Source organism: Pelecanus crispus, chromosome 10 (assembly GCF_030463565.1).
Source record: "Pelecanus crispus isolate bPelCri1 chromosome 10, bPelCri1.pri, whole genome shotgun sequence".
Classification (NCBI taxonomy): Eukaryota; Metazoa; Chordata; class Aves; order Pelecaniformes; family Pelecanidae; genus Pelecanus; species Pelecanus crispus.
In genome coordinates this window covers 40,575,690-41,152,405 of record NC_134652.1, presented here as the reverse complement: position 1 = coordinate 41,152,405, position 576,716 = coordinate 40,575,690, and the positions used below count along the sequence as shown (strand labels likewise).

The 576,716-nt window shown below is 41.6% G+C and overlaps 1 protein-coding gene across 3 annotated transcripts; it reads left to right on the top strand.

Moving 5' to 3' along the window:
• The first annotated feature begins 153,447 nt into the window (after nt 1–153,447).
• Nucleotides 153,448–553,587, top strand: PCDH15 (protocadherin related 15). 3 transcript variants are annotated; one of them, XM_075717274.1, is made up of 36 exons: nt 153,448–153,538; nt 185,221–185,286; nt 262,275–262,435; nt 270,296–270,451; nt 281,889–282,008; nt 287,454–287,564; nt 290,705–290,875; nt 318,715–318,823; nt 325,552–325,664; nt 346,290–346,496; nt 358,007–358,141; nt 359,276–359,425; nt 369,823–370,016; nt 376,662–376,794; nt 383,074–383,153; nt 389,908–390,001; nt 407,375–407,503; nt 423,396–423,701; nt 424,882–425,106; nt 441,769–441,885; nt 457,468–457,608; nt 459,852–459,964; nt 473,794–473,903; nt 474,684–474,824; nt 487,080–487,207; nt 504,619–504,834; nt 509,155–509,243; nt 521,114–521,290; nt 528,963–529,181; nt 533,047–533,157; nt 543,660–543,681; nt 545,334–545,372; nt 546,613–546,686; nt 547,531–547,663; nt 548,446–549,915; nt 553,033–553,587. In XM_075717274.1, the coding sequence occupies exons 1-36, from the start codon at nt 153,448–153,450 to the stop codon at nt 553,585–553,587; spliced, it is 6,606 nt and encodes a 2,201-aa protein (XP_075573389.1). The 3 variants fall into 3 exon arrangements, with proteins under 3 accessions (XP_075573389.1, XP_075573391.1, XP_075573390.1); XM_075717276.1 differs by lacking the exon at nt 548,446–549,915; XM_075717275.1 differs by lacking the exons at nt 543,660–543,681; nt 545,334–545,372; nt 546,613–546,686; ... (1 more) ...; nt 548,446–549,915; nt 553,033–553,587 and adding an exon at nt 538,297–539,689.
• The last annotated feature ends 23,129 nt before the right edge of the window (nt 553,588–576,716 follow it).

Sequence of the window (576,716 nt, the reverse complement as noted above, 5' to 3'; positions counted from 1 at the left end):
CCCGCAGTATCCCCACTGTACGCTTAGTTTCCAATTTCACTACATGATGACTTAAAGGGAAAAAAAAATATATATATAATGTTATTTTGTTATATTTGAGATGTGAAAGAATTTAAGTTCTTTTATGTCGAAACCACTTTGGCTTAGTAAATGTGTATCTAGATTTTCTGTTTCAAACAGAAATAGGAATAACATATACCCTTAGCCTAAAAAGGTTTATCTGCTCATCACGGACATGGCAATTTAAAGCAGTAGATTTCCTTGCTGATGGGGAAGTGGGCAAGCTAGGTGGATGCCTTACCTCCTTGCTGCAGGTGAGGCAGCTTGATAGGACAGAGGTAGGAGAGCGGTAGCGGCAAAGCGCCTGTGTGAGGCATCCAGATGCCGCCTGCTGAGAGGTTGCAGGGACCTGAGGGCGGAACTGAAATCCTGGCAAGCATTTCTAAATGATTAAGAGGATGGAGAAAAATGCCCATTCTTGAAGTGAACAAGTATGTTTAACTGTGGTCTCTAGAATGAAAACACCAAAATCATCCAGACTTTAAAGTAATTTTTATTTTTTTTAATTAAAATGTCTATATGACACTCAAATGTCCATGGAAATTAATGCTATTACAAAACCTCACTAGCTTTAAAATAATTATTGCTTGACAGTAGCAAAGGCTTGGAGTCACGCTGTGATTTGGTAGAAGAGAGACTTCACAGAAAAAATTGTCCTTCTTTTTGACTGCTCTGCTTATTTTTCCATCAGTGAAAGCCACACTTTTTATGTTAGAGTCAATGTCCTTAAATTGTCTCCCTTAGCCTGCTGAAGAGCAGTTGTAGTATTTCATTGTTCAGTGCTGTCATGGGGGGGGGGGGGAGGGGGGGGGGAAGTAAGTAATAGAAACACGTTAACACTGGCTGCTCTGAATTCTTGATTTTTTAATATCTTGTGTATTTGAGCTAGAGGTTCTGGATATTAGGGGTTTCTTCATTTGTTGCTTATGGCTAAGGCAGTCAAGTATGCACGCATGTGGAGCTGGCAAAAGGTGTGCATTTTGATGTTACCTTACTCTACTGCTTCTTGTCCTGCAAAGGATAATGAGTACTGAAAGGCTGTTCATGGGCTTAACGAGTGATTTAACAATGGGGAACTTAACATTTATGCTACCAACATCTAGTTACTTTTTCTGGGAAGACTCTCTCATTCAGCTAATGAAGTATTTTGCTCTGCATTTGATTTCATTGTTTATTTTGGTAGGTACGAGGAGAGGAAAAAGGTCTACACAAGGGTCATAGTACTCCATTTTTTAATTTAGATAGGGATGATATCAGGGGATCTGGTGTTCCACAGATAAATATGAAAAAATATTGTATATTATATATTTATAATAACATACTATATATGCTAGATATTATTTAACTTCTGAGTAGTGCAAGCATCATGTTTGCAAACAATAAAGAATTTATTGTAAGAAAACAAGTTAGCACAGTTGGATCATGAAACAGTTTCCCCCTCTGTGGCATAAGGAGAAATTACACTTCTCATAGGTAGCAGAAAAGTTGCACTGCACACAAATGAGATCAATTAAAGGGGGACGCATGAAAGGAATGGAATTAGTATAAACATATGCTTTGCTGAACATCTAATTGCTACATTAAAAAAAAAAAAAAGCAAGCATTCATTCTGAACATGTTCTGAATCCAGATACAGGCAAACCAGCTAGGAAGCGAAAACGTGCAACTTTCATATTAATTCTCTGAGCTAACTCTGCCTGAGTTTGTCACACATATTCATACTTTCTTCAGAATCATTTTTCAGAAATGATTCCTTGCTCCATCTTCAACTACATTTCCAAGGTGGAGGCATAAGCAATTCGATGACTTGACTGGGGCAGTGGTTGTATTTTTGAATGAGAGCAGATGATAACGCTGGACAAAAATCTAGCTTGCACAAAGTCTCAAACATTGGCTGCCTGTTTGGAATAGAGGTGTAATTACCATTGGAAGGGATTGTTTTCTACATGATTGCTTTCTTTGATTGGTTTTCCTTCTTACTCAAACAAGCATTCAGTTTTTATTATGCTTCAAATTTATATTCACTCTTGAATTTTAAAAAAATCGAATTTTCTCGTGTCGTTTTCTCGTTAAAATTTCTCTTGTTCGTTCTTTTATCCACTGGGACTTGCCATGTCCTTTCCTAGATGTTTTCCTGCTTCTATTATTTAATTATAAAACAAATAGAATTTTATTTAGAAAATAATAGGCATACTAACAATGAGGGTAGTTACTTTTCTGGAATGAAATCCTGTAATGAATGGGCAGAAAGAAAGGAGAGAAAAACTATCTAATGACAGTCTTTGACATGTGCCATAGATTGAGGCAGGTTTCTCTTCTTATGGATGAACCGCAAGACTGAGGTCTGCAAATGCATTTGTATTTTGAGGATGTTGCTGGCATCAACAAGGAGGTCAAAACTGGACATCAAGCAACATTAATGTGATGCCCACCGGAATTAATGGAAAAGTTGTTTCTCCTCCTGGTTATCTAGTAGCAGGGCAAAAGTCTTAATTTTTAGCATTCTACTAACAGGGAAGATAAGAGAATTTAACACTCGGATTACATACCCACTAAAACTGTAACAATTTGAAGAAAGTAACTTTAAAAAAAAAACCATAACATTCCTGAGATTCATACAGGTATTATGAATCCTCAAGAAAATTATTTATGCAGTGGTACAGTAGACTTATGATCTGGCTGGGTCCATCCTTCTGTTTCTCCGGCATAGGGACGGGTAGCCACTGGACCTCTTTTGCCTGGCGGTTTATATTGCTTCTCTGCTTGGCATGCAAACATTGCAAATGAAATAGCAGTACCAAAATGCCTTGAAACCAAAACATTTCCTTTGTATAGCTAGCTCTGTAGAATACAAGCAAAGAAGCAGAAAAAGCATAGTAACTATCTTTAAAAAAAAAAAAATCCTTGTCTTGTAAAGTCAATGGATAATTTCCCCAATTTTTCTCTTCTTCACCAGACTGGAATACTGTGTGAGCAGATCTAAGTCCCTTCTGTTCATGTGGCTCCCCTTCCGATTCAGTGGTTCAGGTTCCGTATTCTTCTCCTGGCCTGATGAGAGGCAAGAAAGGCACACACTGTGCCCAAGGGGACCTCTGTGACGATCAAGGACTGTGATTAAACAGGATCCTCGGCTGCTTGGTAGAGGGTACGTAAGCTCCGCATCCTCCAGCACAGCTGCCCATCTGTGTTTCTGCTGTCGAGGTCTCCAGGCACATTCAGATAGTGGCTCTAGGTTTATATTGTGTCCTCTGGGCAGTAGTCTGCTGTCTCTCTGATTTTAAAAATCTTTGCAGACATGACAAGATGCTCTTTCACCCTTCAGCAGTACTGATAGTACTGTTAGTGGTTTGCATTTCATCTAAGAGTGTGCTGGATTAGAAGGGCTATTGGCAAGATACCGTTCTTTGGTCTTTTTCACCACTGAAAATGAAAGCAAAACAAAATTGGAAGGTGAAAATATATATATATATGGAGATGATTTTGTGCGGTAGCAAAGCAGGCACTGAGCATACAGCTGATCTTTGCTGTTCTTCCTGCATGGTCTCCAGTACTTTCTGTTGGTGTGAATTCTGCCTTCAGTGTAGAGTTGTGTGCATGTAAGAATTGCTGCATTTGTTCCTTTAAGATGGCTAGATCTGTGGATTTTACGGGTAGATGGGACTGTTGTGAGATTGCCTTTTCTTTTGTTTAACTCTGGCTGTAGAGTTGCACCAAGTGAACCCCGTATTTTTTGGTCAATAGAAATGCGTAACCTAGTGAACCTGTTCACGATGAAGATACTCTTACAGATACTACATTATTTTGGCTCTTTCTCTCCAATTATCTATTTTAACATTCAAGCAGTCTTTTATATTGTCTCCTCAGCTTTGTGCTTGTAGAAGCAATGTGTTCAGAAGGAAGCACTTGGCACAGAATATTGTGTTTCCTTTAAGAAAAAAACTCTACTCCTTATAATCTTTATTAGTGCATAAGGCTGTTTGCTTGTGAGTTGGCATTGCTGGGAAGGTACGAAGAAGTCACCCTCCACGTATGAATGCATGCTTTTTTCGCCTGGAGGTGCTGCTGGTAAAAGGGAAGAATTGGTTGTGACTGCTCAAGTTCTGCATTGCAGCATATTCTTGTAGTCAGAGAACATGAATAGGGTATAACCTCCTGTATTTGCATGCGTATTTGAATCCAAGAGCAAGTGAAGTGGGAGCAGAAGAGTTCTGTTTGCTTTTACTTTTAGTGATTTACTTAATATAACCCTAATTAATTATGCAACATGACGACCTTTAGGTCTTCAGTTGTCCTTGTCTTTAAAATAAATCAAAAGTCTTGATGGCAGCACATGACGGTTCTTGGCTGCAAAATCAACTCCCACAAACCCATATCCCACTGGAGGGTCCAGGACCTGTGCTTCCCGCTTCCTTTGGACTTGCTACCTCTGTGAAGATAAATGACCAAAACTTGCCAGCAACACTCTGGACAAGCAGTGCCCTGACTTCTCCTTTCTACCCTTGGCCTTTGAAGGTGTCAGGAGCCCGAGGATGGGCCACATAGCCCAGCATAAACCCTCTGGGTTTGCCCCTGCTTCTGTTCTTTAAAGAACTCTACTTCATACAATCTGTGTTCAAACGGTCTGATGTCCTTTCACTAGCAGGATATTAAGTTCCTCAGGAAAAGGTGGCTACTGGTGAAGATTTGTCTGAGCCAAGAGAGAACATACCAAATCACAGTGAGGGATTAAATGGTTCTGTTGATACCAAGGGGTAATCCTTGTGGGTAAGGCTTGAATGGAGGATGCCAAAATCAATTGACCCTGAAGCGCAGAATGTTGTTTTTTTTTTTAATTTCCAGGGCTGTGATCTGTCCCTTCTGACTTTGTTCTTTCCCCTAAAATACAGTAGAAAAAGGCCATATTGAGCAGCGTGACACTAAGCAATGCAGATTATGAACCCCAAAATGTCATCAAGCTTCATTTTATCAGTGAATTAAGACTCAAGATATGGTGATGTTAAATACCATTCAATGATTGCTTAGCCCTCAAGGGGCTGAGGGGCATTGGAAAAAAAAAAAAAAAAAGTAATGCTAGATGTGCTGTACTTTTGTTAGTTTTGTGAAATTTAAGAGATTAAACAGAGAAAAGTCTTTGTCACAGTATGAGGTTCTCCCAAAGGGTAGGATAACAGATAATCCCTTCGTACTAAAGCTATATATTTCGGCTACAACAGCAATCAAAGTAAAGCCGTGAGAGCCTGTAAAAACCTGCCTGAAGGGCAAGCTCTCTCTGGGTGCTACAGAAGGCAGTTTCAAAGTTGATACAATGAGATCAATTCACTCTTCTTCTAAACACTGCGTGTTGGACGTTGGGTCTCTTCTGATGCTGTCAGTAACTGTCCCAAGCGGAGCTCTCTGAGATGTTGCCTTCTTTAGTATCTGTGTTTAAAACAAAATGAATAAATAAAAAAACCTCTTTGGATGAGGTTGGTGTGTTTGAGGAATGTAAGGAGTTTTTTTAACTATTATTTTATTTTTTACAGGCAGTGTTAAGCTAGCCAGGTGACAACTCAGACTGATACTTTGCAGGCACAAGCATGTGCTGACCTGCTGGAAATGGAGAGAGGGAAAATACCAGTGGATTACACTCACAAGGTGTAAGATAGGTTGTTGTCTGAACTGCCTTTTGGTCATTGTCAGGCAATCAGGGCAAAAATGTCTATCGTGAATTCAATTTTTAGTCTTCCACCCGGGGTTACGAGAGAGCGCCATCGTCTCTATCTGCAGCTGTGTGAAGTCTGGCGCGTCACTAAAAGCTGACACCTTGAGATGTATTTTACGTGAAGATGGGTGAGGATTTCTTACTTGACCCCTTTTTCTAGGTTAAGGAAGAAACCTCCAGGTGAGGGAGAGTTGCAGCAGTGCTAACTTTTGAGGCTGGCAGAGCCATTTTTAAGCAGTTTCACACGCACAGCATGCAGGAGAGACGTTTCACAAACTCCTGGGGCCTCTTTTTGTGTGTGTGTGTGTGTGTGTGTGTAAGAATACAGTAAGCTATTTGAATTTGGTTTTCTGGAAATTCTCCTTGAAATGAAGGCATGCTTTCTCTGTCTTAACAGGCTTCATTCAGCAGTCTCTGGGAGACAGTGTGGCGTGTTGGATGCATTGGAGAATGTGTGGGTGGCTGTGTTCCTATGATAGGTCTAAATACTTCAGCATAACTATGCAGTTTTAGAAAGGAAAGACTAAACAACACTGCTTTAATTTTCCTTTCACTATGCCATATTTTCCTCTTGTTTTTCAGTTGTGAGGTCTCCTCCTGACAGCCAGGAGCACTTTCAGTCATACATTACCCTGTTACCTTGCTTGAGCTGTGACTTATTTTTCTTGTAACATGCAGCCATGACATGAAGAAATGCAGAACCATTGTTAGGATTTTACAGAAGCAGATTTTTGAAGCTTAAAACACTTGGAAGCTATGTTTTAAGATTAGCTTTTTGCATGTGAATTTTCACAGCAAAAATGACTTAATTTTGTACCAAATAAGGGAGAGGACAGGTACAATAACATGCAACTTCTGCTGTACATCCCAATTTTAAATAGCTGTTAGTGATGATGGCAAGTTCTAAAAAGTTTCTGAATAATTACAGTGATGGAGATGAGTGATCTATCAATGGGTGGCCACATTTGAGTGTAATGCCAGGTTATTCTTTGGAAACCACCTACTTTGTGGTGTGCTCCTCCCTCGCGTCTGCTGTGCTCTTCATATGTCATGTCTTTTCTCCTTACTGCCTTGCTCCCTGGTTTGATTTCTTTGCTTTTCTTTTTCTCTCTTGACCTTTAAACCCACGCTACCTCCCTGTAGTCTTCTTGGTTTTGGACTTACGTGCCTTTCAAGTCCATGCTGAGAAAGGTGTAGAAGCCCCTTTCACGCTCTTGACTGAGCTCTGTGATTTGTGAGCGGCATTGCCTTGTGCACAGCGCGGTACAGGGAGCTCCAGGGTTTTTCCCTCTTGCTTTCCAGGGAAGAAGAAGGAAGGTGATCCTTAATCCCACGAGCTCTAACCAGCATGTGTATGTGCTAGGAGGAGGAGTAATGAAAGGTAGCAGCCTTGCATGCGAGGGAGTGGGGAACAGGCTAGCAGCCTTGACCTGACCAGCGGTTTGGCCCCGGTACGTGCACACATTGAAGATAGCCCAGTACAGGCACAGCTGTGATGCCAGGAATGCTCAGCCTCTTCAGTAGCTGACTTTCAAGATTTACATGTATCGCTTGAATGCAGCAAGTTGTGTTCCTTTATGTCAAATGAAACATTTATAACAGCTGAACATAAAGGAAAAATTAGGAAAGTAACAGAAAGAAAATCTCTTAATGCCCTAGCTATTCTCTTTTTAACCTTTAGTTGCTATGTAACCATCAGGAAGGTACTGAAATGTACAATACCTGCCAAGTGAGGACAAAAATACAAACACGGTTCTATACAATGCATACGGACTAGAAGATATTAGTGCTGAGTCTTGGCCTAGCGTTATGTGCTACATAAGAAACAGTGCAGCAATAAACTTCCCCAGAAGAGGAAAGATGCACTTTTTTGACAAAATGCTTGTAAAAGTGTCCTGGGTTTTTTTAACTATTTTACTTTATTTCAACTATTAAATGGTTCTTATCTCACCCCAGGAGTGTTTCTCACTCTTACTCCTCCGATTCTCTCCCCCATCCCATCGGGGTAGGGGCAGTGAGCGAGCGGCTGCGTGGTGCTGAGCTGCTGCCTGGGGCTCAACCACGACAAACAGTCTTAGTATTTAATCAGTAAGTTAAAATGTCACACCAGCATGTTCATTTGTGGGCAGTGAATTTCTTGAATGAGCCATTAGCTGTTTGCAGTCCTTTTTCCAGCTTTTTTCCCCTCCAAAAACTGTGGGAGTTTTGCACCATCTCTGCCAGTCTGTCAGAGGGCTGTGATAAAAGATGATACACATCCCTTTAACCTAAAACAATCGCAGTCAGAAGAGATGAACCAACCTTTGGGACTTGGGGTGTGAATATTTTCACGCTCCAGTCCATAAAATATCTCTCTCAAGGTATTTTTAAATTTAGTTTTGTTACCAGGTAAGAGTAAAATGCGTGACACTCCTTTCCCAAAAGATGAGGTGTTGACTAGTATATTCTACAAATATTTAATTAAATGCTTCCTTTCATCGTGAGAAGCATTGGAAATATAATCAGAGTTTCTTCACTAATTCAAGGAGATAATGCAGGGTCCAAGGAGGAATAGATAAGGTTAGAAAAATAATTAGAGAGATGATCTGTATTCAAGTCACCAGACTAATGAAATTCACCCTAAAGCATCTGCAGAACTGGCCAGAACAGTCTCTGAACTGTTATCCGTGACCCATACCCGAGACTGACGGGTGACAGGAGAGGTCCCAGAGGACTGCCAAGGGAAATTTCATTGCATAAATAACTGGCTTAGTAGATGGGGACAGAGCAAGGATTGCAGGTTTTTTCAAGTAAAGTTGCTCATTTAAAAGTTTACCAGGTGCTGTTCTCATAAGCGAACATTGGAATTACAATCTAGGGTAAGTCACCAGTAACGTCGTCATGGCTGAATATGAAACCATTGTCTGGCAGGCGTGCTGTCACACAGGGAAGTGTTTTCAAGTCTGTCATGAGCTTGTGACAAATATTAAACATGAGAGTGTCATGTTTAATTTTTTTCCTTCATTGACTTGTGCGATATCATAAAGCCTAGAATTGGAAAGTCGCAGACACAGCAGCTTCAGAAAGATCTGAAAGCATTTTGACGAGGACAGAATTATAATTTTTAATGATGTTGACACATGAGGAAATGCTCTGAAATAATTAAGATTTAATTTTGTCATGACAAGTGCTAGGCAATGCCAAACAGAGAATAAATGGCCATGCGTGACTAATAGGGCTAAAAAAGGCCTAAAGAGGGGCAATTGGACGGAGTGGCATCATGTGAGGAGACACCGAATGGATTTGGACTGTTCAGCCTGAGAGATGCAGCTGAGGCATGGACCTCACGGAGCGATACAAGCTTCAAAGTGGGGAAAAGTGGTTACAGGCAATTTATTAATTCTTTCTCGTAATACACGAGGTAAGATTTAGAATCATAGAATCATCGAATCGTTTAGGTTGGAAAAGACCTTTAAGATCATCCAGTCCAACATTAACCTACACTACCAAGTCTACTCTAAACCAATCAAGGGTAGACTAGACTAAACCATGTCCCCAAGTGCCACATCTACCCGTTTTTTGAACACTTCCAGGGATGGTGACTCCCCCGCCTCTCTGGGCAGCCTGTTCCAATGCTTGACCACCCTTTCAGTGAAGAAATTTTTCCTAATTTCCAACCTAAACCTCCCCTGGCACAGCTTGAGCCCATTTCCTCTCGTCCTAGAAGGTATTAAATGAAATTATCCAGCAGCTGATTTAAAGCAAGCAAATGGAGTGCTTTCCCATGTAGTGGTTAGTGGGTGGACCTCGCTGCCACGGAGCGTGGCAGGCAAAAGCTGAGGCGGCTTCGAGATGCAATTTGACAACTTCCTGGAGGAAAAATTGTGCCGTGACCCTAGCAGGCAAAGGACGGACCTCTGGCTCCGTAAGTCCTAAAGCAGCGGTTCGCTGGCCGCTCTTGGGGACAGGCTTCTCGGCTGGACAGTTACTGACCGGAGCCGAGTACGCCGTCCTCTGTTTCAGCGTTACTTCAGAAACAAGGTCGCTCCATTACTAGATTTCTATGCCTGTCTGCTATTTTTGAGGCAGTTATGATCCTCGTGCTGATCTGTAGAAAACCATTGAAATCAGGGGCAGTTTTGCTCTATAGTTAAGGTAAGAAAGAATACATGCAGAGTCTTTTTAGGCTAGTTGCCATGAAAACAGTTTCACGACTGCTTTTATCGTGCAATAAATTACCCGTAAAAGAGGATAGCAGATTAATTTAATTAATTTGATTTAAACCCAATAGCGTATTGTTTTATTAAGCAATGCTGTGGCATAATTAAGAGTTGTAACCGATTAAACACTTTATAACCACAGAGCTATCAATTAATACTAAATTACAATAAAATTAACAAAGTAACATAAGCAAGCCACGTAAATGTTTTAAAATGACAGTGATAATGCATCGACTAAAAAGCAGCTTATACAAACCATTTCTTAAGGAGTTTGCTGAAATTTTTATATAATAAGATAGTTGCAAAAATGGAAATGGGGCAAGAAGAGCATTCCTTATGATTTTTCAATTCAAAAGACTCCTTTGATGAGAAACATATTTTTTTAAGCTGAATATTATTAAGTGAGTGTTGAAGCAAAGTCCTTGAACTCAAACTTCTAGTGTGCAGGGAAAAATCTAAAAGGTAAAACTTACTGTCAGCTTCAAGACCCCCTCTGGATTTGACACTTGTTTGTCTTACTTGAATACAAATCTGAACAACTCATGCATTGCTAAGCTTTAATTTGAGTATGATGTATTAATGCCACGGCTCAGATTCTGTTCTCATTTGCAGGAATGTCAGGAAATGTATGAAACTATTTGCATGCCTAAATGAGTTGCTGGATTGGATGGTTCACAAATTCTGGAGATCCTGCAGGTATTCATTTATCATTGTGCATTAAGTAGAGAAATACAAAATACATGATATCAAAGTGCAGGACTACAGGGTCTGGTGGCAGTATGAGATAAAGAAATATTTTTGAACTTTTTCAGAACTGGAATCAAATGTGATTAAGACCAAATACATTACAGTAATTTGAAACAAGTTTTAGCAGTGCCTGAGAACGCTTAGCAGCAAGATTGCCAAGGTGTATAATACTACTCAGGCCTTGGGTTTTTGTTCTGTATGAGGCAATGTACAAACTCCTCTACACATATCTGGGTTTTAATCGCATTTTGGAACCTACTGAAAATGGACTATTTCACAAACAGAAGCTCTAGAAATAGACTATTTATTTTTTCTAAATAAGTTACTCAAATTTACTCTAAAGCCTAAAATTATGTCTGTAGCTTGCTGTTGAATGACACTTTAAGTGCCAAAATGATGCAAAATAGACCTTGTGTAAGTCTGAATTGAAGCCCAAATGTCTAAGTCAGCAGGCTGGTAAAAAAAAGTTTGTTGCAAATATCAAAACACCTTAGACATCGAGTTTCAGTACCTCAGGCAAAATTTGGCCTTTTTTATGTGTTTTAATACATCAGTGTGACTAATCTTTGATTAATCAACAGTTTCTGTCTGGGCTTCTTGTGTATAGTATGTAGACACACAATGAGTATATGGGAACATGCAAATGCCTTTGCTACAGTGTAGGTACTCCTATGGCGGGATCTGTGGGAATTCATACACGTGACGTAACTGCACGTGTGAGATCCTTAACGTGAATGGCCTCGTTAGATACCCGTTTACTTTCAGGTCCCAAAGTTTTTGCAGATGAGGGTGTTGTCTTGAACAGTAAAAGGCGTGAGTTTATGATTTTGTCCTTAGTTATGTTATCAGTGGACAGCGGGCCGATGGAGGAGGAAGAGCTAGGAATACATGTGTTTGGAAGCGTAAATCTATACATTGCTGAAGGTTTCCTTGACTAGTTCGATGTAAGTGGGAGAAGTACTAACCAAGCCGAACACAGCCTAAAACGGGCTAGCATATATATTCCACAGACTGGGGGATGAACGACTGTGGGAGCTCTTATTCCAGAATATGCTGCTCAAACTTTCCTGAACCTTATTAAGATGGAGAGTAGGAGGGAGATTTCAGGAGGACAGTGATGAGTATGAACAAACATAGAAGAGCAAGCACTTGTTTAAGAAGTTCAGTGTAATTATGTCAGACAAGTTCATCTCATCCCTGGTAAAGAACTCTTTCTAGGCTGGGGCAAAGCACAGTGCGAGGGAGGGGTTGTGTCTGGCACTGTAACTGGGAATGTCCATCTGCTGGTTCTGCCCAGGTTCATGACATGGAGTGTGGCTGAAACCATAACATTACTTTTATGGTCTAGGAGCAGCTGCAGCTTTGTGTTTGCTTAGACAAAATCCTAAATCCTTTCCTGTCTCATGCAGATTTTTCATTTGGCATCTCTTGCTGTCAGTTTGTAACTGCAGAATACATGGATCTGTTTGAACTCTGAATCTGGTGCAGGCTTCACTTCCCTTGAGGACTAAGATTTTCAAATGTACGTCAGGGGGTGCCCCATCTTTCCTGAGTGGGAAGGCTGTTACCCATTTTCTCCTTGGCTGTGTTTGCCGAGAAGGTCAACCTGCTGTTCTTCACCACTCCCACTGCATTCCCACCTCCACAAACCTCGTGACTGGGTAGCTTCTGGGAGTTTTGCCGAAACCATCTTTTGCCAAATGAACCACAGCCTGTCACTTAAACTTGTTTCACTGTGATTGAAACAGATTGGAGAGCAAGCTGGTGGCCCGTGCTCCCAGCAGGGCTGGGGGAGTGGGTGCCTCCGCCAGAACAGCAGCGAGGAGCAGCTGGACGTAGGCTGGGAGACGTGTGGGCCCAGGCAGCTTTTCACTTGGTATAGCTGGAGCTGGGTGAGGACATATTTGCAGTTTCTCTCTCTCCGGGTTTCTCTCCAACTTCCCTCCTTGATGAATAAGAGCATTTCATAGGAAGGGACTGGCACCGTCTTTTCTGCTTTTACACAGTCATCAGCGTTAAGTGAGGTAAAGCATTTTCAGCCTGAATAAGCCAAGGAAAGATAGAAGGTATTTTCTACATTTCTGCTCTCCTCATGTCAAACCATTGGGACAATCTCACATGTTGAAGGATTCATCCATTTCATGCTTTAAGACATCCTCTGAAAGGAGTAAGATTGGGCGGGAGGCCCCTAATGAAGCTGGAGGAACAAGGCAGTGTTCCTGTGTTAGCTGAGTGCCATATCCTGTAATACTCAGCAAAGACAATTTTGTGAAAGCACTTGGTTTCCCTGTTGAGCGAGCTGAGGGCAAAGGAAGAGACTGAGGGAATATTAGACCTTCTCTGCTGCTGGTCTGCAGGGGTATTGACGCTTCATGCATTCCCGCAGCAGGGTTACAACCCATTTCTTGAACACCGCACTGCAGATGTAGTACACAAGGAGGAGGTGGTAGGCTGCTGCCTAGGCTCCTAGTGATGCTTTTTGGCTGGAGCCTGGTGCGGTGTGACCAGAGACCAGAGGGGAGGAATTCCCCTCAGATACTTGGGAGATACCTTTTTGGAGAATCTGTACTTCAGACTTCGGCAGTGGGAAGTTGTCCAGGTTTCGGCTGGGATAGAGTTAATTTTCTTCCTAGTAGCAGGCACAGTGCTGTGGTTTGGATTTAGGATGGGAAGAATGCTGATAACACACTGATGGTTTAGCTGTTGCTGAGCACTGCTTATGCCAGGCAAGGACTTTTCAGCTTCCCATGCTCTGCCAGGGGCACAAGCAGCTGGGAGGGGGCACAGCCAGAAGAGTTGATCCCAACTGCCCCAAGGGCCATTCCATACCATACGGCGTCATGGGCAGTATATAAGCTGGGGGGGGTTTGCCGGGGAGCAGCGATCGCTGCTGGGAACTGGCTGGGCATCGGTCGGCGGGTGGTGAGCAATTGCATTGGGCATCACTTGCTTTGTATATTAATATTATTATCATTATTATACTGTTACTATTATCATTACTCTTTTACTTTATTTCAATTATTACACTGTTCTTCTCTCACCCCAGGAGTGTTTCTCACTCCTCCGATTCTCTCCCCCATCCCATCGGGGTAGGGGGAGTGAGCGAGCGGCTGCGTGGTGCTGAGCTGCTGGCTGGGGCTAAACCACGACAGAAGTGAAGGATTTTTTTTTTAATACTTAAAAAACCCAAGAGTGTTTACATGTAAACTCACAGCTTACAGTTATTTTGTGTCTCTGTCCATAGAGAAGTGGTCAGTGTACATGATGAATACTGTCTTGGAAACTAGCTGTGCAACTGGGGTAGTAGAAAATGGAAAATAGAAGTCAAGGAAAGGTCCTGTGAGCATGGCAGGAGAAATCAGGGCTGGGAGGGGCTCTACTGTAGATTTTTTTTCTGTAAGAACTAGTGATGATCAGCTGAGAGAAACTGAAGGAGAGACAAACTATTGATAAATAGTGTCTGTATATGTGTATATATTTCAATTGTCTGTCCTTTAAGTGTCTAAGCAGCATTCTGAATGTTATGAAATTCTGCACACTTTTCTAATGTTTTCTGAGAACATTTTATTGTTTTCTCCTTTATCGTGTTTCTATTCAAATAGTCAACGGTTGAAATGATCAGTTCCTCACAGTGCTGACACAACAGATTGCAGCGGTGAATCAGTGTAATCTGTTGTTTGGGTTATGAACCCCATGCCCTTCAAGTTTTCAGAAATCTGAAAAGTTCAATGCCCAGGTTTACTTCATTTTCCATTAGTGTCTGATGGAATAGAAAGCCACTCTGGACTCAGAGATGCCGCACTTGACTAGCTTGTCCTCAAGCCAGCTTCAGAACATTGACTGTTCTTAAGAAAGAGTCTGTGTGCAGATGACTTGTCTCTCCTGTTTCTGCCCCGCTCAGCTCCCAGTAGATGTAGTCTCAGAACTGGGTTTCTGCAGAGCTCAAGGTCTGGTCTTGCTCACAGCACTACCTACATACATGTAGGGCTTCAAAATGTGCTGAAGTTAAAAACATTGAGTCTGGCAGCTGATGCCTAATGTGAATAGACAACCAGATGTCCTAGCTGTAGAGACGACCCGGAATTTCACAGATGGGCTGTACAGGAATAGGAGAAAGGGCATCTCGATGACTTCTCTCACTAGGGTCTACTCCTGGTAGTCCCCGGCTTCACCACGGGCTGGCATAAGCGGTAAATCCTGCCTCAAGCTGGATTTTCTGCTTGCACTGAGGACCTGGTTACAAGTTACAAGATATCTATGGGGGCTTCATCTGAGATAATATACTAGCATTTTTCCAAACCACACTTCTCATTTCCATTGTATCTGAATGGAACAATTGTTAGATATCTCTGTCTTTTCATCCAGCGTGATTCGTAATGGTATCCCTAGCAATTTCTACCGCAAATGCTAGGTATGATGGAATATGGCTGTTGGTTGTCAAGATTATTTTATTTATACATTTTTTTAAAGTGCATTGTATTATACAGCGAGCCAGCTGGTCAAAGCAAGCAATGCCTGAAAAATTGAGGTGTGAGGCAGTGTAAAATGGTACAAAGATGAGGAATATGGAACAAGCACAGAGTTGTTTTGTTCATTTATTCTATAGATGGCATAAACATGCAATCCCTGTTGATCTATAAGCAAACCTTTTTCTGAGGCACTGTGAAATTTTGAGTGACCTACATTTAGGAAAAAATTCACTTAACACTTTTTAAAAACTATTTTGGAGGTTTTATTTTATTATGAGCAGTAAATTCTTTAAATGTACTTCAGATGCGGTTGAGTTATATAGCAAGTTTCTGTGGCACAGAGTACAGAAAAAAAAATCAGAACTGAGATTATAACTTTGGAATTTGATTGCTGCTCCTGTGTTCAGTCAACCAGGTTCCACCAGCTGTGTGAAACCAGCATTTACATGCATTATAAACAGAGGCAGGCATAAATATATGTGAAATGTATACAGAAAGCAAGAAATAATGCTAAAACAAATCACTCACTTTGAATCAAGTTTACTTTCTGTTGCCAAGAAAAATATGACTGAATTGATTTTTCAGAAAAGCATTGCAGTAAACCAAGTTTTCATTGCTCCAATTTGACAGCAAAAGTTATACTAAAAATGCCAGAATTAATACTCTTTATGTATTAGTAGTAGTTGATGGAGACTTTTGGAAGATGGTGGTTTTCTAAGAGATTTTAGGAACACCACCTGTAAGTTTTGCTCACCAGGAAGTAAGCATATTGATTTACAAACCTGGACAGATAAGTTTTATTGGTTGTAGAGCATATAGTTGCATTTGTGTTTTTTTCTGATGAAAACCTTTACTTAACGTACTCTGCAGGCAAAATCAAACCCCATTTTTTTCTACAGAAGAAGAGAAAAAATGTTTGCATGCAAAGCAATTCTGCTCCCCCCGCCCTAATGCTACTTAGTGATTTTGGTTCGTGACTTTTCCTTCTAAGCAGCCAAAAAAAAGTAGTGATTAGTCTCTGCAGAAGGCAAATTGTGTGAATATTTAAAGAGCTGTTCAGTATTCTTTAATTTCTTGAGTTATGGAGTATATCTTAGATGCATAAAAATTCAAGATCAGACGTTGAGAGAAGTGTAGGGATGGAGTTTGCTAGGGTATCATATACGCAAATGTGCGTACTATAAGAATCGTTATAGGTAACATCTGCTTAATTAAAATAAAGGTGGTGATCTTCAAAGATGCCTGAGACATTTAGGATTCTTGCTTCATGAGACGTGTGAATTGGCATTCCTTAGCTTTGATAATACTGCTCTTCATGCTGATTTTTAACATAATTTTTTAAAGTACTTACATGAGTCACTTATTTTAGTGGAAGACAGAAGAGGCCAAGTGAAAGTAGAGGTTCAGAGAACACGCTGGAGACAAAAAAGTAAATTTCATCTCGGAATAAATAAAATAAAGCAGGACGGAAGAAATGAGTGAAACTATTCTTTTTCGTAAGTTCCTAACAATACCCTGCGTGCATCTCTGATCTTACTCTCGTTAAAATGTTCAGCGATGAACGTGCACGTGGACTAAGAGGGTGGAATGCAAGCAGCCGCGTGGAGCGCGTCTCGCAGCAGAGAAGGGCAGGGAGCTTGCAGGGACCGCGGGCAGAAGTGACATAGTAGGTGTGTGCTGTGAAGTCACTTGAGTTGGAGGCGGCTGATTGGTGAGCAGCACGCGGCTTTGTGAGGTGCTGGTGCCTGTCAGGGGTCGCGTAGAGGAGCAGAGCTCGGGGAGGGCAGAGGCCGGTGTGTGGGTGCTGGTGTGAGGAGTCATCTGTCCCAGCACCTGCCCTAACCTTTACTTTAAAGCTTTCCCCTAGCTCTTACCCCAATCCTCTGCTCCAATTCTGAACCCAAGCCTACATCAGAGCTGACCTGCAGCCCTTACCCGAAGCACTGGCCCTGATCCCTAGCCCTTGACATGCTACCCCGAAGTCTGGCCCGAACCCAAACCCCTAACTAAGAAATCTAGCCCATACCCTCCCTGCTAACCAGCAACCTTGGGCAGAGACCCTCCTCTTCATCTCACCCTCATGCCCTGCCTCCCTCTAATCTGTAACTCTGAGCCTAAAATGTAAGTCGAACCCCCTGGCCCTAACCTGAATGCTAACCTGCAAGCAGGAACCCTAACCAGATATTGACAGCACGTAGGCAGTAGGCAGCAGCTGAACCCATCATCACCCCAAAGAGAAAACTAACCCAGATAGTCTAGTGTTTTGGACATGAGTAGTATTTCCCAGGCTCAGCAATAAGAGTTTTGCACTGATTTTTCTGTTACGTGGTAATGGAGCCTGGCACAGCCCAGGTAAATGCTCAGCAGCATCAGGAATGCTGATGATACAGGAGCAGTGGGAAGGGACACAGAGCTCTCGTAATGACAAGAAGTACTTTCCTGCTTGGGGGACAGCCGGAGAGGGCTGAGGTCATCCAACGGGGAGGGTTCCAACCTTACCTTTTCTGACGTCCATCCGATCACCGCGCTGCGGGGCAGCCTTTCCTGGGCACTGGGCTCCGGAGTTAGCAATCTTGCCTCTAGGTTCCTTCTTTCTAGCCCCCGGGTCTTGTGGCTGTCTCCTGCTCTCTAGGCTTGGTCGTGCTCCGGTACCTTCCTGCCCAGTCCACGTTCCTGCTCTTGGTTTCCCGGTCTACCCATGTGACTCCTTGTTTGAAACCCTGACCTTCTTATAGCAAAGCATTTTTGATTTTGTGAATTTTAAGGCCAGTTCTGCTTCACTTCAGTTTTGTGTGCCTTAACTTTACCCCCGTTGCTGCTGCCTGTGCTTCGGCACCTGGTTCCCGTGCCCAAACCTGGTGGCAGCTTATTCTTAACCACTGGCTACAACTGTCAGCATTTGGCTATAGATCAAAGTTTGGAAAAATCCTACCAGTCTTCAACGGGACATACCTAAGCAGTTGCTGCATCTGGCAATTAAAACTGAGTGAGCGCAGATGCACAAAGAGGCAGCGAGTCCTTCAACACTAAGTGAAATAAAACCATCTTCGCTGGATCAAAGCCCCACGTCTTGGCCATTGCAAGCTCGTCGTGTCAGCGTACCAGGAGAGTCAGCAGACGTCTGTTGCAAAAGGTCAGGAACCCATTTCAGGAAAACTCAGAAGTGAATCCTTTCTATACTTGAATTCTAGTGTTTGTATTTTCCCATCAATTCCTTCAGTCTTCAGAAGAGGAAAATTTATGAGCATCTGGGCAGAACTACAGACTGAACCTGTCCTTCAGGGTTTTGACATTGCTCGTGGGTGTTCTCAGGAACAGAGACCTCTTCACCTTTCCTCTTCCCAAACTTGGCCATTTCTTCTCCTCCTATTTTATGGTATTAATAAGAAAGGAGGACCAGGCTGTCCTCGGAAAAACAGCATCTTTGAAATAATACCAAAAATGTTTCAGATTTAATGATAGGAGTTGTTTTTCAGGCAGCCATCAATTGTAGAAATTAAGCTAGTCTTGAATTGCAGCCTTGAAAATGTATTTAGTCGGCATAATATTGTGAAATTATTATACCAATGCGCCATTTGTGCTTTCTCTCTAATGTAAAAGAAACATATACATCTGGTTATAAGGAAGCATGGCAACAGAATTTCAGAACGCCATTCACCGAGTCTTCTATCGCTGAAAGGACAGCAAAGAAATAAAAGGCCAAATGTCCGGTTTTCAATAGATACAGGTGCTTACTAGAACACCACATCATCACTGCTAACTGAAGGATCCCCCCGTTCCTGCCTTTCAGGATGGATTTTGGTATTACGTGATACTCGCAGACAAGGGCTGGGAGAGGGCACTGAATTGTACAGAAGCACGTTCTTACCCCTACCGCGTCAGTGTGCTTTTCTTAACGTAACTCATCACTTCCTCTTGCAAATAGGAATAGTTAATAGTTTGGAGCAGTAGCCTGGTTTTGAAGTGAATCCTTTGATCGTTCCTGTTTATTGTGTTTGGGGTCAGTTCGGAGTGTTTTGGTGCATGTGAATGAGGTTCCTTTTAGAGCGAACTAAACCAGAAGCCCCGTTCCAGTGGGCACAAAATGCTCTGCTCCCCCTAAGAGGGGTGTGAGGGTCCAAATGAGGGACTAATCTTTCAAGCAGCTTTGAACCACATGTGTTGGTGGGGATGTGAAGTCCAAAGTAAAACCCCAAATTATAGATGGTGTAGATGAAATGGCTGCAGCGCTGCCTGCTTTCATCTGCTCCTCTTGCACCAAATCACAGGCTAATGTAATAGCCACGGTCCATAGCTGTGTTGTTACCTTCTAGTGCCGTAGAAAACTCTGAGATGGTGTCTGTCTTGGTTTTTTTAATGTTAAAATCCACAACAATCACAAGCTAAACAGCCTATTTTTTTGTAAAATCGTATGTACAGAACTAAAAGCCCTTGATGATTAGAGGAAAAGCCTTCTACAGTGTGTGAACAACACACAGCGTGATGCATCTTCATTATAAAAATGCAAAATGATGATCGTTTATCATAAAATCTGCTGACAATAGGCATTAATCTCTTAGTAAAGCAAGTAGTAAACCCTGTTCCCATGGCAATGCAATTCATTTTGTTCCTCTCCCTCTACCGCACGCATGGAAGACTGGGCATTCTTTGGACAAACTGATTGCAGCCTTAATGCTGTGGATTTTTGTGGGTGAAATACGTAATTATTTTGGTGGCATGTCAAATCAGTGGTGACCATGGTGGTGTTAGAGTGTTCCTGTATTCCATACAGACCAGTGCACGTGGCTCGATAAGCAGCTATCCTCCCATCCCCAATTTTATACCAACTCTGTTTAAAGGAAAGAATAGGAGTTTTTCTCAGGATTAAGTTTCAGTAATATGTTTGTATGCTGGAACCACTTTTTTTTTTTTTTTTCTTCCTTGAAAAATATGGTAGAATTGTTTGATGTCTTCAGAAATACAAACAAATGTTTGTTGTAATGAACTGCATGTTGTTTATTCCTTATTTTTGTCTGGTTGTACTGTGTTTTTTTTTCCTTTGTGTGTGTGTGTATGTATATATATATAGTAAAGGGAAATTATTTGGTCAAGCAGACCTGTTCTGGGGAAGAGTTATGTACTCCCACATGCATATGGTGTCTTGTTAATGAAGCTTATGAATTTTTACTTAAACAGTTATTTTGAAGGCTAATAAAATACCATGTTGTTTCTCCTTGCTTGATATTTTGTTTGAAGTCAGCGTAACATCCATGGGTTTCCATAAGCTTCCATCACCCTTAAAAGCAGTGAGTCATTTTATGAATCTGACAACTCAACTTACCATGTATTTATTCCAGCTTAGAACAAAACAACAGTTTCTGTTATTGCAAAGCAAGCCACATGTACCTAAATACACCTGCTTTCTGCTTTAAGAGCATGGCAAGCTGGCTCACTCCGATATAACTAATAGCTTCTGTGCCGTCAATTAACAGCCCGGAGAATAAGTTTTGTTGTTTTTTTGGTCAAGTCATAGCTTTTTGCATATTCCAGACAATTGGGTCCCATTACATAGATAACTTACAAATACTAAAGTAAAAGGGAAAACAGCAACCTGCAAAATGTCTTTGTTTCATGTGAAATTGTCCAAAGATAATGCTGACAGATGCTCTCTGAGTAAACACCTGGATTTTGCTGAAAAAGAGAGGTGAAATGAGCCCAGGAAGTATACGATTCATTTTTAAAGCCAACCAATAACAACTTACAACCTCCCCCCGCCCCCCCGCCAAATGAAAGATTCTGTTCAAATGCAGTTTCAAACTCCGTTTCATGCCTGAGGTTTTTGCTGTATGGAGCACGCAGAGCTCGGCCCGGGCTGCAGCAGGCGGTTGTGCCTTGCTCGTTGCAAGCCTTTGGATTCTGGAACTGTTTGGAATGGGTTTGGTTTAGGTGTATTCCGCACGCCTAGTCTGAAGATGAGGCCGTAGGTGCCTTTTTAACTTCAGATTACATTTTCAGGCTGTGTATAACCTTGAAGTCTGGAAACATTTGGCGCTGCAGTCTTGGTTGAGGTTTAATTCTGTTGAATAGGGGTGACTTACAGTCACGCCTTCTCACTGACTCAGGAAACTATCCAAACAACGCCGTTCCTTGATGTAGGTACCACTGTGCTGATAGCTGGTAAGCTTACGCGCTTCCCGAAGTTTAGCGCGAGACGTTACCGGGATGAGGCAAGAGGGGTACCTACAAAAAAGGGGCGCGTAGCCAGCGACCATCCAGTTTGCCCAGCGGGTGCCTGATGCCCCGCGCTGTCCCGGGTCTCGCACCCTTAGGAGCCCTGGGGTCTCTGCCCGGGGCCCCCTGGAAGGCGCTGCTCGGCGGAGGTCCTGGCGTGTCTCCCCTGGGAGCTGCCAGAAAGGTGAAACCTCCAACCCTGACAGCCCGTGCCTGGAGGCGCAAATGCTTCTTGAATCCCTCAGCTTCTGTGGGCGTTCCAGGTTTCCCCATGGCACATTCTCACCTGGGCAAACGCTGGAGAAACGGCCCCCAAAACACTCCTGCACCCGCCAGTTGCGTTCCTGGAAGTTCTCATCCCAGGGAGAATTCACATGCTCTTAACAAAGGGCTGTAAAGCACCAGTCAGAGATCTTACTGTGAACTGTCTTAGTTTGGGGAAGGGCAGAGAATATATTTGAGTCTGAACAAATTCCAGATGTGTGCCTGATAGATAAGTTTTAGGGTAGGTATTTTATAAGAATAAAAGTTTTTATGAATTTTTCCTTGGTTTCCGAGTTGACAGCCTTCATGAAAATATGTAAACTCCTTTAATGAAAACCTCAGGCATTGTTTTCTTGTTATTTTTCCTATTTGAAGCTGCCTTTATCAGGAATAAAACAGCAGATATCAAAAGCTATGTATTTGGCTCTGCTCTATTTATTTGGAAGGCTAAAACTATTTTAATAAAGAATTAATACGTGATATTAGTTGCTCTTCTTAATCAGTAATTAAAATAGGAACAATATTATTAATATTCTATTTTCTGCTTTTCAGGTAATCAACATATAATCTCAACAACTATGGCTGAGAAGTGCAATTAAGGTACCATAATTTCCCTTTTAATATGGGCATGCTTTTGGTGAAAGTGATTTCCAAAACACTCTCTCCAGTAATCCGCTTAATAACCTGCATTCCTTGAGGCTGAGTTCACCTCTGGATGGGTTATTTCTTTCATTTACCACTTTGTCCACTACACTTCCTGTAAACTACATAATTTTTCCTTATATTCCTTATCTTTTAGTTTTCTGGTTTTAAATTTAGTAACAATGTTTTAAGATGTCTGTATAGACTTACATGCCGGGAATAATGCTTGCATGATATACTTGCAAGTGCAGGTCATGTCTTTGAAACATTAACTCAGACAGCGTTGTGGGGAAATGATAGAAAATCTCTCCATAGGAGGCTTTTGGAATGATGGCTGCTGCATGCTTCATGGCACTAAGAACTTAATTGTTGATTTGAATCACGAGATGGCAATCGGCTCAGCAACTCTGCTGTGCCACAGGGAAAAGGGAGTTGGTTTTGTTGGAAATACAAGTATCGTGAGCAGAGTTCTCTCTCTTCAAGCCACGTTTGCACTTGTAAATTTCTAGCTAGGACTTCAAACAAATCGTAGCAAGGTAGGAGAAGGTCGAAATACATCAGGTTCCTTTTCCTTGGCAAGTTGCACTGAACTCAGATGGCAACGGAAACTTCAATGAAAAAAGGTTTTTCTTTCCTATGAAAGCTACAGATAAAGTATGAACAAGGTAGCACACCAGCTCCATCAGATTAAAAACTTAATGGACAGTATTAAACAGTTGTTTTAAAATGACATGATCTAATTCTTGCCAAAGGAATATTATCATGGCAGTATTTCCATTCCACTTCTAAATGCTCCGCTCTTGGTTTAATATTGCTATTGAAGCAGCAACCTATGAAATCATCCTGGAATACTAAATGACCAGTCTCCTTTCTGTTGGGAGTCTGCGTGATTTATTTGAGAATCTGCATAGGATAGGAAAGCTCTCATTTTTGGTCGTTACCTCCTTCATAGAAACTGAATACGTCGCTTTTCTGATTTTTACCTCTGGTGGCCAGAAGTCTGCTAGCAAAAGCTCTTAATGTTTATTTCAGTGTGGGGATAACGCGCTCTGACTGGTGAATACTAACGTATATGCAGAAAGAATATGTACAAAAGAAATCCTGAAATGTACATGCAAATAAAGCTATTTCAACACTGTGTAATGTCTTAGGACAGGTTTTGAACAAAGAGTAATCAGGAACATCATCGTAAGTGAAAAGTGGGATAAAATGCAAAATTCTGATCGGAAGGTGATTTCATCAGACTAACTTCATGTTTCTTTCCATTGAGATAGTGAACATCTCAGACTACAGTAATGTGGTGGGCTTAAGCTATCTAGATTTATAGGAAGCATTCATTCAGTACAGTTCCCAAAGGAAATTATTATTTAAAGTGGCGATGGTGCAGATTAATACAGGAATTATAAGAAGCTGGCTTAGCCAGATAAGGAGCTGGGAAAAGAGGGGACTGTGAGAGGATGTACTGAGAGGTGAGTTACCAGGTTGCAGGGGAGTTGTTAGAAGTATTCGTAAGGGACGGGTATTGTGACCAGACGTCTGTAATACTTCCTTTAGTAACCTTGGCACAAGGTCTTTGATACAGTTTTTTACACTCCTGTAGTGCTCTGAAGGACAGAAGTATTATACGGAGGAATTTTGTTGACTTTGTGGATTAGTATAACAAAGGATAAAATTTAATAATATTAAGCACGCTTCCATCCTGTTCAGGACTAATAGCAAGGGGGGTTGCTATAAACAAGAGTTTCAGCATATGGAAGTTCAATTTTTTAAAAAAAAAATGTGTTTGGTTATGGCACATAGCTGAAGCTTTCATAATCTATTTAATTTTCATGAACAGCTGCTTGCCAAAGAGTTGCAATTTACTCGAAATAGTTTAGAGCCTAGGTATGCAAACTCTATTAATGCTGATAAAATAAAATCTTAGATTTTAAATACCAAGTTCCAGACCTTACTCTATAAAGTTCAAAGCAGCTGCAGGTGTGAACCCTAACCTTGCATTAGGAGTAGAAAGTTGCCAGACTACCAAGAAGTAGGTTACTGTAGCAGCTGAGGAACTGATCTTCATTTAACCAGCCCATCTGCCTCTGCCACTCCAAAAATTCCCAAACAAACCAAAAACCTGACAACCAGCCAGTGCAGATCTCAGGCACTAAGTGAGCAGTCACGCTACTTTGAGGTAAGAAACCTCATCTAGGCTGGGTGTAGCTGTAGCAAAAGCTCAGCCACAGGTACAGAGCTGGAGGCAGAGCAATAACCATAACGAAGCAAGGGGAGGCCCAGGAGGTAGCTGGTGGATAAACCTGTACCGTTCGGGCTACGGGAGGGAGGAGCGCAGCAAGACACGTACTACGGGTCGGATCAGCCCGGTACAAAGGCAAATTAATGCAATCAGTGCTCGTCCCGCCTCACAGAAGAATTACAGTCAGGGCCAGCACGTGGCGTGGGGGTCCAGATTATTAAAGCGTGCGTCAAAATATATTGAGCATCTGCCTTACGTGGCACTGGCTAGCACTCCTAGATGTGTGCTGACTAGGAGGAGAGCTTGGCGTCCCCAACGTCAGCTTCTTGGAGGAATTCAGGAACACTGAAAGGTTTGCTGACAAGCTACCTTCAGGATCATCTCTCAACAGTCCTTCCTCTAGTTGAAGAAGCCTAAAACCACTGAGAAAGAGGAAGAAGAGGGGGCATTTTAACCCAATCCCACCTCCAGAGGAGCAGCCCCAGAGTCATGCCAAAATGAAGTCATGGTGGTAAAAAGGAGCAAATGAACCCAACAGTGGGCTCTTCCCAGTGAAATATGGGTGCGCTATACTCCGTGGCTAACCCTCTGAGGATTATTGATTAAAGCCAAAAGGATGAGAAGGCGGTACTTCTTTACTGTACACTTAAGAATCTGCACTAACGTCAGATAAAAGCAGTGCTCTACAGATCAACCAAAAATTGGTCAAGAAATACGAAACAGAAGGTAGGACTTACTGATCAGTTTTCTGAGTGAGAGGCCGACAGCAGCAGGGTCTCAAAAAAATCTGTGCTTAAACCCGTGATACTCAACTGATAAATGAACTGGAAAAGATGACAGAGTATGCTGATGATGTTTTTATTCAGAGCACTGAAGATGAGTGCTGACTGTGAAAAACTGCAGAAGGACTGTGCAAAACAAAGTGCCCGGGCAAGGCAGCGGCAGGTGAAATTCACTGGAGGTGGGTGCAAAGTGAAGACGACAAAAATCCCACACGTGAGGTGATGCATGCTGAGCTGACCATTGTCACTCACCGACCAAAATGCTGGGCATAGCTAGAGCTGTGAAACGCAAAAGATGCTTCTCTGAGGATGTTAACTTTAGTTTTGAAAATGTTAACTTTAGTGTCAGTAGTGGTTATAAAAGCCAATAGCATAATAGGAAAGGTACCAAAAATAGCCTGAAAAATGTCGCGTTGCTACTGTGTAAGCCTGTTTCACTTGCACCTTGAGCAGTGTACAGCGCTGTTTCTCCATCTCAAAAAGGTATAGCAGGAGCTAGGAAGGTTCGGAGCATGGAAAGCAGAAGACACAGATTCCTTCCAAGGAATGATTAAATAGCGTAGCGTTCCTTGGCGTGGGAAAGAGATGGAGGTGTGGACAGCTGCCCGGGGGGTGCCGAGGGTGAGCAGGGACCCGCTGGTCGTTCTCATTTCCAGGGTGAGAGGCAGGGAGCGAAATGAGAGGGTGGTGAGCGTGCAGCACGTGCAAGGGAGGGGTCTCCGTCGCGGGTGGTGGTTGTGGAGTCCGAGTTACGGCAGGAGGGGAGTGCCAGCCTTTCGCATAGGTGCAGACAGCAACAGGACAGACTTAGGGAAGGAGAGCGTAACAGGGCCTGAAAAACATAAGGACTTTTTGTTCAGGAAGCGAGTGAACTGCAAGCGTTTGGGGGTCGGATGGGAGTTTGGGGAAATTCTCCCATGGGACGGATAGCTCTGCTCTTCCCTAGGGGCTGCTGCTGTCAGGGAGGGACTGCTGGGCTTGATGGACCCTGTGAAGGGCTGTTCATAGATGTTTACGGAGCTTAAAATGAGAGGACCAAGGAGCCACTCTTGATGGAGCTAATAAAAAAAACCCAAACTGCTGAAAGCGATTTCAGGCTGTGCTTAGCAAGTAGGAACAGGGGAGCGTTTGCCCACTTGTACAAGGCTTATTTAAGCTATCGTATGTGTTTTGGCTGCTTGTCATCAGACGATCTATTTAAACTTGGAGATTTGTAGAGAAGGATGAGTGAGTGCATGGTGTGCCTCCATTCCTCCCTGTTACAGGACTGACTGGGATTTACTTGCTTTTGTAGCCAAATAGAGATGTGTACTTTTTAAAAACACACTGAGGGAATCATAGAATCATAGAATTGTTTAGGTTGGAAAAGACCTTTAAGATCATCCAGTCCAACCATTAACCTACACTACCAAGTCTACTCTAAGCCAATCAAGGGTAGACTAGACTAAAACATGTCCCGAAGTGCCACATCTACCCATTTTTTGAACACTGCCAGGGATGGTGACTCCACCACCTCTCTGGGCAGCCGGTTCCAATGCTTGACCACCCTTTCTGTAAAGAAATTTTTCCTAATTTCCAACCTAAACCTCCCCTGGCGCAGCTTGAGCCCATTTCCTCTCGTCCTATCGCTAACTAATACTAACATAATACTACGGATAGAAAATCAAGTGGACTTAAGTGTGTCTTGAGTATGTTTAGACTGGAAATTAAAAGTCATGTTAACCAGAGAGATGAGAGAGAAGTGAAATTCTAGAAGGGCTTTCCAAACACAGCTGGGACACAAACCCACTGTTTTTGCAAGATGAAGTTTATGGGAGGGATGAGATTACTGAGTGGAAGCGCACCTGCAGAGTTCTCAGTAACAGCTTGCAATACCAGGAGCTGGGTGCCCAATCTGTGGGTGTCCCCAAGCTTTGAAGGAAACAGGCTGGAACTATCTGTCAGTTGTATTTACTGTTGTACAGTAATGCTGTATTTGATTATTCCTCTGCCCTGGGACTCCACAAGTTGCCTGAGGAGTCCAGGAGGACCTTCCTTAATTTCTGGGATGTTTCCCTTCCTCCAAAATAGTTGGACCTGTCTTGTAGGGTCTTATGGATGTTTTCATGTAAGGTATTCAGCCACCTCAGAGTGCTACAACATCAGTTGTACTCTCCCCTTACCTCCTCCGCTTTTCCTGTCATATACAGGAATGTATATGATGTATATACTGTCATTTTTGAGACTTTCCAGCTCATCTCCTAAAGATCATAATTTGATCAAGGTGTGTGTTTTAGAATGATTCTATGATTATGGCACGCAGTAAATGGAGAGGGCAGGCTATGACATCCTGCAGGACACTTTGCTCTTAACATTTATTATATGCTTGCTTGCAGTTAGTGTGGATCGGTGACCCAGGTGGTCCTTTGCAAGCCTATGTTCTGGTGCACACACTGAATTCATTAGCTGTAATCAAAGCCTATGTGCTTAGCATTTATCTGAAAGTAGTTGAAGAGCTGTCTTCCCTCGGAGGATAAATCTCTTGCATCTGCACTTCCACTCCTGCCAACTCGGGAAGCACACAACTGGCTTTGGAGCGCACAGGCATACGCGAGATGGCAATGCCGAAGCTGAACTGTAATGCCGGTGGTAAATCTGGGGCTACCTTAGCAAGGACAACAGAAACAATAATTCAGACAGGTTTGTGCATAATTCATCAGCTGTGTGTAGATGACAGTGGCTCTTCAGAGCTACTGTTAAAACATAGAAATTAAAAACACGTGGAGTGTAAGACCTGCTTGGAACATACCTGCAGCTGTCATCTCCTATGGCAAACCGTAATAATAGTAAAGATAAAGTATACTAATAGTAAAGTTATAGTAAAGATATTCAGCATTGGGCAACAAATCTTCATGCTTGTAGTTGTAGAAACCTGTGCTGGCATATGTTCACTGATACAGTTAGCAGTGGAAGCTAGAGATGAACTGCTATTGCTTATCCACAGTCTGCTGATACCTTCATGTTGCTCTGTGGATGTACCTAGGTGGGTGAATCCTTCTAGCAGGTGGATCATGACACTTGGGTGCAGCAGGCTGAGTGTACGTTCATGACATAATAATGTGAGGTATGATAGGATCAAAAATATTTGGAGCCATATACAGCATAGATGCTAGAAGTCTTAAAATACATTCTGCCATTTTAAAGCATCTTAAGTATGTATACAACCTGGTGGACATCTCTTACTCTAGTAAAAGAGCTAGTTGAAAGGAAAAAAAAAAAAGGCAGATTAAAAGAAGGTTATGAATATGAGACCCCCTAGTCATCTAAACTAACACATTTTCATAGACTTGGTTTTTATAACAGATTTAGAGCAGTGGAAAGTACTGCCCTATGCTGAGGTCTGTCATTGCAAATACAGCGTTAACATTTTTGTCAGGACTGAAAAAGTCATAAGGACTTGAAACAGATTTTTTTTTTTTTTTTTACAATGAAAGGAAGCTGTAATATTATGAGTTGGTCCTGGGGATTTTAAAAACAAACAGAAAACTGTACACATAAAATAAGGTGAAAAATTGTGTCCCTGTTAGCTTAGATGTAATAGGACCCTAAAGGGCAGATGTTCTGGGAGAACAGATATCCATTGGTACGTGATTGAAGGGGAAGATTTCGAAACATAGCCAGGACCTACAGATGGAAAGTTTAAATAAATAAATAAATAAAAGTCAACTTGTAAGTAGCCAATATAAATAATGCAGGGAACGCATAATATGTTCTCGATTGTTCAAAGCAGCAAGCAAACATGCTTCTGCATTCTGAACAATTTGCAGCTGAGGGAGCAGCTTTGCAATGAGGTTAGCTGAAAGGGAATCGGAGCCAGCCAGCCGCCTGGGCATTTGCAAAAGTAGCGTCAGGACTCCAGTAGACAGCGGAGACTTTCATTTGCAGGATTTCTTTTTTGAACAGTGCTTTTTTTCCTCTCTGGTACAGTAACAAGAATTCATTTGGAGATGCTCCATCCTAGATGAATCCTTTCGCCTGTTTGGAAGATAAATGAAGGAGAAAGGAGAGGGAGGGGATGTAGAAGGACATTGCATGTACGAGTGTATGAAGTGATAAAAGATGGGTAAAAAGAGCATCCCAGAAACAGCTGCAGCTACAGAATAGCATTAACTTCAGGCTTTTTACAGAATCATCCTGATGATACATATTTTCTGTTATCAGTGTAATGCCCACATACAGCACTAGCCTGGCGGTCCACTATTTTCAGCCAAGGACATTGTTTCTCAACAAAGGACGTTTCATTGGCAGAGTAACACGAACAAAGGCAGAGTCTCCTTTCGAGAGCGGCCCCTGCGATGTACCGCTGAGTCACAGGGAACATCATCGGCAGCAGAGAACAGGGTGAATGCTTTGCTAAGAAAAGTCACACATGAAAATAGTTTTGGGGATTGTTCATTTTAAGAAACCAACAGCAAAACTCAGGAGAATATTAATGTCAGAGCACCCACCGATAGTTTCCCTTAGAAAGAAAGCACACGCTAGCAGCTAGAGTTGATTATTGTGCTGATTGTGAAATGGAAAACTGTGAACTCATTGGCAGAAGCTTAGTGTGTCAAAATTGCCTGCTGTTCTGCTATGTGAAGAGAAAGAATTCAGCATTGGGCACCAAGGACCAGAAGCCTGGTGCGAGGGCAGTCGAAATTGTGTTTTTCCCAGCAAATACAGCTACCCTTCTTTCAAACACGAGTGCAACTTCCCAATCTGTGTGTATCATTTTCCCACCAAAAAAAAAAAAAAAAAAAAAAAGAGATGATTTTAATATGGTTTTCATAGTAAAATTATGTACTATTCCAGTAGCAGAAAAATGGTCTCACTGTCTGTAACCACGTTACCTTCAGAGCTGTCCGTCTCTTAATTTTAGACAGGGGCATGCCTGTTGCCACCATTAGCTGCAAATCTAGTCCTGTAGCCCCTTCCACATGAAATCCTCCAAGCATTCCTGCACTAGCAACACTTCCCATTCGCAAAACCTGGCGTCCCCAGACTTCCATCAGCCTAGCCCCTAACCCAGGAGCACCTTGCGGGTTCAGTAACAAATGTCATCTGCTTTCCTGCTGTGGACTGAATTCCTGAACCCTAGTTCTTGTCTTTCAGCTGCCACGCTCTGAAGCAGGAGCCCTACAGCAGCCCAGGTGGCCTTTGCCATCCCGGTGACTGGGGGGGATGTCCTCCCTCACCTGGAGTACTTACCTGTAGCCTGACCAAGTTCTTAAGATGCAGCCAAGCGATGCTAACCTTAACGGTGCTGCCAACTCTAATCCCAAGTTGGCTTGGTGACTTCTTTCACCTTTCCTCCTATATGTAGTCAGGTAGGCTACCTTCATAGGAGTTTCCTTCCCTGATTATAATCTTTCCTTTTTTTGTAAACAGTATATCCATAGGAAGGCATAAAAGTCATTTGCATAATAGCATTCTGGTATTTCTGCACTATTTTCCATTCCCTTAATACCTTCCTTGCTTTTTTCCATCACAGCTGTGCAGTTACACAGTACCAAGAAAATACCTATATACGTTAGCTTTCAGCTCTCACATATTATTCCAGGGGTAAAGTACTGAGATTAGAGAAACTGATTTAGAAATCCATGTTACTAAGTAAATGTTTACTGATAAACGTTCTGACAGGGTTTTGATGCAAGAGAGGAGTTGCTGGCGAAAGTATGTCATAAACCAAAGAATTCATATTAATTAACAGAGAAGGGAGCAGACTTTGCATTTCCATATGCTAAAAAACAGTGCAAAGTAAAAAAATTATTTTAAACAACATTCAGCTCATTTGTGAAACCTCGTATCTAGTGAAGTTTTTTGGCTCTTTAGAAAAAGGTTTCCATATTACTGTGAAAAACGTTACCATGCATAATTGAGCTAACTTGATTTAAAAAAAGGCTATGCCTTTTTTTTTTCCCTAGTTTCTGGCAATTTGGTTGGTCTGGGCATCAGTTTTGCCACCGTGTTCTATACTACTAGGTGCTCTCAAGCACATTCGTGCTCTCTTTTATAAGGAACGCTTCAGCAAAGCACAGAATAGGAGTACCAGGTAACTGTCCACGTTTTCTTTTGGTTTTAACACAGTGCCTGTCACCACAAGATTTCTGTGTTCTTTATGGTAAACCTTGCTATACTTAAGCTTCTTTATGTGAGTGGAGCAGGATGTTGAGACCTTCCTTTGTCCTGCCCATCTATTACATTAGTAGCCAGACTGATATGTTCAAGGAAGCTTAAGGGCAAGACTGTCCTTTGTTACAACAATAATGGCTTTATTCTTCAGAAGCTAAGATTATTTTTATTAATTTTGCAGCAGCAGCTGCCTTGCTACCGTTTCGTCACTGAAAGCGGTAGTTCTTGCACGTTAAAAATGTTGTGTTCCTGCAGTGTTGTCATCTTACTGTTGATGGATGCACTTGCATCTGCCTCTCCAACTAACCACAGAGCTGGAGTTCTCCAGCCACAAGTTTATCGTATTTTCACAGTGATCTTCTACATTTTCTCTACTAAAACAATGCCATAAGGGACAAAATGTTGGTTACATTGTTGATCAAATAGCATCACAGTGGGAGCCAGCCAGCCAGCAGCACCAGCAGTTAAAGTTTATTAGACATCTCTTCTTAAACAGTTTATATTCTTATACATGATACTGTGAGTGCGCTAATAGGCCACGTATCTTATTTATGCATTTCACATTCATTCATGTACACCAATAGTTATGCTACAAACACATGCTTTCGCACATAAATAGGATCATTATTTGGAGCTAATCCAGTTTACAGATGATCTCAGTTAAGCAACGGCAGGTCTAATTTGAATAGTCAAACTGGAAGCCTCATGCTTTCATTAGCCTTTCATGAATATTGTTCAGGTTCTGTTCCGAATCTAACTAATAGAAGGCTCCTCTGATAACCCAGATCTTTCTTCTTCCTTGTGCTGTGTAGTTTTACGGATGGGTAGTCCCAACCTCCATTTTATGGTTGCCTTTGCCATAATGTCACTCCACTTGGGGAAGTAGTTATTGGGGTTTCGGAGAAGTGAGACAGAGAAATATTAAGGAAAGTATGTTTTTAAGGGCATTTAAAATTGCTGGAAAATAGGTGCCAGTAAGAGAAATTCCTACATGGAAGTTAGAGTCTGCCTTAGTGGATTTTGCAGTTTTGACTTCCCCAAGAAGAGTTGGCAGCCAAATCTGGGCTTGCTGCCTGAGACACTGGCTGCCTGAATAAATGGGCACTCCTCCTTTGAGTATGATGCTATTACATTACTGAGTTTATTCTCTGTGTATATGTCTGTCTGCACTTAGACAAAATTAATTCTCTTGAATGTTTTTATTTGATTTAGTCTGCGGTCCTGACTTTTCTTGGTTGAAATCTTCAATGATCATTTCCGTGGGTAGTGAGAAAGTCCTCCCTAACTTAAGAGTACAATATTTCCATGATAAGAATAAATAACACAAACAGTGACCTTTTAGTCCCAAGCAGAGTGTCTGCTTAGAGAACTTCACAGCTTCTTGCCTCCATGCAGATTGACATTTGCAAGGTTGATAAGTTGGTTATTTGGATGTAAATCAACATGGAAGGAAAAACAGTCTCAATAGTTACGATAGCAGAGTCCACTTCTTCTCTGTTTAATATAATATAATGGATAATATATCACATAAATTTACCATCAACGTGTAATTTAAATGATGGCTGCTGTTATGTATCAGTGTGGAGGTGTGGAAAGAGAGAGAGAGTTAATCTGCTACATTTAATAAAGAGAAAAAAAACGCCTATCGGGGAGTTTGCCAGCTATGCCTTAAAGCATCTTTGCAACCAATTATCTGTGTTGATAGTCAGTATTTTAGGGATTAGAAGCAGGCCTTTGAATATGAGTCATTGTGAATTCTAATCAAGATGTGCTAGCATCTGATATAGAAAATTGAGAAAAACGAAGGGGTTTTATTCTTTATTAGCACTGCCCTTTGAAGACCCTGCATCTTTTCATATGCTTTTTTGATAGCCAGATAGCTCCACAGTTTGCGCTGACCAGCCATAGCAACAAGCAAACTGCCCGCACTCCTTGTTCTTAGTTTAGCCTAAGCTTCTTTCAAGTCTTCCACAAGTCTTTAGAAATTTATTCCTGGCATAACCAGGATCACTGGTGCACGCCTATCATGGCTTCAATGTAATGGTAGTTTTAACCTAGGAGCAGGGCGGCTGAGGATCCAGAGAACTTTGCAAGGAGCTTTTGCACATGGGCACAGCAGAAACCCTAGAGGAAAGTGGCAAAGTCTTGTATGACGTTGAGATGAGGAGAGGAACGTGAGATCCAACCTTCCTGATGACTGCTGCTTCCCTGAGATTTGAACAGATCCATCATTTGTATCGAGACACTCAAGAGTGCTGGCATAGGCTTTGCTACTGAAAATATCAGCGCGTAAGAGGGGCGCTTAAAATGTCACAGTCACCGAAAGCGCCTTCAGCACCAAGACTTACAGTGCCGTTAGGAGAATGACAAGTCTGGCTGCACTTCAGCTCACAAGGTTGATGTGTTATGGCAACGTGTCCCTACTGAGCAACCTTGTACTGTATTATTCTCCATCTTGCCATTAGTAGATCTTCTTTTTGGAGATACAGGCAAGTTGTTACGCCCACTATTGCTGGTTTGGGCTGATAAAACTGTTTATTTAGAGGCTTCCCAGCTTATTCTGTGCTCCTGACACTCAAGTACCAGTGACTAATTCAGTGAGTGTTTCATTAAATGTGACTGTTTATAAAAGCACACTGACTGTGTAAGACCCACTGCTTCCGAATTCTTTATGGTCACTGCAAACCCTGCTTTTGCAACCACAGTTTGCCTTCATTAATCTGTTTGACAAAGTTTTAATCCTTACATTAATACAGCTCAGAAAACACATTCCTGGTATTCTGTTGTTACACGTTCTTAGGCACATACAGACCAGTCTGTACTGGAAGTTGCTCCAAACCAAGCTGCAGCTGAGACAGAGCACACCGTTTTTCTGCATCCCAGAAGACTTTCAACACGGTATTTCCAAAATTGCATATGTTGAAAGATAGAAGTGCTAGCCTTTCATCTTTCTTGGCAATGCAGAGTGTTGCTTGAACAAGGCAGCAGTTTTGACGTTATGATTGATAACCCTTTCCCCATGCTCTGCCCATGGGTTGGATTGGATGGGTGAGAACATTGCCCTTGGAGACTTTGCTGCTCCTCCATCTGCAGGAGTTAACAGTAATGGCCTGGCCTGCAACACAGACTTTTCATGGATGAAGCCTTCAGACTCAGCTCCCTCTCCAGACTCTTTTGGAGCATCATCTTGGACTGTTTTCACGTTATTCGCTGCAGCGTGATGGTGTGTGTTCTGGGCTTTGTTCCTTCACAGAGTGAGTGATGCCAGGCTCTGGCAAGGCCACCTTGCGTGTCTTTCCGTAAGGACAGGTATTGAAGAGATCATACCCTAAATTAATTCCGAAGGTAGCCCTGAACTTTTACCAGGACTGATCCATTAGTTAGTAGCCCTTGTCTTGAACCTACTATTAATGACACAGAAGCAGCAGTGTAGTACTTAGTATGTTTGCTAGATACATGTTAGGCCCTCCTGGGACATTTCCACACTTCTATTTATTCAATCTGTCCCCTGTCCCCACCTCAACCCTGGAACTTCTTACTAAATTTCTAGAAAAAGAGCCTTACAGCGTAGGTGTATATTCATCTGCTTTAAAATTATTGGCAAGCCTCTGCTGTAAATATCAAGGCAAAGCCCCATCTCCTTCAGTCTGTGAGACCTGCAAGTCAGCAGAGTGAAACAGCCCACTGCCTTTTATTAGATGTTATGCACTTGACAGCCAAGTCAAATGCCAAGTTTGGGAGAGCAGTAATTCAGTTGTTGACTGAGTAATACACTGAACGTGTCATTCCTGTCCTCCAGAGAAACATGTGACCTCTCCAGTGAGGTCCATCTTAAAATAAGAGGCACCTCCCTGGAGGTCACTAGTGATTCAGGGTAATGTTGGCAGTGTCTGAAACCCCCCTCCACCACTCTATTTCATTTTCCAGAGCCTTCAGCAATATGGCTTAGGAACTGGGAAATAAATGAGAATCCATATGTATGCTGTCCCCAGAAAGACAGTAGATGTATAGTTGCTAGGAAGGCATCTCATCAGGAAAGTAAAGAGAAAACCAATTTTAAAGCAGTCATTTTATCACTGTTTTTGTGGGAAAGCTAGCCTTGAAGCAAGCTAATGTACTTAATTACATCACTGTGGTTTTAAGAGTTGCTGCCCTAAACACTTCTCCACCTTGAGTTAGGTTGTCTTTAGTACATGCAGTAATTAATTGCCTTAAGGCATGAAGAGACTCCCTTCCTAGTCCACCCCAATGTATGGGGGACAGTGTATGCCTCCCTTCTCCTCATGCTAAGCTTTTCATACGTCAGCTGAAAGCTTCCTCCTTCTAGTATGCACCAATTCGGTGAAACCTCCTTCACCCTTTGTGCAGAAAACAGTGCTACGGAGTGAGAGAGTATCTTACTCTCCTGTCCTGCGTGGAGGGTGGACTAACACACAGCCTTTAAAAGCAAGCAGAGCTCAGACAATTTCATTGGGATTGCAGGAAAATAACCATGAAGACCTGCTTCAGCCACTAAACTCTAGTGGGCTGAAGTAAAATACATCTTAATTGTGCTTTTGCTATGCAAACTACATCAAAAGCCCTGAAGCTGCTGCTTCCTTATTTTCTACGTACAAGTTGTCTTTACTGTACCAGTGTATTACTTGGCAAGCAGAAACTAGTCTACCTAGGACTACCTTGCTTATGAATTTTAAACTGAGCACAGCCTTTAATGATCAGGTTGTGGCATCAGGCTTCCTAATTAGAGCACTTTCAAAGGTGTATCTTTATTATGGTCCAAACAGCCTTCAGAGGTGAATCAGAGGGTACAGCAGCTGCAAATGTGTGAGAGATATTATGTTCAGGAATTTGCTTGTTCTCCTGGTGCTGATTTCCATGAATACTTTTTTTAAAACTCTAAGTAAAATTTGAAAACAAGATGATTTTTTAACATCAGCAAATTTTTGCTTAAATGTACAATTCATGTTGTAACGGGTGATACTGTCTTTACAATATCAGCTTATTCTAGTGGGAAAGTTTTTAAATTGGATTTCACTGTCATGTAGATTAAGAGTTTGGGGTCCAAACATGTGCCAAGAGTTAGCCAGTTAATGTCATGAAGTTAAAATTTCCACTCTCCTTTTTGCTAGTTTGGTAGTTACTCTCGGGATCAATGCAAGATTTTCTCCAAGGGTGCTAAGTCTGCTGACAGTGAGTCTATGCAGTGAGGAAAAAAGCTTATCTTCTGCCTTTGAATAAGTAAATAACCAAACACAACTAAATGGCAAAAGGTAACAATGAAACTGCTTTAAGGATCAACTAACAGATTGACCAAGAGACAAAGATACAATGTGCTGAAGGAGGATTTGTTAAAACTTCTGTATTTGTAAATTTATAAGTCAAATGAAACTATAATAATTCAGCTTCCATCCGTATGGAAATTCCTCAAAATCTTTCACTTTGCACGTTACTAGTGCAGTAGAAGGGGAGGTTCGCTGGCAGCCTTGTGGCAGAGGCCGAGTGCCCGAGAGACCTGGTTGAGCAGAAGCAGGGCTTTAAGCGTCTGCAGCTCAGAGGGAGGGAGCTCATTCTGCTCTTCCCTTGGCCTCCCAGCCTTGCGAGTGTTGGCGGGTTGCTCTGCTCTGGCTGCAGGGAGGCAGAGGTTGCTGAATATTCATGAGAAAAATGAGGAATGGATGTGAAGAGTGAGTGACTTACTAGAAAATTCATTTGTGAAGGACACGAGATAGAAGGGTGCATACTGACCAAGTGGTGAGAGGTAGGTCCTTGCAATGAGAGAAGTCAGGTCCCACTCTGTAAAGATGGCGAATCAGAACGTTTCCTTGCTTTACATTAGATTGCAGCTGTTTTCTGAGGTTACAGACCCATCAGAGATCAAGTACTAGTCATATAAAATTAATCTAAAAGACTGGGGTTTCTAAGGATCATATAATGTCCACTGAATATAAACCCGTGGAGTAACTCCACTCTACAAGCTCGGCTTCAGAGGTCAAATCTGCTCAAGCTGTGAAAGAAAGCAATCTAGGTGTCCATGAACTGTGTATGCATGATTTCAGAGCACCTCCTAAGCCATCTGCACCTAATCATCGTGAGAATATTTTCACATTCTAAATTGTGATTGTCAATGGGGAATATTGACATGAAAGAACTTAAGCCACCTGCTTAAAATGTGTAACCGGTTGCTGTTGTAAGCACCTTGTTAAAACTGCATTGCATGTCTTCCTCTAGGATTGGAAGCAGGACTCAGCTAGGCGATTGGTTTTGAGGAAAAATAAGTTGTCGCAAAAAAATTATGCAAGAAAAATCTCCAATCTCTCATCTTCATTTTTTCCTGAAGAAATGCATAATACCAACCATTCCAACACAAAGACAAATTGAATATGCATGTCCTTAATTTAACATCTCATTCAACATGTCCTTTTGTCCTTTTTTCCTTTTTCCTTTGTGATTTCTCAGGAGCTTTTGAAATGTTAAAAGGCGAACTAGACCAAAACAAAACATAAACACAAAAAACACTTTACAAAATACAATAGGTAAAGACATCATTGCTGTTGAAGGTGACAAAGATCAATTGGAAAATCATATTTTCCATGCTTCTGCTAGCCCTGTTGGAAGGCTGTGTTGTGATATATAGCACTGGATAAACCATAATTTTATCTGAACAGATGTAACTAATTGTAATTTTTTTCTGACACACTTGGGATAAAGGAAGGCAGGATCACTACTCAGTTAAACAGGATAAAACCTCATAGGTATGGAAGCAGCCTCGCCCATCAGTCTCTCTGCAATATAGATTGCTGGTTCCTAACATTTTTGGAGCCAGCAATGCTGCTGTTATCATCTGAACCCTTCTACTGGCTTCTTGCCTCCTTGCCATCTTCCTTATCGTCCCTTACTTCCCTGCCGTCAGCTTCAGCAGGACCTCTGAGAGGACCTAAGTAAGGCTGGATACTTGAGATCATGACTGTTGAAAGGAGGAGACATTGAAAAAGAAAGTAAATTTGCTCTCTTAGAATAGAGTTTAAAATAAATTTACTGTTGTATGCTTACATTTTCTCAGTTTCGCCTAAATCAAGAGGTACTGTATGTATTGAGTAGAACCAACATGGCAAAATTGTGTTAATCGTAATTCCAGTATGAGTGCAATTTCTATTTCTTGCTCCCTTTTTCACACACAGCTGTGAATTTTGGTCAGTGTCATTGTTTTATTTAGAAAACTGCGACACCGGGGTTGGGCTTTCTTGCCCTTAGCCAGGTTGCTTCAAGTGAATGTCCTGCGACTTTGGGAGGGTTGGAATGCCAGCTCTATCTCCTGTAGTTAGGCTCTATCTCCCCCAACCTAAACGATTCTGTGGTTCTATGCCTGGGAAGGTCTGTAGGGGCTGCTTGCTCTTCTGCAGGCAGGTGACAGAGCAACTGAGCTCTGTGTGCCAACTTAAGTATTGAAGCAAAACCAGAATATAAAGAGGGGCTAAAATCAAGGTATGTGTAAGTAATCCCGGCTTGGACAAAACAAGAAGGTGGTTCTGTTGACCACTTTAATAAAAATGTTGCAAATTTAATCTGAAGTGGTAGTGCAGCTTTATAGCACACTGTGGGCAGGCCGGGGTTTCCTGGTAATTCTGCTGCTAGGTAAGGCCATTGCGGTTGGCTTGTGTCTCTTTTGCAGGCTCTGTTGTATTCAGGTTGCTACTCTGGTTGGTTCTGCTATTCCCAGTGACCTTCCTTTGTAGAGAATTCCTCTTTATAACACACTTTAGTGAATGGGACAATTGTTAGTAGATCTTTGTTATTCTTGCAGTCTTTGCTCACAGGTTGTGTATTTTACAAATCTCTCAATATTCCTATTGTTCTTGAATATTCTCTCCTCTGCCTGCATATGTTAAGTGCAGTGTCCAAAACTGGACAGATTGGCTCACTGGGAAATACCAGTCCAGAACAGAGCCAGAATTTCTTCCTGTTCCTCACAGACAATATTCCAGCCAGGCTTCTGGATTACATTGCAGCATTTAGTTGTGATCCTCTGCAGTCTCCCTAGTCTTTCTGTTCAGTGCTGAGCAAGTCCATCCCCGTACTGTACCTGCACATTTTGACTACTTCTTGCATGCAGCCCATTGTACTTGTCCTTCTTCACTTGTCATCTGGTGCACAGGGTCTCCCACATGGTTTCTGGTTCAGGAAAATGTCTATCTAACATATTATGACAAAGTAAGAACAGAAATCTGAATGCAACTGAGTTCAAGTCTTGTAGTTCTAACTTGTGAAATGCCTTCATTTGGGGGCCAGGTTTGTGCTCTTTCTTTCTGTTGATTTATGGTAATGGTTTCTCTTAATTATCCTCTGTTTTCTAGTTGCTGAAAAATAGCCGAAGAATGAGCACTCAAAAAAAACCCCCCAAAAAACCCCAAAGCACTATCTCCTTGAGCACAATTGCTTTAAATACACCTCAGCACTGTTAAAGCTCCTAAGAGCCACTTCACAGTACAGGCAGCTTCTTAAAGACATTGGGCCAGTCCAGGTGCCAGTTTGGAGAGAGATGGGAAGTTCCCTTTCTGTCTGAAACCAGGGTAAAATCAGCCAGGGTGAGTCCAGAGTCAGGCAGTGATCAAATTAGCTTGCTTTTCTTCTGTGGTTAACATGAGCAAGTCTTTCAAAGAACAAAGTAGGGCTGATTGTAACAGTGCCTGTGTGCTGCAGTTGTAGCACTTGTGATGAGCAGGTGCTTTTTTGAAGCAATATATGCTAATTACAGAAATGGTCTTGGGGAAAAAAAGAAAAGGCGGGGGGGGGGGGGGGGGGGGGGAGGATGATGTTCAGTAAAAATCCCACCCTTAAAGCAGATAAAAAGTGAGGAACAGCTAAGGATTATGTCAGAAGGGAAAGGAGGGGAAAAGGATGGTGACAAATGCTCAATATGAGTCAAAGGTACCATTGTGATGGGGAAAAAAAATAAAGGCAAACATGGTCCTGATGACCTGCGACAAGGACAAAGTGATGGTTCTGCTCTGGGCAGAGGCAGTAGCAGCCTGGCTGGGGTCTGTCCCTTGATCTGGGCAGTGCGTTTCAGGAGGGCCGTGGGCCAGCTGGCGGGAGTCAGAAGAAAACAGTAAAGTCAGCCAGAGGTCTAGAAAATACGCCCTGCAGTGATAAATCAATATTATTTAGTATGAATACGAAAGAAGGGAAATTTGAAAGCAGTCTTCCACTACATGGAAGGCTGCTTCAAAGAGGAAGATAGTTTATTCATTGTATCCATAACGGATGACGTAAAATTAATGAATGTAAATTGCAGTAAGGAAGGTTTGTGTTAGACATTTAGGGAGACGGGGGTGATTAACAGTTCAAGTAGTGAATAAGTTGCCTGAGACCAATGTAGAATATCCCAAATGGTGGATATACTGAAGTTAAATGTCTCTCCAAAGACTTAAAAGAAACATGGATCAGGAATGACAGAAAGATTTGATCGTGTGTTGGAGCAGGAAATGGACTCGATGACCTGCTGAAGTTCCAAGCAACCTGGTGATTGCTCTGAGGTCACTAAAATAGAAGGCCTTGACCCTGCTTTGGTCTTAACATACCCAAGCCAGCACTGAGCATGGAGAGGAAGAGAGCATCTGTGTGGCTGAGAAGACAAAAAGCTGACGCTGCCCAAAAGAAAGGTTGAAGGTGGGCAGACAGAGAGATACCGTTAGTCCAGTGTTCGGATAAACTATTTTCTTAACGGTTTATCCCTGCAGAGGACATCACCAGGTTCCTCAGTAGTACACACAGGTACCCATACAATTTTGAATACAAATACGCAGGGATTCTGCTTTCAACTGTAAATCATAGCCTATGAAGACAGACATTCACTTTGCTCCAATTAAAGTTTTAGGACGGTAGCGCTGATGGTGGGGAGGAGTGAAGCCTTCCCCTGTTCCCATGAAGTTAACTTGCATTTTCCAGTTTCTTATTTTTAATGAGCATAATGGCTAAGCTTACCAGGAGCTTCTCTATGTACTTGCTAAGGAGAGAAAGAAAACAGATTTGGGATTGGTTTTAGAAATCTTTGGATTAAATGTTTCTATTTTGAGTGACTTACGTCCCTCTCTGTATACTAACAGTAGATTCACAAAAGCCTTTCTAATTTGCTAGTGGCCTAAGTAGCCAAATTGTTTTCTGCTGCTATGCAATTTTATTGCTATAGTGGTTTGGTTTTGGTTTTTTTTTTTAACCAAATTTTCCTGCCTAACCAGATGTGCAAGAAATTTGAGGCGAAAGACCATGAAATGGAGCAAATATCTCTGAGTTTTGCCAGCTGCTACTTTTGCTCTGTAAGAGGAGCTCTGTAGCAGGGACTCCTCCCAGGTGAATAAGCCCGGGAAGGGTTGGGGAGAAGGCAGGTGCTTGTGACTTGGGCATCAAACTGTCTTTCTGCAGCTCTCTAAGCAAATGACTTCATGTAGAAAAGTATGTTGCAAACAGCAGTAACAGCTGCCAAATATACTGACCCATGCAGAAGATAAAGATCAGGATGGGATTTTTATTCCTTGGGATGCTGAGCACCAGCGTGGTCTGAAGAGTGCTAGCCTTGGGGAGGAAGAGTGTGGCCGCATGTGGCAGTGGGAGGGCTCGTGCGCTGTAGCGTGTGCCTGTTGCCTTGCTAGCTGGCACCACAGAGGCCCTCGCTTCTGTACGGAACTTAATGTTTTCAATGATTTTGTTTGCCTGTTTTCTGTCCTTCAGGGTTGTCATCCTGATCTTGCATAATTTTAAGTAATGATTTTCATTAACAGGTAGAAATCATAAATCGGTGTATACTCACTCTTGCTAGCAGAGGCTTTCCCTTCGCTTCTTCCCAAGTAGCGCATTCACAAGATAATGTATATAGCGTGAGTGTCTGGAAGGGGCAAGGCAGACGAAGCAAAGCCTGCAAGCTCACAGTGCCTTCAGCTGCAAGTGCCTGTACTGATAATGTTCTGTAACAAGCCATAACCGCGGCTAGGTTTGTGGTTTTGCACAAAATTGCGTCTTTGTTTGAGATGTATCCTTTTATATCTACTTCTTTGGTTAAAATTAAACCCTCTGTTCCGTAAGTGCTGGAATGAATTTCAGCGCAGCATTTTGATTACTCCCAGAGGAGCAAACCATAAGCAAATCGTTTCTCCAGCTTCTCTTAGTTTGTATTCAATTACAAGGTTATTTTCCAAGGGGGGAGACGGAAAAGTTAACATTTCTCTCTGCTGCTTGTCTGGCTGCTTTCCTTAATCTGCTTGTAGAGGGCGCTTTAACTCCACCGAGGCGGCTGGTTTGGTCTGTGGAAGCTCTTCTGCCTGGGGTAGGGAGTTACTGGCTCACACCTGAGCTACAGATTTTTGTATGCAAGCGTGTAATTGAGACTGTGCACCAGCAGAGGCATTCTTTATTGTGCTTCTGATATTCGCCCTCCTCTTCCAGCCTGCAGTAATGGTGCATCTTCAGTGCGGGGAAGGGCAGGGTGCTACTCCCGCACCTCTTCACGATTTCCAGATTTAGATGCGCTCTTTCATCTCACTAACAGTGCTGTACTTCTAAGAATGCAGCCCGTATGTGATTTGGCTCACATCTGAGACATGCGATGTCTGTAATGAGAGTGTCTGACTGAGATTCATTAGTCAGGACTACACTGGCCTTCCTGCTCAAACAGGGGATTCAACCTCTCATCCTGTGTGGTTGGGAGGTAAGAATTTCTCAAACCGTTTGAAGGATGGACTTCAATTTAATCTTTTTGAAGAGCACTTGCGTGCGACTGAGCAATCAGTAGAAAGGCTGCATAGTAAAACAGGAGCAACCTCCTGCCAAATGGACGTATAATCCAGCTAGTGTGAAGAGTGCCATGTAACCTGGTGTAGCTTAAAAGAATAAAAATACTGTTTCTGAAAGATCCTGAACTAGCAGTGCTCAAAAAACATAGTCCTCAAAAAACACGGGGTACACTCCTTAATGATGTGCACCATCATTCTGCGGGTGGATGCAGCTGTAGGCATCTTTACTGATTCATGAAGATGTAACAATATTTATCATCTGCCCAGGGGCATCTTCATCCAAAGCTACTACTCCAAGGCCTTGCCACACATCTGTTTCTTCTTCTTGCTCCTTTTGAGCTCACTTTTTGAATCATGATATATTCTTACTGTTATTTCTTGTTTGCACCTATCTTTTATTTTCACTTTTGACTTCTCACTTTCTTGCTCTGCCTTACCGTTTCCTTCTATAGAAAGAAGTCCACAGGTAAAGTGCCATCACCTAAAGTGGATTTCTCAGAGGAGAAAAGATGTTCCTCCAAACTCCACCAACAGTACAACATCCTACCATCCCCACCTTACTGTGACATAGAGATATCTATATAATGGATGATAGCAAAATTATTTAGTTGCATTCTGTTAAAAGAGCATGAATAACATGTTCCCAATTTTTCATTCCTGTAGGCTGTCGCTCTGTGACGCTGCAGCAAGCTCTGCTGGAGTATGAAGAAGGCTCAGAAGTTCATGTAAGTGCATGTCTTCGCAAATGTGAATTGCAAAAGCAGCCGTGGGCTCTCTAGCTCTTTTAAATATGAGGGAATTGATACAACAGGAAACACTGATGGAAAAGGGATGAGAAGATTGCAGGGACAGGAAAAAGATAAAAATTCACAAACAAGGTTAAAAAAATGCAGCAGGTAAGAGTAAATTGTCAGTGTCTGACTTCTTGGGAGCAGTGGCAATTTATAACAGCAGTGAATCACCCAGGAGTCTAGAAAGAACGATAATGCATTGCTGACTTGCTGTTCTTGGTTTCTCTGGGTTTTTTGGAGAGGGTTTGCATTCAGCAAGTGTCAGGGCACAGCAAGGACCGGTAGCTCACTGCGGGGGCCGGGGCAGCTCACTGTTCCCGCCCCAGCGGCTGCAGGCCATGGGGCATTTGAGTACGTTAGTACCCTCAGAGCCCTGGCGTCACCTTCTAGCACACAAATTTTCAAGCGTTATTTTGTTGCACTCTCAGTTTCCGGTGTTTTTCGATGTGTTTGCAGATCTAGCCTGCATTCCAAAAATAAACAAGGCATTAACTTAAGGTGTGGACAGCTCTGCCTCTGGTAATTGCATAGCCAATTTCAGAATTGCACAAGGTTTACAAAGCCATAAGAAGTTACTAAAGCATAGCTGAAATTATAGAATTGTATGGGCTGGTGCCGTATTGATTGGTACTCTTCCTGTGCAAGATAAGACAAAGTACACCCTATCTACTGTAACGTTTTTGTCTGCCGTGCTTAATTTAAGTTTTGTCCTAGATTTTACATATTCCATCGGTAATGGTTTAATTGTATATGCCACGGTCAAGTGTATGATGAAGTCATTAGCAGTATGCCTAATTCTGCATCCAGTACGTGCATGAAAATCAAAGAGGAATTATCTAAGAGGCTACCTTCTGCTGTAGGTCCTGGCTGGTTTGATATTAACTTGAATACTAATGTTATACTGTTGTATATTGCATAAACAGGTTAGCTTTACTCAACTGTATTTTCCCTTTTTCCTGCCTTAGTGTGACTTTCTAAAAAAGAAAAATCTTGTTTGCCCGTGAGCACCATGGAAGTTGGATGGCCTTGCATATTTTAGCTTAGGTGCAAGACAGTGATTTCTGTTTGAAAAAAAGTAAATCACTGGGGAAGTGCACTGCTGTAAAGTCTGTCAATGCAATCTGCCAGAGAGCAGAGGATTTGGGCTTGGAAAAATCCCAATGCAGTAATCCATTAATCCATAGAATTACCTGGAAGGTTTTCAATACAAGGAAGTAATTAGATGAGATCCCAATTTTTGAATTTGTATTGAACGTTTATGGCTATTTCTGGTACTTTATTTTCTTCTATTCACTGCCCTCTAGAGGTCTTGCAAATGAAATTAGGCTGAGGGAAAATAAGGTTGCAGCAATGACTGTCTCTGGCTGGTGCTGCTATGTGCTGGCGAATACAATGTTTTAAAATAACCGCATAGATGCTCCTAGAGCTAAATGCTGTTTTCCACACTCGCTAGGAAGGGAAAAAATATTTACAGTGGGAGAAGTTCAGGTTTTAATATAGTGACTGGCAGTGCCGGCTTTTATGAGTGCAAAAGCAACTATATGACATTCCTCTATAAAAGCCTACCTGCTTTATTACAGGCGATGAGACTTATAGCATAAAGTTATCAGTGCATCAAACGTTTGCCCATTTATCCCTTTTTAATGTTTTCTTGTTAAAAGCTTTTTCAGGGAGAGATCACCTTTATAGATGAACTGCAGTCATGCTTCTGAACCTGAACGCCTTGCTCCTAGTAACAGAACGGGCAAGGTCCAGCGTCCTATGGCTCCGTGTCTCCCAGTTGGGCTCTGGGTGCCCTCGCAAGGCATTTCGCTCTCCTGGAGAGTCAGAACGACTGCCTCTTCAGTGGACGTCCCTTATCTTTAACGAACGTGAAGCGTAACCTGCAGCGCGTCCCCTTGTAGGGATGTTTGGGAATTGCTCTCCTCTGTCTGGCTGCCTGCTTTCATGAAGTGATTTGCATCTTAATAGCTTTGATACTGCTATCAAGGATTTTTTGGGGAAGGACAAAAAGGCACTGGCATGATACGATTATGTGAACCTCACTTCTTGGAGAAACCCAGCTGAAAATAGAAATGCTGTCTTTAAAATATGGCAAGACTTCAGTTCAAGCTTTGCTGCACCCACTGGTGCGTGGTATCAGTCTGAGAAATTAATATAAATTTATATTTAGCTCTTTCACCCTTTATTCACTGGCAGTTGTCATGTGTATCGCTCAGCAGAGATGCCTGCAATCCCATTGCTTAGCCAAGTAAGGAAATGGCAGCACTTCCTGGCTTTGTGTTTTATTGGGGAGAACGCTATTCTCTGCTTCTCCAAGTGTCCTTCTGTGAGACGTTTTTTAAGACATTGTGTTTTATCTTTGAAGTGAAGCAAATGAAAGCTGGTTGGAGCAATGTCAGCGTCCTCGCCTGGCTGAGAAGGGCCAGACCCAGGGAGGAGCAGCCTTTAGCAGAGCCTTGTGCTGGCACAGGGGCTGCTGCTGGGCAAACAACCAGCGAGGAGCCCGTTGGGTTTGTTTTTTTTTTTTTACATGGACTAAAGTGCGTTGCAGGGTGAAACAGTGCCGGGGACCTGACATCCACCCAACATGTACAAGAGATTTTGTCCACACAGGCTCTAGCCTGGTCCCCCAAAGTGGCTGTCCCTCAGCAGCTGGAACAGCCACGTCATTCCTGGATTTCATAGTTTTATCCTCCAGGAATCCAAGTTTTGTCCTCCCAGACCTCTCTGCAATGCACACCAGTGTACTGTAAAGCGGGGGGGGGGGGCGATGAGGACAGTCACTTCAGAAGTGTATGTCTGACCTGAACTGTAGCACTCTTTAGAGACACCCTTGATGTATCAGTATCTCTGTCCTCCACAAAGAATAAGATTAATCATGGATCTCTGATGCAGTAATTATGTAGTCTCTGTAGATTTATATGTGATACTTATCTCCATGATTTGTCTCTCCTGTGTACATCCATAAATTTATTTTCCCTGTTCAAGATACAGTTATAGATAGTTTTATAGACTCTGCAGTTTGAGCTTTAGTTGAATTGTGTCTCATCACTGGGCCATTCTTGCCCAAAGTGAATTTGTTCCTAAATCATACTCCCTGAAGGAGGGAAATCTTGTCAGCTATCATAGTTGCATAGTGCCACAAGTAAAGCCACAGAGATAGCTAGAGCTGGCTCTGTTCACCAGTGCTTGGTGCCTAAGTGGGCACCCAGAATTAGCAGGTTTTGAAACTTAGCTGTGGATGATGGATATGGAAAATGAATTTACATAGATGTGCAGCTTTGCATTCTTCTTCTTAATTTTCCACTTGAGTGGGTATTTGGTGTATCACAGAAGAATTTGTCTTCCTTGGTATCAAAGTCTTGAAGTGCAAATAAGCCATTGCAAATTGTCACTTACAGCAAAATGTTTTATTATTGATGAGATTTGTGAGAGTTAGACAAGGAAGGAGTGCTGAAGCATTTGCCTTCTTACAGGAGCTTATGGTCACAGAAGTTAGTGTAAGGAAAGTGTAAAATACCTAGGGAGAACTACTCCAGATAACTATAGGTGATAACAGTGTGAAAAAGATAGAAGGATCAGATTTAGATTGCAGGCAGATACAGGAGGGGTCTGTGCTCATGAGTTGTAGACCCTTTGGGAGAATTTTCCTTCCTTTTTTCAGTGTCTTTCTGTACGCCAGCTCTTTTCCTTAGCAGCAGCTGTTGGAAGATGCTCAGCTGGCATACTGTTCTCTCAGCTTCTTGGTTGCTCCTCTGCCTGACCCCGTGCACAGACAGTACCAAGGGAGATCAGCTCCCGAATTCTGGTACTGCTTTATGTTGCCTCCTCGAAGCCCCATTTGCGTGCCTGGGCTTCCCGTCGTCAGTTAGGAACGTGTTGCCTTCATCCAAACGATGAACATCCCAATATTTGGCGAGAACTGTCTTGGGTTTTTTTATTGCTGCACAAATGCAGTCAAGTTTTCTGAGGGTAAATATTGAGAGGTGGATAATTTTGTTATGTGTTAACATCAACCTGAAAGGGTCTACCAGTAACACGTCAACTTTAAGCCAGAGCAGGGCAAAAGAGCTAGTAGCTGTTAACTGCAGTCTGTTTGGGTTTTGGATCAGAACTTATTTTTGCAGGTAACAGAGGAATGTCTAACTCTGTTCTCATTTTCCCCAGATAATTGTCTCAGTTGAGGCACCTTTCCCACAAATATATTGTTCTTAATTTCAATTGTACCTGCAGATGGCTTGCATATACAGCTCCCTCTCTGCGTGCTTATATGTAATGACAGGGTAGTATAAATCCTAATGTTTTCATTAAAAGATGCAACAGAGGTAGATTAAAAGCAGTTACCCTTCACTGATCACTCGGCTCATGAAGAACTTCACGACGCAGCTGCAAACTGGCTGGTTGTGGCCCATTTTCTGTAAGTAGGTCCATTACAAGGCCATCGCTGTAGTTGCAACAAGCGGATACCTTGTCGGTAATGTCCCAGCACTGCTTATTTCTATGTTACGTGTGTACGCGTACCCTTGCACAGATACTGGCTGCGCAAGTGCCTGTAGTAGAGAGAAGGACACTGCTGTGTACCTTGACAGAATACAAGAGATGCCTTGGAATGACGCACAGCATCTATGTCTTCATTTATCAGTTTCTTGACGTATACGCTCATCTGGGATTTACAGAAGAAAGCTTCATAACTTCATATATATATATGTATTTATGCATTGAAATAAAATGCATCAAGAAAACACAGTTCTCCTAAATTCCTAACCTCTTGGAGCTGTAATTCCTTACTGAGTCTTTGTTTAATATGAAAACAGCACTAAATAGCTCCAGTAGTGCCTAGCTCGCTTGGCCATTGATGCTTTTTTGTTTTGTTGTCGCTGCTTAAAGCTCTAATTAATAGCTAACTATGCAATTTGCCACATCTCACTTGAGGTTATTCAGGATGCTAGCAGAGAATCTGTAGGCAAGGGGAGGGGTGCTGTCCCTATCACAGCCAGAAATAACAACCCAGGGGGTGTGACCAGAAGCCTAGATTAGCCGGTGACGTTCAGCTATGTGGGTGCAGAGCGACTGCAGGTATCAGGACTTTTGCTTGGGCTCTTGCTTATTCTCAGCAGCTGTATAGCCAGAAATAAAAAAAGCTCCCAGTACTGGAGCTGGGATTATATCTGAATATAATGGGATTATATCGGAATAACCTCTTTCTCTTTCCTTACCATTTTAAAGGTCTGCTTTTCTGTCAGTTCTCTTTGGTATTTAAAAATGCTACTGGATTGTTTGCCTTGATGGAGACCAAGATAATCCTTAGGCTACTTGAGTGACTCAGGTGTTTGGAGCAATTTCTCGGAGCTGAGTATTGGCTGAATTGATTTGTCTAGAATCAAAGAGAGTTTTATTTTTTACCCAAATGGGAGCGGAATTCCAGTGACGTGGATTTTTCTCACAAGTCAGCTTTTCTGCTCCGTGATTAGTCCCTCCTTTGTGTGTGGCTCCAATGAATGCAGCGCTCACTGATTTCTCTCCCCAGTTTCTGCTCCCGTGTTCCAGTGCCTTGGCTGTGATTGCCAGTGAAATTGTCACTTAGTACTTGCAACACTGGTAATTTTTATGGTTGTTAACAATTCAGTGGAGATTACCAAACCCGAACTGGGTATTTCCTGCCATTTGGGAATCTTTAAATGGCCCCTACTCTGGGAGAACAGGCCTGGATGCAAGCTTTCCCTGCTCTCAGCACCCCCAGCAGCAGCTCAAAGTGTTTAAGTTGCATTTGGCAGAGTTTTGAGAAGAAAGTCCAGTGTTTAAATAGCGCAGTGCATCATTCCTGCCCGCTTTCATATGATGCTGTGCGGGTGTTTGGGTTTGGTTTGGTTTTTAAGGAAAGGCTTTCATTTTTAATGCTGTAGGAATTTCGCAGGAGTCCCCATGCTCGCAGGGTTCCCTGCAGGCACGATGGAGCAGCCTCGCCTAAGCTCCCCGAGACAGAACAGCAGGTCGTTGAGGTACTTGAGGGGAAGTCCTGCAGAGCCCAGGAGGCTGTTTGCCAGCAGCACCCCGTCTGCACGCTACCTGCCCTGGGGCCTGTTGTCTCCAGAGCCCCCAGGAGCTGTTGGACGCCGTTGCATGCAGGAGAGAGCCCAGCCTGCCCTGCTGCATGACAGGGGGTCTTCTGCTGCCGGTCATTGAAGATCAGAGTTCATTTCTCAGAGAGGCACAATATTACTAGCAGCAAAGCAGCAAGGTGAGAGGTTCTAGCTCTCAGAAACAAATCCTGCTGGATTTTGGTCAGTTTAGGCACTACGCGGTTTTGGAGACTTGGGCCTTGTGGCATCCATCACTTGTTCCTGTGCGCTCTCAACAGCAGCATCTCTGAAGGGGCTATGCGGAGCAGCCGGCTTAGTGGTAAATGAGAGACAGCTGGGTGAAACCTTGGAGGTCATCTTAGATTATAAGACAGGGTTAGTAATATCTCTAGGATGAAAATGTCACAGATATTTCCAGACACATAATTTACTTGGGCAATTCATTCTGCAACCTTTTTTTCAGGTGCTGCTAACTGTGAATGTTCAGGCCAGCCTCAACCATGAAAGTGCGCAGAAATCCCAGGCTGCGCGGAGCTGCAGATGCTTAGCGTTTTAGTTTGGGGCTGGATATGGTCATAACTCTTCAAAGTTATTTCTTCACACTAAATGGCTGTTGGATGAAGCAGGTAGCTTAAAAGGGATACAGCCATCTGCTGCTGCGTTTCTGTTCATTGTCTTGGAAGTGTCAGGGTCTCCTGCACCAAAAACTACCTGCGGTACGTGCCATTAGCAGTGGGTTGTCTGCAGGTGGCAACATAAATTTGGAAATACAATGTGGCAGAAACTGGTCCATTCAGGTGTTCTCCATTAATAGCTATTTGTTACAGAAACAGCGTGGAGTATTCAGAAATTTAAGAAAGCGTGTAGTTTCAAGGTATAAGTCAGACATATGATTGCTCACTTACATGGCATGAAAAATATATGCAATGCTGAACAACCATTCTGAATTAAATTGTAATGGAAAGATGTCATGTCTTCACTGAAGCCCAGTGACACATGCTTGGTGGTGGTAGTATACAAATATGGTTTAAGTCTTGTTATAGCAAAGAGGACTGGGGTGAGAGGGCAGGGTGTTTCTCGGACACTGTTCTGTGGCTAGTTAGATACTGAAGATTCACACAGCTGAGGACAGGGAGGCTACGAGGCCAGATTGTTAGGATCAGAAGAACAGTAGAATGGAATTAAGCGTACATTTGAGTGGAAATCAGAGGAGTGCATTTCTGTAATGAGAAACGGTGATGTGCTCTGACTGCACCATTTTGCAGGAACAGATCATAGAATCATAGAATCATTTAGGTTGGAAAAGACCTTTAAGATCATCCAGTCCAACCATTAACCCACACTACCAAGTCTACTCTAAACCAATCAAGGGTAGACTAGACTAAACCATGTCCCCAAGTGCCACATCTACCCGTTTTTTGAACACTTCCAGGGATGGTGACTCCCCCACCTCTCTGGGCAGCCTGTTCCAGTGCTTGACCACCCTTTCATGGGTTGGGGTGTGTGTGCAAAGTCCAGCGCGATGCACGGATGCGGAGCCACCGGGGCTTCTCCTTTGCTACTTGCACATGACGCGCAGAGCAGTGCTCGTACAACCATTTCACTGGCCTCATATCCAGGTAAATCGGAGAGCGTGACTGAATGGCGATCGAGTGCTCTTTGCTGTGCTGGCAGTTACAGGAACAGGGACCGGCAAACGGTGCGGTTGGAGGATGAGTTCATCCAAGGTCTTTATCAGCTGTATCTGTCTGTGGATCCTCTGCAAGTGGGATCCTCCTGCTCCTCTCCCCACCCAGACCCTCAGTGCGCTGCTGGGAGGGCCTGAGGGCTGTTGTCTCCCCAAAATCTTCCCACAGAAGCCTCTGAGGCAGCCTGTTTTACTCTGCTGCTACAGTTCATGAATATCATGAATATTCTTCTTCTATACACCCTACAGTGTCTTTGAATTTCCTTCAAAACCTGGAAGGGTGAGTGCAGAATCGTCTTCGTGTTACTGGGAAGCTGGGGAAGATAAGGAGGTGTTCAGAGATTTAGACTAGCAAGAGGCTTGCACTGCATATCAGTTTGTCTAAACGTGCCTCCGGAGATGAGTAGTGCTCAAATGCACAAAGCGATGTTTTCTGCAGACTGTCTCAAATCGAGGGACAGCGATGGGAGAGACAAGTACTGAGATACGATACACGTTTTCTAGGTCCCTTTCTGTGTGCTTTGGCAGTTGAGATACAAAATACTCCTTTACTGGCTTTTTTTTAAATTTCTTTAGTTGTTTTTTTTTTTTTCCCTCTGAATTTTGGAATCTCAAGTTTAAGCAGAGAAATAGCAAAAATTGTTTTTTAAGTAGAAGCTTTAAAAAAGGATGGGCCAAATTCAGAGCATTGTGAAGGTTATAGTCCTTTTCATTTTATTTCATTATGCTCTTTAGAGTTCTTTCACTCTAAAGTGAATATATGTGTATATGAACAGGAACATACACATGTGTATATGTATATATGAACAGGAGAGAGACTACAAGTTTATGACCCAAGGAAGAATGGTATTAGGTATAGAAATGCATGTACTGAACTAGGTTGCTTTTTTATAAACCTTTTGCCACCTCTTGTTTTACAGATCTACTTTGGTGGCTTGGCATACAGTGTTATAACCATCCCAACTCAGGCAAAGAAAAAAGAAGTTAAATGTGAATATTCATACTTGGGGGAGAATCTGAGAAGTCTTAAGCATTCAGGTTTTGCAGGCAGAAGTACCTGAAAGAAGCTCAAGTTTCATCAGCTTAGTCTATCTTCTGAACTCCCTCAAATCAAAGTCTTGGAAGTTTTCTTTGAATGAAGATGGAAAAGCCATGGCTGGAAGGCAGAGACCTGTGCAGGGAGACAAAAGGGAAGGAGCATTAGCAGGGGAGTTTGTATATTGGTTCCATGCTTATTACTGGGTTTAGGCTGTTGCATGTATTTAGCTTGTTTAATTACCCGTTCAAACAAAGTCATGGGATAATGACAGCATCCTTAGCTGTTGGTTAAGGAATAGTCTTTGTCAGAGCTTTTACTGTAATGAGACGGTGACATTGCAAATGGTCTGCTCGCCATTTGAAGAAAATCTGCGTGGAACGGGAGTAGGAGGTGTCAGCCAGCCTGCTTATCTCTGACTCTTACAGCAATTCCTGATAAACCCTGTGGGGATGATTAAGTGGTGACATTATTTCATCGAACCCATCCTCCTGGTTTGGGTGGTTTGCTGGAGCATTTTGTTTGGGCCGTTAACATCTCTGTCCCATTGCTTTCCCTGCCTCCTCCTTGGTTATACAGCTACCTATCATGCCAATAAACTAAGAAACATGGCTTTCAACCCCAAGGGGATCCCAGCTGTTTGAGCAGAGTAACAGTTTTAAAGAAATTAAAAGAGTTAAACAAGTTAAATAGCTTATTTTGTGCGTGAGCTTTAATGACTTGGCCCCCCCCCCCAAAAAAAAAAAAAAAAGGAGAGAGGGGAGGGAAGAGAGCTTGTAGTTCTACTGATAAATGACAAATACATTCAGCATAGTCCTTGGAGTGAAACTTCTGACTCCCTCAATTTAATAAAGAACTCAAAAACTGTGACTGTAATTCTGCACTGCACAATTCACTGGCATTAGAATTGAATATGTATTCAGTCTATTCATTTTTGTACCTGTGAACCACAAAGTATGTTGTTTGTGATGGGTAGGGAGGAACCTCTGTATTTCTCCACAGCAGAACATTTCTTTCAGTAATTATTTTGAGGCAATCAGCAAGGACATGTAGTTTTAGAGGGCAAGTTTAATTTTTTTTATTTTATTTTGAGTTTCTTTTTGCATTGTTTTAGTTACTTAAAAAAAAAAGGGGGGGGGAATGCAGCACAAGCAGTTATGAGAGATGTGACAAAATATTTTGTGCCTGTGGTATATTTTTTCAAACGTTTTTCTCGTAGCGTGTGCTTGTCTCTGTACAATAAAATGTAGTTCAGGAAATGTATCGTTTAAAATAATTCTTTCTTGAAGTAGAATATTTATTTTGCGAGCTGGCAAAAACCTGCTTCTTATCATGTGGCATCCTGAAATGCATAGCCGTTGTTTTTCAGACGCAGAAGCTTTAAGAAGCGCCAGCAGGATGAATTCTTTCGGGTGACTGTTAATGGACGGGGCAGGGTGAGCAGCTCGACAGAGCTCTGGACTGGCTGCAGCTGCCAGCTCTGCCAGCGCTGGCCCGCTGCGGGCACTCTGCACGCCACGGCCTTGCCCTGGCCCTCAGTTTTGGCAGTTCCTGCAGTGTCAGCAATTACATTGGTCTCCTTCGAAAAACAGGATTTAAAAACAAAGCATCGCTGATCATAATTGCAACCTTCAGAGCAGTACGAAGGGCTATTTTATTATGTTTTGACAGCTCACTGTGACCCAGATGTTTTAAGCTCTTCGTGGTCTTTACGTGAAGACGATGCTCTGCTTATCATACATTTCCCTTACAAACAGTACCTGTATTGTAAATCTTAGCGGTAAGGCCAGTATATAAATGAGCACAAAAAAAGTTTTTTTGGTTTTTTTTTTTCCCCCCTCTCTGCAGCCAAAGATGAGACAGTGTAATTTTGCTCTTTATACACCTGTCCTGCAGATAAATATTTAACTTAGGCCCCAGGTTTGTTCATGCAGGAAGAGGACTGGATTATATTGGCTCCTCTTCTCTCCTGGCCCCATTGCTTCCCTCTCACTGACCTGTGTTCTCGTGCCCTAGTGTTTTCTCAATTCACTGTGTATCAGTCTCTCTAGCATTTCCAAGATGCAATGAAAATTTAAAGCCTCAAACAGAAAGCTGAATATTAATTAATAAACTATTTCAGACCCATTCTTCCCCAGTAAAATCCATGAATTCCTACTAATGACAATTAGTTTATGTAGGTTAAAGAAGGAAGGAAAAAGGTGAAAAAACCCTTCTTGAACTACATGTAGAGAACTTTATAGTTTCAGTAAATCAAGAAAATTGTTTCTTGATGTTGACATTTAGTGTGCTTAGTAATTCTTTGCTAGAAATTACAAGGAACAATTTCCTGCAGGCTAATGTTAAGTTCTCTAATTTATTATTGTTAGTGAGTATTTTATTTTCATTTTTCATGTTGAGCACCTGAGAGCATATTGGAATAAGGATTAAATTACCGCAGCGTTGTGTGCTGGCTCTCTGGAAGTTCCCCTTTCATTCTGTCTGAATTTGGCCAAACTTTCGCAATTAGCATTTTGGGGAAAAGCAAGTGACAGATGGGGTGGCTGCCATGTCTGAAAGACGAATCAAACTGCCTCACGCAGGAGAAAGGTAGGGGTTTGCCTTTTTGCAAGTAAAGCATTGCTTTTTCCAGTGTGGGGTAATGAATCTGTGCACGTGTTGGCGTGGGGGGAGACAGAAACGAAGGGATCGGGGTGCCACCCGCTTGTGACCGAGGAACTGGAGCGGCCGGGGCGGGCTGGGGAGGCGGGTGGCGGCAGACGGAGCGGCCTCCTGTTCGATAAAGACCTCAAGAACAAACCGTGCCAGGATCACAGTCGCTGGAGCCTTGGCCTTTGCTAGGGCTGATCCATGTGCTGTCTTTCTAAAAGCAAACTTCCTCCGCGTGTGTATTAAAGGCCTAATATAGAAGAGATAACCATGAGGTATTTCACACGCTTATCTTCCTGGTCCAGTACTGATTACGAAAGCAATATTTATATGGAGTTTTTTCCCTTATATCTCTCACTGTTTAAAAAAAGAAAATTATTTCCCAATGGTAGGGTAGGCTTTTCCAAAATTTCTCACTATGGCTTAACATACTAAACAACCTATCCCCCCCGCCCCCGACTCCCAGAGGTCCCTAGAGTGAGAGCCTGGCTGTTTGAATCAAACCATGGAAAATGGAAATTAGGCAGGCAGGAGATCCTTTAATGAACTGGGTTAAACTTTTGTAGTGGTTTAACCCCAGCCGGCAACTCAGCGCCACGCAGCCGCTCGCTCACTGCCCCTGCCCCGGTGGGATGGGGGAGAGAATCGAAGGAGTGAGAGTGAGAAACACTCCTGGGGTGAGAGAAGAACAGTTTAGTAATTGAAATAAAGTAAAAGAGTAATTATAATAATAACAATATAATAATAATAGTAATAATAATGTACAAAGCAAGTGCTGCCCAATGCAATCGCTCACCACCCGCCGACCGATGCCCAGCCAGTTCCCCAGCAGCGATCGCTGCTCCCCAGCCAAACCCCCCCAGTTTCTATACTGCCCATGACGCCGGATGGTATGGAATGGCCCTTGGGGCAGTTGGGGTCAGCTCTCCTGCCTGTGCCCCCTCCCAGCTCCTTGTGCCCCTGGCAGAGCATGGGAAGCTGAAAAGTCCTTGCCTGGCATAAGCAGTGCTGAGCAACAACTAAACCATCAGCGTGTTATCAGCATTCTTCTCCTACTAAATCCAAACCACAGCACTGTGCCTGCTACTAGGAAGAAAATTAACTCTATCCCAGCCGAAACCAGGACAACTTTGTATCTTTTAAAATACTCCTTAGCGTTTCTTCTTTTTAGACACAAACGTGGGGATTCCCTTCCTAATCTTCGTTTAGTTTTGAAATTGTATGCTGGCGCCAGGGACCTTTGATGCTCCGGAGATCCTGTGCAGCAAATGATCTGCTCAGGCAAAGGTTGGAGTTGGGGGTTTGTTTCTTGGAGCTTCCTCCCTGTGGCAGGTCAGTGAAAGCCAAGATTTCGCTCTGAGGTTTTCACTCGTGAGCTTTATTTTACAAAGTGAGCAGACCTTTAGCTGCCTTTTTTTTTTTTTCTCCTCTATTGATCTTGCTTGCTATGTTTGTGAAATAACATGAGTAGGCATAAGCTGTGGTCATTAACTGCAAAATGTAGGGAACGCACCAGACAAGCTCTATTTCATATTCTACCACACTAAAAAAAACACATCATTGCTCCAATTTACATACATCTGGCTCTTACGGAAACAAAAGGTTGGGCCTACACTAAGGTTCATATTATGGAGCTCAGTATTGGTGAAAGAAATGGTGAGAAAGTCCTATCTACCAAACTCTTTCTCTAAGAAAAATCCTAAGTGCATTCTTTGATATTCTAATTTTACATATAAACCAAGGCTTACCCGCTTCCATGCTCGATCCAGCTCAAACGTTGCTCACCGCTAATAAACTCTTTTCTTTTGGTAAATAGATTGCTGCTGCTGCTATTATTTAATTTCACCCCCATAAAGTTGCAGTTTTTACTTATGTAACAAGACATCAAAGAGGCATGAAACAGAGTTTTCCTTCCTCAGAGAATAAATACCAAATTTCTCTTTGAAGCCGGAATCAAAGTAAGAGAGACTGCAACTGATTTGAGAAATAGGAAAGACAGGTGTCCTGCATGAAAGGAAAACCAGAGTTTTGGCATTGACAGATACGTATTTTTTTTACAATACTTGCATTTCCCTTTCACCAGATTTCACAAAGTCACAAGGTTTTCATCTGATGTCAGCCAGTTTTATTCACTCCAGCGAGCCAGTGTCTTCAGCTAATGGATTTCTTTGTTTACGTTGCAAAAGAGATTCAAGCAGATTTAGTAAAGATAGGATCTATTCTAACACATCATCTTTAACACACAAAGGAAAAATATAACGTAAATAATTGTCATGGTTTAGCCCCAGCCAGCAGCTCAGCACCACGCAGGTGCTCGCTCACTCCCCCTGCCCCGGTGGGATGGGGGAGAGAATCGAAGGAGTGAGAGTGAGAAACACTCCTGGGCTCAGGTAAGAACGGTTTAATAATTGAAATAAAGTAAAAGAGTAATGATAATAATAACAATACAATAATAATAGTAATAATAATGTACAAAGCAAGTGATGCCCAATGCAATTGCTCACCACCCGCCGACCGATGCCCAGCCAGTTCCCGAGCAGCGATCGCTGCTCCCCAGCCAACCCCCCCAGTTTCTATACTGCCCATGACGCCGTATGGTATGGAATGGCCCTTGGGGCAGTTGGGATCAACTCTTCTGGCTGTGCCCCCTCCCAGCTCCTTGTGCCCCTGGCAGAGCATGGGAAGCTGAAAAGTCCTTGCCTGGCATAAGCAGTGCTGAGCAACAACTAAACCATCAGCGTGTTATCAGCATTCTTCTCCTACTAAATCCAAACCACAGCACTGTGCCTGCTACTAGGAAGAAAATTAACTCTATCCCAGCTGAAACCAGGACAATAATAGAACCTAAGACTTCTAAAAACATGTTGAGAAGTGCTTGATCAACCTAGAAGCTTTCCCTTAGATGCTGAAGAAAAGGACGCATCAGGAAAATCTTTCTTACTTTGCTTTTTGGTGACTGGCAGTTTTGTGCTAGCTTGGTGAAAATTCTCAAGCAGTGCTTTCCTGCGGGAATGGCTGTGAAAAGCAGCTTTCCCACTGTCTGTATTCTCCTGTGAAAGTATTGGGTGAAGCGTGGTCCTTAGGAAACATCCATATGTAAATAAGAAAACACTGCTTTTATTTTGGAGTTAAAGAAAGATCACTGCATTGATAAATACAGTGAAATCTGTATTTTTTATGTGATGATTGCATTTGTTTAGTGTATTTTAGTTTTCACTCACCATTGAAAGCAGCAGTTTTGCTTGTGGGTAACAATGCATTTACCAGTTCTGGACAAACAAACAGAATTTGAAACAGCCACACTTCTGCAGAATTGAACATTAGTGAGTGTTTAAAAATGCCGAGATATTGTGACACTTCTGCATATTCTTCTAAATATTGAAAAATAAATTAATATTTCCTTGATGGCATCCCAAATCTTTGCCTTAACAATAGATTTCATCCCAAATTCTCCAGGTTTGAAGGAGAAATAGAAACTCTGGCCTTTTTTTTTCCCTGTTACCTGTTAGCCCTGAGATTGCACTGGCTTCCTTTTGCTTTATCGTCCTAGTGGTTTTTGTATTACTTCATGCTGTGGTGGTTTTTGACGTGCAATTTTTGCCTCAAATTCTCTAGCCCTCCCCTCCTTTTAGCCTAACTGTGGTTACCAGTTGTTTGAATCAAAATGAAATACAGCTGCAGGCTTGCTTATAGCATTATAAGTACTTTTTGGCTCGTTACGGCTATATTTTGCCTTTCCTAGGATTAAGAGTCAACACTGCCACTTCTGCTATTTCTTGCAAAAAGCAGAGATTTGAAAAACCCCCTTGGGCTTCCCTTTCCGAAACAGGTTGCACGCTGGGAGCAGCGCTGTGGAGAACGCAGATTTCCTACACCTCCCACTTTCCATCCTCCTCCTTGTGTCTGAGAGCAGACCTGAAGAAGGCTCAACCTCGAGCTTCAGAGGAGTTGAAGGAAAGTCGTGAGTACTGTGATTGACCACCCGTGGATGCCACGTGTGTCCAAGACCGCCCTGTGGCAACCAGTAGGAATATGTGCAAATTTGTGTAAGTTTATTGCGGCAAAAGATGGGTTTATTTATTCAGGCAGGCCGAGTTAATCAGGAGCACCCCACAACATGCTCATCTATTACCCTCTACGTATCGTGTCTCCCTCCCCTTGACTACGGAGCGTGCCACTGCCTCTGCCCCGGGTTTGTAGTGCTCTGCTGGGGATAACGAAGCCTGGCAAACGCAGCTTTAAATCTCACAGCTCTTCTCTCACAGGTTTTGCATAGCTTCCGCATCCATTTTTGGACTTCTGACCCCCAGAGACAAATAATTACAGCGTTCAGGCTTCTTTTTTTTAGATGATTAAATCGTTCGGGATATCAGATAGAAGGGTTCATTTATGTAATTCTGTTCTAATTACAAGAAAAGAGCAACACTTCAGCAAATCATGATTTTATAGCACTGCCACAGTTATATTTAGACTAGGGAATACTTTTGTAGTCTGGATATAGGAAGATGTTTAATGACTAAATCTTACCCTGTTGATGTATAAAGAGGGCCTAATTTTTATTGTGTAAGTAGAACATCTAATTTATTCTGTGCTGAATTTCCACTGTTTGCCCCCCCCACCTCAACAAAAAAAAAAAAAAGGGAAGGCTTTTTAAGTCCATTATATCGTGCTGGTGATAGGCCCATTAGAGCTAGACACACTTTCATTTTAGTCACGCTATTAGTAGTATGCGGGTGGGTAGAGAGGCAAATAGTCCTTGCAGAGCTTATACCTTGGTAGAAAGTGGAAGGAAGCAAATACTAGGGGACTATTCCAGATGGCTTATGACCCTCGATTTTGCTTTTCAAATGTATTTATTGTCTCTTTGAAGCTGTGGAGGAGGCTTTTTCCTTGGGGAGTGGATCTCTTGATAAGATTGTAACAAATATTGAGCACTGAAGTAACAGCAAGGGTTATATATGTTCTGTGGCTGTTTAGGATGGATAGTTTCTATTTTAAGGGAAATAGTAGCAATTTTTAAAGCACTTTTTTCATCTTATTTTTATGGTATTTTATTTATTTGCCCAGTGCTTATAGTTTTCCACTAGATTCATAGAGGGCTGCTCACTTAGTAGTTTGTTTTATTCTACAGTCTTCTAAATGAAATAGGAGACATTTCCATCTTGACCAGAAAGCAAAAAAAAAAATCTTTTTCCACGTAGTAAGGAGGTTTGGTGCAGACAGCAATATGCAGCCAAAAAAAAGAAACTAGAGCTCGCCATCAGATGTAATTAAAAGTCTGAGCCACGTTATCAAAATCATCTGATTTTTAGCTTGCTTTGGCTTCTTGGTGCTCTCAGCATGCATGCTAGCTTAAAATTGCCAGAGGGGTTTTCGCTACCAGCAATTTGAGACCAGGAGGAGGTGAAGTGGTGCTAGGAGAGCTCATCCCAGGGACTTGGGAGCAAACCAGGCTGCAAAGCTTAACATACCTACCAAAGGTAGCGTGTGACGGGAGAGAGGGGTTGACTTTGTTGGAGCCTGGACCAGATTTAGAGGCAAGTCACAAAACTTAATGCAAGAACAGGCAGTGCTCCAAGGAAGTTTTAAAACTATATTTCAAGGGATGAAATCAAGTTCATGAAGAAAAGAACAAGTAAGAAATACAGGCATGTGGATGAGAAGGACAAATATAAAAGGGCTGTATTCATTGTAATGGAAATGAGTTAGTACAGGTTTGATTTCTGATTTATGAATATTAATTTTGAAGGAAGACAAAAAGATAAATGAGCCGCAGTCAGATGTCTCTACAAATGGGAAAAGTTTAGCAAAGAAAACAGGAAACAATGTAAGAAGAAAATACATTTTGAAGTAGTTAATTAAAACCTAGCTAGAAGGCAGTGGATCATGATGGTCAGCAGAGGAGTCCCAACCTATTAATACTCCTTCAGAGAGCTCAGTCCTGCTGATAACCAAACAATGGCTTTGGCCCTTGGCACCAAAGATGTGTCAGGTCCTCCCTGCCTTTCATAGTAATCTGTGAATTTGAGAAAGCAGAGGTGGGTAAAGCACGTAAAGCAGGATTTTACAAGAAAAACACTTTTGTGTTCTGAAGGGAAAGGTGATTGAAGTATTTGACCAAGAACAGACAAATGTTCAAGTTACAGAAGAAAGCATTGCCGGAGAAGACGGGAGATGGAGGGATAATGAGGAATGCAACTTGGCAGTGATACACAATAGCACACAAGTGGTCTAATTGTAGCATTAGTATGGAGTTGTCTTTTTGCTGCACATATACTTTAATAAGAAAGAACAAAGACAACAAGTGTATCGGAAACTGTTTGCAATGTGAAGACAAGAGTCTCTGGAGGAAGCAGCCACAACCGATAGAGAAAACAGACCAGAATTTGGGAATTCCAGAGGCGTGGTGTGCTGCTGTGGGATGGAGGGGCAGGTTCTCAAGGACACAAAGCGGTTGTTAAAAGACAAATGGAGGGTAAGAATAATAGTTTTCAGGGCAGAGGATGGTTGCCTGTGGATTCCCACAGGATGTTATGCTCCTCTGAAGTTTGTTGTCAATGCTAAATCTTTTAGGATAGTGATTGCAGAAGACATTTTTGGTCCTGGGCATCTGTGTGAGGAAACAGTGAATGCTATGGTAGCCAGGGCAGGTAAAACAGTGAACTGCTGCTGCCCTGAAATAATGTGAGGATTAAGAGGGTTTTTTGTTTTAGCTAAAAATTATGGCTAAGTGTCCATTGACAGTCAAGAAAGTAACATTAAATGTTGAACTTACTGGAAAAAGAACAGAAAGCATAATGGCAGTCAGCTCTGTGTGTGTGGTGCAGTTTCGGTCACTCAACTCAAAGGGAGTCATTCAAGACCTTGTTGAAGGTAGAGAGCAATGGCAACAAAGATCGGTCAAAAGTGTGAAAGGGCTTACAAGGAATGACAGCAAAGGCTGGCACCCTTGAGACTGGAAAAGTGAGAACTGAATGCTGTATGACAGAGAATCATAAAATCCTGAATACAAGAGTTACGGAGCACGAGGTGAACCTAGAAGATCAGATGCCAGGGTCACAATAAATGAAAATCATTCCTCCCATGTGTGTAGTGACGTTGCAGAGCTCCTTGCCTAGAAAGGAAGCTTCTGGAAGTCTTAATAGCAAGTTGCTGGAGATCATTCCTAGGGGGAACCCCATTGTGCTTTCCTGTTCTTACTCTCTTCCCCGGTTTTGTGCTGTGGGTGCCCAGCAGACAGAGTGTGGCTAGGCAGAGCTCTCCTCTGAGCTGCTGTAGCTGTTCCTCCATTTGTGTTTTAACAGAGCAATTAGCAATTGATGCAAATAAATGTCGTATATACGAGTGCTGAATCTTTACCAAGCATCTTCAAGCAATAGCTTAAATTAATCTTTTGTCTTGTAGGCCAATGAACACGTTGTTATCAGTAGAATTTATAAGACGATTGTGATTTGAAAAATGAGATGATTTGTTTGGTAGATGATTGGGTTTAAAGCAAGGAACGATCCAATACAGTAACTCAAAGCTTGACGCATGTACAGTGCGATGGGGGGAAAGCTGTTGCAGTGATTAGAAGTTCATTTGGGAAAGTACCAAGGACTGAACATTGTGAAGTAGTGCAAGATAAAAAGTATAGTCATGAAATGATGAAGGACTTCTTTTGATTAAACTGGGACATATTTAGCAGCGATAGAACACCATCTCACCAGGGATGCCTCTGGCTGCTTCTCTGTTTGAATGACTTGATATCACGCCTAGTTTTACAGTAACATAACTTTTATGTTGATACTTAATTGACAGAGGTACAAATAGAAAGTAACAATGAGAGCATGTTTAAAATGATTTGGATCATCTGAGCTTTTGGGCCAAGTTTCTGCTGGCCTGTGTAGGAAGATTTAATCGTCATAAATCCAGTAATACAAAAGAACATGCCACAGATCAAAAAAAAAAAAAAAAAAAGTCCACTTGGGGTAATTACTGAAAAGCACAGCTAAAGCTATCTGTGCAGTCGTCTTTCCTCTAGCAGTGATAAAACAAACAATACCTTTGAGCTGCATACTGCGAGATGAGACAATAAATGATGGAACGTTACCCTGGCAGAGTAAAACGCGCTTTGTAAGACCACCCTTGGCCTCCTATGGATTGGGCCCGTGCGTTTCAGAATGGCATTACCATATTACAGTGGTACAGCAAAGCACAAACACCTTGATTCAAGTTTGGGGGAATACTGACTGTGAGAAGGCTCATCCACAGCTGACCAGAATCTTTCTCAAGCACCTTGCAGTAGGGTCAGACAGAAAAGCAGCTGTTAAAAAGTGAGAAGTGGATTGATGAGGGAGTTGCCTCGCTACTCAGAGAAAGTCATGTGGAGATGACAAGGACTGGGATAAGAGGAGGAAGGGAAACTCTGCCTATGTGGTTGGGGCATGAAAACCAATTAACTGTGGGGGTGAGGAGATGAGCTGGAGTAAGAGTGTGAAAGAAATACATACAATCAACTTGGGAGGTGAAACTGTATTATTGAAAAATCTTCATGCGTGAAACTAAAGACTGTAGTAGAAGATGGGGATTAATGTGCTGTGTGGTAGGTGATTTGTATTGCTTGACTGTTTAAGGACACGTCTTTACCAACTTTATGGAATTTTCTGTGCTTGTCATTTCTAATGCGCTTGTATCACACTTCTGATCTTTGGCCTTTTCAGCACTTTCTACGATTAAGAAATAGCTATGGTTGCTCTAGGGGACGTCGATGGCTATCTGATGAGCAGTTTAGCCAGGAAGATTCACTTTTTGTCAACTAACATATACTCTGACAGTTATCTCATCGGGATACTTGGTGAGAGACCAAGTACAACTAGTCTAGTAGTGGACTGATGGCAGAGAACATGATAAATCTATGCATCAAACTACTCCACCACTTAAGCAGCTCTGCATTTAATTAAGCCTAGCCACTTACAAACAGGATAAGTGTTACAAAAAAGCAAAAAAGAAAAGGGTTAATCTGCTTTCATAAGCTCTCACAGGAAAGTACAGAACAGCAAAATATTATTTTCCCAAAATATTCAATAGCACATGAGTGTTCCTTGTTTTCTTTAAATAACCTGAACTTTTATGTTTACAGCATAATTATCCAGTTTTTAAAATGATCTTAATATATAAGCACAAAGAAAAAAGTTTTTTGAATAGTAGTAAAATATGTCCTTTTTATATAAAACAAAGATGGAACTAAATGTTAGATTTGCTTACAGAAGAAGTTAAGTTGTGCAATCTAGGTTTAAGTTTTGGATACCACCGCTATGAATGTTTAAATATATGCTGCTTGCACAGTACTGCTCTTCCGCTCCTCTGGTAGGGATTTCCACATCTTCCATCACGCTGGCAGCTTGCTGTGGAGGAGCTGCCTAGCAAAATTTAAATTTCAGCTGATTGAAATAATAGCTATATTCTTGGCAGAACTGTTAAACAGGATTTATAGAGAATAAGGCATTACTTGACGGAATTGAAAAGAAAAGAAAAAAAAAAAAAGATTTGGGGTGGAGAATGGCTCTATTCATGGGCTGTGTCAGTAACATGCAGAACATCTATTCTGTACAAGTAACAGCAGAATAATTTTCTGGAGAAATGTCTGTATCAATAGCTACAAAACTGTTTTTGTCACTTGGCCCTGGACTTTTCCTAAGTTCGGTGATATTGCAAAGGCTGAATTCTTTGTCTTTGCACATTTCAAATATTTTAATTAATTTCTAAAGAGTTATTTAATGACACTGAGATTTGTCTCTTGCGGATGATGCTGATTGTTTTGAATAAGGTACAAGATGGTTCTATTTTTCAGTATTGTCTTTGACTAATACTTCATTTAAATTCTCAGTCAGTGAAGATCTGATATTATTTTAGCTGTTACTTCCCTTAATTGCCTGTGTGTTGTAATTTGACTTTAATTTTATAACTTTCATTTTAAAAAAAACCTATAAAACCTCTGTATTTAAATAGTTTTCTAATGTTAATTTTACTTTATGAAAAGAAAATAATTGAATGTGAAGTTTCTAAGTTACTGCTTTCAGTCATTGAGATCTTTATAATAGTGAGAACTTGTTATCCTTGTATAGCGCTTTGGATCGTTATGAAAAATGAGATGTGGTTGTTGTTACCTTGTTCCTAACTGGGCTTCTGCCAGCACCGAAGCTGGCAATCATCACGCTGACGGGAACAGCTGGGAGGCCCAGAATTAGACAGGCGTGGAGAGCAAGCTCTGGTTGAGTTGGACTAAATAGACACCTTGAGAGGACATGGCAGATTGGGGTTGGAAATTTCAAATCTTAGCAAGTTGCCCTCTTTAGCACATGCTTCCATTAAGTCTTGGGTTTTATACTGTAAGACTTAGAGCCATGAAATACCTTTTGCTACGTTCACAGTGATGAGCATAAGGGCGCCTACCCTTCTCATTTAGTTACAGAGTTCATTGGCTCCTCTGCCCTGCAGGGCGTCACTGGTTACCTATAGACCCACGTGATCATTTTGGGGATGGAAGGGAATGATTGTGTCTAGGTAAGACAGCAGAACTTACCTTTACTCCATGAATTTGTACTCACCAGCAACTGCAACGTGTTCTAGTCTACCACAGGTCAACACAGATATGTTGAACCACCTAATACGATATGATGCAGCTTTCGAAATGACGTGCAGTTGTTCCTCTTATCTAATTGCTGTGCAGGTAAGCAGGAGAACTGTGGATAAATAGAAGTGGAAACACATTGTGAGCCTGGACTAAATTAGAATTGGGAGATCCCAAGAATGAAAGGGTCTTTTCTATAAAACCTGCCCATTGGTTGAGATTTTAGTCTTTGTTACTTAAATTTGGTTATGTAAACCTCAGCTACTGACAGCAGGTTCAAAAGAGGCTTTTAATCCATATTTATGTCTTATTTGTGTTCATACATTGTCAAAAAACATGAATTCATTACTAAGAAGAATAATCCTGCAAACACACAAAGGTTTCTTATGCTCTTTAAGTTAGTAAGCTATTGGCCTAAATGCATTATTTTAACTATCTCTGTAATATTCTGGAATGCAAACGCTAGACTGAAGAGTCTGGACTTCCAAAGGTTTTTCAACAGTGCTCATACAGTCCGCCAAAAGCATTGTATATAATCGGAATGCATGTTTTCTTCCCTATATTGCACATTTATTGACCACATCTCTTGTAAGACCTAAGCCATATATTTTCATATAAATGTAATGGCATCAGTGATGAATATTGTTACTATTGGTTATTCAGAAGAAATAAAAGCTAAGCTCCCTATTTATGAAGAGAAACAAGAACTCCACTAGATATGTGTAAATGTGTAAAAGCAGATACAGAAAAATGCAAGGGTGCCTCCGTAGCTGAAACCAGAAGAGGTGCTTACAGAAATAACCAAAGACAGATAGATATGTGTATGCGTATATGCTGCTGTTGTGCTCAATTTAATAAAAGAGAACAACTTTACATGGAAAGTTGTTAGAAACAACCCTCAATTTAAATTCTTGCAGATGGCATGGATACAATTTGAAGGCATCGTGTGGGATGTTCTGAACATGCTAACTATCAAAAGAGCTATGAGAAAAACCAAAAGACGTCTTCCCTGCCTAGGAGCAGGGAGTGGATAGTTGTTCGAAATAGAGGAGGTCTTCAGAACGCTGAGGCTCTGTCCAAGCGAAGAAAATAGAAGAGATCAATAGCTGGCAGGTTAAACAGTAAGGCATGCCAAGAAAGAATAGAAAGAACAATTTGAAGAAAGCATGAGAACTAATAAATTCTTTTGCAAGCACGCCAGGTGGAAAAAGCTGGCCACAGAGCTTGTAAGATGAGTAATAGAGGCATAAAAGGAATAGTCAGAGGAAATAAGGCCAGAATAGGAAACCAGAACGAATATTTTTGCATCTGTATCGCCACGGAGAAGTTTGAGCAGGTTGCCAAGCTGGTTTTTTGAAGGTGAGTCCTTCCTTGCAACCACACTGCACTTCCTTGGAGCTGTCATCAAGTCTGTGGACAAAGAAATGTGGCTGAATTTCAAAAAGCATTGGGTGTGGTTCCTAACCAAAGGCTCGAAGAGAAGCAGAGCTGCTATGAAATAAAAGGAAAGGTCTTCACATCACGTAAATGATGGATAAATGATAGGAATTTGGCAGCTGTTGTCTTTCTCAAATACCTTCTGGAAAACCAGCCTAATCTTGTCTAAGTAGATGTTGCTAGCTCTGTGTGGAAGATCTGCTGAGCACCACTGTCTGCTGATTTTCACCTTCAAACTGCCTTTTAGCTGAATCGCTCATATTTTGCTTTCTAGATAATGCTGTTTCTGAATTCTCTCTCCTTATTTGGGTTTGCGTACTTAGCAATAGGTTGCCTGCAAGCTGTTAGTAAATCTGTAAGTACTGGGTATTTTTACTGCACGTGAGTATGTTAATAATCCAGCACCAGGCACCCTGTTTGCTAATTCTCTTATAATGACTCTGCCGTTCTTGACTCTTAAATACTTACTGCAAAATGTGAAAAAAAATTGTGTGTGAACTGCTGCATGGCTGGAAAAAATGCAGAACTTTTTATTTACTTACACTGTAGTGTTTGCTTTAGGATACATTACTGGGAAGTGTTTTGGAAACCAGAATGATAGGCAGTATGCATTAATGTGCAACACAGCTTATATTTTTAAAACATTGTGAAAATTTGGGGGATTTTTTTTTTTAAGTTATACTTTATACTAACTTTTGCAGTTTTTGTGTGCACATATGTGCAAAGACAGTTAGATCTCTCTACCACATCCTTAAACTCTGCGTGGCTTGAAAATGTTTGTCAGCTCTGGGACAAAATAGCGTAAGCATGAAAGCCGGCATCAAGAGTCAGCCTTTTTCCTGCATACCATAAAGCACAATAAACACGTTTTATCATAATAAATGTATTCCTTAGCATGCAACTCCAGATCTTCTGTTTCAGTAGGAATGGTAATATTTTGACCTGGAGGTCTGACAGCATTAGACTGACTTGATTGTTAGCCTTACCTATTAACACATGATGTAGTGCCATGTGCCTCGCACGCCGTGTACCTCAAAGCACGATGCCAATTATTTTCACTGGCAAGCTGTCACCTGGCAGGGTGACTCTACTTGTGCAATTTTCCCTGAAGTATATGAAACTAAATGATGCACAGACAAGGCAGGACATATTTTATTTAGAATGATTGTTTTAGGTGTTCCCGTACGAAAATGGTTCTCGGGGGAAGTGCACTGTAAGTACTACATATTTAAACAGGCAAAAGAGAGCCTGACTTGGGATGCGATAAGCAAGCGTTCAAGTCAATTTGTTGTATGATACTTCGGGTCTCTTGTGTTGCCTAATTTCACAACGTTTGCTTTCTGTAGTTGCTCTCTCCGCTTTTCCAGCTTACAGCTGTTCCTCGTCACCTCTTCAGTTTTGCAAGTAGCAAAAAACGCATATTACAAGCCATTTGGCTTCAGCCCACTGGCAGCAGACATTGTCTCCCAGAAATAACTACTATCTGTCATGGAAGTTGCCTATTTTTAACTCGGTTCATTACAAAAGCTCAGTCGTCTTTTATGCCCAGTATGTGGTCATGTGCCATGTGAACCTCTGATTATATCTGCTTTTATAAATATCTGTAACTGCATTTAGGAAACGCTCTAATATTTGCCATTTTAAGGCAGCTGGTGGTGTTCGGATAAAAGGATCTGGAAGCAACTCGGTTTACAAAGGGCGCAGCCATCTTCACGCTTGCACGTTAGCATTAGCTTCTCAATGTTGTAGGCTGCAACAGCGTACCAGGCTAATGCACAGACCTCTTGTAGTTCTCAGGTCTGTTCTGAATTTTGCAGGTGATTGCCAAAGCTAATTTTCTCCCACCCACTTGATTACAGTGAGTTTTCATTTTCACCGTTGTAAAACATGGATGATACGTGTTTCTGTCTCAGTGGAATGTATTAAGTTTTGTCTTGTGTTTTGACACCACGGGTGTGGATCTCATTTGTAAGATAAAACATAGATAATGTCAATGCTTCACTAATAGAAGTTTAACCATTACCTTAAGTAATGTATACTAGAGGTTAACAAATGATGGCAGCTATTTGTTAGCGTACAGATTTGCAAAAACCTCCATTAGGAGTCTGTATGGTCATACATTGAAACAAGGAGGATTCTACTGGATCTGAGGAGAAAAAAAACCCACTCAGTTCACCATGAGGACATTTAGGCACTGGATGTCCCTCCTTGGAAGCTTTTCGGATGGCTTGGAGGGGGGGCCTGGGCTCCTGGTATGGATGGGGACCCTGCCCTGAGCAGGGGCTTTGGACTGGAGACCTCTGAGGTCCCTGAAAAGTGTCCGTGAGCCTGTGGTAGAAAGGAGGGGGAGGGAGAACGTATTAGGCACACTCTGCATCCAACTTCTGGTATTTTGGTTTGCTGACCACAAGAATTATTCTTTCTCCGATCAGTAAGTTTCTTTGCATTGGCTCCTATTGCAGGAAGCCTCATCATGGTAGTTACACACTTGCTTCTCTTACCTTTGTTCAGAAAAAAACCTTAGCACGTAAGATGCAGTAAACTGACCTTTAGTGTTTGCTCTCCGATATACTGAGGGGGGGGGGGGAAGGAAAAGCTTTTTTTCATTGTTTTTTTTCCTCAAGGATGGAAAACGCGACTGGTACTATCTCAGCAAGCTTGATAAGGAGGTAAAACCAGGAATTAATAAGATGTTGATTCAGTATTTTTCTTTTCGTCCTGGCATACAGTATTTCAATCTCCTACCTTTTTTGGGTTGCGAAAAAAGGAGAAGACTATTGGCAATGAATGTTGATATTAAAGATAGCACAGAAGTAGAAATTCTTTTCAGTGTCTAGAAGCGTAAAACTGAGAAACTAAAGTACAGGGGAGTTCACGTAGAACAGTCCACGTTACAGACTCCAACGCCTGCAGCAAGCACGTAGTGCTACTGAAGACATCCTAGTAGGTGTTCAGCTTTTCTTTGCTGTTGTTGAGGAACCACGGAGCTTGAAGCCGCAGAACTTCCTCCAGAAGTGAGGAAACGTTGATATTTATAAAGACCTTCCTGGTAAGGGAATTTGGACAGTTGTCCACCTGCAAATCTGGCTATGCTCTGCAGGGCTTTTTCTTTTTTTCCCTTGTTTTTTGTTTAGTTGCGTTTCAAACCTCCCTTTCCAGAGACCTCACCTGCGGCAGCTCAGCGCCAGTACACTGCAGCATATTTTATCGGAGGCCAGCTTCGGGCTGAGTTTGTTCAGCTGCAGAACCCGCGTCACATTACGAGAGGGCGTTTGATGTTTGGAGCTGGACGCTGGCGCGCTGTGGTTTGCTGTGGTGGCTTGGTGCTTTCTGGTTGAATCTCAAGGCTGCGTTTCCTTCCAATGAGGCAAGTGGATTAGGGAACCATAACAGAGGACTACTTTTTCTGGCCGTTCATTGAGATAATCAAATAAAAGTTTATTTGCCTTAAATGGGAAGAGCTACAGAAATGGTATTTGGCAATATGTCTTAAATCATGGAAAGTGAACCTGATTTATTAATTTTCTTGCCACACTAGCAAGTTTATTATTTTTTCCCAGATATCAGAGGGAAAGGTGCTTTGCAAATCTGAGTGGCTAGATGGAGACTTCCTTGAAAAGAGCGCTTTATCTGTCATGGAGAAAAATGTGTGAACCAAACATATTTTTTGTAGCTTGTCTTGTATTGTTCCAAGTTTTTGCATTTTGATTTATTTGTAAAGCAACTTCAGCTGCAAAAATACCCTCAATACCAATGAACACAAACAAGGGCTATTAAATATCCAAGGCAATTAAATCAATTTACCTACCACGCATATTGTGGTACTTCTAACAATCAGGTAAACAAGTTCGCTAGTGAAAATACTGAGTTAATATTACTGAAAGCGCTACAGCAAAAAGGACGGGAATTGTTTCAGTAAAAAGTGAGAAGCAAATTTCTTGTATTATAAGTACATTTGTAGCTTATTATAGATAACAGTGAACCCTTACCATTTAAACTGTGTTATTGAGAAACACACGTGAATGTGTATACAGTGCGACATCAGGAGGGGAGCATAGAGAGGAAATATGACAGAAAACTCGTAGGACATATGTCGATGTATTGCTGCCTATATGAATTTGGATATGGAAATGAGAGAAGTTCAGAGGACTTGGATAAAGTAAGGTTTTTATATTTGTTCTTACATAAATCTTCCTTTTTGGGAGGTATGGGGGGTTACTTTAGAAATTATTTCGGGGAAAACAGCAGCAATCCTTCTCCCTCAGCAGCTTTTGGTAATGTAAAAGACATTGAAGACTCTGAGACCATAAGATACAGCCAGCCCTATTCCAGATTCTGGTTTTAGTTACTGTTTTACCAAGAGACCCCTAGGTAAAAATGGTTGCTAATTCATGTTGTAAACTATAAGCAGTAGGTATTAATGTATTTAGAAAACTTGTTTTTCTGCCAAGAAGGAATTATTCTTATGTAAAAATAATGCCCCTCTTTTGAGACTGAAGGATTGCTTGTGGAAAAGTTCCTTATTTTCTCATTTGCCTTTAATTAGGCAAATTTAAACATAGGGGTTTAGTACCTTATTGCGTATGTAGTCAGGAAAGGTAAACCTAAATTAACATCGCACAAAAATGTTTCAGTTTTTTTTCGTCTCTCTAGATCTCTTTAGATCTTAAAATACATGCATTCCGATGCATTTCAAAAGTCTTTGTGAATTTAGCTGTGAATCACTCTTTCTCTAAATTACTCAGGCTGCATAATGAATATGAGAGTAGAATGAGCTGAAATCACAATCTGTGCTGTACTTGAAGTGCATGTAACTAGTTTATCTAACCAACGCAGTCTGAACTTTAAGCGTGTAATCCATCTACGTAGATATCAATTATCCTGCAATAGTTAATTATCGAGTTATCCAGTTAGGGAAGCAATCACTTGTTACTGTTTTTCACAGTCATCAAGTATTGCAGACCATCTTTTAGCAAATATTTGTCCTAAAATCTTATTTTTGCTAATTACTAAAGAAAAAAAAAAATCAGAGTGCTTGCATATTTACAAAAATACAGACGTAAGGAAATTAGTGTTCATTTTCAGAAACGGAAGCTGATTTTTTCATTTCTGAGCATTTGCAGCATTCATTCTGCTGGTGGTTGCTGCAGGAGGAGTAAAGGTCCTTGGTCTTATGTCTGCCATTGGCTTCTTTACTTGTCTTTGAGAAACTGCATGGAACCTGTCCTGTGCTCCAAAACCAGCACCGTGCTGAGTACAGCAGCATGTCTGCTGACAGAACGTGCATCTTGTCCGCCCTGCAGGAAGCGATGGCCATGAAACTCTTCACTCTGGAAGGAAATGCAGCGTTTGAGCCAGTAAGAGCATTAATTGCATCATGTGAAGATCACGGACAACAAAAAGGTGCTCATGTTGCATATAGATTTTTAAGCTGGTGCAAAAAAACCTGCAGCAGCAAAAACCACATAGGTGTCCCAAAGCCTCAGATAAAGTTACAGGAGTTAAAATTTTGATTTCTAAATATAAATGTTAAATAATTGCACTTTTTTTTTTTTTTTTTTTTTTTTTTTTTTTTTTTTTTTTTTTTGGTGTTCATCTAAGGTTCCTCCCCAGTGCAGATACTGAAGTGAAGGAATCACACTGTACACCACATTGTTTTTCAGGCATTGTGGTGGTTTGTGTGGTTTTTTTTTTTTAATTTTTTTTTTTTTTTTTTTTTTACAAATGCTGATTTTTCTTGAAAAGTGACTCATTGGGCCTGTAAGAAAGCCTGGGGAATTAAAGGCTCTGTTTTTTGTTTTCTGTAGGCAGGTACTAAGAGCTAATAATAGCTGTTAAAGTATCCTCTTCCTTCTCTTTCATTAAAAGGAGATTGAGGCCAGGCTTAGATCAGTTAACAGGAGACATTAGCAAATGAGTTGGTGCAGAAGGTCCATGTAAAAGGGTTTTGTGGCTGTGATGTCCTGCAGCAATTTCAGGGTTGTATTGTGCAAAGGAAAGATACTCTAAAATGCAGATAAAGTTTCTTTGTACAAGGATCTCTTTGGTAATCTCTGCACCATGTACATGGGTTTTTTTCAGTATGTTTTAGAATCAGTGCTGAAGCTCCTAAAGTCTTTTATATTGAACATAAAAGCAAAGGAGGAAATCTGCCCTGCTAGTGTCTGTAAGCCCTGAGTCTGTGTGGGATATTAATGCTTGCTGGTTTGTATATGAAGAGAAGTGAGGAAAATGAACTTTACATTCTGCAGTTCCCTTCCAGCCTGCTGAATCATTTATACTGATATGCTGAATATCATAGAATCAATTCTGCTGATCCTTATTAACTGGCCTCCAAAACCGCGGAGTACTAAATACCTCCAAATTTTTCTAAAACGCTGCTAGGAAAAATAGGTGGTTATTTTTGTGCTCAGTGACTGAAGATACACGTGGTGTGAGTAGTGAGCATCTCCTTCGGAGCTGTCATTAATTGTAAGCGGCCGGAGGCTGCCCATCTGGTGATGGTCGCGCAAGCCGCTGGGTCTCCTCTGGGCTGGTGCAGGGTGTTGTAACAGCTCTGGAATTCTGGACGGAGGGGCAGGACTGGTGCAGAGCATGCTGCCCTAAAAGTGAAGCTCAAAAGTAATGGGGCCACCTGTTGCAAAGTTGGGTTTTGGCCAGACAGATGAAGAAAAACTGAGTGTATTCGGCGTTTCTGCACGTAGAAGTCTCTGTGTGCTTTTTTTGGCTCTCTGCTCAAGGTACACAGAATTTATTACTTTTGTAAGTAAATATGTGGCATAAATAGCTACATAGTTTATGTCTCCTTTTTATCTTCTGTGAGTCTTTGCAAGGTCTTCAAAGCTGCAGCTTTTCAAGAAAGCAGCAATAATTATAAATCCGAAACCCGTCTGTTTCTGTTAATATTTCAGGGTAAAACGTATCTGGGAATCTGGACTCTGTATTAACATTTGTGACGTTGATTTGTCAGGCGTTTGTACAAATGAGCTTTTCCCCATGACCTAGCCTTCTTTAAAGCCTTCCTGAGAACCCCCACAGTTTATCCCTGCCCTACGGCCCCAGGCTTACTGCGTGCCAAAGGTGGTCCTAAAAGCTGAGGCACCCTTGCTTATCTCATGGGAGGCGAAGCTAAATCAGCTCTGAAACATGGCATCTGTACAAATGGGAAGTCGTACAAGTGGGAAATTCTCAGCAACAGGCCTTAATTTTCTCTAGGCCATATAGCTTTTCTCAAAAGAGTGAGTATTTAGTGGCTGTAGCGAAACAAAACGCCCGAGTTAAAATGCTGCCTTAGCAAACCTTCAGCAGCCGCAGAGCCAGGCGTGGTCCTTCGTCAAGTCCTCAAGAGGGTTATCAGGGTGCCTTTCTCTTGGAGGGGCGCTATCTTACCAAGGCTGTCTCTGCCTTTCCTGTTCTTAAGCACATTTCTTTCTCACATTATATTTAATCCCAGAATAGAGATTTCATTGTTACTCGGTGGATGTTGGTGTCATTGTATCCCGAAAACCATCTGCCCCCAAGTTCCTATCTGTGCCAGCTTATATGATTTACATATAACTATACCCGAGGGCTCATCCCAAGACAAGGCAGTGACTCATTCTTTCCTCTTATAAATAGCATCCAGAAAGCTGAATAGAGGAAGTAAACAATGAACACAAGGATCACAAAATGCTCTCATTCTTCACAAGTTAATTTCAGACGAAAATCAAAATTTGTTCATGGTTTAAAAAGACCGCCGTCCTCATTATCAGTAGTAATATTATTGCTATGACTATTTTTACACAGTGCCTTAGATTTACAAGTGTTATTTTTGGACCAGATCAAAAGGTGTAGATTGAAAGTTAATGGTTGTAAAAGGATTGTTTCAAGATCTCTACGTGGGGATGCTGCATTTTTTGGCAAACACAAAAGATTTCTTAGGGGGTGGTTTTGTTTTCTTTTCTTTTGGAGGGGATGGCAGGGAGGCATGGGGAGAGCGCCAAGTTGTTTGCACATCAGACTTCCTAAACCAATTCCCGTTGCACGTCAGGACCTAAAAAATAGAACATACATACAGACACTGGCAAAAGAAGGGAGACTCAGTTTCTGGGGATGTTCAGCTGGTCCTCAATCAGAGCAGAGGAGTCAACGTGAGAGTCTTGGTCATGTCTCAAGGTATACATACATATACACACCCCCCCGCTCACAGTGGCTCACTCTTTTCCAGCCATGGCAAGCTATTTGTGTCCTGCTTTGGATCTCATTTTACTTTGCTGGATACTGTTTCTGCCTGTTTTGATCGCCACTGGTTTATGTTGTGAAGACAGAAGTTTTGAATCCTCCCAAAGAGAACTTGTTATTCTCTAGGGGGGGAGAAAGTCAACTTTCATTCTTCACTATGACTGTCTTTGATTTGTGAAACAGAGTGGTCCATAAAACAGCACTGTGGAAGAAAATTTGATGGGTTCCAGGTAATGAACAGCAAAGCTATGAGCAAGTTCACTGGCAATAGGTAATATAAATCATGCGGTCAAAACAGCCAAAGTTTTTGGTGGAGCTGGTAAGGCAGCATATCATCACTGGGCAAGGTTGATTGCTCTTGCAAGGGAAAGAAAACACTTCTTTCCTTTTTTTTATGCTGCATAAAAGTTAGCTACCTGGAATGACAGCCACTGTCGCAGAGTACTTACCCGTGCGTGTAAGAAGGAAGTTCTCTGTTTAAAGTCTGCTCATGGGTGCCACTATGACAAAGGTAATTCCCGGGGGAAGGGGACAGGAGGAAAAACATGCCTTTGTCAGGTCATATTCTAGAATGGGAATGTGGCACTTCATTAAAAAAAAAAAAAAGATTGTCATAATCAAGTTTAACAGCTTGAAATAAGACATGATGTAATGTGGTTCTGCTATAGTCAAAACTAGATGTAGATCTCCGGTGAAGTGTACTGCTTCAGTGCTTATAATCCTGAAAATTCACTTCCCAACTGAAATTTTTCATTACTCAACTTAACCTAAAAGTGAATTTGGGTGGAGAGGTGGTGACTTTTTTTTTTTCTGAATTACCAAAATAGTTTATCTCCCTAGTATAAATAAATGTCCCTAGGCAAAACCAGCTGAACTCTAACATGCTGCTTTGCAAAGAAAAGGCTCGTGTATCACTCCCTATTGTGAGAGTTTTTTGTCTTTTTTGAGGAAATGAAAATATTTCTTCCCTTTCCCTTACAAAAAGTGTGTGGATATTTAGAAATGAGGGTTTCTATCATGAATGGATCTATGTTCATACTTCCTCTATATAAGCATGACTTCTTATTTGTATCAAGTGATACTCAGCAGGATCTTCACTTCCTAATATTATTGTGATTTAAAATTAATAAAGTTTAGTTGCACCGAATGTACATGTTGGATATCCAACTTGTAAAAATTGTAAAATGAACTTTTATTCTCTCTTGAAAATAATAATTAGGTATACATCACAGAGTGATCTCAGATGAGCAAATTCACTTGGATGCTAATGCTTCTATTTGACAATTAAATGTACTTCTATGATTCAAAAAGGTAGATGTGACATTTTAGCCAAAAGAGTGCAAGGTACGAAATGGGGTTTAAGATGTTGACTTTGCATCAATGTTATGTTTGCTTCTGAATGTATAACAATAGTGTATTTATTTTCAGATAATTATAATTCAGTACAATGCAAACAAAAATCTCATTTTTTTTTCACTAACGAGCTGCTGTCCTGTTATATGAAGATTGGTAACAATCTGATATTTGAGATCAGTTATAATTATCAGCAAGAATGCAAAATAGTTCAAGTGTTTCACATTTTGAGTTTACTGAATATGATTTGTCATTATTCTTAATCTGCTCTCAGACACAACGTGTAATAGATGAGCAGAGCAGCAGAAAAATTTGCAGGATCATCTGTATTCTTTTGGAGCTCAGCTGGTTTTACTAATCTGTGTTTGATGTTGACCTGCTAATGTCATGGCCATTAGAGATACAACCAAGTCTAGCAAGTACATTATTTAGATAAATTCCTCTGTTTTGAACTACATATTGAGGGCATTAAAACTATTACCCCTGTGCCCTGGGCTAACTCCATTCCAAGATTATTATCAGATTTACCTGGGGCATATAGTCAGACCGGTTGAGCGGGAGGTGCTGGGGACCGTAAGCCTTCCCAGCGCCCTTGTCTCCCTGTGAGTATCCCTTAGGAAATACAATTCCTGGTTTCTGCGAGAGCGCTGTTTTCAGCCTTGATTCACCTTGCACTTAGGGCATGGCCTACTCATGGGGTATTCCTTACTCTCCACGTTAATTCTTTTTATTTGGAGAGAAAGGAGGTGGGACAGGAGGCATCCCGAATCAGCTGCACGCTTGAACCTGGCACCCAACACCAAGCGTGTCCCTTTTTTGCACTGTTCAAGTAGCAAGATCAGGTCTCAGGCAGTGAAAAGCCTGAACACCACCAAGTAGTAAACGATGTACCTAGGATCGTTCACTGCTGGGTTGTTTTTCTTTTTATTTTTTCTTCTTTTTTTCCCCAGATGTTTTTCAACACGTGGTTGAAAACGGTCTTCTAAAGCATTCTGCTGCTGTTAGCAGGTAGCTAGTGGTGAGCACTGGGGACAGGACAGAGGCTGGTCAGAGCTCAGCAGTCCCTCTGGTTTTTTACTGAACTGTTTCCATTTCTGAGAGCTGCAGAGCAGCTGCATAGTAATGAATTAATGTGCTCATAGAACATTGCCCTGAAGTCCATTTCTGAACAGAGTGTTTTCACCAAGCTAGACTGAGAGCATTTCTTCCTTTCTGTCAGGATCCCATCTGATCCAGAACGGGTCAGTAGAAGGCAATGAAGTGTGATGTTGATTCTAGGAGTAAGTCTGAGTCTCCTACCCAGCAGTCACAGCTCCTCAGGATCTGTTTCCCCAGAGTGTCAAAACACCTGGAATCTGTGCTGAAAAATGGGATGTAGGATCCCTGACCTCCCTCAGTCAGATATGAGGCCAGTTCTAGATGCTGGCACACTTGTGGTAGGAGTTTAGTCTCCGTAGATACTTCTGCCCAGTGGATATGAATCACAAGAGGTGGAAGCGCACCAGGAATTAAGTATATGTGAAGAGCATGCTCTGAAGGATGGTGTGTATTTGTGGAAAACGTGGATGTAGAAAAGCTAACAGCTGACAGCTGAGTTTGGAAATTCTGTAAGTTTTGGAAAAGCTGATACTGCATGATAGTGTTTGGGAATTAGAGTACCAGTGGAGAGATATGGAGAGAAATGACAGCAGGGTAGAAGTGGATTCCACTGAATTCAGGATGTGACTGCTGAGACCTCAGCAGCTGAAAGAAGTCCTCTGAGAACCCCTCAAAAAAGTCAGTGAGGGGAAGAATGCATGAGAAAGGAGGTAGGGACAGCCGAGAGGATGACACAGAGAGGAGGACAGGAGGAGAAAGAGAAGTGGATCATCCAAGTACATGAGAAGGAAATAGCACAGCAGACACAGAAGATGCTCCAAGAGAGAAGAGGTGCTCCAGAGACAGGAGGGGGAAAAGAGCGAGGGGCAGGAACTGGTGGGGGTAGGCACAGAGGAAATAAAGGCAGGAGCTGGAAAGTTGGGGAATGGCAAGGAAGGAGGAACAGAGATGCAGCATTGAGACTTGGAACTAGCTGAAGGGTTGGTGCAGATATACAGAGAATGGAGAAAGAAGAGTTAACAAGAAGGGAAAGTACCAGAAGAGTTGGAAAGAAAGGAGACACTAGGGGTAAGAAAGGATTAAGCTTAAAGTGACAGAGCTATTTTGATCAAGACAAATTATGCGAGCATAATTAGCATTTAGAAAGGAGAGAGAAAAGGCATTGTTGAGACCTGGACCGTGTTTTCAATTGTATTTTCATGATAAAATATAAATATGAGTAAAGTATTACAGAACTGTGTTCTCCATCTATCCACGTGCATTTGGCAATCATAGCAGGAGAGTGAAGGAGAGATTTTGAAGAGGACATTGTAGTGGTTCTGCAAGCCAATTTGTAGAAGTAGCTTCATACATACAGTGACATGAGATAAAGCAAAAATGAGGGCAAATGGTTGATGAATACTAGCGCTGCTGGTAGAGCATCAGCACAGGTTTCTTCCTTGCTTTCGTTGTCTCATCTAAGAGCGCCTAGCCAAGGATGGTTCTAAACAGTTATTCACTGTTACCACAACCTATGTAATGGTTGCAGATATTGGGGTTTCAGTCAGAAAATCACCGAAGCATAAGGAGAACCTGCTGCCGCCTTATTCCTTTGCTAGGCTCAGCATATACCTGGAGACAAATTTTTCTTAACTGTAGAAGTTGTTGTTCCTAACAGTCGTTTGATTCAGTCAGACACCCACAGCGCTTACTGCTGTGCTTTTCTCTGGGGGTGTTTCATCCAGCTCTGAAATACTTCAGCATAAAAATTAGGAACGGGCTGGAGAGCAACACATGGAGATGGAAAGGGGATAAGGGGGTTATCTGCAAAAGATTTTAAAGTAGAATGTTAATCATATCGGTCTTTTCTGTGTAACACTTTAAAAAAATCTCAGGTTCCTCTGAAACGCTTTATCTTATTTCCTGTAAGACCTGAATCAACATAAAAATGAATTTGGGGAATACTTAAAGGTATTCTTAACCCACCTTTGTTCTTTTCAATATACTTTAAATATGTTTCCATTAACTTTCACAATACGGCACAATCTTCCTACTTCTAAGAGCTACTTGACCCTTGCTCAAAGTCTGTCACATAAGAACACATTAACATAGAAATGATTCTAAGAGGTGAAGTTGAAGGCATTGAGTGGTTACGATCTTCCTTCCTCAACTGGATAGGAAATGTGAAGAAAAATATTTTATATATGCATTGTACTTTTTTTCCTACTGCGCGATATATATACAAACAATCAAGAATTTTCAACAGTAAATAAATACCAGCTACGCAGAGCATTTTAAGAAGCAAATACTGCCAACTTCAGAAAATAATCAGAAACCCTGGAAATTCAGTGCTCTGTGATTTGCCATGGGCAGTGTGGAGGAGCCAGAATGCCTGCTTTCTGCTCATCTTAGCTTAAGTCAATCCGCTCTAGCCACGTGCACAATAAGCTCATTGGCACTAGAAAGGTAATTATTTGCTCCCTGCTCACTTATTCTACATGCCTCAGCATCATGAAAAGTGGCAATGCTGCTGTTGTGTTGAACTGATGGCAAAGTCTGGAGTCCAATATTAGTAGAGACTCAGAAGTGTAAAACTCTGAACTCCTGGTTATATTTTAAGACCCTCATCCTAAATATTCACACTTACTCAGAGAAGAAAAAGTAAATCGAAATGCTCTGATCCAAAGCTGGAACCAAAAGAGCAGCCTCAGAGTCATGCCCAGTGGTGCTTTTTTGAAAGGCTGATAAAAATGTATTGAAACTCACCCTTGATCCAGCACTGAGAAAAAGAGGGTTTGGAGCAAAGTGGGTAATTCTTCTCTCCTGCCGGTTCTCTGGCAGGTGTGTTTGATGGGCTCTTTGCAGTCTGTATGTATTTGAGGTGGGCAAAGGAGCACTTTTTTGCCATCATCTTTTTCTTGGAAGCTTCCGTGATAATTTAAGACTTCTCTGTCTTCCAAGGGAGAAGCAGAGTGGGAGGAGGGGAAGAACTGAAGTAGGTGAAGAAGCGGAGAAGGTATGGATGGAATCTAAAAGGGAGAGCTCAGGCTTCTGTTCGTGTAAGAGAATGGATACCCCTGCCAATCGATGCTCACAGACTTTGGGACCAAGCCTTCGTCTAGAGGCATTAAGGAACCAGAAGGGCAAATGCACCTCTGAATTTAGGGAAAATCTTCATTTTGTGGTGAAGAACAAAAGAATGATCTAGATTTTCTGTCTCTGACCGTTTTTCACAGAGTTTCAAAACCTCTTATTCAGAGTAACATTACTCAGCATTCCTTGGAGAGCAGTTGCATAAGGACACCAGAAGGGCAGAGGAGAGGGATTTGTGGTTGTGTGTTTGTTACTGACAGCAAGTAACTGCGTGATCGAATTAATCGTGGTAAACACACATGACGTTGGTAGTAGGTGGTCCGGGAACTCACTTGCAGTCACGGATTGGTTGTAGTTCATCTGCTCTGATAGTTTTTGGTGCAGAGAGTAATAATGAATGGGTGATTCTGGTGGTTTTGGTTTGGTTTTTTTTTCTCCCTGAGGTGATGATGTAGGATGAAACAGAATGCTCTTCTCTTAACAGTCGGGTTTAGGACCTGGGAGAGTGTAAGGATTTTCTTCTCTAATCTGTGGGAATTAGCCTTGACTGACAAGGAACTAGCGTGCAGTTGATTTGCAGTCCTCAGTTAACTTGCAGGTATATGGTATGTAGGGCTACCGAAATAAAGCAGTTCTTGTTTGAAGTGGAATTCATATGAGGATCCAACCAGAAGCGTCAATGCCGGAACGGAGGTTGCCATTGTGTCCTGGGGGAAAACCAATGCAGGTTGGATAGCAAAAAGTACTTTTTGTTTTGTTTTGTTTTTTTAACTGTGAAAACAAGAATAATGTAAACCATTGTGTAGTAGTTTACTAAAAGTAAATTCACTGTATATTGTACTGTATGTATAGTATGCTATGTTGTAGTGCTTTCTGATGTTTGAGCAGAGCTGTAAAGCAGTCTCTGCAAAGAGAGCCTTCCACCTTTCAAAAAATTTTGTTCCAAGTGATATATAAAGAATAAACATTTGAAGAATAAGTTTACAGGTAGTGAAAGCAGATAATCAACTAAATGCATTGCGTGTGGCAGGTGGAAACAGTGAACAGAGTATGGGAGAAGATACCAGAGAGAGACACAAATACGCCAAAAAGTCCTAAAGCAATTTTTGGTTTATTGCTGGAGCAGTTAGGGAAATGTCCCAGACAGGATTACAGCTTTTCAAAAATTGCTGGTTGAGGAGATGTCTGATCTCTCATAAGAACTAATATTTGGATATAAAATACCCCTTTCTTACAAAGGGCATTTCATTTTGTGTGATGCATTTCTCTGTCCTTTTATTGCTGAAGGATGAACAAATAATTTAAGTTGTTTTTTTTTTTTTCTTTGTTTCCCCTGCTGCCCTACTGTAAGCTCACCTAGCGAGAAGGAAGCAGAATGCAACCCCAGACAAGTTGGGTTCAGGTGGGACAGGAATAAAAAGGTCTTTCGCTGTAGCTCGGCCGCTTACATCCTCATTGCTGTAGTAGTGAGTGGAAGCCAGGCCATCGTCGTGTGGTTGTGAAGCTGTTGGTTCCATGCTTTGGTGAACAGCTGTTCACAAAAGAAAACTGTTTTCAAAGCTGATATTTTTTTGCTTGTTGACAGCAACTGAAGGGCATAGGCATCTGAACTGCAGAGACGTGTCTAGGACAAGACCATGGTATTTGGATGTCGCAGTGGGTTGTCACTACTCTGTTACCAAGGAGAGCTCTTCAGACACACCTCTCACAGCCGTTACGTTCGCAGAGAGAAAGAAGAGAGAGAATTATAATTCCTATTTATTGTTTGACTATGACTTCAGTAGTTTGGCATCGTCTCGTGCTTGAAGTGCTTGCATCTTGTTTGGTGTTCCAAACGTGGGTAGGCTTCAAACGGTTGAAAGGCGTGCTTCCAAGCTTCGGGAGCTGCTAAACTCTTATGTCACCAAGTAAAATGTACACGTGTACTAGGTACTTTTTAATATACGTGTGTGTGTGTGTGTGTATTTATAGATATATCTCTCTCAATGCGTATTTTTTATATTTGTATTTATATACCTCTGTGTGTATATATATTAGCTGTATTTGCTACGTTCCTCTGCCCCTCTCAAATATTAAGGTAATTTTGACAACCCGTCTGCATCTTCTGGGGTTCCTATCACGGATCCTGCATGAGAGAGTGGGGCTCGCTAGGACGTGCTGGCCCTAGAAGCACATCCCTGTGCTAGGATGGCACCGTGCCTGGTGTTACAAACCTTGCACCCGAGCAGCTGCAGTTAGCACCCCGCCGTGCCACCCTGGGCAGCCTGCTCAGCTCCGGAGTGTCTTTGTTACGCGACGCTGTGCGTTGTCAACATGACACCAGGTGCCACAACACAGTGACCCCAGCGAGGGCGAGCGTACCAGGGCGGCGTCCTCTCCGTCGGGGCTGCTGAAAGGAGAGCTTTGTGCCCACCCACTGGATTGCTGCTTTGGGGATAGATTTTTATCTTCTTTCTGCCAAGGGTTAAGCAGAGCTCGCATTTTCTGTTTAAAACATGCCAGCAGAAAGGGATTCTGTCCTGGGACTTTCTCTGCATTTTACATTAAACAGCCTGATCACCAGGCTACAGAGGAGTTATCTACTAATCTGGCTTTGCAGCCCAGTAAAACCTGCTTTGTTGGCAGGGATTCAGCAGCAGAGGTTAGGAGTCTCTCCGCCAGAATTGTTACTACCCTGGTGCTTACGAGCGATTTCCTGCAAAACAGAAGCGGTATCTTCTTGTTTTCTTCTGGTCCTGAAGGCCTTGAGCTTGATTTCATTTCTTAATGTGGCACATGATGGGCACCTCCATCCCTTCTCTGGCTGAGTTTTTAGAGAAAGCTGTAGTAGTAATTTTGTTGAGGGCGTGGGACGTGGGAGTGAGGTCGCAGGAGGTGATGTGTAGCCTGTACATATGGGCCCTTAGCCTCTGGATTTTGCTTTGCTTAAGGTGGGAAATGTTGCGTTTCTCAGCCTTGGTGGGACTGAGACAGTTCTGAGTCTGCACAGAGGTGGAGCTTGAGACAGCTGGGAAACGTGAAGGTCAAAATGCAGCAGCACCTGTGGTCTTCCAGCAGCACGGAGTTACTGTGTGAAAGAGGAGGATTTCAAGTCTGCGGTTTTGATTTAGGCATTAAAAATTCCACGTATTTCCCTGAAATCTTGTTTTAGTTCAGGACTGCCAGCCTGGCCGTGTTGTGCTGCATCGCACTGGGGGCTCCTCCTCCCGCTCCACCCCGACGAGCCTCGCAGCTGGTAAGAAACCGGGTCTCACCCGTACCAGGCTGTGGGCACATCTGCCTTGGCTGAATCCTGGTCTGCGCAAAGCCCCCCACGTGTTCTCACAGCGTCCTTTGCCTGATAGTTTTGTGCGAGCATTCTGAGGACCTGCACCCAAAGGGCTCCTGACACATCAAGCACAATTTCCTTGGCGGGACAAGGTGGGATTGTGCCCAAAATGTTGCCTTTGCGGTAAGAATTACAGCTTACGTGGTGGTTAGCCGTGCTGTAGTTTAGATGAGAAGTTACTGTGCTGGCTCTATCTACTTAAACCTCCTGGTTCTTTAAATAGGTGTCCTTGGCCAGCTTTTCTCACTCCGTTAATCCTAGCACAGATGAACCGGCATGAATATAAATGTTTATGGCAGTCTTCACAGCTGCATATGGAATATATCTGATTGTTTGCATATAGTCAGTGCTGTGGGTTTGTAATTTGATGCTCTATAAAAGAGTCTCAGATAATCTTTCTGAAAGGAGCTGTGTAAAATGCAAATATAATTAGCTTTATGGTGGTTTTTTTGGGGGGGGAAACAGATATCTTTTAATAAAGCACTGGAGCGCAGAATAGCCATTTCCTGTGATTTTCATTCACATAATATTTATAGTGCTACGGAACAAATGAGCCGTTGAAAAGGGAGAAAAATTAATACTGTGAATGAACTTGCCTTGAGACAAATTTGTGATCAAATTATGAATCTAACAAACTTCAGTAAACCAATTACGGCTCCTCCTGGATTTGTGAATATGAAGGCTCAATGGGATTTGATGTAATCCCTCCCTGTGAACAGATGGGCAGACTGTGGGTCTCTGCAGAGTGCATTCCAGCCTTCCCAGTTCCTTCCAGGGTCGGCTGCGATCGTGTTCCTTTACACCTTGCCTCTTGGTGGCACAAATAGTGAAAAAGGCATGAGCAGAATCAGTCGTTTGTGATGTGCAAATTGTGTTTAGGTTTTTTTAGCACCTCGTACTTCAAATCTCTTCACACGGCAGAAGGATGGTCTTTTTTGAATACCCACCCAGTGGCACATTATAATGGGCCTACCAGTATTACTGTAGTTAAGAGGCGATCAGCATTTTATTACAAACTCCTGTTTGCTGGGAATTATAGCACACCCAAACCTTTTACTCCAGATTCAAGCCAACTAACTTGAAAATACAAGAACTAAGCCAGGAGCAATTTTTAATTGTCCTCCCTCCCTGAAATCAGTTTGGTCACAGTTACTGAGTTGCCATCTGCATCTTCTGCCTTCTAGAGCAGCAAACTTTCTGCTTTTCAGGAAGATAGTGAAAATGTTGCATCGGGTCATAGATAAAATGATTCTGTATTTTGTCTAGTGTAATTCCAACAGCCTCCTTATGCTGCTTACGTTACTCCTTATGTTGCAAAACATACAGACATCTGTACAGTGGAAAGCTGCAAGTTGTTTCGTTTGCCTCAAACTATAGAAAGTCTTAGAACAATGAAAATTTTTAACTGTTTTGTACAGTTATGGTCTTGCTTTTAACTGGAAATACGTATGTTGGTAACTTTCAGACTTCATCCAACATTTGTTTCCTAAGTAGTAGCTACTATTTCTCAACTACAGAATTACAGAATATCTCAAGTTGGAAGGGACCCATCAGGATCATCGAGTCCAGCTCCCTGCTCCTCACAGGACTGCATTTAGGCACTACTCAGTAATGACAGAAATTGCTGCCTGCTTATGTGAGTATGTAACTTACTTGGAGGCAAGACTGGGAATGATAGAAAATTTGCGTTGGAAGGGACCTCGGGAGGTCTGTGGTCCTCCCCGCTGCTCAGAGCAGCGCCAGCTCTGGGGTCAGACCAGGCTCTTCAGGGCTTGGTCCAGTCAGGTCCTGAAAACCTCTGAGGATGGAGACTGCACAGCCTCACTGGCAACCTGCTGCACCGCCGGCATCTGCCCAAGGGGAGAAGTTATTCCTTGTACCTTAGATTGGATATTAGGAAAAATTTCTTCACGGAAAGAGTGGCCAAGCACTGGACCAGGCTGCCCAGAGAGGTGGTGGAGTCACCATCCCTGGAGGCGTTCAAAAAACGGGCAGACGTGGCACTTTGGGACATGGTTTAGTGGGCATGGGGGTGTTGGGTTAACGGTTGGACTGATGATCTTAAAGGTCCTTTCCAACCTTAGTGATTCCTCATTTTTACTTTCATTAAAAAATAATCCAGGCACCAAGCCAGGAAACATGAAATTGCTACTCTCCCCTTAATTGGTTTAGTGGTGGACTTGGTAGTGTTGGGTTAATGGTTGGACTGGATGATCCTAAAGGTCTTTTCTGACCTGAATGATTCGATGATTCTGTATCCAGGCTAAACCTCTCGTTTCAGCTTTTGCCTGTTGTCTCTCCTCCCGCCACATCTGAGCCCCAGTTTCTTCAACGAGTTTTTTTAGTTCACCTATTTTTTAATTGTTCACCCATTTAGACCGTGCCATCCTCACTTGGATATAAAAATGTTGTGGAAGACAGTGCTGAAAGTCTTGAGAAAGTCAAAGGAAATGACAGCTGCTCTCCCCTCATCCCCTTTTTATCACTTTATTATTTCTGTCATTTTATCACATTCAGGTTGGTCAGGCATGATTTAGCTTTGGTAAATCTGGGCTGACTGATCCCAATGACCTTCTTCTCCTTTGTGTGCCCAGAAATGTGTTTTGGGAGGACAAGCTCCATAATTTCCAATGATCTTCATGTCATATAAGTTGTTTAAAATAGCTGGAAGATGGAAAGTAACTTAATACAAGTATGTATTTTAAAAGGCTAAACTGAAGAACCTGTCGTATCCACATATAACTGAGCAGAATGAGAGCCGTGCAATGGTTTTCAAGTAAGTCCGAAGTTCTGTCTAGGTGGAAGAGTGGTGGGTTGAACTTGCATTCCTAGGACAGGTACACCCTCCTGAAAATGGTAGGTGGGGATAAAGTCAAACAAGGTTCTAATGGGACCTTAGCTCCTGATTTTTACAAAAGCAGAATTTATTTCCCAGACACCTATCCCTGAGTGCAGAAAAGTACACCTCTGAGTCTGGCAGTATTGTATTTTTATCTTCTCAGTGCTGCACTATAACTGTGTAAGTACATTTCAACAAGACCTCGGCATGCTCATGAATTGATTGCAGGGAAAATCCTCTGCCAAATGATGACCCTGGATATGTTTTGAACATATTCATTGGTGAGATACTGGATCCTCGCAGAAGGTAAAGAAATTAATGAGCACCTTTCAAGTCAATCATTGTTATTTTTGTCAGATTTTCCTGCTTCCAAAGTCGCTTCCTTATGCGAAGCACTCAAGTATTGTAGACCATAAGGTGAATTAGTTCCTTTTGATAATGTTGTGAGAAAATTTGAAACTAACAACAACAACATTCTTGTAACGTATTAAATATTTAAAAGACGTCTGCTCTGAAGCAAGAAGTCTTTTCTCTCACTCTGCAGCAGTTTCTCTTGGACAGTCCTTTCCGCCTGTAGGAATTCTTTTATTATTGGGGAAAGTAAAATTCTGGCTCAAAGATCCTGTAATGTGATTTAACAGGAGCTGGTCGTGGCATTGTGAGAACATGAGCGCTGTTGCAGAAGTATATGTATGTGGCTTATGCTGTCGACAGGTCTATCTCCCAGGAAAGCTAAAGCTTATGAATAGATAGTAGAACAAACTAAATGCACACACCTACACTGGGAAAGAGAAAATGCCTTGGTTTTTACTTTTTTCTTTTTTTTCCCCCACGATTCTTATTTATATATATTGTTTTTTCAAGTTTTCCGTGTACAGGTATCAATAATATTCTTGGTCTCATAGGACAAAGAAAATGATCATTCTGATTAGTCTCAATTATGGCTTTGTGAGTTTCTTTTGAAAGAAATTAAGATTTGAAGTCTTACTGGGTAAGTCTTATTGGTGAGGAGGGTTTGTGTATGAGAACCAGTAGCATTAGCCAGTTTTGCAAGATGATTCTGTGTATTTTTTTAAGAACTGATGGACCATTTTAGTCCCAGCACAGGTTTTCAAGTACCTGATGTGCTGCGGTATTATTTCATGTAAATCTTTTGTTGTGCGCTCCTATTTAGTCTGGCCCTGTACCCTGGCAAAAAATACTCTTCTTTTGAAAAAATGGCACTGTTTTTGTAATAGGGACAATAATACAGTAGGAAATGGGCCCAGAACTTCCGCAGTTCTTTCGCTTTGGCCGCAAAAGCCTTTTAGACGATAACTAGTGGCTGCCCACCCCTCACCAAGAAGGTCCAAACCACTGTCATAGCATTTTCTCCAGAGCAAGTTCGGTCATTCCACTTCTCTTGCTCATGCTAAAACTCGCAGCCCAAATTCAGGCAGGTTTACCTGACTCCTTACAGATGTATGCTCTGGAGAGGGTCACTGCTCGGTGTGAAATCCCACCTGTTCTTATTAATCATTTTTAACAAACTTGATGAGATGCTTGTGCAGTCTCCAATGATTTGCATTGTGAGTCTGTGCAGGCGTTTTTGCAAATGGGAGTTTCAATGAATGCCGTTTAAATTTAATGAAGATAAATAAAAGACTGCGATGTTTTTCAAAACACACTCCCATCTTAGGTTTTACCCAGTCGCATCGGGCACCTTTATTTCGGGTAAGGTGGACTTAACTCGCAGCACTGTTGTGTTGAGAAGGGCTTTAAAGAGATTACTCCCGTCCTGTGGAATGATCTCGCAAACAAGCGTAAGCTGCTGCGTTCCTCGCCGCTGAGACGGTGGGAAGAGCCGCTCTCAAGCCGCTGGGAAGGGCTGGTGGGACACGGAGTAGCGAAGCACCCCGCGCTGCTTGTCCCTGGGAATCGGCCCCGCGCCTGCAGCCATCGCTCCTGCTCCTGCTGCTGCTGCTCCTGCTGCTGCTCCTGCTGCTCCTCCTGCTCCCGCTTCTCCTGCTTCCCCTGCTCTGCTGCAGGCAGAGGGCGGACGCATCCCTGCCGGAGCCGGCGATCCCGGACAGCGGCAGCAGTTGGGATGCGGAGCAGAAGGTGGAGGAGAAGGCTTGCGTGCCGCTTGGTCTGATATGCGAAGGTATCGTTCTTGTCGTTGCTACTCCGTCGGTTATTTCTATGCCAGGTGCCTGCGTTGCGTCGGAATCGCTCTGGCTCTGCGTTTTCTCCGGTTTGTTTTGGAAGAAGCGGAGAGCGGCAAGCAGCTGTGTCGGTACTCTGAGGACAGGAGTGGGGGGGACGTGCTGCAGGACCCCAAGCAGCAAACTTGGAACTCGTCAAGCTCGGTTTTCTTCTTGGTTTTTTAATTTCCCTTGGAATTCAATCAAGGCAGAATTGCCCCCAGAACTAATAATTATTACAGCTTATTAATCTGTTTTGAAAAATCTTACCACCATGCATCCCTCACTCCATTAGATTTAGAGTGGAGGGGAGTCAGTGAAAAAAACCCAGTTTCTCTGTTTTAGGCAGAATGCCCTCGTGAAACCAAAGCCTGTGTCTTTCATATCAGCGTGGTTTCCCTGCAGTGAAGTACAAAAGATCTTAACGCTTGCTTTCCAATTACTTGTACTGGAAATTCACATTTGTTGCAAAGTATAGCTTCCACGACTGGTCGCCTCTTCCTCAGAGGAATTTATTTTCGGAGAAGCGCTCGTAACAGGCTAACGTGCCAAGCGGCATTTTGGCTAACTTTTGCAGTTTTTAGAGTTGAGGCTTAGTAAACTTCCAGGTTTGTACATGGCTAATTTGTTGATATGCCTCTAAACTCTGTGTGGTAGTAACTGCTGTGTTAGTCTCTCTCTCCTTCATCCCCTTTTTCTCATACCACAGTTAACCTTAATTTTTAAAAAAATCAACCTTTTTTTGTCATGCCTTGATTAGCCTTCATATTTAACTCTTCTTACTGCATAGCAATTTTTTTATTGATTCCTTGTGTGTTACTTTGGCTGCTTGGTACTTATTTTAGTAATCACTGGGTTTGGACTTCTGCATTTTCCTTGCTCGGTGTTCATTGCAATACTACTACCAATCTAAAGACACTCCTTTAGGTAAAAAAAAATGATAAATTTTGTTGATTATTGCATTCCATTTAATATGGAGAATTATAAACAAGTTTCTTGTACTTCAGATACCATTTGAAGACAGAATGGATGTGTGTGAGTGTGTGTGTGTATTTATACATAAGGAGGAAGCTAGGTTTGAAGTGCTATATTGTTACAGGAGGGTAACGGGTCCCTGCGTAAGGTTAACTCTAGGGCCACATTTCTTTACTGCTTATGAAGTCAGCTGATTGGTGGAGCTGGGAAGCTAACAGTATAGGAGATATAGTAAATAATTAATAATATTAATATGAATGTATTGTGGACTTTTACAGGAGTGAGTCTTGCTTTAGGGAGTTTGAGATGTTGTGTATGAATTCTCAGTTACTCTTCTCTGAATGTAACTACTGCTTTTGGTTTTCTTTTCCTGGGGAGGCAGAAGAATGGCTAGCGAGAGGTTATTTGATGCATTTTATCTGTCGGTGTTGGTGCTCGGGTTTCAGGAACATAATGCCCATGGCTCTGCAGTTACAGCCCTATGAAACAGGAGTGCAATTTACTGAGAGGACCGCACCGCTTAAGGATGAACTGCTCCTCTCTCAGCTGTTGTACTGAGCTGCTGAAGCACGAAAGTTAGTCCCGATCGCTGCATTTCACGCCGTCCCCTTGGAGAGTGGATATGCAGCCTGTAAAGAAGTTTGGGGCTCGATACCTTCTTTATGGTTTCCTAGTTGTGCTAAATCACTGGTTGGAATAATTGTATTGTCACCTTGTGTCATATTTGCTCAGGTGTAATAGCTTTGCCAGAAAGGCAGTCGCCTGTAAAATTGTAGTGCAAAGTTTTTAATGTTCTTTGGAAAGGTGGGGAGGGTTGTTAGAGGCTTTTTTTCCTTTAAAAAAGTTCTTTTTTCTTTTCTTTTTTTCCTCTTTTGTATGACCTTACTGATTTACCAGTATATGGGGTTCTCTGATGATAACATCTTTTTTAGGAATAGTAGATGGGTCTTTATGCTGAAGAAACATTTGCTCACAAATACTTTCAAATACCATGGAATTAATGAAATTTAAGCTGTTAAGATTAAAAATAAAGTGCTGGATTCTGGTCTTTACTTGCTGTGCAGCTAAATTGTTGTAAGGGTTAAAGTTAGAAAGTTGGAATCGATTCCTTGTGCGCCACAGGCTTTGGTTTGAGATGTCCAGTTTTTAACTTCATTTCTGCTTTTTAAATTGTGTGTGTTAATAATTTTTTGTCTATAAATGTCCATTATCCACAAGCTCTATCTTTAAAAAAAAAAAAAGAAAAGAAAACTCCAAATTTTCACAAAGAGTGGACTTGTGAAGGGCATTTGTGTAGTTTAATATTGATACTGAACTTTCAGGGCTGAGATGTTGGAACACTGATGTTTGTAGCCGGTTTTGGCAACATTGGCTCTAAGTTCATTATTTTAAATATGTATTAGGAGCTTCCGATTGGAAAAGACCATCTGTATCTCCAACTGTGGTTCTTGCTACTGCAGCCTTCATACCATTCCATCGCTGGTGTACCTACTGAGCCCCAGCTGAAAACAAGGACAAGGCTACGGCTGGGTTTTTAGTTCTTCTGTCCCTGGTGCTCCCTTGGAAATCCGGAGCTCCTGACACTCAGATGCTTATCCTGATTTCCAGAGTAAATACAGACTTCCCCCCCCCCCCCGACTTTGCACTGGGAAATGCACGGCATAGCATCCAACTTCTTGTACTCCCCCAGTAGATGACCTTGAGTTGTCCCTTATTGAATTTTGTCCTGTTTCTGTTACTTCAGTTCTTCAGAGCATCTAGTTATTTATGTGTAATATCTGTGTCCTCTCTTCCGATATCCCTATCCCCACTGTATTATACGTTATCAACCTGTTCCTAATACTAGTGACAGAGTTACTGGTTGAAATGTTTAATAAGATCAGTTCCAAGACTGATTTTTAAGACCCTCTGATAATCACTTAAGTTTTCAGGACTTCTGCTGTTGTCTCCCCTTGAACCAGATGCTTGCCTACCTCTAAATTCCTCTGTTAGTTGCAGCTTAACTAACAGTTTCCCATGTGACACTGCTGAATACTCTGCTAAAATCCAGATTAATCAGATCTACAGCATTTGGAGAATGTTATCTGATGAAGTAATCTCTTAGGTTAGTCCGTCACAAGCTACCTTGTCTTAAACCCATAATAAATTTGGTCACATTTGCCAGTGCTTTTATGTCTTTAGAAGGAAATTTGAAGGGAAGCGTACTGGTCTCTGTGCCACTGAAGTAACTTTTATAGGCTTGTAGAAAATTCTTCTCTTTTACTTTAACCATGAATAATTTATTTCCTACTCTTCAATTGTGTGCGGTATTCTAGTTAAAAGAAATGTCTTAGTGATGCTCAGTTTTGTGTGTCGTTTATTTCAAAACTCTGGGTTTGACTGTTTAATGGCTCCTAAAGTTTTTATTTCACTTTATGATGATTTCTTCTTTTGTACCCTTGTGTAGCTTGCTTTTTTTTTCTTCACCATTCACCCACTTCCCCTCATACCATAGTAAACATTAATGCCCTTACTAAACACAAAGTAAAAAATTTCCTTTGGTACTTAATTATCCTTCCCAAAATACCCTTCTCACTGCCCGGGAACCCAAGTTGTTCTTTTCCTGATCCTTCCCTACTTAGAGCACCCAGCAGTCTTTATGAAACTATTGAAACCAGGGAAATACTGTGTTTGGACTTTGAGATCTTCCCGAGATTCTGTTATACCAATTCTCACTGTTTTTTCTTTTCTTGACCTCTTCATTGTGTCTGGTTTTAGGCTTTTTAAAAAAAAAATTTTTTTCATAAAAAGCCTTCTAACGTTAGAGGTAGTTAACTGTTAGGTGTGCATTCATACAGAATAAAATAGCCACTCTTTCTTACTAAAAGCCTTTCTCTGCCTCTTCCTTCCTTGGAATGCTGAAGGGTTTGATACCTGGCATTTGAAGATTTCTAGGCCTCCTTCATATTCAGATAGTTGAGCTCCTCAATTCAATTGATTTTTCTAGATAGTTCCCTTAGTTTCTTTTTTTAAAACAAATGCTGGTAACCCTTAATTACAAATCTGTGTTCTTTTGTTCTTCCATTTTGTTTAATCAGCTTATTACCATTCAAATCCAGTTTATTTTCTCTGAGTGAACTCTCTCAAAATCGAGTATGAATTAACCTTATTTCATATAGATAGAAAGGTTATCCACTGAATCAATTGTGTGTGAGAGTATACAAATTACACTGCTATTAGTATTCTTTGCTCTTTGTATCTGGAAAATTAGATCCTCCAATAGTGGCACAGTTTTCTATATAGTTCTTACTTCTCTTAAGAACACTTACAGCAGTCTATGTGTTGCTTCAAGGTTTATGGCATTACTGCAGTCAAATGCAATTTGACTGGATCAGCTCTTCCCAGAGTGATTTTGATCAAAACCAATACTGAAGTTTAACATATGGTGCTCTTCTGGCTTTATACCTCTGTCTCTAACTAGAAAATCCTTTGGAGAATATCTTCTCTGCTCACGTCTGGAGAAATAATAAGATGAAGTTAGCTGGTTGCACCAGCGGTTTCTCTGTTTTGTTACCCAGGCTCCTGGTATTTGTATGCAAACAGTTATTTTCTACTAGCAGCAATTTGCACCCCAAGAGAACCAACCACAGTTAATGGAAGAACTCTGCCCAGAATTAGACCAGACAGGGCTACAGCATCAGCATTTCAACCCTGTCATTAACTGTGGCTACTGCGCTTCGTTGTGATCAGCTGAGTAACCAAAGAGTGGTTATGTCATCTAGAGACCGCAGTGGATGTGGAAATTGTTGGCTTGGTCCTGATGGAGCAAAAGCATTCCCCAAAAGGCATTCCTTCAAACGCTGCCGATGCTGCTTTCTGTTCCATCTGTGGAGAAGAAAATTTAAGATTTTCTTTTCTTTTCTCCACCGTAGGGTGATCACAAACTGGATATACATCATACTGTTTTATAGTTACGACAAGGTGATGCCAGAAAGCTAGCAGACATAATCAAACCTGAAGCTTGTCCTTTGCAATAATTCAGAACCTGATCTGAAGTCCGCTGAAGATGGTATTTCTAAGGTTCTAATCTTTGCTTTACTGCTTCCAGGTGGCCTGGTTTTACATCCACGCTGCTGTTGTGCTTGTGACTAATGGAGTGTGCGCTTGTTCACTCTATATATACAGACAGATATGGAAAGTGTGTGCGTACGTATATAGTAACTACTTGCCAGTCTTCGGGTGCTCAGGGTATGTGCTTCAGCAGTCAGTATGTCTTTGCTCCAGTCCTTGTTTCGGTGGTGCCCCGTTTATTTTAATCTAAGTTCCACTTTGCTGAGTAGACCTTCTCTTTCACTGGGCGGTAGCCATCAGCTAAATTGCCAGCAAGTTCATGCACAGATAGATATTAACTGTTGGTTTGACGGAGAAATATCTGCAAGGTTTCAGTGCAAAAATCCAGACCAAAATCCAGGCTTTTAAGAATAAAACCTTTGTATCACAATATACAGAAATAATTGTAAGCTCTATTAAAGCACGGAATGTCTCTTGAAATTTTATAGTGGTTTTTAATATCATAAACCTTTTGTAAAGTGAAATTCTGCTATGACTTTTTCTACTGAAATTGTTCAGTCTGTGAGTATCACTGGTGCTTTGGCTTTGAAGCTGTGTAAGCTGAATCTACTTTCTGTGTGACATTTGAGATGCTACAACACCTTTTGCATTTCAAAAAAATTACTATTGCTTGGTAGTACTCTTTTCCTTCCCAGCATACCAGCAGCATTTGGATTATAAATTAAATAAATGTTCTTCTTATTTTTAAGCACTTAGGCTATCTTAGATCAAATAAGTGAGGAAAGAGTAGAGCAGGATTGTGACAATCAAATCATGTATGAGGATCTGGAGGTGTAATTTCTGATGATTCACTGGGACAAATGCAGTCTGTTACAGTTTGCGTCTGAATGCACAGAGGCCAGGATGCATCTAGGTTGCAGAAGAATTTAGGTCCCTCAAGTGACAGTTCCTGACCTAGCCGCCGTCTGTAGGGTGTGCACGTTCACTGAATCCCAGCCATGGGATTTCTTTCTCCTGGTAGAAGAGCTTGGCAAGGGGGAAGGTTTAGGGAGGGGGGTTTACTGTTTTTACTGCTCTTCCTAGTGTCATTGCAAAGTGCTTCCATGGTTTCGAGCTGTGAAAGTGCATGCCGGTCCCGCTACACTGCTGGTCCTGGGAAAGCGGGCTTTGATTACAAGTTAGCAGACGGCAAAAATTTGAGAAGTCACTGTACTCCCACCTTGAGTACAGTCATAATCACAGCTCTCACAGACCAGGGAACAGCCAAACAGCTGCTGTTTGACGCAACAGGTCAGAAGCTGATGATGGGATACAGAGCTGTTCGTGGTCCATAAATTTACGTCCTTGGTTCATAAATAACTGACACTTTTAATTTGGTGATGTACTTTCACACTGTATCCTTCCTTTAACAGTTTTGTAATGAGTTTCCAGCACACTTGGTGCCTTGGGGACTCTATTTTAGAAGTCCTCTGCTCAACTTACTGAGCATTTGCTTTAGAAATTCTGTGTATTGAGAATAACTCTATATTCACCACCACTTCTGTCTCTCGAGTTCAGTTTTCTGCATCCTTGGGTGCATCCTGACTACGGAGCGTAGTGCTGCACCTTTGAAATCACTGTTAACCGGATAAGCTCACTACACCATGTTGGCCTAGATTCTTTGTAAATTGGTTAAAAAAATATTCAGGGCTGTTCTTGCTGAGTAGACAGCGTGTCAGATAGCTTACCATCCCTGCTCTGCAGTCAGAAAACCAGGTGAATTACAGTATACCTGACCTACCTCTGAAGTCGTGAACCTCGTAGGAAACAAGCCAGTCAAAATCCTCTCTCTGTTTCCGTACTTCTGAACCAAATACGTAGTGAAGTGGCCACCAAGCTGCTGTTGTGGTGGAGCTGACTCTTCCTAAGGTGGGCCTGGAGTATAGCTACCAGACATCTTGTCCAATGCTGAACTGATTCATCCTTGCCAGGGCATCTGTGCATGGATGTAGAAGATTGGTCTGTCCTGAGCAAAACGTAAGAGCTGCTACTTGCCCAAACAATGAGTATTGTGAGGCCTCGACAGGTGAGATGCTCTGTATAACCTACCTCACAGCAAACTAACACGTGAGGGGGTGTGAGAAAGATGGTATGGCAATGAGGTGATGTGGTTGCTTGCATTGACAGCCCTCTCTTTTTCAGATTAGTGGAGTTTGTGCTAGCTTGATGCAAAGTGCCCTGCTGTGCCTGGTGGAAGCGAGAGGTGAATGCCCTGCTCTGTTCCTGCTGGGCCGTCAGAGCCGTGTTTAATTTGTACTGTCGTGACCCTTCAGTCCCATGCAGTGTCCATTTTGTTTTCTAATTAGCTAAGGTGGGCCTTGGTGTTGCTTCTGGAAGTGAGTCTTTATGCTACACATACTGCTTGAAATACAGCCAAAAGTCTGGTAGGCTTGCTTGTCCCAAGCGTACCTGTAAACAAGTAGAGAAGACGTGCTTCTCTGTTAACCTTGACTCCTGTTCTTTGTTCCTGGATGGTTCTGCCTTACTTGAATGTTGAACACGCCATAGGCGATGCTTTCCTTAAAGGCAGGGAGCGGGATAAGAAATTATGGCCCTGTAACTTAAAATTTAATGGCTTAGAATCTCCCAGATTTCCCAGCATCAGCTGGAAAGTGGAGTCCACATTGCAATTTATGAGCCGCGGTAGACCATGGTTATTACTACCCTTGTTTCAGCTGATGAGTTGCACGCTAGACATAGCTCAAGGCTGCTGCTACTGCTTACAGAGCTCTCTGGACGACAGATGATTGATTGGTCCAAAGCCTAGCACTGTTTTGGCCTTGGATCAACATCAGAGACCTGAGAATGCAACACGAGCCATCCTATGGGTAGACCTGTTGCTTATCTTTTGGTGTAACTTCTTTCTTTTTCCCTACTCACATAGACTTAGCTCAATGCGAAACACTTCCCTGCAGTACACCTTGGAGATGTCTCTGTTCAGATAGCTTTAACCCCAGTTAAAAGCTGCTTTGCCCACTCTGTATTATATGAAACAGCTCTGTTCATTTGCAGGTGGTTTTTAGCCCCACTGTTAAATAAAGCCAGAGAGAGTAGCGTTGCATTAACTGGATTGCTGCCTGCCTGGTATTTTTGCTGTTGAGATTTGCACAGTGGGGTCTGTGAGACTCCCTGCAAATGGATGTTTTGTTCTCTAGCCCGTGCCTTGAATAGTTGCCACAGCCACTGTGTTACACCTGCATCCTCCCCCAGCACAGCCTCTGCGCCGTGCCACGAGAAGAGTTAGAGGCCTTCAAAAGGGTTGTCTTGTACTGCAATAGGAGCTGGGTCAGCTGTGGCAATTTCCAGGCACCGCACATATCTAAATGATGCAAGAAGGCAGTAGTGAGGTCCCAGAGGCACGTGCTTGCTTGCTTGCTCTCAGGTGAACCCCTCCAGTTCCTGTCCCTGTTGCTCTTCTTCCTCTCTGCTAGCCTAAAAGTGGGAGAAAGCCCTCGTGTTCCTTTTTGCCCATGGTCTTTTCTTGGAAGGCTTATGATGATGGCTACCTCTCAACAAATCCAAACTAGCACCATGTTTGCTGCGAGCGGCGGGATCAGCAGTGTCTGCTGGTACTTCTCATACTGAGGGACACTTGGAGCTCCTCGTTCTTCCTATCAAGAAGCCCCCCAATTCAAAGAGCTGTTGTCCTTGGTAGGGATGGCCACCCTCTTTAGAGTGGGATTGCTCTTCGTCTTACTGGGCATTGCATCCCAGGCATGTTGTCAACATCTGTCTGCGTCCCTCTTCAGCAGCAACACGATCTCTTTTAGATCCTGGTTTGGGTCTTAATAGCCTTGCTGAGGGGGACTGGCTTTACCCCTCTGGGCTGAGTGCAGTGGCTTCGCGATATTAGCGTGGGATCACGGCGAGTTGCGGGATCACAGTGAGTTGTGAGCCCTGGCTTGGCTGTATCGCCTGTAGCAGAGCTGAAGGGGAACTTCTGTGCCTTCAGCTCACTGGCTGCTGAACCACCCTGTGCGGGTGCAGGGTTTATAGTGTTTTCTGCAGGTTGCTTTCAGTATTCCCTTGGGACTGCCTTCAGTATTCCCTTGGGACTGCCTTCAGTATTCCCCGGGGCAGCTCCTGCCCTTGTTCCTGCCCTAGGTGCAGTCATGCCTCTCCCAGACACCAGGTACGGCACTTGAACAGGTTTCACAACATTACCGGCCACACTTCAGAGAGCACCCAGTGCTTCTTGAGGGGCAGGTAGTGCCAGAGTCTCTGCCGTGGCTTGTGGACGTGTGTGTGAAGCTTGAGCATCATTGGTAGCACAAGCAAATGTCTAACTCTGGCTTTGCACGACTTGAAGTGGCTCTTGGATCGGAAGTCAGACTCTTGTTTTTTTCCTTATGGCAAATATTTACATATAACCCCTGAAGAATGTGACTTGACTTCAGCAGATTTGCGGGAATGTAAAATTGCGAAGTAGTAGCAGTGCTGATGTAGTCATTGGCTTCTAGTTCACAAACATCTGGGGTGTCAGTAGATATGCACAGAAAATGAGACAAATCTGAGTGCCTGATGCGGGGGGTAAAGAAAGGTTTCTGTACTTACTATCTCACCACACAACCTACATGATTGTTATGAAATGAACTGATGAGAGATATTACTTCTCCCACCATCATTAGGATGCAAGTGTTTTCTGAATGTGCCAGATGTTTGGCTTTCATTATCTGGAAGTTTCTTTCATTTCCAACCCTAGTGAAAGGGAAGCTTGAGCACGTCCAGCAGAATTATAAACAGTTTCCTGTACGAATGAAGAAAGCAGCATACTTAATGAACTGCATCATCGTAATAGTAAGTCCAGCTAATGAATGCTTTCCCTGTTATTTTAGAGAGGTGGCTGAGTGACATTTTTCTGATCTGGATCACTGAACCCGTATGGATTATTTGTCTGAGAAAGGCTTCCTTTTATTTTAATATTTGGAAGGAGTTTATTCAATACCCTATACTTTACAGTCAGATTTCTGAGTTATTTGGAATAACCTTATATTCAAAGCTGGCTAAGGGTATGTCCTCTAAGATGCTAGCAGTTGAAAAAAGTAACAGTTTTTTGTATTTATTCTGGAGAAATCTGGTGAACATTTTTTTCAAAGGACTATGATGCCAACTCCAGTAACATTGTTTGAAAGTATTAGTTTGTGTAGAAGGAGGAGTTTCTGACTATAGGTTGTAACTGGCTGGTTAAGACTTGCACGTTCTATACCGCTCTGCCAAAACCATGGTAGCCTCTCTCGACCCCATGAAATAAGGCAGTTGCTGTGACTTCCCGGAATATCCCCCAAATATGTTGTCATGTTACTGCACTGCTTTGGGATATGTGTCTATCTTTTTATTTCCAAGCATTGAATAAATGTTTTTTGAGCATTGAATAGGCACTTGGAGAGACAGAGTATCGCTGTACCAAGCGGAACAGATTTGTTCTTTCCAATGGTAGAAGAAGAGAGAACTTGTTTTGCCTGGTCTTCTCTGAAAATATTTGCTTCAGCCAGGGCAGCTGGAATGGGGTGGGGGGCTTTGTCTGCAGTTCTTTAGCATTTAATGCTTGCTGTAACCGATCTGGAAGTGATCTTTACTGCAGCTCAAGTGTGATTCATTAGTTTTCCCAATTACCGGAGCCGAGAACCTACTGGAAGTAGTTACAGCTAATGGGAAGACCAGAGTCGATGGCCTCATGGTTGAAATGCAAGCTGCATCTTGTAATAGATGAGCCTTTAGGGCTGTCCTACGATTGTTCTTCAGAATTATACTCTTCCAGTCTAGAGGGGAGAATGTGGCCAAACCCTCTTCCCAGTGCTAGAAGCAAGGAGATTATCATGAGTGGTGCTATTTATTCACATGAGCTTCATGAAGAGTGAGATCATCTGCGTGTGTTAGCTGAACAGAATACTACGTGTTTTCAACAGGAGGAAGGGATGGCACTTCAAATGATCTTTAAAAGCATTTCTTCCTCCCCATTTTGCCAGCACTGCTTTAAATATGTGCTTTAGAGAGCTCCTTTTCTTCCAGGAGCAGGGAAATGCAGCTATTTTTGTGTTATTGTACAGCAGAGGTATAGAGGGAGTTGCCATCATCGTGTTGGCATCTTCGCCTGTGATTTCTCACCGCGCTCTTCTACAGTGGCAAAGGGAACTGAAAGATGGCAGAGCCATCTCTCCAAAAGCAAACTCTGGGGGATCAGTATCCCCATTCATTGCATCTTTTAGGAAAGACTGGGTGGAATTACTGCAGTGCTGCACTCTTTGTCCGTGAATAACTGGAGGGAATTAACAGTACCTTGAAATACATCAAAAAATGATGAGGCCTCCAGCGGTATGAATGTAGAAATCTTATCTGTGCCTGTCTCATAAGTCAGAGCTTCTGGAACTGTTCTGTGCAGAGTCCAGATCACCTCCTCAGTATCCTGGACTAGGTTCATTAGGCAATATGACATTTTAATACAGTCCAGTGGTTTTTCATAATTTTGATCAGATTGGATATGAAACAGTGGATTGATGACGATCACTTTGTTCTGTAGGTGACATTGCAAGTCCTGGACACACATACTGCATTTTCCAGGGACTTGGTGTGCTTGCTCTTCAGAAGGTCCTTACTTTCTCTTAGCTATGACCTCAAATCCTTTTTGTCAGGAAGCTACAACCTGAGAAAAGGATTGGGTTTTGGGGGGTTTGGGTTTTTTGGGGTTTGGGGGGGTTTCCCCCTGTATTTCCTTGAAGAGAGCTGCGCAAGGATTCGGAGTGAACAGAAGCAGGAGAATGTGAAGGGAAGGGCAATAGATGTGGAAGGAATGGGAAGAATGTGCCAAGATAAGTCATGTTGGAGGAGGATGAGGATACAGAGGATGATGAGGAGGAGAAAAAGAAGGAAAACCTGTGAATAAACACAAAAGCAGGCTGGGCCAGATGAATGCGTTTTATTCCTCCACAAGAATGTTATGAGGAGAGCTGCGCAGTATTTGGTTCTGTGTGGCTGCTGGAAGCTAGATGGGAATTGCCCTTAATTTAAATTACTTTGTTTCATAATCTGTTTTGAACATGACGTTCACGCTATGTTACGAAGCAATACATTATACTTTTAATGCAATTTCTTTGAATGTGTTGATTCATTTTCCTTTATATACAACCTGTCTGAAATAAGCAGCTATGCAAAACATTTGGGTTTGCTCCTGCCTTAGAGAATAGCTTCTCCAGGGAATTAGAAAAAGTATAAAGCCATTCATTGTTGTACCTGACTCTCTCTTGGAAAGTGTGGTATGCCCACTGCTTTTTCTGACTGTTTAGTGCCATGCGATCACTGCTTCTTGCTCGGCCTTTCTAGCAGTTTCTTCATCTGGTGCTTGGACCTCTTGCCCTGCTCTCTTTCTCAAAGAAGAATTTGGGAACTGGAGTGTTCTTTGTGTTTGGTGGAAGGAGAACTTTATTATTGGTATTGGTTTTATGTCACAATCGCAAGCAAGAAATTGGCCATGTTTTGTGGCAGGAATTTTGGAGTTTCCACATGTTGGTACTAATAAGTGCTATGAAATTCCCAGAAAACTATTTCTTGCAAAATGTGGGTTACAGGAAGTAGCATAACATCTGTTGCTCTCCAGAAGAGGATTTTGGAGCAATTCCTGCTCTTTCTTTAAAAAATTACTCCCCTTTGGCTCAAATACTAATGTTAGAATATCATTAAATAGACATAAATTCCTTGAAATACAACACAAGGATTTTTAGTGATATTGAGGGTTTGAGTATGTATAGGAATAAGTAGGAGCTTATGGGAAAGGAAAAGCCAATGAAATTGCAGGGTTTTTTTACATGCCATACACTAGATACAAATTTCTGGATTACAGTTAATTAGTCATATTCAGCGATCAATATGTCATAAAACAAATGTAGAAAAGCTGGTCCTTCAGCAAGTTTTTGAGAGGCCAATTAAATTTAAGAACAAAACCCCAGCTTTCTTCTCATAATGAGAATAGTAATAGTATTTCATAAGTAATTGTAGAGAAGGGATGCAGAGTTTTTTGCTCAGATGTTTTACATTAACATAAGTTATTGGCATACTTCTAGCCTATTATTGATTTAAAATTACCTCTTATAGTATGTACCTTGAAATATAGTTTCTTCTGTGATAAGTACTCTCATTCTTGCAAGCCTGTCACTGCATGTATTATTGCTTAAGTGTTTTAGGGTTTTGGGGAGGGGGGGAAGAGGTTGGGGGTTTCTGTTGGTGCTGTTATCCTAAAGGATAGGTCTGGGATACGTGAGTGGCCCCACGAGTGTTTGAAAGCCACTACGCTGCTGTGAATCATTCCACTGACTGTACTCAAGGGATACGGCATTGCTCCCAGAGTAACGTTTTATTATGGCAGCTGTTGACATTTTGTCTAACGCAGGCAAGCAGACTGAAGAATCACACTCATCCAGGGCAGATGTGACTGGATATGTCTTATTTTGTAAAGAGTCCTGTGCAATCGTTTTCCATGTCAATAAATGAAAAATTTGCCAAGAAGAGAGTAACTACAGGTTTCTGATCCTAAAGTTTTATAGAGCCTCTGGCCCTTCAATGGAAACAGCAATCCTTCGCTTCGAAAGCACAGGTTTTCTCAGTCTTCACGGCACTGGGTGTATGTTAATGGCTTCTGTGTCCCAGCATACTGTCTTGTCTCATCCAAACTCTGAGTAGTGCTGATGTAACTCATGGTATGATGCTTTCTCTTGCATCTCAGCGTTTTTGATACGTTACTTCTTTTTCTTCTGGGATTCTTAAGGTTTTTGAAATGAAACTAAATACTCCATCCTTCAGAGGAATGGGAGCGCTTCCTTGCTTATTGTTTGTGGAGTCTGAGTTATGTTTATGAACTTCCAAGGGGATGGATAACGTTTTGTACACATCTGCAATGTTTGTGTGGTGATTTCATCAGAGAACTTTCCCTGATTGTTAAAGAAACAGCCTGGAGTCACGCACATGGGTATTTATAGGGGATGGTAGCGGCACTAAGTCCATAAACTGTACAGACTGAAAGTCTTTGTTTGTTTGTGGTTTTTTGTTATTTTCACAATTTTAATGAGAATAACGCATATTCTCCTGATGGCGTTAGTAGAATATGTACATACAATGCCATCCGTGGCTGGCACTGATGTGCCAGCTTTTTTCTTCTTTTGCCATTTTTCTTCTCCAAGGCTGCTGAGGATGGGAACGCTCCTGCAGGCAGCTCAGGGGAGGATCTGGCATTTGTATTTCTGAGGAAGTGCCTGGGGAAGATGAGAATGTTTGAGCTGGTAAGAGTTGAATGGAAACTGGAATCGGACAAGGTGACAGTGGATGGTCTTCATCTGTTGTTGTTCGCACAGTTGCTTGCTTGCTCCTTACTAAAATTAGCAAGACATGCTGATGAATGTGATGCAGCGTGGCAATATCTTCTTATAGAATCATAGAATCGTTTAGGTTGGAAAAGAACTTTCAGATCATCCAGTCCAACCATTAACCTACACTACCAAGTCTACTCTAAGCCAATCAAGGGTAGACTAGACTAAACCATGTCCCCAAGTGCCACATCTACCCGTTTTTTGAACACTTCCAGGGATGGGGACTCCCCCACCTCTCTGGGCAGCCTGTTCCAATGCTTGACCACCCTTTCTGTAAAGAAATTTTTCCTAATTTCCAACCTAAACCTCCCCGGCGCAGCTTGAGCCCATTTCCTCTCGTCTTGAAGCAATAACCTGTAGCAGCAAGTCATGCTTTCGGCCTGTCTGGACGTGTGGGATGGGAAAACAGAGCCAGTTAGAAATGGGGGTCAGAAAAGGATGAAGTTTTTTAAATGTAAGGAAGATAAATCAGTGCTTTGCAAAAACACCTTTTTCAGGCCAATTTAAAATACTTTATTGGTATCCCTATGTTAAAAATGCACCTCCCATAGGCTGTTTAGCTTTGACTAACTTTAGCTTTAACTTTGGTATGTCTCAGTGGAAGAATGTTCCAGTTGAGCATTCTTGTTTCTCTCTTTTGATAGAGGAGTGTGTACTCTTGTTGTCAATGACAAGCTGAATCAACCTGGGTATGCCATTTATCAAATTATAATCGGCGATTATTAGGTTTTTAGGTAATCCTTTAAATTAGATGAGCAATCATTTTGTCTTACAGCTTGATGATTCCTTTAAAATAAGAGTTTTGTTTTCCTGCCGAGAAAAATGAGCTGTTCTGTAGTCTCACGTCCTGCTTTCAGATATTCCCATTGCAATTTCATGCCCTGTAGCTCTGAGAAACTTTGATACGTATTTTTAAGGCAATATATGTTGTTCAAAGCACTATGTTCTGTATATACATGAAGTTATGGAGTAAATCTTCTATACGCACGTTGCCAAGTGGCTTTGTGACTTACAGTGGAAGAAGCAGGTTGTTAAATCCTTGTTATATACCTGCTAGGTTTATACAGCAATCTGTGAGAAGCTCATTTGGAAATGCTTCTGTTGTTTAACGCTCCCTTTATTGTTTGCTGTTCCATGTGGTTTCTGCTTTTGCATGAAAATTATTTTGGTGAACTTAATCTGCCTCTCCCCCAAGATGAGAATGAGAAGGTTACAGCAAGCACGGCCACACTGATGCTACCTATCCCTTCATCTTGTTTTCCCCTCTCTTCCTTTTGCTCTGCACAGCCCCAGTTCTCTCCCTGAGATGGTTTGAAGCTCAAACAGCAGCGATTGCCTCCTTTCAGGATTTCAGTGCTGTGTGCAGTTCATGCAATATACAGTAGACTCCTATTTATAGCAAAGCTATTTTTCATGGTTTGCTTTGAGTGCGAATTGCACTTCCAATTAAGCACTACAGATCTCCTGTACCATCTACCTGTGTTCCCCGTTCTGCCTCTCTAAAATCTGTGCTCGGTGGTTGATTAGCTACAGTCATACCTCTGGGTTTCTACATGTAAGTTGGCTACATGGATAGTAATGTAATGTTTAAATTCCAGCACAGAGGTGCCTTCCTTTGGTTACTTTAATTCAAATTTACATTTCACATAATTCTTTTTTATTTTTTTCTTTTTACTTCCAAAAATGAGCGCTGTCGTAAGTGCAGTATATCACAGTTGCTAATCACATACCATGCCTGCAGTTGTGAATCCTCCCATGGGTAAAGATGCACTCATCTTCTCCCTAATTGTGATTAGTATTCAAAGAGCACTGCAAGAAGCCATCGTTCCCCCTGCTCTGCATACTCGGGTCACAAAAGCAAGCTCACTTCTCCTTGCATATTTTCCAGACAGTGGGGTTTGCATTTAAAAGGAGAACGGGGGAAAAAAAAAAGAAATAAACCCTGTGAATGCTTGCTTTTGCTAGTGTTTTCTTTTTGAAATGAGAAAGCTTGCATATCTTTGGGATCTTTTACCCAACCTGTTGGTAACAAATGGAACGTTTCATGTGTTCTGGTACTGGTTTGGTTTGGGGTGGTTTGTTTGGTTTGGTCTTGGGGGGGGGGGGGGGCACTTTTTTTGGTCAGGTGTTGATGCCACATATGAAGCAGGTATTTCAATTAATCCTGTTTTGTCAGCTACTAATTTTTGTTGAAGATCTAGGGGCATGGAAGCATGTGTTTATTTGGGGGTTTCTGAGACCATTGATCAGTCAAGCACCTACTAATTTTGGACTGGATGCTCCAAGACCTCTTTTCATGAGGGATGAACATACTGTAAGGGATGGCTGTGTGTTCCCTGGAGTGTTTACAGCAGGCGATTTGTAAATTCTTGAATTCTCTTGTCCACAGGGTCCCTTCGTAGCCTGTCGTTAGTGCAAGACTTGAAAAACTGGGTAAGGGAGATTAACTCCCTTCCTATTTCAGTCAGTTCTAGCTTCTGAGAGTGACACCAGCTGCAGAGCCCTGGGGATGCCTCCCTGAGGTCACTCGGTGTTTTCTTTGCCTGGGGCTATTTTGATTTGTAATTCTGTATATTCTCTGTGAAAACAAATTTGCAAAGGCATGGGGCGGTTCCTGAAGATAGGCAGGTCTTGAAGCTTCACCAGGTGTATTAGATGCAGTCCGATGGTGCGGCACTGAGCTTCAGGTGCTACTCAGCTGTTTCCAGTGTGATTATTGGAGTTGTTGCTGCAAAGTGGTGTAAGCGAGCCGAATCGTTGTAGTGCCATTAATTTCACTCCTGATACTGCCTTTTCAAAATACCAGGTTTTTTTTGAGTGCATTCCCATATCATGACCTGTTGATGCTGATATAAATTCTGGTATAAATTGCACATCGTGATCCGTCATCTTAGAGACTGTCAGATTCTTCATCACAAAATGTCACCTTCAATTTTTCTTGACGGATCCAGCCCTAAGCCCCTGTTGATCGTTGCCCAGTAGGTGGTGATACAGCTGCATTTAGCTTTGGATTCCTTACAAGTACGCTAGGTTAATTGTAAGTTTTTAAAACTTTCCCATTTTGGAGGGTTTTTTTTTTAACTGCAGTCATTTGGTAGGCTGCTCTTGTCTTGATCTTAGGCATTGATGTGGAAAACATGTCTTAAAACTTAGCTATGTTATGCGAATGACAGCGACCTCAATTTATGACTCTTTCTAGGAAGGCTGCACGGGCAGTTGTAGTCTATAGAGTGACACAGGCAAAATTGCTTAATCAGTTGTTCCATAAATTAATGAAGCCTTAAACTTTCCTCGTTCTTGATATATTGCATTTAACAATCCCATTCTCAAAGGCTAGAAAGAAACAAGTTACAGGTTTTCAAGATTTATAGTTCTGGCATTTACAGCCTGCAAATCCTGCTTTGTCTTCTTGTATTTTTTGCAGAATTTTTAACCTTTGGGAAACTCAACAATTCTAAGTCATGCACTGCCAAATTCAAAATAAACCCCAAATTGCCCCGGGGTTCTGGTAAAGACTCTTTTGGTGCTTTTCTCTGGTTTCTGAGCTCTTAAAGTCCCCCAGCTGCTTCTAAGCATTTCTAATACTTGGTTACTCAGAAACACCACCAAGGTAAATGCCAGCATTTTCATTAAAGTCCAAAAGTTCCAGAGCTCATCGCTTTTAGAGAATGGACCTGGTTCCCATGAAAACCTCAGCAGCAGTTAGCTAAGAAAATTAGAAACTGCTGCATGGATATTACGTAGGCGTATTTGGGAAATCCAGATAAAATTGCTTTGTATGTGCTTTCCACTGGAATAAATGTATGAGCTTTACTGGCAGAATTATTCATCTGTTGAACTCTGGTAATGCTTTCCAGCATGGATTAGGCCAGAAATACACAACAGAACCAAACCGGCAGCACTTGGGGTTTTTTTGTATAGTGAGCGTGGCTGAGGGAAAAGGTGAAAATGGTTCCCTCAGCCTTGTGCCACAGCGTTTGAGTGCAACAGGAGCCGTACACAAAGGTGCAGCAAGGCTTCGCTTCAACTCAGGCCCTTCAAGGTCTCAGACTTCATGTGGGAGTGCAGTCGCAGGCAGGTGATGTGCTTACGAGTGAATTAATCTTGAAAATTTAAATGTTGCTATTTGTCATAGCGATTATCTTGTTGCCTTGATATGAAACAAACAAGATGGTTTCAAAGACTTGGGGGACAAGCCAGAGGGTGAACTTAAAGGTAAAGTTGCTGCTGAAGCAACGTTAAAGTTTTGTGTTTCACAGACATCCCTCTGGTTTTTTGGACAGATGATTTGTCTGTTTGGTTTTGCTGATAGCTAATTCTTCTGGTTCCTAATCAAACTTTCTTGGTCAGCTTCTGCAGGTTTTTTTTTTTGTTTTTTTTTTTTTACTCGCATAGTTTATTAAAAAAAAAAAAGGTGCATTTCATACTGCAAGCATAGTTGCATCTCAGCCACATTAAATCTCGCGCCATTTGAATGTGTGCAGAAATTTTGTAATTGCCTTGTAGCAGCTGCGGTACGGACTCTCAAACCGCTCTTAGGAAGGGACTGACCAGCGAATAAAATAAGCAAACCTGAAGGGCGAATTTTTTGGACTTCAGTTGCAAGCATGGGGTGTTTGTTTTGGTTTGGTTTTTTTGTTTTGTTTTTTAACTGAAGAACTGCAGGAGCAATTAGAATACACCTTTTCTCGATGTGCCTATCTCATGTAGCTATTGTAAAATTTGGGTATCAGAGCAGGTTTGGGGATGTTACTTTACAGAGCGCTTGTACAAACAATGTGGAAAAATTAAGAGGTAAATTAAAGTGAGTCTCTGACCACTGCTTTTTCTGCTTACAGTTTAACTAATAAAAAAAATTGGTTTAAAGGCAGATCACTGCATCCTATGAAGACTATTTTCTCCAGTCTTAGCTGATATTTAATTTAGGGGTTTTTTTTTCCCATGTTTGAGGGAGGAAGATGCAGCTTTGGTGGTTCTTATACAATGATGATGGCTGGAACTTGGGTGTTTGGGATTGGTGAAACTTTGCTTTCCCCTTGTTGTGTCAGGGGCTGGAGAAGCCTCTGGTCCTCAGGCTTCACCTCTGCGTAGGTGAGCACTGCGGAGACTGGCCTTGCTGACAACACCTCTGCGCGTGCAAGCTTTACGGGCACTTCTGCTTGTACTCTACATATTGGTGAAGGGGAGTCCAGATGTTATCAGGGTCTCATTCAATTACAAATTGAATCAATAGCAGAGACCTTGCTGGCTGCAGTGACTATTTTCTTTGTGTACACGCGCATTTTGTATGCGCACACACACATATGTATTGGGCACTCAAGCATGCAGGTGTGTACACACAGGGCCAGGTGTTGCTTATGTTACTGGTAGTCTGATTTTATGTGTATAACCTCCTTTGACTTCACGGTGTTGTCAGATGTAGAAGTAGCTGCTTTCAGAGATTTTAAGGACTGAAGGCTTCAGGTGTTACAGTGACAGTGTGGTTACTTCAGTTCCTTGAAAAGGAAGAGCAACTTAAATTGAACTTAAACACGATGAGAGTGCTGAGATGGTGGGTGTAATGTGCAAGCAGACACATTTCAGCTGATAGTACCTCCATCCTGTTTTTCTTAGGCCTTGAAACTATATTTGCTGTTTTGAACAAGTGGCATAGAGCCTGATGTGGGTAAGGAGGATTGGTGAGAAAGAGGTGCATTTTAAATGGCCATTTTATTGTTGGATAGGACAAGAGGAAATGGCCTCAAGTTGTGCCGGGGAGGTTTAAATTGGATATTGGGAGAAATTTCTTCACCAAAAGAGTGGTCAAGCACTGGACCAGGCTGTCCAGAGAGGTGGTGGAGTCCCCATCCCTGGAGCTATTTAAAAGACGTGTGGACGTGGCGCTTAGGGGCAAGGTTTAGTGGTGGACTTGGCAGTGCTAGGTTAACGGTTGGACTTGATGATCCTGAGGGACTTTTTCAACCTAAATGATTCTGTGTTTCTCACAGCCTACAGTTCCTCACAGGTACCTGCCCGTATCAAGTGTGTAAGCCTTCTGCTTATAAGAAAATACCGCTTATGGTTTGTAGGTGCCCATGCGGTATGAGCACTGCGACGCTGTTTGTGAGTACTGAGGCCGCTCGGTCCGTGATGTTTGGGCTCCAGGGGGCCTGTGCTGGCTTCGCTTCCTCAGGTTTGCTTTGTTGCCTCCTCTCTCTTTCCCTCATCTGATAAATTATCTTCATCTCAACCCTTGAGTTCTCTCACTCTTGTTTACATTTTTTCCTGTCCTGCTGGAGGGGGTGGAGATGTACGAAGACAGACAAGCCGGAGAGGCATTGACTGGTAGTTCGTTCTTTGTCGTCTTAACTAGACCTGATACCAGTATGATATGTGGTAAGTTACTGGTTTCTGTATCAAAACCTTCTCAGGGCTTCTAATTTTTACATCTGTGGTAGTGTTAACTAGAATGTAATTTAAGTCTTAGAAACACCAAACTCTTTGGAAATGAAACAGTAGCAGATACACCTGTGTGCAACCTGTGTGTATATAAATTGCCCAAAAGTGTGGCAATGTAATTCAGCAGTATAGTTCTGAAGTTTGAGAAGACTTTCTCAAAGAATATTGTAGGAGATTGTTGGAAACGTGGGTTTATTAAAGGAGAGAGTTGTAAGAATTTGTGTAGGTAGTTAGGTGAGTCTTAGACAACAGATGCGTGAACTCACATCAAAATGTTTCCTGTAAGTAGTTTTCAAACCTGCAACTACCAATATGACTAGTGAGAGAGGACAAGGTAATAACAGAAAAATCTGCATGTATATTCTTTGTCTAAAATACTGTATTATGTCCTGAAGGAAGTGCAATCTGTTCAGTATAACATATGCATATGTACATTTGTTAGCTTTCCACAGTGCTGTGGTGGAAGCACAGGACTATGCCTGTACGCAGCGTGGGTGATGGCAGTGTTTGTACCCAGCTCGGTCCGAGAGCCCTGGAAGCACCTTGTGTGGGAAGGTTGTGGGCAGCTGAGGTTGGGCTGGGTTTGTGCATGACTACTTTGCTTTGAAAGGGAAAAAACACTTGGCCACTTCCAGTGGAAACCAGGACAACATTGTACCATCTGCTGGCTTATCATAATTTACCAAAGGTTTAACCTGCGTACTAAGCAGACTCTCAATAGGTGGTCTTGAGCCATTGGTACACCTGGTTTTATCTTCTGATATCATAAATGGTAGCCTAAAGCTGCCATGCATATTAAAAAAAAATACAATAAATTAATTTGGAATGAATATTCTTAGTGTGAGCAGAGCTTTATTTTGCTCTTGTGGGCTTCTTAAGTGTGTGTATGTTCGCCCTTATTTCTCCAACCAATAACTGTGTTTATACTTCCTATTTTTCATGCACAAATTATTGCTTTCTTCTAGCCAGACTTTATTAGTCATGAACAGTTTTGAGAAAGACATGCAATTTATTGAACTGATTTGTTTGTCCTTTTCTTTTAGATTGTATTTTTAAGGTATTGTCTTCCAGTTATCGTGTATTTTTAGTTGTTTGCCTTTTACTTAATATTTTTGCATTAGCATCAACGTTGTCAAAGTCAGCAGATGGGCAGCTTGATGTATTTACCTTCGGCTTCAAGTAGCTGGGGTTTTCACCATGTTAGCTTCCTTGTATACTGCTCTTTAAAGATGCAAAACCCAAACCCTTGATGGTCCTTCCCTTCTGAGTGTTTTTTAATAGCTTATTGAAAAGCAGTAGCTGGCTTGAGTGATTAATAATAACATATTCTTAGATGACCTCAAGAGGTCATCTTTCGTCACATTCTGGATGGTGCAGAGTGCAGTTTGTGGCTGCAGAACTTGCTGGAGCTCAAGTGCTGCCTTTTCGTAGAGGTAAGAAGGCACCTGTAGCTGAAGAGCTGCTGTGCTGATGATCATTGCCTCAACATGTGTGCACTCTTGGCTCTCTTATTTCTTCAGTGACCTTTCTCATTGCCTAATATTTCCCCAGGTGTCTGTGTTTTTTCCCTGCTTGCTTTTACATGCTCCATTGCCTCCAGGCAGCAGCTTTGGAACTGCAGGGCACTGCAGCTGCAGAAAGAGCTGGGGACTGGCTGGGCCAGACCTGCATTGAGACTAGAGTGGGAAAGCAAGAGCTTAGGTCTCATCGTATCAACTTTAGGCAGACAGGGAACAATGATGAAGGTGGAGAGCTGCTCAGCTCAGGATTGGTTTTATTTCTCTCTGATGGAAAAGATGCTGTTGGCTCTTGGTCATGAGGCTGCTTTTTTGCAGCCCAGATGAATTCTTCTCCAGGCTGATCCAAAATGCTGAAATTCAGCAACTTAAAGGCTGCTGGACAAACTCAGGAATACTACCACACGCATCCATCCTCGTTTTGGGGAGGATCAGTAATCAATAGCAAGAACAGGAAAGCGTGGGGTGATGGCTGTTTACATGGTACTTCTGGTGACAAGAAGGAGAAGGCTTTGCAAGCGTCTTCCTTCATTGTCTATGATGTGACACACTTTGTTGGGATTTGCGTCTTGGTTTGGGGGCACTGAACTGGTCTTTAGAGCCAGGTGTGTTCATAGCCAAGCCAGAATTTTCTGAGCTCTCTACTTCGGTGCTAGCATATCTACAGCAACACAGGTCCAGTCACTAATGCTTCAGACAAGTTGGTTTATGCCTTTTGTTTTGCTTACAATATTTGTTACTTTCTTGGGTGTCTCTGCAATTTAAGCTTCCTCTCTTTTCCCCACCAAATACTTGCCACTGAGTTGGAAAGAGAGTGTCAAATATGTCTGCTTTAGGTTTATGACAAAAAATGTGCATTGAAATACTGGTCTCTAATGAGATAAATAGGGACTCGCATGGGGCTGTAAACAAAGTGTGAAAACCAGAAGTGTGTAGACTGGACGTGTGTAAAGGTTCACCCTTACCCCCCAGCATTGTCACAAAAACCTAATTAGTGTCTTTGAGAAGTAACATAATTTGCCTTAACAACAACAAAAATCTTCAAATAGTCTGTTACTTTAATCAGTGGGTTGGCTTTTTTTGTTTTACTGAGAATAACACATTGTGAAAAGGAAATACCCACACAGTAGTTGTCTTTGATTTTATTTTGCACGAACCTAACTGGATCTGCTAAGTTAAATCTCTTGCAACTAGGCTAAGGTAATAATAGTCACACTGCAAACTGCACAGCAGTGCCAGCCTTGGATTTGCTGTTTGGGTCTTCCTTCCTGTGAAAATAAGGTACTGCTCTAGAAAAGGCAGAACTGAAGTAACTTCCCCCCCCCAGCTTACATCCCTGTTGGTTTTTTAACACAGTTTTAATAATGCACTGTTTCAAATATCACCTCGTAGCTGCCATATGAAGTATAAGAATGCTGAAAACTAGCATTGCTGCTTAGCTGGTTTTGAGTAGGTTCCATGTTTTAGTCAGGGGTGTTTAGGAAGTGTTCCATGAAAGTGTAGATCCCTTTACTTCCTAAGTCTCTAGTATTCGGGAAATTTTTTAATTCGATATTCCTTCTACCTGTAGAAATGAGTGTAATGCTTCCTTCTTATCACAGATTCATTTGGCTGCTTTTCAGGATTTTTGTTGTGCTGCTTCTACAGCATTGCTCATTCTGTATTTTCAATGCAGTTGCTCAGGTTGGGTTTTTTTTGTAATTATGTCGTACCCGGCTGCTGTTCTTTTACAGCAGTTTTTCCAGCCACCTTAATTTTGCTATAAATATTTCTTCTTTTCCTTGAATTGCATCTCTGCTTGAATTCTAGTCCCAATTTCCTTGGGAAAATACTCCTTAGAGTATCTGCCTACACATTTGTGTTACTGCACATACCTCTTACCAAGGATCTTGTGCTTCTGTGAGCTCTCAGCCACGTGGATGCTTCCTGCTTCAGATTTTGGGGTGAAGATGTTTTATAGGTCTCATCCCATTACTGTCCTTGGTAGTGTGGATCTGTCTTTCCTGATGCAGAAAGCTTACGACTGTCTTGCTTTAAGGCTCCTGACTTTTGTGAATGTTCCTAGTAAGGTGACTTTTGAGAAAAGGAAAAAAGGAGGAGGTTAAGAAAATGAGTGGGGATTATTTTTAGGAACATACTGTCCCTTGAAAAAGCAGCTGTCCGCCAATGCAGAAGCATGTGTGTTAACCTCAGATTAATCCATGTTCATTTACCATGTTACATATATTTGACAAGAGGAACAATTGTATTTTTGAGCGTGTATGATGTTGTTCGCTGCACAAAGGAAAGAGCAGAGGTAGATGAAGTCCAAACTTCTATTCATTTTCCTAAAAGAAAATGTATAACCCACACTCCTAAGATACGTTTCTGAGGGCTTGTTTGCTCTTTCTGTAGATGATATGCAAATTAACGAGCGATAATGCTTGAAGTGAGCGAGTACCTAGCGTGGTTGTTGCAGTGTAGGAGACCTTGGCCGCTAAGAACGCCAGGAAGTGATCCTTTTTCTCTTCATCAAAAGCGCAGCTCTTCCAGAAGGACAATAGTTTGCATACGAAATGGATTGCTGCTTGTGGAAGGTGGTAGGATCTGTTCCTCTCTTATATCGCTGTTCTTGGCTTCTTGTGAGCATACAGAGCAGGTATTAAATGCAAAGTACATGCTCATTAGAAAACCCGAAACATCAGCTGCCTTAATATCATCACATTTTCAGTTAATGTGTTGTGATACATGTAGTGGTACTTGCAAATTAAACGAGGAAGAATTCATGCTTTTGAAGCTCCTCTTTTTGCAGATGGGGAAACTCAACTAACCTAAACATAAAAAGTTTTAGAGCTATGATTATTTAGTTAAAAGAGCTCTTCAAATACAGACTATCATCTAAACATCTAAAATCCACAAACGTTTGCTGCCAAGAGAAAGCTTTTTTCTTTGAATTTTGCTGGTTGAAAATGCCATGTGAATAGTCTCTCTCATCTCTTGGTGATTCTCATGAGAGCAAAATGGACAAATACAGAAGGTGTATGGCAAGGGGGAAGTGGTTGAAACTGGAGACTAAATGGAAGGGATTATCCTTTTGCAGGGTTTTGTGTGTGTGTCCCTGGTTCTTGGTTTTATGCATGTATACGCTTTCTTGCATTGCAGTCTAGCACTTGGGGCAGGGGGGAATATTTCTATGTAATCGCCCTAGTGAGTGTTTACCTCGCGAAGATGCAAGCGCATCTATGACCTGAAAAATAGTGTCATTTCCATAGCTTTGAAGTGCAAAATATGCTGTTTACAATTAATGTATACTTGTAACTTTTTGTGAGGGAGAGACAGATTCCTGGCAACAAAATATATTTATTACTTGCAGTGGGTTTACTTTTCTTGCAGCCTTTGGGTTTGTTTTGGTGTTTTTGTGACAGTTTAGTTGTTTATGTTCATAAGCTGCGTAACTGGAGATGCATTCAGACTAAATTATCTTGAAGTCCCTGAGCACTGTATGACGGTGGTGGTTTCTCGAAAGTTGTGACCTATCTCTCTGCTGTCCTTGCTGGTTAGTGCTCACCAGGAGAGTTGTATTCCCTTTTCCTGATACTCCTCTTCCTCAAGACTCCTGCACCTTGGTGGAGAATACAACCCTATAGTAGGAACCCAGATTGCAGCGTATTTTGGCAACAGTTTGTTTGGTTTCTGTACCTCCAGGGCAAGGGAGGTGTTTCAGATTCACCAACTTGACTTGAAGGCTTAACAAGGAAAATTTTGTTTATTCCACAAGGTGAGGAGTTATGTGATCAACTGCAAAGCTGCAAAAAAAAAATTGAGAAAACGCAACCTTATGATACGCCTGACCTTCATCTCTGTTGTCTTGCACCTATCACTTTGGATTTCTTGGTGTTCTGTTTTGTCTGTGGAAACCCAGAAAATAGCTTGCTTTCACTGTAGGCCCCTGGATACTCAGAATAGTTCCCTCTTTCTGAAAAGAGCTTTTTTGGTTCTTCCCTCCTTCAAGCATCCAGCTTTTGGATTTATACTGAATAAGACTGAGTGTGTTAAGTTTTCTTTCTGTTTTTTTCCTCTAGTGTTGCACTTTGAGATGCGGAATGAAAACACATGGGATGTTCTCCCTCTCTTGGGAGCCTCTTTGAATGCGTTTTGCTATTCTGTGTATATTTGGGCAAAACTGGATCACAGTAGCAGACATCTATGATTCATGTGACTAAGCTAATGACATAGGCTGAACCAGTTTCAATGAAAATGCTCCTGGACACGAATGTTTTGTGATGAAATATTTGTACCTGTAGCCTGATGCGTGTCTACGAAGCAAATAACTTGTGCATGTCAAAAGTTACTAAATACATAGTAACGGTGTATTAGGTGGAATATATAAAGCAAACTAGGAGTCTTGAGCAGTGGACTCTAGCTGCTGAGAGGACGGTACCCCTTTCTTTTCTCTTTATCTGCATCAATGGTTTGTGTTTCCCCCCCAGCATTCCTGCAGTGTTCATGTTCTGCACTGAGCAGCTCCTTCTGCAGCACCTCGTGTCTTCAGCCACACCTCGGTGGCTCTCGTGGGGCAAGGTGTAGAGGCTAGATGAAACTTTTGTTCTTTATCTGGTGCCCCCCAAATGAACCAAGAGTAGCCTGTGGGTCCCCCCGCTTCTGTGCCTTGCTCTTTGTTCCATTTTTGCTTTAGCTGGTCAGAATCAAAGTTCTGCATTTCCAAATGGAGAGGCATCTCTTGTGTTCCTTCAAAGCACTAGAGGGAGACAAATAAACTAATAGTTCATTTTGACGATGTCAAGATTGGTAGCTTTGATGCCAGAGGAGATAGTGGCACCTTTCTGTGGCTTCACTCTGGATCCCTGTCTCAATGTACAAGAGAGCCAGGAATGTATTTCCAGCTTGTATTACTAAGAGGTGGATACTGCTGAAAACCGTGCATTGGTTTTCTACGCCTTACCCCTCTCACAAATTAACCTTAACCATATTATTTCTGTTAATTCCTGGACTGTATTTACCCAAGAGATGAATCCTGGTGGCTTGTTATAATGGCTCTTGGTAATGGAAGTCAGGGGGAACCTAGCTTTTATTACTGGAAGTGCAAAGTGCCTGGCTATAATCACCGATTGCCTGTAATTTATCTGCTTGGGCCAGTTTCAAGCAGCTCTGGTGGCAATGTCTGAACTATTTCAGGATTTGTTAAATGTCCTCCAGGTGAAATACATTGTAAAATTCAAATAATTAGGAAGATTGAGTGGTTTTGCTGCAGCCCTTGTTTGCCAAACTCATCATCAGTCTGTTGAGATGAGGAGAAACTGGAAATTGGGCCATCTAAATTGGATAGTTTGTGCATATGAAAAGGCTAAAGAACCAAATGGAGTGGGCAAATTGCATGTTGGAAGTTCCGTGTGACTTTCACAGCATTGTAGCTCTTGGAGAGTGCCTCTGAAATTTAAGACTGAGGTGAAAAAAGTGTATTTTAATACTAAAGTTTTAAAAGTAAGTTCTATGTAACACCAATGGACTTTCACACAAGGAGAAAGAAAATGAATAAGAACAAAAGAGAAAATGAATGACTTGTAGGGTAACATTGTTGATCCAGGCTGATTTGTGTTCCCTTTGCCAGCCTTGGGTAGGGCTCAGCTCAGCTGCTGGGTGTCCAAGCACCCCTCTGCCCGTTGCTGTGAGGGGGTTTTGGCCCAGGCAGCATTTGTACAATGAAGTTAGGTTGGCCATCTCTCCGTGTAAAGCATGAGGGGGAGAACCAGAGCCGGCTTCTGTTGCAGAGTGTGAACCTGAATACCAAAGCAAGAAATGCAAATGTATTTCCTAGACTCCAGTAAATTCTCTTCTGACGCTAATACTTCTAATAAAGACAGATCTATTAAAAATTAATTATTTTTATTGCGAAACAGTTTTTAGTGCTAGCGGGCCTGTATTCTTGCAGTCAAATGTGTAACAAAATATAATGGCTGGAAGTCAAAATTGTTAAAGTTCAAATTGTAAACAAGCTGTAAATATTTTACTGAAGGTAGTCAACCATTGAAATAAATTAGCAAGGGATGTTATAAATTTCCTGTCACTTTGAAACTATTCGTAACTAGAAGTCCTTTTAAAATATCTCATGCTCGAGCCACAGCTGGTTGGAGTTACTGTGGGCATTGCTTAGTTAAATGCAATTGCCTGTGTTGTGCATGATGGGAGTGAAATGTTCTGTGTGGCATTACAATGTGAGTCATGGGAGTGGGTCCAGCGTGAAATAAATAAACATTTGCTTATTGGCTTTGCGTGGGCTCAGGAAGGTGCTTCTGGCTGCACAACCAAGAGCGCTTGTGTTGCTGTACTTGGAAGTATGGGTTAAGGAAGCTGATTTAATGCTCTCTGCATGATGTTAGAGGTTTGATCAGTAGCAATATGTTTTGGATTTAAAAAAAAAAAATTCTATTTTCTTATGTGTTGGGGGTGGGGTATATTAGTATGAGATGAAAAAAAGATTTGGATGGGCCATGCAATTGTCAGGGCGCCTTGAGGGCCGGCAGCTGGCTGGGTAAGAGGGCTCGCAGGGCAGGGCCTTGCCAGCCAGGGAGCGGGGCAGCCCTGAGGCCGAATCATAGAATCGTTTAGGTTGGAAAAGACCTTTCAGATCATCCAGTCCAACCATTAACCTACACTACCAAGTCCACACTAAACCAATCAATGGTAGACTAGACTAAACCATGAACCAAAGTGCCACATCTGCCCGTTTTTTGAACACCTCCAGGGATGGGGACTCCACCACCTCTCTGGGCAGCCTGTTCCAATTCTTGACTACCCTTTCTGTAAAGAAATTTTTCCTAATTTCCAGCCTAAACCTCCCCTGGCGCAGCTTAAGCCCATTTCCTCTCGTCCTATCGCTAACTACATGGGAGAAGAGACCAACACCCACCCCACTACACCCTCCTTTCAGGTAGTTGTAGAGAGCGATCAGGTCTCCCCTCAGCCTCCTCTTCTCCAGGCTAAACGCTCCCAGCTCCCTCAGCCGCTCCCCATCAGCCCTGTGCTCCAGACCCTGCCCCAGCTCCGTTGCCCTTCTCTGGACACGCTCCAGCACCCCAATGTCTTTCTTGTAGTGAGGGGCCCAAAACTGGACACAGTATTCCAGGTGCGGCCTCACCAGCGCCGAGTACAGGGGCAGAATCACCTCCCTGCTCCTGCTGGCCACACCATTCCTGCCACAAGCCAGGATGCTGTTGGCCTTCTTGGCCACCTGGGCACACTGCTGGCTCGTGTTTATGTTCATCCGGCTCCTCGGCGGGGACGGGGCACGTCCTGGGCCCGGTGGGGCCCAGCACCCCTGACGGGGCTGGAGACTGGCACCCTGCAGCCTGGTAGGGGGAAGCCCAGATGACCCTGATTAGGGACAGCAAGGCCAGTTGGTGCCCTCTGGGCCCTGACAGAAATGTGGTGAGCAAGCGCTTTTCAACGTATGTGGATAGAATCATGTTCATGTCTTTATAAATGTCAAATACTGATGCTGTTTTTTTTTTTTTTCCCTAGTGACTTGTAAAAGGATTTGTGTCTGATAGCTACAGTATTTCCATACAACCACCTTGTATGATCTTGGCTTGGCTGATCTCAACACTTCCCGCTCAGGAGAAGCGTAACTGCATTCTTAGCCATGCTCGCAAACAAGTTCTCCTCATGGCTGCGTTTCAAGAGAGCATTTTTCTTTCTCTGTGATGATGGAGCACAGTGCATATAAGAAGAGTTTTAGAAGATGATTTGTTTGGAAAAGGTTATTTGTGTGGTCTGCGTTGGCTTGCTTCTGGGCTGTTCTTTACAGACGACTCAAGGAAAGTGATAAATTGAATACAATATTGACTTGCAAACCAAGTCTTGATTTAGAGGGGTGAAATAACACAGTTTGGATGATAATACATGTCACAAGCAGTGTTTTTACTTTTGAATGTTGATTAGTTAAGCTTTTTTCTTTTTTTTAAATGATGTTGCATTCATGTTTAGGAGTAGATTATGAACAGCTTGCCAAGATCAGTTTAGTAGTTGTTTCATAATTTCTCAGAAGGGATGTCAAATGGAAGAATTTTGTTAACTAAACTACTGAAGGCTATTTGTCATACTCTTGAAATACATTATTACAAATAACTACCTACAGTCACAGGTTCAATCCCTGCTTACTGCAGGGGGGGTTGGGCTCGATGATCTCTCAAGGTCCCTTCCAACCCAAAGCATTCTATGATTCTACAGTCATACAGTTATCAGCCACAAGTGGATTATTCCTCTTCCATGTCGGCTTATTTTAAAAAAAAAAGTGATTGTCGAATTCATTTGACTCTTCAGTAGCAGCATTGAACTGTTTTGGTGTAACTAAGTCACAACTTGAAAGCTTATAGGAAAAAACATTGCAGAATGTTGTTTTCCTTGTGGAATTTATGTTAATATAGTTCTGTTCTGAAAGATGGTAGAAAGCCCAAAGTAACACCAGCCTCACTGTGGTAATTTTCTAACACAAAGCCACGACAGCGCGCTCTGACATCAGCAGGTAACCATTAGTTACAAACCATGAAATTTGCAATGGGAACTTCCTCAGCATTCGGGAGGTTACCAATGAGTATAAAAAGTTAAAATAGAAGCCTCTTTTTACAGTATTAACAAACTGAAAGAAAAGACTTTGGCCTGTTGCGTGTCCTGCTACAAGCACTCAGCTCTGCACACCTCTCTCTGAATTGCAGCAGATCCTATGGAATAAGCTTTATGAGGGGGAGAGTATTGGAGTCGTTTGGCCTAAAGCTAATCCTGTGTAAAGAAAAGTTTGAGGTGGTACATGGTTAGTGATTCTGGTGGAGGACAGAGAGGAGACCTGTGTTTTTCTCTTCATGGCTCTAAGTCTTGATTCCTTTTTCTCCACAGAAGCAACATTCCACACAGAAAACCTTCCAAGAAGGCCCAATTCAGTGACTCTACTACAGTCTCTTTTAGTTTAGACACTTCTGTTGCTGTTTTCTGGCAGTCAGAGGTCTGAGGGAGAGGGCTGTGTGCAACCTGTTGTGGTGGTTGAAGTTGGAGATAATTATCAGTAAGTGGACACAGAATGAAATAATTGCTGTCCTGCATAGAATGAATAACGTACTTGCAAGTACCAGTCTTGCTTAGGAACTCACCTGAGGCTTGCTGGGCTTCGTGGTCTTCATAGAATCATAGAATTGTTTAGGTTAGAAAAGACCTTTTTGTCTGGGTTTCCCAATTAACCTTCATCTTAATTCGCAGCTGCCGTTTGCTACAGGAATCAAGTGTGAAGGCCATGCAGATCACCATGATCAGTCCTGGATGGGACTGGATTGACTGGCTGGAGGTTGTGTCCCTGTGGTCACTGCTGCTGGCAGGCAGAGGACAATTCTCTCCAACTGAAAAGAGACCACAGAGAGCAGATGTGTCTCAAATGAAGCTACTCTTCTCCTTTGCCCACACCTTATGTTTCATTTGAGCTTTACTTGGCTGTTTTCCCTTGGGTACTTGTGCGTGAAGTACCCACCAGTTTTACAAAGAAAATGGATGGATTTGGCTGCCTTGTGATACCCTGTTCTGCAGTTTTTCTCACCACTGGACAATTGAATATATATTGAATGTTACAGAGCATGGCCAGGATGGGTGATGTGATCCGTTCCTGGGAAAGGAGCCGGTCACACTGTTACAAACATGATTACCGCCAATCTTTATGATGAAAATAAGCGAAGCCACATTTGCTGAGTGTCCAGTCTTTCCTGCCAGTTCTTTCTGAATCATCAGCTTTTGAAAAGAGCAATAAAAATTGTGCAAAGATCTAACTTTCACAGATAATCATCTTCAAGTGTGACAGTTGTCATCTCTATTCCCTTATCTTTGAGGCTAGATAGAGACATGTTGAAATTGTAGATTTTTCCCACTGCTCTTGGAATGAGTCATGGCCAGAACTCAAAGCAAAATGGTTAGAAGCAGGGCATTTAGTTTTGTGAATCATTTTGGGGGGAGTGATATTCCTTTAGACAGCTTCCTGGCCTTTGGCCAGTAGCTTGCTCCTTGGGAAGCTGTAAGAGCAACCTGTGCCATGTAATTGGACCCAACCGTTGCTTCTTGGGTGTCAGATGTTTGAAGGATCATCTTGATGCGGTTCTTGTGCACACTTTTGTACCACTGTGAGAGGCAAACATCGTATGTTTTCACTACCTGCTGTTCAGTGAAACCTGTTCTAAATGTTGTCTCTGTCTCATGACATTTGTTAATGAATCTTTCTGCCTTGGACAACGTAGTATTCAATAGCTGCTCAAAGGAAATCTGCGTGTCCAGTCTCTCTGCCTCTCTCCAAGGTTGTCACTGGTTAAGGTTTTATAAATGCTTTTGTGGCTGTCCTGTAAGCCTGTATTTGTTACTTGTCAAATTAACTTCAGGTTCCTGCCTTGCAGTGCAAAAGCTGGATTTTTATTTTTTTAACTCTGAATTTTTAGTGTGCTATCCATGAGCTAGACAGGAAGACAAGTGAAGTTCACTGTATCAGGGACAAGTGTCTCAGTGTACTTGGTTCTGCAGTTGCTGGTGTGGGTAAATAAGAAGGGAGGCAGGAAAAAGGCAAAATTAAATATGCTTAGAAAGGTGGAATGCTGACTGCAGCTATGGAATAAGCGTTGTATGGGGAAGGTAAAGGGAATCTGATCTTCAGAAAGTCTGGATTCAAACTATAACTTGCGTAAGGGCAAGATAGTTCTTTAAGAACTACTGGCTATTGATGAAGATCAACTGCTGTTGATTAATGGGAGCTGTTAATCCTTATTGCTTATGACTAGTTTGGAGAAATTATTTGTAAACATCTAGTGGGAAATAACTGTGAATGCCAAAGACGGATGTTTGGTTTTTGTTTCACAGTTTCTTTCAGGCCTGTCATTCAGTGTCTACTTACCTCTGAGACAGATTTGCAAGTAAAGAAATCGAGCGGTGTGTTCACCTTCCAGCTGTACGTGTTGCTTAGGGAACGCCCGAATGGAGGTTCTGGTGTTATTACTGGAGCCTGAAAGTCACCTTTGAAATTCTTAGCAATTTGAAACTAGAAATGTGTGTTTCCAACTCAGATTGAGTAATATTACTCTGAAGTGTTTATTGTTGGTACTCTGGATTCTTTCCATAAACACAGATTGCAGAATCCAGAATCTCTTTCTTATTTACCCCCACTTTGTAGAACAAGGTGTTTCTACTGTTGCAAGCTTGCAATGTTTTACCAGCATGCGGTATCGGAGCGCAACATCAGATCCTTTATCTCCATGTTCTTTGCGAGACCAGGAAAGAGCCTCTTTGAGCAGCCTGTCTGTACGCTTCTCTTGTCCCTGCTCATTGTGTCCGTACAGATTCAAAGCAGCGTCACCGTATCAAGCGGGCCAGGGTAGTGGTGGTTTAGAACCAAGTCAGTGAGTTACATTTTCTTAATTGGTTCAGCTGATTCAGCCTGCAACGTGAATCACACTGGACAGTGATTGGGGTGTTTCGAGGGTAGTAAGAACCAAGTAATTTTAGTTTGCCCCAAAGGCTAAATTGATGTACAGGTTAAGTTCAACTAAAAATTTTTTCACACTCCAACTATTAATTTTTCTCGTTCTGACAGTTTTATTTACTGTGTGCCCAAAAGGACTGCCACCGTGGACCGCTTTGGCATCCTGTCAAGAGCCTGAAGGCAGCACCTAGTTGACACGTGCTTTGCATAAAAGTGTGTATGGACGGACCATTTGCTTTTGGATTTACTTAAACTGGAAGATGTTGCTGGTGTCCCTGTCCCCCTGAAAACTGATTAATAACAAACACTGTAGATCCGAACTTACCTTGAGTTTTCAGGGGGAGGAGCTTTCACACATTGTGAGCCGTAATGCGTTACAGGTTCTGTTTGTGTTGCTTGGTGTCCATCAGTTGCAAACCTAGGCAAGTTCGCTCTGAAATAAAACCTTTTTAATCACCTTGAGGATTAAAAACTTGAGTTTTTTATTTTCTGGTATTCATTTCAGTAGAAGAACTTGCTGCATATTGGATGCATATGGAATTCCAAATGTTTGGGGTTTTGTTTCTTGTTCGTACTGGTATATATTGTTGCACTGTGTAGAAAGCTTTGTGGAAGGACTTCTTGGTTTGTTTTGCACATCTAAAACTTCTCCCAGGATGGAGGCGTTTACTTGATACTGTACAGCAAACATTCAATAGTGTGCAACTATGTTCTTAAATGAGAGATGCAAGACAGTACTTGTGGTGCAGAGGAAGCCAGTTCTTGCTGGGGACAGGTGGAGATTTAAGTACATCAGCTTCTGCTTCTCTGCAATTCTGAGTAAAGACTCAGTTCTCCAGAGTTTTGACCATTAGTGTTCAAAAAATGGGTAGATGTGGCACTTCGGGATATGGTTTAGTCTAGTCTGCCCTTGATTGGTTTAGGTGGGCTTGGTAGTGTAGGTTAATGGTTGGACTGGATGATCTTAAAGGTCTTTTCCAACCTAGACGATTCTATGATTCTATGATTAATCTGTCTTCTCACTCCTGATGTGTTAACGATGACTGTCCAGTCACCAAAGTGGAGCGAATGTGATCAGTTAAAAGAAGTCTCAGCAGCAGACATCTCACTTGAGAAGGTCAGGTAACAAATGTAGGCTAACAGCGAGGCCAGAGTATGACACTTCCCAGTTTTCACTATTTCTACCATCTATGTCTGCACACATGCTTTCAGCTGTTTTTTTCTGCTTAGATTGCATGCTGACCTGTGGCAGAATAATTGGTCAGGGCTTGTTCCCCCCCATGGAACATCTGATGTGGACCTTCCCACTGAAAATGGTTTTCCAAGCAGGTTGCAATGTTGCAATACTCCTTTTCCTTTTTGTGGTGTGGCTTTGTTTTTTGGGTTGGTTTTTTTTTCTTCTTTTGCCCTCTTCTTAGCGTTGATAAGTGCTGTCTATGATGAAAGTCTTAATTTCTAATGTTGTTCCATACAATTTTTGGAAAAAAATTAGTTTCTTTGTTTTAAGTGAGGCAAAGTTTGGGGATTTTTCCCTCAATTCTCACTAGTGCAGAGCTTAGTTTGACCTGTTGTTCTTGCGTTAATTAAAATTCAGGGCCTGTTTTCAAGTGATGTGGAGAGCTTAGATGAGTCTTACATTGTACCCCTCTAAATGTGAGTGCATGCTTCTGGAGATTAAAATGCTATATTAAGAGACTGATTAAAACATAAAATTAAATTGCATATCATAATTTTACTTCCAAGTTTAGATTAATTAGAAGCTAAATTGCCTATAACACCTTCTACTTTTGATACTTCAGTGCCTTCCCGTATGATCAGATGAAACTGCAAGGCTTAAACTCTTTCAGCCGAACACACTTGTACATGAACAATGAGAATTAAATAGCGAAGTTTAGGTAGTGGTCGGTTAGAATTACAAGAGACGCTGGTTATGATAAATACCTTCTGTTTTGCACTACCACGAAAGTTATTTTTAAAGAGGAAAGAAGTATCCTGAATGAAGAATTTGAAGGAATTCTGATGAATTAACTAGTAAAATTATACAGAGAAAATTGTTTTGGAAATGCTTGTCCTTGCTTGTAGAGAGTCGGAATTCCCAAATTGCTGTCATACTTCATTGTCTTTCTTACTGCCTAAAGCAAATGTCCTGTTCAAAGTCATTCTTGGCTATTTCGTTATGAGTTTGGATGTCCGATTTTTAAAATTTCAAATTGTATAGATCAGACCATCAAGAGAGACTATGAAACAGTTTTCAGGATGCTGAGTGATCTTGAAAATGAGCATTGAGGGATTCTACTGCATATGCTGATGATGCAAATTTTGCTGGGGACTTGTATGTGTATGCATGTGTATTTACGGATACGTATATATGTGTGTGTAAACACAGGCAGTGCATATGCAGCCAGAACTACACAGAGCACATTTTGCTGACAGTGGCAGACTTGTGCTTTATTATTATTTATTTTAGGACTCCTTCCATCTCGTTAAAGACTTTGGGTAAAATACAAATGGATCTAGAGCTTCGTGTCAGGTTGCTTTTACAGCAACGGTCTTTGTGAATCACAGGACCCGGTTTGAAGTGATTGAGTCCATAGGGAGGGGGGCCTGTCCCTTGTGGCTCTTGTTTCAGAATCCCTAATTGGAAGATAATTAATATGTTCACTGGAGTTCGTTCCTGTTACACCATGATTCTCTTAGAATATGTAGTTGGCAAGCTGTTCTCCAGATTTATCGCATGTGCTTAAAATCGTCTGAGGAACAAAATTAAGACTTTTTTTTCTTAAATGCTAGACTGTCCTTGAAGCCTGGGGCTTTGCAGTAGACAGCTCTGAGTAGAAATGGGTGAGGAGTTTTTCTCTGGTTCTGTTCTAGCGTTTAGCAAATTTTAATTTTCTTTCCCTTCAGATAGGAAATGGGGTGTATCCTACTATGAGGCAGAAGAGAGTGGCAGAACCAGAGAAAATAGTTCTGAAAGGCATTTGAGGATCAAGTATTGATGACTCAAGTATTCCAAATACTGTGTTTTTTGCAAAAGCGAGTTTGCTCACATAAATGCTGGAATTCTGAAGTTTTGCTAGCTTTTGTTGTCCCTAGGGAATAAACTACTTCTGTATTGCACAATTATCCCAAGGCAGAAATTTATGGGAAACCTGATTTCTCCAGGAGACTTCAGGCTGTCAGGGAGGGGAGATTCAAACCCTTGGAAACCATTGGCTTGTAGAAACATGAGTCCTGTTTCTTCCGTATGTTTGTGTGATTGCAGTGAAATGATCCCCCCCAAAATACCTGGGAGGCCTGTGCTCTTAAAGCGAGCAGATCCCTGCCTCTGTCAGTCGACTGTTTATCTGCCCAGCAGCAAACAGGTAACGAAGCAGCTCCTAACACCATAATATATTGCCCTTCTAGAGCTCTGTTATCAGGGAGAAGAATCTTTCTTCCAGTACTTCGCTCATCCATAAGAATTAAATAATCTGTTGTTAAATACTATTAGATTATGCTAGGTGAATAATTTAGTAACTAAAAGTATCAATCACGCTGTTTTCCTGGCTGTTACCTATTGAATTAAAACAAGTTTCTAACAAACAGTTATGCTTCTTGTTATTGACGTAACAGACGTTTCATTTACCGGTGTTATAAATTACCTTCTGGTATTACTTTGGGAAGTGTGGCGGCCTGACAGTAATTAAGCAGTAATTGGTATACAAAGGCAGGAAATGTTCCCAGCAGCTAACTATTCTGTTAGAAAATAATTTCATTTATGCTATGGTATTTCAGCAGCTCTGACCAATTTCCATTTTATTATGTGCCATATGTCTGTGCAGCAGAACTTTGGATTTGTTTTATGAAATGCGGTTGTTCTGCTTTATTAAATGTTGATTTTAAAAGTACCTTTTTTCCTCTAGTACAGATGAATACACTTCTTTGCCTCCCAAGAGTATTGCTCTCTCACCTAACCTTCTGCGTGGCTTTTGCATTCATCATCTCCTGGTAAAGCAAATTATTTTTGAAGAGGAGGAGGGATATGGTAAAAGAGCACGGGCACTCTATTTTTGTGTGTTGTTCCCTAAGGGCAAGGGTTTGGTTGTTTTGTTGTGGGTTGTGTGTTTTTGTTTTTTTTTTTTTTTTTCCCCCCCAGAAATGAGACCTGAGGAGTAGCGGTGGTGGTAGCAGCTTAATTTCAGCATGGTTTGGAGGGATCTTAATTGCCTGCCTCCAGGTTGGCATATGAACAAGTTATAATCATCAGCTGCTTCTGCAGATCCACGTACAAATCTGACACAGTATTTTGTTCCTCCTTTTTTATGCTCTCTGCCTGCTTTTGTGTCGTTTGCTCTATGAAAGCCAGTCTCGATTGCAGTTGCGTGCAGCCCCGACTACGCGCTTCCTATAAGCGGGGTATCCAGGGATTCCCGCTCTTGTTTGGGAGCGCGGGTGTTAAAATGACTCCTGTGAAGAGAGGCAAGTGATGGGCATCCATTGAGGAATATCCTAATGCTCTTTCACGGTTGTAAGGTGACATACAAGCCTTCTTTCTACACAAAACCTTTTCCTATTGTTGTATTCCAGTGGTGTATAAGCCTGATACAGAGATGTAGCCTCAGCAGCTATTTGAAACTATTAAACATAGACATTAATACATCGTAGTTGGTTTTTTTCCTCTGCATTTCCATTGCTGTTAATGACCTCTCCTGCTGGGTAGGGAAAAGCCGAATATCTTGCCCCATCTCTGTCGCTGAAAGCTAGAGTACTGTCTATGCTACTTGAAGGTTAGAGTAAATTGAGAATGATTTCTCAGGGAAAGGTTAGAGAGGTGAGTTAATGGAAGAGATGAAAGGGTGCAGGCAAGAGAAATGAGCTGGTGTTTAAACAGGGCTGGGTCATGGAGTGGACAAGAATGTCATAACTGACTCCTGACCTGAGTTAGTCACATTTGTAGGATCACAGAAAAGCTACAACGAGCAAAAAATACTGTGCTTTTTCCCTAGCTGGGTAGAGATTTTTAAGATGCAATGCATTGTTTCTTTCCCGATTACCATTTGACACATCAGCATAGCAAGCAGCAAAGACTATACAGCCAATACAATTGACCTATGAATGTTCAACTGATGGCAAACAACTAATGGAAATTGTTTTACAGTTTGCTTTTTTTGTTTGTTTGGCTTTGGTTTTTCCCCCCCTCTCTCCTCGGAGGCACAGTGTTCGCAGAGGTGGAAGGTATGGGTCTAGGCCTGGTTCTGGCCTACAGCTGGGTTGCCCCGTAGTTTGCGTGATGGCTGGGATGTGCATTTTTCCCCTGTCCTTAAGCAGCAATGGTGATGTTGATGACTGATTGTTGAAGGAATGTACTCAAGATAAGAGGCACCAGGATATCTATAATAAGGAGCAGAAGGCCAAGAGATCTCTAAAACAACAAACACATATCCTTGAGTGTCAAAACTCGCCTTTACTCCTCTTTCACTAGTCAACAAGAGCCACTAATTAGTGTCCCCTAAGTGAACCAGCTAATTATAATACGAAAACTACGCCTCTGTTGAAAGACAAAGGGAGACCCCATACCCACTGAGCATGCTTTAGGGATTTGAAAGGGAGCTCCGTCTTTAAATCCAAGCAAAAGTAGAAATAACCAGTGACTAACAAGTAGGTGTTAACAGTAGGCATAGTGACTTTGTTTAATTGTATAAATCTGTGATGCAAGGATAACGGGGTGTGCTGGCTTTGTGAAGTTACCACCTAGCACCCTTCTCTGTGCAGAAATGGAATAAAGCAAGTGTCTCGACTGAGTGTGCGGACCGGTTCTTGCACACCGGGTAAAGAACTCATCTTTGGGACAACAATGTGTTGACAGTTTCTCCTTTTCCTGAATGTTTGGGTTTTATAAAAGGACTTTCCAGTTTCTGCACTGAAACGTAGGAGGTAGAAGAATGTTTTGTTCATTTTCCCTTGGAATAAGTTCCTCATTTCTTCTCCCATTGTTAAGATTTCATGAAACCCAGGCCAAATTAAGCAGAGATCTAATTTCAGACATATAAATAATCTCTCTGTGAAGAATAACTAAGTAGGCCAGGACTCTGAGCCCGGAGGAGGAATGACAGAACAGGGATGCGATGGAGTAGTACCATCATGACTGAAGGAGACGGGGAGCAAGGGTAGGTTGTTCCCATCTCTTCCAATGCAAGCGCTGAGGCATCGTCACATGAAAGTTGTTGCTATGGGTTTTACCTGTAATTTCTTTTTTTACTTTATTTTGTTGTCTTAATGATCTTCCTATTGATCTTTTTTGTTGGAGGTAAAGCAGCTATGCCTGCTAAGCCATAGGTTTGTCTAGACCGATAACCTGTTGTCTTCATAAGGGTGAAAAAAAAAATTGATAGGTACTTTAGTTCTTCAAAGGCAGCTTTTTTTTTTTTTAATATTTATATAGCCAGTATGAAAACTTGTTCTCTTCAGAACGTAAGAAAAAGGGTATTGCTGCTTATCCTGTTGTAGGCTTGATAGTGGTGTGTTAGCTACTCTACAAATTAAATGATAGTTGTTTACCTCTGTTTCTTTACTGCGTTCTGTTTGACTGCCCTGTGTTTAGTGTTTCCCCCCTGAGTGTATTTGGGGGGAGGAGAGAGAAAAGGTGCAGAGTGGATTTTGTTCTGATTTTATTATCTGAAAAGTTAATATCGGTAAACTTTTATCTACTAATGCTGTTCAACTCTAAGACCATGGATTTAACTTAAGGAGCCACCATCTGCAAGGACAAATATGTCCATGCAGAAATACCTCACAACACCTGGCTTTGCCCTCCCATATTTTCAGTACAGATATGCAGTGAACTGCAAGGTGCTGCTTAATCATATTCTCAAAATATTTACGCTCTATCAGGGCTTATCTGGTTCTTCTACAAAGAAAATACTTCAAAAAAGTGAAGGAATCTACAGGAACTTGTTAAATTTGTTTTTATAGCTAGCAATTTTTGAAATGTTATAAATGGATATCTTTCCTTCATCTGCTTTTCTGTAGCATTACTTTGCCTGTATGTTGTGAATACAATGACGGTTTTTGTTCTTAAAACAAAAAAAATATACTTCTCTAAACTGCTGAATTAAGTGTCAAGAACTTTTCTTGTAGCCGCTGACACGCAAGCAGTTTTACCAACACAGGTCACTGTTCTCAAAGAAGAAGGTGGAGAATTGAAATGTGATGCTGAATTGGACAGCCAGACTGAAAAAAAAAAAATTTTTTTTTTTAATGGAAAGTGCCATGCTGCTTTTGCAGGTCACAAGTCTCACCTACAGATGTCAGCTCCCCGCTGGGGTTAGTTGCCCTGCGGGAAGGCGTGGAGCCGTAGCTGAGCCAGAGCATCCTCGTTGGCATTCCTCTGACTGTCAGCCTGAGGGATCTGGAGGTTCCCAGATTCTCGAGAAGGTTGCTGTAGGCCCATCGCTTCTTCCCAGGTGAAATTTCTTTTCATCCAAGTCTTTGCTTTGTTTAGATTGCTGAAGAAAGCTGATTCGCAGAGTTGGTCATTTTTATATGTTAAGACGTATTTTAATACTAACAGAATGATAACGTGAAGACTACAGGTGAAATAAATTCCTTACTGTAGCTGAAATAGTATGGGGTTTTTTTTGCCATGGGCCTCATCTGTCCTGTCCTCCAAAAATCAGGATTTCTCAGGTTGTGTTTAGGTATTTGTCAGCTCCCTTAATGGAAAGGTTACGTTTTGAAACCTGTACTCAAGGAGAACTGTCTGTTGTCTTCAAACCTAATTCCCTTGTACTTGAGGCCAGAATTGCTTATGTCAGCGCATTGGCATAGGTCTTCTCTGTGCTTGCGCAAAACTCATTTATGTTCTAGTGTCTCCCCCTGTAATGCCGTTTAAGATGTAGCCATTTTCTACTGTAAACTAAACCAGGTGTCTTATTTCCAGCAATGCAAAGTGTTCACACTGGCATGATGCTGTAAAAGTGTACTCGATCGCAAAACATAATCCCACAGATTTTTGCCATAAGTAGTATTGAACTGTTTAAATATGTTGTGTTTCTTGGTGTTGTGCTGAACAATTGTTTTTTCAGGTGTTTTTAATTCTGAAAACTGAAAAGTAATGCATGCTGAAGATTTCTTCATGAATATTTTTATTTTATATGCCTTAGAAGAGTAAAAGTGTGGGTAGCATCCTCTTCTTTTGAGATCATTTAACTGGGAAAAGAATAAAGCAGGAAAAGGAAAGATGATAACAGAGGGACTTTAATCTTAAGACAAGAACAGTAAGTTTTCTTCAGTGCAGTCTGCATTTTGTCAAATACTGGATAAGCCTAGCTTTCTTCCCACGTATGATCTTATGAATCCTTCGCCTCTTCTGTTTGTAATCCCTGAACCATTTCTAGTAGTTCCATACTCATACCAAGAGGAATTGTTGTATTAAATAAGTGTACTTTTTGTGTTGCCTTTTTCAGTAGAAGCAGGGGAAGGGTACTCGTTACAATCATGTTTTACCGCTTCTTTTACTTGAGCCTTTTTTTACTGTGTCCGTGAAGCCCCTGTGGACTCGGTGTTGGTGCTGTACCTGCCGACGAGTGAGCTAGCAGAGGTTCGTGTGGCCTCTGCTTCCTGGGCGCAGTTGGTGAATCTTCCACGCGTTCACTTGCAGCTCGCCATTTCCTTGCACGGATTGCGTTAACGGTGCTGAGACACCATTGTGGCCAAAAATCAGGGATGGTATCTCTCGCTGGATATTGGACACGTGTAATAAATCATAGAATCGTTTAGGTTGGAAAAGACCTTTAAGATCATCCAGTCCAGCCATTAACCTACACTACCAAGTCTACTCTAAGCCAATCAAGGGTAGACTAGACTAAACCATGTCCCAAAGTGCCACATCTACCCGTTTTTTGAACACAAATGCAGTGGTGGATGTCAGATGCTGGGTGAAAGAGCATCCACAGACATTGAAATACAACGTCCAGTGAGAATAAGTTTCTTTTAATTACTTCAAAATCGTATTTTCAGAAGGGAGACTTAAGGCATGTGGTGAAATGGTGTGCTGTAAGGAGGTGCCCCGCCTGAGGCTGTGCCCAGTAGGTCAGATGTGGGAAGCGTAGCCCTTCAGCAATGCAGAAAGCTGTCACGTGTGCTTTGCTGTTCCCTTCCGGGGAAACACTGCCTCTTTCCTTCCTCCTGGCTTCTGGGTATGTGGTGCATCTGCGGTATGAGATACCTGCTGCATTCCAAAGAAACTTTGGAAAAAAAAACCCTTATGAATGTGTATTTTGAGAGTTCAGCAGCAGTGTGCACTGGGTGGTAAATGGTAAAGCTCAGGAGTTTTCAATCAAGCCTGACCCCTGCTGATTATTCCAGTCTCTTCTGACCTCGGTGAACTTGCAGATAGGCGAGAAGAAAAATCTGCAGTGATGATGTTTTGGGGTATGTTGAAACGACAATTCAAACATAGGTAAAGCCAACAATTTTGCTTTACTATAAACTTTTTTAAATGTAAGAAGCTCATTTCTGTAGAAGAAAACTTGTAGTTGCCAGTTGGTGGTAAAATGTGTTTTTCCTTACCTCCTCTGAAGTAAGAATTCAGTTTGAATTGTTTTTCAGAGATCCCACCTCTTCATTGTGTGTTTTACAGTTCAGGTGGTTGTTATGGTTATGGTTGTTAATGGTGAACTGAATTCAGCATATAATACAAAAGTTATGGTCAGTTTGGACATTTAATTAACTTTAAAGATTATACAAAACCTTCTTGTGTAATAAGAGTGGAGTTGATGTCCTGCCACAAAACAAAATTACTCTCTGTTTGTGTTTTGGGATGCTCAGATTTCGATTTGAGAGATTTTTAACCTGGCTTATGACAAGATGGTTTTTAAACAGCAGTCTTCCAGTTGCACAAGTGATTGAAATAATGAGTATGAAAGTATTTATGTGAATTTTTTTGTATAATGAGAAGGGAGCAAGTTATTGGGGGAGAGATAGTAATGATCCAGCTCATAAAGACTATGCTCAGGAGAGTAATTTCATTAAATACTCCAGCAGATCAGTAAATCCTTCAGCTGCCTTTTTCAGTACAGTTTTATAGTTTATGTTCTTCAGGGAGGAATTCGACTCCTGTTGCTTGCCTCCTCCCTCCAGCTTGACATTTTGCTAAATCAATTTATTGCGTGGCAGAGCCTGCAAACAATGCCTTCCAAAGCATTAAAGATCCGATCTATTTAGAGAAGACCTTTTCTGTTTATATCCTAAATATGCTGTCAACTGATCGTTTGGTTGGAGTGTAGCTTGTCCCCTTTAATCTCTTGCAAATTCACTCCAGTGACAAGCCCAGCTTCCTGAGCTTGTCTGAGCTGCTATTTCCTTTACCTTAAGAATATTTTTCTGTGCTCTGGTTTCTATTTTTCCTAACAGTAGAGTGACCCTGCTTGGACCCATCCGGTTAGCACAGTGGCAGGTCTCCAGAACTTGTGGTAATTGGATTGGTATCAGAGGCCTTCTCTGTTAGCGATCCTCAAAGAGGAAGCATAATCTTTATTTAAGAAGACCTGTTTCTGTGAAATTTAGCTTGAGAACAGAAAGGAAAGGGAGAAATGATTATTAATTGATTACAGTTGAAACAGATGGGATCAGGATTCATTTTTTTGGTGGCAAATGAGGAGGCAAGATGTGATGAGTTCAGCAAATAACATTGGGAAACTTTTGTGCTCTTGAACTGCTTTGGCTATATTAAGCAGGTTAATTCTCTGAGTTTTGTACCCTGTAAATATTCTTCTTGTAGAATGATGCTGGTAGTTCCTTACCTGAACCCAGTTCTGAATTTGAAGTGGTTGAAAGCCTGGTTTCCCTATAAAGAATGCAAGATATCTCCCCCCAAAATGCAGTGCTTACCCTTTGAGCACTGGTTCCCTCTTTCCCCCTTTACAAAGTTTGGAACAATAATTATTAATTTGAGTCAAAAGGAAAAATATAGAGCAGCCATTAAGAAATAAAGTGGTCCACTGTTGGGTCATATTGTGTTCCTAATGAATTTGAAAATGATGTATCTCATTAAACTTCCAATTTGGATCAAAGGTGGTAAAATCTCATGAACAGAGTACTTCTGAAAGCCTTTTATTCAAATAGTAGTTAATGTTTTTTGCCACTATTTTTCATACTGTAAAATCTGTTCTTCAGCAGACTTTGAGGAATACTTATGTTTGCGGGGGAACCAGGATGAAAATGACACATTTTAAATGCGTATTCTAAAACTCAGTTCAGTCACAAATGATTTTTCTAAGCAGTTATAATGACACTGAAAGTACAGCACGGTTCCAAAGAGCAGCTGGGGTGCATAGATGAATTTCCTTTGTCTTTCCATTATAAAACTGGGTGGTTTGGAACTAACACCACCTCTACATTATTTTATAAGACGAGGATGTCTTGTGAATAAGGGTTCACTTCATATTGAAATGCAGTTAAAATCACACCACTAGACTCTCTTGCAGTTGGGGAAGGACCTTCCCCTGTGAGAGTTTGTTTAAAAGAGAGATTTATATTGAAGGGCACAAACTAGGAACAACAGGATTTTATTTCTTAAAGATCCTGCAAGAGGACTATAGTGTAGTAAACCAACCTACACTTGCATAACTTTTAAGTCCCCTGAGGTTTTCCTGATGGGACAGCTGCTGAACCAGATTTTGCAATCTGCCTGCATCAGATGTGTTTTTCAGATATACATAGTATTTATGATTGCATACTAAGTGATACCTAAAAATATATATATATTTGCATTTTGTGCCTCTCTGCATTTGTTCTGAGAAAGGTATAAATGATGATTAAAGCATCGGGTAAATGGTGCATGCATAAAAGATTTGAGGAGAGGTTCAACAAAACTTTGAATACACTCAAAAATGCAAGAGGGTAGAAGTCTTTCTGTAAAGATGTCTCAAGAGATTAATTTCAGTAAAAGGATAATATGGTTTAGAGTCATGATTGAGATTGCCAGCTCTAAAGTTATTTATAGCTACCTAAGTTAACTGTGTACATCAGTTGTTCTAGGCCAAGTCTGCTTGTCGGTGGGTATTTTGAAGAGCTGCTGCGTTCTGACCTGAGCAGGTTCCCCACGTAAGTGGCCTGTGAGGAGGTTTAGCCAACTTGGTAGTGTAGGTTAATGGTTGGACTGGATGATCTTAAAGGTCTTTTCCAACCTAAACAATTCTATGATTCTGTGATTCTACGAAAGTTGGGTCTTCATGACCTTTTCTCAGTGTTAAGTTCAAAGCATTTTTGCTCTCATTCTTGTTCTGATTTCTTTCTTTTCCCCTCTGCCTTTCAAAGGGGGGTGACAAAAAATGAAGTCCTGACATGTAGTGGCACGGTTATTTAACACTGTCAATCCAATTATATTATTGAAACTGTTTCTTTAAAAAAAAATCTGATCTCAGCAAGTTTCAAACCATCTAGTACCTTCAAGATGCAATTTATGAGAGAGCACTGATAATTTAAACTTCAAAAATGGGGTAAGGCTGTACAGCAGCATTTGTGTAATTACTGTGATGTCCTCTACTTGTGCCACCTAAGGTTCACTGTATCCTTGGGCAAGTTTCGGTGCTTCTGTCATGGATCCTATTTTGTATAATTTCTCAAAGGTCTCTGTTGGTACTGCAGCCATATAGATTTGGCCTTGATTTTGATGGCTTGCCTCTAAGACAAAACTCCTTATTGTTCTAATGATACTTGGTCTTGAAGGAGATTTTTTCCAATTTTTTCTCTTAAGGAGGAATACCTCACATCACAGTTGTGCAAATTAGGAGCTAGCTCCAGGAAGGTGTCCATGTTACTGCAGTTAATATGTCTGTGTGTCGAGAGCAAAACGCACAGCTTCCTAACCAAATCAGCCCTGGCACTGAAGCAAAAATCTCTGTCTCATGGGAAGGCAGTCTGGGTCCTGGGGAACTGATGATGTGGCTAATCTGCATAGCTACCTGCTAGCCAAGGAAAGGCCTTCACGATTGCTTTCAAGGCTATCTTTACATTGCATGTGGAGGAGGAGTGCTGGCCTATGTGCTATTAATGGCACTCCAGCACCTGTTGACTTGATCTTGAAAAGATACATATGTATTGGGGAAAAAATAATCGGAGCAGTTCCAACTTCAGAAGCATTGCTATGAAAATATTGTGAGGCCTGCTTTAGTGGATGTGGTTGGGCTCGGCAGCGGAGGCTAGAGGAGAATTTGCAGTGGTGGTGGTCCTCCCTCCAGGCACGCTCCGCTCTTGAGGCACGTAGCGATGCTCTGGCCTTCGGAAGCTACCATTACGAGACCCGCTGCTCGGCGCTGCTGGGGAATCCCCTTTGGAAAAACCGCCGTACGGTAGCAAAATTAGCAAGTCTACTCTGGAGAAGGAGAGCGGACAAAAATGCCAGCCTCTTAGTCCAGTGCTTGTTTTGGGGGGGAAATGGCAGGGTGGTCTCTGCGGAGGCACGCGGTATGGAAGTGCTGCCTGGGGAGCAGGTACGGTCGGCGCGGGAGGACAGCCGGTGCCCGCAAGGCAGTACCGCTGCCTGCGACCTTCCGTCTCTTAACTTCTGGTTATTGTGGGATGATGGAACATCATGACGCACGTTTAGGGGCATCAAGTAGGTGCAGTGCTCTGCAGGAACGTGACATAACCCCGCTTTCAGCGTCTTGAGAGATTGGGTTCCTGTTGTCAGCATGGATTGCGAAAAGCAGGTAGAATTTGCCAACAGGAAACGGCTTTAAAATTAATTGCGCATTTCAAAAAAGAAAATAGTCGTCTTGCTGCTCGCAGTGTTGCCTTCGCTTGTTGAAAACTAAGTGAAAGTGTGCATTATTTCTTTTGACTTGTTCTGCTGTGTTTCATTTAGCATTAGGATTTTAACTCCTCCCTTCTGAGGCTGGAAACCCGTTTCTCCTCCAGCTTTGCAGCATCGCACTACAGTAAGATATTCAAATATGAAAATGTTTTTTTTTTTTTTTTAATGGAAACAGAAGAGATTGGTCAGATCGCGTAATTTCATTAAAAATTTGTTTTGTAGAGTAAAAGCTGTGTTTTGAGATCGCTTTACTTTGAAATACTGTGTGAGGGAGAAAGAGGTATCAGAGAGCCTCTTTGGGATGTTACAGGACACCAGCTCCAGCTGGTCCGAAGTAACATACTGTTGCACAGCTGGATTTAAGCCCGAGTTTCCCAAAAATATGGTACCCTGTCTCTTCTCTTTCGTGTGCTGAGGGCCAAAGTGATGCAAGTAAAGCAAAAGAGGTGAGGTGAAGAAAATCCTTTATTCCAAGCAGTTTCTTTAGCTTGGAACAAGTGTGGAAATGTGTGAGAAACTCACACTTCATTTATAGGTTTATATGCTTTAATAAATTTAGAAAACACGGCTGGGGGGGGGAAAAAAAGTTCAAAGGTATGAATTGGCAACTGCATTAAGCCCTTCATCTGTTAGGTTCAGCGTGTATTCCTCTGACTGTTACTGCGTGTTTTGGAGTAAAACGTGCCCATGAACCGTGGCCTGGGGTGAGCTAGACAGCGCTACGTGGGTATTCTCTCTTGGCTCCTGCGGGCAGTTTGCAAAAGCCCTGAAGCGTAGAATATCCTTACCGTAACCTGCATAATTAAAAATATTACTGTTTGGAAAGGTGGCTTAACTGGGAGTAGAATCAGTTGCTCTCCCTGTCCTGATGACTTCCTGAACAAGCACAAATGTTTAGTTTGTGTGAAAAAGATTTCTTGGTATTTATTCTTGCTTTTATTTCTGTCTGTATTCCCATAGTATAGAAATATCACAGTGTCAAGTGAAAAATCTTACTACAGCAGCTTTTTGGTAACCAGGGTTCTGGTCGATATTTGTAATGTCTTTCTTGTGTTGAAGTGATCTTTGGGCTTCTTTCTCAGAGGTGGGGGTTGTTTTTGGGGGGTTTCTTGTTCTGTTTGAGAAAGAAGGGTTGGATCCCACAGTGATTTAAAGACAGTTGAGCTATCTTTCCTGAGACCTTTTCCTTCTCTGGTGTCTCTTTCTGAAATTACGGCAGCAAAACTAGTGTTTAATGCTCTAGGGGTTTTCTATTGTCCTTTGTAATGTCATTATAATTTAGGTCCTATTTCTATCTTCTAATGCTCCCAAGCATTTTGTTTACTTTAGCTCAGTACCCATTACACTACAGCAGCTATCTATACTGCCTCCTCTGAGGGGAAGATAGCTAAAAAGCCAACAAATTCAGAATCCCTATTTGCATACATGAATATCTTATTTGTCCCAATGCGCATTTTTATCCAAATGGAAATTCATTCCCCAAGCTATTGCTCAGGTACTAAATGCATTTAAATCCTCACAGAGCTGCTTGCAATCCTCTGCGGTTGTTAATAACCATAGCTGAACTCCGTGGAGTCGGCAGGCTTTTGCTGTCGGCGCTGCTTTGTTCCACGCTACTCTGCTGACTCCAGAACTGACACCTACACCTCCTTCATCCCACAGCAGCAAACCATGTGGGCCAGCTCGTCTGGTCTGTTATCTCTCAGGTTGCTATTGTATTTACAATTAAATTTGACCGATTAAAAAATTTTGTTTCCTACAGGTCAGCGTTTCATCTTGGACAGCTAATCTTGTACACCATGACTAGTCTCCCTTCTAAAGCATACCAGAGCCATGTCTCTCTCCACACACTTTGATACAAGACCATCCTAAAAAAAATCCCAAACAAAAATCGAGACCAAAAAAACCCACCAAAAAAGACCAAAAAAAAAAAAAAAAGAGGGAGGAGCATGAAAGTATCCGTTAATCCCAGGAGTGTGTCTAATCCCATCAAATATCTGCTTGCATTGAAAGCTATCTCTCTTCTGACACTAAATGAAGACTGTCCCCTAATTTTATCTTTAGGATGAAGTGTTTTCTGTAATTCTGGTTTTTACGTTCTAGCTGCTGGGGCCTTTTTTTTACCTTATCATCCTGACAACCTCAGGATACTGTGCAAGGAGGAACAAGGCACCCAGAATGGGCATATTGCTTCATTTGGCACTATGTAGCCATAATTCCTGCACAAACTAGATGAATGCATCTTCCTCTTGCATCAAAGTAACTGCTTTGGGACTGTGTTCAGAATCCCATTCTCTTGCCTGTGGCAAAAATCACCACTCTTGAAGTCCACTCCCCTTTCCTCATTGCCATCTGACTTCAGCAGCGAGCGGGACTCTGCTTTGTGTGTTACCAATTCTGAGCAGTCTGCTGTTTGGAAACATTAACATTTGCACTGGTGTCTTTCAGGTTCACCGTTGCAGATTCCTAGGTACTATAATTACTTCTTTAATTCTTGTGTTCAGAGCTGTTTCCCAGGTGGATTGGCATTACTTACTCTTCCTTGAATAAGGCAAGCCATTGCCTAGCTGTCCATCATGAACTCGTGTATCTATTTTCTTTCACATGAGTGACTTGGGTACTAGTCTGTTCACGTGTCATCCGCTTGTGAGGGTCAACAAGTTTTTATATTGGGACCGCTGCTGCTGAACCCTGGGTCAAGTTATATTACTCCAGGTAAAAGGGGTATCTTCACCCCTAGTTTCTAAATCTTGGTTTATTATCTCACGACTGAACTCGTGATAATACCCTAGTAGGTATCTGTTGACTCTTTCATATGCTCTGTGGAGGTCAGTGAGTGTCAAAGTTGTGCTGGCTGTTTCCAGACTCTATTCACTTTACCAGCTCAGCTTAATGACTTCTAAATGCCAATTTTTATGGAATTTGTGGAACCGTCAGCTCAATAACAATGAAAATGTCAAGTAGGATGCTGGGAGTGAGTACGAGAGGGAGAGAACTTTATCAGGTGCCTGTTGACATGTATGGGCTGTCCACATGTTGAATGCTGCCTGCATCTCGGAATGCATTTACTTGTTTGCTTTTTCCCACTCTCCCACAGCTGGCCTGGGTCGGAGAGAAACCAGTGGGGGTAGATGACCCTGTGTGGGTGTAAGGATGCTGTTAAGACTGTCAGACAGCAAGGTTGTTTTTTTCCTTTATGAGATGTTACAGGAAATTGTTTCAACAATCTTTTTACTTTGACATCTTTTGAAATTTGAGAATAGCATAGCCCTGTTTTTAAGTACCACTCTAACTGATGTATTATTGCTGTGTTAAAACCGAAGCTATGAAAGCTCTTGTTAGTAGTGTGTAGTGCTCTTGGAGTTCTTTTAAATGTCTTTTTTTTACTTGAATATTTCAATAGTTGGTTAAAGATGAATAATTGTAAACCCATTTTGGCTGAACTTCTTTGTCTTCTGGAAATGCTTAACTCATTGTTACTGTATTACTGATTATTTAAACTTAACTATTAGATGTCTTGTGTTCAACAAAACTGCTTAACCTATTCCAAGGTATGTGCTGCATTTACACTAAAGAAATTTGCTGGAGTCATTTTAAATGTTGCAGTGAGATCCTCATTTTGCAGCACTTCCCACATGGCTGTGTTTTGTTCCATCCACCTCAAAGTTTGCTTGTGACGGTGCGTTATTGTCTCTGTTGCACAACATCATGGCGAGGTGCAATGCTCTTCCATGGACGACATTGCATTTCTTAAAGAAATGCAAGAATCTTTCCTCTTCTCCCATTGAAGGCACACAGCAGCTTTGGTAGGCGCTCTGTGGCCAGCTGTCCCTGAATGAGTGCCCAGAGCACATCAAAACGTCACAATACGTCGGCACATCCCCCCCAACTCTGCAACGTGTGACTCGCCGACAGATGCGGTTGAACAGAGAAGCTGATAAATGCAAGATCAATTCCTCTATTCATTAGTGTGCATAAGCACTTCTCAAATTCTTGAAGGTTGGAAGAGAAGGATTCGCTTGAAAGATGTGGAGACTGAGTGTCTTGGAACAGCCAAAGAAACCTGGGCATGTGAGAGAGCTGTTTGTTCTTTAGTTTAAGGAAAGAAGGAATATGCAAAATCCAGGAAATCTAGAAAGTTAAATGCTGAATGGTAGTGTGCTGAGGTGTGCGGGTATCTGGAGAAACAGAGGCTCTGGAGGTGGATATATATGCTTGCCAAAGGGCTAACAGGCAATTGGAGTGATGAGGATGTTTAGAAGGCGATACGGTTGGATGGAGATGGGCAAATGTAGAGAGGGAAATGATTGCAGCTTCTGTGAAGACTTTTAAAAGGGAAAGAATAAATATGTGAAAACATGAGCAAGTACTTAACTGCCTCCTTTCCCTCACGGCCAACAAGCTGAGAAAGCAATCAAAGTGTCATCAAAACAAGTAATCACATGTAATTATGCTCTTATTGCCTATTGAGAAGTGACAAGAGGGATTTTTAAAGGTAAGATCCCCCCGAAATACTGGGAAGGAACGTTGTGGTGCAGAGGAGTGAAAGAGTACTTGAGGACTGAGAGACGTGATGTCAGGTACGGAAAAGCTTGGAGAGTAGAGGGGCATGAGAGAACGTGGAGCAGAGATGTGGGTTTGGAAGAGGATCTATAGGAGTGGTGATGAAAAGTAAGTTTGATGCGCAGAACTAGCACCTGACAGAGTGAAGGAGGTGGAGGAAGGACGAGACAGGACTCCTTTGGGTTTGGGTTGCTGCTGGATGGGAGCAGAAGGAAACTGAAGGGCAGGCCTAGCGAGCATAGGCAGAAGTCATGCTATGCAGGGCTTGAAATATAGGATGGGTAATTAATGGTGGGGATGTGGTTAAAATAATGGATATCTTGCATGTGACCCAATTAGCAGATGCTCAAATCCAGCTGTCCAGACTGACGGGCCTTCCCAACAAAACTGTGGTGGTATATGAGAGAGGTCTATATATAACAGTCGTGTAATTGAATATATGAGGTTGTGCTTAATGTCTTGAAGCTTGCTTGTGTACTTGGCTCATGGGTTAAATACTCCGTTGATTTAAGCGCTGATAAATGTGTGGCAGAATACGGTAACTGATAATGCATTGAGTGACCTAGTAAACAAGGAACTGATAAACATGAAACTTGCTATGTACTGCACTTTTCTAGAAAAGAAACCTCAATTCTTTGTTAAATAACTTAATTTATGAGGAGTCTGGAGAGTTTATAAAGGGACTCTTTCCCGTAGTCAGCTGTGGCTGGAGGGTAAAAGCCATACTTGGAGTGTCGGTGGTTTTTTGGAGGTTAATAGCAGGTGGGCACTGGTGAGAGAAGAGGTGTCAGATTTATTGAGGCATGAGGAGAAGCAGGTACTGGTTATCCCAAGGGTGTGAAGGAAGGCACCAAATCCTTCGTCTGTACAATAGTGGCACGTGCGTTAGCTTTTGGAGGACTTTGTAATGCTCTTGTCCCACTGCTACCAGCAACTGCTTATAGATGTCTCGGGCAGGAGAGTGTGTAGCTGAGTGCCCTGCCCAGCACTGTGAAAGGGGACGGAGTTAACTCCAGCAAGCAGCAGCAGTGGAGGACTTTGGGTTTGCTCTCTGTGATCGGAACAAAACTTCTAGCATGACGCAGCCTGTTGAGCTCCGCTGTCTCCGCAGGGATGGGTCTGGGGACACGATTGTTAGGGGCAATGTTAGAAATGAGGTGACAGATAACTCTCAAGGACTCTTCTGGGTGGGTTTCTTTATTGAGGTTTGTTATAAGTAGTAATTACTTATAGGGAGTTTAAGAACAAACCGCTTTAGAGCGTTAAGTGGGAAATTCTTACTTCCAGAGAAGCAAATGCCAACAGAAGACACCTCTAAACCTTCTAAGCTTTCTTTACTGTAACTTAGTCTGTAACTTGGAGTGCAGACATACAACTCCTCTGGTAGTTATTTGGCTTAACCAGCCTTCCTATTTGTAAGCTGTCCTAACTTCAAAAGCTAGGACTATTTTTAAAGCTTCTGGCCCAACTTAGCGTTGAAGTAGCTGAATATAATGTCTGCTAAGTATGTGTGTGTGCCTGTGCATATATTATGTGTATGCATGTTAATTCTGAAATGTCATTGCACTGAACTATTTTAACAGAGCTAATAAAAAAACCTGTAATTACTCCAGGATGTGTTTTAATACTACTTTTGATGTGTGATGACTAACAGGCAGGTAGAAACTGTCATTTTATCTGGAAAGGTAGACTTTGCTTTGAACAAGTTTGATGTATTTATTTTACAAAATTTAAATAAAAATTCTCTCAGAGAAGAGAAGCTGCAGCATATAAATTCTACTTCAGAAAATGTGATTTTCTTCAATAAAATAAGTTCACTCTAACATAGTTTTGGACATTTCCATTGCCATCATGCAAGTCAGTTTTTAAGCCTTGAGATACTGAGAGACAGTTACTGGTTTCTTCCAAAGGGCGCTCAGAGGGATGCTTGACAGAATAGTTCCTGGCATCGGAGAGACTCCTGCCTATAGTGGGGTCTGCCTGGTCTAGCAGGAAGCAGGGATGGGAAAGTTAAGGATGGAGCTGGGAAAGTTTCATAGAATCATAGAATCGTTTCGGTTGGAAAAGACCTTCAAGATCATCCAGTCCAACCATTAACCTACACTACCAAATCCACACTAAACCAATCAAGGGTAGACTAGACTGAACCATGTCCCAAAGTGCCACATCTACCCATTTTTTGAACACCTCCAGGGATGGTGACTCCCCCACCTCTCTGGGCAGCCTGGTCCAATTCTTGACCACCCTTTCTGTAAAGAAATTTTTCCTAATTTCCAACCTAAACCTCCCCTGGCGCAGCTTGAGCCCATTTCCTCTCGTCCTATTGCTAACTGCTTGGGAGAAGAGCCCAACACCCACCCCACTACACCCTCCTTTCAGGCAGCTGCAGAGAGCGATGAGGTCTCCCCTCAGCCTCCTCTTCTCCAGCTTCTCCAGGCTAAACACCCCCAGCTCCCTCAGCCGCTCCCCATCAGCCCTGTGCTCCAGACCCTTCACCAGCTCCGTTGCCCTTCTCTGGACACGCTCCAGCACCTCAAGGTCTTTCTTGTATTGAGGGGCCCAAAACCGGACACAGTATTCCAGATGCGGCCTCACCATTGCTGAGTACAGGGGCACAATCACCTCCCTGCTCCTGCTGGTTTGGATGTTTTGACTCTAACGCGAGTATGTAAAGGTAGGATCATCTTTAAAGACTTGGTCATCTTGGGAAAGATGAACAGGTATCTAGACCCAGAAGTTCAATTTCTCTAATGGTGCTCAGAGTGAACCATTGTAACGGGGTCATCTTTTTTTAAGGGTACTGCACGGTACAACTACTTGTACGCTCCTGATGAGGGCTCGGTGCGTGCGCCACAGTAGCTGCAGCCGGAGGCTGCCGGTCCGTCTTGGAGCTGGGCAGCAGCGCGTCCCTCCTGCCGCCTGGCCGGGGTGGAGCAGTGAGCTGGCTGCCTTCCAGCCTCACTGCTTTTAGCTATTTTTGCTATCTGCTGCCATACAGGACAACAGCTCTCTCCTGGCCAGAGCCCAATTCCTTAACCCGAGGGCAGTAACATTCATTTAGCTTCCCAGCAGCACAAGCAAAGAGTTGGGTGTTTGAGCGTGCTTTTTTTCCTCCTCGCAATTCATGTGTCTTGCTTCTCTGAGAGTCTTTTTAGCTTGTTGAGAACTTGGGTGGGAGCTGGGAAAAACCTGAGCTTTCAAAGTATTTGAGGTTTCAAAAATCCAGCATTCTTTCCACTGCAGTGATACCAAGATCTTCCTTGGGTTTCACTTGAAGAAAACCTCTGATTTGCTCCTCTGTATTAAGCAAGCCCCATGAATGATCCTTGGAGAGAAAGGGCTCTGGCAAGGGAGAAACTGAGAGGTTTCTGGGATGTCATCCAATACTTGCCTTGCAGTAAAAGCAATGAAACCTGTCTTTTACTTTGTACTTTTATATCAAAATATATTTTCATTATTAACCAGCAAAATAGCCTGCACTTTAATGTATAATTTAAGCTTTGTGTGCATATTTTGTGAAGACAAAGGTTATTGAAGAACTAACTTAACTACTTCCGACTAATATGGATTATAATTCTTTTAATGTTTTTATGTTAAGCAGTTAATGTTACTTTTTAAATGAAGTCTTCCGGCACTGATATAAGGGGTTATAGGATATCTGTCCCCTCTCTTCTTTCTAGAGCCACTGTCTGCAAAGTAGGAGTTTCACGTGTACAGTGTGACGGAGCCCAAACTTACAAACGTCTTCTGATAAAGCACTTGAAGCCTTCTCTGAGAACAATGTTTTATAGGTTAAGTCCATGCAAAGGGGTTGGGAAACTGAATATCTATAAAACGCATTCAAAATTGGATTTGTAGGCAGGAATGAAGTGGCTACCCTGTTTACCCGCCCATGATTAAGAGGTGGTAATACTGTTAATCCATCTAAGAGCTGGATTACTTTTTAAAAACACAGAAAATAAATTAAGTAGTCACAACTAGCGATGGAAGCAGGAAACAAAAGTCCTTCTCCATCCATACCTCAATTATTCTGTAAAAGCTTTTTTCTATTTTTGGTAGTATAGCTGATGTTTCTCTGCACAACCCTGCGTATACTTAGCAATCTTCTCTCTTCTGTGGAAATGAGCAGCATGCTGCATCAGGTATTAATACAGTGCATTTATAGGACGTTCTGCTGGCAGGGGGATTGGAAGAATGCTCCCAAGATGTCACCTACTGTGAATCAGGCCATGTGCACGTTGGCTACCATTGCTATATCGAGATGGGAAATGAAGAACTTTATTATTGATGGAGTGTAGGAGAACACCGGTTACATTGTTTTGGGGTGCAAAGTATTGAAATAAACTTAGGAATTTCTGCACTGAAGTACAAATGACTCGTTAACTTTTAAATTGCATCTTTCACATCTAGGTACAGGCTCAGCTGTACCTAGATGAGGTGCTGTCACTGAAGTTTTAAATTACTTTGGAGTTAATGCAGAGGCAAGTAACTCTTGCTCTTACTAATGCTCTACTTTGGCTTTGAAGTACCTTGCTGTGGCAGTAGCTATGCATCTCGTGGAAAAGTGGTCATTTCTGTAAGAAAGGCACAGAAAAGAACAAGTCTAAAGAGTGGGACAAGGAAATAATTAAAACTGGTAGTCCTTAGAAGAGTATGGGCAAGGAAGAACATATGAATTACTTGAACATAGATACAGAAAATACGCCGAGGAATTTTAACTTGCAGAAAAAAATGTTTTCAGTTCCTTGTATAAGTTGCCATCAGATTTTTGTTACGTTCTTGTGTATTTGCTTTCTAAAAATGCTCTAAGTAAGGCTACAAACTCAAGACCTTGGTAAGCACAGAAGAGCCACAAATGCACACAATGCCACAATGCTATTATATTTTTAATATTTTTTTTTTATGTGGAATAGATCCATAAGAACAGATCCAGCACCTATGAAAAGGGAATGGAGTTGTGACTGTGTTTGATCTTGAAATCTGGTCTTTTAAAAAAAAAAAAAAATCTTCATATCACTGAAAGCTTTTATCCAAGGGGAATAACAAAATCCATACTGATTGTGCTAATTCTATAGCATGAAGGCCCTATAGCTAATATAATAGGGGTTGAGTAATCCAAGAGTCCATAGGCTGAAATATTTACGTGTGAAGTTCTTGAGCAGTGTTAGTGAAATAAAAGCTGCAGTAGTGTTCTGGTTTTTGGAATGTCCCAAATTGGAGAAAGGGTTGTATTTGCACTGTGACTTATTCACTATAACCAACCCCAGTTCAGGCAAATATTTGCTTATGCTTAAGTTTTCCTTCAGGAAAGCATTTAAACAGATATTGGACTTTGGTACGCGGAGTTATCACGCTTGCTGCTGAATTGGAGCCATAAATAGCTTACATGGCTTTAATTCAAAGGTAGAGTCTTCCTTCACTGGCTCTTCTCTAGGTCATAAGCAGGTGCCATGGGATGGGCTTGGCAGCCGCCTGGGAAGCGCAGCGGTTGGGCATGGGAGTTTGTGGGCTGGCATTTAGCTTTCCAAGGTGCCCCGAGCTAGCTCAAGTAGTTCCTGAGCAGAAATTACTTTTTTTTTTTTTTCCTGGTTAAGCCCAAAGTGAGGGTGTTCTCCAGCACTGTAGCTTTCCAGCTGATGTGCTCCAGATGTGCTCCACCAGCGATTTGGGCTCAGGACCCAGCTAATCAGAAGTAAAACCCCCACCGAGATATTTAGTGTGGACGTCGGGTCCCAGCACCGACTTCTGCTGTACATGTCCCATCTGCTCCGTAGCGTAAGTGCTGTTGTGCCGCCGTTGGTTTGTGTTGGCACTAGGAGCAGCTAAAACGGTAAACGCGTAGGTGCTCCGCTGTGCCTCACTGGATTAGGACATATGTTAAGGCAGATGTAGCTGCCTACCATATGAAATGACGTTAGTTAAGAATGGCATTGAGACAAACCAGAGGGGTGGGTGGTTTTTTTTTTTTTTTTTGGTCTGTTCTTGTGTTTAAATAATTTTTTAGAAGTTTTGTTTCGTATGTTGACAGTTCAACATAATTGTTTCAGCAACAAAAATAAAACATTTGGGACACATGGTTTAATGGACCATAGCTTTAACCAAGCCAGGAACGCGTCAGACTGTAAAGCAAATTAATCTCCTTTTTGGCTTCTGTAAGAGACTTTCGTTTTTTCTGTTTCTACTGACATTTCTGATTTATTATGGCACCAGCTCTCAGAATGAGCATTTGCACTTCAGAGACTCCCTGATTTTGTGTCTTCAGTCTTGAAAAGAGTTCATCTGATCAGTAATAATATAGATGAGCCTCATAATAAAAGTGTCCACGATATTTTTGCCTGTTTAAACAATTCAGTACCTTATACTTTTAAAAATAGTTGCTTGTATGCTTTGCTATAAATCACAGTTGTAAAAGATAAAGAGCAACACCACTAAGCAAAATGTGTAACTTCTGATGTTTTGAAGGAGTTCTGGCTAGTTGTCTAAATTAATAGCGTACGTGTCAATGGGAATTTAATCGTTTTCTTAAATGCTGTATTATCCAACCATAGGAGTTTCACAGGTGTTACTGTTTTTGATGTATGTAGTAAATGGCAAATATTTGTTTACCTGTCTGCTGAATGAATATGTACTTAATGACACCTTTTTAAGCATGTGCTTTGTCCTCTTAGAGTGGGTTTGAAACCCTGACAGAGTGTTTGCCTCCAAGTTGTTTTCAGATTTGCTGTTAACGGTGAGAAAAAAACTCTAAAGAGGTTTTTGTTGTGTGACTGTTTATGTGGTAGGGCACTACTGTATTCCATGTTTCATACAAAATCAGGTGTGTGCGGGTCGGTTCTGCCCTGAATAAGCCAGTGGCCTCTGGCTTGCGGCAAACTCGGTCCAAAGTTTAGATTTTTTGCTATTCAAATGGGATTATTTTGAGTATTTAAAAATACTGAAACTCCATGTTCTGCTGCAATTTAGGCTGTAGTTTTGGGTTAGGAGTGTGCTGGAGACCAATGTGGACAACGTTTGCAAGGGTTTGGGTATTTGTACACTACTTTTTCATTCTCTAGTTATCTCCGAACCAAGTCTATGACTCGCTTGCTTTTTTTCCTCCCTTGCCTATCTTTCTGCGAGAGGTTAACTTTTATAAAGAATCAGTTCCACTCAACACGTGGCATTAGACTGTGTTAGCATGTACCCAGTTTCAAAAAACTTCTTATAACTTCATCTGTTCTGAGAACAATTCTGTATGGCTATTTATTTTGACTGAGTCCATGTTTCCCCCCTCAGCTTCAAATCAATGCAAAGTTTTTAAGTACTGTGATAACACCTGATCTTAAAGTAAGTATTTAAGGTTACTGCAACATCATTGGGCACTAAAAATATTCAAAGTTCTTAGATGTGATAACTCACATCTGGTATTTTGGGGGGGTTTTATTCACTTTTATCCTCTCTCAAAATTTGTTGCTGTGCCTCTTATATAGATGTCTTGATAACTAGTTGGCGTTTTGGCTGATTCGGTACCTATGCTGGTGAGAGGGGAAGAAAAATAAAGGCCAGAAGTGAGATGAGGAGACGTGCTTGCTCCTTGGAGCGTGATTATGCCGGTTTGCTGCAGTTGAGCTGTAAACATCTCCAGTGATCGGCTGCTGCTGCTGCTCCTCTGGGAAAACCTCTGCCTATTTTTGTTTCTCAGTGCAGCTGTACAGTCAAACAGGGAACGCTCCAGAGAGAAGGTTATTGAAACTTTTTTCTTTTTTTCAAATGCAGACAAGCCAGGAACTGAAATTCCCCTAAACTTTAATTCTTTTTATTTTTCATTTAAAGTTTTTTTTTTCTGCTTGAGTGTATAACCTCGTTGCCCATGGTAACATCAAACTTTAAAGTTCTGCTGTAGCAACATTAGAATATTTTCCAGGAAAATACTGAGTCTTACAGACACATTGTACATTCTTACTTTACAGATCTTCCTTCTGTCATCAACTCGTAGTTGTCCTTTGCCCTGTCAGGCGGTGCATCTAGAGTTCAACGCTGTATTTCTTGCAGATTGTCTGTCTTTGGGGACTTCGTAGGAACTTGTGGTTTGTTGTGAGCTATTTCTGAGTTAGCAGAATCTGTTGAGCTTAAGAATATTCTTGCTTTCTGTTTTTTCTGATAGAAATTGGAAGAAAAAGGGGGACCAATTTTTATTCTGTTGTATTACAGTTGCATATAGAGATGCTTATTCTTAGAGCAGCAGTGTTGCTATCCTCGTGGTTAACTTGACATTTCATCAAAATCAAAAATAAATCTGCCAAGATTCTGTCCTAAAAATCACTCCAGAGTAGACTCAACTCAAGGATGTCAGCTGAGCTCTGAATAACTTTCTGAAATAGAACATCGTGATTAGAGATCTGGATTTTTTTTCAAGGTTGTAAAATGAAATATCAGAGGCCTCCGAAGTGTTATGTGCGTTTCTTTCTAGGTCTTATAATGTGTAATCTGCATATGGATGTGATTTTTCTTAGACTAACCTGAAGAAACTAAGATAGTCTCCTGAACCACTTGTTTCTGGTTTTTGAGGTGTAAAAGGTTGGAAGCACTTGACAGCAAATGCCACCTGATGTAATGATGCTGTCCACTTAAACTGAAAGAGCAACAGAGCCCAGTTCTTTTAGGATCTCCTCTTAATGTGGGAGGAAAAAATGGTGAAATATTGAGAAGTTCGCGTCCTCAGAAATTCCCAGGAAGTCTAACGATGCCATCGGATTTATTTGAATCCATTTGGGCAACGTGGAGACACAGAGCCTTTCTCTAGAAGTAGTCAACTAGAATATATTACGGTGGAAGTAATTTCTGTTCTTTGAAGGTGCTGTTACAAAATCCAGAATGATTTCTGAATTGGCTAAGTGGAAATTCAGGTGACGGTAATCAAACGAGCATTTTGGTAAGTAGAAGGGAGGAAAAAGCCCCTTTTGAGCAACACTGGCAAGCTTCCTGAGTGGGCTCCTCAGGGAAGGGATTTATTTATTTATTCCATGACGAGCGAGCTAGCTGCTCTTTTTCTCTATGGGTAACACTTGTCAAGTTATTGGTAACATGCTTGATGAGCTTGAAGCTTCCTTTTCATAGCTGTGTAGCAAGCTTTTAAATAGTTTTTTCTTATCAATAATGGGATCTTTGCTAACAATTTTGGTCTCCTCACATGTGTAGGAATAATAGGTCCTTTAGGAAGGGTCTGAAATTCTCATTTGAGCTGTCCCTGCTGGAGTTAGGGGCAGAAACTGTTGTAGAAGTGCCAGTGGAAGAGAAGGAAGGGAGAGGAGGAAGGTGGGTGCTTTTGTAGGGTTCATAGCTACAACTGCATGGCTCGAATTCATTAATTCTTGTAACCTTGAGCTGTTTTGTCAAGACTGATGTTTGTCTAGCTGAAATGAAAATGAACAGGCCCATGAGATCAGCACTGCTGCTTCAATTAGACACACGCTGCCTCCTTGTTTGATGTCTAATATTTACGTTCTTCCTGAAATTGCTGCCTATCGCCAGGGGAGGTTTAGGTTGGATATTAGGAAAAATTTCTTCACGGAAAGGGTAGTCAAGCATTGGAACAGGCTGCCCAGAGAGGTGGTGGAGTCCCCATCCCTGGAGGTGTTCAAAAAACGGGCAGACATGGCACTTTGGGACATGGTTTAGTCTAGTCTACCCTTGATTGGTTTAGTGTGGACTTGGTAGTGTAGGTTAATGGTTGGACTGGATGATCTTAAAGGTCTTTTCCAACCGAAATGATTCTATGATTCTAACTGCCTGCAGTGACCTACTGCTGCTGAGCAGGGTGGGAAGAGTCCTACTTGAGTGAGGATGGAGTTTGGAAAAGCCTCTCTTCATCTCTAACCCCCGAATGAGAAGTGGAGCGGCGTGTGTGGTGTAGGACTTGAGATTGTTTTTGCTGCTCCCCTTTATTTTTGCAGCATCGTTTGGAATAGTGAATGTTGGTATTAAAATCCACTGGCAGGCAAAGGTCAGCTGTGAGCCATGTCTTTGCAAAGAAGGGAGCGCTGCTTGCTGTGTAAGGGAGCCCAGTAGATCCCACCCATGTGAGTTGCCCTGGAAGCAGGCTGAATATATACAGTGTCAACCACCTAGGAACTTTAAATATTAAAGTAAATATGGGCCACTCAATCTGTTTTATTAAATTTCACTGCTTGCTTTCCTTATCCATTTGAGAAAACCCAGGTTTTCCTCCAAAACTCTTGACACATACTCCTTTTGGTCGTCTTTTTGAAGAGGAGCAGTTAATATCATGGCAATGTTTCCTTCATATTAACCAAAATGTCTTGCAAGATGATATGATTTGGAATAAATGCAGATCTTGGAGAAAAGCTTGGCTTGTCCAGTACTTAATGGAACTGTCATGTATTTCTGTTAGTGGAAACTCTGCTTCCTTGCGGCTCGGATAACTCTTGAGAGTGATCTTAAAGGGTGTTCGTACACCCTAAGCAGATACACTACTTTTGTGTTGTGTCTCTTAGGTGCTGTCCATACATTTGTGTTTTCTATAAGCTCTGTTGGTGGAAGGAAAATGATAGCACATCTTCAGTAGTGTCTTGCTGACAGAGGATCAGATGGTGGTAATGCTGCGGCTGTTAAGTGGGGGATAATAGTCTGTTTGTTTGACTTGGAATGAAATACAGCAGTTTTGTAACCACGATAGAAAGTTATAAGCAGAAAGTGGCAATGAAATCTGAGTCAAGTGCTCTGCTTGGGAAAATTGACAGCACTTAAACCCTTTTTATACAATAGCTTGTTTTTATACTGCTGTAAGTCTCTCTTCATTTCATGCTTCTGTTGCTGGGAAGTTCATTGTATTTGTCACAATGTTTTTAAATGTGAAGGAGTATTTTTAAATAATTCAGTTCTGGGCTACACAAATACGTTAATTCTCTTTATTGGAGCCATAAAACAGAGCTTTAGATAACTTTCTAATGTTACTCACTTTAAATATGCTCTGGAGTTCATCCAGACCTGTCTTAGCCAGTTTAATCTCCCGGGTTTGGTTTTTTGGTTTTTTTTTGACGTGTGGGGTTTTTTGGTTTTCCTCCTTTGCTGGGCATGAACCAACAGCCAGTCTCATTAAAGGCAGCCATCTATGGGGTTTGCTCCTGGTTTTGCTGGGAGAGGTTCTGCTGGGTCTTTGAATACTGGGTCCCTGCTGACTTTTGCAGTTGAACACCACTTTTAATAAGCAGAATTTCTCTGATACGGTCATTTCTCCAAAGTGCTTTAAAGCATAAGGCTAGCACAACTACTTTATTTTATGGAATTTATGGAAATTAGACCTGATTTAAGCAAGAAACTTGCATTTTCTTTACTTGGAGGCCTGCGCGTACATGATTATCAAGTTAAGGAGTACATATGTATGTACTGATGCTAATGGGATTAACCTTGCTTGTTTTAACAGAAACAACATTGAACTCTTATAGACTATATATGCCCTATGTAGCTACACGCACATAGGGACCCATGAAACAGTTTGTAATTGTTCACCTTTGTGTAGGTTGGTTGACTAATCCATGTATCGAATCTTTCTTTTTCAGATCTGCCTTGAGTGAAGCTTGACAAAAAATGTTACAGCGGTTTTGTCTCTGGAAGCGGTTAGCTGTAGGGATTGCAGTTGCTACTATCTTAGCAGGTTGTTTGGCCCAGAATGATGAAGGTAAGATTTTTGCCGTGGGGACCTAGCTGTGGGAGGGGTGGGATGATTCTGTGATTTCATTTTAATTCCTCCCGGAATTATTACTTCAAAAAGTAGTTTGTAGGGAAGAGAGGTTGCAATAAAGACAGATCTGGGTCTGTTTCATGATTTTAAGCATCTGCCAATGATTATATTTTACAAAGCTGTTGATTTACCAGGCAAGATAAAATCTTAAGTTATGATTGATTATTCAGTATTGGACTCTAGCATTAAAATTTGTTTCTTCTTATTCATTGAAGCAATACTTTACTTCGCTTTATTTGTAGATTGACAGTAACAGCACTCAGAATAGGAGTCTTGAGGGAGAACTGTTAGTGGGCTGTGTGCATATCTGACCAAAAACTTGAGAAAAGGTCCACAATGAGAGTCTCCTACAGAAACAGAACTTCAGAAACCCTGAAACATGGCACCAATAGCTCGTGTTCATCCTTACAGCATCTTTCTTGAATTTAATTAAGATACCAGAAAAGTGTTCTGCCAATTTTCTATAGTAATAAAAAATTACAGACCTCGATAACTGATTATGATTTATTCTTTTGAACAATTTAAAAAAGTTGACGAGCTGAGTTTGACAGGCTTGTTCTTAAATACTCTTAAGAATAATGAGGGGGATAAGTAAAAACTGAGTAGGGTTTCAGAATGTCTGTAATGAAGTTACTCGTTAAAAGTGGCACTTACGCCTTCTGTGTAGGTAAGCTATAATAGTACATATTTATGACTTATTCTTGCAGCTGGATTTTCTTTTAGAAAGCTCTATTTTGGCAGTTAGGAAGTACAGTAGTTTTGCTTTCGTGAGAGGTGTTCAATCCTACTTGAATTTTGCTTAGGTTTTTTGTTATTGGGTAGAAAGTATATTTTTCTTGCTCTATTGGTTGTTCTCTAAATGTCCTTTTATTCCCTTCTGTCCCCCAGCCCAACCCTACCTTGTATTTGATGTCCGTAATGTACAAGAAAACTAATTTAATTTTATCCATTTTTATACACTGTCATTATAGCTGTCATTCTTGACACTGACGTGTATGAGCTGCTCATGTTTCAGATAATTGATCTATGCTTGGATACAATTAGCTTGCTTTTTAATCATTTGTTATAGCGGAGGAGTGGGGCCATTACGCTTTGCAGCGTTGGACTCGGTGATGGTTGTCAAGCACTCTTTGATCCGCAAAATGCTGGATTTGAGGAAGGAGAGGCCGCATGGCAGTGGCACGTTCCCTCACGTGTTCAGCAGCACGGGATCCAGTGGATGCTGGGGAGCAATGGGAATGCGTGGAAGGGAGGGGAGCGAAGCAGGATGGTAGGGCTGCACTGGGCGATGTCTGTTCTGGGGCAGTGAAAAAAAGAGCATTGATGGTAGGCAGGAAATATAATGCAATACTTCTTACCGTGATCTTGTTTGTACTCAGGCAGCGTCATAACACTCATTCAAAAAGGCGTCTTTGATCCAGATAACACTGTGAATTTCAGTTGAATACCGATTTCTAGTTACACTTGAATGATGCTGAAGTGTGCAAAACACATGGCACAGGTGCCCCAGAAAGTATAGTAGTAGACAGTTTGGTATTTCAAAATAGGAAAACAGATTCCTCAGGTTTCAATTTTTGTTCCTTTTGACTTCTTATACAACAAACTTCCCATGTTAATTAATGCCCCTATCTCAAAAAGTGTGCAGATTGTACCATTTTGTTACAGGTCATGTAGAGGAAGGGAAAGATACTTGTCCACAGTTGTATATAAAGCTGTCATTCATTAATAATAGCGTGACTGAAAACATCTAGCAACTTCCTTACTTAAAAAGGCTGTAAACACGTAGCTGCAGTTAGTGATCTGTTCTTCGCATAGCTCTTCGTTGCCCGATGGCCTCATGTGGTAGGAGAGAATCTGTGCAACTTCTTCACTCTGTGTCAGGAGTTACTGTGAGCAGGTGAAAGTTGCATCGCTGACAGATAGCAATGGCAGCAGAAACTCAGCTAATTAGATTTCTTTTTGTTTTTTTAAATTGCCTTGCACCAGTTTGACTTTTTATTTGCTTCTTATATAGAATGCTTGCAATAATTCTATGAAAACTTGCCAATAAAACTGTCACTTGTGTCACTAGGAAATGGAGAAGACCTGAAAATACAAATTATTTTAAAGTCGGGTCTAAATCTTGTGGATGACTTAGCAATATATCTACTCTAAATATTCACAACCTTGGAGACAGTATTCAGACAGTATCAGGGTTTTACAGACTTTCTTATAGTGCGTTAACTTAGATTCTTGAAACTTTGGGTTTTCTGTCCAAGCCAGTGTTTTGGATGAGTTTACAATGATCCCTGCTAGTGTGGCCACATCGTAATATTCCTCCTGGGGTTTTTTGTGTGTGTTGGTTTTTTGGGTTTTGAGGTTTGTTTGGTGGTGGTTGGTTTGGGTTTTTTTGGGGTGGTTCTTCCCCCCGTCCCCGTCCCCCCCCCCCCAGGTCATGCCATTTTTTTAGCACAGAACCCAAACTTGTTTTTAACCTTAATGATAGTGTTCTTTTATAAAGCCTGAGCAGAGGAGGCTTTGCTTTTCAATGAATATAAATTTGATGCATATAGCCAAGAGTATTGGTACTTTACTGCAAGAAAAGAGCAGAAATGCTGTTGTTTGAGAAACATGCAGCACCCTGATACAAACTTGAGAATGAACTGATATCCTTCCCCCCCATGTTGAGGAAAGGGTAAAGTTAGCACAAAGTTCTTCTAATATCTTCAAGGTACTTCCTCTAAATACCATAATGCTGTAATAGCGAAAAACATTCTATGGACATTAATTTAAGCCAAGGTGCGGTACTGGTTACTCAACAAATGCCACCCAGCTAATGGGGCAATGCTTATAAAAACAATTACTTTGAAATATATTTCTTGCAGCTAATAGAAAACTCTGTTCTGTACTTACATCACTGCAGAGAAGTACTTTGGCATGCCTGGGAGTGGTAGACTTGTTCCAATTTGCAATAACAAAATTTGTAAGCTAACATATAACGTATTACAGATGCAGCCTTTTAGCAATTGCACTTTAAAAACAGCATAGTTATTTTAACAGCAGAACAATCATGAATACAAACAGGAAAAACCAGTTATGGCAGAAATTATAACTTATTTCTTTGTATCTAGCATGCAAATGATCTGTTTCCATGGTCATAGCTGTACGTATTTAGTTAGATGCATGCCTCTATTACTGCATTTTGCTCCATTAGCTCATATTTTCTCTATTTCAGATGTTTTTGCTTGACCTCCTGAGTCATCAGATCTTCCCCAGCCACAGCAATTAATGATGTTACAAAGTAGCCTTAGAAACTTTATCAAGGGCTGTCTTGGAAATGGTTAGGCTGCTTTCTTCCTATACTTATTAGAAAGCTTCCCCAGCATCTCATTTGTTCATTTGGCTCACTGCCATTGTCTCGTAGAAATGAGACAATTTCTTCACGGCCAGCTGATAGTGCCTGCGTAATCTTCCAGTTCAGGTAATGTGTTTCCATCCCCGGTGTTTCTGCTCTCCAGCCGAAGGAACATTTAGGGAGCAGTAATATTGCCCCTTTTGGTTTTTGCTTTTTAAACTAAACACACACATTTCTGTAGGCTGCCCTTGCAGGTAGATTCTCCTTCCCCTCGTGATCCCAGTAGTCCTGCTATGTCCCTCTTTTGGCTAAATTCCTCTCTTGACCGTGGTTGCTGGCACTTGTATTTTGTGTCCAGGTGACATCCTGACAGTTCTTTGCGATACCAGCTGTGCTTTGCTGTCTCTGTTGGAGTTACTTCACTCATTAAAGTGTTATTTTGTGCATTGGTGGCTGGCAGTTGTGCTGTAATACAATACAGCTCTGTCTGGTTCTGTCATCATCTGTAACTGATAAGGACAGGCCTTTAGGGATTTTTTTTTTTTCTTTTTCATAGTAATGTTTTTGTCAGTGGTGTCTAAGTGATGTGCAAAGCAGTGTCAAATTTGCACTCATTTGTGCCGCTAATAAATGCGTGTCCTGCATTTCTTGTTCCAAGTTTTCACTGAGCTGAAGTGTCACTCATGTTACTACTCATTTGTAGAGGGCTCTATCACCTTTCAGGACAAAGTGCCCGTCTTGACTAAGTCTGCTTGTCATCTCGTTCTAGCCACCTCTCTTCAGGTGACACTTATAATGGTCATGCTAATCCAGCCTTTCCGGCTTCATCATTTCATCATGTGGGGAGTATGTAAAATCTATTGATGAAATGCAAATACTTTACATCTACTGTAGTGCCTTTGTATTAAAAAAACCACCCCACCCACAAATGATTAAAAAGCCCCAATTCTTTTGTTAAAGAGTCATCCACTGGTCTTAGTGTCCTGTTGATGAACCTATTCAGTGTTTTCTTCCAGTGATGTCTTTGTATTTTTCTTTTGCTCAATCATATTGTATGCCAGAATAAATGTGAGACTCTGGGTGGATGGGATGCATTTCTGGTTTTTTTGGGGGGGTGGTTTTATTTTTTTTTGGTGTTTTGTTTGTTTTAAAAATAAAGAAATCTGGGTTTATGATTTCTGCTGCCCCTAGTTTGCTCTTTTCCAAGCAGGAGAAAGACTGCAAAGATTCTCCCCCCGCCCTCTCCCCAAATAATATTTTAGCTTAAGTAAAAGTAGAAATGGCAGTTGTAGCCTTGCAATATGTGACATTAGGTCAGCTACAATCTCTCTTATTTTTTCAGTGCTACTCTATTAAATTCAGAGGCAAACTCTCAAGCTAAAAGTAGCAGTGAGGAAGAAGGTGGAAACCCAGGATCCAATTCCTTTTTTTTTTTTTAATCCAATGTATATGACTAGAAGAAACACTTTAGCAGCAATCTTTTGGTCAGTAGAGAAGGCTGCTGAATTTAACAGCTCTCTGTGTGCTTTCATGCCACACCAAACCGACCCAGCAAGAATGGTCATTTGACAATTAACGGATTTAATAGTCTTCAGCATTTACACTTAGTATATACCAATCATGAAGGGTATAGCTGCAAACTTGGGGATCCCAGTAGTTTATTCTTTACTCTTAACAGATGAAAGAAAGGCATAAATAGTTCTGATCGCTGTTTAAAAACAAAAGAAAACCAAAAGCAAACCTGGTGAATCCCCCAACAGAAGTTGCAATGATTCTGTTGCTAAGGCTTTCAGAAGTGTTTAATGGGATTGTGAATTGTGGTGATCTGTTTAATATAATGGCTTCTTTGAAGGATTTTTTTGAAGATAATAATTTGTTGGGGCTGCTTTTAACCTGAAGTTGACTTGTTTTGCCTCTTTTTATACACAAATGAATAAAAGGTTTGAGAAGTCCCTTATGCTTCACTTGAAGATTCTTAGCTGTAGAACAAGAATACTGACAAAGTCCTCAATTAATACACTCGGAGATGAGACTGTCGCAGCCCTTCTGTTACTTGCAATGCAGGTGCAAACTTGGATTGTGTTTTAGGGAGTTCTTGAGGGGCAGGAGAGGAAAGGCTGGGCTTGCAAAGGCTGCCTGTATTCCCCTGCACGACTTGACGCTTGCCCTCAGCTGTCTCCCTACATCTCGGCCAATCCAGGGAATTGTAGCACCATCCTATCACATAACATCCAAAAACGTCAATGCTTGAATTCCACTTGCATTTGGTATGGAACCAGTACTTATGTTACAATGTATGGTAAAGTAGGAATGATCTATTTTGATTTTTTTAACTTTTATTTTTTCAAATGTATGGCTGAATTTGGACTTGGCACCGAAGCAGTATGATGTTATCGTCTAATCTGCTAGTTTCAGACTCATTTCCTTACTGTTGACTACTCTAGCCTGTTGAACAGGAGATCATGGAATCATAGAATCGTTTAGGTTGGAAAAGACCTTTAAGATCATCCAGTCCAACCATTAACCTACACTACCAAGTCCACTCTAAACCAATCAAGGGTAGACTAGACTAAACCATGTCCCCAAGTGCCACGTCTACCTATTTTTTGAACACTTCCAGGGATGGTGACTCCACCTCTCTGGGCAGCCTGTTCCAATGCTTGACTACCCTTTCTGTGAAGAAATTTTTCCTAATTTCCAGCCTAAACCTCCCCTGGCGCAGCTTGAGCCCATAAGATGTGCCATTGACATCTGCTGGTGGAATAAGTATCTGCCACTGACGGCTCAGTAGGTTTTGTTTAATTCTAACCTGGTAGTTGGATCTTTTCTCAGAGTATAGCACTTGCTGGCAGAACTTCCTCTGCAGGACAAAAATTTTGTGGTTGGGAAGTTTGAAGGAATATATGTTAGCATTTTGCTTGCAGTCTAACTTATCATGTAGATGGAGAGGGGAAAAAATGTAAAAAAAAAAAAAAATCTCATTTTGGTTGAAATATAGTAGATACTGGTTTTTTTTCTTAAGCTAATGAAGGCCCTTGAAGGGATGCATCAACAGGGATTTTTTTTTTTTTGGGGGGGGGGAGGAGTCTTGTTTGGAATAAAATATACAGTAGGGAGAAATTGAGGAAATAACTGACTTCAGTGGGAATTGGTAGAAAACTGTGATTGCTAGGTATTGAAAATATAATAGGGTTGTGTTGAACATTAAACACCTACTATTTTTTTGCCTTGGATGCGAAGCTGGCTGTGTGGGAAGCTGCCCAAGGTAGCAGATAGCCATGTAAGCCTGACCTGGGAAGCCTGGCTGTGCAAAGGAGCTGCTGGAGAACAATCTCTGACTGCACCACTCCGCTACTCTTTTTCCTACTACCACTGGGAGAAAGGTGCATAGAAGTGGGAATGGCTGGTTTAGAAGTAGACTAAAGGCAGGCCCCATTTATAGCAACATTCAGGTGTTTGGCCTCTGTATCGAAAGAACAGAAACTCTTACTCCTGGCTCCTTTTGCATATTTAAAAAAAACCCAAACCCAAACAAAACCCAAACAAACCCAACCAACCACTTGAGCACCTAGAGCTTGCTGGGTTTATTTTCTGCTGGCTCAATAAGCTGCGCTGACTTGCCCTACAGCTGCATAACTGCTAGATCTGCCGCAGGGGAGGGCGATACCCGGTCTGGAAGGGCTTAACAGCAGCTTCCAGGTTAGGCATAATATAAAACTGTATCCGCACTGGATTCTTAAACTGGAACTCAGAATTTGCAAGGCACATGGGCCAGGCAGGAGGAAACACGTCTTTTGCCAACTTCAACACTTCGAAGCTGTTGAACTAATTGAGATGAAGCCCATCTGTAGTTAGTGCTGGCATCTGAAATGAAATAAAATCAAAGCTAATCAGAAGGTTTACTTATCTAAATATGTATTTTACTTCATAAGGATTAAGCAGATACTTTTTTTATCAGGATGTAAGGAATAGCCATTTAAATGGTTTTTACCCTGAATGCGAAATTGCTTTTTAACTAAGGGTTTTCCTGTGAAAAAACACAACGGTGCAGTTCACTTCTGTCACCAGGATTGTTCAGGCATAAGCTCCTTCAGCTGTTTTTCTGCTGCATGGGGCCCCCTCTATTAGTCTTTTACTCAGTCTAACAGAGTATTATGCTACAAAACTTGAATAACTAAAGGGCCTCACAAATCACTTTAAGAGGCTACTTTAAAAATAAAATAGTTTCGGATCTTGATATATTACTGTTGGGTAGGAAATTAACTGAGGAAAATGCATCTTTGAATACACGTAGCCTATTTATCATTCCCTGAGCCCTATACTGTACCTATCCAGTGAAAGAAGAGAAATGCAAACAGGTGCTTGCCTAAGGGCTGCCTGGGAAAGCCTCTGTTCTTCAGAACCCAAGTAATTTGTTTGATTGCGTTAGGAAAACTCGCTGCTTTTGGTTGGGAGCTCTGGCACTTGGCTCTGCAGCGATCCTAAAGGGAAAAGAGCTGCCCTTGATGTCTTTGAATTGTAGTTCAGCCATTAGTTCCTCTGAAGGGCTTAGTTCTTCAAAGTGTGACTGATGGGATGTCTTGAAGCGCCACTAGCAATGCTTTGAGCCTGCAGAAGATCAGCTTCCCTTTGGCAAGAGGCGAGTTAAATTCATGAATTATGGGCATCAGAAACAAGGTTTCCCTTAGTTAATGTGCAAATTTCAGCCCTCTGTCTCCTGGCAGAAGTGACCCAAGTACCCTGCATGTGCTCCCTGTGATGGTGCTGGGGTGGATGAGGCAGGAAGCCGCTTGTTGACAAGCAACAAATCCCAGATCCCGACATCCTTGGAACAACCAGACAGTGGGATCTAGCTAGGAACGAGCTGCTTCTAAGCACTGGCCTAGTTCTTTCTGCTCAGCCTTGCTCTTCGGCGCAGGTGTTGTGTGTTGGATTGTCTGGATTATATGGTTGCAAGCATCAATGTTCTTTGAGTCACCTAGGACTTGACCGACCTGAGCTATCCCTTGGTGTGGGAAAGCTGTGAATACTGAGCTGGCGCTTTTCCTCCAAGGGATGGCTGCCCTGTGTAAGGTGAGATTCATGTCTGGGAAGGGAAGGGCGCGCCTGGGGCGGGGAAAGCAGAAACCCTTGTGAAAGGGCACTGGCACAGCTTGTGTCCCCTCTGTAAGAGTGGCTTGGACTTTGGGACTATCACAGAGTAAACTGTAACTCCAACAATACTGGGCTGAGCTCCTAAAAATCAGCAACAGTTGTGTCTGTGTGTCCATATGTTGGTTTACAGCCATAGGGCGTGCGTGTTGAGCAGACCTAACCCCTGTCCTGGTCGTTCTTGTGCTTTAATGGTGATGTTTGAAAGAGTCTTCAGTGCAGAGATGTGTCTGTGTAAATTTATTTGACCATTTAGTCAGTGTTTTGACATAGAATTAGAGTAAGGAAGTCAAGTTTTCTACAATACTATATATGTTTGTGATCTCTATCTCATGTCCAGATTTCACAGAACAAATGTAGCACTTCCATTGTAACGAATTCCTTTTAGCCAAGAGAGTCGGTGCAGTGACGCGGTGTGAATAGGACAGCGCTTTCTCAGATGTGGTAGACCTCCCCCTTGGTTTTGGGGGGATGAGCTAGGATTTGTGTGTATTGCTGGGTGCAGAGGGTTACACTGTAGCTGCTCTGTGTGTTTGTTCTGCAGTAAAGCTCTTCAGTCATAGATGCTTTGAATCTAATTGCAAACACGCATGCATTCACGTGAAGCATGCATACTCACGCACATTCTGCATCTCTGTTCTGAATAGCATAAAGACACTGAAGGAAACAACCTTTCCTGCGCAGAGCTTGCTTTAGCTCTACTGACATCTTTCCCTCTGGACTTGAATCAACTGCCGAGGTGCTCCTGCACACATTCAGGATCTTAATTTCAATCCAAACAGAATCTACTGGCTGTAGATGGGTCAAAATACTCTTCCAAACAATTCCTGGTTTTGTGTTTTTTGTGTAGTTCCATGGGTTCTGATGTTGTTCCTCACAAGATAAACACCATCTGCACTAATCCAGTAAATCCATCTCTCGATCACCTGCTGAATTGCTGCGACACCTCCAGCTGGATCAGCAGAACCTGTTTCTTTCATTTCACTCCAGTTTTCTGGAATAAACACACTTGCAGATCAGTAGGCCATAAGATAGCTCATATGAATTGACCATGTTTCTTTACTAGGAGGTCCTTAATAAGAACAAATATAAATATTTTAACTTGGCTCTTTATTCAGATTACTTTGTAGGAAATCAGACTTTGAACTTGTTTTTGAAGAGCAATAACTAGACTAGTCTGACTTTCAAAAAAAGAACTGATATTTTACAAATTGACAGCATTTAAAATCTACCTATGTCCCTTAGTGCCAGGTTATTCCTGCTTGTGGTCTGCCATTTTTACTGCCTGCTCAATTTTTATCTTTATTGGAAATATTTTGCTGACTTTTCTGTATTCACATATTGTATATGTAGCAAAGGTTTTGGAACTGAGAATTCCTGGGTGCATCACGTTGACAAGGGAGGCTGGTAATCACTTTTACAGTAAGAAGTATGACTGCAGCAGGCTATTTGCGTCAACACAGAAGCTTTGAGCTACTCAGGGTTGAGGTTGGTTGTAGGGAGCCTGCAAACACAGGTTGCAGTAAGCTTTCCAGTGCGTGATTAGTTGGGTTGTATACCTAAATGATGGCTTAGAAGTACAGTATTCATAGCACAAGTTTGTTGGTTGTTTTTTTTTTTCTTTACTGAAGCTCATTTTCAGACTAACTCTTTCTAAAATTGTTTTCTTAAGATCAAGCAGTAGGTCTGGGGAAAAGAGTCTGAGCTGTTCAGTTGCCGTGTTCTCTACTGTAGGCTTCATTGCAGCCACGGGACATGTGAGGAATGGGGTGAGGTATGAGTTGAAGAACAGAGATATTTTCTGAGCAGAAATGTACATTTCCAGAATCCATGAATTTACTCTTTTAAAGCCTCTTTAAAATCAGAAGTGGGGAAAAACAACCATTTGGTCCTTTCTCTTTCTCCAGATTTTCCCTTCTTCCTGCTGGCTGGAAGTTCTGGTGCACGTTCTCTTTCATGCTTAGTCTTCTGTAAATAGCCATATTTGTGCATTATAACGACATTTCCCTTGTCTTTGGGGTTCCCTGTTCTGCCACTGAACTTTGTTGCTAGCTTGGCAAGCTTTGTATTCCTTCCGCTCCTGTGTGTCGCGGTCCCTGCCCTGTCACGTTACTTTCCAAACTCTCATCTCGTTTTTCCTCAATCCAGCAGTAAGAATTATTTTCTGAACGCTTACATGAGACTCTCATATATTGGCAAATAAACTGTGATAGAAACTACCTCCCTGTTGTTACTATACTTTAGTTGAATCTATTTTTGATGAGAAGTATCTGTTTAAAACAAGGCACAGGAACTTCAACTTGATCAAAACTTCATTTTATTATGATTTGATTTTCACATAATAAGAACTGACTCATAGCTGTGTCCTTCAGAGCACAAGTTCCGTGCATTACAAATTACAGATTTGATTCTGAATCACTTCAAATGCCCAGTTTTGCTTCAGTTCAATTAATTTATACCTCAGGAGTGGCATTCTCAACTGCATCAACAATGGTGATAAGTTTTCTGCTTTATTACATGGCAGAGACGTGATTGAGCAGCGGGTTGTTGCAAGGACGCTTCCAGTTGCAATAAATATGGTGTTTTAAGTAATTGGTGCAGAAAAAGATCAGTAGTACTATAACAAAGTTGTTCTGAAAAAAATGAAGCATGAAATCTTTTTTCAGAGAAGATCTTTCTTTCTTGATTACTTGGTAAGTATGGATTCCTACTCAGGAAGGCTTTAAATAGGTCTCCGGGTTTTTCAGCGCTTCCAGAAGGTCTGAACTTCTGAGTTTGTGCTCCAGACAACAGCATCCCTGCTGTAGCGTGTGTAGTGGGAGCAGAGTCGTGTGCTTGGGCAATAATTGTAAACGATGAGCTCGCTCAGCTCATTTTAATGCATTCATTTTACAGTAATCATTTTCAGATTAGGGGATCATTACTGTTCAGCTGTTGTCTATCATTAAATATAGATGGTGTTTTTCTTGACTAAAGCTCATGTAAACTCAGTCAATTGCTAGGGATTTATATGGAATGCCTGTGGCGAGGAAGTGCCTGGGGTTTTGAACCTAAAACCAAAACCAGCCATCAAAAAAAAAAAAAAAAACCCCAAACCAAACACCCTCCCCCACCCTTTTCCACAAATATTGCTGGAGTTTTTGAAGTGACTGCAGTTTGTAACTCTGGCCTATAGTGTTGGATGAATAAACGCCTTTGACTTTTGCAACAGGTAAGACTATGATATTTAATATTTAATGTGAACTTAGTAGAGCAAATAGAATGGACTCGAAAGATTTTTGTCTTGAAGACTTTTGCCCTTATGCACAGAGGTGATCGCTGTGTTTCCTTCTCTCTTTCTCCTCTTTCCTTCTCCTTCCTCTCTTTTATCTCTTCTAGGGAATCTCTGCTGAAAGATAAGAATTCTTTTGTAGGTGGCAAAAGGAAAACATTGAGTAAATGAAGAAAGCAATAGATGGATTTAAAAAATAAAAGAAGAAAAAGTCTGTCCTTTACTGCAGTATTTATTAGATAGTGTATTGAGGCATGGCAAGGCTTAAATTGGTGCAGAGACGAACAGTTTATATATGTAGGCTACAATGAGCAGAAATCAAATATTTAAATAATGTCAAATTATCGTGATGTGCCTAGTTAAGGCTGATTGCAAAGCAAAGGGCTGAGGAGGTAAGAAAGGAACCAAGGGAGAGAAATTGTGTTCTCAAATTGGGTTTATAGATAAATGGGATTTCTCTGCAATTGAAGGCTGTACAGATCTAGTCCGAATTACCCTAGAAAGCAGGTTTTCACAGAAGGATGGATATTGTGGTACGATTTTGAGTGTGTTTACCTACAGTGCCATTTCAGTTTTCTTTTTTGAATTCAGTAGTGATAAACATTATTGCTTCTCATTTTAGAAACATCTAAAAGGGTTATTATCTATCATCTATTCAAGGTATTGCAAACTGTTAGGCATTTTTAAAGATACTCCTGCAGAGCAGTAAATAGTTTACTTGCATCGTTTGCTTTGCTTGATCCTGTACCATAATATCATGGTTTTAGTCACCGATTTTTTTTAAGCTACTGATTATTTTGCCTGCAATATTGATGCAACATTAAATACTTGATTTAGTTGTCCCTTAAAATAGGTCAAATCCTGCTCTGTGGTACTACCTGTTGAGAAAAACAAGTTATTGCCAAAATAATTATTTTTCCTCTTCATTTGCTGGAATGAGCTGTTTGTATTTAGTCAATTATACTGACAAGAAGAGTTTTCTGTTAGTAGTATCATGTTGTTTTGGAACATCGTTGGTTTGAGGAGCTACATATAATTCTGTTACTGCCAAGTGGTTCCCTGATTTAAAGGATGTATAATGGGACAGGAGTTAATTATGTGACCTGCTGTGCGAGTCTTGCAGGAGACTAATTTTGTGGCTTACTTCTAAATGGAGTTGGTTGAACAGACTTCTTTGTTAGGTCCTAGAGGAACACGCAGTTTTAAGCAGCTAGGGACCTCCCTCATTAAACATTTCAGCCGAACCTCTGGATGGTCCAAGCTGAAAACAAGGCGTCTGTTGCTGCATTGGTATTGCTGGAGATGGTGGTTTTGCTGTTCTCTTTGCAACTAGTTAGCCAAGGCAGACCGATGGTGTTCTTGAGAAATAGCTGGGCTGCTTTTTTGGTTGCAAGTGGATAACACAGCACAAAAATTAATTAAACAAAAACAAAAAAAACCCCCAAACCACACCAAAAACATAGTAAGTTTTGAAAGATTATAAAAAAAATCAAAATAAAACAGTGGACTGTTTTTCTTCCAGGTGGTATAGCTGATAATGACACTGGATGACAGAGCAGTTGATGTCATGAAATTGCTACTCTACCCTTAATTGGTTTAGTGGTGGACTTGGTAGTGTAGGTTAATGGTTGGACTGGATGATCTTAAAGGTCTTTTCCAACCTAAATGATTCTATGATTCTGTGTGTTAGACTGTTATGAGTTTATGGTGATTATATTGTTTTCTCTTGTCTTCTTTCATAGAAGCAATAGGTTTTACTCATCTTTGCAAATAATTTTTGACTCATCAGACTTGCCCCCCCCCAAAATGATTGGGATTCTGCCATGTGAATCATTATAATATTTAAGGTGATGCTGCGATAATGGCTAGTATTAGATGAAGTTGCAGTAAATGACACCTTTCAAAAAATCTCCTTCAATTGTTTCTCTGTTCCCTTGGCAATAATAGGGATGAATAATAGGACACCTGACTGTAAACTGGGGAGCTCCAAGTAAATCTTGCTTGCAGTGTTGGCCTGTTCTGTGAACAGGCTCACGCAACGTCCACAGTTGCGTGACGTGAGTGTGGTTCATGCCCTCGTGTCGTGAGCTCGGTCGTCAGTGCGGGGGAATGAATCCCCCCTAAAATGAAATGAGTCCCACTTACCAGAAGCTGGGAGAGCGGTGCCCTGTAGCTGATGTTCATTAGGATGGCTACTTCAGAATTTGGAACAAGATTTGTACCACTACTACCTGTAATTCTGTGGTATTTGGTGTTTTATCTCAAGGTTTTTAGATGTATAAAGATGAAAACCAGTATCTTCAAGCTTGTGTTATGATTTTCTCCAAAGTTCGGCTTCAAAATTATAGTAAGAGGAGCTAAAGGGCTTTTTGAGCCATTGGTATAGACCATTTTGTTTAGTATGCAAAGTTTCAGATACACCAGTTGGAAACTTCAGCCCTGTTTCCCTTTCTTCAGTGGTTTGTGGTTTTTTTTTTTTGCCCTTCCAGGTTTTCCTTTCCTGCTTTTTGTTGCAAAATTAATTGAAAAAATCTGGGCACTGTTCTTTATTAGCTTTCTAACAATTTGAAGTTTTTTTTATAAAGTGTTTCATGCTACCTGTAAAACAGAAGAAGTATTTATCAATGCAGACAGGGAGTTTTCTGGTAAGAGGCTCTGGAGAGATATTTGTGATGCTTCCCTTCTGAGAAGCATCTTAAGGTTTATTTGAACCCTTTTTCCTGCTTGGCTACAGTACAGGAGTTGCTAAAGTGGAAAAAATACTATGGTTTTTTTTTTAAAAAAATATTGTAAATACCATCTCATTTGGTAAGTACTGTTTTGTAAACGAGAGGAGGAAGTTTGAAGTTTTTCATGTGTGTAGGTACATTTTGTGAGCTATCTGTTCCATTGACCCCGTTAGTTGGTTCTGGGTTGTTTTTCTGGGGGAGGGAGAGTAAAAAAAATGCACTTGTACATCATTTGTACTTGAACATGGCATACCTCATCATGATATGACTTATATCATATCTGATATAAGATATGAGGCTGTAGCAAATTTTCATAGCCTTAAATTTATTTTAATAGCAGACATTAATCAGTCAAAGATGTTATTTTATGGTCTTTGTTAAGAGATTCTGTTTACAGTTTCTTCTTCACATTTTAGTGAAACATTCTCCAAGACATGTTTCTTATGAGACACTCCCAAACTATGTTTGTCCTGATGGGAAATCTATTCCAGTACAATTAAATGAGGCATCTGCAATTCCTGCTAAGCATAATGATACCGTATGTGAAGATGATGCTTCCGTTTGATAGAGGTAGGGTCAGGAGCATCAACTTGGAGTTGTTTGTATGTTTTCTAGGGGGGGGAAAAACCAACCAAAACTCAAGAAAACCCCACCAGAAAACATGACTCTTCTTTGCTTGTCCACGTAACAACATAGTATCTTCTGCAAAAATCATGCAGCTTCCACGTGTGCAATGCGGTGTGGAAATATTAGAGAGGTTTTGTTCAGAAATGCTCTGGAGTAATTTCTGGATGAACAGGTAATGGAGAAACTTGAATTCACCAGAGAGAACTGGAAAAGCCATAAAGTGTGTCTCGGTAAAGTTGTGGTATTTCATCTTTCTGGGCTGCATTAGTTACAGGTAACACTAAAGCTAAACATAAGCCTGAGCATTTGTTTTTTTTTTTTTTCTGGTGCTATTAAAATTACAAGCTGCTGTGTTAGCCTTAAGTCCAAAATTTTGGTTGTCTTGGCTGGGGATGGGGTGGGGGGGAAGTTGAATGATTTTAAAGTGAAAATTTACCAGTAGTGTAGAAGAAAATTAGAAATACCCTGTCACTGAGCCTACAATGAGATTGGATCCTACAACCACAAAAAATAGCAATCTGCTTTGCTTCTGATAGGCTGTCACTGCTCTTGGAAATCGCTCTGGCAGTATCTGAAAGGTAGACCAGTGGTGTCCATTTTTCAAATCTCAAGTGCACAACCTGCAGGAAGCAATATTATTTTTCATTTAATGAGCTTTAGCACATGAGCAATTAAGAAGACATAATTGAATGAAGCTAATCAGGAAGACACAGAAGCTTGCCTCTGGGATGCTGCTCAAGTCAATTGCTCCTCATATCTACAATTTTATCTGTTTAGTTAATAACACCAACAGTGGCACCGGCTAGTGGTTTTACAGCTCCAGGGGCTTAGCAGTTGTGTTTTGTTTTGTCTTAAGCCTTAGTCTTTTTTTATTCTGCTAAGGAGGTAGTGATTAACAGGTGATGAGAGCCTCTGCTTGGCTAATAACATTCTGGGTGCTCAAAGAAACATGATGGAGGCTACTGTATTTTAAACATCTTTGAATTGCTCAGTATACAAACTGGAGATAAAGCCAGACATCTACAGGCATGGTCTCCACACAGCTCCATATAATCAGTGAACCTGTTGTTGTCTGATAATTAAAATAGTTATGAACATACTGACACGGAAAGATAAACTGAGTGAATGGCTTGAGGTAAATGACTGTTTTCTTCATTGTCCAGAAATAAACCCGTAATGAACCAGAATCTGACCAAAAAAAAAAAAGCATTTTATACATAAAGGACATAAACTATCACACATAGAAAATAATAACTAAAAATAAGGTCCCGTAGCTGTGCTCAGCTTTTTTCTCACAGTCCTTGTGGGTAGAACCTTTGCCTAATTAAGTACTGGAGGTATGAAAAGAAAATGCCTTATCTGCTTGTTCTTGCGGTGTAATCAATGGCTTGGGATTTATTTTCAGTTGTGCATCAGGCTAATACAAAATTAATCAACCTCTCCATTACAGTCAGCCTGGATATGGAGTAGAAACCGAGTACTTCTGTGTCAGCTGTGCTACCGTATCAGTGCCTGCGTGCTAGATAAAATCAAAAAATAGGGTTGAATGGGATTAGGAGGGGAATAGTCTTTGGCACTACTGAATGCTAAGAATGCTTTTAAAACCTACAGAAATACCTGTGCAGTTGCCATCTTGTCTGCAGGATTATTTTCAGTGCTATCTCATAGGTGGAAACCTTACAGGAAGAATTTGAAAGCTTCCCTGTGTCCTTGTATTTCCAGCTATAGAGATGAAACGGAGTCTAGTTTGGAGGCATCACTTCTGTCCTCGTGCTCATGGCCTCTATGTAGCCTGTGGGTCCAGGTAATTTAAGAAGAAAAAAATATTCTCTTGGCTGCCCATCCTTGCTGATGTAAAACTTCCTTGAATATGCACTTGGGTTGGACTGACTTAACAAGTACACCTGCTAATACTTATCCTTTCTAGGCGAATGCTGTTTTGAGCAGCGTTTGTGTGTACGCATGTATTTGGAGGGGAAGAGAGGATCACTGATGGGCAGAAGCTGATACTCCTTTGGCACTTCTGGTTTTTCATAGAAGCCAATACACTGAGGAGAGCTGTATCTTTACAAGAACAGATGATCAATCTTAATTTCTGCCATCAAATATCCTCTTCCTTTTTTGAAATTTTGATACTCTTTGTAATAAGAAGCCAAACTTGTATTTTATGTTAATTTACTTATACTCATTATTAGCACCAGGAGCAGTAGATTTGGTAACTGGTTTTATGATACTTGTTCACTATTTGGTATCTTGGGAAGCACCAAGGTACCACTGGCTGTGTCTGTTTTAGGAAAAGATTTTTTTTTTTTTTCCATGTCTTCAACTCTCCCAGACATTAGTGATAGACAGAGAGATTTTGATGGTAATCAGTCTGTCCTATAAGGTGTTTATTTTTGAAACTCTTTTCTAAGTAGGTAAAAATTGAGAAGTAAATATTTTGAGGGTTTGGAGTCATATTGCAAGGGATATGAAACGTCTTTTTCAATGTAGCAGAAATGTATTGCCTCTTGTCCTTCAATTGTTGTTTGATAAAGGTTTCAGACAGCACATGTCCCATGCTTTGACTTTGTTTTATAACTGGTGTTATTAAAAAACACACCAAAAAATCATCCTGTCTGAAGTGTATAAGTTTCTGGAAGAAGTCTTTTAGGGCTTAGAGCTTGGAGAGCCCACACACCAGCGTCAGCTGCTTTGCTTGGCTTTAACACCGTGCTTTGGGGTGCTTGGCACATTTTGGGAATCCTCTCCGGATGGGTGCTGGTGACCACCGTCTGCTGAAGGGTGCCGAGTCAAACAGTCCTTTGTCTCATCCCATGCTTCTTTCCTCGCAAAGTTGCTTTACAAGGGAGATACCGAAAACCTTAAATTTATTAAAGTAAATCTTAAATTGGTTCAAAGACAAAGGCTGTAACTACTTTGCATTTACCAGACCATTTTTGAGTTAGTAGCGCCCAAGCTTTCCAAACACGTGCATAAGGAAATTCTGGCAGGAGTAACGGGTGATGCCATAGATATGTTCTTTCATCTCAGATTGTAGTTTTCTTATCAAATAGATGCTTTAAAAAAGAGGCTTAAGTTACACCTTCATGCTCTTCACAAAAAGTTTTTTTTGAAAATACATTTTGAAGAAATAATGAAGAAGGTACTAACTTTGCACATAAGCTTTGTGTTCCCCTGCCCTGTGGTTGTTGTTTTTTTTTTTGTTGTTGAGAACTGGGAGATGTTTTGTGGATTTACCTGAAAATGTAAATAATAAATTGTGGGACCAGGAAGACAAAGTACAACTTGTATAAGAACAAGTATGATTATCATTGTAGATGGGAACAATTTTAACTATAAAATTAACTATATTGGTTTTTTGCTCAAGAAAATAGGTATCAAAAGGGTGCATCTAACCAGAAGAAAAACAAATAACTCTTTGGAGCTATTCAACATTAAAGTCCTTATTGCTTTTATAATTAACTCAGGTTCAGGCTGTTTAGACACAGGCTAGATCAATGACGGGCAGAAAGCAGTTCAGACTTCAATTATTGAATCCATTGGACCATAATTTATTAAATGGATACTTCAAAGGATGACACTTTCTGTGAAGTCTTATTACTTTGCATTTTTCATGGATGAGGAACATGCAAATGGATGCGACTCAGTCAGGTGGCATGTAAGAGTTGCACAATATCTGAGATGCCTTAACCTTTTTTCTGGGAAAGGACCTTCCATCTGTGACTTTGGAGCCTACTTTCTGCTCACAGCTCTGTACCTTTTCACCCAGGCTGTGGGGGCAGCATTTTCCAGATCCTTGGCTAATTAGTTTTTGCATCTGTGAATGTGTCAGCATCCTCTGTGCAAAATAAGTTAACTTCATGAAACCACAGGAACTTGATTGTAAGTAGCAAGTTCATTATGTGATATTTTCTGCATTCTGCTACTACGTGTCTGCTTGGAAATATGCTAAAAAACAGATTTTGGCCCTTCTTATAGCCTTTTTGGGCTGTTTTGGTCACTAATGTTGGATACAATGTCTTCTACTTGAAATATCTAAACCTTTCTGCTTTCAAACCCAAAGCACAGTGTCTGTCTGCAAGACAGTGTTCAACGGTAATTAAATCATGATTTAGTCAAGACACATTATCGGGGTCTGTATTTTAAATGTGAAAACCTCCAGGTCAGTCCTCGGTTGCATAGATGGTTGTTTCTGCAGGGATGGAGTAGGGGATACTGTGGTATGTGCTAGATAATCCGATGGAGTCCTGTGACGGTAAGATGTGGCACTGTGTTCCTCCCAGAACAGGGTTGCATTTGCCATGGAGAAAGAAGGGGAAAATTTGTACTGTGCTGCTGTAATTAAGATGCAGTTATGGAAGTCTATTTTGACTGGCTAATTTTAGCAGCATTTGAGTGAGTGCTCAAGGAGCTGAAAGAGTAGGGTGTCTTCTAAGGCAAGGAGTTGTCTTGCTTCCCTTCGTTTCCATGAAGGGCGCAGCAGGGTATTGCTTTACCGAGCAGCAAAGCGACTTCCTCACCTTCTGTCGCTGCTGCTTGATGTCTTGATTAAATTACAGGAAGATGTTGATCAACGTTGACTTCATTAGAGATGTCATGAGAAAGATATTTATAGGCACAATATGTAGATGTTCACAAAATTGCTAGTTAAATACCTGGAACAGAAACAATTCTAGAACTGGCAGGTTAATTTGCGCAGCCCGTTTTCGATGGAGGTAGGTATGGGTTACCTGCTGTAGATTGGGCACATCTGGTACCAAGTGGAATTTTTGTGAACTATTTAAATATTTAGAGCAGCTAGTGCTCAGCGTGGGAGAGGTGACTGCAGAGGAGCAAAACACCTTCTTGTTCTACCACCAAAGGCAGAAGGTCGACTCTGACAGCTTGACTTTTTTTTTTTTTTTTTTGCTTAATAACATGTGAGTGTTGCTGATGTTCAGGGTGAGGGGAAGGGGGGTTATAATCTTAAAAATCCACAGGGAATTTGAGGTTTCATGTTAATATAACTTTTTTCTGGTCTATAGAGCACTGCTTTTTAAAGAAAGTTGCCAAAACCTTAGTCTCAAGAATATGGTTCAATGGTATTCACATACAGTAATGTAATATTCTAAAATTTTACATCCACTTTAAAAATGAAAATATTCCTGTGTGTATATAGCAAAATTTTGTGAAGGGTTTCAGGGTTTCTTCCCCCCCCCCCCCCCCCCTAAATTTAGTCTTAAACTTCCTTTTAATGTTTCTTTCATCGCAGCTAATCTCAATCAGTTGTCTGGAAGACAAACTTATGTTTTCCATGCCTGTTGTGTACAAAAGGAATCCTGGACTGAAATGGGAGAAACTGTTCAGGGGAAGATGAGAAGCCTGATAATTAAGTGGGATTTCAGTGCCAATGAACATTAATGTTGAGCCTAAAGTCTAAAAGTCACAAATTTGCCCTTTAGGAACAGGGGAAGGCTAAATATTGTGAGCTCATCTATAGGCAGTTTAGCTGTCTCCTCTCCTATGTTTCAGTTAATAAATGCTAATCCCTTTTTATTTGCATGTAAAGAAGTTTCACCAACATGAAAGGTTAGAAGTATCTCCAACTGCTTTTTTGAAGTTGCTTGTACTAGCAGTTAAATGTCTGCTTTTATACAGCAGTTGAAATTGCTGTGACACTAAAATTTGCTTATAGTACCTGGATTCAGTTTAATTCCAAATATTAAATATTTTTTCATCGCTCCTGTATGAAACTTTTGTCTTAAATGCATCACACAGGTAATAGGGAAGATGCCGTTTCAAAAATATTGAAAACAGCATGAAATTTTAATGCTCAATGCATAGTAATGGTTAAAAGCAGGTTTAGTCAACTTCTGAAGTTTAAGCATTTCTGAAGATATTGCGGCTATTCTCGAGTTATCCATTGCATTTTAATGGTCTTAAAAATTACTTTTGGTAATAGAAATTTTAGGTGCTACTTGGCATAGTATCATATCTTTATGTGGTTTACAGTGTTTTTAGGCACAAGTATGATTTTTAAAGACTGTCAACTCCAAAACTGCTTGTAAAATGGAAAGTTATTTCAATCGAAAAGAATATTGCCCGAAAGACGGATGGTACTGCTTTTTTCTAAAGCTGTAAAAGAGCAATCCACAGCACTTGCAGGGCAATTTTCACGTACCAAACCCTTTAGGGATATAATATCTGTGAAGAAAAAAAAAAAAAAAAAAAAGTTGGAAGAATGGAAAAATAAAGCTACAAAATAAATCGACTGGGTTGCATATTCTGTATAAAAGCACGTTTTCTGAGGCTGCAGGAACTAGAGCTTACAATAATACTCTTTATATGGTTTATGTCCTTTTTGTACTTTATTCATCAACTTAACTTTTTGTCTAGTTAAAAACAAAACCAAACCCAAATTGAGCTACAGTCAGATTTTGAGCTTTGGATCATCTTTCACTTGAGTCTTTGAATTTCCGAGCTATGAATTTTAGAGTAGTGCTTAACGGAGCCACTCTGAATCAAAGCACAGAAATTCAGCATAGGTTTAAGAAGTATCGCAAATGTGTTTGAATCAAACTCAAGTTCGCTGTCCTTCCTTCCCAGTTTCTTTTCCCCAACAATGAGAGATGTCAGTCAGGAAGAGCTGAAAACAGTCCGTGAAAGCCCTTCTTATGCTATTTTCAATACAGACCAATTGTAGTCCAAGCCTGCTAATGTAAAGGTTATGCCAAGCTTATCCTAAATTGCACAGCTGTAGTTCTGAATTCAGTCACACAGGAAACAAGACAGGACATTTTCCCCTTAAACTGGGTTGCTTAGTTACTCAGTTTAAATGTATGGTTCTATGTAGCGCTTTATTAGGAACCTTGTTCTGTAAATCAAGATGTTTAGAGAGACTCTTTCATGGGTTTTTTTCTGTGAGCGTTCCCCGATGAATGAATGAGCGGTGGAAGTACAAAACGTGGAGGTAAGTACAAGGCCTTTCAAAGGATGGTTTCCTTAACAAGCAATTGGGGCATTTCTGAGCATAAAGTGCATCTGAAAATAGAAATACATTTTCCAGCAGGTTTAAATGTGAGGTGCTTTAACCTCAGCCAATGCAACAGTCTGTTCGAATTTCTTGCATCTCCAATTTAAGTAAAGCAGAGAACACAACTATCGCTTTCCTTCCACGTCGCAAACTCCCAAGAGCTTTGCTGGGAATTTCAATCTATAAAACCCGTGGGCTTTTGAGGTTTTACTGTATTCATTGACATTCTGTTTTGTGAACCACTGAGCTGTCTTGAAGCAGGCTTTCTCAGTAGCTTGTACCCTCTCCGACCACCCCAGCGATTCAGAATCCACCCTCGTGGCACTTGCTGTTCTGGCAAGGTTTTAGTAAATCAGTTAGTGCAGGTGTTCTGGCTTGGTTCCATCGTACGCCTCTGGTGTGGCGCACGCACAAACTCTCTTTACTTTCCAGTCAGGGATCAAGCAGAAATCATGTCTGTCTTTTTTATTAATGACTTCTCATTAATTTCTTATTTTAAATGGCCACAGCATTATCAGTGACTCAGGCTTAGGGACTGGACTTAATGGTTCTCGGTGTATATCTCTAAGACTTTTATGCAAGTGCTTTATGCGCTTAACAGCGCAGAAGAAATGGGGAACAAAGCCTTTAAATGCTTTGACTTCCTCAACCCTCTTTCACAAGCTCTTTTTTTTTTTCTTAACATAGATGGAAAGAGTCAGAGTTGAAGAAAAGAGTCTGCTTGAAATTAAGACTGCTGCTTAATGCTTACTGCTCGCGCTGAACTAAGTGCTGCTGAATGTTGAGCGTTTGCTTTGTTTTATTCTCACTAGAGCAAAATTAAAAAGCATATAAATGCAGAGGGGAAGAAACAAAACTTCAAAAATCTAGACTTTTAGCTCTGGTTTTAGTACTCGAAACCTCTTCTCTGTTCATTTAGGCTTTTCTCTAACTGCTCCCCCTCTTCTGGCTCTGGAAGATAGTTTTGGCTTGCTTGCTGTGTCAGGTTTTTTGTAGTACCAAATGGCTTGTCAGTGCTTCGCTCTTACAGAGGGTGACTTCCCAGCATTTGGTGTTGAACCTATCCAAGGTTTTCTCTGTAACTGCATGTATAGCAAATAAAGTGGCTTTAGTGTCTCCTTTGGGGCGGGGCACAGGTAGACAGCTGGGTGCGTTCTTCCAATGTTCAGGGAGATCACTTCTGCGTTAGGCTACGGTCGGACAGTCGCTTCAGAAACCGCAGGGGTGGATCAAGATGTCAAAGGCTCCCATCTCACTTGCTGGTCGCTTGTTACCGCTTTGTCGTCAGCTGCTATTATTCAAACAGCTGAGCCAAATTAAAAGACCACACGTGGCCACCTCATGGACTTTGGGACAAAATGAGCTGGCTTAGTCCAAATGTTGACGTGCTCTGCTTTGCCAGGTGAGCAGCAGAGATGTTTTTTCCTCCGGCCAGGAGACAGTGACGCCTTAAGCTGCCACGGTATTTCTGATAAAGTATAGCATGGCGTATGTGCTGTTAGCCTGAAAACTACGGCTTGTGTTCATCTACGTTAGCTTTAAAGAGGGGTTAAGCTGCCTGGTCCCGTATGTTGTTAACGTGCCTTATTGCTATATTTACACATATGGCTTAAAAATTACCTCGGTGCAATTGATGGTGATTTCTTGAGGCATCAGCAGGGCTCTTAGCCCGGAGGCTCCAAAGTTGCGATTGGCCACAAATGAATTTGTTTAAAGAGGGCAAATGATTTTAATATCAAATTTTCCATATTACCATTTTTGTTATTCATAGCACATAGTCGCTGAAGTGGATCAGAATCCTGAACTCACTTTAAATTATTGTTTGCTGCAATATGGTTTAGTGTGGACTTGGTAGTGTAGGTTAATGGTTGGACTGGATGATCTTAAAGGTCTTTTCCAACCTAGACGATTCTATGATTCTATGATTCTAATATTTAGGGATAATAAAATGGTTTATTGAAGTCATAGAGTGTGTAGAGGGTCAGTAGGGAGTGGTTGGATACTGTTTCTTTCTGCACTGTGATGCAGCGGTACCACATGGACAAGCAGTGACTAGGTTCAAAATAAGTTTGCTCTAAGATGTTGTAGATACTACACCCTTTCATGGATTCAGGAAGAGTCTGGACATATTAACAGAAAAAAGAATTCAATTAAGATTTAATACTGTATTCTTGGAATATTGCTTTTGTAGGCTGTGGTTGATGATAGGTTTGAGTTTTTCCTCTTGAACAAATATGGCTTTATTCATTGTGCCAGACTCTGTCCTTTGAGTTCACAGCTTTACAGGAAAGCTGTTGTCAGTGTGACACGCACCACCTTTCAAAGTTTTTTCAGCTCGGATTAAGTGTACGGGCAAATACTGAATAATTGTTAAGTTTAACATTCTGAGCTTCATTAACGCAACAAAAGTGGCTGAAGCATAAATACGGAGTAATTGCATGGTGTGATTTTTCTGACTCGGGGGGAAGCCCTAGGTAAGGAAGGGACTGATGCTGAAGAGTAATAGAGCCTTCTACAGTTACTGATAGTTTAGAGTGTGATCTTTGTTCCAGTGACACATTAAAGAATGAAATTTTATTCTGCCAACAAATGAAAGAGTTCCCTTCAGTAGGTGGCGAGTAGAATTTTATTAAATAAGAAGTCTTTTAAATCAGGCTGCCTATCTGCTAGGAACAGAGTCGGTTTTTTGAGATTGCCTGTTGTACTCCCTATGTTTGTTTAAGTAAAACCAAACAAATCTACTTATCTGAATATATAAAAGCAAAATTGAATATAAGATAAAATGTAAAATAACTTAGAGTAATAATTGGGTGTTTCTGAAGTAGCTGGAAGAAGAGCTGATGATGAGCATATTGAAGTGCATTTTTTTCCAGTTTTAATTTCAGGAGCGCTTAGGAGGAGATAAGTTATTTCACAGAATGATGTCCCCAGAAGGGTTCAGGTTGGCTCTTTGGCTTCCAGGTGAGTGTCCTGTACTCCCCACAGGGCAGCCCACTTTTTCTTTTCTTTTTTTTTTTTTTTTTTTTTTCTTCCCCCTCCCAGGGTAAAAGTCTTTCTGTCTTTGATGTGGTAGGACTAAGTTATTGAACTTTTCTTATAGTTGTGCTCAGTCACTGGGAACGCAGATTCCCTCTCAAGTCTTGTGGGAGACCTTTTTTTGGTCGTAGTCACTTAAATTTGTAAGGCTTCGTGGGGCAAGCCATTTTCAGTAATAAACTTCCAAGCAGCTGATGTGATTGTGTGCCTTGCGGTCGTATGATTTAATGATCAGAGCAGCCAGCTTCAGACATGGCTCCCAACTAACTCAAATGTTTTATTTAGCTGGAATTTAGGGATATATGAAGTATGAATTCTGTATGAATATAGAATTGAGTATATGAATATATGAAGTCCCAAGTAATTGCATTTAGTAGAATCATGGAATCACGGAACGCTTTGGGTGGGAAGGGCCCTTCAGAGCCCACCCAGCCCAACCCCCTGCAGTGCCAGGGACAGCTTTAACCAGAGCAGGGTGCTCAGAGCCCCGTCCAGCCTGGCCTGGGATGGTTCTGGGGATGGGGCCTCCACCGCCTCTCTGGGCAACCTGTGCCAGTGCCTCACCACCCTCACTGTAAAACATTTCTTCCTTATATCCAGTCTAAATCTATTCTTCTTTAGTTTAAATCCATTATTCCTTGTCCTGTCACAACAGGCCTTGCTAAAAAGCTTGTCCCCATCCTTCCCGTAGCCCCCTGTCAGCACTGCCAGGCCGCACTCAGGCCTCCCCGCAGCCCCCTCCTCTCCAGGCTGAACAACCCTGAAGTAGACGGAAGTAGAAGAAGATGGAAGAAGTAGAGGGATGTTATAGGCAATTCTTACTCCCTGCGACTGCTTCTAATTTTGTGTCTTCATTGTCAGACAGCTTCTCCATGTGCGTGAGGCTACAGCCATCTTTGCAAGTGTAAGAATGCGGGGCTTATAGGAAGTGTTATTAAGGAGATGTTTGCCAAGGCCGCTGCGGCCTCGTAAGCTCCCTCTGCAATTAGCGGTGAAGAGGCGCGTCCCTCAAGTGATTGGGAGCAGGAGACCGTTCCGTAAGCTCCTATGAAACACCTTTGCGGAGGAGCTGGTCTCTCGGGAGACAGCAGGGGAAAGAGGCCCGCTGCCAGAGGGGGGCTGTGAGGATGCAGCTGGCCTTTCGGGGTGGCGGGGAGGAGGAGGAGAGAGTTCGGGAGGGGAAGGCGCGTTAATCGCAACCCCCCGCGCTCATGGGGGAGCGGTGGTCGGAAGGGGCCTTTGGCTGTCAGTTTGGTTAACCCCCGGCTCGTCACGGGACTGTCTCCACTCGGGTGTCTTTAGAGCCCTTTGTGTTGCACGTCAGCTCCCCGTGCTTGCAGGTTCTTATTAGCTAATTCAACAACATCGGTTTTCATTTTTGTAGATGTTCCCGTTTACTTTAGCAGTGAAGCTGAAATAGAGGGAGGTCCTCTAAGGAACGTAACCGTTGGATGGGAAATGGCTTTGAGAGGGCAAGGACAAGGTGAAGGGAAGGCGATCAGGCAGCTCTCCGTTGGGACGGTGTGGGATTATTCAAGTTGTTGTGTTTGTTTCGGCTCAGGCTGTCTGACCTTGCTGAGCGTCTTACCTAGAACAATGATTGAGGGTTTCCTCTGAGCCATCTCATTAAAAATAATTAGAAATTAAAATAATGAAAACTAGCCATCAGAAACCACATGGATCTGAGCCATGTAACTCTTCCATGAAGAGTTTGTTAAATAAATTTTCACTTTGCTCCCAAGGAGACAGGCCCTTTATTTATCTGCCTTTGCTTGATCGTATAATTGTAAAGCACATGCACTAGTTTAGATGAAACAGCGAAGTTAACGACAGCAACAAAAATGCTTTTGTGTAAGCTTTTAGGAAAGCCTTCATAGCTTGTTGTTTTATTTGCCTGATGCCTACTGCCTTTTCTGTTGGGTGCCTGGGGGGAGGGCACTGCTACATCATTATTACATTTACTAGTGCTGCTGCCTAGGCATAAAACACATCGTGAAAACTGTAGATAGGGATGCTCATTTATGTAGTGCCTTTTCTGCCTTTCTTCAAGTGTGTTCAGTTTAGTGTGATTGGACTTCCATGGCTACTCCATTATGCCCTGGAATTTCAAGGACAACTTGCTTTTTGGTGAGACAGAACAAATAAATGTAGAAAAATGTAGACCGTGGTTCAGCGTGTCGCTTCTCCCTGCGCTTCCAGCGGAGCGGAGGTTCCTTCCATCGGTAGGACAAATCAGCCAGCACGGTGTCCCCTGCTGCTGCTCGCTGGCTGCTGTTTGATGGGGCACAGGGCCTCTTTTCAGAGAAACCGTGTGATGGGGAAGAAACCAGCCTCTTGTAGCAACTGCAGTACTTCTAATAAAAATTGGAATTGTTAGTTAGCTACGTGTGAGTATTCTGTAATAATCTGCAGCGTGAAATTGGAATGGTTAAAACATCTGATAGGTTTATACCGAGGCCCACAGTCGGATGTAGGAGACACTTAAAAGGACAGGAAAGTAAAGTCTTGTGTAAGTATTTCCTCCGTAAGTCACCTTTTGGTGCTTATCTATGCTTGTTGATGTTGAATAAAGCAATCCATTACTGCTGAAATCATTTCAGTTGAGGAACATTTAAATGAAACATGGGAAAAACTGAGCCCCGTTGCATAATATAGCTGAGGAGCATTTCATGTAATCTTTTCCATAAGCATATAAAGGTATGTTTCAAAAATGCTGAAATTGCATTTCTGTGCTGTTTGTGCTGTGGAATAGTGTTCCAGGATCAACCTTCTCTGCCACTCAAAAAAAAAAAAAAAAAAGTTTGGGCTGGAAATGTAGTTTTTAAATTTGTGGGCAGCGTGCAGCCGTTTCTCCTTTGTACTCGTAGTGTTCTTTGCACAGGTATTGCTCTTCAGTTTAAGTGACTCATTTTTCCACCTTGATATTTACCCAAGTGTATTTCTTAGAGAGCTTTCATTTTCCTAGGCTAAATAATTCAAGCTTCTGTCATCCTTGCAGGATGGACTCTCCATCCTCCTGATGATGGGAATAACCTTTCCGTGCAGCTGGCTCAGCCTAAAGATGTTCTTTTTCACGTATCCATTATTCCTCACCAGGTCTGGCTGGTGCCTGGTGATACAACACAGTGCTCGAGCTTATTGAGGTCTTGCTGCTGCTGCTTACTGATTTGTATTTTGCAAGGGGAGGGGGGCAAAAGGTACCACCCACGTATTTACAACATGGAACTTGTCTTTAAGGTTTTTAATTGAAATTATTGTCTCCCTTTGAATTGGAAGTTTGTGTAAGACTACAATTTTAAATTTATCTGTTCAGTGTATGGTGATGAATGTGAAACTAAATAAGGCTGTGGCATTATTAGGTTAGGTTTTGAGAAGGGGAGGGAGGGGTGACAGGCATCTTAAAAAGCAATCTGATATTTGGCTGGTACTGACATGGTTGAAGTTACATGAAATAATCTCTAAAGTCTTATCTATGCAATAAAACCACACTTTTCTTCAGAATTTTTTTATTGGTGCCATGAGGGAAATCCACAGCAAGATTTCTGCTACACATCCTGTTTTGGTTTTTTTTTTTCCCCCTCCTCTAGCTACAGAAATAGTTTTGGCTATCTTTTCTTTTAATTTAAATTTATCTTAAGATAAATTTTATTGTTTCACCTGCTCATACCTGCAAGAAATCCTCTGCAAATCGCTGAACTTAGCTGTATAGTCTGCCTTTTCTCCGAGACTCTCCATATCCAGATTTCAATGTTGAACATTGATTTTAAACATACCGAATAACTGCTTTGGTTATAATTCTGGACATCCTGATGTGTTTGATAGAAAACCAATCCTATGAAAAGGCTGCTAACATGTGATTGACTTGTAATTTTGATAGTTTGCTTATTGAAGAGTAGAACTAGAGGTTGGCCTGATTTGGGTGAATTTTTCATTGAGACACCCAGCAAGGAGAAAACACCATCGTGGAAACCTAGATGATGGGGGGAAAGGTTCATTCAGTTTTTAAAAAAAAATCCTGATTATTATTTTGGTAAGGCACATGCAATTTGTAGAATTAAAAATTGGCCCTGCTTTGGATTTCTTCTTGGTTGTGTGTGCGGTGATTGCTGTTCGATGGTGAATAGCAGGACCGTTTGTGAAAACAAAGTCTCAGTAAAAGTTAGAGCTTTGTTGCTCTAACAAAGAGTTTGTTGAAGGGTCATTCAGTTAGCCAGATCCCAAACTTCTAGAAAATTATAGCACATGTCTCTGGAAAAGGTTAGAGTTGTTAGGGTCTGTTGTGGCCCTGTTATTTTTATAGCATCCAGTGAAAAAAATATAAGCGGGGAGGGGGGGGAAATTGTTACTTCATGTAGGTATGCAAACATTGCTTATCTTCCCACAGGATGTGCTCGTAGGAAACAACAGTGAAATGACAGGGGTAGTTTTTCAGGTGGTCTGTTTGCCCTGTTAATGCCTTCAAGGCAAAAAGCTTTAAAATTATCAACAGAAAATATTCAATGTTTATGTATCAAAATAGAGCATATAAGAATAAAAGGAATGAGTACTGAGAGTTTGCTCATATCTGTCTATATATTTATATAAGACTGCTTAGGACAGCAACCCAGGTGGGTTTGTGAAACTCCACAGGCAGCACTGCTGGTGTAAGGAAGGAGAGCGAGCAGGTACCCACACAAGCTCTCTGTATTTTACCTTCAAAGCGAGGTTTGCCTCTTTGTCTTTAAAACAAAAAAAGTAATTGCAGTGCGACTGTTGTCATTAATACTAATTTCGGGTGTCATTCAGGCTGTTCATAAATATTAACAGCCTCAAGGAATGCCGTGCTATTAATCCTTACCCGCGGTGTTTAGAAGTTTGGGCTTGCAGTTGAACTCATCAGCTGAAGAGCAGAGCTGTCGCTAGAGGAAATTACCGTGCCACGGAGACGTCCTTTAGAGGCTTCGCCCAAACAGAGATCTGAATAAATGCTTCACTGTTTTGATCTTCCTTCACAGGTCTTGCCTGTGCTGGGGTAATTACAGTCTGTAATTAGCTGCAGCACGATTCTTTTGAAGTCAACGAACGTGTAATTTTTACTGTAAGCTGGGAAATAGCATTTTACCTCGGCTTGCTCTTGTGTTTAACTTACAGATGATGTTCTGTTGGGATTTTTGTGTAAAATGTTTAGACCTCAAAAAAAAAAAAAAAAAAACCAACCAAACCACCAAAAAAACCCAACCCAGTGATACTCCAGCGTTCCTTTCCTTGGCCAGAAACCAATTAGAAACTGCCATTTCTTACAAATGGGGTGTAGCCATCCACGCGGCTGGGGCCGCGGCAGGAGGATCAGAGGAGCGTCTAAATATCTGTAAAAATGTGGACTGCAATCTCATGTACAGTTCTCCATGGTGAAATGGGAAGGGGAACGCTTGTCTCTTCTCACGCTGTTTCAGTGGTACTGTGCGGCTCTTTGAAAATGAAAAGTGCTTCTTAATTAACTTTTATTTCTATGTGCTTTAAAGAGGCAGTATTTTTCTGCTATTCAATGCAGAAAACCAAATTGTTCACAGAGTACAGTCATCACATGTAGTATACGTGCTTTTATATATTTTAAGACTACACCTATGCATTTGCTAGCTCTGCATGTACTGCTTTGTCTTTGAACCTATCTTTTGAGTAAACCAACAAAATCTTACTTATTTTCTTTCGTTATTCTGCTCTGCTTCCATTGATGACTCTAAACTTTTGACTCCAGACTGGCAATATGAGGGTAAGATGGCAACATGTAACTTCCTGAACATTGCTTGTCTGTTTTTAATTTTTTATTTTCCTTAGAACGTTATTAAAATTCTGTTCACTCTCTTTAATTAGATCCTTTTGTTGCAATTAAATTCAAATTATGTTTGTTTCTGTTGTGAAGCTTTAATTACGATTTATACCTTTTAATCATTCCTCTGTTATTTCTTTGGGTTAAATTACCATCGTATTATCCCTGTCCTGAAGGACTTCTGCTTCACCAAGATCTCCGGTAGTATCTCTAGAGTAAGACTTGAACAGGTTTATAGCGTAGCCATCAAACTGTATCGTGGTGGTGTGTGACAGCAGTTTGGGGTGCGCGTGCGTTCGTGACGTGGAAAGGAGGTCTCGTGTAAGAGAGAACGGAACAAACCACGTTAAGTTTTTTGCTGTTTATGTGTTTGTTTCAAATATGGATCAGCATCTGAGATGTTAAATTCTTTGTCATCAGATTCTCCGTTGCTTGATAAAGGCTACCTGAGTAAGGGGCGAGAAGACAGCTCAGATTTTGATCCTCTGGGAGTGTAACTTAGCTAACAGTTGTAGCTCATACATACGTCGTATTTAAGAGAGTACTTGTCTTCACTCTGCCGAATATGCTGACTTGTTTTAAAAAACAGCAACAAAACCCCCAGATCCTCCTTCTGGAATTAGAAATAACTTCTCTTTTCATCTTTATAGATTGCAAATTGGCCAGAACAGGTCCTCCAGCCACAATAGTTCCTATTGACGAAGAGAGTCGGAACGGTGAGTGCACCTCGGTTTTTCCGCGACACCCCTTCGGTTACCCCGCGTGAGCTGCTCGGGGTGTAGAGGCGCACGTGGGGGAGAGGAGCGTGCGGCTCGGCAGCGAGGGCCCCCGTGCTTCAGCTTTGAGGACTGATCTCTGAAAACCTTTTACATGGGGGTTGTGGGTGGAAAGGCGACGGTGATCCAAAAATGCCAAGAGGTGTCGTTTCTTCTTGAAAATTACGCATTTTGATGATGCTGGTCTTTGACTTGAGATAGCTCTTGTGACTATGCATTTATTTTTAACAAGTATTTAGACTACGATTATTTGTAATACAGCAGCAGTTTAGCTCCCTTGCTGCTAATGTGCCACCTTATTTTTTACCATCTGACTTCTTACGTCAGCATGATGTTATCAGAGGACAACATTCTGGTCAGTCTTTGGTTTTGTTTTTGCTGTGCTTAGGTAAAGCTGAAACCCTCTTTTCCTGAAGCTTCATAGACGTGTTAACATTGCTGTCTTCTGGGTTTCACGTGCAGCTTTTAGAAGGTTGCTTGTTGTTTCACTTGAACTTTAGTAACGTGAATTTATGGACACCTCCAAAATGGCAAAACTTCTTTGCATGTAGTCTTGGAAACTTCAAAAGAAAATGAATGGGTGGGGGTTTTGGGTTTGTTGGTTTTGGGGTTTTTTGTTTGTTTTTTGGTTTTCTTTTTTTTTAAAATTATTCTCCTGTCAAATCATATAGTTCTCGAATTGTTGATCTGTAGTCCTAGCATCGCATTTATGCAGCACACTGTAATGTGATGAAGTGCTTTACCCCGTTAGAGTCAATGCTTTGTGCAGGTGGCTGTTACTCCTGATATTAAGTTACTAGTCTTCCCTGCTTTTTATTCATTTTGTGAAATTCCTTTTTTTTTTTTAACCTCGTAAGCTAGGCATGGTTTTGTGTTGTATGTTGTTATGATTTATCATATCTGGGTGCTTGAAATGGTGAACAGTGTCCAGGTCATGCTGGTGGAACCTCTCTGTTGTTGTCTTTTGGGGGAACTGCTTGCTGTTGGAGTTGCTCAAGGTCAGACGGATAAGAGCATGAAGGTTTTACTGGTAAGAGAAGCAAAAAACCAATTGTTAATACACCTGTGTGCTGAAGAACTCTCTTAGTTGGTATTGGAGTGGCTTTTAAAAACAGGCTGTTTTCTTCTTCCTGTGCCGATTTTTCTTGCAATCGTGTCTGCAGAAACTAAAAAATGATGATTGGTCTCAGCAAAATGAAATTCCCCTGGTAATCATGTCCACACGCTGAGCAGGACTCTCTTCTGTTTGTTTTGGTTTTTGTAATGCAGCCTGAGTGCCATAAAAGTAACTTACACAGTGCAATATTAATTTAAGTAGAAAGTTGGATCATGTTTATATCGTACTTCTATCAAGAGTAAAAAACCCAAGTCTTTTTTCTTTTGGAATGTTCAAACGGTGTGTGATCACAACATCCGTGATAGGTCTTACTCTTTAATAGCAGAACTTCTGTGTGTAATCTGTGCTGCAATATTAGTCAACTATCGTTAAAATAGTTTGGTATATATGGTACCTAAACAGTTCAAGGGTCCAGAAGCAATACTGGGGTTTTTTCCTTTATCTTTTTTCAGTGGGGAGGTACTATAGGAGTCTTGGGATTTGATGCTTATGAAATAATTGTATCTGTATCGCCTTGTTGGGAAGGCATGGAGTATTCTTGCTATACATAGGAAGCCCTGACATGTTTTATAGCACTTCATTCTTACGTGCTAGCAGTACTCGAGTAGCTTATCTGGAGGATGTGGTAGGAACAAGAGCCGAAACTAAGGCTAGATGCTGACCATAGAATCATTTGAAATATAAACAAAAATTTAAAGAAATAAAAAGCTTGACACTCTCTAATTGAATGGCATAATAAACTTCATTTCTCAGCTTTTTAATGCTCAATTCAGTGTTTGCTAAAAACCAGGAAGTTACCATTTCTGTTCAAATGTAACTGGTCCTGCAAGAAGGGTGGTTAAACCGAGTATGGTGGGGAGAGGTGTGAATTTCCTAAAAGCTTTGCATGTGTCTGCAGTGGTGTAATTTATCTATTTCATTATGAATCCTTATGAACCATTAACTCCCCGTTAAAGAAGTCAAATTGGAAGTAGAAACTTCAGTTTGCATTGTAGTTAATGGAAGCGATACACCTCATCTGTAAGTCACAATATGTATTAAATAAATGGATCTCCTGGGAGGACAGTTCTTGAGTTGAAATGCCCTTAAACCTTTGGCTGTCTTTGAAGCGGTAAGTTGTATCCTCCTCACAACCACGTGTGACTGAAAGTAATGAAGGTGAAATCTCAGTACAGCGTAGAGGCTCAGCGGTTGGGTTGAGTTGATGCTACTACTTCTGTGCTTCATATTGAGTAATTGTTTTTCCATGAGTCTTGCTGAATGTAGATATTTTAAAATAGAAAAACAGTCATAGCAAAGGATGCGGAGCAGCTACCAGCAGACTTTGTTTTCCAGCTCTGCGTGTACGCCCTTCCAGATGTCTTCAGGTTCAGGGCAAATGCTTTAGCTTGCTGGAGTCGAATTTGGACCCATGCCGAATGAGGGGTATTATTGCAAGGGAATGTGTAGGAGTACACACCCGTGTGCAGACACGCACACACACAGACGTCGGGGAATTAGAAGAGAAACTGATCAGGTAACGCTTTGTTACTTGGATGCTTCCTGCATGCGACTGCACCCATCTCTTTTTTCTTTTTTTTTTTTTTTTTGGCCTCTTTTTGTGGTCATGTTCACATGCTCACAGAACATGTTTGTAAGTAGTGTCTGGCTATGCCATCAGTGTTGCAAAATATTAATACCCTCTTGTTAGTTATGCTTTTTAGTATGCTAATATGGTTGTAGGCAAGCCACTGTTGTATCCTGATGAGTACGCTTCCATTTGTGTGCCGCTTTCTTTTGGCTACGGTATAGATTTGTGCTCCACAGCGCTGCCCTCGGCCGATTTCCTTTCATGTTTTACACTCCACCTATGGAAACTAGTTGAAACAAGTAGTGAAAGAAGCAGACGGAGAGCTGATTCATCACCAGCAGGGCCCCGGTTAGATTTACAGTATGATCCCTGTGACATTTGGTAGAAATGGTTTGGTTACCAGAGCTTGTCTCCTGTAGCCTTTTGTCCTTCCTACACGTTAGAAGATGAATCTGTATAAATGGTAAAAGGGTTATAAATTAGTCAAAACAGCTCTGCCACCAAAAAACCTTTGTAAAAATCTTGAGAAGGGAACAAACAGAGGATATAAAGGGTAATAAGGAAGGTCAGCTGAAGCAGTGTGTTGTGATAAGAAAATGTTTTAATACCAGGTTTTGATATGTTGGGAGCTTTGGTTTGAGGATTGGACGTTGCTGTGTTACGGAGCATGCAGCCTGAAAGTAAAAATAACAGATGCCAGGATCAGTGGGGTGAGTGTATTTACTCTGTGTGTGTGAATTCACTAGAATAGCTTTATCAAAAATTATTTCGGATCATTTGACATTCAGTCTCAAAATTGGCATTACGTAGTCATTAAAAGCGATAGCGAAGCTGTAGTGATAGGCGTTTGGATGATATGCAGATGATATGTTACACAACATTTCCAATGACCAAACAAACTTTGTATTGAAATTGCCAATAGATGCAGAGAAAGACTCCGCCTATTTTTCTTCTAATATATACAAATATGTCTCTAGATCACTTAAAGTATGAAACCTAATCAGGTTATTTTAATTCCTTGTACTGCACTGCAGCTTTCCAAAGGTCTGTTGTTGATGTTGGACTGTCTCTTCTAAGGTTTTAGAATGTAGATCTCAAAACAATAACTGAGTTAACACCTCTATGTGACATTTCATTTCATCCAGTGCACATATTCATCACGTTCTGGCAACTGAATGAACAGAAAATCCTGCTCTTTAGAAGTGTATCTTTAGTTCCACTGTGTTGCATGTTGCTTCCAAGCATACTGAGTTCAATCATTTCTAATTCACAAAAAGTCTAGAGACCAGCAAATCTCAGGGAATAAAAATATTTTACTAAATAACTATTCCTGCTTTTCATAGTCAGACACACAGTTATCATGTCTGACCTTTAAAGATCTCCTTGAGAGATCAGCATAGATGTTAGGATTTGACCGTTTCCCACCACTGGATTAATACATCTTTATATCAAGTGATTTAGGTACAATAGTATGTTAGATTATAGTTGTGTTCCCGTGAAGAATCCTGGAAGGGGTGAACTTTGCATTTCTTAAGGTACAGATGAATTATTTTTTCATTTTTGCTTTGTTTTAAATGAATGGGTGATAGTACTTGAGATCGTATTAATGGCAAAATTTAATTCTTCTACATGTACGGGGTTTTTTGTAGGCAGAGAGTTATTTTCACCCATGGATTTTTTTTTCCATTCCTGAGTCTGAACTTGGTTTTAACTTGTTTTAGAGACTGAACGAATAGGACTTACTCATACTTCAGCCTTTCTCATTGCAACTGCACCCCAAGTTTTTGGGGGCCTTCGTGCAGTGCTGCCTGTGCTTTTTTCCCTGAAGATGAGCATACTGAAATGCTAAAAGGCTTTGAATCTTTAAAAAGCGTTTTTAAGGGAAAGTAGACCTTTGGGAAATGACTTCTAAAAGAGGCAAAAATGATATCTGCTAGGTATGATAGATTAAATAGAATTTGGAACAAAACGCAGAGGTTGGGGTGAGGGAGCAAGCGGGCTGCAGCGTGGCAGGATGTCGGGTGACCTCACGTACGACGGGGGTGCGCAGCCAGAATAGCTGTACCTCTGTCACCTGCTGCTTGGTATTTGCTTTTACGTGGTTTATTTCAGGATAGCTGCAAAGTTAATAGAATACGGGCAAGTACTATGCAGTTTTTAACGGGTACTTGTTTTGGGTACAAGTTGTGTACGCCAGCCAGGTGCCAACATAGAGATCAGTGCAACTCTAAAAGATCTACCCGAGTGTGAAGAAGAATATGAACTGGTGTCTTGGTAACGCATTCATACCAAAAGCTCTGTAGTTATGAATATTTCGTGTCCTTGCCTATGCTAGGTAAACCAGTAAATGTTGTTCTGCTTCTGATTTTATTTTGGGGATTTTTTGTTTCTTCCCCCACCCTGCCCTTGCGATGGCATAGACTGGTAATGAGTAGTTGGAGCATCTCCACAGATGACATGCTCGCTCGCTCTCCTCTCCCTGCATAAGTCTCTGTAATCCTCGTTGGGGATGTTTGCTATTTATGCAAACACAGGCAAGCGTGGGAATGAGCTTTCGCGGCTGTAGGTGGGTTTGGGATTATTTTTATATCTTTTCATCTTCCTGGTATCTTGGCAGCAATCTTGTCAGCCTCACTTCCTGGGGAGGCAGAGGATGTGCGATCACTCTACAAATCCCCATCGGTAACTCCCCGTGGTGGGGGATTAAATGAGAAATAGGGCACAAATATGCCGGAACCCAGGCTGTGGGTTTTTTCCTGGTACTGTTGGAGGAATTTATTTGCAGTTTAATTGTCTGTAATGCTGGAGGAATGGGCAGGATTACTAAAGCACATTGACAATGTCACTGCAAGTTTCCGTGCCATACCAAACTATTTTAACTTTTTTTTCAGGGGCAATTGTCAGGGATTGAAGAAAACGTCTCTAGAGGCAGAAAATCTGTAGCCTCTCTTCTGAGATGGGCTTAAGTGCGCTGATACATTTCCTATGGACTGTGTGTGATGGCTTCTGAACAGCCATTACTTAATAAAATTTTCAGCGACTACCGGTGTGGGCTGGAATTGAACTAATGAACCTTAAAGATTAAGGGTCCTGCTATCCATCTCCTGCATGGATCGTACGCTGATTCCAGTCTGGCTGCCTTAAGACATTTTGGCCAAGGGGAAAAATTGATTTAGTAAAATACCGTTTTCTGGTTTGGGAAGTTGCTGTGGTTGAACACAGATGTATTGAGTATAGCATTTCTGAAGAGTTGGGGCTCTACGGTCTTTTCCTACTTTTCCCTTCTGTTTCAGAAAAAGGATGAATTAATGACTTGAAGGATGAGAAGGTGCTTCAGCGTCTTAATTTCTTCAGATACATCTTTCCTACAGAAATGATGTGTCTAATATTATTGCTGTTTTGAAATTCTTTTATCTGAGCTGATTTTTTTTCTGGTTTTGCAGTTGAAGTTTGAACATGCCACCAAGGCTATATAATTGGTTTAAAATACCATTTAATGGGTTTTTTTTAAACATTCAAAAGTCCACTTCAAGTCTATTCAAAGTGTTTGGGTTCTTGAAACCCAAGCATGTTTTTTCAACAAATACTCAGATTTAATTGTGAGAAGCGGTGTGTTATTTTACATCCTAAGAGTCACCGAGTTCTAATTAGTGGAACTAAAATCTGCAGCAATAAATCTTGGCGTTTGGCCCTGTAACAGGGAGAGCAGGCTGAGGAGAGATGTGTCAAACGCGTAAAGGAGTTTCAACTTGCTGGTGTCCTGTACGTTCCTGTAACTCTCTTCACACGTGCATGGTGAACGTACAAACCAAGATAAGTTAGAAGACTGTTCTGTAAAATTTTGCAAAGTCATGTACATCTACATAAAAGCTCACATTTATTTTACATACCGCCAAGTAAACCCGTGCATCTCAAGCTCCTGTTTTCCCCTTCTTGTTAGGAAAAGAAGCGGTGGGAAGGGAGGGAGGTAATGGCCATCTCATGGTGGCATAGCACGCTGTCCCAGAGACATCGCCGGTGGAAGGAAGCGGTCTAAGCCAGGTGAAATAGCCGTTTCCGTAAAGGTTGCCACATGGAGCGTGCAGGTTCACCTGTCTGTAGGCCTGTTAAGTCTTTATACCATGTGTAAGGCTCGCTCCTTTGACTTGTTGCCCTGTCTGCAGTAGCTCTCTGCTTACCAGGAATGAGATGAGTCGGTTGACGCTCAGTGTCGGGGGAAAAAAGTTACAAATAAGATGAGTTGAAGATGGCCTTGTGTACTCGGCACCTAAAGAAGACTTAAAGCTCCTCTATGGGGATTAACAGGACTAAAATAGAGCAGAGCTTTCAGCCTTAACTCTGGGGTTCTTGCTGCAGGAGGGAGGACTTGATTTTCTTTTAAGCTGTACAGATGCTAGCATGTTGCATAGAGGTGTTAGAATATATAAAGTATATATTTTTGTAAGTTTTAGTTTACTGTCTTTATGAGCCTCGCAGTCTTTAATTTTAAACCAACATATTTCCACCTGTTACTTGCTATTGTTCAAAAATCAGCTTTATGTAGCATTATGAAAGAAAAGTGATCTTAGCTTTACTATTTCAAGTGATTCTGCCTCTCAAGTCTGGGATGTCTGTGTGGATGTGGAAAGGGAAAACAGATCAAGCTGTAACGTACTCTAATTTTGTATTGACTTTTTTTTTCTTAGTTTCCCCGTAAGTGCGGTTTGAGGACTCTTTGCATTTAACTTTTGCTTGGTGCACTATTTCTTTTGTAGCAGTTAACAATTGCATTTCTGTAATGGAAAAAACTCAAATTATTAGCTTATGTGTTGTTATCATTCCTGTGAAATGTTTCCAGGGAGAAACTGCTTCAGTCGATTTTCAATCTAAGTTATGCAATTCTCTATATGCCTGTGTGTCCACACATAGATTTTTCGCACATCTTTTAGACAATCTTACAGCTTCCTAAAGTATTTGTGAATGTTTTTCACCAGCTGTGAAAGTATTCCTCTTCAAATAAATCCTCACCAATCTGGAATCTGGTTTCAGTAGTGATGGAGATGTAGTATGTTGTGTATATATACAGTAGTGTAAGTTAAGGTATCGCAGCTCATAAATCTTTGAATGAAATGCTATCTTGCGGTACAAGGGAAAGAGGAGTTCAATCAACTTTGCTTCTAAACCACCAACTTTTCTTCAATTGTAAAGCTAATTGCTCTTATTGTACAGATCCTGCTGCTTTCTCAGGCCCCACGTACACATCTGAGAATGCTTAAATAAGTCTAGACACTTGTCGGCCGAGGATTACAGTTCGGTCTAGTGATATTGGCTACCAATGCAGCCTAGATGGCTAATACGATTGTAGCGTTGAGCATCAGCAGACTTTTGCTGAATTTGTGTGCGCTGGTGCTATTCTGAGATCATTAATACTGGCTCTGTGCAACGTTAGATTAGCCAGCAATACAAATCTGACCTGGATCAGGCCCAGGCACACAACAACGTTTTGTCAAATTAGGGCATGCAGTATGGAGTTTATTCTGGCTTTATGTTTTTATATAGGAAGAAAGGTGATACGTTAGATCTAATATCTGCCAGATTAAGTATCTTCTATCAGAAGAAGTTACCCTGTCAGAATGTTTTGGACAAATTTTAACAAGGGGAGTGGATTTGTATTGATTTGTGTATACCACGTGGCTGCTCAGTGCTGGGGCTGCTACTAAGGGCTGAAGAGTGAATTTACCACGTTGCAGAGCGCTGCATAGCTCAGCGCCATCTTCCCACACCCAGACTGATTTGGGAGCCCGGCTGTTTCCTATTGACACTTCTCTGACTCACCCAGACAAACCATTGCATGGGCTGTTTTAGATGGTGTCTGGATGTGGCTCTGAAGATACAGTCGGATCCTGAGGCCACCTGAAAAGAAAGCCCACAGCTTGGTGTTCACAGCTCTGGCAAGTACTGGCTCTAGGTCTGGATCATTCAGGGCATTCCTGTACCATTTAGGAGTGTGTTGGTTAGGCTTGGAGAAAGAGGTTAGTTTGGGCCATAGAAATCCCCTGGGAAGAGTGTACAATCCAGGAAAGCTTCAGCAATAGCATCAGAGAGGGACTTACTGACTCCTGCTGTGCTCCTTGCCTTTGAGGTGGGAAGCGTGCAGTGGGGTGCAAGTGCAAGACTATCAAGAGAGACCCAAGCGTAGCTGACTTGGTTTACTCTTCTGGCAGAACTTTACACTCGAGGATTTTCTGAATGCTCTGGTCCAAGTACTGTCCTCAAATTTCTCCATAATGGAGGAAAACTGGCTGATAACGCCACTGCTTAATAAAGTCCTTTCAGACTATTCTTCTTTTTCTGTCATGGCTTGCATACTTGATTGCCAGAGATAGAAATTTCCTTCTTTTGTATTCAGAGATACAGTCAATTAAGACTAAGGTTTGTTTAGTCTTAATCAGCTGCCCCAAGAATCATTATTAAATGCAACAACAGGAATATTATCAGAGCATAACAAATTTGTATTTCAGGAAAGGGTAAATTGCCTGGAAGAGTATAGCTGCTGTTTGTGTCAGGTAAGAAGGCTTAGAGTCGAGCGGATGAAGGGTAAGCATAAGAAGTAGAAGTTAGAAAATTCTCTTGTACTTGGCTAACAAGTGTCTTCAAAAAGATGGAATCTGGAATATTTTTTTTTGTAACCTATATTTGTGGTTTTCCTCCTGTTCCTCACATTAGCAGCTGGCTCATACACGTTGGTGCTCAACTCTCTGTCTTAAGTTGTTTAAAACAACAATGTGAACTAGTGCAAGAAAGTATCACTTCTTAGCTGACAATTTGATTTAGTTTATAAATTCATGAGATGGGAAAAGAGGCCTAAATTTATGGAAATTATTTTTGTTTCATTCAGGCCTGTTTGTTCATTTCCATTCTGAAATTATCCATTCTTAGGATTTTGGTATTAACGATTTCATTGAAAAGTCATGAATCAATTTGGTGCCTAATGCTGTTTTTATATCACAGATTTAAATTCACACTCACGTGTTTTTCATGGAGGGCAAATGTGTAAAGACTGAAGAAGCTGTAAAATAGATGAGCTTATTATTCCACTTCTATTCATGAGCACAGACATCAGCAATGGCCAGTATTTAAGCAGAACTTTTTTAAAGATCGCTACAATTCTCCTTTTTCAGTATTTTTTTTTAAAATTATGTCTTTTAAGAAAAAAAATCAAAGTGTCAGAAAGCAGGAGATAATTTGGGGTGGAAGTATGGGAGAAAGGAAGTAGTCCTTTTAGAAACTGATTAATTTATTCTTAAGGATAGAAAATACAGTTAGTGATAGAGTTGGAATTATTTAAAATGTTTTTGTGCTGTCAGCTGTCTAGAAAAATATCCGAACCTGGTATTGGTGCTCTTGAAGGGGAGGTGAAATAGATGTCCTTGAATTACCTGATTTTTCAGGGATGAGAAGTTTTTTCCCCTGATTTTCATCATTAAGTGTCTCGCCTACCTCTGTCAGTTCTTAGGCCTTGTACGTAGTCATCAAAGGTATTTTGGTTTTCATTGCGTTGTCTGCGTGCATGTTCAGGTGTCGTATCTTGGCTCAAGTTGTATCTGCTGAGATTCTTCTTGTGCTGACAACTTGCAATCGTCTCGGTGTGCCCACAGGCACTAAATCAACTGCAAGCTATTGAGTTGTGTTCACTAGATATTGAATAACTGTAGGAGTAATTAGCAGATCAGGCAAGACCACAGGTCTTCCCTGCTATTGATGATTAAAATAACAAAAATTGGGAATTCACCTCCATTTTGTTGTAGGTATGGGGTTTTTTTGTGAATAATGATAATGCTCTGTAATGCCGAGGCCTTCTCAAAATGTATTTGAGATTTACTTTTTTTAGTGGAAATTCTTCTGAGTGATTTAAAATTTTCTGAACAGTTCATCTTTGACAGAGTATTCAGAATAAATTATTCACATTATGATACTCAATCCCTTCCTATTCCCAGGTTCTCAGTTTACCTTTGCAAATGAAGAACTGCATATTTCAACAATTTATTTCTTTCATATAATTTTGAAACATTGCATGTGTCGTGGTTTAGCCCCAGCCAGCAACTAAGCACCACACAGCCGCTCGCTCACTCCCCCTACCCCGATGGGATGGGGGAGAGAATTGGAGGAGTAAGAGTGAGAAACACTCCTGGGCTGAGATAAGAACAGTTTAATAATTGAAATAAAGTAAAATAGTAATGCTAATAGTAACAGTATAATAACGATAATAATAATAATGATACACGAAGCAAGTGATGCACAATGCAATTGCTCACCACCCGCCGACCGATACCCAGACAGTTCCCGAGCAGCGATCGCTGCTCCCCGGCCAACCCCCCCCAGTTTATATACTGAGCATGACGTCATATGGTATGGAATAGCCCTTTGGTCAGTTTGGATCAACTATTCTGGCTGTGCCCCCTCCCAGTTTCTTGTGCGCCTGGCAGAGCATGGGAAGCTGAAAAAGTCCTTGACTAGCATAAGCAGTACTCAGCAACAACTACAAACATCAGCCTGTTATCAACATTCTTCTCCTACTAAATCCAAAACACAGCACTATGCCTGCTGTTAGGAAGAAAATTAACTCTATCCCAGCCGAAACCAGGACAGTATCCACCCCTTATTCTATACCATCTACGTCATGCACAGGCCCTCCCCTTTCCAATGTGTTCCAATTAATCACCACCCCTTTCCCTATCTTGATATACACACAGATATCATTCCCTTCGTCTATGGCCCATCCCTCTAAAATGTCCATTGAGTTCATTTAGCCCATGACTTTGGGTTCCATCTGTCATCACAGTCTTTCAGAGCAGGACAGGTGGTGTGCAGTGTTGGACTGTTGCATGCTGAAGTCAGTTCTCATTCCAACATGGTTTCATCAAAGTTCATTTTCCTTAGGCTGGGCAATTCTTACTGCAATACCATTGATGCGGCATATAGCAATCATAATATATAGTATTATATACTTAATATTAACCTACTATATTATTATATTAACATGCAGTTAAGAGATAACATATAGTTAAGAGATAACATACAGTATTATAAAGCAATTAATATTATACAATTCAGTTCATTGGCTATTTTCACCCAAAATCAAATTCCCTTGAGGTACACATTGGGCTTCCCCATCCTTTCGCATCACCCACCAAGTGCACCCAGGTCCTTGAGCAAAAGCAATCCCATGAATGGGTTTGCCTTTGCCAGAGGGGGAAGTAACCCAGACTGTCTTCCCCAGCATATTTTTCATGTGCACTACAGGAACTTTATCTCCTTCTACAGTACGTAAAAGTTTTGATTGGGCAGGGCCAGCTCGATTGGCAGATCCCCTGGTGTTGACTAACCAGGTGGCTTTTGCTAAATGCGTATCCCAATGTTTAAACGTCCCACCACCCATTGCTCTCAGGGTAGTCTTTAACAATCCATTGTATCGCTCAATTTTCCCGGAGGCTGGTGCATGGTAAGGGATGTGATATACCCACTCAATGCCGTGCTCTTTGGCCCAGGTGTCTATGAGGTTGTTTCGGAAATGAGTCCCGTTGTCTGACTCAATTCTTTCTGGGGTGCCATGTCGCCACAGGACTTGCTTTTCAAGGCCCAGGATGGTGTTCCGGGCGGTGGCATGGGGCACGGGATATGTTTCCAGCCATCCAGTGGTTGCTTCCACCATGGTGAGCACATAGCGCTTGCCCTGGCGGGTCTGTGGGAGCGTGATGTAATCAATCTGCCAGGCCTCCCCATATTTATATTTCAGCCATCGTTCACTATACCCAAGGGGCTTGAACTGCTTGGCTTGCTTGATTGCAGCGCATGTTTCACACTCATGAATAACCTGTGCAATACTGTCCATAGTTAAGTCCACCCCTCGATCACGAGCCCATTTATACGTTGCATCCCTTCCTTGATGGCCTGAGGCATCATGGGCCCACCGAGCTATAAATAATTCACCCTTATGTTGCCAGTCCAAATCCACCTGAGCCACTTCAATCTTAGCAGCCTGATCTACTTGCTGGTTGTTTTGATGTTCTTCAGTGGCCCGACTCTTAGGTACATGAGCATCTACATGACGAACTTTTACAACCAGGTTCTCTACCCGGGCAGCAATATCTTGCCACAATGCGGCAGCCCAGATTGGTTTGCCTCTGCGCTGCCAGTTGCTCTGCTTCCATTGCTGCAGCCACCCCCACAGGGCATTTGCCACCATCCATGAGTCAGTATAGAGATAAAGGACTGGCCACTTTTCTCTTTCAGCAATATCTAAAGCCAGCTGGATGGCTTTCACCTCTGCAAACTGACTCGACTCCCCTTCTCCTTCAGCAGTTTCTGCGACTTGTCGTATAGGACTCCATACAGCAGCTTTCCACCTCCGATGCTTTCCCACAAGACGACAGGACCCATCAGTGAACAGGGCATATTGCTTTTCATTTTCTGGCAATTTATTATACAGTGGGGCCTCTTCAGCACGTGTCACCTCCTCCTCTGGTGATATTCTAATGTTTTTTCCTTCTGGCCAGTCCATGATCACTTCCAGGATTCCTGGGCGACTGGGGTTTCCTATTCGAGCCCGTTGTGTGATCAATGCAACCCACTTACTCCATGTAGCATCAGTTGCATGATGTGTAGAGGGGACCCTCCCTTTGAACATCCAGCCCAACACCGGCAGTCGGGGTGCCAGCAGGAGCTGTGCTTCAGTACCAACCACTTCTGAAGCAGCTCGAACCCCTTCATATGCTGCCAGTATCTCTTTCTCAGTTGGAGTGTAGCGGGCTTCGGATCCTCTGTATCCCCGACTCCAAAACCCTAGGGGTCGACCTCGAGTCTCCCCTGGTGCTTTCTGCCAGAGGCTCCAGGTAGGGCCATTCTCCCCGGCTGCGGTGTAGAGCACATTTTTAATATCCTGCCCTGCCCGGACTGGCCCAAGGGCTACTGCATGAACTATCTCACGTTTAATTTGTTCAAAGGCTTGTTGTTGCTCAGGGCCCCATTTGAATTCGTTCTTCTTCCGGGTCACTTGATAGAGAGGGCTTACGATCTGGCTGTAATTTGGAATATGCATTCTCCAAAACCCCACAACGCCTAAGAAAGCTTGTGTTTCCTTTTTGCTAGTTGGTGGGGACATAGCTGTTATTTTGTTGATCACATCCATTGGGATCTGACGACGTCCATCTTGCCATTTTATTCCTAAAAACTGGATCTCCTGTGCAGGCCCCTTGACCTTACTCTGTTTTATGGCAAAACCAGCCTTCAGAAGGATTTGGACTATTTTCTTTCCCTTCTCAAAAACTTCTTCTGCTGTATTGCCCCACACAATGATGTCATCAATGTACTGCAGATGTTCTGGAGCTTCACCCTGTTCCAGTGCTGTCTGGATCAGTCCATGGCAAATGGTGGGGCTGTGCTTCCACCCCTGGGGCAGTCGGTTCCAGGTGTACTGAACACCCCTCCAGGTAAAAGCAAACTGGGGTCTGCACTCTGCTGCCAAAGGGATGGAGAAAAATGCATTAGCAATATCAATTGTGGCATACCACTTAGCTGCCTTTGACTCCAGTTCATATTGAAGTTCTAGCATGTCTGGCACGGCAGCACTCAGCGGCGGTGTAACTTCGTTCAGGCCACGATAGTCCACTGTTAGTCTCCACTCCCCATTAGACTTTCGCACTGGCCATATGGGACTGTTAAAGGGTGAGCGAGTCTTGCTGATCACTCCCTGGCTCTCCAGTCGACGAATCAGGTTATGGATGGGAATCAGGGAGTCTCGGTTGGTGCGATATTGCCGCCTGTGCACAGTTGTGGTAGCAATCGGCACCTGTTGTTCCTCAACCTTCAGCAACCCTACAATTGAAGGGTCCTCTGAGAGACCGGGCAAGGTGGACAACTGTTTAATTTCCTCTGTCTCCAAAGCAGCTATACCAAAAGCCCACCGGTACCCTTTTGGGTCCTTGAAATACCCTCTCCTGAGGTAGTCTATGCCAAGGATGCACGGAGCATCTGGGCCAGTCACAATGGGGTGCTTTTGCCACTCATTCCCAGTTAGGCTCACTTCAGCTTCCAGTACAGTGAGCTGTTGGGATCCCCCTGTCACTCCAGAAATACAAATGGGTTCTGCCCCTCTATAGTTTGATGGCATTAGCGTGCACTGTGCACCAGTGTCCACTAGAGCCTTATACTCCTGTGGGTCTGACGTTCCAGGCCATCGAATCCACACAGTCCAGTAAACCCGGTTGTCCCTTTCCTCCACCTGGCTGGAGGCAGGGCCCCTCTAACACTGGTCACAGTATTCGCTGTTCACTTCCTGTAAATGTGAATCAAAAGTTCCCTGATCAAGGTCGGAAGTAAAATTAGCCCTCTTACTCTGTCTCGGGAACTGCTCACTGGAAACTGGAGCTGCAATTTTCCTGGGAGAACCGCCTTTTCTAATAGTTTTTCCTTGCAATTCACGCACCCGTGCCTCTAAGGTTGAGGTGGGTTTTCCATCCCACTTTCTCATGTCCTCTCCATAATCACGCAGGTAAAACCACAGGGTGCCCCGTGGTGTGTATCCTCTATATCCTCTCTCTTGAGCATAGGGACGTTGACTCCTAATGGCTGAGACACTGGTCCGTGCAGGTGGGGAGTAGGACAGATCCTCTCTGAGTTGTTGGAACTCTTGGCATATTTTTTCAGACAGTTTTTCCACAGCCGAGACACAGGCCCGTAGGGAGGAAGAGAGCTTTTCTTCGTAGTCCCGGAGTTGTCTAGCCACTTCATCCACCGTTGGTGCCTCGTCGTCTTTCCAGGCTAGTATTGCCAACGAGTTGGAATACGATGCTGGTGCGCTCCGTACCACCTTCCGCCACATGGATTGTGTGCACCTGACTTCATCTGGGTCTTTGGTTAACCGCTCATCATTCAGGTCACTGTAAATCACCTCCAGCACGCCTAATTCCCTCAGGTACTGGATACCTTTCTCTACGGTGGTCCATTTGCTTGGGCGGTATAAAACATCCTCCTTGAAGGGATACCTTTCCTTCACGCTTGACAGAAGTCGCCTCCAGAGGCTGAGCGGTTTTGCCCCTTTTCCAATTGCTTTGTCAATGCCCCCTTCCCTGGAAAGGGATCCCAGCTGCTTGGCTTCCCTACCCTCTAAATCCAGGCTACTGGCCCCGTTATCCCAGCATCGGAGCAGCCAGGTGATGATGTGCTCGCCTGGATGACGACCAAAATCTTTTCGCATATCTCGCAGCTCACTCAGGGATAGGGATCGGGTGGTCACCATCTCATTTATGGGTTCTTCCTCCTCTGGTTCTCGTGATGGCCCTGGTTCATCTTCATCCCTTACTAAACGAACTGATTTCCTCGTGTATTTTTTCTTCTGTATAGGGGCAACTGATACCGGCGCAGGTTGGTTCTCTGGTTTAGCCACAGTGTCTGTCACTGGGGTTTGAGTAGCCGCAGTGCTCATGGCTGTGGCTGGAGTAGCCACAGTGCCTGGGGCAGGGGTTTGAGTAGCTGCAAGGCCTGTAGTGGGGGTTGGAGTAGCCGCAGGGCCTGTAGTGGGGGTTTGAGTAGCCACAGTGCTTGTTGTTTTGTTATCAGGTCCAGAGACCTTCTCTTTCTTTTGAGGGTACTGATTAGCGTTGACCACGGCTCGATAGGCATGGGCCAGTCCCCAGCATGTTGCAATGATTTGTGTCTCTCTGGAGCTACCAGGGTGACAACATACTTCTTCCAAATACTTTACTAATTCTTCAGGATTCTGCACTTGTTCAGGGGTGAAGTTCCAAAACACTGGAGGTCCCCACTGCCCTAGGTACTTGCGCATACGATCCCACACACCCTGCCACTCATAACTATCCAGCCTTGGGGTAGATCTCTGGATGGTATTTTTAAACTGCTTACTGACCTTTATCAAAATGGAAACAACATTCCCAAGAATTATCAATAGAAGTATCTTAACTGCCCAGGGGTGTTCAAGATACAGGAAAGTTGTTGTAATGAAGGAGGAAACATCATAGAAGAAAGCAGCAAAGGTGCCATTCTGTATTTCCTCCACAACAAGCCTCTCAGAGTAAGAAGTATAATTGCTAACTCTCTCTATGAGGTAGTACCCGAAGTACAGTAGTGACTTCTGTATGAAACCCAAATACCAAAGAATGCTCAAGGTCAGGGTTTTGATAAGGAGCCTCCCAAGCAAAAGATCATGAATCACTGCAGAGCAGAGCACACTACACAAACTGACAGCAAGCTTTAACGCGTGCTGCAAAAAAAAGAACATGGTGCAGATCAGAAGAACTAATATCGTGATCGGCAACTGTTAACAGACTCCTTAATACACTCTGATTAATCTGTTGTTATCTCAAGCCCCACGTTGGGCGCCAAAAAGGACTGTCGTGGTTTAGCCCCAGCCAGCAACTAAGCACCACGCAGCCGCTCGCTCACTCCCCCTACCCCGATGGGATGGGGGAGAGAATTGGAGGAGTAAGAGTGAGAAACACTCCTGGGCTGAGATAAGAACAGTTTAATAATTGAAATAAAGTAAAATAGTAATGCTAATAGTAACAGTATAATAACGATAATAATAATAATGATACACGAAGCAAGTGATGCACAATGCAATTGCTCACCACCCGCCGACCGATACCCAGACAGTTCCCGAGCAGCGATCGCTGCTCCCCGGCCAACCCCCCCCAGTTTATATACTGAGCATGACGTCATATGGTATGGAATAGCCCTTTGGTCAGTTTGGATCAACTATTCTGGCTGTGCCCCCTCCCAGTTTCTTGTGCGCCTGGCAGAGCATGGGAAGCTGAAAAAGTCCTTGACTAGCATAAGCAGTACTCAGCAACAACTACAAACATCAGCCTGTTATCAACATTCTTCTCCTACTAAATCCAAAACACAGCACTATGCCTGCTGTTAGGAAGAAAATTAACTCTATCCCAGCCGAAACCAGGACAGCATGTCATTTTACTAGCAATATTCTTTGATTGTCTTATCCTTTACAGTTCCAGTAAAGCCGTACAGCCATAGGAGTATTTAATACATTTTAAGCCTACTTAATATCAGTTTTCCTCCAGGCAGTGGGAGGTGACTGTTGTGATCAACCCTCTGGTAGTAATCGCCGGAATTGTTATGTCGTGCTTTGTAAGTGTTTTGGTATCGCTTTATTTTTAGAGTCACTGTTTACTAACTAACATGTACGCCCGCAGGAGATTAACAGAGCGCTCTATTTTTCTGTTCCTTGCCAAAGAGGGGATACCAGTGAACTTTGAAAGAAACTTGTTTTTCAATCTTTGTTCGCAGTGCATTCAAAACATAAGCAGAATTTCTTGCATGCAGAATTTCTTTAATACAGACTACTGTTTTCCATGAATTACGTATCGAGCTGCATGGTTTGCTTCCATTTGTCATGGCTAAAAGTGGGTAAAAACTGTGAAAATCCTTTCAGAAGCAAGAGTAGCATGCCTAGGTCAGCCGAATAAGTTAGATGATGCATTTAAATATTTATCTGCCTTATTTTCACCAAGTGATACTGCTTTTACTGACATGACTTAAAAAATTAATTCTTGCCAAGTTCTCCTTTTGTGAAACCTTTCCTCTTGTAGAAACACGATTTACATTTGGCACGCTGCTCACCTGGAAGATCTCCTCCCCAGAGTATGTCACTGTTACTGTAATGGATATCTGTTATACCCGCCACCAAGTCAGCCATTCCCATTTTAGATTCTCTGCTGCCTGTTCCTACAGGCAACTCTCTTGCCCTGATGTGGGAATTGGTGGCATTTATGTGAATGCCAAGACAAACGAGTGGCAGAGCCAGGAATAGATTTAAGCATCTGGTAGCAAGGGGTGAGGGGGAGAAATCTTTTTGCTAAGTTTCACAAAAGTACGAAACAGAGCGCAAAGCAGGAATACAGGGTTCATAGGTATGGGTGAGTCTGCCTCAGCCACCTTCTAGGAAAGATCAGACCCCCCGGGTCTGTTCCGAACATCCCAGCTGGTCCTGCCCTAGGCAATGTGAATATAGTGACTGCGTGGAGATCTCGCAGTGTTGAGAGCTCAGGTCTCCTCTTATGCCGCTGGCAAAGGTCTGCCACTGATGTCGGAGTGAATGGATCCTCTTTTGCCTTTTGGGGAATGGCCTTTTATGCGTGTTAGGGGTCAAACGGTAGGGTTCCTACCCCGCAGCTCAGTGTCCGTTCGTTCTTCTCCATTTAGCTCTCTTAAGCTCTGTACTGGGCAGGTGCTCATGCTCCTAAATGCCGTGGCTCTGATGATTCCTGTGGGCTTGAGCTACTTGATCCCACAATCATCTGTTCTTACCCACTCGGGCTCTGCTGAGCTGAAACGGCTCAGCTCATGCAAAATTCACCTCTCGTTCAACTCAGTCCTGTGTAGCTAATAGCATGTTACTCATCTCTGTATGCTTTTGAATTGCAATATTTGCAGTTAATCCAATGTAAAATGTAAGTTGATTCCCCCCCCCCGCCGCCCCCACCACATCCATGTGAACTAAGCTGAATTTGGACTTGTCAGATGCTGCAATTATGTCATCTTTTTGCTAATACTGTCAGGAAATATTTCCACTCCGCTGGAAGTGTTCACTGGATTGAGTCGGAATGATCTATGTGCTCAAATTCTGATGGTGGCTTGGGACGTGCCATTGATTGCAGGTACTAAAGAGAAATGATGGCTAGAGGAAACCCTTGAGAGTGAGGGCTGTTCTGAAGGTAGGGCTGTGCTCATCACTGGGGTCCTCTGTTCTGTTTGACGTCGTGTCTGTCGGCGATGCTCCTATGTTATTACATCCCATTGATTAGCTTGTTAGGTGCAGTAAAAGCGTTAGCTATTGTTAGCGTCTGTATTGGTGAGCAGCGTGGTGGGGCTGAGCCGGGGTGACCCCAACACCGGCGGGGCAGTGTCCCTGCAGGACCTGAGCAGGGATGGTGGTAACGGGGTCAATTGACAGTTGCAGGCACAGCGAGGTGATGGAGCAGGCCCGGATCCATGTGGAGAGTCCAGTCAGGAACAGCGGAGATGATGGAGATGAGTGGCATAGAAACACAGGGCGCGAATCTGGTAGCACACATTGCCATACCATTGTTCAAATGGTAAATAATCTGTAATACTTTGAATTGAAATGACTACTAGTTGGAAGATGCAATTCGGTATTGCACTCGCTTATGTCATGACAATGCTGAAGTCATCATCTGTCTCTGAATGTCTTGGTAGAAAGAAATGAGTTCTACGATTAAGTCTTAGTAAGCTCCTGTCAGACTGTAAAGAAGCTCACAACACATTGGTGCTGTAACGTTTTTGTGTGTAGAGGACTTGAGTCTTCCAGATTGATAGATAGCCAATTGTGAGCATTATTTACAGCTACAGAGACAGTATTTGTGTGGAAAAGCTTGTGGAAAGAGAGTAATTTAGTAAAAGGTCTGCTTTTCCAATTTTTACTTTCAATTTTTTTTTTTTCCTGAATGCAACTCCTCTGTAGCTGAGGGTTTGGGTTTTGTTTGGTTTTCTTAAATAGCTGTCACAGTTTAATTGGCATTGTTCATAATTTTTTAAATGTATTTTTATTCTAAGCTTACTTTCCCACCTACCCCAGGTAACCTGTTTGAATGAGAAAATGATCTAGCTGTTGCAGAGCTGTGGTAAAAAATTTCTATATGAAAAGACACATTTTGGTTGCATATAATAAGTTTCCTAAAATATTAATTTGAACAGTTGGTTTTAAATCTTGTTTCCATGGTAGTAAAGATAAGTAAGAGATTCAGTGCCTTTTAAACTATTTTACTCTCTCTTATTTATAGGAGTCCTTACGATACGCCTTCAAAGAGTACAGTGAGTTTTTCTCTGGTTTTATGCGTGTATTATTATAGAGCCCGATATCGGGAAATACTGTCCGCGGCATAGGTTTGGCAGCAACGTTGCCACATGGGAAACGCTGTTCAGACCGGCAAGCTGCTGCTGAGCCTGCAGGGAGGCCCGCAGACAAAGCTGGCTGCGCTTGTTTGGGCTGGAGCCGTGTATCTGCATGGCACTGTCAGCTGGCGTCACAGTATGTTCAGTTCAATCTTAGCTTGCGAGTCTCATCGCCATCGGTGATTTGGATGCATCCCAGAATACTTAAGGATGGAGAGCTGACGTCATTTAGCGGAACCTACGTTTGTGGATATGTATCCAAAAAGCTTTTTTGAAAGATTGAGCGTGTTAGGTTTGTAAGCCTGCTTGGTTTTGGTGATGGCCAGGGGGTCTGGGCCACTTCAGTTCTTTCCAGAGTCCAATTAACACCAGCTGATACGTTCAACCATGTGATGGGATCCCAAATCGGTCTCCTTTCTTTCTCTTCCATGTCCAAAGAATTCCCAACCTTACCTTGTTGGAAAACGGAGTGTTTTATTAAAATGCACAAAACTAAACTAAACATAGAATCATAGAATCACAGAATCGTTTAGGTTGGAAAAGACCTTTCAGATCATCCAGTCCAACCATTAACCTAACACTACCAAGTCCACACTAAACCAGTCAAGGGTAGACCAGACTAAACCATGTCCCAAAGTGCCACATCTGCCCGTTTTTTGAACACTTCCAGGGATGGTGACTCTACCACCTCTCTGGGCAGCCTGTTCCAATGCTTGACTATCCTTTCCGTAAAGAAATTTCTCCTAATTTCCAACCTAAACCTCCCCTGGCGCAGCTTGAGCCCATTTCCTCTTGTCCTATCACTAACTACATGGGAGAAGAGACCAACACCCACCTCACTACCCCCTCCTGTCAGGTAGTTGTAACATGACAGGTCACTAAGCAAAAGGACTGTGGAGCTGCTGAAAGAGGGAAGAAGAAAGGTTTGCAAGCAAGTCCCATTGCAGTAACCACAGCATACATCCTTTCCAACAGTGTTAATTTTTGGCTGGCATCTCAGATTTGGTGGGGGGCGGTGGGGGGAATTGTGCCTCAGCCCTTCTTGAATGATCCAGAAAATCTTTCAATTGTCTGTAGGGCTTAAGGTTAGCGTGCTTTTGGGCCTGCTTCTCTCCCTTCTCCTGAGGAGCCCCAGTTGACGTGGTTTCTTCTTGCCACCCACCCTGTGGAAAGCTCAGCATGTTCAGTTGCTCTTAGCAGGGTGGACATGGTCCTCTCCACTTGCTACCGGAACAGCTCGGCATGATAGAGGGGATAGTGTCCAGGTACAGGCACCCTCCCTGCTTCGCTCTTTAGCACATCAGAATATACAGAATCTATAGAAAATGCAGTAAATGAGAAATTGAGGCATTGTGCCTCCATCAGGAGGTGCCCAAGTACCTTTGAAAGTCTGTACCCCAGAACAAATGCCCCATTACTTTTCTGTGAGGCTTTCTATAAGCGAGGCATGCTTTTGAAAATTTGCCTGCTTCTAAGGAAACATCAACTAAATTTTCATTTAAAATGATGATAAACCCCCAGTACTTTTTCCCACCTGAATGAGAAGGTATGGCTTTGCATCTCACTCTTCAGCATGTGCCTGAAAGGGCTACTGGTAGCATGGAACTGGGCCAGGTGAGTAATGAGCTGTTCTCAATGCTTTCATAATCATTAATACCTTAAAAAATTGAAAAGGAGAGGGGGAAAAAAAAATTAAAAAAGCCTTGTAAATGGTCATGCCCCAGCTTCCCTTAATTACATTTATTTTGCTTTGATCTTGAAAAGACAGATAACTGTACAACAACTCAGGGTCTATTTTTCTCCCTCATATCCCATGTATTTTTAAGCAGGTTGCTCTGAAAACATCAGTAGTTTTAGCTTTATTCCAACTTTGAAACGCTAGTAAGAATATCACTTAAGCTATTACTTGTTTTGAGCAGCAGAGTGCTTGGAACAGTAAAATAATTCAATAAATGATGGATTTCAAAGCTCTGCTTGGCTCAAACGGTAAATTACATTTGTTGGGTTATTTTTGTTACATAGTCTCATGTGAAAACTCCTTGTATCCTTTTAGATTTTCAATATCCTGTTAATCAAGCCAAATGTTATCCTCCACGGCTCTGATTTTTTTTTTTTTCTTTTCTTCCCCTCCTTTATTCACTTAACCATTTTTCATCATTACTGTGGTGTTCTACTTTTTCTCCTAGTGACGCAACTGTTCAGGAAAATACAGCCTGATTAAAATAAATTATCAAGTCTCGACCTTCTGGGTGTCTGCCTCTCATTTACACCGTTAGTACATTCCCAGTGATAATTTTCTCCCTCTGGTAGGCCTGGCCTTTCTTCTGTAGCTGTTTTGAGGAGCAGTGGTCAACTGTGTGGTCTGAAGGGGCAGGAGATTTTTGATAAAGTATTTGCTGAGGGAGTAAGGCTGCTGTAGCTGTGAACTCCAAAATGCTTTTATGCTCTTTTTCATTGTGAGCCTGCCCTGGGGACGGAGCTCTTTTTGCGTATAAACCAGGTGTTTCATCGTTGGTGGTGGCACTGTAGCGGAGGGGCCGCGGCTGCAGAGCTGCGTGCGTTCAGAATAGAAATGACGCCAAAATTCTACAGAGTGTGAGGTTTGTAGGGCATAATTTGGGGTTTTCTTTTTTTCCTTTGTGTAATTATTTTATAGAATCATAGAATCGTTCAGGTTGGAAAAGACCTTTAAGATCATCCAGTCCAACCATTAACCTACACTACCAAGTCTACTCCAAGCCAATCAAGGGTAGACTAGACTAAACCATGTCCCAAAATGCCACATCTGCCTGTTTTTTGAACACCTCCAGGGATGGTGACTCCACCACCTCTCTGGGCAGCCTGTTCCAATGCTTGACCACCCTTTCTGTGAAGAAATTTTTCCTAATTTCCAACCTAAACCTCCCCTGGCACAGCTTGAGCCCATTTCCTCTTGTCCTATCGCTGACTACTTGGGAGAAGAGCCCAACACCCACCTCACTACACCCTCCTGTCAGGTAGTTGCAGAGAGCGATCAGGTCTCCCCTCAGCCTCCTCTTCTCTAGGCTATGCCAAGTTCTAAATCAGCCCAAATGTATATTAGTTCTTTTCAGAAAAATAATTACACGTGGCTGCTGCCAGGCATTAAGTTTTATTTTTCAGGATGGTTTATGAGACCAGTGAAAAATCTGGCAAATTATTGCTTCCGAAACGCGCTACTGAGCATTTGCGTTGGGCCTATTATTTTGTCACTGTCACAACAAGGGGAAGTTTAAAAGAGCAATTCTGTGGTAAGTTATCTTCCACACGAGGAATTTACAGTTTTTGAAAAGGGCAGCCCTGAGGAAGCCGGCAGCTGACAGAACCACCTGATGACTCCAAGCTTGTCTGTGTGTGGCGATAGTTTTTCCTCTTTGTTCTTTTTTGATTTGATGACTGGCGCCATTACCCTTCACAGGCAGCTCCCCGCCCTCCGTTTGACGCGTTCGGGCCTTGCCACGGTTCCGCGGAGGGGGTGCTGAGGCGTGGCTCGCCTGGGGCCGTCCCCTCTCCCGTCGTGTCTGGCAGGGAGGCCTCAGCCCTTCGGTTCCCTCCTCCTCCTCGCATTTTCACCCCTTCACCGACTCTTGTTCTTGTCTCTTTCCTTTTAGAGCAAAAATCTTATTGGGTCCCTTTGGGAATCATTTTGTAAATTATGCGTTCTCCCTGCAATTAACTGTTGAATGTCCTGACTTCTTTCTACGTTTTGGAGCCTGTAGGTTGCTCCCCATATCTGTCTGTCAAAGGTCACTTTTTCTCAATTTCTGTTTCCAGAATTCACTCTGCTTACCCCACAGACCAGACACCCCTGGGGAATTCAGTTCTGGCTTTGCCTTAACCTCTTTTTTTTTATTCAGTTTACCACAGATGATTACTCATCCCTTGCTCTGATTCCCCTTTTGCATTGTGCGGATGTATCTCCCAGGGTTGTGTTCCCCCCGCCCCAGATTATTCTGTGGTTTAATTCTGTTGCTTCGAAGCGATAGAAATTTCAAAGAAGAAATTCAAAGATGAAATTTGCCTTTCTTAAGGAAATGTTTAGTGGGTTTCACCTGACTTTACTGATTCAAAAAAAAAAAAACACCACCAATCAAACCTTAAATCAATGGAGATCTACTTTTCTTTTATCCTCCCCCATCAGCTTTATTTTCCCTTTTCTGAACTGTTACCTCTAATGCGTTCATTCGGTTTCGTTTCCTTTTTTTTTCTTTTCCCAAAATGCTGTAAGTACACTAGCGTTTATATTGCTGTGCTCTTCCTTATAATTCTGCACTCTGCTTCAGGGATGCTACTTGTGTGTGTGAAACCAGGAGAAATTTGGAGAAATACAGCTGAAGTCCTGTGTCTTTTCAGTTCTTTACTACATATGTATGCCGATTTTGACAAAATTAAATACAGTTTTTTTTCATTTTAAAATACAGGTAAGAAAAGAGCAACCAGACAGGTACTAGTACTCCGGTTTCTCTTTGCATTCTCTTTTCCTACTTTAATTTTTTTTTTCTTTATGGATTTGTTCTTCAGTGCAGCTTAGGGCAATGCCATATTTATGCCCCGACTCCCTTTCATTTCGTAGTGGAGCTCTGCAAGCACGGAAGACATGGAACTCCAGCCAGGCGCGCCTCACGGATGGTGGTGGCACCTGCGTGCCGTTAGCTTTTCAAGAGCGGTAGGCACCTAAGCCAGACGGACAGTTGTCAGTTTATATGTCAAGTTGCCTTTGGGCTATGAAAAATAGTGGTAGCAAGTCTCATAGCAGGTATAAACCAAGGCTGTTCACCAGCTGTGTAGGTTTTCTGGGAAATGTCTTGATTTATGGAGCCACAATATTTGCAGGTGTGTGATGATGTGAATGTGTAATTGATATAATTGCATTTACCGTGTAAAGACTGTACAGACTGTGGGGAAATGCTTCCTTTTTCTGGAAAGGCTCATCCATGAGAGAGGAAGCGCCCAAAAAGGGGTTTGTCCCTTTTCCTAGGGAATTCAGTGGCTACAGCGTTTCAAGAGAATAGTATTTTTTTTTAATGCTTAGGCTTATGAAGGTATTTATTATCCTTTTATCCTTGGACCTTTTCTTGAGTATGAGACTTGGAAACTTGTTTGGTAATACGGGCTCTTGACAAGATGTGAACCCTGTGCACGTGCTGCTAGGAATTAGCTTTCTGGACCAGCTTACGGATAAATTACTTCTGTTGGACTGAAAGCTAAAGCAAATACTGGGAAAGGCTATGCACTGCTGAAGCTGAAATTATTAAGGGTACTGCTGCTTTCTGAAGTTGGCCCTGTTTTGAGCAGGGGCTTGGACTAGATGGCCTCCGGCGATGCCTTCAAAATGTGCTTATTCTATGATTGTGGGCATACACTAAAAATTGCCTTGTTAGAAAGCAGGGTGGTTTGTTGGTAGTGCATGTTCATTTGAATTGTTTGCATCTTTTGGGGGCGTGATGTTCTACAGTCTCCTGTGTTGCTCATTAAGGAAAAGCAAAATAAATGAGATGGTGTTGTCTCATTGTCTGATTGTTACTTACTTTCCTCTTTTACTAACAGCTGTAAGGAAGTCATATTCCCTTTTTCCTCCTCATTGTTCCCGATTTTAAGATTGAAATTGGTATAATATTGAACTATATTAAACTTTAGTTTTTGTAAATATCTCTGAATACAGTAGCTCCTGTTTTATCTAAGCTGTCTTGAAAATCTCTGGATCGCAATCTTATTTAGAGCAAGAAGTTTCTGCTATGTTAAATGACCAGGGATGTCCCAGGGGAACTTTTGGATGTTCTGTGCAGTAGCTTTGAGTATGACACACCTTCTGGCCATTAAACTTCTCTGGGTGTCCCCAAAACGTTGTGCTCTGGGTTGTAGAGGACAGCTGGAAATAGTTCATCTTTGCCCTTCATTGCAAATCAGAGCGAATACTTTTTTTTACTCCTGAGAAAGGCGAGAGTTGCAGTACTGAATCAAAAAGCAAAAGAGCAAGGTAATTGCTGCTGAAATAATTCTCATTAAAGATCATTGCAGTTCTAGGACCATTCTTCCGTGATGCTGCTGCGTGCAGCTCCATCCCTGGGGGAGGGGGGGAAGTATTTTGTCTGTGAAATTAAGTGCTCGCTTGGGGGTCACAGTGGGTGTTGTGACATCCTACCGGACTGCCAGTTTGACACTTAGGTTGAAATAAAAAAGGTGCTGTTGACTTTACATGACATCTTGTGTTGGATTAGCTACTGCTGATTTGATTTGTGTAACTCTCTCAGCTTCTGATTTATAGCTTGTTATTCTTAGCTAGACAGGAATCACAGCTTTAGAAAAGAAAACGGGAGCAAAAGTTACCAAAAGAGGACTGCCAGCACTCCTTTGGAAATGTGAAGCAATTTCAGTAACATCCACCTTGTTGGATGATGGATTTCTAGGTAATCCAAAAAATTACCAAGTGCAGTTACTCTTGAACCACTTTGAACATAAATACTGTTTTCTCATTTAAAGCATAGTTGAGGGTGGTTCTTTAATAAAAGACAATTCTGATTGACTGGAAGCTTTGCAATTGCAAATTGTGGTTAGCAGAGGCAAGATGGCACTCTGTCTTCTAGCCCTGACTCAGAATCTTTTTCTATAACGTTTTATTCAAGTCCTTATTTATTCATTTAATGCTGCTCAGAAAAGCTTCGGGGAATTAAGTCAAGAACCTGAGCCCTCTCTGTGCATATTTTTCTACATATTTGGGAGGTTGCTCTATTAATGCAGGACATTCACACAACATTCGGAATGATGCGTGCTGTAGGTATCTGGGATCAGCCACCCCCAGGCAAAAATTATTATCAATTCAGGATGCTTTGTTTTATTTGAACTGGATGGTAAACTACAATATCAAAAGGGATGGGACACGCAGAGTTCAGTGTCTGGGATGTTTTTTATCACAGTGGAGGAGAGCTGGCGTTTGAAAGGGTTCATGATTATGAATGTCAGTATAGCTCTTCAATTGAATTTAAATTCATAGGTCAATATTTAATCACTTTGAATATTTTTTTCCCCCAGTTTAAGTACTGCTATTTTGGGAAATAAATAAGATGCTGAAAATGAATCAGCTATGTAAAGGAGATTCTGGAAAAACGCTCGGGATGTAGATGGGAAAGCGCAAAAGGGGTCAGTCAAGAAGGAAGGTTTTGACCAAGACATCAGGAGTGTCACTATCAGACATAGTGAGAACTATCAAAATCTAGTTGACTTGTACATCAAAATGTATATTACAAAGAAAAACATTTTTTCAGCAAAGAGAAGAAAAAGTATAAATGAAGTGCGATGGCTATGCTGGAGGGAGAGAGTAAAGGTTAAAGATGGTCTTAGATATTGTCTCAAAACCTAAATACGCACGTTGTCTAGGCTGTAATTAAGGTGGACCATGCTGAAATGGAGGGCAAGGGCAGGACAGCTGATGAAAAGGTACGGAAGCAATGGAAGTGACTGCATTTAGGCCGAATGAAAACCGGTGAGCTGTCCGTCCTCAAAGCAGGGGGACCAGGAGAAGCAGGAAGGAAAGCAGATAGTTTTCATCCCACAACAGTAAAAGAGCTGATACGTGAAATCATGGCTGAGACAGTGAGGATTTTAATAAATCTTTCAAGCTTGGCAATGATATCTAACTGGAAAATATATTGGCATATGTATTGGCTGAACAATAACAAATATTTTGCCCAGAGAGGTGGGGGAGTCACCATCCCTGGAGGTGTTCAAAAAATGGGCACACGTGGCACTTGGGGACATGGTTTAGTCTAGTCTACCCTTGACTGGCTTAGTGTGGACTTGGCAGTGTAGGTTAATGGTTGGACTGGATGATCTGAAAGGTCTTTTCCAACCTCAATGATTCTATGATTCTATGAAATATAACGTACTATTTTAAGGAACAGAAATTATTCAGGACCTGTTTTCAATAGCATGTGAGAAAAAGTATAAGCATGCCAGTAAACACAATCTAGGTAAAATGAATATACCACTCCATACCAGATATGACATCAGTCTGTGACTTTCTAGAACAGAAATTATAGGTTAGAAACAGTCAGGTTATGTGCATAATCGTGGATGAGTGAAAAAACTGGTGCAGAATCAACAGCTACCACTGTTGTTTAAGGGAGAAAGATCAGACAGAGCGATTTGTCAGAGGTCTGGTTTGGGGCCAGTCATTTTTAGTGATGCCATCCATGGCAGTAACAACTGTGTAAAGTAAAAAATAGTGCGAGACACAATTTCTTCTGGTGGTTTCTGTAAGAAGCCTGAAATTATTGGTTGAAAGAGCATCTAGTTTGCATCCCCTGTGCGTGGGGTACTCAGCAGATGCCAATTCACTCTTCTGCTACTTTGCAACTTAGGCTATCGAATGGCTTTATTAATAAGATATATTCATAAGCGTCAGAACTTATCGTTCTTTGGTCTTTTAATATAAAATTCTAATTCCAGTCCTGGTGGCTGGAAATCATCTGGCTGCAACAGCATTTAGGCAAACCTTGATCCTCCCAATCAGGCCACTACAATTCCGACTGCTTTGCTGCTGTCTTCAAGGCTGCTTTGCAGAAGAGATCAGCCTTTTATCTTGAGTGGGTACAAACTCCTTTAGTGAGTGCATTCCTTTTTGGTAATGGCAATGAAAGAAGTCTCCTTTGATTCCCATGCAATCTCTGGACTCTGTAGGAGAGATTTTGTATCGCCACACCTGAAGTGTTTCTGTGCGGCAGGTGAATATGCGGCACAATGAACTTTTCCCTGGAGCTTACTGTTCAGCTTACAGTGATGATAACGAGTTGGGTCTGCTTGTGGTGTCACGTTATGCTAAACAAGAAGAGGAAGACTTATTGTCTGGGACTTAGCCTCCTTACCTGTATGAATCACGTTGCATACGTTTCAGACTCTGTTCAGACCGTTGTCCGTGGCTGGGATCTGAACGGTGTTGCTGTGGAGCCTGTTTCAGGGTTTTGTGACATAGCTTTACTTAATTCCAAATAGTTTTCTCTGCTCTGAGGTTTGAAAGCTGAAGCTTGCTTATCTCCAGAAGCATCTGGTCATTATATCAGTATATTTTTACCAAAGACAGTTAGTTACACTTGTTATGCATTTGTTCTCTGTATTGCACGGCAATTTCTTTGGGTGATGACAGGCACGCTTTACAGCAATAAGCAAACAGGTGTAAAGTTTTATCTACACAGAGGAGCAATCAAAGGGAACGGGTTTGTTTTCTTGCAGTGCACTCTGCAGGAGGTTTAAACACACTTGGATGATTCATGCAATTCAATTTTTCTAGATTGAGTGGAAGAAGATAGTCTTAGCAATGTACTTCAGGACTGGGGATAGAATGTGATTGTACTTCTTGCAGACCATTCAATCAAAATCTTTACTCCCGAGCTCATCTTTCTGCAGCAGGGCTGTTGAACAGCTTGGACTATTCAGTGTGATGTATGCACCGAGGTATGCATTTTCTCTGTCTTTGCTTTTGGCTGAAGAGGTTTTCCAAGTAAAATGGGATTGGGCTTTGCTAGGTAAGCCATGAAGTACAGGTGTCAGACCTCCTGCAGCTGTGTGTTGAGACAAGAACCCTGAGTCTGTTTCCAGATCATTTGGCAATTAAGTTGAGGCAAAATTTGAAATATTTGTCTTTCAGGGCTAGAATTGAATGAGTTTTTTTGTTAACTCTATCTTATCTGCTAGTAAGAGTTGCCTGCTGAAGGAAGAAAAAAAAGTGACCAAATGGTTGATGTTTATGATGTGGTGTTCTACACGCTCATGTGCTCCCATTTGCACTTCTTTTCTGTGGGAAAGAAAAAGAGTTTGGGATTTTTGTTCTGTTTTCTAAATCAGATGAGTAAAAGTCTGTTTGTCAGCAGTTTTGGCTTTGTATCCTTTAATAAAGGAATTTTCTGCTGTTGTGTTTTTTCCTGTCCCATTTAGAATATCTATTAAGATTGCTTTTGCAATTTAAAGACTGTTTCTCAGCAGGACCTTACACCCTCAATAGGATGTTAGTGCTCATCTGTCTGAAGGGAAGAGTCCTTGAGGCCAGTAGCCTCGTGTCCTTGCCCTCGTTTGTCCATGAAGGAATGCACTTCGCAGTTAATTTCTCCCACTTCTCTTGTAAAAGCAAGGCCCTTGGAGAAGGGCCTTGAAAGAAGACAATCTTACGTCTTTTCCACAACACTTGACTACCGTTACATTGGATTTTTGCTAGACGATGACTGCAAAGGCATCTGCATTCTTCTGTAGACCTGCACGTGCAGCAAAAGCTGTCAGACCTGAGGAGCATTTTGTGCTCAGTAGCCCCCGGCTGCGCGTTTCAGCAGGAATCCTCGTACTTCTGTGCCTGCTGGAAGGGCTGGCCTGCTTCAGCGCTGCCTGTGTTTTTGGCACAAGGTGCTTAGGGACGACTGCCCCGGGTTACTAAAACCCTTTCAAGTACAGCTCAAGCAACATCAGTATCATCAGCTCGCAACGTATCAGCGCGTAAAATTTGCAGGGCTACCATACAGAGTTTGTTTCGTGCTTTTATTAAGCATTAATGCCCCTGTTGAAGGCATCGCAAGGCAACGTTGCTTTTGGAAGTGTAGTCCCTCAGTCAATGTGAGCTCTGAGACGCCCCTCCGGGCACTTAATTAATCTCAGGGTTGAGAAACTATTTCTCTTTTAAGATGTGTTGTCAACACATGCGTGCATTTGCTCCCTCTGCCTCTCCCACGGAGTGCCCCAGCTTTTAAGCATCCATGGCCGAGAGGAGCTGAAAGAGAAGGACGTGCTCCTCTTCTTTTGTAGCGTAGCTTGAAGGTGGGCCTGAGGCATGCTGCCATCGTTATTGTAAAACAAACAAAACTGGTAACAGTGGACTGCAACATGTATTTCCATAAGAAGAATGAGTGTTCAAACAACACATGCAGCAACTATCCTTACAGAACTTCCAGTTTATTGAGATGTTGATTTTTTGTTTTGCTTTGTTACCCCCCCCCCCCCCCATTGGAATATCATATGATACTAGGTCTAACTACTTTCTGCTATTTCAGGGGGGTTTATTAACAGCATCTCATGGTAAACCATGGGTTTTCAGCTGCCTTTCGGATAATAGCAAGCTCCGTAAAAGGCACCTAAAGAGCACCTTTCTTTGAGCAGACTCTGCAACTGGAGAACACGCGTTGTTCAGGTCCCTACAGACTACTGCGTGTTAGACTTTAAGTGTTAAAGATCTGGAAATGGTATTTCTTGCCTGTTGTTGAAAGCTCTCTCATGCATTATTTATCAAACAGTAGGTGAAGACTTCAACCTTTTTATGATAATTGATAGTGCTTAGAATAGAAGAATACAAACAGTTCCTGAGCACCAGTAAATGCCAGCATGGGAGGTGTATTATCAGGACATGCTTTTCGTAGTTAATTCGAAATATATGTGCTTTATTGGGCCTCACTCGGTCAACATGGAGGGGCAGAGAGGAAATAGATGATAAAACTGTATGTTAATAGCTTTGCGTGGGATTTTCCCTGCTTGTGTTTTACAGTACTCGTTCAAACTACGTGAACTGTGGCTCTTTCAGTGTGAGACTATAATAAGATTAAAGACACCTTCTGTGGGTTTTACAACTTGTTCGGTACAACTGCTGTGCTTCCTTGAAATCCAGGATCTTTATGCAACAGTTTCTCTGTATCACCTGGGGATTTTCAGTAGTTTTAACATTAGGTACAATTAGAATTATCTCATGTTAATCAGCTGAATCCGTTACGGTCAAGAGGAGCAGTGCTGCCACGGGAGTGAGTCGAGCTCGTGGGTGACTGTACGGACCTGACCATGGGGAGCACCTCTTACTACCCAATTTGCAGCGCTAGTCAGCGTCGCCGCTCTTGGCCCTTCCTGTGCTTATGCCAGGTTTCTGCTCCAAACGGCCCACGTCCTCCTCCTATTTGGGTGCAGTCGATACCTGGTTGGAGTTGAGACTTCAAAAAACGTTGCTGCTTAGTTGTACTATCGGTTTAGTAACATTAAGTACAACTTAAGTTAGTAAATTCTTGCTGTTTGTAAACAGACAAGGGATTGGGTGGTTATGAGGTTGTAGGTTGTTTGATTTTTAGTATCAATTGTATTGAAAAAAGACGGATATTGGAGGAGACTGAAGGAAAAAAAAAAACCATTATACCCATGTTAATTCAGTTTGATGGAGCTGAAGCAGCTACATATTGATGCGTCATTATTTTTAAATTGAATAAGTGATTTCCTTTCATTAATCCTTTATTCTGTAGACAGATGGGAAATGGTAGTTGCTTTTTTTCAGGGGCAGTTTTGCCCAACTGGCAGTACATTGAAAGTTAGGGGTTTGTTTTACTATTGAAATATGGTGTGGCATAGTTGGGGGGGGGGGGAAATGATACCTTAATTTGAAAAATGTGCTGCCTCATTTTTGTTTTATTTCTTTATAATCTGTGGCAAGATCTATGTTAGTTTTCAGCTTGGATAGTTGTGTATCTGCAAACATGCCTGGCAGGTGTAAGACGTAAATAGCTCAAATTAAAGGATTATGTTTGTGTGCCAGTTATAGGTCAGAAGAGTGAAACAGTCTGAAAAGGATCATTGCAACACTGACAGGTTGATCCTCGCTTGAGCTCGTGGCCGGTAGCGGCTGTGCTTCCCTTGATGACAAGGGAAGATCTGCCCTGGCCTTGGGCTGAGCTGGGAAGAGTTTGGTTCCTGGGATTGCAGAGAAATGTGTAAATTGGAAGTGGGGAACCTACTCATTCTGGGTCAAATGTAGTTTATGACTTTATTACATATAACTGAGGGCTATGGGTTTGAGGGTTTTTTTAGTGTATTTCTGGAATAATTATCCATTTGTCCAAGAAAAGATAGAAGTGAATGCTGTTTCTACGGCCTGCAAATGGTGTTCAAAAGAGCTGTTCATCCCCTGGTAAAGAATACTCTCCGTGCAGCCAATTAAGCAGAAGTCAGAGTGGTCCAGGCTGTTATTTCGTATCTTCCTTTTAGCTGCTGCTGCTTCATTTGTCTTCTGCCTTGCTAAGTATATCTCATATCTTGTGTATGCTGGATTGGTAAAGATTAAAATACATTGAGAAAACACATATTTACTCTCACTTCAGTACTGATTTACACTGTCCTTTTCATTCTGCAGCCGGGCATAGCCTCAGAGGTTTTTGTACCATTTCTATTAACTCTAATAAGCATTTAAGCAGGATGAGCAATGTGACAACTGTGGAATAGCTCCATGTATTTGGAGTTCTAGATGTCAGTCCAATTTTTTGTAGGTGACTGCTATCTGTTAGATTAAACCCACAGAAAAGTAGAAGAAAGAAAAAGCTGAGTCGAGATAAGCCTCTCACCCTTTCCTGCTTCATCCCATCAAAGACATCCGGGTATTAGCTAAGGAGAATGCTCTTCCAGCTCAAGTCAAAATATAAACCTTACTGTTAGACGAGTGCAAAGATGAGACTGAGAAGTGGAAAATCAGAAAGTGCTATAGCTGGCTGAATAGATTATAGAGTTGCTGTAACCTTGTCTCTCAGGATATGCGAAAATCCTCACGCAGCACAGGTTTTAGTTTTCCAGTCATCACCTGACAGCATTTCTGTTAATGAACAGTCCGTTCACATTGTTGATAAACTGCTTGAAAAGTTAAATATTCCACTTCTAAAAGAAAATACACCTTCCTTGTTCCCATGCTTAGAGAATCCCATCTTGCTGGACTGTTGTTCTCCACAGTGAAAGCGGTTTCTGGCCTGGTGCCTTAAGGCAGTGCAAGTCTGATCAGGTCATTCCTCAATTTCTGCTTGATGAAATCAAAAGAGAGAGTTTTAAAGCATTTCTTACGATACCAAGGGTTCTCCGATTTGGTCATTCATCTGGTCTTTTCTCTGACTCCTTTCGAAGGACTCGGATTAATGTCATTTTGTGAGTTATGGACCACAGGACTACGGACCCAGCGTTCCTGCTTGGCTGTGCTAATACCAGATACGGCGGTAACAGAACCCTGCTGGCATCCTCATCGTCCCCTTGGTCACACAAGGACAGACTCCATCAGCCCTTGTGGACAATGTCCTGTCTCCAGTAGTGATTGCAGGCAGATGCTGGAGGAAGAATGGGCATGGCATGAGCCTATTTGCCCTGAGGACACGCAAAGTCTGCAGCTGTGTTCATCTCAAAAGGAAAGAGGTACCTAAGGGGCCCTGCAGCATCTTGGTGGTGGCCAGACCCTTCCTGGTTAGGACGCTCTGCATTTCCAAAATGTTTCCAGACCTGGACCTGTGTGTTTACAGTCAGCTAATGCAGTGATTTCCTCCTGGTTGCATTTTGAGACCTCTCAGCTAACTAGCTCTTAATCCACTTAACTTTCATCTGGTTTATTTTCATAGTTTCATAATAAGCTTAGGTGGTACGAGGCCAGGGAAATTTAAACTCCAGTAAGTCTCATTCCCTTTGGTGTCCAGGCTTGTAATTTAGTTAAAAATAATACAAAGTTGGTCATTAGTGTTCTCCATAAGCCCATGTTAATAAGCATAATTATATTGTATTCCTATAGCATGTGTTGGGTTTCATATGCATACTTGCAGTGTTCTTGTTGCGATCAACGTTCAGCTGACGTGTATATTTACTGGGTTTAGAGTGGCACAATGGTTGCTTTCCCTGTGTTTCAGGACTCTTGCCAAGTGGTGCGAGCACTCAGCTAGCTTTTCTGAAACACCTCCACAGCCGCACGCTGGGACCAGGGGCACAAAAATGTCAACGCTTGTTTGACATTGTCCTCTGTTACACTGTAAATAATAAGCGTTTTGTCAGCATCTCATGACTTTTTTGGACGTATATTTAATAAGTGCTTCTGACTTTTCTGTCCTGTGGACAGAGATGTTAAGCAGCACCGGGGTTCAGATGTTTTGCTTTCTATAAAACATAACAAAGCCAGATCTCAAAGCTGCTTTCAAGGGCTTAACTTGGTTAGTCACAGATTTCTCCTGGGGTCTTTTGTTCCTCTTGTCGGTGTTGTGAAGCGTTCCCTCTGTCTCTCATTAGTTTCTTCATCTCCGTTAGCGTTCAATGGCTTCCATTTGCTGGAGAGTTTTTCTTTCTCCGCTTTGCCTGATCAAGTTGGTTTTGGTTTTTTTAGCTGATTGCTACCTTGAGGGTATTGAGCCTAAAGGGTTACGTGCCTGCGTAACCTCTTAATTTTAAGTGGAAAATAAATCTTACTGTTTTGACGAGAGGTGTCTGGTTTTTTGCTGCCGATTACGGGTACCCAAGGGAAGACTGCGCTTGCTTTGCTGCCAGAAGTTGTTAAAGGCTTGCTGATGTTGTGCGTTCCACAAGTTCACAAGTCAAAGTTAACTTAGATCAAGCATGTTTTATCTCACCAGCAAAAGCATGGTGGTATGTTGAGGCCCACATATTGCCAAAAAGGGACAAGTTTCTTCAAATTTCTGATCGCTCCCTTACTGGGCAATAGCTGAGATGTGTGATTAGTAGCTTCTGCCAGAGCAGATACTTCCCCATGTTACCACATTTCTATTTAAAGATTAAAGTGAAGTAAATTTTAAGGTTATGGTCGTAGAGATGTTTGGCATTAGAATTTTGTGCCAGTCAGTATAAACTGTCTAATCTATCTTTTTAAGTAACTTAAATATGCCCTTATAACACTTTTCTGTGATCAGCATCCCGACTAAGATAGGAAAACCTTAGCAGCAGTTTGGCAAACGTTTTGAAGAGTTGCACTGTCCTCTCAAGCGAGGTGAAAACACAAGGCTGACACCAAGAGGGATGCAAAGCCAAAGAAAACAAAGGCGGCTAACCAAGTGTGACAGCCCTGTCCTCTTTCTGGTCATTCCTTGTCAGTGAAAGATACAGCTGAATTAGAAATGACTAATGGAGACTGTTAGAGGTGGGGGAAAAAAAATCAATAGCAACATACGTTAAAAATCTTCAGGTTCTTGAAGTACAGGAGGAAGATGACATGCCGAAGGCATGGGAAAGGTAAGTAAATAGATGTAGTGTGCCACGGGCACCACCGTCCATACGAATGAGGTCTCTCCACTGCCTGCAGAAGCAGCCTAGGGTGGCCTGCTCCTGTGCAGCTATCCGGATTGTTGCTGCCCAAATAAGAGAGAGATTCATCTCCTCACACTTTGAACTGCAGATGTAACTCAGTGGAAGGGGTAGTTATGGCTGCTCAATCAGTAGGATGAAAACATAGCTGCGATTGTCATCATTCCCCTGTGGTGAGGCCTTGCTTCATCTCCCTTATCAACATAAGCTGCGAACTGCAACTAGGAATCTACAGCCATGTTGTAGTTGATGGGAAGGAGAGAGAACCGAACAGCTGCAGCATCTGGTGCCAGGGGATCCTGTCTCCAGGAGTGGGCAAAGACCCCGTTCTGCCCCGAGGAAGCATGCAGAACAGTCCGTCACTGCGTGGTAGGTAGAACTACAAACAGCGTCGCAGATGAAGGGCCGCTGAAGAGTATGTAATGGCAAAATGTTTGAGGTGTTTTTTTTTTTTTTCTTTCCCAATGGTTTCTACTGTTCTGTTTTGGGTTTTTTTGACCCCTGTTAAATGCTGGACTGGTGCTTTCACAGAATCGATTGCAATTCCAAGGTCTGATGCCTGAGTGGAAATGGCTTGCTTGGAGCTCAGCATATTTGTATTAAGTTCCCCACCCCGGTATGTGTGTATCTATATTTGTGTCTGCTGACTATATACCCTGCAGAAGACTCATCTCCCTTTTCTTTTGCTACTTTGACATTCCTCATTGGTACTGTGGCAGCCAGAGTGATAGAGATTTAGGTTTCTTTCAAAGGTGGCGGTAGAATTTCATCTTGCCAAGGAGAAGAGTCTTCCAAATGCCTCATCTTCTAATGCTTTAATGTCTTTGTGATCCTGATGTTAATCAGCCTCTTTAGAAGTCTTCCATACAGTTTATTTCCAGCATAGGTGGATTTCCAGTGGTGCTAAAACCTGTTGGGAAACAGCAAAGTGAACCCTGATGATTGCTGGAGCACGTTTCTGCTGGAGCCCACCTGACTCTGGTAGCAGCATGGGGCAGTGCTCCTTTCCAAGCATTTGCAGCACAGATGTTGACTTATCCCTTTATCAAGTCTTGTGCCTTTCTCAAAGCCTCAGTAGCTCATTGCTACTGCTTTGAGCAGATGGTGTACTCTTCCTTCCACTGCGTAGCATGCTGCGCTGCGCTGAAGCATGAGGGTTGAGGGTGCATCTTCTGTGAGTATTTAAGGGAGAGCTCCCCAGTCCTCAGGGAAGGGACGAGCACGCTTGGTGTATGGGGTTACACAGGGACAACATGTATGGAAGCGTACTGGTTAATGGCAAGAAACTGGTCCGTCTCCTGTGATGTTCCTTCAGTTAATTTCCAACTGGAGACAAGTAAAAACTCCTGATTTGGGTTAGCAAACTCTCGATTGTGGTCTTGCTTACCGGCTGAATGAGCAACAATTGTGAATAGCCAGAATAGAAAGGAAGAGAACTTCATAAGGGGGGGTTGGGATGGGTGGGGTGGGGTACCAATGCCGGTAAAGGAAAATGTATGTAGCACAAGTGATGTTAATTTAAAATAATAACAATAATAATGGGGGAAACAAACCAGAAAGAGGACTCAGACTGAAATGTGAGACAAAGGCGTGAATACAGAATAGGACATTTTCCAACTTAAATAAAGAGCTGTATTTTGAAATGCGAAGTTGACAGGTCATTAGTACGGAAATGTAGCAAGCTGTTAGCATACCAGCATTTAAATTCCTGCTGAGCTAAGTGGATCTTTTTGCCCTGTTGGAATAATTCCTCTTCCTCTTTGATTTGCATGTACTTGAAGGCCAAGAGACCTTTGGTATTATCTTGTGCTCGCCTGGACAAAGTTAATTTCCAGCTGTTCATAATATAATTCACTTTCTCTGTATTAATCTAATTCAATCAAATTTACTGACTTCCTTTATGAGAAATGTTTATGCCTGCTCAGAACATATCCAGTTAAAATTGATTGCATCTTAATTGGATCCAGTATGAAATATTTTTTTCCTAGTAGGAGCATGGGAGTTTTACAAGGAGAGAAGATTGAGAGGGTTCTCTGTAGCAGTATTTAAATATCGTTTGAAGTTTCGGTTCTGAGAAGAATAACTTTGCGGTTGCTGTTTGTACTTGCTTAGGGCAGTCACCAAACTTCTTCCATAAGTGCTAGTGCTTAGCCAGCGGTATTATAAGATTGCAAGGTGAAAGGGCATCTGGAGCTCAGTCCTCATACAGCGTGGAAGAATGCCTGCCATTTAATGTTGTTCTAAAAGCTGGCTCCGTTTCATGATTAGTTTTTGATTTACAAGCTTCTTGGCTAACCCCCTGTTGTTAGAGAAAATGGAGTGGGCTGGTTGCAGCACAGAGGATTTAGGTTCAAGTCTCAGAGCACCACCTTTGTGTGACCTACCCGTCATTACCAGCAGAGTGAGAACTAGGAATTACTTTCTTTGAAGCCATGATGCATTGTCCAAAATTTGTCTGGTAAATATTCTTCCAGCAAATTGAGATTTGTGTTATTATTGTTGGGTGCGGAGTGCACCGGAATGAGCCGTTACCTGCATGATATTCAAAACTGCTGTCCAAATGAACTCTGAAAAAAAAAAAATCAGTGAGGAGGCTGCGGTGGAAAGGGCCACATTGCCAAAGTATATTTGGACTTGGACTTTGTGGCATAGTAAAAGATAGTGGAATTAGAAAAGAAAGGAAGAGCTGTGTGTAATACTCCTTTGCGTGCACAGTCTGAGCTCCTTGATCCAAGTACTACCCTAATAAAAGGGGATGAGTGGCCTGAAATAGCATGAACAGCTCCAGGCTCTGCATCTCTCTGCCGTTGCTCTAGTGCAAAAAGTCTGAGAAAGAGGTGATAAAATTGAGCAGGCTGGTAGTCATGCATTTCAGATACTTTAAGCTTCTGGAGAGTAGGATAAAACTGTCTTTCTTTCTCAACCATGTAAAATTGCCATGTACATTCATTGGCCAGCATGTATTACATGGGTGAGTTGATATTATGTAAAGACTAAACATGGTATGTTTTCATTTAAGTCTATTTTCATAAATAAAACAAGGTAAGTAGCCAGGAGGTCAATAAGGTGCTTAGCAGGGCCTCCAGGTTTTCATGGATTTTCATGGCTCCTTTTAATAGTCACTGTTTAAGATGGATTTCATTTAAGCCAAAATGCCTTTTAAAGTTAGAAGTCTGTGGGGAACTTGAGGAATGAATGGTTTTGACAAATGAGCAGTTTGAGGGAATTCATCTTCTGTGGAGGAAATCATTGAAACTCAGCTTTCTTACACAGGGATAGGGTAGAGTTTGATTAACTTCAGGTAGAAAACAATGAAGAAATGCCTTGGGATGTAAGATTTTACTCCGATTAGACCAGCTGAGCAACCAGAGCAAGACCAAATATGCAGATTTTTATACGAATGCTTGAAGTCTTAAAAACTATAGCAGCATACTGAAATCTGCGTGCTTTGGACATCCGAAATTACTGTTGTAACGGACGCATCAGAAACTTGCTGGAATGTAGAGAATTGATGGGATTCTTACAGCAAGAACAAATGAGGCGGGAGTAACAAGGTGGGCTGTTTCCAGTGAAGCCCTAAAGAAAGCACAGAATTATGAAAGGAAAATAAGGCAACAAACACACTGGTATCTCCTGAGCAAGGCACAGTGCCCAATTCAGGTGGTAATTGTCAATGTGCTGCATTTTAATAGTGACTTTAATGAACTCTTTAATGGTATCCTTATAGAAGCAAATAGTCATTTAGGTCTGTAAGGTAATAAATAGTAGGAAAAGCTTTAACTGTTTTTCCTAGCAGGAGAACGAGGAGCTATTGTGTGCAATTACTAGGTTGCATGATCAAGCAAGCAAAAATGTTCTTGTAGAGCCTCATGAAACTGTGACACCTGCTGCCCCGAAGCGTTTGAAATGCAAGCGAGCTCAAAAAAGGAATCGGAGTCATGGAAAAATGTATATCCAGGCCCTTTTTACGATCCCTGCAATACAATGGCCCAGCTACACTTGCTGGCTCTGGATTTTTCTAAAGTGATGATTTTAGGAGCCTTGAAAGTACAGCAAAGAGTTTCCCTCTGCACGTAGTACACGAGTTGGATATTCTCCTGATATTCACTGCTAATTGCCGTTGAAGAAAGACTGTTGGGACGGGTACGTTTGACCTGTCTGTAACCTGACTGTGCCTCAGGAGCTGGTGGGGTACGCGTGTCTGACCTTGCCCTGGGCCAGCTACGGGACCTTGCTGTAAAGAGGGGAAGCTTTAAGTAGAAGCTGCCCGCTCAGTTAGATCTGTTGAATGGACCAACGAAAAAAAAAATCTGCAACCTCCTTAGAGTTGGAGAAGGAAGAAAGCAGGAAGAAATAGAGGGCAAACTGTACTCAGCTAAAAAAATAAATTTAAAAAAAAAAGTTTGTTTGACACTGCTGGGATGGATTTTTTTTTTAATATTTTCAAGAGGGAACGTAAATGCAAACTCCCAGAGGATGAAAATGTGCTAAAATAAAACCGTAAGTAGGAGCAGTTGTAGTGCATCAAAGTACGTGTGGTAAATTTGTGCTGGAAATGAATGGGTATGTTGCAGAAAGTTTCCAGCAATAACAAGATAAAGCCAAATAATCATAGCTGCCATAGCCAGGACTCGGGATTGCTCCAAGATAAATGTATAAATCTAGCATAACTGTGCCCCAGAACCACCTGCTAGTCACTTCTTTGCACTTTGGTAAAATTCCTGCTTCTGGCAAACTTCCTTTTTCCCTTCTACTTACGATGAAAACGAACTGTTTGTTGAATAAAAACAACCACCCTTCTATCTTAATGGAAAATGTGGTCAACTGCTACAGCTGGGCACTTAATTTTAAGCTCTGAATAGACAATGAGCAATTGGCTGTTAGTTGCTTGATAAATGTATAAAATATGTAAGTATATACAGGATCTTTTAACCTCACAAAGAGTGTGTAGTTGAGATCATTAGCTTAACTGCTCTGGTGAAATAATGTAATTTGTGAAGTTTTCATATCCTTTACTGTCTAGGAGTTTTACAATGGATAGAACAACTGCGTTTATTGGGCGTTGGTGCAGTCTCCAGTCGGACAGAAAAGGTGCTCCGTACACCTTACAGCTTCTTATTTCCAGGCGTGGACAAGCAGTAAGCTCTGGCCGCGTTGCTCGAGTGCTGTACAAGTCCTGAGGTAATTCCCATCGGTATATACTTTGCCTTTTACAAGATGAGTGCCCGTGCACTTGAACAAAAATAAGGTTGTGAAAACAGTGCATTGCTTCCTAGCCTTAAGTATGGATTTTTCACTCCTTCCTAGGGACCCGTTCCGTGTGTCCAAGTTAATCTGTGGCACGATATCATCAAGGTAAAGCTTTGATTCGTAATAAATACGTTAAAGGTGTCTAAGCAAAGACTGACTCCTCTGAGATAGCTCAGTTGAAAAAAGCCGACGTGGATGGGTTGGAAGAGGGAGCCCGGGTCCGTCAGGAGAGGCAATAGGCCCACCTGGCCCTGGCCCCCTCGCTCTGCGCCTACGGACAAGTGTGCAAAGGCTCTCACTCGCCGTGGGCACGCGTGGCCTGGCAGGCGGGGGCGCGGGTGCCGGCCAGCTGATGGCAAAAGGATTATCGTCTTGCAGTAAGCTTTTCTGAATCTGAAATGTGTTAGCCGTTCCTTTTTGCTGCTCTGAATATCAAAGGACGTTGCCTGTGTTCACTTCCGTAACTTCTCTTGGAGGTAGGTATCTGATGGATGAGGAAGGTGCTGCTGAGCCTTTTTGTTTGTGAAGAGAGGGTAGGGGCAGAGAAAGATATGTGTAGTGTGTCTGTTTTCGTGTTTTTTAAAAAAACAAAAGCTAGGTTTGTTTTTTCTTGTTCTATATCACAAGAGAAAGGTGGAAGTTTTAGGTAAATGTACTTGGGGATAGGGCGAGCAGGCTGCAGGAAAAAAATAAATTTAAAATAGGAGAACCATATGCTTTGAGGAAATACTGTAAAAAAGACAACAGTAAAGGGCCTCAAGTAAGTTATCCTCTTGGAACTGTTCATTACATACTAAAAATGTTGTTGAAAGAGTGGTCAGACCTGTAGAAGCGTGAGATTTTATCTGGGCATATGTGAAAGCAGATCACAATGAGCAAGGGGCATCTGGCAAGCTGGACAGAGATGCACAAGTGAGGAAGACACTTTTTTTTTTTTTCTTCTTCTTCTTCTTAATTAAAAAGTCTCAATTAGGATAGAAGAGCAGCTGGCTGGTATATTGCTCATCTACAAACTTAAGATCACAGCTGCTGTGGTTTATAACGTTGACTTGAAAAGAGGTGGCGCGTCTCAGTCGTGTTCAGATAATTCCCATCACAAGATTGCTTCACCCTATGTAAGAGGAGCATGGATAGCCACATCTGCATGCCAGCCTGCTGCTGCCAAAGGATTTCATGGAGAAAGAGCATCTTTTGTAGGTTTACTATTGCATTTTTGCTTTAACTCGGTCAAAGTGACTGAAAAGAAAGCCATTGCAAAAAAGCGGACTTCATTTGTTCGACTGCTGGTGGAATTGCTTGCTTTGAGTTGGACCGAGTCTTCGCTGAAACAGCTGCTCTCTGCGATGGCATTTTCTTTTCGCCTTTCCCTGCAGCTGAGCATGGAGCCAAATCTTCTCCAGTTTATTGTGGAGCATTCTGGTGGGTACTACAGCAATTGCTGCCATAGGAAATTCTTTAACCCGTGGATTGTCTCTATCTGATTTAGCAGCTTCAATTAAACAAGCTGGTTAACTCCGCAGCAAATTAAGACAGAAGATTGCAAAATAGGCAGGATAAATCATTCCTGTTGGAGATTACTGTAAGTATTTTTACCTAAGCAAAAGATCCAGAGCTGCATAAAGCGTTTGGGAGGAAAGGTTCCCTGGGGAGTCTGTGGCAGGCAGTAGCAATGATCTCTTTGCAAGCACTGCCATCGCAGACATAATGAGATTAAGAGTGACAGGGAGAATTACATGATTTTCCTGTGAATGCTATTTTTTTTTTTAATACACACGGGTAGAATTTGACAACTGTGTTGACCAAAACAAACCCCAAACCCAACTTGAAAGCATTTTCCATCTTCTCAATTGAAAGTGATGCGATATCTGAAACTACCTTGTTTCTTTTGCCCTTGCACTGAAGAAAAGCAAAGAAACCAGAAACCAAAGCAAACTTTCAACAGCCAGAATGAAATGTTCTTATTCTGAGATTCAGAAGCAAGCTCCCCTCCTTTCCCTCCCACCTCACACGTATTGTTTTTAGACTGACCAGAATTACTGCGGAGGCTGGATTTTTTTTTTTTTTTTTGCTTTGGCTGCCACTACATTTAAACCAAAACCAAACAAGTAAAAAATCCCAACAAAACAAACTAACTCCACAGTTTTAATTCTGCCTATATAGTTTAACAGTGAAACTGTTTATGCGGATGACTTGGCACCTCTGACACATGGCAATGACTGGAAAACACCCCTTTACAGTCGGTAAAACCACCTGATGGGAGTTTGAATTGAGCTATTTCTTGGCTTGAAGAATGGCTTGGTATAAGTGCTTTTGGTTGATTTGTGTGTCATCTAGGTTAGAATTTGAATCAATCTGTTGTGCGCCTGTGGAGGTTAAAAATTCCGGCTTTTTCCATATAAACAGGAAATAATGCTTTGCTTTGTCTATTCTGGACAGCTGTTGATGCCTTTGGATCTAGGTAAACAACTGAAGAAGTCTCATTAACATTTCTCACTTTCCGTGTTCTCTTAACAATTGCAAAAAACAAATTGCCACTTAGAGGTACCATCTCGCAGCAAGCCTGGTGCAATTCCCCCAGGCAGCAGAGCTGGCCGCTCCAACAGGCTTTGGAGTGCTACCACCACCAAATCTCCTTCTTTCCTTTACTGCATCTTTCTTTTTGTTCTTTCTAATAAATGGCCTAGGAGCCATTTGAGTGGGTCTGCTTAATTGCACGTGTGTGGTTTCTATGGTATGTACCCCCATGAGGTAACATCGTATCAGTGAGTTCTGTTCATCATCTAAATTAACGTATTCAGGCATATTCCTTCCTTCAGTTTACTCTAACAGAGGTCTCGGGCAGCGCGATTAGCAGTAATAAGCTATATTATTGCTTCCTCCATATGCCATTCAGTCAAATTAGGTCATGTCAGTTTATTTGCGTAAATGTTGATTATTCTCATCTCATTCCTGAACGTGCTTTTCAGGTCCGTTCTAAGTCGAGCGAGTTGTTTCAGCTTTGCAGAGCTGATTGAGAGCTTTTCTGCCAGACTTTGGATTGTGGGATCAGTGTCTCTGCCCAGATCCCCAAATGTCCATTAGGTAAATAGCTTTTCATGGCACATTACAGGTTCTACTCAACTATCAAGATGTTTTTATTATTCAATATTTATTTAAATTTTTTTGATGTATTGCATCCAGCGCACTGAAGAGTCCTCTGGGGTGTTTTTGGCAATTTTTTTATTGCATCCCATCGCTCTCTCTTCTGAAAATCAAGTTGACTCTATTGTTCTAAATGATGTCTTTATACATGTCTTTCCAAGCTGGAGGCATGATTGCCTTCCATTACTACTAAAATGTTTTGGAGTCAAGATCCTGATTTATCTTACATGTAATAACATGTTCCTAGCCCCATTTGGAATATGACAGGTATCTGTCACCAGCAGCAGGGCTTAGAATGTTTAAACCGAAACACATTTTTTTTATTTGCAGCTATTACTATTCAGTTGTTCACTTGTGATCTGGACTGGAAATGCTGTCATTAAGTCTTCGTTAAAGGCACATAGCTGAATTGTTTGGGGGGAGTTAAATACTCAGTTTGAATATTGTGGTTTGGTTTCATTTGCACTTCCATTAAAACAGTTTTCAGCATTAAATTTGCATTAAAAAGGCAGAGGTCAGTAGCTAAGTGTGGATTGGGAATACTGTGATTAATCAGAACAGCCAGTGATGTGAGAAGCTGAGGTGGAGTGCAGCAGAGCATTAGCAGTAGTTTTGACCAAGAGGTCCACGGTTGACCGCCACGGTGGGAGCCCGTGAAGAGGCCAGGAGCAATGAGGGACCTGGCGCTGGCTGCCTGTGAATCCCAGCCAGGGAGCTGCGTACCGCCGTTGGCAGGGCAGCGTTGTTCTCTGCAGAGACTCCCTCAAAGCTACCACGTGTGGAACCCCCCAGTCCCACCGGTTTGGCCATAACCAGGAGCGGTGAAGACCACAGCTTCAAATGAAGGCACCAGAGCTCCGTAATGTCTATGTAAGTGAATGTAAAGAAGGAAGCTCTAAGTACTGGGCCACAAAAATGATCTGAGGGCTGGAGCCCCTCTGCTACGGGGCCAGGCTGAGGGAGCTGGGGGTGTTCAGCCTGGAGAGGAGAAGGCTGCGGGGAGACCTTGGTGCGGCCTTTCAGTACTTAAAGGGGGCCCATGGGAAGGATGGGGACAATCTTTTTAGCAAGGCCTGTTGTGACAGGACAAGGAATAATGGATTTAAACTAAAGAAGAATAGATTTAGACTGGATATAAGGAAGACATTTTTTACAGTGAGGGTGGTGAGGCACTGGCACAGGTTGCCCAGAGAGGTGGGAGATGCCCCATCCCTGGGAACATCCCAGGCCAGGTTGGACGGGGCTCTGAGCACCCTGCTCTGGTTAAAGCTGTCCCTGGCACTGCAGGGGCTGGGCTGGGTGGGCTCTAAAGGTCCCTTCCCACCCAAAGCATTCTGTGATTCTACTGGCATTAGGGTGAACAGCAGCAAAGTTAGGAGCGACACAATCAAATAGTCTTTGTACCTTTAGCACGGAGATAAAGAGGCAAAACTAGCCAGAGAAAATTTTCTGTTTCTAGCTCCTTTTGCTAACCGTGTGTGTACAGAGGAACTGATTACTTCTCCAGAGTTGTTCGCCAAGCTGCTGCCAGGTCCCAATGCTGCAGCTGATGCAGCAGTAAATGGGTTGTCTGGCCTGACTGACTGTAGGAGAGCAGCCTCTCCCTGTCTCCATATGCGCAGACCATCTCTGCAGTGCCTGGACTAGAAGCTAAAGTGGAACAGAAGCAAAATGTTGTGGCTGCTGGCCATCGAAGATACCTACAGAGCAATGTGCATGGCAAAGACCATAGAGAACCATGCACCAAAGAAGAAAAATGGTAGGAACAGTTGTACTAGTCAGATTTTACTGTCTGAGTTTTGGACCACTGAGTAGAAATACTTTTGGGGTTAAAGCAAGATTTCAAAACACAGTTTGTTTTAAAAGCTAAACAAGAAGGGTTGGAACAAAGTTAACACTTGATATTGAGTGCAGTTCTGCCCAGTCCCTGAGGTCGGTTCTTAATTTCCCATAACAGAGTGGGTTCTTTCTACAGTCATATTCATCTGAAAAAAATACCAGTTAGTTTTTAAGCCTCTCTATTTTATTGCAAGAGTGTATTGGAAATGACGATATTCTTTGTAATAAAAAGGGAGGGAAAAAAAACAAGCTAAAAGGTTTGAATGTCTATGAACAATTGCTTCTAACATTGTTTGTTTGCCCATGTAGTCAGCTGTGTCTGTGCTTCTCAAACGGTGCTGGCGTTCCCTTGGCATCCTCTGACCTCCTCAAGGATAGTCATGTGCAAACAGAGGAAAAGATTAAACAGAGTATCTTTTGTAACAACATGTCAAAATGGAAACAGCACTGAATATCCAATGCCAACTGCTCAGGGGTAGGCACATTCGTTTAGATGACGTGGTAACGATGCTGCAGGAAAGAAAAGTTGGGGGGAAGAGGGCAGTCTTGTAAGAACAAAATTTGTGGTTAGGTATTCATAATTTGCTGAGTCCAATATTTAAAAAAAAAAAAAACCAAACAAACTAGATTTTCCCTTGATGTCAAAGCTAGTAGATGTGTGCTTGGTTTAAAAAAAAAAAAAGTTAATTTTGGAAAGCAGAATATAGTAATAGTGACGCTATATCAGGTATCTCATTACTCCAGACAGCGCTCTACGTTTGTTTCTGGTTAGGAGTTTATGAGGTGGGTGAAGCTGTAAATGAGAAACAAAATACGCCGGCCCTCGGTTCCCCCTCACCGTTCGCTCCTGCGAATGCCGTCTCGTAGCTCTGTCGCTGCTGGTCGTAGCGCTGTTACCAGATTATGGTTTGAATGAAATTGCTCCAGAGGTTTCAGGATGATCAAATCTAAACGGCCTATAAAGATTGTTTTATATTACCGCATGAATTGTCTGTCGCAGTATGGTGTTAGCTACATGAAATGGCTTTATTTAAACATAAAAAAACAACCCCAAAAAACCAGCAGGTAATTGAGGTGAATGTTCTCATCCTTTCAGTGTAGGAACATTCGTCTGGAGTAATGCCTTTGACCCCCGTGCAGCATTTTTCAGAACTCTTTGCTGTAACATCTGATCTGTTATTTCTGGATTTACATGAGTAACAGACGGCTGTAGTTGTTGAGGGCCTCGGTAACTTATAAGAAAATAAGTAGCAGCAGAAAAGGCTTCTGGTATTCTGTGACTTGTTTCAGCAAGTGAATGACAGAGACACTTTAAGGGACGTAGAGAAAGAAGGGATCTTTCTGCCAACGCCGTTACATGTTTAGGTAGTAAGCTGTATTATTTTTTTCTATAAGTTCATATAGTTCAGAGTCAAAAATGGACCTTAAAAATATCTCTTGTGACCTACATACTATAGGCTATTAAATTAATGTTTACCTCTGTATTGCAGGGGTAATATTATAGTACACTAATAAATAGCTAATTGGGGGAAAAAATACTTTAAGGGATAATACCTATTTATTACATTGAATTTAAGGGCATTACACTTATATTTGGTTAACCTTAGTGATTGATTTCAATGTTTAGTTGCCCTCTCTCTTTTTTGGTTCCTTAATGATAAGTTTTTAGCATTTGGACATGGTTCTTACACTGTTCTCCTCTAACTCTACCTCTCATAACTGATAATTCCGCCTACTGGCAGTACTCATACAGAGGCATCAGATAAATTCTCGTTCTTCTTTCCCACAGTTCAGACTGAGTCAGATTTTTCAGTGCATTCCTGTGTAGTATTACTTATGCACTAGTATTTTTTTTTTTCTTTGCCAGATCCTTTCCCATTTATCAGTTTCTTAACAAACGGACATGGGCACTACAGTCACTCTGGCAGTTTGAGGCGAACCAGTGCAGTGCACAGATTTAAACTGGCATCCCTGTTTCTTCTTTTATCTTGGTAATGTGGCTAAGGATAACCTTATATGTAAGCAAATAGTTTTGATTTACGATTTGAGAGGGCAAGCAGAGTGGCTTGTCCACAGTGATTTGTGAATATTTTTCAGAAGCAATGCACTCCAAGGAGCGTCTCATTTTCTAACTATGGACCACACCGCCTGTTTTTTAGACACCTTCCGTTTGGATCAAGCAGCCTTTGAATGCTTTGGGTCTGCTTCCTGTGAAAAATTTGCCAGCTTAAGATTTGGAGTAGCTGAGGATTCTACATGTTAGCTTCTGGCTGCTTAGAGAATTTACTCTCTAAAAACACCTCTTTAATTTGTTAACCATTCTTCATCGCATGTGGGAAAAAAGCAATGAAAATGTGTTATTGAATGTGTGTGTGGCTTAATAGGATGGATATTTAATAGGTCCAGATGTTTTACCTTTGTAGATGAGCAGAGGTGTATTTTTTAGATAAGTATTTTCTTGTAAGTAAGTGGATTTAATGCCTTGTGAGCTGTTTTCTTTGCAAAAGCTTATTAATAATTTTGTTTTAAAATGTTGTTACAATGTCAAAAGGAATTCACAATAACACCTAAAATTTCTGAGTAGACTGATTAAGTTCACCTTCTTGTTTATAACTTTTGCTTGAGTTAGGCTTGAACAACTGGAAGTACTTTATTTTCCTTGGCCTCTTTAAAGAGACACAATCATCTCCACATTTTTGCTCCACTCTGGGAGCAGAACGGAAACCAAATACTGCTCGGGCAATGACTCTTCTGCCACAACGAAGAGGTAAAATGGTGATTAACTGGGCAGAGCTGCCCAAACTAAAATTCAACTGTTAGCAGACTTTAATGTTTCTTAACTTGTCCTCTCCACTTCTTTGAGCTAGAAATTCAAAATGCCAGAAAAAGCACCTTTGTCAATGTCATGCAGAAGACATCGACAGTTATGAAAGGGTTTGACTAGAAAACTTCACAATGAAGTGCAGCTGCAGTTGCAGGTAAAATATGTGGGCAAGCAGGGGACTGACTGCGGTGCTGTTTGCAGCTCCATGTGCAGCACAGCTACGCTTCCCTCTTAGAGGAAGAACAGGGTTTGGAACAGTTTCTGCACTGGTTAGCGAATTGCTGGGTTTATTTGGAAGCAGATGCGTGGGACAGAGCTGTGTCCACTATTCTCTGTCCACTTACTGTCTCTGCATCTCTCTTGGGTTGGAGATCTCTATATTAATGCAGTTACAGCTGGATCCAGGTCTGAGAATAAAGTTAAGCCTAAACTTCATTTAAAACCTTAAACTCTACTCCCATGTTGCTTCAAGGCTTGCTTTTGCAAGCTAGAGAAAATGGGGAGGAGAATTATATAGATAATGATTCCAGCGCAGGATGCTGCGTATTCACTTCGGTCATCAGTGACTGAGTGATGAGACCTGGAAGCCATCTGAGTGATGAAGCCCAAGTTTTAAATTAGTTGCCTACCCTTGGAGCGTTACCAGTTTTGAGCCTCTGCGGGCACATCTATACTGGTAAGTTAAGCAGCGCGAGGGCCTTTTCTGCGGCCCTGGAGCCAACTGGCATGGTCTGACCATGTCTGTACAATTACGTTCCCTTGGCCTCCAAAGCCAGTACCCGCATCCAAGCCTGAGTAGTGGCACCTCCCAAGCTGTGCCTCACCGTTGTTTGGGCAGGGGCTAGCTGGCCAGGGCCAAAAATCTCCTGGAGAGGGTAGTAGCCATCGACCAGCGCTGACTATTGGTCTCCAGTGCTCAGGTCTGTGCTATGGTGCTGTTTCATGCAGTAAAACCAGCACTAAGCTGCTGTGGGAAGGTCAGTTCTTAATGCCTTGCCTCCCTCTTGCTAGTGTTGGAGTGACTTGCCTTTCACTAATTTGCTTGGCAAATGAACATTGCTGATGCTTCGTTAGCATTTGAGATACTTATTTTCATCCTTATTGGATATCAGCCATTTACACAGCAAGTTGACATCTGTTTTGGTTTTATCTGTGCAAACAACTTGTACAACAAAATAAAGGAGATGCAAATGATCTGTTGCTCAACTTGACAGGTTTTTTGATTTACTATTGTTAGGCTCTATGTTCCTATTTTCAATTAGCTTTGAAATCTGCTTACGTACTCTGCTGTTTCGTATTTCTGTCACAAGCAAGGAAGAGGTTGCAGCATGTGTTCAGGAAAGACGCAAACCAAGAAATACCGCTGAAAGATGTACTCAACTGTGCAAATAATTTGCTCCTGCAGTGTGTTGGTGGAATTGCTCGGCGTAAAGATAAAAGCATGCTGTGTTTGAGAAAGCATCAGAAAATTATCATTAGGTTTCTGAGATTTTCTTTTTTCTTCCACCGGAAGCTCTTATTTTGTCTTGTGGGGTTTTTTGTTTAAAAAAAAGAAGTCTGAAAATGTAGATGCTTTTGTTTTCATGGTTCAGAACAAATATTGCAAGAACACGAAGAAAGTGAGTGCGTGAAGGAGATTTTGCCCAGAGTCTGATTTCCTCAGGCTTTTGAAGTATTAACAGATTTTAAGGGTTGCCAAACCAACCTTTATCAGCAAACGCTAACAATAAACTGTGCAAGATCATAATTAGATTGGATGCAAAACAGTAATCATAGAAGAGCTGTAGCAGTTGCCAGTTACTGTTCGTATTCTGCAAGCTTGATAGCCTGTGTTGATGCTTCCACGCTTAGGTTGGTTCTACTTGCAAGAAGCGTTAATTCTGTACCCGCTGTCTCTTCTTTTGTAGGTTTTCTGCAAAAAGCCCTATTAAACGCGTTACCCTTTTGGCCCAAAGTATTTGGGCGTCAGTAGGAATACATGCTGTGTAGGTATCTTCTCTTGCCGGGTTATTTTCTGGCACGAGCTCTGCCACAAGCACAGGTGGTTCTGTACGTATTTGCCCTTTGTCATTAATTTTATCTCCTTGTCCCCTGCCACAGGAAGGCAACGTGTGAGACGGGCTCCCAAGCTGCATGCTCCGGTTGCTGTACCCAGGCTTTGCCTCTGCGGAGGAGACGGCCTCCTCACCCCCAAATCCCTCGTTTCTCACAGCACCCCTAGGAACACTCTTTGAGATTTCCAGCCGTCTTTTACACTTGGTTGGAAGAGACCAAGGAATTTTGAAGTTAAGGTGGGGGAGTCTGAGAGTGGATGGGCATTGATTTCACGTGGCCAATTTCCATTTAAGATCTGGCCAGAAACCAAGCTGTGGCTTAGTATAAAGAAAAGTTTGTTGATATACAGAACAGAAAGGGATTATTTTTCTTTTTCTTATTTCTCTCTTGCTGTATTTATTTATTCTATAGGAAACGAGTGTGTCAGAGAGGGGACCTTGGGAAGGACATACAGCAGTAAGGGCTGGGAAAATACCGGGAGGGGACACTAAATAAATGGTGCACTTCCAGTTGTTTGGACAGAATGCTGCTGTGGCTCTACTCTATATGTAAACACGATTACCCTCCTACAGTATTAATCTCTCGGAAGTAGAATTAAACGTTTTTTAGTATTTATTGCCTCACACTTATGTTGTTGACAGCAAGAAGCTGTTCACGTTGAAATCATGAGTGAAATTACGCTCACAAAGATTCACATGATTTTCCTTGAGATGTGTGCAGTAACTGTATAAATCTGTAGAAATACTTCTTATTCTGGGCTATTAAAATACAGGAAATTTTGCAGTAGGAGGAAAAAAGTGGAGCGCTAGGAACTCTGCGCTGAATATCTCTGCTGGGATGAGAGTGCAGCAGAGCATCCGGCTGCTTTCCTCCCTCCAGGCCTTTCGGCAACCGAGCGTTTGCTGGTGGTCTGCAGCCAGCTTGCCTGAGAAAATGTTGCAATCAAGATACCGTCTCGGCATGAAGTCCTGATATGCGACAGCCTTCTCCTATGAGACTTCTGGGCTGTAGAAGTCAAACCAATACAGAATGACTCTTTTCATGTAGTTATCCTGAAAAATATATGCATGCATATCATTTCATATAAAAATTTCATTTTCTCTCTCATACCCAGAACTCCATCCTCCGAAAGGGATATTCTTTGCCACATTTGCCAAGTGTGGGATGCCAATATAATTATTTTCTAGCAATACAATTAAGTTGTATAAGACCGTTTATTACATATGTCACTCCAGTCAAACACTTTACAAAGTTTAAAGAGAACCTAGCTGTTCACTCACGGGTAGTAACACATGCTGCTAGCCCTTACCTGTGCAGGCTGAAGCAGTGCATCATTGCCAGTTTTTTAAAAGCGCATTTGTATTTCTCTTTTACCCATGGATTTCAACTTTTTTTTCCCCTGCAGTGACCAAACAAGCCAGACAAGTTATTCAGTCTTTTTTTTTTTTTTTTTTTTTTTTTTTAAACGCTTTGGTAGTAGAATTTTACATTTTGCATTCTGGAATTATTGAGGAAAATGCATTCTCCAATGCTGGGCACGTGATAACTCTGAAAACTGCTTTTTGTTTGCAAATGAAAAGCTAGAGTAATTTTTTTTATGTTTATGTTACAATAGAGCCTTTAATTGGTGCATCCATGTATCTTCTATCCAGAAGCAGGGATCTTCTAATATTCACATACAGGTATTTCTCCATTGTGCCTCTCGACATAATGAAAAGGCTTCATCTTAAAGAGGTTTTTTTGACATTCATTCTTCTTCTGAATTAGGCAGATATGACTCAAGTGAAACAGAAGCAGCTGGGGTTGAGACCACGAGGTGTTTAAGCCACTTGCTTACAGGTCGAAGTAGATCATCCAAAACCCCTAACTGTAGTTTTCCTGCATTTTCACTCAATTTGCTTTCCGGGCTTTTTCTTCCTACACTTTGCTTTGGTACGTTTGCACGGCATGTGTACAGGGATGCCAGAGCTACGTGAGTGGAACCATTACCATCGTCTTGGTACAGCAGGCAGGCGTGCGGAGATGCGTTTTCCCTCTTGTACTTGTACACCTGGCTTTACAGGCACGGCGAGTTTGTGGTGGGCAATAGTTACGCCGTAGTTTTCTTGCGGTTCGAGATGTGCTTTCGCAGCTGCAGCTCCGTAGCCTGCCTCTCTCCCCAGCAAACTGCTCACGAGTAACTTTATCGTTAGGTGCCTTTTTAGGCGACTTGGGGAACGTGGTATTGAAAGTTAACGGTGCACAGCTTCCCGGAGGCTATCGACTGCTTTACTGGCGTATTTATTCAGCATGCAAGAATGCTTATTTTTTCAATATCCATGTAATTAGAAAGTCTCTTAAACTTTGCCATGAGGTGACCGTTTTGGTTCCAATTGTTAATATCTCGGTGACGTTTTCACTAAAGGATTTCTTGTGCATATGAGCCCCTGGAGAGCTGTAGTTCAGAGCTGGCAAAGTGGTGACAGGCTCCGGAAGAGACAGTCAATGAGCTTCTGTCCTGCTTTCGGCTCGGATAGAGTTAATTTTCTTCCTAGTAGCAGGCACAGTGCTGTGGTTTGGATTTAGTAGGAGAAGAATGCTGATAACACGCTGATGGTTTAGTTGTTGCTCAGTACTGCTTATGCCAGTCAAGGACTTTTCAGCTTCCCATGCTCTGCCAGGGGCACAAGAAGCTGGGAGGGGGCACAGCCAGAAGAGTTGATCCCAACTGCCCCAAGGGCCATTCCATACCATACGGTGTCATGGGCAGTATGGAAACTGGGGGGGTTGGCCGGGGAGCAGCGACCGCTGCTCGGGAACTGGCTGGGCATCGGTCGGCGGGTGGTGAACAATTGCATTGTGCATCACTTGCTTTGTATATCATTATTATTATTATTATATTGTTACTATTGTTCTTACTATTTTACTTTATCTCAACCCAGGAGTGTTTTTTTTCCACTCTTACTCCTCTGATTCTCTCCCCCATCCCATCGGGGCAGGGGCAGTGAGCGAGCGGCTGTGTGGTGCTGAGTTGCTGGCTGGGGCTAAACCACGACAGCTTTGCAGCGAGACATTATCACAGCAAAGTGAGGAGGCTAGAGAGCCGCTTCTCTCACCTGAGAAGATAATTGCAGTAACCACAAGACTGTTTCAAAGGCATTCTCAAAGGTGCATGAAAAGAGTAACATCAGAGAAATTATTTGGTCGCTGTAAGGGTTTTGCAGTGGAAAATAGCCTGTACGTGTGTAGGCATGTGGGGCAGTTACTGTACGTTTAATTATAATGTGTACATGATCCTGGATTACACAGCCCATGTGAATTTATTTAAGAAAATGGATACTCAGAGGGGTTAGGGTGCACAGAGGGCTTTTCCTCCTCCGCTGCCTGCCTTCAGGTGCAATTTAAAAAAATGTACAGCAGTGCCCAAACCTCCAAGTCATGCTGGCCCACGCAGGATTAATGTATGCGCGCAGGCTGGCAAGCCATGGAGTTAGTTTATTTTAAGAAGCTCGCCCTCCCTGACGATCCCCTCTGACGATTACTGCCCCTCAGCTGCAAGGCAGGAACCAGTGCTTCGCAATGCATAAGGTAATGCACCTTGCTCAGGGCAGGTATTTTTGGGGTTTAACTGCATGAAGTTGATTACTTGTAATCACGTGCTTGGTTTAGCTGCTTTTCTGGCCTTCTCTTGAGGGAACTTTGCCTTCCTCAGCTGCCGCAGTGTGGCCTCTTCCATGTTCAAAAAACGGGTAGATGTGGCACTCTGGGACATGGTCCAGTCTAGTCTACCCTTGATTGATTTAGTGTGGACTTGGCAGTGTAGGTTAATGGTTGGACTGAATGATCTTAAAGGTCTTTTCCAACCTAAACGATTCGATGAGTCTATGTTAACGATAAATGAACCCCCCTGGTTTGTACGTTTTGGAGAAGCAATGGGAAATGTTTCTGATTGTTGAAACTCTTTGTTGAAACTTTCCTTCTGGACCAGTTAAAATAGCTTTTTGGTGGTTTTACACTCCTGTTGGCTTCTTTTTAAATAAGTCTAAAATAAATCATTTTGTAATGGGCTTTTACCCAGTACTGCAGCTTTTAAGGAGATGCGTTGGTTACTTCTAAGAAGTTTGTCTTTTAGAAAGTTGCGTTTATTCGCAATCCCTTCCCAGCCGAAGGCACAGATTGCTCCTCTGGTTAATGCGGCAACTAACTGTGTGCAAAACCACCAGTGAAATTTCTTTCATGTACATTAAATGCCTGGGTTTAGTAAAAGGAACGATTCTGGGAAGTTACCAGAACGAGATAGCCCAGAAATTCTACTCCACCGTGACTTTAGACATGGAGGAAAACTTCTGTGAGGAAAAGCAGTAAGGAAACATGGAAGTTTTTGCATACTTGTGAATGATCGGCATTTGGGAGCGAGTTCTGATGCTGGCCGCTCTTCTGTTGCCTGTTAATTCACTTGTGTAGAAAGAGCAGCTTGCAGGGTCCTGGTAGCTGAAAAGCAGGCTGAAAACTTTTCCTGGAAATTAAATGCATTCAAGTGGTGGTTTGGCCTCATCAGCTTGTGCTTGAATAAGCGAAAAAATATGTAAAGAAGTCAAAAAGCCTGGCAGAGCTACTTTAAGGTAGTCTTTAAAACTTTTAATGGTAAAAATATGCGGTAAAGTTACACAGTTCAAATTTCTGCAGTTTTCTCTGTATTTTTAACTACTGCAAAGAAGTAGTTAAAATCCCTCTCATCCTGAGCGCTTACTGGCTATAGTAGCCTTCAGGTTAGCATAGAATGAAAACAAAAGTTACGTACCAAAAGTTTTGATGGGAAAGTCTGATTCATGTTGTGCTTATTTTTATTTTAAAAAATAAATCGGTATTCTAAAAACTCAATTTTTAAACTTCCATGACACTCACTTTAAGCTACCGCTGAAACGCGAGTAACACGATGACCTTGAGCAATTATTTGTTAAATGTTCCCAGTTAAGTTGATGCTTTGGACGTCTTGTGAGCCAGATCCATCAGTAGGGCACAGAAATGCCTTGGACGTGAATTGTCAAAAAATTTATGAAAAAAAAATTATCAGGTGTGACTCTTTCATAAGGTTGGGGGGTTTTTTTGGTGCTGAAAAGATAGTAGACATTGCATCATGAGGCAGCATTTGCGCAGCGCGATTGCTTGTCGTCTGGGTGGAACGTATAGATCCGCTGCGCAGGAGCTGGCAGTCGCGTGACTGATGCCTCCTTGGTGCGGGCTGGCAGCAGCGGAGGGATGAGGTGAATATTTTGTGGGCAGGTTTCACAGGAGCGGCCGGGCGGCAGAGGAGTGGTGAGACGTGGGAATCCTGCCCTTAGCCTTCTAGCAGAAGGGTTTTGTACACTAACAGGCTTGGATTTTTCTTCTCGCTTCCCTCCTGGACTTGGCCTATGGAATTGCGTCCCACTTCTGTCTGGTTTGCATTCCTAGAGGAGCTCTGTCCTCACGGTCGCTTTACAGACCCTGGAGACCTCCCGCTGCAACCCCGAGCAGGCAGTGCGGGGAAATGGGTGATGCGCTGCCGTGCTGGGGGCCGGCACGTGAGCAAGCTGCCGCGGGACGAGGTGCTGGTGTGCTCAGAGGGGGTGGCATTTTCTGATAGCGTAGCTGCTAAATTCCCAAGTCCTGTTCTGAACACGCGTGAATTGTGTTTTAGTCAGCAGCGTGCGGGTGGGCAAAGTTTTGCAGGGTGACAAAAGGCACGTCCCTGATGTGATTCAGCGCTTTGCTTCGTTTCAAGTTCCTGCTCTGAAAAAGATAAAATCGAATTACTAAAAGGTGCGACGATCTTTAAAAGGAGCAAGGGGTTTCTTTTCAGCTGGTTTTGTTGTTAAAAATTACTGTCTGAAGACAACACCCTTGTTTTATCAAGAAGCAATCTTAGATGGTTAAACATTGCGAGGTTCTATTATAATACAAGCAAGAAAAGCTTCTTGCTGAGGCTCAAGTCTGGTGGTACCAATTGTGTATGTGTATAATCATTAATATGTTTTATTGTTAGCGTTGGGGTTTTTTTTTAACTTCATTACATGCCAAGGCTTTTTCCTTTCCTTTTAGGATTTGCTGCAACTGCTTGATAAAGCAAACGCCTGAAGTTTTCATTTCCATCGGGCATACAATAGAACAGCAAAAACTTAGTTAATCACAAGTCTAATTATTCTAACTCGACTTTTTTTGAGAGAGAGAGAGAGAGTGCTTTCAGTTTACAAGCAAAATCAAATGCCATGAGTTCTCTAGCAGCCTCTTCCAAATGTTTGTTTTCGGTGCACTCGATGACTTTTCCTTTATGCTAGGACCTGTGCAGACAGCCTTCTAGTAAGCGTGGTTTCCCTTTGAAGAAAGAGCAGGTCTGTCTGAGGGGGAGGGGAAAAAAAAAAATCATCATTTGCAAGGTAAGTGACAAAGAGGTTAAAAACCTGATCCTCATGTTGCACTCGGAAGCTGGGTACGTCCTCGCTGCTTCCCTGTCACCCAAGTCCGGGAATTCTGAAATAATTGTCTCTGGGGAGTAGTGTGGCTTTAACAGGCTTGGCTTTTCCCCCCAATAAGTGTAATGTTTTAGTGGCATTAAGGGATTTGGCTTCTTCATAACTCGAATCCCGTGCTTGGTTGCAGAGGCAACAAAACGGCTTAGAACTTGCTTTTGAATGTCCTCAAAGAGGGAAAAAAAATTGCTTCTAGGCAGGATGTAGTGCCAAGTATTTCTGGTTTTCTTAGTTCTCTATGGGTACGTCTGCAAACACAACCGTGAGGTGGTACCAGTGACATAAATCAGCTAGATTTTGTGTGGTTTAGTGCAATGAGAATAAAATAGTATGGACGGATGTGAGAGTGATATTTTTATCAGTCCGTCCGTTGTAATCCGTCACTCTTTCTGCTTGCTATCTGAATGGCTTGATTCTGTATCTACTCCAAACTGGTGGTGTGACTCTTTTGCATAACCACTCTCTTGTCAGTTTTTTGAAATTCCAATTCCTTGACATCAACTCAATTTATGGAAGTTTATGTACAACTGTAGGTGTCCTGGCTTTGGCTGGGATAGAGTTAATTCTCTTCCTAGTAGCAGGCACAGTGCTGTGGTTTGGATTTAGTAGGAGAAGAATGCTGATAACACGCTGATGGTTTAGTTGTTGCTCAGCGCTGCTTATGCCAGTCAAGGACTTTGCAGCTTCCCATGCTCTGCCAGGGGCACAAGGAGCTGGGAGGGGGCACAGCCAGAAGAGTTGATCCCAACTGCCCCAAGGGCCATTCCATACCATACGGTGTCATGGGCAGTATAGAAACTGGGGGGGTTGGCCGGGGAGCAGCGATCGCTGCTCGGGAACTGGCTGGGCATCGGTCGGCGGGTGGTGAGCAATGCATTGTGCATCACTTGCTTTGTATATTGTTATTATTATTATCATTATTATATTGTTATTATTATCATTACCATTTTACTTTATTTCAATTATTAAACTGTTCTTATCTCACCCCAGGAGTGTTTCTCACTCTTACTCCTCCAATTCTCTCCCCCATCCCACCGGGGTAGGGGCAGTGAGCGAGCGGCTGTGTGGTGCTGAGTTGCTGGCTGGGGCTAAACCACGACAGTAGGTTACAAACAGTCTTTTAGATTTCATAATAGTCCTTTTCTTACGCTTTTTCTTTCTGTAATAAAGCAATTCACAAGGAGAGAAAGGCTTTCTCTCTCCCCATGAAGGAGAATGCTTTCCCAGTCCTCATAGAAGGGGAACGCTAGGCAGCAATGCATAGAAAGCTCAGGCTATTTAAAAAAAAAAAAAAAAAGGTGTACTCCTCCTCCAAAAACCAGAGTATTACAGAACAGAAAAGAATAAATTTCAAAGGCAGAATCTCCTTCTGTCTTGCTGTTGGGCTCTCCCTGGCATTTGTCAACTGGTGTAGTTTGTCCCCCAGTTGCCACTGCTGAGGCATCGTAAGAAGTCCTTTCCTTCATTCTCTGAAAAATTACATCTCCCAGTTTTGTATTTCTAAAGAGATAAGGAGTTTTCCAAGAAATTATGGATTTTCCTCTATCTGTTATGAAGCACAGTATGCCCTTGATCTGGAGTGCTCCATTCCATACCTTAAGAGTTCTTTTTGCCTCTGAAAACAGGACAGATATTGTAGCAATAGAGCACAGTAAGATTGAATTATTGTTTAACAAGACCTATATCCAAATCTAGTTAAAGATATAAATTTAAGGTCTGTGATAGATTTTTCTACCTGGATGATTTTCGATGGTGGCTTTTCCTTGCATTTCCTGCACACTCACCTTTTTATTGCCCTTTCTCAAGGCTCGGGTTGCAAGGTCTGTGGCTTTCCAGCACCTGCAGCTTGGAGACTAGAGCCAAGCTCAGACTGAGCAGTCATGCTGGGGCAAGATTTTGGAAAACACGGCTTTAATTGCTCTGCTTTTGCTGTTGAATGGGGCGCACCAAGAAAATCCAGGTTTGCTGGCAACACTCATTTTTTTCCTCTGGATACTTCTCCCTGCAGAAAGTAGCGCGAGCAGATAGAGAGGATGTATAAGCATCAGTAAGTTGTCCTTTTTTTTTTTTTTGGCCTTCTTTATAAGGAGAAAACAGATACTTGTGGTTATTACAGTGCACAGCAGATGCCTAGGAAATATTTTAAAAAATTATGCAGATAGCCATGAGCAATGTTTAGGTAGGCCTTTCATAATTTTAATAATTCCACTTTAGAGCAGAGCGTTGTAGGCTCCTGCTGATCCTCTCAGAATGGTATGCAAACAGGCCCTAGGATGGCTCCAAATTAAGGTGAAAACATTCGAGTCATTTAATTCACACCTTCAGTGGCCGTTGCCTGATCACGGCGTTCCCAAATAAATGCTTGATCTGTTTCATTATTTATAAGTCCTTGAGTGTTTAAAGTGTAAATTAGACTTTTCTAAACAGAGAACCATTAAACCCTGGTGTTGATTTGCTTGTGTAATGGCTAAAGGAATTGCAAAGCAAACAAGATTTACAAAAACAGTTTTTAATATATATTTGTGATCTGACACACTCTGAAATGTGCCCGAGAACTCTAAAACAGATTACTTGACTATGCAGCTTTCCTGAGGAAATGTGATGAATGGGTAGCTGCCGTGCACTCCATCTCTGTGGGTTGTGTGCCGAAACACTCATTTTGATAAAATAGTTTGCTTTAGGATGTCACTTGTCAAAGACACCCCCCACACACATGCCTGCCTCCTTGTTATCAATCTTGCTTGCCTGTATTGAGAGCTCAAGTCCCACCCTATTTGCACAATCCCAGTGATGTATTTTGGGTTAATTGTAAAGATGGGTTTCTATTGTGAGAGGCAAACCTAGCCAAAGCTTGGCATTTTCTGAGTGACGAAAATCTGTGCTTCCAAATAAGTAATTTTTCTAGAATCAGAATGCAAATTAGGTATTTTTTTCTATTTTATGTAGAATGGAAATAGAAATGCAGTATCCTCTCAGAAGAAGATAAATGAAACAGAACAACCAGTCTCTCCGATTCCCATGCATCTTGTGCATAAAGCAGCCGATGCCCAGGTAGCAAGCATTGGTCGAGGAGCAGGAACCAGAGGACCTTTGCTTCATATGCATCTTCTCAGATCCTGAGGCTGACCTGTAAGGAAAGAGCCAGGAAACGCCTGTTGCTCCAACTTGGCTGTTTCCCCCTGCGTCGAGTTTTGGGGACTTGCAGGTTCTCCCATTTGGCAGGAGGAACCTAAAAGCCTGAAGAGCCCTGGCTGCAGCCCTTCCCACTGGGTCACCCTGCCCTGGAGCCCAGGAGCCACGGGCTCACCCTGGAGATGCTCCAGGGGGGATTTTTGGGTCAAGTTTGGCATTTGAGCTGGTCCAAGGTGACACCACAGGTGTCAGCCCAGGCTCTTCTGTGTTCCTGGTGCACGTAGGCACCGAGAGCCTGGTCTTGTGTTCCCAGCAACCAAGAAAGTAAAAAATGAGGCAGATCTCTGATGAAAACCTGTTTGTATTGCAGCAGCATTTGTCAAACCTGACAGATAGAGAATCTTTCCAGGAACTTAAAAATAGTGTTATCAGAAATTTATCAATTGGGGATCTCGCGAGGAAATGGGAGGACTGCAAATACAAACTTTATCACACGTGGTCTGTAGTTGCCTCAAAAAAAGCCATTGCAGTTGGCACTAAGGAATGCTTTCAGTTTTCAGCAGAAATATTTTTTGAAGTTGCATTTCTTTCAACCTATACGTGCGTATTTCTGGCTCATTTAAGGACCGGTCAGTGTATACTAAAAGCGTTGCTGGTTTTAGCGTCTGATTTTAAAATCTGGCATGTTTGCACTCAGTATGCCAGGTTGCAGGTGTAGTTTGAGTGCATTCAAGGAAAGAGGCAGAACCTGTTAACTTGAGGAAGGGTTTGGGAGGAGAAAGCCCAAAGTTAAAGAAGGTGAACATAAATTTCAAGGAAAGCGCTTGGACTTTTGGGTTGAATGCAACGGCACGGTTTTGGGTTAGATGAACAAGAAAACGGGCAATGGGAACTGTGGTGTGCTTGCAGGTGAGGGTGTCTCTTCATAGGTTTGGAGAAGGAAGGTACCAGAGTGCTTTTCAGGTGATCTTTGCAGTCCTGTGCAAAGATCATGAGAAAACACGTGTCTTTATGCTGACTGCAGGTGCCGCCGATTCCATTCGCTGCATGAAACGCCTTTCCTCCCAGAAACATTGTGCAGGTAGAAACTGTGACTGAACTCCTAGACGTTGGGACTTCCCGGGCACATGGCATAAAATTGGCGCTCAGTTGTGTGCGCACGGTGACTTTGCTGTGTCTGGGGTGTGCGGGTCTGTCTTAATTATGAGGAGCTTGACTGTATTGCACAGACATAGTAAATTAAATCTGGAATGCGTTGTGCTAGAAGATAGCTGGTATGTGCATCCTGGGCTTTCGCTAATGTCTCTACAGTCACACAGCTAAAACTGGTTTTGCTTTGTCCTGGCTTGGTACCTATTTGGCAGATGAAGAGTGAATACAACATTTATCAATTTTTATTAATATGGTCTCAATAAAATAAAACGGGTCTGAAATAGAAATGAGATTGGTTTTGTGATAATATATTTAAATAGAAAGGCTTGGATATCCCTGGGAACATGGCTCCTTTTAAATGTAAATCGTTTTGTTTGCAATGTACCTAACTTAATAATCTATGCACATAATCAGAGAATTTGTGTTCCGGGGAGCTCGGTTCTGGCTGGGAATATGTATACATGAACTTTGTTGATATGCATGTTTTTTCCCCGATATACCAAAATAAAACTAGGAGTTTTCAACCCAGCAAGGTGTAATAAGCTTACTCTCAGAAGTGGTAACTTCCAGTGCAAAGGCTAGTTGGTAGAATTAGGTACTGTGGCGAGAAATATCCATTACTTTGGGGTAATTTCGACCTTGCGCATTGTGGCAGAACATCGCCGTTCCATAACCTGGAATTGTGTAAAGTTTCATGTTCCCGTGCCCACTTGTGCTCCAAGGTTTCCCTGTACTGGTTCTCCCTCATCTCCGAGTGTTTAGTAAGGCAAAGAATAACTTTCCAATTGTGACTTTCATAAACTAGGCCAAATTCAGGAAGAGGTCCAAGGTGTGAATGGAATTAAAACTTGCTGATGTTTCTGCTCTGTCTCTCAAAATAACAGGACCATAAAATAAAGAAGTGTCAGTCCATTCCTCTGACTCCAAGAGTAGGTTGGGCTTTCTCCTGATGAAAGTTTGTCTCATGTCTTCCTAAAGACATCCAGTGCTGAGGGTCTCTTCCTCGTAGAAGCCTCGTGATCTTTCCTGGGTTTAGGTGTGGAGCTCGTATATCTGGCTCTTAGCCCAGTTCCTGAATTCATAGAATCATAGAATCGTTTAGGTTGGAAAAGACCTTTCAGATCATCCAGTCCAACCATTAACCTAACATTACCAAGTCCACACTAGACCAATCAAGGGTAGACTAGACTAAACCATGTCCCCAAGTGCCACATCTACCTGTTTTTTGAATGCTACCAGGGATGGGGACTCCACCACCTCTCTGGGCAGCCTGTTCCAATGCTTGACTACCCTTTCTGTGAAGAAATTTTTCCTAATATCCAATCTAAATCTCCCCTGGCACAGCTTGAGCCCATTTCCTCTCGTCCTATCACTAACTACTTGGGAGAAGAGACCAACACCCACCCCACTACACCCTCCTTTCAGGTAGTTGCAGAGAGCGATCAGGTCTCCCCTCAGCCTCCTCTTCTCCAGGCTGAACACCCCCAGCTCCCTCAGCCGCTCCCCATCAGCCCTGTGCTCCAGACCCTTCACCAGCTCCGTTGCCCTTCTCTGGACACGCTCCAGCACCTCAAGGTCTTTCTTGTACTGAGGGGCTCAACACTGGACACAGCATTCCAGGTGCGGCCTCACCAGCGCCGAGCACAGGGGCACAATCACCTCCCTGCTCCTGCTGGCCACACTATTCCTGATACAAGCCAGGATGCTGTTGGCCTTCTTGGCCACCTGGGCACACTGCTGGCTCATGTTCAGCTGGCTGTCAACCAGCACCCCCAGAATTCCAAGTCTACTGACTATCAGCCCTCCGTTTTCACCGTCTGACTCGCCTTTCCGATCTCCAACTAGCTCGTGCTTTCCTCTGCTTTGCTTTTAGGCGAGGACATTGAGTTTGCTCTTGTTTCTGCACTACAGCATCATTTCCCCTCTTTACCTCACTTTTAGTCATTTTGAAAGCATTTTCCTTCTTTATCTGCCCCAATGAAATGCAGGGGTAATTCCCACGCCTGTTTTTTTTTATTTCTCATGAAAGGGTTTGTCCAGGTACAGAAAAAACTTATGTGCAAACTTAATGGCGCTAATGCACTTCCTTTGTCGTAGGATGTGTAACATCAGTAAGCTTCTCTAATTCCAAATAGCTTCATCCCTGAAAAGCCTAACTCAGAGTGGTTGCATTCTGCCTATTTATACGTATCCTTGTTGTTGCTGTGTGCTGCGTCTTAAAAAAACTCTAAATCACCATCAAGACTTGCTGTTGCCAGGGTCTTCTGGGAAGCGAGACAAGAAACAAAGTGTTTGCTGGAATAGCCCGAAGACTTTTTATCTAACCGCTGACTGTCGTATGTGCATTTTTATTATATCTGCACTGTCTGGTAAGAAGAGGAATGTTTTCTTTTTTAAATGTTCCCAGAAATTTTAGCCTGTGTTTTTGGTTTTGTCTGTTTTTGTCTTGAGAGCCTTTCCATTGGGGGGGATACTTTATAAGGTAACATTTTTGTTAATGGTCATTTTGTTTGTGCCTGTGCATCTTGTCTGGTATGAGAGCACAGATCTGGGAATATTTTTTTCAAGAATTGGCAGCTTTTTATATAGACAATGGAGAATCGTCTCTCAACCTTAACAATCTGTTTCTGGTCCTATTTGCTGAAATAAAAGAGGAATCCTACAATTCAAGGTCTTTCAAAATTGTATTTCAGTAGACATTTTACCCATGCGGGGTTGCCGGAGACTCACCAGCCTACCTAGCAGATGAGCAGGCGGTCCGGGGGCCAGGGGGGCTGCTATAAAAGCCCCTGGACCCCTGGGGGGGTCCTCCCGGCTGCCCCCCAGCCAGCAGCCCTGACCTCCTCCCCTCCAGCTGTCCGGAGAACTTCTGCTTCTCTGCATATCCATGTCTGCTGACTTGGAGAGGGGTCAGGTTATTAGTTTTTCTTGTTAGCAGGTCACTATGTTTTGAACGTATGCATAGTTAGCTATTCAGAAATAGTCCCTTGAGCAAAATACGATTGACATCTTCTCAATGTCTGCAGCTGTAAGCTTTTAAAAGCTTTTGAAGAAGAGCCTGTGTGGTTTGTAAATGTCTCAAATGTCTTTTTTACCTGTAAAGCCAGTAAGGCCATGGACAGGGGAGGTCTGGAGCCAAGGAGCATGTGGACGAGGGAGATGTAAGTAAACTTGATTTCTAGAAGTAATTTGGTGAGTTCCTTTACCAAAGCCTCTTTAAAGAAGGAAAGTGTCATGCAACGAGAGGCAGGATTCTTGCATTGATAAGAAAGCAGACGAAGAAACCCCAAACCCCAAATCAGAGTGGTTGTTTTTCACAGCAGAGGAGAGTCACTAGTGGATTCTTGGAAGAATTATGTGCTAAGACCTGTTTTATTCAGCATGTTTATAAGTTTTCCAGAAGTAGAGTGATTGGTTTGGACAGCTAGGCTGTCCAGAGTAATTAAAAAAAAAAAAAAAAAAAAAAAAAGGCAGGGTGGGAGGAGTGTGCAGAAAACATTGATATTGAGTGACTGGGAAAGGGAATGGCAGATGAGAAATGAGAAGTGATCCTCAAGGGGAGAAAAGTTGGTCCTAGCTTCATGTGTGAAATAACGGGCTTTGAAGTGGCTATTAGCACTGCAGTGAGTGCTTAGGTTTATTAAGGATTTGTATTTAAAACAAAGTAAAACAAAAAACCAGCAAGCAAAAACTAAGTGCTTCTAGCAGAATACCTAAAAGCAAAATACAGTTCCAAATAAAATGTTACGAAGTATTAGGAAAAGATCATTTTGTGTTTCAGAGCATCACTTTGCCCCTAGGTAAATTTATACCTTGAACACCATGTGTAGTTATGGTCAAATCATTTCAAAGACAACAGGGTGAAGCCAGAGAAGGGCAACCAAGATCAAAGATAAAGGACAACTGGCCTTAAGGAACAGCTGGATTGTTGAGGATCCCAGGATCCTTTAGCCAGACTGAAAGAAGTTAGGGAGATGCATAAAATTATGACTAGCCTTCGGTGAAGGTATTGGAGGGTGTCAAAGAATTTAGCAGGTTGTGAGTCCAAAACAAAAGAGACAGACCACAGGGTTTATCTGTGGAACACCTTGCAAAAGTGGGGGTTTGATGGATTTTTTGAAAGCAAAGTCCATCCGAGGCTGTTGCAGACATCAGGACAGTCTCTTGCGTGGAAAATGCCAGCACTGAGATTTGCTGGAGTCCAGGGAAGTGTTTTTGGGAAGCATCATCACTTTCTTGCTCTGCTCTGTCCTGAACATTGCTTGTTGGCTTCTGCTGGAACCAGGACACTGGACTAGATGTGTCTGTGGTCTGATCTTGTACAGGTTTTTGCAAATGCAATTCTATATGTTTAAAGAAAAAAAAAATCTGACAAGGTATGACTGAAATTTTTCCATCTTAAAAGCAATCCTTTGTAAATTATGATTTAGAAGATTTTAAAATTCAGCAATTTTTAAAGCAATTCAGTGTAAACCTTTAGATGTGTTTTGATGAGAGTCATTGCGGTTGCCTTCTATACCATTCAGAGTTTGAATGGGTTTAAAACAAGATCACAAATGTTAAGGAAAACAGTAAATTTTCCCAGAAGAAGTTTTTGAAGACTGAAAGAGAAAAAATGATCCCCTGTAGGGGAAGGATGTTCAGTTCTCTCACCTATTTCCTTCAGACTTGTTTTGCTTTGCCGTTTGCAATGCAGAGTATTGTCGGATGTGTAGTATAGGACTTTGCAGACCATAGTCTGATCCAGTAAAGACACTCCTGTGGTCTCATGTTGCAAAAATACTGCTAAACGTAGCGAAAAGCCTTCTGTGACGTTTAGAGGCTCCGTTCAACGACGGTGGCTCCTGAGCCCAGTGCTGAGTGAAAGGGAGGGCACAATGTGAGCAGCGGAAAGCTTTGGAGGGAAGGGGGGTGATGGAGGTGTGCCGCTGTCGGTGGCGTGGGTGGGCAGGTGCAGCAAAGCACACCACGAGCTGGGTACAGAAAGAGAAAGGAAATGTTGGAAAGGCCTTATGTAAAGGGTCCTCCTGCTAACTTTTTCCTTTAAGGTCTCAGAAATGTGGCTGCTGGAGGAGGGCGTAGGAAGCAGCCAGTATAGCCGTGGCTCCGGTACTCTGGGGAGGGAGCTACATCTCTTTCCAATTTACCTTAGATTGTTGCTACAACAATTGGGACTAGGACTCTGGACTTTGTGTAGTCTGTCGCAGTATGGTGGAGGAATGCAGTCTGTTGAGATCCAACAAGTATAGTTTATCTTTCAGTAGAAGTACTGGGTTCTGTTGAGGCATGGAGAAATAAAATAATGGCATGTTAAAAATCACCAAACTTGAGTCAGTCCTTGGGCACTGGTATGCTTTACCTACTTAATTTATTTTTCTCAGCACCCAGAGTCTTTCTGTCAGAAACACTTGCAGAAAGAGACTGCAAGAGCAGTGTCTGTGGCCTCAGCGTGTCGGTGACCTTCTCCCAGTGAAACATTAAAGGAGAGACCAAGAGGACCTTTGTGTGAATCGAGCAATTATCCTGCTGCTGCAACCCTGAGCATTGAAAAAAAAAAAAAGTTGGTTTTGAAAAAGGTTTTCTGAAAAACTGTTTTCATGTTTTCCTGTTTTAAGCCTTTAGTATTCATTGTTTTCAGTTTTTTCTCTAACTGTGTGAGGAAGGATGGGTGCTTGTTTTTGTCCGAGATGCTCTTTTGCTGTCATAATTTTACAGGATGGGGCTTTGTGCAGAATAACATCTGACCCAGGACTTAGAGTAAACTTGCAACTTGTAAACTTTGTCCCCGGCCAGACCCCTGGCCTCCCCAGTCCACAGTGGTATTTGTGTTAGGACAGTATAGTCTCTATAGTGAGAATTCTTTTTTCCTGTATCCCTGCTCTGTCCTCTGGCTTTTTTAAATCTCTGCTCCTCTCAGTCCTGCAGTGTGACCCAAACTCTCTGCTTCACTGCTTCCTCTTTGCCCTCTGCTTTCTCCTGGTCATCCATCTCTGTCTTTCCACAGTCACTCTTTATCTGTTCATCTCTTGCTCATCCTCTTAAAAGTGTGGGGGGGGGATTAACAAGAACATTAGTCTAGGTTTATACACCTAGGAAGGCAAGTACTGAATATTTAGTGAATTCAGTAGTTAGCATTTGACCATCATGCTTTCCTCTTCTGGTTTCTTTTCCTCCTTGTTTGTTATGTTTTGATGTAGAGTGTAAATGCAGTGGGTCAGATTTTTCAAAGTCACTTGTGCATGTGGAGTACTGAGGTGGTGCTTCTGTGGCTTTAGGGGACTCTGGTCCCGTTGTTTGTGAATGTGGGGGGAAGGCGGGGAGGAAGGACCGTGATTTATGTCCTGTAGGACAGGCATTCATATGTTCTGAACTGACGGTGATCCCAGCGCTTCTGCCTTTCCCCCATCGGGAGCTGCCTCTGAAAGATCTTCCATCATCTTGCTGCATTGTTTCAGCCTGGAGCAGGAGTCGTTAGTGCTAGGTGTCTTGTCTTCATGCTGGCTGGGAAGCACTAGAATAAGAAAATGGGTCACCTTCACCTACAGTGGACCCAAACTTGTACTCTACAACACCTCAAGGGCAGACCTTTTCCTCATAGTACACAAATTCTTACAGTGGCTCAAGGTGGGAAGGCATAAGGTCCACGTGGGAGAGCTAGGAATAAAAGCCTTAAGCGTGAACTTGTCAAACTCCTAGTCTGGCTGAAATAACAGGCTGGGTTTAGTACGCTCTGTAATTGCTTGGAGGCTATGGCTGCGCGTGGAGCGGGATGGGAGAAGACGGGCCAGGACGGCAGGACAACAATCTTGAAACAACCTTGGAAACTTCTCAGCAATCCCTACTGATGATGCGAGGACAGAGAATAGGAAATATGTAATCCAGGAGGTGGCTTTGTAGAATTATCCTATTTTTGTGTACGAACCTGCAGCACAGGTCTAAGTAAGTTTATGGTAATGTTGAGAATTTACTTCTGCAATAAGGTTTTCATTTTCCATTGACTTCTAATTTATTGCTATTTAATCCGTCCTATGCTACAGACACACACCTTCAAATGTAGAAAAATAAGTTTATGATCCAGGTTTAACTATGAAAACTCTGTAGAATATCAAAAAAAGCAACTACCATTTTGACTGATCCATCTAATGCCTTTCTATAAGAAAATAATCCCCATTTTCAAATTGCTTTACAATCAATGGCAGGCAGAGGAGACCAGTACAGAGATACAGGTGGGTTTTTTTAATGCACATTTGCTCTGTCTGAAAGAAACCTGGCGTATTGCACGCTGTGTAAACGTTGTTGGGTGCGTGCAGGTGGAACTCGGGTTCTGCAGCATGTTCTTAATGGTCCTGAGGTGGGACTGACCCACGGAGACCTTCCTGAATCTCTGACCTCCCTCCGCCTGCTTCGGTTTCTTCAACTTGACCGACAGAAGACGCAAGTGCAGAGGCACCGCTGGGAACGTTGTTCGCCCTTTGGCAGCAGGTTTATAAGCACGTGGTGTGTCTGGCTTTGGGTTTCCCAGCTCCAGCGCGTGTCCCCACCTGGACATCAGCCCAGCTGCTGCTGACCATCACCGCCGCCGAGTCTGAGCGTGCCAGCCTGCGGCTGTCCAGAGGCGCCAACTTCAGCGGCGCTTTACAGAACAGGAGTTTCTCATTTCTTTAGGCTCCCTATTCTCACTATGCTTGCTTGGTTGGTTTTCATTTTTTAGCAGACTAAGTGTGAAAAAAAACCCCACTGCTTTAGAGCGCAGAAGTGATGTTTTTCCTTCCACCTATTGACAGCTATTAGTGCTTGCCCTTACTGCAGCTCCGTGAGCGAGCGTGTGTGCGCGTGCGTATGTATATATATGCCTTTCAAGTACCGATTTTTCTTTTCACTTGTCTTTTGGAAATTTACCTCCTTTCCCATAAGTGAATAAGTAATATGTCATGTTGCTCATGTAACGTACCGTGCCTCTGTGGGTACAGTGCATCAGGTACCTAATTCTTTCCCAAAGTCACTTCTTCCAGATGGGTACCGTGAAAAATTCATAGTTGGTGTTCCAGGGTAGGAAACACCACGTATGCTTAATGTAAATTCCCTCGCATGTTATTTGGACTTGTTATACAGACTTGATTAATATGCTGAAATGAAAAATATGTTCTGTGTGAACAGCAGAATATGATTTTTTTAATTATCTTTTGCTTTTTTGTACATTATACAGCTGAACTAGCTGCTAATGTAATTTGGCAGTATTGGAGGTTAATCATGCTGTTGCAGGTGGTTTTATCTTTCCATCTCCTTGGAAAATAATAAGTTTTAGACTGTTTTCAAAGGAAGGATAAGTACATTTGGATGAAAAAAAACTTGGGGGGACTATTTTACTTCTGCCTTGGCTTCAGACACACTTCCCTTCAGGCTTCGGCTTCAGACCTGTAGCTTGTGAGCACCCGGGCGCTTCTGGGATCTCTCACAAATTTCTGCACTGTACACAGCCGAAGCTGAACATGGCCCATCTAGTACTGAGCACGGGAAAGGCTCTGTCGGTGGTGGTCACGAGAGCCTTGTTGAGGGTAAGGTCTGTCCAGTGTGGATTTTGTATTTCATAGAATCATAGAACAGTTTGGTTGGGAAGGGACCTTTGGAGCTCACCCAGCCCAGCCCCTGCAGTGCCAGGGACAGCTTTAACCAGAGCAGGGTGCTCAGAGCCCCGTCCAACCTGGCCTGGGACGTTCCCAGGGATGGGGCCTCCACCGCCTCTCTGGGCAACCTGTGCCAGTGCCTCACCACCCTCAGTGTAAAACATTTCTTCCTTATATCCAGTCTAAATCTATTCTTCTTTAGTTTAAATCCATTATTCCTTGTCCTGTCACAACAGGCCTTGCTAAAAGCTTGCCCCCGCCCTTCCTGCAGCCCCTCCCAGCACTGCCAGGCCGCACTCAGGCCTCCCCGCAGCCCCCTCCTCTCCAGGCTGAGCACCCCCAGCCCCCCCAGCCTGGCCCCGCAGCAGAGGGGCTCCGGCCCTCGGGGCATTTCTGTGGCCCCCTCTGGCCCCGCTCCAGCAGCTCCGTGTCCTTGTGCTGAGGGCCCAGAGCTGGGCGCAGGGCTGCAGGGGGGTCTGCCCAGAGCGGGGCAGAGGGGCAGAATCCCCTCCCTCGCCCCGCTGCCCACGCTGCTGGGGATGCAGCCCAGGATGGGGTTGGCCTTCTGGGCTGCAGGCACACATATTTCTGCAGAGATACAGCTTAACTGGTCGCAGTTAGGTGTACCTCTTCAACATCACTGGGACTGACCATCCATGATGTGTGAAGTCCTTGGTCCCGCTGTCAGGCACGAAGTTGAGCCTTTGCCTGGTGCCGCCCTTTGGTAGCGTCGCTGGGGCGGGGGACGGGCTCCACATGCCTTGAGCTCAGCGACTGCAGAAAGAGAAACCCCGCTCCTGGCTCTCTTTCAGCTTTTTAGTTATTGCCTCAAGTAGGAAGAATGCGATGCTTTCCTCCAGCTGCGTGTTTAATTTTTAAATTTGAAATATTACCGCTGGAAGTAAACAACCCCCTTGTTTTTGTAATCCTTGCGTTTAGGCAACTGATGTGAATGCCTTTTAAAAGTGCTGCGGGTCTCATTCTACTAGATCCTGTTTTCCGACTCATGTGCTGGCGTAAGGGTTATTCCCAGACCAGCTGTAATTCACTGACTCCTTAAAAAAAGGGCTCTGCTGAAACATTCAACTAAAATAATCCCAAGGTGGGTTAAATCATTTAATAAGTGAGTCCTCACTGAGCACTGCAGGTCTGCTGTCTTAGTAGAGCATAAACTGCAAATTCCGTATTTCATGGCATTTGCACCCGAGTCCCTCGTAATGCCTTTCCCATAGAAAGATCATCTTCTGCGGAGACTGATCTGTAAAAACAAACCCTTCCCTGTTATTTCAGTCTAATGAAGATTTTCAGCTTCTGGATTCCTCACAAAGGAATAGTCTAGTGTAGAATTATCGTTATAATGTTTACAGCACTTTATGATCTTTATTTTTGTTGTTTTGTTTGGTAGCTACTTGTTGAATAATTCCCAACAAGCTCAGATAACATTTCTGAGTAAAGGTCATTACTTTCAGAACAAAAATACTACACCTGAAAATAGTAGATCTTTCCTCTCTTGCAGTCTGTTGTTTCTGGGTTTTTGGGGGGGTTTTTTAGCCAACAACTTGCTTGACTTTGATTCCTTGAGGCTTATTCTGTACTAATCCCTTGAAAATCTGTATGGTCTTTCCACAAGACATCTCAGTCATCATCAGGCTTCAGTGAAGGTGAAAAAGCAGCCAAATTGTGGCGTCCACACAAGATGAAAAGCCATTCTTAAAATCTACTTGTGTTGATGTGCAATCTAACTTTCACATCAGTCGTTTTTTTAATTAGCCAGGAAAAATATCCCGAACTCTAGTCCCAGGTGTCCTTTTCAATGACTTGTGCACACAGGGCAGAAGTGCAAGGAGTAGTGCTGAAACGCTATTGAGCATTTGGGCGTTTGAGTGTAACTTCCCAGAAGTCGGATACATGACACACACGTCTACGTGGATCAACTCTCTCCTCACCGCGAGTGGCAGTGTCCTGTTCAGGCGCCCTCGGCAGACTTTGACCAACCCCTCCTCCCCCCCGGTACTGTAAAATTGAACTTGCGATATAATTGCAGGAGAAGGTGTGTAACTTTTCTAACAAGGTGAAAGATTTCACTTCAGCTAGAGCATTATTGGAGCTTCTGTTTGGGCAAAGAACTACCAAAGCAAATTGTCTAAACTTACTGTATTAGTGCATTGCAAATATCGAGGGATGTGTTTGCTTTTGTGCTCGCGTGTATGGAGCGTTAATGGACAAACTGGTGATGCAGTCGCATTGAACTGCGTGTATTCAGATTTATTGTTCGTAGGTTACTTCCCTGGCATTTTAGGCCAAGGGCAGAGGCAGGATGTAAGGAACAAAATGATTGATATCTAAAGGGGGGGGGGGGGGGACGACCTACAATGCCAGATTCTTTGTAAATTAGAAGAATAGTACTTTAAGGATGGCTATTAAAAGGCTTATTTGCAGACTACTGTCTCTTGAAGACAGAGTACAAGTGCTTCATGAATATCTGAAGAAAAAACAGTCCTTTTTTTTAAGAACAAAAGAGTCACTGTATCAAAACAAACCAAATAGAAGTGCTTTGTTAAATCAAGCAGATAGCTATTACAGAGCGCAACAGAGGCAAGTCGAGATGCAGAATTCAAAGCAGTGAGGTCAGTTAAGGAGCAGTGGTTTACTAGACACTGTATGAAATTTGTCATCACATCAAGATTTAAAGTTGATTAAATATTTTTTTTAAAGTATGTAATTGCAATGATTTATTCTCAGGTTCATTAAAAAAAAAATCAAAGTTGCTTGAGCTCTTTAGGCCTTGCAGAAAGCTGAGTTTGGCAGAAGTCAATCTTCTAGAAACTAGGCAAGGGAGGACGAAGCCTCCTTGGACAAAGAGCAACAAACCATGGTGTACGTAGCCTGTACTGAACCAAAGCTGCCTGCAAATGCCAGGTAATAAAATATTTGATGTATGCCACCATAAGGACATGCTTACAACCACTGTTGACTCGTTTTGCAGCACTTTCCTCTTTGTGTAGATGTTGCAGTTTAAAATTATACTGCTTTTTCTGCCTGTAACTGAACTAGAGCGCAATCCTTAACATGCAGAAAGTGCTTCTGGTATTAAGGCCCTTGTGTCTTGCTACTACCAAATGCACGCTGTCCCGTGAGGAGTTTATACATGCCTTTGAGGTATGTATTTTTTCCTCCCATTACTTGTATGCAGTTCATGGAAGGGAAACCGCTGCCTTCACAGGGGCACGGCCCTGCAGACTGTTTTATTAGCAGTCAGAGCTCTGCCACGATTATCGGTCTAATTCCTTTAGCGTTGCATATGCTGAATTTCTCTACAGGCAGTGACGGCTGCGAAGTCTGAAATTAATTTCCCTTTCCTTCTGTCACTTCAATCGGGACCTACTCGCGTTGGATTATATTAATAATCTTGAGTTTTGTAGAAACCGGGGACCAGTTTTCATTATAGGAAAACATTTTTTTTATTTTTTTAACCACTTCATTTTTGGAGGAGAGAAATAAACCTTCTTTATGTGTCACGATTGTTTAAGCATCTGAAAGCGCTGTATGGGCGGGCAGATGGGGTAGCTCTGTGTCCCGGTAACTTGTGCTGTGATGCCCCTTTGCCCCTCATGGACTTGTTGGATTTTGACATGGGAGAGAAGACAGAAGCTGTTGCTGCTTTTTCCTTCCCCTATTTCCTAATCGTCTGTTGCAGTGTATTTTTCCACTGCTTTCATAACCCTCTCCTATTCCCTTTTCCATCTCATCTGGTTACTTCAATTGCCCCGATTCTTCCACCCCATAAGCTCTTCCTTTTCCCAGCAAGAATTTGTACGCATAATATTTTCTATAAGCACCACCTTACAGATTTGCTCTGCGCAGGTGGCCCTTGCTGAAATGCCTACTGCTGTGCTGTTTACAGGTGGAAATTGCAGATTTTTCTTTCCCTTGAGAGTCATTCAAATGGAGGTGTAGAGCCTTCTGTTGTGATTAGTGCTGGTGAAAGTGTAGCCAGAACTTTGACTTTGATTTTAGGTCTGAACAAGAAGATTGGAAGAAATTAAAACGACTGAATCTGTTAGGGTGACTGCGGTGGTTGTTATCTTAGGTGTTGGGTGGTTTTTTTTTTTCCACGGGGGCTTTTCTAGAGGCACATTTTGTTCAGATGACCTCAAATTTGGATTGCTGACCTTTCTTTGCATCATCGTTGAGGCACAGTAATGAGGGCAGTACACAGAAAGAAGCTGGTGGATTTTATAGATTTTGGAGAAATTGGTGACTAGGCATAAACACTTGGAACTGTCGCAGGGTTGGTAATCAGCTTGTTTTTCCTGGTGAAATCCTCTTTACACTGAAACCAGCGGTGGTCTCCCAAAAGCTGTACACCAGTTCAAGCTACTGGGTCAGAGTATAACCGTACAGACGGTATTGCGCAAGGAATGGTGCCGATAGCCGTAACACGGTGTTTCTCGTGTGGCTGAAAGGGTATTGCCCCTCGCACTTGAAGCAGGCCTTTGCTGCACAGTTACGGATGTTTGGCAGTATTTCTTCCCGTCATCTCTGTTGTGTTATAAAAAGTAGTTTCAAAATAAACGATTGAAAAAAAACCTTACTGTAGTGTTTTCCTCAACAGGACTGTAAACCAGTTTGCTGTGGCTAAGACTAGTTTTACTGTTTTATGCAGAAAAAGCATCAGCCCAACTTGGAACCACTCCCCCCGGATGAATATATTTATACAGAGTTGCTGCTGTTATAAAGTGAAGGTGTAAATAAACTTTACTCTCGACTTTGGAATAAATTACTTGCGCCCTTAATACAGGAGGTTGCATGATAAATATTTTTAACTAATTTCAACGTTCGGCAGCTAGTGGCGTTCACAGATTTTCCTCATAACTGTCGATGAACTTAAAGATCATTTCTTTTAATATTTCAGTGTGAAGAAAACTGGGTAGTGTTAATTTTTCAGAAAAATGAAATCTTAGAGAAGTGTTTATAAATACAGTACATGCCAATCTGAGGCGCCGGAGTGCAATGTTTAGGGTAGTTAGTAATGCTTGACATTTGGAAAGTAAGTTGGAGTGTTTTGCACAAGAAATTATGTACGTCGTGGGTACTGTGAACTGACTAATAGAGCTGTTGGGCAAAACTTTTAACTGATGGGATGGGACAAGAAAAGAAAAATAAGCATGTTCTATATGCTGAATAGATGGCTGGTCCTAATTAAGTACTACCTCTGTCTTGGTAGATGCAGTTTTCATTTCTCTATGCTGCAATTTAGTTCCCTGCTGCAGAGCAACTCAAGGTATCAAACTTCTTTTTTCCTGGAGAGCTTGATGGAACTGTTCTTTTTTTCCCTTCACCTCGATGTGTCACTTTTGCTGTAGAAAATTTATTCCAGTTCTGCTTGTTACTTCAGTGCTTTTGTTTCTTTGAGGTGAGATTGGGTGATGATTACTCAATGGAGAAAAGCCTCATCTTGTTAAATAGCTCTCTGTATATGATGGGTCTCATCGTCAACTTACGTTGTTGTGCACTGCAAGTGCTTCTTCTAATGCTGTCGGAAATAGCTTCAGTGTCAGAGGCAGCATTTCATTACAGATAATAAGGTTCAGACTTTTTAAACATCACTCAAAACATAAAATACCAGAAACCCTAGTTAGAAAACAGTATTTTTAGTGCTGCAGTTGTTATGAAAATACATAAAAATGTAGGTACACGTATAAATTTCTCCCTCGTGTGTTTATTGTTTTTGCAGGCACTATCCTGGTTGACAATATGCTGATCAAAGGGACCGCGGGAGGGCTGGACCCCACCATTGAACTCTCCTTAAAGGACAACGTAGATTACTGGGTGATCCTCGATCCGATCAGCCAGCGGTTATACCTAAACAGCACTGGCCGAATTCTGGACAGAGATGTAAGTTTGGGGGTCGCTCTTTGTTTTCTTTTTCTTCCCATAGATATTAATTTCTGAATCTGTGTATGCTCACAGAAAGACCCTAAACACAAGACCTGCTAGACTATGATAGCTGCATCTATCTGTTGTCCCCAGTTGGATGTGAACAGAGTTAATTTGATTCATTATTAGGACTTATTGGGAGCGTGCAGAAACTTGACCGTTGCTGCACAACAAATACGTGGACAAACACAGCAATAAAGACTGAACAAATAGATGCGTGGGTTGGCAGAAATGTATATCGACCCAAACTTGACTTGTTTACCGAATTAAGAACATTTTTATTCTGGTTTGCTGCCTTTGTCTGGTTTGCTGCTTTTGTCTGGAAGGAGAAGTGCTGCTCACCTCGCGTCCCGTGACACTTATTAAAAGCCTGCTCTAGCTGTGTACGTTGACTTCTGAGATGTGAGAGCGAGCAAAGGAACTGTGGATATTACAATTCACTTACAAAGCTTGACATATTCAATTGAGAATTTGCTAGTTGAGATTCTTTTTTTAAGGCAGCATAAAATTTGTGCGGTATGCTCGTTCCTAAGAGCAGTAAAGAAATATTGTCAGTCTAAGTTTGATTTTTATAAAAAGAAAGATTGAAAGCACAAAATAAATAGGAGTGTTCTCATCTGTGCTAATTTCACTGAAGAGAAACACTTTAAAAATAGAGACTTTTTTTTCACAGTGTTATAGTATTGTTGCAGTTCATCAGAATCTGAAAGGAAAATTGACTCAAAAGTGACTGTAATCAACATGGAAAGAGCGCTTTAAAGATCAGGGCTTTTTGGAGTGCATGAAAGTTTATTTTGTATTAGCTTGATTGATTAATTTGTCTCCTCCGTGTGTTTTGAGAGGTATTCATAAGTACCAGAAACAACATGCAAATTTTACTGCATTTCCATTTTTAGTTTAAAAGAGCTAATTGAATTCAGCTGTTCCTAATTTAGTTTTAATTCACAAACTGTCTTCATACGTGAAGCCAAAGTATGCAACACAAAACACAGCAGAAGGGCCACGGTGGCAAAAGACTTTTTTGGTGCATTGGCAAAGAGTTGGCGTTTCCTCAAGTGCCAAACGTTGGCTGCCTTTGAGGAGACAGGCAGGTTGCTGGAACGTGTTTGGCCTCTCAGTTTTATTTTGAGTCAGAGCAAAAAGCAAGAGCCCCTAACGGGAGGTGAGACTTAAGAAGCCCTCTAGGAAGTGTAGGGTCAGTTCTTCACCCCATGCAAGTCCGCATATCCATATGGCATTAGGAAACAAAATTAATTCCTGTTATATCAGTGCTAATACTTTTTCCAATGCCTCTTTTAGTGACATTTTTCTCTCTACAGGATCGTTCATCTGAGCTGCTTTACCTGAGTCTAACTAGATGCTTTACCAAAACAACCTTGTCAAATGATTTGATTTCCAATATTAGTAACTCACAAATACTTTAAATTATTATGAATACATACGGACACTTTACAGAGATGTTCTTTTCAGGAAGTAGACTCAAGTCGCAAGGAAGCAAGTGGAGGGTGTACATTTTCTTAATTATATATAGGTAATATCAGTGTTTTTACATTGGTATTTAAGGGGTTATTTCCTCATTTTTTACTGTGAATTGTAACACTTCTTATCCCTAGTACTGTAGTGCTGGGTAAAATTTCTCATTTGTGCTTATTCAAGTTTACTGGGATATGAAAAGAAAATCTGAGATTTTGGGTAATTGAGATTTTGGGTGTGAGCCCCCCTGTAGCTGTCTGCCGTGGTCTCAATTAATTGCTGTAAGTCATAAGCCAAAGAAAATGAAAGCAACCCAGAAAAACCCCACTGACTGAGTAAAAATGTGAAATGTATGTCATAGACTTGACTAATACAGCTCTTACCTAAAGGTTGTTTCCAGCCTTCAGAACCAGAGCTATACTAACCCCTAAAAAGCAAAATCATTCCAGAGCATGTGCAGTTCCTTGGGTTTTTTTTTTTTAAATAACAAAAAAAATAACTATTTTTCTCATCTTGCAAGTTAAAACCATGTGAAACTTAGCAGTACAAAAAAGATTTGGGGTTTTATTAAGTTGAACCTTAAAATTCAATTTTTTTTTTATTACAGAGCAGAAATTGTACTCTCTGATTCTCAAATGGTGCATATAAGATTGCATTTGATATATTTGGATACTCATCGCATTTTTCTCTCCTGTGTGCCCACTTGTCAACTCCCTGCTGATTAAGTTAGCCTGATCCTGCTCTTTGTTATTACTTTTCTTGAAATAAAATCTTACTAGATTCCATTGATTGATTTTACTAAGAATGACAGTATGTTTTCCAAACAAAATCAGATAAAAAGAAAATTCCAGACTTTTCTTCCAAAACTTTAAGTACTTAGAAAGGATGAATAGCAATAAATCAGAATTGAAGGTGAAAGGAACTGCTAAAAGGTGTTGGGATAATTTGTCCCCAGTATCATAAACAGTTTGTTACCTTGTGCCATTATATATTTCCGTTTATTGTCTATAAAAGGACTGTCGTGGTTTAGTCCCAGCCAGCAACTCAGCACCACGCAGCCGCTCCCTCACTCCCCCTACCCTGATGGGATGGGGGAGAGAATCGGAGGAGTAAGAGTGAGAAACACTCCTGGGTTGAGATAAGAACAGTTTAATAATTGAAATAAAATAAAGTAAAATCATAATAATAACAATATAATAATAATAGTAATAATAATATACAAAGCAAGTGATGCACAATGCAATTGCTCACCACCCGCCGACCGATACCCAGACAGTTCCCGAGCAGCGATCGCTGCTCCCCGGCCAACCCCCCCCAGTTTATATACTGAGCATGACGTCATATGGTATGGAATAGCCCTTTGGTCAGTTTGGATCAACTATTCTGGCTGTGCCCCCTCCCAGTTTCTTGTGCCCCTGGCAGAGCATGGGAAGCTGAAAAAGTCCTTGACTAGCATAAGCAGTACTCAGCAACAACTAAAAACATCAGCCTGTTATCAACATTCTTCTCCTACTAAATCCAAACCACAGCACTATGCCTGCTGCTAGGAAGAAAATTAACTCTACCCCAGCCGAAACCAGGACAGTATCCACCCCTTATTCTATACCATCTACGTCATGCACAGGCCCTCCCCTTTCCAATGTGTTCCAATTAATCACCACCGCTTTCTCTATCTTGATATACACACAGATATCATTCCCTTCGTCTATGGCCCATCCCTCTAAAATGTTCATTGAGTTAATTTAGCCCATGACTTTGGGTTCCATCTGTCATCACAGTCTTTCAGAGCAGGAGAGGTGGTGTGCAGTGTTGGACTGTTGCATGCTGAAGTCAGTTCTCATTCCAACATGGTTTCATCAAAGTTCATTTTCATTAAGCTGGGCAATTCTTACTGCAATACCATTGATGCGGCATATAGCAATCATAATATATAGTATTATATACTTAATATTAACCTACTATATTATTATATTAACATGCAGTTAAGAGATAACATACAGTTAAGAGATAACATACAGTATTATAAAACAATTAATATCATACAATTCAGTTCATTAGCTATTTTCACCCAAAATCAAATTCCCTTGAGGTACACATTGGGCTTCCCCATCCTTTCGCATCACCCACCAAGTGCACCCAGGTCCTTGAGCAAAAGCAATCCCACGAATGGGTTTGCCTTTGCCAGAGGGGGAAGTAACCCAGACTGTCTTCCCCAGCATATTTTTCATGTGCAGTACAGGAACCTTATCTCCTTCTACAGTACGCAGAAGTTTTGATTGGGCAGGGCCAGCTCGATTGGCAGATCCCCTGGTGTTGACTAACCAGGTGGCTTTTGCTAAATGCGTATCTCAATGTTTAAATGTCCCAGCACCCATTGCTCTCAGGGTAGTCTTTAACAATCCATTGTATCGCTCAATTTTCCCGGAGGCTGGTGCATGGTAAGGGATGTGATACACCCACTCAATGCCGTGCTCTTTGGCCCAGGTGTCTATGAGGTTGTTTCGGAAATGAGTCCCGTTGTCTGACTCAATTCTTTCTGGGGTGCCATGTCGCCACAGGACTTGCTTTTCAAGGCCCAGGATGGTGTTCCGGGCGGTGGCATGGGGCACGGGATATGTTTCCAAGCATCCAGTGGTTGCTTCCACCATGGTGAGCACATAGTGCTTGCCTTGGCGGGTCTGTGGGAGCGTGATGTAATCAATCTGCCAGGCCTCCCCATATTTATATTTCAGCCATCGTTCACTATACCCGAGGGGCTTGAACTGCTTGGCTTGCTTGATTGCAGCGCATGTTTCACACTCATGAATAACCTGTGCAATACTGTCCATAGTTAAGTCCACCCCTCGATCACGAGCCCATTTATACGTTGCATCCCTTCCTTGATGGCCTGAGGCGTCATGGGCCCACCGAGCTATAAATAATTCACCCTTATGTTGCCAGTCCAAATCCACCTGAGCCACTTCAATCTTAGCAGCCTGATCTACTTGCTGGTTGTTTTGATGTTCTTCAGTGGCCCGACTCTTAGGTACATGAGCATCTACATGACGAACTTTTACAACCAGGTTCTCTACCCGGGCAGCAATATCTTGCCACAATGCGGCAGCCCAGATTGGTTTGCCTCTGCGCTGCCAGTTGCTCTGCTTCCATTGCTGCAGCCACCCCCACAGGGCATTTGCCACCATCCATGAGTCAGTATAGAGATAAAGGACTGGCCACTTTTCTCTTTCAGCAATATCTAAAGCTAGCTGGATGGCTTTCACCTCTGCAAACTGACTTGACTCCCCTTCTCCTTCAGCAGTTTCTGCGACTTGTCGTATAGGACTCCATACAGCAGCTTTCCACCTCCGATGCTTTCCCACAAGATGACAGGACCCATCAGTGAACAGGGCATATTGCTTTTCATTTTCTGGCAATTTATTATACAGTGGGGCCTCTTCAGCACGTGTCACCTCCTCCTCTGGTGATATTCTAAGGTTTTTTCCTTCTGGCCAGTCCATGATCACTTCCAAGATTCCTGGGCGACTGGGGTTTCCTATTCGAGCCCGCTGTGTGATCAATGCAACCCACTTACTCCATGTAGCATCAGTTGCATGATGTGTAGAGGGGACCCTCCCTTTGAACATCCAGCCCAACACCGGCAGTCGGGGTGCCAGCAGGAGCTGTGCTTCAGTACCAACCACTTCTGAAGCAGCTCGAACCCCTTCATATGCTGCCAGTATCTCCTTCTCAGTTGGAGTATAGCGGGCTTCGGATCCTCTGTATCCCCGACTCCAAAACCCTAGGGGTCGACCTCGAGTCTCCCCTGGTGCTTTCTGCCAGAGGCTCCAGGTAGGGCCATTCTCCCCGGCTGCGGTGTAGAGCACATTTTTAATATCCTGCCCTGCCCGGACTGGCCCAAGGGCTACTGCATGAACTAATATCATGACTGGCAACTGTTAACAGATTCCTTAATACACTCTAGTTAATCTGTTCTTATCTCAAACCCTTCGTGCCCCACGTTGGGCGCCAAAAAGGACTGTCGTGGTTTAGTCCCAGCCAGCAACTCAGTACCACGCAGCTGCTCGCTCACTCCCCCTACCCTGATGGGATGGGGGAGAGAATCGGAGGAGTAAGAGTGAGAAACACTCCTGGGTTGAGATAAGAACAGTTTAATAATTGAAATAAAATAAAGTAAAATAATAATAATAACAATATAATAATAATAGTAATAATGATATACAAAGCAAGTGATGCACAATGCAATCGCTCACCACCCGACGACCGATACCCAGACAGTTCCCGAGCAGCAGTCGCTGCTCCCCGGCCAACCTCCCCCCAGTTTATATACTGAGCATGACATCATATGGTATGGAATAGCCCTTTGGTCAGTTTGGATCAACTATTCTGGCTGTGCCCCCTCCCAGTTTCTTGTGCGCCTGGCAGAGCATGGGAAGCTGAAAAAGTCCTTGACTAGCATCAGCAGTACTCAGCAACAACTAAAAACATCAGCATGTTATCAACATTCTTCTCCTACTAAATCCAAAACACAGCACTATGCCTGCTGCTAGGAAGAAAATTAACTCTATCCCAGCCGAAACCAGGACAAAATGCCTAGATTGAGTGTTTGTTTAAAGACCAGATCTTAAATCTTAGCACTGAGCCAGCAGAAATTGTACCTACGTGAAAGTAATATTGGTCCTGTACTCTGTCACATTTTACCAAAGGCGACAAACTATTTTTTTTCCATGTTCTAGTGAAAGTGACCAAATCCAGAACATGACATATTTACGTATCTAGTGTTACAGCTAACCATGTTTATCTTGGGCATTGGTAATAAATCTAGACAAACTCAGTAGCGTTTGAAGTTTATTAAAGGTGGCCTAAAAATTCTTGGATCCTTTGGAAAGAATGCCAGCTTGAAGAATAAATGGAGATTATAATGTTAGAGTCTTAAATTAAGTTACAGATTATGGTTGGTGTGTTCCTACCTGTGTTAGAAGTTCCACTGATGAAAGTAGAACCACATCGTACCTGGCTGCAGATCTTCCCAGCAAAGAGAATGGGACTTCGAGTTAACAGCTCATGCTGTACTTCATCGCAGAGAAAGTTGAGGGTAAAATGTGTAGGGAAGAATAGATACTTCATGTAAGTTCTCAACACCACCATAAAGCCCCCTTCCTTCCCCAGGTTGGCTGACTTTAAAAAATGGTTAGTGCCAAAGTCGGAAGGGTAAAGCAAGTCATACGGTTCTAAAATCCATTATAGCAAAACTGGAAAAATTCAATCAGTCAAAGAAATCATAGCATTTAGAATGAGTGAAAGCATAATTATGTGGATATAGAATTATGGTGTAACTGTAAGTCTCAGAATCTCAATACAAAAACCTGTTTGCATTCACTCTACAGAAGAGTATGGCATAGGCATCTTTAAATTATGTTTTTGCGTTGTTTATTCTCTTGAAGACTTTGAGGTTAATAAATTCTTCATGAATTTCTAAATGAATTTCTTCATTTTGTCCCTTCCCATGCTTGCTTGCTCTCTGCTGAGTGTCAGATACAAAATCAAAATGGACTTGCTGTCAATATTTTACATGCCAGACTGTTGCTTCAAATATGTAAATTGGCAGTTGCCATGGTGGGAACGTTGTGAATAGAAATCACACTGGAATGCTGTATTTCTGTAGCAGCCTTTCTGAATTTCCATTTCAACCAAAGGTGCCTTTCCCTTTATTCTTCTTAAAATTGTTTTATTAACTCAGGTAAGTAGTAATAGCCTTTACAGCTTAAATTTCTTTACCCATTCATCAAGTTTGGGAGTTATTTGAATATTACAATGTTCACTGGAGTAAAAGCTACAGGACTTTGGATTGGCTACACTTAAAGGTGACCAAGTTATTTCTAAATTACTTGGTAAATGTAAGTGGTAGCAAATTGAATTTATTTCTGACTTGACCTTTCAATTCCAACATTAATAAACCAAAGGTTAAAATGTGTGACATTTTCTAGGTATCTTTCAGTAATCAGATGATGTTCAAAAAATGTGGGCTTTTTTGTTGGTGGTGTTCTCAAGGGAAGTGTGAAGGGCTAATCGTGCTGGGGATTTTTATTTCTGGGTTGGCACGCACAGCTGGCAAAGCTCGGAAAGCAAAATACAGCTTTGAGACACGCAGGTCTACTTAAAATATTGCCAGCATGAGTTGTAGTCAGGACACTCTCAAAGAAGTTTTTTAAACCAGCCACAGAGCATTAAACGTAACACGGGCAGGTCGATGTGCTGTAAGTGAACCTGAGCAATATCGTCAGTGAGAAATTTAGCTGTTGGTTCAGATTTTGACTATGTATTCTAAAAATGTTTTTTTGCTTACAGCCACCAATGTCCATTCAGTCCATTGTGGTGCAAGTCCAGTGTGTTAACAAAAAGGTTGGCACCATTATCAACCATGAAGTACGGATTGTGGTGAGAGACAGGAACGATAACTCGCCCCGGTTCCAGCAGCAGCGATACTACGTGGCTGTAAATGAGGTCAGAACCGCTTACCTTTTTTCCTCTTTCTCTTTTGTGTGGTGTCTTTGCTAAATGCCAGCTCTCAGCTCTTTCACTTCTCATTTGAAAACCTGGGAAATTCAGCTGTTTTAAAATCCCTTCCATTTGTATTGCTTTGGAAGAACGCAGCGCAGACAGCGTACTTCAGTTTTCAGCACGTAAGCTGTTCTCTTAATGAGTACGAAGATTCATCAGCATGCTTGTAATATTGCAGAAGGCGCTAGCATCTGAACTTAAGTCTCAAGGAGCGAAGCATTGATTTCTGTTAAATTTACAAAATGTTTTACTGCATGATGCAGTTGTATCAACAAACCTGGAAGTAAAACAAATGTATTTGTGAAAAACAAATGTAAAGCAAAGGGTTCAAAAGGGTTTATTAACAATATTGAAGCTTGGCAAAGTGCAGTTTTTGTTTATGGCTGTTTCTCCTTTTTAAATGATGCCTGTGAATGGAATTATTTTGCTTTATCTTTTTATGGAATAGACAGCAGTGGATTGGACTTCTCCGTATTATTTGAAGGAAAAATTTTATTTGTTTCTCGAGCTGGTGCAAACTTCATTTCACTTTACAGTGAAGTTTTTTTTATTCTATTAGGGATTGAATGATCTGCTAATAACCAGTACAAAGGATCTGTGTTTTCAGTAAGTTAATATTCTGGGGCTTTAGGTAGTAAGAAGTGGAAGTAGGAGCTTACATGCAGAAGTGGAAATGTCCACCCTGAAACTAAGAGGAGAATGGAAAGATAGGTCAGTCTTCTGCAGGTAAAGATGTGAAGAATTACAGTCATATTTACAAAAATAAAGCTGTTAAATATGCAGTGTGCATTGCGTCCCTGTTGGGTGGGTTTTGTTTTGTGAAAGAGCGTGACTGCTTTCATGCTGTTTGATTTTTAGTAGAATTGATTTGCTGTTTCAAAAAAACTTCCATAGTTTCGTGTGTTTGGGAGGTTCAGCTTTTCAGCGTGTCTGCGTGCAGCCAAGTGATGCGCAGGAGATCTCATAGCCCCCAGGAGAGGAGTGGGAGAGTTGGTTGATGAGTTTAGGCCTAATTAAGCCAAAAGTGTGGAGGGGAGGGGCAAAAAACCCCCCAACCCCACATTATTTTTGGGTAGCGAGCTGCAGTTGAGCTAAGGACATACAGGTTTTTCACACTTAGTGGTCTCCTGACTAGTGACACCTTTTAAATTGAGATTGTTTCCCTACAGACAAATTGTCGGCAATTCCTTTACTGATGTTTCTTACCACCAGAATTTGGAGGTCACGAAATACCATCTGTATGAGTACCAGTAAAGTCCTTCTTACGCTTCCAAATTATTTTCAAGTTGGCCTTTACACGTTAATTGTAATTCCTATGTTTTTGCAGACCTGTTGCAGAAGTGCTTCTGGTCTTGAGCAAAGGCAACATAGACATTTGTCTGAAGTGCCTGTATGGGCTGCAATGCAGGTCCCGGATCACTTCCAAGACCTGCATAATTTTTGCAGTGAAAACCAAAGGCAAGTAGTATGTCAGTGCTGTAAGGAAGCAAGGATTTTCCATAATTAGAAAGAAGTCCAAAAGACAGAGTGAAAAATGCACCATTTAAAATTGTATTAGAAATTCAGCAAAGTTGCAAGTATATGCAATCATCTATTTGCATCGCTGTTGGGCGAAATGCAATGTTGTTCTTCCCACCAGTTGCAGTCCTGATTTAATTAGCTGCTTTGTTTCATTTTATCACTGTTACGCTTATAGCTTCTGACACTGCGCCACTGTGCCCTTCAGCAGTGCCCAGTGGGTTAATGCTCTCATTAATTAACCAAAAAAAAAAAGTTCACAAAGCATCTCAGACTTTCTCAAAGGTTTTAGTGAGTGATTGCATTTTTTAATGATAGTTTATTCTGCTAGTAATTGGCACTGCCTCTAGTGAATTTAACTACAGGAATGCACTGGAATGAGAGTTTTGTGGTGATTTGTTGATTACCTCTGGTCTTCTGTTTTTTGTTTGCTTGTAAACTGAAAAGTACAGAAATTTCTCTTACGTAAGGAACATAAAGCAAATCAAAGGACAAGTAGATTTTTATTTCCGCTACCATACACGTGAGCATCACAAATATCTCTTTATTTTTTCTAGCCAGGAAATTTCCTCTGTGTCAATTTGAGTACTTGTTCAGGTGCTTTACAGGGCTGTGCTTGGCAGTTCCTCCTCTCAGCTGCCACATCTGTCTCTGGCTGTCCTGCACGGGATGAAGAACACATGCACTGTGGCTTTATAACCATAGTGCAGTCACTGGTGCTTGCACAAAACGTTAGGGGGACTTCCCACACGTGCTGTTTAATCCACCTGCACGTACACACAACGTACACGTTGGATTTACAACTCCTGTGCTAAGCGGCTTGGCAGTGTGCACCCTTCGTAGTTGTAGCGTCTCCCAAAAGTATCGTGTCTCCTGTATACACCTACTGTAAGGAAATCCTGGGCAAAAATATGTCAGCCTTGCTATTACTCTTTTCTTTTTTTTTTTTTTTTTGAGTAAAGTCTAGGGCAAAGATGTTCCCAAATAGTCAAAACTTTTGTAATTATTGGCACCTGCAATACAAGACAAGTAACCTGTAGCTAGATTTTACTTTATTAGGTAGTTTTTCAGTTTCAGAAATGTCAAGGGGTAAAATTATATTTTGGAGAAATAGAAGGGGTTTTATGTCAAATATTCTTTATATGTGAACTGTCCACGACATACTAAAATTAATTTGTAAAAGAAGCTGAGGGTAGTTGTAATACCAAAATAAATCCTAGTTTCACACGTGTCTTTTCCATTGGCACACAAAAAGACATGCTTTAAAATTAAGCCCATATTTTTCCAGAAGGCTTAGAATGAGATGGATTTGGTAGGGTAGTGTCTTGGTTTACACCAAAATGTATGTCAATTGTTAGAAGAGGAGGATGCCCATATTAAGTTAGACCAAAAGCTCCACTAATCCAGTGTATTTTCTCTGCCAGCAGCCCTTGCAGATGCTCAAGGAAGAGCGTAAGGATTGGGAAACATGAAGTGGTGCTTTCCCAATGAGCTCACCTGAGCTCCGGTCACTTGTAGCTGTAAAATATGTTAGACCAAAGGCAGTGTATGTAATAGCTCTTGATTAATTTTTTTTTTTCTCCCCAGTTGCTTGCGACCATGTCTATATTAAAATTCCTATTACAAGAAATATTGACTAATCTGTATCAAACTCCTCCACGTTGTCACAGGCATCTGTCACAGCATCAGAAGTTGCATGGGTGTTAAGTTCAGAAATACCTTGGTAGCATTTACTTGATTTTTTTAAAGCCATCCTTCATCCTTTAGGAGTAGAGAATTTTAGCGTTAACACCTATTTCCTGATAACCTCAGTGTTTCTGAGTGGTAATACTCCCTTCGGTCTCCCTTCTCCTACCTCTGAGTTCCTCCTAAAATGTGTAAGCACGAAGAGAGCAAAATTTCATGCCTTAAGGCAAACTTCCCAAATCCTCCAAAATATGTGCACTTATTAAAACAATACCGATGTGGGCTCTCTTACGAAAAAGCCATGGTCCCTTCCTTCCTTACTCAAGGTGTTTTAAAGTCTTTTTTCATCTTGTCAGGTCTTATCTCCGATACTGAGATGAGAAATACCACAATTTCTCACTCCGTTGCTTCAGATATCTTCATCTTGATCCTAAAAATGCTGAGAAATCTCTACACATGGATAGTGTCTGTATAATTTGGCTCTATTCTGCATATTGACAAATGATCCTTAGCGATTTAAGTGTTTTCTTCTGTCATTTGCACACTTGAATGTATAGAAGACCTCTGGGTAAAGTGTTCCAGAATTAAAATGTGCACAGAAGTTTATGTTCCCCTCCAGTGCATTTCTGGTTTGAAAATGTATCTTTTGCATCTAAGTATAAAAATTAGAATTACATGTTTATTGAGGAAGTACTTTTTTTCAGGAGGATCTTAATTATTCTATTAAAAGCATGGACTTTTCACATGTAGCTGCAGCGTGATTGTTCTCATACTCGTTAATGTCGATGGAGCCTGTAACGTTCATTTGACATGATGGCTTAGCTTTGAGCGGTAGTGCTGGTGCTCATATTCAGTTACAGTTAAAATTGGTTTTCAAGTTCAGCTGCTCAGTTTGAAAGAGAATGTCTGTTTCCCTCAAATAACTGTGTGGTCTTTAGGCAAAGTGTTATTATCTGAGTATTTATTAATTAAATAGCTAGAGTTAGCTAATCGGAAAAAACCCACCCTCTTTTTTTGGGGGGGAAGGCAGCAAAGGAAACACCCTACATGTGTATGTGTGTATATCTACATTTATGTGCACACTTGTGTGTGTACGTATTTATGTATAAATAGTCTCCATTTTCTCTGGTCTTCAGTAGTCATAGGGGGCTAATGCAGACACAAAATAGCCATCTGCTTAAAATTAACTGGCAGTTTGTGCATAAGCGATGGTCAAGAAGATGAGGTTGTAATTGAGCTATTGACTTTTTTTAGTTGTTTGGGCTATGAAACAGATTTGGGACATAATTCAGACAACTCCTAAGCGGCGCTGTTCTGGCATCTGAAGTTACTAAGCCGATCATCACTCCTGGGCTGCTGCCGCCGTGCGTGCCGCACCGCAGAGCCTGCGCATGCACTAGGACAGGAATGGGCTCTTGTCCTTCATGTCACAACCGGCCCGGTGCTGCCTTTCTGTAAGGAGCGTGGGGCTTCAGGTTTTTTGTCTGTATTACAGCAGGCTCCGGCCTCCCCAAGAGCATAGTGCAGCACAAATGCGGGAGCCCTTTAGAGGGGAGCTACCATTTAGGAGCAAGTTTCCCTTTTCCCTTTCTTTATCCTTTTTCAAGAAGAAGAATGTAAATGTCTCAGCCAAAAGCAAATCTAACTGCTATCCACAGCATTATGAATCTCCTCATAAAAGCAAAAATGAATTAAGGTTGATGTTCAAATTTTTATGATAAGTAGAAATACTCTGCCGGGTTATTTCCTGTTTTGTGTGTTATATATTTTTATTCATATGAAAACGTCACATCATTATTCATTTAGGAAAAAATCCTAACAAAATGACATTAGCCTGGGGCTAAATTTGGCCATGCGTATTAGTGACTTAGAGTTATTACAGTATATTAAAACAAAGTTCTAGAGTTAGGTTGAAATTCAGAAGAATTATGCAACTCGGTTAATGCTCTACAGGCAAATCTATAGTATTGCCACAAGGGTTTTAAGTACATATAACCTAATACAGGGACTAGGAACTAAAATACTGTAATATATATATATGTATGTATATATATGCATATGTACATATATGTATATATATGTATGTATATATACATTTACTGTGTAAATACAGAGATAAAATTTGTTAAGATAATACAACTCTAATTCTGTATTGCCTGGGTTTTATAAGACTGGCTTTTTTTGTATTAATTTTTCACATGAGCCTTACTTGAGTGCTACAGAGGTGTTGGTAAGCCGAGGAGCACTTAATCATAGAACAGAATCATAGAATCATTTGGGTTGGAAAAGACCTTTAAGATCATCCAGTTCAACCATTAACCTACACTAGCCAGGGTTTTTTTGGAAATGGTAGCAAAGTTACTAGAATACTGTTCGAAGTCAGCATTACTTTATTAAACATTCATAACCTCATAGCTGATGAGAATTTTCTGTTTGTAAACCCAAATTTTAGAGTTGGTTTGGTTTTGGGGTGGTTTTTTCCCCCTTAAGTTGGCAGAGACGGGAATCCTTTGCAAAATGAGTGTGTTTCTTGAACTTAAGTCATCTTAAAACTTTGGCTTTGGGCTGCTGAGAATTATAACTTGTGCTGAATTTTCATTGCTTCTGGTGTAGTTATTCATATCTTTTTCCTTGTGGTATTGAAATAATTAATCTCTGCAGGTAGACATCATCAAAAGAATATTAGCTCAGAATGATTAACTGTAAATCTTTGTTCTGCTGTTTGGGGTCACTGTGAAAAATTATTCATTTTTAACTTTGTAAATAGGCAATAATAGGAAAATTTATTTTCAAAATGTTTTATGGAAGCGTTGAATGTTCCTGTCTGCATCTAGACTTCTAATAGACATAAATCATGTTGAAGGAAATGTTTAAGCATTTCAGCTGTTGGCTGTGGAAGAGTAAGATTTATTGTGGGCATTTCCTCTCTATTTGTTTAATTGCGTTCTTTTGAAATCTTACTTGTTTCTTGTCATTGTGGTTCTTTTTTCACCACTTTGAATTCCCACAGAGATTATTATCCTCAAACTGTCACTGACACTAATTTTTTTCTTCACAATCCCTAACATTATGTTGCATAAAGTAAGAGACTTAGTGTGGTCAAACAGTTTACTATGTAACTTCAGTCCCTTTCTGCAGGAGATACTGAAGTTTAATATGGAGAAACAAAATTCCCCCTCCAAGGTATTCTCTGAAGTAGGCATGGCTAATGGGAAGGAGACAAGCAGGGCTCTAGAGGCAGCTGAAGCAACGCTTTCTGGAGCCAATTTTGGGTCCTTCTGAAAGGGAGCAAAACAAAAGAGCCGGGAAGCCCCTCCGCAGACTTATTTCCATCTCTCCTGACTGCCAGAAGACTTGGTGGTGGAAGATCTTTTTTCTGAGAATGAAACAAGTTGGAAACTGGGAAAATGGGTGCTGTGCAGCATCTCTCTTACAGGTTGACATAGCAATGGTGTGGGGTGGTTGGAGCTCTAGATAAGTCTTTACCATCTAGAGAGTGTGTGTGCCTGCTAAAGAATGAATTCAATCACTAGTTTGAGAAATTACATATATTATGTAGTATATAATACAAAACCATCTCGATGTTCTGCTTTTGGCCAACGCCAAAAACCTGATGAGCCGGTTTGTTCTGCTTGGACACGCAGGTATTCAAATGGCATGCCCATTTTATATCCATCTGAGATCAAATCCAGTCTTTCAGCCTGCTCTTTTAGCTTTCGGATACATATTTTAGATAACTCCATAATATTCGCTAGAAGAATATTTGTTCCTGTTACCTGTCTGTCTTCCTAGGAATGCAGTTCCTCATGGGCTATTCACATAATAAGTAATCCTTATTTAAACAAGAACAGCGGGGATAGTCATGTTGATAAAGAACAGTGTATATATATTCTGTATATGTAGTACTATATATATAGTCACATTTTATAAGGTGAACTGAGTTCCGCCTTGTTCCAACAATAAAGTGGATGGTGACAGCAGTCTGTCAGAAAGCCCTCACAAACTGTGGGTAAAAGTGGTATTACTGGCTAATGGTGAATCATCGCAATGTTGAGATCCCAGTGTAAAATATTGTGTAGCTTTGCATGCTGAGTGCCTCTCAAATGATTAGAAGTGGAGTTTGAGACATTTAGTTAAGAGCTCATCTGAATTTTTCCAAAGGCTGCAGTAATCTCTGATGTGAGATCTTGGACAGGCTGGAAAGTTGAGTGGAATGAGTTAATTTTTTCCTAACTTTTTTAGGAAGAGGGAGTGGCAGGGGATTTTTTTCAGTGTCCTTTCTAATATCATTTGTATTGTGTAAAAGAAAACGTAGATAACTTAAAAGCCTGTGTATTAGGCTCGTGAAGGTCTGCCCATCTGCAGTCAGTTATTTTGGATGTAATACACTAAATCCAAGACTTTCGTTTTTGACTTTTACTGCATGCAATTGTAATTCTGGTGTTTGCTGCTGTTTCCTTTTTACAACTGTCTCCTTTGTTATCGCTTAATGATGTGCTTTACAGTGCTGGAGCCTTTTTTATGTTAGTCATCATTTATCTGCCCCCTGTCAGGACCCCGATACAGCTGCTCTGGATGAAACACAGCAAACAACTATTGCTGAGCAGAGCTGCTGGCTGAATTCAGTGGAAACCAAGCAGTTGCGTGCTTCTGAAAAGCAACAGAGCTCTCGGCATCCTCGGCCCCTTGGCAGCCGTGGAGGTCCCCGGTCGGGGCAGTCTCGACGCCTGGGCCGTCGCGCTGGAGCTCTGCCCTCTCCCTTTGCAGGACATGGCGTTACAGCGTCCGGCCGGAGGCAGCGGTACCAACGCCTCCTCGGCTGTCTGTCGGCTCTTGGGCTGTTCTGATGTGGCAGGATTTTTTTAATCGAGGTCCATCATTCGATTTCCCGCAGGAACTTCTCCCTCTCCTGAGAGCACGTTGGCGTGGTGGCCGCCCGCTGGCATCGAGCAGCGAGCGCTCCTTTGGCGTGAGTGCCGAGCAATGCGTAGGCAGCCGAAGGGAGCGGGGTAGTTAAGGAGCGTGGTGCTTGGCAGTGTGCTCCCCGCCCCGCTTTCCGGCCTGTTACACCGTGTGATGTCTTTGAAGCTGCTCCTCTCTGCTTCGGCCGGGAGTGCTGAGGCTTTTTCTGTTTTGACAGCAGAAGCATGGGAGACGTCCATGGTGTGCCAACCCCTGACAAGCCAGCACAGTGCCCGCCTCTTTCCACTAATGAGACTTTATCACATAACCAATGATTATAGAATAGAATCATAGAATCGTTTAGGTCGGAAAAGACCTTTCAGATCATCCAGTCCAACCATTAACCTAACATTACCAAGTCCACACTAGACCAATCAAGGGTAGACTAGACTAAACCATGTCCCCAAGTGCCACCTCTGCCCGTTTTTTGAACGCTTCCAGGGATGGTGACTCCCCCACCTCTCTGGGCAGCCTCTTCCAATGCTTGACCACCCTTTCCGTGAAGAAATTTTTCCTAATATCCAATCTAAACCTTCCCTGGAGCAGCTTGAGCCCATTTCCTCTTGTCCTATTGCTAGTTACTTGGGAGAAGAGACCAACACCCACCCCACTACACCCTCCTGTCAGGAGCTGCAGAGCGATCAGGTCTCCCCTCAGCCTCCTCTTCTCCAGGCTGAACACCCCCAGCTCCCTCAGCCGCTCCCCACCAGCCCTGTGCTCCAGACCCTTCCCCAGCTCCGTTGCCCTTCTCTGGACACGCTCCAGCACCCCAATGTCCTTCTTGTAGTGAGGGGCCCAAAACTGGACACAGCATTCCAGGTGCGGCCTCACCAGCGCCGAGCACAGGGGCACAATCACCTCCCTGCTCCTGCTGGCCACACTGCCCCTGACACAAGCCAGGATGCTGTTGGCCTTCTTGGCCACCTGGGCACACTGCGGCTCATGTTCAGCCGCTGTTGACCAGCACCCCCAGGTCCTTTTCGGCCAGGCAGCTTTCCAGCCACAATTAATTGGTGATTAATTGGTTAAACTTTCTTATTTATGTTGTAGTGGGTCTCTGTGCCCAGGCCGGGGATGAAGGGTCGCTGTGAGGAGAGGCTGGGGCTGCCCTGGGCTGGGCACGGCCGCTTCGAGCCGGTTCTGGCCAGTCCCAGACGGTTTTGGCCGGTTCCAGCCGGTTCCCAGGGCCCTGGCAGAGGGCACAGCCCAGCCCTTCAGCCAGGCCGGCGGCACCTCAGGGGAACGGATTTAAGAAAGGCGAGGAGTGAGGAAAAAGTTGTGAGGAGGAGAGGAGTCGGGAGTGAAGGAGAGAAGCTGAGCCTTGGGAAGAGGGGGTGGGGTAGGGGAAGGTGCTGTTCTGTCATCGTTTGTCACCATCCCAGTGTATTTTTAATTGGCGGTACGTTAAATTAGTTTTCCCCAAGTTGAGGCTGTTCTGGCTGTGAGGGTGATGGGTAAGCCATGTCCCCGTCTCGAGCGGGTTCTTCTGATTTTCCTCCCCTGCGCTGTTGAGGAGGGGAGCGAGGGGGCACCTGGGTGGGTGTCTGGCGGCCGGCCGAGGGCAGCCCGCCATCAGCGGGGCGGAAAGAAGCTACAGACCCCCCTGTAAAATTCCCAAATTGGTTTTCAGGTTGCTTTGTTCTTCTGTCCCCTTACAGAAACATGAGAAAGCCCCTTCTCCCCTCCGCATGCACTTCGCTGTTAACCAGCACGTTATCCTCTTCGTTTGTGGCGGTGTACTCGGGCGAGGCTCATGTTTCTGAGGGGATTGCTCTCCTGAATACCTGGCAGGCTGCTGCTGTACCAGAGGTACAAGGCAGAGACGCTCTGCGAGGTAATTATCTCGCAATTAGTAGGCACGAGGGAACAGTCAGCTTCCTACATCCACGTGTGACACTTCGACTATCTGTACTGATAGCAAGCAAGTCAAGTTTGTAGCAAAACGTAAATGTACGTAGTAATTGTGGCGCAACTGTAGATAATGTAAGTACTGTAAATTAAGCCCCGCTTATTTTATCATAAAAAGGCTTTGAATTGGCGGGTTTTATTTCAAAGATTCACTATTCTCTGCCCTGAAAATATTTCTCAGAGAAATCTGTCAGCCATTAAGCTCTTCAAGTAATTAGTACCTTTAGAAATAAAACAAGACCAGGAACTATGACTATAGGAGGAAATGAGCAGTTAATTATTTACTTTATGGCGTGAACTACAAAATATGAAAGTGAAATGGCATCCACATTGGTAACAAATGTTTGAATGGCATTTGTCCTTTGCCACCTTCTCTTTTTACAGCATTTCAAACCTTTTTAGACCCTACAGGTTTAAAGGTGTGCAACAACTTAATGTAAAATTTGGAGGAAAGAAGAGGGGTCAGTGGGTCTCTGTGAATTCAAGGGCCAAAAATTTGGGTGTGATGAGAGCAGCAGCAGGAAGCATGGCTAGGAGTAGTGTCTATTTTCAATCCAGAACTGTTTGTTCATTTGTTTTTCTCTTTCGGGTTGATTACTCACAAAGTTTTCTGAATATTAATATTCAGAAATGATGACTCCCAAGATGTCAGTTGGACTTCTGTCCTTGATCTCAATGGGTCTTGATTTCATGCTATTTATCTACGCTAGGATAATTATAAATTGATTCATTTTCAAACTATAATTTTATGGGTATTCAATTGCTGCCAACAAAATATTGGAGAAACAGCATCATTCTTGTGTTTGTTTAAAGCCATAAAGCTCTCTGGGTGTCTGTGTTTGCATGTAATAATATTTATCTGGCGCTATTTGCATTGTTATGAAGGCACTCTTAAATAAGTTGTGTTTACTTTTGCAGCTCATCTGCATTTTCCTTCCTGAGTCTGAAAAAGTAGCTTTCATTTTTTTGATCTATTTATATTTATTTCATGAATTCTTTCATTTCTAAGACCGTCTTTTTTCATCTTCATCTTGTTTAAAACAAATGGGGTTCTGTCCCAATGCAGACAATCTGTGGAATAAAAATGGAGATTGGTTTCACTCTCTGTGTGACGCTTGGCATCAGTTAAAGTACATTGTTTCTAAATAGTTGCTCATACATGAGGTTCCAGGGTGAATAAAGGGGAGGAGAGAATGTCAGCCTTGCATTAGAGACCAAAGCTGGCGGGGGGAGCTTTGCAAACAGTTCTTTAATTGTTTCTCTTACACCTTAAGGTTTTAATGGGTATCTGTCTCTGTTCTTGCAGCTAACTCCAGTTGGAACAACCATCTTTACGGGATTTTCTGGAAACAATGGTGCTACTGACATTGATGATGGTCCAAATGGCCAGATAGAATATGTCATCCAGTACAATCCTAACGACAAGGTAAGTGCATTTAGCTTTTCTTCTCATTCAGGTGTATGTGTGTGTATATATACACACACCTTGAAGCAGCAAATAAACAAGAGATTGCTGTTGGACTTCATAAAGAAATTCTTTCCTTCCTGATGCAGAATACCCTCTCTGCCTTGCTTGCCATGTAAACACAGCTGAATTTACCTTCCCTTTCATTGCTGTGCTGTTAGCAGCTGGATTACTTCAGTATCAAACATTAATAATCCCCTGTCTTCTCCAGCACTGTTCATACGCTCCATCTTGGTTTTGGCATGCCTTTTCAGTCCGTGATAGGCAGTTGTATTTACTCCCACACATGTATACCTAATAGATTCACAGCTAAGAAATATTCATAGGCATGGCTAAGTTACTCTCAAAAGAGACATTCTGACTTTTCTCATGGAGATATTTATATTTAAAGATCACTGTTTCAAAAAAAAAAAAAGAGGGACGTCTATACTAAAATAAAACACTAGCGATCCCTACCTATTAACTTTGCAAACACATACTTTTAGAGACAAAAAGCTTAAAGTATTAAAATAAATTCTCTTTAGTTGTCAGATGTGTGACTTTCTCTATTATAACAAGGTTTTGCACATGGGTGATGTGTGTGAAGTGTCCACATGCATTTTTGTAGCGTATTTGAAGTAATTTTAGCAATCCTTTTTTGTAAACCAAGCTATCTTTTGCCATGGGCTAAGAGTGCAGTTACTGTGGGTCAGCTAGTGTGATAATTTGTTCAGCAGGCTAACACGATTATATATTCATCCAAAAGATGACGTAGATGTTAAAGTGGGGGGGGAAATATATAGTATATAGACTTAGTAACCTCTCATTGAAATTCCTTACTTAAGGGGAATTTGAGCAGAAATGGTTTTGTGGGAAAACGGCAATCTGATTTTCGGTTTAATTAAAAGTGTAGGCACACAAGTTCTGATTGAATTTGCGCCATTTAAGCTGTACGCGTCATAAAGGCTTCAGTCCTATTTCCGTTGAAGTCAACAAGAGTTCAGGTATCTACTGAATTACGCTTTGTGTTTATACTTTTTAGGAGGTAGAATTTTGTAGAATAGTGGCAGTATCAAGGAATAGTTCAGTGTGAACTAATGATATAAGAGCCTACTTTTTTACTTTTCACTGGGGTAATCGTTCATTTTTTGCATAGCTACATGCTGGGGCATAATATTTACTTTACTGTATCTATGTATTTTTAGGACAGAGGTAGTTTCTTGAGCAACTTTGCAGCACCTTAAGCCACAACCTTTTCTGGGGAGCATTGTTTTGCAAAGAGGCAAGGTCTTTTTGACAAAATTGGAATTGTGATGTTAGGTTTTTGGGAGGTAGGGAATTTTCTGACTTTCTGTTATGTATATATGGAATGATTTCATTTTTTATATGTTTGTAGTTGTTTCTTAGAGGTTAAATTGATTGTGCAGAGTTGAGCAGTCTCTTGAGTTATAACACTTACTTAAGTGAGACTATTAAATGAGTAAAATTACTAGTGCATGACATGTGGGTTCATCACCTTACAGTCTCGGCTGTTCTTTCTACCAGTGGTATGTATGACTGAAGAGCTTCTCTCCTAAACTTTATAAACAAAGGCAAGGGTTTTCTATGGAAATAGAGGGTACTAAAATGTTATGCTAACATCATCTTTTAACTGTTCGCATAACGGTAGTGTTATAAATGCTATTCTGCTGCCAAAAATATCTGAAAAGTAAAAAGGAGGTAGGAAGGAGTGACAGGAATGGACAAACAGTTTCAAATTCACAAAAAATGCCCCCCAGCCTTTTGAATGTTTCTCTCCACTCTTTTTTTTTTTTTTACCCTTCATTTATAGCACTTAACAAAACCAGCTAAAATAATTTCTTCTGTTTCAATAAAGACTATGAAAAATGTTGGCACTGAGAAAATACCTCTTCCAGAAAATACTTCTTCCAGATAACTTAAGAAAATGGAAAGTGCTTCAAAAAATTAAACACTTAAGCATGCACTGAATATGTTGGTATACTGAAAACAATAACAAAATACAAATCCCTTAAAATATTATGGCTGCTAAAGTTGTGTTGTGCCACACTGAAATAGAAGAGCTGCTTTGTATTTAATTTACTATTAAGTCATAGTATTATATTGCTCAAAGGCATCCTGGGAAATCTTTCTAAAAGCATCTCCCACAAGCACAGTTGTGCCTCAAGTTCAGCAGAGAGGTTTGTCTAACCACTAGTGAAGGACATTATAGCATCCCGAAGTGGTTTGGTCTGGTGTTTTGCTACAGGAAGAGTTAAAAAACATTCCCTAAAACTTTTCCTCTCTTACTCAGTGAAACGTACTTGTTCTTGTTGAGGGGTTTCCCCAGCTGGAACAACTTCTTTGGAGTAATTAGTTGCTTTATTGTATCTTTGCCTTAGTGCTTTTAAAGTCCAGATTAAATAAATCGGATTCTTTCATCTGTAGATAACCTTTATGCGTATAATAGTGCTTTACACAGTGGTGCGTTTTGTGCGTGTGCTTGACAGAGATGACCTCGCATCGTTGTAAGCTGTTTCCTCTCAGCTGTCAACTTGCCAAGGAGTTACTGCATAGTATCTGCTACAAGTGGATTTTCTTCCTTAACCTGGGAAGTGATTATACCATGCTCAAAAATTATGTGTACAGCTTAGTGTGAACTATCTCTGCTTTTCTACTTCTAGGATCTGCCTCTTGTGTGATGAAGATGCCCGCAGTGTAGTTCGGCACCAATGACATAGTCTCCTGCCTTAGAAAAAGCCGACTGATTATAGCTCATAAGTTTCACTGGAGAGTAATTTAGGCATTTGAAAAAAAAACTGTAGAAACAAGAGGTGTTATTCTAGAAATTCAGTTTAATTAATTATTTTGTTGTTTAATTGGCAAGATACAGAAAAGCCAAGTAGAAAAACGAGTACAAATCATACTTGATATAGGGCAGGGCTCTAGGCATCATGTAAAGCAATGCTATAAAACTTTTCTTAGCTGTTAAAAGGTAAGGATCAGGTCAATTAACTTGCCAAAAAGATTCTGTCTCCTAATGCAGAGTGGGTTTTTAGATCTCTGAGGGCTCTATTTATACCTGAAGGTTGCTAGGACAAATGCATCCTCAAAACAAGCTCTGGACTCCCTCCTTACTAGCTAATTTTACTGAGATTCATTGTATTGTGTTTGGTGAGGATTCAAAATCAAACATTTTGAGTTTAATCCGGAGTTAGGGAATAGGCATAATGCTTTTGCTATACTGATTTTTCACCTGTCATCTCTCTGGGGAGTAAATCAAATGGCTATCCTGCTGACTTTCCCCATTTTAAATTTGCTGGCCCAGATTCAAAATTATGGGCCAACAAATGTTCTAAGTCATGAAGACTGCTGTACAAAAGCATTCTGTTGTCTCTGTTTTGAAGTGAATGGAGAACCAGTCTTGTTTTCTTGGAGTAAGTGGGTGACAAAGCAGTGTCGTGGTGTTCCTGACTTCCAGCGTGCACTGGCTCATTCCAGTATTGGCTGGAAATGCAGGTGAGATGTGATGGTCTCGTGCACATCTTTTAATTGCCTTGGAGCTTCGTTACCGTTTGGGTTGCTGCAGAAATAAGTGGAATTTGGAGGAGGAATCACAGGGCTGATCTGATGTGGTAACTTCAGGAGCTGTGGCACAAATTTAGGTCTGGAAGTTCAGCTTTAAATCACCAGGGAACGATCGCATTTCTGTGCTGTGTTGGAGCAAGAGGGGCCTCCGGATATAAGCAGTTTGGGAAGAGGTTGAAGTTTTCTGCTGAAATTGTGCTGATCCTTCCTAACAGTTTAGGTTGTACAGTTCCACTGAAGTGCATCCTCATGCCAAGATCTGCCAAGGAAAAGGCAGTTATTTTGAGAGTGCCTTGGCTGGTTCTCAGCTGCAGGGTCTTTTCCAGCTGTTTCTGGCCTTTTAAGTCGGAGATAAATGGGCTAAAGCAGTTAGGAGGAGAATCTTCCTTGTGAATTAGAAGCGGCACATATATGTATGCATGCACACATCGTCTTGTACAGCAGTCAAAGATACTACCCATTAGTTGCACTGTTCGCAACCTGCTTGCTTGTTTGTGCAAATCCCGTTAAAAGAAAGGACGGGGCGGGGGGCGAAAGCAGTGAACCCAACCCTACTGAACCCAACCCTACTTGGTTCTTCCTTCTTCCAGCAGAGTCTGTTCTAGTTTCCTGTTTTGCCTCAGTATAAATATTGTAATAGATTTCACCCCCCCACCCCCAAGTGGGAACTATTTTTTTTTATCCAGAGAGATGAGTGCCAAACTCGGACATAAGCAAACAGTGTCTCCGGTTATTTAGCAGAGTCTGTGATGTACTTTCCAATCCTGTTTTCTTGCACACCACAAATATCTGCAGCATGGTGAATTTAATAATTGTTATCATTTATTTGCTGAAAAACAAACTGCAATATAAGCAGATGTTTCAGCTTTTAGAGGAAAAAAAGGCCTTGTATGTTACCTAAGGAAAAAATAGTACTCTGTACCTCTGCAGTGTTTTCAGTGGAGAGATTTGGAATATTGTATTGCTATTACACGATCAACCTACTTAGATGTTAACTATATTCTACATGGATTGGAGCATGAAAAGATTTTTTTTTTTTTAATGTGATTAATTTGATAAGAGAACTGGAACCAAGCCTCACACCCGAAACCTGTGTCTGTGCCTGTAATCCTCCTCCCAAAATGGGTCATTAGTCAAAGTGAATCCTTTAAAGGTGCGTGCACCCCAGCAGTAACCTCCTGCTATTCAGTGCCACACCTTAGCAATCTGAATCTGCTTAAGCAAATACGCAGGACAAATTTAATTTCACTCGATTTACCCATCCTGATTTACCCTGAAATCTGAATTTGCTAGTGTATGAACAAGTGCATAACTGGCACCGAAGCATGTAGCAATGATGTTCTCTGCACGTTTACTACTTCATTGCCCCCATGAAAGCCAGAATAAAGAGAAGATAAGTACAATGATGTGGATTTCTTAATTTCTAATACTTGGTAGTTTCTACAGTGGTGACAAGAAATAGATGAAGGCAAGCCGAACTGTAGGAACTGAAGACCTGAACTCTCAGCTGACAAATAGGGAAAGCTTTTTCTGAACACGCTACTGCAAATGCAGCATGGCAAATATGCAAGAAGCAGGATAGTTAGCCTTCAGTTTGTGGTTGGAAGTAATAACATATATGCAAAGAATCGGAGAATTCTGTTACGTATAGATTATTTCTTGTGGGGTTCTTATGGAGTAAACTGAGTGGGGAGAAAACATAGAAAACTTTAAAATCTCTGATCTGGAAAGCACGTGCCATCTTGGTATGCCATCCAATCGACCATCTCGTCATGGCCTATCTGAAACGTGTTTTAATTTTGAAGCATGTTCAATTTTATTGTACTGTTTTAACTTTTGCAGACTTCCAACAGGACCTTTGATATTCCTCTCACTTTGTCCGGAGCAGTAGTTCTACGGGAAAGACTAAATTATGAAGAGAAGACGCGTTATTTTGTCATTGTTCAAGCAAATGTAAGTGTAGATCTCTTGATGACCATTTACGCTCCTGATTGAGGTGGGGTTTTAGTTTGCAGATTTAGATTTTTCCAAGGAAGGGAAAATTCTTGCTGAAATACCAGGTCTGATAATACTCTTCTCCCAAAGATCTTATTTAAGATTTATCTAGGTCGTTGAAAGCTTAGACATATTATTACTGGTTAAAAAAGCTTGCTCAGTGTGTATAACAAGGCAACCTTTTTGGCACAAGGAAAAGAAGTTGCAAATTTGAAGTACAGCCCATGCAGAAAAGTGCATTCTAGTGTCACTAAGTGTTCATTTTCTAACAAATCTAGTGGTGCTAATTTGATCTCAAATGAGTTTAATGGATACAATTTAGTTGTATCCTTCAGGTTTGAAATGCATTTTTCTATAAAGAGGTGATTTTTCTTTCAAGTCATATTGCAAGTGTATCTAGAGTTTTTTACAGAGTGGCTGGCAGTGGATAATGCATACAGAGAAGTGATGTTTAAACTATATTTAATGTATCTGTCATCAGAGAAGTTTTTTGTTGCCCTTGGCTGTGAAAGCTTTTTTCCCTTTTTGTCCTTCTGATAATAGCTGAAATGAAAACTTTTCCTCTGTTGTTTACCTCTGTTGTGATACTACTTCATTTGTGGGAAAATGAGAATGCTCTGCAGCAACTTCAGATAGCTGGCTCCTGAATTCATGCATTTATATTACTGTCACCTTTCTGATACAGAATTGTAGATACATTGCACAATATATTTTACAGTCCGCTTTCCTACATATTTTGTGGCACGTCCAGCATTCCCCCGACAGAAGATAGGCTCCGGGGGTGTCTCAACACTTTTTGCACTTAGATATATCTAAAGATGCTTCCCAGCTGTTGGAACAAGTCGTTTTACCTGGGTAGCGTAACTTGCTGATGTCTTGACCAGGAATACGGGAAGGCTCAGAACTGATTTGCCCTGTTGTTTTATCAATAATTTATTCTGCAGATCACCACTGCGTATTCACAGCTCTTTTCCTTTGATGTCAGAGCTGTGAGTTTCAGGAGACACTGCGCTCCTAAAAAGTAGCTGGGGTAGTTGAGCAGGTCGTGTTTTTCAAGAGAAAGACATGGTGTGCAACTGGGTGAGCACTCGCGTGAGGAGGGAAGCCTGTCACGCTGCAGGAGCAACTGGTGAAGGCACAGCTTGGGATGCCTGGTGGCAGTAGTACAAAGTAATCTCATGTTAATTTGTTCATTCCCTTCAATATACGTCCTTATGCAGTCAGTTGTCACCTTTCTGGCACCGGGTTTGGGACTGGAGCGGTGCCCGATAGCTTCTGTATCGTGTTTATACATAATGGGGCAGCCCGCATGATCGAAATGTCTCGCGAGGCCGTGTATTTTCTCAAACATACCCAAATGGGAACTGAGCTCACAAAAGTTTTGAGTGCTCACAGATGAGAAACTAGATCTCAAAGAAAGGCTCTCATTAAGCTCTGTAGCGCAGCTTTTTTAGGAGTTTGCCTTATGCACCCTTTTGTATTTTTTTTATTTTACAGAATATTGCAGGTTGCATTTAATTCTCTCTATTGTATGTACTATGGAATCATACTTTTATTCCACTCATCACATTAGCAGTGATCATTTATTGTTCTTGCATCCTAAAGATATTACGTGAAATTAATTTCTCTGTATCTGTGCTTTGGTCCAGTATTACTCAAAGGCATATAGTGGGGGAATGTAAAAAAGTTGAGCTGATGATGAAGGCTGCTCATTGTAGCTGGTATTGTTTTTCCTCATTGACCATGAAGAAAGCTGAATGCAGAAATTCCCCTATTTAGTAACTAAATGTAAAGCAGTTCCAAGAACTGAGTGGACTGCAAAGTAGGGGAAAAAAATATATACCCAATGTGATTTAGAGCAATGACCTCTATTCCTCTTACACAATGATGACGATGATGATAATATTAAACAGCATAAAGACTTTAAAAAAAAAAAATCGCTTTTTTGTTTTCTGTCAATGTTAACCTAGGACAAGACATAGCTAATGGCCCATATTCCCTCCAGAAGCTATCACAACAGTTCCTCCATGAAAATGGAAATATTTTTGACTGTTTTAAAAAGAATACTGGATAGTCATGCTGTTACTTCACTGTGAAAACAAAAAAGAAGAGGTGCACTGTTGCTAGTGTGTACATTGTTCAGTGTATAAAAATAACTCAGGTGGTTCCCACAATTCAGGAAAGTAGTTTTATTCTGTACCATCTGGAAAGAGAAAAAGGAGACAGTAAAGAAGTTGCAATATTCAGTGGTGCCTTGTGTACCCAAAGATTTTTTTTTTTTTTTTTTAAAAAAAAGCCAAACCATGATACATTGAAAAGAGCCTGTCATGCTGCATGGAGACTTTTTTGGGGATGCAGCATTGTAGCTGCTTTCTTGTGGACAGGAGTGTTCTTCAACATTTAAAACATGAGCAGTGTAACTCATTCTCTAGACAAATCAGCTTTCCACATGGAGCACAGTTTGGAGATCTTGGGTCAATCTCATTGCTGTTCTCTGGCTAGTTGGTTTTTGGGGGGGGCTGGAAGGAGGTGCTAAATCTTTCTTAAATTGTGGCGTGCAGAGGTGGATTGAGCATTACAGTCCAGGGCCTCTCCACTGCCAATTAGAAAAGAAGTTTCTGCTTATGCTTTCCATTTCTGTAAGTGAAAGTCCTTCTACTGAAGGACTACTATCTGTAGATAGGATTTGGTAGAGCTACACAAGGCAGTGTAAGAGTATATTTCACTTACTGTAAGTAAGGCACGAGGGACTTCTTATCTTATACGAGTATGCTGCATTTTTCTACATTTAACAAGACACGTATCTTCATTTCACACATTTCCTGAGAATTCATTTCTCAAAACGGTATTATTTCCGAGTGATAGACGTCTCTCAGTATTTCTTAATTCAAGAGGTGAACTTTTACCTCTTAATTGTATTTCTGAGCCTTTATGAAATTAAAGGCTGTAGCTCTGAGGCTGAAGCTTCTGTAATTAGCTATTTCCTAGAACCTGGATAATTATGGTGCTTATATGTTTTGCCCTTAGCTTTATCTTTAAACTTTTTTGTTGGTTCTGAATTCAGAAAGTCTCACCAAATGTCACTCGTTTGCTCACAGGACCGTGCCCAAAATCTTAATGAGCGAAGGACAAGTACAACCACCCTGACAGTTGACGTGCTCGATGGGGACGATTTGGGACCGATGTTTCTTCCATGTGTCTTGGTGAATAATACTCGTGACTGTAGACCTCTCACCTACCAAGCGAGCTTGCCAGAACTAACTGATCCTGTAAGTCCTCTTGATTTTTTTGCAAGTTTTATATGTTTGTTTTGCAAGCAACTGTCATCTTTTTTCTGTGGACGCAGTTGAGAACTGTAACCAGAAAGGTCATGTATGCTTTATGCCACGTATTATGTGCTAAACAGAAGAAAACCAAGGTAAGATATATGTAGGAATAGATGGTGAAATTCTAGCTTTGATACAATGGCAAACTGCTCATTCACTACAAGGGCTGAGTGTCACTGAAATTCGGTCAACTGTGGAATTCCTTTTCCTGACCTGTCTGTGTTTTGCTCTCGAAATACCCTGAAGAAGCACTTTTGAGAAGATACTTGATGTGTTATTCCATTCAGGATTGTTACAGACCTTAGGACAAGGATTTTTTTGGAAAAGGGAGCATTAGTCACTAGTCCCTGAAAAGATTATTTGTTGCTATTATCTGGTTTCAATCAAGAGCAACGTGTGTTTATCCCATGTAGATGCTTGTACTAAGTATGTCAGTTAATACATCAGTTAGGAAAGGGATAAAGGTCAGTGTGAGGCTCGTTTCATGCTGGAATGTGTACAGTGAATCACAAAAGGAAGAGGTGAGAGCATCACTCACATCATTTCTTGATGCAAGGCGGTGCCAACTCCCCTTCCTTACCGGAGAACTGCTGCTTGGTATAATGGAGACGTGCATCTCTGTGGTGGGTGAAACAGGAAAATGAATTTTGTAATTTATATTGATACATGACCTTTGATTCATGTGTTTAGGAATATAAAAAGGAATAGCCAATTGAATCACTAGGTATTACCCCACCCGATTGACGTTGACATTAAGATAAAGTTGAGTATTGACACTAAGATCATGACTTCCCTTGTTCATTGCAGGACATGCTCTCTGTCCTGCTTCCTCCGACCAGGAGATGGGGGAAGTGAGGCTGTAAGTGTGGAGGTTTTTGCTATCCTGTGCCTTATTCATCTTGCTGTCCTGTGCCTCGTAGTCTGTTGCAAGCCACATATTATGGTTTCCTGCTTTGTCTGGCCTCAGGGTCCCACTGCAAATATGCCTGAGCAGGGTCACCAAGCACTGCCACCACCCTGCTTGGTTAATTCAGATGATACTCTTGGCGAATTTCAAAATCTCTCGCAGTTGTTTTTTTCCGTTTTAGGAACAGCTGACATTGGGTCTAATATACAGCAGTTGATCCGCTGCTTCTGAACAGGTTAATGGTACAGGCTCTGGTTTAATAACCAGTACAGTCTTAAGGAGGTGACATAAGGCTTTTTGTAATCAAGATGTGCTGTTAGTGTGCCTTCTGGATAAGGGAGGACTAGAACAAGTTTCAGGAAGGTGGTCTAAGTCAGTCTGCACCCCTTGGCAAACTTCTTGGAGGAAGACTGGGTCGTACAGGGCACATGCACCTCTAAAGGAGGCGGTGTTTCTCTCTACCGAAGAAGCTCTTCCTACCAGCTGCAGCCTGATGTGTAAGGTGTAGCAAGACTGGAGCCTTGAGATACTCAGCTTTTGACAGCAGCAAATCAGTTGGGAAAGGGAAGGGGAGAGACGTTCCAGATTTAACCTTACAATACTGATTTACGCATTTCTCTTTTTCACTTCTACACCTTGGGATTTGATAACCCTTTGTAACTGTGTTGTCTGTTTTGGACTTTGTGAATAAACCTTTTTGTATTAAATTTTACGTTAATTTGGCTTGGGCTCAGTGTCATTCTAAGTTAACTGGGTTGCCACAAGTTATTTCCCAGCTGAGTACGTGGCCTCATCAGGCTTGCTGGGGCACCCAAACTGTGAAGGATGACAGAGCATGACCCCATTTTATCTGCACAGGTCTAGTAGAGTTCCCAGTACAGAGGCAGGCGAGGCAAAAATTACGAATAGCTGGTGTTTGGTCATTACCTTGGTTTTTATCTGGTTATTTTAAGGTAGAACACAAGTCATATGATTTTCCGGATACAGCTCTCACAGATGGAAGGAATCCAGCCCTGTCTTCATTCCTGCCCTTGGTCAGGCACATACACTGTGCTGAAAGACGAGGTGTCTGCCAAGGAGGGTGTACTAGGCTAGGAAAAATCTGACTAGTGCTTAGGTGCGGAGTTGCAAAATGTATTCATTCAACTTCATAAGCTACGATCTGTTCAGGTGTCAGCTTTTTTTCTTTGATTTTTGGCTTTTTTGCGTCAAACTGCAACTTGAGAAATCTGACCCATGAAATGAGAAACTGGTTCTGTTGATAAACTACCAGCTATTTGCTGTTTGTCTATTTGTAGCACTGCAGCTGTTTTGATAAACGTAAGTGGAAGAAGGATGTTTGAACTCTCAGTTTTACCTTGGGTACTTCAGATATTTGCGTGACTTCCATATCTTCTAAATGAATTAGAATTTAGATGGTACCTAAACAGGTTCAGCTAGTAAACATGTGTATTACATGTGTCCTGCAAACAGCAGTTATAATAAAATGCAGAGAAGCCTGAGCTGTCTGGACTAGCCAGGGGCTGACAGTGGACTCATGTGATGCTCTGATCTGGCAAAGCAGCCTGGGCAGAAGACCTCGTTCAGAGATAGGTTGGAGATTTCTGCATGATGTGAAACTGTTGTGTTGCACCGCGTAGGCAAGAGCCATCTGAGTCCGTAAAGCTGTAAGACTGTAACTATGATGTCAGGTTATTTAGAAGATGGTAATTACCAATATAGCCCTCAGAATGATTTATGTGAAGTTTCTTGCACCAGTTATTTTCTTAAAAGATAATCTTTACTACACTATAGGTGTTGAATCTTCCGGTGGGTGTAGCAAATAGAACAGAATGCTGTTTGCTAAAGTTTTTTTAATCGTAGCCACTATATAGGCTAAAGGATTATTTTTAGTCCAACGTTGTCATTTTTAAATTTGCTTTTTAATTTTTCAATGAACATGAGAAAGAATATTAATGAATCTAGAACAAAGTGTGTTGAAATATGAATTATTCAGAAGCAGTAGCTTGAAAAAGAAGTCCTGCTTTACAGGGCAAGACACCTACTCAGCTGACCCCTAAAGTAAAGAATTTAATGTAACTGGTGAGAATAATATTTTTATTCAGTCTTGCACAATTACTTATCTTTAGTTGACCTCCATCCATGAATTTACTGAGGTAAAAATCGTATTTCCTTTTCAAGCTTCGTTCCCTTAGATGCTCTAAAGCAGTTGGATGCATTGGCAATGAAGAATCCATGCAGCGTGTGCTTTGTTTATGGTCTTTGGCTGGCAGAGATGGAAGAGGCCAGCAAAATTAATGGATCCCTTTGTTACCAGAGAAGCAATTTATTTTCCTGAAGAACAATATCGAGGTTTACACTATGCCTTCTGAGAGTTGGTCTGACTCATGGCAGTATTAATAATATTATTAAATCTGCTCCAGGCTGGGCAGGGTGCTGTATAATTACTATTTATACACCTGTAAGACCCTGTTTTGCCTTTCTGCCATTTGCACAGACAGCGTAAATTCCCCCAAAGCTGCAGATCTTCCAAGCAGAGCCAGAAGTTATCTGATGGTCCTCTCTGGGTGTGCGTATGGAATGAAATGCGATAGTGCCTTCTCGGTCAGCCGGGGGCTGCCTGTTACTGACTGAGCTTTGCCGCAAGCTGCGACGTTCTTCATTGGGGGTTGCCTGGTTTTGTGAGCGGCACTTTTGCCCTGCCACCAACGAGCTACTGTAATTAATTGCTGTGACGGCCTTATTAGGTCTAGGAACACAGCTAAGATCATATGAACATCAGTGTCTCTGATACCAAATGCTTGTGAGGTGCTTTTGCAACTTTGTAGAGGAGGCAGAAACTCATAGTTTGGACTAAAACTTTGGATGTTTTTATAGCACACGAGCTATTCTAAATGCTTAATCCTATGGTAGGTGAGTGGTAAGTGAGGGCTAAACTGCCTCACCACTGCTGAAGCCCAGACGCAGAGCTAAATTAAGAGCCCGTAATCCACACCTTAGATTATGTATTGCTTCCCTGGGCAGTATTTGCTTGTGAAGTGCTACCTGTTGAGTCTGATTCAGTGCCCGTGACAGCGATGGAGTAAACGGCTTTAAAAGTTCCCAGACCAGGAGGGAAAAGAAACAAATCCGCCGAGTTTTGAGCCCTCTAATAATCATTGCAAAAATTATTATCTTGCAGAAAAGACACCAAAGCCCACGATAAGACAGCATTGAAAGTCATTGTTTGAAGTTCTGTCTCATAATACATGTGCAAATCCTTTCGCTTCATTTCCTTTAGGGGAATGCAAAGTACAGCTTCAGTGTTGTTTTACAATGAGCTAGCATAAACCTTTCAAAAATTCCAAGTTCCACAAGCCAAATATATTGCCTTATAACAGAAGGAAAAACAATGTCTTTGCTAGACGGAAGGATGCATGTACGAACCTCCTGTGTCTGCTAATTGCTCCGTATACTTCTGTGTGTGTTTCCTGGTTGTCACCATCCTACTTTCTCTCTGGGAATGAATTTACTGTTGTTAGATAAATTTCAGTTTCCAAGAAAACCCGTGTTCTTTGTTGGTTGGGGGGGGGTTGTGGTGGTGATGTTACATAGTTTTACATTTACAATATATATGCAGTGTTTCTGTGTCTGATCAAATCTGGTAAGTAATTTTCCTCCCCCCCCCTCCCCCCCATTGTCTCAGGAAGACTTCAATAAATTGATATTTCTTATCAGGATGTGCAAATCATCAAATGGAGTTAAAAAAAAATACAACCGTATAAATGTCTCATAACATTGGAAGGATAATTTCTCCTCCCTCTTTTTTTCCCTTCCAGTCATGCTCTCTTTGTGAAGGTTTTGTCCGTTTCTATACTCAATTTTTTCCATCATCATACAAAGAAGAAAAGCTAATTAGTAGTAAAATATAGATTAGACTTATTTAATCAGTTGCTGGAGTAGTTTTGCAACAAACGGATTCATTATCAGGTTCCGCAGGGTAATTATCAGTCCACAGGAACACTAATAATCTCCATGACACCTATGAGGCTTTCTTTGTACTAATTCAAGATTCACCACTTTAAACACCTAGCTGCATTATGAGACATTGCTTATTAATGCACCACTGATGTATCTTTCTACATGGAAAGTATTTATTTTTTGTACTAATTATCCTCAGTATCCTTAGGAGTTGTGTCAGCAGGAACCTTACAAAGTCTGCGGGCTCAGCTGCCCTGTTGAGGAGAGACCCAAGGAGATGGGTCTGAGCAGAGGGCTGCTAGATGAAAGGCTAAAAAAAAAAATTCTCTAAAGAACAGTGTGGTCGAGGGGGGTAAAAAATGACATTGAAGAGCAGGAAGTGCCCTTAGAAGCCTTCAAGCTTTTGTTAGCAAGAAGGACCTATTTAGTTAGATTAGTTTGGATGTAGGGAAAGAAAACTGAACTTTTAAGAGGTGGTATTGTAATCCTGCTGGGTAAAAAGAAATCCTGCTCGGTCAGTCAGGGAGCAAGTCCTCCCTGAAGAGCACTGCGCGTATCCTGTAACATATGGTTTGGAAACTGTGGAAACTGCAGACTTTTGATGGTAAAGGTGAAATGAACAGTTTTACTGTACTGTCACAGAAATCCAGAGTTGAATTTTTTTTTTTTTTTATTGCAAAGTTAGGTCATTATATATTCTTTATTTAAAACTGAGCAGACTCTTTTCTGATCACTTCAACAACCTTCCCCCCCCCCCCAAAAGAAGAAAGGTTTTGAATACTTCATGCAAGGGACAAAAAAGTTCATTGACTTTCATATACGCAAAGCATAATGAACTATCATAATATTAAGAATTGTGGCTATACAGTAAATTCATGAAATCCCCAATATTTCTTGACAAAAGTGTATCTTTCTTGGAATCCAGAGTTACCTGAAGAGTTCCCAATTAGCAGTGAAAAGTGTGTTTTGCATCAGACTGCTAGTTATGTCAAAAATGACATGTGCTTTTTAAAACTCGCATTTTATCATACAATCATCAAATCGTTTAGGTTGCAAAAGACCTTTCAGATCATCCAGTCCAACCATTAACCTAACACTGCCAAGCCCACACTAAACCAATCAAGGGTAGACTAGACTAAACCATGTCCCCAAGTGCCACCTCTGCCTGTTTTTTGAACGCTTCCAGGGATGGTGACTCCACCACCTCTCTGGGCAGCCTGTTGCAATGCTTGACCACCCTTTCCGTGAAGAAATTTTTCCTAATATCCAATCTAAATCTTTTCATTTCTTGCTGAAACTCTAGGGACAATCACAATGTTTTTTCTCCAAGCCATTTCCCATGCCCTTTTAGCATTCTAGCTCAGCATCGTACAGTGACGTATTGTAGCAGCTGCAGTAAAATAACTTTCATGCCGCCTTCCTTGGTGTATCGCTGTTTGGCAGTTATTTGCATTTATTGTTCGGGGAATTGGGAACCGACCCTTTATGGTACCTTCTGGGCACCATCACCCCTTGCAGTAGGGAGACCGTGGGGTGTGGAGGTAATGGGTTATTCTCTGGGTGTGAGAAGTGGAAGTGCCGTAGGAGGGAACTGAGGTTAGAGCAGTAGAGGACAGGCTAGTTTTACTCTCCTGGGGAAGAAAAAGGAGTTTGGTGGAGGACTGAAGTCATTTGACCAGTGGGTGGGGCTGGCTTTGGGAACACAGGACAGTTCCGTAAGTAACCAGGTTTAATCAGCTCTGTACAAACCAGTTCCATGCTTATTATTGATAGCTAATTATCACTGCAGAGGATGTGCTGGTTTTTCAGTACCTCTGCGCTTGAGGGTGACAACCACTTAACAATTCTTTCTAAAGTAATTTTGTTGCAGTTCCTTGCTATCTGACTGTACAAATCCCAATTCCTTCCAAACAGAAAACCTCCTGGAAATTTTTTTATAGAGACACGTTAATATAAAACTTGCTGCAAAACAAATAAACAAATTGCAGATTAATGAAATTCAGCAAACTGTATGGAAAACTGTCTGAAAGTTTTGGAAACATCTCCCCATCTTAGTTATAACAGCAGGTATTAGTCAAAGAATAAAGTTCATAAAAATATTCTAGGGGTTTTTTTAATTTCTATTTTTTTTCTGCAGGAAATACCTACCCACAGAGGACATTTTATCCAGGTATCTACTATGCAAACTAAGAGCAAATAACCTTCCCTGAGGTTTGAGAGTAATTTGCTAGTTCAACCTGAGCTTCCATACAGATGCTAATTAAGATTTTTGTGGCACTGAAACACACAGGTTTTGCCATTTGGCAAATTAAAAATGTAGTCTGAGTTGAAGTGAAGATGTATGGTTAAATCAACTTTAATAAAACCTTTCAGCGTGTATAAATAAATAAATAAATAAACCCTTTCCTGCTAAGGAAGCAGCCTCTTTTACCTGTGTGAAGGGTAAAATCTCATAGAAAAGCAGGAGTGCTCACCCTGATGAAAGTGGTTTCTTTCTTGCCTTTTCTTGTAAGCATGACTGCTTAAAGTTAAATGTGCATGGGGGCGAATTTACTCCTACTGACAGTCAAACTGCATAAAGCTAAAAAATCAGGTTAGATTGCCAGTTTTTCTTGCCAAATCTTTTTTTTTTTTTCTTGGTTAGATATGGTACATTCAAAGCTGCAAATGTTCATGGCTAATTTAGGAAGCTGTTAGTTTCTGAAGCAGTTCTGAAGCATCTCAGCATGCCTTTTTTTCTTTGCCTTCTTTTTAGTAAGATTTGGAATCTTTTATTTGAAACATGGTAAAAGAGGTTTGCCAGCCTTTGGCTTACTTTGCCTGTATGGTCTTATGAGCTGCGCTTGTGATTTAATTGCATCAAGCATCAGGAAATTATTTCAGATTTAATTTGTTCCTAATTATTCCTTTCTCTGCAAAATAGATGCTATGCCATTTTTGGGACTGATGCTAAATGCTCTTGTAGGGGATGGTATTTACACTTCGTCCTGGAATTAGACCATGGTTGAGCACAATTACGTCCACTGGCGTGATTGAATGTAAAGTGTGACTTGGGTTTGTGACTTCCAGCGAAAATAGAGCTTTCATCATTAGGAGAACTGCATGTTTCTCTTTAAAACAAATATTTTTGGTAAAGAGAGCATTGACTTTGCATTTTGAATAGGCAGCGTCCAGCTCTGCAGTGGTACCTGGCATGTCAGCATTTTTGCTGAAATTGGAGGGTTGGCTGTTTATAGAGACAGGTCTTGCTGCCTAGCCCAGTAGATAGGCTCTGTCTCTCTCTTGTGTAGAAGTTTTTTGTTGTTTTTTTTCCCTCCATCTGTTTCTTTATCTCTTCCTGTGTTAGAAACTGATCTTGGCTTTGAACTTAGGTGTGCGTTTCTCAGTAATCAATACAGGGGAACGCAACAAATTCCTCATTAACTGCGCTCTGTTCATCTTTGACTTTAATTACGTTCCTGTTGCCTGAGGATCTGTCTTACATTTACCAATAATGAGCCCATGCATTCTTTGTATCTCATGGTTTCAGGGTTTGATAGGAAAGAGAAATAAGCATAAACATGCTTTGGCTTTAAATAAACGTTTAGTTTTAACAGCTGTTATTTCAGAGTTTCTATACAGTCTATACAACAAATGATTAAAGGTAAAAGCTCGTATTTTGTTTAACATTTCTGCAGCCATTCTCCAATGAATGTAGTAGCTCCAGAGCGCAGAAAATCAAGCCTCTTGTTATAGTCCAGACTGTTAACTTTTTGGGTTTACTGTATGCATGTGTTGTCCAGCTTCCTGTGTGAACTCATTCTCATATTTAATGCCATAATCATTTTGCCTTTTCTTCACAAATGCTCCTGTTCCAGAGCATGTGTTAGACAAAATAGCACTGGCAAATCATTCCTTGCTACTGAAAGGTTTATGTACTTTCTTATCTGTATATTATATCTTAGACTATTGATTTAGAAAAGCCTGGCAATTGGTGTTAATTAGACTAAGCTCTTTGGTGAAGGATAGCATGTGCTGTCAACTGTTGAGCTCTAAGATGAATGAGCTCCTGTGTACTTCATACCCAAAAATTATTTGGTAGACAGGGCAATGGTGTCATTTCAGCCATACTACAATAACTAACCAGAGAAGTCCTTTAAAAATTGGGGCTGTAGGCTGTATCTATATGTTCTTGGGTTGTTGCTTGTTCAGTAAATTAGAGAAGAATATCTGTCATGCCTGAGGTTTTGGATAGTCCCTTTGCCACTGGCTGAAAGATGAGCAAATTGACCCATTTTTCAGGTATTAATTTTTCATTAGCAATTTAGGTAAAACCTAAAACTCAGATTAGGAAAGGGAAAATGAAGATTGATTTCCATGACACGTATGCAGCTGCCGGTGTATTTTTTATTGAAAAAGGCAAATTGTTATGGCTGAGTTATTTGCAGTATAGTTGAGCAGCAGATAGCAATTTTTCTAATTAAATTTAAGCGTAGATGCATGATGAACTGATAGGCAATCTTGAATTGCTCTGGAAGTCGGAAAGCAATTCAAAAGGAATGGTAAAATCCTCTCTTGGGTGCAGTTTCCCCTTTAAAGTTTATGGATAAACTTTTCATTTGCATTTTTTTCACTCTTTTCACTCTAATTGCAGCCATACAGAGGTCACCAGATTGATATTAAGTTCAAGGTAATGGACAATGTTAAACAAGCAGTAGCATTCACAGTAGATTTACTAGCATAGGCTTGATATCAGTGATTTTGAATTTACTCTATGGAAATGATGCAGCAAAGTCAAAATGGACAGCTTTGATGAACTATTGATTATCTGCTAGTGCATGATAAGGAGTCATAAAAGGTGTTTTAAGGCTTCTGTTATGATTTTCCCCTATCTTTTACATTTTTGTGGTTGCTTGTCTGTCTCCCATATGCAATCTCTTGATAAGTAGAGCCTTTTTTTTTTTTAAAGGAAATGTCACCGAAAAGTAGTGAAGCATGAAAAGGTTAAAATTACAAAGATGTGATATGTAATTAATTTTTATGTATTTGGGAGTATACCAAGATGTCATGGCTAATTAAAAAGAATTGTCAGTAAAATTGTCAGTAACTTTAATACATGACTACAGGAACCTGAGAATTGTTTTCTCTAATCTCTCTTAGCAGACAGGCAAGCACTTCACTTGCTTGATCAGGCAAGGCAGTCACTGTTCAGTACCTAAGATTAACTTGTGATTTTAAATATAGATGTATTTCAGATAGAGGAGAAGTTAAGTTGGCTGCTTTTCACTTCAAGAAGAAACAAAACCATGCTTTTAACTTAGAAAATGTGATGAATGTTTAAAGAAACCAGATGTTTCAGTTATTGAAAACACTGTTTCTGGTGGAGAAAATTGTAGCAAGGCTGCAGAATAAGTGAATATAGTCTGAAAGATTCTTCCCTGCCGGGGATTTTAACCAAGTTGTGTTTCAGAAATGGAGTTGATGCCTATGGGTAGGAACAAAGTGATATGTCACAGTTGCCTCTGAGTACAGGAAACTTGCTTTAAGTGTGGGATTACTGTGGTGGAGATCTTGCCTCTTATGATTGGTGCATACTGGAAGGGGGGGGGAGAATAGTGAATTTCATTGAAAGATAGAACAGGAAGACACATGGACTCTTTTTTTTAGAATGTGAAAAGAGAATTGGTTGAGCATGATTTACATGCTTTAAGTTTTCACTGCTACTACTCCTTCTTTAAAATGCACAAGGGGAGGTTTTAAGGGAAAAAGGATCAAGCCTGACTGAAAACTGAGAAGTTTTGGACAATACATAGTTAAAAAAATGAAATGGGAAAATAAAAATATCATTGCAGATCATCTTTGAAGTTGTGTTTGGGGGGAGAGAAACACGTTTTGTTTCCTGCTAGGACTGGGTTATCGAGTGACCCGTGATGCACAGTGGCTGGGGGGCTCCCTTGCTGGCGCAGGCAGAGCAGGAGCTGTGGTAGTTCACCAGAGACCCAGTCTGGGCTCGATATTTGGTTGATGGTGAAAACAGGCACACTTCCTAGGTATTTATCAAGCTGTAAAGTGAAAGTTTAGAGAGCTAATCTCAAATCCGATTCCTTTAATTAGCAAGAATAAGGGGGGAGTAAACTGGTAAAAATGACTGATTTCATCATATACATAATTTTCTTTTTTTCAAATATGGAAATGTTCCATTAATTGCCTGATATTTATCATCATGGTAGTAACTTACTGGGGACACTAATGGGAAAATACTCAATTCTTACAGCTTTGTCAGAAGCTAAGAAGAAAAAGGGTCCTGATTTTGCTTGGAAGAAGTAACAGTGGAGCCATAATTAGAAGTTATTTCCTTTCAGAAATGAAGATGATCTGCTTTGATTCAAACTTTGGTCTGGCACATCAGCCACATAAGCCAAATACATAAAATGTTTGAGAGAGATCACCAGGGTTCCTGGGTGGGTTTGATGTGTGCGGTAGTACAGGTTCACTAGCGTAAACCACCTTCTCCTTGTGTGGCAGAACCAATGCCAAAAATCTGCTCAATTAATGAAGTACAAAAAACTGCCAAACGCCCTAGTCTTAGTTGAAAAGATCTTGCTGTTTCATCCTATTGTGTTCTTTGTTCATTCTCCAGTTTTCAGTTTGGAGTTTGTTAGAAAGAAGAAGAAAACCCCCCACCTGCTTCATAATAAAGAAGGATTTAGCATACTGTGCGAGATTACACAGGTTACAAAAATAGTTATGTGAGGACATGAGAAAAGTGTGCTTCCTCACATCTGTGAGATATCCCACAACCTGTGGCTTGAAACTGTCTTGCTTTCTGTGATGCCAGTAAGGGATTTCAGATATGAACTGATTGAGCCTTTCTCTCCTCAAAAACTAGAGCTTCAGGAGAGGAGAGAGTGCCGGAGGAAGTACCATCCCTGTCTTATTCCGAGCTCCCGCTGTATCCTGAATATACAATCAACTACTTGTGTGATTTAATTGCTCTCTTGGTTATTTGCCATGACAAAAAAAGCCACTTTCACAATGTGCGCGTCTGTTTTCTGTTTCATAACCGTGTTTGTTACGGTGTGAAGTGGAGCTATTGTCAAAGAGGAAGCATATATATTAATTCATTTGATCCTTAAATGTCATTTAGAAACATTTAAAGGTTTTAAATGTTGACATTTAGACAAAATACTTCGGCAGTGATGCTTTATCGGTGAACTTCAGAAAAATTCTCATCTATTTTGTAACAGTGATCCTTGTAGAGATAATTATAATTTCAATAGCTAGGCTATCCCGTTAAACTATAAGCTAGCTGTTCATGAAGGGTGAGGAAGAAAGATTCCTCCTTTCAGCTTCTTGTCACAATGCAGAGGGTACAGATGATATTCGTTCTTCGGTTAAATAATGATTCATCAATTAAGTAGCAGAGGAGCTTCCTCTCTGGGGCAGAAGTGTTAACCCTCGGGGCTGCGGGAGGCACTCTGGGCGCTGCTTCCCTTTTGCTCACCGCAAAGTCTCGTGGCCCCACTCAGAAACGGGGCAGCAGGATTTGCTGTCACTGTCTCGTCAGCAGTCGCGTGGCATTCTGCACCCAGGAACGCGTGGCTTGGCGCAGACTTCCTCCCCAGGCTTGGCATTCACCGTACGGCTCTTGCTAGCAGCATAGGTACGGCAGCTCAGAGCTCGCCTTGGCCTGCTCTGCCTGGCTTTTTGCTCGTCCCTGGTCATCTAAGGCGAACTTGGGAGTCTCCTTGGCCCGCTGCAGTCTGCGGTGCAGATGTGCCCTCGTTCTACTTCTTGTTGTCGTGTTCCCAAGGCAGTGTTTGCCCTTGAGGAGCCAGCAGCCTTCCCAGCTGTGCCATCCACACTGGGATCACACCGGGGAGGGAGCAGCCAAAGGAGCCTTGCTATCCCAGCCCAGCAGCTCGGTTTCTCTCCAGTGCCCTGAGCCCTTGTCTAAAACGTGAAGAAGCCGGAGAGATGTGCTGTGCTGTGCCAAAGAGCGTTTCCCTGCCGCCAGCCGTGGGCTGTACGATGCAGCGTAGGGTGAGGAGGGGGCAGCCCATCATCACCATTACCAGTACGATTGTGTTTGCCTCTGCTCTGGGCTAGTGATAATGTTTCTGTAGAAAACCTGGCTTAAATCCTAGCGGTCTTTCCTCTAGAGCACAAGGAAATTCATGGTGATCTGGAATGCCCTCTTCGGAAACAGGAGAATGCGGTTAGTCTGCATTTGGCTCTGCATCAATACATCTGTGGCTGTACAGCAGTGCTCCAGTTTAAAGCAGCTCATATGGCCAGATAGGTAGGAGTTTGCTTTGTAAATAATTCCTGCTTTTTGTTCTGGAAAAGTTTTGGGATTTGAGAAGAGACGCATTTAAACATGAGTCAAATTTCTCTATACCATAAAAAGATGTGAGGATGAACTTATGGATGAAGTGAGCCTTGTAGATTGTGAGTGTGCATGCACATATATGATATATCTGCTTAACTGCACAAATTTACTGAAAATTAAAGCATCCAAAATACACCTAGGGAAAATGATTTTTTCCTTTAACTTTCGATCTAAGTGTCGTTAACGGCACTGGTAGTGTTACCATTAAAGCAGCGTAATAAAGTGGTTATAATAATGGTGATATAGAATTTGTAGCTGGCTCTGGGCACAAAATCTCTACCTAAAATTATCTCTTGATGACAAACTTTAATGAGAAAAGGACAGTGGTGGATACAGTTTGAATAAAGTCAGGTGTTAGGTAGTTACAGCTGACATTCCCATGCCTGAACTAGAAAAGTGCCCATTTAATTGCAAGTGCCAAAGAAAACCCCCAAACCACTGAAACAAAAAAAACCCCAAACAACACCCCCCCCCAAAAAAAAAAAAAAAAAACAAAGCCAGTAAAGAAAATGTAAATGTTTCCGCACAAAGCTGAGCGTGGTGGTCCGTAGTGGTGTTTTGCTAACCGCAGATGTTAAACTCCTTTATCAGCCTGACCGATGGGAACACTGCTTGACTGCAGATTCAATACTTCCAAAAGGTCCTCTCCTTTGAGACTTTTGACCTTGCTTGTTCTTCCACGTGAGAAAATGGCTCTACCAAAGAAAAGTGCTCTGAGGGAAGATACTAAATGTGTAAATCAAACCAACAATGTTATCTTAATAAAATCTATGTGTAAAATTAATTAGTCAAGAGACAAAGGATCTGGGTCAAATACTAACCTATTCATTTCTGTGTTTACCTTTTTTTGAATATTAAGTGAGTTAGTGTTTTGTTACAGGTTTTTTTGTCTCATTTCTTACAAATTAGTATAAGAAAGGTCCCACCAGTGATACTGGTCATACTTAGAATCATAGAATCATTTAGGTTGGAAAAGACCTGTAAGATCATCCAGTCCAACCATTAACCTAACATTACCAAGTCCACACTAAACCAATCAAGGGTAGACTAGACTACACTATGTCCCAAAGTGCCATGTCTACACATTTTTTGAACACTTCCAGGGATGGTGACTCCACCACCTCTCTGTGCAGCCTGTTCCAATGCTTGACTACCCTTTTCCGTGAAGAAATTTTTCCTAATAACCAATCTAATCCTCCCCTGGTGCAGCTTGAGGCCATTTCCTCTTGTCCTATTGCTAATCCAAAAGGGTTCTCCCATGTTGCAATTAGAAGCACTGTCTTAAAAATTGGTAGTAGAGATTTTTTTGTTTGTTTGTTTTGTTTTGTTCTGTGAACCTGCCTGATGATTTTTGAGCCAAAGTGAACTTTAGGCACCCACAGTGCCTGTATTAAGGAGCACCACAGCATGCCTGTATTTGGGTGAAGACCTTTGTTGTTCTGCACATTTTGAGCCTGCCACCAGGTAATTTGTTTCGAGATTCCCGAGCTGTTGGTTTGCAAGAGGCAGTGAGCGGTTGATCCTAGGCACGCTCTCTGTAACACTGTTTCATACACCTTTGACATACTTCTTTTTTGTCATTTTTTTTCGGGCTGAAAGGTACTTGCTAAGCCAGAGTCTGTACGTATTCAGGCTATGCCCTGCTTTTGATCATACCTTTGATCATAACTTTACATGCCTTTTCTAGTATATTGTATTGTGGCTAATTTTTCTAAAGGTATAAAGAAGCCATCGGGCCCTTCTCCTTAAGGGTATCAAGTAAGATGAAATGTTTGCAAACTCAGCTGAAATTAGTAACTGTTGACACAGCTGACAACTGTGTTCCTTTTTACCATGAGAGAAATATGCATTGAAAAGAAAACTTTTTTTTTTAATGAAGTTACTCTTAGAAAAAAAAATCTTTAAGTTAGGATGGTGAAGTGTTAAAATAATCTTTAAATGATTTGTATTTTTTGTGAATCTGCGTCAAGCAGATGTAGGTATGTTTGTCTTGGGTTTTACCACTTGCTTTTCTGCAGCCGTTCTCTTGCCTCATTCTGAATCCTGAACAGAAATCATAATAATGAACCTACCATCAAGAATCTGAAAGATAATTAAGGAAATAGACTTCATAGTTTGTATGGAAAAAAGTGGAATATCAAAAAGGAAATGTTTATTGTTCTTTAATCACAGTCACCACATTTGGAACAAGTAGACCCTCCAAATTGAATTCTTGCTTTTGCCTGACTTGCACAGGAGATTATACCTGCGTGCCAAGGCAGGAGGCCCATTGCATAATGCATTTCGTTTAGTCTCCAGCACAGATTCTCTGTTGGAGACATTTCTTATAAAGCATGTCAGATACAGAAAAAAGCAATTTAGTAAACACTGTAATCAGATCCTGATGAAATACAATTCTTTTTTCGAACTGCCGTTCCTGGAAGACATCACTGATAAAAATAGTCTCTGTTTTCCTCTTTGCTCTGATTCATTGTGCTGTCTTGCTGCTCTTTCAAAATATTTTTCCCCCCTCAAAGGTGGCTTGTTTTTACAAATAAATGAAAGGAATTGTGGTTTTTGACAGCTTACTCTGTTAACAACATGATCTGTCAGGATATTTGAATTTTACACTTTTGGTTTTAGTAAACCGCATAAACATTGGACACAAGAGAAAACTTAAGACGACAGCAACCATGGAGTATATTGAACAACCAAGTACAATGCTAAAAGCTATTTGACAATTACAGTGCTGAATTTAGAAAGCAGGTCCCTTTTTAATAGTCAGTCTCTCATCTTCTTTTTTCCTATCAGTTAGTAAAACACTTTTTATACCCCCAGAGAAGACATAAGAGGTTAGTTCGGACATGTCAACTGCATAAACTATCTGCTGTTGCTTTTCATCAGTGGCTCTTAGAAATGAAAGTAAACTTCTTCAAACTAAATAAATAGAAAAGTTAGATTTATTTCAAACTCGCGGATCAACCCCCCATTATAATTACTTCCTGCTCATACATATGTTTGAACTGAACAATTTTTAACAATGATTCCATAATACCATTTTTACTACCTGCTGTTACTAGTTAGAGTTCCCTGGATGGACTGTTATAACACAGTTCCTGGTTTACTAGTGGTATTGCTAAAAGTGCCCTTTCACCCAAGTGCTACACAGCAAAGCTAATCTCCAGGAATGCTGCTCAGTGCTGCTCATATTTCATTTTCATACCAAGCGTGGACACTTCACACAGTCTGGTTGGACTCTGCAACATCATCTGGTGGTAAGAAGTATTCTTTTAACAGAGAACGAACCTTCAGATGTATGTATACAGTGTTGCAAACAAGAAGTATCGATTAGGTGAACTGGCTGCAAATCTCTAGGGTTGAGCAACATAGGTTTTGACGGGGTTGGTTTCCTCCTGTAGGTTTGCCCTTTCTTGGGGAGCACTTTCCGAGGCATGGAATTGTTGATATATAAACCTGTTTAGCTCCTGTGACAATTTGATCAGAACAATTTTCTGCAGAGGATTTGCTCTCCATTCTCTTTCAGCTTCACAGTGTGTTTTCAATCTGTGCTTGGGGTTTTCTGCCTCTCTCTTTGTATTGGCTTTCAGTTGAGATCTTAGCCCAAAAGTTTGGTGTTCTGTATTGTGTCAAAGAGGAAGGTCAGGAAATCCCATTCACCCTCTATTCCTGTACATCTTTGTATCGCGTTAGCCCTCAAAGAGTAGCACAGGAGATTGTGCAGATTCGTGATGCGAGGCACTGCCTCTCCCTGTGTCTGCTCACTGATGAAAGGGAGCCTCTGTGGGCACTTGCAGCTCTCCATGGGAAGGCAGGAAGAGAGGGAGGATGGTGAGATCCTGCAAAGAGAAGATTTGACATGACATAATCTAATGACAAGTTCTTGGTACTATCTTCAGCTGAATATACTTTTCTAGGGTGTTTCTTGCTTTGGATTTACTTCCCTTGCAGTTGGATAACTCTTGAAATATTTTCTGCATTTTACTGACATGCAAGTACATGATGGATTTGTGTTCATGAGAGTTTTGTCACAGCTCTTGTTGTACTGGCAAAGCATCTGAAGCAGCAGCAAGAAACGATGTTGGAATGGTTTTGCAATTCTTCCTGCTGTTTTAGTACTGTGTGTTGCTGATAGGGCATGCATTTCTGCACAGCATGGGTAGAACTTAGCTAATTTCTGATCTACAGCTTGTATTCTAATCTCACATGGTTCTCAAGAAAGCACAAGGAGAACTAGTGTAACCATAATGATTCATCAATCCATCATAAACTCTCTTCATTTAATATTGTAGGGCTCCCTTTGAAGGGGTAATGTGTGTTGCTTTACTAATATTTTCTATCCAGCAAAAAGCTTCTCACCCTTGTTTGTATAGAGATGAGAGTTCTGCTGTCTTGATCGGTAAATTCATCAACTAAGCTACGAGCGTGATGTGCATTGAATGCCTCCAGGCTTTATTTGAAGTCCATTGGGCACAGTTACAGCTTCCTAACTGGGAGAGCTGAAAAAAGAATACTTTTCAAGGTTTGAAATGCTAGCATGAAATGTCTTGGGTTAACTAATTGCACTAATATTGACCACCCTGTTCCGATAAAATGCATGTGTCTATATTGCTTTCAGCTGTGAGAGAAACCCACGAAAAACTGATGGTTAAATGCAATGCATTGCTGTCATTTGGAATATTTTGTGTTGTCAGTAGAAGTTACTCTGAAATACTCCACAGTTCTCAGCACTTCCTAGAAAATAAAATGATACACACAAAAACGTGTGGGAAAAGAAAAGAGTGCTGCATCTGTATGTTCATACATTTTGGATGTTGCAAAGCATTATGTGCATCTTCCTTAGTTTTGTTCAAAGCAGTAGAGACTACAAATTGTCAAACGTAAGAAACAGCCTGTGTGTTTCAGCGGTTTAATCCACTTTGCCAAACTCTTTTTATATATTATAACCTGACAACAGAGGGGCAGGGAACTCTGGTCTTATTTACTTGAAAATCATTGAGCCACTTAACCGGTGCAGAATTCAGTTCCTTGTGTCCTTGGCTAGAAATTTGGATGATTTGTACGGATTCACGCCCACAGCTTGGGGGAAGCGGGGAGTTCTCGAGCGTACAAGTCCCCAGCCTCAGTTTTTATAGTTACACTGCACTTGGTGCTACCAGTCAATAAAAATACTGGTGTTTCTTGGGGGTGTCAGTGCGTGCCAGTTGACAGGAAGGCAGCAGAAGGCATTGTGGAGTGATTGATCGTCTGGAAGCAGCAGCTGGGAAGCAGGGGTTGCTGGCGGCTGGGAAAATGGGAGGGCAAGGCAATGGGGTTTGCTTGCAGTTATCGATGGGGGATGCTGGTGGGGGTATGGGGTAGGGAGGCGGGAGAGGGTCGCCACCGTGATACTTAGTAAATGTGAAGACTGAGAAGAAGAAAAAAGGAGAAGTACTTGGAAATGTAGGGGGAAAAGATGACTTTTTTATCATCTGTTGCCAACTGAGTGATGTAATGTCATCGGTCTTCTAGTGTTGGAAGCAATCTGTGTTGCAACGCTGTCAGCTGAGCTGATGCGGATCAAAATACTTAATTGCTGCCAAATGAAAAAGTGTGTTTCTTAACCTCCCCCCCAAACTAATGAATATTATAATCTGCTGATCGGAATAAATTAGAATAAGCTAGTATATAGGAATTAGGTATGCTCTTTTCACAATTGAATATATGTTCTTATGTTCTCAAAGAAAAATGCCTGGGGAGATGTTTCAGATTCTTAATGTTAGACAACTTATTGAATGCCTTACAGAAAATGCTTAACTGTTCAGCATTAATCATCTTATAAATGTCCTGCATACCTCCATGGAACAGATCGTATATGTGTATACGAGCGCCTTAGAGCTCCTAGGACAATCGAATAGGTAACACAGGGCTTACTATGACTTAGGAAATTATTTTAAAAGACTATCAATTTATTTGGTAAGACTGTGATTTAGGACAGGTTTTCGCAGCCATGTTAGTAATGCATATTTTGGGTAAAGGTCAGTTAACTGTGTGTCTGCCTAAGAAACGCCACCACAAACTGGCAGAGTGAAATATTAATGCAAGTGAACATTCTGGTTTTTTGGTGGATTGTTGCTCAAGGCACCGTGACGTATCTTATTTTGGTCAACCAGGAGTAATGCATACTTTCATGATGCTCCTTCATTTTTATTGTTTAGCAGTCTTTGTGGTGTGTCTTAATAACTTAGTCTTCCACATGAATTAGTGGGTAGAAAACATCTCGCTGTGTTTGAGTACAATAATAAATTCTAAAGATGTAGTTTTTGTCCCTTCTGTTAGTGGATTTCATGCAGGCCAACAGACATAGGAGCGCTGTGGGTGGGAAGCTCGCCTTGATGAATCGAAACAGAAGTTTGGGAACTCTTCGTAGGGTTTTCTCTTTTGCAGCAGTTGGTAATAGTTACTTCTGCCTGCGTAGCGGCCCTGCCCACTGGCTCCCAGGAGCATCCCAGGGCAGGCAGGTGGGAGCTGAAGTGGTTGTGAATCATCAAAGCAGCATCACTCCAGTTTGTGAACCTGTGGCTGGTTCATGGTCTGTTGTCTTCAATCACATATAAGACAGTTCTTGTTAATAAATTAACTGCCTAAAATGAGGCAGTGTCCTTGTTCAGTAAGGTTAACTGTGTTTCAGTTTCTCAGAAGACAGTGGTTTTTGTGGTAATAAGCAAAGGGAAAAAAAAAGAACTCACCTCTGTGCATAAAATCATCATGTTGTTCTAACTCTAAACATGTGTCACGTCCTCCCTTTTCCTTCTCATCTTCCCTAGAAGAAGTAGTTCTGCATACATAGATATAGTTGGCGAATTTAGCTTTGCATCTCAGACCACAGAAAAGAAAGGAAATCTTTTTTTTTTTTTTTTTTTTTAAGCAGAGCTATTCTCGGTATCAGCTGTGCGACAATTATTATGGTCCCATCTTTAAAAAAAAAAAAAAATCTTCAAACCTATACCTCATAGCAAATACCAATCAGTGCTTTTTTCTTGTTTAATCGTTAGTACTTGATAGAATCAGTGCCTTGAACGAGCCTGTGGCAACTTGAATTCAGCATAGCGCTGTGTGCAATACAGCATGCGTAGCTGATTTGAAATCCTAAGTGGTTCAGTCTTGCAGTTAGGTTCTGGTATTTCATGACTCTAACGTGATTATTTAGTAACAAACAGATGATATCAAGAGAACAGTGTTAGATGCAGGGAGAAATGAGTTATTGACCTGAGAGGTTTTAAGTCACTTAAAAACTACCGTTCAATAATGCATGAAGTCGCTGTATTCTGGGGAGGTAGCTGGGTAAAACTGTAGATATGTGGCGTTAAGTTCAGCTCTCAATCCTAAGAGATTGAACCAGTTTTTATTTCATTAACTTCAAGTAGAGTATTTCTGACCTGAATGGCTTTAAAAATCGGGAAGATGAGCTCCAGGTGAACATATAAAGACAGGAAGGTACTTCATTCAGGTAGATGAGTTCCTTGAACTTGCGCTTCTCTTGCTTTTCTTGATCTTGCTTGTCAGGCATTATGTAGCAAAAATGACCCTCTGTGGGGTTTTTGGCAACGTGCTGGTTTTAAACCATTAGCAGTGTTTTCCCAGAGATGCGAGGTCCAAGCTGGTATCTTCCAAAGACTTTGTGCAGTGCTGAGAAGCAATGTTTTACCCCCAAAAAGTGGGTGAGAACAATCTCAGGGGAGGAGGATGGTGAGCAGAGTTATAACTGAGGAAGGAGGAGGCGGCAGATGGCAGCCATTTGAACAATCAATCAAAAGTGTTCATATAAGAAGACAAACCCCCTCAGTTTCAGTTTTTAATCCAATAATTGAGTTACTACGTTTAACACTTAGACATTTTACATATCTTTCTATTGAAAGTCTGGCAGTCATGGACATCTTAAAATGTTTTAAATAAAATAATGTACATGCAAAATCTTTGGAAAACATGTAACTTTAAAGACAGTCACTTTTGTTTTATTATGCTTGAAAGCACAAAATGCATATTCTGCATCTCAGTTGTAAATTTCCTTTTAATTGTTCCATACGGTATTTCAGTTGCCATGTGATGGTGGGAAAAAATACACGTTTTTACACAGATGCCTAAAGATACTCTGGGTTATTGAGTGCAACTGCAGTCCTAAATTTATTAAGCTCCATGTTAATAAATAAATTAAAAAATCAGTTGTTCTTTTTCCTCACTGTCCTTAGTAGGAGCTTAAAGCACTCTTGTATGAATGCATGCAGAGGTTTATGGCTTCCTTTGCAAGTTTTGGGCCTAGTCAATGATTTGCAGTTTAAAGATCTTTTGCTTTAGATTTTTTTTTAATGTGTTTTTCACGTAAGAAAAAATAGGGAAATTTCTGCCAGTCATTATTATTTTATCATTATCATCTATATTATCATGTTATTATCCTACTTAGACACCTGTATTCTAGCCACGTGTCACCATGTGCAGTAGAGATACCAGCTGAAAGAGTTTCACTGCGTTGTGAAGGTGTGTGTGCTGAAACAGAAAAGGAGGCGGAGGAGGAAACATCAGAGACAGGCTCAGATGTGGTGGTGGTAGTCAGTTCCTGAATGAAAGCAAAAAGAGGTTTTGTGGTTGAAGTACGTTCAAAGGTGTAAGCAGGAGTACTGGTGTCTGGAAGCTCAGTTTGTCTTCTCTCCGGGGAAAGTGGCTTTTGCCTTTCTACTGAATAAACAGGATTGTTTTGAAACAGACCTGGCTCTATTATCAGTTTCTCTTCTGAACAGAAACAATTTGCAGCCAAATTTGGGCTAATGGCACAGGTTGAAGAGCAAGACATGAAAAGAGCGTAGCAAACGGATAGAAGCGTTTTCCACCTGTACTAAACGCATTAAGACAAAGCATTTGAATGCATACTTGCCGTTGTGGTTTTTTTCTTTCCTAGCCCTTTTGATTTTATAACAGTAACTTCAGATAATGTCCAGTCATCTTTCTCTTCTTTCCCATGACAGAAACTCGATGCTGCTGCTTTTTGAAGTGTGTATCGTTTGGTGACTGGGATAGGCACATGGCACTGTTTTATGACATTTGTGAATAAACATGTTATTATTCACTGATCGTTTCATAATGAATTACGAGGGATCTTTCTGTTGAAAAGAGCTGAGGGGAAGATTCACAGTGCTCTGTCCCCATAGCCCCTAAGCAGTCAAGTCTGGTTTGACTTCATTAAAAAGGAGGATCATTTTGACTCATCGCCCTCCCAAACCTAGCTGCAAAGATTTCTCTGTGTGAGAGTACTGAGAATTTTGGTTGGTGGCTTTTCATAAAAGGACTGAATATGTACAAGGAAGATGTGAAAAAACTTGATGCACTTCATTAAGTATGTTGCCTTCAGTGCTTAAAACTGCAGTCTTTTGTAGGTGACCCTCACCCTCTCTACTCTGAATAATTGGAGTATAATCTGCAAGTCGTCTTCCAGTGCTCTCCCCTGCGTTTCTGAGGTCACGTAGGAGTGAGCCGAGCCGCTCCAGTACTAACCCAGATCCCCGTGGATCTCCCCTCTCTCCCTGCAGGAACTGAAAGCTTACTCCTGCTCTGCCTCATCTTTCTTAACGTAACTGGTTCTGGAAACACAGGTCTTTGCTTGTTTTCTGTGGAGGCCAAATTTCCTTACAAGTATTTTGTAAGGGAGCTTGTCAAAGTTGGCTGGAAGTCTACACGCACCATATGAAACAGTTCTGTGGTATCCACGTGCCAGTGATTCCTGCAGGGAGCCACAGTAAGTTTGAGAGGCTGGATATCCCTTTGCAGAAAACCAAGCTTTCCCTGGTGTATTGTATTTATTTGTGTGTTTGCTCAGGCTGTTATTATATCATCAGCTAACTTTTCCTGGTATGAGCCTCAGGCTTCATGGTGGTATTCCCCTGGGTCGCCCGGCACCCTTTTAATTTTGGTATTACGTTTGCCAGTTGCTGTTCCTCAGGTACCAAAGCACTTTTAAGCAGGAAATTACACAGCACAGCAAGTTGATACGATTGGCTCTTGCATTCCTTTAGAAACCCATCTGCTCTTGGCCTCGTGTTACTCTTCATTTGGCTTGTTCAGTCCATAATGTCTCTAAACACTATGGGGTTTTTGCGGGACCTGCGAGGCATCCCACATGGTGAAGGTGCTGGCATGGGGACCCATCAGAGTCCTTTCATGGTGAACACAAAAGAAGGGGTGGGGGGTGGGGGGGGGGGGAGGTTTTGTGCCTACTACCTTATTCTCACTGAGCTTTTCTTAATTTTTTTTTTTTTTTTCACTTGATCATCTCTTGGCCCTGCAGACTCCCTGGCAGGCTTCCTGTCAAGGTTCTGTTTGAAGAAGGATCTATTTTTTTTAATTTATTAATCCTTGTGATAACATTTGCAAGCTGGGGTTTGGGTTCTGTTCTTTGGCCTGCCTGGCGGTGTATTGATGCACCTGGAAGTCTATTAATACCAAAACCAGTAACTGAGAGATCTCTTCCCTAATGGGGAAAAGGAAATAAATTACTGCATATTTTACCCTAGAACTGACAGGATCTCCTTGTTTGTTTGGTTTTTAATCGCCTGCTACTGCCAGAGCTTGTAAACCCTTTTATGTTCTTCACTTGGAAGTGGCTGGTTTTTGAAGGCCGTCTGTTTATTCTGAGTAACCTTCCCTGCACCGCTGCGTCGCCGTGCTGATTTGCCTTGCCCTTTCTCAAGCCTGCCTCAATAAAAATCCCGTGTGCTTTTTCTTTGCCTCCAGCCGAGCATCCTTAAACAGTTGTGGGCCCCGCAAACATTTCACTCTTTCGGTAATCTGTTTTCCCTTCCTTTTAATGAGCTTCCATCTTTTTATGAAGCACTTCGAGGCTGAGAACAACAGTGATAGGGGTTTTTTTTGTTTGTTTTTTTTGCGAGGATGTTGGATCTAATACACCACGGTGGCTGTCACAGATCCCATTTTGTAGCATAGGTAGTTTAGGTTAATGGTTGGACTGGATGATCTTAAAGGTCTTTTCCAACCTAAACGATTCTATGATTCTATATGCCCACTCTGCAGAGCTGTGAGGAGGCTCTGCCTCCTCTGCTTAAGTCGGGAGCCACCTTCTATCTGTATGTGGCCGTGTCCTCTCTCTCAAAGGGCTGAGCAAACCCTCATCTTTTCCCTGAACCTCCTTCTGAGGGTGGTGGTGGGTACTGTAGCGTTGTGGTCTGCCGGTCTCCAGCAACAACTGCTAACTGTGCCATGCGGAATAACTTTTGGGGCAGGACTGGGGCCCCGTCCCAGCGAGATGGGCTCCGGGGAGCTGCCTCAGGCCCCACGAGCCCCGACAGCTTTGCTGCTGGGCAGCACCACATCACAGGGACCTGGGGGTGTTGTGAGCACCCATTCATGCCTTTCACATTTCAAAGCACTCAGGAAAGAAAGAAATATCCCTATGTAATAATCATAGTTATTACTGCTATCGATCAACGCATGTTTTGAGTACAAATTTTTAAAGTAATTATTTTTCATAGAAAGTATATGTACTCCTTCAGAAACGATCCTACACGTGCTTTTACAAATTCATTAACATACGTAATGGCCCCTTCTTTGTGCAGTTATGTTTTCACAGTTCTAATTTAAGTTTAAATGAAAAAGATACTTGCATTATCTATGGATTATTAAAACAATATGAAAGTACCTTTAGCTTTGCTTCAAGGCACATCAGCCTATTTAATTCAAAACAGCTTTAAATTATCCCTAAACACCTCAGTGGATTGCGACTGATTTTGTTGCCGTGATATCGTCTAGTTTATGAGCAGCCCATTTCAGGGTATGTACAGTACTTAGAAAAACAACTTAGATGGAATAAAAATTTACTGGATTTCACGTTTCAGTCTTGGTTTTGTTATACTTCTTTGTTTTCTTATACAACTTCTGTTCAATTGATTGCTTTGGTTCTGAGTCATCAGTGTAATGGTGGCAGTGTGGGATAAAGTATCTTTTGTTCAAGTAGAACCCGTTCCATTTCACATGCAGTTTTTTTAAATGCTTCTCTTGAGCTTCTCCTTGAATTGGAAAGTAAAGCACATGTCCTTGCTATCTGAGTGTCGTGGTTTAGCCCCAGCCAGCAGCTCAGCACCACGCAGCCGCTTGCTCACTGCCCCTGCCCCGGTGGGATGGGGGAGAGAATCAGAGGAGTAAGAGTGAGAAACACTCCTGGGGTGAGATAAGAACAGTTTAATAATTGAAATAAGGTAAAATGATAATAACAATAATATAATAATGATGATAATAATAACAATATACAAAGCAAGTGATGCCCAATGCAATTGCTCACCACCCACTGACCGATACCCAGACAGTTCCTGAGCAGCGATCGCTGCTCCCCGGCCAACCCCCCCAGTTTCTATACTGCCCATGACATCATATGGTATGGAATAGCCCTTGGGGCAGTTGGGATCAACCATCCTGGCTGTGCCCCCTCCCAGCTTCTTGTGCCCCTGGCAGAGCAGGGGAAGCTGCAAAGTCCTTGACTGGCATAAGCAGTACTGAACAACAACTAAAAACGTAAGGGTGTTATCAACATTCTTCTCCTACTAAATCCAAACCACAGCACTGTGCCTGCTACTAGGAAGAAAATTAACTCTATCCCAGCTGAAACCAGGACACTGAGTTCCATATCCAACAGTTATTATGTTAGTCTAGTTCAGCAGTCAGGTGCAGCTGACAGCTCATTATTGACAAGGCTAGATCCATCGCTGTTACTCGAGCATAGACCCAGACATTTCAGCTTTGAATGGTGAGTTTAAAACCTAGCCGGCCTTAGCAAATGAGACTGTTGTTGTGGCCGGTGTGTTTTTAACTGTAATGTAGATTTGTCTGAGTGCTTCAATTGATCTGTAAATTTAAAAATAGCATTTTAGTTTTGGACAGTTTTATGCATAATCTTATCTCTCAGCATGTAACTTTTATGCAGTCCTAAGGCATTTTAAAAATTCAAACATATGTCAAATATATCTTCTTCTCTCTTTCTTTATGCCTATTTCGAGCTCGTCTTCCTCATTACACTTTTAAGAGTTTAATTTTTTAGAGAGTCAAATGTGGAAACAGGCGTGTGACAAAGGACCTCGCCTGCTTGTTGGGAACTGTGGAAAAAGCCATGAGCAGAGAGGCGGAGTGAGGAGGTACCGGTCCCGTGTTGGGAGGCAGATGCTCTGTTCCCAAAGCCGAGAGCTGTGTAACCACGCGTGGCTGCAAACCCTGGCTCAGGAGCCTGGAAAAGCCTCGCCAGACCTCAGTAACCTGTAGGAAGTGACTTCTGGGTGGGCAGAATAGCGTGTGTTATTGCAGGTGACCTTTTGGCTACGTATCCAAAATTACAGGAGGGCCTGTTAACTCGCCCCTCTTGCAAACTGCCTTGCATCCATTCCTGTCTTGTTCTCCTCCTCCTGGCTCGCCTCTTTTCCCTCTAGGTTTATTGACAGGCATTGCTAAAGCTCTTGCAGATTTCTTCCAAATCTCAGCAAGAGGATTTCTGAAGGCTTTGCCAAAACTTGGCCAAGCGTGGACTTATCTCATTCCTATTCCCACGCTAAATTTCAAGTTCCCTCTTGCAGAACAGGGAGCGTTAGAGCTTTCCAAAGCAAAGGCTGCCAGGATTAGTTGTGTGTGGAAAGAAGGTGTCTTTTTTCATAGATGTTACTAATTTGGCCACACAAGTAAAAGTTCCAAGGGGAGGGAAAAGACCGGCGCACGTACATTCGTGGGGTAGCTATGTTTCTAGTTGATTAAGCAGCCAAGGTTACTGAAACTGTTCTGTTAGAGTTAGGAATGGCAGCTCCGGTGTTACCACTGGAGCGTGTATTGGCATAGGAAAACTTCAGAAAATATTCAAAGCAACAGTGAGGGCCTTAGTGAGTACAGGAATGCTATTAAGTTGGTAGGTGAAGAATTGCATGTACAAACACTGAACGAGATGGAAGCTTGCGAATGCTTTTTCTGGCTTTCCGGTTCCATGTTCGGCATGCAAGGTCACTTCTGAATAACGGTGTGAATTATTGCAATGTCCATCCAGACTTTTCAAATGTACCTATCCTTGAAATGTCTGTACCTTAGCTTGAATTTCTTTTGCGGTATATTTTCATGTATCACAGCCACTCTTCCTCATAAGGATTCTCAAATTCAATTTGTTTTTATTTCCCCTTTTTAAAGCATTTGCTGTATTTAACTGCTGTGATGATGTTTGAAATGTCTGGCTCAGGGCACTATTTATAGTAGCATAGTCAAGCATTTGCTTGAACGTTTGCAAGCTTCCTTTCCTTGAAGATACTATTACAGTATAAAGAAGTATCTAAAAGAAAGGAGGTTGCTGTGGAAATATATATGTTGCCTACTTAATTTCAATTTCAAAAGGGACATGTGTTGTAACTATTCTTAAAAATGAAGGTTTTTTTCTCCTGCATTTTCAGCAAATATCCTTTTCAGTGGGGTGGTTTTGTGTTAAACCTAAAGATCTGGCTTTCTAATTTTTCTGTTTCAAATCTGTCTGATTTTTCATTTCAGGCACGTGTGAATCCCATCAGTGTCACTCCACCCATCCAAGCCATAGATCAGGACCGAAACATCCAGCCTCCTTCTGATCGACCGGGCATCCTCTATTCCATCCTAGTTGGTTGGTGTCTGCTACTCTTGCTATCACTCACAATTGGTTGCTTTATTATGACCAGCCGGAGAAAGATTGACTGGGAGAGTGGAAACCTAATAAAAATTGATACTGTGGTTAGCGGGATGTTTGAAATCATTGTTCATTATTTACGTTTAATCGCAGTTTAGAAACTTATTTCAGATGGTTGCATTATTTATTATTATTTATTCAGAACAGATACAGAATTGTCTGGTTTAGTGAATGGAGCAACACAGCAAGCTCCAAGAAAGGAGTGAGACTCATCTGTGCTTGTAACTATGCTGCAATGCCTTTTTTTTTCATTCACAGGTGCAAAGGCCCAATAAAAGATGCTAAAGAAAGGTAGTTACAGCAGGTTTCCTTCCAAAAGTCTTTAGATGCTAAAGAAAGGCAATTACAGCAGGTTTCCTTCCAAAAGTCTTCTGGCACAGAGCACCTTCAGGGGTCTTACTGCATCCACCTCCAAGTTTGCTGCCTGGGAGCTTGCATGCTTTCCCTTGTAATTTAATGTTTGTTTAGTTGGCCAGAGAGGAATGCAGTTCTAGAAAGAGTTCAGAGAACACCTACTCTTGGGGTAGGGATTTGCTGGGGGATTTCTTGTATTCTGCTGTGGTTTTTGTCTTTTTTTCTTTTTTTTTTTTCCCCTCTGCTACTTTTCTGTGTTTGACATTTTTTTCCAATTGCTTAACCTGTATGATTTGATAATGAAAAGGCCTAAGGCAATGGTTTGCAGTTGCAGTCCTCCACCTGCCCTGCTCTTCCCAAAGTACAGAGACTGATGTTGTAGTCATTTCTGTGCCCTGTGACTAGCACGGGAATTGAAAATTGTGTGGTTTTGGAATCGCATCTTTTTCAGTCTTGCTGTGTTAAACTGCAGCTGCATGGCTTTCTCACCCATGGAGAGGTGGAAGTAAGGATTTTAATGAGCAGATTGTGTGGTTTTGCTTGTCATTAAAAAAAAATGCTTATGTATATTACAGTTCTGTTGTGAAAGGGGAAAAATAGTAGGTTTGATGGTTTGATATGTCTGTCATTTTAAGTGCCATCGTAAGAGGGTACTGTACGAGGTACCGTTGTACTGAAAGTGCCAGTCCTGAGCTCTGTGTGCAAAATGCAGCAGCCTGAACCTGCTGGGTGCCAACAGACTGGTCTTGAGAATGTTCTCAGGGCTCTTCTCCCCAGGACCATGGCAAGCGCCGTGGCTGTGGTAGACCAGCCTCAGCACGGCAGACCTCAGCAGCCTCTACGAAAAGAAATCGGGTTCTGTTTGGATAGCCATGAAGCAAGCTAGATTCATTCCATCAGGCTGCAACTGGATTCAGATCTGGCAGACCAAGGGATGCATTGCTGCCAGCTAGGCCTTTTCCAGCAAAACGTTTTTGTAAGGGCATTTGTAAATACTTGTAGAGCAAATATACTAGGTGGTTTTGTTTGAAAATTGACTTGGTTTGTTTATAAATTGAATTGGCTTATTTATAAATTCTCCTATTGACAGTGATGCCTCAGTGCAACATTCAGTCCATCTTTTTTGGCAAAGTTCATCAGGAGTGACCTTATTAAAAATCGTGTTTCACTAACTTGCAATATTTTTAATGTTTGAATGACTGTTTTGACCTCGAAGGAATAATTCAGAAAGGTGTATTATAGCAATTTGCTTGGGGTTTGGGGGATTTTTCAATGGAAAGGCTGTCTTTTCTTTCCTTCCCCCCCCACTGTGGTCTTCAAAAGGATTTCTTTTTAGATTTTTAAGTGTGTCTTCATCTTTGCCAGTATGCAGTGCTATTTATATTTTAGCCTTTACCTCAGGAAATATTAAATAGTTTCACAGGAAATAGGCCTTGCAGATATTTCTCATTATATAGATTTTCCCCTTGCTTTAGATCTTTAGATCTAGTTCTTCTGTATATGTTTGGATATGTCTTTTTAAACACTGGAAGGTCTGAACTATGCCCACAGAATGAGAGATTAAGCTACTTATCAAATACGAGAATGATTTTGAATTTTATTTGATTTGACTGAGTTCTAATTTGGTGGTTCTTTTACCCTGCTTTATTCCTCCCACTGCACACCTATACAAGTCAAGTCCTGGCATATGCTTTGGGCTATATATGAAGCCTGTGCATCTTTCCCGGTATCTTTAGGATCTACTGTGAAGACGCATTTCTTTTAACGAAGCCCAGCATCACTGCAGCGATAGCTCACTTCTGCTTGATGTGGCTTGCTAACCTCATCCTTAAGCACCCATAAGGATCCCTGCCTGTCAAGTTTTGAAGCTAACTAGCCTTTCAAGTGTTGAGGTATATGCCTCAGTGCTGCTTTCACCAAATCTAGTGATCTTTTCCATGAGGGAGGGTACGAGTGAACCTCTCCAGTTCCAACCGCAACAGATTCCCCTGCGGTTCATTGAAAAGGAGTTAGACTTACTCGATGAGGTAACAATAAATGCCCATGGAAGCCTTGTTACACATTCACGTGAGCATAGCGCTGCTGAAGACAAAAGTAACTTGAGGGCAAGGCACTCGAGAAATGAAGAAATATTTCAAGTGTGTTAATAGCCCATTATTTTCTGCTGTCTTTCTCATTCTGACCTCTGAGTACAATCCTCTCAAAGGATATATCAAGATGTCTGAATGTACTTGTTCAAGTACTTATGGGCTGGTACTGATAAAACAATAGAAGATTAGGTCTTAAATAAGACTAGAGAACTAGTTACAGCATAGTATTATTGGGATTGTTGTCTTCTATTTGAAGTATTGGCTAAAGTACATGATGAAAGAACTACCTTCCAAAGTACAATAAAGTACTTCAGAGAAGAGGATTGAACTGGGACCGTGCTGTAATATTTCATTTCTTATAAAATGCCTGATATCTTTACATTTGGAAACGTGATGTTTGGAAATTTTATTCATGCGCTAATTTTTCCAACCCTTGACTTTCAGGAATGTTAATATATTTGGATCATTGCAATAGACCCACATGTAGTGTCTGATGTAGGCAAGTGTGTTAGCAAGCCCCCTCCCTTTGCCTGTAGTGCGTGTGCAATACAAAGGGGGTAAGAGCCAGCTCACCTTCTCTCGTCTGCAGTCTCACCCTATTTTTTTCCTTAGTGTTAACTGCATCACAGCCCTGTGCTGCTCTTGTATTTACTGCTCTTGTATTTACTGCTCAGCCCTGTCGGAAGGTTTTGCCTTAGCTATTTTCGTTAGTAATTTTAAGGCTTTCTTTTCTCTGGGGCTGGTTCTTGGGAAAAGTAAATTTTTCCTTTAAATCATCACCTTCTGATTTTGACCCTGGAACTGTCTCTGTGACTTCTGCTGCCGATTTTGAACAATTAAGTGTTCTATTTGTTTGATATTTAAATGAAGAGCCAAAAAACACAACAACGTTTTTAAGGGTTTCTCTCCGGTCCTGTGAGCTCCCCGACACATTTGCCTGGCAGGCAACATGCCCCACAAAAGCCCTCCTCTGGCTCCAAGAAAAGCAAACCTGAGAGTGCTCCTCACCTCGTGGACACCTCCCTCTGCTGTAAGATCATCAAGGTAGAAGAGATCATGTTCCCTCCTGGGCAGTCAGCTCTCTGCTTCTGTTGCCTGGGCCAAAAGAGTGTCACCAGAGGTCTGCTGAGCACTCAATGCTCATTTTTGGTGTGGATGGTGCCATCTCATCTCCACGTGCTAAAGTACAGAAAAGAAGCCACGTGCCACCCTTCGTGTGCTGTCCTCCTGTCTCAAAGGGTGCTTACGGACCTGCCGAGCGTGCTGGCCCGCCACCTTTTGATACCCTAGACCTCTCCAAACGTGCAGACCAGATGAATTTCTGGAGGCCAGAGACTCAGAGCTCATCCATAGAGCTTTAGACCTCTCTGCTTTTCCTGGGTTACATCTGCTTGCACGTTGGACTCGTGAGAGACTGGCAGCGTAGGGGCGGTGTGAACAGTTCTCTGGTCAGTAGCGCTTGCCTGTAATATGCAGACGACTGGTTTTGAAGACACATAGTTACAGTTGCAGTAGGAAATTCCTCCTTTCTGGAAGCAGATCAGGCAACAGTGCCGCCTGAGGGTTGGTCCGCTCTGTCAAAATACAAATATTTTTGTGTATACAGAAGCAGATAACCTCTGTTCCTGGAAAACTTTACTTTCAGAACTTCAGGTATCCTGGAGTTTGGACTCTTCCTGTGGTAGGCAGCAGCTGAGCAGACATCATCAGTTAGGATTCAGGCAATCCAGCTTTATTATACTCTAATCTTTACTTTTCTGGTCGTCTTTCTTGCTGTCTTTTCCTCCTTTACCTGGTGGTTTTGGTTTTTTTTTCCTTGGATTCTTTCCTGGCAGCCTTACACAATATTGGCTTCATCTTCCCTGATGTAGGTCACTGTGTGCCTCTTACAGCTGTCTCCATCCTCCCCTATGTATTTGTTCTCCTTCGGGGAACGTCTTGGTTTTTACTTCTGCATTTAGTCTTTCATTTCTTGGTTTTTCTTAGCTTCAGCCTCAGCCCTTGTGACGTGCAGCCTCCTAAGACTACAGCAATCTGTTATCTGCCAAAAGCTTGGAGCTCCTGCTGGATGCCTAGTGCTCTTAAAAATTAGATCAGTTAATTAGGAGTTGAAATTAAAAGGGGGGGAAGGGGAGGGAGGACTTGGAGCTAGAAACTCTGTATCTATGTTGGTGGTATAACAGAAAAAATAATCCATAGTGGTTCTTCTGTTACTGCTCTCTGGGAGTATGGCGTACGCATATAGAGAGATATTTGCAGAATATGTACAGTGTGTGTGTGTATATACACACACATAATATACACACACACCATATATATGCACAATATACACACAGTATAGCAGATGATTGGTGTATGATGAGTTGCAAATTAAAAGTATTGCACATGACTTAGGACGGTAATCTATCTCCTGGGATAGCTACTGACTTTCTAAAAGCAGTTTCTAATCATTCCACTTGAAAGGTGAACAAATAATAGGATCATTTATCAGAAAAGTGGTCTTTTTTGTGTTGAATCTTACGCCCTGTTACGCTGTATTGGCACAGCAATATTTGTCCTGCTCTCATGGCTGCTTTAAGATATCGTAAGCGATGAGCTCGGAGGACTTACTGGGGCATTTATACCATCAGCCAGGAGCACTTTCTGCCTCTCAGCTTCTGCACAGGACTGTTCCTAGACCTAAAATGACTCGAGATCTTAGACTTGTAATCTGTATTTTGGTTTCTTTGGATACTTTTAGTGTTACTGATAAGCTGTGAGATGCCAGAGTTCATGCTGGTTCTGAACACTGACCTTCTGAGCGCTGCTCTGTTCAGATTTGCACTCTCACATCTCCCCAGCCGAGAGTCAGGCTGGCTCGGGGAAAAGTTGGACAGGTAAACTAAAACAAACTGGGATGAGACACAGAGGCTAGAGAAGGCGGATACAGTTTTCTGCCACGCAAATGAGGAGAGAATATCCCTTTGTCTTTTAGAAAAAAAATGGTATAGCCTCTGTTCCCGATAGGTGACAGACTGTTGCTGAACAGTATCCCATACGCTTATCGCTTCATCCTGCCCTGGCAATTAATGTTCCACCACTGCTACTTTTTGGTGTACTCTCTTTGAGAATCATGCGGCTCGAAATCACTGTAGCTTAATTCTTATGCCTTCTGTGTCGGGTTATGCTGCTAGAGCCTTTTGGCTTGAGCACGGTACCATGGGAAGGTTTTTGGGCTGCAGCTGCCTCGCTGGCCAGCCTAGGGGCCCGGCACAGCAAGGGCACGGCTGTCCGCATCCTTTGCGTAGCCCTGGCTGGATCTCCCTGGGTTTGCAAATCTGTTCAGGCTCTGACTGCTGCTCTTTTAACCGGGTTGGAGAGTATCCTGGAAACTCACAGCCATGAAGACACTATTTACTGCTGACAATAAATGGAAGCTGTTAGACACAGATGAGGTTGCATGTGGTGCTTCCTCTCTAATGAGAAACTTCTTTTCTTAGAAGGATTTCTAAAATAACAAGTCTGGTGTTATTACTTATGTATATGTTATTATTAATGCATTAAAGAGCTTGTCCATAGGTGCAACAGAGGGCTACAAGAACTAAGGTATTTAAAATGTGCATTTTAAATTGCAAATCTTTGAGCGATAGCATGGCTATCATGAACTTAGTGGTAATATCTTTGTCACATCATCTCACTGTGTATTTTCTTCATTTGAATGCGTGCACTCAAAAAACAGTTCATAGTGTTCTCTGAGACTAACATCAGTGTATGTCTGGCGATACTTCAGGGGAAACAAACGTACTTCAAAGCTGGAGAGAGAAAATCTTGGTGGTATGTGTTTAGCAGGTTGGGTGCATACAAGTGGAAGATGATTTGCAGTGAAAGCTCATTTCTCCATATGTCCTCTTATCTGATTAGATTTATACGTATCTCCTGGAAGCCGAGAAGCAGAATTTCCACCAGCTGCAGGTGTGTTTGGGCTCTGTTGTTAACAAGTACTTAGGGATTCCCAGTTGAGAAGAATCTTCATGGTTAGGGAGAGTAAGGAAATAATGGTAATATTAAATGCATAATATTAGTAGTACCCTTAAGCTCCATGTACACACGATGCAGTATTTTATCCTTATAATAGCAGGATTAGGTTTTGTTCCGTTGATGACTAATGAGTAAAATAAATATATTGTTTAACTAAATCTTTCAGAAACAGCATTTGTTCAAACCTCAATGTCTTTTTTACAGGTACTCCGGAGGATTATCCACAGTATTTCCATATGAATCTCACAACAGCTGTACTCACGCTCCTAAAGCCAATAAATAGGGATTTACACCAGAAGTTTGACTTGGTTATTAAGGTAATTTTGGCTGAATTCATATTTCCATATGCTTTTGAAAACTGCTTAGTAACAAAAAGCTCTAGAGAAAATGTGGGGTGGGCTTACTTGTCTTTCCTGCATTTTTCTTTTTTATGTTTTAGCCTGTCAGGCATCATTTAGCACAATCACAGGGAAGAAGGGTGTGAAGTATTTTAAGTATTTTTGAAAAGGGAATGAATGGTGATAGAGTTCTACCATTTCATGTCACATTGATATTGTGTGAACAAACTAAGTACCACTTGTACATTTGCTTTTTACAAACTCAGTTGTCCTGAGAATGCATTTGGTCTATATTTCATGTTTTCTGCAGTTCACAACCCATGCTAGAGAATCATATAGATACAAATAATTGAGTACTGAATATTGGGAGAAAGGAGAACAAACAAATACTCTCCATATATTGTAGCAATTTTTGCATTGTGGTTTTGCCTTTTTTTGTTTTGTTTTGTTTGGCTTTTTTGTTTTGTTTTGTTTTGTTTTTTGTTTTGGGTTTTTTTTTGTTCAGGGATGATTCAAAAAGAAAAGAAAAAAGGAAGCTCACTCCAGAGCTCTGCTACTGAATAAAAAGAAAGCTTCTGAAACATAACCAGTGCTGATCTCATTCAGCTCCTACTACTGGGAAAAGACATAAACCACTTCTGTGGGGTTGACTTTTTCAAATCCTACCATTGTTGAGGAGAATTGGCTTCCCTCCTCTTTTGTACATGCTGCTGTGTCCTTAATTTTACAGTCTGACTCGACAACAGTCTGCAGTTCGTCTTAACTGAGCCAAGTGATCAAAGCACCTATCAGTTAGTTGTGAAGACTGTGTCTTTACAGGAAATCTCAAAATGTACCTTCGTCTGGTTACCGAGTCCCAGTTTTGCAAGTATACGACATTTTCAGTATTTTCTGCTTTCTTTGCCCTTTTGAGGATTAAGAGGAAAAGGAGGTGATCGTATCAATATTTAGTTGCAAACTTGTTAAATGTAGTAAGCTATTAATTTTACTTTGAGCAAAATTGTACAAAGCCGTAAGTTTTGCTGCAGGTGAAACTTGCGTGAACAGACTGCAAAAGTCAGTTCAGTAAAGGCAGTCTCTAATGAGAACAGAGCAGAATTACACTTGGTTCTTTTGCAAACAGTCTGGAGTTGTCCCTAAAGCTGTTGTCTAATGGCACAGAAAATTGTATAGGTTTTGCTGTATTTATTGGTAAGCAGAGGAGCAAATAAAGGAGAAAGGAACGGCAGTAGTCTGTTTTAAAGTAGTAGATCATTGTGTATTTATCAGTGTGTTTCGTGTAGAATGGAGAGTGGGCTTTCCAAACCGCAGCGTGTTTTTACACAGGCGTGTCATAAAGCTCTTTCTGTCCCTTAGTATTATTTAATCTATTTCTAAATACAAGGCTTGCACTCACATGGTAAGAATTATTTATTTGCCTCTCCTACCCCCCTCATTTTTTGGGGGGTGTTAGTGGTGGCACTGGCAGTCCCTTTGGCAAGAGCAGCTCCTTCTGTACCAGCCTATGAACCTCTTTGAAATCACGTTTTGCTAGCTCCTAGCCTCGATGCTTTTGGCCTGTCATGCGGTCAGACCAAAATGCTTGCTACCGTTCCTTAGGGAAAGTCTGAGTAGGATTTTGTTCTTTGTTTTCCTTCAAAGCAGAAGCAAAGCTCAAGCTTTCAAGCATTTGGGAGTGGCGGGAGCAATGATACACGCTTCTGCTCTCGAAATAAGGAGGGGTGAAGGAACATATACAAATACGATGTGACAGAGCGACCTGGGTCCCCAACTGGGCTTGTGCATGGCCATGCAAAATCTGACTGCAGCTACTACCTGTGTAACTTGTAGGAATTCTTCTTTTTTAAATGAACTCTGATCATTTATTAAGCACAGGAGAGTTAGGGACAGTTTTGCAGGCTCCTTCCGTGCATCTCAGAGAGCGCAGCAGTTTCTCTGGGAAGATGGTAATAAGTTTATTAATATACAGGTCCTTTCTGTATCTTCTGAGGAATATAACTGATAACAGTATGACAGCAGAGGAGACAAAATTGCAGCTTATAGGAGTTTTGAATAACTTGGCACCTTTTTAAATACTTGTGTTAATTTCCTACCTCAGTTGATTGCATGTGCATCAAAGTACAAAGCTTGTATACGCGTAGAGTGAAATAATTTGTGATTGGATTCTTTTATAATAATCTATTTTTGAGCTTACTTCCTGTTAAGGAGTTCTGCTGTCACTGGGACAGATGAAAAAACTTAGGTGGGTTAATATCTAAATAAATACACTAAGAAGTTACGGGTTAAAGCCCTGTAGCACTGTTTGGTTTCGTCGTCATTGTTGTCAAAATTCAGTAGTCATATACAGTAGCACAATACATCAATTAAAAAAAAAATCAATTACACCAGTCTGGTACCACATTCTGTGTGCCTAAATAGCAAGCTCTGTTGTTAATGGAAATGTTTATAGGCATTATTAGGTTCATATTGCTGTGTTACATGTGCAGTCAAGGGGATAATAAGGAAAATTATCAGTCTGTAAGAATGATAATGTGCCACCTGCTAGAATAATAAAAGTTTTAATGCTGTGTTGTTCAGGGACCTTTTGAACTGGTATAACGTATCAGGCTTGTACCAAAAAAAGGTTCAGGTTCAGATTCTTGTTTTGCACACTCTCAAGTTTGCATTTCTCACAGTGTTGAAGTTGTTCGATCTGATTCTATTTTATCTGGAGGGGTGCAATGTGTGATGTTCCCCTTTAAGCAGAAAACATGCTATTTTTGCAGCACTTGCTAAATTTAATCTTTAAAATATTCCCTCTGATATCAGGAGATCAATTTTTTTCTCCCAAAATATTATGGAAAATAGTGAAATGGAAAAGGTGGTTAAGTCAATACGTGAATATTAGAATGCGTGAAGTAAGGCAGACAGGAAATTGGTGCACTCATCTGTGGTATAAAAACTGCATTGCTGATAAATGTTGAATTCTCAAATAGGTAGACAACGGAAAAAGATAAACTTCCTAATAAGAAATGCTGCTTTTCAGCCTCCCTGCTATCTCCAGAAGATATTTGATGATAAGCAAGGAGGCAAACTTGTTGGTCCTCCCAGGGAAGCTCCTGTCACTTCCATTCCCTGCAAAGCAACAGGGGCTTTTATAAAAGAACACGTAGTTTTTTGTGTGTCCCGTTGAAATTTCCATGTGGCAACTGCAAGGCTGTCTACAATAAGCATGTGGATTTAGAGCCTTTAAACTGAAAGGGCTTTCCAGTGGTAGTAATACTGTAACTAAAAATAGAGTCTATATGAGACACAAAATGTGTAAGGCTGCAAACGTTCTGAATCGTAAGTGTTCTTTCCCTGTGCTTAGTGTTGCTTCTGTTATGAAAGATTGTTCCCGAGATACAAAACCACACCCCATAATACTAATTCCTTTTTTGAAATCATTTTCTGCTTTTGGAGTAAGTTTTATTTCTAAATACACGTGTGTCATTTGAAGATTTATGTCCGTAAAGGCAGGGACTGGCATGTTTCTTTGGAGAGCAGACCATTTGGAGAGAGAACAATCTCCTCTGGAGCAGACGGTCCTGCTTTACAGAAGGTGGCTGCTAGAGAAATCAAACCAAAGCTAAGTGAGAGGGAGAACACTTTCAGCAACCTCAAAGGCTAAAAAATAATTACGTCTTTGATCTGCAGCCTTGCTGAAACATCTCCTGAGATTCTCAATAAAATAATAAACCTATTAAAACCTACATTTCCTTAGCATTGTCACTACGGTAGCTGTCTTTCTCCTGGAGGACAACGGTTTGTAACAGGAAGGCATGTAATCTGTTTAGTCCTCAATAGTTCACCTCTGATACCTCTTTGCTTGTAGAAGGGGATATAGCTGCTTGAAGAAAATGGCAGCAGCTTTGATCACCTTTCTGGAAAAAGACTATTGCACTGTAGACATGAGACTACGTTCTTGTTATTAGCTCTAAAAAGCGTCAGTGAGTTGTTTTGGGGTTTTTTTAAGCATGTATATTATGAAACAAATAGGAAAATTAATCAAATTGATGCACTTTGATCCTTTCCTCCTTGAAGATTGGTTATTTATCAATCAGACAAAATCTAACCTGACAGTTCTATTAAAATCAATTTGCAAAGTGGATGAACTGGTGAAGGCTAGATGTGCTTACACAGTCAGTGAAATACTAATGAATGGAAACGCTACACTACAGAGGAATTTACCACACCTGTAAGAGACCAGATTTTGATAAAATTACTCATGCCAAGTGGTAATTTAGTTCATAGAGACTCACACGGCTTTTGGAGTAGGCTGAGGATGAGGAGCTGCACTACCACAAGGGCTTGTCAGTCCAGCCCAAAGAATGTGTACGTGGAGATATGGGGGAGAAATTGTCACTAGCAAATCATAAAGAGTTTTTCCTTTATGAAATACTTGAAAACGTCATGACTTCTTAAATTATTCCAGTGTCTCAGAAAGCAAAAAGTGCTCCTCCTCTAAATAAACAAATAGCCATGTTATTTACTGTGATTACAGAAATTTGTCAATTCTGTTAAGACCCAAGTTGGTCCCACTGAAAATACGAATAGTAATACAGAGTAAAGGAGGTAGGGAAAGTGTTTTCTTAGCAACTGTTGCGTAACCAGTTGAATAATACATGCCAGAAGTCAGCTCTGGTTCTCCAGCACATCAATATTGCAGTGGGTTGGTATCCAGTAAGTAAGAATCAAGAATGTTGTTCGTTTGGGATTGCAACTCCTGCAGGTTTTATAGCAATAGGAAAAAAAAGACTGGAAGTATTTTGAGGCTAATGAAGTATCGGCATACCTTTTCGCTTTCTGGTTGTATCTCTCTAGTCTATGTTATTTGCCTGAACAATCAATACCTCAAATTTTCTCCAGCATAAAGAAAATGCATGCATGTCAGGTTCAAAATCGGGATAGGAATTTTATTTCTCTTGCAAGAATTGATTTTTCATTTGTAATGGCACAAGGATACTTGTATTAATGACTAAAATACTTTTAATATTATGAGGTGGAAAAATAGAGGAATGTTTATTTAATCTCATGTGGACACCTGTGTACTGGGGAAGTTAAATGTATAATGTAGTTTTAGGGTAGGTTTTCGTACAACCTGTATGGTTACTTTTTAAACCACTGTCTGTTGTATTTGATTGTATTTGTGCCATTGGGAAATTGGGAGGGATTCATGTAAATTGGGCATTTCAATAAAATCTCCAATTAGATTTAAAGAAAAAGGGCGGGGGGGGTGGATTGTCCCAAGTTCAAATAACATTTTCTAGTAAGACTTTTCCTTGGATCTGAGAGTTTTACAGCTTCCTAGGGAATAGACTCTTACAAACAGAATTGCTTTATGTTACAGTTGCTTGGTTTTTTTGGTGCCTTCCCAGCAGTGTTGGTAACAGAAGTGTACCTCAACACCGTGCTGCAGCTGTGCGGAATGTTTTGAAGAATATCCTTACAGAGTATTTTCTGTATCTTATGTACCTATCTCAAAAATCTGCTATGCCCAGGCGGTGTTTCAGTCAGACTGGCATTAACCTCATGACAGATAATACCATAGAAACAATTCTATAGTGGGATTGCGTTTCCTTGTTGTTTAGGTGGTAACAGAAGGTCAATGCCATGTGTCAGAGTTGAACAGACTGTTTGAAATTCCAGTGTTACAAGAAAATTGGTTTGGGGTCCCATTCTGCAAGAAGTGATGTTGAACTTCCCAGCAGTAGTATCTACTCTGTTTACTCTTCAGGCTTGAATCTCTGAATGGAGTGTGATTTCCAATTTTCAGAAGGCTTCACCCTGCCAAATTGGCTGTGACATTTATATAGGCTGTGACTAGGCACAGGAGGTTTTAATAAATTGGTTGGACTTGCTTTGAGTATGCATGTAGAGACTGAGCCTGAGTATTAGCCAGGCCAAGTTCTGTGTTAATGAAGGAAGATTGTGTGTGAAGCTTGGCTACAAATATAAAGTACCGTCCACTGGTGCATGCATTTGATTACGTGAATACTGTTGTGATAGATTAGATATTAGGAAAAAATTCTTCACCAAAAGGTTTATCAAGCACCATCCCAGGAGGTATTCAAAAGACATGTAGATGTGGTGCTTAGGGACATGGTTTAGTGGTGGACTTGGCAGTGTTAGGTTTATGGTTGGACTCGATCATCTTAAGGGTCTTTTCCAACCTACACAATTCTATGATTGTATGACAATGGCATGGCATGAATTTGTGTACCTGTTCTCCTGCCCATCCCAAGAAACCGCCTGGGAGCTGGAAAGGCCACTTTTCCTTTCTGGTGCAGGTGCTTTGGGTCAGAGAGATGTTCCCAGTACATGTATCGGCTGTTCCAGTATAGTTAAGCGCTTTGCACCATACATGATTTTTCCTGATACGGATCTCGGCAGAAATGACAGAAAGTGATGCTCTGCTAGTACTCACGCTGGAGGTTAATTGGTTTCTCTGTTCCTGTTGGGAACTTCATTGATCTCTCCTGTCTGTTGCTCTCAAGGCTGTTGAAAGCTTACTGCATTACATGAAAAGAAGGCATAGCTTCAGCAACAGTCTCAGGACCAATCTGTGGACAAATGTGCACTTTGAAGGCAGAAAGTAAAGTGTATATATGCCCTGGTTTGTATGGTCTATTCATTGCACAAAGACTGTTTTCTGTTCAGGGTGGAAGTACAGAGAGACTCAGTGAGGATGCTTTGCCAGCCATGAGCAGGTGCAGAGGGCAAGGCTGAATGATCCGTTTGAAAAAATGGGTAGGTCATTGAGCACAGCGCTAGGCCCGGGGCCCTTTGCTTTTTAAGAAACTTAGGAATGATCTCAAAGGTTGAAATACTGAAATAAAAAAGCTTATTATGATCGTGAGCTATTACAGAATCATAAAATTGCCGAGATTGGCAGGCATCTGCCACTGCTCACGTTAGGTGTCGTGTGGGTGTTGAGTATCTCCAAGACTGGAGACTCCCCAGCCTGGGCACTCTCTGGGCAACCTGATCCAATGTTTGATTACTCTCAGATTAAAAGAGTTTTTTCTTATATTTAAATGCAGTAAATTGTATGTCAGTTCTCTTTTTTTTTCTTTTTTTTTTTTTTTTTTTTCCCAGAACTGATCCCAGCACTCCAGATGTGTCTCACCAGTGCTAAGTAGCACTCAACCTGCTGGCAATACTTTTCCTAATGCAGCACAGGTTTGCTGCTAGGGCATTTTGCTTAATTCATCTGCCAGGGTCCCCATGTCCTGCTCTGCAAAGCTGCTTTCAAGCTGGTTGGCTCCTAATGCATACTGGTGTCTGGGGTTATCTCTCCCCAGATGGCAGGACCTGGCATTTTCCTTTTTCTGAACTTCATGAGACTCCCATCTGCCCATTTCTGCAGCCTGTCAAGGTCCCTCTGAATGGCAGCACACCCATCCGGCAAATCAGCCACTTCTCCCAGTTTTGTCTCGCCTGCAAACTCACTAAGTGTGCACTTGGTCCCGTCAACTGGGTCATTAATAAGATGTTAAACGGTGGTGGTACCACTGTCGACCCCTGGGAGCACCTCTATTAACTGTCCTCCAGCTGGGCTTCGTGCTGTGGGATCAGAACACTGTGTACCCAGCAATTCAGCCAGTTTTCAGTCCACCTCATTGTCCATCTGTCTAGTCCGTACTTCACCAGTTGTCTATGAGATCATATGGAGACAGTGTCAAAAGCATTACTCATGTCAAGATAAATAATATCCGCTGCTCTGCCCATACACACCAAGCCATTCATCTCATTGCAGAGGCCTATCAGGGTGGTTGACCATGAATAGCCCTGCATAAACCCACACTGACGACTCCTCATCTCCTCCTTGTCCTTCATATGTTTGGAAATGGTTCCCAGAGTGATTTGCTCCACCACGACCTTCGCTAGCATTGACGTGAGGTTGACAGGTCTGTAGTTCCCTGGATCTTCCTTCACAAAGACAGAAGTGACGTTTGTTTTCTTCCAGACCTGAGGAACCTCTCTTAATTGGCATGAACCTTTCAAATGTAGTAGAGCGGGGTCTTGCAGTGATGTTGGCCAGCTCCCTTAGCATGTGTGAGTGCATCCCATCAGGTCCCCTGGAGTCACCTATGTCCAGTTTGTTTAAATGTATCCCTAACCTGATCCTCCTCCATCTTCCGTGCTCCAGACTTTTCTGTGGGTGTTACAGATGGAGATTACTGAAGTCAGGTCTTACCTGTAGAGACTGAGCAGATGATGACATTGAGTATCTCAGCCTTTTCTATGTCCCCTGTTGCCCTCTCCCACTCAGCAGCAGGCCTGCATTTGCCCTAGTCTTCCTTTTCCTGCTAATGTACTTGTAGAAGCCTTTCTTGTTGCCATTCAGTTCCAGGTGGGCTTTGGCTTTTCTAAACCTGCACGTTAAGCCTAACCTGCATGTTCAGACAGTGTTTCTGTAGTTCTCCTGCATCACCTGTCCCTAGTTCCAGTTCTTGTAGGCTTCCTATTTATGTCTGAGTTTTGTCAGGAACTCCTTGTCTACAGACGCAGGCCTGCTGCCAACTTTCCTTGATCTCCTGCTTGTCAAGATGGACCATGTTTGGACTTGGAGAACGGGATTTCTGAAAGTCAGACAGCTCTCCTACACCCTGCTTCTCTCCAAGGCTGTATCCAATGGGATCCTGCGAAGCAGATCCCCGAGTTAAGCCAAAGTCTGCTCCTAGTGTACAGACACTTCAGGGGCAGATGTGGTCATGCTGACTTCACAGAACAGCTGCAAGAGCTTTACCTGTAATGCTGCTCTGTTGGCATGCCCTTATTTATGTGCATATGAGGGTGGTCCCCCTTCAGCCCTGCTTTAATGATTATGGGGTGTCTCCCACTCATAAAACTCTGCAGGCTTTGGTGGCCAGCTTGGGTCCACCACTTCCTCACTTGGTTGTTGGCGGTCATCTCCTCGCCGGGTTGATGGGCTGGTTGGCATAGATGCTGTTGCCCCACTTGTACCATTCTAGTAGCGAAGATGAGGGTTGACTGTAGAATTGCAGAAGGGCTTTGTGAGACCAAATGAGTGCGTGATAAAATGGCTGATAAAATTATGCATAGCTCAAAAATAAAGTGGTACAAGTCAGAAAAGGTCTTATACGCAAAATGATGTGTTTTGGCTTTTTGGCTTGATTTGGGAATGAGATGTTGGCATTGTAACTGATAAATGTGTGTGAAGGTTGGCTCGGTGATCTGTGGCTGTCAAAAAAAAAAGGCAAAAAAGCAAATTGAACATTAGAAATAATGAGGAAAAATAGAGAACAGAAGTAAAAACACTGCAGTACTGTACAGATCCAGGCTGTACATGCATCTTGACCACAGTGCATAGCTCTGGTCTTTATCACAAAAAGGACAGAGCAGAACTGAAGCAGGTTCATATCAGGTGAGGAAGAAAGAAGGATACAATAGACACCCGTAAAATACAGTGTCACAGTTCTGAGAGTGAAGTGGAATCAATAGTTCGCTCTCTCCTGTCGTGCAAGGGCTAGGAGTTACCAAATGAAACAAGCAGGTGGCAAATTTAAAACAGACAAAATAAGGTTGTTCATCTAATATAGTTTGTCTGCTTTGACAGAGCACAGTGTGGGGCTGAAAGTTGGCATGGGCTCAAGGGGAAGCAGGGTTGGCTCATGGAAGGAAAATTTATTGACATAAAGAAAAATCCAGGGAAACCTGAGCTGCGTGATTTTGCGCTGGATGGATGATTGGCCTGATCTAGTACAATTCTTCTTATGATGGTCTTTTATTATGAGTTTCAGAAAACACCAAAAGAAAACACAATGCTAGCAGGCAATGAGAAAACGTGCATCAGTTGAGGCTCACTAGACTGGAAATGCCTGGACTGCTCTTACAGAAACAGTCCAAAGTCCATGTTTTTTGAGACTTAAAAAGTACTGAATTGTCCAACTTTTTTCACCGCTTCAGAAACTTCATATTTGCAGTGTTTGGTAGGTTTTTGTCACAATGTCAGCCTCCAACTCTTGTCATCCTGTTTTGATCTCTTGGCTCCGTGCATCTGTTGACCTTTATTTGTTATCTTTGTTCAGGGTAGCTCTAATTTTCCCCTCTTCCAGTATATCTTAAAGAATATATTTTCCTACATGTAAGAGGATTTGTGCTTATTCTTTGCTCTTCTGAATTTTAAAATGGTGCAAATAGGGATTTTGGCATGAAGAGTAATGCCCCGTTTATTTAATTTAATCAACATGGTAAAGACTTACTAGTTTGAAGGTACATGTCTGGACTGCAGCAGTTGAGAATTTTAGGACAACTTCACAGTGATTCCTATTGAATAGGTCTTTAGAAAGTAAGCGATATGTTAAAAAGCTCATCTTCCTGAATATTGGTGTTTTCTCTCAAATTTCTCTGAGTACAAAGTGGAAAATAAAATACAGACCCCCTGACAAGTATGGTTTTCCAAAAATACTTTGCCCGTGTTGTGGAACTGCTTTGTTTTTGTCTCTCTCTTTTGAAGTGCAACTGAAGGTAGTCTCCTCTGATGTTCTTGCACAACAGTAGAGATGTATCAGCTATAATGGGAAACGGGGTGATTGCTCTGCCGCAAAATAGAACATGAACTGAACAAATGAGAGTGTTTTTGTACTCGGGGTGACAGATTAGAAAAAGAATGGAAGAAATGTATTTTCATTAAATAGTTGCTCAATCCACTTCCTGACAATGATAAAATCTTCAAAATCATTAGTTCGGTTGAACTGCTGTGCATCTCCTGTAGGTATTAAGTACAATAACTGCTTTTTAAATTGGCTTTTCAAATGTTCATCCCTTATGTGAACTTAGTATTCAATTACTTCTCTTGGCTTATCGCTGTCACAAAAGCGTACCTAGTCCAAACAGTCTGGAAATTTCCTTTCTGTTTGAGGCAGCCTTTTTTCCTATCTCATGTGTAATACAGTGTTGAGAGTTGATGTAGAATTGAAAATTTGAGTGCAGAGACAGGTTTTGTGTTTGTGAATAAGGAGAGGAAAAAAAGGGTGCGGAGAAACCAAACTCTTTCCTATACATCAATAAAATGTTTCTTCATATCAGTCTTCCTCCAAAGTTACCACATGCATCTTGAAAATAGCCATTTTTTCCCATGTTTAGCAGCATCTCAGCGTGGTCGATGTTTTTCCTTACCTTTAGAGCATTGTTGCAGATAGACATTAGAAAGACCAGTGATTCTGAGTTAAGATTGACCCTAAATTGCTTCTCATCACTCACAGAGCAATGAAAATATTAAAAGCCTGCAATAGTAAGTTCTGTAATGTCTTTTGTTTACAGAAATAGCTGTATTTCCTTTCTGCAGTAAACAGACTTTTTTTCATTTTAAAACTTGCACAACCATCACTTAAAACTTGGCAGAATGACTTCATAGTTGGCATTTTCTGTAACTGAAGGGACGAAGAAGGAGTTTCATTATTTGGAAAGGTAGGCAGCTATAAGTATTACTGTTCACTGCACTACAGCATCATAAGCCTTACTGATACTGAAGTCACTTAGCCTTGATTCATGTAGAAAAAAATTATGTTTTGGGGTGTTTTTCTTTTTTTTTTTTAAGCATAGTGTCTAGACACGTTATGTGCCAATTTCATTTCACTGCTGCGTCACGGGCTTCACTGATGGTAAAGTCAAATTTCTTCTATGTTCTAAAGATACTCTGTGCTTCTTGTCCTTAAGCCAATTTTTAATCCATTTCGGTAGTTCTTTCCTTATGCTGTACTTTCTGACCTTGTAAATTAATCCAGTGTGTGATATACAGTTCTAAAGCTTACCCTAAATCTAGATAAATTATGTCCCTAGTTCCACCTTTATCTCCCAATTCAGTTATGCACTTAAAAGAAGCAACTTTTGTCAGACCTGACCTTTCTTTGTATCTCTGCTGACTGCTCCTTTTTTTTAATTACATTGGTTTAAATACTACAGAATGTTTCCATCTTCTTTGCAGCTTGAAGTCAAGTTTAAGTTTGAGTATCTGAAGTTCCTGGGCTCTTTCCTTGTTATTGTATTAAACAGAAAATCGGAAGTGACCTGCCCTCAGTTCTCCAGTACAACGTCTCATTCAGTGAGCTATCAAATGTGTTTGCCAGAGGCTTTTCCTTACTTCTTTTACTGTATCTCTTGAAATGCTAGGGTATAGTCAATGGCAGGGGAAGCACAGAGGATTTTGGCGGTCTTTGGAAAGGACATGAGTGCAAGACTGGAAGCAACTACGGCAACTGAATTTAGAACATTTGTGGTTCTCGCTGGGAATCTTTGAAAAGGTAACCGGACCGAAAAAAATGACATAACTTACAGGATGCACAAAGGTGGTTGTTAACCAGGCAGCGGCTCTCCCTGGGTCTCTGAGGGAGTCTCTAGTAGCCTACTAGGTGTTCTCTCTGTCTTGTTTAGGATGGTATTTTCTGGCGGTAGAGTTTAGGGTAATTCTTTTTACAGCAAGTTTAAATGGATGCATGAATTCTAAACCCAACATTAACTCCCAGTAGCAAAAGAACATGCTCGTTTACCTTTCAGAAAAGCCAAAGGTCAATTTTTAGATATATTGTGAATCTTACTCAAATAGCATTCTATTTTTTTGTTTGCTTCATGTGAACATTTACCTATCTAGGATGCAGTGGCAATCTTTTTTTGCACAAGATTGTATGTGTGATGGTGCAGATATTTTGCAAGCTTTATCTCAGTTTTAAGCTAAACAGTTGTGTGTTGGGGTATATAGTATCATTATCATTGAATTGGAAGAAATAAAAGACATAGTATTATTTTATACAATTATTTCCAAGCAAGCCGTGATTTTTTTAATGTTATTAAAAAAAAAATCAGTCTAGCCATAGAATAGAAATTCAAAGTTATATTTCTCCATCAAAGCAATTTTTCATCTAATTCTGAATATTTCATGAATGATAACAAAAATAAGTTCAAGTACATTGTTGTGACTTACGCATTTCGCATACTGCGTCATGCAGGGAGAAAGGAATGATTTGATCACATTTTTAAAGAAACACTATCCAGAAGCTAACCTGGTTGGTGTAGGTATAGCAGGCTTAGGCTACAGAAGGACAAGGAGAACAATGTCTAAAATACGTTTTGTTGAATGAAAGTATTAAGTTGCTCAGGGAATTAATAGGGTTGTGGTAGCACAGAGTAAATGACTTTAGGACCTAACTGCAATTTGAAAAACTTTGGTTGTGAAGAAGAGAAGACTGGTGGCACTAATTTCAGCAAACTCTTTGGTCAAGTAGTGCATGAAAAAGTTCCTTTTAATGGACTGATAGGTTGCATGGGTTCCAAGAAAAATTGTTGGGGCTGATATTGGTGTAAACTAGGCTATATTCACCACTGGAATTTATTCTTTTGGTTTTGCACTTTTCTTAGATTTCAGATATTAGTGGCCCACTTGTTTATTAGATGGTGATAACCTACCTTCATTTTTTGGGGTCAGGAGGTCTGTGATAAGTTCTGTTGTTATTTTAGACATTATTTCCAGTGTTTTCATCATTGCAGCAAACAGAACATGTCTATTTTAACTGGATCAGAAAGGCAAGATATGAATTTTAAAAATGGTCAGAAACGTGCTGTTATGTGGGCAGTTGTGTGTGCCAGATTTACCAGCAACTCAAGAAAAACACAGAACCGCAAAGGAATATGGGAATACTTAGTGCTGCCGCTTAGAATATGCTCTTATTCCCTTTTGCCAGTGTGGTGGGTTTTTTTCCTGGATCTGAAGATTGCATGTGGGTACACATGCTAGAGTGGGCATTTTCAGGAGGGAATTTGAGAGACTTTCAGGCCTGATAAAGGTTGCATGCAAAAGGAAGAAGAAAGATTTCTGAACTTGAGTTTCTTGAAGCTTGAGTTTTACACCAAGGAAGGAATGATCCTTGTGAGGAAATGCTTAAAGCAGCAAAGATGAGATCCCAGTCTGCTCCCAGCAGTGTTTCTATGTTTTCTCAAATAGCTATTTAATGTAGCCATCACTTCAGCCAGAAGGATAAATGAAATGCAAGCCTTTGTAAGTCAGTCTGCTATATAATGGTCTTTAGGGGAGATATTTCAAGGTAACCTATCCAAAATTTCATTCCAACAGGATTTCTTGTAAAATTCATTCACTTTTCCCCTCTACCCTACAGAAATCTCACCCCTTCTGATCAATGTCAGTTCTGTCCAAGTGCTAGGTGATAGGCAAATGTTATCTTGTTGTATAGACCAGATGAGAGCTTTTGGAGGAGGAGTGAGCAAATAGCTCATCTTCATCACGGGTGCTGTTGAAATATCTAAAAGGTCTCCGCACTTTCTTCTCGGGTTAGTTGCTGCTACAGGTGCAGACTGTGGGAAATGATGTTAAATAGCTAACAAAGAAATCTGCTTCCAGTGTGAGCCCCTTCGCTCAGACCCCTCCTGCGGTTTACCGGGGGTGGTCCACGCTGGGCAGCCACCTGCAACACCGTTCATCAGCACCATGCTCTTGGCCAAGCCTGTGGATCTGCTGCCTCCGGAGGAAACATCCACCCACCTTTGCTTTCCTGAAGACTCTGAGACCTCCTTGTAGCTCAGTTTGCAGGTGTCATTTCCACTCTCCCACGCTGCGTGTGCATGTAGCCTGTCACCTGAAGGTGACAGGAGAAGAAAAGTTACTTACATCCCAGCTGTTGTTAAGATGTGTTAAGTTCGTGTTTATCCCCATGCACTACTTTCCCCTCAGCTCCACTTGCTCACCCTCCTGTTGGGATTGGAGGGTGGAGAGAAAGAAGCCTGGTTTTCTTTTTTATTGATGCTCAAACTGCCTGTGAGGAGTGGGCGTGAAACGTGCCCATTACTAGTGCTACAACTGCCTGAAATGCACCAGCTGGTGGTGCTTGCATGTATGTACCTTGCAATCTTTATCACAAAACAGTGTGGCATGAAGAAACATAGTTACAGGGAAGTAATGCACCTTTGCTGGACTCACACCAGGCCTGGGTGAGGAATAGAGGTTGCTTTGCCCAGAGGAGCACTTCTCTGCATGTGGAGAAACGTGCTGAAAGGCATTGCATGAAGAAAAGAAAACGGGACATCCTGGAATCCACGCTCTGTTGGTGCTACGCGGCAGCTGAGCAGGGAAACTGAGAGCTAGAGCTTTGGATTTAGCGCCCTGTATTTCACCTACACTCAGCTTTGTACTCCGAAGTCATTCTCGTGAATCTGTCTCATAGCCTTTCCTCTCCTTCCTCCAGCTATGTGGAGTTAAGATGCCTGTGTGAGTACTGAAGTCACAAAGAACAGAAAAGAAAGCCAGCCTATTTCACTGTAGGACTGACAGACAGCAAATGTTATAGTATCTTCACATAACCTTAAGGATGTGAAAGTAAAATTGTGCTGCCTTCCATGCAGCAACCGGGGTTTTTGAGAATCTGTTCATTCAGCAAAGTCTGCTATTGAGCTATAGGCAACAGTTTCCTCTATGCAGCAGTGGTCGGATGTCAGGTATTTGTTGACCCCAGCATTATGGTAGGCGTAGTTGGCAAAGTCTGGCAGAAATCCAATTTAAAGGATCTTCAGCCGAATGTTTTGAATTAAGATAATCTGAATTTGACATACGCCCCCATTACCTTCACCACATGCTGAGCAAGACCTTTCAAAGCGTGATGGGCAGAGCCTGGGAACAGACAGGGTAGTATTTATACAATGCTGATCCTGTCTTTCTAGGTCGGTTTTGAATGTGTGATGGAAGGGATGATGCTGAGATAAGTTTTAGCTGGGTTGGAAGAGGTGGCAACCATCTTCCCAGGAGGTCAAAGCTGTGAATTAACACTGCTCAGAAATAACAGCTGATATGGAGAGGCAGGGACCTGCTGCGTTGCTTAGATAAACTGCACGCTGTTTGGTTTTCATGCATCTTATGACAGATTTTCTGGACTAAGTTTTCCTTAGTATTATACAAGTGTGCAGTGCAAAAGTCGCATTCTGTGAATCCATGGAGGAAGAGGAACCCTGAGTTTAAGCAGGGGTGACTGTCTGCTTTCTACTAGATGTTTCTTTGAGACAAGGCTGTGCTGCTTTGCGCAGTGGGAGATGACATTGTGAACCTGGGGCGTGTGGGGTGGAGAAAGATGGGTGCTTCCAGCCCTGAATAATGCTGATAGCCTGCTAGGTCGTCTTAGCCCGCGGCATTCCTCGGCAGCTGTACCTCCCCAGACTGTCCGGGCATCCCCACTGTGGGTCTGTCCAGCACTCCTGTGCCTTGCCCTCTTCCAGTGGCAATGAGCACAGGGAGCAGAGATGGTGCAACAGGAGCACCAGAGAGTCTTGCCTACGCATCGATGTCCATCTGGAGGTTGTTCCTGTTGTCAAAAGTTACTTTATCTCACCAAATAGATCCCTGCTAGCTCAAGAATATTCCATACTTTTTTTATTTACCTGATGATTCAGGGAGTTTATTGCGTTGCTTTCATTTTTCCTTTCTTTTGGGGAACTGTTTTGTCTAATGCTTTGAATAAGTGACCTTCATGTTGTTTCTGTATAGAACATTTCTTCGAGTTGGTAACCCAGTCAGTTGCCCTTCACTTCTTGTACAATATCTCTGGCGAGACTGGTTTCATGTCATCTCTAGTCATCTTCCGCAAGGATAAAATTATGCGTTGGCCGCTACAAATACAAGCATTCTGCAAACCGCGTGCAAATGCTCAACACTGCACCTAAACTGCTCAAGCAGCAGATTACATACACTTTTTCACAGCAGATTATATAATAAATGTAGCTAAACATCTTTGATTTGAGAATTAACACATTTCGCATTATTTTGTCCTTTTTTTCCCTTAGGCGCACTCACCCACCTAACTAAAGCAGTAGCTGCCCGAGTATAATTCTGTGCTTCTTTCTTTGTGTATCTTGGGGGTAGTGCGAAGGGTCCTGCTGTTCTGCCATAGGCCGTATTCATAACAATGTGGAAGTCTAAAGTCTTCATCACCATGCGTGTCGCTGTGATGAAGGCTTCATTGCACGCTTGTTCTTTTTTGCTCTGATAGTGCCTCCTTGTGACTTTGTATCTTCAACCCGAACCATCTAGCCAGCTTCACTGCAGGCTGCTCTTTTAACTGAAGACCTGTGAAGTCCATTTAAGTTCATATAATACCACGGGGTTTATTTGAAAGATCGCTCACTGTTTTGATGGCAAAGCATCTTCTTTTGGGGACCAGAGCCAGAATGCTTCGTGTCTTAAATATCAGTAGCTTGCTTTCTGAAAGAAATGTAACTGGTCTGTTCTTTGTGCTCCAGAATATGTGTTAGGAAGCAAAGATGCTCAACATGTAGCCAGCAAGCCCAAGCTAGCGTTTAACAGGCCGCTATGAGGAAAAACTGTTTTCACTAACAGCACTGAATGTCTGGAAGAACTTACGTATAAATTCATCTGTTAAAAAAACCAAAAAACCAAAAAAAACCTCACCACCCCAAAAAAACCCCAAGAAAAATGTTAAGGAATAGGGGAATGCAGCAAAAATTGCTAATGTTACAGGTATTGTATATTTTTGGAGAATTATGAAGAGTATGCATCAAAGGTACAAGAACTGCTCCTAGCTGAGCATTGCTTCTGGGAATATGTTTATGTAACATATGAAAACAAATCAATTTCTTGTATTTTATATGAAACTCTTTGTATCAAACAAAAGACAACAGAACTGGCTGTTAGAGAAAATGATTTCTAAAAAAAAAAAAGTTGTTTGAAAGTGAGTATTTGTAACTAGCATCTTACTACTTTCTTTTTTAGTTTTTCATCTGCTTTGTTGGACCCATCATTATGGGTCTTTTCCTTCAGAATGACGCTGTGGCACTGTGGTGATGATGTAGGAAACACCCTGCGTAGATGAATATTTCCTCTTTTAACCTGGGAGGGGGTCTGTGCTCACTTATGCTTTAAAGCAAGGCCAGTATTGCGGCAGTTCAAGCTGTTAAGAAGATTGGGACCCTCTGTTCTTTGCATGTTCCTTTTTTTAGAATCTCCTCGTTGCATTTGCAAGGAACATCAAGGTTTGTTATACAGAAACTTGCAGCAGTTGTGTGTAAGCTTTTTACTGTGAAGAGGCCTATTTTTCTTGAAATGGAACAGAGTATTTAATGATGCTCAGCCAGAGATCTGCTTATAAAAGAATCGGATCAGTATGTATTTGTTGCTCATAGAGCAGAGTTTCTTCTGAGATTTTTTTCATGCTTTCAGTATATTAACTTGGGCAAAACCTCTCTATATCAGTACATTTTTAAAGTTTCATCCTACTGGGTCAGTAGCCAGAGTAATTCCAAGTAATTTTGGTGATGTTAGTTTTTACACACAAAGTTTATTTTCAATCAGTAGAGCATCATCTTCAAAATAAATCTCACTTCTGTAAATTACGTTCAGCGTTTGCGAGTCCCTTATCCAGTCTCCAGTGCTATTGCCAGCTACTGCTATATCGGATTTGAAATATGTCGCTGTTAACTTCCGCAGGACCAGGATTTCCCCAGGGATGTTTGATTGCCACTCTGTTGAATGAAATTCAGTGCAGTTGGAAGGTTTCTAAGTAAATGCTAATAAAACCAATATATGTGATTCTTTTTTAATGACTGGTGTGAAGGCAGACTTTCTAAGCTAATGCAAATCTCTTTAAAATTGGTTGGGATCACCCAGAAGCATCAGTCTCCTTGGGTGGACTGCAGCCTGGCATACTATTTTCCCGTTACATGTTTTATTTGAATATGAATAATTGAAGCTGGCTGGAAAAAAAAAGATATACTTAATACGGTAGTGATGATTTGAGGCAATTATGGGTTTGATCACTGGTAGTATCCTGTATCCCTGGAAGCATGTAAGAACAGCAGTAGATAAGTATGTTGCCTCCTGCACCCTGGTTACTGAAATGTTAATGTGCCAGTGAATTAACTAGCAGAACTCCCAATTTCTTCAAGAGAGTTTTGTCTCATTCACAAAAATTCATCTCCTAGGAAAAGCCTTATTAATTTTAGGTACTAGCGCCTGCTTCTGTAAATCCGCTTGCCACATCTGACCTTATCCTCATGAGTCAGAAAATGGCCACGTGCAAGCAGATAGGTTGGTGGTTGCTTTTAAATCTGCGCCAGTATCACTGGTGCCCATCTCTTGGTCGAGAGTAATGCTGATGTATTTTAAAGCCGAAAATACATTTTTTTCCTAAGAACTGAGTGTTTTGAATGAGTTTCTTATGAATTACTAAAGGTGTCATCGCCTACTTTGAACAAAATAACAATTTTGATGTTTATACTTCTCTTTACTTGAAATGGAAGTTTTTACCACCAACAGCATGTTATTGTTGCTTGGTAAACAAAGCTTTATACAGAATTAATGTTTTGCAGACAAAAAATGTGTCTGAAGAAGAAATTAAAAATAAGTAGCTGATGAGATCAAAATAGCATGTTTCTAGAAGAAAGCTCCTCGGATGTTGGATTTGAAAAATGAGGAATTACCTGGTTTGGACTGGGGGAAAGAGCAGAATAAAAATAAAATCTCGGCAAACTAAAAGTACTCTTAACAACAAGAAGATAGGTACTGTTCTCTCTCTTCTGAAATATTTTTACACCTGAGAAGTTTATCGCACAATACACTTCCTACATCTGCAGAAGGGTAACAGTGTACTACTGTTGCAGTCCCAGGGCCTGTCTGCTTACAGATTTTGGCAATGAAGCCATAGGAATAGGAGACTGTCTTACAGTGCCCTACTATTGCCTTGCTACAGACATGTGCAGGACCATAATTGGAACTGGTTTGCTCTTTATAAATTAAAGAACAAATTACTTGTTTTCTTCTACTTCCCATTTATTTACTTTAATCAGTCATAGGTAGTAAATTAAAAAAAAACCCAGAAAGCAACACTATACGTTTATATTGGATTAGCACACTGGAATGGGCAATTAGTGCTTTTATGTTTAGGAAGTTTGAAATTAAGAGTAAATCAGGTGAAACTGTATCAGTGAGTAAATCTTGGTAGGTGAGGTGTTGCCATTGAATAGTGGGGGTTATTAATTGAAGTAAAGAATTTTGCTTGACATTCAAAAATAGGCAAACCCAAAATTAAAATCCCACTCATCTAACACTAGAAGGTGGATTTGGGGGGGGGGGCGGGGGGGGAGGGGGGAGAGAAAGAGTGCAATAGGCTCTTCCAGTAATCTGTAGCAAGAACCATATGTCCACGTATACTGTCGTCATCTTTTGGTTTTAGCCCTCTTGCTGGTGGTGTGGGTGTTCTGTTGTACAATCAGCACTTTCCAGTTTTCTTTCGTCCTTTGAAGATTTTCCAAAACTCTCAATACTGATAGTTTAAGGAACTATGTTTATGTGTGTACTGTGTCGCTTTGAATTTCATTGTGGCTACTTAAAAGGTTATTGTGACTGAAACTCTGTTTGCTCTTACATCCTAGCTAATTTTTATTTGGTGTTCCTTTTTCTCCTGATGCTAAGTTTCATAAAAGGATGTTCTATACATTGTTACTTGTTTTTATAACTGGATTGTAATTCTTAAATATAAGCCAACACCAGGTAGTAACTGTTTGTAGTTTTACTTGGCTGAGAGCCTTTGACAAATGAGGTATTTTTTTTAGGCTGAACAAGACAACGGCCATCCTCTTCCTGCCTTTGCCAGTCTGCATATTGAAGTCCTTGATGAGAACAATCAGAAGCCTTATTTCACAAGATCTACGTACGAGGGCTTCATCCTCGAATCCTCCCCAGTGGGAACGACCGTCTCTGACAACCAGAATCTGACTTCTCCCCTACAAATTGTAGTGTTGGACAATGATGTGGAGGAGGTATGTTTCTTGTTCTTTTATACTGTCATACTGCTGTTTACATTTTTATTATTTCCAGAGTTCGTTCTTTTTTCGTGTTTTTTGATTGAGACAAAACTGTTTTGAGCAATAAATAGAAAAAATCTTAATGTCATGGTTACAATTTCTTTTTCTTTTCGTTCTGAGTTCAAAGAGATTTGAAAGTGTGTCTGAACTGAAAAACTAATCTGTTTTATTCAGCTCTCCTTAAGATCATGTTCTGTTAGAGATGATGAATGCTTAGTGTGAAGAGGAAAAAAAATCATTTTGTGAGAAGGATGAATCTGCCACACAGTGTGGGGAAATGGGAGGCAGAAGCTCAAAGTGGAAGGAAGTAGTAGTTTGAATAAACCAGGAGGAAGAGGAATAGGAGGGCAGGAGGCTAAAAGTTCAGTCCATTCTTTGCTCTGCACAGATTTTGATACTAGCATTACTCGTAGCAAAACTTGGGCATCTTCAAAAGAGTAGTAACCAAGTAGTAACAATACCACACCTCTAGGGCTAACGTTTTTTCTGTTCTCCCCAAGGCTGTTGCTGTTATGTGTTTTATGATAACATTTCTTTTTCCTGATTGCTGTTGTCTCTCCAGTTATCCCCTTTGTTCTTTTTTTTTTTTTCTGTTCTCCTGTTATCTTCAGATATGTAAGGAAAGCTAAGTTGTAAGCATAGGTTTTTTAGTGATATTTATAGTATATGCCAATACTCTTTAATAAAGTTCTTAACCTGATAGTCTGAAAGCAATCTTTTGTTTTTGAAAGTTTCACTTTTGACATAGGCAAATTAATTATTTTTGAGACACAGGGGAGGCCATTGTCACTGAAAGATGCTCTTGACATCACTATCCGCATTAGAGTGATTGATTGTCCTGAGAGGCTATTTTAAAGCCCAAACTCATGTAGAATATCTCCTTCCCATCCATTAAAATATCTCAGTCAAGTTACGGGCATTCATAAAAATCAGTTGGAAGGCCAGTGGGAACGGCCGTTGGAGACGGCTTTCTTAGGGGCCGGATGAAAGGTATGGAGTAAGTGCATGTGGCAGCCAGCAGCAGGCATTGCTGCTAATTTGTATTACTTGTGAAATACTCTTGTTCAGCACTGCTTTTGTTAAAAGCAAAGCAGTTTTCTTGTTTGATCAAATTAATGGGATCTTGTAGGTTGCTTAATGCAGGAATAAGAAAGGTGTGCAAGCATCAGGTATGTCTTTATATTTACAATGAATTGTCTAATTGTGTTATGTAAAATCTATTCGTGTGTGCCCGAACACAACATAAATCAAATCGTCTGAGTTAGTGTCCACGGTTGCAAGTCACGTTTAAGCTACTAATTTAAGAGATTTTCTTGGAAGGCTGCTTTTAGTTCTGTGATCCTTATGTGTATTGAACAAAAAAATATGGGGATATTTTTAGATGTTTTTAGCCTAAGCAAATTGCCGTCTAATTTGTTTTATCCGCACCTTCATGAAATTACTAGTAAGACCCTTTGGTTCAAATATGCCTTGGTGCATATCTGTTTGTTACAGAAATCTGGAATTTTAGGGTACTATTTATGCCCACCTTGTAACACGCGTGACTGAACATTAACTTTAGGGAGATGGAAAGAGAGGCTGTGATTCACCTGAAGAGTGGAAGACTGAAACCGAGCAAGTCTGTCTGCGAGACTGATAGACTTGCACATTAGATAGGTATGGTCAGAAACGCAGAAGAGGGGTTTGGGCAAGCTGGGGAGCTGGTTGTGAACCATTTCTGCCTGGGTTGCTACACTGCTAGTTTGGGCGATGGACAGCTGAAAATAGTACAAAAATTTCACTGTTAATCCACCATGTGCTGCTGGTGTTTCTCTATCTGCGAGTCCACCAACGTTCCAGGGACTGAGATATTTGCCCTCAAGGCTTCGTAGCTGCAGCGACCTAGGAAAATCCTACTGTGCATACGGAGTCTGCGGTGGTAAAAGAAGTCACACAGCATTGGCTGGTGAGGGAGGGGCTGAAGTCGTTGTGCTTGAAATAATTCAAAACAACTGTTTTAATTAAAGAGAATTCAGTGCCCTAGTTCAGACGCTTAAATTTATGTTGCATTTTTCCGTGCTGGTGGCTTTTTGGGACTCTCTCCTATTTCCTAGTAGATTATATTGTTCCACTAAAGGAGTGACAGAAAGACTTTGGACTTCGTTAACCTCCAGAGGTTTTTGAGGTTGTAATTAATAGTGCTCTGATTAACCTTTGCCTGGCAGTTGCACAACTCTACCCACAAGATGTCAAAGGCAGATTTGATAATACAAGGTTCTTTGTTGTAACTACCTATTAGATCGTATACAAGACTGAAAATGAAGATTACTTTGAACTGTTAAATCCTGAATTTGTGCTGACTCTTTGAATGAATTGTGTAACTGCCAGGTAGTTAGTATAGCACATGATATTTGTATACTCTCAGACTGCAAATATTTAATTTCAGAAACTTCTGCGTGGAAGAGTAATTTGTTCCCTTAATAGAAACTACTTCATGAGGTTTGTAATGTAATCCTGGTATTTATGTTCCCCACCAAAAGTGCTTCCTGTTACTGATTTTGTCAGTGCACGTTCAATACCTCAGGTTTTGAGGGGTGCTCTGGAGTTCGTCACAAGCAGTTTGACCATAGGGCTCCATGTTTTATTGGTGTGCCTTCTCTGTACATCAGCGTGTTCCCGTGAAGTTATCACAATATTTGGATATTGAATAGAGCGGTTCATTAATATACTTGTCTTTGCCTGCACTAGAAATTTCAACACAGGCGCGGCCTAAATATTTGCAGTTTTAGTTGCATCGCTAATAATAAAAAAAATTTGTCCAACCCTGCAGCAGATATTTCAATTGGGAGCACCTACAGGGGTTAAATAATCTGCATCCAAAGACAACGAAAAACAAGTTTTTCATTCTTGAACACAAGCTGCTTTAGGCAGCTGATCAGAAGTTGTTAAATATTTCTGTGTCTCACTACAAATAGACCTGAAATTTCATACCCAGAGGGAACAACCATTCAAGGGCCCAGAAGTATTTCATAGCGAACTTAACACTTGATTTTGTTACATCATGTTTTTATTGGATAATGAATAACAGGAGTTTGGTTAAGCTAGTGAAAATCACATGTTCAGTCACATGACACAAAATGAGACAGAGCGAAGTTTTCCAGTGACATATTTTTGTGTATTACTGAAAAAGTGCAACATTTCAGTGTTGCATAATGAGAAACTGCCAAGGATTTCTAGACTGGGAAATGATGTTGGCATAAAGACTTCATTTTGACACCCCACCCCGTCCCCCTGAAGTGAGGACAAAAGACTGAAGATCGCTGGGATGTAATGCCGTGTGCCGGGGGAGATGGGCTACGGTGGAACCTGGCCAGCGGCCCTCGTGTTCTCATAGAATCATAGAATCGTTTAGGTTGGAAAAGACCTTTAAGATCATCCAGTCCAACCATTAACCTACACTGCCAAGTCCACACTAAACCAATCAAGGGTAGACTAGACTAAACCATGTCCCCAAGTGCCACGTCTGCCTGTTTTTTGAACACTTCCAGGGATGGGGACTCCACCACCTCTCTGGGCAGCCTGTTCCAATGCTTGACTACCCTTTCCGTGAAGAAATTTTTCCTAATTTCCAGCCTAAACCTCCCCTGGCACAGCTTAAGCCCATTTCCTCTCGTCCTATCGCTAACTACTTGGGAGAAGAGCCCAACACCCCCCTCCCTGCCCCCTCCTTTCAGGTAGTTGTAGAGAGCGATCAGGTCTCCCCTCAGCCTCCTCTTCTGCAGACTAAACACCCCAGCTCCCTCAGCCGCTCCTCATAAGGCCTGTCTTCCTCCTTGCTGCTGGGATGGCTCTGTGCCTGCACGGCCACTTCCCTTGGGTGTGGGGGGATAAGGGCCAGCGGCACGGCCGTAAGCACTCATTACCAAGCCTGGGAGATACGGCGGGAGGGAAGGGTTGCTCTGTCTCAGCAACCTGAACTGCTCGGGGAACCTGGTGCCGGATTCCCTGACTGTATCCGTCTTCTCTCTTGCATGTTTTATTGATGCTTAAGGCCAGCCAGGTGTGATCCATTGGATCTGCCAGAGGCGATGCGTCCTCTCTCTTTCCAGAATGCTGTAGACTTATCTTGGCACATAGAGATTTGTCTGCAGCCGCAGAGACGGTGATCAGCCTCGTCCTCGGGTGGAAGTGCTCTGTGCCATTTCCTATTCCTTTGGCACCACCTGGCTCATGCCAGAACAGCTCTTTCCAATTCTATGAAATGATGGAGGTGTGACATGGATGTGAGGGAGGAGAGAATCAGATTTAACTGTCAGTGATTCATGTGGTGCTTATAACCTGTTGTGGGCACGAGACTTCCAGCAGAAGTCCAGCAATTGCATGTAACTCATCCATAAAACAGCCAAACTAACTGAAATGACAGATGCCTTCTTGCTGGGACTAGATGGTAGCTCAGGGTGGGTTAGTAAGCACAGGTAATGCTTATTAACTTCTGCAGATCTTAATGTTCTGATGGCTTCATTGTATCGTAGTAAATTAATGTATTTAGTAAGTAGGGGTTGCTGATGAGAGGTTGACATAGGTCCTCTACGTGCCTGTGCATGTTAGTTTCCAATACTGACACTGGCTAAACATAATGTATTCAGGCTTCTAATTGACAAATCAGTTGAGAATATATTTCATATTAAAATAAGTCCCTGTCCTCAGATAAATGCGTGAGGAAAGAGGTCATCTTAACTATGTATCTTAAGAAAAAAACCAAAACACATTCTAAATTTAAATCTTGTGGGAATTGTAATAGGGTCCCGCTCTAAACCTTCCAAAAATTAATTTATAGATGTGCTATTGCAAACAGACCTTTAACTTGAGCAGCACTGCTGAGTGCTGATATAATTAAGTGCTCTGTTTAAATGGCATAAATTAAATTAAGCCACGCGATTACCTTAAGACCTGAGTAAACCAAAGCTGAGATGAGAAATTTAAACAGTATGATCTGATTGCTGTTTGCATAAGGCTTCCTGAGCCACTTGCTTCCATGGGGGAGTACCAATTTCTTCTACTCATAGAATCATAGAATCGTTTAGGTTGGAAAAGACCTTTAAGATCATCCAGTCCAACCATTAACCTACACTGCCAAGTCCACACTAAACCAATCAAGGGTAGACGAGACTAAACCACGTCCCGAAATACCACGTCTACCCATTTTTTGAACACTTCCAGGGATGGGGACTCCACCACCTCTCTGGGCAGCCTCTTCCAATGCTTGACCACCATTTCTGTAAACAAATTTTTCCTAATTTCCAACCTAAACCTCCCCTGGCGCAGCTTGACCCCATTTGCTCTCGTCCTATCGCTAACTACTTGGGAGAAGAGACCAACACTCACCACACTACTCGCATAGGTAGGGTTGGTGAAAAAGCTACACAGTAACCATTTTACTGCTTTGTATGCCCAACCTTGTCGCATCTCTCTTAAAAACAGACAAACAAACAAAAAAAACCCCAGGATTTAACTTCCAAGTTGAAAGCAGCTAATTGGTGTTCCTGTCCAGTACGTACTAGTCAACTACCAAGGTGTTCACCGATACCACGTGCAGTGTCTTGATGAATAAACTCAGGGTGTGAGGTAATTGCTCATTAGAACACAAAATTGATGTCGTGTTTATAAGGTGTGCCAGTACATGTTGAAAAGTGTTTAAACATGTCCCAGCACGCGTTCAGAAAAGGACCTGTTCAGTAACCCCGATGCTTCTGCAGATGCTTACAGCCCAGTGCAGCATCCCTGGGCAGTGGAGTACGACGTGGGTCAGTTCCTCTCCAGATCCTTTTCTACCAGATCAGTTTCTTGTTTAATGTTTAAAAATTAATGTTTAATGTTTATGAAGTGGAAGTCAAACTAAGTAGACAGTTGCTCAGCATCTGTGTTTCCAGCCAACTTGTGGGAAATCTTAAAGAACGATTATTTTACATAAAGGGGTCTCAGTAGCAACCCAAGAGGACAGAGCAAATAATGGTTAAAATAACTTTTAAATGTAACTACAAATGCAGGTTACGGATTTTCAATGATATATCCAGATAAGGAAAAATAATTGATTTTTTTTTTTTATCCAGGAGTACTGAAGCATTTTAAGTACTGAAGCATTTTTCTCTAATATTTGCCTGATTGCTTATATCTTTCACTGTTATTGTTTGAACTTTGTTTTGCAGCTGGTATTCTCTCAAGAGGAGAGTTGTCATAATACTGCTATCCCTGTACAGCACTTCTGTGACACTCTAATAGTCACATTACAAAATAATAATTCGGGAAATATTCTTCCCAAATGTAACAGCCCATTAATATAATTATTAAAACAAACAAAAGGGAAAGGCAAAGCAAAAAGGCTGCTTCTTTTTCTTTAGGATTTATAAAGATAGGCTTTTTTCCTTTTCTGAATCTTTCCACTTAAGAAGGAAAAATAAAAATCTTAACATCGAATCGCTTCCGTAGCATTGTATTTCTTCCTTTATTTGTGTAGGATGAATATCTAATGCGTTCTGCCTTCTGAAGCTATTCTTTCTCTCTTTGAGTTCCTTGGAGTCCTGAAGGAATTTGTTTTCTGTATATTTGCCCTGTTTTAAACAAATGCTATCGCTAATTAGGGAAGTGCTGGAGATGTTGGCTTTTGTTTCGTGCCCTCTCCCAGGAGTGGCTCACTTGTATGAGGAACAGAAGATGATTTATTTCAAAACTTTTCTGTCAGCTTTTCATTCAGGGAGGGGCATGGCCCTTTGCACCTCTACTTGAAAAAGTCTAACAAGCAATGCAGCGCTTGTTAGTGCCCGACTTTGTAGTCATGCTTGTGCCTCGGCCCTTGCTTTGTGCAGGGGCTGGAGATGTTTTGGTGGTGATGGAAAGAATTCAGAATTAAAGCACTGCTCAGCATCCATCCTGGTTCTCTCATTAGGCTTTTGATATCTTTTCCTCCAAAGTGGAGATGACGTAAATGGTGAAGAGCTTTTTTTAATTATTATTATTTTAAATTGTACAGTTAAATATTATTCAAATGAACTGAACTTTAAAGAAAAAAATTATTAAGGAGAAAAAATATTCATAGGGTGTCCTGGGCAAAGCCTTCTCAGACTGGTTTACCTCCCCTAGTTTTTCAGTTGCTCAGAATTTAGACTCGATTTGTTCTTCTCCTTGGATGCTGTTGATCTAAGCTGTGCTTCAGCTTGTTTTTCCAATATCTAATGGTAATGTTAAAGATGCAGGAAGTTCACTCCAGATGCTCTGTCTACCTTGTCTATTCCATCCAAGCTGTTGTGAACCTGGAGGACCATCTCATCGGGCCCTGCATAACTCATCTCACACAAGTTAGAGAAAAACTACGCGGTCAGTGCCAACACAGTCTGATTGCAAACCCCTTGTCAGTGGGACTGAGAAGCTCACTTGCTTCGCCTCCGCAAGACTGTGAATCCCAGATTTTTTCATTGAAAGACGTGAGTGGAAAAGATTTTCTACTTGCACCCAGAAATGAGGAGGGCAAATGCTGGAAACACCTCTTCAACAAAACAGGTCTTCCATGGGCATTTCAGTGCTGATCGTCCTCCACACAAAGAATGCTGGAAAACCAAGATGTGTCATTAAATTATCTTTGTTATCGCTACAGCTTTTTGGAGACAAGCCTGTGCTAGCAGTCAGGAAGCCTGAAGCAGTTCTGATACTTTTGGAGCTTGTTCTGGCTACCCTGGAGAGTTTAACAGCCAAATATATTCCTTCTAAAAAGTCCTTGGAGATGTTGAAACACATACAGAATATGTGTCATTGTCTGCTCATTCTTGACAATATCATGCCGTTTTGGTTTAATCTTAGTAAATTGTAGGAAACTGCTTTAGGAATTGCTCGTAAGCCCTTGTGGGATGGGAGGAAAGGAGCAGCAGAAATGTAACGTTACCATCCGCGCAGACTTTCAGGAACTTCCCCAGAAATTTTCAAGCAGAACAAATTCAAATGCAGGCTTTGTTTATTAAGAGGGCACTGGAGCACTTTCTGTGTCTCGTTTTGTTGTATTTTTGTATGTGAAAAATGTAACCATTTTTTCCCCAAACGTACTGCTTTTACCATGTCCATCGGTATGGGTTTCTGTTTCCTTACTTGTGTTCATTTTGTATCGTGTGTTTTTCTTTGTAGCTTGCGCCAGGTGCCATTCCCGTAGGTATTGGGTATTATGTATGCCAAATAACTTTTTGTTTTAATTGCATGATTTATTCATTTATTTCCCCCTGTCCTCCTTCATTTTTGTCTGCCCTGTCGGTGTTTGAGACTGGGACTGTCGCTTGGTTTGTGAAGCCTGCAAAGAGCCCTTTAAGCACATTGGACCAGATTCGTTTAGGGCCTAAAGTTGTACTGTGATTGTGTTGTGATTGCTTTATGTTCATTAAAAAATTATATGTCTTTCTAGAAATCTTAAGTATAACAAAAAGTCTTTTTTAATTTAAAAAATACCTACTAGTCAGCCTGAAGTATGTAAACGGTATCAGGTTTGAACTGCATGCTTGAAATGGTCCTTGCAGGCTGCATGTATACTCTTTTGTGTGGATTCTGATAGTTTTCTAATTGAAATTATATGCTAAACAATTTCTGAGAGATAAGCTAGTCGACATGACCCAGTAATGTAGTCAGAAATCACAATGCTTGAGTCCAGGCCCCAAAATAAAATAAGAGTTAAAAAAAATGAAAGCATTGAAGTAGCGTTGGCAACATAGATGGATTGTTGTGCTCTCTCACACTATCTGCCACATAAAATGTTGACGGTTAACTCGAGCAGACTTGCCTTCAGTATAAAATGTGATAAAAATGTAAAAGCGTAACAATGCCAAGATTAAGGAAATAAATTGTTTTGTAGGTCTGATATGCATGGAAGGTAGTGGAAATAGGCATTGATTGCAGTAAAGGCAATTTAACTTGCACATTAGGATAAAATTTCTAATACAAGAATAGCTAAGGAATAGGATAGATTATTTTGGGAGTGTATGGGATCTCCATCATTGGTTTTTCTCAACAACAAAGTAGGAAAAAAATACTGTTTATTAGTGTTTAAAATGGCATGACAACCAAGAACTGTAACAGCTAACCCGGGTTTTTGTAAATTAAATTTTTGACTGACTTTGTAGTGTCTACAAAGTGAGCAATTATTGGCAATTACCTTCTGTAATTTTTCATGGAAAAAAGGAGATTGCCGTTTGTGTTGCTAGCTGTAAAATGAATTTTAATTTTACTGAAAGCTGGCATAGTTGCAGCAAAGCTTTAGGCAATAGGAAACCACTCATTTGGAACGCTTTGATATTTCTTTCACGTAGCTTTCGGCAACTGAAATGGCTTCTCATTTAAATAGTATAATCTTAGCCTTCCAAAATGTGCGCTTTAGAGTATTTTGGATTGCTAAAATAAGTTTCTCTTTCTCCTTCTGTTGTACTAATCTGTCCTCATAGTTGTTCATTATGACACGTAGCACATGTTAGCGTTAGCTCAAGTGTTTATGCTTGCTATACCGTAGGGATTGGTGAACTTTCCAGTGGTCTGTTTTCTTTTTTTAATTATGGAGGAACGACAACAATGACAGGGCAGGAGTTAACCTTCTAGAAGCGTTTTGGATTCGGGTTGAGAAAATGTTCAGAGAAGGACCGTAACGCTACTTTTTGGATAATGTGTTGAATTCAGCTATTTCTGACTGTGTTGTGCATCCTACTCTGTATGGGGCCCATTCTGTAGAATTATGTTGGGAAGTAGCAGGTAAAAAATACTTTTCAAGTTACACCTTGTGCAGCCACTGGATCTTCTGTTATGTTTTATTCATGGGTACTAGTCCTCTGGTTCCTTGTCTCCACGTTATTTGGGGCAGTTCAAAACAGTTTTTATAGGACTCATCTCCCAGCCTTTTGTGTTTTGCGTAATCACATTTGCATTCCTCTTTTGTAACCTCGCCTCATGTAACAGAAATAAACTAAATAACTAATGACCGAGTGTAGCACATTCAGTCAGGTTAAATTAACCAGATTGCATACAAGGACACAGAAATGTTTGTTGGAATACTGTAGGCAATAAAAGGTAATGTAGTTTGTTTTAAGATTTAACCGTAATATAGAGTGACCCTTGCAGTCTAATCAGTTTAATAACTCAATAGCATCTTGAAAGAGGTGGGGAAGGTGTTGAGAGATTTCATCCCAGTCACGATTCACATTTCTGTCATTTCAACAACACAGACATCCCAGAAAAGTGCCTCAATTTGTGGGGCTTTTCAGAACCACCACAGCATACAGAGCTGAAACCCCCTTTTTACCTGCTCTGTGCTGGCAGCCAGCAGGCTGCAGGGTAAGGGCTGAGGGTAGGAAGTCCAGTTTGCAGCTTTGCATCCATCTGGTAAGTTCACACTGGAAGGAACTGGATTGAGGTTCCGGACTTTAATTAATCTGCTCTATTCCTTGTGAATACAGTAATGAGTTCTGGTTCTGTCCGTGGCAGAAACGTTCCTTCCCCTTCCTGTTAGCTGAGATTCTGTTTGCCCCAGAACTAATGTCAGTCTTTATCCCCAGGGAACAATTCATTCTTCTTCCCCATACTCTTCTAATCTGCCAACCATGCTAGGAGAGAGGACGGAAACGGTGGGATGAGTTCCTGAGTGGTTGCTCAGGATATCTCACAAGGCATTGCCCTACCTTGATGATGTGGCATGGTTTTGCGCGCAGCATTAGAGCCGCAGCACCACTCCTGGTGCTCGCCCAGCTGTACCTGGAGCCACCTGGGATCTGTGTTCCCGCAGGCTACCTAGGGGAGGTCATGAGTAACAAATTCACAAAGCCTTGACTTGCTTTTTTTTCTTTCCTCTCTACCTTAAAACACTACTTCCTGTTGAAAAATTATACCACAGTTGATTTACTATGGTTTTCACCTGATCAACTGAGACATTCGTAATTCTGCATCAATATATTTCGATTCTTTTTGAGACATAAAGAGAATCTCTGAACAGCATCTATTTAGCGATACGCTTCAACACATATGATTATCTTTTTTCATTGCATCAACCCAACTGTTTTATTGCTCCATTAATCAAGATAAGTTTTGTTTTTAATATGGTTGAAGACAAATGCTTGAATCTGGTTTCTTATATTGGTGAATTAGATTTGGCTTAAAAATGATTGTTTTAATGAAAAAAAGCATTATTTAAAACTAGCAGATACAGATATTTGTTTACCATTGGGTTTACTTACTCTGTAGGTTAAAGTATATTTTTAATGTTTTTCATCAAGAAGATTCAATTTTTAGATCAGCAGTGTTATTTTTTACTTTTTTTTTTTTACAGTTTTGTAGATTCAGCTAGTCACAGTATTTGTACTTTCTGCTTATTTAGGTTTCAACTAAAACAAGCACTTGCATTGAGTAATTGGAAACTTAATGGTATATATGAATTTATAATAAAATGCTCTTTTTTTTTTTAATATTGTTTAAAGACCAAGGATCCTCAGCTCCATCTCTTTCTGAATGATTACAATACGTTTTTCACTGTGACTCAGAGTGGCATCACCCGCTACCTCACCCTGCTGCAGCCTGTTGACAGAGAAGTCCAGCAGCTTTACACTTTCTCGGTAAGCTAAATGCCCTTGAAGGCACAGCAGGTATTGTTCAGAGCAAGTGTTGAAAAATCATTAGTTATTACATCGTTGTAGATCATTCAAATGGCACAGAAGGAGAAAAACAGTGAAGGATGAGCAGCAGCAATATTGGGGGGGGTGGGGAATTGATAGCTGGGGTAGCGTGCTCTTCCAAAATGCACATGTTTTGGTTTGACAGCCCCATTTTAGATCCCCCGACCAGCACCATCTCCATGGTCCCAGGCTTGTATCCTGCTCCTCACAGCCCTCCCATGACAGTCTGACTCTTCTCTTTTGTACCTGGCCGGGCCTTTGAGGCCACCTCTGCCTTTTCTTTTCTTGGCCCTTGAGCTAGGAGCATGACACCTGTAATGGCCTTTCCACTTTATTTTAGTACAAAACAAAAAAGTAGGCTAACAAACCACAACCAGCAGTATTTATGAAAAGGGGGGGGAAGCTTAAATGGACCTAATACTCCCTCAGGCAGTTCCCAGTCTGTGAGTAAACATCTTAACAGCCCTAAAGCAATTTGCAAACATGCTGTAGGGAAACCCTGTTCCTCTGCAGGACTTCCCAGTCAATGCCTCCGTATTTTCTGCCCGTTTAGCATTTGAAAGGAGAGCTCGGATTTCCTCTATGGAATAAGAAGGCCTCTAGCTCTTTAAGTCCCACCTTCAAATGCTGTCTTTGAGGTTTAACATACGTACAGCAGCTCCTGCCTGTGGCCGTGCCCAGGTGAGACTTGCAGTGCTAGACAGGTTTGTGAGCTGCCCTGCTCCTTGAGGGTGCTCAGTGCAGCTGGGGACAGGCTCTGCCCTCCCAGCCATGGACTGCCGCTCAGATCCAGGCCCCAACCCTGGGAAACAGTTACTCCCTCTCGTTTCTCCTGCTAATCTGACACAGTATGTTTTAAAGGCATTGTTTCATTTTGCTTTTGCCCTGACTTTTGCACACTACAGGCTCAAGCTCAGCTGAAACTTCCTGTAATTCTAAGTGCAGACAAAAATGAAAAATGAAATGCTGCTTTTTAGTTGTCATACTGTATTTTCTCATAGTTGGAATTGTATTAAGAACACACCACTAAAATATGTTCCTGTTCTGCTTTTTTTTTTTTTTTTCATCCTGAAGATGACAGCTTCTGATGGTGTACAGGAGAGTGTCCCAGTGACAGTCAATATCCTGGTGATTGACGCAAATGATAATTCCCCAACCTTCTCCAATATATCGTACAATGTCAAGATTTATACAGATATGAGGCCTGGGGAAGGCATTATAAAGGTAATTTCAGGTCTTTTTATTAGCTTTGTTAACTCACTTTTTGTTAGCAGTAGATGGTCTTGTTAATACAAATTGGAAATGCACTGAAAAGAGCTAGGAATGAAGTTTGTGTATCGCCATCCACTTCATCAGTTACCTGGCTATTAAAAAGTTGCTAATAGTAAATTATAGGCCTGTCTTAGATGTATAGCTGCAGTTCAGCTGTTTCATCTGAAGTTTTACAAAACTTCTTCATCTGAAAAATCTCAAAAGAAAAAAAAAATTCTCTTGTATTAGCGGGATATTGAAATAAAACATTTTGGGAGAACAGGTAAACAGTTCAGTAGAACATAACCAGAAATGTTTTACCATGTCATAAAACCCTTTGGTTTTTACAGGAGCCTAGAGTCGTTTGTTTGTAGAGCAAATGAGCAGCAAAAAATGCATTGAAAACAGGCCCAGAGAGAGAAGCAGTTTTAATTAGAGTTTGCAAGCACTGATTTACGTTTCGGTGCAGACTGGAGGTGAATCCTGGTTGTGCTGAAGTTAATGGAAAAAGGCTTTTTTGGGTGGTAATTCTTCTAAGGTCTCAGCCGTGCTCCTGAGTGCTTCCAGTCTAGATGGGTGAGAAGACTGTTAGTGGAGGTCGGCATGCAAGGATGGTAGAAGGCAGTGGGAGTATTGGGGAAAAAAAAAATTCATCAGCTGACTTAAGTAACAAAAATACCATTTTCTGAAATGTAATCAGGAATTAAGCATTTGAAGGTAGCAGTGATGTAACAGTATTAGGAGAGAGTTCAGTGTCTGTTCTGGCTCATGCCCTACTTGAGCTGCATTGACTTGCTGCATTTGCTATCTTCGGATCTTTGTTAATGTTATTCTTGTCTTTTCATCAGTCTGGGCTACAAGCGCTTAAAAAGCATCAGTGAGAGCCATGGGGACAGTTTCAGCAAGATTTGAGGGAAAGATAAAAGTTTTAGACATAATTAAGTTCCTTCAAGCTATGCACAAGGCTGTGTGGGGAAAAAAAAAAAAAAAAAGACTAAATACTGTTGTCCTGAATGAGCAAAAGGCAGGTAGAGCTCAGGAGCTGCATGTGGGGTTTGACATCAGGAGCTGTATTTGCACCATCTCTCAAACTCCTAACTCCCTCTATAAACATGTGGAGGTGGATGCTGGTCTCTTCTCCCAAGTAGTTACCAGTAGGACGAGAGGAGATGGCCTCAGGCTGTGCCAGGGGAGGTTTAGGTTGGATATTAGGAAAAATTTCTTCACCGCAGGGGTAGTCAAGCATTGGAACAGGCTGCCCAGAGAGGTGGTGGAGTCCCCATCCCTGGAAGTGTTCAAAAAACACGCAGACGTGGCACTTTGGGACGTGGTTTAGTGGGCATGGTGGTGTTGCGTTGATGGTTGGACTGATGATCTTAGAGGTCCTTTCCAATCTTAATGATTCCTAGTTTTTACCTTCATTAAAAACAATCCAGCCACCAAGGCAGGAAACATGAAATTGCTACTCTCCCCTTAATTGGTTTAGTGTGGACTTGGTAGTGTTAGGTTAATGGTTGGAGTGGATGATCTTAAAGGTCTTTTCCAACCTAAACAATTCTATGATTCTATGATTTTGCGAGTGCAATACACTCACTCGATATTTAAGGTACAGAGATACAAACAGTGCTGAAAAAACTTAATTTTTTTTTTTTTCCCTAAAGCATAAGCACTCTAGTCCAAAAATAAATCACTACGGTTATCAGGTTATCACATGGCCTGTGTTGTGCAGGGCATCAGGTAAAGTTGTGTGCTATGGATGTAAGTATCTGAGTTATCTCAGTGGGTTTTCCTCTTAAAGGAGCATGTGCCAGGAAACATGAGGCAGAAGATGTTGCTAAATGAGATTGCAGCATGTGTGAAAAGAATGGTTTCAGTACCCACAGTTGGCCTTAAGGACGCTCTGAGCTGCCCGAGTTGTGTTCATGATACTTGGGATGAAGTAGAGCAGCTACTGTGCTTTTCTAAAACAGAAAATGCTAAAGTACTCCCGACTTCAAAGGGGATGTGCTAGTTCTAAGGGTTTGTACTTTCTGGTGTTTCAACTGCAGATATTTTCAGACCCTGGAGGCGTGCAAAGAGCGGGAGTACGAATTCGCTAGTAAATTGTTCCTTCGGGGAAAATGCAAGAGGGTGGCTCTGCAGGGCCATTTGCGTTAGCCTGTGCCACCAGAATTAGCTTAGCGGAAACACAAATTACTTCATCGTGAGCAGGTTTGGTCTGAGAGGTGATTACGTTCCTGCTCCTCCAGTGCCTGTCGCGGCAGTCACCGCTCGCCTTCCCACACTGACGCTGTGTAACTGCTTGTATAAAGAGCATCGATCGGATCGATGAACGTATGCAGATTAGAAACATTGCAGGGACGAACAGGCATGAGGGCAGAAATGGTAAGAAGAAAAGTTCAGATGTAAGCGTTGTGCAGAGCATTTGAACTTAGCTAATGCCTGAAGTAGAGCTAGAACAGGTCCCTTCTAGAATGACATTGTGAAGTTGGAAATGAGTAGTGGGGAAGTCAGGCCTTAAACTTGTCTGTGCTAAAAATTAAAATTATTTTGGAAAACGTAAGAGTTTGGAGAGTGCGGTTTTTCCCTCCTCCACACTTCTGTCTGCAAGGTCAATGCGTGGTTGCTTTCAGACTATGTGAGTTTATAATGCGGTCAGAGATGGAGGGTAGAAGATCTGGCTGTTTTGGGAGAGGGGTGGTTTTTCAACTAATCTTGCATTGCCAGATGATCTGAGCTTATAAACTGACTGACATAAAAGAAGCTAAGAGTCATCTTAAGATTTCTGCATACTGTGATAATGCCAGTAGTGACAATTTCAGGCCGCTGGGGTATTTGGGAAGTTGTTCACCTTGTTATTTTGCCCAGGCTGCAGGCACTGAGTCTTTCATTCAGTGTTACAGAATGGGAGAAATGGGATTTGTCTTGGGGAGTTACGAGTAGCCACCGAGTCTGTGGTGCCCCAAATACCCATGGGTTTCCTTAGGCCAGAAAGGTGGATATGTGCTGCCTGATCGCTGTTTGCTTCTGCTTTATAAATACCTTCTCAAATGGAAAACAGACTTTTGTTTTTTAAACTGCTACTCCGATGATTTTGATGATATACTTGGCTTGTTCTCTGTGTGCAGAGCAAACTCATCTTGTAACCCTATCTCATCGTTGGTTTAAGAATCATTTGAGAGTCTCTGCTCTGAGATGATGATCAGCTGCGATAGTTCCCAGAGGAAAATCACCCAGGTCAGATATGATTAGTCTGTAAAAACCACTTTCTCTAATCAGAGAAAGTAGGTTAGAAAAAGAACACTGACCTCAGTGAATCTGTACAATCTCATAATCATTTACACATAAGCACTGGCTTGCACTTAACTCTCTACTCAGACTTATTTTCAGAGATGAGCAAGAAAGTATTTCTTTTATGAAGCATGTCATCTTTCTACAAAAATGCAAATTTCTGATATAGCAGTGTAAGTGCTCTCATGTGGTTGCCACTTTGCTTTTATTATCCTGAGGGTAATAAAGGATTAAGATTTTTTTCTTTCTTTGCTGAGTGCAGTTGCATGAGGATGTACAAATAACCCCAGTTTGTACTGGCTGCTTGCCCCATTTAGTGGGAAATTGTTTTTTATTTCACTCCTGAAAAAAAAAAATGCAAACATATTAGTTAATAGTTTAGATTGTGTTTGCTGTCTGGTACACTCTTTTTTTAAAAAAAAAAAAAAGTAAATTAAAAAATCCTTAGGCTCCGCTTGAAAATAACCACAAATAGCAGGGAAAAAAAAATCATTACAAGTGAAATTAAATTGGGTTTTCTTCCAATTTTTTTTTCCCCCCTGGGTGGTTAGAGCAAAGCATTTCCCTCTTTTCCCTGTTGCCTTTAAGAGAAGTGAGCAAAACAGTGGAAACAAGTTTGTGTGCTACTGAGTTGCATTGGTTTCATCTGGGAGGCTGGTGGTGGTGGGTAATCTGCCTTTTGCCTTCCAGTTGTACATGTTGGCTGCAGCTTTGCACGGCTGCTTGTGTATTTTCCAGAAAGTCGGTGGGTATCACGATAGAGGAGCTTGTCTGCTTCATAGGAATGACCTCCCTCCACTTCCTGAGCATACAGAGCGGAGTGTGAAATCTCCGCTCCCTGACTTCTTGGGCAGGGGCGACGGCAGTACCATTGGGGTGCTGAAAACAGAATTGGTTTGGGAAGTTTTTGCTTCAGTTCTCTACTCTTTGAGTGCTTGTGAGATTGTTTGAGGCCTTGGTTGAGGAGAGTATTTTCTCAGTTAACTTTAAATGTCTGTATATTCTGTGCCTTTCAGCTTGAGAATTTCTTACCTGATTTTTCCTTCTGCTTTTATAGGTATTTTATTGTGCTCCCTGAGAAAGACAATAGCTGACTGAGAAATCTGTCATTTAGAACAGCTAAACATGTGGTAAATAATAATTATCACTAGAAAGACTCATTAATATTAAACCTATTAAAGTACTTAATTCCATCTTTTTTATTTTGTTATAATTTTGCTGTCCTGTTTTCCCCTTTTCTATTAGTACTTTCTTCCTGTGATTCAGATATTTAAACTAGTTACGCATTGATGGTTGGAGTATGCAGCCGTAATGCAATAGTATTTCACATCAGTAATTTAAATCCACTCTGTTTGTTTAGACATCTCTCATTTCTGTATACAGCACAAACTATGCAGGGCACAGAGAATATTGAGCAAGAAGATGAGAGCGCTGAGAGGGGACAGAGGATGGCAAAAACCATTATCCACCTAAATCTTTGCGTAAATTTGCCTGAAGGTCGAAGACTTCCTTGGCCCATGAAGAGCTTTTGTGTATGTTCTCTTTACAGAAAAACTCCTGAACTGGCCTTAAGAATTATATGCTGTTCTTACTCTGACTTAAATTTATGAAACCAAAATAACCTGGTTTAGTTTATCTGTGTATCTTAATTTCTACCTCATTTCCTGTTGCGGAGGTATGACCCCTGTTCAAGGGCTCTCTTAAAAGAACAATTAAATAACTCCATGATCAAAAATGGAAAATAAGCTACGCAGTGGATTAGTGCATTACCTGTTCACCTTGGGCGAGCTGAAAGAATTCTGCCTAAGATCACCAGTTAATTTGGAGGTCCTGCCCCAGATCCTGGTTACGCAGAGCACTTAACTTCACACGTCGCGGCATAAACGGCCATCGTGCTGAAGGTCAAAAATGAAAGCAAAAAGATAAAACATGGTAAAACAGCAGGCAGTAAAGTTTCTATCACTAACCTCTTGCTCGCAGTAGAATTAGTCTCGAGAAGTAACAGTACTTTCAGTTGTACAGGGGACAAATTTTATTTAGAACCGTTAAATAAATGCCTCCTCTGGGACTGTTTTGCCTTTACCTCAAATGTGGCTTCTCAGTGCTGGATCACTTTGTCTCTTTTAAACAGTTTCTTTTCATTAGAGAATGAAATGTCACATACAGACATGTGACTCAAGCCATCCCTACGTATGGACACATACTAAATTATGTGTTAAAGACGTGGTTGGGTATTTGCAGCTTGGCATACGCTCATGGTTTACGGGTCTTAAACATGCACCTTGCTATAAAGCCACAGAACAATTTAGAGGAAATCTTTGTAAAAGTTTTCTCCAAACCACACTTAAGGTTTTATTTCTGTGGCTATTTGCAACCCTTTGCCTTCAGTCCCATCAGCATATTAATTTCCAACTACAAAGTAAACATTATTAGCAGAAAACAAAACTAGGTTATGTTTGCATTTCTCAGTAAATAACGCTACATACTCAAGTAAAAATATAATGGATATGAAATGAAACGTCTGAAGGAAGATACTGCAAAAGTGTTTTGACCTACTCTACATTAGTGTTACACTTTGTTAGCTCAGGTTTAGGAATATCTCCATCACAATCCTGTCCACCCCTGACGCCCAGAAACTCATTACTGCTTTTCCTATTGCAACTAACGGCCGAGCTGTACGGCTGAGCCCTAGAAGGATGAGGAGGCTGTGCAGCTGCCATCTATGTTCTGGCAGCCCGGCGTTTTTCACTGGTGTGCCGCTCCGGAGAGTAACTGTGCTGTTGCCTCAGCACTGTGATACAACATAAATGTGTACTGAATGTGGCTCTGGAGCCTTGCACTCGCTTGACTGGAACGCTCGTTTCGAGGACAGCTGTCGGCAGGCGAAGCGGCGTGACTCACGGTTTCTGCGGGATTCACATTAGGTCAGTACGAGTCAGATCAACTGTGCTGAACATTTAATTTCTTGACAAATGTAGGGCTACTGGAAGGGTTGGTAATCGCTTTATCTGTTCAGGGCAAGGCCCCTAAAAGCGTTGCTGCGGAAAGGTTGCAGGTCAAATGTTGAAGTCTCATTTTCTCCAAGTGTAAAGTGAGTCTGAACAGAGCTTATATAGTGACCAAGAACGTGTCTTTGTGAGCCGTAGGGCCATCGTGGGAAATCTCCTTTTCCTTCCAAGAAAACCACTTCTTGCTGCTGTAGAATATGCGCCTATTTTCTAAAACTTTCAGTACATTAAATATTAATGTAATGAAGCCAATACTGCTGGATGCAAAAGGTTTCTTAAGAAAGTAAAATAAATCTTGGTTTGTACTTCTTTCTGTATAGTTTAGACCATGTTTCTCAAATCTTGTTAAGTATGAAGCTCTATCGGTCTGGGACAGCTGGAGATGGAATGTGTATAACCATATAGTATGGCAGCTGTTAAACTTTAATTCTGTTTAATTCTGGGTTTGATTCCTGGGTTTGCCCCCAAAACATTATTCAAATCACTTATCTTTTCAAGCATTCAGTATTTGTAAGTTTAATTAACCTTATTAATCTATGTACTTGTGTAGTCAATTAATTTCCTTTTTCATGTCGTCACAGTAAAAACTGGCCTTGTTCCAAATCCTGTTGTTAAATACTGAGGACCTTGTATTTTGCATAAAGCCTTTATTTATCTTTTTGTGTGCATTACTTTTGAAGTTCAGTAGAGAAGGTTATTACAGCACTTTTCTTAACTATGCCACTTAGTTTGATAGCCGCTCTTTGTGAGGTTAATGAACGCAGGCAGTTGTGTATAAAAGCTATAGGACGGGTGATTAAAGAAGTGGAGTTCGAGAGGGTTTGAAGCTCTGAACCCTAAAAGGGGTGCAGAAAGTCTGTTTTCTATGCTGAGTTTTTGGTGTGTTAACTCTGACCATTGCAAGTTAATACATTGGTATGTTAAGACAGCATATGGAGGGAGTGCAAAACACGTTCCAAAAGCGCAGTCTTCGTAGAGTGACTTTTTCAGAATTTCAAAAGAAAACATAGAGTGAGATTTGTTCTCCAAAAATAACACATGAATATTAATTTGTGTTTTAAACTTCTAAGAGGAGATGATTTCTGGTTTGTGGTTTTTGTTTTTCTTTTTAAAGGTATTTCAAGTGTTTATCCTGTGTATGTCTCAAAATACTACAGGAGGATGAATTAAGAAGATTTGCTCATCCTAGTCCAACAGCGATCAGTTTGCATTGTTGGAGGGAAGCATCTATGACAAAGAAATTCAAAGAAAATAATTTAGATCAAGTTAAATATTTCTGTGTTGGAAATTTGCTTTGGATGGCTGTGCTACGTGTGAAAGAAGCAGAGCACTGATTACTTGAGGAGAAAAGTAACTTAACTAACATGCTTTTCAGTTGATAAATAGTGCGTACAACCTGTTCCATGTTAAAAATGGTTGGTCTTCCATAAAGTAGCTCAGTCCCCAACAGCAGTAATAGCTTGCACTCCTAACAAAGAAGGTAAACCCCGCTTCCGTTAATACACCTGAATTACTTACCTGTTAGCATTTCAATGACTTTATTCTGTGTTTAAGCTACTGTGGGAGTAGTTTTTGGTTTTGAGCAAGTTTTTGACTTTTCATATGAAATTTCACTGACCTTGTGCGCATTGAGATTATCCTTTAGAGCAGCTAGATGCCTGAATTTTTCACATGCTCCCCTTGGTGTTTAATGTTGTATGCAAATGTGATTACCTTGAATATTACAGCTTTGGGTTTTATTATTCATCTCCCTTCTTGTTCTAGTTGCAAGGTTTAGTTTCTACTCTTCCAATTCTCTAGCTATCCTTGGGCAAAGGTGGTTTGAAAGCTGTAGGCAGTGCTCTGAGAGGCTGTGACCTGCTGAAGGTTGAGCCTGATGCTATATTAATTAATAGATTACATTATATCCTAATGTAGCAGAGACTTGAATGAGTTCCTCCACCTGTCTGCACTGCTGTCAACTTCGAGAGTGTCACAGGGATGAGAAGAGGGTGTCTGGCAGGCAGACATTTAGCCCGCTGTGTTGCCTGGCCCTGGCTGAGATAATGTCTGTTGATCCTGCCGTTGGCTTCACAGTCATCGCTAAGGTTTTTCGTGTCATCATGTGGTACCCTTAAATCCTGGACTTGCAATCCTACGTGCAGTGCTGCCCACTGGCATGACCTTTTGTTTGTTTGTGTCAAGAAAGCCAAAGCAGATAGGCCAGCTGAGACCTTTCAAAAAGCTACATGTCTATTCTTTTTATTTTTCATTCTCACTTTAGGAGCCCTGCAGGGAATCATTTCTGAGGCTGGGATTTCTTGTTGTTTTGTACATCCCAGGGGGGCTCTGCTGCTGTACCTGCTGGTGCCATTTCCCACCTCGAACTGCTCGGCTGCAGCTGGGAGCAGCAGGAGCCCGTTGTGCTATCGTTCCCTGTCATTTCCACTCCACTGCTGTTGGTACTGGGCAGCTGGGTGCTCAGGCAGCGCTGCTGCTGCCTGCTGCGGCTGTGGCCTCCTAGAAGTTCAAGTACTGCTCGTAGAGCTTTATGTCACCCCATGCGCTGTTTGAGGTAATATATAGTCATAGAAAATTAAGAGCCAACTGAGAAACCAGTGTGTGTATCAGCAAACTAACCCCTGCAGGAAGAAGAAATTCACCTTACAAAGTCCAGAAGTACTGGCGTAGTTTGGTGGTACTTTGGTGACTCAACCCTAAACGTAACAGAATGCTGGTCATCTTTTTGTTTCCTGAGTACGGTGATAATTAAGATGCAATTTTAATCGTAGTAATACAGGTCAAATGATAGGCACTGTGAGCAATTTGCTGTGTGATTATATGTAGTGTGTAGAATAACTTGTGTTATTCTATACATGTGTAAAGGAAGAAGAGAGGTGAACGGGCTTACCGAGGGCATGGGGCTGTCACTGGGTGTGACTGAAGAGTGGATACGTATTTCTGACTGTGTTATGGCAGGGGTCTGATTTGAAATCTCCGCTTGCTAGTTATTTGCTCTATGGCATGGCAGTCAGGGTCATTGGTACTTGACACTTGGCTAAAAGCAAACAAATATGATTACTGAGCTGTATTTTCTGGCCCTGTGTGTAAATGTTTGATTTAGCATGGCACGCTACAGAAGTGGAATAAACCCGTTGCCTTTCCCATGGGCAAGATAAGAACCCCCTAATTTCATTGGTAACGAACTCAACATTCATCATTATAATTTGGGTCTAAAATATTAGACCTTAGATTTTTCTCATGCTGAGAATCAAAACTGCGCAATTATATAGAAGAAATGCTGCATGCGAGAGTAACCACAGTCCCAGTAGGGAAACGGCGTAGGGGCAACGAAGTGCAGAAGTACGTGCTCAGTTGCATTTATCGCACAGCTCAGCTCTGAGATGGCCCCCACAAGCACGGCCTTTCAGGTAGGTGGTGTCACGTTGCCACGTGAAATGGGCCTTGCGCGTTGGCGATATGCGTGGTGGTGCCTCCTGCATGTGTATCCGTATGGGAACAGCTGCCATTTCCCTTCCGCTCGGCTTCCTTTACGATACGTGCACACGTGAGTAATGCCAACATTGTTCTCCAGTTCCACGCAACGAGGGCTTGTAATGCAAGACCTGGATATTAGAATTTCTGGCAGTAACAAGGCTGTCACTTTGAAGAGCATAGAGAAAGATGGGGACTTTCAGTAATTAAATACAGAATTAAATATTAAATAAATAAATTTTTAGATTTGCAATGCAGTAAGTGTTTCCCTACCCCCCCTTTTATAGGAAGTGTTCTAAATTCCAATCCACAGAGAGTAAATTTGGTCTTAATTAGTTTTCTTAATTCGTATCTTAAAATAATTTGCTTGCAATCTTAGGTAAGCAGTTTTTCTCTGCTTCATGATGTTTTTCCACTTGTTATCTTTCATTTAAATTGTATCCTGGTTGTACAGAAATTAGAAATTACGGCATATGTTACAGGTGTTCAAGTTTTCCCTTATCTCTGCTTCCTCTACCCCTACCGAATTGCCTTATAAAAAACTATTAAACTACAACACTGAACCGTGCGTGCTGACATTCTGGTTTTGAATTGCAGCTCACTGCTGTAGATGCGGACGAGGGACCCAATGGACAGATAGTATATGAAATTTTGGCTGGGGATCAGGGAGACTTCATCATCAATGACCGAACAGGCCTTATCACCATTGCTCCAGGAGTTGTGCTGTCAGTGGGGCGATCCTATGCTCTCACTGTCAAAGCATCTGATAGTGCTCCTCCTGCGCAGAGAAGGTAAATCATCTTATAATGAAACTAATTTTTAATCAGTGCTTAGCAGTGCGTAAGAAGTCTGGCACACCCTTATGTCCATAACGCCATACTGGATGGAATACGATTCAATGTGTTCTGCTTGGTGTAAGGATCACATTTTGGAAACGTGTCATATTAGAAGTCTTTCACTTTTTGTTTCTTACCTATATTTTCCTTACAGTACACAGTTTTTGTTATTTCATTTGCTTGTAATGGTTTATTATTTAAAAGTTCACATGTTGTGCTGTCATTGTGCATGCCCATTTGTTACGAGAAATTGAAGTGAAGGGATGTAACGAAGAAAGCAAGTGAGAAGGGAGGTGCTTTTGGTTCAGAATGCAGCTTGCTGTGATGCAGAAAGGATCAGGAATAGTCTGGTTGCTGAGCTGGAGACCTTCTTGCCAGGTACAGGGTGTGCAAGGTCATCCAGACTTGGCATGCTGTGGACATACCTGACAGGCTATCCCAATGGTGAGCAGCGCTCCCGCTAGGATCTAAATTCTCACCGGCAGAATTATTTCTGTTCTCCACCGGCTGATGGAGAAGAGCGGTCTTGCAAATTCGGTATGGATAGAATAGGACGCTCCCAAAAAAGAGATCGAGTTCTGCTTTCATGAAGGTGTAGGGGGGGTGCACAAGGTGCATGGGCTAGGTGTAGGGGGGCTCTCATATTCTGGGCCTGGTATTGATGATGGGACACCCTCATTGTCCAAAGAGGATGATAGAGACGAACAGTAGTTTCCAGCATTTAAATCTGCCACAACCTTTTCTCTTTCCCTCAAATGGGGAATGTAAGAAGGAAAGATAACACAAAAGTGGAATTTCAGTCGCTGGCTTTTCTTCAGGACCTGCTGCTTCTATCACGTCTCCAAGAAAGCAGCTCATACTGTTCTGCGCATACTTTATAATTACATTTTACAATCACTGAAGTATTCAGATTGTTAGATTGTTCATAAAACTAATATCTGGTAACACAGTCTTCCGGTTGAATTTTCTTCTCCTTTCCTTCTGTTGCTTGCTTTCTTGCTAAGCCCTCTCTTAGGGTAGCTGATAGTAGGCTGTTAGTAGTGCTGAGGAGAAGATTGTGGACTATTATGCACTTACTGTTGTGTAGTACTAGCATAGTATTAAAGCGGAGGAGAAAAATCAATAATGCCACTTCAGAGAGCTTCAGAATCCAGCCGCGTGGCCCCAACAACAGTAGCCCCTACAATACAGCTTTGATTGCTATCAGCTCCTTTTGTGTTTGAGAAATCTTTATATTGTCTAAAAATATATACTTCTGATGATGTATGTTGGGAGCATGTGCTTCCTCCTCTGAAAATGTCTTTATTGCAATAATCTTCAAAAGTGGAAAAGCTCTCCTTTCTTGTCGTTTCTGCTTGTCTCCCCTTTTATGGAATTGCAGCATGTAATTTGCTTCATAGCTTTTAATGTGCGCTCAAAAAACCACTCCATCCTAGGCAGTATTCCCTTAGCTGGGGTGGGTGGCCCCGGGGCCAGCCTGGCCTTGACCTGAGGTGTATTTGAGGCCCAGAGCTGTTTTTTCTGTGTCTGTGAAGGTTAAAAAAAAAATCAGGGGGAGGGCCACTGGAGCTTCAGTGAGGTGCCATGGAGAAAGGAAGTGGACAACTCTTACTGCCTGGTAAAGGGACATTTGGAGAAAGATTTCACTGCCTTCCTGATGTTCTTTCTGTAAGGCTGGAAAATGAGAAATGAGCTGGTGGTGCTTGAAGCAGCCTCCTATCATTTTATGCAGAGAAGAGCTGGGGGAAGCTCATGTGAGCTACAGCTCCGAGGTCTTTAAAACTGTCTTTTTGCACCTCCTTCCTTCTGGCTGTGAGGCGGTTAGTACCTCGCAGTTGGGGTTGCGTGGACTTCTTGGTCCTTCTAATGCAAAGTTGTCATGTTGTGTTAGGTGGTTCACGGTGCCTTGGTGGAGGCAGTAACCAGTATTTGAGACTTCTAGGAATGGGCTAGGTCTAGCCAGCCATTACATATCTGTGCAGGCAGGAAGCTGTCTGCCCTGTAAAATAAAGAAATAAAGGATTTTGATGTCATTTTAAATATTAAGTGCTTTTTCTCAAATCTGGGTTCTGCTGTAGGACGTGCCAGGCTAACTGTAGTCATGTGTAAACTGGCTGGGTTTCAGTTATCCCCTTGCTTATGCACAAAGCAAGACCAAACTACTAAACCCAGCTCAGGAACTGTAGCTCTGTAGCCTTTGTGAGCACAAATTTAAATTGAAATGCATTCTGCGTAGCTTTTTTGTGTAGGATGACGCGTTAAATTCTTGGCGGGTGTCTGTGCATAAGACGGTATTTTGCTGAGTATTATTAAAGTTTCTGTCTGTAGCAAGAATCACTCATGTAAGTTACTGAGGTATATTGAGGTACACTTATGTACTTTAAGTATATTTAAGTTTTTACAAAGTGTAAAAGTTTAAAGATGACGTTTAGCCCTTTAGAACTGAACTTACAGTTAGGCGTATATTGATTAGCAGTTTCTATTATTGAAAAAAATGAGAAGAGCATTCGTAAAATCAAACTATTTCATTTCACACCTTCAGCCTTTTCAGCATTGGCCTCAGATTCCTGCACAGTGGAAGCATTCCACTTGGTGATAACAACGATTTGCCAGAACAAATCCACTCTAGAAAGAACTTGATCATGAGATTATTGAAATACATAGCGGAAAAGTACACTTTCTCTTTGACTTGCATATGCAGAGATTGTTTGGCCAAAGATATGTTGGTCCACATATATACAACTATATTTATTACACATTTTGTAATAGAGTTGTATGTGGAAAACACACAGAGTTGAAGCAGAGACAGGGATGCGATCTCAGTGAGTTGTTGACCATGCTTTCCTTGCATTGGCATTTAGCTGGAGAAGCGCCAAAGCCGTATTTTCATGCGTGTGTGAGTTTGTGAGCACTACTCAGTTCCTGAGCTCTGTTCTGGGTGTATTCACCTGTCCCTGCAGTGTTAGCACACCAGCTGCAGTTATTGCAAGGCTCAGCTCTGTCTCCTTTCCTCTCCCATGCCAAAGTAGATTTTGCCAGCCACTTAAATGGGCTGTATACAACACACATAAAATGAATGGGTTAAAATTGCAAAGCGCTCATTAAAAATGGATTGGAAATGAAAAAAAGTAGCTATTGAATATTACAGTGCTTTGAGTTTGCAGACTACTAGTGCTTTACTTTTGTGATCTTACCTTAAAGATTCAAAGAAAATTTGCTCACTATTGTGGTGAACAGATTTTTTTATTATTATTATTTTATTTTTTAAAGCTTGATAAACAATAAATCAGCTTGGCTATTATTAAGATTTAGCAGGATCAGGGAAAAAATTATACAGAACAATATATTTTTATTAAATACTCAGCAGTGGAAGAAAAATGCATACTAAACCGCAACTATCTGGATGTGTATATCATACACAGACAGCAGCCTCGGTGCTCAAGTGATATTTTGTCCGCTAATTCATCGTGTCTGTTGTTGAGCATTTGGTGATGGTATTTTACTCCAACAATGTAAGTGTGGAACATCAATTCAGAAAGATTAGTGGGATATGAGGGAGTATTTTAAAACAGACCAGAAGACAGGAAACTGACTGTAGTTTATAAGGAGGCAATCTGCGCTGAATGATTGACTCCAGTCGTAATTGTCCATCTCCCCCTGATTGCGCTGGTTTTGTTTATCTCCATTGAGTCAGTAATCTGCAAATTCATCTCCTTTAAATGTCCAAGGATATGACAGATGGGAAGGCCCTGTCATTCACTGATGCGTTTCACTGCAAGTTTTGCACTTGTTTAAAATTTGATTAAATCAACTAAGGACCTGGCTATTCTATTCAAAGCAGTAAGATCCTCATCTCCTGTATTTGTAGATGGATGCGAATCCAGCACTTGCTCCGGAGAGACACGGCTGTGGCAAGGCAGCATCCACAGCATCGCTGTCCTTGGGAAGCTCGGGATTGCCCTGGACTAGCTGGTAGCCAGCGTTCTGGGGCACGGATGGATGTTTGCTAGGCTGTCGTGACATAGAATCATAGAATCATAGAATCGTTTAGGTTGGAAAAGACCTTTAAGATCATCCAGTCCAACCATTAACCTACACTACCAAGTCTACTCTAAGCCAATCAAGGCTAGACTAGACTAAACCATGTCCCGAAGTGCCACGTCTACCCGTTTTTTGAACACTTCCAGGGATGGGGACTCCACCACCTCTCTGGGCAGCCTGTTCCAATTCTTGACCACCCTTTCATGGTTAGCATGGTTGAACATTTTTAGGCTCATTAGAGTCAACATGTATATATTGTTAGTATATAGGTGGTGGGTTGACCTTAGCCTGCTGCTAGATACCCTCCCAGCTGCTCTCTCACTCCCCCTCCTCAACAGGATGGGGGAAAAAATAAAGTGAGAAAGCTTGTGGGCTGAGATAAAGACAGGGAGGTCACTTACCAATTACCGTCACAGGCAAAACAGACTCAACTTGGGGAAAATTAATTTAACTTCCTGCCTATTAAAATGGGTTTAGATGGTGCGAAATGAAGACCAAAAGTAAAACAACAACTTCCACCAACTCCCCTTTTTTCCCAGGCTCAGCTTCACTCCTTTATTCCCAACTCCTCTACCTGTGAGCGGCGCAGGGCTGGGGAACGGGGGTTGCGGTCAGTCCGTAACAGCCCCGCTCTGCTGTTCCTTCCTCCCCACGCCTTTCCCTGCCCCACCGAGGTTGCAGGGGAGTCTCTGCTCTGAGCCTGGAGCTCCTCCTCCTCTCCTCCTTGGTGCTCTCAGGGCTGTTCCTCACACTTTTTTCCCCCTCTTTTTTCTCCTGTTTAGTGTTTTTCCCCTTTCTTAAATCCGTCTCCCTGAGGCACCGCCGTTGGGGCTGAGGGGCTCTCGGCTGGAACCCGCCGTGCCCACCCTGGGTCAGCACCAGCCTCTCCTCACACAGCCCCCTCGGCTGCCAGCCTCTGGGCACGGGCACCCCGTGCAATACAACTGGAGAGCCCACCTGTCTCCTGTTCGGAGCAGGCAGCAGCGAAGCAGCTCCAAGCTGGCCAAAATGTGTGGCTGAGCTGTGAAAGGTGGGGTGCACCGGGCTGGGTTTAATCCCTTCCTCGTGGGGTGCGGGCTGCGTGTGTGGAGGTGCTCCTAGGGACGGAGCTCCTTCTGCAGCAGTTACCTACAGGTGGGACTTGTCTTTCCAGATGGAGGCGTTCATGGTTCGTTATCTCGGAACGTGGTCGGAGCCGCTGCCTGATGCAGCCCCTAAAACGTAGCTGTCTGTTCAAGGTGTTGCAGCGATGGTCTGCCCAGCTCCGATCGGTGGCGTGGAGTTATCAAACCTGGAGTTATCAAACCGTGGAGTTATCAAAAGGGCAGTGGGAAGCATCTGTAACACAGCCGTGACTGTCAACGTAGTCAGAATCCTGTGCAGCTAATTAAAACTATTGATCAGTGACATGTTTTGGTATTTAATGAACTCTGTCCGTTAACACAGAAGCTGTTTTTACTAAAATGTATCTGGCAATTTCTGGTAGGAGTCTTTAAAAATTCTCGGAGTTTGCCAGCCCTGCAAGAAGCTCATTGTGGGTGTGCATTTTTTCTTCTCCCCCCTCTCCCCACCCCAAAATTTGGGATGTCTCCCTTTGTCCTGAAGCAGTTTCATTCCTTCAGCTTGAGATTTACCAGCTTTGTCAAAGGGCTCATGGGGAGGAAATCTGCACCTGCAGTCTCCTCAGGACTTTGTTCTAGGGCAGAGGTACAGATTTAACATTCAGGAGAAGGCAGCAGACGGGATAACTGAGCAAAGACGCAAGAGAAAGGTCGCTTCATGCCAAATTTTAAATCTGTTTCAGCTTCAGGGAAACTCTTGGCCACCTTTCTAATTTTGGAGCAGTGGAATAGCAAATACATGTACAGCAGGGTCTGTGGTGGGTGTCAGTGTTTCCAGAAGAGCTTTCAACTTGCAAACGGGAACGCTTTTTGCTGGGTATTTGGGTTAGTCGGAGGGTTTGCCAGGTTTCCTCGGTGGGTCCTGCAGCCTCCTGTATTGCCGTGGCTCACTAGACTGAAGCGGGCTTGGGTTTTTCTGTGTGAACCACAGTATTGATGCAGCCTATTATAGAGTTGTGTACACCAGTCTTCTTCCAGCATTATTTTCTCCATGAACATTTTCTATTTTCTCTCTTGCAAAGAAAGGTATCAAACCGAATGACAGCAGGGACGCTCCAGGGGTGGATATTGTGCTTGGCAGCAGCAGTTACCATCTCAGAATTTGTCATCCTCTTCTAGAGGCCACAGTGTCACTAGGGGATTATGAGTTGTCTTTTTACGCGGTGTGTGCACTGATATCTTGTTTTGTTTTTCAAAGAACACTTGGGCTCCTTGGAAAGAAATTATTTAGCTTTTCTTCTCTTAATGTGCCATCCTGCTTTATTTTTGATGCAGAATGAAAAATATGTCCTGAAGCTTTTAAAGGAGCAAAGGGAGGTGGTTAGAGCTAGAGAACACACAGTGTGTAAAAGCGACAGGGTTGGTTGCCCTGTGTTTGTTGGTTTATTGATTTTGACTGGCTTTGACGACTTTTTTTTTCTCTCCCCTTGCATTGCAGGAGCTCTATTACTACTGTTTACATTGAGGTCCTTCCGCCCAACAACCAGAGCCCTCCCCGCTTTCCCCAGCTGATGTACAGCCTTGAAGTCAGCGAGGCCATGAGAATCGGAGCCGTTTTGTTAAACCTGCAGGTACAGATGCTTCCCTGTAAGCCTTTACCACATTCCTTCTGTTTGTGTCCATGCCATGCAGAATGCAGTCCTCGCATACAGGGGGAAAGGACAATTTGTAGGGGTTGAAAATTATTTAATTGTAATAAATAGCCCCTTTTACATGGACCATGTAGGAAAAGAGCTTACTCGGATATTTCTGTAACTTTGTTTTTGTGCTAAACGTGCTAAAAGGTACTGTAGGCTGCATATGGGACTGAAGTATATGAGAAAAAAACTTCATGAATGGCTCGAAACCTGAGAGGCCTGTGATTTCTTAATGTTAAAATCTCTATATATACATAAATCTCTATATATACATTTGCCAGCAGGAGCTTAGGACCTTCTGCACCTCATTCACATGGCATTTCAGCAAGATTTTTGGCACTCAGCCCTGTTTAGCCTGGCGTTTTTGAAAAGCATCTGAAGATATTTACTCCCCTTGGTGCATGTAACAACTGCTGCTAAGAGGCTAACAAAAAGCAGAGGTCCCTGTGCTAACTGACTGCCCGATACAGCTCTGCAAGCGGAAGCAGTGAAAGCCCTTTGCTCCAGTGTCGCTTATAAATAACGCTGCACTGACACACTTTGCAAAGCCAGGTTGCTTCTCTGTGTGCTGCTGCGCGGTTAATATATCAGCTTTCTCCTAGCTTATTTACTGCTCCGTGAGTTTGTGCTGCATTGTGTTCTGTCCACATGTCTTGAAAGCCAGCTGTGCAAAATAGATAAATTACAACTCTTTAGATGGGTTTTTGGGGGATCAGGAACTTAATACGATTATGAAATAATTATGGCCTCAAGTCTAAAGCAATAAACTCAGTACAGCATGAACTCTTGAGCGTGGCTCTCTCTCTCCTGTAAACATGATAGCATTATTCAGACTTCACATAAAGCCGTTCAAAGGAAGAAGACTGGAGATACCTGAGCTAAACAGAAACCACAGAGAGCAATAGCCTTATCTGCTTTAAGTCAGTGTTGCTCTATTGAAGTCTGTTGAACTCAGTGGAATTAGGTCAGTTCCTATCAGCTGAAGTGTGTGGCTCTGTGTGTTTGGCACATTCAGTAAATGCACGGGGAAAAAAAATAATCTTAAACCAAAGTGTGTGAAATAAAGGAACTCTAATTGAGTCACTGATGCAGGTGAGTGGGTACGTTTCTATTAAAATCATTTGCTGATGAAAGATTAAGATGATTATGGATGGTTAAGCTGATGTAGTCACCTGCACTGAGGGAGGATGATGCATTCAGCTCAGCGCTGAAAATTAACTGCTGGCACATCTTTAACGCCTGCAGTGAGTTCAGAATTGATGAGCCATGCTGTTCAGGAGCTTTCTCCTCACCGGTAGGGAGATGCTTGGTTTTGGAAACCCCGAAGAGTAACAGGAGCCAGGAGCGTGCTGAGAAACGGAAACATTTGTGTTTACCCGACAGGTGCTGGAATATACGGCTGAAGGTCTGGGTCATCCTTGGGGGCAGAAAAACTATTAGCAGGTTTTAGTATAAGGATTTTACACAATTTAAATGTGGTTAGAAAGCAAACCTTATTCTTGGAATAATCTGTCTGCTGTAATGTTTCACTAACCCCCAAACGATTCACCTAGATTTTGTTTTCCTTTTCAAATGATCCTTGGTAATGTATACTGAGTAAATCTGGGAGAGGGAGCCTGTGCCAGGCAGGGCAGGGGAGATGCAAAATGGTCGTGCCAGCAACTCTCCCCCTAGGCAGGGTGCTGGTGAGCACTTCGGTGATACAGAATGATCGTAGAATCATTTAGGTTGGAAAAGGCCTTTAAGATCGAGTCCAACCGTTAGCCTAGCGCTGCCAAGTCCACCACTAAACCACGTCCCTGAGTGCCACATCCACACGTCTTTTAAATAGCTCCAGGGATGGGGACTCCACCACTTCCCCGGGCAGCCTGGTCCAGTGCTTGACAACCCTTGAATTCCATGAAGAAATTTTTCCTAATATCCAGTGTGTAAACCTCCCCTGGCGCAACTTGAGCCCATTTCCTCTCGTCCTATCGCTTGTTACTTGGGAGAAGAGACCAACACCCACCTCACTACAGCCTCCTTTCAGGCAGCTGTAGAGAGCGATAAAGTCTCCCCTCAGCCTCCTCTTCTCCAGGCTGAACACCCCCAGCTCCCTCAGCCGCTCCTCATAGGACTTGTTCTCTAGAGTAAGACTTGTGCTCTGGAGATGGCTGTTCTCCTGCTACACGCCCAAGATCCCCAGAAATGACTAGTTACTGTGTTTGGGAAAGAGTGAAATGCATCAGTTAGTTTTAAGAGCTTTGGAAACGCATAGAAAATGTTGTTTTCTACTTATTGTTACTGCAATGTAGATGTATCTTATATTACCAGCATGCTATGCGTGACTTGAATTCAGCTAGACAATTTATGAAAAATACTTGTTAAATCACAAATAAGTTTGGCTTCATCTCTAGGGGATTAGTCAAAGACTGTAACTCCTGTAGGGCTGGTGGTCCTGGGCCTGAAATGAAGATGCGTTGTCTTTATAATGCTAGGTCAGCTGCCTCATTCTGCATTAATACGCCCATCTGTATTAAAGGACTTCTATTGTGTGGAGTATATTTCTGTCTTCATCTTTTTTTATTCCTTGTGTAAAATCAGCCAGGACATTTTAAACATTCATAAACTGAGTATTAAGCTTATAAAATCCTGTGCTGTCTTTTCCAGGCAAACAACAAAAAAAAAAAGTTACCAATTAGTCATCTTGGGGGTTTTTGTGGAATTTTTAACAATAGCTTAAGGTATTGCCTGTGTTCTGTAGGTAATAGGGAATATTACCAGACCTCAAATATTTAACAAGTGTTCTGATGTGTAAATTTTCACACTTTTTCTTTCACAAGTAGTCTTATCAATACATTGGGTGCTCTAGACTTAAGGTATGTGTGGTTGGTGCAGTAGCATTAAGAGGTTATGCTTTTATGACTCTCTCTTAATAATCTTTTGTTAGTGTTGCATACAGCATGAGGATTACAACAACTGGGGAAGAGTGAGCAAGTTATTCTAAATATTCCAGAGTTAGCAAATCTGAAGATCTGCAAAACAGCAGTGGCAACAGCAGTGCAAATGCAGCTGGTTTAAATTTGCCTATTAGACTTTAAAATACAAGTTCTAAAAATAAAATTTACTTTCTCCTTTTACATTAAAATTTTTCATGCAGATGATAGAAGGTTATATTTTTTCTTATACTATTATTTATTTTATAATGTACCCAGTTGATTGTGACTGGTGTTTTAATTAACAACATTTGAGATTAAGTAATGCAATATTAAATGATCTCCACAGTATTAATTTGTAAATAAACCTCAGAGTTTATTGCATGCCTGGGAGGCATTTCTTGCTTCATGTTCTGCCAGCCTTTATTAATTAAAATATGCAAATAGTGTAATTTTTCTGGGAGCCTGCAAAACAAATAGGCCCGTTATCACAGTCCAGTTATGTGCTGAACAGGGAAGCAACATGAAATCATTGTGTACAATTTATGAAGTCACTGTATACAACTGATGTGGAAAACTAGGTATAGATTGCTCTTTTCTCATGTGCAAGTCTTCAGTGTTTTTCTTACGTACATAATAACTTGCTGTTCCTTGGTTTTAAAGAAACAGCAGAAAAAGTCTACAACTTTTTTTTAAAACAATGATAAACTCTTTCCCCTGGTTTTTTTAAGTATGTTGATTGAAAGGTACATTTTCTTTGGACATAAGGAGAAAATGGAATGAACCAGAACCAGTCTTTTATTTTCTGTCTTTTTGAAAGTCTCCTGACTTGTTACGAATGAATGTAGACCATAAACAAACCTCTGAGATACCCTTAAATATGAAGTGAGGACAGGATCCCCTGCAGGTAAGGTAAAAAGAGTACAAAGGACCACTAAAGGTAGAAGCGGCAATGTGATTCTGGTGATTTAGTATCTGTGACAGTCCTCAGAGATGCCAGCTAGTCAGATTTTCGGCATCCAGTGTTTGTACAGTTTCATATTCTTGGCTAACAATTTTTCACTTGTCTTTACTGACCATTGATATCTTCAGTATAAGAACATCTGAATCCCACTTGCACCATCTAATGTGCTGGCACTTCCTGTCACTCGGTGCCATCCATGGATTTTATAAACAAATTTTCTGTTCTGTCACTGATGTTGTTAATGAAAATATTGATCGGTATTGGAAGAAATATAAACGCCTTTGCAGAATTCAGTCAATACTAAATGCTATCCATTGCTTTCTGACCTTAATTTTTATGATCAGATTTGTTCTTGCTTAATCCCATCTTCCATTTGGAGACCATGTTGTCTAAACTTGTTTGTGAAAATGTCACATAAGGCAGCGTGAAAAGCCTTCCTATGGCTAAGATGCGTTATTACATCCGCAGCTTTTTCCCTATTTACAAGACCTGTTGTCCCGTTGTAAGAGAAGATTAGATTGCTTCGACATACTTTGTTCTTGAGAAATTTAGCTTTGTGTTATCCATCTCCGTATTGTCATCGCAGGTACTTACCAATAATTTGATTGTTTGTGGTTTTCTGGGAATTGAGCTCTGCCTGTCTGGTCTGTGATTTCCTGGCTCATTCCTCTGTGAAAGATGTACCTTGTGTTTGCCCTTCAGCACGTTTGTCCTCTGTGAGTTTTCAAAGAAAACTGCTAATGGCTTTGAGATTGCTTCAGCCCATGTTTTTATACACTAGGATGAATTTCATCAGGCTTTAATTTCAGCAGATGATTTAAAGATGATCTATTTATGTATGTATTCTCTGCCTTATTCTTTCCCTATTCGCATCTGAGATTTTACCCCTTTGTTGCCACGGTTAATTTTGCTAGTTGCTTGACTGCAGCTGAAACACCAGAAGGGTTGGCTCTTTGACCTTCTCAGCGTCATCCTTTCTGCTTTTATACTGTGGCGAGGTACCACGCTCCTCAAGTTTCCTCTGTAATTTAAACATTTCTTCATTATCCTTTGTATTCTTTTCTGTTTCTATTACGGTTTTGCCTCAACTTTTTCTGCCTTTGTCCCCATACAGTTGTGCTTGCTTTTTCTTTATGCTGGTCCCCTTCATCTGATTTAGCCACTATTTTCTGTATGCTTCCTTTGGTTAAGGCAAGTTGGTATCTTACTAGATTCCCTGTTATGCCTGCACACTGGAATAGTTTGTGCTTCTGTTCTTAATATTGGGGAGGTGGTTGCTTCTTTCTTGTTTTCTTTTTTTTTTTTGTCTGAAGAACTGCTTTTTAGGTGGTCAGCCCAAGGATACACAGTTCTTGAGTGTGGTCTACAGGAAATGCTTATGGAAAATAGATAAGAAAAAGGATGGCTGTTGAAACACAAGAATACTCTCTCCTTATCTTCTTTTTAATTTTGACCTGTCTCCTATGAAATCCTGTCTGCCCTTCTTTGAACTTGTTGGTTGGCCTTCTTGCAATTCTCATAGCAGTGTTTTCATTGTTTTTCCTGCGATAACAAGCTAAATCACTTTAGATTTTAAATGCTAAATAGTTGTAACTGTGAGATGTTCAGTAGATGGTATTTTTTCCCTGAAAAGCACCTGACAGTCTTTTTGGGGAAAAGGTGTGTGTTCACTTGACAAAAAAAGTTAACAATTACATAGCTGTTTTTGGAAATAGATTAGCCGAAGCTTAATTTCAAAAGTAGTTTAGTCAACTTCTGAGAAGCTGTTTTGTCATCTAGTAGGCGGAATATACTTGTTTTGGTGCTGTTAATAGTCTGTCTTGAAGGTCTTGTCCTGATCTTCATCTCCCCAAAAGCAAATTGTGGTGGAGGGCGAGTGCTGCAATGCCTACACTGCTCAATGGAGCATCAGCAAAAAGATTGGGATTCTGGTAAACTAACAGAAAGAAGAATCTGGATAAGAGGTGGAAATGAAGAATAGGAACAAAGGAGACAAAACGTTCAGTCTAATCAGTCTCTAGCTGCATGAAAATAAAAGTAAATCAATAAAGCCTGAATTTCATACTGGTGATGCTGTGCATTTATGTGTAGCAGTAATTTGAAGGTCTGTATTCAGGATATTGTTGTTTCTCTGTAGAATAAGAATTCTGATGTGCTACAGCCTTAAGTAGCCCATCTGTAATTACCACTGTTGCCTTAGAAATAGAGAGGTTAGCGTCATTCCTGTGGATAACTTTAATAGAACTTCAGGGGTTAATTTTCCAGTTTATAAATTGAAGGAAAGAAAAGAAAGCTTTGTAACTGACTTCATTTTATCCTCTTTTTTTCCTAAAGGCTTTTGATAGAGAGGGTGACCCTATAAGATACCTCATTCAGAATGGAGATCCTCAACAAGTTTTTAATCTCTCTCAAAGGTAAGTGGAAAACCCTTAGAAAATAGACTTGTAACTTTTCAGTCAAGTGAATATGTGGGCTGAGAGCAAAAGAAAAGTCCTATAATCAGACATATTCAGCTGTTCCTTAGATTGGCTTTTAGACATTAATGAAAGCTCGGTGAACGATACTGCGCTCTGGAATTTCTCACAGGGAGCTATTTATTTATTTTAAACACTCTAGTAGGTAAAACTCGCTGAGGTGGAAACATTCTATTTAAAAGAGTGACCACGGATTAATTAAAAACCTTATACTTGTCAGCTCTTGAATAATGATAGGGACAATTTTTGCTTTTGTTTCCTGCCTTCGAGCATTTTAGTCTGTAGTGGAAGGTCTTTCGAGTATTGTTTTAAAATCTCTTTTCCTTAAATAGAATACCAACTTAAATAGAGTTAGGAAGAGAAGGTATGGTACGAAATTATAAGCACCAGGTAGGTCTCTGCCAGTCCCACCACTCCCTTCTTTATTTTACCCAAGCAGCTGTTATTTCCACTCCAAAGTATATTTTTAATTTGCCAGATGAAGGGAGGGTGGTGAGCTGACTTCCCATGGTAGATGATGGGACAAAAGTGACCTGGGACTTACTTGTTCATGGTGTGGGTATAATTGCAAAAAATTACTCTAATTCGGTGTGAGGGAGAGACTGTACTGAAACAGGTCTGTATATTCTGAGTAAGCTCTAGGTTACGCGCTGTGATAAATCTCTCGTATATGGAAAATCAAATCACTTATGAAACAATATGAAAAAAGCCTTGAAGATCCCAAGAGATGCTGATGGGGCTATCCACCAAGATTGATGGGCCCTCTGATAATAGAGACTTGTCAGGCAAGGAAAAGGACGGCTTAGAAAGGGGAGACTGTTTCCTTGAGGTGGCAAGAGCAGGAGTTGGGCTGCTGATTTTATTCATTGCTTAGGGCTGGAGTTTTCAGTGCAGATCAGGGAAGGTGCGCTTTGTTCATCAGCTCGGGGGGGAGCGCTAGGAGTTGTAGCTGCAGCACAGCACAGATTTGTGGGGGTTTCTGCACAAGCGATGCTAGCAATCCTCCCCTTATAGCGAATCTCAGTCTGACCTACTCTGTGACCTTTAGAACTTGAATAATGAGGAATCATACAATTGTTTAGGTTGGAAAAGACCTTTAAGATCATCCAGTCCAACCATTAACCTACACTACCAAGTCCACACTAAACCAATCAAGGGTAGACTAGACTAAACCATGTCCCAAAGTGCCACCTCTGCCCGTTTTTTGAACGCTTCCAGGGATGGGGACTCCCCCACCTCTCTGTGCAGCCTGTTCCAGTGCTTGACCACTCTTTCCATGAAGAAATTTTTCCTAATATCCAATCTAAACCTCGCCTGACACCACTTGAGTCCATTTCTTCTCATCCTATCACTTGTTACTTGGGAGAAGAGACCAGCACCCACCTCACTACACCCTCCTTTCAGGTAGTTGTAGAGAGCGATAAGGTCTCCCCTCAGCCTCCTCTTCTCCAGGCTGAACACCCCCAGCTCCCTCACCCGCTCCCCACCAGCCCTGTGCTCCAGACCCTTCCCCAGCTCCGTTGCCCTTCTCTGGACACGCTCCAGCACCCCAATGTCTTTCTTGTATTGAGGGGCCCAAAACTGGATGCAGTATTCCAGGTGCGGCCTCACCAGCGCTGAGTACAGGGACACAATCACCTCCCTGCTCCTGCTGGCCACACTATTCCTGACACAAGCCAGGATGCTGTTGGCCTTCTTGGCCACCTGGGCACACTGCTGGCTCATGTTCAGCCGCTGTCGACCAACACCCCCAGGAGCGTGCCTGGCTACATGAGAGATGCTCCAAAGGGGGGTTACTCAGGGGGTAGCTGTTTTGTGTAGTTCATGCTTATCACAGCACTGTTCACATCACACCATAAACATCCTGATAGCTCTCCGTACCAGAGAGGCTTAAAAAACGTGTGCAAATTCCGGCAACTTCTGGCCTGACAAACCCGTGGCATTGAAGGTATTCTAGAAGTCAGATCCCAGGCGGCTCCTGTATTGTCCAGCTTTGGATGTGTGGAGTGGTGATAGCCAGATGTCAAGCTGTTAAAGGCGGCATGTTGAATTCACAGCTGTGGATTCAGTCTGAAAACAAGTAAGAAATCTCTGGTGTGCTCTCTGAAGGCTGCAGGCGCAGCACCCCGCTGCGCGTCCGCGGGCAGCGTTGCAGCCGTTGCAGGTGTCACCTCCCAGGGCCTGTCCGGCGTGGCGTGGAGCCCTCCTCCATCCCAGCCCGCCGCCGGGGCCCGTCACGGGCAGCTGACACCCCCCGATACACACACCCCAGCCTCGCACCCCCCGGCCTGTGCTGAGCGTCACGGCACGCTGAGGGTTTCGGCACAAACTCAGGCCTGTGTTTGGCTTTTTGATCTGCTGCCTCTTGGTAAGAAGGAGAACTCTTTGAAGTGTTTTCTCCTTCCTGCTCTCCTTGCATTTGTTTTCTTGGAAATTGTTTGTGCAAAGTTTTCTTCAGGCTTTTGCACGTTTTTTTCTAGATGCTGACATGGCTTGATAGGAGATTAAAGTAGGATTAATATTAAACAAAGCATGCAGTTAATGTGAGTGGCATCTTAAGGCTACAGGAATTTATCTCAATGTTGCATAAATACATTTTTAGATACTTTAAGGCCAAGGTAGAGACGACGAACGTGATTCTTTCTCTTTCTTTTTCTCATCTGGATTATTTTCTTGCATCCTGGAGCACATCAGTTAATCCCTGTGTAATTCCCTAACTGGCGGCATGAGTACTGAATATTACCAGTTTTTACATCTACCTACTAGATCTATTTTACCCTCAATCTGAGGATTGTGAGATGGTTTTGTTCTTTCTTCTTTGCCAACACAACCTGAGCATGATCTGTAGTCATTTGGTACCTCCTTATGTTCCCCAGGGAAAGTGATGATTAAAAAGCTGGGGTATTAAGTGAATGCGAGTACATCTGAACCCTTGAGTAAAACACGGGAGTTTTTATAAATTAGTCTGTCTCTTGAATGGTGTTCATCTGTTGAAATGGAGACGGCACCTTGCAATTGTTCAAGCGGTAGGAAGGAGGAGATAAAAAAAGGCGGTAGGATAGTGCAAAAGTATTGGAGAAATTTAAATGGATACATGCAGCTAAAGGTCAGTGTTAGTAAAGCAGTATTTGTTGTCAATATTTTATTCTTAGCTCTACTTGGATTTTTCTTTTTGTGAATTAATACTTTACCACATAAGTGGTTTATGTTTTATTCACTGTTCTTTTCCTAAAAAATTCTTCTGTTCATATTTTATTGCAGCATCTTGAACAAATGCTGAAAAATATATATCATCTATTATGATAGCTATTTGATTTGCAGAAACATCTGGAAATCAGAGAATTGTTAAAATACAGAGCATGGTTTAGCATTTCGTGTCAGTTAATTATACATCTGACTTTCCTGCAGCCCTCAAAGGAAGTGAATGCCTTTCTCAGAAGCATCGCTACTGTTTCCATGTCTGCTATTTATAAATTATAAAAAGTTTAGTTTAAAAAGTTAAACGGTCTTTAGTAATATAACAAGAATATTAATAGAGCTCAGCTGAACATTCCTTAGCAGGAGACAATACACAAGACTGGAAGCAAAAATGAGATACGCGGTGTTCTTAATTTGTCACACACAAATTGCAGGATAGGTTGCTGGAAATCCCACCCCTGGTCCACTCATGGCCTTCTTGTGGGCCATGTATGTGTGCAAAGCTAAGAATTTACTGTTAGTCTAATTAAAGTCTTAATAGTCTAATCAAACGATTGTTAGTAGTCCAGTTATGACACTAATGCAAATGACTGAAATGGTGTATATATGTAAATAAAAATGTGTATAAGGTAATTAATGTGGATATATAGTTTTAGCATTTATATATGTATAATCACATATGTGTATATATACTCATATTTTAATGATATATAGCTATATATATTTATAGCTGCCTCTTATTAGAGCTATATATAACTACATATATTTATATTACTATATATATGAAAAGCAAATGGAAATATATACACAAACTTTCTAAGGTCTGTCCCTTGCTTTGGTGTTATGCTTTACCCTTCCACTTTCCCTTTGGGCCCTCAGAGCAGTAATTTCCTCTGGAGCAGGGGTCTATGCAGAGTCTTCAGCACCTGAAGTCCTGCCTTGGGAGGAGGAGTATGATGCTGATGGTTTCATTCTCACTCTAGGATCCATTTCGAGTCATTTTTCTGTTTGTTGGCACACTCTGTACCATGCTTTTCCCCTCCATCTGTGTGCAAGTCTATCTTACACCTGAACCTAACTGCATGTGGTATGTTTTACGTATGTGGAATCTCATTTATTGTTCTGTTTGTGACCCCAAACTGGTTTTGGGCAGCTCCTAAGGTTGTGTTTCTTTATCAGTAGTAGGCCACTGGTGAGGTGTTTGTAGCCCAGGGGCTCTGGTGTCATCCTGTGCTTGAGCTTTCACTGCACTAGAGGCCATGCCTGTACTGCTCCGTACGTAGATCGGTCTCCGCACCATAACCACGCTACAGCTACCTATTAGTTAAAAAAAAAAAAATCATCACACTACAAAATTGTAGAAAAGTAGGCAAAAACTAAACCAACATTAGTATCAGGTACCTGCTGGTAAGATAATTGCTGTTTAAAGCTAAACCCAACCTCTGAGCAGGCCAAGGCAAGTCCATGCAAAGAAGCATGACAGGACTGAGGCCCTGTTGTTGGCACAAGACATGTCAGCTCCGTATTTGCTGGGTTACAAAGCTACACACAACATTCGGGTGTTCCATTGGTTTTTACCAACCTCCAGAAAGTATTTGGGGTACAACGAAGCTGCTAGCTTTTTCCTTTTTTGAGGAAGCTAAACATGACCCGTGCCTATGTTTTAGTTGTGTAGCAATGAGGCAGACTGAATGTAGCGTCTCCTGAAATATTCTTTTCTTTGATTACTGAGCTTGGATATTATTTTACCTACTGACCTTTCAGTCCTAAGGGAGAGTTATGCTCCCACTCACTGTTTCCACCTATTTCTGTAGTATTTATTTGAAGAAACTGCTTGCAGTAACAGCTTGCCAGTAAGTCTTGGTATTTGCTGAAAACAATGTTGGAAAAAGTCTTGGCCTGGAACCAGTTTATTGTGGTCTTCTCTGAGAGTAAGGAATCACAGCAGAAAGTCTGCAGAAGTTTATAGTCTAGGGAAAAAAACATCACTACGTACAGACTATATACATCCAAGTGTTCCGGAGAAGTACAGCTAATGAGACCTCATAGTTAGGTGGGACTTTTTGGTTCGGTTTGGCTTTGGCTTTTTTTGGTTGTTTTAATAAAATCTCCTTCTGAACAAGTAGCTGTTAAGGTTCTAGGTTATTAATATAAAATATAGGGTCAACCAGTAAAATTTATAGTTGCACCTGACAAATGCCTGTGTCCGATTTGTTCATTAAAAATGGAATAACACATGGAAAGTCACAGCATACCAAGATCCCAGCCCGTGTGGATTTTGCACTGCAAAATCACGTGTTGTTACACTTTTCTTAAAATGCTACAAGCCGACTGTGACACATTTGGTGGAGTTTCGTGGGAGAAGCTGCTTAGCCATGCAACAAGAGGATAAATGTCATCCTGGATCCATGTTTGGCGGTGCATATTTGTTAAGTAGCCTATGGATTGGGTGGCATTTAACAGAGATCTCAGTTTGTTACATACTTGACCGTGTTCCAGTACACACCAAGATCCTGTAAATGAAATGCAGAGCTTTAGCGCTGGTCACGGAAGTACCACTTGTGCCAGTTCAGTTAAGCAGAGTTTGGCTTGCTCAGATAGGGTTTTCAGCTCAAAGGTACTTTTCTGATGCTTCTTAATATAAAAGTAATAAGTCCACGGTGGGATCGTGTCTCTGTGTTGCTACAGCACACTTCCAGGTGGCTGCCAGACTTAAGGAAATGAGATCACCCTAGAGATATAATCTAGGTTGTTTTATTTGTCAGCAGTTACAGGAATTTGCAATGCTTTCAAACAGCATTTTTGTAAAGTTTTATTTGTTCTATTTTTTTTGTGTATGTGGCTTCCAAATAGCCCTTCGCGCATCATCTTTTTTAAATAGGCATCAATAATCACAGTATCCCGATTCATTTTCCACAGCATTGATGCTTATGTTGATACTTTATTTTTTGGGAATATGGTATATGTGTGCTCGCACTGAAAGGGCATTAGCTCATTGCAGCAGTTTTACTGCAGTTATGCAACATGCAAGTTAGTGGCCTTTCCCTGTAAAACTCTACGGAGCGTCATACTTCAGACTGTGCGTGTTGTCTTCCCAGAGTTTACTGCTGCAATCCTGTCAGGGCTATCGGGACTCCTCTGTGATTGACAGACTGCTTGTGATTCTCTCTTCTCCTTTATTATAGCATGCAGCTTTCTAACCAGTGAGGGTCCTGTGTCCAGCGTAGGTCTGTCTTTTGTATAATCCTGTAGATCGCGAGGTTGTTATTTTAATCCTAAATTACACATGTATCAAAGCAGAAAGCATTAGAAATCGGCTCATCGTTTTTATTAGCCTTTACCTACACAAAACATGCTTTTAGTTGTAATAAAGCCTAAAAGCTTATTAACTTGCTGAAAGGGAAACGTTTGTGTAACGCAAAGCAGCGGAACAAAAGTGCTTCTAGGTATCTTAAAACTGTTGTGATAACATTTTATGTTTTTGTTTTATTACTAGTTCTGGACTGCTAGCCTTAGGAAAGCCCTTGGACAGAGAAAGCACTGATCGCTATATTCTGATTGTTACAGCCTCGGATGGCAGACCAGATGGGGTGAGTTTCCTGTGAAAGTTTAAGAAAACAGGCTGTTACGATATGTAGCTAGGCACTTGAAGTAGTCTAATTGTAGTCTCTTTTATGTGGGTCTCGATCAAATGTATCTGTAATCTGCAACAATTTTCCTTTAACTCAAAAAGGTTTGTGTAGATAAAGTCTGTATATCACTGGGGTAATGTCCTTTGATCTTGAAACAAAGTGACTTTGCTGCTACTTCTGCCTTTTTGTTATTCTTCAGCAAGAACCAGCGCACTCAAGGTTTTGTGTTACTCAGATATGTGCATCTTCTTGCTATTTCTTCTCCGTGCTATTAAATAACCAGTCTTGCTTCTTACCTTCTCCTAAAGATCAGTTACGTGGGCAGCTATATTATAGGTTTGTACTTTATCTAGTCAAATGCATGGAACTTTTTTCAGAATTGACAGATGAAAGCACTGTCCAGCTTCAATTTTTTTAAGCTCTCAGGAAAAATCTGGAAATGTGCCCATGCCACTTCTCTTAAGTAAAGCTGTTTTATAAGGAGGTATTTCTAAATCTTCTGTGTTTGCATTGATCAGGCATGCAGTGACCCCACAATCAAAGCAAGGAATTACTGCTCACATTTGTGTTTAGTATAACAAAATTGTGATTTTCAATTTCCATAATAAAAAATGGAGGGCTGTTTAAGGATATGTATTTATTTATCAAGCAGAGGCAATGGAATTAGGTTTTCTAAAAGTTTGCAGCAATCCCAACAGGGGGAATTTACCGCAGTTGGGTTGTGCAAGGTACGTGGGAGTGCAGCAGTCCTGCTAGGGACTTGTGCCATGGAATAATAGCGTAGATGGAGGAGAGGTCTCGAAGTACCTGACCTTAAAATTACAGTATACAAGGGCAGATGTAAAATAATATATCCACATTATCTGGGCTATTCTAGGAGGCAGCGTTCAGCTTTGAGATCGAAACAGAGAAGTCTTTCGACAATTTGCTAAGGAGCAATCATGAAAGCTCTGTGGTTTGGACCCTTGCTCACCTCATCTTCACCGCAGCAGAAGAAAATTTTATGTATTATTTCTGTGCCATGCTCTTTTCCCTGTTTTAGCTTCTTCACTTATAAGATTTGCCTTCCTGCTCAGTATTCACTCAAAATTTTTTTTTTCCCCCAAAGTATTGATAAAGTTTTAGAGCCTTTATGCAATGTTATGGCAATATGGAGTAACTACAACAGAGCCGACACCTTTTCCATTAAAAATCTGGTTACGGTTATCTTCAGTAATTCATCTTACTATTTGTAATTTTGTTACTTGTGAACTACTCTTCATTCTTCATAGCTATGAGTTCAAATGTTTTAACCTCTAACTTCCAGCTGCGAAATCTGAAGATTTAAATAAAAGACTTATGTTCTGTTTCAGGCTATGTTATGCCGCTGAAATACTATCTGAGGCATAGAAAGGCTACTGAAAAGATACTTCCTCTTCCTTTCATGTAGAGATTCATTCTCTTTGTCCTGGAACTTAGCTGGACATCTGATCCATTTTAACACTCAGAAGTTAATAGTTGCTTTTTTAATAGAAATCCAGTTAATCATGGCATGCTGCTAAATATAAAATAGTTGTATGTAAGGCGAGACATGGCTTTTGAAGGTCAACTGTGTAAAAAACACAAAAAATAAACTGTGGAGGGCTTCATCAATATTGTCTCTGAATTACGCTGGTGCAGGGTGGACTACCTGTTGCAGCAGAAGTCATTGATGCTTAAGTCTGTGAGCAGTTCAGTAGCCAGGCTGCAGCAAGTAGTGGCCCTGTTGTTGGGGGAATGGGCTGTACTTTTATTCTTCATGCATCACCTAGCCCAGTGAAGACAGGGCTAGGGGTTCCTAGAGGTGCAGTAATACAAATAAGAACAGTAGCATTCTTAGCGTTCTCAAAAGCAATTGTAATGATATGCAAATTTCAAGGTTTTTTTTTTAGTGGGGGTTTTTTAGTGGTTTTCTTTTTTTTTAGAGAAAATATCAAGAGTGTCCCACAAAGAAATCAAATAATTAGAGCCCAAATAAGTGTTGTAACAACAATGAATGGTATTTGTGATTTCCCAACGCTGGCATAAAACTCATCATTTCTCAGTAAGCGTAACAGTTCTTACTAGTACTGCAGTCACTTGACAAGCAGAAAGATGAGCAAAACAGCAGCAGGTTGCTTGACTTTCTGGTGCTGAATGCTCTTGATGGGTGGTGGTGTTATGTTGTTGTTGCTATAACAACAGCGTACACTTTATTTAAAAAAAAAACAAACCCCAAACTCCCCTGCTATCTCATTATCTGCTTTCCTCCCCCAATACCATATGGTTTTTTCCTGGAGTTTTGTATCTGCAGGTGTGTGTGTTAATTGTTCTCACAGTGAAACGTGGTCACGCTTTCTGGCTTGTGTGTGTTCTCTTTACTGCTGCTTGGTTTAGGCTCTTCATGGCCATCTCTTACCTGGCTGTAGCTGTTTTCTTCTGTTATGATACTTTTGCCAGCGGTGGGGCACCTTTCTTCTGAAAATTGTCCAGCAGCATGGCTTATTTGACAAGCTGACTTGACTGGTCTTGCACCCTAAGCTTCTGGTGACAGCACATGAAACGAAAGGGTTGGGAGTTGGCTGGGCTTGCCAGTATCACAGAGACTGTGTAAGTCTCTCAGCTTCTATTTTACAAATAGATGAGTGCAGCTCAGCCCGTGAAGTCTCCATGCCTTTTCCATGCCAGGAAACAGTGGTTTTGACTAATTTGCAAGGCTTCCTTGTGTCTTTGCACAATTTCTTTGATTTGCAGCTCTTTTGGACTCACTCTCCACTATTTGACACACTCCTTCTGGGTCAGGGACTCATTTGAAGTTGCTAGCTGGTAACATGGCAAACTGTTCTAAGGCCATGAATGCTTATTTCATGGAGGACCTTTTCTTCTTAACTAGTTTATATCAGAAAGCAATGATGTCTCTTTAGGAAAAACATTATTCCTACAACTACAAAACTACTGCTCCCCAGAATTCACCTGCTGCTTGTCATCAGGGTTTGCTTTTTTGAACAATTCTATTACTGCCTACAGAAAATCAGTTATCTGTTTGAAGAACTTGTTTCAGTTTCCCTAAAATCACAAAGTTAATTCCATAGGTAGGTGCAACGTAATTTAGATGGCAGTAACATATTTTAGCTAGTAACATATAAAACCCGATTTCCTTCCATCCAGTAGCGGGTTGTTTGAAACTGCCCATTAGTGTCAAATATCCTTAGAGTAAGCTTTAGTATTCTGTACAACCTTTTCTGTATTTGCTTGTTTCTTTAAAATATGAAAGGCATTTAAAGGGAAAAGGTTTTATTAGTGTGTGTGTGTGTGTGTGGGGGGGGGGGGGGTTGATTTTTTTTTTTTTTTTAAAAACTAGAACTTTCCTCTTCAGTTACAACATGCAAATATAGCATTTGTATACTTTTGTAGTTAGGTTTTATGAACAGCAGTCATAGGATCACAGGATAATTGAGGCTGCATGGGGTCTCAAGCGGTGGTGTAGTTTGAGCCTGTTCCTCAAGCATGGTCAGCTATGGTTGCACTGACAATTTAACTGTGGAGCAGAGTATTTAATTCATAGCCTTCAAGTATAAAGAAGCATAAAAAGCCATGTCAATACCCTTACATAGTGGAAAAAAGAAAACATTTTTATTGACGTTTCACACTTGTCTGAGAAAGTTCAGCCGTTGTAATTTCAGCCAGTGAATTTGCTTCAGAAATTGTGAACAGTACTCAAGACATTTCAATATTGATAATATTTTTCAGCTAAATTCTGTTGTGAACAAAGATTTTTAGCCATTATAACATAGGTTTCAAAGGGGCATAACTTCAGCTCATTTAATTTTTAAATAATAGTGCATAAAATATTGCATTTTAGATGGAATGTTTCAGATGGGAAATGTTGCTATGCTTTGAATTTGCTGGAGCTTTCAGGAAGAAATTTATCCCATGCTGCTTTAAAAGTTGCCTGTCTCAAGGTGAGGACAGTTGTGTCTGTTCAACATTGTTGTTATAAAACTAGGAATGTTTTTCTCCGTAGAGGTAAGTAAGGCTCTTTACATGGGTGAAGCCTGTATTTCAGCGTTAGGTCAGCAGTCTCTGGGATCGGCTCACCTTAAGCAAACAGAAAAAAAGGGCCGGAAAGATTCATCATCGTTCCTACCTTTAACACTGGTCCGGTGCACACACTGAGTGCCATGGCCAGCCCTCGCAGGGTCGTCTTTGGCGCAGGGAGACTTGCCACAGGGGATCTTTCTTTCCGCTTCTGGTACCTGCAGGAGTTTGGAGGTCAGCACACGGGGCAGCAGGACGCTTCCCGCACAGGGTCACGCTTCTGCTTGGGGTACGGCAGCCCCAGCACCAGTCTCTTGGGGAGCAATGTTTCCTCCGGCTGCCTTTCCCGTAATCACGGTGGCATGAACCATTACCTTTCTAAACGGACAGGTTACTGGATTCCTGATCTCCTAGGGGCTGGAACTCTGCCCCCCGCAGCTGTGTGCCCTGCCTGCTCCACTCTGCTGTAAACCCCAGGGGATACTGGACTAGTACTCACTATGCAGTATGGTGTCGGCCCTCCTTTTTATCCCCAGTGTTCTCTAGACAAAACTAACTGTTCCCCATCATCATCTATGAAGTCTGTTGAACACCTTTTGGCGTTTGAAAAGTCTGTGGTCCCGCACGCCTTAAATTTTTTGGTGTTTTAATGGTTTGGGTTTTTTTTTCTGCTCCTTTTTCTGTGTCGTTAATAAAGGGTCTAAGAGACTTTTAACAATGTTGCTATGGCACTAAGTAGCTGAGGTTTCTGTATTCCAAGCCCTGAGGCTTATTTAACTGCCTAATGTTGTGTGGTGACAGTCATGTTGCCGCCTTTTGACTTTTGGGGACTGCTTATTCTATCAAAATGAATACAGACCTACTTATGCCTTTACCAAGCAATACAGCTTTCCATTTAGCGGTGTGGCCTGGCTGACATGGTTTCATCACTTTTGCATGCCTTATAACACTCTTGATTGTTTAAAATGCTCGACTATGCTTCCCAAGTTATTGTTGTTCTGATTTACAACCTGGAGCGTTAACAGGCTTGCGGTTTTTCTCTGACCTTGGAATAACATGACCTACCACCCATCACTGTTAACAGTACGACACAACAAACAATTAAGTATGCATTAGCTGAGTAGTCAGGAATATATTTTTATTTTCCTAGTAATGACCCTTAGTTGTGGACGGGCAGAAGAATGACGTGCAAATAAAAAACTGTATCAAGCTCAAATTGTCTTCACAAATTATGGTATGTTTGGATGGGGTTTCAAAGCAAGAATTCATGTCTCTGTGTTTCAGAGGGAGAAGTTAGAAATAAATATGTATGACTTGTTAGAAGAAAGAAAAAGCCTTCTGTGCTACTTATTTTTGGCTTGTGCGAGTGTGTATGTGTCAGTTCATTTATATAGATAAAACAGGAAGCTCCATTGTATTGTCGTAACTGTGTATTGTGTGATTTAAGCAGAATTCAAACCTCCAAATACAAATGTCTAGTCCTGAAGATATTCACCCAGCACTTCAGAAATGTGTTTCTGCCCAAGCGCTGGCAAAACAGAGTATCTCAGTGCCTAGTTTACCAAGCCATTTGGGAGTTTGTAAGTAGGTATTCTTAAAAATTGTCAGTCATCCAGGGGGTGTTCTCAGCCTCCCAGGCAGCTACAGCCTTCCTTTTTATTACAGCTGAAGGAGAGCAACAACATTGATGTCCCTCATCACACTCACTTTGTGGCACCCAGAAAATACTGACGGGGGTTCACATTCTCGTGTATGTCTAAGATGACTCAGAGTTTACTTAACCTGTTTTTCCAGAGTGTGTCTTAACCACCAGGCCACTAAACTACTTTGGAAGTCCAGAAACAGCTGTTGTCCGTCTGCTCTTTCAGAGTTCTGCTGTTCAATCTGAGATTGGAACAGGCTGCCCAGAGAGGTGGTGGAGTCACCATCCCTGGAAGTGTTCAAAAAACGGGCAGACGTGGCACTTGGGGACATGGTTTAGTGGGCATGGTGGTGCTGCGTTGATGGTTGGACTGATGATCTTAGAGATCCTTTCCAATCTTAACGATTCCTAGTTTTTACTTTCATTAAAAAATAATCCAGCCACCAAGCCAGGAAACACGAAATTGCTACTCTCCCCTTAATTGGTTTAATGGTGGACTTGGTAGTGTTAGGTTAATGGTTGGACTGGATGATCTTAAAGGTCTTTTCCAACCTAAATGATTCTATGATTCGCTGGATAGGACAGATCAGAGGCAGCCTAGGTCTGGGAGGGTTTCTCTGAAAACCATGAATCCCAGATCTTGCCCGTTAATCTCAGACTGTGTTCATTTCTTCTGCAATGAACACTTTGTGAAAAAAAATTGGAATAATTTTAGCATTGCAGACCCCAAAACTGGTTTGGGGCCATGTTTCGTGAGGAGATAGAGGCACCGTCAGGCGACCCTTAGAAAGGCATCTGAGAGAGAAGTGTTTTCTCGGTGATCTGGGCTGGCCCAGAGGAGCTGGGTGCCAAATGCAGGGATTGAATTGGCATTTTTTAAGACATTTTAAGGCTTTTTTGTGCTTTCCATATGTGGTTCTGGATGCCCAGCACTGGATTCCAGATTCCGCTCTGATGTTTGATGCATAAAAGTGTGAGGCACTGCAATGTTTAAGCGTGGCTAAAATGTTCATGGGTTTGCACTGTACTCAGTACAGGAGCTTAAATTGGTAGGGCTTAGAATTTAGAAACTCTGAAAACCGTATTCCTGGCTACAGTATGCAGAAGTACGGTGTTTGTAGAAAGTCACGGTAGTCTCTCTGCCACAACAATGCCCTCAGAAGGACCAACAGTTGAAAACTAATGTTTGCTCAGCTTATGATCTAGTGAGATAATTGCCACAGGATGTAAATGAAAGTAGAGTAAATACCGTTGTATTCTTGATCCTAGACAAAAATGTGTCGGAGCGGGGCAGCGTAATAGTCTCTCAGGTGTGCTTTGTGTAAACACAGATACCATGCTACATTCCTCCTCGCTGTCTCGTTCTTGATCAGAGCAGACCGAGGCTTCAAGAGGGTGTTCAGCCACTGAGTGAGCCCTAAGTAGCCTTTCTTCAGTGCGTTGTGTTTCATCATGCAAGTTCGGCTTGGGTATTTCAGTCATCTTAGAAGATCATTAATAATTTACAGCATCTATCTCCCATGACACTTGAATGAATTACATTCCTTAGAGCAAACAGGTAGCACTTAGATCAAGGTAATTTAGACAGAGATTTACTACTTGAGTAGCATACAGAGAATTAATTACAGTAAATTTTCTATTACTCCTGTAAATATTACCTGTATCTGCTCCACATCAGTTCCATTAACTATCAAGGATGAAGCATGCATGCCTCTTTCAGTAAATACTCGCTGAACAGAGATTTTGTGTACAAAAAGGCTTGTATTGAGAAAGGCTTCTACTTCACTGACCTTTTTGTAATCAGTAAAACAAGGTTGCCAACAACAACAACAACAAAAAAATCAATGGAATCTGTTCATACTGTGGAACTTTAATACTGCCTTAATGTAGCACATTTATTTTGATGTGTTGGTGCAGTGGGAAGGAATAGTTCTTAAATATATGTGAAAAGGAACAATATAAACAGATAAATGATTTTGTGCTTCTTCCTCTAAAGAACTCCTCCTCAAATGATTTTCTTTTCAACAATACGAACTGTAACTAAAGAGAAACACTACCTATTACTGTTTTCCTGACAAGTTATGTACTTTGTATGAGAAAGCCTTAAAAATTTCTGCTGATCTGTAAATTTCAGTTTGCTTGAGAAGAATTTGTCCGGCCAGATTTCCTCTTCTGTGAGAGAAGGCTTTTGTCTGTGCATCAGCTCTTCTCTTAGGACAAGCTTTAGGACACTCCCAAACTCCCAGTGTTTGTGCAACTTGTCTGCTTGCATTGCAGGGGTGATATTCCCCATAAAGGCTTTGATTTCAAATGCTAACAGGGAAGGGGGGATTTAAGTAATCCTCATAAAGAATTAGATTGATCATGGTTTTCAATCAAAGATTTTGAGCAGCTTGTAATTCCGTTTTGAAAGACGACTTTAATTATTTTAAGGTGAGAAACAGTTCTGCACCAAGGGTTATTGAATCATTTTGTATCCCAAAATAAATAAGCTGAAGTCGAACTATGTTAAAATAGATCTTGCAGCAGAGTTCACAATAGCAATAATATGTAGCATAGCATTGAGTATACATTACTGTTACTGTGTACGTACAGTAATACCACAGTCATGACAGTAAATACCATGGTCATGAGTTCTAGTTAGACTGGAAAACGTGAAGTCGGGCACACTGTTTTTCAGCCAGTGCTGTATGTGCAAAGTTAGCAAGCTCTAGAGCAGACACACTTCTTCAAGCTCCTTGCCCTGAACCCCTCTGTAGCTGAGCGTGCCTTTCAGGCAGATCTTGCAGGTCAGCAGAAACCTCCGTTCTTTTTGTAACAGCAGTGAAGCCTCCAGTTCTAAGTAAATAGCCGGCCCGTGCAAAAAGCCTAGGAGAATTGCAGTGAAGGCTCTGGCAGCCCACGTTCCTCACCTGTTTTGACATTCTCAGGTTTTGTTTATGATATAAAGACATCAGTAGAGATGCCGCAGCTTTACCCATTTGTGCTTAAGACACCGAATCCTGAGCTTTTAGTTTAGATGCAGACCCATTTTTCCACAGCTTTGTCTCTGCCAGGCTGCATGACAAACGTAGCCTACTTTGTACATTAGCCTCCAACTACGTTAGGTGATGTGCAGCGCACAGTATGCTCTAAATTTGGGTCATTTAGCCTGAGCTATATAGCTTGGGATATAAGTTACCAGCTACTGCTGGTTCATGCGGTGGAAAGAGTAATGTTTCATTCCTGTGATATTGAGGTGCTTTTCAGCTGCTTGGACAGCAGATCAATGGCCTTTTCTCTTCCACAAATGGACGCACAGGGGTGGGGCCTGGGCTGTTACAGGACTGGCATAACAGCAGAGACCCATCCCATCAGTGCAGTGCGTTTGTCAAGGACAGTTCGTGAATGTACATGATGTTCCCTTCCTTTCCTGCTGAAGTTCTTGCCTTCTGTATTTTCTTTTTGGATGTATGAGGTTTTAGTTTTGGGGGGTTTCCTTTGGGGATTTATTTTTGTGTGTTTGACAGCTTTTCTCTTTGTCTCCTGCCCAGGCTGTTTCTGATCTTTTTTCATTAGTGTAATTATTGACAAGCTCTGGCCTTGTCTTTCCCTTCAGCCTCAGACTCTTCTCTCTCCCAAATTTCTTTGCAGTCCAGCTGGCCATTTCTTCTTTGTAACTTGGAGAGGTGTAGAGGGTCGGTAGATACCGCTTTTAAAGTTCTCATGCCCTACACTGGAAGGAAACAAGGTCTGAAAATACCTGAGGCTTGCAGCCTTGCTGATAGGAGCAGACTGGAAAAGAATAACATGCTGCCCCTTCCCCATGGCCCGGTGGACGTTGTTTGTTGTGCTTATGCAGCTTCTGTGCATTCGAAAAGGTCGGTGAACAAGGCCATAACCAGGTGCGCATATTTACCCATTACTTTTTCCGACTTGGGCACTTCATTGTCATCCTCCATTGCCAGTTATGATTAGATTCCCATTAGCAATGTCACTCTTCAGGCTGTCACTCTCCTGGAGCTCTGAACTTGGGCAGCATGGCAATTTACCTGCTATGCAGTTTATGTATATTTTATCCTGGTCCTTATCACGTGCAGTATCTTAAGATCTGAGTGGCTGTTTCCCCCATTTGGTAAGGAATAGCTATTATTTTGGATAGCATAATTGAAGTGTAGTTTTCTTGAATTGAATATAGGTAAGTCGTGATACATAGATCAGAAGCATTATTTACAGTTTCTTTTTCGATCAAATAAGGCCTTGGGCTTTGCCTCAGATCTTATTATTTGCAAACTAGTTATTATCTAGAGCTGATAGCATTTGTCTTAGAGTTTGTCTAAATTAATAAACTTGCTTGACATCAGAGCTAAGAATGTTTCCTCTCCGAGGCGGAGAATGCTCTCATCAATTCCCAACTTCAATTTAAATGGCAAGGTACAAATAAAATAAGTCACAAGTGAAATTTCCTTCGAATTTATCATCCATAACATTTATCAGGGCCTGGCACACTTAGGACAAAAGATATTTGTGGAGGCGACATAAATGTTACATTTATTGCTTAGGGAAGAATTATATATGTAAGAACTATTTTAGTGGCCCTAAGAAAGCTATAAATTGCAGCTGTTGATCTTTTCTTTGACTTACGTTTGTTATAAAAGAGAAGTAAACATGGTTTGCTTCAGTAATAAATAGGAAATGCCTGATATGAGGCTGTACTGCTCTTTTCCCTGTGTGAATTTCCAGTAATAGCTTCAGCACTCCTTTCCAAACCGTACTTGACAAATCTTTTCAAGGAATCATAGAATCATTTAGGTTGGAAAAGACCTTTAAGATCATCCAGTCATGCCTAGTTTTAAAATAGCCAAAGCAGTTTTTTAGGTATCCTTACTGTATTATCTTGGTATTTGCATGAGGAGTTGATATACAGTTGATATTCAGTTGATATACAAAACCAGTTGTGAATTAGGTCTCTCTCTCATTGCTTTGGGGAACCGCTCAAGTTTGTTTAAAGACTTTTAGTGGTAATTAAACATATGTCAAGAGCTTTAGAGCAAAACAGCAGCTCCGGTTCATGAGAGTGCTATTTTACTGTCTCTTTTAGGATTCTCTACAAAACACTGCAACTTTTCATAATTCCTTAAGAAATTTGTGATACTATTTGCTTTCATTCTGAAGTATGTAATGAAGAAAATAGCATGTGTACAATCAAGTGGGAGAATTAAAAGGTTCTATCTGCAATTGATTTTCTTCAAACATCATCTTTTTCTCTCTTTGTTTTCCCCAAGCTTTGCAAGGCAAAACCTGCTGTATGCTGCTGGTAGTTCTAAGCATTGCCTTAATTTTAGTCTGCCGCACTCAGGTCACCTTGCAGTGGTACAAGACTAGAGCCAAACAGAGAGGACCGTAACGTTGTAGGGAGCTGGGACAGAGGTTCCAGATATATGTTACAGCACTTGAAGTATGAGAACCAAAGAATGAAGAGAAATTAAATCTTTTTTTTTTTTTTTTTTAATCTTGAGGCTATGAGATGTGCAATACAGCTATCTTCAACCCCCCCACCCCCACTAACAAGACAAGAAAGCTAGCTTTGCAGGAGTAAATGGGCACCGGATCGGAACTTGTCATTAAATATAACTTCTGCTGCTTTGAGAGTCAAAGGCGAGAATTACTTTTAGAGCTCCTCATGCTCTTCATCACTGACTTAAAAATTTTGATGTGATGAGTTGTGACACAGTTAAAAGCATCGCCACCTCTCTGTCTGTGTGCTGGAGGTTTCCTTGGTGGAAGAGTTTAAGCTAGTGACATAGAAAATGAAGTGCAGTTTACATGACAGCAGGGAACAGCCACTGCTACCTTGCAGTTGACAATGGTAATAAGAAATGATAGGCTTCTCTAAAGGTACAGGAAACTGAGCTTCACACAAAATATAGTGACCCTTTCTCAGTGTGTTTACTTTTATCCTCTCTGCAGTGCACTTTCTATCCCCAAAGCCTGCATTCACTCCCTGGGGTCCTTCTCGCCTGTTGACTAGCGTGCCAAGTAGTTACTTGGCCGCCGTAAGAAAGGGTATGACCCACAGTTCACTTGCTTGCTTATTTTCTGTTCCAGTGACAGACTGAAAAGAGGTTATGGCTAGCCCTGAACGTAACTTCTAAGCAATGATTATTTAGTCAATGCAATTTCAGTGTTGCTGGTGACTTCTAACATTATCCACAGGACAGATGATCATGATATTACCAATACTGCTCCATGCTGCAGTTCTGAATAAGGCACTGTAATTTATTCTGGTTGTCTAATACAGGCTATTTCAGAATAGCACATCGGTCTTAAGCTGTGGCTTGCAGGGAGCTTAAGCAAATCTTTGGAGCCATCTAATGGGGATACAAAAATGTTAGTTTTATTTAATAATTGTTGATTATAGCGGTTTCTGATGCTAATGGCAGAACTGCTGCTCTATGCATCTCCAAGAAATAAAGGTAGCCAACTGACTACCACTTCGTGTAAAAAGTTGGCATTGCTCCATCAGTGGGATAACAAATGTTTCCTGTATTCAGATGAAATAACATGATTTTTGAGTATTCCCATATTCTTTCTCAGTTTCAGCCTTTGTTTTACTGATTTAAAGGAAGACAACACAGGGGCATAGCTGCTAACCCAGAGCTTGTTTTGAATGCTCCTCTTGGTGATCCTGCCACTGAATGCATCCGCTTTTGATAGTTTGCTAAATTGTGACTAATACAAAAATGAGGATATATTTGAAATGTTGGTTTTATTTACAGGATCTTATTTCAGTACCCTTGGAAGTTTAGGAAGAATAGAAAATTTAATTTTATAAAATTATTTTCCTGTTTGGCATCTCAATAAAATATTATCCCTTTGCAAAAATACTGCTTTTTTAATTTGTAAGTGAAAGTTATGGCTTGAGAGTCGATAACAAGTGGAGCACTATCCTGTGTGGATGTGTTGGCTGGCAGGTAAGGTAGGATGCTTAAGATGTGTGAAAGTATTGCCAACAATTTGAAAAATACTAAAATTCTTCGGTAACAGAAGAGTTGGGAAACAATTCCAAATGTCTCTTCTCCTACCCCCTTCCCCCCCTTTCTTATAAAATCCCCACAAACTCTCTTTTTTTCCTTGCAAAACTAAGCTAAGCAAAAAACTCTTGAATTTTTCCAATTCTTGTTAGTCTGGGGGTGTAGCCTGACGTGGAATCCCCCAGCACCAATGACAAGTCCTGCCCTACATTACAGAATTAACCTGTAGAATAACTCAAGAAAGCTTTTACCCTTCACATACACAAGTCAGGCTGGTAGTTGATTTATTGCATTTTTCAGGTAACCCCTATCTAATGATATAAAGACATCAAAAACTTGATTCTTTACGTTCTTATCCAGGGAGTGCTGAGAACAGGTTCCCAGTGCCTGTCCACAGGCGAAGACAAGCTAGAGCACAGTGTATAGAAAACACCCGTGCCTTGTTGGGCTGAAACGCTCGCATTTGTGTCCTCATGGGGAGAAGCTATTCCTCATGTCCGGTCTGAACCTCTCTTGTTTCCGTTTACGCTCATTTTCTCTCCTGACATTGTCTAAGTGTCAAGGTGTGGTCTTCTGAAGACTGCGCAGAGGGGATGATGCCTTCGTTGGATCTCCAGGCTGGTCCCCTGCCCGTGCAGCCCATGAGCTGCCGGCCTGCGTTGCTGCCAGGGTGCGCAGCCCTCCTGCTCCTCTCGCTCTTTGCCCGCACGCGGGGGCCTTTCCCGCAGAGCTGCTCTGGGCAGGCCATGGCCCGGGTCCCTGCGAGGGGCTTGTCCTTCCCGGGGGCAGGACTGGGCATTTGTCCTTGCTGAATTTCACAGCGTTCCTGCTGAGCCGCTTCTCAGCTGGCCGAGGTCCTTCTGAATGGCAGCCCTACCCTCCAGCGTACCCACTGTTACCCCCAGTTTGGCATCGCCTGCAAGCTTGAGGAGAGCGTGCTTCATTACCTCCTCTACCTCACTGTTAAAGAGGATCTTAAAATTCGTCTTAAAATCCAGGTTAAGCAGAGCTCAGCCTTCCCTGCTGCCTCCACTGTCTCCTCTGAGGTGAAACCTGAGTCTCCTTTGATACTTCAAATGACCCCTTCTAGCCTTAGTCCAGTATTTCCGTAAGCTCTGCAGTTCTAATAATATTGCAATGATTGGGTTTCGAGAAGGCTTGAAGAGAAGTTCCCTTTTTTTGTTCAGGACTTAAAAGTATGGCTGCAGGGTCCTGTTGTTAATAGCATGCTTCCAGAGCAGAGCATTGCTTGGGTTTACAAAAACACTTTCATTTAGAAGAAGCGCTCATAAGAGTTCCTTGTAACGTGTTGCTGTGTTTATCTGAAATAAGTGTGTGAGCCCCCACCGTTGGCATGCGCTTACTTACAGGTCTGGCTTTCGGACGTAATCCACAACAGTCATTTTCCTTTCAGCGCTCGATTTGGAAGTTATTGGATGCAAAGGCATGTTTTGGCGGCTGTTCTGAGGGCTGCCGTGGCTTGATTCAGCATCGTCAGAAGTAAACACGCCACGTTATCAGACACATCCCGCATAAATTCTCTTGAATGGGGAAGAAGTGTTTTCAAAATGAGAATTACTCACTGTCTTAAGCTAATGATTTTTATGCCCTATTTCTCTCAGTTTATTAAATCTAAGAGTTTTTATTATCCTGTATTCTGTGGAATCAAGTTAGCTTCAGAAGATTGATTTACATTCAGTGCGTGTTGCACATCAGAGCAAACGTTCTGGTGTTTTGTGTCAGCAGTGATGCATAAATTGTGAAGTATGTTTTCCTTATATAAATTGAAAGTGGGAATGGCAGTTTCAGAAATAATTAGCAAATAACTGAGCATAAGCAAATACAAGAAGGCAGCCTGAAAGCATCTTTTTGTTTGTTTCAAAAATATTCGGTATTCGTGACTTTTTAAGTATTAAGTAGTTATTGTATGGTGCTTATTGCGGAACAGATCTGTTTTCTGCATTTGCCTCATACAAGAACTGTAGAAAAACTCTCACTCCAAAAGAGCTCTACGTGCATGGATGTTATTTATGCCGCTTGGTGTGTGTGTTTGGGATCTGCTCTCTGCTGGGCCGGCATCAAGAGGGGTTGCTAAGGAAGCCTGCTAGCAGAGGTAGCACCTCAGCGAGCACGTGGGACACCGTGCAAAAGCACCAGCCAGATTTACAGCCGGGAAAAGAGGCAGCTGATTCCAGTGCCAGTGACTGGGCCGCTTGCCAAGTCCGAGGATTGGGAAGGTGAAGGGGAGTGACCTCTTACGGGATCTCTCCTGCAGAGAGTAAGTTATCAGGTTGAACTGCCGACGCAGCAATGAAAGCATGACTAAATACTACTAAAACAGCAAGTACATTAGTTGTCCTTCGCAAGTGCTTTTCCCATGTGGCAGAGACAAGGAGCTTGGCCTTTAATAAAAATTAGACGATATTCTGGATTTATTGTGGGCAGTTACTGCGGGGGCCTATGAGGGTGTAAAAGTGCTTGAGGTTTGTTACATGCGAGGTACTGCACCAGAAGACAGAATCATAGAATCGTTTAGGTTGGAAAAGACCTTTAAGATCATCCAATCCAACCATTAACCTGCACTGCCAAGTCCACACTAAACCAGTTAAGGGGAGAGTAGCAATTTCATGTTTCCTGGCTTGCTGGCTGGATTATGAAAAGGCACACAAAGACGCAGGTTTACATTCGGACTTTTTTTGGTTTTTAAAGGAGGATGGGTACAGGTTGCTTTCTGAAACCTGTGAGGTGCTGCTTTCTGACAGGTTGGTTAGTCCTGTACCTAAAGCAAGGGACTTTTTCAGAGGTTACATCGGCACTGTGTAATTGCTGTGACTGCAATGTTGTATAGATTGCCCCCGACGTAGATTGACGCAAAGTAGTTTGGTATCAGAAGGCAGCTAGATACAGCACAGGAAAGCAGATTTAATACACTGTGTTTGATTTTGCACTGCACTTCACCGTAGCAGTGGCTGCGGCACAGACAGCATTATGAATATTACTGTCACTGGGGAAACAGCGCAAAACAGAGTCTGGACAACCAGCATTAGCAATCTGCAGCAATAAGGCATCGGTGTTCAACTTCACACGTGTGTCTTGCTAGCATCTGTCTCCCTTAGTATACTTCTCCAACAGGCTGTATTTATAGATTACGATAGTTTTATTTTCTTTTCATATGAACTGAATGAAATGCTGAAGGAAGCATTCATAGACTAACGACACTGTGCTACAACACCAGGTGAGCCTGCCCATCCGCTGCTCCACCACAGCATCAGCATCAGTTTACACCGCAATCAGTCATGCCAATACTAACGCGTCTTGCTCCTGGGGAAGATGCTGTAGCCTCCCTGCACCGCCTGTGCTTCTCTGTTCTTGCAACAAAAGGCTTAGACTATAATTTCAATCTCCCTTACCATGGTTTTTGCCCAGTAGCACTTCTCTTTTCCCTGTGGATGAAGAGTATTGTTCATTCCTCCTCTTCGCAACCCATGTCGCTGGCCACAGAATCTTGCATTATTAGGCTCGGCTCTTCTGTAATTGTATTTATAGGATGTAAAACAAAAGCATGGTTTTGCTGCTCTTGCCACAATGCGAGGCTCAGACTGAGGTACTTCACCTCAATGCGAAACTGTTAAACATGAGAAACAGAGAAGAGATGCCAACGCTTAGGCATATTCTGAAATAACTAAGTGCACGAAGTAGCTAGTGTTAGCTGACGCATCTGTTTCTATTACAATCTTAAACTCTAATAAACCTGAAGCTACGGTTTGCAATGGTACTTGCTGCTGTGGGGGATTTGAATTTATGGAATAAAAGTATCTCTGATAGCAGAGGTGTTAGCATTTGTTGAATTGATTTAAAATACAATAATGTATTAATTACAATAACATATTAAATACAATAACGTGGTGGTGCTTTGTCTCTGGAACACTCAGCATGTGGGGCCAGTGAAAAGGGATCTGACTCAAGCTGTGAAGATCTGCAAACAAAGTGTTTCACTCTCCAATCGCTTTGATTTGGATAGAAAATTTCAGTAGGGAGCATAGACATGTTTTGTTGAAATTTTGTGTGTGTTGAATATAGTTAATTATGCTGTTCCCACTAGGCATCTCTCTGCGTGTTAAAGTTGATGTGCTAATGCTTAATAGCACGTCAGCGTGGTGCGGGTGAAGGATGATGAGATCTCCGAGCTCACCATGGAGCTGTGGTAGCATGATGGTGCCAGCTAAGAGGCTGGCTAATCATCACAGCAGCATATTTTGATTAGTAAAATCAGTAATTTCTTTCCAAATTTGTAGTTCCGGCAAATTTTGGTATTTCTAGCTTTTTTCCCCCCACTCAGAATGAAAGATCCTTAAAATATCGTTTAAGAAAAAAGATATCTGAAGTCCTTCAAGCATCTCTAATACATTATTCAATCTTGAGCCTGTTTTGTCTTACAAGAAAACAAAGGTAAAAATAAACTCTTCAAATATATAATGCTTGCTGTTTCACAAAAACATGAGGCAAAAAAATCGATCATCTGTTTACCTGTGATTCTGTACTGCATGGGTCTAATACATAGCAGTAAGGTTGCTGATCAGTTGTCATCAGTGAAATTGTAAAATAAAGATAATTTGTTCATAATGTTATCTTTCTCTGTAGACCTCAACTGCTACTGTTAATATAGTGGTGACGGATGTAAATGACAACGGACCAGTTTTTGATATGTTTCTACCTAAAAACCTGTCTGTACAGGAAGAGGAAGCCAATGCTTTTGTTGGTCAAGTAAGGGTAAGTTACTAAATGTGCAGAGTTAAATTGTTTATTTTATTACCCAAACTGTCCAGACTAGAAAGAGCACAAAATAATTGTGCCTTAGACAAACTCATATCAAACTGTCTTAGGTTTAAATGCAAACTGCCTATTGTCAGATGCATTTATGTTAACAAAGTCATCTTTTGGGCTTTAAAATACAGAATTGATTTTTTTCTTCTCTATGCCTAATAGCTGAAAAGGCTTTTGCATTTAAAACCAGCACATTAAAAAACTGTTTTTGAAGACACAGTAAAAAGACACTGTAAAAGCTTGCTTATAACAGATTTACAGTGTTACAACATTGTCGCCATGTTTTTATACTTTTACTGATTTCTTTTAAAATATTTTTCTAACATACTGAACAAGTGACGCATATGTATATAAAATTGTCACACATAGAAATAGAAAATTTTGAGGCCATTAAGGGGAAAAACAGTTAAACTGTGGACTGCAATAATTGGTTGCCTGTCATAAAAGTAGATCGTGCTTGGGGTATGGTTAATTTGAGTGATTTGAAGCTGTGTAAATTTTTATAACCTATATGAGTCTTCTGGACTATGGAATGCAGATTCAGTCACTTGAAACGTATGTCACTTTTTTTTCCTAACATCAGGTGAAAGCAGCAAGTATGAATTGTTTGTTTTTTTTTTTTTTTAACTAACAGTCACATATAATGTTTCATATTTCCTTCGCTGATGGGTTAGCACTAAGGCTGCATGCAATATAAGCTGTAGGCAAAAGATGAATTTGGAAGCACGTTTTTCAGGAATTTAGGCGAAAAATCTGCCTTTCTTTCCAGTAGCAACCATATCAATAGAATATGGGAGCTCCTTAACTGCTGTATTAGCAGTACCCTCAGAAAGAACAGAACGTTTTGGGTAGTATGGTAACCATATTGGGGAGCATATAGCCATAATAACCATGTTTCTTTCCAAATTTATATTCTTCAGTAAGACATCCATCAATGTTTCTCATCTATCATCTTTCTTGTTAATTTTGTGTTCTTCTTGAGGGAATTTCACTTCAGTTGTTTTCTGGTATTTATAAATTGAAAAAAATGCTTCTTTGGGTTAGGTGTGTGTTTCCTTCCAGTTTTTTTACTTTTTCATGAAGTTTGATTTCATTCAAATTGTACTTCAGGTTTTGTAGGCTTTACAGTTTCATTTGCACTTACACTGAAGTGGTTCTACGTATGTCTGTGCTCTGCTTGCTGTATAGCCTGGTATCATTAAAGGTGAGTACTGCTCTGAAGATGTCCAAGCTCAGGTGTAATTTTCAAGGGAAGTAACTTTTGTCAGCAATGACGAAGATTATGGTTTTCCTAAAGCTTGATTTTGTTATGCTGGAAGTATCAGCCATGTCGAAGGCTGTTTTGAAGCCCTGGACATATAGAAATTAGGATCCCTGCAATTAAATCAGTTGCCATAAATCAATAAGCTGTTGCTTTGGTTTTGTTGCTGTGTTCATCTTATGTGATCATTTTTCATTTTGCATCCTAGAATGTATGAAAGTGATATTTCAAATCAGTACCAAATATCTTTAAATCCATTTTGTGTTTTGCTGGGTGCCCTCAAGGTGCAATAATCTTCTCAAACACTGGATCTGGTCTATTTTTAGCATAGATGGAACTATAAAATAAAACAAGTTATTGCAACAGAACCCCTCTGTCTTATAAATTAGTATAATTCATAAGTTGTGTTGAAATGAAAATATTTAATCAAGCCTCATGATAGCTCATTCCTAGTTGTGGAATGGCAGAAACCGGTTATGTCATTTATTGTCATGTTTATCACCAGTCCTAATTCCCAGTCTCTGGGTGGAAAAAGCTTTCTCTTTATAGCACAGATACTGGATGTAGTTCCTACTGTTTCATATGCACAAATGCAAATAGACAATATAGAAAAGTGTGATCTGGGCATTTGGATTTTTTTTCTGGCTTCGGTGAGATCATTGAAATAAGGATGATGAGCGTTTAGGTGTAGCTATGTTGTTTGAGGATGTTCTTCTTTAAAAACTGAAATAGTTTTTGTTGTGGTGGTGTGCTTCAGAGTACATTAGAACCACAGTCGGAATGGGAGAGGTTTCTATGGGAATACATTTGGTATAGAAGTTGTAATGTGGGTAAAATATAAAGACCTATTTTAGATGAAAATAGCCTGTAAAAGAAGGTAGCCCTTATTGTGTCATGTGCTTTCAACTACCAAGAATTAAGCCGCTGACTGGGAAGCCTGCTTTTAGGAATGTCTTTTACTATATTCACTTCAAACCTGCACCTGAAATCCACCAGAGTAAGCAGTGATAGAGATGACTGAAAAAACCCAAACATTTTTGGTGGTGTCCCTTTCCCTTTTGAATGTTGGCTTCCCATTTTGCGTGGAGAAAAATACAGCAAGAGATTTTTATCTTAAGAGCCAAGAAGATATGGGCCCTGCTGCTCATTGAGGCAGGGGACCTAGTGACGTGGGATATGGAAAAGGTTCTCGACTACTTTGATACCTCAGGTTTTTTTACTGGAAGTTTTGGTATGGGGATCGTCAGCTGCCTGAGCCCAGTGTCAGTCTGGGGGAGCAAAGCACAACCCCCAGTAGAAGAAGGTGAAGTTGTGAGCTGTTTGAGGAAATAAGACATAAGTAATGACCTGGATGCTGAAGGATTGACCAAACAACCTCCAGAGTTCCCTCCCAACTGAATTTATTTTGTTTCTAATCAGCTTACTATTTGAATGTATTTTATAGTTAAATCCATTATTTTATTCATGCAAGATCCACCAAAATCAATTACTATGTGGTTTGATTATTAGCAGCAGCTACTATTTTTTTTTTTTAATTTTTTATATTTGCCAGTTGACATGATAGTAATGCTGCTAAGTGGGGATATAGTCTATGATGTCAATAAGTAGAAAGGTAAAGCTGTAACAGTTATCAGTACCCATATTAAAATGTTAGAAATAGTCTAGATAACACGAACAGCTATTGAAATGTTTTTCCCATTCTTGACTTTCTATAAGGGCTTTCTCTTTCTTTTCTGAAGACTGCAAAACTTCACATCTCTTGTTTGCTCATCTATTCTAAATGAGTGATTATATCACATTCACACCCTCCTTTTGTCCCCTCTCCCCTAATACAGGTAAGGTTATAAGCAGTTTGGGGTATAAAAGAGTTAGGTCAAACAACCCCATGAAGAACTCCTGCCACAGACAAGAGATTTCTGTGCTCTACTTTATTTTGGGTGGGAAAGTTGGACATAAAAAGGGATTCCCATAAGGGCTTAGGTAGCATTTGGGAATTTGTTTCCCAAGGAGATGCAGAACAAGGGCAACAAAAGATTTTCTCTCAAAGGGGGAGGGCTTGTTATGGGCAGGGAGGCCGGATTCACACTCTGAATTGCTCTCACTCTCCGCCACTCCGATGGCTCTCAGTCTGGCAGCTGGAGTTCCTGAAGGCTCTGGCATAGGAGTGCTGCCTGCGGGGATTTGGGGAGCGTACTGAAGATTAAAAGAACAAAAGCTAGAAAGGATAAGGCTGGAAGTGTAGTGGATGTATTTCAAATCCCTTTTATTTTACACAGTGTTGTCTAAATTGGGGCAGTCGGAGGTGTGTTAGATTCCCTGCTGTTCTTTCATGTCTGATCATGGGGATCCCCCAGCAAGACAGGAGGAGAATTGCTGAATGAAGTTCTCGACAAGGACCAACAGGAAACCAAAAGCTTCAAATGGGAAACTTGAAAATTATATTCAGGCACCTTACTGTCTGTTGCAGTCTAAACCAGCTGAGCTTCTGCTGAAGATCAGGCATCTGAATGATTTGCACTGTACAGTGTACTATTTATCAATACCAGGTGCGTAGGAGGTAAAAAAGTGGAATGAAATTTAGGTGGGGATCAATCTACTGACTGCAAAACCTGCACATGGGTTCGCATTCTTGTTCAGCAAAACACAATCCCGAGTAGTTTGTTACAGACCTTAAAAATGCAGTCAGTGGCTAAATAAGAAACAGTTGACCTGATGGGGCCCAGGAGAGGAAACACATCACTCGACCGAAGTTTTTATTCATCTGGTTTTTATATTTACCCAGATTCGTTCACACCCCTGCATCGTTTGTTTGGTGTAGGCATATTTTTGTGTCACTGATCAGCACGCTTTGAAATCTCCAACATGAGCATGTTGGTGTCAAAGGGAGATAGGGACAAGAAAGGAAACAAGAAGGAAAGTATGGATAAAGGATTACATGGCAGTGGTCAAACCAACCCCTAACCAGATGTTCAAGTAACACCAGACCTTAAGATCTTCCCCAAAATGGAGACAGTATAAATAAGCTCCAATAATGTAATGGGTTTGCAAACTGTGTGTAATGCCTCTGTCTGCTGCTGCTTTTTTTAAATGAGAAAAGAAATGCGTAAAGGAAGTAAGTTGCTCTTCAGGATGGAGCTACTCTACCTATTGGAAAAGCGAGCTTTGGAGGACTTTCTTTGATCGTACTGTACAATGGAAATATTTTACTTTCCTATTTAGGTAATAAATGTAAATTCATGCCTGTGGTATATATCCAATAGCATCTGTCCACTACAGAGCAAAGCAAGGCAAAACTGTAAGACGAGCAAGTGAGACAGAGACAGCCTATGTGGCACCAGTCAACTGATTCTAGACATTTTCTTTTAATGGTATAGAAGTATTTTAAATGTGTTGTGTAAAGAAGCAAACTGTCACTTTTGAATGCTAATATAATGTAATTATGATGGTGATTTCCTAACAGAGCTTTCTGTCTGTGAATATCAGTGAATTCTTAGAAGCTTCTATTTTTATTTAAATTCATAAGGTGCCAAACCCTGCAAGTCTCATGCTTTAAAGCCCAGTTTAAATTTCACAGATGTTGGTAAGGCTTTTCGTGTTGGACTAAATGACCTCTGGAGATCCCTTACAACTACAAGATTCTGTGTTTCTGTATGCAGGAAAACTGCTTCAAATGCTGATGAGGTATTACGTTACAAGATTTTGTTGAAAAAAGTGTAGAAAAGAATCTCACTTTATCTGAATCACCATTGTCATGTTTTCTACGTGAAGGCTCACAGGACAGCGTGTGATTTCCCACAACCTGTGCTGTAGATTACACTTCACCTATATTAGAAGTACCAGCTGCTGAAATTAAATTCTTGGGTCTCCTGTACCTTGAGACAGCTTGTAGGAAAATCAGAGGTAGAGGAAAAAGGACAAGACCAGAAAAAAAGATTTATTGGCAGGAGAGGACAGTCCATGAAGGAAAGGAATTAAGCCTTTGGGGAAGACTAAAATCATGGCCTCTGAAGTAAATCTCAAATACCCAGAGTGAGTCCATGACTACTGCTCACTGCATAATACATTGCCTAACAGCGTATTTCGAATTCATCTAATATATGTAAAAATAATATGAGCAGCTAGGGTTTTAAAGTTAGAATCCATAAGAAATTAATCGGAATCTAAAATCAGAGTGTCATAACACGGCAGATGGACCACAACTAGAGGAATTTCAGACTTTTGTATTTGCTTGCAATGTGTGCCGCTATATCACTAATATATCTGTTACCATTTAGTGGTGTGACTCTGCAGTGTCTACGTGTGTAGGAATGAGGTGCGACTTTCCGGTGGAAAAGAGCTCATAACTCTTATTCTTGAGCTTCTGTTTGTGCTCGTTTCTGTGACTTCCATGTAGTGTCTTGTAAGTGATCAGATCATCACAAGGTCATTTTGGTAGGACCTTCGTGGTTTCATTTCCTTGCATGCTTATTAAGAAAGTTGTCTACGTGAGGTAGGTTAGAGAGGCCTTCAGTAAGACTTTCAGTACGATCTTCCTTAAGATCCTCGTAAAGATGGTGGTGACATAAAGACTTTAATCATTTCAGGCAGTGCAGAGGGGAGAGTGTTTCCAGTACGGCATGGATGTGCTCGAGTCTGGTTGCAAGTGCTTTTATTCTTGCTTCTTGCCCAGCCCATATCAGTTTTGTCAGCCCCTAATACGTGATGAAGGCGGAAGAACTGTAGCTTCTCTGAATCACTGCGTCCACAGAGTCTGCCTTGAATCTTTTGCATGTGCATGACAGGGCATGCTGACATCAGTTTGGCTGAACGCTGCTTAAAGTTGTGTACAGAAGAGGTGTTGGGATTTGGTTTTGGTTTAAGCTAAATGTTACGCTGCCTGCTTTCCTCAAAATGGTAAGTCTTGGGGAATATCTTCTTTCTGACCTGGACAGGGCTATGTAAGGAGGTGGAGAAATGCAGAAAATGGTAACTTCTATGAATAGCGTTCACTATGTATTTCAACTGAATTTTATCTTTCTTTCCCTTATAGTCTCTTAGATTTTAGACCTAGCTGTCACAATAGTTATTAAAGGCTGTATCTCTACTTAGATGGTGCAAAGAAATTAAATGACAGCCATAGCTGCAGTCAGTGTCATCATCCCACGTGCTTCTAGTTGGATTTTCACCTGTTTGTTAACAAGCAAATTCCTTCAGCCTCTTAAAACAAGATAGATGTCACTCTTTCAAGTCCAAACCTGTGGCATGAGAAGAAATAGATGCGGTCGTAGATTTGTGCCATTCTTTTCCATCTTAGACCGGCAGTGCTAAGCAGGATTAGCTTCTTTCTGCTGACACCCCTAAAGGGCTGTATAATTCCCGGAGGGTATTTCGCAGCATGTGGCTTCAGCCACACTCCCTCAGCTTTACAGCGGTTCATTGAACTTAGGTGAGCTTAAGACACGGATCAAATAGGTTTAAAAGGCTCCTTGCCACACACACCATGTGGTAAATGGGGTGACTTTTTAAACTAAATGGGTTTCAAAAGCTGTGCTCTTGTCTTGCCTGTTTCCGATATTATATTTGTGCATTAATTTACATCTTTGTCTTCAGAATAACAACATTTGTGCTTTAATGCAGTGGCAATTTTGATACTTGTCATCAGAGGAGCATTTCAATCATTTTCACATTCGTGGCAGTTGATCATTGAGAGTCCAGGGATTTTTGTATGAAAGGAATTCTTGGTTTTGTCTGCCTGAGACCTTGCCATCCCAGTGTGGTTTTAAGCCTTTTCATCTATTTCAGCCTGATGCCATACTAAATCTTCTGAATCAGTGGTTTCATGTCTCTAATACCTGCCCATTTAGTATTTTGATGGCCGATTCTGTTTGTTTAGATTTGGCTGTTCAGATTTCTGTCGCTGGGGTAAGAAATTACGGTTTTCCTGAGCTCACAAATTAGAGTGGTTTATAGTGGGCCTGCTAACTTTTGACTGCAGTCTCTCATTATAGATGTCCTTCTGTGACTTGAACAATTGCCTAGATTACTGATTCCTTCTTTGAAGACAGCCTGGTAGAAGGAGAAGTTGGGGAGTTCTCGTGTGATACATGTCAGGTGTCTAACTTTTTTCTGATATTCAGACCTTGCGTCCTTGATATCTGTAATTGATATAAGAAAACTAATTTCCTTTAAGTATTCTTCTGGGAACAAGAGAAGACAACAGAACACGACCAAGAGTGTTTTAAGCGTCTGACCGGTGAGATAAGTAGTTTCAAGTCCAGATGTTGGCTGTTACGTTCCAGCTCAGATTCTAATTCTAATGTTCTCCAATTAGGTGGGCTTATGAGGAGAGGCAGCAGTCTGAGAAATGACAAAAATAACTTTAAAATGGATGAACGTATTAGGGAAATGTTTGGGAGCCCAGCTAAATGGGGAGATTTTATACAATGTCAATGCATTTCATCTGTGATTTAGAAAGCTTTGGGTTTTATTTTTGCTAGTATGTATATTCATTGGTTTAATCTCTGAATTGCTTGATCATATCATTGCCAAAGAACACACTCATCACAAAGGCAAAATTTCTAATCAACTTTCAAGTAAAAACAGGCAGTGCAAGTCTCTAAATTTAGGATTTGGTCGCGTGCCAGACTAAAGAAAGCTTGCCTATTTTTAAGTGTTACAATGTGATTAACTTTTGTAGGAGGTTCACCAGTCCATTAAATCATGTTTTTGCAGCCGTGAGCTTTCCGATTTTCATTTATTTTAATTTATATTGGCTTGTAGCATTTAACTGTTCTTACTGTGTAGTTTTGTTTAGAGTCGCATTTAATTGGTTTCTGAACTAACCCTCCAGATGCACTGGAATTAGCACTGACTATGAAAGTAATTATCAAAGGGTTTCCCATCTTGTTTAATGGGTAAAATATGTCAGTATTTGAAAATTTACCATGTGCTACCCTTACCCTAGCAAATTACTCTGTGTAGTTATGAGAAAAATGATAAGCTTGTATGACTTGGTAGTTCAACAAGATATTTTTTTCTTTTGAAGAGTTCCTGGAGGATGTACACAAAACCCGTAGTGTTCTTCAAAAGCGTCTATGTGTAGGGCATTGGTTTGTTTTCTTGAAGAAGTAGGATTTGCTTGGAAATTTCAAGATAGCCAAAATTTGAGGGTGCTGCCTCTGAGTTTCATTTTTGCCTCTCCAATTTTTTTAGACCAGCTATACCCAATTGGACTGCCCCAGCCAGTGATAGATCACTGAATTTGCCCCCTGATATTACAATGTCCAATTTTACTGTATATTCATTATATTGTCTTTCTTTATCAAGTCTTTTTTTTTTGGCAGGCCAATAATTAAGAACATTTGAGATTTATCACATCTTGTAACTAAGCCTCTGTCTCTTCTTGTAGTGTAACGTTAAATTTTGTAGCACATCAGAAATTATATAGCAGAATCAAGTTAAAAAGCCTTCTGTATACTTTCAGTTGAGCATGCACATAGAATAAAAGCATTGTGTCATTTCTTATCTGAAACTTGTACAAAACCTGCAGCCCTCTAACCCAGCAAGTCTGTAAAAGCAGTTTTTTTCCTTTATATGAATAATGTAATTTAAATGTCAGTTTTGTAGGAAGTTCTGCAGAAATGAACTCTTGTAGTTTTTTAGGCTGCAAGGGAGTATTGCAGCTATCTGTGATGGACATACAGCGGTGCCATGTTTAGGAGCAAGATTTATTAATCTAACTGCGTGAAATGAGAAAAGTGTGTGCGAAACTGCTGACAAGGCTGGGAGGACAAAAGTATTTCCTTGTTTCCTTACTTCTTTTGACATTATTTTGAGTCCAGCTGACAGAAAACTTTCAAAACTGTTGGTACCTTCTAATCTTTTCCTTTGCTTAGAGCATGTCATGAATGAAATAGGGAAATGAAAGACTGTAAAAGCAGGCAAAAAGAAATGAAAGAGAGGAAAAGCCTTTCTGAAATACGGGGAAGAAGAAAAATTCCAAACTTTCATAGATGAATGATTTTCCCTCCTTAAAATATTTTTAAATAGATACCAAGAGGTCAGAAACATTTCAACTATCTGTGGCCTCTTACTGCATCTGGGAGATGTTAATTTTGTCCTATGAGCACAAACAGCAATCTCCCTGACAAACAAGTACAAAATCCAATTTGGCACTCCCACCCACACTTGATTTGCTATTTGACACAATTGAGGGGCTTGGGAATCTTTTAAACACCTAACAAAAAAAAAACCAAACCCATAATAATAAACCCATTAAACCCATAATAATAAAAAAAATCATGTTATCCATGAAAACAATAGCCTGGCTCTCATCAACAGCATCCTTTGTATCCTCCAGCACAATTTCCATCCCTCCCTCACACTGCAGTGTTTGCTGGAATACTGGAGAGTCTGTCAGAGATCAGGAGCTTTTGTTGGGGTAGATGTGGATCATGGGGAACTTCTGTCCCTAAAGACGACCTGAAGGAAAAATTTAATCTGGAGGAGGTTGGGTTGGTGGCAAAGTGGTCCCTAAGAAGTGTTCCAGCTTGCAGCTTTGATGAGGAGATACCTGTCACGTTTGCCTCTGCTTTAGAGACAAGTACAAATAACAACACACTGCCTTATTTTGCTGTTTTCCAGCTCCAGCAGTCCAAGCATAAACCCCCAATTAACCTGCTTAAATCCTGTTGTTACCCATTGTGAGCAGGAGTTGTGGATATTAGTAGGAGTTTCTTTTGAAAAGGATGATAATGGTATAATTAATACTGTTGACATTTAAGCACTTGTCATTATATTTCAGAGTTAATGATCCTTCAAGACGTATTTTAGTAATTCAGATCTCCCAGAATTGTATTTTCAAGCTGTTTGAGACGGAGGAAGATAATTTGTTACTCTGGAACACTGTTGGTTTATGTTCATGAGGGTTTCTTAGTAATGTTGAAGCATAGTTGGTAATGCAAATTTAGACGTACCACAACAGATAAAGGCTATCACCTTGTAGATTATGGTATCTCCAGTAAATGTGGGATGTGTTTTCTGGGAAATAAAGTAATGATTCATTTATATTCCTAGGTTTCCAGGTTGTCTTTGTCATGCAGTACTTTGTAAGTTAGCCCCATGAGAGATGGAAATCAGAGTAGTCATGTGGATCTGAGGAGTTACTAGGATAACAGCAGTAGTTACTAGACATTCTTCAGAGGAACATGCTTTTCCTAATTCTGAATAAACATAATGAGACGGGAGAGTTAGGAACGTGCATCTCATCTTTCTGCATCTCTTGCAGCAAGAGGAGCCCAGTCAGCAAGGGGTTGTTTTGTTTCTTTTCTTTGTTTGTCTAATTTATATTCCTGCAGATGTTCTCAGTTTAAAGAAAATAAATTGCCTTAGACCTATGTAAAGCAGGCTCCTCTATCCTGACAAAATCCCTTTTGGTTAGGCCACGTTGACTTAAGTGAATTTATGAGCTCTTCAGTTGTCTAACACTGCTGTAGTAAATTTGCCTAACAGGCTACTTGAACCAGTTGCAAGGAAAACCTCTGAGTGTGCAGAGGGATGGTTCCAATTTTTTCTTTTACCCAGAATAGCAAAATCAGCTTAGTTTCCTATCCAGATTTACCAAATGTGTTGCATGTGATTGCAAGCGATCAAACACCAGAATGTGTTGGTGGATTTTGGGGTACTATGATGGGTGGGAACTCGGGTGTTGCATTAGTGCTCGTGTGAAGGCTGAGCGCGCCTCGGGCTCCTTTGCTCTCTTGCTTGTTGCCCCGCTCTGCCTCTACAGGCACTTGAACTGATACTTTCCTTCCTTTTGACGACAGTAGGGATGACGGGAAGGAGGGCTTGGGTCGGGGCTGGATGCAACAGAAAAGATCTTCAGAAAACAAGGCAGAAACAAGTAGGTTCTTTAGTTGTCTGGTCTTGACATCCCATTGTGGCGGGGGGAAGAGTGAGTGATTGTCTTTGGAAAAGTGGGTTGTTACTTCTGCCGCCCTCAACTTCGACAGCTTTGGCTTCTTGTAGCGGGGAAGAGATGTGTTCTGCAGGTATCCTAACCATAGACGCAATATCAGAAGTGTAGGGATTTGAAGCTAGGGTGAGACAGAGACTGCGCTATGGGGAAAAGAAAGAAATCTGGCCAATTTTGTGCTCAGTGTTTGCCTTGATCTTTGTTGCTCCTAATGGACCTTACCTAATAGAAGAAAGTATTAAGAATGTTGGTGTAGCCCAGAGAAACATAGTATCTGTGATTTGTATCTCATTGTAGCTGAAAACAGGCAAGGGAACTGGTTGCTGTGTGAGGTTCAACAAGGCCAAGTGTCGGGTCCTGCACTTGGGTCACAACAACCCCATGCAACGCTGCAGGCTTGGGGAAGAGTGGCTGGAAAGCTGCCTGGCTGAAAAGGATCTGGAGGTGTTGGTCGACAGCGGCTGAACATGAGCCAGCAGTGTGCCCAGGTGGCCAAGAAGGCCAACAGCATCCTGGCTTGTGGCAGGAATGGTGTGGCCAGCAGGAGCAGGGAGGTGATTGTGCCCCTGTACTCAGCGCTGGTGAGGCCGCACCTGGAATACTGTGTCCAGTTTTGGGCCCCTCACTACAAGAAGGACATTGAGGTGCTGGAGCGTGTCCAGAGAAGGGCAACGGAGCTGGGGAAGGGTCTGGAGCACAGGGCTGGTGGGGAGCGGCTGAGGGAGCTGGGGGTGTTCAGCCTGGAGAAGAGGAGGCTGAGGGGAGACCTGATCGCTCTCTACAACTACCTGAAAGGAGGGTGTAGTGAGGTGGGTGTTGGGCTCTTCTCCCAAGTAACAAGTGCTGGATGAGACGAAATGGGCTCAAGCTGCACCAGGGGAGGTTTAGATTGGATATTAGGAAAAATGTCTTCACGGCAAGGGTTGTCAAGCATTGGACCAGGCTGCCCAGGGAAGTGGTGGAGTCCCCATCCCTGGAGGTATTTAAAAGATGTGTAGATGTGCTGCTTAGGGATATGGTTTAGTGGTGGACTTGATGATCTTAAAAGTCTTTTCCAACCTAAATGATTCTGTGATTCTCTCCACCTCTGCTAACTGTATACCCAGGTAATTCAGCTCAGCACTGGTCATGAGCAAATCGTATTAAATGTATTGGGATGTCGCTGGCTTCTGTTTTAAGGGTAGTGATACGTTCCAGCAGGCTGGCTTTTGAAGCAGGACTCTCTGAAAGCCCAGCTCCTCGTTGCGCAGGCCTCCTCCCCCCTTGCCCTCCGGTCGAGGCTTGTGGGACCTGTGTGCCAGCTTGCCCCCGGCCGTGTCAAGCGCAGGGCTGCAGTCGGGGTGGCTGGCAGTCGTCTGTTCTGATACAAAGCGATAGCTGCAAACAGGAGCGGAGAGCGGCCATGCCACCAGCGAGTCCTTCAAGGGCTTCTCCACGGAGCTGCTGCCCGCAGGAGGCTCTGCGAAATGATTTCCGTGTGGAAAGAGTTGATTTTGTATACCCTTGAGGTAAGATTCTTTTAGAAAACAGAGTAAACTTTTTTCCTTTCGTATCCGTAAAGAGTACCTTACCTCTTTTCAAGTTTATAGACAAAACGTTCATTAATGGAGATCTTAAACCTGTAAAAACGATCTAATTTGGTGAAATAATAGCATTCTCTGAAAGCTTTTTTTCACAGTAAAATCTTTAAAAAAAAAGATTAAAAAAAGGTAAAAGTAAAGTTCTTTGAAAACACGCACTTCAATTTTAAAGATAATACATGTGTAGGGGTTGCCCAGGGCTGGCTGCGGGGCTGAGGGGTCTCTGTGGGGAGGGGTTGGGCACAGCCGGTTCCAGCCAGTTCCAGCTGGTTCCAGCTGGCGCCGATGGCCCCCACAGGGCACAGCTGAGCCCGTCAGCGACTCCGGCGGGGACACGGGATGAAAAAAGGGCAAGGAGTGAGGGTGACCTCCACCATTCACGCACTGAGGAGGAAGAGGAGCTTCAGGCGCCGGAGCAGAGTCCGCTGCAGCCTGTGGGGAGACCAGAGCGGGGCAGGGAAAGGTGTGGGGCGGGGGAAAGGCGTGGGGCCGGGGAAGGGCATGGGGCCAGGGAAAGGCATGGAGCCAGGGAAAGGCGTGGGGCCAGGGAAAGGCTGTTGTGGGACATGGAAGCCCCTCAGCTGTGCGACAGGGGAGTCTGGGCAGGAGAAGGCAGGCGCTGGCGTGGGCTTGGCAGCCATGGCATATGACATTCTGGCCTTTCCAAGTCTCCCGGGGTCGCAAAGCCGCCTGTAGGTAGGTTGGACAGCGCTTGTACAACTTGTTGTAACTTCTCAGCTTCGCCCTTCTCCTCAGTGGCTTCTGCACGGTGTTCATCCAAGATGGGGAACACGAAGCGCCGCCCGAGCAATGGGATGGTGGCTTTGCAAATAGGCTGTGGTTTTCTCTGGCGTAACACCACAGATAGAGCGAGAAGCTTGGAGAAAAGCTGGTTCTTTTATCTAATAGATAATCAGAGAATCCATGTGGTAGAAATTTTAGTGGACAAAGCACAGCAAACTTCTGCTTGAGAGTTCAGTCAGAGAATCCTTCTGAAATTTAAATTTGCCCCATGCTGTGGAAGCACAGGGCTAAGATATGTAAAAATGCACAGAGCTGACGCCTGTCTTTGCATGTCTTTGGCTGACTTCTCACCAGTGTTATGGTGGTACTATAACAATTAGTTTAAATGGATTTAATAATGATAATTTGCCTGCTACTCTGCATGGAAACAAATCAGTCCTGGAGAATGTGGAAAAGATGTTTATGCCCAAGGATGTACACAATGAGTTCACAACATGCATAGTCGTGTTTTTAGCAATGAAATGGCAAAGACTGCCATATATTTGAAAGTAATTTTAATTTAGTTTCCTAAAAAATAAGTTTGTCTGTTCAAAAACATCCTTCTGAATTCATCTTAAATAAAAAGGTTAGCTGGTTTATTCTCATAGTTTCCAGTGGTGGTAGTATTTCAGGTTACTGTTAGAGATTCGGGGGGGTGGTAGGGGGGAGGTGGTGTTTGGTTCTTAACTCCAGGTGTTCAGTATCAATTTAATTGCTGTAATATGGCTTTGGCTTAAATTAGAGGCTAAGTACGAGGACTGACCTCATGCACATGTCGGAGATTTAAGTCTTATGAAGGTGAGTCTTGCTGGTAATGTCTTATCCAGAAGTTACTCTGCATTTCCTATACTTTGCTTTTTTTTGTGAGGTTAAGTGTCTGTTACTGTATACCTTAAACTTTTCCCCTTGAGTAGCTTTCTGATGATTTTCCAGTATGTCATTGAGGAGGTCTTTCTGCCCCAAATCAGTTATTTCTATGGAGGAAATAGCATTGACTGTAAACTAAGCAACCATACATTGAAAGATGTCGATTAAAAGGACGTGTTATCCCTAGACTGGTCATTAGGAAGTTGTAGCTGTTACTGCTTAGCGCATTGATGTAGTGCAGGGGGAAAGCACAGTGAAATTTTTCTTATTAACAATTTTAATTAACTTTTAATTGATTTCTAGGAAGATAAATGGTTTCATTACAAAGTCTTACAATGAATACCTTCACCGGAATTAAACATTCATGGAAACTTCCTGACAATTGTTCTGATAACAAAACATGAAAGTCCCTTATGATCTTCCCAGATGTCTGTAGTCTCATTCATAAAGTCAAATAACTGAAAATACCTTGCTCACAGAATGCCCTTTGTTTAATTTACATAACCTTATTCATCATGCCATAATTTAATTAAGAGGAGGAAAAATAACAGGTCAGCATTCAGACTATGTTGAGGGCCTGGTAGCTCTGGGAGAAACATATGAATTTTGTCCCTCCCTGTAAAGGGCAGTTATGTAATAGCAAGACTTATTTGGCTGATACCGAAATCTGAGACTTAGTTCGGTATGTGAGAACAAAGATACCAACTGAACAAAATCTAAATGGTTTTCTATTGCAATCATCTGCCTCTTCTGAGTGTAGAAGAATAAGGATGAAATGTGACAACATTTGGTTTTGAAGAACTCGATAAACAAACTATGGAAAGTGAAGTAGTTCTTCAGAGAGCAACAATTAAAATATCACTAAATGTGACAAACATGTTAAGCGACATGACAATTTCTAACTACTGTGTCCATTCTAGCGATCTGCTGGCTGCATCCACCTTTCATCTAGGCATGTACTCTGTAATGATTTCAGCAGCAATGAAACACCTAAATCAAAGAGCGTAAAAGATTCCCCTCAGACACCACCTAACCCTGAAGATACTTCAGCATTAGAAGTATCTGAGGGCTTGGCTTTAAAAGCATCTAGTTTGTCTTCTGCATATGTGCACAGTTGTCCAAGGCTGAGCAACTAAACGTGTATTTTCTCCTGAAGTCCCAGTAAACCTATCTTCTGCCACTGCAAATTAAGAGGTTTGTCTCTGTGGGATATTTTATCTTCAGCAAAATATCAGAGAGGGGCAAGCTGCTGTAAACAAGAAACGCTGAGTAGCCACGCAAGCACTAGTACCCTGCTGAATATTACCCTAGCTTACCTTCTTACTCCCATGCAGGTATGGCCCTTGTAGGTTTTTAAAATGTGCATTAAAACATGGTTCTTTTTTGTTTCTTTAGGCTACAGACCCAGATGCTGGCGTTAATGGGCAAGTTCATTACAGTTTGGCAAACTTCAGGAATCTTTTCCGAATCACATCAAATGGTAGCATTTATACAGCAGTTAAACTGAACAGAGAAGTGAGGGACTATTATGAACTTATTGTTGAAGCGACAGACGGAGCTGTGGACCCTCGCCGTTCAACGCTAACTTTAGCGATCAAGGTGCTGGATATTGATGACAACAGCCCCATTTTTACTAATGCTTCCTACACTGTCTGTGTGCCAGAAAATCTACCCCCAGGCACTGTCTTCCTGCAAATAGAGGTAAGAAAGCATTATAGAGCGAAGAAGTATTTTGTAAATGTTCTGCAATACTATGCATGCTCTTATTTAACTTGTTGGTGAGACTGCAGTAAAAGATTGCAAACTGGAGTGCGGGAAGTTAGGACAGTTTGACTGAAAAATGCATGACCTTTAGACGGGTACATAAAAGTACTTTGAAGCTGAGGTTCATTTGGAAATAAGAGCACTTGTTAAACAACCAAACGAACAACAAAACCTATGCTTTTTGTCATTGTCGTTTCTTGGAATTTTGTTTTACACATTTACAGTGCTTTTGATTTGTTTTTGAAAGCTCATCATATTGCTTCTACCTGTTTACATTAGTAGCAAAAGAGAGCTTTATCTCAACTGATTTAGGCATTTAAGTCAATCCTGGATGCCTAACCTCACATTATGGTTTTGGAGCTAAACAGTTGCTTCCAGAAGCAATTCATCCAATACCAAGATCATCATCTAAGGTAGTTGGAATAAAGTGAACACCTGGAGGAGGTGTCTTCTCTTCACTGCCTATAAAAGGTATTCAGACAAGTGAGAGTTAATGGTTCAAGGATGAGCTGGATCTCTAAAGGCAGCTGAGATTCACTTCCCGCAAGCAGTCTGTGTATCCTCCTGATGTTTTGGTCAGCATCCTTTAATGAGAAGAATCTGTCCTGAGACAATTTCAACAAGAATGGTTTTCTCTGAACCTGACTGCAGATAAATCTGATGTCAAATTGCAGCTAAAGCAATCGCATAGTACTCCTTATGCTGATGAAGATTAATATTCTTTGTCTAAATACTGGTATGAAATGAAAACATCCGTGCTGCCATACGGGGTGAGATCAAATGTCTGCTTAGCCCAGCATCCGCTCCCTGGCAGTGGCGGATAGCAGGTGCCCAGGGAAGAGAACAAGAACAGACTGAGCTTCCAGTGACTCTTGCCCAGAATATTGTGTTTGTTTCCTGTGGCGGGTATCTCTGGATTTTATAACCTTAAGTGGCTTTGTCTTCCTCGTGTCTGTGCAGTACTATTAAGTTCATCCCATACTATTAGAATAATATAACGAGACTAAAGTTGTTTGCAGTAGTTTGCTTTTTTATGTTCTTTAAACCTAGTAGGGATTTTTTGTGAAAATGGATTTTGTTTAAGTACTTGTTTGTTTGTTTGTACGGCATGCCCTAGGCGAAGGATGTTGATCTCGGTTCTGATGTTAACTATCGAATACGGACACAGGAAGCACTACAGTATTTTGCGCTGAACAAGTATACAGGCGAGTTATCGCTTTTGAAGTCCTTGGATTACGAATCATTCTCTGACACAGAAGCAACCTTCACCTTTCTTGTGGAAGCCTTCGATAGCAAGGGCACTATGCCTCCTGGTCTCGCTACCGTCGCAGTGAGAGTAAAGGTAAGAGGAATAACTTGTCGGTTGATAGCATCCTCTCCTCTTTGTTACAAAATACTTCATCGACCCTTACAGATGTCCTGATGAAGCACCAGAGCACGCTAGCAGTGTGCCTGCTTTCCTGCTTTTTCACTTGTATGAAGCCACTGCCTTTTTCTGACAGTAACTTGTTCAGTTAAACATATACTTTATAACAGCTATAATTACTATTCTATATGCAATTACGTGGTTAAATCTTGGATCACAGGGTTATGAAGTACAAGAATACCTGACACATATATAAACGTTTAGTCCTTTAGAATCCCTGAAAGCTTGAAATAAGTACCTAATGGAATTGTTTGCAAAAATGACACCATCACGTTTCAGTTAAAGCTCTCATAAATTGTAATTTTATGAACCATTCGGGTGTATTGAGTGCTGATGTGGCACACCACATCCTATATTTCAGATTATGCTGCTTGAAAATACAGAGCTGCAAAGGAACAGGCTTATTTAGTGGTCTTGCACAATGAATCGTTATTATGCAGTGAGTTACAGCATCATCTCCGGGTTTCAGTTATCTCACCAGTAATATGGGGGTAATGATATTCTGTTTGGTAACGATCCACAAATGAAAAGCGTTTGTAGCTGAAACATTAGCACTTACCCATCTTAATTTGGTTGATGCACTCGTGTCCAAGAGGAGAGGATATTTTAGATGCTCTAAATCATGCCTCCTTGGATTTACAGAGGTGCAGTTCTGGAGCCAGTCAGTCGAGTCCTTGTGCGCAGTTGCTTCATTTTTGTTGACTTCGTCAGTGAAGAACTGTGAGCTGTGGGAGAGAAGAGAGTTTAATTACTCGTATTTTAGCTAAGAAGCAAAAATTGTAGCAGGAACAAAAGCATAGCTCACAAATGTGAACTTCATAGCTGGCAACTTCAGTTTAAATGTAATTCTGGAGAAAGTATTTAGCGTCTATGAATCAGTCTCTGTGTATCTGCAGATGCTATGAATTGCCACATGATTTTGAGTAATTCTGTTTGTCAGTCTCTACTGAGCTCAGAATTATTTTAGGGATAGTAAATGTCTCCAATTATTAGCTTTGATGACAGCGTAAGAAGGCTTCTAGAATACCTCTCCTTCTCTGCAAAATTTCTCAGACTGAGATGCAGGTCACCTGTTTCCTAATAGTCTGCGCTCTTTCCCGGCAGTTTGCAAGTCAATCAAAGAAAACGTAGCTTTTGACATCATTCCCTGAGCCTTTTCTGTTATACTTTTAAGGAGGAAATTGCTCAAACCTGTTTTTTTTCCTAAAAGAAATTTTTTCCCAGCACAGTGGATTTTTGAAAGAATTAAGCGTTTGGGTTGGTTTGGGTATTTTTGTTCGGTTTTTTAGAGGTACTTGTTTTCAAATAGGACTGTATTCAGAGAAAAACGGCAGTTTGCATCGTAGGGCTGACCCAGCTGTATGATTGTGCATTTGTATTGTATTCATGAATGAATATTGTATTCATTAATGAAAGTACAGGGAAGCAATGCAGTTCAACTCGGTGGCCTTAATGTAACAGCAGCTTGTGCACTGTCAGAGGAGGTGGTGTGGGAATAGAGGACTTAAGAAGGGTATTAGTAGGATCAAAAAACAGGTTTCTTGTTTTCCTGGAAACTCTTCCTACACACGAGCAACAAAAAGGGAGCGTGATGCTACTTGTTTGGAAAGGCAGTATGTGAGAGGCTGGAATGCTAGGCTGGAGCCAGGAGTGACAATTTCAGCAGTAAAAGGTGTTAGGCTGGGGACAGAATAGGGCCTGAAAGTGAGGACAAGTGGCTTTTTTTTCAAACAAGAAAGAAAATAAATCAAATAAATGATTAAGTGTCATACTTGGTGACAGGCTGACTTTTGCAACAGATCAGTGGAGGTAATTAAATGTTATATATATTGCTCAGGTTAAGATGATGCTTAGGTTCCAGCCTTGAGTGACAGGTAGAACAGTAATATTTTGAGTGGCAGTCGAGAGAATGGGGGAGGGCTTGTGGAAAAAACATTTTTAATATCTCATTTGATTGGGCAGATGTCATTAATGGGTTATATGTCGGATGATAGAAATTTAGGACCTTGGTCACAAGAGATGTCTAAAAGAGAAAGAATGGTTTAATTGGAGCTTATAGATGAACTTTCCAGATACAAAATTTACAGGACAAGGGGAAAGGTGGAGGTTGAGATCAGAGCCTTGCGCTACCCCTGCGTGAGATGAGAAGGATCCACAAGAGGACACCTTGAATGGGTGATTCAAGAGACAGGGCAGCAGGAGAGGGGTGCAGAGTCTTGGAAGCCAAGTGAGAACAAGGAGAAGAGCAGGCCTCGGGTATGAAAAGAAATACACAGAATCATAGAATCATTTAGGTTAGAAAAGACCTTTAAGATCATCCAGTCCAACCATTAACCTAACACTGCCAAGTCCACCACTAAACCAGTTAAGGGGAGAGTAGCAATTTCATGTTTCCTGGCTTGGTAGCTGGATTATTTTTTAATGAAAGTAAAACTAGGAATCACTAAGGTTGGAAAGGACCTCTAAGATCATCAGTCCAATCATCAACCCAACACCCCCGTGCCCACTAAACCATGTCCCGAAGTGCCACGTCTGCCCGTTTTTTGAACACTTCCAGGGATGGGGCCTCCCCCACCTCTCTGGGCAGCCTGTTCCAATGCTTGACTACCCTTTCCGTGAAGAAATTTTTCCTATTATCCAATCTAAACCTCCCCTGGCGCAGCTTGAGCCCATTTCCTCTCGTCCTATCACTAACTACTTGGGAGAAGAGACCAACACCCACCTCCCTGCCCCCTCCTTTCAGGTAGTTGTAGAGAGCGATAAGGTCTCCCCTCAGCCTCCTCTTCTCCAGGCTGAACACCCCCAGCTCCCTCAGCCGCTCCCCATCAGCCCTGTGCTCCAGACCCTTCCCCAGCTCCGTTGCCCTTCTCTGGACACGCTCCAGCACCCCAATGTCCTTCTTGTATTGAGGGGCCCAAAACTGGACACAGCATTCCAGGTGCGGCCTCACCAGCGCCGAATACAGGGGCACAATCACCTCCCTGCTCCTGCTGGCCACACCATTCCTGCCACAAGCCAGGATGTTACAGAAGTAACAAGGCACGCTGCAATGCAGTTTGGGTTTGTTCTTAACAGAAAAGACTCGTATTCCCCCTTGTCTGAATCGGGAGAGCTGACATGCCTTTGCGGGGGGTGAAAAGTCCTGATCAGGGCAGAGAGGGCAGGCACTAAAGTTCCTTTGAGGACAGAGTTGGTGTGCGCCTTGTACAGGGCCGACGTCAGCACATCCTGGTAAGCTGACAGAGGGAACCGATTTGTGTCCAGCAGCCCAGTGAGGGTGTTCACAGGACACTGAATCCAGCCCTAGGTCTTGAATGCATGATGGCGTAAATGACGTCCATTATGTAGCAGTCTAGAGCCTCACGCGCAGTGTATTGCTGGATTCCAATCCAGGCTTTCATTCCTCTGCAATCTTAACCGCAGTCCGACCTGCTGCTTTAGGGCATAGCTAAATAGATAACTCCTCATGAGCATTTTCACTGTTTCACTGGAGTAATTTCTGATTTTTTTGTTGACCAATTAAGATATCTGCACAGGGAATTGAAGCGGTTCTAAAACTCACGGTTCCTGCCAGGCCATCTGCCAAATCAGAGCCTGCATTCAGGGACAGGGTGCTTCTGTGTGGGGATGAACGTCCCTCTGCCATGGCTCTGGAGGAGTTGTTCCCATTCAGCCTGTCTTTTGCTCCTGCTCTGGGACCAGGAACTGGATGTGTCTGATTCTTTTTAGTGCTTGTGACGCCAAATAGGAAATAAACCAAGTGCAGATGCATTGTAGGCCCTAACATAACAGTTGTGCTGATTGCAGTCTTCAGTGACACAAAATTGAACTAGAGAAAACCAGAAGCAAGCCTTAAGGCAATAGTGGGTCCAAGCAGGGTGTTCACATAGCCATTAGGGGTTCAGTCCCTATAATCCTCAGAGTATTATTGGTATTACAGAGGTCTCCAAGTCCTTTTGGGCTTGTGCTGCTCCCTTAACATTTGTCATTTTTCACAGTCCAGCCCTTAACCGAAAGCATTGTTATTTTTACTGTGTACTAGGAGTCTGTTAACCAACTGTGGACGACATCTGATGGTTTCATCTATCATTGACGTGGTATAAAACTGAACGAGCGGCAGTGCAGTACACCCATAATCACACTGATCTTTGTGGCTCGCGGGAGGGCAGATACACACAGTGACTTTCTTTAGACTCTCGCTTTCAGCCTCTGGCATGACAAGTTACAAATAGTTTGTATTAACCTTCCCTGAACTTGATCAAAACACAGATTGCGTAGAAGAATACTCACTGCAGAAAAAAAATAACTTAATCTGTTACCTGCATGTCAGTATTGAAATACATTATTGGCCATTGCTGTGGCCAAACAGCCCTTTACATTGTATGGATGTCTTATGACTCTTTCTTCGAAGAAAGCCAAAGGTAAATTAATGAATTGTTGCATCCTTTCTAGCATTACTGAGAAGGAATAGTGTAAGTGGCATTGATTTCTTGTCACCAGAAAGAGGCAAACCACCTCAAACAGGCCAAGATTTTTCTTTTTCCCCAAGTTCTTCTTGCTGCTTTCATAACTTCTCACCTTAACCTGAAAGTAGTAATGAGTCATCTTGTCTTGGGGTGGCATGGGAGATTGCACAAGTGTTCATCCAGAATAATTGATGATTGTAATCGGATCTGTAATCCAGAACACAAAACCTTTTGTTTTATCTGTTGGGGTTTTTTTAAATTTTTTTAAAATTTTACAGGTTAGACTTAGCAAATATCAGTCTTGAAAACATAGTTTAAGGGACAAAAACATTAGCAACTCCAAGAAACAATTTCTGTGCTATTTTTCAGTGGTTTGCCACTGTCAAGGCATAATTTCTCTCCCTGGCAGAGATTTGCATTCACTCGGTGCCTGAGAGGGCTGTTTGCTACGAGCGCCTGTAGCACATACTGCAGAATGCACAAGCATCCCCTCACAATAGAAATGTTTCCCAGTATTGGAAGAAGCGAAATCATTACTGTTCAAATGGTGTGCTTATTATTAGCATTTAGCATTTGGAAACAATTACTATGGTAATAGAGCATCTTAACAGAAACAGGACTAACCTTTTTCCAGTTTATATTGCTGTTAAATGAGTAACATGTTCCTAAATATATATTGTAAGAATTTCTGTATCGTGGGGCCTGTAAGGTAGTTGCATATTTTATGCTGTGACCTCCTCTTGTTATTACTACCAGCATTATTTTTGTATTACTTTATGTCTCTTTCTTGTTTGTTATAATTGCTTTTTCTCTGCCTTCTGTGTTCGGGGATTGGTTTTCTTTCTTGTTTTTCAAGCAGAGTATGTAGTGTAATGAAGCCATTATCCCTGGCTGACGATTCAAAGTGATAGAGCAACAAGAATAAGGGAAAACAGATCTATATGTTTCTAGCAATGACATATTACAAGACTGCCTACCAAATAATTTCATATAATTTCTACCATGCCTTAATCCCAGTGGACTGTTACAAACATTATACAATGAATTTCCAGATTTAGTAAAACTGACTTTACCCATGAACATCAATAAACATATCGCTATCATCAGAGAGTACGCAAACTGCAACAGTTAAACTCGTTTTTCAAGAGAAGCATGCCATTGAGAAGTCAGGAGTCAACATATGCTTTAGATGCTGCATTATATGCATTGATTGGTACTTATTGTGGGGGTGAATTTGAATCTTTCATAATCACTATGCTAAGTCTTCCCTTCCTTGGGAACTTTGCGTAAAAGAAACAGGCCAAAAATGTGTAACAGCTAAATCTTTCTCTCTGGCATGGTTGCTCTGACTGGTCCTTCATCAACATGACTGTTCTTGCTGTCCTTCTTCTTCACCTTGGAAGCAAATGGCACGATCTCGGTCACAATGATGTCGTAGCACCGCAGAGCTCCAACCTGCTTAGACAAGAAAGCTCCCTTTGTTTCTCTGACAACCTAAACCTTGAATCAGAAGGAGGAGAAACAGAAATTGTTTGCTTTTCTAGGGTGGGAGGGTTAGAAGAAGCTGCATGTTTGTGGATGAATCACCCTCCCAAACCAAACAATCGGAGCCAACAGTAAAGCAAAGCAAATAAAGGTGTGTTGGAGAAGGTATGCAGGAACCCAGCGTTTGAGACAGCGGAATAAAATGTTACAGCAGGACCCTCCCCGCCTCTCACAGAGCACATTTACCCTGCTGCTGTGCAGTGCTGGGGAGCGAGTGGCTTTCTTCTCTATAAAATGCTTCAATTATCACTAGGAGACAACGGGAGAAGAGGGATCCACAGCACAAGTTGTCATTGGGGGAGGGGGCGGGGGGGACATTTAGGTTCGAACCCTGCTCCACCAGAACTTTAAATAGCCATGCATATGTGTCGCTGCCACTGCTTTCTCTTCCTGCAGGTGTTTACTAGAAATTCACTCCAGTCTTGTTTCTAATGAGCAGGTGAGCAGTAATGCATCATTGCTTCATTATGGTGGGATTTCATGTTATGGTGAGAATTAATTACAATAATAATGAAGATATTCTGCCAGAAATTATACAGGTAATGAAGAATATATGGAAGGTAAAAGACATTAGTGAATCAGTTAAGGTCAAACACATGTCATCGGTTTCTAATAATCCTAAGATAAAATTTAAGTTCTGTTTTTTCAATAAATTTACTTCCATCAAGTTAATCCTTCCTTTCTAACATGTCATGAAAACCATTTCCATTTAAAGAATAACAGGGCAGTCCAGTACAGCAACAGCACATAACTTACACGAAGGTTAAAAAAATGAGCTGTATTGCCTCCAAAATGTAACTGCTCATTTATCTCTTTCCTAGTGGCATTAATGGAATCGCAGGCACAGTGTTGGACTGTGGTGCCAGTAAACAGTTTGGTTGTTTTTTTTTTTTTTTTCAATCTCAACTATCTCTTCAATCATCTGCTAGTCATTTATTACCCTATATATTCCACTATGAATATTATCCCTTAATTTATATTATGGGCTACTTTAGGGCATGCTGAGCACTAAATATGAAAAAGAGGCAGTTATACCATGGTAACAAGCCTCTGTTTTGTATAGCTTCAAACAAAGTATCTTGTGTAAAGAAGCACGGCACCCAATTAAAGGAAAAATTCAAAGTGCCACTTCATATAGTTTGTCATATTATCTTGTCAGCATCATCACAAAGATTTCAAACTTGCTCGAAGTTACTGAACATTGCTTGATTCTCTGACCCAGTTCCTTCTAAATTAGTCACTGTGGTTGATACATAAACCTAAAAGGTATTTCAAATACTTGTGGCACAGCTAGGAGTAGTTTTCAAGTAGTGGCTTACTTCAGTGGACTTAATGTAAATACAAAATTGAAACAATAGCTTAGCAAATCAAAATCTAGGATCGCAAATAAAGGTTTGATTGCAAACTTTGGTACGTGTCTCGGGGGATGAATGTACTGGCGGGATGCATGAACCTTAAAGGAGAATACTGTTAAGGGGGTATGTGTTTATTGTAAGAGGTCAAGAGATTACATAAAGAATGGGAAGGGACTTCAAGTTCTTGATACTCCAGTATCTGATGAAATTAGGTATTTCTGTATTATGGCATGCAATGAGATCACCCCCACCCTCCCTCAAAAGCTGCATTTTTCATGAGTCAAAACTTTGCAGGGACTCTGATACATAAGTAATTTGAAGTGGAAATAATCACAGTGGTTTTCCATCACATATATGCTTGTTGATAATAAAATTAACTTGTTATTGCATTTGTAAAGGAAACAGTTTTAAAGCTAAGAATCAGTGACATAAGTGATAAATAGATTTTTTTCCCCATTATTTTTATCATATACATTAGGAAGTATAAATTGTTCTGCGCACGCTCACTTTCTTTGTATAAATTACAGAAACTGACTGATGAAATTAAAGTACGAATTACAGAGGAAACAAAATTGAAAATATCTTAAAAAGAATGACTTTACCTCCGTAATTTTAAGCCACTGTACAGTTACTTATTTCTAATCCCTTTGCAATCAATTTGAAAGGCTAGATACACCTGGAGGTATAATATTCTGTTGCTGTGAACCACTCCACAGAATTATTGAGGTAAATTACAACAAATCACTCCTTTAAATTAATAATACCCGTCTTTTAACTGATGGATGAGAGCTTATTAAGATCCTGGTTATTGTCCCAGTTCTAGATAGTATACTAACTGCCTACCATAGTCCTTTAGGGAATTGTTAGTGGTTATTAAGGCCTGGAGAATAATGTTGTATCCTCTCAACTTGCATGAGTGTTTGCTTAGTGAAAGAATAGATATAGTTTACATGCATGCATGAAAATATATATATATGTATCAATCAACAGTTGGCTCAAAGTAAAGATCTGTGGTTGCATTTTGCTGTAGCTGTGTACATGGCATGGTAGACATTTAAGAGAAGAGGAAAAGAAAAGATAATCTTCTAGTAAAGGGATTGAAGTTGAATAACATTTTGGTTTTCTTTCAGAAAAAATAGACTCACCTGTGAGAGAATGGTTTTCTGAAGTCACAGCTCAAATTTTCGGTTGTTTCAATGCTGAGTCTGTGACTCCAAATCCAGAGACCTTTTGTCAGAAGAGCTTTAAAACTTATTTTTAGACTATTATGTAATTTAAGATCACTATGACATGAGGGCGTATGAAATTTGCATTTTAATATTTAATACTAAATTTGTACATATAAGGTTGATTAGCATCATACTGAAAGGCTTTGGAAACTTACTAAGTTTAATAATAGAAATATAATCAAATGAGGATTTGCAGAAATTGAGAAATTACAGAAAGAATTGAGGGCACTAGATAGCTATTACCAGTTAGCATGGACCAGAGGAATGGATGGTAAGAAAGTATGGCACTTATAGATTCTGTAGCTGAAACGTCACGATGGTAGGAAAGATCTCCTCTTGAGCACAATGCTGGAGAGGTGTCTGCTAGAAGGATAACCTGCGCTTGGCACTTCCTTCAAAGCTAAGCGGAGCTTCAGGAACCAGTTGCAAAGCATGGTTGCATCAGAATGAAACCACTTGCTTACTTGGGCCCAAAGAATATTTTGTTAAAGGGCAAGATAGGGCCTTGGGGCAGAGGTCGAAGACCTGTGGGTCCTTGGGCGCTTTTTACAAAGGGTTCACTTCCCACTTCCCTGTTTTTTTCATGAAACAGATGTTCATGTTAAGATGTGTGTCCATGTTAACATGTGTGTTCATGTTAACAGGTGAAGAAATTTAAAGTTATTGAGAGAGCTTAGTGTGAGCGAGGCTGCTCCACGTGGAGGGACGAGCCGGGAGCCGAGGGTGACCCAGTGCCCTCCCCGGCTGGGCGCAGTGCCTGAGGGGACGGAGCCAGGCGGGCAGACCAGCAGGCTCCATCGACAGCCCCAGACATGGTGAGGGCATCAACCCGGTCTCTGGGGTCTGTCCAGGGAGCCCAGCCAGGAGCAAAAGGGGATGGGGCCAGAAGCAGGGCTGGAGACTGGTATCCTGTGGTGTCACTGGAGTGGGATTGAGGGCCCCAGCTGGGCTGAAATGGGGTCCAGGGCCCAGGGGCAGGGTGTTGGGGGGGCCTAGGTGAGGCCAGGCCGTGCCATTAAGGGCTACGGGTGCCCTTAGGGCCATGATATCTTGTGGCCTTTAGGGTTTTTTCATTCTTCTTATTTAGTAATAAAATATCTTGGGGGAGGGGGTGTTTAAATAAGTCATTGAGTGGCATCTTTCTATGGCTAAAGAATGCATGGAAGGAGTAGTGTTTTTCAAGTACCATGATACCAAACCGCCCCTTTCCTTTTGGTAGAAGAGAGTTTCATGGGTATAGTAGAGGAATGTTAAATGTGCCCTTGGAAGTCCCCACACATCAGCAGGGGATTATTAAACACTTGGTGGCAGCTCGGATGGAAAGCCACCATCTCTGGTAATGTGCACATAGACTTAAGTGGCAGATGTTCAAAACAAAATGACAGCAGAAAATTACAGATACATATCTGTAGTTGTACAAAAAGATTGGGAAGGTTTGAAAATTTCAGTGTGTGACATATGCCATGCTTTGAAGTAAACATTTTTACTTTCTCCCTTTGTGGGATTATATTATGTACATTTAACATTGGTGGAAGGGAGGGATCGCTTTAAAAATACATTCCCCCCCCCCCCCCCCCCCCCCCCATTTATTACACTTGTGATAACAGCCAGCAGACTGCAAAAGGAGCTGTAAATGCCTAATGTGCATTTATTAGCTCAGACACTGTTCAGTCATGCTGGTTTTTACAGCGAGGGAATGTTGATTTCCACTTAGATGTCGTTAACGAGAAACCTTGGTATCAGCAGGTATAATCAAGGAGCACAGTCCTGAAGTGGTAGGGAAAACACATGGATGTACTTACAATTGCTTTATGAAACTATTTGCAAACAAAGAAAATGCATTATTTAAGAAGCTAACAAACTTGATGGGTGATTTTGTCAACAGGTCAGAAATAGTAGAGTAAAACGTTTCCTCATAGACTTTTAGAATCTTTATGGTAAGACGCTTTCTGCTTAGCAGTTCAGGAGAGATGCAAGAAGGAAGGGAAGCTTTGTGCAGAATTGCGTTTGTAATGCAGGCTCCCCAGGTAGGCGCCTCTACACACGTACTCTGTTGATAATGGTGAAAATCTTCTCAACAGTGTGATTCTCTTAGTGGTCTAGATAAATCTACAGCATCTGTGATTTTGGTGTTCTCTCACAGGCCTTTGTCCCTCTGGGACTGTTCAGCAGGTTAATAATGAGATTTTGCTATCATGGAGTTACAGCTATTTTAATAAATAATCAATACTTGATTGTAATTAGGTCACATACTACAAAAAACAGGAATTTAAAAAATCAGACTGATTTTATAAGCTCCAAAAAATCCAAAACCTAGATGTAAAAAAAGTATAATAACCCTGTTTTCATAAGAAGGAAATTGGGAGAGGGTAAAACACGTTGATTTTTTTATGGGTGCTGGGGGAGGAGAGGCTGCGCTCCCATTTGGTAGGGCTGCCCTCTAGTGCACTGCAGGCTCAAGGCAGCAATGTTTTCAGCACAGCACCAGGGTTCCCTTTGTAGGATGAAAGGGCATTTGCACAAATTGTTATGCCTGAGATAGCTATAGACATGTATACATAACTATATGTATATGCGTGTAAATATCTATATATCAAATATATTGGAGTGTCAGCTGGAGTTGCTTCTGTTTGTGTGGAGGTAACTGATGAAAAATTATCTAAAGTTTTTACTCTTTATTTTTCTCTTACAAAGCAAGATTTCTACCAAAATACATTTTCAAAAAAATTTATTATTCTTTAGACAGTCTTGAGGTTAGTGGTAATATTCGACTCAGACAAGTCTGTAATGTTGCATTTCCTTAATTGAACCATGGTAACAGTCATGAGCTGCAGCTGTAGTGCACTGGAGCGAGAAGGGGCCGCATCCTGAGCTCATCACAACTGCCTTGCTCTCAGCAACCAGCAGGAAGGAGCTGTAATCCCGAGTGTATCCAGCTCCTTCCTTTGGGCAGGATTTTCCAAATATCCTGGAACTGCTGTAGCAACTCCTGGTGCAGTTGACCTTCCTAGGCTCTGCTGCTCAGGTTATGTTTTTGAAGTGTGGGATTTTCTTTTCATACACGCTTCTCAATCCTTTGGGAGGTGGGATTTGGGCAGGATTTTCCAAATATCCTGGAACTGCCATAGCAACTCCTGGTGCAGTTGACCTTCCTAGGCTCTGCTGCTCAGGTTATGTTTTTGAAGTGTGGGATTTTCTTTTCATACACGCTTCTCGATCCTTTGGGAGGTGGATCTGCAGGATCCACTGCGAAGTCGGAGAGGAACACTGGGACTTGCTCCAGTTTGTGACAAAGCCTGTCGTAAATCCTGGTGACTCCAGGAGCCAGGAGCTGCCCAAGGGCTGAGCCAGGATGGCCTCTGCTCGCTGCCTGTGCATACGTGGATCTGTGCTGTCTGTGCTGCACTGCGTGCACCGGACACCCGGAGCTGTATGCACTTCAGGTGAAGCTAAGGGGCAGCGATGGTGCGAGGAAGGCAGCAGACATTTGAATCCAATTCGTGTGTTTCCCAGATGAGTGAATGAGGAGGAAGAGGGGATTATTTTACCCAGCTGTTAAATGCTTAATTCTTAACTTAGTGGAGTACAATCATTAAAGGTCTCTTGGTGTCCCCATAAATCAAAAATACATTAATATCTCTGAAGTCCATTTAAGTTTACAAGTTAATTTTATGCTGGGAACGCTGTACTGCAGGTATTTTTCTTCTGCTCTGGTTGTGTATTGCCCTCCCATGTCGGCAGTCACCCCTGTCTAGGAACACCTAGTTTAGTATTAGTACATTACAGCTAGTGACTGTCGTAATGATTTTTAAATTACATATTGATTTGCTCTTTAATGCCTTTCTTCCCCCATGCTTTGTTTCTCCTCATTGGCATTCCTAGATGATTATCTTAGTTCACCAACATTTTTATTCAGCATTTTCATAATCTTTGCAGACAGGTCAATATTTGTTTCCTACAAACCTTTTGCTAAATAATAACCCTTTAAATCTTGTGAATGACATGTGTCTTGTTCAGAGGGTAGGGAAGTTGGTCGGGAAGTGGGATCATTCACATGCCAAGGGTGACGTCTCAGTTAACACGTGAGTTGGCATCAAGAAATCTCTTAATACATCTTCATTTGCTTCTGAAGGTACTAATGTGGATTCTCAAGAACAATAATATTTGAGCATCGCTCCCATATTGTGCGTCCTTCATGCTTGATTCTTAGTCTTTGTGCAAAGGAAAGATGTAAGGATGTGTCCCGTTCTGCTTTTATGTGCTGCCCAGTGTGGGCAATGTGAAACAAAACAGTGGTAGGTAAAGAGCATCTCTGATAGGGAGAAAGCTTTGGGGTTTTTATCCTTTGACTTTCACTCTGTTTTGTAAACAAAGGTGCATAAAAATATAGTAAATCTGCAGCTAGATGAGCAGTGACACAAAGGCTGTGTTGTATTTATATATGAATATGTGGCTGCTATTACCTTACTGTCAAAATACGCAGCCCAAGTATTTTAAAGTGAGATATACAGAGAATTCATTACGTATATTTTCCATTTACGTATTTTTGTGTGTGTCTAATAGTTAATAGCAGTTGGGATTTATGTGTCTGAAGCAATGAACTGTGAACAGTTGTAAGGTGCTGCAGTTTGGCCACAAGAGCACGCATAGGATTATGCCCCAGTTTTAAAAGGTGATTACACTACTTCTTACTACCACTTCGTGGCAGGTTACTACTCTATTCCTAACCTGTGGTTAGGGATTGCACTCATATGCTGCATCCATTTCTGTGCAAAGTCAGGTTTAGTGGTGTTCTAAGCAGAAGCCATCAGGTATAGAGTAATCTTGAATTATTGAGTTATGCAAAAACATGTCTGTCTATGTCTTCGGCCTCCAGTAATGACAAGAAGCCCAGCACTTTCTCTAGATGTTGTCTTTTTGCCCAAAGTCCCTCTGTGATGCCAACCTGAAAACTCTTTCTCTGCATTGGTCAGGGAATGCTGAACGCTACTCACTGCTAAGTCCACTTTGATGAAGAAAATTGAATTGGAGACCTTGACTACAGGGACACAGGTTTTGGAGGTGGGATGGGGCAGATCATGCCCATGATCTCTTGAGCTATTCACGGAAAATACGGAGTGTGCTTTCTTTCTGTGCTCTAACAATATCAGATCTAGACTGTATTCCATCCTTGGTGGTCATGCTTTTTGCCGGAAAATCAGTAATTTCTTTTTGTGACCTTTTTGGTACCTTTTAGTGCCCATTATATGTACAGAGAAATGATACCAGTTCAAAGACATGATAATATATGAATCTCTCCAACATGTCTCTAACAAAATCTCTACTTGCTCTATTGGGAATTGCCCAGAAGGCTTTCTGTCCTACTTTATGCTTTGCTTTGTATTCCTGTGTATTTTGTACTGATCCATGTATCTTGAAAAATAGGTGCGTTAAGTAGGATGAGTTAGTAATTTTCTATAGCAGAGGATGTAGTGTATCATCTTTAAACAGGATTACGCTTTCCAATACCTTAAGTCAGAGATTTTCAGGTGCTAAGGTCACATGAAGGTATTAAAAAGATAAAAAGTCACACGGTGATTCTCCCCACCCCACCATGAGCAAACAGAGTGTGGTCTCTCGCTGCTACGCCAAAGAAAAAAGGCCAGATATGGCTGTGGATTTGCAGGTGCACAGAGAGAGATGGATTCAAAATAAATGAGTAAATACAGACAAAAGGCTGGGTTATTCCAGGAACTTCACCTGCTTCATGGAGGTGATCCTAAGCATCCAGATCACGGGAAGCAGAAGCTGCGAAAGAATGTGTTACCATAAGCATAGTATTGGGTCGTTACCCCAGACGGAAACTTCATAGGACAGAAGGTGTCTTCTCCGTGTGTGTGCGGTTTGTAAAAGGTTGGATCCCACTGGGAAACTTTCAGGGTCTACAAACCAAAACGGTTCCTGCTTTACACAGTTGTAAGACCTATGTGTGTAGTGCTGTATCACATTTCTCGTATCATACTGGAGACTATTTTTAACACTCCATCCCTAAATGCCTGGGATTTCTCTACTCATAGCTACTTTGTGTCTGCTTCAAATAAGGTAATTGCCTGCCTTTTCTTTGAGGTAGAATGGCTGTGAATGGAGTCTTGCACTGTGAGATCGCTGTATGATGTTGGTTTCTTTGCCGCAGTGATACATTGTTCCGGCGTGGAGTTTCTGGGAGCAAAATGGAACAAAGGATAGCTTATTTTACAAGCACAATGTCCCTTCAAAGAGTTATGAGAAACAAGATTGTTCATGTAAAATACTCCTGGGTATTGAATTCTCAGATGAAGTGAATTATTTTCTTGCAAACAGGTCAAGAAATTGAAATTACAAGATTCAATGACTGTAATTCCATGCAAAAATGCTAATCTGTTTGAATTTGAATGTTTTTCCAAAATGTTTTCATTTGAATGCTCTCCTAGTTTGAATCGCCTAGTAGTCACTTTTTGATGATCCAGTCGTCTCTATCGGAGAAAAAGCATTTCCAGTGCCTTGAAGACTTGAATTGCAGACCTTTCCACAGAACATAATGCATTAATTATTCAGGCATTTACTACGTGGACTTGTAACAGTCTTTTATATATATATAGAGAGAGAGAGAGTTTTATTATACTGTCGTTTCCTCTGATGAGGTATGGATGAAAGTTTTAAATGATTGTGTGGCATGCTAGCCAGTATCAGCATATTGCATTTGCAGCATGAAGAGCTGTGACAATAGGTAGAGGCATCATTGCCTAAATTTTGAGTAGCTGTGTTTGTGTGAGTTACCTAAGAGGTGAGGGCACCTGTATTCCCTCAGGGCTCAGGCACACATTCTGCTTGAAGGGGAAAAAGGTCTGCTCTTCATTTGTGGATCAGTAAAGTCACTCTTGTGTGCCGAAGGCATAGGATGCTTCTTATTTGTTCTGAAGAAAAACCCAGAAAATTTAATGTATGTCATCCATATGTGCAAAACAATGGAAATAGCAGGATGCAAAAATGAATAAATCTTTTCTCAATAGAATTCAAGCTAGGGAGGAGGCTTTATGGAAAAAAAAAAGAAATCAGTTTTATTAGTAGAATAAATACTGTGATTTAGAGATGTACATTCATTTTTTTTTTACAAGAACATCCAGATAAACATTCTGGAACTCTCTGTGAGAGAATTTTGGCAAATTATTTTCTGACAACTTCTGACAGTCAGAACGAATGCCTTTTTAATAACCTGTGATGCTGGTCGAGTTTCTAAATGTTGGCGGCTCCTGATGCGTGGGGCACCACGTCACTGAGCTCCACGTGCACCTGACCGCTGCGTCTACCTTAGCGCCAGCTTGCACGACCCCACACAGCCTGGTGTTTGGGTGAGGTTACATCTTTCACACAAGGAGGCACCTGTGAACGTATATATACATATATAGGGGTGAAAGTATACACATGTGCATACACACACACTCCTATGCCAATGAAATTGGGCTTAACTCAAGCCTTTGAAGCTTCTTTTTGACAACGGCCACATCAGTCTGAAGAACACCATCTTAAGCTTTCATGAGGTGTTGGTGCTAATCTGACATTATATTTGCCATTCATTTATTGCGTATTAGAGGTAACACACACTGTCAAGCAACAGCAGCTCGTTCATTTTAGAAAATTAGCGAAGCTGTGTTGTGGCGCACTGCTTGAGAAGCAGGTGTCATGGAAATCTCTGCTTTGTTTACTTATGAGACTGCGTGTTTTTCTGCAGAATTTCCTTCTGTTGATCTGTCTCTCATGAATGTTTTTTTTGAAACTTTGGTACCTTCCCCTTGTGCGCTAGTTTTGTGCGGTGGTAATGGAATTGAGAGCCAAGAGAGACTGTGCATGGCAAATAGGCTTCCTAATGAGGAAGGAGTGATTGGGTAGAGTTTGAAAAAAACGATTGTGAATGCGTCTATAATTTTGTTTGAACTTCAGAACTAAACTCTTAATTATGTTTTGCAGGATATGAATGATTACTCTCCAGTATTTAGCAAAACGCTCTACAGGGGAATGGTTGCTCCTGATGCAGTCAAGGGCACCGTTATCACTACCGTTTCAGCTGAGGATCAAGATCCTCCGGTAAGCAAAAAGCTTCTATTAATACCCTGCACCCAAGAGGGAAAAATCTTTAACCCTCATAAGTGACCTAACTCTCTCAACAACAAAGGTGATTATTATGGGTTTCACAGAGCAGTAACTCATACATTTTTTATGTCAGCCTGTCCTTTGTCGTTCTGGACAGAGGCCGCATTTACAATGATTGTTCCTGAAGCTGGCAAATCAATGAGACAGCTCCTTTCTGTCAGGAAGATTTTTGGAAAGCTCTTTATCTGTCTTCACAGTGTAGATGAATAAGAGGAAGAGGCAGGAAGGGAAGCCATGCCTGTCTTTGGAACAGTTCTGCAGCTTAAGGAGGAAACAAAACACAGCTTTAAGATTGTCGCTTTCTTGATTCCGCAGTCATTGTGCATTTCCAGTCTGAGACATCACAGGGTCATGTGGAACCGTACAGCTCACCAGCCAGCCCGATTGGATGTGCAGTATTTGAAACGAGTGCACCTGTTTTGGGGATAAAATTTAATTCTGCCACTGGCTTTTATCGCTGCTCCCTGGTGAAGCACTTGACTGACAGAACTGGGCACATATTTTTGACTTGTTAGCTATTCTGAAGGGTAATATCAATTTTTGTAATCAGAGGTTGATGAACAGTGGTGACCAGATGATACACTGAGGACAATAAAAGTCAAAGATGTTCTGCCAGCCAGGTTTAATTTTTAATTGTTAGTGTTTGGCATATTAAGGAGAATAATCCTCAGGGAGAAGAGTTCAGAGAGAATGTGCCGTGCACATTAAAAGCTGATGGCAGTGCTTTGACACAAATCAGCTGTAGCTTAGCTAAATATGCTACATAGTAATTTATTTACCACCAAAGGACAGAAATGCTAAAGCAATGTTTCTGTAAGGACAGTCCTGCCGTCCCCTTGTAAAAAGTCCTAACACACAAGGGTCAGTACATTCCCTGCTGGTGATACATATCAGCGGGGTATTACTGAACTTGGAGGCATTTAAGGTAGTGTATAACAGCTGAAGATCTGGACTATTGTTTGTTTAAAGTATATGACAGGCAGTAAGTAGTATCATCATGTAGGTGGTGAATAGCAGTAATTGTCAGTTAATAGTGCTGCAGAGTATTTAAGAGAGGGAGCCGACTGACACAGGCATTATTTGAGCAGCAAAAAAAAGAAATGGAGAGAGGTGTGCCTTAATGGCTAGTCTTGGACAATTTGAAGGGAGACGTTGGTGCCTGATTTTGAGTGCTCTGCTTGCAGAATGGAGCCCGAGGCGTGTGTTAAGCTCCTTCCGTAGAACACGGGCACATTAGAATAGAGTCCCAACCAGACAACACGTTAATCACAAATCTGCTTAATTAAAACCAGAATAGTGAGCACATATATGCGTTAGACTGATCAGCAGAGGCAAGTGGGAATTTCCAGTGTCTTGCTTTAGAGATGCTTTAAAAAATGCATAACCTAGGACCCTTCTGTTCACGGCAGGCTCCTACACTCTCCTTCAAAGACACATGTGGGTGTACTCATAGCTTTTAGCACGCAGCAGGAGAAAGATGATGTAGTGGTAGTGCCTGCTCTCCTCTCTTTGTATCTCGCTTTGTTAATCTTGCTAGGAAAAGCCTTTCCATGGGATGTTAGAGGCCTAGGCTGCCTTCCCTCCACTGACTGAAGGATTCCAACCTTTAGCGCTCTTTCCATGTAAAATACCTTAACTACCAAGAAAGAGCTGCTGGCTGGAGTTCCTGACAAGCTTCAGGCATATCTGCAGGTGTGTGGAAGTCTTCCAAGCCAGGAAGTTGCTATAAAGGTAATGAGCTGCAGCACCTGTGAAGATCAGGGACATGGAGCATTAACCAGGGTTGTACCCACATCACCGGGTCCTTTTCTGGACCTGAACCGTTATGCCTAAGCAAGGGGGTGTATCTTAAGCAGCACTGTAGAAGTCTAAAATATGTAACTCCCTGCTGTAGCCCTTCAGAGGGCTTCATAAGCGTTCATATTTTTCTGGCCTATCTACGCTCTTGCTCCCACTGCCTTTTTGCTCTGTGGAAGTCTGGTGCTTTTGTCTGACCTCCTTCACTGTTCCCTGGGGCACACCAGGCCTAGGTTTCCACCATCGTCTTAGTCACTGTTTAAAACAGTGATTTGCAGGAGAAGGTAGGCTTGATTGCTCAGAACTCTTACTTGTTTGCTGGAAAACAATTTTGAAATTGATTTAAGACTATTTGATTCTACTCTGTGAATGACTTTTACTGTCACGTTTCATGAATGTCTTAGTCTTCCATATGTTGGGCACAATAACGTGGTGATTACGGAGTGGAAATTGAGATCAAAGTGGGCCAAGTTTCTGGGTGGCCTGCAAGAGTTTGTTTACACTATATATTGCACGAAGGTGTTAGCTCATTCTGCTAGCATTTCTTCCTGAATAAAACACTGTACTACTGGAGTACTACCACCAAATTAGTAAACCTTGCTTTCACATAAATGGGTCTGAATTGCATTCAGCATTTCAGGGAGTTCAACAGTTGCTGCTTAGCTGGAGAAGATTCTCAGTTGCTCTGCCTAGGAATGACTTGGGAACCTGGGCGGTAGGAAACACCATTTCCGTTCAAGAGCTCTCATCCTCAGCAGTTAACAGCAAATAATTCAAAAGGAAACACTCTGCCCATATCGCAAGTGGAGTCGCTTCAGAGCGATCTGCCAGTGGAGAGTTGGGAAAACTGGCTGTGCCTGACCGTTGAAACTGTGCGATTTTTTGATTGTCACAGTAGAAATCTAAAATATTAATCTAAGTTCATTAGTCACAGAGTCCTATGGACCTGTCTCTGCCCCTTGCACCAGTACATATTTGCTCCTAGCAGGTTTATCATACTGACCTTTGAGAAAAGTCTGCAGAAAAGGATGTTAAGGATCAGTGAAACTGGGTGAGAAGATTAATTTCTATTCTGTAGAAATTTCAACATTAATGGATTAGTGAGGACAGAAAAAAAATTATTTATTGGTGCTAAGGAATAACTTTTTAAGTTGGTTTTTGTGCAGCTTTCATTTAATAGTATCTGCTGCCCTACAACAAGATATTTTAGTCTCGAGAAAGTATTTGCCCATTTTGATATGAGCTCTATTTTATAATGCCTGGGTTTAATGTGTCTCAGATATCACTGAGATACTGGAGGAAACAAAATAGTTCAGAAACTGATTAACGTGTCTTTATAACAATTCTTAGTCCTGTGAAATCTGCATTTTCTAATGCAAAGTTATTTCACTTTTTCATTTAAAAAAAGCTAAACCCGTCTGAACTCTCCTCTCCTTTTCTAACATTTCTGTCACTATCACTTGAACAGATAAATGTAGCAACTGGACATGGATTAGCTTGCGAGCTGTTTTGTACAGTGGGTAATAATGGCCAACTCTAGGTGGCAGGAGAATGGCAGAATAAAAACCTAAAGGGCTTATGTCTCCCAGATTCCTTTCTTGTGATTTTTGCACGTCTTTATATGGATTTCTTTATGTGGTTTTGGGTGTTTTATATTTGAAAGACATGGGGATCACTGCTTCTTCTGTGGAGAAATCGATGCACATGCATGAGAGAGAGATCCACATCACTGAATGCAGGATCCTGTTTATTACCATATAACAGGCGTAAATGCGTATGACAGTAATGTTAAGACAATGGTCTTCAAAATCAATGGTTGCCTTTCTTTGATTTTTATGAAGACTTAAAAATAAAGCTACCCTTAGGCATTTAATGAACACAATAGCCATAAAAGTTAGCCAACTATGGAGGAAAGCTTTTAAAATAGTTGTTGGAAGTTGGTATTTTATTTCAAACTAATGGCTGATAGTTTTTCCTTTTAAAATAAAAAAAGAAGATAGGGGAAGCTATCAGGCATAAATGGCTTTGTTTCTTTTTCTGGCTGAGCCAGCCTGTTTAGATGTTTTGTGCTGCTGGCAAATCTGTATTTGTTTGGAGCTGGCTTTGACATTAAGTGGTGTCACAAAGTATTTGATCTGAATTCACCAGAAATTGTTTTAAAAAACACCCAACCTTTTCTCTGTTCAGCAAGAGTACCTTCCTCTAAACTTGCCTTAAGGGAGAGAATAGTCTTGGTTATTATCATCAATATTTCAGTTGTTTGCTTTGGGTTTTTTAACCTGGTGGAATCTTATTTGCACGGTACTAATATATCTCTTTCATCGGTTTAGGAAAAGAAATCTGTATCTATTAAGAAAATAATTGTGGCTTTAAAATATGCGTAATTATTAGGGCAGGTCCAATAAGAGCCTAACTAATTTGAAGTATACATGCCTCAATTTTTCTGTTGTCATTTTACAAGTAATGTACACTATTCCCCTGTCAACATTAAACTCAGCCCAGAATAAAAATCAAGCTGAATTTTTTTCATCATCTGCAGTAAAAGCTTTTCAGATCTAATCAGCTCTTCAGAGGCTGCCCACTGTCTTCAGCAAATCCCAACTTTGCTCTGCACTGTCAAATTAATATGGATGGTATGAGAATCCAAATTGAAATGCTCAGCAGCTGCATGTGATTTCTCTGCACACAAGGCATATTTGAATTTTCCAACAGCAGAAGAGCGGGTTTGGGGTAGGAAGGAGGTGTTGAATGGTGTCAGTGGAGTTTGGCTCTCCATTTCACCCCATAGGCACCATCCTCAGCCCGTTCCTCCTTTGAGCTGCTGGACTGGGGCTGTTGTGGTGCTGCCCTCTTGTTCCTCCCAGTCCCTCAACACCAAAGGTGACAGCAGCAGTGACGGGCATGTAAGTGGTAGAAAAAAATTCTATACCGCTGAAGTCAACCTTAATAAATCATCATCTGTAGGAAAGGATGCAGGTATTTTACCTACAGTGTAACTTTTTGACTGTGGAAGTGCTCATTCAGTGACATTCCTGAGAAAAGATCATTTGTCTGTGGCTTTTGACTTCTAAAGGACAAGTCATAAATATAAATGCAGGCATTAAATGGTCAGTGAGGGTGGCATGGGTACAAAAAGTAACGTAGGTGAAGGATGAGAGGTTGGAAGAGGCTTGTAGCATAGAGTTTTCTGGTTTACAGTAGCAGCGTATTTCCCAAGTGATTTAGAGACTTACAGCTTATAGATATGGAAGTGCCATGAGTGGCTACGATACGCTTCCAGAAACAGTCACAAGGAGTAAGAGTGAGCTTTTACTCTTAAATGAAGTACCGTTTGCTTAATGTGTTGGAGATGTACATTAAAGGTTATCTTGTTCGTTTTCTTCAAAAAAAACTCCCCCCGTCAAATCTCCATGCACTAAATTATTTGCAACTCAGTGTGTCTTACATGTATGAATGTGTACGTGTGAGTGAATGAATGGCTGAGTCAGGATGAAGATACATCATTTTCTTAATTGAACTATACAAACCTGATGTCTAAAATGTTTAGCCATCATTAGAATGCAACCGTTAATAATAGGATTGGTTTGGTTGCAAAAATCCATGGATTTCTGGTTACTATTAACAGTTACTAATTCAAAACAAAAATTATCTATGCTAGATTCAAATGCTGCCAAGTAGGTATTTCATTATGTTTTTATTTTGACCTGTGGATTTCAAAGTGGTCAAAAAAATCTTGGCCTGAAGGCATAAGAGATCTCTAATAGTTATTCCTTCAGGTCTTTAGTGAAATGTCAATTAAAACATAGAAACCAGTGCTTTTCACTAAAGGCCAGAGCAGGATTTGAAGGGCTGTCTTGAGCAAATGTCAGCTTAAGTTCTTACCAGTTTCTCCTTTCCTTTCTTTTCCAGTTTGAATTCACTTTTTTGCAGTGACTGAGAATAGAAATTGTGTTTCAGAAGTTACTTTTACATTTGTTAAAAACACTCTAATTTGAAATACCGTTCTGGTAATTGAAATCTGGTACATTTTGATTTGCATGTGTTTCATATCATAATATCGTAAATCAACATATTGTCCTTTGGTTTATTGGAACAATCCACAGTGTATTTTTTTTACAGTTTTCAAATAGTTACATGGTATCTGACTTTTCAAATTACTTAGTACATCCTATAGTTGCTCACCCTGTCTTTCCCAGAAGAGCTTACATCTAATTCCAGGCACACTACGTGTAAAGGGTAAGAAAATACTAAGCAGAAAGCAACAAAAACAGACCAGGGGAGCCAGAGGGAATTATGGTAATAGACTACAGCCATGGTTATATGGCTGCCAAGGAAGAGCTTGAGTACAGCTTCAATTATTTCTAAATAACTGGTATACCTTAGTAAAATCAAAATCTTCAATTTTACAAACACTGCATTTGAAATTGTTGAGAGAGTTGAGCCCACTTTCTGTTTAGCATTTCGAATAATCCCTTTAAGGTGTAAGTACTCATGTATTCAAAATATTTTGTTGTGTAGAGATCTGACAGAAGTGAGGGAAGTAGCTTTTAGACCAGTGGAGAAAAGCTGCACTGTTTGCGTGGGTGTCGTGGTTTAGCCCCAGCCAGCGACTAAGCACCACACAGCTGCTTGCTCACTCCCCCTGCCCCGGTGGGATGGGGGAGAGAATCGGAGGAATAAGAGTGAGAAACACTCCTGGGTTGAGATAAGAACAGTTTAATAATTGAAATAAAGTAAAAGAGTAATGATAATAATAACAATATAATAATAATAACAATATACAAAGCAAGCGATGCACAATGTAATTGCTCACCACCCGCCGACCGATGCCCAGCCAGTCCCTGAGCAGCAATCGCTGCTCCCCGGCCAACCCCCCCCCAGTTTCTATACTGCCCATGACGCCGTATGGTATGGAATGGCCCTTTGGGCAGTTTGGATCAACTCTTCTGGCTGTGCCCCCTCCCAGCTTCTTGTGCCCCTGGCAGAGCATGGGAAGCTGAAAAGTCCTTGACTGGCATAAGCAGTACTGAACAACAACTAAAAACGTAAGGGTGTTACCAACATTCTTCTCCTACTAAATCCAAACCACAGCACTGTGCCTGCTACTAGGAAGAAAATTAACTCTATCCCAACCGAAACCAGGACAGTGGGGGTAATTGCGAAGAAACAGATGGGTGAGGCATCACAGCCAGTGTGCAAACTGAGCTAAAAGGGGGATGACGCTGTGCTGTAAGTGGGAAGCAGCAGAGACAATTGCGTGTCAAGGGTTTCCCTCACATATCATCTTGAGTTTTCTTTCCAGAAGTGTCGTCCAGCTGGAGCTTAAGGACTTTGTCTGTTTATCTGGGGTTTCTCAGTATCCCGGAGTGCATTAGTTTAGGCTGTTGGACATCATGGTCAAGCGTCACGTTCAGGGCAAGTCTGGAGCCCTGCACAGTGAAGCTGTGCCTCCGAAACGTGCTCGGACTTCCTAAGCACCAGGTGTGCAGAGTCACTCAAACAGGCTTTGCTGTATTTGTGTTGCCAAAGTTGCTCCAGTGAGTCCCAAATAGGTTTGACTTGATGTATGCACGGTGTAAATGGGTGTCTGTGAAATCCCAGAGAGAAATATGATAAAACTAAGTGAGAAACCCCATTTTTTTCCACAATTAAACTCCTTGCTTTGTTTCCTGGAAGAACTCCACTGACCCTATGTGAGTTTCGTGTCCCCACCGACTCTTTTGTGTTGAAGACAGTGATCTGACCAAAAGGCAAAGTCAAAAATGGTGAAAGGTGCAAGCAGGTATCCTGTGTGAGGTGCGTAACTTTGCAAGGGTTTTGTGTGGCTGGGAAGCCACAGAAACGCTGCATCTCTGCTGGAGGTGTGTCCTGGTTTTGGCTGGGATAGAGTTAATTTTCATCCTAGTAGCAGGCATAGTGCTGTGTTTTGGATTTAGTAGGAGAAGAATGCTGATAACACGCTGATGGTTTAGTTGTTGCTCAGTGCTGCTTATGCCAGTCAAGGACTTTTCAGCTTCCCATGCTCTGCCAGGTGCACAAGAAGCTGGGAGGGGGCACAGCCAGAATAGTTGATCCAAACTGGCCAAAGAGCTATTCCATACCATATGACGTCACGCTCAGTATATAAGTGGGTGGGGTTGGCCGGGGAGCAGCGATCGCTGCTCGGGAACTGTCTGGGTATCGGTCAGTGCGTGGTGAGCAATTGCATTGTGCATCACTTGCTTTGTATATTAGTATTATTGTTATTATATTGTTATTATTATCATTACTCTTTTACTTTATTTCCATTATTAAACTGTTCTTATCTCACCCCAGGAGTGTTTCTCACTCTTACTCCTCCGATTCTCTCCCCCATCCCATCGGGGCAGGGCCAGTGAGCGAGCGGCTGCGTGGTGCTGAGCTGCTGGCGGGGGTAAAACCACGACAAGGTGCCAAAGAAGTGCTTCTAGCAACTAAGGTAGATGTGATAGTATCCTATAGAAGAACATCTATTTGTAAGTGCTGCTTTGCTTTAGTTAACGCAAATGTACGCAGCTTTGGTTTCTCTCAGAGATATTTTCAAGTCTTTACAGGAGGGAAACCTGGAGTCCCCAAAGCCTGCATGAAGTCAGTGTCTGACTCTCTCCGACACTTCTGAATTTTATTAGCACAGTCTTTAGTATCCCCAGCCAGCATCTATTGCCATCTATTCTTTGGGCAAACAGATGATCCTTTGTAGTGAAGAAATCTGAAGCCTGTATCAGGGTTGGTACAGGTGCATAAATCCCTCAATTCGACGTCGATCAGATGCTGAGAGTGTCCTGAGTGTCCTCAGGACTGTTTCTAATATGTTCTCTCTCAGTGCTCAGTGTGAGAGCTTAGCTCTCAAAGAATGACATGTGGCCTGCCCAAAAGCAGAGCTTCTTAAAATGCTTCAGGAGCGGCAAGTGAACACACTTGGAACCAGTGTCTGGACACCGCTTGGGCCATCCAGGGGAGTCACTGCTTCTGCACTCGGCTGAAGTTGCTTTTAAACTGCCTCCCCCTTGTTGCTTTTCCATTCTCTGTCTTGGGTTTTCGTTTACCTTCAACTAAAAAGAAATGCTAACGCATATTGTACGTGGCCACAAAAAAAAAAGGCACGGTATTGTTGGTTCCTACACAAGCTAATGTATAGTCTGAATTAAAACGGCAGGGACAGTCACTTCGGGAGCAAGAGAAAGGAAGGCAAAAGGACCCTTGCGGCTCTGTGGAATCATCAAGCCAAGCGCACAGCAGAGCAATGGTTTGCTTTGAAACTTTAGAGGTCAAACTTCATCAGTCCCAAGGCTGGGAAGGTTTTGGTGATGAGAAAGAGCTTTAAAGCCGCCTGGTTCATTCTGTGTTATGTACCAAAGTTTACAGATCTGTATTTTAAATGGGGCAATTGCATGTGGAGGGACTGGAATGGTGTTGCTTTTTTGCTTGGCAAAGGGGCTGCCTGTGATGATCAGCAGGTCTGTACAGATGGCTGTACGCATACCTAGCTTAGCCAAGGACACCTGAGATCATCCTCGGAGAGCAGAAGAGTTTTTTTCATTGTGAACAGTTTACGCTTTATTGAAGTGGCGTGGTGATGAAAGATGCCAGGTGATTATGGCTGTGTTCTCAAAGCTCTTAACCCTCCAAATATTTTGAAAGGAGAGCAACGTGAGCTATTTCATAGATACTTTGTTTATCACAAGGTGAATATTCCCAGGATTGCTGTAACTCGAGGTGTTTGCTTTCCCTGTATATGCCTATTTTGTATGTTTTTTCATGGTAAAAGCTGGAATATTTCTTCCGTGGGCAATTCCCCTGCATATTCTGATTTTGTTGATTTGAAATGTCAATAGAAACAGATGCAGAACACTAATTTTAATGAGCAGCCAGCTTCCAGAGCTCCAGAACATCCAATTTAATGGTTTATCCAATCTCATAACACCTTGTAAGGTTTTTGTTCAATGGAGCCCTTTTGTCAAATTGAGAGTAATTGTCCTTATTGTTCTACAGGCACGTGCTAAAAGTGAGATGCTAGCAGATATTTAATTAGAGATTTCACAGATATTTAATTGGAAATAAAAGCATTTTCAGGCAGTCCAGGGCTTAATCTTTGAAAACTATTACTGTCAGATTTCATAGTGTCTGCTGGAGATTTGTATATGGGAAACATGCTGCAAATTCAATGAGTTCTTAAAGTAATTTTATCTTGTAGCTTGAAAAGTTCGTGTTCTTTTTGTGTTCAGCTTGTTACAGTTAATTATTCAGAATATCCAGATTTAGTAATTCAGGATTTCGGTCCCTCTTGTTAAATTACATACTAAATGTCCTGGTTTCGGCTGGGATAGAGTTAATTTTCATCCTAGTAGCAGGCACAGTGCTGTGGTTTGGATTTAGTAGGAGAAGAATGCTGATAACACGCTGATGGTTTAGTTGTTGCTCAGTACTGCTTATGCCAGTCAAGGACTTTTCAGCTTCCCATGCTCTGCCAGGTGCACAAGAAACTGGGAGGGGGCACAGCCAGAATAGTCGATCCCAACTGCCCCAAGGGCTATTCCATACCATATGGCATCATGCTCAGTATAGAAACTGGGGGGCGTTGGCCGGGGAGCAGCGATCGCTGCTCAGGAACTGTCTGGGTATCGGTCGTCGGGTGGTGAGCAATTGCATTGTGCATCACTTGCTTTGTATATCATTATTACTATTATTATTATATTGTTGTTATTATTATTTTACTTTATTTTATTTCAAAATTTATTTTATATTATTAAACTGTTCTTCTCTCATGCCAGGAGTGTTTCTCACTCTTACTCCTCCGATTCTCTCCCCCATCCCATCGGGGTAGGGGGAGTGAGCGAGCGGCTGCGTGGTGCTTACTTGCTGGCTGGGGCTAAACCACGACACTAAAGAACAAAATCCTTCAAATTTTAGAGTTCATGTCAATGAATTTAGGGTGAATATACATAAGGGCACCGTTCACAATCCGTAGCTTGTATAAGACCCACCAAAATCATTCGCCTACTCTGCAGTCTGCCCCATCTTTAATGGTTACTTTACTTTGAGCGTGTTACAAAGAACATGTGTAGCCACCTGTAAATTTTGGTTTTAGCATCACTTCCCAATTTTCCCCATAGAATTAACTTTACAAAGTTTGCCTTCGTGAACTCTTCACGGTGCAACTCATTCAGATTTGCATTGAAATCTACAGATGGAGATAATTTAGTAAAGTCCTCACTGGTTTCACATTTTATCTATAATACCCTCAGAAGTTTTCCGATTTCAGTCAGGAAGTGGCATTGAGTAAAAGAGGCTTGGTAAATAAGTCTGTATTCATTATGCCACTATGCCATACTAGTACTTAGGGGTAAAATCCAGGTCGTTTACCAGATGCCCATCTGGGATTTCACAAGTAGACTGCAAATAAAAGTGAAATGCATTTTTTCCTGCTCTTTTCTGGGCCAGATCATTCTGGTTTTGTATGTCTGTTACCCATTTGGATAGTGGAAGTGATGATTCCTAGCTTCCTTTCGAATTGCTTGCAGAACTATCCGTGAAAGCATACAGAAGTTGTTGTTGTTTTACCCTTCTCACCATTTTGCCTGGCTTTATTGCATTACAATTTCTCTGCAACCTGTCTATGCCTGTTGAGAGTTATCTCAACAGTGCACATGTGCACCCTCCACGGCCTCTCTGCCCAGGGCCTCCGTGTGCAGCCTGATCATCTACGGAAATGCTGGGGACGCTTCCCTACCTGTCAGCTGTGTCACAAATGAATGTCGCTTCCCCAGAGCAAATGGAAACTTAAGGAATTGCGCAGCAATAAAAGAAATAATTGCAGCTGGATGAGCTTTAGATCTAAGTTCCATATTAGTCTTGAACTCTCAGGAAAACTTTGGTTTGAGAGAATGAACGTGGTTCCTGCCAACAACAATCCTTGCTCTCTGGTTTATTTGAGAATATTATCAGCTGTATTTGAGTTTTGCTGTAGACATAGGGATGCATCTAAATTAGTTTAGAACAGAGGCGAAAGATGATTAATATTTGAGATAATTAAAACCTGCTTCTAAATAGATTTCCCTGGGAAGTCTCTCTGGAGATTTTTCTAATTACATTGGTGCCAAAATGTAGTAAATAAAAAATAAATCCCTGTTTTGTTATTTTCAGAAATGACAGGAGAAAAGCGTACTTGATAGTTATATCAGGAACAATAACCTGATGAGGTTTTTGTTTATTTAATAACAAATTACTAGTGTGTGCAGGTTTAATGATGATGATGATGATGATAGCTTTTAGTCTTCCAAGCGAATGTGAGGACCATTACTCTGAAACCAAATGGAGTGGATTTCAGCAGGTAATTTCCTCTTAATTATAACATTGAAGAAAAATGACTGAATCGGAGAATGCTAGGGGGAGGTTGTATAATCACCTATGTTATGCTACGATCTCTGAAATCTCTCAGGTTTTCAAGGATTTGCACTCTTTAGTGTGCGTGGTCCCATAAAGTACTTTTAACTGTTGACATGGTTCTTTCATATATTACTTCACTAAACACCAAAACACATCTGGCAGACCCAGTTCTGAATTGTTAAAGGCGCTGGCTTGCCAGAGGCACTGTGTACACCAGAGGAGCGGTGTACAGGCTAATAAACCCTTCCTGGGCTGGATTTCCTTGGAGGGCTCGAAGAGGCAATGGCCTCATCGCTGCTGCAGCTAAAATCATCCAGAGGAGCGGCGATGCAAGTCTCCCCGGAAACGCTGTGCGTGTCTCGGTTGCATCCAGCCTTGTCTCACTTCCCTTGATGTGCGAGGTGTTATATGCACAGGGTTTTATGGGGAGGAGGGCTGAGGTGGCCTGCCTGCCTTGTCCTCTGTCTTACTCTCTTAGTGTTAGACTTAAGTATTCTTTTAGCAGCTGTAAAATTGATAGCACCAATTAAGTTCTTACCAGCTACCTATAATTTTTAATTCACATAAATATTCTTCACTGAAGGGTCACTTTTCTCACATTGAAGTATGGTTTATTCATTACCAGTAGTTTATTCATTATTAGTAGTCCTACTACTCATCAGAATGTAATGTGGCACAATCTGACACCATGTTACACAGCACCGTAGCATGCATTAGCATGATGTAAAATACCCGTGTTTAAATCAATTCCAGTAAAGCGTTTTGTTCAGACTAGGTGTCTTGGCTGAGCATTTCAGTGCACTTTTGTTGTATCAACAAAATGTTGGTGTGATTGAGTGAGCTTAAACCCCTTTTGTAGCTGTTTCGATTGGTGTTTACAAATGTAAATTTCCTGTTTCCTTGTTGTTAGTAGCTGACATGGCACATTGAATATGTTCTCAATAACAACAAAGCTGCTGTATACCACATTATTGAATACAGATGAAAATTACCAATTCGCTATTAACGAAACTGTGGGCTCTGATATTTTGTCTGTTTAAATACGATGTAAAGGTCAAAACCGAATCTGAGGTCCAGACTCTGCAGCATTAAGAAACTGAAATCATACCGGTGATAGGACCTGAGTTTCTAAGTGCTGCTCTGAATCTACTCCTAAATATATTTAGCAAATAACCTAGTTTGAATTTTGTGAAATGTCCCAAGTGTCTAAAACTACTTTTCAGCAGACTGAAGTCTGTGTTCCCTGGACATGTAGACACTTGGGACATTTCACATCAGTGTGCAAAAAAACCCTTTCTTTGCTTTGAACCCTTCTTTGACGCCCCTTATTCTTACAGCTCTTTAGCACATAGTTTATATTCATACTGGCTTCTCTGCTTGAGTAACCTGCTGCCACGTCACCTTGTAATCTTGGAAAACAGTGGATTACTACCAATAGTAGTGAAGGGGCGCTCGCTGAGAATGGACGTCACCTGTTAAAATTGAACGTCTCCCAGACATCCCCTGTAAACAGTCGATGGTACAATTCGTCTCATCCCAAAAGAGGTCGGGTGATGCCTGCCAGAAGCGTCTGCTGCTTTTACATTAGATGGGTACCCGGAACCATCCCGCCGCTACCGGAGCAGCTCCTCCGGGCACATGTGGGAAAGCGGCTGTTGCAGCAGAACCTGGGGTGCTATCAGGGAGCGGTGGGACTGTGGACATCCCAGGGACAAGCATTGCCACCCAGTTTTGGGTTTTGGGACTTGATAAATCGCACGGGTCAGCGCAAGCTGCCAGAGCCCTCCCGTCTCTCCGATGTGGGAGCAGCTGCCTCTTAGGCTGTGCTTACAGGCATGGCGTTACTCCACGTCCTCTGAAGGTCCATGGAGGGTGACTGCTGGAATGGGATCACTGGAATATAATGGCACTTTAAGAAACTTCATTCTTCACAATAAATGTTATTTATTTAGGCAGTTAGTGTTAAAACAGTTAAATCGGGTAAATAGCTTTCTATTACAAAATGCTGAGTTACTGATCTGAAAAAATCATCTGTTATGTGCCCTGGCAATGCCTCTTCTGATGCCTCTTTTATTTTGGTATTTTTAGGTGCATATGCCTGCAGACAACTTGTGACACCTGCATGGGCTGTCTGTGCTTGTGCCTTGTCATTGAAACAGGGTTTGAACAGCGGGGAGGGTTTGTTACGGGGCTACTCTAAAATCCGTTTGCAAAACTGCGTTTTCTGTTACCACTGGCAGGACAAGCGCATTCTCCTTTTCGCTTCCTGACGTCATGCTTAGAGCCAGCTCTGGTATCTAATAGTAAATGTTGCTGGTGATGCTCAGGCTCCCGCTGAGAGGCAGAAGCCCTCTCCTACCGGTGGGGAGGGCCATAGGTGTCCGGTCACTTCACACAAACACTCGTGACCGTCTCAGCCCTGCAGAGTGGGGCAGGCTCACCTCTTCAGTGTGGAAGGCGTGGATGTGAGCTTTGAGATGCTTGTGCCAAAATTGCTAGACCTGTACAGTTCAGCCATGGAAAGAGCATGTGTTGGAGTATGTTTGGAAGCGCCGCAGGCCCTGTAGTCTCTGTGTTTTACTACTTAGAGTTGAAGATTTTGAAATGTATTAGTTCATCATCCCTTGGCTTAGGTGAAAACTAAAACCTTCAGATGCTGCTGTTCGATTTGTATGTAAAAAAGTCCCTTTAGGCTGCATGGTGGGTTTGGCCAGGCAACCCGGTGCTGTTTTCATTTCGTTTCCTCTAAGAGAGAAGCGTCTGAATGTCACGTAGGCTGGACTGTCCTGTATGCAGAGCTATGGTCTTGACTTTTCAGGAAGTAATATGACACACATCTTCCCATCTTCAGCAACAAGCCACTGTAACTTTCAGGGCAAGCTGAATAAGTGTTGGGGTTTTTAGAGTCTTCAGAAGTTTCTTGAACCTCAGAGGAGTTTTTATAATATGTTAAAATATTTTTGAAAGGTATATTGACCAACCTTAAGCTCTGCCCATCTTCTGTTATTTAAAAATTTCAGTAGTTATAAAACAGACCACTGCTTCTGTCTGTATTTAAGTAAGCAGATGTTTTTTCAGCTCTCTTCTTTCCAAATCTCTGATCATTTTTTGCACTGGACCTCTCAGATGTGACTGTAAGATACTTTGCGGGGAGGCAGGGAAGATGCTTAGTAACAAACCCAGTTCTGAGGAAGGCAAACTGCAAGTTTTGTTTGTGATGGTCTGTTTACCAACGTTGCATTTTAATCTTTGACTAGCTTCACTAGATGTGTAAAAACAGAAAAATATGCAAGTTGCTTTGTTTTTGCCTTACAGGGCACACCAGCAAGTCGAGTCCGATACAAAGTAGATGTTGTCCAGTTTCCTTACAGTGCCAGCATTTTTGACGTGGATGAAAACTCAGGACGTGTAGTAACCCGAGTAAACCTAAATGAAGAGCCAAGTACAGTGTTTAAGGTATGAACACGTATAGCTGTATATTGTCAGGAAATGATGCCTGCGTTTGATGGAATTCTTTTACCTTCGTGTTTCTCTGCGTTGCTTTATATTGCTTAGAAGATGTGAAATTTTTATTTTGTTTGTTTCTTCCTTAATTTCTTCCTGGCACATGTTTCATGCCTTTTTGAATTTCAGAAACGTCTTGAATGGATGTGATTGCTACTTTTGGGAGGGCAGAGGAAACAGGGAGGCAGCTGAAGGAAGCCTCAGTTTTTGAAAGCTACCTTGCTGACCTATGTTTTCAACAGGGCTGCCAGCATAACAATTTTGTGAGAACTTGTAAGAATGGCAAAGAAAGTTACTGCACAGTTCAATAGTTTGGGACTTCTGTTCGCATTTGCTTTAAGGAGACTTAAGTTAGTATTGTGGTGTTATTGTTCCTGAAGAGTCTCAAGTGTAGTTAGCGCGGAGTAGTTATGATGTTAATCAAAATCATTGAGACAGACCTCCTCTCTTAAATGCATGAGTGGAGGGGGTAGTTAAAAATGAAAATTAAAGTATGTCAGTAAGCAAAAAAAAAAAAAGTATCATATGTGGGGATTTATAAGTAATTTCCCTACTTGGAAACTGCCCACCTTCTGTATGGCCATTAAGGTAGGTTTTGTTTCTTCTTTCAGTTATTTATTTTTGAAACGAGGATTAAAGAGAGGTTTATTTGCATACATTTTCATTATAAGGCATAAAGCTGTCCACTGTTTTCCACTTCTGACTATCCCATCAGGTGCTGCTGTGAGCTCGGGTAGCGTTGAAATGCTGTCCTTGTTTTAGGAACTTGTGACAGTGCTAATTTGAGTTCTTTTCAGTTTTTAACTAACGTAGTAAAACTCCAAGGAGAAGAGAATTATCTCTTGGTTAACATCACCAGAATGTAGCTTTTCTGTTGTTGCACTTCTTATTTTTACTTCTCATTAATTCTTTTGTGTGGCTGTTTTCTGAAGCTGTGATACATGACGCGCAGGTGATGTGCACGTGGACATGGAGCTACATTTCTATATGAAGACTCCTCTATATTAGGGAAGACCAATGGTAAATGTAGCAGAGCATTACTTTTCAGAAAATATGGATGCTTAGGGAAGAAGCACAGAAAAGACCCCACAAACCAGTGATGTGGAGACTTTGAGTTGGTATTTGCATCTAGACCATTGGCTTGTATCTGCCACTGAATCTTCTGTGAATTTTTCCAGTCAATTTTTATCATACTCATACCTTCTGTAATTATGTCTTGCAGTGGTGAGTTCCCTAATGTACCGGCTGAAAAAAAAGGCTGCCTTTTGTTTTAAGCTGTCTCTTCACCAACCTATTCTGAGAATAGCTTGGGCTCGCAGAAATGAGTTAAAACCCCTTTGCTAGAATGAAGTGCTGACCTGCTCCATCCAGTGATGTCCTGAAATAAGGACGAGTTTAGAGAGAGAGGAAGCTGGAAAACTGTTGCTCCACCTTCAGTGGGCTGGTCTCTCATCCTTTTGCCAGCAGGTAGCTTACCTTCATAGGAAAGCTGAAAACAGGGGAGCCTGTTTGTCCCACAAGCACAGATTAAATAAACTAGTGGACATGAGTAAAGATCAGATAAGCAAAAGACTTATAACAGGCCACCTTTGGAGAAGGTCTTCTGGTCTTGTGCATGTTTTAGCATACCAAAGATCTCTTTTCCAAGAGGATTTTTTTTGGAGGGGAAGTAATGTTAATTTTTTTGTTTTTATATCAGACCTCAGTTTTAAATATTAATGTCAGCAACACAGAATTCTTACCTAGCACTTTTTCTGTTTTACTGGGAGTTATAGGTGGTTTTTCAATAACAAGTATTCCGCTGCATACATGTAGAATTGAACTATATACTGTTAAAGAAGTTGAAATTGATTCTGGAGTTCTAAGTAAGGACAGTCTGTGATGAGATGTGAAGGGAATCCCCTGGAAAATGTACTTGAAGCTGGCAGTGTGCTTTGGAGAGGCATTTGTAGAAGACTGTTGTATTTGAATTCCAGTTTACTGTGTTCCTGTAAATTTTCTAGCAGATGGTTCAACTTCTGGATGGCTGTCACCTTTTTCCTCTATGTTTTGTTCTTATACAATGTACGATTTGCAGTGTAAGAAGATCTCATCTGACTTGTTAGACCCTGAAAATACAAGAGGTATTGTTGCAAGTCAACACAAAAAATGTACTTGCCTATACTAAGCGAGGTGATTTTCTGTATTGTTTGTAGCTAGTGGTCATTGCGTATGATGATGGGGATCCTGTGAAGTTCAACACCACTACCGTAGAAATTGCTGTACTGCAGCCTTCAGTAATTCCACGGTTTACACAGGATGAATACAGGTAAAGCATTTATTCATTCACATTACAACTGTCATTTTTTAAGCTGAAATAAGTTCCTGTTTGAATGCTAGTCTGAGATACGTGGGCTACGAAAATACTCTCTTGTCAGTGTGGAAGTGCTTCCTCTGCATCTACCTCAAGCTTTTGTACCTTCTGCTGTTCGCTTCCGCTCATGGAAGGAATAAGACGCAAAAATAAGGTTTGAACCAAGCACCAAAAACCTTGTGTACTTAGAGCTAATAACATATTTACTGATGTTAACTCTTCTTTAGGAAATAAATTGGATGCTGCTCTGAGGAGAGAGCAGGCAGCGCTCAAGTCCACCAGCACAGCTGTGTGAAATTACATGCAGGACTTCTTTGCAGCACTCCCGTTTGACAAAGTGAGAGTGGCAAAATACTGTAGAGTTGCTTCTTTCTCTTAGCCACAAGTTATTTGGCAGCCAGCCATTCCCTAATCATATCAGGTAATGGTGTAGTTTCACCATCTTAACAGGTTGTCTCCAACTGAAAAGATCTGGGCTGTAGGTGACAATGACAGTGAGGAGAGGTTTGTCTGAAATTATCCTCTAAGAAGCTGTTGAAAATGTCAGTCATGTGGGTAAACAAAAAACTTTGTGTATTGAAATTGTAGCTGGGATCACCGGGGCTCTAGGTTAAGTTTCCTCCAGTCTGTTTGAGTGTGTTTTGATCCTGTACACCATTCATGTGGGACGTGAGAGAATTCAGACTCGACCTCTTTGACATTAGAAGTGCAGATGAGAGGAGTTATTACTACAGAGTCACAATTTGATAAAGTTTAGCCTCTGACAATTTAATAAAATCAACCCCATTTTCTTAAAATTAAGTAAAAATAAAAAAAAAAAGCGGTGCACAGGCTGATTAGTGTTAAATTTTGTTACAGAGAATGTGTTTGTAAACAGTTTGACATCAATATAATAATAGGAAGTGATAGGATCAATGCAGCCAGCCTCCCCATATGAAGAAGTTACAGCCTTGCTGCAATACGTGCTCTTGACTCCAGTGTAGCGACAGCATCGGTATCAGAATATAATGGGGTTTGTACATATATTTTCAAAACAAAGTACTGCAGGTAATCAGAAAATGGAAATTGAGTGTAGTATTATTGGCTTCATTAGACCCTAATGAGAGGACTTGCTCAGCTATTTTAAGGAGTTTGGACAAAAATTCATGATGTGCATTCTATTTTTCCTCATTACAGTATTAGCATTTTGAAGCAATACCTTAAAGAAGTGAAAAGTAGCAAAGTACTGCCAGTCCTCCTCTAATTTTGTATTTAATCTTGAAACAAATATGAAATCAGAAGGAATAGTGCAAAATTATAAACTTTGCATTTAATGATAGTGCAATTGATAATCCTTTGCTGAAGGGTTTTTCTTGAGAGAGATTATTCCTGCTGCTTCCTGTATTTTATTAAATATCTTAAAATGTATGAAGTGTAGTTTAGGAAACATAGCAAAAAGTAGTCCTTTAAGTAAAAATGCTTCCTTTTGTTACTGTAATTACAGATACCATGTCAGCACATGCAATTTCTGAATAATATTTAAAGCCTTTCTGTAATAGACTTTGCTTCTGTGTTACTATTTTCAAGAAAAAAGTGAACAGGTCCTATATGCGTAGCTGTGAGGAAAAAAAAATGCGTAGCTATGTTTAACAGAAGGACATGAAAATATGAGACTGTGAGACCTTTCCAAGGTACTCCACATTTTGGGTAAATTAGAAAAGCCAATTTGCCTGGCCTCAGGAGCCAGCCAGGGGGCTGGAGCTGCTAAAGAGATGCTTCACTGCTAGGGGCATATTTAATAATGCACTTTGTTTCCTTTTTCTTTTATAACTTTATTCCGAATGATCTTCAAGGAGCTTGTCCTTGAATCTTGTGACAAGTGTGATCCCAAGCAGTGTGTTTTGGGAGAGGCTACAGTGCAGGCACAGTGCTCGACTGCTCAGGCCAAATCCAGCGCGAGTCCAGCCTCAGGAGTACCTGGAGCACGGTGTGGTCCACCTCTGCGATGTGGAAGAGGTATCTTGCAGTTCCCATGTCAACCGACGCAGCGTCTTTGTTTGCAGGACTGCGAGAAGAGCCTTTAAGGTTCAGGAGCACAGGCAGAGTTTGCATTGCCTTCTGAAAAATGAACTGAGCTCGCGCTTCCTGAGGCCACCTTGAGCTCCAGTTTTATCCCAGGAGATGGAAACTTTATTTCACTACAATGAAAAAAAGCTTACAGTGGAAAGTGGTTCATATCCCCTAATACCCTTAGATGACAACTGAATAACCCTTGCTATCTTCTCCTCCTTGCGAACACATCAGGATTAGCTCAATAGCCTAGTTTTTCTTTCCAAAGAAATAGCGCTACTCCATTCTTGGTAAATTCTTTGATGTGCATCATCGTGAAAAAACTCTTAAAATCATTTGGGGACAGCAAAGGCAGTTACTCATTTTCTTCAACGTTGGAAATTAAATGAGAACAATGCCATAACTTCCTGATTCAGCTCTGAGACTCTTTCAAACATTTTGGAGCCGGACTAGTTTTGATTCCTAAGGTTTTCAGGGATTGCCACGCTCTGCACTGCACTTTGTGTTTGGTTTCTTGACAGTGATGCAAGCTGAAACTGGCAGGTTTCTCATAACCTTATTTTTCAGTTGACATAGTATAGCTTTAGGGTAAATGTCAGCACAGAGTAATGGTGCTGCTTGCAAAATGATCAACTGTTGGATGTGGATGCTAGAATTTCTGAAGGATTGAGAATTAGTCGCTTTAGAGTGGATTAGTATTGATCTTTGCTTGCGTAATTATCATAATCTGGATGATTCCAGCATTGTTTTCTAGCTGTTTTACAAACTTCACTTCTGTGTATTTAGAAAAAGGTCACAGCTGAACAGTTTTACAGAATAAAGCTGCCTGTGCAGTTGCAGCATGTATTACAAATCAGAAATAAATACAAAAAATAGGAGAGAGGGGACCAGATGGCGTGATCAAAAAGGCATAGCCGCGTTAGGCAGATAGGGAGATAAAAGTGCAACTCTGCCTTGAGCTGTTGGTCTGGCAGCTCTCTGCTCTGTCAGAAGTACACCAGCACATTAGGGTCTCTGCTTGGAGTCCTGTTCATGCTAAGGGAGGCTTTGATTGATTATTATCCATGTCTTAAAGTGACGTCCACAGGAGGCAGCAGTCAAGTAGAGAGTCAGAGATTTGCATTTTATTCACTGGCTCCCCCTCTGCGTTATTGTTCCATGATTTGGGGCAAATACATTAGTCTATTTTTTCCCCCCACCTTCTTTGTTTGGATTGTAAATTATATTGGAGATTCTAAATGTTGCCGCGCTATACATATTGAACAGCAAAGGGAAGCTGAGAGCTCCGAGAACCATAAAATATCACACAGAGCAGTTGCTTTATGACAAGTGAGTGATAAAATACAGTTCCTTCCTAATGACTGAGATAGATGACTCCTAAAGTACATCAGAAAGATATCTGCTGCAACCATTCAACTCTTGTGGTGGGAACTAGCAAGTCAAGGCCAAGCATCTGAGTGGCCTGGGTGCAGCACGCTTTAGGACATTCCCACTCCATGGACTGACACCCTGTTAGAAGCAGAGCAGCGTCAGCCAGCAGCTCTGCATGGTCTGGTCCGGCAGCTTGTGAAGGTGCCACCCCAGGGGCTTATCATAGAATCACAGAATGCTTTGGGTGGGAAGGGACCTTTAGAGCCCACCCAGCCCAACCCCTGCAGTGACAGGGACAGCTTTAACCAGCCCAGGGTGCTCAGAGCCCCGTCCAACCTGGCCTGGGATGTTCCCAGGGATGGGGCCTCCACCGCCTCTCTGGGCAACCCCTTCCAGTGCCTCACCACCCTCAATGTAACAAATTTCTTTCTTACGTGTAGTCTAAATCTATTCTTCTTTAGTTTCAATCCATTATTCCTTGTCCTGTCACAACAGGCCTTGCTAAAAGCTTGCCCCCATCCTTCCTATAGGCCCCCTTTAAATACTGCAAGGCCGCACTCAGGTCTCCCCGCAGCCTTCTCCTCTCCCGGCTGAGCAACCCCAGCTCCCCCAGCCTGGCCTCGTAGCAGAGGGGCTCCGGCCCTTGGATCATTTTTGTGGCCTCCTCTGGCCCCGCTCCAACAGGTCCATGTCCTTCTTGTGCTTCTCTTGCAGGCTATTAGCATAGTTAATAAAGGGCCAGATGATCCATGCCTAGTGCTCCTTGCACACCACCATCTTCTTGGGACACCGATACACTGCAACTCCCACAGATCTCTCCCTAGCGCATCCCTAGATGTGAGCCTGACTGCCTTCACCGCACTTCAGCTGGTACCGCAGGCTAGCCCAGCGCTCCTAGCCTGCATCTTCATTCTGAAGCCACAGAGCTCAACTGCCTTTGCAATCTGGATCCTTCTCTACTTGGATCCTTGTCTGCCCTTGTCATGGATATTAAATATGACTTTGAGAGAGCTGACAGCAGCAGTGCCTGCTAAATAAAGTGTTTTCCAAACCAAGTGTTGTTTGCTTGTTCCACAAAAACGCAAAGTCAAAAATCAAAAAGGATGAAAGGCCTATAACAAGCAGACATTTAATTGTAGATGGCTACATCTGAGCCCACTTGACCCACTTGTCCTTTCGGGACATGGTTTAGTCTAGTCTACCCTTGATTGGTTTAGAGTGGACTTGGTAGTGTAGGTTAATGGTTGGACTGGATGATCTTAAAGGTCTTTTCCAACCTAAACGATTCTATGATTCTATGACCTGCTGCTGCCAGAGAAGGACTCTGCTGCTGCTGCTCTTCTTGCCACATCTCCCTGCGGGGTGGCGGTCAGTCGGATTTTGCTGGTTCTCCAAAGCGCTGGCAGCAGAGGGAGGCACAAGCGCCGAACCTGACGCATGGGGCGGTTGTCAGCAGTGCACGGACAAGGCCCGGGCCACCACTTGCACTACCTCTCTCCAGCCGAAGAGACAGCCTGGAGAGCAAGGGCCTGGGGGTGCAGGGCACAGCAAGGTGATGAGGTGATGGTTTTGCTGCCCAAAACAGGCTGTGGCCGTTTGCACGGTTTATTAAGGTTTTGAATGCTGACTTTGATCTCATTCTGCTTAGTGCTGGCAAACAGCCGCGTCTCTGGCAATAAATCACTTGCTTGGGAGAATCAGATCAGCTGTTTCGAGCGCTCCTTTCCCAAGCTATTATTTCTCTTGTCCTGACAGCTCCACCCAGATCACCCCTTGATTGAACTCCAGAGTGAGTAATTGATCCAGAAGTTTCCATTTCTTCCAAACAGGTAATGGCAGCACTTTCATTTCTTAATTAACAGATCATAATTAGTAGCGCTACAGAACAGTGAAGACCAGATGTGAAGTGAACCTCAGATGAATATAAAGAGATTTTTTTTTAACAAGCCTGTCCTCTTCATGAGTATGTTCTCATTTTAAAAAAAGTAAAAGTTCAAAGGGACTTGGGATCTTTTTCTTGTTTTTTTAATTAATAAATATCACATCCTCTGCAACTAGAAGGTCATTGCTAATAGCAATGTGCTGCTGTAGCACGAAATGAAATGTTAACCGAAAGCAGTGTCGTTGCTTCCTAATTATTGCCTGTGGGCATATTAAACAGGTGTTCAGCCATTTCAGAGCCGAAAAAGGAAAATACTGGAAACTTTTAGCTTCTGCTAGTACCGCATTATAGGTCCCTAACCTGTTTGAAAAGATGTGTCCAGTCATATGGTAATCTGAAGTTTGGTTCCAGTTCATGAGGAAATACGTGGAGTTGCGAATTTGAGGCTATTACTTGATGTAAATGTAGTGTGGCGTTTTATTTCTCTACTAGCAACAACACTCTACTGTGAAAATGTGTTCTGCTTAAAAAGTGAGATTTTGTGACATGTGGACCTCTCGCTCACTCAGTAGAAGATACAATGTAATTTTTTCCACTTAATTAAGTCCGTCAATACTGTAGGCAGATGTCATCCAAGCAAATAGCTGTGTGTCACAGGATTTCACAAAACAAAATTATGGAGTCATATCAGGAGTCAGTTGGAAGTGTTATTCCAAGAGGCTTTTCCCAGTTCTCTGTTTTACTGCTGTTCAGTCAAGCAGTTATTCTCATCATGAAATAGGAAATGGGGAATCCTGCACAGCGGCACTGAGGGTATGGGTAGTATTTCATGTTTGAAATCTCTCTAATTCAGTGCCTCCTCCAGAAAGGTGCCCTTTGGCACAGAACAGCATCCACAACGTTGTGAACGTCTGAGGCCTCGTAGAAGCAACTGTGCTTTTCTTATCATGAGTATCCTACTAATTCAGTAATCCTGCTTTAGAGCGCGTGAGAGAAAAATAAGAGTATTAAGAGAAATGAGTTATTCCAGGGAGAGGAACAGGTTAATCTGTACATGTCTTAAAAAATCAGGAGTGGTAAGTTCTGTACAGACATGAGGACAGCAGCTGAGAGTGTCCTTTGCTTAAACCAAGAGCAGAATGGGGGAAAAACCCCAAACCATATACACCAGGGATTTGGAGGGGAAGGGAACGTTTTTGGGTTGTAGGCAACAGTGAGATTTCCAAAGCTATTTTCTTACTGGTTTACTTATTTATCTCCGACACGTTGCTTTGAGAAGTAATTTGAGAAGTCGTAACTTGTTTCCTGTAAGTAAAATGGCATTATTCAGGGAATCAAGATGCTTCCTAAATGAAACCATGTGCCAAAGTGGCAGGGTATAAACTTCTGCCTTAGTTGCAGTTGGTTTTTCATCAGGCTGCTCATGAGTTGTATTTCTTTAAGCCTCTGTTTACTTGAGTTTTCTTTTTGCCTTCCTGTTAAGAGCTCACTGCTGTTGTAAGTAGTGCTCAGTTAGGGGGTCATTTCCACCTTCTTGTAACAGGAGTGCACGGGGTTTTAGTTTTGTCCCTCAAAAGTATTTTGTTTAAAGATGCTAGATTTAGAGCAGCCACTTGGCAATCCTTTTCCCAGGATATCCAAGTCTTACCACTGCTTCTCCAGCCTTTCCCATAATGGAATTTACATTTGCATTTTAGGAATGAAAGACACAAAAAAGAGTGAAATAGCACTGGCAACGATTTTGATGCAGCATTTTTGAGGTGGGGGGAAAAAATAGCCAATGTTTTCCTCAAACTGAAGCTGGAGGAATGGTGCATAGGTTCCAGTACGCAATTTTAATTTGCCTCACATGTCAGTGGCAGCTTGGCTTGAGGAAGATAAGTGTGATTTGTGCCTTTGGAATCGATGTTTTATGGCGGTGTTCTCCTGGTACTTATTTAGTTTGTAACAAAAAAAGAAGAAAGTACACTTTAGCGTGTGGTTATAAAAAATCAAAAGTTATATATAAAAGTTAGCAGATGATTAGAGTGTTGCAGAAGGTTCACCCTTTTTTCCACTTTTCCTTGTTTTAGTAGTGCTACATTGCAATTTATTAAAATCTTCTCCTCCTTTTTACCAAATGAAAAGGAAACTCTAATTTTATGGGTTTTTTTTTTTCCCCAATGAAATATTATGGTGAAATGGATCTAGCTGCGTGTTACCTGGTTATACCAGAAGAGGTAAGCACAGGGTCCAGGTCCATGCAGGGAATCTGCCTTGCTGTGCTCGGTGCGGCTGAGGGTCAGAGCTGTCAAGGCCACGTTGCAGTTTGATGAAATGTAGAACTAAGTCACTCTGGGAATGTGAATATGGACTAGAAATAATACACAAATGCAGTATTAAACCCTAGCGGCTTTCGGCAGCGTATCATGAGAGCGCAAAGCCATGGTGTTATCCTTGGTCTTAGAACTGATCCTGTTGCTACCTGTCTGCCTGACCGATTCAAGTAGGTGAGCGTTTCCTACGTTGTGCTTGATGGGATTTTTTGGGTTTTTTTTTCCTTTTTTGCTTCTGCAGTAATCCTGACAGAAATTTTCATGTCTTCATGTCCTTAGCTTTAATTTAGGAAGATTGGTGGGATCGTACAAATGCATTGTGCCTGATGACAGAGAGTTCATGGGGACAAAATTGGACATCTGGTTTAAGAGATAATGGGTTATGACAGAGGCTCACTGTAACCATGTCCAGACTCCCTTGTCATCTGTTTTGGAGATAAATACCAGGAAAAGGTCAGAATGTCTTGAACCAATTTGAGAATTGAGACAGAAAGTGAGGATATTAAGTACAGTAAGGAATACATGATCCTTTTCAGGACACTTTGAAGATAAACTGCTTGAAAAATACATCTAATTAAGAAGAAAATATTCTTTTCCAGAAAAAAAGAATCACTGTCTCTGGCAAACTGTTCAGATTGTTAAGTTGCACATGCTGGAAACTGAAGATTTGAGAAAACAACCAATTACGGCTCTAAAATGTGGCCAGGTCCTTTTTTCTGAGCAAGGACAGGAAGCCAAGATAGTCCAAATGCATTGGTGAAAGGATTAAAAGAGCTGCCATCATGACGCTTGCTTCTTGTTTTCTTGTTTCTTTACTTTTTGGTTTGCTACACCAGTCAGAAACTGTACGTTTTTTTCACAATTTTAAAAACTCAGCTGCATAGCCAGACTAATTTAAATGTTTCTGTTTGTAGAGCTTTTATTAGCTATTTTAGTTTCCATATAACTTCACTGTTAGCTCCCCTCGCTTTAGACACTCTAGCACTCTGCCTACACTTGACTTTTCTCCAGAAAAATACATAAATTGAGTTGTTTTTAACGGCTTACATAGCTTCTCTTTAATGCAAAGCATCAGACAGACAAAAAGCCAAATGAAAGCACTTCCCATGAGGAGTGGGATGAGAAGAGTCTGTGCAGGAACGGGTATGCTGCTCAGAAACGTGTTTCAGGTAGAAGAGGGTGGAATAACTTTAGGTAAAATGCCCTTGAGAGTTGAAAGTAGCTAAGGCCAAAATACTTCAAGAAGTGGTAATGTGAGAGGAGGTAGGGAGACGATTTTACCAGGAGAGGTCCAGATGACATTTTAATCAAGTTGAGCTAAGAATCTTAGCAATGCAATTAAACAAACAAATAAAATCTTTACGTTCTGAGGTATGCTTATGGACCTCCATGAACTAAAATATAATCCACAAAATAGAGTCGACTGAAGTGTCTAATACAGAGTACATACACATCACACTATTAAACTTCAGTACTAAACCAATTTTCCAATTTATTATTGGGTTTGCTGAGTTTAAATTTAATTTTTTATTAAATCTCACGTTCATGCTTTTGGAGATAGAAAAGTTTCATGGTGAATTTAAAGCATATTGGATATCAGGCAAATTGAAAAATGGATGAGAGTCTGGCATGTTTAGCAAAGGGAAAAGAGAAGCAGAAAAGAACAGAGGAAAAGTTAAAATTTCACTTTGGACATTAAAAATAGTTGCACTGCAATGTGTTTGATATGTGTTCGGTCTCCATTTCCCCCTCTGATCAAGATACAGATAACTGAGACACAACAAATTAAAAGATAGTATTCTTTTACAATTTGTATCCTTTTTCAGTGGTTTTCTGTATAAATAATGACTTTATTTTAAACCTGATGTTCTTCTAGTTTGGGATTGCTTTTTTTTTTTCGAGGGGCAAACGCATTTTGTGGCACGGTTTCATACTGAAGCAGTAAGCAATGCGATAGAGGCCTCAAAGAAATACAGGCAAATCTTAAACTTGTTCAGGGTAACTAAATCAGAAGAGTGGGACAGAAGACTTATTATTGAACATCTGGTTTGTCAATTTTAAATGACTCTGTTCTTCTCAAATCTGAGGCCGTCGGATACCGAGCTTATCTCAGCATGGCACAAAGCGATTGAAGCTGCTCCGTTTTGCACTTTGCTGCCGTTGTGCCCTCTTTTCCCACCACGGCTTGTCAGGAAGGCTTTGGGCAGGTTGGGTGGCTTCACGCCGAGTCCGGGGATCCTACCGGGTTTTTGTTGCACCGCAGCAATGGGGGCCCCTCCCGGTACCCATCCCATCCTGGATGCGGACAAGATACCATTTACTATTTCTGTGAAAACATAAAAGTGACAATTGACCAGCCTAAATTGCACATTGCTGTGACGGTTACAGAAGAATGCCATGTGAATGAATGAAATGTTGGTATAGAAATACATTTATTTTGTCGTTGTGCAAAGGAAGGCGTTCAGGAGGAAAGAATAAGACTGTGGGTAGGCTGAGATGGCTGAAGTGTGTGTTAATTGCTTTTTATCCCATTTCACCCTAAAGATTTTTGGGGTGCCTGTGGATTATCATGTTAATGCACGTGACTGTACGTACATGGATACCCATGCATATAAGTCTTGGGGCAGGGGAGGAATATTAGAAATCACATATTTGAGAAGGTGTTTTGTTCAGAAGCTCGGAAAGGAACCATTTCATTTAAAATACTTGAAATAAGTCAGCACTGGACTGTAAGGCCATGGTGTGCCAATCCCACGCGGGTGACAGTGACAGAAGCATGCCGTCAGGTCCGGTCAGAGCTGGTGGCTGGCAGGGTAATGACTGTATTGGCAGTTGCACTCAGAGCCTCAGTAAGGTGTTGCAGACATTATCAGACAAAAATACCTTCAGGCGCTCTGCATCCTAATCACGTGTTGAAGTCACAGCAGCACCTTCCCTTTCGCTATGTTGTTGGGTTTCTAAGCCTTCCCTGGGTGGCCTGGACTGGATTGCACTGCTTTGCTAGCGTCATGTCTTCTGACAAAAATAACCAGCCTTTATCATCCAGTAATGTGAAATTATTGCATAAAAATGCCCTTGCCTGTCCCCTAAAACGGCTTCAAATAGCATGTCTGCCACTTACAGAAGAAAACAACCAACCAAACAAAAGCACTGTTGTACATCTTAGTCATTCAAAAATTGGAAAATAATGAACTTATCCCCAAAGAAAGCTTATTAGAGCTTGTAGTACAGGGTAAAGAACAGTATATTGTCAGCTGAATACCATTGTCTTCTGCTGGTTCACTCCTCTACAATTCAGCAAAACATTCTTAAGAGACCAGCTGTATGTTTTAATTCAGCTGATGCATTGCTCCCGTTGAACCTGATCACCTTAGTTAAATCAGGGAGATGAAATCGATACAATTACTGTGGCAGTTTTCTGTCCACTCCCTCTGTAGCCTCTCATAGCAAACACAAAAGCCGCTTGCTAATTGATATTGATTTGTCAATTCATTGAATTCGGCTATGTTGGAGGGGGAATTACAAGGCCATCTCCATTAGAAGAATATACTGAAAGTGTGCTTCAGATGAAGTGTGGGTTTTGCACATACACCGTCATGAGGTTCTTTGTTCAAATTACGTGCCTTCAGAAGAAAAAGAAAACAACATAATATATAATGCAACATAAAAAAGGATCTTTATTTCCTCGCTGGCCTGCATCTCTGACCTCATCAAAAGAGCTACAGCTTTTGAAATGCTTTCAGATTTGACAGCCTTTTTGTCCTGTCTCTAAGATTAACCTTTGCGTTTGTAAAATGCACATTATTAAGCATTTTACAGCACTAGTTTTGCAGCTTAATAAATCGGGTAGCAATAATGAATTTTATTTCTACTGCTGATAGCACACTTGAGGCAGAAGGCTGGGAGCCAGAGTGATCTACTCTGTGCATGTGTGTTTGAGTAAAAGTGAATTTACCGTCATCTCTTTCTGCGAAAAAATCAGGAGGTCATTGTTTCAGTACTGTCACTATTACATGATCTGGTGTTGGCTCAGCCTGGAACAGGATTTTCTCCCTGTTATTTGTACAGTGGAAGGCCTGGGAATGCCCAGAAGAATTGGTACCTCACCACGCTAAGTGAGATACAGTGTTTTAATTTGAGAGAGACTGGGCCCTCCACAGGAAGCAAAACAACACAAGTATATAAAGCAATGGAAGATGTTACAAGAAGGGAAGGAAGAGTGCCTCTTAGCCCTGTGGGCCATGGATATGGTTTGCCTTTGGCATCTTTTTTATAGGTGGTGTAATCTGGAGCCATACGGTGCCATCGTTGGATTAAGCTGAGAGCAAGAACTCGGGAAGAGCAAGAGAAGTATAACCCTTAGGGCAAAGTAAGGGAGTAGTCAGGGTGAAGGCAGTCTGAGTGGCAACTCGAGGGAAGAGGCAGAAGTATAGGTAAACTTCTGACCAGCATTCACGTAGGCAGAAGGCAGTTGCTGCAGAAAGCCGCAATGCATGAAGGCAAGTACATCATCTCCAGGGCAACAGGTCGTGTAACAGGCATTGTCACCCAAACTACCCAGGTCTCTTTTTTCTTTTTTTTCTTTTTTACCCAACAGTGAATAATTTACCCGCTGAAATTTTTTAACTGAATTTTGTATATTCAGTGTCATTATCTAGAACTTTTTCTAGGATGTTCGAACCAATAATCATCCCAAAGAAAATGTTTGTACGACAGAGATCAAGGGCAGATTGTTGATCTTGGTGTGTGTGATGGCAAAGGCTTGGGTTCAGTAGTTAGGATTGCAGCCTGGGGTTCTAGCTTTCTGCCCTTAGAATGGGAAAATGTGGTATCGGGGGGAGTATTTGAAAAATGCCTGTGGGATGAAAGAGGGAAGTGATAAAATATTCTCTGAAAGAAAGCAGGTGTAGATTCCTGAATTTTGAAGAGCAGTGCATGACTGAAATACTCCTTAAAGTCTACTCCTATTTAGAAGCCTATCTCTACATATCGTCACCTGTCTTTTAATTTTGTTATATACCAGAAGAGTGTAATTTTTAAAAACGGAAAATACTGGATAATGCTAGTTTTAATGAAGTTGCGTCTGCATTTATGGACGAGTGCAAAATTTTCCTTTCAAATTTATTTGTTCACTAGCATGAATAGTTTTAAGCATGGATTCAGCCTTTACTTGCTGTGATGAAAATCTGAACATTTGATTTGAGATTAGCTCAAGAGTCTCACTTCTCAGTGTTGAAATTGTTTAGATTGCTGTTTTAAATATATTAGCACAGACCCTTTGTTCATTCTGAAGTAGTTACCGTTTCCTTGAGGAAGGAGCACCTCAAAATGTTACTCATCACGTTTTCTCAGGAGATAACATTTGAGCAACAGAAGAGAAAGAGTGAAGTAATTCTTTGCTGCATTTCAGGAGGAAACTCATTATTTATACATGATGAAACTATGCTGGATATGAGAGGCTCAGTTTCCAGTGTTCATAGGGTACGAAGAACATGAGATACCAATGTGTTAGTGTTGTAATCTTTTTTCTTTTTCTTTCTTTACACAAATCAGTGCTCAACGAATCAGAAACAACTTACTGAACACTTAAAAGATGTGTATGTATACTTGGGTTGCAGCTGATTTTCTGAAGAGCATCTTGGCTTTTAGTACCAAAATGGGTTGACAGGAAAATTTTTGGATCTTTCTGAAGAGTAGAAGTTCCTGTGGAGGTGGCTTTAAAGTGCTTGCTTGTTTAAATGATAGAGGTTTACCCATGAATGAATTTTCCTGCATGCATTTCTGATAGATTACTAAGTTGTTTTAGTAGAGGTGAGTATTATAAAAGAGCTATTGTGTTCTAAATTTTACTTGCAGTTTATCAGTCTGTGGTGGTTCTTGTGTTTCTGTTATTTTCTACACATTATTCCCTGCTTTTCCATTTCTTGTATCAAAGAAACATGGTGTTTTTATATTGTCACCTCTTGTCAGTTAGACTTCTTACCATTTTTCGCATTTGCAGAGGCGCAGGTTAAACCTTTGCCTTTTTAATGTCTTTTGTAATAACAGATCCTCTTGCTTTGGCAGCCTAATAGATGGATGAAGCTGCTAACCTGAGGAATAAATTTCAGTGATCTGCTGTTCAGGCAACTGGAAGATAACACAAATACTTTTATTCAATTCTGCAGACCCCCGCCAGTGAGTGAAAGTGCGCCAAGAGGAACTGTGGTCGCAGTTGTTACAGCAGCTGCCTTGAACCAGACAATTGTATATTCAATTGTTTCCGGAAATGAAGAGGGTAAGTATGAATATTTTGGTCTTAGTGGTTATGCTGAGCCTAGTGCGCTCATCGGAAGTCTTCAAGAAATAGCGATTAGAAATAAAGCTGCTGAGGTGAAATCCCACCTCGTCTGTACAAGCAGAAGGGCCTGCCATTACCAACCCTTTAGAGATCAGCTAAAGATCAGATTAGTTAGCAGAATTACAATAAAAATTAAAATACAATGAAATTTTCACTGATGTGAAAATTCACATCGATGCCACATGGTGTGATGGCATAGTGAAATAAGAATATAAATATCTTTAACGGAGTTGTGCTTCTTGCTGAGAAATCTATTTTAAGGCATTACAGACTTTGCCATGCTGCAGCCAGAAGTGTTAGATTAGAGCCTGATATTTAAACAAAGCATCATTCCTGTATTTGCATCCTTCTCAGGTACTCTCCGTGACCCATGTTGAAATCTCTAAGCAAAATTACACTCAATTATTTGGAGGGATGTGGAAGAATTCCGCATCCCAGCCTCCTTTTTGTGAGAGTGGGCTGTTTGTCTCGTCTGCTCTTGCCAGGATGTCCTCCAGTTGGTTATTCCTGTACCAGGTCAGATTCAGCTGCTGCGCTCCTTTGAAGACGGCTTCAAAGAGGAGTTATATCGGCTTTCGGAGGCCCGAGGGAGGGATGGGGATGACTTTCTGAAGATAGTGGCAGACAATAGCGTCGTCACCAAAATAGAAGCACTTGGGTATTAAAAAAAGTGTTTGTGCATCTTAGAAAGTTACTTCTGTTTTTGCTGGATTTCAGATGTGTTTGCTATTAATAACAGAACAGGCGTGATCTCAGTTAAAAAGTCTCTGGATTATGAAAGCATGAAAAGTTACGAGCTTCGAGTTCAAGCAGACTCCTTACAAGTGGTACGATCCAATCTGCGCGTCCCTTCCAAAAGTAAGTTCAAAAATCCTTATTTTTAAATCCCTTTTTAATATACATACTTATTGTTATTTCTTGAGGATACTGATAACTGCACTCTAGCTCGTGACCTTGTTTTGTTACCAGAAATACAACGGTGATGATGATATGCAAGCAGCAGGGAGTGCATTTGTGGATCTCTACGCTTCCCTTCCATACATGGAGATGATCAGTCTTGAGCTAAAGCCTCACAAATCATGTCAACATTACACAGTTGTAGGTCTCGCCCGATACAGGCAAAAGCCATGTTTATATAGAAACAGAGAGTTGATGGCACAAACTGAACATTTTCAGTGTAATTAGGGCTTTTTGTGATGGAATGTCACAGTTCCTTTTTTGTAAACACATTATACAGCCCAAGTACAGACTTCCTCCCTGCTGGGCTGGTAACATCGCAGCAAATATTGGGATACTACCGAGAGGAATGGGGAACAGATACACAGCAAGGGTGACAGGAAGAAAAAGACTCCCTCAGCACCCCTGAGGAGTTTATTGCCACCCTGACTGAGAGCAAACTGGAGGCAAGGACCTGCTGTGACAAAGACAAGAAGGTTCTTTGCAGCATCTAGGCAGGAAGGAGTTTATTTACAAACTGGTTTGCTTTGGCTCTGCCTCATGGTGAGGGTTTTCTTTTTCCCTTTAACGGTTTACTTTTTCTAATAAAAGTCATTCGAAAGGTCTTTTCATGATTTTTGTCATCCTCCCTGTAAGGAAAAGGTCTGGGAAGTCTGGCTTTCAAACATCTGGCTCACTTAGTGTCCTGTCCCATCCTATACAACTTCCCGTTTAAGGCACAGTTGGGCCCTAGTATAAAAAAAACAAACCTTGTACTTGTGTTTTGGTACACGTTTTTACACAGACTGTGTGTTTGTCTCAATTTTTTTTCCCCCCCCTGTATTTTTGGTCTCTGTGAGTCTCAGTTTTTCCCTGCTCTAGCTAAGGAGCATCATGGATGCAATGAAAATAAGCCCAGGGCGGTGGACTGTTGCCCTGAGAAAAGGGCAGTGAGGAATTGAACATTTGTTTAAAGGCTATGAAAATACTACCTTCTTTCATTTCAAATTGAATGTAAGACTATTTCAAGTCATTTGTTCTGCAGTCACAGTTATTCCAGGATGAGCCGTGGGCCAGATCTGTTACAGGTGGCTGGAGCTTTTTTCTCCTCTACACTTCTACCAGTATTAATCACAGAGCAAATCTGTAGCGCTGGAAAAAAGCGGGCTCGTCCTGACCAAAAACACCCCCATGAACTAATAGGTTGAGGGGAAGACTTCAGCCTCTTTCATTTATAAATGTCTGTCCAAGAGACGCTGCTGTACCATCATCCCATTGCCCTTGTCCTGTGTGAGCTGAGGGGTGCCCAGGAGGCCAGGCTTTGGGTACCGCTTGGTTAGCAATGTGTGTGTAAAGTTCATTCAAAAAAGGACGTCACATTGGTATTTTGAAACTGTGAAATACAAATGGAGTTCAAATTTATTTCACGCTTCTGTTTTACACAGGTAACCAATATTTAGTTACTCGTCAGCCCAGGCAGACGGATCGGGGGAGATACCATAAATAAAATGCCAGTACTAGACTGTTCCTAAACGTCAGTGAGATTTGGGCACTTATCAAAGTGTGTACATAATAAACCTTCTTACAATTTTCGGAAGCTCCCAGTAATATAAGGAGCGACTTTAGTTCGAGTGCATCTTTTAAAGCATTGCTGGCAGTATGATGCTGTAGGGATTGTGCTGCCACGGACTTTGTTTTGATCTCTGTTCCCAAGGAGTTCTGCATGGCAAGCCAAAGGCAAAAAATTTTCCATCAATCTTTCATCTGTCACTAATGTTAGACTGTCACCTTTCCACCGGCCCTGAGTAAGAGATAATTCATTGCGCCCATGTCCAGGCACAGAGAGCACTGGGCAAATTAGGACTTGGAGGACAGTGTGATCCCTTTTTCTCCCTTGCTGCAGGGGGGACTGAGCTGTGTCAGCTTTTTTTGCTTTTGCTACTCACTCTGGTCTCTTTGGCTGGGACGTTGGCAGGCAGAGAGCCCAAGTGTCACCCCGTTATTGTCAGAGGTGACAAGGTTGTTCCATGATGGACAGAGTCTTTCCCACACTGCAGGTTGTGATCCACAGAGTTAATAGTCTGAGGGTTACAAAGGAAGGGCCAGCCTTAACTAACTGGGCTGATTCTGCTGTCCTTTTTCTATAATTAGTCTTCTAATTATTGTTCTGATGGATACAGTAATAGCTGTGAGTCTCAGGAAACCCATCTCTAGCTGAGTGCAGTGCCAGTTTGGTGCATATGTTTAAGAGTATTGTGTGTAGATTAGAGTTCAAAATTCAGATTTTTCGGGATAGTAATTTAAACAGGGTGCAAGTCTGTTTCTTCTATATAAAGATACTGCTGTAGAACCTGCTTGTGATACTGAAATTGGTACTTCATGAAAATTTGCTTACAGATTTTTAAAGTTCTTAAAGATTTTAGACTTAATGGCCTCAGGTATTTGAGAACATGCCATAAAATGGGGTGATAGACTATAGCCTGAGGCATTGTACAGGGGGTGGCGGATAAAATACATTCATCAGGCTTTCCAGTACTACCCATGTGACCAGCAGAAGATTTTTGGAAACTGAGCATGTATTATCATGGGTATTTCTTCTTCCTTAAGAAAGAATTGAGCATGTGTGTGGTGTAGCACGGAGGGGTTATTCAGCGGTCAGAAGTTGAATTGCATTAACAGCAATGTAAGATTCCGTTGTAGCCACCGTCGATGATGTATCTGGAGAGGGAGAGGACGAGAGCGCTCCTGCCAGGGGACTGCATTTCTTTGTGTCTGGGAGAGGTTCAGTTAAGGATAGAGTCTTTAAAATGCAGCCAGACCTTACACAGTGAGCGGATAAGGCTTCTGTGCAGCGCACAGCTTTTTTCAAATCTTTCTCTGACAGGGATGAACAGACGAGGGAGTCAGCAGGTTCCAGCAGAGGTCTTTGGGCAGACCTCACCGGTCAGGGGAGCAGTGGCCTCTGTATCCCTCTTCCAACTCATAGTCTGCACTAGAGCAGTTCTCCTAGCTGGGCAGCAGTTTTATAAAGGTGATGGCTGAATTATTTTATTCAGGGATACTTGATAATGACTGGAGTTTGATTTCCGTCCAATTTAAAGGAAGGCTTGTACTTTCTGTCTGTGTTTGGATATCAGTGAGTATACAGCATGTATTAGGTTTTGAATATGCACTGCGCTGGATGGGTAGCTGAAGAGTTTGGTAGATGTATGTTTTTAAAATACTTTACAAGTATCTGGCTAACTAAATCAGTTATGTCTTGTAATGGAGATCCCTTGACCTCTAGGTTTGATTCCTACATTTGTAGGATGTAGGTCTTTCCATTTTCTTGGCACCTTTTTCTTTCTGGATGAGTTTTAATCAGGTTAAATACTACTTCAGAGTTTCGGGGCACTGAATTGATGAACTGCAGTGGAAGGAGATGAGACGGAATTAACGCACCACTGTGGACTTTGGTGACATTGAAGTGATGAACCACTTTGGAAATAGGTGACTTTGGATGCACTTCTCTAGAATTACGTGACATTGAATTAATACACCGCTCTGACACTCAATGGCAACGCATTGCTGCCGGTTCTGGTGTTAGATACCGCTGAATCGGTGAACCATTCTGGAATTTGTTGGCAGTGAATTGATTACCTACTTGGGAGCTGCAATGATGAGCCCTTCTGGAGCTAGATAACACAGCACTGATGAACTGCTCAGCCACAAAACAGTGCTGAATTTTACAAAGCTCAGAAGCTAGGTACCAAATTGTTTTTAACTGTATGGTATTGTAGAAGATAATTATATAGAAGTTTGAGTTTTCATCTGTGCAGTGTAAAAGTGGATGATACTGCATTAAGTGTAACTAAGCTTGTCATTCAGTGATAGTGCCAACTGATAGCGTAATAATAACTGAATAAATAAACGAGGAGAGAAAGCAAATTGAGATGGTGTTTGGAGCATGAGAACATAAAACTGGTGACTTAAACTGGGTTTTTAAAATACAATGCTATGTCATGCAAAATCACACTCTTACTTTCAGCAGAATCAAACTCTTTAAATGAGTTACTTTAACTGAAACTTTATAATATGAAGTTGCAGTGCATTTTTACTTCATTTGTATGGAAGAAGAGTTCGGTCTTCTGATGGCAGTGAATTTAAAATGTTGGAACTCTGGCTTGAGGAATCAGCAACTGGTGATGCTGAGCCCTGAAAGACCTTCAGGATTAATGGACTTCTCCAGTTCAGTTGAATTTAGCAGCCTGGGTTTTTTTCTGTCTGCTCTTTGCTTCTTAGATTATCTATCACAATAGACCATAGTCTAGTAGTATACTGTAGGTCAAATTAGGATTGTGATTATTAGCTTCCAAATAGAAGCTTTCAGTTTTCTCTCACTGGATAAGATGAAAAAAAAAGAAAAACTAGTATATAGGGGGAACATCCCAAAACTGCGTGTGGCAGGATGTGTTCTGCAGTCAGAAGGTGCTGCTCTGTAATCTGTCACAGAGCAAGCAGTTCCTTCCTCCCAGAAAGAGCTGTGAATTAGTGAGCTGAAGGGAATGTATCAGTACAATTAATCATTACTAAACCAGAAGTACTTCTTGAACAAGAGCAGGAGAAACATCACCTTTTACCTCGTTTGAGCACTGTCAGCTGTTCGTAAAGTTTTCATCAGCATCTCACTGTCCTGCAGTCTGATGCCCAGAAGAAATGTGGTCAGAGCAATTACCTTGTAGGTTATTGCAAGGAAGGAAGGGACAGGAGGAGGCAGAGGGGTTTACAGGAAACCAGAGCGAGCAGCGAAGAGAAAGTGCTGCCTAAACGCCGTAAGAAAGAGCAACGAAGTGGTATAGACAAGAAGGGGCGAAGAGAGGGTCTTACTACCGAAGTAAACATGGTCCCAGTTTTAAGAATCAAAGCATTAGTGGGCACCTGGACCCTGCGCCAGGCAGATGAAACATGCAGTGTGGTGGGAGACACCGAGGCTTCCTGCTTTGATGTGGAGAGAAGGGTATACGTACAAGAGCGCTAGAATACGTTTGCTTTTGAACACTGCTGACAAAAGGGCCCTCCAAATTCCTCCAAGTACAGAAGCGGAGGATTCAGTCTCACGTTTTCCAGTGTTCACAGTTTATAGCATCTGAGAAGAGCGGGTCTTTTCATTCCCTGACTCCGTACATATGACCCTTTCAGCCCGCTGCCGCACTCTCGCTCGCTGAACTGCTGCTGACAGCAGTTGTCATTTGCTCTCTTATCTCGACTTATCGTCGCCATCTGTGTGTAGCTTCATCCGTCCTCCATGGCTGCTCAGCAAGGGAGCCTCCGGGCTGTTCCGGTGTCTGTCTGCAAGTGGACATGGAAGCAAACAGATTGTTTAAAAATTAAACCTTGCAGGCGAAGGTGTTACCAGTTGGCACAGCGCTGTAGGAAAGGTTTGTCTTTATTGGAAGTTACCTGTGTTAACGGCTTCTTGCTCAATCAGTTGGTGAGAGGGAGGCCAGAGGGAGTATTTTTGACTGCAGGTTGCTCTACTGTAGATTTTGTCTTGTTTTGATTGTCTCTAAGACTGTGAGACGCCTCTGCCTCCCAAGTCAGTCATGTTTTCGTGGCAGGGAGGAAAAGGGGGATTTCTTGTGTCATGGACTTGTAAATGCAGCAGAACTCTCCCCTACATCCCTGATCTTGTCACCTGCATCTTCATTAGGAAACTTCTGGCATCACTTGTAGTCCCGCTGTCATCTCTCCTGCATCCTCTTTTTTGTTTTTGCTCGCACTCTTGCTGACTTGATTGGCTCTAATTAAAGAGTAGGGAAGGGAAGAGCACCGAGTGCATATTTCACATTCCTAGAGATGCAAGGATAATGACAGAACTGCATGGTTGGTTTCACTGTCTTTTAAGAGGAATCAAAAAGAAATGAAAAGCACTGCAAAGAATGAATTTGTTGGGGTTTACAGTTGTGCTTGTGCTGGCTTGATAAGCAGATTTCTTTTTTAGAAATTGCAAGTGCTGTCTTTGTGCTTGCATCCAGCCTGCTGCAGGTGAGAAGTACACCGAGATATCCCTCCAAACTCTCACGGGTGCTGCAGAATTCAGAGTAGCATGAATTTTTATTAAAAATCAACTTAGAAGTAGAATTCAACAAGCAAGAGGTAAGGTATCTCAAGAGTGTTAGACCAGCTGAGGAGGGAATACACTGCCATGTTTTTTCATTTCAGTCAGGTGTGCTAAATATTGCATTCACTGCCAGGTGTGAACACGTGATCTTGGCAGAGATGTTTTTATTTTGGTATTGAAAGATTTTTAAGCAAAAACGCACCTCTCTATTTATTATTTACATGTTTTATTCGTTCAGTTAGAGCTATTTTTCGCCTTTGGCACAGCCCCAAGCAAGAAGTGGTGCGTACCGATTCCCCAGATGTATGCAGAGGCACTGCCCCAAGGATGGTCATTTCTGTTGTCACGGTGCTGCTGTAATCACAGCTGTGGGGCAGGGCTTTGCTGTGGGTGTTGGAGGGTATAAAAGAACAGTTCTGTCTCTCCTGTGATGTTTTTGGTTTTCTAATCACAAACCATTGGGAATCATAAAGCGAAAAGGGATAAAACCAGTTTTGCAACCAAAATTCTACAACTGCTCCATACTAATTGGGAACGATAGTTTTACTAAGTGAAATATGAAAATGAATTCTGTATCCCTGTATTATTGACTTTTCAAGTAGCCTTACTTTTTCGTTTCGAACATGTTGTGAAAGTTCATGCTGATGGTGTTTTATAAGTTGGCTGCCGTGCCAGTCCCTGAATCCGGGCGACGTGACAGATGGACAAAATGTGCTGCAGAGCCTAAAGAGCCGCGAATCTGCCGCCTCTGCCACGCAGCTCTGGGGTAGTTTCCCTGAAAGCCACTGGGACAAACTTCAGGTTTATCTGGGCAACGAAGCAGTGTATTTTAGAGAAACTGCATAAAATGTGAGCTCCCTTTCAATTAATTACTTGGTAGAAAAAGATGTTTTATATTTATTTAAATCAGACCTTGGACCAGTGCTGTTCCAAATACGTTGCTGTTTACGTCTCGTCGAAGCTTCTTTTTGCACTGTTCTTGATCAGCTACAGCATATGATGAGCTTCTTCAGGCTTTATGGGCACATGCTGATTTAGATCAAAATGCCACTGAAAAATATTCGGTGCCGATTCCTATTTGGTTCTGCCAAATTTAGTAGGGCGAGATTGAGCGCAGCTGCAGTTCAGTTTAGTTTACCTGCCAAAGCACAAAGTCTGCTCGACAGACTTGTAAGACAGCAGTAAAGCAAAGTGCTGTTGAACCCTGACGAATTACAGTTCTCATTCCCAGTTTGATTAAAATGAACTTTGAAAAGACAAGAATCTGCTGTTGCCTACTGCAGAACAAACAGCCTCTGCTCAAGCTAGATGCAGTTTTTTAATGTTAAAATTACCGATGCATGAAGAGCAGCTGAACCGATGGCTGGTTCGGCATATCACAGAAGACAAGTGCAGTATCGTTGGTGAAAACACAGTGTACAACAAATCTGGTAACACTCAATGCATACTTGACACTGTGCCAGTGTTCAAAAACGTTGCTTTAGTTCAACTTAATTTCTGCAATCTGGCAAGAAACTACAGGCTCACATGAATCAGACACGTTATTAGCACTACTTAGATAAGCACAGTGATACTGGAAAAGAGTTTTCAACAAGCGTGTTTGGGAAAAACTTCTGGAAATGCTAGGACACACTAGTTCTGACCAGCTCCCTGGAGTTTTTGTTGTTGTTTTGGTTTTCTGTGTTAGTCATTCATGATCTCCTAGTTTTCTGTGTTTCAGAGGAGCCTCAGGTTTCCTTTAGAGCAGCTTTCAGGACGTTTTCACGCTCCTTAAGGAAATCACAGAAGCTAAAAGATCCAAATGCCTCGTCTTCCAGTCTTGGGAGCGATTATTTAGCTGGAGCAGTGCGTGCGATATGTTTGGCTCTTATAAGCTGAAGATGACTTACAAGCAGCTGCAGTTCTGTGTGCTCTGTGCGCTGCGGCTCATCGCAGGGGGGTCTAGAAGAGAGGAGGCAAATGGCACACAGGAGACCTTGCAGGAGATCGTGGTGCAGAAATTTCCTTTGCGGTGTATTGTCTGGGGGGCTGAGCTGACCTTCAAGACTGTTGAATTAATTGGTGTGAAAAATGGAGACAATAAACGTGTCTTCACAATAAAAATGTGCAGTAAAACTGTAGAGAAACTGTTTGCTTATCAAATATTCTCTGCATACTTCGTGTGCAGAGAAGCACTTCCCTTACAGCTGAAGGGAGGCGGTTGTAGCACTCAGTCAGTTTTCTTCTCTGCTCTTTTTGGCCACCTTGGCAATCCTGTACTTCTTTGTCCAGGGAAAGATCCTTTCTTCTTTCACCTGGACAGCTATTTACATAGCTCAGTCACAATAATAAGAATTCTAGTTTGATTGCACAAGATCTCACAAGAAGTACCCTTGAGGAGTAAATTCCGGTTTCAACTCCTGGAATCCATGAAAAAGAATATAACTGGAGCTGGATTACGGATCTAGAATACGAAAGCAGCCAGGTTTTACATACATGGGGATACAATATTTCCCCTCTGGAAGGGGAGTGTGAATATGGGTGTGCTTTGGTGTTCACTGTCCTACCTGCGAGGGTGTCAGTAACTGGCAATGCACATTACGTAGTGGATGCTGTTGCCTCCCCTCAGGCAGCAGAAAAGAGGGCTAGAGCCACACAGAAACAATATTTAGAAGAAGCATTAACAAATTCAGAATATGAAGGAAAAAAAGAGTCTACCACTAGAGTCTAAACCAGGCTCTGTAAGAACGTGCTCAGGTTGGGTGGTCTTTTCAATCGGGCAGGGCGCTGGAGGCGCAGGGGCGCTGGGTGTCCCGCGTGCAGGGGATATCTGACTGACTCGAGCAGAGCGGCTGGGGAAATGCCCACGGCGAAGGCTCTGCCACGACCTTCGCACGCATGGCATGGTTTCTGATGAGGGATTTTAATGTGCACTTCTCCTAGGCTTATCCGAGGTAGGAATAAGGCAACCTCCGTTACTGGCTGGGAGGCGTTCGCTACGGCCAGCTGTAGATTGGAATCTTCTAAAAAGCACACGGTAGCCAGGAGTTCGCAGGTGCCACGTTCCCTTCCGTCTGCCAGAATGGATGAGCTGTAAGCTGTTTATAAAAATCAGGCAGTAAAATAAAATGAAGGTATATGTTTAATTTAATGTTAACGATGCTAATGTTAGTCTCTATATATGCAGGATATTTAATTTGCTTTGTGCTTATTGTGATAACTTTCATTTCTCATTTTCAAAGCATTCAACCATCGCTAAACGAATCAGCATTTTGGCAGCCCAGAGGACTACCAGCAAATTAAACAAATGTTTTTTGAGCAAATTGCAAAGCAAACTTTGCACGAGGCTAAGCCACCTCACCCAGACAGGCTTGAAACGATGAAGATGGTGAGCACTATGCAAAAGATGTTTAATTTGCATTAGAGAGAACTAGTGCAGGTTAGCAAATGCCTCGTCCTACCAGCACTGAACGTGATACAGTTAGGATCTTCCCTACAGCTGTAAACTGGTGCCGGCCGTTGCTGTAACTGTTTACTATTTGCTCAGCAGGGCAAGATCACTTACACACATTGCCTGTAATCCTGCTTCAGTTGATCTTCTTCCCTAAAGAGCGTAGCTGCAGTGAAAACGCCTGCCTGGGAATCGCGTTTTTCTCAACAGGGCTGCGGTTTCTAACTGTAACTCAGTCTTGCAGCCAGAAACGTGAAGGATCCGGTTTAACAAGGGAGAGGTTTGACTGTTCATAGGACTTTGCAATACCTCCTTGTCTGAAGTTTTTCTTCACTGTAATAAATAATGTAGTCAAGGTAAGAAGCGTTCTTTTAAAATGAGCATGAGCAAACTAGAGATGATTACAAATAGACCATTTGAGAAGAGGAGGCTGAGGGGTGACCTTATCGCTCTCTACAACTACCTGAAGGGAGGCTGTAGTGAGGTGGGTGTTGGTCTTTTCTCCCACGTAGTCAGCGATAGGACGAGAGGAAATGGGCTCAAGCTGTGCCAGGGGAGGTTTAGGTTGGATATTAGGAAAAATTTCTTCACGGAAAGTGTGGTCAAGCATTGGACCAGCCTGCCCAGAGAGGTGGGGGAGTCCCCATCCCTGGAAGTGTTCAAAAAATGGGCAGATGTGACACTCTGGGACATGGTTTAGTGGGCATGGGGGTGTTGGGTTGATGGTTGGACTGATGATCTTAGAGATCCTTTCCAACCTTAGTGATACCTAGTTTTACTTCCATTATAAATAATCCAGCCACCAAGGCAGGAAACATGAAATTGCTACTCTCCCCTTAACTGGTTTAGTGGTGGACTTGGCAGTGTTAGGTTAATGGTTGGACTGGATGATCTTAAAGGTCTTTTCCAACCTAAACGATTCTATGATTCTGTGATTCTATTATGTCTGCATTACGCGCATTCAGATGCTGGATTACGGCTTTTTTTCCACATCCATAAAAAGAGAGCTTGTTATGAAGTCATTTTCCCATGAGCTAATAGCACCTACAAATTGTTGAACATACCTGCACAGATCAATGTGGAAGGTGAATAATTGATTATTCTTCTGAGGAAATGTAATTTCCTTTGTTTCCTTTCCTTTCTCTTTTTTTTCTTCTCTCTGTACTAACGTACTGGATGGCATTTTAAATTTTTTTTCTCAGATTTCAGTTTCCTTTATGAAATCCTCATTTGTTCCCCATCAGTTGGGACCATCAGATAGACAGAATATCTTCGGTGACTTCGGAAGTCTAAGAAATAGTCTGGGTTTTAAGTTTTTTGTCCCCTAAAGATAGAGTTACTAAACTCTTTCTAAATGAGACTGTGTTTTGAAGCTAACTCAGATCAGCATGGCACCTGTGCAACATTTAAATTACCCTGGCACTGAAACAAGTTGGGAAAACCAACTCTGAAATGAGGCAATTTGTCACTTGAAAATGTGGTTTTAATGAACTGGATATCATCATTTCCAGCAATCTTTCTGGATTATACAATTCTGAAAGAGACAAACAGATGTTGGTTGCGCAGTTGAATCTTTTTTGCGCTAGGTCCATAATTTTTGCTAGATGGTTTTTTTCCTTGCAGGAGGAGAGAGATGTTTAGTGTTCAGTGGGGTGGATCAGTAACTGCTTAATAAAACAAATTAACAGCTGTATTTTGCTTTGAAGGTGTGTTGAACCTCTAAGGGGGAAGCAATACTTCTTGAGTTCCCATGGGCCAGGCCAGGTGCGTGATGAAGACCGGCTTAGGCATGCAGTCAGTTAACGCAGTAGATTCATTAGGCGTCGAGGCTGCTGAGCGCATGCATGGACAGACCTCTCAGATGTTTGTGCTTTATGGCTCAGGCAGGTATAGAAAACGCTGCGTTGACCTGCAATGTAAAGTATCACGTTGTTCATCCAGAGGATGTTGCTGCCAGCGCTACTGTATGAACATTTGTGAGTTTATAGACACCGTTGGTAGAATCACCTATTAGGTGTTTGCATGGGAGTTAGGAATAATTAAAATACGTAAAGCGAGCTGCACATGAAGTGGAAAAAGCAAGCTGCTGTTTGCAATGTAACTACTAGCGTACATCACTTGTTCGTTACCTCTTCATAACACATGTGAGAATTCAATGTGACCAAAATCTGTGTTATGACAGTACAATATTCTTACTTGTGCTTTTCTGTTGATTTGAAAATTTAGTTACAGGTCTTTTCTTAGATTTTCCCCAAATAGCTTGCTTTCTGAAGAAAGCCATGGCAGCTTTTTGCTCACAGGCAAATTCAGATAACCGTAATAGTGAAGTGCAGGCGTACAGATAATGGGAATAATTTTCTATAAAGTTACATATTTCAGCTCCAAATTCATTCAGAAAAAATGGCAAATGCAGAAACAATAAAGGTAGAGTAAAAAAAAAAAAACACAACCCATGAAATCTCTTTACTTCCTTCAAGTTCATACTTTTCATACCAAATGTGCTATTATTTCTAATGTATTTATTTTTACGGTGTTATCTGTGCACTTACTTTACATGATCTGTTTGGGCTGTAAATGTTTGAGCTGCAGTAGGTGTTAAAGATTCATTGCCAAATGTTCTATGTATACTTTTCATTCCTTCTTTTAGGTAATACAGCCAAGGTGTTTATTGAAGTGAAGGATGAAAATGACCATGTCCCTGTCTTCACCAAAAAAATGTACATTGGAGGAGTGTCTGAAGATGCCAAAATGTTTTCTTCTGTGCTTAAAGTTAAGGTAAGACTGAAATTTATTTTAAATAACATTCACTTGCAGTGGGAAAGTGTTTACTCATTGGTATGATTTTTCACAGGAGGTTACAAAACGTGTTTCTCCTAAAACTGCTTGAGCTCCTCAGACACTGGCAGTAATTTCCATTTTACTTCTTTTTCTAATCAAGTATGGTGAGCACAGAATGGGTAATTCCTCTTATGAAATCCGTGTTTGACTGTGAATACGAGTGTGAAGGTTTCCATTTGTGTGTGTGTGATTGACATGCATCAGCCCAGTATTCCAGCAGTTACCGACACAAGGTTGATTTTGAGCTTAGAAGAGTTTTGCAGGTTTTGCCTATATTCAGTTTACGTGCTCGTTTTTCGTTTGAAGATTTGTAGCTATCATTTTAGATACGTTAATATTTAGAGGATTCTTTTATGCTCAGCACTAGTTTTACCCTGAATTCTTCTGACTACTTCATTGGCAGCAGCGCGTTTATGCTTTAAAAAGGAAAGAACAGTTTCTGTTTCAGGTCAGCAAAACAATTTCAGGTCTGTGTACTGTGATGCAGTTTGTAAGTAACATTGGCTACCCGTAGGGGGTTTTTTGTTTGTTTGTTTGTTTTAAAAAAAGAGAAAATTCAAGGAAATATAATATATAGAATGTAATTAGCATCAGACAGAAAAATAGCTTAGAATAAAAGCTGTTTGTTTTCCATAACATGCTTTGTGATGCGATCTTTTGTGCTAGAGACAGCTTGAGTTGCCAGGACTTTCCAAGTCAGCTTGTTTCCTCCACCTTGATTTTGTTACCTCAGCAGGCCTCCTGCATCTTTTTTCACCTTAAGCATTAGTGGAATAGCTTTGGAGTTGCTGATTCTAACTTATGCGTGAAAGGGCACAGAAATATGACCTGCTAAGAGTTTTACTTTGACCTCATGAGGTGTTTAGAGCACCAGGAATGAAATAGAGACTATTAGAGCTTATTCAAGTTGTCCATTGCTTTTTTTGTTTCGTGGTAGTCCTTCCCAAAGTAAGCCCAGAAATGGCAGAATTTTGGGGAATTGTTTAGCGTTGACTATTGGATAGAGGCCTCTGTAGATGAAATTGGTTTACTTTGCACACTAGTCCAGAGTATTTGGTTTTTCTTCTTTTTTTATACAGTGCTTATCATAAGCGATTTTTTTGTCCCCAGAGTATGCATATTGGTCTTTTCTAGAAACTCATACAGCAATCCAAGGGAACAGCTGAGAATTTACTGAACGTAACTTGGAAAGGGAACATTATAGTGTATAAATCTGCCCTATGCCAATTCTTCCTAGCTCTCTCTCTATTGACTCTGAAGACTCAGTTCAGACTTTGTAAATGAAGCCAAAAAAAGTCATCTAGCATGTGCAATGTCTGTGTTTACTTTAAAGATTTACTTGTGTGCGAATAAAGAAATTAAAAAGTGAGTAATAAAGCAGCGTTGTGTGTTGGAAATAATACGTTCAGAAAATGAATTGCAGAATTTCCTTTTATAAATTTCTTTTCCTCCATCTTCCGTATTGAAGTTTTAAGGTACACGAGATTGCTACTCTGTACGAAATAGTGACATATAACCAGATGTCTGCTCGATTCAATGAAAAGGAAATTCCAGATGCACAGATTAAAGAAATTGGGGTAGTGTTGCTGTTAGGGTGATCTGAGACCATAAGTGAGCAGAGTTTTGAAGGTCGGGGTAATTTCTTGTTAACGTCTCTTTTTCCAGACATTTTGCCAGTTACTGCTTCTGGCTACGAACCTTAAGCTGAAGCCCTGGCATACTCAAAAATAGGAAACACAAAATTGTGTCAAATCCATGAACTTCAGAAGTGCTGAAGATACAGAACTGCACAAAGATAGTGGAGTAGATACAGAATAGTGAATAGCAAAGGTACTTAAGATAAAGGAGTGCTGTGTGCGTGAAAGTAAATGAAACAGAAGGCACAAATGTGAAATGACATTTTGAGTTGATCAGACAAAATTTGAACAGGCTGTGAAATCCTACCTGGTTTTTGAAGAGGCGTTCCCGATTCCTTAGGCAGAGATATTCATGTGTGTCAGTCGAGGGGATAAGAAGCGCCTGAAAAAGAGCAGGCATGCAGGTGAGGGGTGTTTGGGGGTGAAGAAGGGAATCTGCTTTTACCCTTCAGAAACATTTGACTCAAGAAAGGTGATCAGAGGACAGAAAAGGATGACACAAAGGAAGACACAAAAGCAATTACAATTTTATGTCTCTAACCTGTTTCTGTTAAAACAGAAATTTTGTATTCTGTATGACAGAATTCCTCCTGACTTTGCTGACAGGCAAAACAGAACAAGGTCTAAGACAGAAGTTGGTACTAGTGGGTGGCCTCAAACATAGCTGTGTGCTTAGTTAAAGTAAAATTAGAAACAGTTAAGAAGTGCTTGTTGCAGAAAATCAGGCTGTAATTTATTGTTCTAGCACCAAGCATTTTCAGCAGTTGGTGCTAGTTAGCTTATTTTCTGTCCTTTAGAAAAAAAAGAAATCTGCTCTGTTACTTAAATACGATACCCATTCCAATTAGTGTTAAGAAGAATTAATCAAATTCATTCTTGAAGAGTTCAGGTGAGTAGAATTGAATGAGTAGTTTTCCAAGTTGAAATTTTAAAGAGCATTAACAAAATACATGCAGAGCTTGCACTGTAGAAATTATTCCAATTTTTATTCTGATAAAAATTACTAGAATTTGTATTTTTTAATTATTATTCAAATTTTTATTCTAATTAAAAAAACTCCTTAGTAGGAGGTTTTAAATGCATTTGCTTTCATCTTCTGCATTCATTAATAGTTGCTAAATTTTTGAATGACATCTGAGTAATTCTGAAAAGAAACTGATATTCTCCACATATTCTCATTCTTTTTGTCACTGACAACAACTTTCATGATCCTTGAACATGGTATTGACTAGCAGAAATATTTTTCCAACCGAAAGATGTAAACGTGCATATTATAGATGGTTGAAATCATTGTTATTTGGACTCATAGTGGACCAATATTTTCTAATTATGAATACCGTGATGGTATTTGTCACAGCAATGCCATGCAGTCACTGCTGTGGAAAAGTATGCAATGCTTCCTGCACGCTAGGGCCCAAACTTGGCATTTTTGCCCCTGCACTTGAGGGACATACCAGCAATAAATAGGTACTAAATATGTAGAAGTGACATTAACTTTTGAATTGGTTTCTTATGTACATTCCATTATCCTGAGGGAAGGAGAAAGTGTTTATTTTAAATTAAAGCGTAAGATTGTTGTTACCGAAAAAAGAATGGATTCTGAATTGAGCCAGTGTTTTCCTTGCATTAAAAAAAATCACGCATTCTAGAGGTACTGCAGGGACTCTTGCTGATTAACTCCTTGCTTCTTTGGGTTTTCTCTTGATTTTTATCTATATGTGACAGATTTTGCTTGAAAACTTGGAAGTCGAAGACTTTTATTAGTAGTGGATGATTTGGATAGTCAAGTCAGTTGTTTCAAAATTCCCATTCCACCTTTTCTTTGTCAGTCATTGCCTATGTGTATGTTTAATACCAACTCCTGCTCATTACTCTCCAAGGCCCTTATTTTTATATCCCTGCGTGTGAATATCCGTGCTCCTAAGGATGTATGTCAGTCCCTGCACCCGTGGACAAGGCTAGTGTAAGTCATAACATTGTTTCGTAGCGGGCGTTTACTGTGCTGTCAATACGTAGTTGTCAAGGTTTGGTTCTCTGAGTTGAGATGCTAAAGAAATTGCACAGGGGAGAGGATAAACTGAAGTCTGCAAAACAGCAGGGCATATTAGAAGAGAAATGAGGACATCCCAATTCAGTGAAGAGAGAATCAGAAGGAAAGAAAACAGCACTTGATCAGAGGTGAGATAGGATCCATATTCTGCTTTTATATTGTAAAAATGCAACTCAAGTTAACGGTGATGTATTATGTACTATAAAGATGGTGTAGAGCATGGAAAGGGATATTTAAGTCACGGATGATGATAATTCACATTGTGAGCACCTACATTTACTTTCTCACGTGAAAGTGATAAAATAGTCAAAGTTCTCCTGTTTTGAGGTGACCTATTTGCCCAAGTGTTGGAAGCATTAAGGACAGGCAACTATTTGGCATTCTACTCAATTACCTTCATATAGTAGCAAAAAGTTTTGTATAACACAACTTTTGTAGCATAATTTACTAGTTAACCATATTTTAGCAGGCTTTCCGAGAAAATGAATCACATTCAGTAATTATATTTTTATATTTTAAGTACAAACATGTGTTTAATTTGCTTCAGCGGGTACAAAAAAAATTCCCCAACAAGGGCTTTCTGGCAGGCTGGCAGAGGATGCTGCTTCTGGAAGCCCTAATTTTGGAAACGCCAGCGCTGGCTCTGTTAGCAAGAAATGCCTTTCTCTGGAGTGGCAGCAGATATTGTTGGTTGAAAATAAGGGTCAGATTTATTACAAGAAGCTGGTCATCGCTCATTTGTTTATATTGAAAGCAAAGCGGGGGTTAAGTACGCAATACTTGAGGTAACAACTCATCATCTGGGTGCCTCTGTCTACTTCAGCCTTTTACATCTGAAGATCAGGGTCCAGAATTTCATGTTAAGCCTAAGTGTCAGATAGTGGTTTGGTTTCTGTTACCATTTATCCATGCATCCATTTTTGAGGAAAGTATCATGACAGAAAACCAAGACTCATCTTGAAACTTTTCCTTTCTCCTAAAAGCGCGAGGTGAAAGCTGTGTGTGGCTTTAGCAGAGGGTTTGCGTGAACACCAACACGGTTCTTTTGTTGTGTTCAGATGTCTTCGGTTTCAGCTTCTTGAAGTTTGCAATGCGTTCCTGAGTTGAACGTCAGAGACCAGGGGGAGACCGTACTAGCATGGCTGCACTGAGCTCGGTGCAGAGCTCAGTCTGCCGCAGCTCCGGGGCAGCTTTACATGTGGGCAGGTCTTTACCTTCACCGTTGGAGCTGCTTTAACACGGTGTTTTATCCCAGCTCCTGTTGGCTGCCGAGAGCTTGGAGCCGGCCTGTGCAAACAGGTTTGCTCTGGCCAGTCGCTGCTGGTGGAATAACCGTGGGAAAAGATCAGTGGACGGGTGGGTTAATTGCATCCGTCGGAACGGCTGGTATTCCGATATCGGCATGGCTCCTGCAGTTAGATGTGATTTACAGGGAATGCCTGCTTTTATTTGCCATTGCTGTAATCAAATTAGTTAAGCGTAATAATCACAGGGGCAGGCACTTGCCAGCAGTTATCGTTTAGCAGCAGTTTAAGCACATATAATTTTTCCTTTTTATCAAATAGGCAATAGAAAAGATGGGCTGAGAGACATTAGCTAGGAAGTACTAAATTACAGGTGTTTACTGGTGTAGATACTAAGGAGGTTCAAAAATTATTTTGTAATCTGGGTTGACATTCACAGTGTCTTTATTACAGAGAGTATATGGGTTACGTTAAGCAAGAGGTAAAGAATATTTTAAGTTTTTAAAAATGTGTCTAGTTTTGCAATAGTTTAAAAAGCAAAATAGTCTGAAATGTCAGAACAGCATTGGTGTTAATACCTGCAATGCTTATGTTGCAGGGCAGGATTAACATCTGTCTTTGTGCCCAGATCCTCACCTCCAGGTGATCCCTACCCCACCGAGATCCGCAGTGGCCTCTTCCAGCAATTGCCCAGGCCAAGGGATGCGTTACGGCACCCGCAGCTCTCCTCCCAGCCGTGCACCTGCGCTGCCCAGGGGAAGCCGGGGTGTGCGCAGGGCAGTTTCTGCTCAGGCTTTGCCCTGGATAATTGTGTCCTGCTGACGATCCCTTAAGCTGTAGGCAGATCTCCAGTTCTGTCTCAATTTGGCATTTAATAAGTTATTTTCAGCTACCTGTCTGTCTCTGTACGACGTTATTGGCACATAAGAATGACTCATTTTTGGTGAGTGCAGTTTACATAAAAACAAGACAGCAGGCTTTATTGCCCTATGCAAAAACTACAGCTTTCAAATTAAAAAAATTAAAAAAAACCCACACAATTAGTTCCTCTTTAACAGTACCTAATGATTTGCTGTAGTCATTAATTTTTAATATAGCAATTTATGTAAGCGGGTTTTAGATAAATGCATCAGAAATATACTGCTTAACGTGTGTATGTTTAACTTCACTTGCTTAAATCCTTCTGTACTCCATGGCTTGAACACAATTTCACCCTTCCCATCAAAGCACAGTTCTTCCCCTCTTGAAAAGTATTCTGTAAAGCACCCCAGTCTTGGCACTAATTATGCCATACAGCCTAAGGAGTAGCACTGGGAGTAAGAAATGACCTAACTGCCATGGGCCAAACACAAAAAAAAAATGCAGGAAGGGAAGAAAATGAATACTGAGTACATAATCTTACACACAAATTTAATTTAGAGACAAATAGGCCAATAAAATATCGGATAAACACTTCTCTCATCATCACAACAGTTACGTATGTGACTAAGGCAAATACTATAGATTGCTTCTCCAGGCTCTATAAGGTGCAACAATTTTGCTGGCAGCAGCAACTGCTCTCTTAAATACATACATTTGAATATAAAATCCTTTTAGAATAGGGTAATGTGTTGTCTTGCTCTAGATTTTTAGAAAGATCACTGTAAGCAGATAAAAAGGAAGCTTGAGCTCAGAAGAATGCCACAAATCATTCTCAAAAAGTCACTTTTAATTAGGATTAATTTGGTTAATGATATGCCGTATGAATTCTTCTATATGAATATAGTTGTTCTAAGGCTAGTGTCCTCCAAAAGCTGATCAGTACTCATGTCTCCAAGAAAAAACATAAAAGGAATATATTTATTCGAATGGCAAGTTTTAGCCGAGGCTTTAGTCCTTGCATCTTAAAGCCCATGTTTATACTGCTGATAGCTCAGCAGGAAGTGTGGAGCTGTGTTAAATACCGTTTCTCTTGAGATGATGGCTGAGGCCAATTATCGCCTCTCAAATCTACAGGCAATTTCACGCAGCCGTCTTTTTAAGCCTGCTCCTCTCCCCGAAAGCCTATCAAAGGCATCCAACGCACAGCGAGATCTTTCGAGGCCAGGTTGGGGATCTGATGCAAGAGCAGGGGTGGTGAGAAGGCGCGGGGGTAGGACTGCTGCGGGGCGTCTTGGCTGCGGGTTATTTGGGTTTTCCTTCTGTTCTGTAGCCGTTGCGCTGGGCCTGCAGTGGTGGGACAGCCGGAACAGCAGTCTGCATAGTGGCTTTAATTACAGTTCTGGTGCTGCTCCGAAAAAGGTTTCAGGTGTTGGACAGCCTTGTTCAGTATCTTTATCAATGATCTGGATGAGGGGATTGAGTGCACCCTCAGTAAGTTTGCAGATGACACCAAGTTGGGTGGGAGTGTCGATCTGCTGGAGGGTAGGATGGCCCTGCAGAGGGACCTGGACAGGCTGGATCAATGGGCTGAGGCCAACTGTATGAGGTTTAACAAGGCCAAGTGTCGGGTCCTGCACTTCGGTCACAACAACCCCATGCAACGCTGCAGGCTTGGGGAAGAGTGGCTGGAAAGCTGCCTGGCTGAAAAGGACCTGGGGGTGTTGGTCGACAGCGGCTGAACATGAGCCAGCAGTGTACCCAGGTGGCCAAGAAGGCCAACAGCATCCTGGCTTGTATCAGGAATAGTGTGGCCAGCAGGAGCAGGGAGGTGATTGTGCCCCTGTGCTTGGCGCTGGTGAGGCCGCACCTGGAATGCTGTGTCCAGTGTTGGGCCCCTCACTACAAGAAAGACACTGAGGTGCTGGAGCGTGTCCAGAGAAGGGCAGCGGAGCTGGTGAAGGGTCTGGAGCACAGGGCTGATGGGGAGCGGCTGAGGGAGCTGGGGGTGTTCAGCCTGGAGAAGAGGAGGCTGAGGCGAGACCTTATCGCTCTCTACAGCTGCCTGACAGGAGGGTGTAGTGGGGTGGGTGTTGGTCTCTTCTCCCATGTAGTTAGTGATAGGACGAGAGGAAATGGCCTCAAGCTGCACCAGGGGAGATTTAGATTGGATAATAGGAAAAATTTCTTCACAGAAAGGGTAGTCAAGCATTGGACCAGCCTGCCCAGAGAGGTGGTGGAGTCACCATCCCTGGAGGTGTTCAAAAAACGGGCAGATGTGGCACTTCGGGACATGGTTTAGTCTAGTCTACCCTTGATTGGTTTAGTGTGGACTTGGTAATGTTAGGTTAATGGTTGGACTGGATGATCTTAAAGGGCTTTTCCAACCTAAACGATTGTATGATTCTATGACGCTCCTGATGTGGATTGGTGTTACAGTAACCTTTTATGTTCTCTCCCCTTTTCTGCAATTCTCTTTTTTCCCCCAGAATTTTCAACATATAGAAGAGCCGGTTTCCATGATTAAAGGCCTTTTTGTGCTTTTCGTTATGAATATATTAATTAAAAGCAGATGTAATACTCATAACTACTAATTTATTAATTTTGTGGTTTGAGATTTGCTTTGCATTTCATTATATTAGAATTAGTTATTTTGCTTTGCCACTGGTATTTCATACAACTCCTGGTTTTCCCCCCAGAATTAGAAGCAGTCTTCCTTCAGCTGCATACACTATATTTTCAATCTGCTCTATAAAAGCAAAACCAAAATCAACACAAACTCTAGGGAAGTTACTAGCGGGAATTGACCTTCCGCTATCACGGTGCGTTGTTAGCCCTTTCTTTTTAAACATTTTCTTTTACAGCATTAATCTCTCTAATTTTGTTTGTTGAAGTGTATTTAAATGAGGAAACACTGGATATGCTAATTCTAGTAAAGAAAGTGAGAGGTTCTTTTCGGAATTACTCCTCAGTTTATGAAGGTATTTTTTGTACTGAAAATGTTTGCAGAAAAGGAAGCTGACCAAGATAAATGCCAGTGAATCAACGTCTCTGGAAGTGGCTGACCTGTATTTGATAGAAGTGGCTCTAATGTGAAGCCAGCAGAGAGGTTTGACCATGGTAATAGGAGCCAGTGCAGTCGGAGATGCAGTTACATCCTGAAGGAAACTTGATTCTTACAATACGGTTGATCATGTTTTCATTTCAGACCTTTTCTGTGGTTTGTGCCCCTTGCTGGTAGGCTTCATAATGTGACTTCATCCTTTATTACTGTTTGAATATCTTAGAACAGCAAAATAAAGCAAAGCCATTTTATGCTACAGGTTTTTACCCTAATGACACACAGGGGAATGGGAATTACTCTTTACTTAACCGTAATCCTTGAAAGCAATATATCGTAGTGGTTGCATAGGGATCTAAGGCAATTGATAGAATAAATGTTTAAAATTCCTGGGTATGGTTATGTGTTACATACAGAGAGAATACTGGGATCACTTTTTTTGCCCAGATGCATTTATCCATGTTAAATCTCCATTTATTTTCTATTCATGCCTATAACCTCTAGATTCCTTTTGGTATTTCCTTTTGCCTTGGGATGACAGGTAAATCTTCACAGTGGCAAGTTCTGTAAAAGTGAGATTTGACCCTCAGCACCTTGAGACAGCCTTCTGCTGTGAAACACAAAGTTTTCCTTTCTCTTAATTTTGCTTTTGCATGTACCCAAAAGAACCTCTTTGTCAAAATGAACTGCTTTGCCAGTCACAATCTTTTATTAGTTAAAATATGATTTATGAATCACAGAGAGTAATCGGTAAGGAGAAAACATAACTTGGTAGAAGTAAAAATCGACTTTGAAGCCTATTTGCAGTGACAACAGCACACCCTCAAACATGCGCATCTGCTGTAACATCTGGCCTCTGACAGGAAGCTGCTTGCCCTGCTAAGAATAATATTACAGTAATTCCAAGCACGCAGGTAATTTCTTTCAAAGAACCTATCTCTAGATAATATGTTGGCTTGCTAAATTTTTTACTATAAAAAACCCAGTACTATTGGTTTCCTTTGGCAGTGTTCAGAAAAAGTTCTACCCTTTGTGATTTTTTTCCCAAATGTAATATTAGATTATTTCAATTACTATGTTATTTTCTAACATTTTTAAGACTGTTAGTCCTGCACGTGCCTTCCGGAGTAAAGTACCTCCTGCAGGGGCTGGAAGTATGCCTGGAGTGTTCGCAGTGCTGGATCATTCCCATCCCGTGGAGGATCAGCTGCGTGGTCTGCGCTCCCTCGCAGCACATAGACATAAACCCACTGTATCGAGCACTAACTGCTGTTGGCATAGCAGGCAAACGCTATCAAACCCATGTTTCTAATTTTTTTTTTTCAGAATACAAGTTTGGGACCACCTCTTAGTCAACACTTTTTCCCATGAGACAGCCTATCAAAATTGATCCGTGTTTCCACACCTTGGGTTTTTTGGCACCATTGGAGGAAAAAGTGAACAATTCTCATTCCCTTTTTTTTTCTTACTACCTGTGTTTCTCAGAAGTTTCCATGGAGCTGGGGTTTACTCAGAGTGGGCAGCGATCAGCAACATGCTTAGGAGAGTCCGTTCTTTTCCTCTTTGTTGTAGTATCTTTGTAAGCATGCTTAACAAACGATGCATGTAAAGCGTAAATTAATTAATCTTTGGCTCCATGCAGCCCTCATGAAAGGCGATTATTTGACATTTCTCCAATCTGCACGTTTCCGCAGGGAATATCGCAGTGTGAGGCGCACCTACGTGGCCGCACAATCACGGCGTTACGGTACGGCGCTTATCCCCTCCCCCGGAGAGACTTGTAAAAGCAAACACTCTGATACTGTCACCAGAATTGCCAGTGGGCTGACATGTTTGGTGGCTTGTTTGGGATGAGCATTAAAATCTTCATTAACTGTAGCTCCGGAAGCTATTGCATAATCATCAGATGATTACAGTTTTTATCATTCTCAGCGTGAGCTAAAAATCAAACTAGCTGCTTAGAGTTAAATGCAATTGTTAATTTTAAATGTTTTCCAGTCCCCTAGCAGGGTCACCCTTAATCATGAGCCTGAGGATGCTAACAGGGCATGTAAAATGAATGGGACTGGGCTGCTGGGGTTTTTTTCTTCTTCCTAGCTTAGTGCCACTAAGCAGATGGCAGGTTCGACTGTTTCCAATCAGTTGCTGGCACATAAAATAGCTTTTAGAACAAGACCATTTTTGCCGGTAGGAATTTACAGATTGTTGAATGTTTTCAGTTCTGGAGCCACATCTGCCATTGCACTGTTTTAGAGGTGGTTTTCCTTTGTGATTTGCAGACACTTAAGCCAGTAAGTTTGTTGTAGCTATTGCAGTTTTCCTTTTTTTTTCCCTCCCCCCCGTATTTCTTCACGACTGTGTTCTTTCACAGTTACCTGTTTCTAGCCCTTTTGAACTCACAGTCATCAGCTTGTTTCTGCCACAGACTGCCTCAGAATTCCGTAGCTTTGTATCTCCTAGCATCTGCTCCTCAAACTTGCCGTCCTTTACAGACCTCTTCCCATCAAATTCTTAGCTGTGAGATATTTGGATGGCCTTTAGGGACAGCTGCTGTGTGAAGTGCTCAAATGCAACCCAAGTCTTGCGTTAAGAAGTTAAACCAGAAAAACCATGTGTGCTAGGACAAAACTGTAACTGGTTACAGAGGCAGCACTAAAGGCATCTCTGTCACTCCTCGTTTTCAGCTCATCTATTTTCGTCTCTTGTCTTCCAGACATGCAGCTTGACTCAGCTCTGGTGAGTCCTCCATATTCCCATACGTGAGCTAATGTTTTTTTCCCCTCTCAGTCCCCCTAAAGCTGAAAACCAAACCAAACCAAGTACCCTTCTGCTCCCTCTCCGTTTTAAGGCAACTGATGTGTTAAAAGCACTTTTTGTTGGCAGCAAAGCAGCTGTACCCTTCATCCCGTTGCCGCTGCAGTGCCGGGCTGAATCAGGCATCGCTTATCTGAGAGCGAACCCGGCGCCGACAGTGTCCATCTCTTATCATAGAATCATAGAATCATTTAGGTTGGAAAAGACCTTTAAGATCATCCAGTCCAACCATTAACCTACACTACCAAGTCCTTCGCTGCCTCTGCAGTGCCAGGAATTTTAACGTTTCTAATGACTCGCTGCGAGTTGTGCTGGCAGTCCGCGTATAGGAGATGTAGTCACTGAGAACGCTTGGCTTCTTGGGCTTTTTGCTCCAAGAGAGATCGCTGCCAATAAAGTTACCAAAAAGTGACTGTTAATGACTTTGTGGCGAATACCCTCAATGCTGGGGCCTCGAGCAGCGTATTTCAGCTGATACCTGGCTGGTGCAGTGTGCTTTTGTGGTGGGGTTAGGGAGCACCCCAGCAGTTGCACCCCTTCCACCGGGGGAGAGGATGGGTAAGCGCTGGAGGCAGCGGCCGGTGGTGCCAACAAAACTCCGCTGGTGTGGGCACACTTACGCTCACTTACAGGAGGGTTGAATTTGGCCTGGTAATTCCTAATATCATACATATTTATCAGTACTCAATCATAGCAGAATTTAGGAGACATCTGTATTTCTTGCACATAACAAAAGGAAGATATACTGCTGTAATATTAAGATTAAGCATAGCTCTTTCTCTTCTTTTGAGAGTCATAACGCAACTCTTGAGATGTCGTATATCTCTTCCTAATGAAGTGTCAAAAATATTTACCTTCAGGACAAATTACAAGAATAGCAAACATCCTACTCCGTATTAAAGCAGTTGCTACAGTAACGTCAGCAGCTCACAAGCTCTCTCTGGTGGTCCTGCAAAGCTGAATGTTGTTGCACTGAGTGTCGCTAGGTTTGATCAAAGTATAAATAGCGGTGAAAAGGGGGGGGAAGTGGAAACAGCCAAGTTAAAATATTTGCAGTTGGACTCTGATGATTTTTCCAAGTTCCTCAGGCTGTTTTGCACCTGGCTTTGCTCGTGTGTGTGTAGATGGTTTATGGGATGGAAATAGCCTGACCTGTAATGATCTTGAGGCCACCGATTTCTCTGGGGTGCCACTGAGTTCTCAGAGCTTCTGAAAATTACCTCGTAGCCTGTCTACCAGCTTTGGGCATCTGAACTGCAGGATTTCAGAGGCTGCATGCTTAAAATATCAAAATTCCTTTTTCACTGGAGCTTCATGCGTTAAACTCGGCTGCAAGACTTACAATACCGTTACTTCTAAGCAACTACACTACTGTGATGTTTGCTCAGAAAGGCTGACTTTATTTAATGTCTGTGCCTGCAATATTGATACCCTAATTTGGATCCAAATTTTGTTTGTCCTTATTTGCACACTTATGCAAGCATGAAATACTGAAGGTGAAATTGATTTCTGTTGTTACTGAAACAAACTACTATTAAAAGTCGTATCTTTCTACTGAGATAGAATTTGCTAATATTAAAAAAATGATAGGCTTATGGCCCAGCTGAACCAATCTAATAAATCCATTTTAACAAAGAAATTGGCTTTTTATTGAAAGGGCGTTGTGCTCATCTCGCAGGGTGGCTCCAGAGAGCCTTTGGCAGTTAGCCAGGCAGTCGCTGTAAATCCTGTCTCGCTACAGTGAAGACCCCGAAGGAGCCAGATCAGATAGTGCTCTGCTACCTGCGCCTGTGTGCCTCGTGTAACCCCACACGGCATGTGTTTTGGCACAGGAGGTACTTCTCCCCCCAGCTCCAGTACCAACGTGCAAAGCTAAGTGAGGATAAGCCAGTCGGTTTTGGCAGACTGATCTTTTCTATGTTGTTGATGGCTTTAAACTCAGCTATGTTGTACAACCTGTGCTTGCCTGGTCTTAGATGCACGCACACAGTGATTTTTTAGGTATGAGGCAAAGAAGTGATTATTTTTAAAAATTTTAGCCACTCTGCATCACCATCGTTGTGGTTTAACCCCAGCCAGCAACTCAGCGCCACGCAGCCGCTTGCTCACTGACCCTGCCCCGGTGGGATGGGGGAGAGAATCGGAGGAGTAAGAGTGAGAAACACTCCTGGGGTGAGATAAGAACAGTTTAACAATTGAAATAAAGTAAAAGAGTAATGATGATAATAACAATATAATAATGATAGTAATAATAATGTACAAAGCAAGTGATGCCCAATGCAATTGCTCACCACCCGCCGACCGATGCCCAGCCAGTTCCCGAGCAGCGATCGCTGCTCCCCGGCCAACCCCCCCAGTTTCTATACTGCCCATGACGCCGTATGGTATGGAATGGCCCTTGGGGCAGTTTGGATCAACTCTTCTGGCTGTGCCCCCTCCCAGCTTCTTGTGCACCTGGCAGAGCATGGGAAGCTGCCAAGTCCTTGACTGGCACAAGCAGTACTTAGCAACAACTAAACCATCAGCGTGTTATCAGCATTATTTTCCTACTAAATCCAAAACACAGCACTGTGCCTGCTACTCAGATGAAAATTAACTCTATCCCAGCCGAAACCAGGACAACCATGAAATAATTTCCAAAGGGGTTTCCTTCTTGTGTCTCGAGCAGCGCGTAGGTGGTCTTCTGGATGGGTTGTACCAAGTGCTGCTACTGCCCTGCTACTACAGGCAGAAGCTTCCTGATCTCTTTTTTTGAGTACATGGAGGATACAAAGCTCTCCTAGAACACATAGGCAAAATTGATCCAAAAAGCACCAAGAGAAGCTGCTTTGAATGCTTCCGTAACCTACAGTTTGCATATTTTCAAGGATGTTTTATTTCTCTTACCATGCTGGTTTTAAATGTTTCTTTAGTAAGAGTAATTTTAGGAGTAACAGTAATCATATGGAATCTTTTATTTGTAATTTTAAGATTTCCTTTGCATTTGCTTAAGAACAGGTACTTGAAGTGAAATGTTTGATTTTTAGATGTGTACATGGTGCCCATGCCCAGGCTGGGGCTTGAGGGGTCTCTGTGAGGAGAGGCCGAAGCTGCCCTGGGCCAGGCACAAACAGTTCCAGCAGCCCCATGGCCAGGCGCAGCTGAGCTGCTGTTTTAATTTTTGTCTTTGTTTCTTACCATCTGAATCTCTTTATATGGCAGTAAATTAAATTAATTTTCCTCAAGTTGAGTCTGCTTTGCTCGTGACAGTGATCAACAAGTAAGCTCGCTGTCCTTATCTCAACCTGTGAGCTTTTTTATCTTACTTTCTTCCGCATCCTGTTGAGGGGGGCGGGTGAGAGCGCGGCTGGGTGAGCCTCGGGCAGCCGGCCAAGATCAACCCACCACAACATGCTCATTTGGGAATACGTCAGATGAAACCGTGGTGGGAGTAAGAGTCCAATAAGGTCACTGAAGTTGGTGCGGTGGCTGGAGGAATGAAGATAACTTGTGCAACTCGGGCGTTTACGCACTTCTTAAAAGGGCTGACTCGAGCTCGGCACTGAGCTCTGACATTTAGCTCTCAAATAGCGATGACTGTTAGCACTTGTGTATCAACCTGATTTTTAGGTACAGCCGCTTCCTTGTGCCATATAGCCTGCCTTCACATTTATTTGTTCCTTCAGCAATTTACTTGTCAAAAGGAAAGCCAAAAACGAGCCTAGTCCTGCAGATCCACCTGTCAAGCTCCTGTCTGCTGGCTCCGTGATGTTTTGGGGTTGTAGTTACCCATGCCAGCTGGATAGCAGGAGTGCTCTGGAAAAGCTCAACGATATCTTTACCTTTTGACTGACAGAAAGGGGTAAATTTCAGAAAGCTTTTAACCTTCCCCATCTTTCCTAAAAATGCTAATAAAGGGGTTTGAGATCACCCAAGAGGTAGTAATCTTGATTTTAAAAGCCTTAAAAAAAGCAAGCTGTAGAACTAGAGAACAAAAGCACTTTAACACATTTTATATTTATGCTTTTTGTAGCCAAGCCAGATAAAGCTTTGTCAATTTAGAGAAAAACAAAACATTTACAAAGGATGCAAGGACCATTTTAAACCGTTCTGTCTCTGTGATGAGTGGCAGCCAGTGTCATTGAGGGAGCTCATCTTTTGGGCAGCTCTGCGGCACATTGGTGTGGTGTGTGAAACACGTTTGCTACCTCTAGCTAAAGCAGCCCAGATATTATCGCTTAAGCGCTGTGTAGTTCTATCTATTCCATCTGGTGTGATAGCAGTCGGAATAGCATGGAAAGCACATACAGTTTTGAGTACCTGGATCTTTTGTCTGGCATGGGTATCTCTTGATGGTGCACAATGCATCGCTGTGCCGCATGGACTTGCTTGTTGTATCTCCTCGCTGGTATTCCCTGAAAATCATCAGAAAATAAAGACAAAATAGGAGTTAGTGAAAGTTTCCACCAGATAGATCTTGTTCGCTGAGGGTGAGGAAACAATTAATGATGATTAACGGCCATCTGTTGAAGGCTTAATGACCTTGCACAGATAACGCTTTTTTAGTCGGCTGTGGTGTGTCATGGTAAACAACTCTTCACGCTGCCGTAAACACTGCCTAGATTGTGATTATTGGTTTTGGTTTTAAGTCATGGCGAAGTACGGATTTTACACAAACACCTGCACCTTTTTGAAGTTAAGGATGCTTTTTCTCCAACGTTAGCTGAAGCCACAGCCTTAAGAAGTCATGCCAATATTTTCATTAAAGCCTGCTAATAGACGCTGAAGTGAGGCAGTGCCCGAGTCTAATGAGTAGGCAAATGTACAGGCAGCAATTAGCTACCGTCTCGCTGACCCCTTCCTAGACGGAGCACGTGAAAGCATTGTAAGGGTCCTCAGAAACACTCCTGTCTGAATATGGGTACTGCCTTTTGAACGGGAGCGTGATGTGTGCAAAGGAGTAGGTCTGGAGCGGCCAGAACGGGGCTGCGCAGGGTCGTCAGGCACAAGGTGGGTGAAATATCCTAGCTCCCGGGGTTGCCTAATTGATGCCAGGACTGCGCCCTACTTCTGCCGCAGTTCAGCAATGGGCGAATGCCAGGGCAGCTTTGTGCCCTACGCTGGGTCTGTACATCAGCTCCGTTGTGCAGCATTGCAGCAATGTCACGCAGTCTTTTTTTTTTTTTTTTAATATCTCTTTAATAAAAAAGGATAAAATTACTCCAGAAATACCTGTGCTCAATCAATGAGGGTGCAGAATGTCTCTAAGAAGAGGGAGGACATTCTTCTTGTGTAAGTTTGTGAATGCGTTGCTGGTTTCTTTGATATTTAGCGTTTGTCAACAACAATTTGGCAGTGGAGGTTTCTGGGAATTAGACTGTTCTTACCTGTTCAGTTTGTTGCAGACATGAAAAGTCCATTTATATTTTTCTTCTTTTTGTTCCTTTTTTTTTTTTTTTTTTTTGAGCAGTTTAGTGCCAACACAGGAGAAAGAAATTGCTGGAAAAGCAGAACTGTATGCAGCAAAGTGAAATGAACCATTTAAAGTAATAGCAATATCTGCTCTCTGGAATCTAATGTTTTAAACGTCAGAGTGGAAGAAATTTGCTGGACGAATATGCAACTTTATTTAAAGGACAAGGTTAATGATTCTTTGCATGCATATTTACTTTATTTGCCTCTGCTTGTTTTCTTTTTCCTATTAGGCTGATGATAAAGACACTGGGAATTACAGTGCCATGCAATACAGACTCATCATTCCTCCAATCAAGGATGGTAAAGAAGGTTTTGTGATTGAAGCTTACACAGGGCTAATAAAAACTGCTATGCTGTTCAAAAATATGAGAAGATCCTATTTCAAGTTTCAGGTCATTGCAACTGACAATTACGGAAAAGGACTGAGCAGCAAAGCAGAAGTACTTGTAAGTATGAGCCGGGCATTATCTTTATGGAATAATTCCTGAGGAAATTCAAACACTACAGAAAGTTTAATTCGAGGCAGACCTATAGGAAGGCCGTAAACTGTGTGTATTTAATCTTTTTAACTCAGTGAAATACAGCTTTTTTTTTTTAAACCAAAAGCTTTTATGACCATCTGAAACGTGTTCATTTTTCATGGCAGAGATACTGATCTCAGTTACCACACTAGACATGATGTTCAGCATTTTATTTATTCAATGAGCCATTGTTAATGGTTCAATTTAGATTCTAATTGTTTGCATGAAACATGGACCAAAGTTATGGTCTGGGTCTTCTGGACCCAGATGGCAGCAATATAAGTGCTGGTTTTGTCCATTACAAGTATAAAGTGGGTCACATCTGCGTGGCCAGACGCAAGAATTTACAGATCATCTCCACCTATTCGCTAAGCCAGCAAGGTGCAGCCAGCTCCCGTCTCAAAGCTGTGAAGCAGGGTTAGCATGGCATTAAACCCCAGTTAATAAGCCTAGCTGAAAGCTTGCTGACTTGGGCTGTACTCTGTGTTAACATGAGTACGTAGCTTCTGGGTTGGAGTTCCATCTGAGCAAACCGTCTTTGAAAGCTAGAAGTCAGTTGGCTTACTAGGGAAAGCCAAGGTTGCCATGTTTTAGTTGCTCGTGTCTGGAAGGAAAATGCAAGGAATAATTTGGGGCTGAGACTGTACTTTAAATTTTCAGGGAAGCCACACTTCAAAAATGGCACCAGCTTTAGGCCTTGAGTTCATGTTTTTGTGCTGAGTGAAGGACATTGCCTTAGTCCAGTCACAGAAACCATCCAAGCTAAATTTCTTTAAAGCCTATATAACTTGATGGATTGGATTAATATTAGCATAATGTCGTAGGGATGGAGTGCATTATCTAGTTCATGGGAACACTGTCAAATGATACAGATGATAGCCATAATACTTGGTATATTGAGTTATGCAGGAATTCAGCAAATAAACATAATGTCTGGTGTCCTCATGCTTGACCTCCCAAAATGATAGGGCATTCTCATGCAATTTATGCAGTAATAGTATATTAAAATATAGCCAGAAGGTATCGACATTAAAATTAGAAAGTGAAATATGTCTCATTAATTTATAGAGGGATCTTTAGGCTGTCCAAGTGAGTGATGAGCACTCTGGTACAGTGGTTTTGAGCAAGGCGTGAAAGCTTAGAGTAGCTGTAGATACAGTTACAGACTGACACCATCCCACCACGAAAGTTTGGGTTTGCACTGAGCATGATCTGTATGTGAAGATCTTTCTAACTAGACAAAGCTGTTCCTGGGCTTCATGATTTGAACAGAATTTATCCTGCTGTCACTGTATTGTGACTTTGTCAGGTGCTCGGACTGGGAGGTGTTCATTCCTTTCAATACAAGCTCAAGGAGTGCACGTAGATAAGGGAAAGGAATTAAATTACTCACATGCAGAAGAATAAGATGCAGAGGAAGAAGGTCAGATTGCACTGGGAGGAGGCCCGGAGGGAAGAGGTGGGGCGACACCAGGGGGACAGTACTGTGTGAAGAACCTGAGCAGAGCAAGGTGTCCTCCAGAACGGGGGCCAGGACGCTTCCTCAGAGCCCCGGCACAGCTCTGTGAGCCGCATAAGCTGCCAAACCCCTTGGTAAGGTGTCTTCATGCTGTAGGGGACAGTCCATGTGAAGCATACCGGTCTGCTCCTGCTGGCTGGGACTGGCAGGATGGCCCAGGTTAGACATCTGTGGATCTACTGTTTGGTTCCATAAGATGGACTTTCCCTTTATAGCCTCTGTGAGACAAAATAAAGAATTGAGAAATTAAATTTCAAGGTAAGTTTGCTGCAAGTAAACGCTCTAAAGAAGGAACCAAGTGTGTGTGGACAGTGAATATTCACTATGATACCATCTTTAGTCACATGTTTGTTGGGGTTTGGGGGGGGTCCCAAGACCCCTTCCTCATTCAGCTCTCAGCATAAGCTGCTCCCAGCAATCCATTGGTGCCGTATAATGATCAAGACTGTGGGCTCTGCCTTGCTTGATTTAAAAATTGGAAAGTGAAGCCTAGTGAATAAAGCAATGGCTCAAAGGGATATCGCTTACAGGCTAGTGGTTATCAACAGTTACATGTTTTCCCTGCCCCTGCTGCAAACTTCCAGTTTGTTGTGCTACGTACTTAATTTAAGCTGGAACTTTCCTAGTTCTCAGCAACGTATTCTTCAGATACTCATGAACATGAGACATCTGAACATGCTGACTTCCAGCCCTATAATTTAGGCTGGTGCCTCCTATTTAGCATCACAAGACCTGGCTGTATTTTTGCGCAGTAGACTGGAAGTAGCAAAGGTTTTCTAAGGAACAGGGGGTCGGATGATCCCTGGTAGCTGTGCCCCAAAAAGCTTCCAGAGAGCGGTGACGGTGGTGCCTCAGGAAGAGCCTTTGCTTTCCCAGGCCTTCCACCTCTGCTCCCAGCATGTTTCCAGCTCTCCTCCAGTGGAAGGGAACAGTTTCTCCCCACAGCTTTTCTTACAATGTAGCTAAATTGGACTTAGTTCCTCAACTTAATGCTATTTTTAATAATTGAAAAATGAAAGCCTTTACAAATGTGGATAGCAAGCAAGTTAATGTTACTATGGAAACCTTAACTTTTTCTTGATTTCTGTTCAACAGCCTTGTTTTACTATAGCTTGTCATGAATGTGTGTTTATTCATATTTTTGTATATGAACAAGTAGTCGTAATTGTGATTCCTTGAATATCAAAAGAACTATTGCCTTTTTTTAAGTGTTGCGTTGATGCAGTACTCAGTACATAGGCGCACAGCGGTTGCTTGAATTGGCTAATGTAGTTAATTCCATTGAACTGTTCATTGCTTCAGAGTTCCTTTCAACAATTTTAGTCTAAAATTTATTTTGGGTTCATTATAATTCTGTTTTTCTTACACAGAAGTCTGTACATGCTGATCAGTGCATCTGATGACATTTCAAGAACATTTAAATATTTCAAGTTGAATTAAGCTTCAAAGCTGGTGAATCAGTGTTTGATGTGAAAGTATATTATGGCTTGTCTGCTGCAGTGCTTACAGGGCTCAGACTTCTCTTTTGAAAAACAGGAGCTGTTTTTTGCTTTTAGAATTGAATCGGCTAACTCTGTTGTTTAAATTTATCGGCTTTAACGTTGTCCTACTTTTCCAAATTTACCTCCAGAATCCTCTATAGGGAGGTGGTTTGGAGTATAGGGTTTGCCGTCATGCCTATATGGACATGCACCAAGTTTTAAGAAATGTTTTATTTGCTCCACCAGTACGGGAAGTAACTGTTCCTTTCACAACCTAAGGGGAAGTTGGCTGTGCTAGTGAAGAGAGAACTACTACAAAATGCAAAAATATTTAAAAGGGAGGAAAAAGCATGCAATCATTTTACTGGAAGGCAGCCTTTTCTTGGGATAAAAACAGCTTGAGGAGACTAGATCAGGAGATGTGAAGCAGAGTTTGCCAAATCTGCTGAATTTCATGCATGCGTGTAGTCCCTTCTGCACCCTGACGGTCCAGCCTGCTGTGGAAAAACAGAAGACTTACATTACTTTTGTAGTAGAAAATGCCAATACGAGAGATTTGGTCTGAGGTGAATTGGTTCTTCCATGGAATCCTGGAATTTTTTTTTTTTAAACAAAGCACACGAGTACTGAGTGTATTAAAGAGGCATTTTCATGTCCTTTTATTTAAAAGTGCAGTTGTAATTGGCTATGCACAGTTTTATGCCATATAGAAGGAGAAGCTAAAAAAAAATTGGAGATTAAAGTAACTTACACTGATGACTTCAAAACAGATGAACAGTTTCCTTTGTGATTTTCTAACAAAGTATCATTGATTTAGTTGAATTAATCTGGTATTTGCATTTACATTGGTGCAAACTGCGTATTTCCAAGGTTGGATTTTCCTATCAAGTCATCAAAAATACCATAATGCTCATAAGTGATTTTGAATGTGACACGTGGGAGATCCATGATTCTGTAAGTAAAGTCTAAACTATGAAGAACAGGTTTCATAGTCCCCACCTTAAAAAATCTATAATGCTGATGCAGTCCTGCAATTAGAGTTCTAGTTAAATCTTTGCCTGCTGTTTATTGGTTTTGGCTGCCAAGCAAAGCAAGATTTCCCAGCTCTCTTATTCGGAATTAAAATGAGAAATCCGTACATCAGGGCATGGCTGTGAAGGCAGGAAGGTAATTATTCCAGTCTTTTTGTATGGGGAGGATGTTATGCATGGGAGTGCCAACTGAATTTCACTCTTTTGTTTCCAGGTCTCTGTGGTCAATCAGTTGGATATGCAAGTCATCGTCTCTAATGTTCCTCCCACCCTTGTGGAACAAAACAAAGATCAACTCATAGGGTAATAAATTTATTTACTCTACAAATATCAGAAAATTCTCTGGTTTTGTGTTTAGATTCAGCACGCTCCCTTTATGCCACGATCCATTTTTTTACCGAAAGACTTGAAAATGCGCTAGTAGGTGTTTTGATGGGGAGCACAACCAGCTGAGGGACAGCACTGGCCCTCCCCAAACCCACATTTTGCCCCTCTTCTGGAGAATGCAGAGGCACAGCACTTCTTTGCTTGCACATTTGCCCGCTTTGTGGGCTCAGACTAGGTTCAGAGCTGCCCCTAATACAGACCATAGTGGAGGCTCCAAACACTGAGCACAGAACCCGCATCTGTCACAATCCAGGCTGTCAAATGAGTAAAGCACATCTCCAAAAGGCTGAGGCAGTGTGTCTCAGTGAGCTGTATTATTTGGGTGACGTAGCTCTAAGGGAAAAAAAGCAGAATTTAGAAAATTTATACTGGTACAATTAATACCACTAGCATCACCACATAGAATTTTAAGCGCAAAAAAATTGGTAATGGGGTGTTGTTATTCAGGTCTAGCAGGTATGAAATGTTGCGATGGGGGACGGGTAATTGGAAATGTTAATGCTTTGCAATAAAAGCAAAGTATTTTATCATACTGGAAGCCAGCTAAAATCTTTTTGGTAAAATATGTTTTAACAGCACTCATACCCACAACATCATCAGCTTCCAGGAGTCAGGTTTTCACTTTTAGCTTCTTTTTGTAAGACAAGGATGATTTTCTATACTTTGTGTCATTAGGCATATAACCATGAATTAGACAATATGGGGAAAAAAATACAATAGGAAATAGTTTAAAAACAATCTTTGTGTTCTGTCACTTTAATTGGTGATGAATGGCATTTCTCAAGATTTCAACAGGCCTGTTCCATCCTGACTGTTGTCATACCTTTACTTCTCCACGGAAATTGAAATACCTTAGGGTTGATGATATCATCATTCACCTAAAAAGAAGTGTGTTGTCTCTAAATGGCTCATGTCTTCACTGGGCTAGGAAAAAATATCGACAGATTTGCTTCTGGAGATTGTAGGACATGTTCCCCTTTTCTCCCTCTTTTTTGAGTCAGCTGTGAGTTAGCTCTGATAGATTCTAAGGTCAGAAACACTAATGAAGTTGTTCAGGCAATAGTCTGGACTCACAGGGACTCCATTTCCTAGAGCTAAGAATAATGAAGGAGTCTGCTTGCTCAACACTTAAGATGTAGCTTTCCAGAAGTGTCAGGTGTTGGTGGTGGCTGGAGAGTCAAAGAGCAATGCATCTTTTAGTGACAGTAATAGGAAGAATTTGTTTCTGCTTTGCTACGCCTTCAAGTTCACCTCAGCGTGCTGCACTGTACACATTTTTCTTCACACGGTAATTTGTAGCCTTCCTGAGCTTCTGTTTTCTTGAGTGGAGAAGATGAACACGCGTTCTGTACCACGTGTTTCTGCATGGCGTAGCATAGATGTCATGCTAAATTGGACTTAGGCCGTGTTTGAGATCCTCCCAGTTTTGGACTGTCCTGGAGCCAGAGGAGCCACCAGCAAAATACAGATGGCTCTTACGGAAGGTGGTAGGGCAGAAGGCAGGGCAGAAGCAGCCTGGCTTGAATGAAGAGTGTCAACTGCGTAGCACACATGTCGTGGGACTGAGAGCATGAATGCTGCAATGGGTGGCACGGCGAGGACGGCAAGAGCAGATTGCGTCTCGCCCTTTCGCCATCCCTGCAAAAGTCTCCTTTTGCAAACGCTGGAGCAGCTTGTTTCCAGCCCCCAGCAGACCTCAGCAGTGTTCGCTGCCTCGACAATAAATTGTACCGTAAGCATACCCTCACTCCTCTCCTCCGGGGCCCAGAGGAATAGCTGGCATATCCTGCCACAGTCTTGGAAAATGGCCCAGAGCCACGTTCCTTGGTCTCTGTGCTCCAAAAAAACCTCTTTTCTGCCAGGTTGGAATCTTTTAAAACTTGTTTCATGCTGTTCTGGCACTTGTGCATGGAAGTCTCTGACAGATGTGTAAATATTTCACAGTGAATGAAGCTTTTGCATGGGTATAAAAATAAAAAAACACGTCCAGGTTTTGAATTCTCAAACTTAGCTTGGGAAGCCTTCACGAACACCGTGAGGCCAGCAAGTGAGTATAGCGTAAGAATTTCACTTCTAAGGATAGGCTTTCAAGGACAACCTTTGCCAGAAGAGATTGCATTAGCTTGTTTTAAAATTGTCACATCCCTTATTGAAAATATTTGCAGAGAAGTCTCAGAAATAATTTTGCATATGTGCATTTGTCTCTTTCACATGGAAATGTATTTATTTCATTGCCATCTTCAAATTTATTGGATTTTCCTCCTGAAGTTTAAAAGAATGCTATCTCCCTGTTTTTATAAAGGCTTTAATAATTCATGCAGGATGTAAAAACAAAATAATAGGAATTTGTGATTTTTCATGTGCTATTCGGAAGATATAACCTCAGGCAAAGGGAAACCAAATAATCTGGAGACCTTCTCAGGCTAAAGTACTTTTGCCCAAAGGGGTTTCTGAGCCATTTCAAGTAATGCAGTAATTTATAAAATTAGAACACATTGTATAATTCGTTAACAGATAGAAAGACTGGATCGTTAAGTCAGTTAGTAACTACAGAGGTTATTCGGCTCCTCTCATTTTAGGACTGGAGTGATAGTAAAAAATAATCTCTGAAAATATAACATTTAACCGCCCGTTGCAATGCTTGGTCATGGGGGATGTTAGGGAAGTGAGTAGTTGGGCCGTTTTTGAAATGATAGTGATTTTTCACAATAAAATAAATAGTGATTTAAACAACTTGGGAGAACAAGTTGTAACAGGTTCTCCCCAGCTGCCTGTAATTTTCACTAGAGAGTGGATAACAAGGTATTAAGAAATATATAATTAATGCAGTCTTCCACACAGGGAAGGCTTACTCAGCACAGCCCTGAGATGTACGTCGGTTAACGTTCCAAAGAAAGGAAGCATACCATAGAAGAAAAGATTTAAAATGTCCCTGTCTGTTTGGCTTAGGAGTTTGGGCTTTTTGAGGGCTACAATGGGTATGTCTTCAGCTGACATTTCTGATAGTGTCATGATCCTCCGCAGTCATTCAGTAAGCTCCTCAGTTTTCCTCCAACGGCTTTAATGTCGTCAACAAGCTGTTCATATCCTCTGGACTGCACATCAATGTCAGATTTGCCATTTCTCTCACCCACTTTAATTATGTCTGTTCAGATAGGTCCATTTATGTCTGCTACAGAAGATGACAGGGAAAATGGAGTGAGGCTTAGTGGAAAATTCAGTGCGTGTTCCTCTCCTTCAGAAAACTTGGGGAAGGCAGACGACAGTGTTTGTTAAACGTGTCGATGTTTGTGAGTGCTTATTGCTGGGCAAGGAACAGCATTCCAACTAGAATAAAATAGGCAACTTCATGCTCAGAGCATTTAGTTCTTTGGTTTTTCACATGGCTGCAACTTAAACCTCTAGCTAAAATCAGAAATACCAATTTACCAAGAGAGACCTGTGTTTCTCTCATCTCATAAGTAACAGAAATGTCTTGCGAATTAAATTCCTCGTACACGCTTCTGTAGATGGCAAATAATTTTCTCTGAAATGGAATAATGGAGTGGCTCCAAATGAGTGCTTTGATTAAATACTGCATAGACATTCCTCTTGAAAAGGCTGGTTTTGTCCCACAGCCTACAAACCCTGCAAAATGGAGATAATACTGCTTAGGGAACTCCCTTTTTTTTTTTTTTTTTTTTTTTTTTTTTTTAATCTAAAGCTAGCCAAAACCATTTTGGCCTCATTTTCAACGTTAAAGTTAACATTTTTTGCATCGTGTGTGCTTTCTGAGCTGATCAAGTGGGTAAAGAAAACACATTCAGCTGCACTTGGACTGCTCTGGAGTTGTTAAAGAACAGTAGGATTGTTTCCTCAGTTTCAAAAATCATATGAGGTTTCCCGTGTTCTTCTTTCCTCCCTGTAGTGAAAAGTGAGCCTGGAAAGAACGGAGTTTCTTTTCCATCCATATGAAGAAAATCTCCTAGCGTTTGTGTAGGAATCTTTCATTGGAAAAGAGGATCTGATGGAATCACCTTACACTGCTAATAAATGTGCATAGATACAACAATAGATAGTTGTTTTATTATTTAATAATAAATTATGTAATAAATGGAAATATTTAAATGCTGAAATCTTGACTTCCCAGATCAAGAAGTTTCTGTAGTCTCCCGTATTTTCAGGGTGGTCTTGGTGGCGATTCCCTTTTTTTATATTTTGACTTCATAACAGACAAGTCGCGGTGCCTGTATTAGTGCACAGGTAGAGGTCCCAAAATGCTTGTACTTGCTGCACGTCGTGGGCTTTTGAGCCCGCCTTCTCTCTGCATCACTCTAGCATTTTCCGTTCTCCTGGGCTGAGGAATGTAGGTGCGCACAGCCTCCTTGGCCAGACCTGCCTCTGGAAGTGGAATTGAAGTGCAGGTGTTCTTGAGTAGCAACTTTGTCAGTCTTCTGGATGCTCCTGTGTATCGTGTGGATCTTAATAGAGATTATTCCCTACTTTTTAAGACATAATTACTGGAAATAGCACCTGTGATAATTCCAGGGAACTTTCCTTCATGTGTTTTTTGGCCTGTTATAGGCTGCAATCCTTAATACCTTAATGCTTACAAAAGAATGGAGCTGTTCCATAGTTAAAGAAAATCCACACTCAAACCTCTAATGCAATGTAGAAGCAACCAGACAGTTTTTTACCAGAAAATCCGAATATAAAATCAAGTGCTGATCCTTGGAGATATGCTGAGTGTCTCGGAATACAAACATTCAGCCTGCTAACTTAATAGTTTGCATATATAAAGTTGACTGCCATCATTTCTCAAAGGAGCATCTGCTCTGCTTTGCTGCATAGGAACTGTGGTCCACTTAAAAGAAAAGTCATAATATATACCATAGCAATATATATTGCTATAAATTATATATCATAATATACATCACAGGTACATTGTACATCATATATAATTTTATGTAGGATCATCGTATATGAGATAATATATTTTATATATATGAGCGGCAATGCACAGTCCTCTCTTTAGGGAAATGTTTCCGAATGTGGACGATTCCCTTCAGTTACATTTTGCTGTTGACAATGTAGCAAATGGTGTTTTCTGATCTCGCTTGCAGAAGCGAGTCGGTGGCGTGTAAAAGGGACAGCTGACGTGAGTGCTTTACGTGGCACTTGTGTATAGCGTTGTGTTTTATTTGTGTTCCCGCTTTCTTTTTGTTAGAATATCGGTATGCTCAGTAATTGGGAGGATGAGTGAGTGCCTCTGAAATGTAGCGTATTTATCAAGAAGTGGCTGCATATAATGAAGTCAGATGTTACGAGGCATCACTGGGATTCCAGCGTTCTTGGTATGTTTAGTGAAGCCAGACACAGCTACCCCTCAGATGGGCCGCCTTAGAGGCTCTTGTTTGGCAATGCGGTGCCTCTGAAAGCGCTCTTGACTGTATTAAAATATCCAACCTTAGTGCACCAGTGTTTTTTCTTCTCCTCTGTCCATGAATTGGTAGTGTCTCTCCTGCTGGATGCAGTTGCAGTATATAAACCGCTCGGATGCGGTGGCTTTCCCACAGGAGAGGTACCATTCTGTTGCTTGCTTTATGATTCTTGCCACGTAATTACTGACTGAAGCCTAATTACAGGTGGCCGGACTTTTTGCATATTGGGGTGGTGGCAGGGAACTTGCCATTAAGCACTCTTCAATTATTAAATGTTTGTTAGTCGCAAACTGCTGCAGCTGCCTTGTTCTTTGCCTCAGTGCTCTCTGACGCTGTTCTATGGGTTCATTTTGCTCCTGGCTCTTCGGTCCACTTTCCCCCACCTTTCTCCCCCTCTCGCTTGTTTGCGCTGTATTGTTTCATTCTAAATTAAATTGCAAAATTAGCAAATAAATAATGAGATTAGAGGGACATTTCCCACCAACTGGCTGCATCATGTTTCATAGCCACCCTACATTTGGCTTTGCTTGGAGAACGCGTGTCCTGTAGTTGTTGCCTTGTAGAGTGTTTAACAGAGCCCATGCCATTTTTTAGCTGACCTTAGCCTCCCTCCACTATAATCAGGATGATTAATAACATTAGGCTACCTTTATTAAGTTAGGTAATAGAGCCCAAAGCTTATTCAGCTCCAGCTTTTCCACTTGCTACTTCCACTGCCAGCTGGGAAGCACTGGTTCAGCGATCTCCTTCTCCCTTCTCCTCTCAATAATACTGAACGTTGTTCTGTTAATGTATTTTCTCTGAAGTGCAGTGCGTGGCTTCTCAGATAAAGCTGTAAACTTCTGCTTTATTCTGAAATTGCTTACTATTGCAGTAAAAACCCTTTTGTGCTGAGATGTGAAGATATGTCTTCTGGGTCAAAGTCAAGATGTCTCTGTGTATTACTCTTCAGGGTGAGCATAGCATAATGTTCCTTGTACGACCGGGAAAAATGATACTGAAATAAAAAGTTGGAGCGCGTGTAGGTTTTTTGGAGGACAGGATTATACAAGATGAGCACAAAAAAAAAGAAAAGAAACTTCAGCGATATGTAAGAAAGCAAATTTCCTTTATGGTGTGCAATCCAATACGCTTTTATAGGATTAGGGTAAGTATGTATAAAGACATTGTCTCTGGGTTGTTTTCTAAATGTTTCAGATGTTGCTATATGCAGAGTAAATGGGCTCAGCGGTGCTCCTTCCTGCTAGATACATGCCTTGCGTGTGATATAAAAGTAGAAATAATCTTTGTCAAAAGGCTGTTTTATATAGAAGGAATAGTCTTAGGCTTGAAATAAACCCCAGTCCTGGATTTTTTATTCTACATTGCAGCACAAAGCAGGCTGACTTAGCTGGCCAGGAAGGGTTTCTTGAGTCGTGCTGGCAGCTCCAAAGCAGCTTGGTGCCTCTCTGGAGGCCGCAGAAGCAGTGTAACCTCCCCGGTGCTGGAATAAGGCAGCTGGGGCCCATGTGCTGGAACTGGACCTCACCTATTTGCGAAAGTACAGCTGAAAATCCAGTTCAGTTGTCAATTATTAACCTTGCAAAAACCCAACACAGCCAGAATTTGGCTGAGGTTGAGCAAAATTGATAGTGTGTATTCAACTTAAATGAAAGACTTGAGTCTTGAAAGTCTGTATTGATGTGTGGTGGCAGAGCTGAATGCTCTTGTCTGTGCATTGTTGCCAAATTTGCTTGCATTTTCAAATACCTAGAATATAAATTCATTATTATTACTACTAAGTTATTTTGAAGAGCTAGAATTTTCAGTGGAGGAGCCAAAAGTTATGCAGGATTAAAAAAAGATTAAAAAGGATTAAAAGTTAAAAAAGGATTAAAAGTTATGCTACAAGTCTTCAAGACTTGTAGCTCCAAGTCTATGATACTAGTTATTTCAGAGTCCTGAAGGAAAGAATGGACTTTTTTTTTCTTCTTTTCTTAAATAAAAATATTTTTATGTGCTCCAGAAACACAGCAGGCTATCAAATTAGGGAACTGAAACATTTTCTTTTCCCATAGAATTTTCTGCAAAGAAAATTGTGCAGTAACTAATTTCAGGTACTGGTGAGGATCTAAAATATTCTGCAAATTGAATTGTTTCTTTTGTTTGTGTGCTGATTCAGAGGGTACGCGTGCAACTTAGCAATTCAGCTCGAGGGTATAAAACTACTGGAACGTTGCGGTGCTCTTTTGGGCCCTGTCATGCATCTTCTCTGCCACAGACAACAGAGGGTCATTAAACCTTGCTGCTGACTTACCAAGTCTTACACGATGACTATCAGTCTAGTTGAGTTGCCAGTGCTGCCAGGCTCTCACGTGGCTGGTGCCGTATCTCATGCTTTGAGGTGAATTAACCGGCTCATGTGGACCTTTCGCATTAGTTTCCAAAGAAGCTTCCAAGTGGTCCTTCGCATCTTTCCCAGTAGCAGGATCTCTCCTGTGCTGGGGCATGTGTCTGGCATGCTGGATTCGTGCAGCTGTAGGGAGAAAGCAGCACAATGCTGCGGTGCCAGGGTGCACCCCTTAATTTCATAGAATCATAGAATTGTTTAGGTTGGAAAAGGTCTTTAAGATCATCCAGTCCAACCATTAACCTCACACTACCAAGTCCACCACTAAACCAATTAAGGGTAGAGTAATAATTAATTTCATGTTTCCTGGCTTGGTGACTGGATTATTTGTTAATGAAAGTAAAACTAGGAATCGCTAAGGTCAAAAAGGACCTCTGAGATCATCAGTGCAACCATCAACCCAACACCACCACGCCCACTAAACCACGTCCCAGATTTAGTCCTGTGCTCAGCAGGGTCTTCTCTGCCTGTAGCGGGGTGCAGCAACCTCAGCCCTGCCCGCGGCACGATGCCTCAGGTGCGCATACCAGCCCATGGGCACGGCACTGAGCGTGGCCCAGGAACGTGGTGCCTTGTCTCAGATTTGGGGTGTTGGTCTGCTGGTTTCAGGAATGTTCTGAGAAGCAGAATGCCACCAGCCAGGGGACAGCTCAACAGAGCAACACACCTGTATTTTTTTGCCTTTCCATTTCTTTTGCATCTAAAGATGAAAAAATATCATTTCTGAGTTTCCAGGATATTTAGGGCCACATCATGTCTGCAACGACAGTGAAAATCCTCTTGTCCTTCATTTAATTTCACTGGTGTCGCTGGTGGGACTTCGCAAGGTGATGGTAATGAAGATGCACTGGGAGGCATTTCTGGTCATTATGTTATGTCTGCAGAGCTAAATGGAGTTAGAGCAGTAGGAAAATCTCGTCGCCTGTTAAGTTGCTGGTTCTTCCTCTCACTGCACCACTGTTGGGAGGATGGTAATTACCCTTGTTGCATTAACAAGTGACACTAATTTTAAGCTAACTTTTGCTGATGAATACAGCAGAACTGCAGACGCTGTTGTTACTTAAAGTATGCGTTTTAAAAATTGGTTCTTGTGAGTAGTATTACAAGCAGGCGGCTGCTTTCAGGAGAGTTCTAAAACACTGCAGTGCTTTCAGCATCACAAGTTCAGCTGAATGGCTTTTAAAATAACTCTACAGGGAACTGCCTGTATTTTTAAGTGCATTCTTTAATTGCTTCTTTTCAGTCTTCAGTGCATTTTTATTATATGTTTCAACCTAAACATGCAATTTGTGCGTTTCAGATGAAACATTACTGTCATTCCACTATACTTCGTGGTGTTTCTTGCAAAGTCAGTTAAAGCCAATGGCTGCGACGTACTTATTTCTCATAGTCGGAAAGCAGTATGCTATTTGTTCTTCAATCTTAATAGTGTTTTAGACAAAGATATTCTCAAAGGCAATGAATTCCAGCAGAAGCCATGCCAGGAATTTTTGAGAAAAGGGAATGTTGTTACCAATTCTGCTAAAAGTGAACCTACGTTATAACCTTCCAGCCCTTACAGGGCGTTTCTGTCTTGGGTGAAATAATAGTTCTGTGCAAGGAAACAAAAGCATCCCCCCCTCTGCAGCAACAGAAGATGATTGTGTACCAATTAGACCAAATACATTAAAGATTTACCTCCCTATCTGAATCCTTGTGCAAAACGCCATTCTAAAGACGGTTATGGCTTCTTTTAGTCACTTACATTCACATAATGTTTAGGTTTGTTTTTTTTTATAGTAATCTGCATCTCCTAGATTTGTTCTGTCAAGTTTTACCTGGGAGAATTTTTACTGAGGTGCCTGTAACGGGTTATCACCCAAGCTGCCAGTTAAGCACGTGCCAGAAGCAGAGATGAGTAGAGTTTACAGTAGAGTTTACCATATCTGCAAATGGCAGGAGTGCTTGCTTAGAGGACGCCAGTCACTGAGCAATGTGTCAGGCAATCTACTATTTTTATTTTCCCTACAAAAACAGCTCTACACTAAGAGAAGACAATTCACGGCTAGGCTAGGACCTGGGTCTAACAGACTTGGATTTTTCAAAATCTTATAGAAAAGCTTCTATTTTTAAGGGCACATTAAACTTTCACACACAGAGCAGAGAAACTGGATGGATAAATGTGGATCAGTGGTCTTGAAAAATTATGAGATGGTGATACTGCTTTGACAGCATTACTGTACTTTGGAAATCTTGTGTCAGGAAAAAAAACAGCAGCAAAATGTAACCTCAGCAACTGCAAAAGATTTTGTTTAAAACAACAAGTGACTTCTTAAAGTCATTGATGTCCTTTTTTATGAGATTTGTCTTCCTCCACACCCTAGTGCAACCTTGATCTATCAGGCAGCATGTTCCCTCTCGTTCCCTTGCTTTTGCCTCCTAACTCAGCTATTGCTTTTCAATTTGATATTCCAATCACATGAATTAGCCCAGAAAAATCTTGTGTTTTGCCATAACTCATAGTTCTGATGGAGTATTTATTTAGCCTTCCAGCTTCTCTTGTTTATTTGTCCGTACTTTTTTGCCCTGGTATCCACTGTGGATGATACTTGTTTTTATGCCTTTGTTTATGCCTTCCCACTAAAGCAGTGGACCAGACAAGGAGGAAGGAAGAGAATATATTTTTTAAAAACTGTATTAAGGTGTTGTCCTTTCTTAAAGCAGTTTGTTAGAGCAGTAGTGAGTTACGCTTACAACTTTCCATAAGCCCTCCATATCTGAGATGTAAGTGTGCTTGCTCTCTGTGCAGAAACTTCCCGGGTGCTCGGTGAGGTCCTTTCCCCATTGGTTTGGTGCTTCTGCAGGCACGCTGAAGGCATTTCAAGCTGTCACAAGTATTTTTTGTTTGTTTGGAGGATCATTCTCCAAACAGCCATTCTCCCTTTGCCTTTTTGAATATTTTAGGAATAACACCACATGTTAGGATTTCTCCCGTAAACAGTTCTGCATGGAGAACTGTAGAAAAATAGGAGATTTTGAATTTAGAACAAAGGCTTCCAAAAGCACTTACTAAGATGTCTGCGGACAGTCAGTTGTCAAAAAAAAAAGAAAAAGAAAAAAAGAATATTCAGTAATAAAGAAAATTGGTCACATGACAGTAATTAATAAAATGACCAGTAAATGTCACCTTTTCTAGTAAATGCAATTCTAGGGAATTAAAACTTATCTCATGTATTGGCACATTGCCATTTAGGTACATATCTGCAGAGTGTGCCATTCTGTGCTCTGGAAGCTTGTAATGAATCCTTCTCTTTGGAAAAAAGAACAGATTTGTTTTGGTTTATAGTTGTTACACCCTTGTTATCTCAGGCAATAGCTGCCGCTGAATTCTGTCAAACTATCTTTCTTCTGCTTGTAGAACTTCTGCAGTTTTGGGGTTTTTTTCCTGTAGTAAATGTGTCAGATCAATATTCCAACTTTTTTATGGCTGTAAAACTTGCTCATGCCTTTTGGAGTAGCAGGTGTTCTGGCATCTGATATGTTGTGCTATATTGGAGGGCCAGATGAAATATCCCACCGAAAATGGTTGAAGTAGTTGTTTCTGTGGGTGAAAATTTATTGTATGCACCCTGTATAAGGCTGGAATGGAAGACCTCTGAAGTCATATAGCTTAATAAAAGGATGACAGGTTGGGGTTTTTTTGTGAAATATAGGTGGTGTTTCCCATGAGCCATTTAAAACTCAACTGATGTCATAAATACAAAGAGCTAGACTTCAGGACACTATTTCTGGTGACCTCTCCTAACCCTGCTAAGCTTTTCCCAAGAGTTCAGTGTTTAAGAGGTTATATTGGAGCAGAGGTTTTTTAAAAGTGCTCTGAAGGTTACCATCCTACTAAGCCTGGGGGTTTTTGTCTGTTAGTATCTCGTTTGGGCTGTTGTCAGCCTTGATCAGCACAAATAAATCACTGCAGCTTTCTGGCTCCATCTCGTCTTTAGGATTTTGGAACGCTATGTCCAAGATCAGATTCCCGGTGCGACGGTCGTGGTGGAATCCATCGGTGCGCGGAGGTTTGGGGATGGGTTCTCTGAAGAGGATTACACCAAGTCTGACCTGATGGTCTATGCAATCGACCCACAAACAAATAGAGCTATAATGAGGAATGAACTTTTTAAGTAAGTATATTATTTGTTGCTTTTCCTATATTTTTATGGACTGTTCTGAAGCTTGTTGGTCTGTCTCTGTTAGCAAGTGGTTCAACACAACAGGAACAGAAAAATCTATTGAAGCAGGTGGTGCGTGCCCCTACACCTACCCCATGTGCAGCTTGGGAGTACAACTTTACTAGATTCAGTCCACTCCCTTGAGCTGGATGGCCCCAGTACGTGTGATTTAGACGCTGCTGCCATGAGAGCTTGCAATACATTTGGTCCCCCCTGTGGAGGAGCTTCCAGTTTAAATTCCTCTGAAGGGATTTACTTTCTATGTACCAAAACTTCTCTGTGATCTCCAAGCAAGGGCTTTGGTGCTCCCATCATTGACCTTCAGGCTTTCTGCAGTTTCCATTTGGACCATACCTCTTTCTCTTTCTTTTTTTTTTTGTGGAAACCAAAGAAGAAGAAAGGGAAGGGGAAGAAAGAGAGGTGGTGTGCATCTAGCCTGAAGCACAGACATCAGGGCATGACCCAGGTGTTCATCTACATGCAGGAAATCAGTAGTGCTCACAGGTGCCCAGTGGGCTGAGAGGACAGATCTGCAGGGGCCCGTCCCACCAGCTGCTAGAGGAGATGGTGAACAGCAGCAGACAGGCCACTTATATTCATCATTTGACAGTGTTTTGCCTTTTCAATTGACTTCCAAATGAGCAGTTAAATTTCAGTGTCACATAAAACATGAGGCGGCTTTGTAGTGACTGAATATACTCACAGCATGTTGCCAGTGAACGGGCCGGCTCTGGGCACTGCAGCAGGGCGGTTTGCTAGGGCAGCGCTCTGCCAGGGCGCCGGCACCTTAGCAGAGCTCCGGTGGGATTCCACTCTGGCATGCTACTGCTTTGGGGGCCAGCGGTAACTCCGCTCTCTGCCTGCATAAGAAGAGAAGCCAGAGATTACGTGGGTAAGGAAATGAAATGAAGGTAATCTCTTTACGTGGCTTTTTTCTGAGTCGTCACTAGTGACAAGTAAACACTAAGACAAAATTAGTATCTTGACCCATTCAGCTGCTGATGTACCAATATGGCTGTAGAATCATTTTGTTAGAAACTGTATTTTTGCGTTCTATTTTTGTGTTCTGCATGTGGTTCAAAACAATGGAAATGCAAATCAGGCTCTTCTTCTAAACCAGCTGCTACCTTTTGGGGTTTTTTTGCATGTGTTTCACCTTTGTGTTTGCTTTTTATCTCAGTGAAAACTAGACCAGACTGTTCCATGATGGTATAAAAGCAGCATGTCAGTCAGGAGCCTGAAAAGCAAATGGCTGTGAGCCATCTCAGTGGACTGTGATTGAAAAAGGGCTCATTCTCCCGAGCTCTTAATTTAGTACAGATGAATTATAGCATACTAAAGCTCTGCATATATTCAGAGTTTATAGGTTGGAAAAGATCACTGTGATCAGTCTGACCTAGTATAATAAAGAGCATAGGAACTCCCAAAATTAATTCTGCTTTGAGCGTGTCTTTCAGCAAAGCAACTGTTCAAGAAAATCCAGTCAACTACAACCTTTGTGTTGTTATTGCAGGGTAATTATTTTTACTGTAAAAAATTAGGCCTTTTTTCTTTTTTTCTTTTTCTTTTTTTTTTTTAATTTGTCTAGAGTCAGTCATAGAGTTTCATTATAACTTTGGGTGCTAGACTGAAGGATCCAATTTGTGCCTTCAATTTCTGGTTCCCACCAAGGTCCAGGCTTATGATCACATCATCTTCTTAAATCTTTTTCTTGAGAAGTTCCTTGACCTCCACACTCTGGGCTATGTTTTAATTCTTTTAATCATTTAGAGTTTTCTCTGAACCCTCTCCAGTATCCCTTTCTGAACTAGGAATGTAAAAATCAGATGCAGTTTAGCAGCGGTAGCTTTCAGAGCAGTGGCCATACAGCCTCCTTCCTTCCGGTGGCCATTTTTTTTTTGTAGGTATCTCCATGGTCGTGCAGTCTTTTTAGGTCCCTGGGAGTTTGTGTTCACTTGTCCACTGCCAGAGCTGCTGATCGTTCCCAGAATGGGGTATCTGTGATTTTGTTCCCAGTTTTTATTCAAGAGTGGAAGTGGAAATTAAGGAAACCTGGCAGGAAGCCAGCAGAAATCCCTAGTAGATAACCATTTCCCTTTCTCTGTAAGGAAAAGTGCCAGTAAATCTGCTTGCAGTGCTCCTGTAAGTGACTGTTGTACCCCAACCCGCTCCCAAAACTAGTCTCAGTAAAATGTATCTTACTGCTCTACACCCAGACTACCTACTGATCCCTCTTTATCGTTACTTCTCCACTTTTACAGTTTGTAAATTTGTTGAGGTCTGTGTTTTCTTCCAGTTGTAGACAGTTTAGAGTACAGCCAAAGTGGGATCCCGTTAGAAATGCCCAAGGTCAAAAGGACATTATTTGGTGCTGTCCAGGTTCAGCAAATTTATATGACCTCGATGACAGTTGAAAATTCTGACACCCTTTTACTCCTCACTTTGGAAAGCTCTCTGCAAATCTACTATTATTAGTATATGAAAGTGACCTAGTACCCGGGCATGGAGGCAGTTAGCTCTTTCAACTCTATAAAAAGAATCTTTTCTGATGCAGACTCTCTTAACGGTCAGAAGAGGTGTCCCTCTTCATTTTGGTGCCCTTTGAAAATACAGGAATGTCTTTTTAGGGATGTTTGTGTCTCCAGTGAAATACACAGAATAAAGGTAGGTGAAAAAGCAGTTTTTCAAATGTGAAGGGAAGGTTATTCATTTGCCTGGTCTGCAAATGTATGGGGTATCAGCTTAGAATCAACCTCATTAAAATGCTCCCTGTGCCTGCATACTCAGCTTTTTTTTTTTTTCCCCTACCTCTCTCTTCAAAAGCTTTTAAATATTTAAATATCGGCAAAATTCCGGGGAATGCTTTCCTGGCTTTAGGGTAGACGTGAGTAAGTGTCAGCTTACTAAAGTAAGGAGAAAAATGAAGTGGGAGTTTTGTATCTTGACATCTGAAGTTAACAAGTTTTCACTAGCAAGTGGGTGAACCTCAAGAGATTTGGCTCAGCTCAGATGCTTACCCAAATCTAAAAAGAAATTCCTTCTGTGACCATCTTTCATGGAGTTTTGATCTTTAGAGGGATGGCTTAATGTTCTTCCTGCCCCAGTCACCGTTGTCCCCTCATTGGGGAGAGATTGCCAAGAGTCACAACCATCCTTCTGCCAGCCAGGAATCTGCTCTGGATCCTAGCAGTAGAGAGATCAATAGGAGAAAGGATTATTTAATAAACTGGATATGATGGGAGAAAGGTTAGAAAGTCAGAAAGAGATGGAGCCCCCTGTTTTAAAAACTTCATTAGCAATAAGGAATATAAATTTAGCCAAGGTATTTTCCAAGCATTCAAAAATTTCGTGATGTGTACAGAAGAGAGAACTGTACCAACACCACAGATTTAGCACATGAATTCCGCCAGTTGCGATTTTAACGCAGCTTACAAAATTATTGGGTATTGGAAGATACCTGTGGCTTTCCTTAAATGGGCTTTTTGGGAACACCTTGCTGTGTTTCTGCTTATAACACATAGAGGAGCCCCTGACTTTGACAGAGTCTATGTTAAACCCGTCACTGTTTGAAAATAATTATCTGCGAAGGTCTTTTAAGGACCGTGGGGGTAAGTTGAGGACAGAGTGGAGCAGAGCGACCTGTTCCCCTTCGCAGGTGGAGCGCTGCTGGGATGCAGACAGACAGCACCGGTGCCTCATCCTGGATGGTGCTGGCAGCCAGGCACAAGTCAGAGCGGTGCTGGGGCCCCGAAGGTGCTGGGCTTTACGCTGGAGCTGGGAGGAAAGGAGAGTGAAGACGGCTAATGCCCGTCAGCAGCTGAGCAAAGTAAGCTCAGCTACAGAGCTGCATTTCTCCAAGAAGTAAACCCCACTGAACCAAAGCTAATGTCTGAGGCTCCCATAATCACCTCTGGGAAATGTCGCTCCAGTATGTCAGGTCGCGTCCAACAGTCATTTAGGAAATGAAGACATAAGAGGCGATGCAGGGTGCTCTGGATTAATGCTGACGTGCACGAGGACGGCGCGTGCGCGGACTCTGCCGTACTTTCGCTGCCAGGCTATTTTGAATGGGCTGCCTCACGTTCAGAAGTCCCAGACGAGTAGCCCAATCCCGCGTATTTGCATTCATGCAGAATGTTTGGCTGGAAAACAGAGACGTGATTTAGAAGTCATGGGCATAACAGCCGCGCTGTGTTTGTCACTGCCAGCTGGGGAAAACCCATGTGTGTCTCAAGACATGCTGATTTTTCCCTATCCTGTACTTTGTAAGACTGATACGCAATGAGAGATTCATGCTTTTCCTTAAGACTGTGATGACTGATTACCTAACATTTTTATTAATCAGGAATCTGTCTGGTTACCCCCAAAAATGGGTCTGAATACTAACGGTGCTTTGTTACTCCTCCCTCTACCGCAAACTCCTAAAAGACTTTGAGGCCACTTAGATAATTTTACAGACTGAAACGATCAGCCTCCTTTTTTATCTTCTATATGAAAGAGGGTTTGATTTATTGGAGCATAAAAACCAGTGGAATCCAGAAAATTTCTCCTGCATATATTAAGTGGAAAATGTCCACCATTAAAAATAAAATGCTTACCCTGTCTGAATCTTTTGCACAATGTGTCATGTTTCATCATGGAGTAAATGTGCATGGTTGAGTTACGAACCTGTTAAAATAGGGTTTGTCAAGAAAATGCTAACAGAATTTTAACTGAGAGATTGTTAAAATCATCCAGAGGTTTAATGCTGTCCTACTTGAATGCTTTTGCCAACCGAAAGGACGTGTAACATGCACCAGTGACATCTAGCGTACAATAAAAGAATTAGAGCTCCGTTTATACTCGGTTTGTGTCTTGTGAGCCATCATTGCAGGTCTGGAAGCTGTGAAAAGGGATTTTTGCTCAAATACCAAGAAAACGTTTTAAGGAAGAAATCAAGGAATTAGTTCTGAATATCAGCAGAGCATACTAATACAAAGGGAAATTATTCTTCAAAACGCCTTGGGTTGTTTTTTGTGAGAGTGTGGGTCCGTGAGTGAGCGGCCACTGCTCTGCTTTGAAGTTAGTATCTTGAAACCAGCACCATTTCATCACTCAGGATGAATTGTTCAGCATGTTTTGAGATCCAGCTAATACTTTACACGCACGGATCAGAGCGCATTCTCCCCAGAGTTCAAAAAAAAACAGGGACAAACAATGCTATGAGGGTTTATCAGTAAATTAATTTGAGAGGAAATAAATTGTAAGAAATTAACACCCTTTAAGAAATGGTCTTTTAGGAGTGTAATCATAGACTCACAGAATGCTTTGGGTGGGAAGGGACCTTTGGAGCTCACCCAGCCCAGCCCCTGCAGTGCCAGGGACAGCTTTAACCAGAGCAGGGTGCTCAGAGCCCCGTCCAACCTGGCCTGGGATGTTCCCAGGGATGGGGCCTCCACCGCCTCTCTGGGCAACCTGTGCCAGTGCTTCACCACCCTCACTGTAAAAAATGTCTTCCCTATATCCAGTCTAAATCTATTCTTCTTTAGTTTAAATCCATTACTCCTTGTCCTGTCACAACAGGCCTTGCTAAAAAAGCTTGCCCCCATCCTTCCTATAGGCCCCCTTTAAGTACTGAATTTCTGTCTCACAATCAGACTAAGGAAATAAAAGCTATTTCAGACTTTAGACATTCAGAGTTTATATTGAGAAGTCCTTTTGGAATTTTTTTTTAGCTGCTTTTTTTTTTTTTTTTTTTTTTTTTTTTAACCTTGGTGTTTTTCACTCGACTTTCTTTCTCCAGGAGGTAAGGGTCTGTAAGGGTCTGGGGTTCTGCTATAGCTCAGAGCCAGCAGGATCCTCCTCCATCCTAATGGGTGCCTCCTACTTTGATCTCTATAGCTGGAGCCTACTACTTGGCAGCTTGTGAGACGGTCAATCCTCACTTCAAAAGTGATCCAGGAATTGTTATTTTCCTTTGGAAGTTAAAGCCTCGGCCAGTATATTTTTTCAAACAAAGCCTTGGGCAAAATATGTTTTCAAACTCCTAAGCTAAATTTCTTTAACAAACATACTGTTTGCTATCAAAAAGTCATTCAATAGAAAATTTTCTGTCATATGGGAAATGAGGTCATTTGTTTAAGATTTACCTTTGGCTACCTGTCTTTAAACTGCCAATTTTCAGATCAGATACTGAAGTTCTTCCACTGCGTTTCCTTTTTCCGAGACTGTTCCGGTCCTTTGCTGGGTAGCTGTGTTTTTCCCAGTCCCTCTCATAGGTGATGCACGAATGGAAGATGGACATTGTTGTAGGTTGCAAGCAGTGATGGCAGCGTGTGGTTCCTGGTTAGCGAGCACCCGAGTTTTGCTTAGGACCTAACTCTGTCTTAACAGTGTGCCTTGTAGGCCTACTTGAAGCCAGTGTTTTTCTGATAGCTGTAGAGATAGCGATATTGTTCTCTATTCTAGAGATAGAGATATTGTTCCTGTAATTAGCCACATTAGTCAAGATTGTTCTGGTATCTGGCAGTGTTTGGAGAACCCTTGAAGTTTAAATTACAGTTTATTATAAGCATTTAGTGCTTTTCCTTTTAGAAGAGGTGTGCAACTCCAGAAGAAATGGCCTGCATCTTCTCAAAAAGAAAGAGGAGGCAGTTTACAGTAATCTCTCTCTCTCATCTTTTGTGACCTCCAGTTTGACTTTTAGGACACGAGTCCAGATGATGCAGCGTTTTCTAAAATGTTATTGTTTTCCTTGCTACAACTGTCCTGTGCCTCTCAGGAATGTTGCTACAGATTCCACCCAAAAATTGCCGTGATGGAGAGGATGCTGTCAGACAGCCTGAAGCCAGTGAATAAACTCCCTCTGCAGTGTGCCAAGCGTTAGGAGGGCACGTCCTTCAGCTGCTCTGATGTTCGCTCCTCCTGGAGACGAGTTCATCCGATCATTGTCCCTCTGTGCTTTCCTCTTGCCATCAAACAGTCACTACAATCGCTGCAGTGTAGTACCAGCACTACAATCTAAGAAAACAGCAGAGACGTGGAGGCTAACTAGACAGAGCAGATGGGAGGACAAGGTTCAGAATTGATGCAGCTGGGGGGAAGGAGGTGGGGATTAATAAAAGCATAGTTTTTCCAAATCCCTTTTCTTTTTAATATTGAAAGGGAAGTCAAAAGGGAACAAACTGTAGGCTATCCCTCCAGCTGAAGAATTTCCTGAAGAAGCTGAGCAAAGTCCTCTGAAAATCACCTGCTTTTAGAGTAGCATCGAATTGATCTTTAGGTCGGAGTGGTCTTTAGGGCTGTGTGCAGGGGGGTGAGTTAATCCTCTGCAGCAGACCCCTGTAGGAAAAAGCACAAAGGAAGCCATTTGCCATGCTGCTCTCAATGGCTTGGAGAACTTTCTGCCCCTAGAAATTAGGATAAGCTTCAGCTCACCTCTCCTTTTCAGTGTTTGAACTGCGTTCCGGTATTAAGTACATTGGGGTTATCGCTGACATAGGGATTACAGGGAATTACTAATACTCTTAAGCACATAAAGCAAAGGTATGTGCTTTATCAGACCACCGTTATTAACCCAACCATGCTGTAATTCAAACACAGTTAATGAACTTGGCTGTAATAGTTTTCTTTTGTGGCATTGAAGGTTCCTGGATGGCAAACTGCTGGATATCAATAAAGAGTTTCAGCCGTACCTGGGGCAGGGGGGACGCATCCTGGAGATCCGCACCCCAGACGTGGTAGCAAACGTCAAGAAGCAGGCGCAAGCTGTAGGCTACACGGAAGGCGCGTTACTTGCTCTGGCCGTCATCATCATCCTTTGCTGTATGCCAGCTATTTTAATAGTTATGGTCAGCTACAGACAGTAAGTACTCCTCCTCCTTTTTGTGGTAGCAACGTTGTAGTAGGGATGCTACATTTCTTAGCAGAACTGCTTTGAAAATTATCTTTTGTTGCAAGGAAATTGTTATACAGGGAAATATTTTTAATTTCCCTCTCGCCACAAGAGTTGGTCAATGCTTGATGTAGGCTGTGCATGAAAGGAGAAAATGCACGGGAAGTGTATCTTGCTATACTTTCTAAAGTTGTGGTGCACTAACTGTTGTAGAGTACGTGCCAAAACACAAGATCAAAAGCCAGATGTTTGAAACACAAGTGTAGATTCAGAGCTGAACTCCATGCCAAAAAAAGAAAGAGGAAAAGGGTGCTGTTTCAATAAATGAATCAAAAATCAAATTGTGTAGCTTGGGCAAAAAAAGAGGACTCAACTTTTTCTGTTTAAATCCTAAAATACTCAGAATTATATTTTTTCCCTAGCTGTATGCTTCTTAATTGCAAATGTTTCATGAAGAATTGATTTTGTGCCATTTTAGCGCTATCTAAAGCAGCACACACCAGAGAGAACCTTCTTGGTATTTCCACTCACCTCTCATAGACTCAAGAGGTTTAAGTAATTGGTCTAATAGGCTAATTAAAGGATCAACATCACTAACAAGTTCCTCTCAACTAAGCCTTTTCAGGTCCACTCATATTTAAAATCAATGCATTTGGACTTAAAGGCTCTATATTTATTCTTTAATTTCTTCTCGTGAAAGATTTCTAATTATACGTGCATGCTTTGAGCACTCCAAGAATCACAATCATCACAAAATCAAACTGTAAATAATTTTGTGCATCTTCCCCAGTAAATGGCTATATTCAACTTCTGTATATGTTGGTCTGTACCTCCATATCTATCTTCATTTTAAATTTGGTGATGTAGCTGGAATGTAACATGCCCTTATCATGGAAAACCTGTGCTCCACAGGACCACATAGGAAGGGTTTCCCAGAGACCTGCTGGATTGTTTGTTTGTTTGTTTTTCTTTTGTGTTTTGTTTTTTGTTTCTACAAAAAAAAATGCTTTGGCATCTGCTCCCTTCATTGCGTTGAGGGCAATGAAGTGTCAGTGCCTCTGCAGGCTCCTGCTGCAGTGTTGCATCAGTCTGTGGGAGGAGAGGGCACGGAAGAGCTGATATACACGTATTGCAGTAAAACAGTTACAGTCTGAATGCCGCAATAGATGTAGTGTGGTACAATATGCCAGGTGAGATCTAAACTGTGTGTTTTTCCTTCCTGCGCTGCAGTCAGGAGTTAGAAAAGCACTATGTTAGTCATCATTTTAAAAGCATATCCTACATGAACAAACAGCAGCCTGCCTGAGAGCACTCTCCTTAGTGGCATCAGAAAAACAGCCAATTCCTGATGGTTACTGCACGTTCTTTGGATGACATTTACATGCCAGTTTCTCCAAACAATTTGAGGCAAAGGGATCAGTATTTTAAAGCAGTTTGAAAGAGCCTGACAAACTTCTGCGCCATTGGGATGGCAGCGCATCTCAAAGCTGCGTTACTTCTCCCAAAATTGTATATAAAATTTGCTTCCAGTGAAATGCTGCCGAGCCAGTTCAACCTACAGTTAGTTTGTTGTTGTTGTTGTTGTTATCTGAATTGCCTGTTTCTTTAAGAAATCTTAATAGCACTATTTTTCCTTGACATCTGTTAGATTATCAAAAGATTATCAATCTCTTTTAAGAGCTTTAAGGAATCTGCCTAACTTCATTTCATCAAAAAATAACATTTTTGTTGTCTGGAAGTATGACTTGGAGTTGGATTTATAGCAGACCAATGTGAATAAACTGTACTTTTATGAAAAAATATATCACTGAAGAGTGCCAAAGAAAATAAAAGGAATTTTAGCGTTAATATCAACACCAACAGCTATCCTGAGCCTTACGGTTTGTTTTTGCATTACAGCCTTTTTTTCTCCTTTTCAAAAGCAGTTTCAGTATTCTTCCTGATAATGTTCTGGCAAAGTAGGTGCTCCAGTCTGCCACTGAGCATAGAGCTTATAGCGGGATAAATGTAACTGTCATACTCACAGCACATATAATGGAAATGTTAAGATTTTCTCACTGTTCAAACTTTTTACATGCAGTAGGTCCATTTTTCAGTGCTTTCCAGATCTGCGATCAGCTTGCTAAATTTTGTAAAAATAACGGTTATTGAAAACTCATTTAATTTATAAAATTATCACTGTCAAAGTGCAGCTCGGTGCCTACCTTTATGACTTCGTAAACAAGCCAGAAACTATCATGATTATTCTTTTCTATTAAGTAGTGTCTTTGAACTGCACTATCCAGTCCAACCCCATAAGGTAACTATAACTAATATATTATTTGCTAATCACAAAAGACCAGTATCTTCTAAATAAAACCAAAAATAATACTCCTTCACTATTGAAGATGTTTTCTATAGCATTCTCGAAACATGTGAAAATGGGAAAACAGTTACAAAAATGCCCCTTTAATAGTCCACCTGTTAAAGAAGTATCACAAGGTATATTCATGTTTTCATGTCTTACTCTTTTCCCTCTCTGTGTGTGTGTGTGGCAGGCAGTTGCTTTCTGGAAGCCCAAAGCAGTTTTCCCCGCTGTAATTCCTGTTTATGCTGACTGCAGAATTGTTTCAAGAGTATCACAAATAGCAGCTAAACACTGTTCAGCTCTGGAAATGATGATTCTTTAAACATCATTAATTCTGTAATTTTATGTGTGGAATAATTAAGTAGCATGTAGTTTGTTACTCCTATTAGGTTCACTGTTTAGGACAATTGTTGCAAACTGAATTCATTTAACCTTCCTTTTTATCTCTTTATCTTTTTTTGCATAACAAAACAGATTCAAAGAGTAAGTACTTATTTTCAGCTTTGTTTCTAACAGATTGCATAGGAATACTGAGAGCTTGACAGCTTGCCAGTCTTTATTTTTAAGAAGAAGGGGTACTTGACATTCAGTAAGAGTTACTTCCTATATTCCAACTTGTTCCTGAACACCTTGTATGGCGAGGTTAAAAGTTACTTCTATGGCTACTCAGTGTTTTTTGTTATTGCATGCTAGCACGCGTTAAGGATACCGTGGTTCAGGACATCGCCTGTTTCCTGCTGAGAAAAAAGTAAAGATTTCCATGTGCGTGGGATTGCTCAAGCCAGCAAGTGCATGTCAGGCTAGAGCGCGTAGGGAGACTTCCCTAAACAGGGTCAGGTATCGCCCACCCTCAAAACAGAGTGAGGTAGATCAGTCGTGTCACCGCAGTGGCGCTCCCCCAGTTACACCCATGAGGAACCACAGCCTTTGCTTTCTAGATAGAAAATAGAAAACTTGTTTCATAGTGAAAATAATTTTGTCAGGAAGACTGTTCATTGAGACAGAAATTTCCCAGCCACGTCTAATGAGGAAGGAGTTGCAAGTGATGACTTAAACTTTGCCAGAGAGTTGTTCTGTGTTTAGAATTACAGTTTCTTGGCACTTGAATGAAGCACTTGACCAAAGAGCTTACTCCCTCCACTGCTGGTCTTGGGCAGCCAGAACAGATAAAGCTCCTAAGGAGAGCAGCGTCAAAGCTAGCAAATACATTAATTCCTGGGAAATACTTCCCGTGGCAGTGACGTGCTGCTGGTCGGGAGGTTTCTGTCCAGGGGGAGCTCTGGGATTCCACCAAGAGAGAACAAGTTACGGAGGGATGAAAAACCAAGGAAAAGATTATCAAGTTGTTACTTTTCTTTGAAGAAGACAAAACGCAGGGACGTTTTGAAAACTGCAGGAAAAAACATAGAAAACTTTATGTCTCGGCTTATGTTAGGGTATAGAGTGTTTCTAATGAGTATTTCTCCTTCCCTGCGTGGCTTACCAAAGGCGACAGGCTGAATGTGCGAAGACTGCAAGAATCCAGATGGCTTTACCAGCAGGCAAACCAGCAAGCACCGCTGCCAATAACCTCTATGAAGAGCTTGGCGACAGCACCATGTGAGTATTCCTTGTGATACATCAATAAAATTGTTGGCGACCAAAGCCATGATTTGCTTTCCAGGGATATCGCTTCATGCAGTCTGTTGTCAAAAAGTCTTTTCTTCATGAAGGGGTCTTTCCCCAGCTGCCTGCGGGTCTCAAATGTCCAGAAAATAAATAGGATGACTCTGTAAGGAGAGAAAAAACAATTTAACCCACTAATGGGGATTTCTTGTAGCACATAGGGGAATCTTTAACAGGTTTTAAGTTGGCAAAAACCTGTGTAACCAGGGTATAACCAGATGTTTTTTTCTAGAGCGAGAGCCTACAGCAGGCCATTGCTACCAGGGTGAGCCAGGACTGGGCTCCCTTAGTGCCTTTGCAAATCCAGGTCAGCATGCCACGTTTTCCAAAGCTGTTGACTAAATGCATCCAATGAAATTGCTGCCCCAAACTCCCCATTTGCCGTAGTAAGAAATAATTCTGTTGGGTAAAGTGTGTGTGTGGGGTGTTTTAAATTTGAAACTCTTTGCATATTGAAATTAAAGATAAAGGAACTATCAAAGTAGAGAAACGACTGGCAGTTCAATGAATGTATCTTTTACCTATTATATGCTCGTAAAAAAATAATAGTGCAAAGATGCCTATGTTTTCATGCTTCTGTAAATCTGAAGTTTATGGACTCCAACAACAATTTAATTCTCAGTGTGAAAAAGTTACAAAAGAGAATAGGCAATTAATATTTGTATCATACTGGGGGGTTTTGTTGATAAGCTTGCCACACTTAACTCGTCCGTGTTTATGTTTTAAAACCAAGTAATGTTGAAGAGCATAGCATTAATAATATGTTTGGAGGCAGGTAGAAAGCGAGCTGCTGGTGGTGGTGTGAGGATTGCCCATCTCCTGCTCTATTTTCAATCATTATTTGTTTTGCTGAGAAAGTTGAAATTTTACAGATGCTGTATTTGAGTTTATAAAATGCTAAGGAAGCATGACAAAGTGTATCACTGCTGCTTTAACTCTTGGCCATCCAAGCGCACTCTCTGCGTTTGAAATAATCCCAGAACTTGAGCTTTTCTGTGTAAATAGAGGAGCTGTTCTTGAAACAAGAACAGCTTCTCCGAACTGCTGAATTTCCTCCCATGCCTGTTGCCTTTGTGAAGTGTTACTGCTTGGGCAGGAAAGGAGGAAAAATGTATGTTCGACAGTAGCTTATGGTGGCATTTTTGAATGTGAGCACTTCTGCTTGTGAACCATGTGAGATCACATCTGTAACGCTTACACATACAGTGAGGTGCCCTGATGGATAAAATTCCTGTTTCTTTTGCATTTAACTAAATTTCTACCGAAATTAATGACTCGCTCCTGCTACTTTTACTGGCAGTGATATAAAGCTGATTATCTGTGGGAACTGGATATCCCAGTGGATGAATCTGTGTTTTGTACTGACAAATACCTTATGCTAAACCCAGAACAAGCCTCGTTGTGTTGGGTTTTTACCTGCACAGATTTTTTTTTTTTTTTTTATGTTTTAGTACTGCAACATAGAGGTGCAAATTTACAGATTTGCAATGTTGACTTTGAGGCTTAGATTTCTGTTCATTTTGACTAAAAATAGCTTTCATTGCACCAAAAAAGATGCCATATTTGGAATAATTTCTCTCAGATGTCTTTGCATACAGCTAAGATATACAACATATTCATAATGCCTAAGGAACTAATTAAACATAAACTAGTAAAAATCCTTACAAAATACATGAAAATCCCTAGGATTTTAAAGAAAATAGTGTGGTTCAATAAAAATAATTACAAATTATCTTTTTTTTTTTTTCTGTCAGATATTTGATTTCAAGGCACTGGTGTATCTTAGGAAATTATTCTTCGGGAAATACCTTTTATTAACATTTTCCATGAACTGTAGTACAATGTTTCCTGTCTTTAGTTGTCCTGAGACAGTCATCTTTCATTTGCAGTGCTGCCTTGTGTCTTGTTTTCTTAATTTGGTGTTTATAGCAAATGAAATGGAACTAAGCTCTTTAGTTTTAAATCTGCCTTGTCTCATACTTTTCATTTTTCTCTGTCTTTGGATACGTAGGCATCAGTAAGTAAGCTCATTTCATTGTCTTAATCTGTGTAGCTAGTAGAAACGCTAGTTAATGTTCCTTTCAGTAATTCCCATTGAACCTTGCAACCTGAAACTCATATTTTATTTGTCCATTGATCAAGTACAGGAAAGACATTTACTGTGAAGTTTTGATACTTCTGTGCTTCTTTATCCTTTTCTTGGGAGCAGAGATGAAGTAGGATTGCTGAACTTGAATGATATTATTTCTAAAGCCAAATAGTCCTACTACCTTAAAAAAACTACCTTAAACAAACCCAACACCAAGGTGTTGCGTCCAGTTTATGGACTTAAGATCTCACAATTGGATGCAAGCAAAATCTTTCTTGTCTGCTTTTTACAATTCCTTTCAAGGCAGGTACTTTTCTTTCAATTTACAGAAATGTGCTTCAAACTGGTGAGCTGATGTTTCTCATTGATTAAAATACCTATGCATGAGCAGAAAAAGATTGCAGGATAATCTCATCGTTGAGAGGCGTCATGTGAAGTGAGGAAGGAACTAAGAAGCTTTCGAAATAATCTGTTCCAGTAGCATAAAGGTTATGTCATCTTGCATGAGCTTTCTGCTGGAGGGTCTCCTTCAAGTTCAGAATCGTTTATTTCTCTCACGTCTAAATAGACTGAGGGTGCTTGACCAACCTCAAAGTATGCTGCTTTAGAATAAAGAATTAGTTTATTATTAGTGTGAAGTCAGTTATTTTTCATACAGTTATATTCTGCCCAACGGCAAGCCTTAGGCATACTGGTTTTTGGAGAACTGCAGTGCTCGGGGAGAGTTTATTCGCTGGTAGAACCCGTCGTGGCTTTGCTCGTGTTATTTGAAAATGGGAGAGTGATGCCTGTACTCTGTGCAGTGATTCTTCTCATCGGTCCTCTCAGGTCCCTGTGACCATGAGAAAGCTGTAGTTTCTCCCAGTCAAAACAAGAAACAAAAGTTAAGAAGCAAATGTGTTTCATTACTAAATACAGACTTCCGTGGGACTTTTACATATTAAAAAACTGAGAGAAGATTTAATATCTCTCAATTAACGCCTATCCAGTATCTAGTTACTTAAATTTCTCTTCCAGTTTTGCTAGGGAATATTTCACCACCAGAGATTAAATTTGCATTAATTTAGATTTGGTAATATTTTCTGAGATATAAAAAAACCACCACCAAAAAAGAGGGAACTATCTGACCAAGAGGTCTAAAACTTCATCTTCCAGCATTCACGTAATCATGTAACATGTAATTTTTTTCCCCTATTCCTTTTGTTAGTAAAGCCTAACCCTTTTTTATCTAAATTCTAAAGAATATGACTCAAATGTTGTTAGAGAAAAGACTTAGAGTTTTTAACTTGGGAGGTTTTGTGAAAGTATTGGACAGCTCTAAGTCACTAAAAGTAGTTTTATGTGGCATTTTTGATTTTTGTGTGTGTGTAGAAGTCACTGGAACTCATGCTATACTTTAGCTGCAGTTGCTCAACTGCAGCAAATAGGAAGGTTTTAAGTATGGCATTCAAAATGTGGAGTACCAGTATTAGGTGGAGGTAGTGAAGCTATCAGCAAATTGTACAAAAGAGGAATGCAATCTTTCTACCCCGTTTCTACCATAATGTCCCCTTATACCATCATATTCTCGCCATAGCCTGTCCTACAGATAAATTTAATATTTCAGAGAGCTTTTTAGAGTAGCTGTCCTTTTTAAGACTGATTTTTGGTGGTGGGGTGTTTGGGTTTTTGGGTTGGTTTTGGTTTTTTTTTTGCATCCCCATGCTAGACAGCACATCTGTTTAGTTACAATACATTTGTATATGGCAGCAATGGAAATGCGTTTTGATTTGGTCTCATTGCTGATGAGGGCAATGTCTTCTTTGGAAGAATAAGAGGTTTGGTTGTAGCTCTAACTGACGTTGGCCAGTATCTTAAATTTGTCACAAGGTTATTTTCAGCCTCAGGTAAGCATTATTTAAAACAGGGCTCTAAGGACACACTTTTCTAGCTTATCTTAAAATCTGCTCAGGAGTTTGTGGTATTAAAAATATTTGAGGAAGGTAGGTTAATGAGGCACTCGGAGGTGCTTCATGACTTCCAGAAAATGGTGAGACTTTTGGGGGTAGGAATTCAATGTAATCCAACTGCAGGGGTTTTTCACTTGGATTAACTTGTTGCAGAGATGAAATTCATACACATACTGATATTTTTGTGTCAGTATGTGTATCGTAAATGCAAGAAACAATACCCAGCTTGGCAGTTCTTTAAGAATCGGTGTCAGGAGTATGGTCTGAGCACAATGTGCATCTCAGCTGACCGGCTTCAGCTGCCGTTGGCCACCGCACAGAGACCCTGCAGGTCTGCACTTCAGGTGTGCCCAGGTGCCGCTCTGACTCCTCCTGGGGCCACAGTTTCAGGCTCACCGTAGGCTCGAACCACAGTTCTAATCTGGTGTGTGACCTATAGCCAGTCCTTAAAAGGCAGTGCAGGCACACTTAAACGCTGCCTCATCGTACACGTGTTTTATAGAATAGCAGAGTTTCGATGCACAATTATTACAGAATAGGTTTAACATAAAAATCGCTGTGAATATTCTGTGTTGGCTGTGTGCGGTATGGCACAGTGCCACTGCCACTTGAACAATGGAGGCATAATTATAGGTACATACAGTATACATACCATGATTCCGTATTACCTCATAGAGAAACTGTATCGCATAACTACATAGCACTGGTATTTTGTGTCACTGGGGAGATAGTGTACAGTATTGACTGATACTTTTGAAATCTAAGAGGGTTTTTTAAGAGGTTAACTTATTTTTGAACTTGATGAAAACTTGTTTCGATTTTTCTTCCTCCTCAAGTCCTTCTCCCCTAAAGAAGATGTAAAAGTAAATGTCTTGCCCAGTAGTCTAGTAAATGTGGTCTTTCTGTTGGATAGTAGTAGTTTGCTAGAAGTAATTTAATGGCTCTGATTCATATCATAAGTTCTTTTTTTCTCTCTCATAAGTATCTATGTCCATGCATGTTTCCTCACATGTGATTATCTTCTTTTCTTTCAAGTCTTTTTCTTCTCTACCATTTCCAACAAAGCAGGGGAAAAAAGTCAGTCTTAGAAGAAGGAGACCGTCAGAGAGTTATAAGCAGCTTTGCTTCCCGTGCTATTGAGGCTCACAAGCAATCTAATATCAATGGATCACTGAACAATAAGCTCCCCAAATCTTCAAGTAACATTACTTTTTTATCTGATGAGAACCCATTAACTACTCAAAACCCCTTGTATGTGGAAGGTGTCACTCAAAGTCCTGCTGCTGCTGGGTTTCTGCGGAAAAGAAACGATACTCTAGATACTCTCTCTCCTTCAAGACTAGTCTTGAGAGATGCCTCTTTGGGAGGCAGTCACCGTGCGTGGACGGTACCAACTCACGTTACTAAGAGACACGCGCCTGGTTCTCTGAGCAGACCAGTCATCATGGACCCCGTTCAGTGGCAACAGGAGAGACTCAAAGCAGAGAATGAAGGAACTGAAAGTCAGCAGAGCAGTGTCGATATTAGCAGTCCGCTATTTCAAAAAATGAGTGGCCCCAAGTTAACTGTAAAAGAGAAGGCAAGACAGTTTGAGCAGCAGGCTTTGCAGGAAATGAAGCAAGTGAAATCTCCTGATGTGAAATCCATCCGATCGCCAACGCACAGCATCTGCTTCCAAGAAGGAGAGAACGTGCTAGAGCAGTCTGCTAAAAGTGTGGTTGCTTCTCCTTGCCTTCGCTCTTCTCCTCTGCCCTCTCCAACACCTTGTGCTGAAGTAGTCGAACCGGAGGCCTCTGCGGTCCCCTCTGTAATCATCACTCACCACGGCTACCCTGAAGAACTTTCTCCTCCACCAACTCACAAACCAACTCCTCCGTCTTTTAGGACAAAGAAATCAGTTTGCCAAAGTCTTCTAGCTCCTCAGACCAAAGAAGTTATAGAAAGCATTCCAGATCCGCCTAAAATTCCCCCACCCCCACCTCCACTGCTGCCACCTCCACTTCCACCACCACATCCATCCCCTCCTCTGTTGCCACCACATCCTCCGCCTCTGCCCACAGTTTCGTCTTCTTCATCTCCTCTTAGCACCCAGCTCCTCTCCCCTGCCAAGCATTCAAAATCCCCTGCCAAACAGCCAGCTGTACCACCACCGGCCACAGTGCCAGAGCCTCCTCCCCGTAGGGAGCTGAAAGGTATTCTTAAAAACATTCAGAATTTAGCGGCGATCGAAAAGTCTGTGGCCAACATGTACAGCCAAATAGACAAAAACCACGTTCTGCCCAAGCACGTTTCTAAGCTCAAACCAGTTGCAACACCCGAGCTGCCAACCCCAGAAGCTGAGGCTGAGCACAACCAGCAGAATGGCAACTTGAGCTGTGTTGTGGAGGAGCTTGAGAAACGCTTTCCGTCTCAGTCGACAGCACTGTAATATTTACAGTCGGATGTTTTCTGCATGTAACATTTTGAGTGAGACGACTCTAATGCAGCACATGGTATCTGCCTCAGACTCTCTAGAAATTCAGGCTTTTTCCCTTTCTCTGGTGTATATCACTACTTACTCAGTCCTAATCCCAAAATTGAGAGACATTGTCTTTCCTGTTCACTTGGAAATTTGTAATGTATAATAATTCTATGAGCTGTTCTCTCAGAGCTACATCTTACTGTTCTATGATGCTGGTTCATAGTCTGTTTACCAAAAATTCTTGGGGAAAACTGTCATAGACAGCAGAGGGCTTGATACTGCTTTACGTTAAGCAGCCTTCACTGTAGGTAATATCAGTAAGCAGAGCGATTTTTCTGCAGCTGTAATTGGAATCTCTTGCTTTGCCCATAAAATGTACCACCTGGGAGGAATCTTACTGTCAAATATTGAATGTCAAAGCAAGCCAGTACTGGTAGTAAGCAGGCTCAGCAATCATGAGCCGGAGTTATTGCAGTAATGCATCACCGTATTCCGTGAGAGATGACGCAGCGCTCTGCTAAGCTGGCATGCTTGCTTTCAGCTCACGTTTGCATCTCAAGTCAGAAGAAGGGGTTTGTCTTGATTTGTCAGGAAACCTGGCTGTCTTCCCTCCTGTTACCTATGTTCTGCCTTCTGGTGCATTTTTTTATATTGTAACCGCATGTTAAAAGTTTTTATTTTGTAAATTTCTTTAATGTACAAAGCATTTGTTTGTTTTTTTATTTTGCATGTGCATGTTGTTGGCATCTCTCTTCAACTTTCATGCTAGTTTGCCATGAGCTTCACAGCTGAAACATCTCACTTAAATTGTAATAAAGTCACTCTAGTGTCACCAAGTGAAGATTTTTCAAGTACTTGTAAAAATCCATGTAATATGGATTTACTTACTGGCTTTTTTGCTCACAGTCATCTAAATCAGACCTTTACATTAAATATGTCGATTATAGTAAATTAGCTTGTCCTTTGAAAAAAAAAATGGTAAGTAAAAGCAGGTTTGGCATTTAACTGAATGATAGTTTGGTTCAACTTGCAAGTTTCCTCTTAGTTTTTGCCAAAATTCAAAATATTCGTATTTAAAATTACAATTTTTAAAAATATATTGGGAAAGGCAAATACTACGTAATGAAGAAAAATTAAAAACCTAGTTCAATATCAAGTGTTGTAATTCTGAGCAAAAAGGTAATTAAGTATTTATCAGACTGTCTAGAGATACTCAGCATTTCCATGGTGCTTGGCTTTTTCTCTTTTCTCTTCTTTTTTTTAAATCCGCAGTAAGGACATGCATGGATGCTTCAGCTGGAAACTGCTGAAGGTAGTTTCTCTTTCTTTGTCCCAGAGCCAAACTCCGTGAACTCCATCACACAAGTTTCGCTGATAATACAGCAGAATTTTTCTTTCCTTAAAACTCTTGTTGGGCTAGATGGTAGTTCCATGACACATATAGTAGCTAAATGTGTGAGGGGGATGATTGTCGGTCATAGCATTTTTGCTGTAGCAGAATCTGTATAATTTACAAGATGCACGCATGTAGAATACCTGCCGATGATGCTAAATTCTCCGAGAGTGGCACTACTGCAGCACCAGCAGCAAATTGTCAAAGTTCAGCAGCTATTAGGTAGAGAAGATTTAAGAGCCAGAGTCAGAAGACAACTTACACGTGTACTTGCTTCTGTATGTCTGCCATGGGCCAGGCGTGGAGACAGTGGGACAGTGGAAAGTGTGCAGAGATGAGCGTGAGAAATTACTGTGCTAAGCATGTTCAAGGTGGATCAGCCCTTAAGACAGAGATTTGAATTGGTTAATTAGGGCCAGATGTGACCCTGGATATATCTCTTACCCTTTCATCATCAGCTTGACTGGGTTGAGTTCTGAGCAGGAGCAGAGACGGCATCAGTGGCGAGCGCTTCTTTGCAAACCCGTTTGCAAAGCTGAAATTGAGCAGTAGCGTGCGTTACTCATCTTCCTTCCAGACTCTTTCTCCTCAGTTCCAGCTATGAACTGCAGGAAACCTCCATTTTAGGAGTCAGGGCAAACTGATAAGCAGTTGCCTTCTCTGCGTAGTATCTGTACTACTTGGGATTTATGATGCTTTTGGTTTGAATGTGAAAACAGATGTAAAGTATGAAGTAGCAAATGCCTGCTGGGATGCCAGTAATTGGGAAAATTGTTGTTTTAGGCAAATCACAGTTCCTTTAACCTATGTTAGCGATACTGACCTGTGAAAGTTCGGCACATTTGGTACGTGTAAATTCATTCTTGTTTTATCTTTCATGTTAAGTACCAGCAGTGTATACTAGCTGTCATATTATCCTACATCATCATAGGCACTATGGCCTTGCTTCCCATTTTGCATTGAAGATTTCTCTCTGACTGACTGCAGTGAAGTCTGGCTGATAATGTTTATCCAGAAGCAATTCCTCCCTCCGTGGAGAGCTTTAATTCCTTCCTGCAAACAAATGACGCTGTTTTGACCTTTGCCTTTTTGCCAGAATAGATCCTTGTGCTGTATTGAGTGAATGGGTATTTTTTGTCTTTTGGGGGCTTTTTTTCCTTCTAATCATGGCCACACAAAACTATAAGAGAAGGATAAGCATCTCTCAAAACACAGCATGGTGCTGTTTTTGAGAAAGTTGAATTCCAAATTGAATGAGAATTACTTGTATTACGCTTTTAATCTGCAATATGGTGACTACTCGAGAGCAATTAAGAGTAATAGGCTTAGTTTTCCTCTGTGCAATGCAAGACCTTCTTTATCTGAAGATTGTCGTAGGCGATATGGAAACTAAATACAGTATTCCTCGAGTGGGCTTTGAAAAGTCACATATCATCTTTTGATGATAAATCTTCATTTCAGTTGTTCATTAGTTTTATATTATATAAGCAACAGCATTAATTTAATGCTGATAATCAATTCCATGTGCTGAATATTAATAGAAAACTTAATAGACGGTGATATTAAAGAATTAAAAGGACTCCTACTCTGTTCTTTATTATTTACTCAAGTGTAATTAAAGAATTCTCCTAGACTGCTGTCTATGTACTAGGTTAAGCTCAACATAATTTTGAGCATTTACCCTTTCCTTCTTAAAAAAAAAAAAAAAATTAAAAACCCAGGCTTATCCTTAATAATAATGCTAAGACTTAAGTTGCTGTTCCCTAGTTCTGTCTAAACCATTTTAATTTTCTGGCACAAACTGTGAAAATAGAGAACTTGATAGACAGAAGTGCATTTGTCATGCATATGAATGGGTCCAAGAAAATGAATTAAAACAACAACAAAATTTTTCCAATAAGATCAAAAGCACAAAGCCTGTGGCAAAATAATCATAGATAGCCAAAATAATTTAACTCCCCCCCTGCAGAGGAGATGTTAGGAAATGTGTAATTTTAATAATAATGTTGTTACAAGAAATTAGTAATAGAACCTCCAGGCCAATTTCTAGCAAGTCCCAAGTGGATACAGAAAGTCCAGAAGTAGAAGAGAGACTGTTTCACTGCTTAAGCAGATGTGTGAAATAAGAATCTCTTTGTAGGTGGTCTCTGAGACAACAGAGAAGGCGGCCGGGCTGGACCTCTCTTATGGGGACACAAGGAAAACCAAACACAGCGTTCATCCCCTTTCCCTTGGCTGTGTTCCACTGGGTGCACTGGCTCTCTGGCTTTTGGGGATTGGGGATTTCTTCTCATTCATTTGCAATCCAAAGCAAGAAAAGATCCCAAAGACTCACTAGCCTTTCTCATGCAATAATTTGTATTTCCAGAGCAAATCTAAAGAAAAACATATTTTGTACTGTAGATATGTATTTCTTTTCTTGCTAACAATATTTCTAATTACATTATCTTTTCACCTCTCTCCAGAAAGAATGGCTATATGCATCTTTATATAGTCTCACAGAAGTATACTAATTTTTTTTTTTTTCCTTTTTCTGACTTGTAGGCGAGGATATGCACAGCAAGAGGTAAGGCTGTTCCCCAGTTACATTTAAAATATTAATCGCATCAACACGTTTTTCCCATACAGCCTATGTTGTGAAACTCATCGCTACTGGGTGTTTTAGAGGCCAGAAATAGAAAGTGGTGCAAAAAGTTCATGAGGCATCGATTCACTGGGGGCTGGCAACCATCGTGGCACAAACGTAACCTCCGCGCTAGGAGGTTGCTGCTCGACAAACTGCCAAAAACGTTTTCCCAAGGAATTCCCTCTGCTCTTGCTGCGTTTTCTTATGGCACATCTAATTGTCTGCCACAGCCCACTCCCATGGGCTTGGTGCTGGACTACACTGACCTTCTCTGCAGCTCAGTGCAGTCTGTTGCTCTTGCAGCATCTTTTTCTCCAGCAGTGAGTAACACAGAATCACAGAATCATAGAATCGGTTAGGTTGGAAAAGACCTTTAAGCTCATCCAGTCCAACCATTAACCTAACACTGCCAAGTCCACCACTAAACATGGAGAGTTTCCTTCAGAAATCTGAATGAACTCATTTAATAGTTGGAAAGTTCTCCAAAATACATTTCTATCATAAAGGCTGATATTTACTCCTGAGAGCTGGATCAGTTGTGCTAATCTTAAGGTGTGCCTCTGGAGCCTACTGCTCCTTATTCACTAGTGTTTTACAAATGGCAAGCTTTCTGTTGTTCTGCCATGATTTTTCCTCCTTTTGCAGAGCTGATTTGTGTCTCTTAATTCAGACACGGACCCCATCTCTCAGGGTTTGGTTTTGGCCAAGAAATTGGCTGAAATAGTGCCACCAAATTTTGGGAGGAGTGCAGGGACAATGGTACTGATTTTCCTGAGTAAATCTGATCCTAATTTACAAAACAGCAAGCGATGTGCATCGGTCTGTCATTAATTAATGAACAACATGAGTACCAAAAATGACCCATGTTTAGCTGTGACACACCTGAGAGGAGCCGTAGCGTCCTGTCGGTCCTCTCCGTGCAGCCTCCCGGGGTCTCTTCCCTCACGTCAGCATGCTTTTCTCACTGCATGCCGCATACTGAAAGAAATCACACATAAGCTGTAGAGAAAACAGTTGAGATAATCCTTCACTCTCGTATTGGTATTGTGAATTAAAGTCTATAAGTGGTTGCGAGGTACTGAGTTAAAAGCCACAGTACTATATAAATATAGATAGAGAATTAAAGTGATGGTATTGCAGTAGAAGCTCGGGTAAGAAATTGAGTCGCTTCAGGTTTTTAATAGCTGAATCACAGGCTTCCCTGCAGATTCCCATAGATTTGCTTTCTACGTGTTGCAGATAATTTTTTGTCTGCCGTTGTCTCCCTGCTGTCTCCAACATACACCACGCAATAGTTCTTTTGGGCTCTGAGAGAAGTTTTTAGTTAAATAATTTAAAGAATCGCCACATAAACAGGAAATTTGAATTTATATTAGGCAAAAGAAATAGCAGACTGTAAGTGATGTGACTACCTTAGGTGCTTAGCAGCGTTCTACTCCTCACTGAGTATGGCAGTATCCAGGTGACTGCTGTGCAAAGGGCTCTGAAGGACCCGTGGTGTTAGGATTTCTTTCCAATTTTAACTCAAACACAAATGACCTGCACTTTAATTGTTACTGCCTAATTAACCCCTTTCTAATTTTCTTTTGTAGCAACAGCAGTTGCTGAGACCTTCTCTTCTCAGACCAGAGGTACCACTATTTTTTGTTTCTTAATTATTCTATAACCTTTTAAATGGCTTTTATATAATTTCCTAATAAAAAACTTGTCTGTCTTAGGTAATATTTTTCCCCCTGACTCTTTTACATGAAAAGGGAAGGCCTGACATGGTTACCCCATTTATGTTGTTTTAATTAAATACCTTAAATGTACTGCGTCTTGGTATTTTCCCCTTGAGCATCTTTCAGTTGCTCCCATGGACTTCATCACACAGACTGAAAGCTTTCCTAGCTTCGGGACAATTTCCTCGCTGTCCAACGGCGATCTGTTTTTTTCAGATGTCAGTCAACTGATAATTGATTATGGTACCTAGAGATGAATTAAGCAGTTGGCCTGCCGAGATAATGGAAGCATTAGCACACTGCTGTGAAGTGCAAAGGCGGCTCTGGATTATAAACGCAATGCTTTCTGTTTCAAATCTTTTAGACCCGCTATCGTTTCCAGAATAAGCAATAGAGCAATTGTAGCTTTTGTGAGACGCTGCTATCGATGGTATTTTTGTGGTACAGAATGGTGGTCGTTTCTGCAGTCATTAGTAATTACAAGATGCTCTGACACAACTTTAAATTCATTGGACTGGAGAAGAACCTCTAGGAAGGTGTGAGATAGAGACGACATGCAGCCCCTTGCCAAAACCCGAGCCTGGGTTCTCTGTGTCGATCCTGCAGTTCAGAGGTATTCCACAGAGCAGCCTAATACTAAACAGCAGGTGAAAGCCGCTTCAGGACACGCTGGCGCTTTCATAGGATACAGACAAGGACTTAGCTTAGTCGCATGCCGCTCATGATTGTTGATGGTTGAGAAAACTTTAAAAACAGAGACCTGACAAACACAGCGAGTAAAATAGCCCTGATCTTTCAATACAGCTTTTTCTTTTGAGAGAGGCGCAAGAAGTGACAGCGTATTTGCCTTGAGTCCAGTTTACTGAATGAGGGTTTTGTACAGGATGAGTGAGACAGGGTCCCACGCCAGAACAGCGTCTGCATTTAGCTGACTTGGAACAGTCGCTCCCAGGGAACAGACCAGGGAAGGGGTCATTTAAAGCTGGTGTTGGCTTCTCATTATGGTTCTTGACAGTTGTCAATGTTCCTCAAATTATTATCATTTTTTATTTTGCTTGTTTGCACAGTAAGCTACTGTTCTTTGCGCCTTTTTCATCAGTCATTACTGTGTATAACTGCTTGCATTCAATCAGTGTTTCTCTTTTGACAGGAGTTAAGTATGGAGTCTGGAATTGATCCAGGGCAGGAATACTATGGGCAAGATTACTACAGTTATGAGCATGGGTATATTTTCATTTTTCCTATGTATTTCTGAAAATGAAGCTTTTCCAGGTTGATGATGTTTATTATTACAGCATCTAATCTGGAGACTTCCCTTCATCTCAGGATTACTTTAATCTTTGTGTCCACGAAGGCGTGTGCTGACAACAAAACTCTTTTAAAAAGTTAAGGGGGCGTTGTATAACTCCCCACTTCTTTAGGAATCTAATTATTATGCCACAGAGTGTATACCCCATCCGTCATGCTGGGTTTATATTCACTTTTTTATTTGCATATTTCTGCTGTCTTGGAAATTAATTTCCATCATCTCCTCCCCTTTTGTGGCTCACCGGCCTGAGTTCAGTGACTGATACTTTCTGCTCACAGTTCCCAGCCAGCGTCTGGCCTTTTACATTTACCTAGAAAACATTATCCTGCCTTGTTCTGATAATGCCCATCTGACTGAAAGCACTTCAGGGATTGTTGCTGTTCTTACAAGCTTGCAGGCATTTCCAGAACCGATCCCAGGGAACCTGCTCTTTCATCCCCCAATTTAAAAAAAGATCCCCCCAAAAAGCAGGTACCTGGAAAGAAGGTCATTGCACTTGGGGGGTTCTTGACTGATCCCAGAGACCTGGCAATGCGGGTCGCCCTCCAGTTGTAACGGGCTTACAGCCCATGCAATAGAAAGAGGTTTTGGACTGTGTTACCGCTAAGGAAAAAAAAAATAATAATCTTCTCAAAGGTAGAGAGAAAAGAGCAAAGAAATTCTTGTCCTTTCGAGATGTGCGTGCATTTGCTGCTGTGTGTGGAGACACACGTGAAGCCGTTGGTGCATGTTACGAAGAGACAATGGTGTTTTTGCCAGGTACGAACTGCCTCAGTATGGGAGCCGCCGCCGATTGCTGTCTCCTTCGGGGATGTATGATGAGTACGGGGAAGTCGTGGTGGAGAACGATGGTGGCTACTACTATAGCCCGCATGGATCGACTGCGGAAGAGGTGAGCGTCTCTGGTGTGTTGATTCTGTCTCTGCAACAAGGTGAAGGACCATTAAGCCTTGTCAAATACATTTTGTAATTGATTAGAATATTGTGTTCTGTATAGATCAAATAAGCAGCTCTCCCATTGCTAATCATTGTTTGCCCTTCTGATGACCGGTAAAGTTTTGCATCAGCACCTCTTTCCTTTTTTCTAGAAATAAAAAGGAATTGCAGAGTTTCTTTTAATACCCACCTCTATTTTTTCCTCAATGTAGATTTCTTGTTCAATGAAAAATCCACATAGCCTTAGGTAATTCCATTTTATATTGTTAACCAAATGGGGTATTACTAATATTCAGCCTATAACTGGTGATTTTCCACTGAGAAAAGCAGTCACCTAAACTCATTTATCATAAAGTTCACAACTGAATGTAAAGAAATTTTAAAATGTCAGTGGCAGCCAGAAGAAAGTTGACATAAATGTTCCTTTTTTTCTAATCTAATTTTCAGAAATACTACACTCTTAATCCATGACGTGGGTTTTAATTAAATGAGAAGGGATAACGTTTCTGAGCCAGTATTTTTCCCTGTTGCAGAGTATGGTAGTTGTGCACTTGCAGCCTATTCTAGAAGTAAAACTTTCCCCATAATTTTGGTAAAAAGCTATTTCTAAAATGGGTAAGTTAGTTTAGATGCTGGGAAAAAATGTTCCATTTGTTCCTACTGACTTGTTTTAGGGTACGAGTTTTCATAACCACCGTCTTTCCAATTGTAATCAAGTTCCATTTTCATAATTTGCAGGGGATGAGTCAAGGCAGAGGTCCTTCGAGCAGAGGTATAAGCCAGAGAGCAGGGGCTCAAATAGAAGGTAGACCTGTAGATGGTGGGATGGATCTAAGACATGGTTCTGGAAGAGCGTATAGGACCAGCCAGGGAAAAAGGAAACTAAAAGCAGTGATGCATTTAAGTCGTGTAGCAGTCAGTGTTCACAAACCGGTAGGAAGAACTGAGTCTGCTCGTTCCCCATGGAAGAAAGCAAAGATATTCCCGATGATTCTGCAGAAAGTAAAAGGCGGTAGGAAAGATTCCAGTTATGCCAAGTTGATGTCAGCTCGCCAAGTGGACAGTGAGAAAAGCATGATTATCAGGGGAAGCTACTTCCAGAAACTGACAGATGACAGACCTTCCATGAGAAAACTAAATCATGTGTTGAAACGCATTAGTGTCTCCAGAAAATTTCAAGAGCCTATTCGCAAAGATTCAGTGCATGCAAGAGGAAAAGGAGAGGAAGAATATGAAAGAGATGAAGCAAAATCAGGCGTTTCAATAAATATCACAGCAGAGAGTGAACATGAGGATAGTGATTATGAGAAGAAGAAAAGGAGGAGAAGAAAATACACCTCAGATGAGTCATCCATGAAGAGTAGTAGCTCTGGTTCAGAGTCAGAAGATAAAGACTACTTGAAAGTAACTCTGGACCAGGATGAAGCCACTGAAAGTACTGTGGACTCGGATGAAGAGACGGGGCATGATTTGGGGGATTCTGATGACGACTCTGGATCTAGCTCTAGCAGCGAATCAGAGGAGGACTCATCTGAAGAGGACGATGATGAGGAAGACTCTGACAGTGATGAAGATGGTAGCCTGTCAAAGAGCTCATCTACGCGAAGTTCGTACAGCAAATCAGGGACTAGTGAGTCCAGCAGTAGAAGAAGCACTGAAAGGTCCAGTGTAAAAAGTAGGGGAGGTAGCTCTCGTGGCAGAGCAAGGCAATCCAGCCAGAAATCAACTATTAGCTCTAATGCATCAGGTAGTGACAGGGACACGAGCTACCGGAAAACTTCAGGATCCAGCTATAGGAGCAAAACCTCCTCCGCCAGCCTTGAAATAGAAGACACGATAGAAGAGGTGTCAGAAGAAGATGAACAAGGGGATGTGGAGCAAGTCAGCGCAAGCCTCAATGAGACGGCAGATAACGCAAATACGGCAGTGTCTGAAACGTCTGCCAGTGCAAAAACTGCTGCTACTGAAGAAGACAAGAGAGGAGAATCAGCTACTAATGGTGAGGATAGCACGGATGAAGGCACAGAAGAGGTTGATACAGATGCTAGTGACAGGGAGGATACTATCAGTAAGAATGAATCTTCTTGCCTAGAAAGTCAAATCAGTGTTACTTCCAAAGGTACTGAAGGGACAAAAAGCACAACTAGTGCCACTTCTGGTAAAACCGCAACTTCCCCTGATACTGAGAATCAAAGTTCAGACACCAACATGAAAAGAAAGAAAATAAGAGAAAAGATGTCCCAGGAAAACAGTCAGTCTTGGTCAAATGAGGCCCTGGATGCTGCCGTTACGGAGTCAGAGACTACTGGTGATTCTACATCCTTTTAAAAAGGAGTGACAGTAGGTGGACGTTTTGCAGTAAGGAGTGATCTTGTTTGCTGTGCTTTCTGTGTGGTCTTTCCTAAGCAATACACACTTGACTCGAGAGAGCCAAAAAGAAAATGTCAAAGCTTATTGCTTCAGCATTTGTGCCCTGTATGCTATCTTAGGGATAGAACTGTAGAAAACCAAACTAACAAAGTTCCTCTGAGAGACTACTCGGGTATACTTAGTGGTGGATATAGAAAGATTAATTTTCATCAAGCAATGGCGGGAAGGAGTACTTCTTTTTCTCTGCTAATTTCAATAATGTAGTTAAAGAGGCATTGTGTTGATTCTTAGATTTAATCCTTTTTGCATTATGCACGTTGTGAAGCAGAGTAACATTGCATTTCGCATTAGCTGTGACGGATAGCTTGATGAACCTGATGGCACAAACGTATTAAAGGCCTTACGTTCATGCAGGTTATGTCTGTCACAAAGTGGAAAGCTGCAGGAAGGAAAAGGGGCAAAACATAGAATTTGGTGAAGAACAGGAATGATGATGAGGATGAAAAGACTCAGAAGTCATACATGGTTTCACCTTCTGTTCCCCTACCTGTACAGCATTTGCTCATCTTCAAATGAGTTCTCTGCTGTAAACATCAGCCCTGTTTGCAGGGGGGACAACTGAAATTGCAGTGAAGGAACTCTCCCAAACCTGCAGAGTATTACTAGCACAGCTGGGATTAAACTGTTTCTGGATCATGGGATTCGGGTTTCAGGTACCAGTGATGTACTGGACAGGGATGCACGGATGGCTGTACGAAGTGAGCTTGGTCAGAAAAGGAAATCGATTACATTCTCCAACTTCTGCCCCTCCCACCTAACAGTACAGTGATTTTATTTATTTATTTTTTTAAACATCTATCTAAAAGTTTGAGATGTGTAACAGCACAGTGTTGCTGAAGGTAACCATTGCCTATGTTCTATATTTTGGTATCTGCCTTTTAAAATTCAGTAACCTGGAATATCTGATGTCATTCAATAGCGAAATCTTGTAGCACTTTCATTAGCACAGTTCCACTCAGAATGAGTGCTATTACGTAGGAAGGACTTCTGTTACGGAAAGCACAAGTGGCCTTTGTGTTTTCATATAAGCAGCAACCTCTGCATGACGTACTTCCTCATGGAGCTCTTATCCGCGCTGTCAGCCCAGAGAGTATGCAAGCTCTGTATACACACGAGCTATCTGTGCATTATTTACCTTGTACCAAAACCCACAGAGCTGTTTCTCAACCACTAGATTTATCCAGATAAGCCATAAGAAGCCTAAATAAAAACAAAGCCTTGAGCCAGTATTGGATTAGTCTTGTGAGTGGGTGCTTTAAAGCTGGTGCAAATTCTGGCATATGCACCAAAGCTCTGCCAGGAAGTCTCTGTTAGACGAGGGAGAGAAAAATGTTTGAATTTTTAAGATACTTGAGTCTGCCGTGGTGTTTCCTTGGCAGGACAATTGGTGCTGAGCTGCAAAGCGTGATACTAACTTTTCAACTATTGTCTTTAATTCCAGTTGCAATATGAACTAGATTTATGATCACTTACCTACTTTTTTGTATTCCCATATAGCAGAAAGTTGTAGCTGCCCACAGTGCTTTAACGTAAATCCCATTTAAACAAGTCAATCTTTTCATCCACCTGAATATATCTGTGTGAAGAAAAATTATATGTCTTTATCAGGAACGCAAGAATAGGTCTTTGAGTAATTTGTACAAAGTGTAACTTCTCAAAAGCTTAAAAGTAATCATCACGCGTTTGTACGTTGCATGATTTTCTTTCTCTAACTGGCTTTTGTGTGCATGTGTATGTATTGCAGTGGGAGTTAAATGTGATGGTATCTGCTGCCTTAGTGAAATAACAGTTTTTTCATTATTAATTCAAGAATGATAGTAGCTTGTTTCAGTGTACTGCAAGGAGGCATTTATTTTAAAAAGATCAATTATAAATTAAAAGAAGTAATGGGTTTTGTGTAATCACTATTAGTACAAAGTCACAGCAACATGGAAATTGTTTGCATTAACTCTTCAGAAAAAATATATAAAATATATAGAATCTAAAGTCTCATTTCTCCACCATCTTCCATTCGATAGCAAAACATCTCCATTGATCCCACTAGATTGGAACTGGCACAAAGCCTTATATCAAGCTTTTCTCTTTTTTAACCAGCCAATTTTGCCAACATCATGCCTGAGGATTTCCCTTGTGTAGGTCCCGAAATCTTTCTCTGCTTGATGTGTTGTGCATATAAAACACACCTGCTCAATGCCATTTCTGCACTGAATTTACAACGTAGTAATACTCTGGGAGAAAACTTCTAAGGCCTTCCTAGCATTTACCCATTAGTACACTAGTTGCTTAGAACTATCACTTAGACAAAGGCTTCATCATCAGTGCCTCCCAGTTTCTGTTAGAAGGGGTAATTAATCTAGTTGGCTTTCATCTCTCTCTGTAAGACAGACTGAGACATTGCTTTGTCAAAATATGATTGGCTTACCAATATCATGACTTGCAGAAGCTTTCTTTCAGAAAGTAATGTCTCCGTCCTCAGAATTCTCCAAAGAAGGTGCACTTTGGCTTAATGGGAGCACAGCTGAATGCATCTTTAGCGGGGGGGAAAAAAAACAAACCCAAAAAACCCCACAAGTTTGTCACTCCTTTCCAAACCTGAAACAAAAAAAATCACGTTTTTTATACACTCTGACTCGTATTATGCAGTTCACAGACTAAAATGAGTTTATCTTTCTTGTAACTTCTTAGTACAAAGAATTGCTTGAGTGTTCACACAAACTGGCACACAGTGGTAATGAAAACAATTAAGAAATATCTGTGTACAACCTAAAAGGAAGGGTACAAAAGACCACGTTAATAAAAATTCCTATGAGTGTGTAGCTAACAGATAGCAAAAGGTCAGGAAACTGTAAGAAATAGTGCTGAGATTTAACGACATTTCTATTTATTGTCAAACAGTGGGCCCGGAAGAAAAGGATCAAGCTGATAGTCGACCCAGAGTATGAGACCAGCTCCACTGGAGAAGACAGCGCTCCTGATTCCAGCCAGAGGAATCGTCTTAATAACCCGAATATTCAAAACAACATCAACGGTAACATCTACATTGCACAGAATGGCTCTGTTGTCAGAACCCGTCGTGTTTGCCTTGGTAATAATTTAAAAGTCACATCTCCAGTGAGGCTGGGGAAACAATTCAAGAAACTGGACAAGCTTGCAGTGACACATGAGGAGAATGTCCCACTGAACACGTTGTCAAAGGGACCATCTTCTAGTGATAAAATGAACACAAGACCTTGCAGCGTCTCGTTTGCTTCCTCTACTATAGGGGCCGAAAATGTAGTAACAAAGCAGGGGGGCTCCAAAATGAAAAGCACAGAAGAGCAAGAATCGGTTGTTGATAACGAGGATGTCAAAGAGCCCTTGGAGTCGCACAGTGAACACACACAGTCAGATGAAGAGGAGCTCTGGATGGGCCCTTGGAACAACCTTCACATACCAATGACAAAACTGTGATTTTTTTTTTTTATTATTATTATTTTAATTTTTACTTCAGTTTATAATAAACTGCGCTTTTTATTGTCACTGAGGAAAATGTATGAAATTTGTATCGTGCACATACGTTGTATACTACAAACGACACGCTTTAAAGTTTAAAAACAAAATTTGCACTCACATTTGTACCAATTAATTGTCCTCCCCAACAACTATTTTGACAGGCTCCCATTTCACTAAACAATACTTCGTTTAAATTAATTAGTTTTTTTGGATCTTGATTTATTGTTTAATAAACAGTAAACTACTAATAAATGCACAGCAACATTTGGTTAACTTTTGAGACAGTTCTATACATGCCTAGCTTGTTTTTCTGTATGGTATTTGTGGCTATACTGTTTAGATTTGGAAATTGTCTATTTATGTTCAAGATTTATATCCAGAGCTCTTGATTCTGAACTCAGAGTAATAAATTAAAAATAAATCCATGGAAGTCAATGGAGCAAATCCTCGGCTGGCTTAAATTTGAGTAACGATACGAAGTCGGTAGCGATATACCAGTTTATGCAAACAGAGGATCTCGCTCAGCACCCAGCTAGCAAACTTAGGGAAGAGTGGAATCAGAGTTTATAAGAGTATAGCACTGTTACACAGAAAAGTGGAATAGAAGATTAAATAAGATAAAAATTGCAAAGAGGAAGGAAATGTGTAGCAATTAATCTTATTCAGAGTTACCTGGCCGTGGTTTGTTCATTTTCTTTTGTAAATTAGCTCATTCCAATTTTCTTCTCTAGTCAATTTTTCATCTTTTCATCTCTTCCCACATCAGTTCTGTTTTCTTCTTTATACGGTCTTTAGCTCCAGTTTTTATGCTCCATCAATAATTGTCATCCTATGGCTATATTCCTCCAAAATAAACCAGGATGATACACGAGTCTGTGTGATAGAAACAGGCATTAAAGAGTAATTAATAGGAAGGGGATGGATACGTTTTCAAGCCCAGCTAGCTGTTGGGTTAAATGGTACAATCACCATTCCATGCCAATAGTGTTGAACATAAACCTGCTGAAGAGACAAATGGATTACGGCAAAGAGGATAAAAAGTGAATATTTTATGAGTCTAATCTGCATGAACAGATCTGTGAAGGGCAAAGGGTGTCGGAACACACACAGAGAATTGTTTCAGAAACTTTAAGTAAGCATTACTTGTAAAATACACTCCATAAATTTTGGCACCTGCTTATAATTTCTATTTGCACCTCAAAGCAGTGAGTGCATTGTGTTACGACTTCAGTAGGGAGCTGAGAAGTGCCACTGTTCATGATCACCAATACCTAAAAGACACTCGCAATACAGAGCAAAGTATTTTTCTCCAATGTGATATAGGAAAGAAAAGACGACGATCCGTATTCACACGAGAAAAGTGTCCTGTTGTATTGTGCAAACTTTTCTTTCAGGATAAGACCAAAGTAGTTGTGAGAACACTATGGATACCTCTCAAAAGATAGGAAGGGTCGACAGATAAACATGTGCAATTAGGAAGGAAATGGTTGGCAGCATCCTTCTTTCCCTGTTACTGTAGTTGAAGTTTCACCACAAGATCTGGATGACGATGGCTGTTGGTTCTGCCCTGGCAGGAAATGGACTTCTGCTGCTGTGATTGTGTTTGTTTTCCCCTTGCACAGGTTCTCCTCCACGAGATTCCTCCTAATGTTTGTCTCTAGAAGCCGTTCGCATGTTATGCCGATGTAAATGTGACATTTCTGTCAAATACCTCCTTTTCAAGCTGAGGTTTCCGACCAAATATTTTGAGAGACGGTGCTTGTTTTTAGGCATGAGAAATGCAACGTAGCCTACCACACAAGGGGGAAAAAAAAAAAAAAAGACCGGGTATTTCTTTCTCCTAACTCTTTTATCTTGGCATATTTGCACTTGGTACCTAACAAAAAATAGCTGTTTGGAGTTTAGCTAGAGTCTGAATATACAGATAAGAATGATGGAAGGAAAAAAAAAATCTATTCTTTGAAATACCTAGTAAAATATTATATTTTAATCCTGTTTAAGATACTGTTATTATTTCGCTACATGATTTTGATTGCAAGGTCTGTCAGTTCGGTTCTTACTGAAGTATTCTTCAATAAGGTCATACGCTTTTAGAGAAACATTTTCTCCCAGCTACTCTCAATTTTCTGAGGGGAAGAAAACAAATTGTTTCTTTTTCTAGAGACTCAGTGCTGTGCACGCTTATCAAAGGCAGAACCTGTCAATACCATCTCGCTTGTGCTGTCCAAGAGCTCGGAACTTTTCCCCCAATGCAATAAGTCTAAGAAATTCATTAAGAAATTTCACTTTTTAAGCAATGGGTGGGGTTTATCTGAAATCTAACTCGATTTTAGCTAAACTTATAGTGACTTTCAAAATCTTGAATACTGTTGGCATAGAGAGGGCTTCATGAAGTCTTTCACAGGTGCCAAAGATGGGGGGGGGGGGGGGGTATTTTTAATTTTCTGTGGATGTAATACTGTAAATCAATACAGAATTCAAATTGTCTTTTCTGGGGATGCCACACTGTAAATTAATACAGATTTTAGACTGTCAGCAGGCAGGGGATGCCAGAACCAACAGCAATAACACTACAGGCTGATAGAGTAAAAAAAAGCTCACTTCTACTTTTCCTTTGGGAAGTTAAGTGTTAGCATGGCTTTGGTGGCTACAGTAAGTAGAACAAAGTATCTGAGTTTGGGATATAATTTACCGCTATTTAACTGCTGAAATTTGTAAAGCTGATGCAAGGCATGAGCATTTTCCGCTGGGTGGCAGAACTACTCGCTGGCTGACCGATCAAGGTGATAATCATTGCTCCCGACACTGATTTAATTTGTATGCTCTTCCAAGCAGGCACTGATAATTTTGTGGTTTTAATACGGCATCTGCTACATTTTCAGTATAAGCAAGGTTCAAATGACCGATGATGTGGCTGTAGAAGGGCAGTGTAATGCCCACTGTGAGGCAGAACAAGGAATGTCAGGAGAAAAATAGAACCTTTTTTTCCTCCCCCTTTCTTTAAGTATATGCTACTGTGAACAAGGTTGCAAAGAAAGCCCCGCAGATCTATCGGGGACCTGTGAGGAAGCGTAAAATATTTATGCGTTAATGGTAGGCACTCCTTGCACCCAGATTTGCCTGAGTTGGTGCAGGGGAAAAGACAGTGCGGTTGCGGGGGTGCTGTGTGTGTCCGTCCTGGTGCTTTCTCCTGGCACGGTGATCGCTTGGCATCCCCCGGGTTGCATCCTTCCAGAATTTGGTTATGTAGCTGGAAAACTTGCACAGTCAGCAAAATAGAAAAGAGATGGGGGGGGGGGGAATAGAAATCTGAATTTTTAGCAGTGGGAGAACAGCACCAATCTCTTACACAAATTTCAGCTTACATGGTGGAAAAACACATAGTGGGAACTGGGTATTTTGGGCCAGTCACAACCACGAAAATGCCTTCTGGAAAGGGTCACACACTCCTAAGGGAATACAGCTTGATATTTAAAAAACTCCTTGATGGATCAAAGCCATGGTGGTTCTGGTTTCTCGTGGCGGTCACCCCCAGGTTGCTTGTGTGGGATGATCTCGATGGTTGGGAAGTGGCTTCTCCTTTTTCCATCCGCTTGCCTCTAGCAAATGTCGGTTGTAACTCAAAGCTTCACAAATAAGTGTGTTTTGCAGCTGGCGGATGGTGATAAATGCTTCTTACCTTGTAATATTTATAATTGCACTGCAAATGGGGGTATAAATTTGAATGGTTTCTCATCGAGCCCTAGTTCGTGGCTGCGCCAAGACACAGAGCTAGCCAGAAATACAAAGGACAGCAGCTTTCTCCTGCTCAGCACATGCTTGCTTGCCGACCCTTCAAATGCTGCCCACAGAAATGGTGACTTTAAGTAACCATGGACGGCCTCGTCGTTGATAGTCTGAGAAAGACTTACACTTATTACAAACTACTGATAAACCACAAGCTTTGATAAACCCAAAGAATGGTGCAGTTTGTCAAATGAATTTTGAAGGCAGCTGGTTCTCAAAAGCCCATTAGATGAGTACTGAGGAATATTACCTTTTTTCTTTATTATTGGAAGAAGAGAGTTTCAGTACTTTCACTGTTTGGACTAGGAGCACTAAGCCCAGCTGATCAAATGATAAAGCTGTAGCACAGGCCCGGATCAATAGTGTAGCAACAACTCGAGCAGAATCAGGTAATTCACTCATAGCATAACAAAACCGAAGCTTTCAGGGTGGCACCGGCCCGGGCAGCTGGAACACAGTTTATCTTTCTGGCACTGATGGTTGCTCTTTACCAATACATGATAAAATGATGTTGTTCCTTTTGTGAGCTACCCAGCACGAGCAATGCCAACGCTGCAAAGTGTTTGCATGTTGTTAAGCAATGGCCATCCGCAATGCCCAGAACGAGTTGCAGCATTCCAAGGAGCGTTTGCCTGTCCCCATATGGATGCCATTGAAACATATGGGTGGCTGTGGCATTTGGGAATTGCTACCATTTGTCTCTGTCCAAGGAGCCAGTGTGGGGTAAGCAGGCATGGGGAGCCTGTGCTGGAGTTCAGCAGGAGGGGATGCAAGCTCCCGGTCCCGGTTGTGTGGAGAGGCCTACTTGGAAAAGCAAGTGGTTCTAGCCCAAGGGGGCTTAATTTGTGTGCTCTCAACCTGGCAAGGAGCAGCAGTTTCCACAGAGAGCTGGGGGAACCCTGCAGAGCTGCTCGGGCAGCAAATCCACCAGGGCACTCTGGGCAGTAACACGGAGAGAGACCCACGGAGTTACCATGCTTTGCATTGTCCCATAGGTTTTAACCAGTATTTGGCTTTCAGGAAGTCCCACCAAAACTCCAGCTCTGGACAGGCTGACCTTGCGTTGAGTGGATAATAGCAGGTACGTTGTTTGTGCTGTATTCAAGTGTGTTTGGGAAGGGACGGTGTCTGTACAGTGGCTCTTTTGCTGTTCCTCAAGGAGCAAGGACAAGATCCTGTGTCAAACTGCTAAAAAAAAACCCCAACCTCTTCACTATTAAAGCTCTGCTGGAATGCTTGAAGAATAGAAAACATCATCACCTTTTTAAGGCCACAAAGGTAAAATTAGCCTTTTTTAGTGCGTCCTGCTGAAGACTTAGTTCTCTACTCCCGGAAGACTGTGGACATGGTACTGGCAAAGTCAAATGCGAGGGAAGGAACGGGGCTTATCTCATTGCAGTGGCTATCGGAAACTTTGTATGTGCCTGTTCCTGGCAGCCCTGTGAATGCTACAGAAGTACAATCAAGATTTTGGGGAGATTTTTGGGGAGCCAGGGACAGGATGCTTATAGGGAAGGGCAGCTTTGGTGCAGAACTGAACGTTGCGTTACACTGAAGGGAGGTTTAGTTTCAAGAGTTTAGGGAGAATATAAGCCTTTATATCAATGACGCCACAAAGCCGTGCTGTATGTCAGTGCTGCTGAGCTTGAGAGTTAATGGCTGCTTGGTGAAAGCCATGGTTGGTTCTCCTCAGCAGTTAGATTCGCAGTACGTGTGTGCATCATCTCTCTGGCTGCCTATAGATCATCTATTGTCTTCTGAGGCATACAAACATCTCGCATTGTGTCTCCGACCAACTGGCGGTTGCTTAAATATGCGTGCTAGCAAGTTTGCGTTTCAGAGGGCAGTGGTCTCATAGGCGCGTGGCACCCTGCAGTCTGGGATCTCGTAGAAGCGCTCCCTGCAGCGCAGGAATTTGCCACCGGTCACGTGGGTTGGAGCTGATGGTATTGCATTTGCACCAGACGCGTGCTGTCACATTGCTCCCCTTCGGCAGGCTGAGCCCTTCCCATGGAGCTACCGGCAAGTTGTGCACTGGGGGATGTAGTCAGTGGTTCCCTGCCATGCCCCACGGCAACTTAGCAGTGGGTCACTGTTTTTTGGGAGAAAATGTGGCAAAACCACAGTGTTCAGCGCTCCTGTGGCTTAGTTGCTACTTGCTGAGGTAACGCTTTAGATTCTCCTTAATGCCCGTGTTGAAGGCCAACAGGAGAGTTCAGAGAAACTCTACTTTGCCATGATTATTTTTAGTAGCTAAGAAAGATTTTCTTATTTCCTTGATAAAGGTCACCAAGGGAAATTGTATTAAGGTCGTGATTTAATCTGATTAATTTTTCACAGGTAGAAAGATTATTATTTTTTAATGTATTACATTTTAGAAATTAGACCTAGACAGCATTTCCCTAGCAGCATTCACAAAGAGCTATTTTGCTCTAACTTGTTATCTCAGAAATGCTGGTAAGAGGCTGTTTTAATGAAAAAGCAAAGTGCAATTTTTAAATATATAAAATATTAAGCAGGGGCTGCCCTGATTTAGTGTTAGAAAAAGCTACCATAGCATGCTAGTCCTAGGAAGATGGGGTAAACGAAGTGGTGAATGCTGGTTAATCACCACTGTTTAAGTGAGGAACACAAAGTATAAGAATGCAGTAAACGACAAAACTTTATACCGTCATCAAGCCAAGTGAGAACAGTAAATATTTGTCTCTCCCATCAGTTTAATTTACTGATACACGTTTTTTTTCCCTTGCAGACTGAGAAATCTGCATAGTTACACTATCAATATGCATAAATAAATGAATTCTGAGCAGACATGAGGGCACAAAGTGGCCTGTAGGCACCTTGAAAGACCTTCAGATGTGGTGAAACACTGGTTGTAGATAGGATTGCTAAACCCTGGTGAGTTAGAAGCACGGGAAGGGAACAGAAGCACTGCTCCCAGATCTTGAGTTCAGAAGCTCAGCCACTGGCTCCTTCTTTGTTTCCTTAAAAAAAGGTGAGCAAGGACAGGCAAAAAGAGAGACAGGACTCTGCGCAGCACGCGGAGAGATACCCAGTCTAACACGGGTGCCAGAGTACAGCCACACTGGGCACTGTGCTGCCCAGGCTAATTATCCTGCCAAGATGACAAATTACAGTCCCTTTTTTTCTGGACTTACAGAATAGCCGTGCCCTTGTTTGCTCGGAGGGCATTTGCTCTCCTTGTGCACATACGCGTGTGTATCTGTACACACGCATGCACCTACCTCTACATCCATCCTTCTCCATCTATAAATGTATAGCTATGACGTAGGCTATCAGATAAAATAGAACTTCCTGTTAAAACAAGCTAATGGCTAAGGAGAAGCTACTGTAAAAGAAAGATGGAAATTCTGATTTAAAAATTGAATATATCTTAAAGGGGGGGGGGGGGGCGAAAGAGCAAAATGATGAAACGTGCAGCCCTCGTTCTGACCACGCTATACCATGACCGCCAGACCCCGGCAGCTCAGGCAGCGGGGCCACGTGGCTGCCGTACGGCGGTGCGCACCGGGAGGACTCTGCGGCAGCAGTCACTCCATGGCAGTACAGCACCTTTCCCTCCTGGTCCCTCGTGCTGGACGCGCGCCACAGCTGGGACTGAAACGTGGACCCGGAGCTGCCTGCGTGCTGCCCTGTGCCTGCAGTCGTGAGGTGTAGCTCCCGTTGAAGCCGGAGCACGTTGCTTGTGCCACTGTGAAGGTAACACAGCTCAATAGCTTCTGGTGCCAAATGAGTTCGGGTTAGTGGGAGGCAAAGTGCTCAGCTGTGGTCTCCACAAAGGCACGCAGAAAAGTCACATTGATTTCAGCAGCTGCTCTGTTTATGACACAGCTTTCCAGCCTTCCGGATAACCTCCACGTCCTCAAACTAATGAGGATGTAGTCACCAAAGGAAAAAAGTACAAAAAGAAAAGACAGCAAAACTTCTGTGGTGTAAAACCAAGGTAACAGGCTGCAAGTACAACAAAACACCCCATCTGCTGCTGCTGCAGGACGTGTCACCTTGATTTCTTGTGCTTCCTTCCCAGCATCCATTCACCTGGCATGTTGCATGAGAAATCAGATGAAGGCAAGATTTTCTTTTTTACAAATTTTGGGGAGGGTTGTAGAAATGAATTAATCCCAGGCTATGATATACATTCATCTGAGTGCTGCTAGTTTAGCCTCCATAGAAAATACACTCTATTCTTAAAATTTGGGGGTAATAAAATCTATTAAATCATATGAGGCAGCAGCTGGAACTACAGTCCTAAGGGCCACTTAAGAGCAGAGACTTCGCCGGTGCGTAAGCACACCACCCGGCTGTTGGCAGTACCCTGAGCGCAGGTAAGTGCAAAACTGTGGCTGCTACAGCTGGATGGGTACACCTTTTCCAAATGTTAGACCTTCTTTTGCTGATCTATAGACCGATTGTAAAAACTTTAAAAAAAAAAAAACAAGGTGGGGGGATTATGGTCTTGATACTTAAGGCCTGGGGTAGTTAGTCACATAACGTTGCAGATAGGGTCTGAAGGGATAGTATCAACCTTAAGTCAGTCTTGAGGAAGCTTCCTGCTTTGGAAAAAAAAAAAAAAAAAAGGGTGTTAACTTGCTGATGAAAATCAAACCATCTCCCAGAATTACTTAAACTTGTATTAAGTATGTTTAGCATGTGCTGGGATTTTGTGCTGGTAGTATGCTATAGTAGTTGAGGGCCAAGTCTGTTGCATGCACCTAGCTGGGGTAAGTGCCCAAGTACGACTTGCCCGCTGAGCCTCAGTCTTGGTTTCACTGCAGATCACGAGGAACGTAGCGATTCCTTTTGCAGAGGGCGCATACGTTACTGGGACGCTGGCTCCTTGCCAGAGCACCCTCAATCCTTTGTATCTTCTCCTCCAAATGTCATAAGCACTTTCAAAGAGCTAACTGCTCTTTTTTTTTTTTTTTTTGTCCATTGTCCAGGAGATCTCTGATAGCTTTTCAGCAGCTGCATTGTTTGCATTGTACACCTATGTATGGCTGTATAGGAAAATGAAAGGCTGGCTTAAGCAGTAATTCGCTAGTGGAGGTTCACAAGAAATCATCACAAATACTTCAGGTTTGATCTTTTCCTGCTGAGTCAATTAGGGGTAGGCTGCTAAAGCGATAAAAGTCTTCGAAATGCAGTAGCTGCTGCAGCGCTGAGCATGACTGATGTCAAAATCAAAGGGTGCTCAGTGGACATCCCCCGCCCCAACCATGCCTCCATATAGGAGAAGTCTCTGCGCTGCAGTAACATGAATTCCGACTGACGGCAAGCGTGTTAGAGGAACGCATCATCCAAGAAGAGGGATGTTTTAGGAACTAATGAAAAATATTCCTTCAGTGCTTCTTGTTGTTGCTGCTGCTGAACTGCGGGTTTCTAGTTGCATTTAAAAAATGGAGGAGTGGGGCTCCTCAATAAAGCGCAGAAGAACAGACCGTCCAGGGACAAACCGGTTCTTACACAGCCTTAGCAAAGGGGACTTCTGTGAGGCCATTTCATATGAGAGTGTGGCCTTGGCTCTTATTACTGATACATATTTTAGAAGCTTTAATAATAAATGAAAAAGTTTATAACTATTGGAATATGGACCCTTCCTTATATTCAAGCAACGACATGCTACATGGATTTATAAAAGGAGCCTATCTTTATGAATGCACTGAAATAACTACAAGAAACACTGTAAGACGGGACTTGGTTTGAAGTGCTTTTTTATAGTAAGCTCATTATGGAAGCTACTCACGACTGGTCTTTTTCATGCACAGCTAGCTGGAGCCACCTTAGGTCTGTATTGCAGAGTTCAGGGCTTAAGGCCATATTCCTTTTAAGTGTAAATATGTAACTCCTCAGACTGATTCCCTGCTGTAGGTCCCACTCTTGTTTTCACATTTCTCTTTTGGCAGGTTGGTTTATGGGCATTGATTCCATGCTGTTTCTATAAAGGTGGATTTAAAAGCAGATCATCTGTATTGAATGCCAGAACCAGGACACAGAAATTAGCGCTAGTAAAGCAGCCTGGCTACAGCATGCATTGGATAAATATAAACTGACTTTTCAATGAAAGGTGTTTTTCCAATGAAGGTTCACCATCCAAGGCAGTTTTCTTCTGTCTTTTTTTGCAAGTAACTTCTGCAGCAGGCTTGGCATAGAAGGAGTGTTTGGCCTAGCGTGGCTTCTTTCTCATTTCATGCAAATATGAAGTAGAAAAATGCCATCTCTGCCACAATCTGTCTGATGACGCCCAATTATTTTGACTATTTTTGGTTACTGATACCTGTTGGGCTGTGCCCTGATTTCTGAGAACTGCCAGTGATGACGCCAGGAGCTCTTCCTGCAGTTGTACCTATCGGTTAAGAGTTCAGCATCTTGCCGGTAGTGTTTGGGTTATTTTTCCCTACATTTATCTCTGCTGAGAGTCACCTACCTCCCTTTTTTTTGTCCCCTCATTCAATTCTGTGAGGTTTCTCTGGAGTACTTTAGCATCATTGTGGCATTCGACTGTCCAAAACTACTGGTTTATTTGGTTTTGCTTGCTTTAGGTTTGTTGTTTTAGGTTTTTTTAAAAAATACATTCCATAACATGGAGTGAAATAGCATTTGGTGGACAGGTATTCTGGGTTGCTGCTGGTGACAGTAGCATTTCTTTGTATTTGAACAGTGCAGTAGGAATGGGACATTCCTAGCAGTCTAGCAATAATGTGAGAGTTTAGATGCTCTTTAATCGCTCTCCATCTCTCTAGGAAAGCTTATATTTATATATATTTATATATAAAAGATAAAATAAAAGGTCTGGTCAGGGAGGTAGTGTTGGGGAGATCTTACTTACAGTTGCATACAGTGGCTGAACTGAAGAGGAAAATACAATCCCCAAACCCAGCGGGGAAAAACTGAGGCAACAAAAGGTGTGGAGATTAGAAGCAAGAATCTCATGTGCTCCTGCAATTGACTTTGCTTAAGTGGGCTAATGAAGTTCTTGTAAAAATACATATGCTATAATGTAGTTTGATTATTCCCTCCTTTTTAAACACCACGTTGTTGTTAAAAGTTCAGCCTGAGCAAGCAGTCTGCTGATGACCCTACATGTACAGACTATTGTGTTAACATTGCTAGTGTTAGCCTGTGAATTTATTGATTTGCAAACCAGGCAGAGTGGATTTGTTCTCTTTCCTAGTCTACATTACAATAAATGTTGCAGACTTACCTTCTGAAAAAGGTATAGGAAAGAAGTTTTTACGTTTTACAGTCTTGCTTAACAACATGTTTCCAGAATCTTTCTAGCTGAATCCAGAGAAAGGAGTGTTAGTTTTGATCATGTAAGATCACTAGTGTCTCCAAAACCAACGAAACAAAAAGATTCCTTACAGTAGCGCTTCTCATTAATTTAAATTCTATAGGCAGACTGAAAAAACCTCTTGTATCATGATCACTACCATTGCTTCTGCTTCAGTGCCCAAACCACTTCTTATTTCCTCCCATGAAAACCCTCAGAGTTTGGGTTGAAGCAATATCATTCCTACTGACTTCCTGCTTCATCACTTCTAAGACTTGGTTGTGTGGTGCCTTCTTTCTATGCTGTATTACACATGGACTTTCCATTGACCTTAAACTTGACGGATTGCATTAAAAAGCTTTGGCTTTGTGACATGGCACAAGCATCTCAAGTCTGGCCAGTATTTCAACTAGCTGCTGCTGCTGATTGCCCTCACTTTCAGGAATTCAAGTTTTTTTTTCTAAGTGATTGTTTTATTTACAGATTTGACTGTGCTCTTTATATTTGGCAAAGAGCCCTATTACCCATCATCATGCCCCTATCTTGTGGGAAGTGCTCACCCCAGCTCTGCGGCATCACTACACCAATGTGCATTTATCACCCAGTACTTTCCAGATGCCTGGTCAAAATTTGTTCATCAACAATTAGTCCTTCAACAGTTGTGAGGTACTAATTAGCTCTCCTAAGATTTGAGGACCTCTGGTTTTCTAATGTTGTTATTCTCTTGTTCTCAGTTTGATTTCCTACAGAAACACACTTGTGTGACTGCAGCGTCCACCCACCTGTCCTCCCTGCTCTGAATAATTTCTGAACCAAATGATTGACTTCATTCAAATTTGAAGGAGGGTTAGCAGCCTCCAAATTAATTAGGTTTCCACAAGCTTCAGGAAAATTGACAGCTGGGTAGAGGAAAGTGAGAAGCAAATTAACATTTCTGTGCCCTCAGAGGAAGACGAGAATTCAGCCATTCCCCGTTCAGTTGGACACAAGCGGATGGCCAGCCAGGATGCACCCAGTTCTTCCGTGACGGCTGGGGGTGTCCTGGTGGCCTTGGGATGCCTGATGTGACTGTGGTGTGGGTGGCAGAGGGACGGATGAGAGAAACCCAAATACTTTCTTCACTCATGGTGCAAGTTACTTTCTTTTCCTACTGTTGTACACAGCTGAGATCTTTAAAACCATTAAAGGGCCAGTCATCATTGTCTGTTATGTACATCTGCCATGAGATGCGAATGTGCTCGTTGCTGTTGCACTCTGACTAGCAGAACATTTCAAGCACTGTCCTCCAGCATAGACTTAGAAACGAAGTTGACTTTTGGTTTTACTTAATGTTTTGAAGATATAATAGGAATTTAATATGTTGTCTAAGAACAATTATTTGGCCACTTATAATGAGAATTATGGCAGCTGTGTAATGCAAGGTTTTTTTCCTCACTAAAATGAAGTTCTAATTAGAATGATAATGTCTCTTCTTTGGGGAAGCTTTTAAAGTAATTGTGAGGTCACCTACAACTTTGTTTGAATAGCCAGTTAATTCTCAGTTTCATTTTAGTCACTATCTTCCGTGACTTTCACCATAAACCCACAGCCTCCCACTAAATGTAGTTTCACAATGGCAGAGTTTCAGTTAGATAAATACTCAAGGTTTCTTTTGCATGTTAGCTAAGAAAGGCACTGTACAGACAATTCAGGGTGGTATTCATTGACCCTGTTATATTCACTTCCTAAAAGTGAAAACGAACAGAGCTTGTGTTTTTTAAATCTTGATTTTCGCTATATCATCTTAAGTGAAGTCTCAATGCAATAAGCCTTACAACGTGTGCTGTATCTGAGGTAGAAAGTGGTGCATGCAGCTGTGCAATATCAAGCTTTCATGGTAGCTGAGCATTAGTAAGCAGTACAGCAAACCACGGTTAAATATCCGCATGTTAGCAGAAACCTTAGGTTGTGCTTTTGTTCATCTTCTGGCAGTTTATAATGTGTTACTCTAAGGCAGGCGCTACTCCACGGATGGCTCAAGTTGATCAGCCCTGGGCCACACACCTCCTGCCTCCCTCCCGGCAATCTTCTGCAGCATATTCCCCTTCTGCTCTGCTGCCTGAACCCCAGCCTGCAGCCCCCACCCGTACCTGTCTCATGACTTCTCTGCATGCTCCATCTATGCCACCATCTGGCTTCTCCTGTGCTGTGTGCACGGCTGGGGACGTGCCTCAGCGGCCCAGCAGGTTCTTCCAGCCCTGGCATATAATCAGAGGTTTCTGTGGGTGGTCAGGTTTTTTTTCTTTGTAGTTTCTATCTAGTGGCTCGACAAAGTGCCTTAAATTCCCCTCTGTTAAGAAAAATTAATAGGATACTGGCAATGTGCAACATGCAGTATAAAGGCAGGAGCTGAAAGGAGCCAGAACAGCAGTTGGACATGCACATAAACTGATACCTGTTAATGAATTTTGCAGATTGACAGCTCCTGCAGGCTTATAAACTTAAAGCCTAAAATGGTCTCTGCACATTCAGCTGCAGAACTGATTTATTCATCCTTTCCCTTCTCTTTGAAATTATTTTTGCCCTGTAAAGTTGTAGAAGAGTCCCCCTTGTGGTACATGCCATAAAAGCAATAGGCAGGACTGTGATTTTTATCTGTGGTCTAATTTCCCCCTCTGGTCTGCAAGTTAAATGTATAGATCTCTATTAGATCAGAAGCATTAACAAATCAAAGTGTCCCCTGATTTCTTCTTGGGGAGTTTTGCAATTGGTGTTAGAACACCAGAAAGTAAAGACATTAAGACTGACTTTCTTCCACTTATCACAGCTCTAAATTCACAGCTTGTCAGCTGAGGGCTTCTTCACAGCTTCTGCAAAATGTAGTACTGGAGGGGTGAGTGCGGAGGGTGAGAAAGCTGCGAAGAAGGCATTTGGCAGGATTTTCATCAAGTCTGAAAAGCTGAAGTGGGGGAGAGGAAACAAGTCAGTGGGTCTGTGCTTCCAGAAATCCCAGTGGTGCTGGGAAAGATCAGAGCCACTCAGTGTGGCTGTCAGCAGCAAATTTGCCCCTTGGTCTTCTGAGAAAAGGCGTAGCATCTCTTCTTCTGGCCACTGCCACTTTCCTTCTCCCCTCTAATGTATTCAGATTTGTTATTACTGAGGTATACAAAAGTCTGAGCACTGTGTGGGATGGCTTATGGAGCTGCGAATTATCATTTGCATGTTGGTCATCTCATAATGTGTTTTCTGCTGTGGGTGTGTTAATAACTTTATCCACTAATGAGCTGTTCAGGGCAGTTGTGCTTTGTGGGCTGCTCCATCTCCCTCACAAAGCAGAGGGCTTTCTTGAGCACACAGTGATTTTTTTTTGGCAATGCATCTGGTTCTGACTCTGCCAGGTCACTCTGTCCCCAGCACAAGTGTGACTGCATTAAGCTCCAGATGGTAGGGAGAAGGAACTGTAGTTTTTGTAGCATGTTTTTAAGGCTGAATTAGTGTTTAGGCTGTCTTACCTGCTGATGAAAAGAATTGCCCTCTCCTTTGAGGGCTCACACCATGCTCTTTTTTTTCTTTTTTTTCAATTGCAGCAGCCACTGCTCCTGTGTCCATTTGTGATCTCTGCACAGCAAAGAAGGAATGCGTAGCTTGCCACCGTACAACTTTGATGCAGCAGCATTTCCGGGTAAAGCCTGGTTTGACTGTTACTGTTTCCTGCAGTGTGGGAAAAAACAAAAAACGAGGCCCGAACTATACAAGAATTCTGCACTTTTAAGTAAAGTGGTCTTTTTAAAAGGGATGTCCTTTCCATTAAACCACAGACAGTCAACTGCCCGGCTCTGAGGGTTGGCCATGCAGACCCTGTGGAAGTATTTAAGTGCTATAAACTGTTTACCCTACCAACTCACCGAACACGCAGTTGCTTGTGAGGCTTCCCCCTCACCCTTACCGCTGTAACAGCCCCCAGTCCCTCCCTTCACCTGGGACCAGGGACAATTTCCCACGTGGGATGGGGTGGGGAGGACATCCTGTCTGATGTGCTCTGGTGACCAGGAGAAAGCCGCAGTTTCGATGATTTCTAGTGGACTGGGTGTGCCCAGGGGCACAAAACAAACAAAAAAAGTATTTGTTGGGCTGCACTCAGAAACCAGCCAAAGGCTTTGCTCATTTATCTGCAGGGTGCAGAAAATTTTGCATCTTTGTGGATGCAAAATTATCAAAAAGGTTTAGAAGTGGGAAGAGAGGGGAGACAGAGATGAGACACTGGACAGTTGTCTGTGGTGCTATAGAAAGCTCTTAATTTTAAGTATGCCTGCACTGAAGAGGTGATTTTGTGTGTGTGTATGCTCGACCAAATGCCAGATCTGTGATGCAAAGCGGACGGGGCCTTTTTCACCTGCTTCCACCACCCCATACTTACTGCAAGTCAGCGCAGGGCAGCAGCTCAAGTCTCTCCTTTTCTTTGTGCGAGGACACGCATCATACAATCTCCAGATAACCAACAGCCTTTCTTCCAGCCCAAGTTATTTGGCTTGATATGGGGGAAAAGGGATAAAATTAGTGCCCTGTGACAGAACTGCATACCAGACTCTCTGTGCTAATGCACCCTTCTCCAGGAAACAGCTAATTTGGCATGTAGTTACATGGCATCGTTTTTGTGTGACAAGACTTGTATGCAAGCCAGCAGCACTTAGAACCACCGTTAAAATTACCATTGACTATTCTATGTACCGTCAAGTCTATTTCCCGTGTTACAGGTTTATTTAATTGAATGAGAAGGTGCTGAAAGACTTGTGTGTATTCACTTGTTAAATACACTGGACTCCTCACCTCTGTGTTTGCATTGTTCCAGTTCATTATCCATGAGGCTATAGCAGGCGAGAGCTGGGTGATCAGCTGATCAGCTCATCTGAAGCCAAGAGGCCCATTCTCAAAAGGATGCAGGTAAACTAAAATAGTAGAAATGAGAGGCCTAACTCTGAAATTATATTGCAGAACCTCCTACTCTGAAACTGCTTGACCCTGGAGGCCTGTAGCTTCAGTAAGCAGCTTCCTGGTTTTTGGCAGGGTTCCCTAGGTAACACTTTGCATGGGCAGAAAGTGTTTTCCTGGGGCATGTGACCAGAGGCTGAGCCCAAAGGCAGGTCAGGACCCCATCAGGTGGCTGTTTCAGGGCATGTGTAACATGTAGAAGGGCCCAGACGCCTGTGGGGAGTCTGTGACACTGTGAGGCCAGTGTCTTTCAAGGTGACAGAAGAGAAGTGCAATTTATCTAGAGTTGCTTAAGCATTCAGGGAGGAGTTGGGGGACCCAGGGTACATGTGGGTCTGCCTTGATGTCATCTGCAGAGTTGGTACATAGCTGCCTCCCTAGGTAGGGTGCTAGTATCTCCTGAGGTAAACCTGTTTGCTTTTTCTGATGGACAGTTGTTCAATATGCTCTAATGCCTGTCCATGTGAGGACCGGTACATGTGAGGACGTTTTTGTGTTCAAAAAACATGTAGACGTGGCACTTTGGGACATGGTTTAGTGGGCATGGGGGTGTTGGGTTGATGGTTGGACTGATGATCTTAGAGGTCCTTTCCAACCTTAGTGATTCCTAGTTTTACTTTCATTAAAAATAATCCAGCCACCAAGCCAGGAACCATGAAATTAATTACTACTCTCCCCTTAATTGGTTTAGTGGTGGACTTGGTAGTAGTGTTAGGTTAATGGTTGGAGTGGATGATCTTAAAGGTGTTTTCCAAACTAAATGATTCTATGATTCTATGACCAAGCAAACCAATGTGCCAGGTGAGACAGGGGCATTAAGCTCTTGGTCAGACCAGCTTGCAAGTATGCTGTGAAGGCATTGGGTGTAGAAGAGCTCCATACCTCATGAAAGAGTTGTGCAGACCAAAGCCTGGGGGTAATTGTCTTAGATGCCTCTATTCACGGCTCCATGATGAAAATGCATAGCCAGGAACATTCCCATTCTGCCTGGGGAAAAAAAAAAAAAAGAAAAAAAAGCTTTATTTGGGGATACAGCCAGTTTTGGAAGTTGAAGTAGCCTTTGGACAAAGCAGCAAGGTTCAAGATGCATTGTACTGGGAAGCTGAGGGGTGACTTACACCCCACTTCTGAGTCCTCCTGTGCTACAGCTTAATAGTGGTGCAAAATAAAAACAGTAAAGCGAGTCAGTTCTTAGGCACAGGGTTGGGGTTTGGTGGGTGGGGTTGTGGCCAGCCAGGAAAGCTCTAAGGAGAATAATCCTTGTGGGAACACAGAAGACTGAGATTTTTTTGATCCAGTTTAGCAATCTCCTAATGGCCAGAAATTGGAGGGTTTCTGAGCTGTCCTTCACCGGTGTCGCCAGTTGTGTTTTTGTGCAGTTTGAGTAGGGCCCAGAAGATGTCACCATAGGACAGTAGGAAAGCAGGCGAGAGCCTCGAGTCCTTTTAAAAACAAAGAGAAGAGTGCTAGATCTATGGAATAACCCACCCAGGCAACCTCTAGGGTTTCCGTTATTGGATTTATATTTAGAAAACTGCTGTGGGTTTTTTTTTTTTTTTAAATAATCAGAGGGACGTTAACACAATTATGGTAAGCGAAAAGCCAAAAATGCGGTAGTAGTTGCAACACTTCTTTTTTCCGGGGAGGATTTTTTGGTAATTTGCATTCTGGGATAGATATTTATAAGCAGCTTACAAGACAAACCTGAAGACTATTTTTGAACAGTCATAAAAGCAGTCATGGGAAAAAACTCGTTCTTCTCCATAAAAGGAGTGGTCAGATGGTCAAATGAGTGGGTTTATTAAAAACAAGCAGTGTCCTGCTCTTGATTTTGCATTGCTCTGGGGCTGTACCTCTCATTTCCTCTTCCGTGCTGTAAGTTTAACAAGTTTCCCATTTTTACTAGAAAGCCAAAGGGTCGTTTTTTAAACCTAACAATGATGTTCAAATAAATAAAGCAACTTTTTCTTTTGCAAAGTCAGCGTATAAAAAATGATGCAAACCAGTATATCCATGACATGTCAAAGCAATCCACTTGGGACTGACACAGGCATCCACAAAAACTTTATGAGATCTGCAGCTGTACGCTCAGATGTATTTTAGTTGCTTGCACTTACTTAACTCTTGACTCTTCAGTCTAGTCCACCGGGAGATCAGGGTAAAACTCAGCCTATCCAGAGCCTTGCAAAACTTGCCATGAGTATACAGAGTAGCTTCAAGCAGCTTCGCCCACTTGTTTCTGTAGGAAATCCCAACCTCCACAATATTTCCCAATGAATTATATTTCTTATTTGCCAGGAGTAATAAGACTGTGAACATAGTTATGGAAGAAATCTATATGCTACATTATGTGCTAAAAGGGGTATGTTGCATGTTGTTCCCAACGTTACACCTGCGACTCCCCTTTTTCGAGTTTGCACATCAAAACTGTCGCAACGCTTCAGTTACAGTAGAAAATATTTAGATCTATCCATGCTATGGTCCCTTGGCCCCCTTCAACACAGCATATCCCCACTTTGCAGGCCGTAAGAAAAGCAATCTGCCTCTCTGCTGCATGAGTCGGGCTCTTACAACTCCCAGCTGCTGCCTGTTTCTCCACCTCATTCCTCTGGGCCACCACCGTCCTTTGGGTCACATTGGAACACGACCTGATTTCTGAAATATGTTCGCTTCGCTGATGCTATTTGAATAAAAATGTATGTCAAGAGAAGCCGCTCAATATAGGACATCTCCAAATAAATTACTTTTCAGGCAGTCGCAAAACTTGCCAACATCAAACAGATTGTCCCCTAGGCTTCAAGTCACACACATGAGGTGTGGGGACAGTTATTTAATAACATGCATTTTGTAAATGGACAAAGTTGTGAGCTTTTCTTTAGGTTCATTTTTTTAAGTTATTTATTTATTTACTTACTTACTTACTTACTTTTAAGTCATAACAAAGTTGCATTTTTTTCTAGCAAGCCTTAGCAACACAGCAGGGAGAGAATCCCAAGGGAGGGAATTTTTTTTTCCTTCCTGTGTTTAGGCCTGAGACTCATACCTTTGACATATGACTTTTCCTATTTTGTGGCTTGCATTGTCAGCTGAGTTTTGAGAGCCCACCAAAGTAACAGCTCACTGTGGTCACTCTAATTGAAGGCTAAGCCAGTGCTGCAAGCAGCCATCATCGTGAGCCACTGTGCTGGCCTGGGGCTGTGCACAGCCTTTATGGGAAGGTCAGGGGCATCCTGGACCCACGCGCTGCCCAAGTAGCAGGTCTTCAGGGTATATTGCAGTTGTGCAAATAAATTCATGGTTATCAGCAGAGGAATTCTCTCTGGCAGAAAGTGACAGAGAGATACAGTTCCTGGTAGGGGCACTTCACGCGTACGCAGCCTACGTTCATCCGTACGGATGCCGTAATTCACCAGGCTTGTGCACCAGGGCACAAACTTTCAGCAAATAAAAAGGCCAAGATGTGAATAAAAGCTACAAATAACTAATACTAACAAATAAAATCTTTCCTCAATGGTATCTATAGCTCGAGATTAACTCAATATATACATCCCTGACAATTCTTCCTATAGCTAACTAACGCTTCCATAAGAGACATCAGCAAAGAAAAGCTTGTGCAGCAAAGTAAAGTTTAATTCAAATATAAACCAAAAAATATACACCCCTGCTTAAAATCATTATGGAGGACAGGCCAAATTGAAAAACCTCATGCTAAAAGAAGCAGGTGGGCTGCAAAGCCAAGGATTCAGCTTCAGAACTGAAGTTACCTGATCAGCCGTAATTGCTCACATGCATCACAGCGGAGTCATTATGGCATTGTTTTCTTCTGTTAACTACGTACCAGCACATAGGAAATCAAGCCAGTCTTCTCTCATGCACTGAAAATACTTGGAGCATCTCAAAAATTTGAAGAAATATTTTTTTTTCCTTGTCTGTTTACCAGCAAGAACATAAATAGCCCAACTTTGAGTGACTATGGGATTATCTCCCCTTTTCTATATGCTGCCAGTTAGGTGAAAGTATTTACCATCTCATTTTTGTACCCTGATGAGTGAGGTCTTTACTGTGAGACACCAGAGGAAAATTTCAGACTCAGTTTTCTGATCTCACCATGTTCCCATGAAGAGCACGTCTCTACTTGGTCAGGTGCAGACATTAATGCATTAGCTCTGCCTGCTCTCAGTGCCTGCACATCCTCCCTCCAGAAATTCATGGCCATCCTAGCACATCCGTGTTTGGGAGTCAGGATGGGATAATATGGGGAAAAAAAAAATGTCTAATGAGCTTCCTGATTGATGCTGCTGCTGCCTACTGCAATCACGAAAGAGTCTCTGCCTTCTGTGGCCTGTAGGTAGCACTGACCAATACACAATTTAGCCAAAATGAAACCCAGCCAAAAGTTGGAGAATGGGATGAATACATCTGGATTTCTAGATGTTTTTCATTTCCATACTGTAGTATTGTTGTAGACACTTTGACAAACAATCTGGAGAACTGATGCTCCAAAATCCAGCTTTTTGTGCAAACAATTATTTGGTTTTGTATTGAAAAGTCTATATTTTATAAAAAAAGTGATGTGTTGCATTATATTTGAAGTTTTTCCTGTAGGATTAATTGCCTTTAAAGAATGTACATTTTCCTTTTACCTCTTTCACTGTAAGTGAAACATTGCATCTTGGCAAATGCTTGCCTTCTTCTTTTTATTTCTTTTTTTTTAGGGGTTTTGGGGTTTTTTTTAGATTTTTTACCTAGCTAGCATAAACTGAAGTGAAAAAAAAAAAAGTAAGATAGTCCTAAAGGGATGAACTTAACATTTTGAATTAGAAGCTGAATGTAGCAGGTGAAAAGTATGGTAACTCAGTCATGTAGTTAAAAGCTGTTAAAAGTTAAAAGTCTTCTATCCCAGATTGCAAAATCAGTTGTTTTAACTAATTTTGAATGGCTTTTGAAATGGTTCTGTGATAACTGCTTATACACAATTCAGTTTAGCTTCATTGCAATTTTAACTCTCATGTTTCAGTACTGTAGAATCATAGAATCGTTTAGGTTGGAAAAGACCTTTAAGATCATCCACTCCAACCATTAACCTAACACTACCAAGTCCACCACTAAACCAATTAATAGGAGAGTAGCAATTTCATGTTTCTTGGCTTGGTGGCTGGATTATTTTTAATGAAAGTAAAACTAGGAATCATTAAGATTGGAAAGGACCTCTAAGATCATCAGTCCAACCATCAACCCAACACCCCCATGCCCACTAAACCATGTCCCAAAGTGCCACGTCTGCGCGTTTTTTGAACACTTCCAGGGATGGGGCCTCCCCCACCTCTCTGGGCAGCCTGTTCCAATGCTTGACTACCCTTGCCATGAAGAAATTTTTCCTAATATCCAATCTAAACCTCCCCTTTACTCTCCTTTAATCTCCCTGTACTTTCATTCTCTGCTGTCGGCATCTTCACTGACTTATAGGGTGACTAAGAACCACCTTCCTGCCTTTTTTTCTGTACTTAAAATAGTGCAGTCACTACATCATCACACTAGATGGCACTGATGTCCACAGAGAAGGAAAACAGACTTGAGCATTAAGTTGTGCGGAGGAACTGAGTTGCTCGGGAGATTTCACCCCCTCTTATTTAAAAAAGAAAATTATATTGGCTAGGGAAATCAAGGTTGAAAAAATAAGGCAACAGCGATTTACTTAAAAGAACTTGCCAAGGTGTGTAGGTGAAATGTGTGTTTGAGGACAGCACAGCTATTTTTTCCAGGGCTGGTTACATTTGGGATACTATTGATGTCAGAGAAATGAAGGAAAGCCATACCTTAAAAACTGAATGCTGATGTCTAATACTGCAGTAGACGAGCTAAATTACAATATAATTTCCTTTCAGCACATTGTTTCCAGAATTCGCTTTCAAGCCTCGTCTTGGATGTGTGCTTTCTGTCTTGCTTCATCCTTCATTTTCTTTCTTCATTGAACCATGTAGCTGTAAATCCAGAAATTAATATTTTAGGCAAAAGCGGCGGGGGGAAACAGCCTGTTACCTGTTAGAACTCTACAGATCATTTGCATAGTTGAGCCTTTAAGGGCAGCAATCTCTTTGCAATGTGTTGCTTTCGGTGGAAAAAGGATCAAAATGTTAATCTGCCCTTGTGTTTTTGTACACATATACAGATGTACACACACACGTGTATATTTATAAGCGTACATGTTTATATATAGCTGTGTGCACAATCAAGTGTATTTTTATTACCCCACAGCTTGGATTTAGGTAAAACTTAAACACAATTTCCCCCTCCCCAGGACAGCCCAGCGCAGAAGACTCATGTGCCTCTCTCAGGCTTTATCCTGGAGGAATTTTTGAGCACTCTCTCCCTGTGATCCCTTGGCTTTTCCAGGACTGTGTGTAGCTTCTGGCTCCTTTCCCTTTCCTTGCAGCAAATTGGCTTCAGAGCACTTGCAGCTGGAGCTATCAGTTGGTGCTGAGTGGGGAAGCCCCTCTTGGCCACTCCTGCCACAAGACATTACTGAGAAGAGAGAAAAGGGGTAGCACAGAGTCAGCACCCCGCAAGACCGATGGGGGAATCTTCCTTTCTACAGGTGGCCTCAGTTTAAAAGGCCAAAGCCTTCTATGCAGGAGCAAAGCAGCTCTGTACGTGAGGGTGACCTGTTTGTACTTGTCTAAGTGGGTCCTGGCACGTGCCAGCGCTCACCGCTCTCTGGTTCTCTCTCCCGGTGGGCTACAGAGACCCAGCTTTTACAAGCCAAAACAGTTTACCCTGCATAACCTCAGCGTAATGTGAAGGTTTGCGGTAGGTACAAACTGCAGAATACACATCCGCCTCTTGGTTAATTGCCTTGTCTGCTGCCCAAATGCCAAACGGACCATCTCCTCAGTGCCATATACTTTCTTCCCCAGCAGTTGTGTAGGATGGCAATGACCTTTCACAAGAAAAGATGGAAAAGCTTGGCGGCTGCAAGACGTAGGTGCTGAGCTCAGGGGTGTATTTCCTCGTTAAGGGCAACTGTGTGTCCACTTGTCCAGCT

Bases quoted from the DNA above. Each gene is read 5' to 3' on its own strand.
- PCDH15 (XM_075717274.1), top strand. From the start codon at position 153,448: ATGTTACAGCGGTTTTGTCTCTGGAAGCGGTTAGCTGTAGGGATTGCA. The intron at 547,664-548,445 runs GTGAGCGTCTCT...CATAATTTGCAG, and splicing joins ATGGATCGACTGCGGAAGAG to GGGATGAGTCAAGGCAGAGG. The intron at 549,916-553,032 runs ATGAAAAGAAAG...ATTGTCAAACAG, and splicing joins ATCAAAGTTCAGACACCAAC to TGGGCCCGGAAGAAAAGGAT.